This window comes from Balaenoptera borealis (assembly GCF_965194805.1).
Source record: "Balaenoptera borealis genome assembly, chromosome: 3".
Classification (NCBI taxonomy): Eukaryota; Metazoa; Chordata; class Mammalia; order Artiodactyla; family Balaenopteridae; genus Balaenoptera; species Balaenoptera borealis.
Genome location: NC_138866.1, coordinates 84,858,945 through 85,346,531, shown reverse-complemented (window position 1 = coordinate 85,346,531; position 487,587 = coordinate 84,858,945). Strand labels below are relative to the sequence as shown.

The 487,587-nt window shown below is 43.0% G+C and overlaps 9 protein-coding genes, 1 long non-coding RNA gene and 1 pseudogene across 36 annotated transcripts in view; 7 read left to right on the top strand and 4 right to left on the bottom strand.

Moving 5' to 3' along the window:
• Positions 1-353: 353 nt before the first annotated feature.
• ZNF106 (zinc finger protein 106) lies at positions 354-61,990 on the top strand. Of its 4 annotated transcripts, XM_082388693.1 has the most exons (22): positions 354-507; positions 15,748-15,833; positions 19,697-19,758; positions 27,784-27,981; positions 31,252-33,432; positions 34,531-35,164; positions 36,315-36,384; positions 37,726-37,880; positions 37,964-38,024; positions 38,528-38,866; positions 40,862-41,642; positions 42,003-42,058; positions 42,933-43,078; positions 44,551-44,685; positions 49,444-49,560; positions 51,891-52,082; positions 52,883-52,945; positions 54,271-54,390; positions 54,910-54,981; positions 55,808-55,879; positions 57,497-57,643; positions 58,083-61,990. In XM_082388693.1, the coding sequence occupies exons 2-22, from the start codon at positions 15,750-15,752 to the stop codon at positions 58,137-58,139; spliced, it is 5,742 nt and encodes a 1,913-aa protein (XP_082244819.1). In that variant the 5' UTR covers positions 354-507; positions 15,748-15,749; the 3' UTR covers positions 58,140-61,990. The 4 variants fall into 4 exon arrangements, with proteins under 4 accessions (XP_082244819.1, XP_082244822.1, XP_082244821.1 ...); XM_082388694.1 differs by lacking the exon at positions 15,748-15,833 and having other exon boundaries at positions 366-507; XM_082388696.1 differs by lacking the exons at positions 27,784-27,981; positions 31,252-33,432.
• A 523-nt stretch (positions 61,991-62,513) lies between these two features.
• CAPN3 (calpain 3) lies at positions 62,514-114,764 on the bottom strand. Of its 4 annotated transcripts, XM_082388756.1 has the most exons (24): positions 114,173-114,763; positions 86,477-86,546; positions 84,871-84,989; positions 83,222-83,355; positions 82,312-82,480; positions 81,328-81,474; positions 79,423-79,506; positions 78,437-78,522; positions 76,222-76,299; positions 75,275-75,435; positions 73,892-74,061; positions 73,539-73,550; positions 72,684-72,892; positions 71,890-71,926; positions 70,107-70,124; positions 66,658-66,771; positions 65,600-65,677; positions 65,161-65,218; positions 64,998-65,062; positions 64,449-64,517; positions 64,281-64,359; positions 63,943-64,059; positions 63,558-63,616; positions 62,514-63,148 (listed from the first exon to the last, which is right to left on the bottom strand). In XM_082388756.1, the coding sequence occupies exons 1-24, from the start codon at positions 114,479-114,481 to the stop codon at positions 63,122-63,124; spliced, it is 2,469 nt and encodes an 822-aa protein (XP_082244882.1). In that variant the 5' UTR covers positions 114,482-114,763; the 3' UTR covers positions 62,514-63,121. The 4 variants fall into 4 exon arrangements, with proteins under 4 accessions (XP_082244882.1, XP_082244884.1, XP_082244883.1 ...); XM_082388758.1 differs by lacking the exon at positions 66,658-66,771; XM_082388757.1 differs by lacking the exon at positions 70,107-70,124.
• Positions 114,765-114,886: 122 nt separating this feature from the next.
• GANC (glucosidase alpha, neutral C) lies at positions 114,887-193,964 on the bottom strand. 6 transcript variants are annotated; one of them, XM_082388739.1, is made up of 25 exons: positions 193,906-193,964; positions 192,868-193,189; positions 190,115-190,177; positions 188,483-188,591; positions 180,412-180,539; positions 172,525-172,707; positions 166,263-166,311; positions 163,482-163,548; positions 161,954-162,050; positions 160,708-160,888; positions 160,326-160,479; positions 154,499-154,734; positions 152,018-152,144; positions 151,020-151,099; positions 148,630-148,773; positions 147,399-147,495; positions 144,092-144,193; positions 142,492-142,735; positions 140,080-140,144; positions 138,519-138,595; positions 135,158-135,232; positions 131,990-132,103; positions 130,273-130,385; positions 124,533-124,636; positions 119,902-123,933 (listed from the first exon to the last, which is right to left on the bottom strand). In XM_082388739.1, the coding sequence occupies exons 2-25, from the start codon at positions 192,894-192,896 to the stop codon at positions 123,824-123,826; spliced, it is 2,748 nt and encodes a 915-aa protein (XP_082244865.1). In that variant the 5' UTR covers positions 192,897-193,189; positions 193,906-193,964; the 3' UTR covers positions 119,902-123,823. The 6 variants fall into 6 exon arrangements, with proteins under 6 accessions (XP_082244867.1, XP_082244868.1, XP_082244865.1 ...); XM_082388738.1 differs by lacking the exon at positions 193,906-193,964 and adding an exon at positions 193,558-193,893; XM_082388741.1 differs by lacking the exons at positions 119,902-123,933; positions 124,533-124,636; positions 193,906-193,964 and adding exons at positions 114,887-117,734; positions 118,398-118,491 and having other exon boundaries at positions 192,868-193,895.
• Positions 193,952-237,683, top strand: TMEM87A (transmembrane protein 87A; the record flags this gene model as incomplete). 9 transcript variants are annotated; one of them, XM_082388804.1, is made up of 20 exons in its annotated part: positions 193,952-194,095; positions 195,394-195,454; positions 198,386-198,471; positions 201,742-201,855; positions 204,288-204,341; positions 204,428-204,472; positions 208,339-208,456; positions 213,681-213,742; positions 214,529-214,712; positions 215,717-215,816; positions 218,106-218,199; positions 219,711-219,783; positions 221,588-221,692; positions 222,618-222,676; positions 223,404-223,507; positions 231,307-231,380; positions 231,802-231,863; positions 233,513-233,565; positions 234,114-234,144; positions 236,425-237,683. In XM_082388804.1, the coding sequence occupies 20 exons, from the start codon at positions 193,952-193,954 to the stop codon at positions 236,464-236,466; spliced, it is 1,665 nt and encodes a 554-aa protein (XP_082244930.1). In that variant the 3' UTR covers positions 236,467-237,683. The 9 variants fall into 9 exon arrangements, 7 of the variants coding, with proteins under 7 accessions (XP_082244930.1, XP_082244925.1, XP_082244926.1 ...); XM_082388799.1 differs by having other exon boundaries at positions 233,510-233,565; XM_082388800.1 differs by lacking the exon at positions 219,711-219,783 and adding an exon at positions 219,001-219,076.
• LOC309626888 (COP9 signalosome complex subunit 7a pseudogene) lies at positions 223,514-230,983 on the bottom strand (annotated as a pseudogene). The gene is made up of 2 exons: positions 230,971-230,983; positions 223,514-226,374 (listed from the first exon to the last, which is right to left on the bottom strand). The product of its transcript is annotated as a COP9 signalosome complex subunit 7a pseudogene (transcript).
• A 1,757-nt stretch (positions 237,684-239,440) lies between the features above and the next one.
• VPS39 (VPS39 subunit of HOPS complex) lies at positions 239,441-285,238 on the top strand. Its single transcript, XM_082388747.1, has 25 exons — positions 239,441-239,668; positions 247,001-247,066; positions 253,692-253,756; positions 254,065-254,107; positions 255,326-255,420; positions 256,359-256,457; positions 256,906-256,998; positions 259,158-259,341; positions 265,251-265,371; positions 265,484-265,604; positions 268,698-268,827; positions 273,278-273,420; positions 275,318-275,461; positions 275,904-276,045; positions 276,719-276,805; positions 277,133-277,206; positions 277,534-277,632; positions 278,253-278,370; positions 278,865-278,993; positions 280,040-280,142; positions 280,365-280,410; positions 281,321-281,470; positions 281,636-281,770; positions 282,030-282,121; positions 283,170-285,238. Exons 1-25 carry the CDS (start codon positions 239,596-239,598, stop codon positions 283,243-283,245), a joined length of 2,628 nt encoding a protein of 875 aa, XP_082244873.1. The 5' UTR covers positions 239,441-239,595; the 3' UTR covers positions 283,246-285,238.
• Positions 285,239-287,391: 2,153 nt separating this feature from the next.
• PLA2G4F (phospholipase A2 group IVF) lies at positions 287,392-302,561 on the top strand. Of its 2 annotated transcripts, none has more exons than XM_082388755.1 (20): positions 287,392-287,581; positions 288,953-289,025; positions 289,626-289,762; positions 289,867-289,995; positions 290,429-290,469; positions 290,709-290,751; positions 291,228-291,294; positions 293,171-293,340; positions 293,429-293,542; positions 293,742-293,779; positions 293,966-294,101; positions 295,744-295,880; positions 296,135-296,357; positions 297,269-297,383; positions 297,578-297,715; positions 297,828-297,935; positions 298,966-299,160; positions 299,429-299,595; positions 300,147-300,324; positions 300,602-302,561. In XM_082388755.1, exons 1-20 carry the CDS (start codon positions 287,471-287,473, stop codon positions 300,820-300,822), a joined length of 2,541 nt encoding a protein of 846 aa, XP_082244881.1. In that variant the 5' UTR covers positions 287,392-287,470; the 3' UTR covers positions 300,823-302,561. The 2 variants fall into 2 exon arrangements, with proteins under 2 accessions (XP_082244881.1, XP_082244880.1); XM_082388754.1 differs by having other exon boundaries at positions 300,138-300,324.
• A 12,406-nt stretch (positions 302,562-314,967) lies between these two features.
• PLA2G4D (phospholipase A2 group IVD) lies at positions 314,968-367,476 on the top strand. Of its 4 annotated transcripts, XM_082388749.1 has the most exons (26): positions 314,968-315,738; positions 317,454-317,624; positions 335,598-335,752; positions 336,700-340,301; positions 340,473-340,786; positions 343,921-343,993; positions 344,184-344,320; positions 344,889-345,020; positions 345,684-345,724; positions 346,118-346,160; positions 347,194-347,257; positions 347,592-347,728; positions 348,672-348,782; positions 348,906-348,943; positions 349,121-349,256; positions 349,570-349,706; positions 349,838-349,954; positions 350,897-351,119; positions 357,318-357,435; positions 357,823-357,960; positions 358,176-358,283; positions 358,431-358,622; positions 358,899-359,065; positions 359,705-359,891; positions 361,007-361,474; positions 366,517-367,476. In XM_082388749.1, the coding sequence occupies exons 5-25, from the start codon at positions 340,742-340,744 to the stop codon at positions 361,231-361,233; spliced, it is 2,571 nt and encodes an 856-aa protein (XP_082244875.1). In that variant the 5' UTR covers positions 314,968-315,738; positions 317,454-317,624; positions 335,598-335,752; positions 336,700-340,301; positions 340,473-340,741; the 3' UTR covers positions 361,234-361,474; positions 366,517-367,476. The 4 variants fall into 4 exon arrangements, with proteins under 4 accessions (XP_082244875.1, XP_082244876.1, XP_082244874.1 ...); XM_082388750.1 differs by lacking the exon at positions 314,968-315,738 and having other exon boundaries at positions 317,358-317,624; positions 336,700-336,843; XM_082388748.1 differs by lacking the exon at positions 314,968-315,738 and having other exon boundaries at positions 317,358-317,624; positions 336,700-338,534.
• Positions 367,477-376,740: 9,264 nt separating this feature from the next.
• On the top strand, positions 376,741-447,202 carry PLA2G4E (phospholipase A2 group IVE). Of its 3 annotated transcripts, none has more exons than XM_082388744.1 (20): positions 376,741-378,879; positions 400,479-400,551; positions 406,138-406,274; positions 409,869-410,000; positions 411,039-411,079; positions 413,011-413,053; positions 413,558-413,618; positions 414,634-414,794; positions 414,885-414,971; positions 415,383-415,420; positions 417,291-417,426; positions 418,729-418,865; positions 421,227-421,449; positions 423,895-424,009; positions 424,553-424,690; positions 426,131-426,238; positions 426,785-426,988; positions 428,527-428,693; positions 436,088-436,271; positions 436,696-447,202. In XM_082388744.1, exons 1-20 carry the CDS (start codon positions 378,697-378,699, stop codon positions 436,932-436,934), a joined length of 2,607 nt encoding a protein of 868 aa, XP_082244870.1. In that variant the 5' UTR covers positions 376,741-378,696; the 3' UTR covers positions 436,935-447,202. The 3 variants fall into 3 exon arrangements, with proteins under 3 accessions (XP_082244870.1, XP_082244871.1, XP_082244872.1); XM_082388745.1 differs by lacking the exon at positions 376,741-378,879 and adding an exon at positions 387,728-394,128; XM_082388746.1 differs by lacking the exons at positions 376,741-378,879; positions 400,479-400,551 and adding an exon at positions 402,453-403,491 and having other exon boundaries at positions 406,138-410,000.
• On the bottom strand, positions 398,685-402,327 carry LOC309627171. Its single transcript, XR_014243563.1, has 3 exons — positions 402,275-402,327; positions 401,063-401,160; positions 398,685-398,771 (listed from the first exon to the last, which is right to left on the bottom strand). It is a non-coding gene; the product is annotated as an uncharacterized lncRNA (long non-coding RNA).
• Positions 447,203-447,332: 130 nt separating the features above from the next.
• EHD4 (EH domain containing 4) overlaps positions 447,333-487,587 on the top strand; it is a 92,567-nt gene continuing 52,312 nt past the window's right edge. Inside the window, exons 1-2 of the mRNA XM_082388805.1 lie at positions 447,333-447,705; positions 480,318-480,494. Of these exons, the coding sequence (XP_082244931.1) occupies positions 447,470-447,705; positions 480,318-480,494 (413 nt within the window). The 5' untranslated portion in view covers positions 447,333-447,469. The remainder of the gene's footprint in view (positions 447,706-480,317; positions 480,495-487,587) is intronic.

Below are 487,587 nucleotides of genomic sequence, written 5' to 3'. Positions count from 1 at the left end.
TGCACCTTCCATTAAGTTTCAATAAGTTTTACAAGGAAGGCGTGGTTGGAAATTTAGCCACAACAGTTGCCACTACCTAAAGGGAATGGTCGGGACTTAGGAAGAGAGTAGGAGCAAGAGGGAGGCCCAGAAAGAGCAAAAAGAATGAAAAAGAAACGAGGGAGGCTGGTCACAGCACCGTCCGGTGCAGCGGATGAACTCTTCCGGCCTTTGGTCTTCTTCCATTCTTTTGCAGTAAAGCCTCTTTCCTCTGTGTCCGTTGTTCACTCTCGTGTGTTCAAATAAAGCTAGGTTATTGAGAAAGGCTGAGCGCGGAGGGAAAAAAAAAAGGAGCGCGACGGCGGCGCTGTGCGCCTGCGCTCTGGCGGCGGCGGCGGCGGTGCCAGGCGGGGAGCGGGTCCGGAGCGGGCCACCGGACCCGAAGCTGAGGGGGGCGGCTGGGGCGTCAGTGGGCTCCGTCGCCGGGGCCTCGGAGGCATGATGGAGTAAGAGGGTTCGGCTGTAAGTGTGAGTATCCAAGGGCCGGGTTGCGCTGAGGCGTATCGGAGCCCGAGGGTCCCGGTGGTCTGCCACTTTAGGGAGGATGTTGGGCTTCAGGACGCGGCAGGTCTCTGCTCCTGCGGGCTGCGGCGCCGGCGCGGCGGGTCGTCCCCTCTCCCAGAATCGGCGCGGGTTTACGGGCAGGCGGTGCTTCTGGCTTCGGGGTACAGGTTCTGGCGGGGGCGTTCCGGCTCTGCTCCCAGCTCCAGAGGGAAACGTGGCTCCAGAGGGAAACGTGGTTCCAGAGGCTTGACCTTTCGGAGAGGTCGCTGACCTCCTTCGTTCCCCCCCCGGGGCCGCAGGGACCCCATAGACCCAGGTGCCCTTTATGGCCTACACGTCTCAGGCCACGGACACCTTTCCACCTCTTGTGACTGACAGCCTTCGTTCTTTTTCCTCCTTCCGTCTTCTCTCCCTGTGGGATTCGTCTTAATAATAGCAGCTAATTATGGAGCGCTTACTATGGGTCAATTTAATATTTAGTCCGAATCTCAGTGCATAGTTATGGAGAGAAAATGCTTTGCACCCCACTTCCCCTTCAACCTGCTCAATTTAATCATCTTTGAGAGTCAGATTAAGCCATCTTGTTGGGAAGTTTTAGATTTCCATGGCTTTTAGCAATTTGGGACTCCCATCCTAGTTAAGGAAAGTTCTCTTACCTAGCAAATGAGTCTTTTTCCACCATAATGGTTTATATCAAATTTACTCAAGCCAAAATAACTTTTGAGCACTTACTAAGAGCCAAATACTCTTCTAAGCCCCATGGAAAATTTTAAAATTTGTTTTAAGCCCTGTTCTCAAGTGAGTGAAACAATGGAAGATAATATTTAGATTCAATTAGGATTTATCTAGCACCTACTACACATGTGCCAGATACACTCAGGTCTGTCACAAAAAATTAATGAGATATTATAATGAAAGTTGGGTTTTTTGGAGCACATTTCAGATGAGGTCGCTGAGAGTTTGATGGTAATTTGCTCAAGGTAACCTAGCTAGGGTAAGTGGTGAAGTGGTGAAATTCACATACGATGACAAATCTCATCCTTTTCCTGTTACATCAAGTTCAATATTGTAAGCACTTCTGTTGAGAAGCAACTATACTACAGTTATAGTTTCTAGAGTTAACTATTGAGACTAGAAAATGATAGGAGCCTTAATTAAAGATACTAGATCAGGTTAGTTCACAACCAATTGCTTTGATTAAAAGGAAGATATTTAAAAAGGAAAAACTGTGAGTGGTGATTATTGTACGTATATACATGCATAGAATATCTCTGGAAGAATACATAAGAAACTGGTAACAGTGATAAGTTGGAGGTGGCTGGGAGTCACCAGCCAGTGGGAGAGGAATAATTTTCTCTGTAAGCCTTTTTTTTTTTTTTTTAATGAAAACTTCTAAACATCCAGAAAAGTAGGAAAAACACTATTTTGAATCCCCTGTAAATCAATCACTCAGGTTTTCAAATCTGTTAATATTCTGCTGTATTTGTTTTTATTCCTGACATTTCACCCCTAAATACTTTATCGTGTTTCTAATACTAATGTGTTTCTAATAAAAAGAACATTTTTTTGCATAACCCTATATAATAATCACACTGAACAACAATAATTTCTATATATTATCTGACACTCAATCCTTATTAAAATTTCCCCAAATTATTCCTTTTTTTCTTTTTACCATTTTTGATCCATCTTCCAATCAAAGTTTGTGCATTGAGTTTGACTGTTATGTCTCTTGAAGTCTTTTTAAGTCTAGAAGTTACCTTTTTTTCTTTCCCTTTTCTTTTTTCATCATGACTCAAAGAACGTTGTACGATTATCTGGATTTATCTGATTGATTCCTAGTGTTATCATTTAACATGTTATTACAGACTTGAAGGTAGAGGTAATACTTGATTAGTTTGGGTAAACACTTTGGGGACTATATCAAAGATAAGGCTGTGTAGTCTAGTTTTCCCCCTGATAGTGGTGCTAAGATTGATTAGTGGGTTCAGGTGGTAAGTCTGAGTCCTTCCTTGTAAAGTTGCATTTCACCCCTTGAAACCAGCTGTAAGCCCTTTTGTACCTTTATAATTTTGAAACTTGTGTTAACTATTTAAAATACAAATAATTATCTTTAAAAAGACAAAACTCACTGCAAGAAATTCTCTTCTTTTTTTTTCTCTCTCTTTTTTTTTTTTTTTAAACTGAAACCCTGATAACTAGGTGGCATTGTTCTCATAGAAGAGGAAATGAAGTTTGGAGAGATCAAAATTTACTTAAGGTGGTAGACACATTAGGTATTTTTGCTTAACTCCAAGGTCACGCTTTTTCCACCATATTTTGTAAACTATAAACTAGTTATGTAAATATAAAATTGTTATTACTCCTGGTAGTTATGCTATTTGTCCCTTTGAATCTTTTTAGATGGGTAATCAATATCTAATGAGATTAGACTTTTTGGAGTATCAGTAAACTGGAATTGATCTTTGTGGTGTGATAGCCTGTAATGAACCACTCTGAAGGTTCAAAATATGTGAAAGTCAAACTTTTTGATGATTTCTGGAGTTCCAAAAAAGTTCCCTACCTGGAACCATTATATAGTCTTGGTTCTTGGGCCTAAAGTCTTCTTTGTTTAAAAATATGAGTTAAAAAATTTTTTTTAATTTTAAAAACAATAATACAGTTGACCCTTGGACAACATGGGTTTGAACTGCATGGGTCCACTTATATGGTGATTTTTAAAAAATATTAAATACTACAGTATTGCATCATCTGTGGTTGGTTGAATTTGTATATAGGGAGGGCTGACTACAAATTATATGTGGATTTTTGACTGTGAGGAGGGTCAGAGCTCCTAACCCCCATGTTGTTCAAGGGTCAACTGTATATGTGTATTTTGCTTAAATTTTTGGAGAGTACAAAAGGATTTATAGTGAAAAGTAAATCCCTGATCCCCATGTCCTCAGTTCTTTTTCAGAGGCAATGACTGTTACTAGTTTCTTGAGTATCCCAGTGGAGATATTCTATACATGTGTATATGTCATCAGGGTAAATTCTGACATTCATATGTAGAAGTATCTTAGTAGTATAACCTAAAATAATACTACTGTTGAAGGTTATACTCCAGTTTTTATTATGTTTCTGTTACAGACATCTTTGCTGATTTCATTCATTCAACAGATATTGCATACCTGTTCTATACCAGATGGTGTGCCACGTAATGGGAATAAAATGGTGAACAAGACAGGCATTCCGGCTTGCTGTCATGGAGCTTACACTCTATTGGGAGAGGCAGTTATTAAGCAAACAATTATACTAATAACTAAATATAGCAAAGATTTAGTACCTGCTTTGTGCAAAACACTATGGACTTTCTAATTTATTCCTCATAACAGCCCTCTAACATTGGTACTGATATTATTTTTATTTTATAAATGTGGAAACTGAAGTATAGAAAAATTAAATTACTTGCTCAAGATCACATAGCTAGTAAGTGATAGAGCCAGGTTTCAAACCCAAGCAGTCTGGCTATATAGATCTTGCTTTCTTCCATTACCCTAATGCAGTGGTTTTCAGTGATGGTTTGGGGATCATCCCTCAGGGAGGTTTGGAAATTTGCAGGGGTGTTTTTGGTTTCAAAATAATTGGGAGGGTGACACTGAGTTTAGTGGATGGAGATCAGGGATGTTAGACATCCTGCAGTGTAAGGGACATCCATGTATAGTAAAAAGTTATTCCACATCTTGTGTCACTTTCAGATGTCCCAGAGGGTTTTTCATGTAGGTGAAAATTGTGTTTATGATTATCTGAGCCTAGAATCAAATTTGTTTTACATATAAATATGCAGTATTATTATTATTATTATTTTGCATAGAGCATAGTTATCATGTAAATCAAGAGACTGTGGTTTCTTTATTTCAGAAAGTTTATCAAGAGTTGGTCACTATTTTGGAAGGTCATATCACAGACAGCAATGTTATTCATGGTATTTTTATCAACAATAAAATACCTATATCTGTCTGTATTTGTAATTGTCACATTCGTAGTCTTATTTAATATCATGCCAAAGCATTTATATGTTGAAATACATATTGTTTTATAATAAATTTTCTTTTTTATTATAGCTAGCACATTATTTTAAAATTTACATGTGTAAGTTACAGTAGCTCTGAATTTCATTTCAGGAAGGATAAAGAGGTGTTATAAAATATTTACAATAAAAAGACGGTGTAAAAATATCTTTAAAGAAAAAAATTGTATGGTGACAATTGGGAAAGCTGACTGAGGAGCAGACTGGGGATTCTTATAATAATCCCTCATATTTATGTATGAATGAAAATTCCCATAATGTTTTAGGAAAAAGGGTATTGGGTCTGATATGGTTGAGAACTGCTGCTCTACTGTCTGCCTCAGAAATAGTCATAGTTGTGATAAGTGGTATAAAGAAGGTACTGGATTTTAGGGGAGTAGTGTATAGTGAGGAAATACCTAGCCTGGGAGATCAGGGAGTGCTTCCTCAGGCAACTGACATTTGGACTGAGATTTGAAGGATGAGTAGTTAACTAGATGGAAAGGAGTAAGAGCATTCCAAAGAGAGGGACCAGCATAAGAAAAAGCCCTGTGGGAGGAGCATGTTAGGTGGGAAAAACTGAAAATACCATTTTGTCTGGTGCACAGAGATCAAGGGGGAAAGTAGCTCAAACCTATGTAGTACACATAAGCAAGGATCATATCAGTGGGCCTTGTAAGACTTGTTAAATATTTTGGTTTATGTCTTAAATAATTGGATGCCATTGAAGGGCCTTTAAAAGTGAGGGACTGGGCTTCCCTGGTGGCACAGTGGTTGAGAATCTGCCTGCCAATGCAGGGGACACGGGTTCGAGCCCTGGTCTGGGAAGATCCCACATGCCGCGGAGAAACTAGGCCCGTAAGCCACAACTACTGAGCCTGCACGTCTGGAGCCTAAACTCCGCAACAAGAGAGGCCGCAATAGTGAGAGGCCCGCGCACTGCGATGAAGAGTGGCCCCCGCTTGCCGCAACTAGAGAAAGCCCTTGCACAGAAACGAAGACCCAACACAGCCAAAAATAAATAAATAAATAAATAAATAAAGCCAGAAGACCTCTAAAAAAAAAAGTGAGGGACTGAGGCATGAAAACATAAGTGTGTGTGAGAAAGGCATTTTCTTTGTACGGTTGAGGGACTCATAAATCGCATGTTTAGATGGAGGTGAAATTGAAGTAGACTGGAATGCTGAGCCACCTCATGAAAGACAACTGCCATTCAAGAGTCAGTCAAACCCCAGCATACTTCATCACTAAGCCTAGGACCTCTTATTCCATCACAGGATTGAGGAGTATGTCTTCTTTGATCAGCCCCACCTGCTTGACCATTGCCTGGAGTTATTCAAACACAGTGAGGGCTCTTAAAAGTGCAAGCATGGGAATCCAGTTCTGGTCATGACTAAGCTCCTCCTGCAGATAACAACTATTAAATCTGTGCAGAAATACATAAAACAACTAAAATCACTGGAGAGTTACCAAAAGCAAACAGATTCTGGAAGGTAATTGACACTTGGGGAACATAACTACAAGGAGTGATTTCTCATTTTCATGGCCCCAATTTGTGCCAGGTAGGATGGTTAAAATTCTGATAGTAAACTGCTAGTCTTTGTGATCTAAAGAACCAAAAATAAGGCTCAAGACAGTCACAGGTGTTGGACAGTAAGAGGAGAATCCTGGAAAACAGAAACATCAAATTCTGTGAATAAACTCTACCCAAATCTTGGCACACTGTTGAGAACTATGCATGCGTGGAGCAGACTCCAAGAAGCCCAGCTCAAGATAAAAGAACTGAATCAAGATCTCATCTACCTGAGGAACAGAGTTTTCAGTTTGAGTCAACCAATTTATATACTTACTAGAACAAAAATAAATAAAAATGAAAATCAACACTCTTCAGGGGAATATAAAGGAATCCAGAGTCTCCACAAATAACAGTTATGTTTGTTATTTAATTTAACAATTAAATATTTACAGTAGTCAGGATATATTCCAAAATTACTTATGTATAGAGAATCAGGAAAATGTAACCTATTCTCAAGTTAAAAGACAATCTACAGAGACGGACCCTAAAGTACCCAAATGTTGGGATTAGCAGGAAAAAATTTTAAACTTTTATAACTATGTATTAGTAAAGGAAAGGAAAATGATGCAAAGGAAATGTGCTCATAAAGAATGAGTATGAGATTAAGAAAAGACCAAATAGAGATTCTAGGACTGAAAAATATAATTTTGGAAATAAACTAGGTGGGCTAAGCAGCAGAATGGAGATGACTGAGGAAAGAATCCCTGAAATTGAAGGTCAATAGAAGTTCAATGCGAGGAACAGAAAAAGAGTAGGGGGAAAAAAGGGCCTGAGAACAATATCAAAAAATCCATCACACATAATTGGAATCCCAGAATAGGAGGAGAAAAAATGGGGAAGAAAAAAAGAATACTTGAAAATATAATGGCTGAAAATTTCCCAAATTTAGTGAAAGGCATAGATTGACATATTCAATAAGTTCAGCAAAACCAAGAAAAGTAAAGACAAGAAAACCTCTAGTTTATAAATGAAGAAAACCGTGACTGGATTTTTCATAGTCAAACTGCTGAAAGCCAAAAATAAAAGGAAAAATCTAGAAAGTGGCCCAAAAAAACCCAATATGTTATATACAGGGGAGTAATCATGGAGGCCAGAGTGAATAGAGAATATTTAAAATGCTGAAAGAAAAATCTGAGAACCCAGAATTCAGTAGAATAGCCTTCAAGAATGAAAGCAAAATAAAAATATCATCACATAAAACCAAGAGAATTTGTTTTTAGCAGATCTGCATTACAAGAAATGCTAAAGGAAGTTCTTCAGGCTGAAGGGAAATGAAACCAGATGGAAACTTGAATCTTTGTTAAGGGAATGAAGAGCATCAGAAATGGTAAATATCTGGATAAATAGAAACTGGTTTTTTCTTTTAATTTCCTAATACTATCTATGATTGTTTAAAAAAATAAAAGCATCATCTTGTGGAGTTCATCATGTATTATAGATATAAAACATATACCATAGATCATGGAATGGGAAGTGGGGGTAAATGAACCTGTATTGTTGCCAGGTTTCTACATATTACGTGACGTGGCATGTTACTAACACTGAATACAGTGTGAAAATGATAAGGATGTATATTCTCTATCCTAGAGCAACCACTGTGGAAAAAAATGATGCAAAGAAGTATTGCCAAAAAGCTAGCAGAAAAATTGAAGTGAATAATGCAGAAGAAGACAGAAACAGAGGTACAGCCAAACAAAAAAATAGGAGATTAAAAATAATAAAATGGTAGACTTAATCCACCCATATCAGTAATTTCATTTACTTTAGCGGAATAAACGTTGATTCAGTGCATACAGACAGATTGACTAAAAGTAAATGCCAAAAGATATACCTTTCAAACAGCATAAGAAGGCTGGAGTGGCTATATTCATATTAGATAAAGTAGATTTCAATATAAAGTATATTGCCAGAATTAAGGTGGTTATTTCATAATAATAAGAGGGTCAGTTCATCAGGAAGACAGTCATAAATATGTATGTGCCTAATATCAGAGCTTCAAAATACATGAAGCAAAAATGGATACAATTAAAGGAAGAAAGAGACAACAATCAGTGATTTTAACAATTTTCTCACCAATTGATAGACAACAGGCAAAAAAATCAGTATAGATGATGATTTCCACCCAACAACTACAGAATATACTTTTTTCCCCAAAGGTACGTATAGGCCAGATGCTTGTCTGTAAATCAAGTCTTAATAAATTTAAAAGGGTTGAAATACTACAAAATATTTTCTTTGACCATAATGGGATTAAAGTAGAATCAAGATGTCAAACAGAACCCGGCAAATATTTGGAAATTCAGTGAAACTGATAAATCGATGAGTCAAGGAAGAAATTGTAAGAGAAATCAGTAAATATTTTGAACTGGATGATGAAAATACAATACCTAAATCTGTAGGATAACTGTCATAGCCAAGAGGAAACTAAGAAGACATGATGATTAAACGTATGTGGTATCCTTGTTGAAATTCTGGAAGAGAAAAAGAATACTAGGTGAAAAAAGAGGAAACAAAGTATGGACTTAAATTAATAATAATATATCAATATTGATTTATTAATTGTGACAAATTATACTAATATGAGATGTAAATAATACAGGAAAAGGGGTGGGCTATATGGATACTCTCCTACGGTTTTTTGCAACTTTTCTGTAAATCTAAAACTATTATAGCTTAAAAGCGCTAAAATATTTGTAGGACACAGCTAATGCAGTTCTTAGAGGGAAACTTATAACTTAAACACCTTCTTTAGAAAAGTAAGGTTTAAAGATAATGAATGAGCTAAATAAAGTTCTACCTTAAGAAGCTAGTAGATGAAGAGCAAGATAAACCCAAAGTAGATAGAAGGGAAGAGATAATAAAGACAACAGAAGAAATCAGTGAAGTAGAAAAAGACAACCAGTAGACAAAATTACAAAGCCAGGGTTCGTTCATTGAAAAAAATCAACAATATTGATGAACCACTTGATAGACTGATAATGAAAAACAGATAACACAGATTAGTAGTATCAGAAATGAAAGGGATCACTACAGATCCTGTAGGATAATAAGGGGATATTATAAACAACTTTATGCCAACAAATTTGATACTATAAATGAACAGTTTCTTAAATGTCAATGTACTAAAAATGTCAATGTGCTAAAATCTGAATAAGCTTATATTAAAGAAATAGAATTAATGAAAAAAGGGTTTCACTGATGAATTTTATCAAGTATTTAAAGAAGAAATAACATCAGTCTTATATAAACTTTCAGAAAATAGACAAAAGGGAAACACTCATTTCACGAGGCCAAAACCTGATTAAAGGTGTTACAGATTGAAGAGAAAATTACAGGGACTTCCCTGGTAGCTCAGTGGTTAAGAATCCACCTGCCAATGCAGGGGACACGGGTTTGAGCCCTGGTCCGGGAAGATCCCACATGCTTCAGAGCAGCTAAGCCCATGCGCCACAATTACTGAGCCTGTGCTCTAGAGCCCGTGAGCCACAACTACTGAAGCCCGTATGCCTAGAGCCCGTACTCTGCAACAAGAGAAGCCACCACAATGAGAAGCCCGTGCACCGCAACGAAGAGTGGCCCCCGCTCGCTGCAACTAGAGAAAGCCCACACATAGCAATGAAGACCCAACACAGCCAAAAAAATATATATATATATAAAAAAAAAAAATTACAGAACAGTGTGTCTTATGAACATAGACCCAGAAAATTCTAGGCAAAATATTAACAAATCATAATACATCATGACTAAGTGACCAAAGATAGATGGCTAGGTATCTGATAAAGCAAGTACTGTAGAGTAAAATGGTAACCATAGAATCTAGGTGGTGGGTATATGCGTATATGGTAAACTGGGTGTGGGATATTCACTATAAAATTCTTTAAATATTTCTGTGTTTGAAATTTTCCAAAATACAATATAGGGAGAAAAATCAAGGGAATATTATGATCAGGTTTGCGTTTTAAAGAGATTATTTCTGCTGTAGTATAAGGAATTAGGAAAGTACAGGATTACCTGAAAGTAGTTTGAGAGGGGGTGCTGAGACCACTTAGGAGGATATTATACAGGTATTCTTTTTAGGCTGATAATTTCAAGGTGAGTTTGAGCCCTGGGAATTTTTTCAAGCTCTTGGAATACTGTACTTTTGAACAACAGCTAATTTTGTCTAAGCATATTTTTTACTGTATTGCTGGGATTTGGGATACATCATTGCCACATGTACAGTATGCATGTGAGCTTTTGACTTTTGACATTTACAAGGATATGAGATTTTTGCAAATTCCAAAATTTGCAAATACCACTACTTTAGTAGCACATAAATTCCTTCTTAAAATCTAATAAAATATATGGTGACCTTTTCAGAGACTTAATGATTTTTTAAATACAGGACAAAGGCATTTAGAAAGCTGTTAACATAAATTAAAACTGCTACAATAAATGCTTTACTGTAATACTGTGGTATGGTTACCCATGAACTTAAAAGATTCTATAAAAAGAAATAGTGAAAATGATTGTTATTATAGTCATACTTGTATAAAGTGGATGAAGATTATTGAATGTACTGTTAGCAATAAGATGCATGGAGAACAGCAAAGCTTTTTGAGAAGAATAGTGAGCAGTTAGTAAGGCTCACTCAGCTTGCATTGATTGTAATTCACGTCATAGAATTTTACATTACTATGTGGATCTTTGGGGTTGCTTGGAAATACATAAATGATATGTTGAATACAGGAATGCCAACTTTTTAAACTGTTAAATAAATGCAACAAGCTACCCAGTTAAACTTTTAAAACAGTGTTTGTATAAGCTATCTTTGGGCTTATGACTTACTCTGTTATATGATGATAACTTTTGCTAGTATTTTTATTACCTTGTTAGAGTTGGCGTTATCCCAGTTTCTTTCTCAGTTATTTTTCCCTCTAGGACATAATGCTTCCAAGTTCGAGAATTGAGTAAAGTATTGGAACCTGACCGTAGTTCTGATTCTGAGGTAAGGAATCAGATTGTGGTCTGCCCTGTCCATTTCCTTGCCTGGTGATGGGCAATATGAACAGCTTCATCTGTTGGATGCTTGACTTTTGATCCCTTTTCCTGAGTCACAGCCTTAACTTCCTGTCTTCGTTTTAGCCCTATGCTTACTAATAAAGAATAAAGAGTGGTGTGTGTGTGTGTGTGTGCGCGCGCACGTGTGTGTGTATACACATACATATATGATCCTGGTGAGTGTTATGTTAGGGCAGATAATATAAAAAGTAGGAATGCTAGTGAGTAAAATGCTTATGAACTTATGCTCCATCAGAGATACTGGATGGATGCAGGAAACCACCAATCACTTGCCTTAGGAAACAAGAGCCAGCCAGAATTTAGACCTAGTAAATAGGACAGGTACCCAGAATAAGCCTTTGAAAGTTTCGGTTATAGGTTCATATGCCCCAAAATACTTCTTGACCTCTGTTGTCAGCTTACTAAAACTCCTTCCTTAGCTAGGAGCCTTGAAACTTTCTGGGGAGTCCCACTCAGCAAAGTGAGGACTTTTCAGAAGTGCCAGTTGTATCTTTGTTCCATAACCTGGGCAACCTAGGGGTAGTGACAAAAACTTGTATCACTGAACACTGTCTCTCTGTTGCCCTGTCTTGCTCACCAGAAATCCATTAGTTTTTTGTCAGGATTAAGGTGGACCAGTTACCTGTGGAATTCAGAAAAGGGATACTAATCTGAGTACCACTTCCCCCACCCCAACAAACCAATAATTACGCTTTTTTTCTTCAGTGTTTTACAGTATATTATCATATAGAGTCTCAGTTGGCTTTAATTATGTCAGAGTTCAAATATCTTAAGTACTATGTGCTTATTGTAACCAGTGTTATAGGTATATGAAAAGACAGATCCCTTCCTCATGGTAAGGTCAGTGAGACCAGACATACCTACCATCAAACAGCCTTCAGAGCATGATGAAGTACAGAATGGGGTGTCTGGAGACTAATGCAATAGTTCTACTCTGCCCACACAACTGTATTTCTTTTTATTAGTAAGCTGTGTGGGTGATTCTGATGTACTGCTTAGATTTAGAACTTGTTCATTTATTGGGAACAGGAGTCAAGGCAGGAAACATTAGTGAGTATAGCAGTTGGGTGAAGGGAGAAGAATACATATAAGGTCATGCAGGTTTATCACACTGAAGAGTAAATAACAATTGTTTTTCCTCTTTTTAAAAAATTTTTTTGTTTTATTGAATTACAGTTGATTTACAATGTTATGTTAATTTCTACTGTACAGCATAAATAACAGTTTAAAAATTGAAATCTGTCAGGACTTGGTGACGAAATACGATAATCTGAAAGAAAAGAATCAGTAATATGGTTTTGCCTATGAGAATGATAATTGTATTAATAGGATGGTAATTAAGATATTGAGAAAAGGTACTTATTGTAGGATTTTTTAGACTTATGACTAAGAAATATCACAGATATTTCTCACAGTTATTTGCGGAAAATTTGAAAGATTTCATAATGGGTATATTTAAGTGATATGGGGGAATATGTAAGGTGGTTAAAGTGAGGACAGCAGTAGTTGAATTGTTTATTTACACTTACTTGACTTGTATAATGTAACCTCTCAAGCATTTTGAGGTTGCAAAGTTGGATGGTTTCTATTTCCTTGACTTCTAATCCTTGTTAAGACCTTTAAAGAAGGCTGTGAGCTAATTTCAGTATTTCAGAAAGCTTAATGGAAATTATATTTTTACCCAGTTTAAGGATGTACAAATTAAAGTTCTTTTGTCTTTAGCTGGAATCATATCAACTCAGTGTTTTTAAATACTAGGTCTTTCTTGATTAAATACTTTGCTAGCAGTTTACACTTTTTGATTTTTTATGAAAGTGAAAATTTTTACAGAAATGAAACTTAATATGTGCAGATTAGAAACATGGAGCTCGTGAAAAGAAAAAATAAATAAAAAGAGAGAGTCTTTGGTTAAAAGGTTGATAGAGAGTATTTTTATTATATGACTTTCTTTATCCATTTACTACGAGTTGATGGCTTTATTAAATAGAAACACAGTTGGTATTTTAGTGCTTAGTTTTCAATTGAGTAAATATATAAAAACCCCACAGCAACTGCTGTTGCTTGTGCCAGGAAGTCTCACTTTTTCATTGACTTCATTGCTTCCAAGTTTTTTGTTCCTGTTTTGCTTTAATGGGTAATAATTTGAAGCAGTATTAAAAACATTTCTGGATATATCATCTTTATCACTGATTTTGCAACTCTTAGAACAATGCTTGCTGAATGAAATAACAAAATACTGCTTGCAAATAGTAATTAAAGTTAATGTTAAGAGATAAGGGAATTAAAAGAATAATTGTGCTTTGACACTTAGCACCAGAGTGGTTTGTGTTAATTTTGAGATTTAGGATAGGTTAGTAATACTAGAAGCATAAATAATACTATACCTATCCATAAAGGTATATTTCGTTGTTTTATTAGCTAGTTAACATTCAGCTTTCTCAAATGGTCAAAATTTTACCCACAATCTTGTTTTGGTGCTTTGTAATTTGTTATTGAATAGAATTATTTCAGACATTTAGTAGTGGTATGGAGTGGGTTGCAATAGCAAGGAAACTGCTGAGTGACAAGAGAAGTAGAGAACCTTAGGCTTCTTTCTCATTGGTTTTTCCACCATGTTGTCTAAGGGTTAAAGATTAAATTAGGTCAGCTTATAACTTCATACCTCACAATTTTAAGTCCCATAAGGAACAAGCCCAGGCAAGGAAACAAATAAATCTATTAGAGTCTGGTGCTGTGTGTGTGGAGGAAAAATAATTTTGCCTGGGGAGTGGAATTAAATTTTCAGGTAGGGCATCCTTGCAGGGATGCAGGAGGAAAGTATGGTAGTGCTAGAGGATTGTAGAATAGAGACCCTTCTGGTCTTAACCCAAACCTCAGTATTTATCCAGTTATCTCTGTCTTACATTTAATAACCTAAGATAGTTCTATTTGGAACAATTCAACAAATAATTATGGAGTGCCTACAATATGCCAGACACTGTTCTCAGTGCTAGACCTGTACTAGTGAACAAAATATACAGAGTCTCTGTTCTTGTGAAGCTTAATTTTTAATTGGGGAAACAAAGAATAACAAATATATACTGTGTTAGGTAGTAAAGGATGCTTGTTTCAGATATTTCTTGCTGCTTAACAAGCTATCCCAGTATTTACTGGCTTAAAACAGCTATTTTGTTTCTTACAATTCTGTGGGTTGAAAAAGGCTCATTTGCATGGTTCTTTAACTGGTCCCACTTGGGATCCCTCATTGGCAGCTGGGCCTGGAGTGCCCAACATGGCTGTCAGATGGTGCTGGCTGTTGTTTGGGTGCTCAGCTGGGGCCTCAGTTTTTTTCCCCTTGGCCTCTCCATGTGGCTGGGTTCTAAGAGGGAGTGTTCCAAGTGTGCAAAGGCAGAAGCTGCAAAGTTTTTAAGGCCCGGCTTCAGAAATTGCGTTGTCACTTCCATTGCATTTTATTGGTCAAAACAGCTCACAGGGAGGGAAAATAGACTCTATACCTTTTGATGGGTGGTGGTGACAACGTCACACTGCAAAAGAGCACGTGGGGTGGGAGATAATGTGGCCATCTATGGAAACAATCTACCATAGTACTATTAAAAAGTAAAAAATTAAGCAGGTTATAAGGGGGATAGAAGAAATGGAGGGCAGGAAGTACAGTATTCTATAGGAGGTCAGGGAAGGCCCTCCTGATGAGGCAGCATGAGAGAGTGAGCCATGGAAACCATAAATACATTTTTTTTTTTGTCTGAAGGATTTATTTAAATATTTTAAATGTCAGCATAACACAGAGAAAAGGCTCTTAAACCAGAAATAAGAGATGTGGGGTCAACTCTGCTGTGCCATAGGTACATCCTAAGGAAGAATATTCCAGGCAGAGAGAAAAGGAAATATAGAAACCCTAAGGTGGGAGAATCCCTGGTGTGATCAAGGAATAACAAGGAGGACAGAGTAACTTGAATGGAGCAATACAGGGAGAGTGATAGGGCATGGAGTCAGAGAATGAGAGAGAAACAGATTTTGTAGCCCGTGGCAAAGGACTTTGGATTTTCTATGAGTGAGATGGGATTCTTTTGGAAGATTCTGAGCAGAGGAGTTAAATGATCTGACTTAAATTTTAAAAGAATCCTGTTCTGAGACTCTTTGGTTGCTAATTTGAGAATAGACCATGAGAGGACAGACAAGAGTGGAAATAGGGAGTCAGGTCAGTAGGCTGGTGCCATGTGAGATGGTAGATATGCTAAGGAGTGAGGGGTGGTTGGATTTCGGATGTACTTCAAGGTGGGACTGGCAGGATTTGCTGATGAGGGTGGATATGGGGTGAGAAAGAGGGATCAAGGATGACTCCCAAAGTTTTTGCCCTAGGTACCTGGAAAATTGGAATTTTCCTTTACCAAGATGGGAAGACTGGGGGAGCAGGGTGGAGGTGAGGGAGTTGCAGGATTTGTATTTTGGGCTATGTTAAGATGAATCTAAAAAGACATCTGGGAAGAAAAGGTTACTAAATGTTACTTCCTCATTGCAGGTATGACGTTGAGTGCTTCAGATCTGGTCACTATGGCACGAGAACGAAAATGCATATTGTGCCACATTGTGTACAGCTCAAAAAAGGTAATAATAGAAGAGGGAGAATCTGAGGCTTTTATGACTGATCATTTTTTCAGAGATGACATATGGAATTTATAGATGGGTAAAAGCTTTTAACATCTTACTTATGCTTCTTTCCTAAACCTTAGTCTTATTTCACTGGTTTTTTTCTCATTACTGCCTCATAAAACCAGTAACTATATTATTAAACCTCCACCTGGAATTTGAGGATACTCAAACAGTATGATAAACAGAAATTCAGTTAGTAACCAGTTATAGAGAAAAGACATTAAAATTCAGGTTGAGATTATAACAACTTTCTGATTAGCTAAGGTAACAACATTGATACGTAGCGGAGTTCTCTTTCTGCATATGCTTCTGAAAAGTGCAGCACAGCAGCAATGGTACTAACTATATCCTTAGACGCCCACAAGGTGGGGATGTTGCTCAAAGAAAAACATGTTTTTAAGAACTAAAAGAATTTACCTTTGCTTTATGGAAATTGGCTGCAGTTTGTTTCACATTTTGCTTTTTTTTTTTTTCCCCCTTTATTCTTGCTTTCCAAGAGTGCTGCTAGCTTAAATACTGAGGAATTTTTTCTCTGTGTTTTTAAGATGTTCTTGATTGTCATTGGAAGTTCAGAGAACTGGGAAGATTATCATGAATGAGATTAGCCAGCAAAGTCTGAGTAAACCTTGAAAGATGTTTGGGAGTAAAATGGCTTAAAAGAAATGGAGAAGAGAGATTTTAGGTGGGAGAAAAATGCATACAAAGGTATAGCGGTAGAATGGAGTATAACAGTTCTAGGAGTCGGTAAAAAGGCTTACCTGATTAAAACAGTTTCATCTTGGGAGTAGTGGGACCACAATTTAATTTGTAATTTAAGTGAAGATAGTTAATAAACAGTGTTGAGTGCTAGACTGAGGGGTTTGATTGTGATCCATCTAATAGGCTGGGGTGAAGAATTTTTTTTTTTCCTATTTAGGATTTCTGTTAGTGATGGAAAAATCAGCTGAGATTTTTAAATTACGTTTAGTAATATACTTGCTGCCTTTTACAAAAGTAAAAGAACTGTTCTTCCAATTTTAAAAATTTAGACCAGGGTTTACTCAAATTTTCAATAAATAAAAATTCCTTATGGCTACTTTCAGATTAGAGGGAGATGGGAAATTGAGAAGGTATGAGATGGGTACTCAGAGGTGTGGTGTCAGATTTTCGTGGAGTAGCAGGCCTATCTTGTTATATCTCATAATTTTGCTACTTTAAGTCTTTTTGGCATTTCTTCTACTCTGGATTAAAACATGTTTCTTCTCTTCATACTTTTCCATGGGTCACAACAAAGTTAAATAAGGGCTGGGGTTATTTACTCCTGCCTTAGGGACAGCCAACTATAGGTTTTTAAGCAAGGGAATGGCGTGATTTAAGTGTTAAGATATGGGGTAAGAAATTAACGGAATGGGTTAACTGAAAGGGATAAACTCAGATACTTATTTTTAAATAGACTATGAACAGCTTATGTTGATGTGCTTTCCTCTAGTTTCCCAAACTAGTATTACCTTGGTTTCTCCAAATACACTGTGAAGGAGAAAAGAATCTAGGGTGACTGTGTATTACATCCCTGAGTATCCTGATGCTTATTAACTTATGAAAATCTGAGAAGCCCTGGAATTAAAAAATACTAAAATTTGTTTCTGTTACTCAGTGTTTTCCAAATTTGTTCAACCCCAAATCCTTTTTTTCTCCCTTCTTCCCCCTCCTTTTAACAACATAACACTGATGTAAGGAACTAAATAGAAGGTTGGTAACTCTGCAGGTATGCATTTGGAGCTGTGCCTGTGGATCTTTCTCAGTTATTTTGAAAACTCAGTTGTCTCATTATTTGCATTCATTCCATACAGCAGGATGGAAGAGGATTTCACATTGTAAATTTAGAAACAGATTATTGAAGTATTTTAAACAATTGAAAGTCACATTAAGGGAATTCCCTCGCGGTCCAGTGGTTAGGACTCTGTGCTTCCCCTGCAGGGGGCACGACTTCGATCTCTGATCAGGGAACTAAGATCCCGCAAGCCATGTGGAAAAAAAAAAAAAAATCACATTAAAACTAGTTTTGAATGATAACATTTTTTATAACTGAAATAGAATACAGAATTGGTTTTTACATCAGAGAGAGTAAGCTATTTCAATGAATACTCTTTTGGTTAGGAATAGTTTCATTGCAAGAAACAGACCCACTTAAATTTAGCTCAAGAAAAGGAGATTTGGCATATGTTAAATCTAATCCAAGGAAAAACTGAGCAACGGGAAACAAAAACTGAACAACAGGAAGCATAGAGATTTGAGCAGGTGTTGTATATTGTTCATGGATTTTTTCATTCTGTATCCTGTCACTAACTCGACTTAGTTTTCCGCTCTATAAATGTTCATTCTGGTTAATGGCCAATCAGTTGTAGCTAGAAGGGGTCACATGTAAAACTCTCCCTTCCGGATGAAGCATTTGTAGAGATAGGAAGGAAATGATGGTCATCTTCAGTAAAATTGCCGTTTAAAGGAAGTGTTTTGAATCATAACACTGTGTATCACACTGTGTGTAGATAACTTAAAGAAGAGGTTGTTGTACTCTTTTTGACAAATGAATTGTATATGATAAAAAAATCTCAATGCACTAGATGCTTGCAACGTGACATGGTGTTTGAAATGTTGACTTTGGTGTTGGATCTGCCAGAGTTTGAGTCCTAGTTTCACCACGTGATACTCTGTGACTCTGAAAGGGCAAGACTAAATATTTTCACACTTATCCCTTCAATGCCTAGCTCTGTACTTGGCACCTAAGAAGCACTTGATAAGTATTTGGTGAATAAACAAATTAGCTTCTCTGCATCCTTGTGTCCTGATGATGTTAATAATCCTCCCTTAGCAGTGTTTTATGGTTCAAGTGAGAAAATGTTTGAGGCATTTAGCACAGGGCACAGTTAATAGTAATACTCAACAATTGTAGTAACCCTTTTATCATATTGGTAAACAGCCATTCTCTATTATGGCATACTGGCTATATATACTTTGTGTGACAGAGAGACAGACATTTGCAACTTTGAGTTTTTTGAGGTGTGTGTGCGTGTGTGTCACGCTCGCACTTATAAGTGGAAGCTCTTTCCACAGATTTTATTTCCTTCCCACCAAGGGTGGGAGGGAGGGAGGGGAGAATCTAGTATATTTTCAAACTTTTCATTGGAACCAAACAAATCAATTGGTGTGGGGAAGGGAGTGGGCAGTGAAGGTGAAGCTGTGATTGAACTGCCGTGTTCAAGGCATTTTTTGACCTACTATAGGAAAATTCTGTTATATCTGTAACTTCTGTCTAGAATTGATGTATCCATCTGTTCATTCAATAAATATTAGTAACTGTATGTCAGGCCCTGGCCAAGACATGGGTAAGAGTTGTAACTAACTGTTGAGAAACTCTCAGTTGAGTGGGGAAAGAGAGTATGGTGAAAAGTAGCCAAGTAGTTGAGAAGTTATGTGATTTCAGGCAGTTTTTTTTTTTTAATAAACTTAAGTAAATTCCTTATATTGGGATAGAATTTAACATATTTGTTTATTATTTAGTCTTTTGCCTCCTAAATACAATATACTTTCAAAACTTTTTGAAAAGCCACTTAAATAGGTCTTTTTAAACTATTGCTTTATTTAGAAATGAAATATGTCAAAAAACAAGCTAAAGAGTTACTTAATAAGGAACTGATTCCAATATTGAATTGAGAATGGTAACTGCAAACACTACTTTGATACAAGGAGCTTGAGCCCCAATTGTTGATTGAACAGGACAGAGGAATTTTTTTCCCCAAAGCAATCCCCCTTAGTTTAACCTGCTTTCTTTAATTTTGAAGGAGATGGACGAACACATGCGGAGCATGTTGCATCACAGGGAACTTGAGAACCTGAAGGGCAGGTATGGGACGGCTGTCTTCCGTAAACTTCTGGTTGTGGGGGGATCTGAGGGCTGATGGTGCTTGTCAGCTTATTTTATAGTAATCCTTCATAAATGAATGTTGTCTTACGGCATAGAACTATCTTTTGGAATTAATAATAAGTACAATAGATTTTTTTTTGCCTTCAAAAGGGATAAATCTTTGTGCATCTCAAATGTGTAGAATTCACAGCAGCTCTAGCAAATAGATTACAACAAAGGTGGGTGGGGATGAGCTAGTTCTCTCATTAGTAAGCTTTCTTATTCCTACACAGCAGCCTTGCCACTAGAACATTTCATATTATTGCCTCAGCAGTGTTCAAATTATTGCAGGCCATAAACCTTCACTGTTGCTGGAATAGTCTGAAAAGTCCAAAGTCTCCTAAATAGCACTGAATCTCATTAGTGTAAATAAAATAGATGTATAAATGTTGAGTATCTAAGAATGCTATTTTGTGAATTGAAGCTTGAGATGTTTAAGGAAAGAAAATCTAACAAATAAGTACCTTTAAGACATTAAATGTAGCATGTATGTATATCCTGTGTCTTTTTTTCCAACTAAGTTTCCTCTTTTGATGTTTTGGACATGTGTGAATTTGAAGTTTGGATACAGTATGGAACAGAGAAACTTTGGGAAACAGAAATATGAATTATACCTTAGTCCATGAATAATGGTTACAGTAAGTCCCCTACATATGAACCTTCAAGTTGTGAACTTTCACAGATGGGAATGTGTGTTCCCATGTCCAATTACTTAAGTTAGTTCATGTGTCTAGCATACATTGTCATGTGCGTGCATCCTCTGCAAGTGGTTGTGCTTTTGTGTGCGTTACTGTAAAGTACTATAGAGAGTACAGTAGTACAGTATTTTTATTTTAAGTCCAGGATGTCCAGAAGCAAGCTTAAAAGCAGCAGTGAGGTAGCTGGTACTGCTAAGAAGCGCCAAGCGATAAAGACGGAAACAAAGTGAAAATAATTGAGAGAGTGGAGCAAGTCGAAAAGATGGTAGATGTCGCTTGTTCTTATAACATGAATTGTTCAACCATCAGCACGATTCTAAAGAAGAAGGACAAGATCATGGAACAGCGAAATCTGCTGGGCCAATGATGTCGACAATAATACTGAAGAAGCGTGGAAAAGTGATGGAGGAGATGGAGAAGCTTCTCAATGTGCGGATGTAGGATCAGCATCAGCGTTGAGTCCCGCTCAGCTTAATGTTGATTCAAGAGAAAGCTAAAAGCCTTTATGAAGACTTGAAGAAGAAACGCGGCAAAGAATCAGAGGGCGTGTCTTTTAATGCTAACCATGGCTGGTTTCATCGGTTCAAGGCTAGAGCCAACCTTCACAATGTAAAAGTAAGTGGTGAGGCAGCGAGTGCAGATACAGTAGCTGCCCGGGAATTTCCTGAAATGCTTCGAGAAATTATTGATGAAGGCACGTATTTACCCAAGTAGGTTTTTAATGTGGTTGAGACAGGACTGTACTGGAAGAAGATGCCAGACCAAAGTTGCGTCAGTAAGGAGGAAAAGTTGATGCCAGGCTATAAAGCAGCAAAGCATAGGCTAACTCTGTTGTTTGGTGGCAATGCTTCTGGTGATATGAAGCTGAAGCCTCTCTTAGTTTATCATTCAGAGAACCCAAGAGCCCTTAAAAACATAGCGAAGCCTGGATTACACAGGCCATTTTCCAGGACTGGTTTTTCTGCCACTTTATCCCAGAGGTAGAGACATATTGCTTGGAGAAGGACGTCCCATTCAACATTCTTTTGCTGCTTGACAATGCTCCAGGCCACCCCCATTCATGGACAACTTTCATCCCAAAGTCAAAGTAGTGCGTCTGCCACTGAATATATGTCGCTCATCCAACCTGTGGACCAGGGAGTTGTAGCAACTTTCAAGAAATATTATTTATGTCACACTTTTCGTCAGGCGGTAAAGGTGAGTGACGAATCAGGAGCAACCTTGTGACAATTTTGGAAGGACTATAACATCTACAAGGCCATAAAAAACACTGACTTTGCTTGGCATGAGGTTACAGCTGTCACCATGAATGGGGTTTGGAAGAACCTTTGCCTGCAGTTTGTTCACGATTTTCGTAGATTTGAGAAGGTGGATGAGGAGTTCAAAGAGGTCTTCAGCAACTTAGTGACCCTCAGCAAGAAGCTGGAGCTTGATCTGCAAGAGGACAACTTCGTTGAACTCTTCGCTGTGCAACACGAAGAGCTTACTAGTGAAGACCTGGTGGAAGTGGAGGCCCAGAGAAAGGATGAAGAGAGACAAGAGGAAGAAGTAACTGAAGAACCGAAGAGATTCATGACGCAGGAAGTGGCAAGGGGATTTTCTTTATTGGAGGAGGCACTGTTAGTTTTTAAGGCACAGGACCTTAACATAGAATGGTACACGAAGGCTGCAGCGGCTGTTCAGAATGCAATCCAGTGCTACCGTGTTATCTATGACAAGAAAAAAAGAGCTACTAGTCAGACATCACTGGATCGTTTTTTCAATAGGGTAGATAGAATTGAATCCAGCAAGGAACCAGCACCTGTGCCGTCAACGTCAGGTGTGACGATCAAATAATTAAGGTAATCCACATATAGGGAATCAAAGGTTGACTGTATTTCATAGTTTCCAATGATAATGAGTTAAAGATCATATATATTCAAGGTATTATAAGGGCTCTCCACATTAAATCTGAGTGAACGCAAGTTGCAGCTTGCCCTCCATCTCCTATTGCTGACGATCCTTCAGCTCTACCATCTCCCACCTCCTCTCCCTCCTCTGCTGAATAACTCTTCTTGCCTGTTCACTTGATGCCAGCCCCTGTATGCCAGCTGGTGTACTGTACTACTGTACTTTTCAAGGTACTATACTGTAAGGTTAAAAATGTTTTATTTTTGTGTTTTTTATGTATTATTATCTGTGAAAAGTATTATAAACCTATTACAGTACAGTACTATATAGCTGATTGTATTAGTTGGGTATCTAGGCTAACTTTGTTGGACTTACGAACAAATTGGACTCTCTCGGAACGGAACTCGTTCGTATGTAGGGGACTTACTGTGCAAGCTTTGATCAAGATGCCAACCTAAGTCATTTGTAGTTATTTGTGTTTTAAGTAATATAGTTTTAGGTTGTGTGGGCAAATTAATATGTTATTAAACTTTCAGCATCTGTTTAGCATATTAGTGGAATTTTCCATGGTCTCAGTCCTTTACTGTGTGAAGGTTAGGTCTTAGCAGCAGTATAAAAGAGGCGTTCACTCGGATTTAATGTGGAGAGCCCTTATAATACCTTGAGTATATATGATCTTTAACTCATTATCATTGGAACCTATGAAATACAGCCAACCTTTGATTCCCTATATGTGGATTACCTTAATTATTTGATCCCATTTCCAACATACTTCTTTCTGGATTTCACCTTTTTCTGGGCTTCCTAGTGACCTGTACTGTATTATAAAATCAAACAAAACAAATGAGGTTAGTAAATCTAGTCATTAGGAGAGAAGCTCATTTTGTTCTAAGACTAATGCCTTATTTTATTCAAAGATCACTCATTAGCTAATTAAAACATTAAAAAAACAAATTTTGATAACTTAAGATTCATGTTCATAGTCAATACAGAATCATAAAAAGTAAAAACGTAGAGGTCCTTTCACTCCCTCCCCTGCTTCCTACTCCCCTCTTAGAGGAAAGTCAACAGTTTAGTGTATATCCTATCCAAACCTCTTTTCTGTGTGTGTACATAGATTTATATTTATATATACAGACATTTTGTTTTGTCTTACTACCATAACTGAACCACATGCCATATATGTATTGTTCTGTAATTTGTTTCTCCTTTCCTCCCACTCATCAACTTAATTGTGCCATGGAGATTTTGTCTACAGTTTTTAGTTATTTGGAGCATAATCAGATAGTTAAGGAATAAGCATCGGAAGCCTCTGAACTGACAATATTAATGTCACTGTTAACACCCAAACTTATTTTATTTAGAGGAGAGCACTTTGGTACTTAATTTACTCATATTTTAGATATAGTGCTATCAGGTTTGGTATGGTTTCCTGGCCAGTACAGATTATAAGGGAGAAGGCAAGCAGGTAGCAAGGAAAAACAGCTGGCAAAACTATAAAAAACAACACAATCTTAAAAATCATTTACTGACTTGAAACATTTATTGCCATGACAAACAGTCATCACTAGTTTGTACCAAAGGGACAAATAGTTATCAGTCATTATCTTTTTTCTTCCTATCCTCAGTTTGTGATTATTTCCTCTGGATTCCATGTTTTATTACTGGCTTTCTGATATTAAGTATCACTATAATTTTTGGTTGTGATCTGGTTAAGAAATGTAAGCATTTTTTTAGGTTTTGAATGCAAGCTTGATTGAGAAGTGAGTAACTTATTTAGTTCATGATTGTAGACATCTGGAGCATTTCCCTATTTCTTCCTAATGTACTTGTTCAGATGTATGGCCTGTAAGTAGTTTCTACAGATAGATGCCATTAAAAGGCCACAAACCTTAATTTATCAGCCAGCTGTTGTGGTATAGTTAGAGCAAGCTTAATAAAGAGGAGCTTATGGATAGAATATCTGAAGGCTTTGCCTTTCACACATGAGAGGAAATTGTGTGGTAACAGGATGAAGCTAATTTGGGCCCTCTGTTAAAACGCTCTGAGGAAAATTATTGCCTTTATTAGTCAGGAAGTAAACCGGTACTTTTTTCCCAACAATTACTTTATATATTTATACAAAGTAGTATTTTAACTGGTTATTGATAAAAAATTGGAAAATAGCATCATTCAAATATTATTTAATTTGCTATTAGCTTTAAAGAACATGTGGTTTCCCAAACACCCTATTTGGGAGCCTGAATGCATATTGTAATATGCTTGACTCCAGACACAGACACATTTGAATTTTCACAAGATGTGGTTGACCTATCCTGCTCTTTCCCAGTATAAATGTAGATTCTCTCTTTTCTCTTTTTGAAGTTTCTTGTAAAGCTTATCTTTAAAAAACAAACAAACAAACAAACTAGATTTCATTTATAAGAAAAATGTTAAGGATTTCTGTGTTTTGATAAATCTGTGTTTTTAGTGTTAACTTTTATGTTGCACTTATTGCTAGACCATTCTGGGTAGGATCTCGAGGTATTTTTCTATGAAGTAACTTCGGAATTATGGTTAATACTCTTTCTTGCAATGAAAGCAAAAATGTTTTAAAAATCTGTGTTTGAGTGTTTGATACATGTCCAACATATACTTGTGCTTTGGAAATTGCAAAATATGTGGGTTTATGATTATGGATATTTATTTTTAACAGAGTTAGTTACTGTCTACTTTATACTACATTCCTTAATATTTTAAAAAGTCAGTGTGGTTTTCCAATTATGTCTTTTAAAGAGGGATTTTGATGGTTTGGACCTATGAAAAATTCTCCGTGGGAATTCCCTGGTGGTCCAGTGGTTAGGACTCCGTGCTTCCACTGCAGGGGCCACAGGTTCCGTCCCTGGTCAGGGAACTAAGATTCCGCATGCCAAGTGGCGCAGCCAAAAAAGAAAAAGAAAAAAATTCTCTGCATTTTGGAAGTAAGGATAAAATCAGGGATTTTATTCAAGAATACCTTTTAGAATGATGTCCCTGGTACTGCAATATACAGTTTAGCGTTCTATAAACTTTTAGGTAGAAAAGTAGACTAAAAACATTTTCCACAGTTGTAGAGAGTTTAAAGCCCAAAAGATTTTCTAACCAGAAAATTCAGTTGATTTGAGTTGTTATTATAGTGTAAATTATGTATGCCAAGTTTGTTACAGTCCTCAGATTCTTCTGATGCTGCCCATTGGGGATAGATTTCTATTTATATATACATTTTAAACTTGACTCTGTGTTGCTGTGAGAAAAGGCTTGCTTTCAGTTACAAGTTAACGTTCACTTTGAATGAACTACCTTAATTTTAATTGCTTGAGAGAAGAGTGTGGATATCCCAGGTAAACTGGAGAAAGTTGAGGATTATTTTTCTTTAACTATATAATTGTAGTAAAATACAGTTGAAAACTCTCAGTGAAAATAATGTATTTAAGTTCCTGGAGGATTAGAAGGAATTAAACTATCGATATTCAGGGTAATTCAGGGAATCTGGTCAGAACTCATTAAAATGAATCTTAATGTCAAAGACTATATCGCATCCAGAGCATTTGAGGTACAAAGTCAAAAAAAAGATGGAAACTTACGAATTTTCTCCGTTTTTCTGAGGTGCTTTTCATGATTCGCACAAAGTAAAAAACTGTTTTGTTTACTTACTGGGCATTGTTTGTTTATAATTTGTCACCATTAACCATATACTTAGCTTGTTTCCTGGAATTTAGTAGTTGCTCAGTAAGTTTTTGTTTTTTTTTTTTTTAAATGAACTCTTGTTCCTTTTATTATTTTTTTAAATTTTATTTATTTATTTATTTATTTATGGCTGTGTTGGGTCTTCGTTTCTGTGCGAGGGCTTTCTCTAGTTGTGGCAAGCGGGGGCCACTCTTCATCGCGGTGCGCGGGCCTCTCACTATCACGGCCTCTCTTGTTGCGGAGCACAGGCTCCAGACACGCAGGCTCAGTAACTGTGGCTCACGGGCCTAGTTGCTCCGCGGCATGTGGGATCTTCCCAGACCAGGGCTTGAACCCGTGTCCCCTGCATTGGCAGGCAGATTCTCAACCACTGCACCACGAGGGAAGCCCAAGTTTTCTGTTTTTAATGAATATTCAGATGATCTGTAACAGAAACCATCTTCTAGTAAATGAGGTGCTTAATTTTGAGGGTCTCTTCTGGCTAACTGATGTGAATTCTGCCCATGTCTTGTTGGATATATGTGAGGGGAAGATGAAGCAGTGTTGTGTATGTATTTCTGTGTCTGTCTGTCTTATCAAAGACAGCATGTCTTTGTATGTGTGTTTTTATAGAATGGCATAGGAAGTGCAAAAATATCACTAGTATTAACCCAAGACAAATGATAGAGTTAAGCCAATTTGGATTATTGAGTGGATATTACTGTCCATTTATTACACATGTGCCCATGGTGTTCAGGTGTTTCTCATCAATGACTGCATAGATCGCTGAGCCAATCAAGGGACTCAGGAAGCTAAAAAAGCAGTTAAATTATTCATCTACTACAGCTCTGGACATTGATTCAAGACTTTGGCTTCTTAAGCTGGCCAAGTATGAGATATACCATGAAGTGTGTAAAGTAAAAGAAGAAAAAGCCTGCCCAATTATCTTTCTTAACCGAGAACCTGGTTATACTTCTCTCTCAGTGGTGTTCTTTTCTGAAACCTGAGAAAAACCATTTGCCTAGCACAGCTGTTAACTTCCTACAACTGAAATGCTTTCCATTCCCTTTAAAATAAGCCCTTCTGAAGCAGAATGTAGATCACATGTATCATCCGACCAGAAAAGTTTGCTGAGACTACTACTATCATTTGCCCTGGGGTCCGGAATCTTCACATTCCAGGCAGAGCTCCAGCTGTTCCGATTTAGTTACCAGGTTATGATTGGCTACACTGCCTACCCTTTTCTCCACCCCTTAATTTTCACTGGGAGAAAGTTTTTGAGCCAGAGATTAAATGTAAGAGCTGTCGCCAGGCTTTCTGAGTGCAGCTGGCACCATGGGTGTGCTCTGGAGCAACTTCTGTTTGCTCTGAGCCCCCCGCCCTGCCTCCCCTTTCACCACGTTTCCTCTGGCAAGGTTTTAAGTACAGCAATTCAAGAAGATTTCTCCTCCTAAACTATATTATTCTAAAGTGTATTGCCTCTTGATTGCTGGAAAAGAATCTTTAATTCATTTCAAAAGTAACTTATGAACAAACTTATTAAAAGTGATGAAAGGAGCACTGAAATTGATTAGAACTAATTTTTCACTGTGCCAAAGTGTGCAGTGTCTTTCAGAGGAAACTATAACAGATCTTGTGAGTGTGCCATGCCGGTGGGGAGAATTGAATGTCCCTCATCTCCCTCTTTCCCTAGGGACAGTAGTCATGAGTGCCGAGTGTGCGGGGTCACAGAAGTGGGTCTTTCTGCGTATGCAAAGCACATTTCTGGCCAATTGCACAAAGATAATGTTGATGCCCAGGAAAGAGAAGATGATGGAAAGGAAGAAGAAGAGGAAGATTATTTTGACAAGGAACTCGTTCAGTTAATAAAGCAAAGGAAAGAACAAAGTCGGTAAGTAATAATTTTGATATTTTAAAAAGCCTATCTGAAACAGAATGTAGTAGAGAATACATTTTCCATTTACATTCTTTTCAGCCTATAGCATTTAGACTTACCTTTTTTTAAAATTAAATTTTATTTTTTTATTGAAATATAGTTGATTTACAAAGTTGTGCCACAGACTTACTTATCTTAATTTTAAAGTTTACCTTGAAGTTGCTGTCTTATTTATAAAAGGCAATGGAATGCTTTCTTGAACTACTGTATTAACTCCTTAAAAAAAAAAACCAAAAACTCAGTATTGACCCTACCTAAAAGCTAGCTATAGCTGCTATGTATCTGAATTTTACCATGTTGATAACTATGTTTAGAACTGTTTTTATTAGTTCCAAATTTTTTTGGATACCAATAAATTCTTATTTGGTATCCAGATTTTCTAGTGGAAAGGTATTAGTGAATAAGCTTCATTTGAATATGTTATATAGCATTTCTTATTTCATCCCTTAGGAAAAAATTGTTTTGCCTAATGTGAATTAACATGGTGCTTCTACCAAATTTGATTTATCCCTTTATTATTAATTTCTTCAGTAAATATTTATTGAATAAATTTATATTCAATTGGACAGTGTCAGGATCATTTCAGCAATAGAAGTTTTATAGCTTGTACTACATAATTTCATACCTACATCTATAATTCAGGTATTAGCCTTTTGTATTTTAACGTTACTGATATGTGGTCTGAAGAGTTTAATTAATGAAGCAGAAAATTTCAGATATGAGTAAAAGAGATATAGAACCAGTTATGAGGTGGGGTAATTTTTTAAGTCCTAGAACATGGTAAAAAACGTTTCAAATTATAAAAATTTTAAAGATCCTTCTTGAATACTAGTTATCCCTGGTCTGTATTTCGTTTTCAGTTAGAGGTTTGAATATAAAAAAGAAGTAGTTTTTATTCTATATGCTAAAAGTTTTTTGAACAAGTCCTTAAAGGAGACTTTCTTAGTTTTAAAATGTCTGTAGCAACATGGTTCTTAAATTGATTAGTTGCTTATCCTTCAAATGACATTGTCACTACTTTCAGTATAGCTGTAGTTTACTCTTGTTTTAGGGTGTTGGAGCCTCTAGGAGACTAACTTCTATTTTTGTTGTTACACTCTTGTGCCACTATTAGCTTATCTGTATAAATGATTAAACATTAAGTCAGAGGGTAAAAGAGCTTCTCAATAAATTAGACATTCATGTTGTAGATACTATTCTTTGATTATTTTTATATGCCTCTTTGGTGACCTATTTATAAAGTCATCTACTTATTTCTTCATGAGGTGTTTTTCTTTTTTCCTTCATGAGGTTTTTAGTTTAGATTGTTCTTTCTGGGCTGTGGGTTTAGCTGCATGCTATTGTCCCCCTGACCTAGCCAATTCATGATGATCTAGGAATTTTACTTTGTGACTCACTTATTGCCCAATTCTCCTCGTTTCTGGATCATAATTAGTGGAGCCAAGTCAGTGATCTCCTTGGATGTCATAAGTTTCATACTGCCTAGAAACAAAAAAACAATTTGGTTAATGGTGGTACAAAAATCTTCCAAGTATCTGTAGTAACACTTGTCACTTGGGGACTTAGGGTCTCCTGTTTAGAAATAGTTGTAATTCATAATGTAAGTGGATGTTTGAGCTTTTAGGTAAATTAACTTTTAATTCCGTCATGTGAAAAAGGAGGAAATTCCAATTTGTGTCCAAAATCTTATAGACATTCGAAGCTTTTAAAGCCAATTAAAGTCAATACTGAGTTTAAAATTTAAGGAGGGAACCCAACTGCAGAAACTTCGAGATTTTTATTCTGTCAAGGTCTAGTGGTTAAGAACGTGGGCTCTAAACAGACTTGTGGTTGCTAACGGGGAGGGGGGAGTGGGGGAGGGATGGATTGGGAGTTTGGGATTAGCAGATGCAAACTATTATATGTAGAATGGATAAACCAGCAAGGTCCTACTGTATAGCACAGGGAACTATATTCAGTATCCTGTGATAAACCATAATGGAAAAGAATATGAAAGAGAATGTATATATATATTTGTGTATATATACATATATATGTATAACTGAATCACTTTGCTGTATAGTAGAAATTAACACAACATTGTAAATCAACTACACTTCAATTAAAAAAAAAAAGAGCTCTAGAGTCAGACACCAAGGTTCAGATCTCTACCGTAACACTAACTAGCTATCTTGCTCTAGGCAAGTTACTTAACCTCTCTAATCCTCAGTTTCCTTATCTAAAAAGTAGGAATAATGCTACTTGCTGCAGAGTTGTGAAAATTAAATGAGATAATCTATGTAAAGTGATTAGCACTAAATGCCTTATGATAAGTAGGTACTCAATACATTTTAAGTAGTATTATTCAATTTTTTGAGCACATACCACATGCTAAGCACTGAGCTAGGCATACTATAGGCGCTTTTTAGAGAAAAATGATTTTACGCCTATTCCTGTGATGTTTGCTTAAATTTATTCACGTTTCTGTGAGCTCCTTGTCTAACATGAATAGTTGAAACAGCTGTAGCTTCTTTATAAAAACCTCTAGCTCATGAAGCTCCTTATAGCACTTACTGTGGCTCCTACTTGTTATGTGCTATTTTACTCCTGTTTGTGACCCTGCTTATTTCCTTAGCTAGATTATAAGCCCTTCAGGAAGAGGAACTATACATAAAAGTTTTCTTTTACCACTAACAGTCACTGAATGTGTACTTAATAAAGTGTTCATTAATGAAAGTGATTATGCAAAGTAAAATCTTACCATTTAAAATAGGTTAAGAATCTGGGTTTTCAGGAAGAACCAACTATTGAAGAAATCATGGTATTAAGAGCAGGTGAATTTAAATTGTATTAACTATGATAACTAACCATAGCTACAAAATATACTTGTTCTTATTTTCAAAAAGTTGTATAATATAAAAATAATAATTGGATGATAGGGACAAAATCCCAGAATATGCCGAGAAAAACAGGAGCAGGAGAGGGAAGATAGTATAAATGTGTCAAGTTTTTAATATTTTGGGGGTGATTGGAGACACAAGATATTAGTTTCTAATCAACAAATTGTGAAATATAAGTTTATATCATTTAGAGATATGAAAGCACCTACTATTTGAAATAAAAGTAGTCTCTGTTACATATTCTAGGTAACAGAGGAGGAAGGCAGAGGGGAAGTTTGGTGGGTTATGCCTGTAGAGGGACCAGCAGAACTCTTTTAAATCACTAATGAAAGACTTTTTCTTCCAGGCAAGATGAACCTTCCAATAGCAGCCAAGAAATAAACTCCGATGACAGGCGATCCCAACGGAGACGAGAAGACCGAATTCCTTACCAAGACAGAGAGAGCTACAGTCAGCCAGCATGGCATCATCGTGGACCTCCTCAGCGGGACCGGAAATGGGAGAAAGATGGCTATAATAATACGAGGAAAAACAGCTTCCCACATTCTTCGAGGAGTAGTGGTGGATCAAGGGGATGTTCTGGCTGGCATAAGGGTGTTACAGGAGGCTCCTCAACTTGGTTTCACAACCATAGTAATTCTGGAGGTGGTTGGCATTCAAATAGTGGAATGGTAGATTGGAATCATAATGGTACAGGAAGGAATTCCAGTTGGCATTCTGAAGGAACAGGTGGCTTTTCCAGTCGGCATATGAACAGCAGTAACGGAAACTGGAAATCCAGTGTACGTAGCACAAATAGTTGGAATTACAGTGGCCCCGGAGACAAATTTCAACCAAGCAGAAACAGAAATTCTAACTGTCAAATGGAAGACATGACTATGCTATGGAACAAGAAATCTAAGTCAAACAAATACAATCAAGAGAGATATAAGTGGCAGCGGCAAGAAAATGGCAAAGTTGGTGCAGTCGCCACATACAGAGGTCCTTCTGAAGGATTTACAAGTGATAAGTTTTCTTCAGAAGGCTTACTTGACTTCAATTTTGAGCACCTGGAAAGCCAAACCACTAAACAAACAGATACCTTAGCTTCCAAAGTTGGTGGGAAGAATGGCAGTGTAGCAAGGGAAAAGCTCCGTCGCTGGACTCCTTACCCTTCCCAGAAGACTCTGGATTTACAATCGGGAGTGAAAGAAGTCACTGGTAACAAGTTGGAAACGATAGACAAGCCTCTCTTTGATTTTAGCTTGATAACCACAGGAATACAAGAGCCCCAAATTGATGAAAGAAATAATTCTCCAGCACTGAAATCACAAAAAGAAACACATACTAGATCTCTTAATCATAAAGCCACTTCTGACTGCACTGCTTCCTATGAGGTAGTGAGAGAGTGCCCCATTATAGAAAAACCTGAACAAGAGCATACCTTAAATAAGATGCCATTGCTAAAATCCCCACTCCTTCCAATTCCAGTCACTAAATCAGCTCCTCAAAAGCAAGATTCAAAGAATCCCTCAAAAAACACCAAAACGAATTCTTTTTTTCCTGGAGAACACTCAAACCCCTTGAACAAACCCACTGTGGAAGATAATCAGGGTTCTTACGTACCCAAATTGCGAAATTCAGGTCCTCGTGTTTTAAAAGGGCATAAAAGTACATTTGGAACTCAAAGGGAACCTGATGAAAATTTAAGTGATACATTACAAAAAGCCAAAGATGTGCTAGAGTGTAATGAGTCATTGCAAAATCCACTTCTTAGCGCTTCTAAAAGGACCAGGAATTATGCAAAAGCAAGTAGGAATGTAGAAGAGTCTGAAAAAGGATCTTTGAAGATTGAGTTTCAAGTAGACGCATTAGAAGATGAAAGTGATGGAGAGATATCTGATGCACAAAAGAATGGAACAAAAATTGGAACCCTGGGTTCTGCAACTACAGAAGTTTTATCCTGCAGTACTCATGCTGCTGATGAGAAAAGGGGGGATGACCAAAACCTGAAAACATCTAGAAAACCATCCACTTCCCCATGTAACTCAACAGTTCACCAGAAAGAATCTGAGTTACAAATGACATCTGTAGCCAGCCCACACTCTGACTTACTGCTAGATTTGAAAACCGCTCTAGAAGATGCACAGGTTGATGACCCTGTTAAATCTCATGTATCTTATGAAACAGAAGGCTTTGAGAGTACTAGCTTGGATGCTGAGCTTCAAAAAAACGATATAGGTCAGCCCTCAGGCCCTCTCCTGCCTGAACTAAGTAAGCTTGGCTTCCCTGCCTCACTCCAGAGAGATCTAACCCGTCACATTAGCTTGAAGAGCAAAACTGGAGCACACCTTCCTGAGCCAAACCTCAACAGTGCTCGCCGCATCCGCAATATCAGTGGTCATCGAAAGAGTGAGACAGAGAAGGAGTCTGGGCTCAAGCCAACCCTTCGGCAGATTCTAAATGCATCTCGGAGAAATGTCAACTGGGAACAGGTCATTCAGCAAGTAACCAAGAAAAAGCAAGAGCTAGGCAAAGGCTTACCCAGGTGTGTGCCTCTTTTCAGTATCCATTTCCCTTTTTTTCTTTTAAACTTACCCTTTGATTCTGGTCAAGAGAATTCTCCTTGTTAAATTTAATTAAATGTTTGCAAAAAATATACGTTGTAGATGTCTGGTTTAAATATCCAAGAGTGACTGCTACTCTATAACAAATGGAATAAAGTGTTTCCTAGCAGGGAATTCAGGTTAAAAAGAAGCACACCTACTTCTGAGAAATGAAGTAGGGACAAGGAAAAAAACTTAGAAATCTAGCACTTTGGTGATAGGGGCCATAAAGTGACAGCATAAAAAAAGTCAATCTATAGCTCTGTATCTATCTATAGATCTTAATGAGTGGTACAACTTTTAGGTATAACTGTTCTCATTACCTTTCTGTCTCATTACCTTTCTGTTCATTACATTACTGTTCTAAGAAAGTGTGGATGGTTATCCTTCTGTATTTGCTCTAGGCATTGTATTTGTGATCACAAAATACTTTCTCCTAAGTACTTGTGTAATAGTTTGGCTATTCATCTTATGTTGAGGCACTAAACTTTTCTGAATGGTAAAGCAGCATTCAACATAGGTTTGCTACTTTTGAAAGTAGCAAAGTTTGAAAATCATCCTGCTTTATAATTACATAGCCCTCTAGGCTTAAATTTCTATCCTTGTCGAAATAACATACTTATTGTGCCCCCTTTTCTCTTCCTGTAACTTGTATCATTGAGATTTTAAAGTTCTTAGCATGGTGTCTGCTGCTTGTAAATGCTTAATAAACATTTTTGTTTATTTTTTATTTGTTTGCTGTTAAAAATTACGTATTTATTATTGTTGATTTAGAGCTCCATATTAAATAAAACCCTCAGTTTTTATTCCCTCCTTTTGTATATAGCTGTATACAAATATCTAATTTGGTACTTGTTACATTATAATACTTACAGTAGAGTTAACTTACTTTATGTTTAGAACTCTTAATGCTCCTTGAGGGCAGAAACCATCTATTTATATTTGTAACCTCAGTGCTTAACAGAGTCTGGCATATTAAGTGGTGCCCCCTCTCCCAACCATGTCTGATTAATTATTTTTCTTTTTCTTTCTTTCTCGAGGTTCGGCATCGAAATGGTGCCTCTAGTTCAAAATGAACAAGAGGTCTTGGATTTGGATGGGGAGCCTGATCTGTCCAGTCTAGAAGGATTCCAGTGGGAAGGTGTTTCCATTTCTTCATCCCCTGGGTTGGCAAGGAAGCGAAGCCTTTCAGAGAGCAGTGTGATCATGGACAGGGCTCCTTCTGTGTTTAGCTTCTTCAGTGAGGAAGGTACAGGCAAAGAAAATGAGCCCCAGCAGATTTTTTCACCTAATAGCTCATTGAGGTCTGCACAGAGTCAAAAAACAACCATGGGCCTTAAGCAGGAAGTGACACCTCTAGCTGCCTCCCTAAGAACAGGTGAAAGAGCTGAAAATGTTGCTACTCGAAGGCGACATAGTGCTCAATTATCATCTGACCATACGATACCTTTGATGCATTTGGCAACAGACCTGCACAGCCAGGAGAGCTCTACACCACTTTCAGAGAATCACAATGCCCAGGAGAGTAATGGAGAAGGAAACTCTTTATCATCAAATGCAGCCTTAGCCCTTGCAATCTCCAGTTTGACAGATGCAGCCACAGACAGTAGCTGTACTTCTGGTGCTGAACAAAATGATGTCCAGAATATTAGAAAGAAACGAAGAGCCACTGGAGTGAGTATGATTCCTGTGCTTTTTGTAGAACATTTCATGTGGCGACTTGGCCTTAATTAGAAAGACTTAACTGTTTAATTTTTCTTGGGTATCTGGTGTTGTGGTTCTCCCTACTCTGGAATAAAAGATTTCGGAAGCTTACTCTTACTTTCATATTCTTATCCTACGGGTTTCTTTAACTGAGTAACTCTAGTAAGTTAGATGTAATTGAATATGAATGTATAGTACTAGGAAAATATGAAGTCATCTCTAAAACTAGTATCTAAGCCAATGATTCTTTGTATCACCTGACCAAGGAATGAGCCACATCTTCAGCTGTAACTTTATCTGTTTTCATGATGCATTCTGTACTGCTGCTGAAGAAAGGTACTCTAGTGTTGCATTTGTAGGGCATGTATGCTTGTCGGACCCAGGACTACTAGGCTTAACACTAAGGTGGTTTTATACTATGAGAGTACATCTATATGAGCATAGTCTTAGTCTCTGTTACTCTATCTTTTGTACTTAAGTTACCCAGCTTGGTCTTTTTAGAATCCATTACTTCACTGATAGTTCTCTTCTGGCACCTGTGATGTTAATATTGCCTAACCCTTTCTGAAAAGAAAGAGTTGCTGGTGGTAATATAGTCTGGAATCTGGCACTGTGAGAAAATGGGCTGTTTCCTTTAATATTGGGACAATATAACAAAGTAGTCATTCCAACTCTGCTCCTTTGAGCTAGATGCTGTATGGATGTTATTGGATGAGAGATTGTCTTATGACAAAGCTAATATCTTGGGGCTTGTCTCAGGCTGTTGAGTTTTTTGTTGTAAAGATTTTCTTGCTGAATTCTAAAGTAGAAACTATGAAATCTGATTCATGTATTATTAGCTTTTACCAAGGTGATATGCTTTGCCTAAGCCCTGTGGGATTAGCGTCCCTCTAGGATGCTAGGGAGGTACTTGATCTTGGATTGTATTTTTTTTTAATCAGATACATTCATTCAACTAATATGAGTTCATACCATGTTCATGAGACTCCTACTGCCCTGTTAGAGATGGTAGCAATAATGAAGAATAATGTATGACGATCTTAGAACTGGTTCTTTTTTTCCCCTCCTGGATAATGGCCTTTACATATTTAATATTATTCAATTTTCTTTATCTCCTTAGGATGGATCTTCTCCTGAACTCCCAAGTCTTGAGAGAAAAAATAAAAGAAGGAAAATTAAAGGAAAGAAAGGTATAGTATAGAATATTCTGGCAGAAAGAAATTGTTCTTACAGCAATTCAGCCTTTTTACAAGTTGATACAGAGTGTAGCTTATCAAACATGGAATGCCCATTTATTTATTTATTTATATTTGTTATTTTTGTCATCTTGCTTAAGGGCATAGAAAAAGTTTGATTTCCTACTATATCCAGTTGCAGCTGTAGAAGAAATATATGATGCCACCTAGACCTGAAAACTAAAGTTAATATATATCTCGGACAAATTGAATTCAGTGTATAGCTAGAAAGTGTCACTGGGCCTTTTCAGTGGGGTGAAGAGGAATAAGGACATTTAGTAAAAATTTTATCCCTCTTGGTCATTTATAGCCATTTCTCTCACTTTCCATTTTTGAGGCATCTTGGTTGCTTTTCTCATGTGAGTTAGGTAGAGAAGTTATTAGTGTGGCTCCCTGACTAATATGCTTCTATGACTCTTGCCTTCCACTGACTCTAACACCGTTAGTGTATAAGGGCTAGTGCAGGAAGTGATTAGATGAACTTTCGGTGACTGGATGTGATAGATAAGGTGGGAGTCAAGGGTGACCTCATTTTCTGGGTGTGGCAGTTGGGTGGATGATGGCATTATTTGTAGAGCTAGAAAACTCCATGAGAGTTGCAGGTTGAGGGTAGAGGAAGATGGTGAGTTCCCTTTTGGATCCCTTGAGTTAAAGGACTTTAGAGACACCTAGGTAGAGGTATCAAGTTGGTAGTTGGATATGTGGGTCTGGAGTTTAGGGGAGAGGTCTTGGAGTATTGAATGGGAAATAGGCAAACATAAAGATGACAAATACGTGCACATAGTAGAACATTTTATTTAAAGTAACTTAAGTGTACTGTTTCAAAGCTATATTTTCTTCAGGATGCCTTTTGTAATAAAGAGAACTACTTTAAATTAACAGACTAGAAAAATATGAATCGGGAAGAGAGTGCAAGCAGTTCAGGTTTGGGGCCCAATCTAAGCCAAAGCCTTGGGTGAAGAGGGTAGTAGATAAAGGAACATGGGAGATGAAACCTACAAGAGTTGATTTGCCTGGGGCAGAGATGTTGCTTGGAAGGGTCATGGTGGAAGATGGTGATTTGGTAAATTGGTACCATGCATGTGGTGGTACGCTTGAAACCATGAGGCTTGGTTTCTGACAACATCAGGTTTGACTACATGATTTGTAAAATTTGATGAGTCTCCTTCCAGTGACCTAGTGGGGAGAAAATAAAGGCCTGTCCTAGACAATTGATGCAGTTCCATCTTCTGAGGAACTGTATTATTAAAGAGAAGTCTCCAGTATTAAACTGAACTTTATGGTTTCTTTTGACAGAACGTTCTCAGGTTGACCAGCTGCTGCATATTTCGTTAAGGGAGGAAGAACTAAGCAAATCATTGCAGTGCATGGATAACAACCTTCTGCAAGCCCGTGCAGCTCTTCAGACAGCTTATGTTGAAGTTCAGAGGCTACTTATGCTCAAGCAGCAGGTAGTAGCACATGGAATGTCTAGTGAAAATGGATCATCTTGAAGTTGGATTTAAAAATGCTTAACAAAATACTTTATTTTTAGATAACTATGGAGATGAGTGCCCTGAGGACCCATAGAATACAGATTCTACAGGGATTACAAGGTATTCAGAGAATCTGATGGATTGGACCCTCTGTAACTTGTTATTTTTTGGTTCTCTGTGGAGGGGAATTAAAGTAGTTTTGAAAAAGTTAATATGATTTTTCTCGTGTCTCCTTGGTTTCATCCTTCTATAGAAAGGCCTGTGAGACTGTACATCCCCAAAGTGCTTAGCAGTGGAGATAATGTTACAGAAAGAGTCCTGGGTTAGGAATCCTAAGACTAGGGTTCAAATTTTGACTCTTCTGTTAGTACCGACGTGACTTTGGATAAGTCACTTAAAATCTGAAAAATTGGAATATTAATGCCTGTTCTGTCTGTATCCTTGGTGGTTATATATATATTATATAACATATATATAGTATATTATAGCTTATATAATAATCTGTTTTAAAGAATTATGAGGGTTTTAAAAATTCTCTTGTAATCTTTAAAAATACAAATTGGCTCAAAAATGAGTGGCTTTTCAGATAACATTTTTGCATTTGTGTATGTTTCCCATTCTAGAAACATATGAACCTTCTGAGCGTCCAGACCAGGTTCCCTGTAACCTTACACGAGAACAAAGGAACATTAGATCTCAAACATCTGCTGATGCCACACTGCTGCCTACTCCTTTTTTCCCGGTTTTCCTGGAGCCTTCATCTTCCCATGTGTCTCCATCATCCACTGGAGCCCCTCTCCAAGGAATCACATCTACTTTCCAAGCCCATGGCAGCGTTCCTGCTCCGGACTCATCAGTTCAGATTAAACAAGAACCCATGTCTCCTGAACAAGATGAGAATGTGAATGCTGTGTCACAAGGCTCTGCTTGCAATGTGTCCAAGGAATTACTGCAAGCTAATAGTATGTAAACTTTTCTCTGGGTTAAGGGCAACCCTGTAGTGGGTCTACGGCAATTTTATATCAGTGATGTAACATCATACTTGCCCATTAAAACTGAAATTATTACAGTTTTTCTTGAAGTTTTCTTATTTAGGAAGATTATTTAAATATTGGTAACCTTTTTCTAATTTTCTCTAATGTAGGATTACTGAAGTGACTTTGGATTAGCACTTAACAGGTTTCATTTATTAGGATTGGTGCAGAATTATTTGGTTTTTGTGAGATAAATGGCATTGAAGTTGTTTAGTCAATTTTCTAGATAAGATATATCCTCTGAATTTCGCATTACTTAACTATCTTTATCATTTCAAGTACAAACTAGGGTTAATATAGACCTGAGGAGCAGGTGGCCATGATGAAAGGCAGAGGGCTCTGGGGTTTGGAATCATCTAATAGAAACTTGGGCGGTTTTGAGAAATAGCCAGGGTTTTTACTCTCTTCATAAAATAATTCTTACCTAGTTACCATTTGAGAATAATTTCCAAGCTATTTAAAATCTCATCTGAAGTTTGCATAACCACAGTGGTGCTACATTGAAAATTAAGTAAGAAGCAAACAGGGACTTCCCTGGTGGTCCAGTGGGTAAGACTCCATGCTCCCAATGTAAGGGACCCGGGTTTGATTCCTGGTTTGGGAACTAGATCCCCCATGCATGCCGCAACTAAGAAGTCTGCATGCCGCAACTAAGAAGTCCGCATGCCGCAACTAAGAAGCCTGCATGCTGCAACTAAGAAGCCTGTGAGCTGCAACTAAAGATCCCACCTGCTGCAACTAAGACCTGACACAACCTAAATAAATAAATAAATAAATAAATAATAAATAAATAAATATTAAAATGAAAGAAGCAAACTGATATTGTGTGATTTTTTTTTTGAGCAAAAACAAAAAGTCTGAAGAATTATCCTACATTTTGCTATCTGTTGCCACACTAATCATTGATATCTATATCAAATGTATATTATCTTTCATATTGAATTATGTTATTTTTATATGGATACTATTTAGTATTTTTTAAAAACTAGTAGTATTTTTTTCAAAAATAGCTTGTATTTTATTTCCTTTTCTGATTGCAAAACTAATTCATGTTCATTGTAAAAAATTGGGAAACTATAAAAATGTGGATTTGTTATTTTGTTATATATTTCAGTCTTTTAAAATTATAAATGTTTATGTGTTTACACGAGACTTTATACAAAGGACAAGTCATAGTCTGTTATAACTTGATTTTTTTCCCGCTTAATTATGATCATTTTCCTGTGTCATAAAAATAATTCACCTAAAACACTATTTTACTAGTTGTATAATATTTCAGAAGTTGCATAATCTGAATATACAATAATTTATATAATCTTTGAATATTTACGTTTTTTCCTTTTTTTGTATTCTGTATAACGCTGCATTGTATATGTCTTTGAGTATGTCTGTGATTATTTCATCAGTTTAAATTTCTAGACATGAAATAACTAAGTCAAGGAAAATAGACATTTTAAGTCAGCTGACTTTTTAACTGCTAGTATGTAGCTAAATTGGATGATATACAGGTAAAATGCATAATGAAAACTTCTAAGAAATAAAGGTGAAAGCACTTTAGCTAAATAGATATTTAAGTGTCTGCTAAGAATAAAACACATTGTTAAATATGTGGACATTTCAAACAAGAAAGAAAAAAGATCAATAGAAACAATCCCTGCCCATAAAAGGAGCTTTTGTAGGGTATAAGACATGCATGTAATTTGTGAGATTAATGCAAGGCAAAGTATATAAATACTGTAATAGAAATATGTGTAGGTTATGGGAAGCTGAGGGGTGAGATAACTAAACCATGACTGTTAAAGCTGTTAACATATCGAAATGTCATTATTTGGTAGAAGTTCAATCAGTGATAACTGTAGTTTATGACTACAAATACCAGACACAAAAACGATGGAATAATTTTTTTTTTCCTTCTCAATTCAGGAGAGATCAGTGACAGTAGTCCAGTTTATCCAGTTATCACTGCAGCATTGTCCTTATCAGAGCTAACAGAGAGATTCCATGAGCCTAGCCAAGAACTGAAGTTTTCTGTGGAGCAAGGAAATACCAGAAACAGAGGGAACAATCCCTCTTCCCAATCATCTGGTCTTCCTAGCATAAATAAAGAAGGTGAAGAGCCAAACAGAGGCAACAGCGGGTCTGAAGCCTGTACCAGTTCTTTTCCAAGATTGTCCTTTGCTTCAGAAACCCCTTTAGAGAAAGAGCCCCACTCTCCAGCTGACCATCCAGAACAACAGGCAGAGTCCACTCTGACATCAGCTGAAGCTAGGGGGAACAAGAAAAAGAAGAAGCTTAGGAAGAAGAAAACTCTGCGGGCTGCCCATGTTCCTGAGAACAGTGACACTGAACAGGATATATTTACTGCTAAACCTGTAAGGAAAGTAAAAACTGGAAAGTCCACTAAAGGGGGGAAAGTGACAACCTCCACCTGGGAAGATAGCAGAACTGGTCCAGAACAAGAGAGTGTCAGAGATGAACCAGATAGTGACTCGTCTCTGGAAGTCCTAGAAATTCCTAATCCTCAGTTAGAAGTGGTAGCCATTGATTCTTGTGAATCTGGAGAAGAGAAACCAGACAGCCCATCTAAAAAGGATATTCGGAACTCCACAGAGCTAAACTCATTAGAAACTTCTCGCTCTGGTTGTGATGAAGTTAGCTCTACCAGTGAGATTGGCACCCGTTATAAAGATGGCATCCCTGTAAGGTAAGGACACCGTGTTGGTCCAATCAGAACAGCTTTCACCGTTCTATTCTTAAAAAATAGAACTTTTTGTTCTGAATCAGAATTTTTTTAAAGAGTCACATTTATAGAAAATCAGTAGGGATAATGGGTATGGAAGAATCAAACCTTAGCAATGGAGATTTTCTGCTTTCTCATTTGTGTTGTAAATATTTACTGTACTTTTATTTCCTTTCATATAGAAATTTCAGGTGGAAAAACCGATCTCATATCATTGCTATTTTGTCCATTGTTTAGAACAATCTTTTGAGTCATGAAAATGTAAGTTTTACTGCCTGGCCTGTTCACACAGATGCTAAGAAGACTTTTGCTATTGTTTTGTAGTGTGGCAGAAACTCAGACTGTGATCTCCTCCATAAAAGGATCAAAGAACTCTTCAGGTATTTGGTTGTTCAGTTTTATTTAAATTAATCACAGAAAAAAAGTCTTGTAAATATTAGAGCCAGGGTTTAAATCTACTTAAATATGCTTATACAGTAGGGGGCGGGGACTGGGCTTGTTACCAAGAGGATTGCTTTGACCAGCAGTTATGGTATCCCTAAATCCTCAAATCCTGGCATTTCAGTTTCTTACTCCCGTCTCTCTTACCTGGCTGTCTTACGTGTTCAACTAATTAGTAAAGTTGGCCTTCTGTATCTTCGGTTCCGTATCTATGGCTTCAACTAACTGCAGATCGTGTAATATGCATTTATTGAAAAAAAAAAAAAAACTCGTGTGTAAGTGGACCTCAACAATTCAAACCATGTTGTTCAAGGGTCAGCTGTAAACAGGAGGATGTGTATAGGTTATATGCAAATACTATGCCGTTTTATATAAGGGGCTTGAGCATCTGTGGATTTTGGTGTGGGGGCGGTGGGGGAGTCCTGAAACCAGTCCCCTTTGGATACCAAGGGACAATTGTATTAAGGTTTTGTTGGCTCTGGGGTGTTTTGCTTTGAGAAGGAACTACTTAATTCCTTACTCAACAAAATAACTGGCAGCAGAGGAAACTGGATGTGGAAAGATACTTGGTGCCTTATGGGTATCACTCAAAGCTCACTATATAAGTATCTTGTTCCTAAGTGAAAGGTCTTCCCTGCCTTTTCTTATTATGAAATCTTCATAATGAAGATCACTAATGAAAATATGGTGTTTTGCTGGGGGAACTAGGCTTTAAGGAGAATCCAGAGACCACTTTTTCGTAATGTTTTAAATTTTTTAGTATCTTTTGAGACACAAGCAGACACATCTCTGAAACATATTCTTGTTTTCTAGAAATATCTTCAGAGCCAGGAGATGATGATGAGCCCACAGAAGGGAGCTTTGAGGGGCACCAAGCTGCAGTGAATGCAATTCAAATATTTGGGAATTTACTGTATACCTGTTCAGCAGATAAAACTGTCCGAGTTTATAATCTCGTGGTAAGTTGATACATCAGTTTGAATATTTTTGCTTGGTTGCAGGTTTTAGAAACTCCAACTAGCTGTCTCTTAGACTAGGAGTTTATTTGCTGTCCAGAGATGGAGTGGGCTTTAGACTAACTTTAGATACAGTTGATCCAGTGGCTCAGTGGGATCACTGGAGACTTAATTTCTTTCTTTATCTCCATTCTGCCTTCTCTGATATCACCTCTTCCTAAAGCAAGTTCTCCTCCTGCTCACAGATAGATGTCAGTAGCCACAGGGGTTTCTTTTCCCTCCCACCACCAAAAAAGGGTCCTGTGCTTTCCTCTCTGAACAATCACTTGGCAAAAGGAAATGGGATTATAACAATAGGCTCGCAACAGTCAGGTCCCAGCCCTGGAGTTGATGCGAGGTCTGTCACATAGCTGCTACATAATAGAGAAGGGTTAGAGTGAGTACTGGGGAAGTAGTCAATATAAGAGGAGGCATTTTCCCTGAGAGTTGATTAATTATCCCGGTTATTAAGAAGAGCAACGGTCTTCCACTACCCCACACTTAGGATAATCTGATGCTCATTACTCTCAATTTTCATAGAATGGACTTTTGAGTTTTGAGTCTGGTATGCATCAAACTAATTCTGTTTATCCACAACGATAGCCAAGAAACTTTAGGAACACTATGTTTGAACAAATATGGTGAAAGTATTTGAAATTGATGAAGTCCTTGAAAATCAAAAGATTAGATTGATGATGGACTGAGAAAATGTGTTTGCTGTAGGCAACAGGTATATAGGTTTCTTTAGCCTAATAATGTGAGGGCAACAGGGATGACTGAAGGAAGGAAGCAGTGGTACCAGGAGGTGTGAGTGTAAGATTTGGGGAATTGGCTCTAACTCTGAACTGAAAGGTAAGTATAGGTATATATGTACATTCTAAATATATAACAGTATGTGCACAGAGACAACAGGATGTTCCATTATGAAACCACACCTGGAACACTAGACCTGTGATGGCACCTGACATGTCTTTGAACATTGTGGCGCATGCTCTGCATACTGATCAAATGCAGGAACTTATTTGGGTAATTAGCTATAGTTTGGATTTGCTAGCTTTTTGGTCCACATTGTTGGAGAGCCTTGCCCTAGATATTAACTAAAATTCTGATCTGTCTTATTATAGCAAATTGCCCTAAGTATTGGGTTGGCCAAAAAGTTTGTTCAGGTTTTTCTGTAACATCTTATGGAAAAACCCAAACGAACTTATGGCTCAGTTAATATATAGTTACAGGTACCTCAGTACATGTGACTGTTTGCTGGGCATTCAGTGAACAGGTATTTACTGAACACCTTTTGATACCAGGTACTATTCTAGACTCTGAGGCTACAACAATGAACTGTATGTTTTAGCATCTTTTTTTTTTTTTTTTGAGGAAATACATTATCTAATCCATTTATATCCACAAGTAATGATCTGAACTGTGCTTGACTTTAGAGTCGGAAGTATATTGGTGTCTTTGAGGGCCATGCCTCCAAAGTGAACTGCCTCCTGGTTACTCAGACCTCTGGGAAGAATGCTGCCCTTTATACTGGTTCCAGTGATCACACCATTCGCTGCTATAATGTTAAGGTAAGTGGGTCCAGCAAAATCAAACGTGATAATATTGAAACACTTTGACTGTATTTACTGTGTAGAGTGGAGACACTGAGACAGATGCTTCATTCTGTTCACTTTCTTGCTTCTGAACTTACTTCAGTACCCTTGTATAGCCTTTAGAAGAAATGAGGCTTAGATCTAAACCATGTTTTCTGTCTCTCTCCACCAGTATCTTTTCACTTACTACTATTAATAATATACCTCCTTTGATCTTTTCAACAATTACTCTTGAATTTTATTTTCACTTCATATGCCAAAATTAATACTAGAGAGAAAACGAAATGTTTAAAATTTTTAAACCTGAAAACGTAGAAGTAGGTATCTCCTCTGAGAAAGAATTTTCTAAATATATTGTAAGAAATGAGAGAAAATCGTTTGCATTAAATATATATATTATAGGACTTCCCTGGTGGCACAGTGGTTAAGAATCCACCTGCCAATGCAGGGGACACGGGTTTGATCCCTGGTCTGGGAAGATCCCACATGCTGCGGAGCAACTAAGCCTGTGCACCACAACTACTGAGCCTGTGCTCTAGAGCCCGTGAGCCACAACTACTGAGCCCACGTGCCACAGCTACTGAAGCCCATGCTCCTAGAGCCCATGCTCCACAACAAGAGAAGCCACCACAATGAGAAGCCCACGCACCGCAAAGAAGAGTAGCCCCCGCTCACCGCAGCTAGAGAAAGCCCGTGCACAGCAGCAAAGACCCAATGCAGCCAAAAATAAATAAATAAATAAATAAATAAATAAATACACACATATATTCTTTAAAAGATTTGATTATTTAAGACAAAATTTATAATACCAAAGATTAGGTTTTTAACATATATAGATGGAATGTGTGGTAACAGGAACACAAAGGAAAGGGAGGATGGAATTGTGCTGGTGCAAGGTTCTTATATTTTACTGGGGATAAGTCAGTTTTACTTTGAACTAGATTGTTACAATTTAAAGAGGTAATCTCCAGAAGGCCGACTCACAGCTTCAGTGTGCATCAGATAGACCTGGAGAGCTTGTTAAAACACATATTACTGGACCCCACTCCCAGAGCTTCTGATTCAGTAGGCTTGGGATAGGGCCCAAGAATTTACATTTCTAACATGCGATACTGATGCTACTGGTGTAGGGGCCACACGCTGAGAACAGCTGCCCTAGAGCAACCACTAAAAGAATAAAGCAAAGAAAGACAGCTAAAAAATTTAATAGAGGAATTAAAGTGGCATACTAAAAACCACTTATTTAATACAAAACAAGGCAGAAATGGGGGAACAGAGAAATAAAAATGAGACAAATAGAAAGCAAATTGGAGTCTAAATCTAGTCATATTTAATAATTATATTAAATGTGAATTAACACTAAAATCAAAAGGCAGAGATTGACTAGCTAAAGAACAAACATCAAAATCTGTGCTGTCTACAAGACACACCTTTTAAATTCAGACACAAGTAGGTTGAATTAAAAGAATGGAAAAAAATGTACTATGCAAATAATAACAAAAAGAGCTAGAGTGATTGTGTTACTATCAGGCAAATAGACTTTAAGACGAGGAATACTACTGAGACAAGGGTGGCATTTCATAATGATAAAACCGTCAATATAGCAGGAAGATAGAACAATTAGAAATATATGTACCTCATAACAGAGCACCAAGATATGTAAATTAATACTGATAGAACTACAGAGGAGAAATAGACAAATCCACAATTATAGTTGAAGACTTCAACACCTCTCTCAATACTTGATAGAGTACTGGACAGAAAATCATCAAGGATGTAGAACTGGACAATACCATTAACAAACAAGATCTAATTAATACTTATAGTTAAAAAAAAAAATTAACATTTATAGACTCCGCCATCCGAAACAGCAGCATACACATTCTTTCCAAGTGCATATGGAGCATTCACCAGTATAGACCATTGCTGGGTCGTCAAATAAGTCTTAGTCTTACTGAGAATCTCAATTAAAAGAATTGAAATCATTTAGAATATGTTCTCCAACCACAGTGAAATTAGAAATCAATAACAGAAAGAAATCCACAAAAAAAAAAAAGAGAAAGAAATCTTGGAAGTCCGCAAGTAAGGGGTAATGAAATAGCATACTTCTAAGTTACCCATGATTCAAAGAAGTCACAAAGGAAATTAGAAAATATCTTGAACTAAATGAAAATGAGCATCCAACTTAACATTTGTAGGATAGCTAACGCATTGCTGAGGGGGAAATTTCTAGTTTTAAATGCTTATATTAGAAAAAAAAGTTTAAAATCAATTATCTGAGTTTGTAAGAAAACAGAAAAAGAAGAAAAAGTTAAACCCAAAATAGATATATAAAGGAAATAATAAAGAGCAGAACGGAAACCACCAATTTATAAAACTGACACACAATAGGGAAAAATCAGTGAGACCAGAAGCTAGTTTTTTGAAAAGATAAATTTAAAAAAAACTTTTAGCTAAATTAATCAAAACAGGGAGAAGCCACAAATTTCAAATATCCAGAATGTAAGAAGGAGCCTCATAACAGCGTTATTAATGAATACATCCATCAACTGATAAATGGATAAATGTGGTATATAAAAAGTGGAATAATACTAGCAACAAAAAGGAATAAACTATTCATACATGTAGCAACATCGATGGATCTCAAAAACATCATGCTAGGTGAAAGAAGTCATATGTAAAAGACTACATACTGAATGTTCTCTTAATATGGAATTCTAGAAAAGGCAAAACTATCAGAGTTGCCTGGGATGGCAGTGGGGACTGACTGAAAGAGGGTACGAGGTAACTTTTTAGAGTGCTGGAAACGTTCTGAAAGTTGATTGTGGTAATGGTTGCATAACTGCATACTTTACTAAACTTAATGAAACGTATATCTAACATGGTGAATTTTATTATATGGAAATAATACTTAAGTCTGTTGAAAATTGTAAACAGATTTTGGCAAGAAATTGTCTTAGGTAAAAAGAGGGGAAAATAGTAACAGGATAGGATAAACATAGGGTTAATATCATATGTTGTAAGGAGCTTACACCTTTGAGAAGAGAAATAGTAAAATCCCTACACATAAATTGAAAGACAGAAATTCTTTAAAAAGAGGATATACAAGTAACTATTTGAAAATAATAGTCTTGTCAATAAATGGAAGTTAAAACAGAAGTTCAGTACCATTTTGACTTATAAAATTAGCAAAAACTTTTAAAAGATTTTTTAATGTTTTTAAGGGTTCTAACCCGCAGTAGTATTTGGCATAGTGGGACTGTACATTACTGAAAAAAATTATTAGTTTTTGAAATTGAGGTGTAACTTTATATAGTAAAGTACATACATTTTAAGTATACAACTTGATGAATTTTTACATAGATACACATTTGTTTAACCACCACCAAGATCGAAACACAGATCATTTTCATCCCCCTAAAGCTTCCCTCATACACCTTCCACTCACCACCCCCAGCCAAAGAAAACTATTGTTCTGATTTCTATCATTATAGATTATATTTGTCCGTGCTTGAACTTCATATAAATAAACCATACTGGATGTATTCTTTCACATTAGCTTTAGCTTGCCATAATGTCTGAAATTCATCTTTATTGTTGCATGCACCAATAGTTCTTTTTTATTACGGCAACGTATTCCGTTTCTCCTATAAAATTACAAAATGATCTCACACGATGGGTTAGCCAGAGGCAACATATATGTTATCATTTGAGCATATTCACTGTCTTTTCCTTTATTTTACAATTGCATATGCAGCATTTATATTTGTAATTTTATGCGGGGAAAGTAATTTAAAAGACTGACTCTTTCAGGTACGAAAGAAGGCTGGAAGAGATCAAGGCTTTGATAGTCTACAGCTTTTATCATCCAACCCATAGCTTGTCCCATCCTACTTATAGGATGGGACAAGTAGGTCCTACTTATAACCGTCTTGATTTTAATTCTGTATTCAGACCTCTTTAAAAAGCTAAACTTGGGCCTTTAGTCACTTAGTATCATTCAACAGCATTCAATCTTGAGCACTTACTATGTAACTGGCCCTGTTCTAGGTTCTAGGTAATTAGATTTTATCAGTGTAACCCAGTTCTGGAAATTCATGGAAATGGTTTCTTGAAGGTCAGCTCAAACTGTGTTAGTATAGGCTGGATATGCATCAGAATTATGAAGGAAATTTTTAAAAACACATATTCCAGGGCCTGAATTAGAATCTCAGGGACTGGGGTGAAGCTTGGGGTTCTATATATTTTCAAAGCTTCTTGGGTAATTATAGACCAGCTAACCTGATACTGGTTTGAAGGAGGCGTTTGGGAGCTATTAAAATAGAGAATCAATTGCAGGAAAGTGCATATTTGATTAACGCAATTATCAGATATACAACTATAATCTTTATTTTCCTTTTTAAATGTCAAGTGCAGCTTTAACTTTATCTTTGGCTACTTAATTTAAGAGGCTAGAACCCAATCCATAGTGCCCTTTGAAGAATTTCTACATTCCAAATTAGAAAGATAGGTAACATTAGAAGTTATATTTGATTACTATAGTACCTACAGCTTGAGGGTCTTTGGCTACATATTTCGAAGCAGAAGACAGTCTAAGATAGTCTTCTACAAAATAGAGGACACTACATTTTCTTCCTCATAAAAAATCATTTTACACTCTGTTCTCAGGAGGACTGTTTTCACATCTTATTTGCCTTTAACCTCTGCTGATCAGGTGTTGTGTGCTTTTATCAGACTCGAGAGTGTGTGGAGCAGTTACAGCTGGAAGACCGGGTTCTCTGCCTCCACAGTAGGTGGCGAATTCTCTATGCAGGACTGGCAAATGGCACTGTGGTCACCTTCAACATAAAGGTTAGTGGTTGGGGAGAGAAGACTGAATTCCCATGCCGCTTGAAAATGGTGTGAGTGTGTGTGGGAAGAAGTTGAAGGCAGACGTTTTCCTGTTTTTGTGTGTGTTTGAGAAAGCAACAGAATTAGCCGCTACTCAAAAATTTATCTTCTGTTGTAAGTGAAACAAGATGCTGCATTCTGTCTGCTCAGGCCCGAGTGTGCCAGGACCAAAGTGTAACTCTACTAAATTAAACCAGGCCTGATGATTTGGGGCCAAATAATGAGTCATAGGTTAAACTAGTCTGTCTCATTTTAAGAATGATACCATGAAATGAGCTTAAATTCCTTTGAGTATGACATTGATGTGGTTTGGAACTGATTTATAGTTTCATGAGGGTAGCTTGTTCTTGACTTGAACTAAGTCAAGGTTTGCCTTCATTCCTGTGGGCCTCATTCTTTCCTGACCCAACTATAAATCCATTTGTTGAGCAAACCTTTATGGAGCACTATTACATGCTAGGTCTCAGGATAAGGCTTAGGAAATGAATACGGAACAGTTCTTGATGGCCCTGTGTGCTTTGTTAATGTAGTTGGACTTGTAAGCTTTAAAGTAAGAGAGACATGATCTAATTTGTATTTTAGAAAATGTCACTCTGGAGTTGAACAGGATGGAAAATACTGGTACTAGTAGAAGCTTGGAGACCATTTAGGAGGCTTTGTTATGGCGGCTGACATGAAAGATTAGACTAAGGTGAAGAGAAGAGAATGGATAAAAGATGTAATTGGAGGTAGAAGTGATAGGTTTGGTTACTAGTTAGTTGTAGCATTCTATCCCGAGGCCATCTGGTCATCTTTTAACAGTGTGTTAGAATGTTACTGTGTTATGCCTTATTACAGTATCATATGTTTAGTTAGTACCTACTATCTCTCTTTCTACCAGCTAGCTGGAACTACTTATAAGGAATTCAATAAAATACGTCATGGTTTCTGCCTTTAAGAAGCTTAAAATCAAGTTAGAAGAAACTAGCACATATATAATCAAGTGTCAGATTATTTGGTTCACTAGATATGAGTAGATCACAGAAGGGTAATTAGTAAAGGTTTTTGCATTCTAAATGCAAAGTGCTAACAACCTAGATTAGATTTGGTTAGGGCAATAGAAATGAAGACAGAATAGATTTAAAATATTTTAAAGGATAAAACTTGATAATTACCCAGTTCTCGTCTATTTTGTGAGATTAATCAAAGGTAGGTAGAAGTTTTGGGGCAAGATGATGACAAATTCGAATGGGAATGGTCTTTATTTTTATTTTTTTGAAATGGTCTTTAAATGGTTGAAAAGCCCCAGCAAAGATGGACCTTGAGACAGAGATTTGAGAGTTTCTGCAGAGATATGAATTTTGAAGGCTTGTTAGGGGCTGGGCCTTTTCTGTTTTGCCCATATTCCTGGAACGCAGTGCTTTCTGGGGCTCAACAGAAAGCCAGGGCTGTTTACCTGGGCCTTCCCACCACTGGGCCCTGAACTCCATTGATCTGTCTCCCCCGCATCTCAAGATGACTGAGATTGATGCTCAGCTCTGTAGGCTCCCAGCTGCTGCTCTTGCCTAGTTTCTGGGAGTTTTATCTCATGCACGCACCTTAAACTACCTTTTTAGAGTTTTGGGGAAGTAGGAAACTTTATGAACAAGTTTGGTTTGGGAATGAGGGAAGCAAGTCTAAAATCTGAGGTAAAGGAGTGTTTGGGAATTCAGGATGTGACCATGCCACTCTGACTGATACAAAGGCTTCTGTAGTTTAACTTAATGATGTCATGAGAGATAGACATAGAACCAGAAGTCAGAAGAAGGTCAGAATAACAGAAAGGTGGAGAATGAGAGACTCTGATTGTCTAAGAAGGTAGTTCTCAAAGAGAGTTTTGGAAACAACCATGACAGAGTGCATACATTTTGGATGGCAAAAAAACAGTGAGAGTTCTTGGGTCTGTGGCATGGAAAGTGTATTCAAATATGAAAAAAAGGTTTATCATTCATTATCATTTACTTAAGGGAAGTGAGAGAGGGCGTAAAAGAGAACCAAATTCTAATTATGGTCAGGATAGTGCGGGTCAAAGGTAGAAATGAGTTTATAATGTAAGACTGTCCCCACTAGAATCAGGAAGGAAGGAGTCATGAATACAGAGAGTATTGGAATAGGAATGGCAGAGGTTGGGGAATTAGGGATAGGGAGTAGATATGAGAACTTACCGGTGCTAGAATTTAGAGTTTGTATCAAGGTAGTGATTTGGGTTAGTTGATGTTGAGTTTTTCCAACTAAGTTGCTTTTACTTCATATAATGGTGGTGTATTTTTCAGAACAACAAACGACTTGAAATCTTTGAATGCCATGGCCCTCGGGCTGTCAGCTGTCTTGCCACAGCTCAGGAAGGTGCCCGAAAGCTGCTGGTTGTGGGGTCTTACGACTGTACCATTAGTGTACGTGATGCACGGAATGGACTGCTCCTGAGAACTCTGGAGGGCCACAGCAAAACCATTCTCTGCATGAAGGCAAGTATAGTGCAGAGAATAGGAGTTCATTGTCTGGTACAAATAGAAGGGTGTGAATGAAATTTCCTATGTTGTCTAATGCCTTATTTAGAATACAGATTACTATCCTTTTTTTTTTTTTTTAATTAATTATTTAATTTATGGCCGTGTTGGGTCTTCGTTGCTGCGCACGGGCTTTCTCTAGTTGCAGTGAGCGGGAGCTACTCTTTGTTGCGGTGCGCGGGCTTCTCATTGCAGTGGCTTCTCTTGTTGCGGAGCACGGGCTCTAGGTGTGCGGGCTTCAGTAGTTGCGGCACATGGGCTCTAGAACGCAGGCTCAGTAGTTGTGGCGCACGGGCTTAGTTGCTCCGCGGCATGTGGGATCTTCCCGGACCAGGGCTCGAACCCGCGTCCCCTGCATTGGCAGGCGGATTCTTAACCACTGCGCCACAAGGGAAGTCCCTACGATCCTTTTCTTTAGGCCTGGATTACCACGGGACATACTGTTTTTTAATATATTAACCAAGAGGCAAAATTGTATCTTATTGTAGAATGTAGATATACTCGAATGTCCTTCTAGGCTGCTTCGTAATCATTCCGAAGAAGCAACAAACCCAGTAGTACATTGTCAATTCATCTGAGTACTTGGTGGCAGCACATAAGTTTCAGTTCAGAAAATTTGTCTGAGAAACTTATTTCATACCTCGTTCATGCTCATCTCAAAATAGGGTGGGAAGTAGAATTTGCTAATGTGTATTACAAGTTAAAGGAAACTCAGAACATTATATCGAATCTCATTAACTGAATTTTTTTTCTTTAAGGTGGTGAATGACCTTGTGTTCAGTGGCTCCAGTGATCAGTCAGTCCATGCCCACAACATTCACGTAAGCCATGTTGGTGTAAAGAAATCTTTAGGAGAATGATGATTAAAGTTTGAAGGATTCCTCAGACCTCTTGCAATTTAAATTAAGCCCTTTTTCTAGTGAAAGACTTAATAATAATCCCTGCACGTAAGCTCTTGGATAATATTAAGTACTGTAGAAATTCTGACCTCATCAAAATTCTTAGTGGGGAATAGACTCAAAGTTTATGTAAGGTTTAGTTTGAATGCCTCATTTAAACATGAGATAAATTGAGCATCTGAGGCTCTAAGAAAGTAGATATGATACGCAGTTTAAAATAGCACAAGTAAAAACAGCCAAGAGACTCTGCTCAGGTCATAGAGGCTGCTTTTGAAGCTCAGTTCTTAGTCTGTAAACCTGGGGGTTATCCAGCCTCAGGGACTTGGTGTCCAGATCCAGTGAAATGATAAAAGTGAATATACTTCAAAAGCTATAAAATACATACACACAGAGCTGTGGCCCTTCTCTTTCTGTGACTTGGGGTTTTCTCCATCAGGATACAGTGCAGGGCTTCCCTGGTGGCGCAGTGGTTAAGAATCTGCCTGCCAATGCAGGGGACACAGGTTCGAGCCCTGGTCTGGGAAGATCCCACATGCCGCGGAGCAACTAGGCCCGTGAGCCACAACTACTGAGCCTGCGCGTCTGGAGTCTGTGCTCCGCAACAAGAGAGGCCGCGATAGTGAGAGGCCCGCGCACCGCGATGAAGAGTGGCCCCCGCTTGCCGCAACTAGAGAAAGCCCTCGCACAGAAATGAAGACCCAACACAGCCAAAAATAAATAATAAATAAATAATAAATAAATTAAAAAAAAAAAATAATCCTCCTGCCAATGCAGGGGACATGGGTTCAAGCCCTGGCCCGGGAAGATTCCACATGTCGCGGAGCAACTAAGCCCATGCGCCACAGCTACTGAGCCTGTGCTCTAGAGCCCATGTGCCACAACTACTGAAGCCCGCACACCTAGAGCCAGTGCTCCTCAACAAGAGAAGCCACTGCAATGAGAAGCCTGTGCACTGCAACAAAGTGTGGCCCCCGCTCGCCACAACTAGAGAAAGCCTGCACGCTCAACAAAACCCCAACTCAGCCAAAAATAAATAAATAAATGTATTTAAAAAAAAGGTACAGTGCATACATTTTGTATAAGTAACAAATGCTTGTGGGAGTACTTCATCTGTTAAAATTAGTACAGCTACGTGTGTACAAGTAGTCTCAGAATTATGTCTTCTAGAATTACAGAATTATAAATCTCAAAAGTTGGAAGGAATCTTGAAGTTCAGTCTAGTGACTCGTATCTCTCTTCTGATGCAGACTGGTGAGCTTGTACGGATCTATAAAGGTCACAATCATGCAGTGACTGTGGTGAATATCCTAGGAAAAGTGATGGTGACTGCTTGCCTGGATAAATTTGTTCGTGTCTATGAATTACAGGTAGAATTTAGATCCAGTATTTTGCTTGAATGACTTGGGGAGACTGTCTATTTGGATTTGGTGTTGATTTTTCTATATGGAAAGGCTGGGGTGGAACTCAGGAATCTGCGTTCTTCACAAGTGCTATAGATAATTATGAAGTAGCTGGTCCTTGGAGGACGCTTTCAGAAACACTACTCTGAGATACCTGGTCAGGCTCACATGTGTTAAAAATTAAATGGTTTCTGGAGAGCAGCTGTAGTCTGTAACACCTGTCTGATTCTCTTTGTGTGCAATTTCAGGTTTGAGACTTTGACACTACACAGAAATTGGTTTTATTTTTTCCAGTTACCAGCTCTTCCCTTGAGGAGAAGGAGTTGTTAGATTATGTTTCTGTTAACATGCTACTGGTACTTCAGCTTGGTACCTCAGGTGTAGTTTTAAACCTTTCAAAGGCCTTCAGGGACTATGCTTGTTAAACACAAGGTATAAATAACCTTAATTCTCTCTCTTTTTTTTTTTTTTCCCCCTCCACCCAAGTCCCATGATCGATTGCAAGTATACGGAGGACACAAAGACATGATTATGTGTATGACCATCCATAAAAGTATGGTGAGTATAATTTGCCGTGCCACATATTTGCCTTTGAATGTGTTTACTAAAAATTGTACAAACTATTAATAATGTTACTACTTGTCACTTCCAAAGATGATATCTGTTTTTGATATGCCTCATTACTGAATGTCTTTCTATCTCTTGGTATTATAATATTGAGAACCCAGTAATGCTGTTGAATATTCCATTTTTAATAAGAGCTAAAATAATTACAATAAAAAATATAATACCACCATTAAATAGAAGGTAAATTTAAGATGTTTCCAAAAAAATAAAATAAAATTGAGTGGTGCTTTTTTCAGAGACATTATGATCTGGACAGTACATTGGAATAGAGTCAGGAGATTTGGCCAGTGTGGCATAGTTATAGCAGACCTAAAAGTAGAAGCTAACTCATGTAACCCTGCTAATCCTTGATTTAATTTATTTTTAAATTTTGAGGTTGAACGAGAATGGATGTTTTTCAGACTTTAAGCAGTAGAACCTTTTGTTCCAATGAAATACAGATGCCTAATATGCAATGCCCAGTAGAAGCCAGAGCTACACCAGTTAAAGTATAAGTGGTGCCTCTGATCCCTGCCACTTCCGCTCTCAGCCACAATCCCAAGAGTGGCTCTCTAAGGAGCACAGCTTCAAAGTGTCCAGACTAGAAGATCTACAAGATACTTTCCCATTATGGTACTCTGGGGCTGGTTTGGGTTTAGGTTTATGTTTTCTTGTTGTTGTAGCTGCTACCAGTAACTTTTGACTCTTATTTTGAGGATGATTGTAGTAGTTTTATTGTGTGTTGTTTTGGTCTGATGTGATAAACCTTTTTCTCTAGATTTATACTGGCTGTTATGATGGCAGTATTCAGGCCGTGAGGCTAAATCTGATGCAGAATTACCGCTGCTGGGTAAGGAGTGAAACTGTTCTTGTCACCAGACTTAGATGTTGCACAACCCCAGGCCAATTTATAGATCTTCATTATCATCGGTTTAGCATTTTTATATTGAGCGTCTACTTTTGCCTTCCACTGTAGGACAGATAAGCTTATTTTTTAAAAACTACATAAAATGCTTCCATACTTCTGTAATGAAAAGTCTAATCTTAGGATTAGATATAAAGTATATTTAAGTATCCACTCAGAGTTTATCTCTTTTGTGTTTTTTATTTTGTTTTATTACTCTATTGATACATGCCTCCAAAAACATCAACAGTACAGAAGTGTGTGAAAGAAAAGTGGAAGTGCTTATTTTCATGACCTGCCCACAATACTTTACCCATTCCTCAGGCATTACATGTATTAATAGTTTGGTTTGTTCCTCATTGGTTTTTGAGGAATAGGCAGATAAAAATTTGCATTTTTGAAGTTTTAAACCTCAGTTTACTAGGATAAATTGAGTGGTTTTTATTTTTGGGTGGGAGCTGGTGATTAACCCTCAAAACTTTCACACTGTTTCTTATAAGCCTTAATTTGTTTCATCAGTTCTAATAGTTAGTTGTGACCAGAGAAAAGTTGATGGCACTGAATTTTTTTTTTCCCTAAACCCTGACCTCCTTTTCAGCATTGATGAAATGAACTGGATGCCCTCCATTTTAAAATTTGATTTTGGGTTTGTCTCTGGCCTAATTACTTTTCAGCTTTTTACACATCACTATCTTTGATTTTTAGTCTTCTCAGTGAAGACAAGCAAAATCTAGTACAACAGGCTCCAGAATATACAAATAGACTTCACTTACCTAGAGAAACGAGGAAAATACCTTCTGGTTTTAAAGCTGGGGTGATGGAATAGTGCTTACAGAGGAAAAACTCAAATTTGCATTACTTTTTAGAAATGAACATGTTAGAATGAGAATCATAGGATTTCTTACAAGCCCGTAGGGAAAAAAAGCCAAGACAAAGAGTCTTTATGCTTTCCGACTAACAGTTGAAACATAGCCACATTTATAATACAGTAAAAAAAAAGGTGATCACAAGACTTGATTCAAGTAATAAAAATTGTGAGTAAAGTCAGGCTTCCTTGGCAGTTTTCTACAACAAGTATTTCCACAAATGTAGTTTTTTTTTAATCAGACATTTGTATTTTCAAGTTTACAAGTCAACAGTTCTTAGAATTGTTAAAAATAACCCTTAAAGTATTGCAGGAAAGCTCGTTGCCTTTCTTAAATAAATGGACTAAGAAACTCATTTTATGATGGCAAGATAAAGCATAAGTATGGTTTAAATTGAATTTTATGTAACTTGTCCGTCAGTATTTGCTAACAGCTTCCTTATCTAATGATGTAATGGCTGCCTTTGCCTAATAGTGCTTTGCCTTCTCAAAATATTACACTGTCAAAAGACTTCCCAGTCTTTTCAAGTTTCCCATTAAATTGATGATTAATTTGGTTGCCTCTGGCTTTGTCGAATTTTCTAGCCAAGAATAAATTAAAGAATAGGGGCTTACTTACGGGATGCAAGTGAGGAATATGCTCATTGCATGTTTCCTATGCTCTCTATAACTTACCCTTTCATTCTGTTTCTCTCCAGTGGCATGGGTGCTCTCTGATATTTGGCGTTATAGATCATTTAAAACAACATTTGCTGACTGACCATACAAATCCGAACTTTCAAACTCTGAAATGTCGCTGGAAGAACTGTGATGCTTTTTTTACTGCTAGGAAAGGATCCAAACAGGTACATCAGTGGGATTTGAGGTCAACCTGGGGTCATTTGACTGCTCAGAGCAGGGTTCAGTAAACCTTTTTTGCCTTATTAGAATGTTCATAATTGCAATAAACAGGGAGAGTGTAGGGATTTTTCTTTTTATTACTATCCAGGGATTTGGTGGATAGCTTAATGAGGTTTCAAATGAAGAATAGGTAGTTTTTGAGAAGGAGCCTAAAGAGAATGTTTTCACATGTTTCTAGTCCAGTAACTGAACCTAGAGGTTTATTACAGTGCTCTTGTTAAGAACTCATCTTTAAGTGCGCAGTTCCATGTAAATTAGAGTGCTGGGTCCTAACTGCCTTTCATGTGTGGATCTTAGAATGTACCTGTGAAGCTCCCTGGCTTTGACTTTCTCTTGTCCTACTACCATCCTTTCTCTCATGGGCCCTTTTCCCTTTATTCCTAGGATGCTGCAGGACACATTGAACGACATGCTGAGGATGACAGCAAAATTGATTCATGAAGTTTTTTGCCTCCCATGTTGGGAAGTCTTTAGTTGAACTAATTTCACATCAGCCCCTTACACAGGCCAGTGTCTTCCCTTCCCTAGTGAATCAGGGAAGGAGAGAGTGGTTACTAGCCAGGCTTACCACTAGCATAAGTCTGGACCGCTCTATGGGATGATAGGTTACACTTCTAAGTTCTTGCTGGAGGTTTGTCAGATTTAAACAGATTTTTAAGGAACCATACTCTTCTGGGACAGCATGGCATATGGTAATTTATGCTACTGGTGTTCTCCAGATGTTTATTAAAGATACAGATCTTAATTGGCTACCCGGTTTGACCCTAATCATATGTATATTTTATTGATTTCAGTCTGTGATTTTTAGTTTCTGTTCTTATGATGGTTTAAACCTATAGGCAGGCTTTTAAGTACAAATTTGTCCAATGCTAGATTTTTAGGATCAGTTTTAATTTCTCCTTAATTATTACAATCAGTTAATTGTAACAGCTGGATATTTAAATTGGAAGCAAATAGTTTCCTTTCTTAACAATTATGTACAGTGTGTTTCAGTATGCTCTTTGTAGATAGAGCTGGCTTTAAATGCTAAAGGGACACACAGTAGGTTTTTAACAGTTAGAGTAACTGCTCTGCTGATTATATTTTAGGAACTCAGGCAGCAAATCACGTAATGACAAGTCCTTACAGACAGTACTTCCTATTGAACTTCTGCAGATTTTGATAGAGTGCTCAGTTCAAGGCAGTGCATAGACCTAATGTCTACTTGGAAATCTCACTGTTAGACCTGGGCACTCACTGCAGGCATTGGCAGGCTGTTCTAACTGGAGGTATAACCTTTATCTCTCTTTCCAGCTTCTGACTCTCCAGGCGGGCTGTGGGTTTGAAACCTTTTCATTTACTTCATTGCCAAACCCCACTCTTCTATTCTCTGGCTGTGCCTAGACTGACAGTAGCCATCATATACTTCCTCTGGGCTCACAGGGTACTTTCCACCCACCCGCAGTACCCAAATGGGGGAGTCAGGATAAAGCATCTGAATATAGTTTTCAAGGCCTCAAGCAGGCTTCTTAAAGACCAATGTCTTGCCTTCACCTCCCCCACTAGCTGGGAAGGAAGGGTGGAGTAGGATGAAGGGAAGGACCCTACCTGTCCATTGAGAGCAGCCAAATGAACAAAGCCTTTATGAGACCGCTTTGTTTTTGGATTTTCTCTGGACTCTTAAGAGAAGCCATGGAGGTGTTGCTTTCCAGCCTTTTGTTTCTAGATTCTCAAAACTCTGAAAGATTCTACAGAGAGAGAGAGGAAAAGGGAGAAGAGCCCAGCGCCACATACCAAGCTTCAGATGTGACGCCTGTTCTTTCCTAGGAGTGCAGAGCATCCAGGTTTATCCCCACCCATCTTAGTGCACACACTTCTACTCACATGTCTTCGCTCAGGCTCTGGGGCAGGGGGACTTCCCCAGGGGTTCATGGGTAGGTTTCAAGAGGGTATCCAAACCCCCTGGAATTGTGTGTAAGACTAAGTAGGTGTTTTTTTTTCCAGGGAAGCCTCCAGTGGTTATTACTGGATCCAAAAAAAACCATTAAGAACTAATCTAGGAGCTACATCTAGGTAATGAATGGCTCCATAAGCTATTTCCTTTTGTCCTTATGAATGGCAGAACTCTTGTGTTGACCACACTATTGAGATGTGCATGATACTTGAGAGAGAACAGAGAAGATCCTGTTGCATAAAGTTTGTGTGTGCTGTTTCTGTCTGAGAGCAAGCATTCCCATCTCTCACCCCATTTCCTGTACAGGTGACCAGAGAAGCTAAGCTGTTCTGTGGGTTTGGGAATGGTGATTCCCAGGAAAGTACGTTTGCATTTATTGCTAAACCTGGCATTTTCCTTTGGGCTGAAGTGAACCCACATTTCCACGTTGGCTGGGCAGTGTGCCGAGGAAGTCTTGCATACTCTGTTGTGTAGGTGCCCTTCTGTCCTGCCTGAGGACATGTCTGAAAAGATGAGAGTGGTGGAGCCTCTGTACAGCTAGAAGCGGGTATGTGAGGTGTTGGGCAGTCATGGGGAACTATTGTAGGTATGAACAGGCTGATAGAATCAGTAAAAACTGATCTGAGCTTAACTTTCATAGAATCGTGCACAGTCTATCTGCCTTTATGTGTGCAGTTGTGGATGTTCCTTGTACATGTGTATGCGCGTGGGCACCTATGCTTGTAATACTTTTCCTCATTTCACAAGAATTTTCTTTGAAGCTGTGGCAATAATGTTTTTGTTTCAAGAATGTGTAAAATTCGTTTAACACCAGGTTAGTATATTGCCCTAAATGCACTGTTGTAGCCATCTGTTTAGAAATAAAGGCACCATAAGCATCTTGGCTGCTTATGGTTGTATGTTATTACTTTTAAGTGTCTTGAAAGTTATGCAAAAGTCTTGTTTTAAGTCTTCTACAATGTCTTGGCTGATGCTGGCCTTCTGTTCCCCCTCAGAGTAGAGCAGTGGCTCAGGGATTTGTGTTGGCTCTGATATTTAGTACTTAGTTGAGGAAGGAAATTGTTACATGACCTGACAAAACACAACTCATTTCTTATAAGGAATTGGAGGCCATTTTTAGAATGTTATTTTTAATTACTTGTGTTTACTTCTAACAGCTAGAAGACAAGAAAACCATAGCATAAATCCTTTTGTGTGCATATGCTAGGGTTTTAATGGCAGTTTATTCTGATGAAATATCAGTCACTTCAAGTTTTATCCTGAAGTTTTAATCAGGTTCAAAATTTTGGTATACTGCTCTACTCAGTATAAAGCAGTTAAACACAATACAAAGTTATCTTGACCTGATGTTACTTGAATTTGAGAAAACGTCATTGCTATTACACACCTGCTTTTGTGGAGAATTTTTTTCTGCCTCAGAAGAGTTAGCAGTTGAGTGTTTAGCTCCTGACCTATCTATAATTTATAGGCAACATCACTGCCATTTAAGTGATTATTTGCCAAACAAAGGGTTTTTTGTTTTTGTTTTTTTGGTAGATTATACAGTGCACAACTTTAGTGACTAGGTATGTGGATGATTTGGTAGGAGTAGGTGTAGAAAACTTAGTGGAATGGTATGGTATATTTTATGGAAGAGAATTCATTGGAGGGGAAATGAAAGTATATTGTGAAGTGGGATTTAAACAGCATGTACCCTCTGGTTTGCAATTTATATACGCTGTCTTATAAATTTTGTTCCTGTTACCTAAAGGAGAACTCCTAAAACTGTTAAGAAGGCCATGCCTGCCACATTGTTAAAACAGTGATTTTATCCCTGCCCCAAATCATCAGATTCCTCAGGATTTCAGAGAAGCTGTCTAATGGTTAGAATTAGAAGCTGTGGTAGAGATGATTTGGGTTATACTGAGTTCCATATACAAGTGGATGTGAAATCCTGATTAAACCAAACCTACTGCTTACCAGACAATAACCTCTAACCTCACCTCCAACCCCCAAGTATGTGGCCTTGCTGGGTCACATGGTGACTAACGTTTCCCAGATTTCCTCTAAATTCAAGGTAGTAGCCCAATTGAATTGGGGGAGGAGGGAATCAAGGAGGAAAGGCTGTTGAAGATCTTTCTCCTACTCAAGAGAAATATATGCCCTAGAGCTGTGCCAGCACCCTTGGTGTCTGATTTTTTTTTTTTTAATTGAATATGGGTTAGACGAATGAAATCAGATGACACTTGACAGCAAAAATGTTTATAAGCAAATAGCTTAGCCTTCTTACATTTTGGTATAAAGCTGCAAACTTCCTAACTTTGTAAAGCAAGATATAAAGCAAATATAAGGGGAAAATAAAGTACTTTTACTAATTGTTTATTTTTGTTACCTTATCTGCATATTCATAGCCAAACCCTTCTGTTCCACATTGGTATAGAGAACAAGAAGGAAATTGGGTAGAAAATGAAAGATGGTTGTAGATATGCCACAGATCATGGTCCAGATAAGCTCGGCAGACAGCTACGTATAAGGATTTGTCCAAGGTCATACAGTAGGTCAATATTAATGGAGGAACTAGGATTAAAAACTTTATCTCTGCTCCATTACACTTAGGTAACTGGCCCCTCTGGTTATAGGTGACCCATTTTGTCTTGATCTAGACACCAACAGCTATTCCCCTTCCTTTCCTCATGTATCTTGGAAAGTATTTGAGTGATTCCTGTGCTCAAGAAATAGCAAAAGGCATGATTAAAGTGGGGTTTAGGATTTATTTGTGTATGTGTGTATTTTCCATTGCTGTATTCTGAAACTACGGCTCTCTATACATGATGGGTAAGATTGGAGCTACTTATCCCTGCTATGGCTGACATCTAAATGTGAGAAAACAAAACACGATCAAGCCAGCTATACAGGTGCCTTTATTTAGATCAACTTTTTTCAAAATGCAACCAAACTTATGAGTCAGATAACCCGAAGTGTCCAACCCTCTTCCACTGAGCTAGTTTACTCTGGAGCAGGCCCATCCTGAAACAGTCAGGCAGAACCAAATGCTCATTGGGCTGCTGTCCCATGAGTGGGAGAATATAAAGGTGATAGAGGGCTCTAGCACCAGGAAGTGTTGAGTGCCACTGGCAAATGCTTCTGCGAACAGCCGAGGGCAAGCTAAAGGGAGTATTTGCTTCAGAGCTGAGGCCACTCAGACTCCAAGCAAAGCTGTCACTGGGCCGTGGCTAGCTGAGGCAGACAGAGACACTTGCCTCCATGTGGCACAGGGACAGAGTTGTTCTCCCTTCCCCATTCCTTAACTAAAGGGTGAGGCTGGGCATGACAGATGGACAGATACCCTGAGGCTGAGAAGGAAGTGAGTAGAGGAGGAACAAGACCGATGAGGTGCCTGGAGGTCTGGGGGTGCAGCTACTGTGTCCTTTGAGGTAAGTGGCTCTAGCTCTGTTGGGTGAAATTGAAATCCTGAGTGATCCTGCATGGCCTTGGATGGGGCCAGCTTGGTTCAGGCATACATGGTGAGCTGCAGCCACTGAAAGAGGAAGTCCCAAGATCAGAATGCAAACAAGCAAAGAGAGCCCAGCCCTAGGGATCTAACAGGGTAGAGGAAAGGGACAGCCCCAGCATGCCAGACACTGGGAAGATTTTCTGAGAAGCAGCGGTTTACTGCATCCTTCCCACAGATCTCTCCTAGAAGGTACATATTTTCCAGCATAAAGTCATTGTAGAACTGAGGACTCTTCGGAGCCTTCCCCCAGTACACATTCCCTATGAGCCACATCCTGCTGAGCCGTGAGCTCCCCTTTATGCTCCTTTCCCGTCCCATCCCTCCACCACCGTTGGGAAGTGAGGAGCACATAGTGTGTCCAGTCTTCCTCATGGATTCCTCTACCTCGAGTTTTAAGGTACAGGGGGATTGTACTGCTTCTATTAGGCTTTACCTCTAGAACGTTGAGTTTGATGATACCGTCACCATCCTTGTCAAATGCATTAAAAGCTCCTGTGTGGAAGAACGCACAGGCCAGAGGCCAGTTAAAGGCTCAGTCCGCCTCCACTGCTCTACCTTTTCTTAACAGGACCATGTGCTCAGTGCTGCTCTTCAGCACAAAAATCTACCAGGCAAAGTACCACCAGTAACCCTCCCTTTGCCATCCCATTCTGAGCCTAAAGAGGGCCTTCACCTTTGTTCAATCTGAATAGAGTAGATTGGGATTTGTCCAAGGTCATACAGTAGGTCAGTTAGTGGAGATTCCCGCCACCACAGCTGTCGCTGCAGGAGAAGGGGCAGGAGGGGCAAAGAGAGCAAAAGGGTAGCTCTCCACTTACTGAACATGCCCTCCAGCCTGACGAAGCAGCAGATGAAACTGTCGAAGTCGATGTTCATGTACTTGTCTGCATAGCGCATGGTGATGATGTCGTAGAGCTGGTTGTTGAGGTGGAAGCCTGTTGGGGAGAGCACAGGAGAGGTGGAGGTAGGCTTGGAGTCCTCAGGCCTGCTTGCTATCTCCCCTGCCTCCTGGTCACTCTGTGGCCTGGGAGAGGAAAACGAGAAGCCCTTTCTCATTCCTTTCTCCAGTAGGGCCCAAGCGGCCCCATCCTCCCCTCCCATTCCTGCTCCCACCGGCTCCAGTCCGCATCCTGGCCACCCCCTTTCTTCCCCACACCTGCGTCATTGACTGCATTTCGCATCTCGTAGCTGTTGATGGTGCCGGATTGGTCTGTGTCATAGTGCTTGAAAATTTTCTGGCAATAGAAAATTTGAGGACAGAGGTCCCACACTGAATCTCTGAATCAGTCCCTTCCTCACTCCCACCTTCGTTCTCTCATCCCACCTGCCAGGCCTTAATCTTCTTCCAGAGGTGATGGAACTCTTGCAGGTTCAGTCTCCCAGAGCCGTCTGTCTGGAGCAAGGAAGTCAGGGCTACAGGGCACATAGCAAAATCCCCCTGGATTGGGAGAGGGCTTTCTAGGGGGCTGTGCAGGGAAGGTAGCCCCATAGGAGAGCTTTGCCCAGGATATCTGCCCTGTCCTGGTATTTAACACCCGCCTCTATGCTTCCTGAGTCAAAATTAATGCCTGCTCTATAACCCAGGGAACCTTTCTCCTAAGGACCACTTTCGTTAGGCAGGGCCCCAGGCAGAATCCCAGGCCTGAGGTTAAGAGCAGGAGCCAATGTTCTTCCCAACTGTACCTCCTCCAACAGCCCCTTTCAGACCAGCAGCCAGGAAGTTCTAACTCAGGGCCTCCTTAAATCTTTCCTCGGGCATGAATTTGAGCCCCTCTGCTTGACTGGGTCCCCCCCCCCTCATTGTTGCCCTAGCCCCCAGAGGCTGCACAGGGGCTGATGACAGAGGCTTGGGAAGGGGTGGCAGGAAGGATACGTCCATGAGAGCAATCATGCTACGGCAGGACTCCAGCGTGAAGCCTTGTGTCTTCAGGTCTTTATCTGGGAGGTGTGGAGAAGAGTGAGGAGCTGCTTTCAGATAACCAGACACACACTGCCCCCACCACCCACCTGTTTCTCACAGAGTTTGAGCCACTCACGTTTGTTCACAACTCTGTTAAGGATATTCTTGAGCTCATCTGCACAGACCTCCATGTCCTGAGGAGGAAGGGAGAAGAGAGTCATGGTTCAAGAGTACAGCAACTGATGGAACATAGGCTTTGCAAAACAAATCCCAGCTGTCCATGGTTGTAAAGTCCCTGTCAGGGCTATTCTGTCATGGGGAAGCTGGGGCTTTTCTGAGGAAGACACACCGCAGCCTCAGCTGTCCAGACTGCAGTGGGCAGCTCAGAGCCACCCAGTGGGTGTGTTGGTCAAAAACTCAAGGACTTCACTTGTGGATTTCTGCGCTACACTCATCTACCCTGTTTCCACCAAAAGCCAAAATGACCTCTACTGAACCATAATGAAATAACTGGCAAATTGAGCAATTAATCAAGGAAAGGAGTGTCTGTGGGAGTCGGGGTTGGAGGTACTCACATTGCCTGCTATCTGCCTGAAAATGTTCCGGAATCGCTGCTGTTCCTCACTTTCCTGGTCAGCGTTGCTGGGCTCTGACTATGGAAGCGCAAAGGAAAACTGGTTGGTGAGGACCAGGGAGATGGACAGACCCGAGAGGAAAGTTCCTTCTGGACTGAAGGAGCCAGGTGCCTAAAACAGCCCTAGGTGGCAGCAGGAGCTGGGTGCAGGGCAAATGCTCTTCTTTCTCAGTTGAACCTGGTGATCTGGAGTGAGAATCGTCTAGGCCCAAGTGACCCTTCACTCCATACCCCCGCAGCTCAGACATTCTAACCAGAGGAGGTATATTAGCTTTGCAATCATGTAGACAGCCCTCTTGGTCCTCTCCCCCCATCCCCACCAGCTAGAGCCCTCTCCACTGTTTTGAGCCTGACCATCCCAACCAAACCAGCCCCAGCATGACAGAGGGGGCCAGACCAATCTGATACCTCCAGCTGCCTCTGTCATCAAGGCCAAATCTTCAGAGGACCCTCCTCCCCTCCCCACTCCGTTGCATGGGCACTACAGGATAGAGATAGCCCTGGATTTATCTGTGGACTTTTGCCTCTTAGTCTAACCTCCTATAAGCTTTATATGACCACCTCTCCCCACTCTAACACCGTCCCCTGAGCTCTGGAGGACTCCATTTCTGGTGTCATCCCCCTTTTCCACTACTATTCTTTATCCTCCCCATTGTTAATGACACCAGGAAACAGGAGTTGTTCCATCTCAAGCTGCTTCTGTCTTAGGCTTTGCATCCCTCTTTCTTTCCTGGCTGGATGGGCCCCAGCGGGGAGGCTCAGCCTGTCCTTCCCAGGCCTAGGACCAGCTTGGTGTGGCAGCCAACCCCAAGACATTCACCCAAGCAGCATCCCAAATTTTAGGAGAACTTGATGAGAGAAAAGGTCAGTGGGACAAACCCAAACCTCTAGATGTTAAAGGGACACCCCACCCCTGTGGCCCCTCCAACCCCCATGCACCCCAAGAGGATAGACCTCAGTTGTGTGCTGGCTACCCCATTCATGCACATGCTCAGACACCTGTGGGGATTTCGCTTGCTTATCAGGGCTTGTTTTATCTTTGCCCTCCTCTGATTCCTGGTCCACACCCAGCTCCTTGTTGCTGTTTGCTCTGTCTGAAACGAAGATGATAGGCTGGAGAGAGGAGGGAAGTGGGGAGGGGGCAGGAAGGAAATGATGATTACTGGCTGAGTGGGCACAAGGAGGCAACCTCCCTCCTGGACCAGCTTTGTCCAGTGAAGAGGGAAAGAGCAGAGTCGGGAGTTCCTGAACCTCGGTTCAACCTCCATCTCTGCCACTAACAAGCTGTGTGACTTGGGGAAGGATGCTAAGTCTCTCTGGACTTCAGTTCCTTATCTCCTCGTGGTTGAACTATGAGGATTAGGCAAGGTAGTTAGTACACGTGAAAATGCTAAGAATGCTAAAAGCAGCATGATCTAGTGCAGTGATTTTCAAGTATTTTCTAGATTTTTTTTTTCAAATGGAAACCCTGTTCAAATTAAATTTCCCCAGAAGTCATTAAAAACAGAGCTTCTCTGCTTAATGAAGAAGCTCTTTTCCCTCAGCATCCCCACCTCACCATGGCAGCTACTGAGGCAACTCCAAGGAACCTCTAGGACTCGGCAGAGGACACATTGAAAAAAGGGCTCTGATTAATGGCATGGTCAGTGAGTGAGGTCAGAACACTTGGCTGGCGTCCCGGCCGTACCCCTCACATCTGAGAAATATCCTCTGGACTCGGTTTACTCATCCATTAATGGGGATGATAAAACCTGCTTTGCCTTTCTCATTGGGCTCTTAAGGGGATCACATGGGATACTGAATGTAAAATTGTATTGCAAAAACATTTAAGATGCTACACAAATATAAGGGGTATTTGCCAGACATGCTCATGCAAGTGAGGAGGATATAAAAGGGTGGAGAGCAGCTGCCATGCTGTGCCAGTGCTGGTTGGTGTATACATCCCACAGGGAAAGCCAGAGGAGAAAGGCTAGGCTGGTGGCTGCAGGGCAGAGGGCAAGGGGGCAATCAGAGTCACTCAGAGCAGAAATGGAACCTGACCGCTCTCTGAGTCCCCATTTGCCTTTCCATACTGTTCGTCTGGGACAGCACAAATGGACAGACCTATGGGAAGAGCTTCCCAGGCTTTGGCTCCCAGCAGGCCCCAAATACCTTGGCTTGTTCTGCCTTCCAAGCAAAGGGTCTTGTTCAAGTGACCGATGCTTGTAGGGAATCCCAGAGCAAGTGGGGCTCACAGTCTGAGGCGGGGATGTGTGCCCATGGACATGGTGTGGCCATGGGGCACCCCTGCCAGGCACACATCTTGGGGCCCAAGTGTGGGTCTGGGCAACACAGGCAACGGAGTGTAAGGGGCCTGCACCAGAGAGCTGAGGGCAAGAAACATGGGTTTTGGAGCAGACAAATATGACTTCCACTTCCATTCGTTGTGTGTCCTTCGGCAAGTACTTCTGAGTCTTTATCCTCATCTATAAAAGGGGAATCGTAACAGCACCTACCTTGTAGATACTGTTGTAATGAAAACAATGTATATTTTACCCCCAGCACAGTGCCTTAATATGTAGTGTTAGGTGCTTAGGTGCTTGATGAATCTCAGCTCTGGTCTGCATCAGCACCAGTGCTTGGAGGACCCCTGTGATGGATCCTTCCAGACACTGTCAGGAACACTAACACCAAACCTTGTCTGATAGCCTATGGCTACTGCTCCGTGGGCTTGAGGATGCCCAAAGGTCAGTCATTTCTGGATGGCACTCTGGGTGGTCAAACCAGAATTCTAAAAGGGGCACCGTTATTGTAGGCACTACCACCCTGAAGACGATGGGGAAGTTATGGGGTGAATGGAGCAAGGATGGGGTTGATTACAGCTGTAATCTCGAGTTCCAAAACCACACAAGGGAAACAGTGACCTTGGTCTCAGATGGAAGCTTTCATCTGAGGCCCCTGAGGTGCTCTTAGCACACATGGTCACCTTTAGTGATGGTGTCCTTACAGCAAAGTGGTCTTAACCAGGACACCCAGGAGGGACTATTCCTTAAGACCCCAGGAGGGGAAGCTGCCCAGGTAGCTCTCCTCATTTCTCCCCTTTAAACCAGTCACGTTGAGCAGCCCCTCTGGGGCTGTGCCAGTGAAGCTTCTCTTCCCTTTTCCCCTTTGCTGTCTGGACACGCACAGCAAGCAGAGTCCATCAGGGCCCATGACAGTGACAGAGAGGTCACTGTCTAGGAGGGGATTTGCAACAGGCTTCACCTGGAACAAGAGCCCTGGCAGTGACAGCCCCTCGGGCGTCCTCACCACCCCTTCCGCAGAAAGCTAAGAAAAAAGGAGGAGTGGGGAGCAGGCAGGGAAATAGAGGAGGGAGAAGGAGCCGTCCTGTCTGCAGAGCAGGCAGCTGGCGTCCCAAGGCCCTCACTCTCCATGGAAATCCTCACACAACTCTCTCACTGTCCCTTGAGGAACAGAACCCATTGCCATTACCCGCAAGAATCAAGCCTTGCTTAGCTTAGCCAAACCGATTTCTGAGAAAGAAGAGGTGCTCCTTCTGGTTTTTGCAGGACCCCCATGTCAGGCCCATTTTCACTGGAGGGCCATCCTCTCCCTCCCTCTTATGAGCGGGCAATATAACGTGGTGGTTCAGAACACAGACTGCAGAGCCAGACCTCCTGGTTCCAAGGGCTGGCTCTGCCACTTACTGGCTGTGTGGTCTTGGGCAAGTTAGTCAATCTGCCTGTACCTTTTCTTCCTTTGAAAATGGAGATAATAGTAGTACAGGCATACCTTGTTTTATTGTGCTTTGCAAATACTGCACTTTTTACAAATGGAAGGTTTGTGGCAACCCTGCGTTGAGCAAGTCTATCGGTGCCATTTTCCCAACAGCATTTGCTCACTTTGTGTCTCTGTGTCGTTTTGGTAATTCTTGCGATATTTCAAACTTTTTCATTATTATGTTATTTGTTATGGTGGTCTGCAGTCAGTGATCTTTGATGTTACTACTGTGACTTGCTGAAGGCTCAGATGATGATTAGCATTTTTTAGCAATAAAGTATTTTTAATTAAGGTATGTACTTTTTTTTTTAGTTTTAAAGACTACAGTATAGCGTACACATAACTTTTATATGCACTGGGAAACCAAAAAATTCGTGTGACTTGCTCTATTCCGATACTCGCTTTATTGTGCTGGTCTGGAACTGAACCTGCAATATCTCTGAGGTCTGCCTGTACCAATCTGATAGAGTTGCTGTGAGGGTTGAGAGAATCCATGGAAAACACCTAGAAGAGTGCCTGGCACGTAGCCTCTGCTCGGCAAGCGTTAGCTATCGTTGCTGTGTACCCACAGATGCCACAGGAGCTCAGGGAAGGAGGTGGAGGGCTGGGGGGAGGGGCAAGTCCAGTGCACGCATGCTCATGCACACACACACGCCGTGTTTTCTGCCCACTCACCCTCTTACACCCACCTTGGGTTTTTTCTTCTTCTGCACAAGGAAAGGAAATAATAAATGCAGAATAAGTGAAAAGCAAGTTCCCAGAAAACCCAGTGGCTTTTGGCTTCCCTGTGACCTGGTCCTCAGTGTGGGGTGAGGTTCCAGGGTCCAGAAATCCAGGTCACATGGAGCCAAATGGGACTGAAGGGTGAAAGGAGAAGAGAATTCTCCAGGCTCAGAGACTGGCGGCTGCTAGGGCTTTGCTTCTATGGTCCACTCTGCTATTGGACATGGCCAAGGAAGGGGATCTTCTGGCAGATGTTTTGTATTTTTTAATGAAGTTGGTGACTAAAACACCAAAAAAAGTGGCTCACCCAAACTGGCCTGAAAATGAATTTTATTTGACTTACAGAGTTTTGGGTTTTGTTTTTTTGGTAAAATTAGACGGTCTGGCAGGCTGCACGGGCCTGTGACCCCCTGTGACAGCAATCCAGGGAGCTGGGAGCAGCAGCTCTCTGCACCCTCCAGATTGCTGCAGACACCACCACACCAGTTGCCTCTCCAACACTGAAACCAAGGGGCAGCTGAGAACTACAGGCAAATACACCAGTGTAGGGACACCAAAACCCCCATGCCTGCCTGCTCCACTCAGGTAGGTGACATGCCAGTCCCCGTAAGCTTTTGAGTTTGCAACGTCTGATAAATACACTGATTACTGACATTCAAAAGATGAGACTAGCACCAAATGCACTTAATACTAAAAGCAACGTCTGTGATAATTCAGAAGGCACTTGGAGATCTGCCACTAGCACAGGGTCAGGATTAGAACCATGAGTGTCACTACCCAGAAGACAACTCAGTGGGGAATTTGCTGTCCTCTTATTGGCCCAGGACACACCCACAGAACACAAGGGACAATTTATTAGCCAGAGCCCAAAGTCCAAGGCAGTCACAAGACTGCTCAACACAAGGAAACCCCAACACACACCAGCTCTGTGCATCTAACCCTGGGCCTCCCACCCTGGGGGACAGGCCTCGGCATGGGATGGGGGAGAAAGCCTGAGTCTGGGCTCAGAGAATCTGGATGTGAGCTCCAGCCTTGCCATTTACAAGCTCTGTGAATTCAAGGGAGCCATTTAACCCCACTGAGCCTCTGCTTCCTTACTTGAAAATCAGGGAGAATGACCTTATTATTACATGTCAGAAACCTTGCAAGGATCAAGTGAGATGACACATGTGAGAAGTACCTTGTAAGATGTAAAACACGTGAACAATAATCACCGTTTAAGGGCCCGTGCTTTGCCAGACCCTTCATGTACATGATCTCATTGATTCAAAGCTCACAAAAGCCTTGCAAGGCACATATTACCATCCCTATTTTACAGAGTAGGAAACTGAGCCAGAGGAGTTACATAACTTGTCTAGGTCACAGAGCTGGCAGGTGGAGGACCCGGGTTTTGACGCTGACTCCAGAGCCAGTGTAGGGCTGGTTTTTTCCTATGTGAGATTCTAACTCAGAATCCAGAGCTGGCTGCTGCTGTTGTCATCCCTTCCTGTGGCCTTGATCCCTCCCCCTAACTGTTCAAACTGCTTCTCCTTCTAGGACTCTCTTCTGTCCTTCTAGCCCCTGGACTAACTAAATATCCCCAGGACATAAGTCCCACGACTTCAGGCCATGCCACACAGAAATTGCAGTAACACGGAGTAATTGCTCTGCACACCCCAGACTCCCACGTCCCTCTGCTGATAGCCACTCTCCCCTCCATCACCCGCCTGTGCCCTGGGCCTTCTCACACGTAAGAGCCAAACCACTTACCACTGGCCGATCCACGGAGATTGTATTCTCAACTTCCCTGTGAGGAACACAAACATGAGGGTATCTCAGTGTCACCAGGAGTAAGTAGGAAGCACAGAGGGGATTTGCTCAGGTCGCCTGGCTTCTCAGAGTCAAGTTGGCACTGTCCTCAAGAGAACCCCAGGAACTAACATCCTCCACCACAGGTATCATTCCCTGCAGCCAAGTGCAGACACAGGGCTTCCTGTTGGCTTTGTCCAGATTTCCCCAAATGCATTACCCAGCCACCTATCCATGGACCTTGTGCTTCTTTTAGGGACAGAGGTCAAAGTGGCAGGACCTATGAACTCATCTCTGATGACCAAGAGGGCAGGATGTGGCCTTGCTGGCCTCCCTGGTCATCCTAATCCTAAAAGTTCAATCACCCCCAACTGCTCCTACCCCTCTTCCCACTTTATTTTTTCTCCTTATCACTTATCTAAATCTAATATACTCTATACTTTTTCCTGTACATTGTCGTCTCATGCTAGAGTGTTAAGCTCCATGAGGGCAGGGATTTCCTTCTGTTTAATTCACTGCTCTATCCTCAGTGCCTAGAGGAAGAGTGCCTGGGACATAGCAGGTGCTCGATAACTATCTGTGGGATGGATGGATGTAGGGGAGAAGTGGCCAGTGGCTTGGGAACAGGGGAAGAGGTACAGCCTGGTCAGCATATCCCAGGACTCCTGGAGGAGACCTGTCCAGCTGCCTCACACCTCTAATCTCTGGAATGGGCCATGTGGGCTCTTAGGGGGAAAAGCCAGGCTGGGACTCACTCAGAGAGGTTCCTCTTTTCAGAGAAGACCCGGAGGATGAATTCTCCCTCCTGGTGGGGCTCGTAGGTGGAGGGCACAATGACGTACTCGCTGGGAGGCAGGCGGAAGCGCTCAGACACCTCCCGCATGTTGATGTAGGTTTTGCTCCTGGCCTTGGAGGCGTTGTACAGGAAGAAGTCCTTCTGCAGGTGCTGCTTGTTCCCGTGCATCTGAGGGAGAGAAGAGCCCAAGGGGCCTGAGCCCCTCGGGAGGGACGCCCTGCCCTGCTCACAGCCCTCCTCCAGGGAGTCCTCCTTGCCGATTCCCTGGTCACCCGTTGCACAGTCATGACCTACCGACTTCTGACTCCTAAGGCCTCGAGTAGTTCAACATCCCTGGAGCGCCCTACTCCATATCCCCTTCCTTTTCTGTTGTGATCCAGAAGTGAGTGCCAACTCTGGCATCCCCCACTCAGGGCCACTTACCACAACTGCCGCTGCTCAGCTCCAGATCACCTCCAGGCTGGGGAAGGACCCCAGGGAGGCAGGGGGAGCTGTGGCTGGGGTCTGAGGGAGGCGATCCCTCCACCCCAAAGAGGGCAGTCAGCCTCAGAATGTGTCTGTGTGACTCTGTGTGTGAGTGTGAGCGAGTGTGTGCGTGTGCGAGTGTGCGACGGTCTCTGGCGGGAGGGGTGAAAGGGCACATGGTAGGGGCGGTGGTCAGGAGGCCCTGGCTCTGGAGCTGAGTAATGAGGGCAAGGCCCTCTCCTATCGTATTCCTGCCCACAAACCCCACAGGAGGCTCCCCGATGTGCCACAGGTGGACACAGGCCCCCGGGTAACGCTGCACGCACTGCTGGCTGCTCCACTTCTATACCTCTTTGGGAACCTTGGGGAGAAACAGAAAAGGAAGGTGCTCAGATTCTGTGATTTCAGATCTGAATGGGGATGGAAAGCTTGCCAAAAGGGCATGCTAGCAATCATAGAGCAAATGCAGGGGTCTGACTCCCCGTGTACCTACCTGGATAGCCCTGGCCCCGCCTCCACCTCCCCTAGACGGGGTTTTTTTTCCACTTGTTACAAACTTCTAAGAGGTTCTGACACAAGTGGGCCCGATATCAGGAGTTTGGGGGGGTCATGGGTATTGGGGAAGCCGGGGGACCCCTCGGGAAGCCCCCTGAAAGCCTCCTCCCTGAAAAGGTGGTCTGAAGCTGGTCAGGGACGGCGCACCTCGTAGATGGCGAAGCCGATGGTGAAGAGGTTGGCCCCCAGCTTCCGGTCCTTCCGCCGGTTCTTCTGCATCAGGGCCACCAGGAAGCTGCAGATCACCTCGGAGTCGTCAGGGTCGTCGTCCTCCTCCAGGAGCTTCAGACGGTACTGAGGGTTGGTCCAGAAAGTGTCTGTGCCCCGCGGAAAGGAATTGTACATTCAGAGCTGCCTCTCAGAGACAAGGCAGGACGGGAGATGAGACAGAGGGAACCTATTTATCTCTATCCCCCCACACCTAGGTGCTCAAATATGTACGGAAAAAAAATGATCCAGGCATTTGTCTAATTATTTGGTGTGTGTGGGGGGGTGGCCTTTACACCTGTATACAGATGGAGCTGCGCTGATGCCTGTGTGGCTCCTCCTTCCTCTCTGAACTTCCATTCTCTGTCTTTGCTGATGGTTTCACCTTCCTCACCTGCCTCGTCAGTGTTGTTGGTCCCTGGGATTTGGTCCTGGGCCTCTTCTCTCACCCCATCATTCTACCTCCCTAGGCTGTCTTATCAACTCCCACTTTCTAACTGCTCGCTGCATGCTGGTGACGCTTGAGCTGCAGATCCCAGCCTCAGTCTCTCTTTTGACTCTCTCCCTTTGTCCCTTTTATCTTTCTTTTTCTCTTCCTCCCTCCCTTCATCCCTTCTTCCCTCCTTCCCTCCTTTCCTTCCTCTCTTCTTTCCATCCTTTCTTCCTTCCTTCCACAAATCTATATTGAGTCCCTATCGTAGAGTCAAGTACCATTCTTATCTGTGCATCCAGTTCTCTATCACACATCTTCACCTGGATATTTACAGGTGCCTCAGACTTCCCATGTCCCAAAGTAAACTCCCCTCCCTCCCCTCCCCTCCCCACAACCGACTCCATCAAAAAAAAACAAACAAAAAAAATCACCGATTGTTTTTCTCTTGTGTGTTTCATGTTATGTCCCTGGCACCATCTACTCAGGCTCCCAGAGTGGGAATCTTGAAGTTGTTCTTCCTTCTCCACATCACCCAGTATTCCCTCCCCTCAACCTGCCCCATCCCCCCCATCTCTGCTGCTCCTGGCTTGGCCTAGGCTTTCCTCATCTCTGGCTTGAATTCTTGCAGAAGCTGCTAACTCAGTCCTCCAGTCCCATCCTCAGCATTATGAACACAATCCTGTTCTGACATAATAACCTGCTTAAAAGTTGTTACCAGCTCCTTAATGCAAACTCCTCAGCATGGAGGTGTCCTTCTCAGTAAAATGGGGACATTTTAATAAGATAATGTGTGTCTGGGACTTCGTAGAGACTCAGCAAATGCTAGTTACTATTCTTCTACCTGGAACTTGTTCTGCTTGGACCCTTCCCCCATCCAGAGCATCTCCCACCTGGGAAGTTGCGGCAGCCTCCAGCAGAGCAGCCCCTCACCCAGCGGCCCTCGTTCACGGACACTGTCCAAGTCTGAAGCTTGTCGGACTCCAGGGCATCAGCTGTGAGGTTGCAGATCTCCAGCTTTGTGAAATGGTAGATGAAATCGTCATAGGACATCCTGAGAGGTTGGAAGAAGAGAGAGACCCATATGGGAGGCTGGGAAAGGTAAGACTCCAGGGCTAACACAGAACAATGAAATAGTCCAGAGGCACTTGGTCATGATTCTAGAGAGGACCCTGTCCTTCCTTTTTAGGGTCAGCACTGTCAGTTCTGACGTATCCCTTGCAATAACGACTCAAACTCATGTGTAATTGATGGGAGAGCTTGGCAGCAATTCAGTTCTCCAAAGTGTTACTGTGTGCCCCTCCACCGGCCTCAGGCACTGGGCCAGGGGAAAGAGAGAGCGTTGGGGAAGGACAGACGATTAAGCAAGCAATTTTAAAGGTGATGAGTATCACAGATAAATTAATCCCAATCCTGAGGAAAACAAGGGGATCCTGAAGAAAGTTCCCTTTAATCTGAGACTTGAAGGCTGAGGTAGAAATGATCTGAGTGAGGGTGAGGGGGGCATTGACTGAGCAGAGTAAGTAGAGCTTCCTCGGCTCAGGAAACAGCTCCGCGGAGGCCGGGAGGGAGCAAGTGGCTGGAGCAGCGTGCGTGGTGGAGGGGCACAGAGAGGCGGGAGCCACAGCGTGCTGGCCCGGTCCTGGGCTCAGTCATCACCATGACTCTTGGGCTCCTCTCAAAACCTCAGTCTTGCTGGGTCTCTGGCTGGATTTGGAGAACAGGGCCCAGATGTCCCAAGGGCTGGAATCTGATGGCCACTGTCCGGGGATAGAGGCCTGAGATTTCAGCTCCCACCCCGTCCCTTACCCTGCAGGGTCCTCTTGGGTCCTGGACTCACCAGAACTCTCCATCCTCCGTGACCTGGTGTTGCAGACGGGCCTTCTCGTTCTTGCCCACAAAGCTCCAGTCCTTCCAACTGGAGGGAGAGTGGAGGAGTTAGGGAAGGAAAAAGAAAGGGAAGGCCTGTTGTGAGTTGGGACAGGAGGTGTCAGAGAAATATGAGTAAGTTCAGAGAATAGGTCATCTCCAAACTGCAGCCAGCGTGAACCATCGAAATGCAAATCTGATCTGATACCCTCAGTGTAAAACCCAATAATTGCTTCCCACCATCCTCAGGATTAAGACCACGCTTTTTGGATGGTTTATAAGGGCTTGACTCTTCTCTGGCTGAATCTTTAACTATTCCTCACACTTTAAAGTTAGGAGTTGGACTCTGGAAATAGGTAAACTGGGATTTCAATTTAATCATACCAGTACTAGCTGTAACCTTGGGCAAGTCACTTCACCCCTCTCAGCTTCTGTTTTCTCAGCTGCAAAAGGGGAATGATTATATCACCTACTCACAGGGCTGTGATGAGCAAGAAATGAAATAACGCATGCAAAACTTTTAGAACTGACCCGTCATCTAATAAGTAACTGTCTTGAGTTACTGAGAGAAAGACCAAACATGTAAACTTCTCCTTCCTCCTGCCACCCCACGAAACATCCCAGTTTTGTGTTTTAAAAGGCTGGGCAGTTTTACACACTCTTTCTCCCGAAGAAGGAGGAAATAAAGCACATTTGTGTTTCAGGCATGTGGAGGAGAATGAAACTAAACTCGTTTAGAGAGGTAAGGGATTGAGGAAGTGCTTGGAACCAGGGAATACCAGAGGGGAAGTGGAGATTCCTGAGACCAGCAGGAGGGACACAGTGGCGGGGAGTGGAGGGAGGGTCTCCTTGTGTGACTGAGGCTGGGCCCCACTTGTCAGCAATCCCTGCAGTGGAGGTGTTGGCAGAAAGTGAGTTAAGGCCGGACACCAAGATCTGAGACTGGAGGACACAGCGAGGGTCCCTGTGGGTGACTCGGGCCAGTGGAGTGGACAACTGATGGGGCACCGAGGGCCTTCCCAGAGCAGAGAGCCTAGTTCAAATGCCACTCCCTCCAGGCAACTTTCTACCTTCCTGTCCCACCCAGACCAGGAGAAGGGCTCCCTCTTTGTGACCCTTACCATAGCATTTCTCTCAACGATTAGTGTTTTTCTGTCCTTCCCACTGGACCTTAAAGCCTACAGGGCAGGGCCTGAATCTCTGCGTTCATTTCTAAGTCCCCAGACAGTATCATGGGGCCTGGCACATACTGCACACTGAGGAACTGGGGATTTGTTGCACGGATAAGAGAAGGGAACGGTAAGGAGACCAGGATCAGCACCTTATCGGTCTACCAAGCGAGGCTGCCTGCTCACGGAAGGGCCCCAGTGCTTAGACCTGTGCTTGGGATTCAGTAGGTGCTCAGCGAATACTTGCTAAGTGAATGAATGGCCGAATGAACCAGTAATTACGGTGCCCTGAGATGAGAGGTATGTTGAGGTAAGCCAGGGGCTGAAGGACACACACAGCCTGGGTGTGGTCCTTCCCAGCTGCTGAGTCCTGCTCTCCCCCATTGGGAATAAAGGAGCTCCAGGGCCTACTCTCCAACCAGAGAGGCGGAGTCAGGAGCCAGTGATTGGGGTGGGACAATAAAGGCTTTGTGAACATTCTGGAGCCTTCATAGCAGCTTCCCCAGGTGTGTTATTTTTGCTGCCCCCAGTGATAAGCAGTAAAGTTCTTGCAAAGGGCCTGTGCATCTCTTTATGGGGACAGTGAGGGAGAGGATATCTTAGCACTGGTTAAGCGCTCTCCTGACACAACCGCATTTTCTCCTCATAACAGCCCACCGGGTAGGTGCTAACGTTGTTCCCATTTTACAGATAAGGCAACAGAGATTCCGAGAAGGGAAGTCACCTGTCCAGTCCAGACCCCTGCATCAAGACTCCCCTCCTGCCTGGACCTAGCCCAGGCTTTCTAGACATCTTTCCTTTCCAGACAGTGGCCATCAGCCAGCTCTCTGGATCCCAGGTTCCCGTGGCTCTGCTCCCAGCCCTTCCCTGAAGCCCACGTCCCCTCTTCTCCTCTGCGGATCCTTGGTTTTAAGGGTGATTTTAGACCAAGCATTTGTAGTACTCTTGTGGCTCGGTACCCAGCCCTGCCTTGCCCCAGGCCTTGTTGTCCCCTATTCGTGGGGTCCCCTCACCCACCTGTCACTCCAGGAGCCATTCCACTCCACCTGGCCCCAGGGGTTCCGCAGCCGCACCAGCTTCACTTTCTCACCCTTGTACAGGGCCTTGAGCAAAGAGAAAAAGCTTTCTCCCTTTGGGCCCTTTCTGAAAGGGGGGTCTGCTGTCTTGCCCTGAGGGCTGGGGTGGGAGTGGGGAGAGAATCCTGTACAGGGGGCTGTCCTGTCTGGCCCCGGTCAAGGACACTAATCACAAGTCCCCTGTGGAATGGCAGGGTGATGGGTCAGAACCTTAGGGCTGAGTCTGCAGGAGTCAGGCTTGGCTACCACCTTGCCATCTTCTAAGAAGTGATTTTCCCAGCGAGCATCTGGCCATTCAGAGCTTTGGGAGAGGAGGCAGGGAATATAATGTAGGGCTCTGCTAGCACAAGGTGCCTCTGTGTGAATTAGAATAAAACGCCCCTGCTGGCTGAGGAACTGTAGAAAATGTCCCTTCCAGATGGATCAATCAGAAAAAGGGGGCCTTCCTCCTGGTTGCTGCATGGGCTGCTGCAGACGACTGCCCCTCTCTGCCCATCTCTGTGAACAGGGCACAACTCGCCCAACTGTGCACAAGGGGTCTGACAAGGTTCCTGTCTCTGATGTGACCCAGTGAAGGCCAGACATCCCAGGGGAAGCAAAACCTTGGAACTGACCATGAAAAACAAGAAAGACAAGAGCCCATGATATCAACTTCATAAAACCAAAGTGCTTTCTATTTGTTCTTTGGAAATGTTGGGGCAATTGCTATCTTTAGCACTAAAAACAAACATAAACTGAGCACCGTCTTGTGGCAAGATCCACCTACCAGTCCCAGTGGCCTCCTCCAACCCCAGGCGCTCGGCCTGAGTGCCTGATTGGAGGCAAATTCTACAGATGTGAAGGGACACAGAAAGCCAAGTCCTGACTTTGGGAGGTTCACCCAAGTAGCCTCTCAAGTCCCGTCCCGCCGAGCCCCGCCAGGCTCACCTCCTCCAGCCCAGTGACTGAGTAGGCGTGGCCTTTGACCAGCCCGCAGGCCATTCTTGTCTCGTACTGAACTGGAACAATTGTCTGTGGAGTGAAAACCAGACAACCTGTCAGGGGTTGCTGCCTGAGACAAAGTTCACACTGGTTCACGTCCTGGGTTCTGCAAGGACGAGGACTCCTCCACGCCCTGGAAGTGTGCCTCCCAGCCGTGAGAAGGCCCTCACTAGCCCTTTCAGACAGCCAAGAAGATGCAGCCCAGACAAGTGGTTTCCCCAGACCGTCGGAGAGCAACATGGAGCTGGGGCATGAGGTAGGTGAGAACGTGCCTGGCCCTCCTTTCTGGATCCCTTGGGGTCTTTCAGAGGAGGAAGTGGGGGCAGATGGAGGCTGCCCTGGATTGGGATCCCCTTCCCCTGAGCCCACCCAGGGTTGACTATTCCTGGAAGAGAAAGGGATTGAGAAAAGGGGGTTAGATGAAACATGTCGGTCTAACCCTTTATCTTTACATCCCCTCACCTCCTCCACACCCCCCCCAGAACATGCTCAAGAAATCAAAAGTGCCCAGGGAGAGAATTCTGAGGAGGCCAGAGGAGAGTCCTGCTGAGACGTGACCGTGCCTCAGGGAGCAGCGGTAGCTCTTCCATTTGAGATTTGCAGCCACAGGAGATCCTCGGCAGAGGGGTAGGATCACCAAAGCCCAGTGAGCCCTAGACGGATCTCTGTGGCTTCACTTTGCCTGATAGCGTAACAGCTTTAAGAGGAGCAGCCTGGAGGCCTTTTCAAGGTGAGGGGTGTGTGGAGGGCCAGGGCTTTTTGCGTCTCAGCCTCTTCCAGATTCCAGTCTTTATAGGACCCAGACCATGCTGAATAGAAAGGGAGGGGGGCAGGAGATGCATGCATCTCTCAGTTCTAGGCGGTGGGGGGAGGGGAGGGGGGAGGGAGCCACTTGAAATGACTCTTGTGGCATTACTTATGCATACCTAGCTATTCCACTGCTGGCCATCTGTCCTAAGGAAATCATCATGGACAGACACAAAGATGTATCTTATAGGATGTTCATCATAACATTTAAACATAATAGCCAAGAACAGAAAAAGAAAACAATCTAAATTCCCAATAATAAGGTATTGGGTAGATAAATTATAACTTATTTGCATGGTGGAATATTGTGCAGCCACTAAAAAAATGTTAGAGCAGACACATTAAGAAAATAATTCTCATTGGCACATTAGGAATATAAAGCTAACTGAAAAAAAGCATGCTGCAAAGAGGTACATACAGTATGACAGCTATTTTAAAATAAAAATTTAGATTAATAGTATGCATAGAAAAATACTAGAAGGACGTATACCAAATGTTATTATCCTTAGATGGGGAAAATATAGCTTAATTTTTCTTCTGCTTTACTCCATGGTGTGTATTACTTCTAAAAGTACTAGAATATAAGCTCTGGGGTGGGAATGTTGGGGGGAGACTGCTTGTTCACTAGAATCCTAAACAAAGGGGAGAGAATTTTCTTTGTTTGCTAGAAAAGTGTCTAGTGCCTAGTAGGAGCTCAATAAATATGTGTTGAATACATAAATGAACAAATTAGAAGGAGAGAAGTACTTTAAAATGAATGAAGTCTCTCTTGTATTTCTGCCTGTTAATTCGTTATCAGAGAAACTGCCTGGACCATGGAGTTTGAAGGACCTCCCACAGAGATTCCCTCCAAAAGCTGCCTCCCGCACCTTCCTCAGGAGCCTCGGAGAGGGCAAGTTATTCCAACCCAGACCCTTGGAAGGCCTCAGGAGGAGGCTGTGTGTGAGGTGCTGGCTGCTGAGGAAGGTCTGACGCCACATACAACAGGGCCGGGTCATGCAGGTGGGAGGGATGGTCAGCCCTGACAATGAGAGGCGTACACACCCGGGTCGGTCTGTCATCTGAGCATCCCTCAGGGATGAGGTCTGAATCCCTGAGATGCGAGTTATTCATATTCCTCACCATCCGCTCAATCAAGTCCCTCATGTTCAGACCAGAAGGAGAGGTTCCATAGGTCATGTTTGTGCCATCCTGAGGCCCGACGGGGAGGGCAGGGGATGAGGAGGGAGAGAAAGCAAACAAAGGAGGGTGATAGAAAGGGAAGGAGACAGAAAGAAGGGAGGGGACAGACAAAGGAAAAGAGGAGAGATAAGTAGAGCATGAATGCAGAAAAGATGGAGAACAGTGATGCAGAAAGAAAATGTTCATCCATGGGTGCTTTACACTGGCTCGTCTTCCCAAGCGTCCCCATCTACTGGGTGTACTAGGAGAGGAAGGAACAGGAATTTAGCTTGGGGCTCTTCCTCAGCAATGGGAATCGCCAAGACTATTATACATTGAGCAGCCCCCAGGAAAGGTGTGTCTCCTGGCCAGTCTGCCATTCCCTCACTCTTGGCTCTGGTCTCAGTTCACACCACTTTGTCTCACAGGCTGAGTTTCTCCCAGATTACAACACAAAGCCCGTATCCCAGGTGAGAGATACAATCAACACTCAATGGCTGGGAGGCTTTCTTAGGGAACTGGTGGGCTCAGGTCCATAAGCCAAGTGTGTGGCCAGCTTAATAGTGGCATGCTGGGACTGAGGAACACTGGCCACAGAGGCCTGCACTGGACATAGGCCCTGGACCTGGACCTATTTCCACCTAAATTCCAGGGCTTAGAATGTCCTTGCTGAATATCTTTATTGAAAATCTCCACAAACTCTTCTCCCTTGAGAAATGCCCAATTTTCGAAGTTGAGAACCAGTTCCACCTTCCTAAAACAGTAGATTCTCCCTGTCCCAGAGGGAAGCCCTATGCTGCTAGTCACTGGGGAAGGCTTCCCAATAGCTGGCAGCTTCCTGTCCTGCATCCCACACCCTAGACTTACATCAATGGAGCAACCCATGAGGGAGCCCCTCTCGATGGCTTTCTTCATGATCTTGTACATGTCTCTGGGAGCATCCTTGATTTCAAAAAACTCTGTTACTCCTCCTGTGAAGTCCTCCATGGCCTCTGTAGTGTTCCCACCTTTCAGGGCTTCATATGAACCATGGAGCCTTAGAGAGAGGACAAAGACCAATCTGGGGTCACAGGGTTCTAGGAAACATGACCCAGGTACCCCTACCACCAGAACTTTACTCTTGGGTCCTGTGATGTTGTCTCATCCAGTTCATCAACAAGCCTGTAAGCTGTTGGAATAGGTACTATGATTCCCTTTCTTCACAATGGAGAAACTGAGCTCTAGAGGCTAAGTGACCAGCTAAGGCCACAGAGAGGAGAAACACTGGGATGGAACCCACTATTGCCACTTCCTGATGCTTTCCACTATACCCTGAACCTGAGGTAGGGCTCTGTTAAAACCATTAGTAGCTGGGGTGGGGCTTCTAAGCTCAGAGACAACATGGCTTTATTAATATATTGCAAGCTCATGAGGTGGAGCCAAGCCAGACTCTGGGATCTGAGCTCCAAAGATATAATGCTCTCATCTAGGATTCGCAATGCCACCAAGAAGGCAGGATTAAAGAGCTCACTACGGGAAGCTAAAGCTAAAGATTTCCTACACACGTCTTATTTCTACTCTTAGTGGTTTTACTTAGAATCACTGCTGCCTGGACCAGATCTTCTCTGACTTTGTGTCACAGTTGACACACACACACACACACACACACACACACACACACACACACACACACACACACACACACACACACACACACACACACACACACACACGGGCTGGATTTTGCAGTCCACCTCCTCGCCTCTAGCCCTGCCCCTCAGTCTAAAGTGCTGCTTACTTAGCATAAGCCTTCTCCAGCAGAGCACTCCAGAACTCATTGTGGTGGTTGGATTTGGTGAAAACCAGTTCATTGTTGTAAGTTGGCAGGCAGTCATCAATAACCACGTCCACCCAGTCTCCATAGCGCCAGAACTGCACAGAAGCGTCAAGCACAGAGTCACATCCTCAGATTACCAGTGGGAAATGTGTCCCTACCCCACATTCCTTAATACCAAGCACCTTGCTGCTCGTTCATATTATTCTGGGTTTGGAGTGTGTGACTCTTTCTCTAACTGGACTGGGAGCTCCTTGAGGGCAAGAAGTGGTTTACAAACCACACTCTCTTCCACACAGTCCAGCTTGGTGTGGGGGATGGTAGGCGCTCCCTACATACCTGAGGGCTTGAGATTTTCCTTTTCCTGCTCTGTAAGTCTGGGGTGTGGCCTAGGTATCAGTACTTTTAGGTATCTCAACTGATCCTGATATGCAGTCAGGGTTGAGAACCACTGGTCTAGGTGAAGGTGATGTATGATTTATGTATTTCTTGATGACAAATAAGGTAGAAATTGCTGCTGAAGAAGAAGGATTGACGTGGAAAAGGAAAGTGACCCAGAATATACTCTGGCTAATGCAGGAACACTGTCCAATATTCTGAATTCTGGATGATGTTCTTTTTTGAACAAATCAGTTTTGACCCAAGAAAGCCAAATGTAGTTTAATTTCCTTCTAATGACATTTTCTCCCTTATGGACAAGAGGGCAAAAATCTGTCTGGTCTTTGTGTTTATGATCCTTTAGATATCAGACCTTTTAAATATTTGAGGGAGGTGAGTAGCTTGATTTTGAAGAAACAAAATTCAGGGCCCAGCTGCCTTGCCTGAGCTGGGACGGCAGCAGGACACTGATCCTGAACTTGCAGAGAAGACCCTTTCTGAAGTCTTCAGTCCTGGGATAGAAGATCAACTGATGATCTGGGTCAGCCCAGGACATTTGGAGCCTTAAGGGCTGGAGACAGATTGATGCCTCAGAACCCCAATATCTGCTAGATGCCCACATACGAAGCTCATTTCAGTTCTGGGTCAGCACAGGGTTTGGCTCTTTGCCAGGACAATTTGGATCCAGAAAGTTTCCAATGGCTGAATTGATTCTGGAACCAAAAAACTCATTGCTGGGCCGAAGCAGAAGCCTGGTTCCCAGATTAACCAGACTTTTCTTCCAGAGGCTGGAAAGAGTGCGTGATAGTCTTGGTATAGACCTGTGTTTAAGGGACACAAGTAAAAAGGAGCTGCAGCCGTGGATGGGATTTCCTTTACAACCTAAAGGGCCCTCTGGATTCCCAGTGCTAGTATATTAGGGATTTACTTGAAAAGGGCTGCCGGTAATAACACAGAAGCCAGCCAGCTGGAGAGGCAAAAATAGACCCACAGGTCAGCAAACAGGATATCCTCCAACCTTTCTGGGGCCTAGCGGAAGGTGTAGGGGTTTGAGGGTAGGAAGAGATAAACAACTGCTTCCTCACAGACTTGAGGCCTGAAGGGGATCACTGCCCACATCCATGGCCGGGAGGGTGGGTGGGAACCTTTCCTGGAGCCACTGGGAAGTGAAGGCAGGGAGACCAGTGGTGAGTAGACAGCAGCTGGCCCTCTTAACTCCACTCCCTTGACCTCACCTGGAAGTGAAAGATCCCCGCGTAGTTTTCGGTGAAACTCTGTTCATGGGGTATGACCCGGAAAAGCAGTCGCTTGTTCAGGGTCAGGCAAGCGATGGCTGCGAGAAACCAGCAGTCCCCTGCAGGCAAACACGCGGCACAGGTCACGGGAGGGCCCACACCTCCAGGGAAGACGGAGACTCATCCCCATCGGCTGCTCTACTTCTCTGGAGAAGGGCGTTCACTTGGCATTCACTGTCCCACTTCCAGATCTGACCTTACAGAGGTGTCAACCCAGGGAAGGAGTGTGACAGCAGTCTCTAGACCATGTGATCAACAGGGTAACTTACTCCCTCGTGACTGGCTTTCCTGAAGGCTGTAGGCAATTCCTCTGTCTGCAACATAAGCTCAGACCTCCATTTGGACCTCAGTGGAGACGGGGCAGTAGGGGTCATAATTGGCTCATTCTTTCTAACACCTGCAGGAAATCTGCCTGCCCCGTAACTTTGCAGTGAGAGTCCATTTCCCCTTCGGACCTTGGCAGAGACTGAGCATCTGAGAGCCATCAGTGCAGCCCATTTGTATTGTAAGGAAAGCTGGCTAGTAGTTGGAGGCGGCACTTTGCCCTGTGTATGTGTGTGTATGCATGTGTGAATGCCCAAGGGGCAGGCCTGGATCACTAACAGAGCACAGACTATATACAAGGCCTTCGTTGTGCTCTGTGGGATATGACGGCATCTTTGAGACTGCAGAGGGGAGGCTGAGAGCTGCCACAGCTCTCCTCCCACCATTGGCCCCCCCCAGGCAGCCAGCCTCTCCTCTGAAACAGGCCCAGATTATTAGCTTGCCCAGGGCTCTGCAGGCAGTCTTCCCTCGAGTGCAGGAACTCAGATATCCAAAACCTCTTCAGCCTCTCCTTCTGGGGCCAGATTAGCCAAATTTCATTCCGTCTTGAGTGCCCTTTTCCCACAAGTTTTAAACTGTGTTTGTCGATGTCTCTCCAACTTTATTTCACAGAGCTTTCCCACAGTCCACGCCAAAGATAATACTTCCCGAACAAGAGGCTGAGACAGAGGAAAGACTGGTGAAGCAGACAAGCTAACCAACCAGAAAGAAAATTGGACGCTCATCCACATGGCAAATGTCATCTTTGTTGAAAGACTCCTTTAATATGGAGCTATTCTGGGGCGATTTCAACAGGAGTTCGAGTTACAAAAGCACATTTTGTGAGCATATAGATTCCATGTGCCCAAGGGACATGCGTGGTACATGGACAGTTTCAGAGCTGCCTTCTAAGGAAGGTGGGTACAGCTAAAAGCAGGGCTTTTGTCTCGCTGAGTGGGGTGTGTGAGTGTCCTGGAGACTCTGGAGAGGAGGCTGTGGAATGAGGCACACCTCCTGTGACACAGGGCAAGGAACTAGTGAGAAAGGTGGGAAGGACAGAAATTAAATGAAGCAATCACCAGCACGTTGATAAATGAGTATAAGGTAATGTTATCAAAACCTCCTCCCCCAAATCCATTAAAAGCAAAACCAGATTATTGTCCCTTTACTTACTGTGAAGGGATCACACCTTTTAATCACCCCTTGATTGTTTGGCTAGATATGACCCGAGGGACTTTCCTACCTAGATCTCCTTGACAGATGTCAGTTCTGTTGGCTCCGCCAATGATAAATCGGGGATTCTCACAAATTTCCTGTGAAACAAAAAGGAAATAATAACAGTAGCAGTAGCTATTATTTACTGAGGTCCATACGTAGTACTGGCATCACATATCAAGAGTTTAACACACACCACTCATTTAAACCTCCAAAAACAGCCCATGAATTGGATACTATCATTCTTGTTTTTCAGATGAGGACACCAAGGCTCAGAGCGGTTAAGAAACCTGCCCAAGGACACACAGCTAGTAAGTGAGAGAAGCCAGATACATGGCTTCTCTTCCCATTGTTCCACACTGCTCCCTCACACTGATATACTGTCTGAGTAAAGATGCACCTTGAGAGTTACGGCAGTGTCATTACTGTCACAGCTTTGGAGGGACAATAGAAAACATGGCTCTTGCTTTTTTTTTTTCTATGCCAGGGAAAAGAGGTACAGGAGGGAAAGTAAAGATCTTTTCCCCCAAGACATGGTAACATAGATATTTAGTATCAGCATATGTCCCAAGGGCCACAGGACTTGAGAGCTGGGGAGAGCCGAGGGTAAATTTGGTGTGGGCCTCAAAGGCCTCCCCATCTGTTGGCGGGTGCGTTCTTTATTCAAGGTAACCCAATAGGACACCCCTGGCATGAGCAGTTTTCAAATCCAGGCACTACCAATTATGTGTATTCCAACAGAGACCAACAGAGGGTGCTCTTGTTTTTGTTTGGATGTGTCATGCTTTGGGGTTTTTTTTTTTTTTTTTTTAAATTTATTTTACATTTTTTATTATTTTTTATTTTTTGGCTGCGTTGGGTCTTCGTTGCTGTGCGCGGGCTTTCTCTAGTTGCAACAAGCGGGGGCTACTCTTCACTGCGGTGCGCAGGCTTCTCATTGCAGTGGCTTCTCTTGTTGCGGAGCACGGGCTCTAGGTGTGCGGGCTTCAGTAGTTGTGGCGCACGGGCTTAGTTGTTCTGCGGCATGTGGGATCTTCCTGGACCAGGGATCGAACCCGTGTCCGCTGCATTGGTAGGCGGATTCTTAACCACTGCGCCACCAGGGAAGTCCCCATGCTTTGTTTTTTAACTTTTGAAATAATTGTAGATTCTGTGTATTTGTTTTAACACCATTCTTCACAGCTTCGAGAAGCTTATCCCAGTGACACAGCCCTCTCCTTCTGTCTCCCCTGTCACAACAAGCTGGTATACCCACATGAGTTGAAGCTCCCTGCACTCAGGAATCTCTCTCCTACTAGATGGGAAGTCAATCATGCTTAGACCACACCACACACACATCCCACCTGAAGTTCTTAATCAATGGAAGGATAAACCAGAAACAATAATTTTTAAAAAGGTTACCTATAGGAGAGGGAAGGATTAAGGGGGTGAATATAGGGATGGAAGTAAAACTCTGAATATAACTGTTTGAAAATAGTTTTGACTTAGGAATCACGTAAATTTTATAGAATTAAAAGCCAAAATTAAAGACAATTTTAAAAAGCAATCTTTAAAAGCTGAGAGCAAATTGAAGCAAAGGAACCAAACTGCTTATCAAATTGATGGCATGACCACACACATAAAATGAATTCTTTCAAGTGACTTAAAATATAAAATTTTGGTTGTTTATTCCTTTTGGGATATAACCTATGGTCAAAAACCAAAACCATAAAGAAATGTGAACCATAATAAATAAAAATAACATTGTTATTACTTCAAAACTTTGGCATGTAGGATAAGGTAAATAAGAATGTACATTAATGTCATTAGGAACCAGGATATTTTTAGTGTAAAAGAAAATATGTAAAATTATAAAACTGAATAACTTAAGTAACAACTCTGCAATGTTAAAGTTGAATTGGATCTATAACTCATGATTTATTTTTGTCTCTCTAGAAAAAATTTTCTATCTCTCTGCACTAAAACAAAAGAAACAAAAAAACTAGAAGCAGTAAAAATCTAGCAGTAAAGAAAACATCAACATCCAGAATGTGGTCTTTAAAAACCGTTTCCCACTAATAAAATATAAAACTCTCATTATTCCAAATAAGACTCTTTCCTCTTAAAAAACAAAGAAACCAATTAAGGTATAGTCAGCATATGTTATTTTTGTCTCCCCAGTGTTTTGTCTCCTTAAAATACATTCTACTTTCTCCTGGCATTACACCTCAATTTTCAATGGGGGAGCAACACCGCTGTCAGCCCACGTTGTTCTGGTGGGCTTCCCTCTTCACCCAGATCCAGATGGCTATTAAGGGCAATCAGAGTGAGAGTGACTGGTTCAGGGATGGGCACATGACCAAATCTGGGCCAAGGAGATATGGGCCAAGACTTTCATTGTAACTATTGAGAAAGAAATACATTCTCCTCTGGGAGTTCCTAAGCTGGTAGAGTGTCAGCCTGAAGCTGCTGGTGGCCATTTTTGCCCCTTTGTGAAGTTAGCCCACTTGAGAATAAAGATAACTCAGAGGAAGCAGATGGGGGAGTGGGTGGAGAGGTCGGAGGTGATAAATAGATAGATAGACAAATAGATGATATTAGGGATTGTGTCTTTTTTTTAAAAAAATAAATTTATATATTTATTTTTGGCTGTGTTGGGTCTTCGTTGCTGCACGCGGGCTTTCACCAGTTGCAGTGAGTGGGGGCCACTCTTCGCCGCGGTGCGTGGGCCTCTCACTGCAGTGGCTTCTCTTGTTGCGGAGCATGGGCTCTAGGCGCGCGGGCTTCAGTAGTTGTGGCGCGTGGGCTTAGTTGCTCTGCGGCATGTGGGATCTTCCCGGACCAGGACTCGAACCCGTGTCCCCTGCATTGGCAGGCAGATTCTTAACCACTGCGCCACCAGGGAAGCCCTAGGGATTGTGTCTTGATGACATTGTTTGAGGCCTGGATTCAGTGTGTCTAAACCTGATCATCACTTTTGAACATTCAAGTTATAGAGCTTTTTTTCAGTTTAAGTTAGTTTGTGCTGGGCCTCTGTTACTTGCCAGCTGAGACACTTGACTACTGAATGTCCTGCCCTGTTATGAGGCATATATTATAGAGTAACTCAAATACTAGAATTATAGCTACACTTTTTAGCTGTCACAAGGATAGATTTCTCTCCTTGGGTCTATAGGTACAGAAGCACACCTCGTCTCCTCACCTGCCACCAATTCCAGGGCTGACTACTTGGAAAGGCAGTAGCAACTGCACTGCTTTCTCTTCCATCTGCTTAGAGGTCCAGGTATTGGAATAGAGTTACATTTTTTGCAGTAGTAGAGATTCCCCAATATACTACATTTACCTTCAATACTACCTCAGCTAAATTCACCAAACATTAATTGAGCTTCCAAGTATGCACAGGGCTGGGGGATTTAAGGATATAATAAAAATAGGAAATCGTCCCTGCCTGCCCTCCAGGAAACCCCCAGCCTAGAGACCCTCAGTTGTTTGTCCTCATGAGAGATGTCTGTTTGGTGAGGGTCAGTTACCAAACTTGTTGAGGGTTAATTCATAGAACAGCTAGATTTACCTAGATACCCCTTCCCACCACCTACTTTCCTGGAGTGTCTGAGGCCTGTTTTTGTTGGTAAATATGAACAAAGGGTAAATTGTCCTGGCTCTGTCACTTTAACTTGGGGACCTAAGACTTCCGGTCACTTGTTTGGCTATAATTTAGCATGGAGACTGGATCTGTCAGTGATGGATTCCCAGCAATTAGCAACAGATGACCATTTCCTCAGTTTTTGAGTGCTGTGGTTTGCAAACATTTTTTTTATTTTATACCTCCATTATTAAAATATTCTGAACATGCAACTGTACATATTCTTATTAGTTTTAAATTATGTGTGTGTGTTATCCTAACATACAATGTGCATTATAAGATAAAGAAAAGCATACATTTAAAAGGGTGGGCTAATATAGATATATGTAGGGGACTTCTGGTTTCAGCTCCAACATGTAAAAAGCTTGGAAGTCATCCCTCCCATCCTTACCACAAGAAAAAGCCAAACACCTGAAAACCAGTGACTTTGCTTGGATCCATCAGAGAACTGAGGTTGCAGGGCAACCTACCACCCTGAGATATGGACACAAGTGAAACCAGAGAGTTATAGCCAAGATCTGTTTATCTGGAACAGAAGCTGCCTCAGCCACAAACTGGGAGGAACACTTAAATGGTAACTTTGATGAATTTCAGGAAGCTGAGTGTGGACTAGCACAAGAGTGAGAAACTTCTGGAGCCACAGTCTTGGGAGAAACCCCCAACCCTTTCATTGTTTTTACCTCCAAAAATTCTAAGTTCTCATGGTGAAGATCCAAGAAAGATCCCCCCTACAGGGGAAAAGACTTTTCCAGTCTTACCTATGTTGGGGGAAGTGTATTACTCCCACTCCAGCCACCTCCAGGCTTTCTCACCTAAGAAGGGGTAAAAGCTATAGCAATGGAGAAACGTGTATGAAGGTCATAGCCCAGAGAGACAGTCTCATTAAAAGATAGAGCTTTAATCATTAGATTATAGAACACTTCCCCTCCCCAATCATACCACCACATCAACAGGGCTCCAGTGAAATAACAGTGACTTACAGCTGAAAGAGCTGCAAGATGTAAACTCTGATAAGTATTTAGGAAAGCCCAAAGTCAGGAGACGAGACAAAACAAGGATATTAAAGGAATTTGAAGCTTCTGGCACCTGAAGCTGGAAGAAACAAACACAGCACAACTTCTAGCCAGCTTAACATAAATCCTTATGCCAAAGGCTAATGTATCTCAGTTCTTATTACCCAAAGCAATATGTCTGGCTTTCAGTAAAAAATTACAAGAGATGCCAAAAGGCAGGCAAGAGCAAGCATCAGAACTAGATTCCGATATGACATAGATGTTGGAATTATCAGGCAGGGAATTTAAAATAACTATGATTAGTATGTCAAAAAGTCTAATGGAAAAAGTACATAACATTTAAGAAAACATGGGCAATATAAGCAGAGAGATGGAAACTCTAAGAAAGAATCAAAAGGAAATGATAGAAATAAAAGACAGTATAACATGTATTTGATGGGCTCATCAGTAGATTAGACATGGACAAGAAAAAAAAAATCAGTGAGATTGAAGATGAGACAATAGGAATTTCCTAAGGTGAAATGCAAAGAGAAAAATATAACAACAAAAACAACAACAACAAAACAGAGCAGAACATCTAAGAACTGTGGGACAATTCAAAAGGTGCAGCATATGCATAATTGGAATACTGGAGGGAAAGAAAAAACAGAGCAGAAGAAATATTTGAAGTAATAACGTCCAAGAACTTTCCAAAATTAATGACAGATACCAAATCACAGATCCAAGAAGCACAAAGAACATCAAGTAGCATAAATGCCAGCAAAATAAAACATAACTACACTTAGGCATATCATATTCAAACTGCAGATAACCAAAGATAAAGAAAAAGATCTTCAAAGAAGCCAAGAGGGAGAAAAATACCTTTGCTCTAGAGGAAATAAGACAAGAATTATAGTAGACTTCTCTTCAGAAACCATGCAAGCAAGAAATATTTAAATTGATGAAAGAAAACCCCACCAACCTAGCATTCTATATGCAGAGAATTTATCTTTCAAAACTGAAGGAGACTAAAGGCTTTCTCAGACAAATAAAACCACAGGGAAGGGACTTCCCTGGTGGCGCAGAGGTGAACACTCCATGCTCCCAATGCAGGGGGCCCCGGTTCGATCCCTGGTCAGGGAACTAGATCCCACATGCATGCCGCAACTGAGTGTGCATGCTGCAACTAAGGAGCCAGCGAGTTACAACTAAGGAGCCTACTGGCTGCAACTAAGGAGCACACATGCTGCAACTAAAGGAGAACACCTGCCGCAACTAAGACCCGGCACAACCAAATAAATAAATAAAATAAATAAAGTAAATGTTTAAAAAAATAACCCACAGGGAATTCATTTCCAGCAGACTTGGCTTGCAAGAAATGTTAAAAGAAGCTCTTCAAGGAGAAGGAAAATTATATAGATCAGAAACCTGGACCTACGTAAAGAAAGGAAGAGCATCAGAGAAGGAATAAATGAAGGTAAAATAAAACTTTTATTTTTCTTATTTTTTTTAAAAATAATTCCTATTTTTTAAATTTTTATTTTATTTATTTTATTTTTGGCTGTGTTGGGTCTTCATTGCTGCGCGTGGGCTTTTCTCTAGTTGCAGCGAGCGGGGGCTACTCTTCATTGCGGTGCACAGGCTTCTCACTGCGGTGGCTTCTCTTGTTACAGAGCACGGGCTCTAGGCGCATGGGCCTCAGTAGTTGTGGCACGCAGGCTCCATAGTTGTGGCTCACGGGCTCTAGAGCGCAGGCTCAGTAGTTGTGGCGCACGGGCTTAGTTGCTCCACGGCATGTGGGATCTTCCCGGACCAGGGCTCGAACCTGTGTCCCCTGCATTGGCAGGCAGGTTCTTAACCACCGCGCCACCAGGGAAGCCCTATTTTTCTTATTTTTAATCTAAAGATTATTTAAAGTAATAATCACAACAACGTGTTGAGTAATTATAGCATATGGATAAGTGAAATGCATGACAGTAATGTCAATGTCATGAGGGAAGAAAGGGAGGAATTGGGAATTTTCTATTATAAGGTACTAGACTACATATACAGTGGTATATGTTATTTGAAGGTGAAATCAGATTAGTTGTAAGTGTATATTGGAAACTTTAGCATAACCATTAACATTTTTTAAAAAGTATAATTGATATACTTAAGAGAAGAGATAAATGGAATCATATAGAATACTCAATTAAAACCAGAGAATGCAGGAAAGGGGAGAGGAGAGAAACAAAGAAAAATTGCAACAAATAGAAAACAGTTATAAACATAGTAGATATTAATGCAACTATATTATAATCACTTAAATGTGAATGGTCTAATACATCAATTAAAAGATAGAGATTGTGAGAATAGATTTTTTTTAAAAGACCCAACGATATGTTATCTATAAGAAAATCACTTTAAATATAAAGACTTGGATAGGGCTTCCCTGGTGGCGCAGTGGTTAATAATCTGCCTGCAATGCAAGGGACATGGGTTCGAGCCCTGGACTGGGAAGATCCCACATGCCGCGGAGCAACTAAGCCCGTGAGCCACAGCTACTGACCCTGCGCTCTAGAGCCCATAAGCCACAACTACTGAGCCCACGTGCCACAACTACTGAAGCCTACGTGCCTAGAGCCCATGCTCCACAACAAGAGAAGCCACGACAATGAGTAGCCCGCGCACTGCAACAAAGAGTAGCCCCCACTCACCACAGCTAAAGAAAGCATGTGCACAGCAATGAAGACCCAACACAGCCAAAAATAAATAAATAAATAAATAAATAAAATAAAGACTTGGATAGCTAGAGAAGGATATACCATGCTAATGCTCATCAAAAGAAAGCTGGATAATCAATGAATTTGGTAAAGTTGCAGGATACAAAATTAATGCACAGAAATCTCTTGTATTCCTATACACTAATGATGAAAAATCTGAAAGAGAAATTATGGAAACACTCCCATTTACCATTGCAACAAAAAGAATAAAATACCTAGGAATAAACCTACCTAGGGAGACAAAAGACCTGTATGCAGAAAACTATAAGACACTGATGAAAGAAATTAAAGATGATACAAACAGATGGAGAGATATACCATGTTCTTGGATTGGAAGAATCAATATTGTGAAAATGACTATACTACTCAAAGCAATCTACAGATTCAATGCAATCCCTATCAAATTACCAATGGCATTTTTTATGGAACTAGAACAAATAATCTTAAAATTTGTATGGAGACACAAAAGACCCTGAATAGCCAAAGCAGTCTTGAGGGAAAAAAACGGAGCTGGAGGAATCAGACTCCCTGACTTCAGACTATACTACAAAGCTACAGTAATCAAGACAATATGGTACTGGCACAAAAACAGAAACATAGATCAATGGAACAAGATAGAAAGCCCAGAGATAAACCCACGCACCTATGGTCAACTAATCTATGACAAAGGAGGCAAAGATATACAATGGAGAAAAGACAGTTTCTTCAATAAGTGGTGCTGGGGAAACTGGACAGCTACATGTAAAAGAATGAAATTAGAACACTCCCTAACACCATACACAAAAATAAACTCAAAATGGATTCGAGACCTAAATGTAAGACTGGACACTATAAAACTCTTAGAGGAAGACATAGGAAGAACACTCTTTGACATAAATGACAGCAAGATCTTTTCTGATCCACCTCCTACAGTAATGGAAATAAAAACAAAAATAAACAAATGGGACCCAATGAAACTTCAAAGCTTTTGCACAGCAAAGGAAACCATAAACAAGATGAAAAGACAACCCTCAGAATGGGAGAAAATATTTGCAAACAAATCAACGGACAAAGGATTAATCTCCAAAATATATAAACAGCTCATTCAGCTCAATATTAAAGAAACAAACAACCCAATCCAAAAATGGGCAGAAGACCTAAATAGACATTTCTCCAAAGAAGACATACAGATGGCCAAGAAGCACATGAAAAGATGCTCAACATCACTAATTATTAGAGAAATGCAAATCAAAACTACAATGAGGTATCACCTCACACCAGTTAGAATGGGCATCATCAGAAAATCTACAAACAACAAATGCTGGAGAGGGTGTGGAGAAAAGGGAACCCTCTTGCACTGTTGGTGGGAATGTAAATTGATACAGCCACTATGGAGAACAATATGGAGGTTCCTTAAAAAACTAAAAATAGATTTACCATATGATCCTGCAATCCCACTACTGGGCATATACCCAGAGAAAACCATAATTCAAAAAGACACATGCACCCCAATGTTCATTGCAGCACTATTTACAATAGCCAGGTCATGGAAGCAACCTAAATGCCCATCGACAGACGAATGGATAAAGAAGTTGTGGTACATATATACAATGGAATATTACTCAGCCATAAAAAGGAACGAAATTGAGTCATTTGTTGAGACATGGATGGATCTAGAGACTGTCATACACAGTGAAGTAAGTCAGAAAGAGAAAAACAAATACCGTATATTAACGCATGTATGTGGAACCTAGAAAAATGGTACAGATGAACCAGTTTGCAGGGCAGAAGTTGAGACACAGATGTAGAGAACAAACGTATGGACACCAAGGGGGGAAAACCACGGTGGGGTGGGGATGGTGGTGTGCTGAATTGGGCGACTGGGATTTTATACACTGATGTGTATAAAATTGATGCCTAATAAGAACCTGCAGTATAAAAAAACAAACAAACAAAACAACTAATACTAAAGTTTCATTGGGTTATTTGTATGGAAATATGTTAATATGAATGTTTCAGACATTACATGAAATTTCTAAAAATCTTATATGTTCTGGTATAATGTTATAAGTCATAATTCTAGTTTTTACTTTAAAATGTATACCTCAGAAATAACTAAATTTCCTTGTCAATTGCATTATTATGAACTTTCATCAAATCTTTAACCATGGTCATTTCTAAGTCTTTTGTCATTTACAGACAATTCTGGGTGTACTCTGATGCTTTTGCAAATATGTTCCTGTAAAAGGGTTTCATCTTCAAGGAATTCATGGAAAAGACTCTGACAAGTACAGGTTTCTGGTAACTGACGGTACTGCTGAACTGAATGGATAAGCATTTTCAGAACTCTAATGAAAAACTGATGAACTCATAAAAGTGCTAACAAAAGATCAAGATGAAAAAAAAAATTAATTACACGGGACTCAGTGAACTGATGAGGATGATTATAGTTTTTGTGACTTTCTGTTTGAATTAAAAAAAAAAATCCCACAAGGACTCAGAGGCAAAGAATATACAAATCAATTTTCACTGCAAAGTAAAGGAGCTGTTACAGTGGAGGATTACTGGACTGAATGTCAATATTATGACATAGTATGAGTGTGTTTCGTGTTTGGTAATTGCAATCATTGTTGCTTTTGTTGTGGTCATCCATTTACAAAAAAAAAAAAAAACAATTGATAAAATAAATATTAGAGCAACAGGAAAAGAGAGATTTGGTCATAAAATGAGGTTAGCTAATATTTAATAAGCTCATGCTTCCCTAAGGTGTGCCAGGCTCTTTATGAAAGTTATTAGATTTAATAAAGGTGTTAAAACTATGGAAAAAATATATATATGGTAGCTGAAATCTAAAAAAAAAGAAAAATACTAGATACATATTAAATATTTTTTAATAAACAAATGAATGGAGAAGTTAGTTTGATTTTAAAATGTTACATACCATACAAGGCCAATTACTGTCTACTCACAATAAAGGAGAAAGTTGTGCAAGTAGAAAAAGAAAACAATAAATATAGATAATATTTAAAAAATAAATTTAAAAAAAAAGAAAGAAAGCTGGAGGGCTTCCCTGGTGGTGCAGTGGTTAAGAATCCGCCTGCCAATGCAGGGGACACGGGTTCGAGCCCTGCTCTGGAAAGATCCCACATGCTGCAGAGCAACTAAGCCCGTGTGCCAAAACTACTGGGCCTGCGCTCTAGAGCCCGGGAGCCACAACTACTGAGCCCACGTGCCACAACTACTGAAGCCCACGCACCTAGAGCCCGTGCTCCGCAACAAGAGAAGTCACCGCAATGAGAAGCCCGCGCACCGCAACGAAGAGTAGCCCCCAGTCGCCGCAACTAGAGAAAGCCCGCATGCAGCAACAAAAGACCCAACTCAGCCAAAAAAAAAAAAAATAAATAGATAAATAGATAAATAAATTTAAAAAAAAGAAAGAAAGCTGGAATAGCTGTATAAATTTCAGACAAAGCAGACTTCATTACAAGGAAAATTATCAGAGATAAAGAGATGCATTACATAATGATAAAGGAGTCCTTTGTCCAAGAAAACATACAATCCTAAATGTGGATGCACCTAACAACAGAGTGTCAAAAGACATGAGGCAAAAAGTGATACATCTGAAAGGAAAAATAGACAAATCTAGTATTATAGTTGGAGACTTTAACACCCCTTGTTCAGTAATTATAGATCGAGCAGGTAGAAAATCAATAAGGATATAGTTGACCTGAATGGCACTAGCAATCAACTTGAACTAATTAACATTTATAGACTACTCCACCCACCAATAGCAGAATATGCATTCTGCTCTCAATATCACATGGAAGAGTCACCAAGATAGACCACATTCTGGGCTATAAACACACCTCGACAAATTTAAAAGAATAGAAAACACACAAAGTATGTTTTCAGACTACAGCGGAATGAAACTAGAAAGCAATAACAATAAGATAACTGGAAAATCCCACATTATTTGGAAATTAAACAACACACTTCTAAATAACACACAAGTCAAAGAAGAAGTTTCAAAAGAAGTTAAAAATTGCTTGGAACTAAACGAAAATGAAAATATATCATCAAAACTTGTGGGATGCAGTGAAACCAGTGCTTAGAGGGAAATCTATAACATTAAATGCATATATTAGAAAAGAAGAAAGATCTGATATCAATACCAATATTCTACCTCAGGACACCAGAGAAAGAAAAAAAATTTAGGCTCAAAGCAAGCAGAAAAAAAGAAATAATGAAAGATTAGAGCAGAATCAATGAAATTGAAAATAGCAAAACAACAGAGAGAATCAAGAAAGCCAAAAACTGGTTTCTTGAAAAGGTTAATAAAATCAATAAACCTGTAGCCATGCTCACCAAGGAAAAAAGAGATACGACACCAATTACCAACAGCAGAAATGTAGAGATCACCACTACTGATCCCATGGACATTAAAAGGATAATAAAGGAATACTGCAGATACCTCTAAGCCCACAGATTTGGTAACTTTAGATAAAATTGACTAATTTCGTAAAAGACACAAAACTCACACAAAGACAAACAGACCATCTGAATGTGGCTATACCTATTGAAGAAATTTATTCAATGATTAATAACCCTCCAAAAAAAAAGCACCAGATCCAGATGATTTTATTGGTGAATTCTATGAAACATTCAAGGAAGAAATGATACAAATTCTCTACAATATCTTCCAGAAAAATCGAAGCAGAGGGATCACTTCCTATCTCATTCTATGAGGCCAGTATTACCCTAATACCCAAACCAGAAAAAGACATTGCCAAGGAAAACTACAGACCAGTATCTCTTATGAAAGTAGAAACCAAATCCTCAAAAAAAAAATTAATAACTCAAAAACAACAATGTATAAACAAAATTATACACTACAAGTATATCATTTACCTGGGATTTATTCCAGGTATGCAAGACTGGTTCAACATTTGAAAATCAATCAATGACATCCATCACAACAGGCTAAGAAGAAAAATCATATGATCATATCAGTTGATGCAGAAAAAGCATTTAACAAAATTCAATACCCATTCATGATAAAAACCCCTAGGAATAGAGGGGAATGTCCTCAAGTTGGTAAAGAAAATTTACTTTTTAAAAGTTTTAAACGAACTGCAATTATCTTCATATTTAATGTTAAGAATGTTTCCCCTTAAGGTCAGAAACAAGTCAAAATGTCTCCTCTTACCACTCTTATTTGACATCATACTGAAAGTCCTAGCTAATGAAATAAAACAAGAAAAGGAAATAAAATTTATAGAGATTGGAAAGGAAGAAATAAGCTCTTTATTCACAGATGACATAATTGTCTATGTAGAAAATCCCAAACAAATGACAAAAAGAAAAAAAAAACCTTTCTGGAACTAATAAGCAAGCACAGTTGCAGGATAGAAGGTTAGTATATAAAAGTCAGTAGCTTTCCTATATACCAGCAATGAACAAATGGAATTTGGTAAAAACAAAAACAAACTTCATTTACAAAAACACATACACACACAAAGAGAAATACTTTGGTATAACTTAGTATGAACTCATGTTTTGCTTATTATAAATACAGATAGTTAATATAGAAATACAGTTATGTCTGGGATGAGTCCTGGGAATCTGCATTTTAAACTGGCATCCCAAGGTGATTCTGATGCAGGTAGTCCAAAGACCACACTTTGAGAAGCACAGAGTAGCTGAATACAGTTGAAACAAATGGACTCCTCAATTGCCAGGCAGTAAGGTATCCTTGAGCAAACTGCTTCTCCCTGTAGGGAGTGTGGCAGGTCAGCATGGACCTTTTTGTTTACACAGAAGTGACAAATCACTAATGAACCAGCCTTAGGCAAGAAGTTAAGAAGGCAAATCTCTAGCCTCCTGCAGCCTCCTATGTCATAACTGTTCACCACCTTCCAGGGAACTCTCCTTGAAACTGTGAGCCCTAGTCCTCTTCCCCACTGCACTTTCCCACCCCCAGAATACCTGCTCTCGAGAAGAAACATGATAATCAATTATTCCTTACTGTTTTACTACGAATTTAAGTCAGTGCATTAGCTCTCTTAAAAATATTTACAGTCTCAGGGATCTATAAAGTATTAAATAATCTCTAGTTCAGGAATAGAAAATAACAGCTCCAGTTTCAGGAGGAAGCAGGAAAGTATTTGGGGGGCAAATGGGTAGGAGAATGTTGATAAGCCACTTGCTCAGATCTGGGATCTGGGGCCTCAGGCTCTGGACCACTTGACCTCCCATCCCCAAGAGCTATCTCCTGAAGCCCCGTCCCTCCTATCCCTACCTTTGGCCTTTTCCACGTGATGGCCTTCATCTTGGTTTTCTGGCTCAGCTCATGGGAGCCCAGGGACTGAACACCTGCTGGGAACACATGGTCTTCAAAGAGGCACTTCTGAGCCAGGCACCGTTGTCTGAGAACAACAAAATCCTGCCCCTCATACTTGAGGGGCCGTGTGGCGGTGCCTTCTCCGTTTCTCCTGTCCCTCTCCCGGATCACACGGTCACAGAAGAATCCTGGCAGCAGGTAGGGCATGGTGGCCGCTCAGGGAGTGGAGCTGGGCCTTCACTGTGGCCTCTCTCCTGCTGCGCCCTCAGTCCAAGGCCTAATCCTCCCGTGAATGGGCCGGAGCCTATATAGCTCCTCCACTCTCAGCAGCGCAATGCAAATGAACACAGCCCAGAGAAAGGCCGTGGTCAGAGTCAGCAGCTTTGGCTGGAGGCCCCTGAGCCCACGGTCAAGGGGCGACACCATGCCAGTCAGACAGGGAGCCGGCAAGGGGAGCGAGAGAGCCACGGACAGCCCCGGGACAGGCCACAAGACCTGCAGACCTGCAGGCTACTTCCATCAGCCTTGCTGGGATTCTTTCTTTAAAAAGAGAAAATATAGTTGCAGAGAGGCTTACCCTGCCTCAGCAAAAGGCATTCATGCCTTTAACACTGGCGGCCAATGGGATATAGCATGGGGCCTTCGAAACATGCTGTATACACTAATCCTATACAGGCTCCTGAATGCATAGGAGGATTCTGTTCCGGGCCATTGTCTGAGGTTAATGAAGCCTTCATTCTCCTGATGTCCCTGCCCCACCCCCCAAAGACCTTGACTGGCCATTTAGGGACTCTAATCTGTGAGAGGGACCCAGAGGTTAGGTAGCTTGACCTCAAATGAGAGTCCCTGTTAGAGTGGGTCCCAGTGGCAGTGAACAGACATCCACGGTTGTGAGTTCAGGACCTTTGAGGCAGAGAAGGTGGTAGATGGGGAAGGAGGATAAATGTGTGTCAGAATATATTCACAAGAAAGCTCAGCTTTTTCACCATGCACAAACGGGCAACTCGAGAGTAAGGGCAGGGAGCTGGCATGGGTGGAAACTCCGTTTTGGCAGCCTTCCCACTAGGAGGATGCCATCTCCCTGTCCACTTGTTCACTCTTGTCAGTTTTTGTCTACTCCGTGCTTCTCAAAGTGTGGTCTTTGGACTACCTGCATCAGAATCACCTGGGATGCAAGTGTAAAATGCAGATTCCCAGGGCTTACCCCAGACCTAAGGATTCAGATCCTCTTGGTAGGGGTCTGGGACTCTGCAATTTAAATAAGCACATCAGGGATTCTATGTTCGCTAGTGTTTGAAACCACGACATTGGCTTTACAGGACACTATAATAGCTCAAAGTAATTTTTGAGGTCAGTTTTTTTTTTTTAAATTAATTTATTAGTTATATTTGGTTGCATTGGGTCGTCGTTGCTGCGCGCGGGCTTTCTCTAGTTGTGGTGAGCTGGGGTTACTCTTTGTTGCGGTGCGCAGGCTTCTCATTGCGGTGACTTCTCTTGTTGCGGAGCAGGGGCTCTAGGCCGTGCGGGCTTCAGTAGTTGCAGCACGTGGGCTCAGTAGTTGTGGCTCACAGGCTCTAGAGCGCAGGCTCAGTAGCTGTGGCGCACAGGCTTAGTTGCTCCATGGCATGTGGGATCTTCCCGGACCAGGGCTTGAACCCGTGTCCTCTGCATTGGCAGGCAGGTTCTTAACCACTGTGCCACCAGGGAAGCCCCAGGTCAGTTTTTTTAAGAAATAATTTTATTTTTATTCAGTTTATACATGAACAAAGTTTTAAAAAGTCAAACAAAAGTTACCTAGAGGAATAGAAGTCTCTTGCCCTGCAAATTTCTCTCCTCAGAGACGGCCACTTTTAATTCTTTTAGCTCTTTCTTCTGGTATTTACCTCTATATTTCTAAATAATATGCTTATATTATTACTTTTTAATTTATTATTTTTAGAAAGTATCAATAGAATTCCTATTTGGGGGAATGAGATTTAGGTTTCTCACATTATGCTCTGCCCATCATCTTCCCAAAATACTTATGTCATAAATTTTAGAGAAATTAAAATTCATTATTTCCTTTAATATAATTAGTTAAATATCGTTCACTTCTTAACTAAGTAGTATGCTGTGTTACATTTCCTTTCTGTATAAATGTTTCTTTTCTCTTATTCTTTATAATTCTCTGATTTTTTTATGTATCCATCAATGCTTTTCTTCAGCAGTAGTTCTTACAAATACTTAAATGCATAGATAACCTAGAGGTTCCATTGCTCCCCAACCTAGGGCCTTCCTTTGCAGCCCTTCTCCCCTACAGACCAGACCAGCAATCTTCCAGGTCTGGAGCAGTGGCCTGGGACTGACTGCCCTTCTCCTGGGTGGAAATCTGTTTTTTGGATCTTAACCCTTCTTTGGTTCACTCCTCGATTTTATTGGCACACAACTTGCAGTTTCGTAAGAATGGATGAGTGGGAGGTAAATCACTTGAGTCCTTGCCCATCTATCTCTTTTCTATCTTTGCACTTGATTGAGAATTTGTCTAGGTGTTTTAGGTTGAAAATCAGTTTCCTTCAGAAGTTTTAAGGCATTGTCTCATTGCTCCTGGCATCTGGTGTTGAGAAGTATGATGCAATTTTGATGAACATTCCTTTGTATGTGACCTATGTTTTCCCTCTGAAAGCTTTTAGGGTTTTCTCCCTTCTCCCTCTCCCCAACAATCCCCCACCCCAATTCCAAAAGCCACATTTGTGTGTCTTGTTATGAGTTTATTTATTTTTTAAATTCTTTGTGCTGAGCCCTCAGTGACTCCTTTCAATGTAGAGAATTTTGTCCCCAGTTCTGGGATATTCTTATATTATTTCTTTTACATTTCTCTCCCTTTCAATTATTTTTTCTCCCTTTCTCTCTTTCTTTTTTTCATTTTCCTTGATTTTATATTTTAACCCTGTTATTGAAATGTTAGATTTTGGCTACCACAGTTTTTTAGCTTTTTATTATGAAAAATTTCAAACTTGCAGAAAAGTTTAAAGAATAGACACCCATATAACTTACATCTACATTCAACAATTGTTAACATTTTGCCATCTTTGTTTTACCTATCTATATATGTATGTATAGATTTTATTATTTTTTTGCTGAACCGTTTGAAAGAGTGTTGTTCGTACAATGACAGTTTATACCTAAATACTTAGGAATATACTTAGGATACACCAGGCATCTCCTAAAGACAAGAACACTCTCCTACTGACCGTAACGCCATTATCACTAAGAAAATTAACTACTGCTCTCTAATATTATCCAAGATCCAAATCCCTGTGATAATTTTTTCAGTTGTTCCCCAGATATCTTTTATAGATGCTTTTAGTTTTTGAACCAGTATCCAATTAATGTTCACACTTAAATTTAATAATTCAATAATTGGATTAGGTGGTGTTAAAGTGAGAATTGGTGAATTGGAAGCTACTTCAGAAGAAATCACCTAGAATACCACACAGAGAATCAAAGATGGGAAATTTTTTTTTAAAAGAGGTTAAGATATATATGTGATAGAGCAAGATAAGCTCAGCATATATTTCATTGGCGTTCTAGAAGAAGATAATAGAAAATATGGGGAGAAATAATATTCTAAGAGATTTTCTACAATGGATTAATGACTCCAGTCCTCAGATTCAAGATTCCAATGAATCCTAAGCAGGAAAGATATAAAGAAATACATGTTTAGACACAACAATGCAGAATACCATAGACAGAGAGGATTTTGAAAGCAGTCAGAGAGAAAAGGCAGATGGCCTATTAAGGGATACCAAATAGAATGATTGCTGATTTCAACAACAACGTAATCCAGAGGACAGTACTGAGAATCAACCTAGGGCTGATTACTCAGGAAAAGTATTTTAAGAGTGACAGCAAATTTCACACAAATAAAAATTGAAACGCTTACTACAAATAGACCCCCACTAAAGGAACTTCTAAACAATGTACTTTAGGAAAAAGTAAAATTATTCTAGAAAGAAAAGTCTAAGACTCAGGAAGGATCAGTAAACAAAGAAATTGGCAAATGTGTGTAAATTTAAGCAAATATTGAAAAATTACAATATTTTCTAATTTTAAGGTTGAAAAATCAAGATAGAGATAAAATTCTGAACAACCATGGCATATTAGTTAGAAGAGGAGTACTTAAAGTGCTCTATGGTCCTCATATTATTTATGAGAAAAATAATGGTATTGATATTTCAGGCTTCATCAAGATAATATGTATGCTAACAATTTAAGGCAACCACTGAAAAGACAGAAACAATCAATAACTTCCAAACTAGTAGAAAGAAAAAAAAATGAGAGAAAGCACTTTTAATCAATTAAAAGGACATAAAGAGGAAAAAGGAACATTTCAAAAGAAATACAAACAGAAAGGTTATGGTTAGGAAGATAGAAATAAACCCAAAGTACATCAAAGCTCATAATCAATGTAAATAGACTAAAATATCCAGTTAAAAGACAAAGGTTTTGGACTTCCCTGATGGTCCAGTGGTTAAGAATCCACCTTCCAATGCAGGGGACGTGGGTTTGATCCCTGGTCGGGGAACTAAGATCCCATATGCCGCAGGACAACCAAGCCCCTGCATGCAACTACTGAGCCCATGCACCACATCAGGACATAGAAATGTTGAAAGTAAAAGAATGAAAAAAATATATATCAAGCAAAATCTTGCCCCCAAAGTTGCTGTACCTACATTAATATCCTATATGATTGACCTTAGAGTAAAAAAAAAAAAAAAAAAAGGTTTTTAAAGAGATAAAATGGTTACTAAAAATTCCTAGAAGAATAAATATTACCATTGACTCAAGAAGAAAAACAATTTCAAATGATCCCATTATTATTGAAGAGGCTGTATTTTCATTAACAGATAAAATCTTCCCTTAAAGAAAACACTGGCAAAATTCTACCAAATATTTAAAAAACATATAGCTTCCATCTTACACAATCTGTTTCACAGAATAGAAGAAAGAACATTCCCCACTCATTTTAGGAGGTTAATATAACCTTGATCCCAAAATGGGACAGCACCAGAAAGGGAAATAATAAGCCAATCTCACTAATGTTCATATATGCAAAAACCTAAATAAAGGATTTGTAAGCCAAAATTCAGTGACATGTAAAAACGATAATACATTCTAAGTTTGTTTTATTCTAAGAATGCAAGGGGTCAATACTGGAAAACTCTAATAATGTAATTTTGTATATTAACTGTTTCAAGGAGGAAAATCACGATTTTCTCAATAAATGCAGAAAAAGTATTAAAGTTCAACAACCATTTATGATTTTAAAAGAAACTCTTAGCAAAGCAGGAATACAGGGGAACTTTCTTAATGATAAGTTGTTTCTACAAATCAATGTGTAGAAAATCTATTCAACAGTGAAACATTAAGAATACTCCCTTCAAAATGGGAAACCTGAGGAAGATGCCTGCTATCTCCTTAGTTATTAACATTATGCTAGAGGGTTTCGCCAGTGCAATAAAACACTAATTAGGCTGCTGAATACAGTTGTGCATAATGCACTGGGCAGCCCCATTATTATTTTCACATGACCTAACTAGTTATACAGAAACATAGACTCCATAGACAAATAACTTGGGATCGACAATCAAATTATTAGAATTACTAAGAGTTTAGTGGGAGTTCCCTGGCAGTCCAGTGGTTACTCGGACTCGGCGCTTTCACTGCTGTGGCCCGGGTTCAATCCCTGGTCGGGGAACTAAGATCCTGCAAGCCATGTGGCTCGGCCAAGAGAAAAAAAAAAAGACTTATTGGCACAAGGTGTGTTAGCACAAAGATAGACACACACAATGGAACACAACAGAGAGCGCAGAAACAGAACCACGCATTGATAGATACTTGATTTATTTAAAAAGTGGCCTTGTAAAAGGGATTGTCTTTTTAATAAATTGTGCTGGAAACTTTGAATATCCATATGGAAAAACAAAATGTGATCCCTATCTTATATGGAAAAATCATTTCTAGATGTATTATAGACCCAAATATGAAGGCAGAAAAATAAAGTTTCTAAATGATAATAAAAAGGAATTACTTTGGTTTAGGAAAAACATTCTTAACAGAACACAAAAAGCACTAACTATAAAGGAAAAATTAAATTAAGAATTAATTTAGAACTTCTAATTAAGAGCTTTTAATTTAGAATTTTTTAAGTAAAAAAATAACCTTAAAAGAGGGAAAAGTTTGGACTTCCCTGGCAGTCCAGTGGTTAAGACTCTGGGCTTCCAATGCAGGGGGTGTGGGTTCGATCCCTGGTTGGGGAACTAAGATCGCACATGCCACGTGGTGCGGCCAAAAAATGGAAAAAAAAAGCACATCTAAACAATACATGATTAGTACCCAGGATACATAAAGAATGCTTATAATTCAAGTTGAAAAAAACAAATGACTCAATAGAAAAATGAGCGAAAGACATTAACAGCTATTTCGTGGACAGCAAGATAACAAATAATCAAGAACTACATGAATTATGAAAAGATGCTCTTCCTTATTCATAATCAATGAAATGCATCTTCTCATACCTTTCTTGGCTATTTCTGTCTCTGCCCCTCCCATTCTCAGTGCTCTACTGCTGAGTTATTTCAGCTTGTTCCTCCCATGATGTCTAGAGTCCTGTCTCCATCATGACTTTCAGGAGGAGCTGCTGTCTTGCGGAATATAATGGGAGGCGGTCCTAAAAGTTATCGATATTTATAGAATTGTCACACTTGCGCCAAAACTTATGCTCCCCCACCCCCACTCCAGGATGGCACTGTGATGATTCTCTGCTGAGTAGAGAGGGGGCTGGCTCTCAACTGGGTACCTCATTTTGCCTTTCATTTACCGTCACCGCTATTGACGATCGTGCTAAGCAAGTCATGTACAGTATCTCGTTTAATCCTTACAACAACTCTATGAAAGTAGGAATTTTCATTTTCTTTTCACATCGGAGGAAACTGAGACCCAGGAATGGTCCGTAACTTGCCTGAGGTCACATTGGTAAGAGGTGGAGCCGGGATTTGAATCCAGTTTCTTTGACTTGAAAGCCTGTGCACTCCGTCACCGTGTTATGCTCCTGTCCTCAGCTGCCTATCCTAATATTGCTACCTTACCTTGAGCACCTACTAGGATTTTATGGATACTCAGATATAGCCATATGATGAGAATATCACTATGTGCATTATAGAAGAGAAACTCGAAACTTGGAAAGTTTATGTGACTTGCTAGGGGCAGAGCCAAGGTTCAGACCAGGTCTGTTTGGTTCTAAATCCAGCTGTCTTAACCACTCTGCACCATGCCCCCAATTCTTCCTCTTAGCGGCTAGCTCAGGGATCCCCACTTCTTTCTAAACTGTCTGACAGATGATGACACTAAAACAGATTACAAGCAGACCTCCCAGCTGGTTTTACTGGAAAGATAATATCCCTGAGAGAAGCAGCTGCACAGCAACTGGGCTGTAGACCCAGGAAGAGAGGGCTCACTGCACACAGCCTTGGTGTTTCCGTAGCTCTGCTCCCTCCCTCTCATCTCACACTGGAATGGACTAAATTTATTTTGTGCCAAGCTAGGATTTCTTCTTTTCGGAATTGAGTAACTCAGGTCAAGTGACCCCCTGGGGGGAAGTTACCCAGGGTGGGGTGTTAATTATAGAGGTGATGGGCATGTGGAAGAGGTCGTTAGAGCAACAGACCTCTGGTGTCCTCACAGATTGTCAGAAAACTTTCAAACTTCAGAGTGCTGATGTAAAGGCCAAGCACTGGGTCCCAGGAAGTCAATGGGCAGCTGTCTTCTACATTTCACTCCTTTTCTTTAACTCTAGTTCAGACTAAAAGGAACCAGCCTCCTTGTAGAAATGATTCATTCCAGATCTAGAGCAAGAAATGTACAAGATGAGCCTGAGACTTTTTGTTGTGGCCAGAAAACAAGGAAGCTACTGAAGATGAATGGGGTCATGTCAAATGATACAGGCAACTTGTAGGAGGCTCCCATTGTCTGAAGATGGGACAATTTGAACATCAAAGAGAATAATGACTGTAATGGATTAAAATATGTTGCAGTGTTTCCTACTGATCACACTGTTGATAGGGTATTATCTCAAGCTGTGATACTTAGGAATAGAGAGAACATAGGAAGACTGTTGATTCTCATTATTCATGGTAGTTACGTTCTATAAAGTCACTGTGACTGTGAATGCTCAATTAGTGAATATTGAGTCATTGCACCTGGAGGAAATACAGCATTAGATTCCTGGGAGTCTACCATCAATACACAACCTTATTTTATGTGTGTTTCTGTTTAAAGACACCTTATTTAATATATATTATTAATTCATTAACATTGAACTCACAGCACCATAGCTCATGCCTGAATGAAGCTTATCTAACGCATGTATTTTCTCCCCAAGGCACGTCACAGCCTTCTTGCACTTAGGAACACTAAATAGCACTCCAGCACTACACGTTGGGGACATTTAATTTATTTATTTATTTATTTATTTATTTATTTGCCCTCAGCCTGTTTGCTTCATTTTTTTTTTAACATGTTTACTCTTTTTTTTTTTTAATTCATTTTATTTTTGGCTGTGTTGGGTCTTCGTTGCTGTGCGTGGGCTTTCTCTAGTAGCAGCAAGCAGTGGCTACTCTTTGTTGCGGTGCGCGGCCTTCTCATTGCGGTGGCTTCTCTTGTTGCGGAGCACAGGCTCTAGGCATGCGGGCTTCAGTAGTGTGGCACGCAGGCTCAGTAGTTGTGGCCCAAGGGCTCTAGAGCACAGGCTCAGTAGTTGTGGCACACAGGCTTAGTTGCTCCGCGGCATGTGGGATCTTCCTGGACCAGGGCTTGAACCCGTGTCCCCTGCATTGGCAGGCAGATTCTTAACCACTGCACCACCAGGGAAGTCTTCATCAGGGACATTTTAAACAGAGAAAAAACGTGGCACCAGACAGACTATGAAAACGATACTTGGTTATAGTCTGAGAGCTGAAACTAAAAGGCAGAGGGTCACGTTGTCTGACTTCAGCTGGGAACGTGCATGGAGGGAGACTCAAATTTTTCACTGCCCTACACATGTCAGCAAATGACCGAAGAGGCACCATGGATATTGATTTCGGGGTTACAAGTAAATTTCAGTGAGTAGGTGAATTCACAAATACAGAATCCACAAGTCCTGAGGATCAACTGTATGTGGATCATAGCATTGACAACTCCAGACTTGGAAAAATCACACCTATCGGCTAGAGTTGAGAAGTTTTATGACTATTTGATCTGAAGCAACTAAAGGAAGGATGGCATTATTCACGAATAAGGAGAATTACTATATAGAGGAAATCAGCTGACTCAATTTCACTGTCTGCTGGATCAGGGCCGGATATAATGTGCTAAAATTGTGGCCGGAAGAGTTCTGGCTAGAAATAAGGGTGAACTTTCAGACTGAGAAAGGTACTAACTATAGGTTAATAAACGAGATGGGGGCATCGTTTTCCCTTCAAAACCTTAACATCAGGAAAGAAGTCCATCTACCTGGAGTGGCAAAAAGTAGTAGTTCCCAAACATTTTTCAAGTCTATGATACAGGGTTTTTTTTTTATAGCAGCTTTGATACTGCTTTATAATATATACTATCTATTCCTGGTGCTCTTGTGGGGTATAATACACTCCTAAAAGTTCTGATGGTGATTATTTAAACCTGAAGTTTGGATGAAAATGGTAAAGCAAGTGTCAGCTTCTCTTAAGCAGCATGCTTCCCAGGTGTTAGCTGAGGGCTCATGGTTCCTTGGAGATCCTGAATCCCCACATCATAGCTTCTGAGAGGTCAGACCCTCCTCCCTCCCACCACAGTTCAGCGGGTTCCGGGCAGCTTGCGTCTTTATGCTTCTCTATTTCCCCACTCCTGTGCTTTCCACATTCTGACTTCCCGGTGTGCTGGCCCAGTTGGGCCTGTGTAAATCAAGACACTAACTTCCGCCCTTTACTGAGAAAAGTTACATACTTGCCTCCGGCGTTTCACAAGTTCATTGGTAAAGAGGTCTTTGAGGGTCAGGTCAAGGGGAGGGATGACCCTCACCTGTGTGGCCTCCTGCCCTGTTGCTTCCCCCACCCCCCTTTGGTTTCTGTTGTAGCTCTCCTTCCTCTTGTAAGTAAATCTTTTTTTTTTTTTTCCTTTTTTTTCCCCTAGAAAACAACCATGTCCAGCCCCCTTCCTATAACTACAAGAATCTTCCTACTTTTTCCTTATGTGTTTTCCTCTTGAAGAGAAAAGCTGATGATTCAGCCACGCTAAGGATTCACATATAAACACGTCTGGATAAATATGTATAAACTATCAAAGATAATTTTGTAGTGGTAACAAGACCTAACCTGAAGACTGTAGTGATTTATTTTATTTTTAAATTTTTGTCTGGTGTAACAGTTTGGGACAAGGGAGAAGTTAGCTCTGCCTGGATGGTGGGGACTTGGGAAGGGGCAGGAGACCACATCAGACAGAGAGCAGCAAAGCCCAGCTGGTGGGGTTGGATTCAGGCTGCTAGGCAGCAGAGGAGAAAGAAATGGTTTGGGAAGAGGAGTAGGAAGGGGATGGCAGGACTGTAAGTTAAGGGGGAAAGGGGTCTTATTTGTCTATTCTCAAGGTACTTTTCCCCCCTCATATTTTAACATCCCTGAAATTGTGATGCATCTTACATTAGAAAGCCTCCTCCAATTGCATTCAGCTGGGTGGTGGTCATGACCTTCCGTGGATACCCTCTGATAAGATCTTAGTACCAGCATCAAAATCTTCTAGACTTGTTGAAAGATGGTTCATGATAAATTACAACTTGGGAAACTTACCTAAACTCTAGCCTTAAAAAGAGTGTAATTCAAGAGATTTCCAGGTATGGAAACTATAGTCGCCTGTTCAGAATATAAAGGGGCTGCTGTCTGTCTGGGAAAGAGGTTTCCTCAGGTCTAGGTGTTGGCAGAGGGAGCTAGCTGACCCAAGGAGCGCAGGAGAGCAGGGCTGAGAGCCAGGTTAGACCAACGGGGCAAAGCACAGCTGGGTATGGGGTTGTAATAGTAATAACAGGTGAGAGGGAAGGCATACACCGGAGAAATGTGGGTGAAGTTGGGACCCAGCTCCGAACTGGCAAAGGGTTGGGCTCTGAAAAGATGGAGCGATGGGGACAGGACCTGAGGGGAAGAGGCAGTTAGGCAGCCTATGGCTGGAGGCCCAGCCACTGCCAGCAAATTATAAAGCACTGGATCTGGAGATAAAGGAAAGATGGTAAATTCCCCCAACCCCCAAGAACCAGTGGAAACAAAGCTGAGCAGAAAGTGGCTCAGGGAAAATGCAGAATCCCAGCTATCAGCCCCAGGAGCTTAGAGGGCAGAGGAGGAAGGGAAAACAGATTTCCTAGGGAAAGAGCTGATGGGATAAATTGGGGATGGCTGTCCATCAGTGATGCAGTTTTGACCTCAACTCAGCTGTGAGTGGGAGGCCCAAATAGGTTATAACCTCTCCTGGCAGAGCCAAGAGACACTGAGGCTGTATCCGTCAAGTGCAGTTTAACCAACTTAACCTGGTTCCCAAATAGGTGGACTCCTGCTTCTCTAGGGTCCAGGTTAGAGTGGGGCTGGAATGAGATGGAACTTCCTGAAAGGTGACTCTGCCTAGAGCCAGAGACGGGAGGCTCAGGAACACGTTGCCAGTCTCTGTTGTTGGCGGCCTTAGTGAGCTGAGCTGACTCAGAGGGTTAGCACCGCACAGAATCTTCTATGCAGAATCCTTGCACAGAATCCTTGTGCCCTGCACCACAAGAGGATGTGAGTCAACTTGCCTATGGAGGGGCCCTCGCCTGGAAGGGCAGAGGCACCAAGAAGGGAGATGCTGCCTCCCAAGGGAGGATTCCCTCGTGGGCTTCTGGGTCTCCATGGAGCGATCTGGGGGTCCTGCATTCGCAAGGGAAGGAGGGTGCCAGATGCACAAGGCCTTGCAGCTGGCCCCTTGTGTCCCATCCCTCCAAAAGCAAAAGGGATCTAGGTTGCCCCTGATTTTAAGAGTGATTGCAGGAGAGTATGGAGAAATAACCTGGAATGCACAAGGCAAAGGCAGATGGGGAAAATGGGAGCATTTGCTCACCGCCTTATTCCAGAGGTGGTCATAGCCGATAACTGAGTGAGCAGCCAAGTTCCCCGACCCAGTGTGATTCCCCCTTTACGTGGTCACCTTCACACTCGAATGATGCACTCACATTTCACAATCAAACACACATTTTGTATTTGATGGGGATGACTGGAATCGCCCAAAAGGACAGGCAGTTTCCTGCCCATGAGGGGATGGTTCATACGCATATCCTCATGTTTGGTTGGACCGATTCATTTAGATCAGGCACGAAATACTCAGACACATTGCTTTGAGTAGTATCTTGACTGGTCTAAAGGCTGCGTATGAGAAGACTTAGAACAACAGAGCAGCTGAATGTGTAGGGGTCCAGGGGAGAGGGTGACGGAGAGATGGATAGGGAGGCCAGGGCTGGCTGGAGAAGGGCCTATAGCCCAGGTAAGGAGTTTGGACTTATCTGAAAACATGGGGGGAGGGGAGAACAGTGTCACTGAAGATATTTCATCAGGGATGCGACATGTCCCAGTTCCCTCACAGTAGGGCAGTGACTGGGTTGGAGAATGAAGTTCTTTCCAGTCCTCTCTTCCAAACTGAGGGCCCCCAGGACAGTCATGGGCCTGAGCATAGAGCCGGCAGGCAAGGAAAGGGGCCCTTGTGGAACACACAGGGTGAGGACAGGGTTGTTGGTATTTAACCTGGATATTTCATCTCAGGTTAAAAGGAAACACATGGCTTGGGACGTCCCTGGCGGTCCAGTGGTTAGGACTCCGTGCTTTCACTGCCGAGGGGCCGGGTCCAATCCCTGGTCAGGGAACTAAGATCCCACAAGCCGCAGTGTAGCCAAAACAAAACAAAAGAAACACATGGCTCATGAATAGCACTGGGCCTCAGTTTAACCTGATGTAGCTCATGAATAGCACTGGGGCTCAGGTGAAATGGTTTCCTCAGGAGGGTTTCTCTCCCTGGCCTGGGTTAGCTCTCCTTGCCTTCTGAAGCACCCTGAACATTGTCTCCTGAAACTCATCACTCTCGTTCAAAGCCTGTCTTGCCTTCAGGACTCTAGGCTTCAGACTTCAGGCTCCAGGAGAGCAGGAATTTTTGTTTTCCTTATTTATGCTGTCTCCTCAGTTGCTTGCCTGGTTTCTGGCTCTAGAAGATGTTCAATAAAGATTTCTTGAATTAAGGACAAGAGTCATGCCGGAGGTGGGATCAGAGAAGGGAGCCGGGGGAATGTGACTTTCCTCCTGGTAGACCACTGTCAATGGAAGCCAGAGGCTGGAAGAGTCACTAAAAGAAACAGGGTTTTAATCCAGGCTGTCATGCGTGCCCTGGATGTACTTCACTGTGGTGTGCCTTTATTTCCTCACTTGTGAGGTGAGGTAGATGGACTCAAATGATTCCTAGGGATTCTCCTTCTAATCCTAACATTTTGTGCATGAAAAAGTAGTCTTTGCTGCCACTCTCCTCTCTCCAGGGCTCTCCATTTCAGAAAGACATGGCTACTGGCAAACTTAAAAGAACATCATGATTTTAGCCCTTCAGTGAGAAAGTGAAGGAATCTTATAAAGATGCAAGATACTTAAACAGGAGGGTAGATCTGGACTACTCTCCAGGTCGGAATTTTGGAATTTGTTTGGAAATTCCAGTTGGGAATTTGTTCTGGGAAAGGAATATTTACTTTTATAGGGTGAATTAAACTGACTTCCAGTGGCTTTCATAAAAAGCAAGATTTTTTTCAGAGAGAGAGAGAGAGCAGAGAGTGAGAATCAGCCCTGCCTCACCTGAGGACAGAGCCCTGCAGGGCTACTGCCAGGACCCTTTGCCCAGTGCCCCGCGCACCACAGAGCTGTGCTGTGGGGAGGTACGGAGCAGGAGGACTTCTCTGAGGGAAAAAAACCCAAGCTGCAACCACTCGGCTACTCACCGGAGGTCTCTTCCAGATGAACTGGATGGGGAACTTCTGGCTATAAAAGAGAGAGGTCTCATCCGGTGGGAACTCAGGATCCACGTAAAGAACCTTCTTTTCTAGACATTTCTTGTGAAGCTGCTCAAATGTCTTCTCTTTCACCCCAATAATGGGAAAATTGCGGCTGATGATGGCTGAGTAGATGCCACTCGGGTTTCCGCCGCCGGCCTCAGTGCCCTGGCCCTGGGCTGCCTGGGGGATTGGCCCCGGAGACCTGGGCTCAGCCCCTGTCCGTGGGGCCACAGACGCGCTAATGACGGTCAGCATGACAGGCAACTTTGGAAGGAACAGGTTTTTAAAGACAACAAGATTCAGCTACCTTTAAGGAAAGGAAGTAACTGCAGAGAGGAAGTTGTAGTGATTCTGTCATCGGAGAGAAAAATGTCCACATCCACTTCAAAGTTTAAAGCCCATCAGAAGGTCGTCCAGCTTGTGTTCACGTTAAAAACTGAGCTGTGATCCAGAAGCCATCCAGTTTTCCTGAGGAAGGAGTAAGGATTTCTGTAGCAGTTTTTACTTAGGGGGCTCCTACCAGCAGCATACATGCCAGAGGGAGAGAAAGAAAGTGAGGGTTGTGTTTCAGTGGCCCAAAGAAGCCTGAGCCAGGAAAACCAAAAATAGACATGAAGAAAGATCATGAGTATGAGAGCAAGAGAGAGGCTAGCAGTGCAGCTAGACTGCATGCTCGAGAGAGAAGGACCTGGCCAGGGATGTTCCTGTGTTGCCATTAAGTTCTGGTGTTGTCAGGAAATGAAAGGGGAATATTTGAGTAAGTTGAACACTGAAACTTAGCAAAGAATGGCAGGTACATTATTGAATTGGCAGTTATCCAGACTATCAAACTATTAGCCACCAAATTAATGGAGAACAATATTGAAAAAAGCTTGCAAGGGTGAATGTGAGATACTGAATTCTAGGAGAATGTTCTAGGCATTTTTGAGAACATGATTTTTACTTTTTAAAATTCTAGGATATCAGAATATTATTCAACTGGATTTGGTATCTCTTCTAGAATGTTCTGATGTCAGCATTGAGTGAAACTGGGTAGAAAATGCCACTCAGCAGAGTCCTCAGTTGAGAAAATCCCTGTCTCTTCTTGCCCACTTGACCTAGCTCTCCCTTGGAAATGTCTTCCACTTCTTATTGCTTTGCCAATGCAATCAAAGTATCTTGGCTGATCTGCCCCCGGGGGAGGAACTGTCTCTGGCCCCCACACAGCTGAGCTTCTTTTCCTCAGCTGTCTAAGCTAGTTCCGTCCTTGGTAATGAAGATGGGTGTGTGATGGAGATCAGCCTCTTGTCATAGCACAATGGGAATACTGTATCAAACACACAGAGTGCAAGGTGCTATTCATTTTGCTCTACCAATTGTTGTGAATAAAACCCCCTCTCAGATTAGCAGGTCCAAACTCAAGGTTTATTCAGCTGCACAGCTGTAGAAACTCATGCTATCAGCGAGAAATCCAGCCTGAGCCCACAAACAAAGGCAGATGATGAGCATGCAAACAGCTGCACGTTTTCAATTCCCAGAGCCTCTTCAAGGATAAAGAACTCGTTTTTATAACATATTTCAGCCAAGGTCATGCAATATCTGAGGCTGGAATGGCTTCTGTTGCACCAACAAGGCAGTTAATGATTGCGTATCACTGTCTTCCACCAACATTTCTTTGATTCAACACTGTTAGAATTAGTGCATTCGCTTATAATTAGAACACCTACCATTCATTAAGTGCCTACTGTGAGCTAGCCACTTCACATAGTTGTAAAAACATTCTCTTTTTTTTTGGCCACACTGCATGGCATGTGGGATCTTAGTTTCCCAACCAGGGATCAAACCTGTGTCCCCTGCATTGAAAGTGCTGAGTTTTAACCACTGGACCACCAGGAAAGTCCCCTAAAAACTTTTAAAGTAATTTTAAACATACAAAAGCATTGCAAAGATAGCACAGATTTCCCGAATACCCTTCAACAGCCTCCCTTAATGTTTACACCTTACATAACCATGGTACAATGATCAAAAATCAGAAATGAATGTTGGTAAGATACCACTAACTGAACTACAAGACAGATTTTGATTTCTTCAGTGTTTCCGCTAGTGCTTTTTTCCTCCTTCTGTTACAGAATTTGATCTGCACTGCATTTAATTGTCATATCTCCTTAGGGTCCTCCAATCTCTGACAGTTCCACAGTCTTTGTCTCTCTTGAACTTGGCACTTTTGAAGAGTACTTGACAGATACGTTGTAGAATGTCCCTAACTTGAGTTTGTCTGATGTTTTTCACATGATTAGACTGAGATTATGGTTTGGGGGACGAATATCACAGAGGTTATGCACCCTTCTCATCAAATCAGATCTGGGGGTACATGACATTGATGTATTTTGTTACTGGTGATACCACCCTTGAGTACTGGGCTAAGGTGGCATCTACCAGGTTTCTCCAAAGTAAAGTTACTATTTTTTTCCTTTCCATACACATGGAATACTTTTAATCTGTACACAACCCTGCAGGTTTGATTAATCCCATTTTACAGCTGAGAAAACTTGAGGTATCTGCTCTATTCTTACAGTTAAGTCATGGGAAACTCATAGAACTTTAGAGATTATCTCTTTTCTTGAACAAAAGAGGAAACCAAAGCCTAGAGAGATTAAATGACATGGTCAAGGTCATTCTGCCAGTTCACTACAGAACCAAACTAGACCCCAGGTCTCCTGATATCCAGTGAAGGAATAAATGCATGACTAAGACTCCAGTAATGTGCATTAGGCATAAGATTTCTGGATCCTTGCATATAAATAGTCAGGGCTTCCCTTCCCCTAGCTCTGATGGGAGTGGAATCTAACACCATCAGCCGTGCTGAAAACAACAGTCAAGAAGCAGCTGTCTGATTCTGGCTGGCCTTGCTGTGGCACTGCAGTCTTTAGCTGGTCATAAGACAGGCAGATCTGATATCAGATGCCAATGTCTCCTTTATTTCTGCTAGAATGTGAGTTGTATGGCCCCCATTGTCTGCGGTTAATATGGTAATCTGTTTCCAGTGGAGTTGCTGATGGCTTTCTATCCCCTGGACTGAGAAGTTATTTTAGTCTAGAGTGCCACTCCCCCCTCACCCCTGGAATTATGCTGGACATTCAGAGGGTTTGGTAGATGGAAATCTTAAAAGCAGAGTGGAATGCTTGATATTGTCATAGGAGTTCCATTACTAAGAAGGCTTTTTTTTTTTTATAATTTTTTTTTTATTCACGTTCTTTTATTTATTTATTTATTTATTTATTTATTTATTTATTTATTTATTTATTTATTTATTTATGGCTGTGTTGGGTCTTCGTTTCTGTGCGAGGGCTTTCTCTAGTTGTGGCAAGCAGGGGCCACTCTTCATCGCGGTGCGCGGGCCTCTCACTATCGCGGCCTCTCGTTGCGGAGCACAGGCTCCAGACGCGCAGGCTCAGTAGTTGTGGCTCACGGGCCTAGTTGCTCCGTGGCATGTGGGATATTCCCAGACCAGGGCTCGAACCCGTGTCCCCTGCATTGGCAGGCAGATTCTCAACCACTGCGCCACCAGGGAAGCCCACTAAGAAGGCTTTTAGGTAAGATGGTCAATTATGAGCTAAAACCCATTAAACTCCAAATATTTATGTGTTTTGACTGTGTTTCTGCTGCCTATCACTATGATACACTGATACTGAAAAAGATGTGAAAAAGTGAAGGAATTCTGCACGCAGACCAAACTCCAGAACTGCGGTCTTCCCTACGGCTACAACAATCTGATAGGCCGGTATTAGTTAACCAGGACGTAAGGCTCAGCACAACTTTAAGGCGAACTCACGGTGACGAGCTGTGCTTTCCACTCTAGGGAGCCTTTAGGAGAATGGCCCAATCTGGGACTGGCCCTGGTCATGTTGATGTGTGGGACCAGGACCCTAGAATTCACTTAGTTCTGAAAGTGAGTTGTACCCCAGAACATAAATAGTCCTATAGGTACAATTAAATGAAAACAGCTGGGACTTCCCTGGTGGTCCAGTGGCTAAGAGTCCGCGCTCCCAGTGCAGGGGACCCGGGTTCCATCCCTGGTTAGGGAACTAGATCTGGCATGCTGCAACTAAGACCCGGCGCAGCCAAGTAAATAAATAAATTAAAAAAAAAAAAAAAAGGAACTAGGCCTCTAGGGCAGGGAATGTCTTGGTACCTGTTCAAACTGGAACCTACATCCTGGGATCACTTCTGTCAGGAACTGACCACCCCAGGTCCACCATAGCCAGAATCCGCAGGATGATTTAGACCTGGGAAAAGAAGGAAGGTGACAAAACTGGCCTTCCAAATGCATGAAGGACTTTCCCTGACCACTATACAGGGCATCTGCCCTAAATAAATGCCTGCCATAAACATGTATTCCATCCTATTTCTTAGTGTGAATACCCTCCTGAAAGCTCCATGGTCAGCTCCTGCAGTCAGACAGGACCTCTGTGGGGAAGCACATATAGAAGCACATACAGCGCTGCCATAGTGTGGGTGGTGTGAGGTCAGGGGCTGCTGGCCTAGTGCTCCGAGGGTGGTATTTGTGTTCCCTGAAGTATGGGGCTTGGCTTGGCCCGGCATTTCTCCGGTGAAGAACAGCTGATCTGATGACTCTGAAGAGGTCTGCTACATCAGAAATAAAGGTGTTTTCTTGTACTGGAGTTCATTCTTTTTATTAGAAAAAATTTTAATTGAAGTATAGTTGATTTACAATGTTGTGTTAGTTTCAGGTTTACAGGAAAGTGATTCAGATATACAAATACTTCTCCAGATTCTTTCCCATTATAGGTTTTTACAAGATATTCAATATAGTTCCCTGTGCTATACAGTAGGCGCTTGTTGTTTATCTATTTTATATATAGTAATATGTATCTGTTAATCCCAGACTCCTAATTTACCTCTCCCCCACTTTCCCCTTTGGTAACCATAAGTTTGTTTTCCATGTCTGTAAGTCTGTTTCTGTTTTGTAAATAAATTCATTTGTATCATTTTTTTTTAGATTCCACATATAAGCAATGTCATGATATTTGTCTTTCTCGGTATGATTTCACTTAGTAAGATAATCTCTAGGTCCATCCATTTGCTGCAAGTGGCATTATTTCATTCTCTAAAATATTTTTTTATTTATTTTAAAATATTTATTTTGGCTGTGCTGGGTCTTACTTGGCGGCATGCAGGATCTTTGTTACAGCATGTGCACTCTTTAGTTGCAGCATGAATGTGGGATCTAGTTCACCGACCAGGGATTGAACCCAGGCCCCCTGCATTGGGAGCATGGAGTCTTACCCACTGGACCACCAGGGAAGTCCCATTATTTCATTCTTTTTATGGCTGAGTAATATTCCATTGTATGTGTATACCACATCTTTTACCCATTCATCTGTTGATTGACACTTAGGTTACTTCCATGTCTTGGCTATTGTGAATAGTGCTGCTATGAACATAGAGGTGCATGTATCTTTTTGAATTACAGTCTTCTCCAGATATATGCCCAGGAGTGGGATTGCAAGATCATATGGTAATTCCATTTTTAGTTTTTTTAAGAAACCTCCATACTGTTCTCCATAGTGGCTTGGAGTTCATTCTTAACTCCATTTGTTTCATCCTATTTTACATGCTACAGCTTATAAGCCTTTACAACAATAGAAACCAAACATTTTTAAAAAATTAATTAATTAATTTATTTATTTATGGCTGTGTTGGGTCTTCGTTTCTGTGCGAGGGCTTTCTCTAGTTGCGGCAAGTGGGGGCCACTCTTCATCGCGGTGCGCGGGCCTCACTATCGCGGCCTCTCTTGTTGCAGAGCACAGGCTCCAGACACGCAGGCTCAGCAATTGTGGCTCACGGGCCTAGTTGCTCCGTGGCATGTGGGATCTTCCCAGACCAGGGCTCGAACCCGTGTCCCCTGCATTGGCAGGCAGATTCTCAACCACTGCGCCACCAGGGAAGCCCCGAAACCAAACATTTTACAGCTATTAGATACTAGGAAGATATGGCTCAGCATCTTTGTTTTTAAAACTTTTTGCTTTGAAATAGTTTAAAACTTACAGGAAAGTTGAAAATATAGTGTAAGGAATTCCTGTATACCCTTCATGCAGATTCTTCAGTTATAACATTTTAATACATTTTGCCAATTTTCTCTGTCTCTGTCTCTTTTTCTCATACATACATAAATTATTTTCTGAGCCATTTGAGAGTAAGTCAGAGCTATGCTACTTTAATACTTCCGTATGTATTTCCTAAAAATAAGGAAATTCTTCTATGTAATCATAGTACAGTTCTCAAAATTAGGAAAATTACCATGTAATCAAAAGATCCTATTCAAGTTTTGCCAACTGTCCCAGTAATGTCCCTTATAGTTCCAGGATGGAACCCAGGATCATACATTTGTTATCATATCTCTTTAGTCCCCCTTTAATCTGGAACAGTTCCTCAGACCTGTTTTTTATGGCCTTCACATTTTGAGCAGTATGGGATGTGCCTCAATTCTGGTTTTAAAAAAAAAAAATTAATTAATTAATTAATTTGGCTGCGCCAAGTCTTAGTTGTGGCACGCGGGATCTTCGTTGCTGCGTGCAGGATCTTCGTTGCAGTGTGTGAACTCTTAGTTGCAGCATGTGGGATCTAGTTCCCCGAGCAGGGATCGAACCCAGGCCCCCTGCATTGGGAGCGCGGAGTCTCAGCCACTGGACCATCAGGGAAGTCCCCAGCTTTGGTCTGTTTATTATAAACTTACATAAATGAAATCACTCAGTAAACATTTTATCAAAAACATACTTCTATGTTGATATATATAGATTGTTATTTTAATGGCTGCATAATATTCTACTGTACAAAAGGGCTATATTTATATTTAAAGGACATTTAGTTTATTTCTAGTTTTCCAGAGTATAAACCACATTACAATTAGTAGCTCTGAGCAATTTATCTGATTTATTTGAAGTGGAATTTCTGGGTTAAAATATGCAAATTTAAAATTTTGATGCTATTGCCAGATTGCCATCCAGAAAGATTATACTTAGCATAATTCCACCAATGATGCACGAAAATGGCTATTCCCCACACCAACATTAGCACTGGATATTTTCATTTTAATCTTGGCCAATCATGGACGCCCCCATTTCTCTGAATATTAATAACGCTGAGCGTATTTCATGCTTATTTTGCCTGTTTCAATTTCTTTTATGAATTACCTTTGCCCATATTTCTTTAGAGCAGTTTCTAATGTTTAAACTGATTTGTCAACTCATTCCTTGGCATTTAAGTCTTAAAGGAAAGACACATTATATATTCATTTTAGAGCTTTGTTTGAGTCTTTGTTAAAATGATTCTAAGTTCTTACATAAAATCCAGTTTCCTGAGAAAACATATCGAGAATTAGCCACAACAAGGTAACTCAACACTGTAGGCCAACTTGGCCCCGCTTAGCTCTCTGGTTCTGAGCTTCAGATATAGGAGGTGGGTAAAGTGTGAGAAGCAATAAGAGCAGAGAACATTTAAGAACACCCAGGATGTATTTCTCTCCATTCAATGTATCTAGTTAAACCTTTCAGGATAGTCCTGGGTCAAGACAGAGCAGTTCCTCACTAACCTACTCTAAAGTTCTTATTTCGTTCCTTCCTCCAAAAATATTTTAAATGGATGAATAGACACGTAATAAATGTTGAACTGAAGATAGGTCTTAATTATTCAGCCTTAAGTGCTATTAAAAACCATCATTTATATTAGGTAAGAGCATTCAGTTTTCAGTTTAAGTCTTACTGTAGCTTGGCAAGGGAAACTTGAAGCTGGGAAATAGGACTTCAGCTAATGGAGGCTTCTTCCTTTCTCCTTAATTGCAAAACTTACAGAAATAGGAGCAAAGAATCTGTATATGTCTATGTGTGCTTATATATGGTGCAAAGCTCAAATCTCAACTGATACAATCAAATGTGTCCACGAGGAAATGTGTAATGTTTACTACATCTGGAGGGAAGAGTCCTAGGTCAGAAAAGTAAATCAGAAACAAATACATTCAATCCTCAATTTTAAATCAATCAAATCCATCAGTCAACCAACTATAGCCAACCATTACTAAAAGCCAAGTATAATCGTGCTCTGGCAGATATAAGACAAATATAACATGATCTTGAAGAACATACAATCTAGTAGGGGAACAAGACAGACAAACCTGAAACACTGAGGCACCATCCCTGAGAATGCTAAGCAGAATGCATATTATAAGTGGGGCAGCATTTCAGAGAAGGGCAAAATCACTGCTCATAGTAAAGGGGAGTTGAGAGTGTTAGGGTAGTTAGAAAGGCTCTGTGGGGAAGTGGGATTTGAGTTGGGCCTGGATGGATGGTAGGATTTGCATAGGTGGAGGGCAGACCGTGGATATTGGGACCCAGGGAACAGAGGCATAGAGGTGGCAGTTGGCAAGCTGCTGAGTGGAAGAAGCCTGATAAACAAATGTGCATGTTGAGCTGTGCTGAGGACATGTGACTGCCCCAGCAGATGCTGCGGCCGCAGGGTGTCCCTGGGGAGCATCCTGGGGAACTGGCATGGTGTAGTGTTCTAGCCCACACCACACTGTACTAGAGTCTGAGGCAAAAGTAAAATGCAGTACTATCGATCCTGTCCTTATTTAAAATTTTGATATTTTGTTCATCATGGATTTTTTTTTTGCTGTTAATTTTGATTTTTAAAAATATTGCATTAAAATATTATTTATTTTGATTACTGTGATTTGGGGCACCCCCTCAAATTTCGTGCCCCAGGCAAGTGCCTTACTTGCCTCAACCTCATCCCGGCCCTGTGTTCTATTTCTGAAGTTTGAGGGTGGGGACATGGGTAATTATTTTATTATTTTTAATTATAGCTTACTCATATTACAAATAAGCTTTGGTTAGTGGACAGTATTTAATAAAAAAATTAATGTAAAGAAATTAGAAGTTTAAGGAGATTAATCTGGAACTTTGGAGCCCAAAAAACATGACAGGGAAAAGAGCCCTTTGTGTTCCTGAGTCAGTCTCTAGGGTAGAGTAACTCCCTGTTGCTGCAGTGAATACACTGCAAGCAGAAAAGGTTGTCTTGTCCAGGTCTAAGTGGGTAAAAGATAACTGGGGTGGGGAGGCACCAGAAGCTGCTGTCCACTTGGAGATGGGCCTTGAGCAGCTCAGCTGCTGGAGCCTGAGTGGCTCTGCCACATGGACTGAGACAAGCTTCCACAAGGTGGGTGGGCTTGGCCCACTTCTCACATAAAACAAAGCCATCCAGCTGTGCTCAAAGAGAAGCTGCCCACTGGGCCAGAGTGCATACCACAGGTCATGGCCCAAGGAGCAATGCGAGATCTGTGAACGCTATAAATGTCTCTGGGCCACTTGCATGTAGGAGAAGAGGGGGGCGGTGTGACACAAAGAGTATTATTAGCACATCTAAAAATGTAACATCTGAAAAATCTGAAAGCTATTGTTCATTAGTAAACTGGTGACTTATGAAAGATGACTTTGAGCCAGAGAAGTCAATAGCGTGCAGCACAAATCGCAAAAAAAAGGCCCCTGGAAAGGCAGAAAGGTGCAGCTGTTCCCAGCACTTGTCACCAGGTGCGCTGCTCTGTCACTGGATTTGGACCTTCCAGTCAGCACCAATGTTCAGTGAGAACTTCTCCAGGTTCAGGGTGGATGTTTTGGCACAATATGTAAAAGCCACAGGCTGAGCTTTACCATCTAGATATCAAAATTGTAAAAAAGGAAAGTTTGATGAACATCTAGGAGAGAAAATTTGAATTTAAAATGTTTCTGACTCTGTTATAAAACCTTATGCCCCATATAGGAGAATCCAAATTAATAGCACTTGTACCCATGGACTTCCATGAAATTTTAAAACATGAAACACTCCACTGTTTTGAGTGCAAGACTGATTGAAGAAAAACTAAGGAACAAAGTGATTTGTCCAACAAATTCAGTAGGTAAAAAAGGATATATCCTATCCTATGTCCTTTAAGACATGTCCATAAACTCCATGAGCAGGATTCCCCAGGACTTCAGATATCTACAGTTTAAAAAAAATATTCAGAGAAGCTACAATAGTCTTTCAAGTCCCAAATAATTTCCTTTAGGAAAATATTAACTGCTTACAATGAGCAGAAAGACCAGTTGATGAAGAGAAGCAGGATGGCCTCATGCCCTCTAGATACTAGTATATTTGACTCCTGCCAGAAAGAGCAGAGTCCACTTGGCTAAGCACATTATGTCAGTTTTAGACTAATCATCTCTTCACTGCAGATACTTCTATGTTTACAAAAACAAATGGCCTGTTTCCTCACCAGGTGAGTGGCTGGTCACAGAAGATGGCTGCTTCTTGAGGCCTAGGACCAAGATCTGCTCCACCACACACTTGCTGGGATAATGACCCCTCTTGTCAGCACAACTGGAATAGATACAACAAATGGCATTAGGAGAAGGAGAGGAATAGGGGTTTGGACTGGTTACCAGGTCACCAACCCGAGCCTTGTGAGTTCCCCTCCCATCTTTCTCTGTGGAGGCATGAAACATATAGTGGTCACATTTACTAGGATGAAGAGATGGAAAAAGATGACCCTATGTGCCGAGGACAAGCTAACCAGTAGTCTCCCTCTAACAAACCATTTGGAGAGACATCATTTAAGGATACTGAAGTCCCAAATGTGACTTGGATGCTGCAATCGAATTGTAAGAAATCAGATACTTAATGAATGGTTGAAGAATGAATAAATGGGATTAATGGGAATTTATACTGAATTCTTTTTTATTTTTCAGAGAGGGAAGGAAAGGAAGACAGAGACAATAAGGAAGGGATGTTCATGAAGTGGTTGAAAAATACTCCTGGGGGGCTCCAGACCAAGATAGCAACATAAGAGGCTCCTGAATTTCCCTCCTCCTACAGATGCACTGAATATAAAGCTACACATGGAGCAATTCCCTTTGAGAGAAATCCAGAAACTAGCTGAGTGACTCCTATACATTGGGTGACTGAGAAAATACCCACATCAAAACAAGTAGGAGGGACTTTCCTGGTGGTCCAGTGGGTAAGACTCCACGCTCCCATTGCAGGCGGCCCGGGTTTGATCCCTGGACAGGGAACTAGATCCCACATGCATGCTGCAACTAAGAAGTCGGCATGCCACAACTAAGACCCAGCACAGCCAAAATAAACTATAAATAAATAAAAATAAGTTAAAAACAAAAAACCAAAACAAACAAACAAAAGAAACAAGTAGGAGAGCAGAAGCAAGAAGAACTACAATTCTGCAGCCTGTGGAATGAAAACCGCATTCACAGAAAGATAGACACAAATGAAAAGGTAGAGGACTATGTACCAGATGAAGGAACAAGATAAAACCCCAGAAAACCGGCTAAATGAAGTGGAGATAGGCAACCTTCCAAAAAAAGAATTCAGAATAATGATAGTGAAAATGATCCAGGACCTCGGAAAAAGAATGGAGGCAAAGATCGAGAAGATGCAAGAAATGTTTAACAAAGGCCTAGAAGAATTAAAGAACAAACACCTAGAAGAATTAAAGAACAAACAAACAGAGATGAGCAATACAATAACTGAAATGAAAAATACACTAGAAAGAATCAATAGCAGAATAACTGAGGCCGAAGAACAGATAAGTGACCTGGAAGACAGAATGGTGGAATTCACTGCCATGGAACAGAATAAAGAAAAAAGAATGAAAAGAAATGAAGACAGCCTAAGAGACCTCTGGGACAACATTAAACGCACCAACATTCGCATTATAGCGGACCCAGAAGGAGAAGAGAGAGAGAAAGGACCTGAGAAAATATTTGAAGAGATTATAGTCGAAAACTTCCCTAACATGGGAAAGGAAATAGCCACCCAAGTCCAGGAAGCTCAGCGAGTCCCATACAGGACAAACCCAAGAATAAACACGCCGAGACACATAGTAATCAAATCGACAAAAATTAAAGACAAAGAAAAGTTATTAAAAGCAGCAAGGGAAAACCGACAAATAACATACAAGGGAACTCCCATAAGGTTAACAGCTGATTTCTCAGCAGAAACTCTACATGCCAGAAGGGAGTGGCATGATATATTTAAAGTGATGAAAGGGAATAAACTACAAGCAAGATTACTCTACCCGGCAAGGATCTCATTCAGAGTCGACAGAGAAATCAAAAGATTTACAGACAAGCAAAAGCTAAGAGAATTCAGCACCACCAAACCAGCTTTACAACAAATGCTAAAGGAACTTCTTCTCTAAGTGGGAAACACAAGAGAAGAAAAGGACCTACAAAAACAAAGCCAAAACAATTAAGAAAATGGTAATAGGAACATACATATCGGTAATTACCTTAAATGTGAATGGATTAAAGGCTCCAACCAAAAGACACAGGCTCGCTGAATGGATACAAAAACAAGACCCATATATATGCTGTCTACAAGAGACCAACTTCAGACCTAGGGACACATACAGACTGAAAGCGAGGGGATGGAAAAAGATATTCCATGCAAATGGAAATCAAAAGAAAGCTGGAGTAGCAATACTCATATCAGATAAAATAGACTTTAAAATAATGTTACAAGAGACAAGGAAGGACACTACATAATGATCAAGGGATCAATCCAAGAAGAAGACAGAGCAATTATAAATATATATGCACCCAGCACAGGAGTACCTCAGTTCATAAGGTGGATGCTAATAGCTGTAAAAGAGGAAATTGACAGTAACACAATAATAGTGGGGGACTTTAACACCTCACTTACCCAATGGACAGACCATCCAGATGGAAAATTAATAAGGAAACCCAAGCTTTAAATGACACAATAGACCAGATAGATTTAATTGATATTTATAGGACATTCCATCCAAAAACAGATTACACTTTCTTCTCAAGTGCACACGGAACATCCTCCAGGATAGATCACATCTTGGGTCACAAATCAAATTGGTAAATTTAAGAAAATTGAAATCATATCAGGCATCTTTTCCAACCACAATGCTATGAGATTAGAAATTAATTACAGGGAAAAAAATGTAAAAAACACAAACACATGGAGGCTAAACAATATGTTACTAAATAACCAAGAGATCTCTGAAAAAATCAAAGAGGAAATCAAAAAATACCTAGAGACAAATGACAATGAAAACACGATGATCCAAAATCTATGGGATGAAGCAAAAGCAGTTCTAAGAGGGAAGTTTATAGCAATACAATCCTACCTCAAGAAACAAGAAAAATCTCAAATAAACAATCTAACCTTACACCTAAAGGAACTAGAGAAAGAAAAACAAACAAAACCCCCAAAGTTAGTCTAAGGAAAAAAACCATAAAGATCAGAGCAGAAATAAATGTAATAGAAACAAAGAAAACAATAGCAAAGATCAATAAAACTAAAAGCTGGTTCTTTGAGAAGATAAAGAAAATTGATAAACCTTTATCCAGACTCATCAAGAAAAAGAGGGAGAGGACTCAAATCAATAAAATTAGAAATGAAAAAGGAGAAGTTACAACAGACACTGCAGAAATACAAAGCATCATAAAAGACTACTACAAGCAACTCTATGCCAGTAACATAGACAACCTGGAAGAAATGGACAAATTCTTAGAAAGGTATAACCTACCAAGACTGAACCAGGAAGAAACAGAAAATATGAACAGACCAATCACAAGTAATGAAATTGAAACTGATTAAAAATTTTCCAACAAACAGAAGTCCAGGACAGATGGCTTCACAGGTGAATTCTACCAAACATTTAGAGAAGAGCTAACACCCATCCTTCTCAAACTCTTCCAAAAAACTGCAGAGGAAGGAACACTCCCAAACTCATTCTATGAGCCCACCAGCACCCTGATACCAAAACCAGACAGAGATACTACAAAAAAAGAAAATTACAGACCAATATCACTGATGAACATAGATGCAAAAATCCTCAACAAAATACTAGCAAACAGAATCCAACAACACATTAAAAGGATCATACACCACGATCAGGTGGGATTTATCCCAGGGATGCAAGGATTCTTCAATATATGCAAATCAATCAATGTGATAAACCATATTAACTAACTGAAGAATAAAAACCATATGATCATCTCAATAGATGCAGAAAAAGCTTTTGACAAAATTCAACACCGATTTTTGATAAAACTCTCCAGAAAGTTGGCATAGAGGGAACCTACCTCAACATAAGAAAGGCCATATATGAAAAAAAAAAAAAAGTAGGAAAAGCTGAGACACACTCTCCATATAACCCCCACCCCTGGCATAGTCCCACACAATTGGGAAGGAATCCCCAACTCCTGGCTTCTCCAGGAAGAGTGAAGGGTTTGGACCACACTTCTAGTGTCCCTCCTTTCAAGGCTCCCACCTGAGGGATGGCCCTCAAATCACCTAGCTCTGATAGCCAACGGGCTTAATCATAGCAAATAAAGAAGTAGTTGTTAATAGGCAGTGTGGCTACCCCCTCCAGGGCTCAGGCAAAAACATCCATCTCACAGGTTCTCCCTGGAAGGGATTTGACTGCATACTTTCCCAGCTACTGCCTGAGTGTTCTAACCAGCCTGCATCTAGGTGCTGACTAAGATCTGCCCCTTTGGGACATGGATGGGTCTCAGCAAATCCTCAACAACTGTGAGTCACTAAGAACAAAGACGGCAGCTTGGATAATCACAAAGGTCTGAGAAACAACAAGGAGCTCAGGCCCAGCTGATCGACGAGGTTCATCTCCTACATGAGACCAGTCTGTCAAGACTGGAAGAGGTGGCTGTCTTACCTAACGTGAGAAGCCAACACAAAGAGTCAAGGAAAATGAAACAGGAGAATATGTTCCAAACAAAAGAACACGATTAATCTACAGAAACTGACCTCAGCAAAATGGAGATAAGTTATTTACCTGATAGACAGTTCAAACTAGTGGTCATAACGATGCTCACCAAGGTCAGAGAGCAGTGCATGAACAAAGTGAGAATTTCAACAAAGACAGAAAATATTAAAAAGTACCAAACAAAATATAGACCTGAAGAATACAAGAAGTGAACTGAAAAATTCAATAAATACTGCATGGTGTCACTTATATATGGAATGTAAAAAAATTTTCAAAAAAGGAAAGTTGAACTCATAGAAAAAGAGAGTAGAATGGGGGTTGCTAGGGGCTGGGGGGTGGGGGAAGTAGAGAGAGGCTGGTAAAAGAGTACAAACTTTCAGCTATAAGATGAATAAGGTTTGAGAATCTAATGTATAACATGGTAAATATAGTTGATAATACTGTATTGCATAACTGAAATTTGCCAAGAGAGTAGAACTTAAGTGTTCTCATCAAAAGGGGAAAAAAAGGGTTAAACATGTGAGGTGATGGATGTGTTAATTAACTTGATGATGGGAATCCTTTCACAAAGTGTACATATATCAAATCATCACATTATATACTTTAAATATATTACAATTGTATTTTTATACTAGTATATTTTATTAAAATTTTATTTCTAAATTATACCTTAATGACCTAGAGATTATCATACTGAGTGTGGTCAGTCAGAGAAAGAGAAATATCATATGATATCCCTTATATGCAGAATCTAAAAAGAAATGATACAAATGAACTTATTTACAAAGCAGAAAAAGACTCACAGACTTAGAGAATGAACTTACCCTTACTGGGGGGAAGGGATAGTTAGGCAGTGTGAGATCGACATGCACACACTGCCATATTTAAAATGGATAAGCAACAAGGACATACTGTATAGCACAGGGAACTCTGCTCCATGTTATGTGGCAGCCTAGATGGGAGGGGAGTTTGGGGGAGAATGGATACATGTATATGTATGGCTGAGTTGCTTTGCTGTGCACCTGAAACTATCACAGCATTGTTAATCAGCTATTCTCCAATTAAAATAAAAAGTTAAAAAAATTATACCTTAATGAATCTGGGGGGGGGTGAAAGAAAAATACTCCACAAGTGGCCTTCATCATTAATTTCTTAAAATAGCAACTCTGCATTTGAGGATAGCAAATGGATAGCATAATTTAAGAAAGCACACAGCTTTTTTAGCTGCCATTACCTGTTGATCAAAACACCTGAGGCGAATGAAAACTTCCTGTGCAAGAACTGCTTCTGGTGGAGGTATTGGAATGAATGACCATCATCGAGATATAATTCACCCACAGCAGAACCCTGGAGAGTGAATCACGGATAGAGAATGTGCTTATGTAATAGCTTTCTAGGAAAAGACTGTCGCCTCCCTAAAGGAAATAATAGATTTTAAAATCTATGAAAAATAATGTTGAACAACTGCTTAATATTCAAGCTGTACAAAGTAGTCATGCAGTATATACACTTAATACATATTTGTGAAATAATATGAATAAACAAGTCACACAAGAGGAGGACAAAGAGTTAGGCCTTGTTGAAAGAGATTTAAACTATGAAGTATGGTCAGCAGCATAGGTGGCTTCCCCCACTAGAAGGTGACAACAGGTCAAGAAAAGTTCACAGAATGGAAATGAAATTAAAAGAAGAAATTGGTATATAATGGATGAGATCAGCTATCTTTAGAAGACCCTCCATTTAGAGAACGGTATCTAGTTCCTACTGTCTTTTAGTAGGAGGACCACTTTTTTTTTTTTTTAAACTTTTAGGTTTTTTGTTTTTTTTTTAAACTTTGGGTTTGTTTGTTTGTTTATTTATTTATTTATTTATTTATTTATTTATTTATTTATGGCTGTGTTGGGTCTTCGTTTCTTGTGCGAGGGCTTTCTCTAGTTGTGGCAAGAGGGGGCCACTCCTCATCGCGGTGCGCGGGCCTCTCACTATCGCGGCCTCTGTTTTTGCGGAGCACAGGCTCCAGATGCACAGGCTCAGTAATCGTGGCTCACGGGCCCAGTTGCTCCGTGGCATGTGGGATCCTCCCAGATCAGGGCTTGAACCCGCGTCCCCTGCACTGGCAGGCAGATTCTCAACCACTGCGCCACCAGGGAAGCCAGTAGGAGGACCACTTTTGCATGTCAGACAATGTCACAGCACTCCATATGGCAGTTCACTGTTATTGACAACGCTTCATGTGCTATGGACCTCGAGTTTCTTGTAATTATTCCATGGCCTCACATGGGCCCGAGGTCCATAGTTTGACCCAAGAAAACATGCTTAAATGAAACGGATTGAAAAGAAAGATGTAAGAAAAAGAAAGCTTAATTATTTTATAATATTTGCTTAAGAGTAAGGATTTGTGTTTGGCACTGTATTTTGGCAAATGGCTAGGAGAGGAATCTGTTACAGGCCTCATTTGGCTCAAAAGCTCTCCTCAAAAGGACAGACCAACTCCGGATCCTTCCAGGTTTTACCCAAGGAGATTGTAGTTGTTTGAGCCATCTGATGAGCATAGAAGTCATTGCATGAGGCTATGTCCCTGGAATGTTGCATAGACACAGGACCCTTTTACAGGAGACTGAGATTCAGGGCTAATCCACATGGCAGGCTGCCTGTGGCTCAGTGAGCTTTCAGTCCAGTGGTAATCAATGCCAAGCTGCAGAGCACCAAGGGTCCCGGTGCCCTAGAGGAAATTTCTATTATTTCTAGTTCTCAGAGTACCCTTAAGGATAATTCCAGGAAAGTCAGACAAGAAATGATTCAAAACTTTGATTTCTAGATGAACTTCAGAAGCACCTATCCCGTAGATGGGGTTCACCACTTTTACATACTGTCACATACTCAAAGGCTACCACTGTAAAGAGATAGAGTAGTAACGAAAAAGATGTGTAAAAGTAACATTTTTCAAATACCTTAGTGCTTAGGGCCACCCAGAGCCCATATGGGGAATCAGTCATGCAGCCCGTGGATCTTCCTATAGTTGTCTTTATTGGTACCACACTTCCACCTCGTTGAAACACTGGTATCTATAACACAGCAACACTCTCAGAGAAGGAGGATTCATATAAGGCAATTTCAAACTAGACTTTTAAAATATTTCATTGTACAAGACTCACATTCGTTACAAGTATAGACTCAAAGGCAAAATAAATTTGTGAACACAGAGATGGCAAATATGGGGGCCCTGGCATTAAAAGGAAAAGAGTTCAAACACTAAAAATGGTTCATTTTTAAATTATTAGGGAAACTTCCCACCCTTCATCAATTATTATCTGTTCTGACTATCCTATAAGTAGCCTTTCCTGTTTTGTATTTTTAATTTTCCTGTCAATATAACAAACAAGTTTATTTCTAGGACCCTGCTAAAGAGGGAATTTGTCTGTCTGTATGAGCAGGCCCAGATGTACATACGTACGTCTTTATAAAAGATGGTAGGGACTTCCCTGGTGGTCCAGTGGTTAAGAATCTGCCTTCCAATGCAGGGGACGCAGGTTTGATCCCTGGTCGGGGAACTAAGATCCCACATGCCGCGGGGCAACTAAAGCCTGCAAGCCGCAACTACTGAGCCCATGCGCCACAACTAGAGAGAAGCCCACGCGCAGAAATGAAGAGCCCGTGCGCAGCAACGACAGATCCCATGTGCTGCAACTAAGACCTGACTAAGCCGAAAAGAAAAAAAAAAAAAGGTAGGTTCTTGGTTTGGGAAAGATGACTGTTGTCCTTACTTCAGCCTATACCCTTCTTGTTCCTGCTTCCCTGATCACCAGGATGACTGACTCAGTTCTGAGGGTAAAACTGTGAAACTTTTGTTATAGAAGCCACCAAGGGCACTTGAAGTGACTCTGACAACAGGGTTGTAGGCATGGCCCGTATCTATGGGTCTTCTGGAATGGCATTCCCAGCAGGGACAGCCCAGTAGGTTCCCTGCCTCCCAGTGCAATCCTCTGTAAGGAAGCTCCCTGGATCACGTGAAGGCCTGTACTTTGCTCTGAGTAATGTACAAGCAGGGAAAAGAGCAAGAATAGAGTAGTCCCCTCTTCCCCACGGGGGATTCGTTCCAAGACCCCCAGTGGATGCCTGAAACCGAGGAGAGTACTGAACCCTGTATAAAGGTATTTCCCCTACACTAATGGGCGGGTAGCACACACAGTGTGGATCTGCTGGACAGAGGGATGATTCGTGTCCTGGGCAGGAGGGAGCAGGGTGGCGCGAGATTTTTGTCATGCTACTCAGGACAGCATGCAATTTAAAGAATATGAATTGTATATTTCTGGAATTTTCCATTTAATGTTTTCGGACCGCAGTTAATATTTTTGGGTTTTTTTCTTCTTTAAAAATTTTATTTATTTTTATTTATTTATTTTTGGCTGCACTGGGTTTTCGTTGCTGCACGTGGGTTTTCTCTGGTTGTGGTGCGTGGGCTTCTCATTGCGGTGGCTTCTCTTGTTGTGGAGCACGGGCTCTAGGCATGCAGGCTCAGTAGTTGTGGCACACGGGCTTAGTTGCTCTGTGGCATGTGGGATCTTCCCGGACCAGGGATTGAACCCATGGTCCCCTTCGTTGGCAGATGGATTCTTAACCACTGCGCCACCAGGGAAGCCCTGCAGTTAATATTTTTGGGCCATGGTTGATTGAAGGTAAATGAAACTGTGGAAAGTGAAACCGCAGATAAGGGGGACTGCTGTATACATGAAACTGGGAATCAGGGTGGAGTAGTTAAGATGTCCACCCTCTGCTTGACTTGAAGTCAGCAGCAAGAAGTAAAGCACATCTACCTCCTCACCCTCATCAGCCAATCTCTTCTTATTCTTTTTTTTTTCCTTCAAAGAATGAGGCAGTAAGTTAGTATGAATGGGCTCTGGAGTAGGTGTCCAGTTGACCCGGGGTCTTGTCTCAGTTCTGCCACAGTTTAGCTGCAACCCTGGACAAGAAATTTAACTTCTCTGAACCTCACTTTCTTCACCTGTAAGCATGAGGGATTCAAGGAGATGAATGGTGAGGTCTCTTCTAGATCTGTAAGTTGGCATCTGAAATCATTTTCTGTATAATGGAGTTCATATTGCTGCTGAGAATTTAAAAAAATAACATCAATATCTCTTTATAAATCTTTACACTACTTAGGGCCTGTGGTAGTCATTGTGATTCAGCTGCAGGAGCAAACTTCCCTTCAGAAATGCAGCCTAGATGGGCCACTCTGAGTCTAAAATCATAACTCATAGCCTCCCCTTGGGCCTAGAGGTCCAACTAAAAACTCATGTTTTCTGACTTGGTGTTGTAGAAGAATATTCTGTATGGTGTATGTGGGGACCATCATGTATACTCTCTGTTGTCAGTGTTATTATTTTTCTTAGACATACAAATGTAAATCAGAGTATGTTTTTTATACTCTTTTCTTCTCACATTTAACAGTGTTATTGATATAATTCATGTCATACAATTCACCCATTTACAGTGTACACTTAAATGGTTTTTAGTATATTCAGAGTCATGCAACCATTACCATAATCAATTTAAAATCACCCCAAAAAGAAACACTATACCCATTAGTGGTCACTCCCCATTGCTCCCAAAACCCCCTCCCTGCCTTCAGCTCTAGGCAACCACTAATCTACATTCGGTCTTCATATGTATGTGTTATTATGCAGAACACTGATGTCCTTGGTTCTTTCTATGTAGGCACATGTTATGGACTAAATGTGTCCCCACAAAATTCACGTTGAAGCCCCAACCCCCAATGTGACTGTATTTGGAGACAGGGCCTTTACAGAGGTAATTAAGACTAAATCAGGTCATAGGAGTGGGGCCCTGATCCAAATGATTAGTGTTATAAGAGACAAGAGAGCTCACTCTCTCCCTCTGCCATATGAGGACACAGCAAGGTGTCTGTCTACATGCCAGGAAGAGAGCCCTCACCAGGAACCGAATTGGTTGGAACCTTGATTTGGGACTTCCAGCCTCTAGAACTGTGAGAAAAGAAATTTCTGTTGTTGAAGCCACCCAGTCTATGGTATCCTGTCATGGCAGCCCGAGTAGACTAATACAGCACAATAGGTAAAAATAACAGTCTGAAAATAACTTACCGTGTCCAAGGCTACTGGGATCTTTACAGTACATGCTCCTTCCCAATGAGCAAATGTCTTAGAGTCATACCAGACCTGAAAAGAAACAGACCCTAATGAAAAAGAGTGCATAAGCAACTCTGTTCACAATTTCATTATTTAGTAAAACATCCATTTATCTGGATTTCAAATAACCAGAAAGCTAAAATAAATACAATTAAAAAAAAAAAACACCTTGAGTAGAAGTTAGGAAGAACATATGCTTTTAAAAAGATTCCAAAGGAAAAACCTAGTACTGTGACAGATTAAGCTGACTAAAAGGCCATTCATTTTTCCATTCATCCATCCAAAAGTTATTTATAGATCAATCTACCGTGTGCCCAGCATTGCTGGGTACCCACGAGTGAACAGAAAGACATAGAACCTGCCCTCATGTATTTTATAGTCCAGTTGGCTTATAAAAACTTAATGATCGGGACCTCCCTGGTGGAGCAGTGGTTAAGAATCCGCCTGCCAATGCAGGGGACATGGGCTCGAGCCCTGGTCCAGGAAGATCCCACATGCTGCGGAGCAACTAAGCCCGTGTGCCACAACTACTGAGCCTGTGCTCTAGAGCCCGTGAGCCACAACTACTGAGCCCACGTACCACAACTACTGAAGCCCGCACGCCTAGAGCCTGTGCTCCACAAGAGAAGCCACCGCAATAAGAAGCCCGTGCACCGCAACAAAGAGTAGCACCCGCTCGCCACAACTAGAGAAAGCCTGCGTGCAGCAATGAAGACCCAATGCAGTCAAAAATAAATACATAATTTTAAAAAAAAAAACAAAAAAACTTAATGATCTAGTAGTGAAAAAGACAATGGAAGAGAGAAAACCACAACAAAGCAGAAAAGCACATTGCAAGCAAACAGATTACAAATGAGTCAGGAGAAAAAAAAGTGTCAGACAAGGAAACAGATCTTAGAGAAAAACAAATGGAAACTTGGATTACTACTATATTGTCATTGTTTCTTAACAGAGTTCAATTCAGGGATGAGGTTCAAACTCTTACCTGAGAGGCCTGTCAAGGGGGTTTACTTGCTAAAGTGCCAAAAAAGTCCTGCAAAGTAATTTGGTGGGATAAATCCTTAAGATACCATCAGAAGCAGCATGAAAACAAACCTTTTTCTCTCTTCTAGTTCAATATAATTTCTGGCAGCCACAGAGTCTATTTCACAAGTTCACCTCCTGGGATTACCAGAGCCTTTATAAAGCTGGGCTGTTGAATCTGTCATTGTCCTGCTGTGAATGTGAGAGGGCTGTGACCTGACAATTGCTAGCTACAGTGAACTCTTAATTCAACTGGATCAGCCCCACCTTGTCATGAAGTATTATCTTTGGCTGGATTCAATTTGCTAATGTTTTGCCAAGGATTTCTGCATCTGTGTTTACAAGGGATATTGTCTTAGCTTTCTTTTCTCCTAATGTCTTTCTTTGGTGAATTCTACTAGCTTTAGATAAAAAGCTGGTGGGAGTGAAAGGTTAAAAAAAAAAAGGATTCAAACAATATTTGGGGATTTCCTGTTGACCATTTCCAGTCTAACTAACTGAAACGAGAGGTATAGAGTGTGTGCTCTGGTGCCATATTCAAAGATCTCCAGCCTAGGAAGCATACAACTGATACAAAACATAATGTAGATCAGACCCGGAGCTTAGTCACCAAGCTCCTCACCCAGCAAGTACTTACAGAAGGCCTACTATGGGCCACGTGCCCATCTAGATGCTGGGGATACAGCAGAGACCATAACAGATAAAAATCACTGCCCTCAAAAAGCTAACATTCTAATGGGAGAGATAAATAATAAACAAAACATAAAAGTAAATACATAGAATGTTTAAAATGGCATGTTCTGCGGAGAAATATAAAGGATGAAGGAGGGCTGGAAAGTACCAGGGCAGCGGGAGTGGTTTATAATCTTTTGGTTTTTTATAATTTATTTATTTTATTTATTTATTTTTGGCTGCATTGGGTTTTTGCTGCTGCATGCGGGCTTTCTCTAGTTGCAGAGAGCGGGGGCTACTCTTCGTAGCAGTGCGTGGGCTTCTCATTGCATGGCTTCTCTTGTTGCGGAGCACGGGCTCTAGGCGCATGGGCTTCTGTAGTTGTGGCACGCGGGCTCAGTAGTTGTGGCTCACAGGCTCTAGAGTGCAGGCTCAGTAGTTGTGGCACACGGGCTTAGTTGCTCCGCGGCATGTGGAATCTTCCCGGACCAGGGCTCGAACCCGTGTCTGCTGCATTGGCAGGTGGATTCTTAACCACTGCGCCACCAGGGAAGCCCCGGTTTATAATCTTAAACAGAGTGTCAGAGAAGCCCTCCCTGATAAACAGATTCGTGGGAGAGGGAATGGGCCACACAGAAACACGGGGAAGGTGACAGCAAGGCCTTTAGATAGCTCCCTGCACAGTGTGATGCGATACTAGCTAACCAGCAAGGTAAAGTTCTGGCAAGAAACGGCTTGGCTCTCCTACCCAGGCTTTGGGAAGATGTAGCAAGAGAAACAATCACAGACCAGTCTGGGAAATAGTGTTGAAGGAATAGGTTACATAGTTACAACAATGTGATTGCAATGTTAATAGGTCATTATAGAAATTTGTGGCTAAGTCAGAAAGGGAGCTAGTTCTTCTCAGTGGGAACCTACGCTTTGTCAGAATCGACTTGAGAAACTCTCAGCAGAAATGCTTGGCAGGACAATTTATTTAGCTGTTGTTATATTTAACTTTTTTCTCGGGTTTCTGCTTGGCAGGGGAACCTTTATAAAGAGCCCCACCTTCAGAACTACAAATTACTAGAGAAACCAAGCAGAAAGAACATCATTCATGAGCACTCTGTAGAAAAGCCTGGTTATTGTCGTATCAGTAATGACAAGTGTAGTGGGCTGAATGGTGGCTCTTCAAAAAGATGTATTTGCTTCCTAATCCCTGGACGGAGTGGATATTACTTTCTATGGTTAAGAGATTTGACTAAATTAAGGATCTTGAGATAAGGAGGTAATCTGGAATTATTCAGATGGTCCCTAAATAACATCACAAGTGTCTTATAAGAGACAATGGTAGGGGAGACACAGACACACACTGTGAAGATGGAGGCATGGACTGAAGCGATGCAGCTACAAGCCAAGGAATGCCAAGGAGTGCAGGCAGCCACCAGAAGCTAGGAGAGCGGTATGGAACAGATTCCCCCTCAGAGCCTCCAGAAGGAGCCAGCCCTGGTGACACCATGATTTCAGACTTCAAGCCTCCAGAGCTGTGAGAGCACAAATTTTTGTCATTTTAAGCCACCAAGTTTGAAGGGAAGAGACGTGAGGCATGTAAGGTATGCGGATGTTTGTCATTTACTTTTACCTCATTTGATCCTGGCAGAAACACATCAACCACAGTAGCTTTTGGTTCTGTGACTGGGTGAACCAATAAAGCGCTTCCTGAAAAATGGAGAAGAAATAAAGTTGAATATCATGATAAGAGGTCTGAAAACATCCCTTCTCTTTGTGGTTTCAAAGACCACTCAACTGAACTTCTTGAAGGTAGAGATCTTGGTGAGTTGAACCAATGATTCATCCGGGAGATGCACTGTTAGTTAGAAAGAGAAAAGGTGCTCAAAGAGGTAACTGTATTATTACCTATCATTAATCCTTCTATGGTATAGTAGGATTACAGGCAGGGACCCTGACAAGTCTGGCACAGCCTCATTTTGTGCATAACTGTCATCTGAAAGCACCATTGCACTTCTCTAAGTGCTTCATTGTTTGCCAAACGTGACTTTGATCGTGGTGAGTCTACAACTGTGACCCAGAAGTGTGGTCCACGTAGATACTCAGGTCCTCTTCCTTGGGCAGGTATCACTGGAAGCCTGTAATTCTCTTAAAGGCAATCTGGATTATTAATTTCATTTTGATCTTGGCACCACCATATGTAAAATTCATCCATTTATGAATTTGCTCTTTAATTCAACAAATATTCGTTGAGTTCCTCCTGAGTCCCAGCCACTGTGCTAAGGCTCTGGGGATGGAGTGGCAAATAAGACAGACATGGTCCCCACCCTCATGAAGTTTACAGTCAGTAAAGACAGATATTAAACAAGTAATTACAAATTAATTAGAGTTAAGACAAATACCAAAAAGATGAAAGTACAAAATGGAATGAAAGTTATATAATAAGAGGGACTGACTTTGACTAATGCAGGTGGAATTAGGTATTAGGAAGCAATTTTGGTCAGGGAAATTTTCTCCAGGGAAGTAGCTTTGAAACTTGAGACCTAAGGATGAGTGGAGACCAAAAGAGAGGTTGTTTACATTTTGGGGTTTCTACTCTTTAGAAATGGAATTCACCTTTTGGGTAACTCTATGTTGAGCCTGGCTTCTTGACCCCATTCCCCAAATGATAAACTTCCATGTTCCAAATCTGGTTAACCCTTGTTAAAGAAGAGGCCAACCAAAACAAACAAACAAACAAAAAGCCCCAAAAAACCAAAACCAAAATCAAAACCAAGAAAACCCAAAAAACAAAACAAACAAAAAAAACCAAACCCCAAACAAACAAACAACCCTATCTTGCATATGAAATAAGCTCTTCTGAGTCTTTACTATCTGGTTTACTTTTTTCTACTTCCCTTCCCTGTGGTGGTATCATAAGGCTTAGTAGTGGACCCAGACCAGAATCCCAAATTGCATCCACAAATAGAATGGGTTTATATGAAGTTAACATGTTATGCGAAGCTCTGCATGACAAGAGAATAGAGCTGTGATCCCACTAATACACTAAAGATCTTGGTGATGGAATTTCTTTTATTTTTGTTTTTGGCTTTCTTGAGATTAGGGATTTTTTAGCGTTCTTACACTAGAAAATACAATAAGAAAAACATAATTAAAGTATTTATCAAAACTATAATTAATCAAGAAATGCTCACCCAGCATGTATTCATCTTCCATACTGAAAGTCTCTAATTCATCAGGGAACTCTACCCACAGAGGCCTGGGGAAAGGAAAAAAGAAATTTCTTACTTCAACATCATTAGATTTTTATTATAATTCAGTCACTTACATTTTCAGTTTTATAACTATTCAAAGGAAATTGGAAAAAGCCAAGACTCTTTTTGTATGATTCATGATTTTATGAGGGCTTCCCTAGTGGCACAGTGGTTAAGAATCCGCCTGCCAATGCAGGGGACACAGGTTCAAGCCCTGGTCCGGGAAGATCCCACATGCCACGGAGCAACTAAGCCCGTGTGCCACAACCACTGAGCCTGCGCTCTAGAGCCCGTGAGCCACAACTACAGAAGCCCGCGCGCCACAACCACTGAGCCTGAGCTCTAGAGCCCGTGAGCCACAACTACTGAAGCCCGCGCGCCTAGAGCCCATGGTCCGCAACAAGAGAAGCCACCGTAATGAGAAGCCTGCACACTGCAACGAAGAGTAGTCCCCGCTCGCCGCAACTAGTGAAAGCCCACGTGCAACAATGAAGACCCAACACAGACAAAAATAATAAATAAATTAAATAAATAAATTTATAACAAAAGATTTTATGAGCACTTGTTATGATTACTATATATTTTTCTTATGTGAAAGAGCTATGTATTAGCTTAAATGGGTCAATGAAAGCTTGAGAATTCTGGTACCTGAAATTTCCCCTTCTTATTGTTGAGCACTAAATACTACTCTGACAGACAGAATCGGAGCTTTGTCCAAGTCCAAATGCCTAACACGTTTGGCGTAAAACAAATTAAATGTTTGTAAAACTGAATTTTATAGTGTTGTAAAATCTGTGCCATTTTTTCATTCTGTCACTGCTTTTCATGAATCGTTAATCATTGCCTATTTAAATAAAAATAATTGGTTTTTCTTGTTCTCAAGCTGGCAACATTTTTTGGAGGTTTCAGAAACTTGTGTGGCTTTTGGGTTTTGTTTTATTGTTATTGTACACAACTAACTAGGAGGCACTTGGGCTTATAAAAATCATAAAACTTTCAATACCTATGTATCTGGATATTAACCTAATGGTTCTAATATTATTTTCAATTTCATGAGGAGAAGATATTTTTTAATAAGAGAAACTTAGTTTATTCACTAGCCTTTGTAATAATCTATTCCTTTCCTACTAAATATAACAAAGCAGCGGTCTCTAAACCTGGTTGATGTCTAAAATCACCAGGGGAACTTCTAACAAATATAGATCCCTGGAACTTAACCAAGGGATTTCTAGTAGGTTTGGTGGTATGGCCTTGGAATCTGTATTTTTAAAAAGCTCCTCGGATGATTCTGATCTGAGCCAGGCTGAGGAACTGCTAATCTAGAGGTCTTGATGTGCTTACTATGTGTGTCTCTGTGTGTACTGTTCTCTAACCCAGAAAGTTGGTATTCACATCCTGTCTTCAAAATAGAATCAGAATATAATTCATACACCAGGAAAAGTCCTAAGGGTAAGATAGAGCTAAGACTGGCAGAATAAGTTGTTCTTCATGAGAGGATGCTTGTGGGTGTCGGGACGAAAAAACAACTTTCCTCTACCCGTCTAGGTTCTTCTGGCTGGTTGAAGAATTAAATTGACATGAGAGTATTTAACAGGAGAAAATCAAATGTAATTAGTACATATGAGGGGGGTTCCATAAAAATATGATGCCTAAGGACAGGATAGGCAATTGAGGCTTATATAACACCTGAGAAAAGGAGAAGGGAGTGGGTTTGGGACTTCAAAGGGGAGGAAGGATATTCACTCAGAGATGGAAAAACAAATGTTTGGTAAACAAATGTTTGCTGGGCCATGCAGAGACAGTGGGACACAGAGAGTACTTCGGTCTCCACGTTCCCCCTACCATGCTTAGCTCATGTTCCTTGTAGATATCTCTGGTGATAATGCACTCCCTGGACCAGGTCCTTTAACTAAATTCTTTTAGGCAGTTAGGGAGGAGGTTAAAAAGAAAGACTTCCTGAACCTTTTGTTTCTTAAAAACAATCAGCCCCCAAGAATCCTCAAGCCAAAGAGATACATTTTGCGGTGGCAAGTTTTGTAGGGGAACTACATGGGTTAAATATTGGATGAATTCAGTTACAAAGTCACTTCCTTTTCCTTTTCTTTCTTTCTCCTATTTCTATCTCCTACCAAATATTAACACTTGAACCACCAAGTAGCAGGAGATCTAGTTTTTATCTTCTGTGACCTCTACTGCCTGACCCTGCTCACAGTTGGTGCTCAATAAGCTGATTGGCACTTGGTTAAACACCTGGTTTTTCTTTTGCAATCACTGTAATCACTCCATTGCCAGTGGCTGAGGGGATCTTCTGGTAGAGATTGGTTGCTGGTGTGACTGGTGAAGCCTGTTTACCTCATGACGGGTTGGGAAGCCACGTGTGCAGAGTAGAACAGAGAATACCAGTAGGGCAGGAGGGTGTAGCGCTCTCTGATGGCTTCTTGGATGAGCCGGGTGTGCTCCTCCCCAAAGAGCCAGGGTTCCCGTCGCTTGGTGTTCTTGGTGGCATGGCCACGGAAGAAGGGCTGGTAGGCTCCGGCCTGGTACCACCGCACTAGCAGCTCTGCCTCTGGATTCCCGATGAAGCCGCCTACATCCGCTGATTAGTCAATTAAGAAAGGCTGAGTCAGACACCCAGGCGTCTAACAGACGATGTACCCAGGTAAGATAAGGCCTTGAAGACGGACAGGGCAAAGGCGCTGTATGCGCACTCAAAAATGACAGCATAAAACTGTGACCTCAAATTAGGGAGCACATACTAAAAAACTCAAGGCGGTTTGGGGATCTGACAGTACGCTCTTTGAATATATTTTTTTCCTGTCAAAAGGCTTTACTGCAAGATCAACATTTCTGTATGTCCTGAGCCCAGGTAACCCAGAAATTGCAAAATGTCTGCCTGATTCAATAAGCCTGTGTTTAGGGGTGGGGGGGCGGTTTGGCAATTGATTTCGTTTTAAATCAACAGCTGAAGCAAGATAAAAATTATAGAAAGAACTAAAGGGAAAGATATAATCAGAATTAGAGGTTTATTAGGGAGAATTTTGTGCTTATCCCTTAAGCAGGATACAGATTCCTTGTATTGAATGTGGACCAATGCCATAAAAAACCACATCTATCAAAAAGTGATATTAAGGTGCTCCCAGGCCCACTGAAAACAAGGAGCAGCTGGACCTGTAGCCATGCTGAGCACCTGCCATACTGGGATCTCTCACCTGCAGGGAAGTATTAGGATTAGGGAAAGGCAGCCCATCAGAGAATCTTATTTTAATTAACTTTATCTTTTCCAAGAGTGTGTGTGTGTGTGTGTGTGTGTGTGTGTGTGTGTGTGTGTGTATTTAACAGTTAAAACGTGTCACAGGAGTTCTGTAAGGCTGATTTCTGATTTGCTAAATTCTTTGTAGTTCTCTACATTTTTCTCACTTTCAGGTAGAAAAGGCATGTTTCAAGAAGAGAAACTCAGTTATCAAGAGTGTCTAAGGAGGGAGCAGTAAGAGAATGAGGGAAAGAAACACTGTGGCTCACTTTCTGATGACTTTCTTCATGTCCTCAGTTCAGACAATACACACACAGCTCTGAAGCGTCCCCTTCACTCTCCTCTCTAGTCTGCTCTCCTTCACTCTCCTAATTTTCTCTTTCCCATGTTTACCCTTGTTTCCCATCCAAGTACTAACCAGGCCCGACCCTGCTTAGCTTCCGAGATCACAGGAGATCGGGTACATTCAGGGTGGTATGGCCATAGAGTATCCCTGTTGAAAACAGCTCACAAGAAGGGATTTGTGACCAGCTTCGATGAAAATACCCTCCCTTTGTATGGCTGATTGATTTTGTTGTGCAGTGGAGGCTAACACAGCATTGTAAAGCAACCATACTCCAATAAAAATTAATAATAAAAAAAAAATAGAAAACACCCTCCCTTTGATTTTCTCTCACGTCAAGCTTGAGGATATCATCTTACCTCCACAAAAAGAGATCCCAGTCACGCTGAGGGTGAGTAACATAGGGATAGAAATTTTCAGGTAACTCCACTCTGCTGTGTTGTCACCTGTCCACACAGCACCTTTGGTCATCAGTAAGAAGGTATTAAAAGAAAAAAAATCACAAATCAGCCCAGGTACTCAATTTCATATTTAGATTCCTTATTTGTAATAGGCAAACCAACATAAAGGAAAACACTTCTTTCTTTTTATATATTCTGGATACAAGTCCTTTGGCAGATATATATGTATATTGCAAATATCTTCTCTCAGTCTGTGGCTTGACTTTCATTTTCTTAACAATATCTTTGAAAGGGCATAAGTTTTTAATTTCGATGAAGTCCAATTTATCTTTTTTAATTTTATGGTTCATGTGTTTTGTGTTCTATCTAAGAAATTTTTGCCACCCCAAAGTCACAAAGATTTTCTATGTTTTCTTCTAGAAGCTTTTTGTTTGTTGTAGCTTTTATAATTCAGGTCTATATTCCATTTTGAGTTACTTTGTGTGTATGGTGTGAGGTAAGAGTCAAGGTTCTTCCTCCTCCCCCACATGGATACCCCATGTTCCTGCACGATTTATTGAAAAAACTCCTTTCTCCATTGAATTGCCTTAGCAACTTTGTTGCTAATTATTTGATCATATATGTGTGCGACTCTTTCTGGATTCTCTATCCTGTTCCATTGATCTATATGCCTATCCGCCACACACCGCCCCCAACTCCACAAAATCCTCTATAAGAGGACTTAAGACGGTACAAGGGAGACATAATAACAGCAGCAATAACAATAGTTAACATTTACAGAGCCCTCACTGAGCCAGGTGTTACGTTGCTTTGCCTGTATTATCCCACTTAATCATTACAACAACTCTATCAGGTAAACACTGTTGAACTTTATTTTACAGTGAGGGAAACATGGCAAACAATGGATATGGTAGGATTTGAGCTCAGGCAGTCTGACTCTAAAGTCAGTGCTCTTGCTCACTGAATAGTTGATAAGATCTTGTAAAGATATATAACACTAAAGAGGTTCATAAAAGGAAAAAATATCTTATGTTACTAAGTCTAGATTACACCTGAAACACTTTTGTCAATCTTTTACCAAAATACTTTTGGTAGCTATTTTTGCTTTAATATTCTGTAGAAATTTTAGGCTGTCCTATGGGGAGCAAAGAAAAATATTTTTGAGGGACTTTTCTTTTAAAATAGTATTCTCATAATTTCTCCTTGACTTCAGATGAGATATGTACATATCTGCATAATGATGCTGAAACCCACATGACAACATTCTTATCGAGAAACAAAGTTCATGTAAACGTTCAGATGTTTTCAGGTCTCATGTGGTTGTTCTGTTGAAAGCTCTCTCTGGCTATTGGTCTCAGCATAGAACTTGACACAGCAGTGTTCTCTGTAATGCCTCACTTGCTATGCTTTGGGGCAAATCGACAGCTTCACACAGAGTACTGAAGACTAGGCAGTGAGCCAATATTTAAGAGATCAAAGATTACTTAGTATGCGTATCTTCTGTTATCTACTTTTTTAATTGGAGTATAGTTGATTTACAATGTTGTGCTAATTTCCACTGCACAGCAAAGTGATACAGTTATACATATATATGCAGTTTTTAAAATTCTTTTCCATTGTGGTTTCTCTCAGGACATTGAATATAGTTCCCTGTGCTACACAGCAGGACCCGTTGTTTATCCATTTTCTGTGTAATAGTTTGCATCTGCTAACCCCAAACTCCCAGTCCATCCCTCCTCCACCCCCGTTATCTTTTTTAAACTGCTGCTTATAAATGTTTTCATTCAAAGACTTTTACTTGTTATAGTGATTAAAAAGGATACTTGTAGAGAATTTGGAAAATAGAGATAAGTAAAAAGAAGAAAATTAAAATCACTCATAATCACCACAGTATTATAATTACTTAGATTACTACCTACATATATTTATTTTTTAAACAAAATCAGGATAATATATAAACATTTAGGCTTTCTACTGTTTTTTTCTTTTATAATGATGTCACAAAAATTTTCTCATGCAATTAACGCTGCTATATTAAATAGCCTTATGATAGTCTATCATACGGATATACCATAATTTAATAACTGTTCCCGTATTGTTGGATATTTGGATTTTCTTTATTTTTTATTTTAAGGACTAATGCTGAGTATCTCTGTACTTGAATCTTTGCCCGATGATTATATTTTGGCCTTTTCCAGAGTGCCATTGGGGCTGGTTTTCAGGGGTGGAGTAGGAGGCCTAATATTGTCTGTGGTACAATAAAGGCTGGATTCCTCAAACTAGGACCTAAGCTTCAGGTTATTTATGCAAGGCCAGGGGACTTAAAATAGCCTTCCTGCCGCAGGGTGGTTAAGTTGAACTAGATCTGCATTAGCTAGTAAACCGGATCCAGTTATAGACGACGCTGACCGCAAGCAAAAGCTGGGTCTATTTTAAACCACATTGCCGAGTGGAACAGGTGGTTGAAGGAATGTGTTAAAGTATATTTTCTCTGGTCTTGATAAATCAAAGAGACAGGATCAGAGATGACCATCCCAGGACCTAGAGTCTGTCATACAGAGTGAAGTAAGTCAGAAAGAGAAAAACAAACACCATATGCTAACACATATATATGGAATCTAAAAAAAAAAAAGGTTCTAAAGAACCTAGGGGCAGGACAGGAATAAAAACGCAGTTGTAGAGAATGGACTTGAGGACACGGGGAGGGGGAAGGGTAAGCTGGGACGAAGTGAGAGGGTGGCGTTCACATATATACACTACCAAATGTAAAATAGCTAGTGGGAAGCAGCCACATAGCACAGGGAGATCAGCTCGGTGCTTTGTGACCACCTAGAGGGGTGGGATAGGGAGGGTGGGAGGGAGACACAAGAGGGAGGAGATATGGGAATGTATGTATATGTATAGCTGATTCACTTTGTTATACAGCAGCAACTAACACAACAATGTAAAGCAATTATACTCCAATAAAGATGTTAAAAAAAAAAAAATACGACCATCCCAGCAGACAGATACTCTGAAGTCATTCTCCCAACAATTAAGTGTCCAGTTCTTCAGTGGGAAAAAAGTAACTAAACTTTATTAAATTTGGTTTACTCAGTCTCAAAGGACAAAATGCACACTTCAGAGCACATTGCTCTCTACACTCTAAGACCTGACCTACTGAAAAGGAAGGCATCAACACAGTAGCACCATATACCATATATGGTCAAAAGAGACAGATTGCTAGCTTGTGTTTTTAAGTCTGATCATATGAACCAGTCCTTACCATATTTTTGTGATCCAGCAAAGAAAGAACGTGTAAGAACAAAGGGTCTCTCCTTCCCTTTAGATCGTTGGATCAGTCCTTCTGCAGTGGCCATTTGCTATAAAGTCAAAGGAGAAAAATTTCAAAGAGATGACTGGATTATGGCATTGTGCAGACATCCCCAATAAGCTATTTCACATGCAAAAAGTAAATAGTAGGTGGGAATGTGAAATGGAAAATATTAAAAATCTGCCCAATAATTTTCATGATGTAATGAAACTACTCTAAATTCCCCTATTAAAAGAGTGAAGCAATTTATCTGATTAAAATAGCAATGAAATAATAGTAAATAATAGTATTTACTTGGTGCTTACTATTGCAAGGCATTTTTATAAGATTTTCTCTAGTAACCTACACAAAAACCTCTGAGATAGTTTTCATTAACGCAAAAAAAAAAAACTGATTCAGAGAGGTTAAGTGACTGGCCCTGGCCTACATAAGAAAATTCTCCAACTATCAAGTATGGATAGTTTACAGTTATAGCAAGAGGTTGTGTAGAGAAGTACACAGATACCATCTGAAAATCGTGCTATATGTAGCCAGCAGCTCCCGCTGGAAAACAGCAATTGGTGGGAGGCCCACAGGAGCACCATTACATTTTAAAGATAACAAAGAACCAAGGATATAAATTAGGGCAAGTGACTGCCAAGTTTTTTGGATGTGATTGGCAAATGGAAAACAATTCTACCACCTCCTATTGAGAAGGCTAAGTACTTAAGGAAGGCTTTCTACATTTAGAAGTATACATATTGAAATTGTGCATCTGTGTTCTAAATCTTACTCCCCTGGTATGAATATAAGACTTGCTGTATTTAGACGTTTGTGAAGTTTTAAAAAAATCTGTTTTAATTGCCTTTGTTTACATATTTATACACAGCCTACTTCAGTAAAAGGTTTGAGGTATTATCTAATGCCATTTACTAATGGCTCCTGTCAAGGAAGATGTTTCTATGTTATCATTGATCTCCCAATATCTATAAATTAACCAAGTTCATTATAGATGGAAAAGATGCAAAGGGAGAAATAATGAGTCTTATATTGGCTACAACCTGATAAGGCCCATTGTATCAACAGTTGTCAGAAAAGACACACAGAGAAATGAACTGTATAGCACGGTTGTTACAAAGCAAATGACTTTCAGCCCAAAAGGCAGGGCACATGGATCCAGGTGGCTGCTTTTTAGATGTCTTACCTGATAAAAGCCATAGATGTTGTGAAGTTCTCGGTGCTCCCAGTTGCCATGATGAATGGCATTCTTCTGCATGGTTAGTTCTGGCCCTCTAAAGACGGAGGGCTCATTCATGTCGTTCCATATGTAGAGGATGTCAGTAGATCCCTAGGAAGTCAATCTTGGTCATGATAAAACTCCTACAGTGACAAGGTTAATATGATAGCCATCCCTATTCCTCTTTCTTACTCCATTTAAAGTATTATTTGTTATGTTTATTATCTATGCTCTGTCCTCTGCTAGAATAAAAGTTCCACAGGGCAGGGAATTTTGTCTGTTTTGTTCATTGATAAATCCCAAACACCTAGAACAACCTAAATGTCAGAGGGTTCTCAGTAAGTACTTGTTGAGTACTTATGAATGAAAGAGTGCTGTGCTGTACTCCCATGTTGCCCACAGGTCTGCTCCGAGACCCCCTGGAGTACCACTACAGGAAAGGTTGTGAATGTTCACAATTAGGCTCGACATCATCCATCATCCGCTACAACTCTTAACTACGGGCAATTATAGCTGTCCATGAAAAGATTCTCCCTTCCCTCTAACACTATGAAAGGTTTGACAGCTAGGATATCCGTTTGTTAGCAGGATCTATAGTTTGTGTTCCACATAGAATTGTTAGCTTTAGAGTGGGAAGGGGCTGTTGAGTCATGTAGTTAACAGGGTGCTGCAATCCCTTTGTAGAATCCCTGGTCTCTCAGCATTTGACTCAATAGCTACAATGACCGGGAGTCCCTCAGGCAGCTCATTCCATTATTTTCTGAAAGTCTTGCTCCTTGTAACATCCTCTCACAGGGCCTAGCTTGCCTTCTGGGATACCACAGAATACATCTGCTGCCTCCCCGACATGGTAGCCTTTCAAATGACTGGAGGAGGCATATATGTTTTCTTTTGACTCTTTACTTTGAATTATTTCTAATCATGTATACTTCTATGAACACGGTTACATGGGTTCCAAATATTTAACCACTTTGACTGTTCTTCTTTAGCACCCTCTAAGGCAGGGGTTGGCAAACTTCTTCTGGAAGGACCAGACAGTAAATATTTTCAACTTTTCGGGCCATAAGGCCTCTTTTTCAATAACCCAACCCAGCTGTAGTTATGTGCAAGCAGCCTAGACAATAGGGAAACAAATGAGCAAGGCCAGATTGGCCCACGTGTTCTTTACCCCTGCTCTAAGTTATTTTCTATATCCTAATACAGGATGCTCAGAAACTAGAGTTTAGTGGTTAAGAGATGGGCTTGGGAGACACACAGACCTGAGTTCAAATCTTGGGTCCACCACTTACTAGATGGGTGAACTTAGCAGGTTTTTACACTTGTCCATGCCTTGATTTCCTCACCTGTGGGATTAGAGTTAATTACAATTCCAACTTCAAAGAGTTATTGTGAAGATGAAATGGTATAATGCACACAAAGTGAGTAGCATAGTGCTTGGCACACAGCACATACTCAGTCTATATCAGGCATCATTATTCTCATCCCCACCGCTGATTGCAAACGGTTCTCTAGATGTGGCCTCTCCAGTTCTCTCTGTGATTCTTATAAGATTTTAAGAATTATTATTGTACCTTACTTTTAATATCACGTTATACTTTGCAAGATACTTTCTCGTATATCATTATCATCATCTTTAATAATATTATACAATACTATTTTATGTACAAATTTATACAGTTTGAAAATATAATAAGTCTCTATTATTAGGTACTTTGATATATCATAGAGTCTATCATAATAGAAGTCAAAAATCACAGCTTTTGTGTACTTGGTGATTCATATGGCACCACTCCTGGCACCACCAAGGTCTGTAATGTGGTTGGCATCCCCGTCTTTTTTTTTTTTTTTAAAGATTTATTTTATTATTTATTTATTTATTTAATTTACTTTTGGCTGTGTTGGGTCTTAGTTGCGGCACGTGGAATCTTTGTTGAGGCATGCGGGGTCTTTTGTTGAGGCGCGCTGGTGGCACGGGCTTCTCTCTAGTTGTGGCGTGTGGGTTTTTTCTCTCTAGTTGTGGCGCGCAGGCTCCAGGGGATGTGGCCTCTGTAGTCTGCGGCACACAGGCTCTCTTGTTGAGGCGCCCAAGCTCAGTAGTTGTGGCGTGCGGGCTTAGTTGCCCCATGGCATATGGGATCTTAGTTCCCTGACCAGGGATCGAACCCGCGTCCCCTGCATTGTAAGGCGGATTCTTTACCACTGGACCACCAGGGAAGTCCCTGGCATCCCTGTCTTTTCATACACGTATTATTTATCAAGAGCTACTCAGTGAAGCAGAGTAGCTCTATTTAATCACTTTTTTCCCCTTACTTTATCCTTCCAAGTAACTAGGAAAGAGCAAAAGAATAAAAACAAACCTGATAAACAGAGAAAGCAAAAAGACTGGAATACCACTCTCTGACTTTGGGACTGGTAAAATCCAGGTAAGAGGAGAGACCTGCAGAGGCAGAGGAGTAGACAGCCTGTTAGGAACGGTGCTCCTCATGGTAAGATATTTGTAAAGAAGAATATCAGATGTGAAAGCTGCGTAATGAATGGGCACCTCACATCAAATGTAAAAGATAGCTGATACAGAGGCACGGTCTGGTGAGAAGCGAATGAAGAAGGCAATGCTGGACTCCAGTGACAATCACTAGCCCTCTCCACCTCAGCGGCCAGGGGAATGCCAATGAACAAGCATCAAGATGGAGCCTGTCCCTCACTGATGGCCTCAGACAGGCCCAGTAAGGATGGCAGATAGCCTGGAGTGACCTCTCTGTTCTTAAAGAGGGGAGAGACATGATTATAAGTGGTAGACGGAGCAGAGGAATGCGTGCGGTTTCTCTACAATGCATGGACTTGTGATAGAGTGCTATCATATGACAGAGTGGTGATTCCCTTTTGTCCTTGAGGAGTTTTTACCAAGGCTTTAAACTAATAATTTCTGAAATGAAGACTTCAGTGTTGGCAGGGGCAGCTGAGGTCACTCATGAAAGGCTGGGAAGTCAAAACTATGGGCTAACAGGGCAAAGAAGAATCACAGGGAGAGAGATTGCAGGATTCTTCTTCTTTCTTCCTCTTTCTCCTCCTCTCATTTTCTCATTCCCTGGCTTTTAATTTTTATTTGCTTAGGGAAATAGCATGTCACTGAGGTTTGCTTGTTAATTTTTCATTCATTCATTGACTTATAAATGTATACAAAACACACTGTACCAGATGTTAAATGAAAGATATAAAAGAAGATAATACTATCATCTTTAAGGAAAGGCACGTAAATGTAGCATGTGACAACTACAAGAAATTAGAAACATGGCCATGCAACCTTCATTAGTTGGGACTAAACAGTGGATAACAGGTGTATCAAATGACATCTTACCAGGCCAGCATACACCTTCAAAGTCTCCCCCTTCATGATTCCTCACAAAGAAGCCCTGTTCTTTGGCCTTAGCATACACTGAGTAGTCGGGATCAATCTTGATGTGGGGGTCACTAATGACCACAAGCTTTTAGGACATAAAGGTTTAAAGATCTCATCAGTTTTATACGAGCCATACGTTCATTTACATGTTTTCATCATAGTTTTGGCATTCAAATTTTACTCAAAACAACTATTACTGAAATATTTCAGACACCAGTAAAATCCTATAACCTTTCATGGGCTTATGGGAATATAAATTGATATCAGAACCAGGCCCATCCTTTTTCACAATTATTGCTGCCCCACCAATACATGTTCTTAAGATCACATTTATTAGGCTTCTATCTCTCTGTGGTGCTGGGTGCTTTACATAAAGGATTAAGCAGGCAAGGTCCCTGCTCCCTAGATAGCTAGAGGCTAAGATAACACAAAAGCAAACATTAAAGAAAAGAAACTAGCTTATTAAAAACAAACAAAAAATCCCCAAACCTAAATATGGTACAGCCATATTTAGGAAGGAGGCTTGAGAAGAGCTGTGATCACAGCACTCTTCTCCAGCATCTCCCCCTGCCCTTCTAATACCATCACTTCCACCTACTCGGGGGCCTCAAAACCACTTTATTTGGCTAGAATAACCTTCTAATAATCCTTCCTCATATCTATTCAAATCTATTCTACATACTAAAGTTTAATTCTCCATTGCTCAAAAACTTACAAAATTTTTAAATTGTGGTAAAATATGCATAACATAAAATTCACCATCTTAACCAATTTTAAGCGTACAGTTCAACAGTGTCAAATAGATTCACAGTGTTGTACAATGTCTAGAACTCTTTTCATCTTGTAAAACTGGAACTCTATACCTATTAAAAACAACTTCCCGGGATTTCCCTGGTGGTCCAGTGGCTAAGACTCCGTGCTCCCAGTGCAGGGGGCCCGGGTTCAATCCCCCGTCAGGGACCTAGATCCCACATGCCACAACTAAGAGTTCACATGCCACGACTAAAGATCCCACATGCTGCAACTAAAAGATCCCACGTGCAGCAACTAAGACCTGGTGCAGCCAAATGAATAAATAAATATTAAAAAAAAATACTCAAAAAACCCCCCAAAAAACAAAAAAACAACTTCCCACTCCCTCCTCCCCACCAGCCTTTGGCTACCACCATTCTTCTTTCTGTCTCTATGATTTTGACTACTCTAGGTATTACAGATTAGTGAAATCATATAGTATTTGTCTTTTTGTGACTGGCTTACTTCACTTAGCATAATGTCCTTAAGGTTCATCCATGTTGCAGCATGTATCAAAAAGTCCTTCCTTTTAAAGGCTGAATAATTTTGCATTGTATATGTATACCACATTTCCTTTATCCTTTCATCTGTCGATGGGCTCTTGGGCTGCTTCCATAATAAATGCCTGATAAATGGTAGCTGTTTATTAATTGGGAGATTAGGAATTAACAGCATTGGCTCTGACCACCTGTGAAAGGCCTGGGGATCAATGCAATGGGTTGAAAAGGCAACTTTAATCTCGGGGAGAGGGACTGAAAGGATCCATTTATGTGATACATATGGGGTTCCTCTTCTTTTTTTCTCCTTCACCCTTTTCATTATTGCTATCACCCCCCCTGGCCCCCCGCATTACACACTTTCCAGTGTCTTCTCCCTGTCCTCATTTTCTATTTTAGTTCTTTCCTTGGCCATATGGACAGATGGAGTCCATCAGGGAAGCATGCGGGAAAAATGGTGTAATAGAGAATCTGACTCCATTTCCGAGCGACTGTTAAGAGCTTCAAGCCCCATCACTCCCCCTTAGCCTTCCACCCACATCCGTGTGTACTGACAGAGAAAGCCCTGATGCTCCCTTCTTTGGTGCCAACAGGAAGTTCAAACCACACAAGCCCCGGTGCATGCACGGGAATCCTCACCCCAGTTCAACCCTCTAACCACCTTAAAACCTTAAAACCTGATCCTGTCTCCTTTCCCGGCTCTCTCAGGCCAATTTCAAAGGAGCTCGGGAGCTAGTCTGCTCCCCCAAGAATGCCTCACTGTGGGACTAATTAGCCTTTTCATACCCTCTTGGTGCCAGTGTGACATAACCAATCTTGTCATCAAAATCATATTTTGCGTGGGGTGCATCCATCACATCACTACAGGGTGGCCACAACGAATGGGACTGAATGCTAGGCCCCTTCATCCTTACGGGGACCTAGACCACTAAGGCAGGGATGGATGGACCGCTAAGGCAGGGACGGATGGCAGGGATGGCTACCTTCTCACCATTGCTTTTCTGTTATCACAGTTACAGTTACAATTGAAGGTACTATTTTCCTGGCCGTTTTTTACCAGATGGTTCTCTTCTACTAATGTATCAAGGCAACTTTAAAAAATTTAAAAATGCTTTGTAATGAAAAGGTTCAGAGTGCTGGCTTATTTTACCTTACGTTTTTTGCTCCTGAGCAGCTCTTGCATCCTTTTGGGGTTTGGGAATCTTTTCTTGTCCCAGGTGAAGTACCTCTTGCCTTCAGTGTGCTCGATGTCCAGCCACATGACATCGTAAGGAATGTCATGTTCATCAAATCCTGCATCCACTGCCTTTACATCACGCTCATCTTCGTAGTTCCAGCGGCACTGATGGTACCCCAAGGAGAAGAGAGGGGGCATGGCTTGTGTGCCTAAAAGGGGGAGATGACAACTGAGCCAATTACCACCACAATGATAATTATACATTTGATAAATGTTTCCTGAATGTCTACAAGGTCTAAGCACTGAGCCTGGTACTTAGAATATCAAGAAGAAAGCAGAGTCCCTACCCTCAAGTGCTGTGGGACTGCAGAGGGGCTAATAAATTTTGCCTGCAGTGAAGTATGGAGTCTTGAAAGGCTTCACAGAGGTGGTAACACTTGGTTAGAACGTTGAAGAATAAGTAAGAGTATTCTCAGGCAGGGAGAATGAATAGATCATTGAGGCACAGGAAATAGAAAAGATACAGAGGCAGAGAAGGACATGATAAGCTTAGGGAAAAATAAATATTCCAGGGTGGTTATGCTGTGAAGAAGGCCAGCAGAAGATGACACTGGATAGGGTCAGTTTGTAAAGGACCCTGTAGTTCAGGCTAAGGACTCTAAATCTTCTTGTATAGGAAGTCATCAAAAGTTTGGCAAGATGTAACCTCAGCAGACCTATGTTTTAGAAAAATTAGTCGGGAGCAGACTTGAAGGCAAAGAAACTGAAGGCAGGAAGAACTGTCAGGAAATTATCATCAAAACATTTACTGATAACATGGAGGACTTCTGGTCAACCACTTGCATTTATCTCCTTCCCCTCTTAAAGTCCCACTAAAATCAGAATAAAGAAAAGAAAGAAAGAAAGAGAAAAAAGAATAAAGCCACAAGAACAAAGAGAATGGGAGAGGAGTAATTTCAACAAAATTTGGAAGGCAGCAGGCAGGGGTGGTGTGGTAACTATTGAGCAAAGCCAAGGAAGCTTTCACCAGGGTGCTTGTGAGGGGGATGCCGATGAGAAGGGTTCATCCCTGCTCCCAGAACACTAGCGGACAGGAGAATTCCCCCCTCCACCTCAACAAGAGAGTGTAAAACTCATCCAGGTACACAGAGCTTCCAGGCAGAACCTTATTCTTAAGTATGCATGGATAGCCAAGGATCATCCAACATTTGAGTAAAGCCTCCAAAATTAGACAGAGGGACTCACATAAAGAAATAGAATAAAAGGATCTCTGAGAAAATAGGGACAATACAAGGAATCAAAGTAAATATCAAAATGTTATCATTAGTATCTCTGGGAGATGAAAAAAAATTGCACCCATAAAATAAGACTAGGGTAGCATAAAACAAGTATAAGATATTAGAAACAAGGAACAATCAGAGGATAAGAAAGAGTCTGCAGAAATTAGAAATATGAGCATAAATGGAAAGGCCTGGAAGATAAAATTGAGAAAATTGCTCAGGATTGGACAAAAAAGAGAAGATTATAAAATCTGTAGAGTAGAAAGAGAAAAAGGAGGTAAAGATATTTTCAAAGGAATAATAACTTTTCCAGAACTGAAGGATACAATTCTCAAGAATGAAAGAGTCTACACCTAATATGCAATTATTTTAAAAGGTCTATATCAAGGCATTTGGTTGTAAAATTTCAGAGTTTCAGAATATTAGAAATTTCAGACTATTAGAGATAAAGAGAAGATATTTCTGAGAGAAAAGATAGATCATATACAAAGGAACAGAATTCAGAGTGATTTTGGAACAAGAAGATAGATTATAGAGAAATGCCTTCAAATTCTGAGATAAATAATTTTCAATCCAGTTACCAAATTATCAAACAAGGGTGAAGGTAGGAAAAGAAGATGTTTTCATATCTGCAAAGATGCAAAAAGTAGACCTCTGATGCACTTTCATAGGAAACTACCAGAAGATGCTTCAAACAGTGAACAAAAACCAAGTTAATAAACCACAAAAAAGAAAAACATGGGCCCCAAGAAGGGAGAGATCTTCCACTAGAAAACAGCAAACAGAAAACAGGAAGTCCTAGGGTGACAGCTGTGCAGGGAGCCTAGAGAGAAACAGTCCAGATAGAGATCTGGGGGTAAGTCTCCAGGGGAAAAAGTGGAATGGATAAAGCATCTGACACCCCTGAGCACTGGAAAAATGTAAACACTGAATGTTGATTAACCAAGAATTATGATATAACAATGTTGGGAGGAAGAGGTAAGAGGATATTATTGAACTAAATCCTCATTAGGAGTTAACAGATAATCTATAAATTTATAAATCAGATTTCTTTGACCATGGTGGCAGATCCATTGTTTTTGAAGTACTTTCCTGTAAACCAGACTGTTCTCTCTAATAACAATGTTGAAAGGGGCTGTAGGGGGCTTTGATGGTACTTATTCCTATATGGGTATCTTCCTATATCCACAAATTCTCTGTTGTTCCTCTCATCAAAATTGGAATCAAATTCTTCCTTTGAAAATGGGCTAGACTCAGGAAATTTAAACAATGGAATGCAGCAGAAATGATGCTACATTACTTTGATTTTTAATAGCTTTATTGATATGTAACTCATATACCATACAATTTACCCATGTAAGGCATACAATTCAATGTGGGTTTTGGGGGGGGGGAGTGGAGCATATTACATTACCAATTTAAAAAAATTGTGGTAAAATATATGTAACATAAAATTTGCCATTTTAACCGTTTTTAAGTGTACAATTCAGTGGCATTAGTTACATTCACAATGTAGTACCGGCATCATCACTAGCTGTTTACAAAATTTTTATATCACTCCAAACAGGAATTCTATAACCACAAAGCAATAACTTTCTGTTACTCATCCCACCCTTCAGCCCCTGCTAACTGCTAATCTTAACTTTTTGTCTCCATGAATTTACATACTGTAGGTACTTCATACAAGTGGAATCATGTTATATTTGTTCTTTTGTGTCTGGCTTATTTCATTTTGCATAATGCTTTCAAGGTTCATCCATGTTGTAGCATGTATCGGAACTTCATTCTTTGTTATGGTTGAATAGTATTCCATTTTCTGTATATACCACATTCTGTTTATCCATTCATTTTTGATGAGCACTTGGCTTGTTTCTACCTTTTGGCTATGGTGAATAATGCTGCAGCGATCACTGGCATACAAGTATCTGTTCAAGTCCTTGTTCAGTTCCTTTGAGTATGTATCTGGGAGTGGAATTGTTGAGTATATTAGTTAGGGTTCTGCAGAGAAACAGAATCAATAGGATGTGTGTATATGTGTGTATGTATTTGTACATATACAGAGAGAGAAAATGATTGATTGATTTTAAGGAACTGGTTCATGTGATTGTGGGGACTGGCAACTGAATTCTGCAGGCAGGCCAGCAGCCTGGAGACCCAGGGAAGAGTTGAAGTTGTAGCTTGAGTATGAAGACAGTCTGGAGACAGATTCCTGTTTCTTTAGAGCATACCTCACTCCTTTTCTCTTAAGGTTTTCAGCTGATTGTATGAAGCCCACTCATGTTACGGAGACTAACCTGCTTTACTCATAGTCTACTGATTTAACTGTTAATCTCATCTAAAAAATAACTTCAGAGTGACATCTAGACTAATGTTTAACCAAATATCTGGGCACCATGACTTAGGCAAGTTGACGCACAAAATCAATCATCATGCTGCGTCATATGGTAGTTCTATGTTTAGCGTTTTGAGGAACTGCCAAACTGTTTCCATACCAGCTGAACCATTTCACGTTCCCACCGGTAATGTATGAGTTTCCAACTTCTCTACATCCTCACCAACACTTATTATTGCCCCCCTTTTTTTGATTTAGTCATCCTAGTGGGTAGGAAGCAGTATCTCATTGTGGTTTTAATTTACATTTTCCTAATACCTAGTGCTGTTGAGCATCTTTTCATGTGCTTGTTAATCCATTTGTACATCTTCTTTGGAGAAATGTCTATTTAAGCCCTTCTCTCATCTTAGAATTAGATTGTTTCTTTTTATTGTCGAGTTATAAGAGTTCTTTATGTATTCTGGATACTAGACCCTTATCATATGTATGATTTGCAAATATTTTCTCCCATTCTATAGGTTGCCTTTTCACTTTTGTGATAATGTCCTTTGATGCACAAAAGTTTTTAGTTTTAAAGAAGTCCAACTTGTCTAATTTTTTTTTCTGTTGCTCATGATTTTGGTGTCATAGCTAAGAATCTGTTGCCAATCCAAGGTCATGAAGATTCACCCCTGTTTTCTTCTAAGAGTTTTATGACTTTAGCTCTTATACTTATGTCATTGATCAATTTTGAGTTAATTTTTTGTATATGGTGTGAGATAGGGGTCCAACTTCATTCTTTTGCACGTGGATATCCAGTTGTCCCAGTGCCTTGTGGTTAAGAGACAATTCTTTCTCCATTGAATGGTCTTGAACATTTATTGAAAATCAATTGGCCAGAGATGTATGGGTTTATTTCTAGACTCTCAATTCTATTCCATTGGCTTATATGTCTATTCTAATGCCAGTACCACACTGTTTGGATTACTTTAACTTTGTAGTAAGTTTTGAAATTGGGAAGTATGAGTCCTCCAACATTTTTTTTTTCAGGACTTTTGGGCTATTCAGGGCCCTTTGAAATTCAGTATGATTTTAAAGATCAGCTTTTCCATTTCTTAAAAAATGGCCATTGGAATTTTGGCAGGGATTGTAGTAAATCTATAGATTGCATCCAATAGTATTGCTTGCCTAACAATATTAACTCTTTCAATACATGAACATGGGATTTCTTCCCATTTATCTAGGCCTTCTTTAATTCAGGAATTTTTTGTAGTTTTCAGCATACAAGTCTTTCATCTCCTTGGTTAAATTTATTCCTGGGTATTTTATTCCTTTGGATGTTACTGTAAATGGAGTTGTTTTCTCAATTTCTTTTTTAGATTGTTCATTGCTGGTGTAAAGAAACACAGCTAATTTTGTGTGTTGACCATGTACCCTGCAACTTTGGTTAATTGTGTGTGTGTGTGTGTGTGTGTGTATTCTTTGGGATTTTCTATCATATAGTATCACATCATCTATGAATAGAGATAATTTTACATCTCCCTTTCCAATTTGGATGCCTTTTATTTCTTTTTCTTGACTAATTTCTCTGGCTGGAACTTTAACTACAATGTTCAGTAGCAGTGGTGAAAGCGGGAAACCTCATCTTGTCTCTGATCTTAGGGGAAACCTTGCAGTCTTTCACCATTGAGTATGATGTTAGCTGTGAATTTTTCATAAATGTCTTTTATCATGTGGATGAAGTTTCCTTTCATTCCTAGTCTTCTGAATGTTTTTATCATGAAATAGTGTTGGATTTTGTCAAATGCTTTTTCTGCAATCAATTGAGATGATCTCATATCTTTTAAAGATAAAATGCTTTATAGTGCTAAAGCCACTATATTTAAATGGAGAAGAGAACATAGAAAAGTTCAGGTTGGGATACTGGTCATCTGAGATAAAGGCAGAGAAAGCCCAGGGGTTAAGAGGCTCTAAGGAAGGCAGATGGTGAGTATTAGGGATTAGAGAATGGAGAGTTCTAGCCCCAGTGAAATGTTTAACCAAGCTGAATGGGATGAGAGTGGGAGGAGAAATGCTTGATTCTTTAAAAGCTTCGGTAAGTTGTTTATAAATGCTATATGGTGTACAACAAATATTAATTTATAGTGATTCTACATGGGATAGAGGAAATATAATGGAAAAAGAAACTGGCACTTCCACATGCAAGTACCTGTAAGGTATGAGTACTGCTTGAAGATGTCAGAAGGTGTAGGTCCTGTCAGCAAAAAAACATCAATGATTCCACTCTCTGACATCCAGTGCACATCAGTTTGAGATCTGACCTTTTGTTTAGCAGCAACTGGGCCCATCTGGGTCAATGCATACTGGAAAAGGAATGGAATGAAGGTCTGAAAAATTTCCCTCTAACCCACAACACCCATCCATATGTGTGTAATAGTCTGATCCTTTAGTACATACCGATAACCTTCACTGATTATACTGTGAGGACTCTGGAGGCAGAGGACTACCATTAAAAGCCCAGAGCTACAATCACACTTCAGTGGTTTTGTTTCTTCTGTGAGTATGACATGCAGCCATGATCCATTGCTCACCTTTACAGTAGGTTCTGTATTGATCTCCACTAGTGTTTCTGAGGCATTTAGCCAAAAAATGCCTAGAGTCCTGCCCAGTTTGTGGGCCAGGAGATAAGGCACTGAACCATAAATGCCCATTTTGTCATGTATTTTATATCCATAGACATCTAGGTTATAAAGACGGTAAGCATCTCCATCACTGAAACACACAGAGAAGGATTACCAATTACCATTGCATATATATTCTTAATGAATATTATAGCTCCATTCTCCCCTGCATTCTCCCCTTGGGTCCAATATATCTTTCAAAGCTCAACTCCTAACACTTCCCTAAAGGTTTCCTGACCCAATGTGGGTGAATATGATCCTTCTCCTTTGATTCCTCTGGCATCCCCTCATGCTACTATTGGCGTGTATGATCTCATATCTTAGATAGCTTTTCCAAATATCTCTTGTGAGGTGAGGACCATTTCCTGTGAATCCTGCATAATAGCAAGCACACAATAAATTGACAAATTTTGTGAGTATTTCTCTGTCGTGAAAGCAAAATGATAGTATCCTAACATGTTTCCACAGTGCTGAGTAGGGAAAGATTAGGAACTGAATTGAGGTGGGGAACACGGAGCTCAGGTTGGTGTGAGAGCAACACAGTTTCTGATTCACTTGTCACTATGTCTCCCTATTATCTAAACAGCATCTGAACCTGGTAAATTTGACCAGACTGTTTCTCTTTGGTTCCGCTTCCTCTTAGTCTGATACCCCTGGCATTTGTTTGTCAATAGCGTTAGTTTGAAATAATCTCCCCGAGGGAATCAAAGGTGATATGAGATGCCACACTCTTCCATTCTCTGGCTTACTGTCCTTTTTTGGTAAAAGCCTTTTTCTAGGTCAGTGATCTTCACAGTGTATTTCCCAGGGTTCCATAGAAAGGCCTTGGGAGGTGAAAGCAAAACCCAGGGAGGTGATATGATGAAGCTCTCCCCGCTACTCCAACCACAGCAGCTCCATATTTTTACTTCCTCTATATTTTTAGGTTCAGCATTACAGTTTTTATAATTGTCTTCTTTTTGCCAAAAAATAAAAATTGAAAACCACTGCTCTGGGCGATCATTAAAGGGAAGTTCTTAAAGACCTACAAGCAATATCAAGAGGGGAAAGGCCAGATACATATTAGCACTGGCTCAGACATCTCACATATTTTCCTTTCAAACTTTTCCAGTCCAGAAACCAGAGCCTCCTGTAAGAATTCTTGTTTTCACTTTACCTGGTATTTTTAAGTTGGTGTGATTCTGCATGTTGCGGGATCCCATAGACATGCTCAAACCCATGCAAGGAGAAATCCAAACCAATGGAGGCAGGACCTGCAGGGACCAGGATAGTGACTGAGTTTTGCTTTTCAGTGGGACAATCAATTAAGGAGATTCAGCAACTATAAGAGTAGCAAGATGACTAGACTAGGGATCAAGAGACCTGAGCTTGCCCTGATCAATCAGTAAATCATGTATGCTGACTCTCTGTACGATGTTATATTTAGGTGTTGTGGGGATACAAAAATGCACACGGCAAAGTTCTGGGCACTTATTAGTTATGTTTCCTTAGCTGTGTGCTAAAGTTCTCTGTGTTCTCATTTACAGTAAATCTCTTTTATATCTGTAAAATAGGATTACAGAGTTTTAGATTTTTTCCCTAATCTAAATTTTCCAGAAATGTATTGCATACTTGTTTGCTTTAGGAAGCAGAGGATAGCGAGCACTTTTAATACTTACTAGATGAAAGACTGGGTGTCTTCTGCCTGACTGTTCTTTCTTACTGCATACAGGAACTACAAGGTCAAGGGCACCAGGAGGACCTTTCCTGGTTCCTCAAAATACCCCCTTCCCTGTGATTGTAGTTATATAAATTTCCTTTAGCCAAAGACAAAGTCCTTTATTTAACAATTATTTTAGAGATATGGGGAAAACGAAAGTAACTATGAGAGATAACACTGACTTAAATTCACTCTCAGGTAAAAGTATTTGCCATCAAATGGTCCTTATTTGGAGGAGTTTATGGAAAGGGGTTGCTTTAGGTAAGGTAAAAAGGATTATAACGTTACAGAAAGGGGAGCTTTAGGGCCCCTCTACTTATAATTTTTGGACACATGTCAGTCCTGATCATTATATGAGGCTATAGAAATAGATGCCAGAGCAGAGATTCTCAAGGAGTTAGGGAAGGTCTGTTATTCCCCAGGGTAGGGAGAAATAAGGAGAAAAGTGAGTATTTTTTCCAACTAAATAAGCCCCAAGTATTTGAACCGTGTCTCCTAAAGGGACAAATTCCTTCCCAGCCACCTACACCCTCCCCCCCATCACTAAGCCTAGTGAGAAATGTCATAGATGGTCACATGACGCTCACATGAATGATGGGGAGGACTGGAAAAGGCTGAGAACCACTGCATTGAAATGTTGGAGTCAATGAGCTCTAGAACTTGGTTTCTCATCACTTGACTCTCACAAAAGTAGAATGTGGAATCTGCAGCTGTCTGATTCACTGGGTAGTGCAAGCAGCATGCGGACCTCCATGAGACCAGAAGCTCCATGAGGCCTATACTTCTCCTACACTCCCCACAAGTCATACACTCACTATTTCTCTATTGCAGTGCATTACTGAAGAATAGGGGACCCAAACATGAGATTTCTGTTCACCATACGGAAGTCACGTGTTTAGGTGCCAAAGCTCAAGGGACTTCTAGATAGAGACTTTTGGCCATTTTGGAAAGGTCTGTTTTAACACTACACCAGTTTTAATTGTACCATTATCTTTGACATCCACAAAATTTCTGAATTTCTCTTCCCACAGGCCCAGTTCCTCTTGATTTTCCTGTTGGCACAAAAAAAGGGAGCAAACTGAGGTTATATATTGCAACAAATGTTGTTACCACAATAGCACATTTATTTGATTAAAATATTAGACTGAGGAAGTGATGTCATCTATTAAAAGGCCAATTTGTGATATCAGTATGTTAAACAAATTAGATCTATGTTCTATATAAATGCCATTAATCATCCTTATGATCTATAGCAGACATGAATATATTTTTTATTGTGGTAAAATATACATAACTTAAAATTTACCATTTTAACCATTTTTAAGTGGCATTAAGTACATTTACATGTACAACCATCATCACCATCCATTTCCAGAATTTTTACATCCTTCCAAACTGAACCTCTGCACCCATTAAACAATAATTCCCCATTCTCCCCTCCCCCCAGCTCTTGATAACTAGTTTTCTACTTCCTGTCTTTATGAATTTGACAACTCTAGATATCTCATATAAGTAGAATCATACAGTATTTGTCCTTTTGAGACTGGCTTACTTCACTTAGTATAATGTCTTCAAGATTCATCCATTTTGTAGCATGTATCAGAATTTCCTTCCTTTTTAAGGCTGAATAATATTCCATTGCACGTATATATTCCATTTTGTGTGTGCATTCATCTGTCAGTGACTCTTGGATTACCAGATTGCTTCTACCTTTTGGCTACTGTGAATATTATTCTGCTATGAACATAGGCTGCAAATATCTGTTTGAGTCCCACTTTCAGTTTTGGATATATATCCATAAATGGAATTACTGGATCATATTGTAATTCTTTTTTTTTCCTTTAATTTTTAATTATTTATTTATTTATTTTTATTTTTGGCTGCATTGGGTCTTTGTTGCTGGGCATGGGCTTTCTCTGGTTGCGGCGAGCAGGGGCTACTCTTCGTTGCGGTGCACGGGCTTCTCAGTGCAGTGGCTTCTCTTGTTGCTCAGCACGGGCGCTAGGCGCACACGGGCTTCAGCAGTTGCACCAGGCGAGCTCAGTAGCTGTGGCTCGCGGGCTCAGTAGTCATGGGACGCGAGCTCTAGAGCGCAGGCTCAGTAGTTGTGGCGCATGGGCTTAGTTGCTCTGAGGCATGTGGGATCTTCCCGGACCAGGGCTCGAACCCGTGTCCCCTGCATTGGCAGGTGGATTCTTAACCACTGCACCACCAGGGAAGCCCCTCATATTGTAATTCTATGTTTAATTGTTTAGGAACTGCCACACTGTTTGATGTGAATATCTTTAAAAGAGCCAAAATGATGTGAAAGCACTTTGCAAAATGCAGTCTTTTACATATGTAAGGCAAAACATTTAGAATCAAATAAATTGGGTCTCTTTTGAGAGACCCTAAGCAAAGATTTTGGCTGAGATGGGCACTTTCCCCCCTGCTTCAATTAGCCAAACTACTGGCTGTGTTCCTGTGCTGGATGGAGAAGTCAACTGGGATGGCCACTGCTCAGGTTCACTATCTTTTGACCTAGAGCCATGAACTTTCAAGCTTTACAAAAGTCACCTTTTCTCTGGTAAAATGAAAAAGTTTTAAAAGAAGTGTGTGTGTATGTGAAAAGCACATTTCTTTTTAAAAAGTGAGGGACTTCCCTGGTGGTCCAGTGGGTAAGACTCCGCACTCCCAATGCAGAGGGCCTGGGTTCGAACCCTCATTGGGGAACTAGATCCCGCATGCATGCCACAATTAAGAGTCTGCACGCCACAACTAAAAGATCTCTCATGCCGCAACTAAAAGATCCCGCATGCTGCAGCGAAGATCCTGAGTGCCACAACTAAGACCCAGCACAGCCAAAATAAATAAACAAATAGATAGATAAATAAATAAATAATAATAACAATAATAATAATAAAGTGAGCCCTTTCCCTATTTCTAGGTTGTTTCTTCATAATTAAAGCTTCTGTAAAGTGAGTCTGTTTGTTTCTTTTAAAACGACACCTGAATTCTTAATGTGGGATTATTATCCTGAGGTCTAGATAGGCTTTAAAGTTTGTGAACTCCCTGAAACAGCAGGAAAAAAATTTTTTTTTTCTACAGAGATGGTTCATAGCTTTCATCAGATTCCTGCAAGGGGGTGTTTGACTCAAAACCACTATCTAAGCTATCTGATTAGAGGTCTCCCAAAAGCTAATCTAACATATTGTCACAAAGCTGTGTAAGGTGCAAATGTGTTAGTTTTTATCTTCCCTATTTGAAAATGGAAAAATTATTCTCTCTCATATTCATCAGTATGGGCCCGTTCTCAAGAGGAAGAAGCATTTGTCTTATTGCACTGGAAATATTTTTCACCATTCTTGGTGGCCATAGCTACTGTCAGGGTTCCTTTAAAGATGTGTGGGGCTTTGGATGAAGAGAAGATTTCTGGAATGTCCATTCTCCAGAATTTAGCCAAAATAATCTTTCAGAAACAGAAATCAAATTATGTATCTCTGCTGCTTAAGACCTTTCCATAGTTCTCCTTTGCTCTTAAAGTCCAAAAAAGTTAACGTGACTTAGAAGAATGAAAGCTCCATGATAATGAGGGAATCTGATTAGTTTGATGATACAGCACCAATTCCTTGAACAGTGCCTGGCCTACAGGAGGTCCCATTTATATGTAGTAAAGCATTTACCAACTACCGACCTGTATAAGGGAAGAACAGACCCATTATATTCCACATAATGATGATGATAGTGAAAAACATTTTAAAAAGATAAATTACTCTATGTAGATTACCTGAGTGGTGTCATCTGATGTATCCTCCTCATTTTCCTCGGTAGCTCTGCTGTAATATAAAGTTGTTTCACTCATGGCAAGACTGACAATTTGTTCAATGATAAAGATTTTCATTTCCAAATATTGAGACCCCATAAATTATATCCTTTAACTTATTAAAAATAACATCATTATAAAAATAAATTTACGAAATTAAACATTTATGATGAACATTAATCCAACAGCTTGATTTCTTATAAAATGTAGATAGATTTGAATTTTCTTGTTAACTCTTTTAAAAATACATTAATCAGTTTTTTTATTATAAATGTAATACATGTTCATAGTATTTAAACAAAACATAAGCAAGGTAGAACACAGTTCCTCTCGTGCAATATTACCCTAGAATGGAGCAACATGATGCACTGTCTTGCAGGATGATGACAACTTATTCTAACACCTATAGTTGTATTTGAATGCATATTTCTTCCCATTCTTAACAATACTAGACTTCATGGATTTTTTTTTAACTCTTTGCCAATCTAAAATTTTAGAAAAGATAATGCATTTCAATTTGAACTTATACCATTAATGATGCAGACTACCTTTTTATACATTAAATGGTATTTCTAGTTCTGTGAATTGTCTATTCATACTCATTATACATTAATTTTTTTCTTTAGTGTAAAATGCAGCATGCATATAGAAGAGTATATAATGTACGTACAGAGTTTAAAGAATAATACTAAAGTGAACAATTCTGAACCTACCAGTGAGCATAAGCAACAGAAATGACTTGTTCTTTTGGAGTTCCTATGTGCCTCTCTTCAAATGCATCTGCCCCCGCTAATATTTGCATTCAATGCTACAAATTTCCCTCTAAGCACTGCTTTTGCTGCATCCTACAAATTTTGATGTTGTATTTTAATTTTCATTTAGTTTGAAATCTTTTCCTTTCTTTCTTTTTAGATTTCTTCTTTGTTTTATTAAGAAGCATGTTGTTTAATCTTCAAGTATTTTGGAATTTTCCAGCTTTCTGTTGTTGATTTCTAGTTTAATTGCATTGTGGTCTGAGAGCTGGCGTTGTATGATTTCCATTCGTTTAAATTTGTTAAGGTGTGTTTTATGACACAAAATATGGTCTTGGTGAATGTTCCGTGTGAGCTTGAGAAGAATGTGTATTCTACTGTTGTTGGATGAGGGAGACTATAGATGTCAATTATAGCCAGTTGATTGATGGTGCTTTTGAATTAGAATATGTCCTTATTGATCTTCTCCCTGCTGAATCTGTCCATTCCTGATAGAAGGGTGTTAAGGTCTCTAATTATAATAGTGGATTCATCTACTTCTACTTGCAGTTCTATCATTCTCGCCTCAAGTATTTTGATGCTTTGTTATCAGGCACATACACATCAAGGTTTGTTGATTGTTATGTTTTCTCAGAGAATGACCCCTTTATCATTATATAATGGCCTTCTTTATCCCTGATAACTTTCCCTGTTTTGAAGTTAGCTCTTTCTGAAATTAATATAACTACTCCTATTTTCTTTTTTTTTGAGAGTTGGGAGTTAAGTTTTATTGGGGGCAAAATGAGGACTGCAGCCCAGGAGACAGTGTTTCAGATAACTGAAAAACTGCTCTGCTATTTTCTTTTTTAAAGATCATAATACTATCATTTATTGGATGAAAAAAACAAAGAGGAAAAAGAATTGTCTTGGAATGTTTGGGGGTAAAACAGCTTGCTTATAAGTAAAATTCTTTCTCTTTGAAATGAGTTAGTGAAAACAATCTTCATTATATGAAATAACATCGCCAGGTAGGAAAAGCAGCACACAAGAATATATTTTTGGATATAAAAATTTATATTTATATATAGTTATGCCATCAGCAGCATTCAAAATTAGCTGAGTATCTATACAGTTACACAAATTGATTCATGTTTTAACGAAGTGTTTTAAAAGCTCATCATATTAGAACAGGCACAATATTCTGAAGGCATATAAATTCCCCATGGGTTTTTGAACATCCTTACCCTCAACTTCACAATCAGAATGTACAAAAGCAGTGAAAGATCAGAGTTCAGAGATGTTTTATTTTTCTTTTCCTTGTTCAAAGTGCCTAAGTCAAGCAAATATATTGAAAAAGGCAAAATAAACACTTTTCATAGCAGAAGATTGCAAGATTGCATGTAAACTATGATTCTCCTTCAGGATATTACACAAGTACAAGGTACACCTGTACTTAGAATAAGGCTCATTACCTCTTCCTGCAGCATGAATGTTCAACAGGCAGAGAGCAACATTCTGCCCAGGGACCAGTCTCAATTTGGTCTCAAAGAATGCCTCCCAAGGATCCACAAGGATAATAAGTCTAGGCAGCCATTTATATCAGGGAACTTTTGTCCCCAGTATGTCTACTTTTTGGTGCTGCCTATTAAATGTAGTAACATTACTTTGCTGTGAATATACACATTAGTGTTATTACGATGCTGTGGACTGACCTTTCACTCCAAATAGCCATGTTCCCCCCGTCTAGTGAACTCACTCTTCCCTGGTTTCAGTTCACCCCGTCTATAGAAAATTTTTTTACATTTCCAAGCCCAGTGTCAGTTTATCAGCTCCTGCTAAGAAGGATATAATTTTATTTGGTCAATTTACATTAACAATATGGTCGGCCTGTTAAACTTTAGCCATTCTAATAGGTGTGTGGTAGTACGTCACTGCTGTTTTAATTTGCAATTCCCTAATGACTACTGGCATTGAACATATTTTTCAAGTGCTTATTTGTCACTTGTATATCTTCTTCGTGAAATATCTGTTTAAATCTTTTGTTTATTAGATTATTTTCTTAAATTTTGAGAGTTCTTTCTATATTATATCAATACATACAACTTCTTTATTAGATATATACTTTGCAAATATTTTCTCTTAGTCTATGAATTATCTTTTCATTCTCTTCATATAGTCTTTGAATGGGCAGGCATTTTTACTTTTGGTTATGTCCATTTAACCCATTTTTTCTTTTGTGGATCATGCTTTTGGTGTAATATCTAAGACATCTTTGCCTGATCCAAGGTTTCAAGATTTTCTTCATTGTTGTCTAGAAGTTTTATAGTTTTAGGTTTTACATTTAGGTCTATATTGTATTTTGAGTAATTTTTTTTTTTTGATTGACGTTTCATTCTTGTTTGTGGCAACTTCTGAGCTCCTCACGTGCCAGACTGGAAATTACAAGTCCTTGCCTTTTCATTTTGTTCAAGTTTTTTTGTTTGTTTGTATTTTGTTTTTGCGGTTATAATAAATTTTGAAGTTTAAAATTTCTAAGTGATTGAATCAATCAATCTTCTTCCTTATGGTTCTTCAGTTTTTCTCACACTAATAAGATTTTTTTAATTCTACATTTTTTCCTATTTTTTTTTAAATTACTGCATTTTATTTATCTTTTTATTTTATGTATTTATTTATTTATTTATGGCTGTGTTGGGTCTTCGTGTCTGTGCGAGGGCTTTCTCTAGTTGTGGCGAGTGGGGGCCACTCTTCATCGCGGTGCGTGGGCCTCTCACTATCGCGGCCTCTCTTGTTGCGGAGCACAGGCTCCAGGCGTGCAGGCTCAGTTATTGTGGCTCACGGGCCTAGTTGCTCCGCGGCATGTGGGATCTTCCCAAACCAGGGCTCGAACCCGTGTCCCCTGCATTGGCAGGCAGATTCTCAACCACTGCGCCACCAGGGAAGCCCTTTTTTCCTATTTTTATTTTTTGTGTGCTTTATTTTTATTTATCTGGAATTCATTTTTGCTAATGTTCTGAGGTTAGGACCTAACTTACATTTTTTTTCCAAGTGGTTAATCTAATTTTCCTAGCACAAAGATAAATACAAATAATGGAAATATAAACTAGTACACAACCTCTATGGGAGGCAATTTGGAAACATCTATCAAAAGTACAGATGTACAAACCATTTGATCAGAAATTATACTTCTATGACTCTGGTCTATGGATATACTTGCATGTATGCAAAATGACACATATACAAGGTTATTCATGAAGTAAGTAGTTGTAAAACAATATCAGAAACAACTTTAAAGTCTACTAGCAGGGATTAACTAAATGAATCACAGTGTAACCATATAATAGAAACTATGTAGCTGTTTTAAAGAAATTAGAAACTACCACATTGGTAAAGGGAAAAAAAAGCAAGGTACAGAATAATGTGTAAAGATGATATCATTTGTGTCAGCAAAGGAAAAAACAAAGAATACATTAGTCTTATTGTATAGGCATAAATTATCTCTGGAAGGATACACAGAAAACTGGAAACACTGATTACTTTCAAGGATGGAATGAGGTAGCTCAGGGACAAATGGTGAGGGAGACTTTTCACTATATACACCTTTCTTTTTCACATCTTTATTGGAGTATAAATGCCTTACAATGTTGTGTTAGTTTCTGCTGTACAAACAAGGTGAATCAGCTATATGTATACATATATCCCCATATCCCCTCCCTCTTGAACCTCCTTCCCACCCTCCCTATCCCATCCCTCTAGGTCATCACAAAGCACCGAGCTGATCTCCCTGTGTATATACACCTTTGTACAATGTGCTTATTAAAAAAATAAATAAAAATTAAAAAGCCCAACTTAGATATCACCTCTAAAACAAAATAAAACAAAAATAATGGGAGTTTAGTAAAAGGAAAAAATGTTTTAAATATTAATGCTTTAAATATAAATAAATAATGAATTAAATATAAATAACAAATACACAGGGATTTGTTATGCTATTAGTATTTTCAGTCAAAAAAAGTAATTGAATTATATTCATAAGGCACTAACAGAGTAGGTGGCAGGATTATGGGTATTTTAATTTTTCTTCTTTTCAATATTTTCTATTTTTCCTTCAATGAACACATTTCTGTGATAAAATAAGTCGTTTATATTTTTTAAATTTATTTATTTATTTATTTATTTTTGGCTGCGTTGGGTCTTCGTTGATGCACGTGGGCTTTTCTCTAGTTGCGGCGAGCAGGGGTTACTCTTCGTTGCGGTGTGTGGGCTTCTTATTGCGGTGGCTTCTCTTGTTGCAGAGCATGGGCTCTAGGTGCGTGGGCTTCAGTAGTTGTAGTGTGGAGGCTCAGTAGTTGTGGCTCACGGGCTCTAGAGCGCAGGCTCAGCAGTTGTGGCACATGAGCTTAGTTGCTCCATGGCATGTGGGATCTTCCTGAACCAGGGCTCGAACCCGCATCCCCTGCATTGGCAAGTGGATTCTTAACCACTACACCACCAGGGAAGTCCCAAAATAAGATTTTTTAATATTAAAATTTTAAAATAGAAATAAGTTGAAACTATGAAAAAAATCACTATGTTGAATGCTTTCTGTAGCTCATATAAGATGTTCATTATTTGGGTAAAAATAAAAAGACTGGAGGATTTAAAGACAATATTGGTAAAAATGGAAGAAGAATCTCCTTCTACTACTATCTTCCAGTTCATGCGACCCACACACAAACAGCTTTGATCAAATGGTTGGTTCCAGAAAATTCCTGGACAACTATTCAAGTCTAAGGTAACTCATGTTATTCTAAGGAGGTAAAATGAAATTCTGAAGACATGTTAGCTCACATTAGCATCTATCAAGTTAACAGGGTGTGGGCTTCCCTGGTGGCACAGTGGTTAAGAATCTGCCTGCCAATGTAGGGGACATGGGTTCAAGCCCTGGTCCAGGAAGATCCCACATGCCGCGGAGCCACTAGGCCTGTGCGCCACAACTGCTGAGCCTGGGCTCTAGAGCCTGGGAGCCACAACTGCTGAGCCTGCGTGCTGCAACTACTGAAGCCCGTTTGCCTAGAGCCCGTGCTCCGCAACAAGAGAAGCCACCGCAATGAGAGGCCTGTGCACTGCAATGAAGAGTAGCCCCTGCTCGCCGCAACTAGAGAAAGCCTGCGCACAGCAACGGAGACCCAATGCAGCCAAAACTAAATAAATAAATTTATTTAAAAAAAAAAGTTAACAGGATGCTTTTTTAGAAGGGTGTGTAGGGTAGAGAATGTCCTCAGTCAAACATACAGGATGTGTTAAGAGTGTCATCTTCACAAATGTCTGAGAATAATTTTTGTCATCAAGCCTGCATTCACCTGCACAGGTGAAAAGATGAAATTTCTCAGAACAATATCCCAGCAAATAAGCCAAACCAGTTTTCTATGGTGATGTATTATCTATTTAGGCAACTGGTATTCACAATCAGGTTTTCTTAAGTTCTTTATGTGTTAAGTAATGTGCAAAAATACCTTTGCTTGGGAGGAATCTGCAGCTGCTCAAAGTACAATTGGCCCAGGGAGTTTATGCTCATCACAACCTCTTCTTCAGATACCAAGTCTATCTTGAATGGGTTTGCTGTGATGCGACACTTCAGATCTCCTTTTCCATTTGCCAATATGAGACTGCCTGTATCGCCTGAGCATGAAATCAGCCTGGAAAACAAGGCAGGAAGAGAAAAATAAATTGCTATAGGTTTACATGGCTCAATGCAATTCTCAATTCAAATTAGTAAATCAATATTCATGTGACATAGCACAGATAAGGCAGTAGAGAGCTGTAATTGAGAGCATGGGCTTTGGTGTCAGAAAGCCTGGACTAAACATAGCTCTCCCATGCACTAGGTGTGTAACTGTGGACAAGTTAATCTTTCTAGTTCTTGGTTTCCTCATCTGTAAAGTGGAAATGATAAAAGCAAGAACAAATAGAACTTTTTGAGAGGATTAAATGAGATCACACATGTAAAGCACTTGGCACAGAGTCTGGCACATAATAAGCGCTCAGTAAATGTTAGCTCTCATCATCATTATTACTTTGGTCTGGACAGTCTAGTAACAAGTTGGTGCATAGAATTTAAACATTTTGCTTTTCTTTCTCGTTCCAACCCTACACTCAGAAACTGAGGAAATAACACAGATTGGGTTATTGATTCACTCAGTCCAAAGTGAGATGGAAAGGTGAAACTTTTGTTTATTTATCAACTGACTTCCAACAGCCCAATCTGACACCTAGACTTTTAGGATGCTTTGGATCCCCAGGAGTTAAATAAGCTCAGAGACAGCACTTAAAATCCCTAGGTCTATCATCAGGAAAAAAACGAGACTCAAATCAACAGAATTAGAAATGAAAAAGGAGAAGTAACAACTGACACTGCAGAAATACAAAGGATCATGAGAGAATACCATAAACAACTATAAACCAATAAAATGGACAACCTGGAAGAAATGGACAAATTCTTAGAAAAGTACAAACTCCCAAGACTGAACCAGGAAGAAATAGAAGATATGAACAGACCAATCACAAGCACTGAAATTGAAACTGTGATTAAAAATCTTCCAACAAACAAAAGCCCAGGGCCAGATGGCTTCACAGGTGAATTCTATCAAACATTTAGAGAAGAGCTAACACCTATCCTTCTCATATTCTTCCAAAATATAGCAGAGGGAGGAACACTCCCAAACTCATTCTATGAGGCCACCATCATCCTGATACCAAAACCAAACAAAGATATCACAAAAAAAGAAAATTACAGGCCAATACCACTGAAGAACATAGATGCAAAAATCCTCCACAAAATACTAGCAAACAGAATCCAACAGCACACTGAGAGGATCATATGCCATGATCAACTGGGGTTTATCCCAGGAATGCAAGGATTCTTCAATATACGGAAATCAATCAATGTGATACACCATATTAACAAATTGAAGGAGAAAAACCATATGATAATCTCGATAGATGCAGAAAAAGCTTTTGACAAAATTCAACACCCATTTATGATAAAAACTCTCCAGAAAGTGGGCATATATGACAAACCCACAGCCAACATCATTCTCAATGGTGAAAAACTGAAAGCATTTCCTCTAAGATCAGGAACAAGACAAGGGTGTCCACTCTCACCACTACTATTCAACATAGTTTTGGAAGTTTTAGCCACAGCAATCAGAGAAGAAAAAGAAATAAAAGGAATCCAAATTGGAAAAGAAGAAGTAAAACTGTCACTGTTTGCAGATGACATGATACCATACACAGAAAATCCTAAAGATTCCACCAGAAAACTACTAGAGCTAATCAATGAATTTGGTGAAGTAGCAGGATACAAATTAATGCACAGAAATCTCTTGCATTCCTATACATTAACAACAAAAAAACAGAAAGAGAAATTAAGGAAACAGTCCCATTTACAACTGCAACAAAAAGAAAAAAATACCTAGGAATAAACCTACCTAAGGAGATAAAAGACCTGTATGCAGAAAACTATAAGATACTGATGAAATAAATCAAAGACGATACAAACAGATGAAAAGATATACCATGTTCTTGGATTGGAAGAATCAACATTGTGAAAATGACTATACTACCCAAAGCAATCTACAGATTCAATGCAATCCCTATCAAATTACCAATGGCATTTTCACAGAACTAGAAAAAAAATTTTACAATTTGTATGGAAACACAAAAGACCCTGAATAGCCAAAGCAATCTTGAGAAAGAAAAACAGAGCTGGAGGAATCAGGCTCCCTGACTTCAGACTATACTACAAAGCTACAGTAATCAAGACAGTATGGTACTGGCACAAAAACAGAAATATAGATCGATGGAACAGAATAGAAAGCCCAGAGATAAACCCACGCACATATGGTCACCTTATCTTTGACAAAGGAGGCAAGAATATACAGTGGAGAAAAGACAGCCTTTTCAATAAGTGGTGCTGGGAAAACTGGACAGCTACATGTAAAAGAATGAAATTACAACACTCCCTAACACCATCCACAAAAATAAACTCAAAATGTATTAAAGACCTAAATGTAAGGCCAGACACTACAAAACTCTTAGAGGAAAACATAGGCAGAACACTCTATGACATAAATCACAGCAAGATCCTTTTTGACCCACCTCCTAGAGGAATGGAAATAAAATAAAAAATAAACAAATGGGACCTAATGAAACTTCAAAGCTTTTGCACAGCAAAGGAAACCATAAACAAGACAAAGACAATCTGCAGAATGGGAGAAAATATTTGCAAACAAAGCAACTGACAAAGGATTAATCTCCAAAATATACAAGCAGCTCATGCAGCTCAATATCAAAAAAACAAACAATCCAAAAATGGATGGAACACCCAAATAGACATTTCTCCAAAGTAGACATCAGATTGCCAACAAACACATGAAAAGATGCTGAACATCACTAATCATTAGAGAAATGCAAACCAAAACCACAATGAGGTATCACCTCACACTGGTCAGAATGGCCATCATCAAAAAATCTAGAAACAAGAAGTGCTGGAGAGGGTGTGGAGAAAAGGGAACCCTCTTGCACTGTTGGTGGGAATGTAAATTGATACAACCACTATGGAGAACAGTATGGAGGTTCCTTAAAAAACTAAAAATAGAACTACCATATGACCCAGCAATCCCACTACTGGGCATATACCCTGAGAAAACCATAATTCAAAAAGATACATGTACCACAATGTTCATTGCAGCACTATTTACAGTAGCCAGGACGTGGAAGCAACCTAAGTGTCCATCAACAGATGAATGGATAAAGAAGATGTGGCACATATATATAATGGAATATTACTCAGCCATAAAAAGGAACGAAATTGAGTTATTTGTAGTGAGGTGGATGGACCTAGAGTCTGCCATACAGAGTAAAGTAAGTCAGAAAGAGAAAAACAAATAACGGTATGCTAACGCACATATATGGAATCTAAAAACGGTACTGATGAACCTAGTGGCAGGGCAGGAATAAAGACACAGATGTAGAGAATGGACTTGAGGACACAGGGGCAAGGGGAAGCTGGGATGAAGTAAGAGAGCAGCATGGACATATATACACTACCAAATGTAAAATACATGGCTAGTGGGAAGCTGCTGCATAGCACAGGGAGATCAGCTCAGTGCTTTGTGATGACCTGGAGGGGTGGAATAGGGACGGTGGGAGGGAGGCTCAAGAGGGAGGGGATATGGGGATACATGTATACGTATAGCTGATTCACTTTGTTGTACCGCAGAAACTAACACAACATTGTAAAGCAATTATCCTCCAATAAAGATATAAAAATTAAAAAAATAAAATCCCTAGGTCTAGATATTTTTCTAGTGCATAGTCACCCTGGTCACAGGCCTCTTTGGGGAGGATTAGGAGGGATAGTTTATGATCTTATTATATCTTTACAACCTCCTCCACGGATTCTAGGCCTTCCCCTCAAGCAAGCTGCTTTAGGTTCTGGAAATCAACTTTGTAGTTTGAGACGTTGTGTCTCACTGTTCATCAAACCTAAATAGAGTTCTTTTGATTATTCTGTCAAGTAGGACTTTAGTCCATCTATTTCAGCCTAATGGACAGCTTGACGTATTGTGCACTGCCCTGAGGGTTGAGCCATTTTGAGTACCACACAGGCCCTGTTATGGAAACACGTCTACCTTGTCTCTTACAACTAAATGCTGCTACTTTGACTCTGCTACCTAGAGTCTCATCATTTCCACTGAAATCAGGGAGCCCATTTTAATGGTACCATTCCCACCATTATCTCTAGCTCAGAAAAGACATTCACTCACTATAATGCTTTCCAAGTGTTCCCTCACTAATGTATTTCTCAATGAAGGGAGTATCTTTTGGATCCTTTGGAGAACAGAATTAGGGGCTAGATGCATATGACATATCCACTTCAACATCTTTATCTCCCTAAGTCTATGAATCATTTCTTCTACACAGCGCCAAGGAATTTCTGGTATCTCAGTTTCATTCAGCACAGTCCATAGCTGAGTTCAAGTTATACTTAACCAAGCAAATAATTAGAACCACTTTCAGCTGTCCAAGCTAGCATATTAAATCTGAATTCTCTGGTACCTGAACCCATGTCAGTAAATTTAGCATGATCCTAAAGTTATGGTCCTTCCTTCCGGTCTAGAAGTCCCTCAGAAATCATTTCCATGCATATTTCCCAGATTTTTGCCAGTATAAAATCTTATAATTCTTTAGGTGTGTAAGCCTTTTCCTCCTGGGTGTGACTATAATTGGCTCCCTAGGCATGTTGGGGTCTGACGCGATAGTGGGTTTGGAGGCAGTGAAGGGTGGTAAGGGTGAAGCACAGGGAGCACTGGAATCCCCTGGCACAGTATATTTCAGGTGAGGTTAACACGGGGTGTCCAAGCAGGTAAGATCAGCCTTATCAGATAGAGGAGAAGGAGCTGCTTCTGCTGAACTGGGAGACTCAGTGGAATTTTGAGGTTTGGGTACTCAGGGTTATCCAAATCTTCCCAAATGTTGCTATTCAATTTTGGGGAGTCCTACCTTTTCACAGTTGATGCCCTAAATTCATAGACCTGATGAAGCTGTGAATTCAATTTACGCTCTAATTCAGCAAACCACAGAATCTAACTCTGTATCTGATTTTCAGCTACAAGGACTCTGTAGATACGACTTTTAGGATTGTCATAGAAATCTATTAAGTTTCTGACAATGCTAAGAATTTAAAAGCCTGAAACTGCTGTTTTCTTTAAGTTCTTCAGTGAGATTAATAGCAGCCAGGCCACCTCAGAGTTTTGAATTTTGTATGGCAATCATGCTATGCTATGGCCCCACCACTTGGTTTTCCAGAGCCATGCTTTCAATAGGCACTCTATTTCAGGCAACCACAAGTAGTAATTTAAGTGACTGTCACAGAATGCCGTGGTTTATTGCTAGTCGTATTAATTTGCTAGAGCTGCCATAACAAAATACCACAGACTGGGGGGCTTAAACATCAGAAATTTATTTTCTCACAATTCTGGAGGCCAGAAATGCTAGATCAAAGTGTCAGCAGGTTTGGTTTCTTCTGAGGCTTTTCTTCTTGGCTTGCAGATGGCCATCCACTTGCTGTGTCGTCACATGGCCATCCCTTTGTCTGTGTTATCTGTATCCTAATCTCCTCCTCTTACAAGACACCAGTCATATTGGATTAGGGCCCACCCTAATGACCCTATTTTAACTTAATTACCTGTTCAAAGGCTCTATCTCGGAATAGTCACATTCTGAGGTATGGGGGGTTAGGGCTTCAACATATGAGTCTGGTGGGGGAGGGTAGTATTCAGCCCAAAACACTAATATCTCACCGTCCAATGAAAACCAGGTCCTCACTGCCTTCAAATCCAAGTAGATCAGCTAACTAAGCTCAGATTCCCATCCTTGAGGGTCTGTTGCTTATACTCATTCTGATATCAATGACTATGTTAACCAAAACTCAACTGTAGATAACAGAAACAACTCTGGCTATTTTAACCAGAAAGTAAATGACTTAATATGGAGGAATTATTAGCTTACAACATCATGGAAGGTTTGAGGTAGCAGGTTCCTGGCTGAGTGTCCAGTAATGACTCCTAGAAAAATACTGCATAACTGCAGGCCAACAGAACTTCTCTCTCAGCTGGAATCAGGAAGCTGGGTAATCAGAAGTCAATGTGGCAACTGCTGGGCTCCAGGATCATGCCAACTTAGCTGCAATCCAGAGATCGGGAAACCACTGCCCTAACTAGTGGCTCTAGAGTCATTCTATAGCTGCTGATGCACACCAGCAAAATGGGAGATTCAGTTCTGAAATCAAGATAACTCTAAGTGCATCTGATTGGTGGAATCTGAATTACATCAGAAACTAGCTACATGGGAGTCTGGGAAATGGAGAAATGTAGTTTTTAGTTACTACAGTAGCCAAAGGTTCTCTAGAAAAAGGCTGAAATAGAAGCAAAACTAATATACCATATTTACTACACAATGCGAATAACACCCTGACTCCAAAACCTGGCAAAGATAGCACAGAAAAACTATAGACTAATGTTACTTATGAACACAGATGTAAAAATGTTAAAGGTCTACTAGTAAAATGAATCATCCAGGAGAGTAAAAAATAATGTAATGTGACCAAGAGGAAATACACACACACACACACACACACACACACACACACACACACATACACACACTCTCTCTCTCTCTCTCTCTCTCTCATTTGCCAAACTGCAAAGCCATGAGAATAGTCCGTTTTTAATTCTTATTTCCTAAGTTCTTAGCATATAGTAGTGGCTCAGTGATATATTTTAAACTTATGATAGTTCTAGCATAGCTAAATTAATTTCTCCTTATAATTTATGAACTTTTTTTTTTGGCTGTGTCAGGTCTTAATTGCAACACGCAGGATCTTTGTTGTGGCATGTGGGCTCTTTCATTGCGGTGCGCAGGCTCTTCGTTGCAGCACGTGAACTTCTCTCTAGTTGCGGCGTGTGGGCTCCAGAGCGCATGGGCTCTGTAGTTGTGGCACGCAGGCTTAGCTGCCCTGCGGCATGTGGGATCTTAGTTCCCTGACCAAGGATCGAACCTGCGTCCCCTGCATTGGAAGGCGGACTCTTTACCACTGGACCACCAGGGAAGTCCCATAATTTATTAACTTTTTATTAGATTTTCATGGAAAAAATAATCTACATAAAACTATGATAATAATGTAGTGAAAATTAAAGCATCTGGCATAATCTTATATTCCCTTAGTGGCATGATATAAAGAAAATAACAAACCAACAGACAGAACCAAGTTAAAATATCACCGGAAAATGTGCTGAGAATTGATGCAGATTCTGCAGGTATATGAAAAATGCTTTAATCCCCAAAGATTTTTTTTCCACCTAGAAACTGATTATTAATTTATCTCTGACTCTAAGACAGATTACATGTTAGACTTCTGAGACTGCCATTAATTAAAAGTGAGTCAGTCTAACTGTATAAATTACTGTAAGCATGGGAGTTTGGCTAGTACATTGGATCTCTGGAGCCCTGCTACTCATCTGAGTGAGTCAATTAAACAGCTCTCCTGCTTGCTCCCAAAGTCTGGCTGATAAACCGCTTACTTTGTGAGGAGGAGAGAAGATCAGAAGCTCTGCTTCTCCCCATTAATAAGTGCTGATGAGTCAAATGGTGGAGGAAGAGAGTACAGAATGGATAACATCAAAATGGATAAATTTATCCCCAAATAACTGAAAACTAACTCTGCAAATGGTTGTATCTTTGAAGAAACAAAATATGAGACTCATACAAAAGCTGCTACTCAAGGTGTGATAGAAGAACATATTAAGGGTGTATCCAAGGTAGCGTGTTTCTTGGCTTACCTTACAGGGCTTGGCTTGCTTGTGAGGACATCAGGAACTTCATATCTGGGTTTCAAGGGTGTTTCTTCATTGATTTTAAGCCTGAAAATATTTCCCTCTATACTGTAAACTTCAGCCAGGAGAGGAACCTGGGAACACACACGAGATTGGTTTCAACAGGTTACCCAGGTCAGTTCTACAAATTACGATAATTAGAAAACTATGCTTAAATTATTATAGGCCAAGCAAACTGGAGAACAACGGCAATCATGAAGGAAAGGCTCCCCTATCTATATGTACTTGCTTGGCTCTACCTGGAGTAGAAACAAACAACTCCTATGTGTTCTATGGTTAGGCAAACATATAATTGTCCAGACCAGGACTGTTAAGAGTGAGAGGGCTCTCTATTAATAATGATAGTGGATGACAAGCATAAACTGAAACTGCCCTTGCAAAATTGGGACATGTGGCCCACGGTATCTATGATAAAGTACAGGTATCTTAAGAATAAGAGTTTGGTGTTAAAACTAGAGTAACTGGATTCCAGTTGAACGAAAGATGAAGGGTAACAAGCCACAGAACAGAAAAGAATAGACAGTAAAATGGTGGTCATTGGGGTTCTCTACTGTAGATGAATAAGGCTTCCTGTGCTAAAATCAAGGCACTTCCTGTACACTTAGGTTAAGGTCTGGGGAACTTTCTCTAGAGGCTGGGATATTCTCAGCTTTCTCAAGAGGATGGAGAATTTAGGTTAAATACTGCCTATGATGACAGATGGAAGCAACATAGAATCATAAAGAGAATACAGAATTTGAAAAATAAAACAATAACAACAAACTCTGAAGGCAGAGATGGCTGGATTTAGATTACAAAATGAGGCATCAAGATTAGGGAAATATCTTAAGACAGTGGTTTTCAACTGATGTGCCATGCTGCACTGGTTGCAAATCATTAAGTACAGTATGATGCCAAATTCTGGTTACAACTGGGTCTGTGTATTGTTACTATAATGTCTGTTAAATGAAAGGCTAAGCTGGGTAGCCTGTGTGAGGTAACACACAGAACAGGTATGATGTGGTGCAAGCAAGATATAGGAAGCAGGGATAATATTAATGCAGCACCAAAAAACAAAAACAAAAACAAAAACAATCCCTCCCCCCCAAAACGATGTTACTGGAACCTTGCTTCTTCAGAATATAGGAAAGTAGTCAGGGCACTTGAACAGTGACAGGACACTGAAGAGTGCCCAGGTAAATAATGGTAAATAGGCTGTGGCTGCTTTTACAGACATTCTTAAAACAAGGTTATGATGTAGTACTGATCATACAATAATAATTTTTTCCCCAGCTTTATTGAGAAATAATTGGCATATTGTGTAAGTTTAAGTTGTACAACTCCTTGATTTGATACTTATATATTGCAAAAATGATCACCACCATAGCATTAGCTAACATCTGCATCAAGTCACATAATTACCATTTCCTTTTTGTGGTGTGAACATTTAAGATCTCTCTTAGCAACTTTCAAGTATATAATAGAGTATTATTAACTACAATCACTATGCTGTTAGTCATCTTATTATAGTTGGAAGTTTGTACTCTTTGGCCAACACCTCCCCCTTTCCCCCACCCCCAATCATACTGTAATTACTGCTTATATGTTTAATATTCATTTGTATATTTGATTTACTTCAAGTGTGCCATCAGAATTCTAAGATTTGAAAATGTATCCAAATATAAGGCTGAAATCCTGTTAGATTATGTATTCCCTCCCAAGTTAGACATAAATTTCCACTACTCTCTCAAATTTAATTCAACTAACATTTATTTGGCATCCAATATTGCGAAGTGCTGATTGCTGTGAAAAGGATGGCTAAACTCTTAGGGAGAGTGCAATTTAGAGGCAACACCTATATAGTAACTGTAAAGCATTTTATGATAAATGCTGAGACAGGACAAGGACACGTGCTGCGGGAGAAAAGGAAGGGGAATATTGATGACTGTAAGAAGAGGGGTTCTGGGACATCTCTCTGGAGGAAGAGGGACTTAAGCAGGGCCTTGAGGGATTAGTAGGACTTTGGGTAGGCAAAAATGGGCAAGAACATCCTAAGCAGAGGGCACACAGGTTGTCTGCTTATATGTGATTAACAAATTGCATTTAGTTTATATACTCAGAGATCCTCCCATTATTAGTAAAATAACTTTCTTAAAAATTTTTATTTTTTTAAACCAAAGACTGGTCTGATATGTTCTGTTCTTGAGGCTGCAGCCTAGTAAAGAATCCTAATTATATGAGAGAAGGTAGCAATAACCCTGCTTTTCCTATAATAACCCTAGGCAAGCAAACATACAAATCAGAGTCAAAGCCCCACTTTGTTTTCATTTTAACTTAATTAAGCAAACCAATTTTGCCAATAGGTAGCCCTTTGCAAAGTCAATATCCAGATTCATTCTTATCTCTTATTATCATCAACATAGCTTCATATTCCAAGCACATAATTTCCTTAGACCTTAGTATACATTTGCTTGTATGATCTGGCTCATGCTGTTTTTACTGGCTTAAAAAATCAACAGCAGCAGACTCTCAGAAGTCCAATAAGTAAAGCTACTTGGATTGAAGACAGCAGGAAGTGGCTCAGAGCCTCTACGGTTGAGCCCCCTCCCCTCCCTGCACTGAGTCCTGAGACACCTCTACGGAAACCTCAGGGCTCTGCGCGTGACAGTTTATAAACCACTTCCCTGGGCTTCTTAACTGCCAGTTATTGTCCAATTCTTCAACCAAAACTGGGCTGTCAAAAAGTCAGGACATGAATGTTACATCCTTCTATCTAAAACATTAAGAATTTCTAAACATTTCTGTTCTCTAGAGACCTGTTTGGACATTTATTTTAAAATAATATATAAATAAATTATTGAATCTCTATTAGTGATTAAAAATGACAATAAAAAATACGTTGTTACAGAAGTTAGATTGCATAAACTCAGAATTATTTAATGTTAATATTTAGAGAATAGCAGTAAAAACTGCAGCAAGATGGATTTATGTAAAATAAGTGAAGAAACATAAAATTAAACATTTAAAATAAGGTGAGACAGCATGGGTTTTGCTCCCCTAGAAAGATTTAAGATGTGTAAATGTCCTCCTACACAGAGAACATGAAATAAATCCTCAAAGAAAGGAATACATTTTGGAGGTTCATTTTAGTACCACAAGTCTCTACTTGGTTTTTCATTCAGAGGCTCACCTCTCATAATCTGGGAGAGCATAAATCCCCTTTTCCTGTCTTATTTCTCCCATACTGAATAAAAATAAAACCCAGTAGTTCGTCATCCCTAAGTCTAGTTTTTTTGGCCACAAGGGCAAAAATATGAGACAGGTTATAAAAATCATGGTGGTAAAAACAGCCTTGTCTATACATTCAAGCAGTGGAATGATCACAGTTCCATTAAAAGTTTTTTTTTTTTAATTTCACCCAAAACTAGTAGAGACTATGACTGAGTTAACAGAACAGCCCTCGAACACATATTTAAATGGTGGTGAGTATTAATAAGGGAAATTATGACCCCATCAACTTCTCCGTGATGGGTAGATCTTGCTTGTCCTCTGGAACTAGGTCTCTCTACTATATTATAAGGAATAGTTAACCTAAAAGGCCTAGAGGAGTGAGCAAGGACCTCTCTCAGCTATTGGTCAAGACCTTCCAGGATTCAGAGAATGGTCTAAGATTCATTAAATTGCTGTAGGGCACTTATTGCCCCTTCCATAGTTGTAGCCAGTTGGTTTATTGCAAGCACTGATTCTCTATGGAGAACGCTGGCAAGTTCATGCTGGGCATTAGCATGTTCCCCAAGGACAATTAGCCTGTCCAGGTATGCTTCTGATTGCTTGGCCAGTTCCCCAATAAGCTGCCTGTTCCTGGCCATTTCTGCAGAAACAGTCCTGATTAACCAGTAGTAGTTGTTCCTCATCTGTTGAGGAGGTGGCTGGTTGGGCAAAGCCCCATTGCTTAGATGAAGACGCAAGGGATAACTTCATGGAGGTGCTCAGAGATATCCCTGCATCCTTGGAGAAGCTGTCAGAAGTGTTGTCACCAGTGAAAACTTGCAAACAGGCTGCAAAATAAACATTTTGCCAAATAGTTCATCCATGTCATGAAAAAGCATAAAAATTAGCAACATAAAGTAGGTCAAAGATGTAGGTCTGTTCCAAATAGCCTTGCTAGCAGTGCTTTTTAGGTACACTCAGAAGATAGCATAAATTTCCCTGCTCTGGTGTCACAAGACTAGATCTTCTCTTTTTCTCAATCCAGGTCAAATTTTGACTGAAGGTAAAAAATTGATAATAGTAGAAAAAAAGAGGTCTAAAAAAGCAGTCAACACTTTACTGATAACTCCTTTAAGATTTTTTTCTGGAAGCTTCTTTATCAAATATCTGATTATTTTGTCATAAGAAATAGGACCCTATGTGAGAAAACTTAGGGATTTGAACCTGCAACCAGCTTTTCTTCAAAGCCTAGATGTCCTGACCTAGAGGCAACACACAGGGCAACACTTCAGTTTATTTTGTAACATTACTGTGTCCCAGGAACATCATGTTTGCTATGGACTGAATTTTCCCCCCTCCCCAAACCCTCCCCATTCTCCAACCCTTCAATTCATATGTTGAAGCCCTAACCCTCAATGTGATGGCACTTGGAGATGGGGCCTTGGGAGGTGTTTAGGTTTTGATGAGGTCATGAGGGTGGAGTCATGATGGGATTACTGCCTTTACAGGAAGAGACCAGAGAGTTAGCTGTCTCTCCATCATGTGAATATACAGTTGACCCTTGAACAGAGATTTGAACAGCATGGGTCCACTTATACATGGATTTTTTTTCAATAAATACTTACTATAGTACCATACAATCCTTGGTTGGTTGAATCGTGGATGTGGAACCATGTATACTGAGGGCCGACTGTGAAGTCATACTTGGATTTTCCACTGCTAACCCCTGCGTTGTTCAAGGGTCAACTGTACACTAAGGAGGTGGCAGTCTACAGGGCAGGAAGTGGGACCTTGATCTTGGGCTTCCCAGACTCCAGAACTGTGAGAAATAAAGGTTTGTTAAGACACCCAGCTTATGTTATAGCAGTGTGAGCTCACTAAGACAACGGTGAATGAAACTTGGTTCTGCTTCCTGGTTGCTTATTAAGTGGCAGGTTGGGAGAAGGGAATTGGGAAGAAGGATTTCAAAAATTAACAACAAAGCCTGACAACAAAATTATTGCTTTATGAGTTTTAATGGTGTGAGGGCAGGTAGGCACTAAGAGTGCTGGGTTTGTCAGAATCTGCCTCATCAGTGAAATCTGAGAACTGCAGCTGTGAGCTGAATATGATCCTCTTAGACTTTGGGCTCTGTCTCTCAGAACCTGAAATAAAAAGCTATCATTCTGAATAAGTGGATGTACGTGGCTTTTTAAAAATCTCCAGACCATATCCATACCAGATCCTACTGTGAAATCTCCCATGAAACACCCATCTCATCCCAGAAACAACCTCTAATGGAGGCTCCTTGACTATGCAGTGAGCAGGATACAAGGTTCAGACAACTTTAGAAATTACTGTTTGGATCTTTGTTGTCCCTATCAAACTGATAGAGGGCACGAAGCCTTAAGTCCCTATTAGTCATCTCAACTCCAAGGGACAAGGAGGACATTAAAATGACGTTCAGTTCAGAATTTTAGGGTGACCTCCCAGAACATACATTGCATGCATTTGCCTGACATCAGAGCATGCAGATTCCCTGTGCAGCTCTGTTATTTCCAACACCTGAACATTGTGTCTGTTCCAAGGGGTCCTCAAAGTCTGTCTTGGGATCCACGTTGCTGACATCCTGGATCACTTGCCCTTGCTTGTCCGGCTCCTCAGCTCCCTTCTGAGCCATGTGCTGTCTTGCGCTGAGCTCTCATGGGTCCTCCTGGACTATGGCTTCTTTTCCTTTGAAGGCATCCATTATCTAGTGGGCTCTGGTTCTGGCACCTGACCTGAACAGCATTGTCCCTCATATTTTCAGGATCCAAAGAGAGGTGTGTACAGAGAAGCTGACCTATCGTCTTGTAAAAGGCAGTGTGAGAGGATCCACCACTAACTTCACTGGTGTGGAGCTGCATTGAGAAGTTGCATGTTGGCCCACACTGGTATTCCGAGTGCCTCATTTACTCTGCCTCGGCACGTGTCGTGTGTCGTCACGACAGTGGATTGTTCAGGTGCGCAACAGACTGAGCCTCCCCAAGGACAGAAAGGGATTCCTGCCCTGACCATGGGACAGCTACAACTCTCTGGGGCTAGACACATCAGAGGCAAGAAGGAAAAAGAGCCAATGACAGGAAAAATGAGAAAGGAAGGGATCTGACTGCTGGTATTAAAGGCCTACCGACTCCTGGAAGGTCTCTGGTGGACTCCTTGCATTTCCTGGAGCCAAGTGCTTTTGCTGACCCTGAATACAGGGGTTTGGCTGGGTATTGGGCTATTAGACCACATGCAAATTGCGGGTGGCTCTCTAGGAAAGAAATTAATGCTGCCCCATGTTTTCCCATGAACAGCTTTCAAACTTGGCTACAAAAGGATGTAAAGTTTGGGAGACCTGGATCAGTAGTTGAGGAACTATGACTTCCGGGGTACCATGAGCTGTGAACTCAAAGGTTGCACAGATGCCAAGCAAGGGGGGAAATTCCTCCAGAAAAAAATGAGTGGTATTAAGAAGTAGCACTAGGTTTTGAAGAAAGGCTAACCATCCCTTCAGTGTAGTTAAGAGAAAAGAACTAAGTGTGCTGCTACCACGACTACATCCTTAAGTAACCATAAGTTGGGAAAAAGGGACGGGGATAGAGAACACAAACTGTTGATATGATTCTAGCCCCTATTTTGAATTCAGGCAAGAAAGCTATGTTAGAGGATTCTACACCTTTGAAGTGACTAAAATCTCTAAAACTTCATATGGAAGGTAGCCTTCCTCACCGTGCCATTGCTCCTCCTGCCTGGGAATAAAGTTGAGCCTCCCGGCTAAGTTAAAGGCCTTACAAATGTTACAGAGAACGCCCTGATGTTGTGGGGCAGTGTTTGCTCTGTCTTCTCCAAGAAGATTCCTCAGTGTAATGTTATACGGCAAGCGCTAAGGTAGTCACAAGATCTCTCACAATGCTGCAGTGAAAGTGGGGATGTCTTCTCAGTCTGCTTCCCAGAACTGGGATTTGTTAGTGAGCGGATGGAATTACTATCTAAGCTGTTATGGGACTAGACTGCATGTCTTTACCTATGTCCTTCAGCGAATTACCAATTAAACCAGATTGGTCTGGGAGGCCTTAGAAGCTTAGGACACCTTTCGAAGACAGGGGAGGATGTGAAGTGAGGGTCAGGTTGGAAGCATCAGCTACTTGTGCATAACCACACTTCCTAGCCGGGCCCACAGCACTTCCTCTGTGACTGGCCCATCTGAAGTAGTGTGAAAACTTGACAGATGAGAAAAAGCACTTAGGATACTGCTCTAATCCTTTCAGCATGTAATAACTATGGTGATCTGTTAGTGAAGCAGCTTAGGGGAGGGAACATTTGTGACTTATTCAACTGCATAGACCATTGTTCCTCTTGCCCACTGACATTTTGAGGTTTGGACATTCACTGAATCTGTACCTTGCTTGAGGGTATGTTGTGTAATAGTGATAAAAAAAGCGTGGGTGTGTGACAGAGTCTACAGTCACAGGTGAAAATTCTGGTTACTAGCTATGACTTTGAGCAAGTGGCATTTTAGACTTCAATTTCCTTACCTGAAAATTACGGACAATGCAATGTACCTCTTAGATGTATTCTGAAGATTAATTAAAAGGAAATAACATTCGTAAAACATCTAAGAAAGCATCTGATACAAGGCAATCTGTATGTTGATAGTCATATTACTTTTAAAGTAGCATTGTGTAGATATTAAAAAGATGGCATTACTTCTCTCACAAAGTTTATTTTTGAAGCATAGTTTAATTAGCCTTTGTGGAAATTTACTTCATTCAACCCAAATAAATATAGAAACAAATAATTCTCTGTAGAAAATACTTTTTCTCACCTTAGCTGCTTCGTTGATGATTTGGAACCTGGTGCTCTCTTTGCCTGCCGTGACTGAGTCTAGTAATGCCCGATAGGTAGACTTCTTGGAGAGCCGCTGTTTCTGACGCCTACAGATTTGGAGTATACAGACGCCTGAGAATGATTTGTGACTCTCAGCCTCCAAAAGACTATATTACCATGTGGAAGTCATTAAAATTCACTTCGATAGTAAGGGAACTGGGCACAGGCAGTATATTAGTACTCCAATAAAGCACTAAGAGGAGTATCAATAATTTAGAGAGCTAACGAAATTAATAAGCAGAGTGCTAATGCAATTAATAAAATAATAAGAAGAGTACTAATAAAATTGTTCACCATAACACTACTCAAGGATGGTATTTTGTCCCCTTTATTGAGAAGGTGGGGCAGTTTTCGTAGATGACACGTATTAGCTTGTTGATGGCCCTCCCTCTTTCCATGAAATGTACACTTTAATTGAAACTTGATAAATTTTAGTGGAAATCCAATATAATCCAGTGGTTTGTCAAGGTGACCAGGAGTTCACTATAGAATTCCCTCTAAGGTACCTGTTCAGAATTAAAATGATATGATTTTCTTTCTCTAGAGTAGTGTGTATAAATTAGAAAGTTGTATGATGTAATTTTTGGTGATTTCAGTTTCAGGACCACATAAAGGTAGACACTCAAAAAAATTTTTAAAGAAATATTTTGTGAGGCTCTGGGGAAATAGGCAATCATATAGTGGTGATGGGAGTGCAAAATGACACAATCTCTATGGAGGGATATCTGGTAATAGTTAAAATTTCAAATACATTTACTCTTTGACCTAGTAATCCCACTCCTGGAAATTCATCCTACAAATATACCTGCATGTGTAGGAAATGACATATGTATAGCTTTTCACTGTGGCAGTGACGTTACAGCAAGACTGAAAACAACCCAAGGGTCTAGCAATAGGAGAGAGACTGAATACATTATAATTTACTCAATGGAATACCATACAGATATGAAAAAGAGGACAATTTCCATATACTCATACAGAGCTCTTCAGAATAAATTATGAAGCAGAAAAAAAGAGGTATACAACAGTGTATATAGAAAGCTACTTGGCGTAAGAATGGTGGTGATATAAGAATGTGTGCATTCACAAAAAGAAATACTGGAAAGATAAATAAGAAATTAATAAATCTGGTTACTTACAGGGAAAGATGTGGAATGGGGTGGAAGGGGACAAGAAGGAGATTAACATTTTTCAATGTGTATCTTTTTATATTATTTGATTTTTGAACCATGTAAAAGTATGATTTCTTCAAAGATTCAAAATTTTAACATTAGTTGAAAAACACTTTGACTTTTAAAATACCTGTTTATTAACACAGTAATGTTAATTATAATGTATAAGTATATAATATAATTAATTATAATTAATAATAACATTAATAATAAAATAATACAGGAGTTAAGCTAGAGTAGTAAAGGTGAATTTCTCCTGTCAATAAATTCTTTAATCACTGAATTTCCTAATTGACTCTTTCCTCAGAAAGTCTATCAGTTCTCAAAAATTTAATAAACATCAATTTTGAAATATTTTCAGAACTATTCTACCTAGGTCATATACTTCCTCTTCTTACCTGTAGAAAGCAATCTTGCTGCAGTCTTTGAAAATGTTTTTATCCACAGCTTCATCTTCAACACTAATAAAAAGACATTTTAAGAAACTTATTTTACATAGGGTTTGTGAATCCAAATTTTGTACCTTCTCTAACTATAATATAAATCATGGGACATAAATCACTGTGATGCAAAATTGTGTCATGGCCATAACATAACACAATAATGTGTTTGCTGCAGAACAACATCCTTTTGTAAACCGCCCATGGTAAACAACAAAACATGAAGTTCTGGGATTGCTCAGAAAGCAACAGAAAAAGAGCACCGTCACTTATGAGAAAGGGTTCTTTAAAAGTAATGACTGAAGGCTATGGCTACAACAATAAAATCTGAAGGAGTAAAAACAAAAAGCCCCAAACCAAACCAACATAAACAACCCACCCACCTATTTATTCAACAAAATATTTTCAGAACATTCTTGCTGAGTGTTGGGCTCTGAGGAAGATAAGAAGTAATGTGTCCGAGCTTTCTTTGAGAGCCTAACCAACATCACAAATCAACCTGACAAATGATATAACAGGTATGTTCGAGGTGCTAGAATAAGGATAGAAACAGACAGAGAAGGAAAATCCTTTGCTTTTTAAGATGATGCTGACAATCTAGGGGCCAATGTTTTTTATTTTTTATTTATTTTTAACATCTTTATTAGAGTATAATTGCTTTACAATGGTGTGTTAGTTTCTGCTTTATAACAAAGTGAATCAGTTATACATATACATATGTCCCCATATCTCTTTGCTCTTGCATCTCCCTCCCTCCCACCCTCCCTATCCCACCCCTCTAGGTGGTCACAAAGCACCGAGCTGATCTCCCTGTGCTATGCGGCTGCTTCCCACTAGCTATCTATTTTACGTTTGGTAGTGTATATATGTCCATGCCACTCTCTCACTTTGTCCCAGCTTACCCTTCCCTCTCCCCGTATCCTCAAGTCCATTCTCTAGTAGGTTTGCATCTTTATTCCCGTCTTGCCCCTAGGTTCTTCTGACAATTTTTTTTCTTTTTTCTTTCTTTTTTTTTTTTTTTTAGATTCCATATATACGTGTTAGCATACGGTATTTGTTTTTCTCTTTCTGACTTACTTCACTCTGTATGGCAGACTCTAGGTCCATCCACCTCACTACAAATAACTCAGTTTTGTTTCTTTTTATGGCTGAGTAATATTCCACTGTATATATGTCCCACATCTTCTTTATCCATTCATCTGTCGATGGACATTTAGGTTGGTTCCATGTCCTGGCTATTGTAAATAGTGCTGCAATGAACATTGTGGTACATGTATCTTTTTGAATTATGGTTTTCTCAGAGTATATGCCCAGTAGTGGGATTGCTGGGTCATATGGTAGTTCTATTTTTAGTTTTTTAAGGAACCTCCATACTGTTTTCCATAGTGGTTGTATCAATTTACATTCCCACCAACAGTGCAGGAGGGTTCCCTTTTCACCACACCCTTTCCAGGATTTATTGTTTCTAGATTTTTTGATAATGGCCATTCTGACCAGCATGAGGTGATACCTCTTTGTAGTTTTGATTTGCATTTCTCTAATAATTAGTGATGTTGGGCATCTTTTCATGTGCCTCTTGGCCATCTGTATGTCTTCCTTGGTGAAATGTCTATTTAGGTCTTCTGCCCATTTTTTAACTGGATTTTTTTTTTTTTTTTTTTTTTTTGGCTGTGTTGGGTCTTCGTTTCTGTGCGAGGGCTTTCTCTAGTTGCGGCAAGCAGGGGCCACTCCTCATCGCGGTGCATGGGTCTTTCACTGTCGCGGCCTCTCTTGTTGCGGGGCACAGGCTCCAGACGCACAAGCTCAGTAGTTGTGGCTCACGGGCCTAGTTGCTCCGCGGCATGTGGGATCCTCCCAGACCAGGGCTCGAACCCATGTCCCCTCCATTGGCAGGCAGACTCTCAACCACTGCGCCACCAGGGAAGCCCCTGGATTGATTTTTTGATATTGAGCTCCATGAGCTGTTTGTACATTTTGCACATTAATCCTTTGTCTGTTGTTTCATTTGCAAATATTTTCTCCCATTCTGAGGGTTATCTTTTTGTCTTGTTTATGGTTTCCCTTGCTGTGCAAAAGCTTTTAAGTTTAATTAAGTCCTATTTGTTTATTTTTCTTTTTATTTCTGTTACTCTAGGAGGTAGGTCAAAAAAGATCCTGCTGTGGTTTATGTCAAAGATCTTTCCAGTTTTGAAGAATAAACTCTGGAATGATATAGGAAGAGATGTACTTAGCTGAACCTGGAAAGCAACATGTTTGAAATTCATGTGTTAAGAGTTCTGATCACAGGGCTTCCCTGGTGGTGTAGTGGTTAAGAATCCATCTGCCAATGCAGGCGACACGGGTTTGAGCCCTAGTCTGGGGAAGATCCCACATGCCGTGGAGCAACTAAGCTCGTGCACCACAACTATTGAGCCTGTGCTCTAGAGCCCACGAGCCACAACTACCGAGCCCATGCGCCACAACTACTGAAGCCCACACAGCTAGGGCCGTGCTCCACAACAAGAGAAGCCACCGCAATGAGAAGCCCACTCGCCGCAACTAGAGAAAAGCTGCACGCAGCAATGAAGACCCAACGCAGCCAAAAATAAATAAATAAATAAAATTTATAAAAACATAAAGTCTTCAAAGCCAGAATGTTGTTTTCAGATACTATCTATCCCCTGCTTCCGTGGGCCCTGGAGTCAGCCCCTACTGGACCACTGGGCCTTTACCTGATTTCCTCTTTCTCAGCTGCGTCCATGGCTTCCCAGTCACTTCACAGGCTCCCAGATCTCAGGCCAAGGCCCCAGGCAATCTTTTAGATTGTCAGTCTTTCTAAATAACCGCCAGCACTTCACCACCATCAAGTTTCTGGGACTTTCATGTCCTTAAGGAGTGACAAATTGACACTTGCTCCCGGGATTTCCAGGCCCAAATTAGCGTTTCTACAGAGATTTGGCAAATTTTTCTTGGTTGTGAGTAGCTGATGAGGAACTGCCTTCTTTAGAAACTGAAAAGGTTTTTGCATCCGAGGAGGCGTGTACTCAAAGAGCCCTAGAAGATGCAGACCAAGAGCATGAGAACCAGGAAGTACCAACAAGGCCTGCGTGATTAGGGCGAAGCTTCTGCAGATCTACCTCAGTGACTGTCACGCCACAGATACTGAAAACTGACCCACTCCCTCCTGTATTTTAGTTTTGAGTAGGAAGTGACGGCGGGGTTGTTGCTGGAGGTTGATGTTCTCCGACCAAACTCTACATCATACTCTTCACGGCTACAAGGGTCTTTTAAAAGGGCTTGTCTACTGCATTATCCATTTTAGGAAGGCTTATACTCCACCACCGCCAAACTCCAGTCTTTGCTTAAATACCTCCGGAAACCGAGTACTCACTACTACACGCTAAACAGGCAGCCAGACTTACGGCTTTCCCAGACTTTTGGCCCCAGCGTCTGACTCAGGATGAGGGACTGGGGCGAACGGGAGGAGGAGAGAGCCAAACGCCACATGGGGTTCTTCCCTGGTCCCCAAACCCTTTAAGGGCTGGGAGAGAGAAGAGCCAGCGGACTCGGATGGTATCTTTTGCCGATCATCCTAACACTCCAAGGTTACGGCAGGAAGACGCCTCCGCAGTACGTCCAAAGCCTCACACCAAGCCAGCCGACTGCCTGAGGGCGGGGCCGCTGAGTCGCTAAACAAACAAGCCATCAGCGGTTTTGAGGACCCGGATTATCCCGCCCCCAGAGCGGAGCCGGAAGAGGGCGGGACGAACCGGAAGACGGCGAAATGCTTTCGGTAGGCACTCCACGGCTGTGAAGATGGCGGCGGCTGCGTGGCTTCAGGTGCTGCCTGTCATTCTTCTTCTCCTGGGGGCTCAGACGTCCCCATTGTCGCTTTTCAGTGTAGGACCGGCACCCGTCGCTGCTGCCGACCGATCCAAGTGGCACATTCCGATACCGTCGGTGAGTGGTCACTTCAGGAGCAACTGAGCCCGGAGGAGCAAGGGGTGGGGCTACGGCAGCCCAAGGGGTCCATGAAGGTTCCACTAAAGTCCGGTTCCAAAGGGGTGGGATTGCCGGGAGTGTCTGTGTAGCTGCTTAACCGGGACTCACCTCCCTTTAGCGGGAAGCCGTACACTTCTTTGGGTAGATTAGCAGGAATGTCAGGGTCAATTCAGGAGCGGAGAGTGGCGGTGGAGCGGTTTCTTATCAGCAAAGGCGGAGAACTTTCATTGCCTGACTGGAAACGTGTAAACTTGATGTAGAGGTGGAGAGTGGTTTCTCTTTCAGCAGAAGTTTCACAGAATCTTGTTACCCCGGGTTGGATGAGAGGAATATGTAAATAGACATCTTTCTTTCTTTTTTTATTTTTTCTCTGCACTTTTTTGTTACTGGATAATTCTACTTACGAAGTTGGTTGATTTCGTTTGGACTTTGAAATGGTTATTCTAAGCCCTGCCGTGTAATTAGGAAGCCTAGGCATTTAAAACGATGTATCCTAACGTGACAATGTTTAAAACGGAAGAAACAGTATTCTAAAGTTTCTTACGATAAGTTAGATTTTCTTAAGGACAATTAACTGGATTGGTTGACCCTTTCTTACCTTTACCACCTTTTTGAAACCTCGTTTGAGTAATAAGAGCTATAGTCCTGTGAGCCGACAAATCAGATGCTGGCTGGAAATGCCGAAGAGCATTAGTCTTATTAAAACCACGGTGGCCTTTTTGTTCTGCTCTGCTCACTGGTTGTAATGCCCAAATCTTATTTGAGCTTTTGATATGGCAAGAATTACAGCTTTTGTTCATTTGGTGACGATCTTCAGATTCTCAGTTTTAGGTATTTATTTGTTACCTGTAAAATGGTTAATAGTTAAATATGGCTGTCTGCTCATAGAATAGTTTATTTGAAGAAATGATTGGTTATTCTGGACGGTGATTAGTGAGTAAAGGAAATGAACTGATTAAGGAGTACCTTCTAGAAAGATTTAAGTTAGGTTAGGATTTCTAGCAGCCTTCCTTCTAGAGTCCTTGCTTCATGGCCTGTGGAGAAAAGAAAAAACTTGTCTCTGCACCAAGCTTCAAAATCCTGCAGTTTGGATATGGTTGAATTTTACTAAAAGGAAGGATATTGATGCCTCTTTGTGTGAGTGTGTTAAGAAAACTAACGTCAACATTTTATAAATTTTAGCTTTTATATCAGTTATATTCTGCTTTGGGAATTAAAGTGATCTGATGCTAATTATCTCTCCTTTATCTTTGCAGGGGAAAAATTATTTTAGTTTTGGAAAGATCCTCTTCAAAAATACCACTATCTTCCTGAAATGTGAGTTTTTGCATTTCATGAAGTTTTTATTCGAGTTTTTGAGTGATCTTTAAACTTTCAAATTACCTATTTTCTACCTCTGATGATTTACTCTCAGCATAAGTTCTGAAATTTAATAGTCCAGCACTATCTAGGTATAAACCTACGTAGTGTAACTAAGGTACTTTCACAGAATAATCTTTAGAATACTTAACTTTCATGAACATTATTTTCTTCCCTTGTTTTTCTGGTGTTAACAATATATAGTTAGACACATTGTTTTGGTTGATCGCCTCCATGGGTTTTAATCTGTTCTGAGTCATAGAGATAACTGCCAATTTTGTTATTGTGTGCTTGTTAGATGTTTACTGGACACATGACCTAGGTTTGTCAGACCATTGGCTCTGAACAAATATGTTCAGTAAAGCTTTTGTTTGCTGAAGGAGTATTTTACCACTTGGATCTTTGGAAGAGGAAGCTCAAAGATAATTACCAGGAAATAGGGATATGTAGAACAAAACCAGTCTGTCCAGTGGGAAAACCACTGTATCTGAATCCAGAATACCCCATTGTGCATTAAAGAAAAGCTTCCTTTTATTTCTGAAACTGGCTTTATTTTTAGAGAATGAATGATCATGGGCAGCTCCATTTCAAGATCAGGAATAAAAATCCAGCTCATCCATGTGTGCTCCTATGCATATTTCTCTCTATGAAAATGCAAAGTATGTCATAGTTGGATGATTTTATTCTTTTAATCACTTAGTAGGTAGTTACTGAACACCTACTATGTGCCAGACACTGTTTTAGAGAGCAAGGAAGTGATAGAAAAGACCCTTTCTCTTATTTAGATTATAGCCTGGTGGGATGGAGGGGTTAGGTAGAATTTCTATGAAGAATATACTGTGTCCATGAAAATATGATCTCTTGGCTAATAATTAAGTTTGATTTAAATCAAATCTACTCTGACACGCTGGTATTTCTTGTGAGGCTGGCTTTCTAGAAAAGAAGAGCTTTTAGGGATAGCAGTATTTTGTCTTTTGAAATAGCCTGACAGCCTGTATGCTATTCTGTCCTTTTATTATGTACAGTTTCTTCTTACCTGTATTTTGTTCTAATGGTTTTTCTAGTGGTTTTTGTTCAAGCTGCATATTTTGAAGTGTCTGTGTTTCATTGTTGCTGGAGGGTTTGAAGCTTCTTAAAATTTGCATTGTCTTTCACTTTGTTACTTCTGTGTTTTCTCATACTTACCTTGTCTCTGATTTTATGCTTTTGTGGGTATGGTATACAGTAGATTTCCATGAAATTGGCAGGGCCATTTTCTTTTCCTTTAAGACTAAAATTACAATTTTTCACCTACATTAAAAATGTCTGTTTTGGAGAAAGAAGTGAGATTTGCTCAAAGCCTGGAACTCTAGTCCCTTCTAGAGATAGCCACTTCTCCCTTACACCTGCACCTGGCTCATCTAAGATTCTTAGGGACTAGACCTGCCAGCCAAGGGAAGGTGGGGAATGTGGCAGGACCATTTTCATTGTCTCTTAAAGCCATTCATTTAAAGTTCTGTGTGTTTTGGGAATTCCCTGATGGTACAGTGGTTAGGACTCCGAGCTTTCACTGCAGAGGGCCAGGGTTCAGTCCCTGGTCCGGGGACTAAGATCCCGCAAGCCTCGCGGCGTGGCCATAAAAAAAAAATTCTATGTCTTTTAACATAAATAGTAGTATTTTTGCAGGCATATTTCCCTGCAAATCTCCTGTTAGGGCTTTTATTTAATTAATTCCTTTTCTGTTTGGTTCTTCTGAGTAGTTCATAACAAGATTGCAGTATCCTTTTCAGCATTTCCATACATTCTATCCAGCACATCAGATTTTTGTGTATTTTAGCCTTATAAAAGCCTTATAAAAGTTGAGCTTTATAAAAGTGTGCCACTTAAAAATTAGTCTGAGAAAACCACTTAAACCAAAGAAAAGGGAAAGTTTGTAATTTTAGGTGTGCTTCTTTTGTTAAGAGCCAAAAGTAGGCTTTTAGATGCAGTCGTGTTTATCTTTGTCACATTTGCACAAAGTATGTATTTCTAGTGTATTTTCCCTTCCTCAGCTGGAATCAAAGATAAAAGGAAATACTGACTTCCCCAGGTGAGACAGTTAACAGTCATATAGTCAGGTTTACACCCCCAAGTCTTCAGACTAATGCTTTGGTTCACTAGAATATTGTGCTCCAAAATATGTTGAATGAGTTATGTGAGGCTTCTATGATTTCATGAGGTTCCTTGAGGCTTCTCTTAAGGTGAGTTTTAAAAAGAATCTAATACTCTTTTTGTCTTTGTTTTTTCTATTCCTGCCTTCCCCAGCCACGTTTGCTTTTTATTGATAGTTCTTTTCTATCCAATTTTGATATCTCTCAAGGTTTAAGCCATGAGGTTTTCCCTCAGTGGAACTATTTTTGTTGCCTTGTGACATTCCTAATGTTGTTATTCCTTGACTCTTCAACTAGAATCTTTTTTAAGACTTTTCTTAAGAGTCTTCAATAATTTGTTCCCTTCTGTTCCCCTGTTTGGCCTAACACAGTGCCATGTATCTTTGTATACTTAAGTGCTTTGCTCAGTAAATATTTAAATGATAATAGAAGACTGATTTTAACTTAAGGCTGCTTTATCACTTCCAGATTTTTTCCCAAGAGAGAACCAGAAATGAAGGTTTTAAGGCATAAAAATAGATACACGGTTTCAAAGGTTAAAAATCCTTAACTGCTTTTTATTTCTGTGAGCAACAATTCTTACTTTTAACTGAAGAATATCCAGTTTTTGTAAAATTTATTGCTTCATTACCTTCTGTTTGGAGAAAGAATGGTCTTTGAGTATCTTAGTTTAGCAGGAAATGGGATGTGGGGTAATAGTTTAGGAAAAATGCTTTGTTCGGGAATTATCTTTTATTCACAAAGATTTCTTCTTTTATAGTTGATGGAGAACCTTGTGATGTATCTTTGAATATAACGTGGTATCTGAAAAGTGCTGACTGTTACAATGAAATCTACAACTTCAAGGTATGGAACATAAAATTACAGACTTTTCTTAGAGTTTAGATATCATCGGGTCCCAACCTGATAGAGGAAGGAGTGTCATGTAGCTATGGAGAAGAGCTGGAACTAGAATCATGCTTCCCAATTTGCAGACAAATTTGTACTATCAGTTCTCAAACTTATTGGTCTCAGGACTGTGTTTACTTACTACAGACCCCAAAAAAGCCTTTATTCATGTGGGTTACTGTATTAGAAATTAAAACAGAAAAATACAGAAATATTTATTAATTTGTGAAAAATAACAATTTTTCAAAGAAACTGGGAAGAGTGGTGTTATTTTGTAGTTTTGCAAATCTATTTGTTTAATATCTAGTGTAATAGAAGATAGCTGGATTCTTACACTTCCTTCACTCAGCCTTTTGTGATGTGTTATTTTGGTTGAAGTGTATGCACAAAATGTGGCCTCACACAGATATGTAGTTGGAAAAGGGAATGGTATTTTAATAGTGTTTTCAGGTAATTGTGGATATTGTTCTTTGATTCTATACCCAAACGCCATAAGTGGAGTTTCTTAAAGGTTAGTTGCAGTGTGGAATCTGAAACCATATCAGTGAACTTTTTCTGTGCTCTGTTATATTAAAATAAATTGGTGTGTCTTGCACTTTGGTCTTTTGCCCATGTCTGATTTGGCAGCATCTTTCATGGTCACTTAGAAAATATTGGTTGGCTGAATTATATAAACCTTCCAAATATTAATTCATTTTACGATTAATTCAAAATTACATTTGTTAATATGACCTTTCAATCTCATCAGATACTCTGTAAGTATTGGAAACTATAAATCATGGTAGGGAACATGCAAGTTTTCCAAAATTCCAGTTTTTCCTTGAAAGCTCAAATTTTATTTATTTACTTATTTTTTAATAAAAAAATTTTTTTCAAGGTCCAAGAAGACTTTATTATTTATTTATTTATTTATTTTTGGCTGCATCAAGTCTTAGTTGCAGTATGCGGGATTTTCATTGCGGCATGCAGGATCTTTCGTTGCGGTGCGAGGACTTCTCTCTAGTTGCAGTGCGCGGCCTTCTCTCTAGTTGTGGTGTGCAGGTTTTCTCTTCTCTAGTTGTGGCAGGCGGGCTCCAGGGCGCCTGGGCTCTGTAGTTTTGGCACGCAGGTTCCAGAGCGCGTGGGCTCTGTAGTTTGCGACGCGTGGGCTCTCTAGCTGTGGCATGCGGGCTTAGTTGCGCCACGGCATGTAGGATCTTAGTTCCCCAACCAGGGATCGAACCCAAGTCCCCTCCATTGGAAGGTGGATTCTTTACCACTGAACCACTGAGGAAGTCCCTTAAATTTTATTATTGACAATGAATGCTGTCAGTTGCTTTCCTTGACGTGACAGCCTCCCTTTGCCCATTTTCAGGAAAATATCTCCCAAATACCCAAGTCTGAATATCTGTAGTTTGTTGGTCATTCTTTCAAGTAAATGAAAATGATGGATAGTTTAGCTTACAAGTTAAAATAGTTGAAAAGTGCTTTGTCTTAAGACAGTCATTTATAGTATTTTGCATACTTCTTTTTTGTCTGATAGAATATTTTAAAAGGCATGTGCTCAAAGGTCCAGATTTAATGACATTAATAATTTTTACTGTTTCATCAAGGGCGTTCTTACATAAAACTGGCCTTTTTTTTTTTAACTGCAAGTTTGTGACTGTGAGAGTACAATGTCTACTAGTACAGCTAGGTACCAGTGATAGGGGGCTGCCATTTTTTGCATCATTACTTTTGCACTGTCAGTACAAGGCAGATAGATGATGATGATGATGAAGATGAAAATAGTTGTGACCTCTTAAACCTCATGAAAGCATCCATGGGCCACACTTTCAGAATCGTTACAGTACACTGTATATGAGCATTGAAGATACATAGCTCCTAGATGGGTTTTTCAGGCCTTTTCCATTCTGTTTTCATCCCGCTGTTTGCATCATTTCTTTTCTTTTTTACATTTCCCCTACTATTCTTGAGGTTTCTTTTAAAAAAATAATAGGACTAGTCTTTAAAAAATGTCCACCATCCAGTTGGTTTTTTTAAACCTTAAGCATTTTAAATTTCTGCCCAGTATTACAGTTTTACATTATCTTTTTTGTAGTGTTGCTGATTGTATTTTGCTTTTGTTATATAACATTGGGTAAGATTGATGTGATGAGGAGGACTGAAGAATTTAGAGAGAAATATTTCCAGAATATGGTTTGAAATATCATTGACCTTTTCTCCTTATTGATCACTAGCTAAATTTACATATGCTTGAAACTTGTGATAAAAACTGGTCAAGCTTATCAGATTCAGTCTTCATGGGCAGGACAACTTAAGAATGTAAAAATTATTTTGAATTGCCACAGGACAGAGTTATGGAAATGACAAACAAATAGTTGGAGGTGTGAAATTGGAGCTTCGAAAAAAAGAGGGTGAGATTAGGGATATTGGTATGGGAGAAAAATCACAGAACTGATGAAACCACAGAAATGATTTTTTTTTCATAGTATTAATAGTGGGCTGTGAATGGCTGCAACAGTTTTGTGCTCTAGCTTATCTAGCTTAGAAGCACAAGTTTTTTGTTGTTGTTGTTGGTGGTGTTAATTTAGTCAAGGAACTCTTGCAAATGTATTTTCTTATAACAAAACCCTGTGGACTCTGACAGTTTCCCAGTCTTCCTAGAATTTTTAAGAGGACTATCCTTCATGAGTCATAGACTAGAATTCTGCAGTTTAGAGTCCAATACTGTTAGATTCTTGAATACTAATATATAGTCTTTATCTGATGTTGTTAATTTTATTTATTTATTTAGTAAATTTATTTATTTTTGGCTGCATTGGATCTTCACTGCTGCGCGCGGGCTTTTTCTAGTGCGGCGAGCGGGGGCTACTCTTTGTTGCCGTGCGCAGGCTTCTCATTGCGATGGCTTCTCTTGTTGCAGAGCATGGGCTCTAGGGCTTCAGTAGTTGTGGCACGTGGGCTCAGTAGTTGTGGCTCGTGGGCTCTGGAGCACAAGCTCACTAGTTGTGGTGCACGGGCTTAGTTGCTCTGTGGCATGTGGGATCTTCCCGGACCAGGGCTCGAACCCACATCCCCTGCATTGGCAGGAGGATTCTTAACCACTGCACCACCAGGGAAGCCCAAGATGTTGTTAATTTTAAAAATAGCAAATCCAAAACTATATTTGTACCAAAGGCAATCTATTTGTTTTCTTTTAAATATCTTACATAAGTTAAATACTTTGTATTTTCTCTGTTTTTCCAGGCAGAAGAAGTGGAGACATACTTGGAAAACCTTAAGGAAAAAAAAGGCTTGTCTGGGAAATATCAAACATCATCAAAATTGTTCCAAAACTGCAGTGAACTCTTTAAAACACAGGTAATATTTGATAGTAGTTGGAGGGAAATAGAAGAGGTGAATAATATGATGGCTGTATTTTTGGTGATATGCATTTCTCACTCCTCAATTCCTTCTGATAGAAGCAAGTTAGAATCATGTTCTGATAGGTACATAGTCAGCCACTTAAATATTCATCTCAAAGAGAGGTTGTGCTTTCCTTTGTGTGTAAAAAACAAAGCCCCGGTTTTTTTATTATAGTAAAATATATATAACGTAGAATTTACCATTTTAACCATTTTGAAGTGTGCCATTCGGTTACATTAAGTACATTCACCTTGTTGTGCAACTATCAGCACTAGCCATCTCCAGAACTTTTTCATCATCTGCAGTGGTTACTTCATAACGATTAAATAATAAAAACACCCACCCCCACTTCCACTCCCACTTCCCTGGTAACAACTATTCTACTTTCTTTCTCCGTGAATCTGACTGTTCTCGATATCTCAAAGAAGTAAAATCGTACAATATTTTTTTGTCTTCTTTAACGTAATAAAATGTTTTCAGGGTTCATCCATATAGCATGCATCAGAATTTCATTTCTTTTTTAAGGCTGAATAATATTTCATTGTACGTATATACCACATTTTCTTTATCCATTCATCCATTGATGGACTTTTGAAACCCTCATTTTTTAATCCTCTTGTCATCTCACCTAATTGATATATCCCAGAATCAACATTTTTAGATTTTCCTACTATAGACTTGAAATCAAAGGGTTGAACTTTACAACTTTTTTTGAATAAAGGGGAAGAGGTGAATAATATTGTTTATTTTATTTTATTTTGTATTATTATTATTATCTTTTGGCCGTGCTCTGCAGCTTGCGGGATCTTAGTTCCTTGACCAGGGATTGAACCTGGGCCACGGCGGTGAAAGCACCAAGTCCTAACTACTGGACTGCCAAGGAATTCCCAATATTGTGTATTTTAATTCTTATATGTATGTAATCATATAATTGGGGTTTATATTATAAAATTCTCTTTTCTTAGAAGTAGAATCTGACCCCAGTTTTTTGATAGAAAAATTATGTATTTTATAGGTGTTGAAAATAGTTATTTTAGCTCTAGCTTTTGCATTGTCTTTACTGCATTTAAATACTGCTTCAGATTATTTAGCACCTTTCCTTGAAGAGGCAAGTTCATGGAAAGTTAGGTTTTCTGTCTACTTACTACAAGTAAAGTTTATTGATAAGAAGTCCTTTACTTAATAATTATTAATTGATGAGCAAATGAAGTCATTGATAATTGAACTACAAGGGTTGTGTTCTTGTCATACCGTAGATTTTATGACCTTGGATAAAAAGAAAATAGCTTTAAAATAGTGGAAGTATGGTAGAAAAAGAAAGCTAGGCACAATGTGATGTTGAGTAGGGGGTTTTCTGTTGGTTTTCCAAATTTATCCCCCAGGCTAGGAGGATTGGTTGGCCTTTCTTGGATTTGATTGTGGAAAGTTACCTGTTGTATATTGTTGCCCAAGGTTCACTACTTTTAGATCTGCTATAAGCTTTCCAGGGTTTTGGCATAAACCCCTCTTCATAAGGTTTCCTCTTCCAGTCTAATGTACAGTTGAAATACATGCCCTAATTACTCAGGAAGGATAATGCCTCCTTTGCTGATAACTGGTAAGAAAGCTAATTAGTGGAGTTTTTTTTTACAGGTGTGGCATGTGTTGTGATGGAAGGAGCAGTGGACCTCAGAGTGAGGACTCTTAGGTTCAGATCCCATTTCTGTATCTAAAGCTTTATAGCTTTGAGCCACATTTTCCTCATCTGTAGAAATTCAGGGAACTGTGACATCCATTTATCCTACTTGTATGTTTTCTGTCTAAGGTTTTGTCAAGAATGACAATATCTGTAATCTTATAGAAAAATTGAGTGGCCAGTTTGGTTTGATACTATTTTTTAGTTTCTAGCAAGGTTTTATTCACTTGTTTGTGGTTAATTGGAAGTATTTTGTCTGTTAATGCCATATTATTATGTTTACTTTTATAATATGTTTTGCTTTAACTGTTTCTGTAGATTTTTTTTTTTTAATTAATAGCTACTTTATTTATTTATTTATTTTATTTATTCTTGGCTGTGTTGGGTCTTCGTTTCGTGCGAGGGCTTTCTCTAGTTGCGGCAAGCGGGGGCCACTGTTCATCGTGGTGTGCGGGCCTCTCACTATCGCGGCCACTCCCGTTGCGGGGCACAGGCTCCAGACGCGCAGGCTCAGCAGCTGTGGCTCACGGGCCTAGTTGCTCCGCAGCATGTGGGATCTTCCCAGACCAGGGCTCGAACCCGTGTCCCCTGCATTGACAGGCAGATTCTCAACCACTGCACCACCAGGGAAGCCCTGTTTCTGTGGATTTTGAGCTATGCTTTTCTTTTGCTGTTATACATCTTTAATTTTAGTTTTCTATTTCTTTCATAGAGTTTTTCTGGGGATTTCGTGCATCGATTGCCTCTTCTAGGAGAAAAACAGGAGGTAATTGTTTTCTTTTTTATATATTTCTGAGAGTAAAGTAGAAATTCTGAATTAATTTTCTTTTTTGTGTGTGTGTTTGTTTGAAGGCCAAGGAGAATGGAACAAATCTTACCTTTACTGGAGACAAAACTGTAAGTGTGATAGGGAATTTAGGGCATTGAACACATTTTAGTGTTCTTATGTTTGTTTATTTTAAATTCTTATCTTATGCTTACATTTAAAAAGAAACTTAAGAATGGAAGTTATACACCAAAATGTTAATAACGGTTATATCTGGATGATATTGTGAGTGATTTTTATTTTCTTTTTTATGTTTTCTCTTTTTCATGTTTGCTACAATCAGTCTGTATTGTTTTGTAATTATCACCCTATAAATATTATTTGTAAATAGTAAGAAACTTTTAAGGAAGAACCTTAAACTCCACGTAAAATCTTGTGATAGAATATAATTGAAAGAGTATATCTCAAAATTTACCCTTTTAAAATGTACAATTAAGAGGTTTTTAGTTGTGCGACCACCAATCACTGTCTAATTCCAGAACCTCTTCATCACCCCAAAAACTAACCATGCCGTCATTAGCCGTCACTCCTCATTCCACTGTTCCCCCAGCTCTAGGCAAACACTATTCTTTCTGTCTCTGTGGATTTGCCTGTTCTGTTCACTTCATATAAATGGAATCATACAATTTGTGGCCTGTGTCTGGCTTCTTTCACAATTTAAAACTCTGTTTTAACTTTTACTTCCTTCTTGTACAGAGCCTTAAGATCAGTTGGGGTGAGCAGTTAGGGCCTACTCAGGCCTCTCTTGGGCTGCTTACTATTTTACCATGATTTTTATAATTAACTCCCAGTTGATGTACATTGGGTTGCTTCCAAATTTTCACTGTTATGGATAGGATCATGTTCATAGTGTCTAGCTGTATCTTTGTGCACATTTATAATATTTTCTTTAGCCTAAATTCCTAGAGGTGGAACTGTTGGGTCCAAGTATATGCACAGTTTATAAATTCTTTTGTAATGTTTTGTCAAACTGCTCTGGAGAAAAGTTGTAGTGATTTGTGGTCCCAAGAAAGTAAGATTGCGTTTCCCTCGTTCCTCACAAACAATGGCTATTATAATTTAAAACAGATTTATGCAGTTTTTCAGGTTAAATTTTTGTAAATTGTATTAAACAATAATTGTTGATGCTGAATATCCATTTACATGCATATTGGCTGTTTGTAATTGTGCTTTATTCAGTGGTCTTCTGTGCATAGCATACTTTTAAGTTCTACTGAAGGCTTGAGCCCTGTTCCCAGTGATTAAAGCTGGCTGAAAAGATGACCCTGTTGAATATCACAAGTAATGTTTAGAAATATTTAGTCTGTTTATAGTCAAAAGAAGTCAAAGAATTATCTGTCCTTTGATTATTCTTCCTGAAATTGAGCCTAAGAGAATACTTTATAATCCTATTTAAAGGATACTAATAAGTTCAGTACCTCTACCCCCTTTTATTAAAACTCTGATAAAACATGTTTTTTAGAGGAAAGGGCCTCTCTCTGTCCCTTCCCCTAAGAAAAGATTTAATATCTTGATTAACTGAGTTTTCTGGTTTGATTTAAGGAATAATGTGATATGTTTACCATTATAATTTTTTTTCTATTAATAAGTTTTATTTTTTGGAGTGGTTTTAGGTTCACAACAAAATTGAGCAAAAAGCACAGAGCGTTCCCACATACCACCTCCACAGATGCACACTCACACTCCCACACCATCAGCATCCTGCACCAGTGTGGTACACTTGTTACAGTTGATGAGCCATCATTGACACATCATTATCAACCGAAGTCTGTAGTTTACATTAGGGTTAGTTCTTTGTGTTGTACATTCTTTGGGTTTTAAAAAGTATAAAATGACAGATAAACACCATTATAATATCATACAGAAGAGTTTCATTGCCTTAAAAATCCCCTATGCTCCAGTTATTCATCCCTCCCTATCCCCAAGCCCCTGGCAATCACTGATTTTTTTTTTTTACTGTCTCTATAGTTTTGCATCTTCCAGAATGTCATATAGTTGGAATCATATATAGTCTTTTCATATTGGTGTCTTTCGCTTAGTAATACGCATTTAAGGTTTCTCCATGCCTTCTCGTGGCTTGATAGTTCATTTCTTTTTAGTGCTGAATAATATTTCATTGTCTGGATGTACCACAGTTTGTTTATCCATTCACCTACTGAAGGAGCTAGTAATAGTATCTGATAGGATTGTTGTGAGAATTAAAGAAAGTAATAAATATTACATGCTTAACAGAGTGCCTAGCCTATGAATATTATTTTTACAGGGTCAAAATATTTATATTTCAGAGTTAAGTGCAAACTTTATCAAATCTTGGAATATGAGAATCAGTCCCTTTGAGATTTGTAAGAGGTAGTTTTTAAGATATGTAAAATTTATAGCAGAGCAACTTATTATACCAAAGTTTTACTGGTTAATGAACAGTTAAGTTCAGGAGAGGTTCAGTGGATAAATAGGACATGATGTACCTGTAACTTCGAATATGTACAGTTTTCTCACAAAGTGCCCCTGAATTTTGTCAGAAAGAGACTATCAGGCAGAGGTAAATCAACGTATGATTCAACATGACATTTATGTCCTTAAGTTACTAAGATAACCTAGTAAATGTAAAGCTGAAGAATCATTTAATCTGCTTTGTTTTGACACTTTGAATTTGTGTCATGGAATATAATTTTTGAACTCTTGTTCAGAATTTTCTTGGGTTGTAGGATAATTTTAGCATTTGAGAAAAGCTGTGGCTCCCTAGGAAAATGCAGAATCTATTATCCACTTTGAGGGGTTTCATAGATCAATGAAGCTTACCCAGAGGTCTCTGGATAAAAGTTCCTTTTAAGACCAGAAAGTAATAAATTGCAAGTCTAAGTAGTAGTGCCTCCTTTCAGACATGAGGAAGAAGCAGCCAAACATTTTCTATGTTCATCTCCCTTGTCTTTCTGTTTTAGTCTTGCTTTTGTGAAGGTCCATAGTCCATCTAGCATTTAAGGCAACACACCCTTTGATGGCTTTTTGCTAGGGCTGTGCACAGACTAACTGGCTTTGGATCAGGTAACCAGTTCCATAAACATGGAGGCTATTTATACTACTTTCTTGATTTTGGGGGACAGTGACTCTTGCTTTCCATATAGCCCAGACAAGATTAAATTTTTGATATAAATGTGAGACCTTGTTAGCAGAAATTGTGGTGGTCTTGGGAAGGGCATTGAACAAAGGGAATTAGATTCAGGAACTGGTGTTTATAATTCACCAAGGTCATCATGGGTGGTTTTTTCCAGGTGATTTAAATTAAATTTCTTTAGTTTGTTTGGGATATCTGTGTAAAATATAACCTAGCATCTTAGCATGGCTTAAGTAGAGTTTCATTTTAGGGATTTAAATTGAGGTTTTCCTTGTTTAAAAAAAAAAATGTTAAAAATGAGATTTTTGTGTATAACAAAATATAAGATGTCCTGCCTTTTAGTAATTTATAATCTAACCTACTTTATTGTATACACTGTAGGCCTGTTTGTTTTGGCAACTGTTTTAATGAGTAAAAGTGAAGGACTCAACGAAGTTTCTGGGCACATTCTGGAACGAAATATTCATATTGTGTAATTAACCTGTGGGGGTTTTTTTTTGCCACTTTGTATTTTTTTAATTAATTTTTATTGGATTATAGTTGCTTTACAATGTTTTGTTAGTTTCTGCTGTACAGCAAAATGAATCAGCTATACATATACATATATCCCCTCTTTTTTGTATTTCCTTCCCATTTAGGTCACCACAGTGCATTAAATAGAGTTCCCTGTGCTATACAGTATGTTCTCATTAGTTATCTGTCTTATACATAGTATCAATAGTGTATATGTGTCAATCCCCATCTCCCAATTCCTCACCCCTCTCCCGCCAACCTGTGTTCTTAATTCTTAAGATTGGGAGATTTGATGTCTTCTTTCTTCTCTAGGTAATGCATGAGCCCTTGAAAACTTGGCAAGATGCACCATACATTTTTATTGTACATGTTGGCATTTCACCCTCCAAAGAATCATCAAAAGAAAATTCACTAAGTAATCTTTTTACCAGTAAGTACATTTTGTTTCTTTTTATCATTTGTATTACTGTTATCCAGCTGTGTCGCATGGTGGGTAGTGTAAAATTGCTTTAAAGAGGTAATAATAAGGGGAATTCCATGGCCGTCCAGTGGTTAGGACTCCATGCTTCCACTGCAGAGGGCACAGGTTCCATCCCTTGTCAGGGAACTAAGATCCCACAAGCTGTGCAGAGCAGCCAAAAAAAAAAAGAGGGAATAATAAATTAAGAATGTTGTCAAGTAGAAAAATTGAGGGAGAGAAATTAACATTTTTCTGCATTCAATATGTATGTGATAGGCACTTCACGTATGCTTTCTTATTATGTATTACAGATACTAGATTTCATTTTCCTTCATTTGATCCTCCTGCTTTTAAAATTTTCAATTAGTATTATGTTCTCAGTAGACTTGTTAAAACTTAGTTATGAAGTCAAAACTTGGAAATTTTTAAATCGATTGACTTGGATAATTTTTTAATGTCTCAATTTTTCTTAGTGTTCTCCTTTCTACTTTCGCTGCCCAGTTTAGGGATTCATCTATCTCTTACCTAGAATTTTACAATAACTTACTAATTGATCTTATTTTCTGTGGTTTCTTTGTTTGTTTCTTCCTTCTCCTTTACAGTTTTCTTCCCTCCCCTGCTTTCTCAAGTAGAATGTTGAATAGAAACAATGATGGTGGCCATCCTTTCTTGCTCCTGACTTTATTGGCAATATTAGCACATTTCACCATTAAGTATGATGTTTACTGTAGATTTTTGATTGTTTTTAATTAATTTTATTTATTTATTTTTTTATTTTTGGCTGTGTTGGGTCTTCGTTTCTGTGCAAGGGCTTTCTCTAGTTGCGGCAAGTGGGGGCCACTCTTCATCGCGGTGCGCGGGCCTTTCCCTATCGCGGCCTCTCTTGTTGCAGAGCACAGGCTCCAGATGTGCAGGCTCAGTAATTGTGGCTCACGGGCCTGGTTGCTCCGTGGCATGTGGGATCTTCCCAGACCAGGGCTTGAACCCGTGTCCCCTGCATTGGCAGGCAGATTCTCAACCACTGCGCCACCAGGGAAGCCCTGTCTTTTTTTTTTTAAGATTTTTATTTTATTTATTTTTTGGCTGCATTGGGTCTTTGTTGCTGCACGTGGGCTTTCCCTAGTTGCGGTGAGCGAGGGCTACTCTTTTGTTGTGGTGCATGGGCTTCTCATAGCCATGGCCTCTCCTGTTGCGGAACATGGGCTCTAGGCACATGGGCTTCAGTAGTAACGGCACAAAGGCTCAGTAGTTGTGGCTCCTGGGCTATAGAGTGCAGGCTCAGTAGCTGTGGCGCATGGGCTTAGTTGCTTCACGGCATGTGGGATCCTCCCGGAGCAGGGCTCAAACCCGTGTCCCCTGCATTGGCAGGTGGACTCCCAACCACTGCACCACCAGGGAAGCCCTACTGTAGATTTTTAAAAATATTCTTTATTTGGTTCAGGATATTTCTTTCTATTCTTAGTTTACTAAGTGAATTTTTTTCTTTTTTTTTTTTTTTTTTTTTTAGTATTTAGAATGAATACTCAGTTTTATGGAATGCTTTAACTGTATTGATTAAATTGATCATATAGATTTCCTCATTTAATCTATTAATGTGATGCATTGCATTAACTGGTTTTCTAATGTTAAACCATTCTTGAATTTCTGAGATGCCACTATTTGGCCTTGACACACACACACACACACACACACACACACACAGATTCTATTTTCCAGACACACACACACACACACACACACACACACACACACACACAGATTCTATTTTCCAGACACACACACACACACACACACAGATTCTATTTTCCAGACACACACACACACACACACACACACACACACAGATTCTATTTTCCAGACACACACACACACACACACACACACACACACACACACACACACACACACACACAGATTCTATTTTCCAGAATTTTATTTAGAGTTTTTTGTCTTATGTTCAAAGTAAGATTGACCTATGATTTTCATTTCTCGTACATCTTCTATGGGTTTTGGCATCCAGGTTATGCGAGTTTCATACATTGAATCAGAGAATGTCCCGTTTTTATATTCTGTTGAGCAGTTTTTGTAAGGATAGAATTATCCATTCCTTGAATGTTTGATAGAACTCACTTATGATAGTGTTTTGGCCTGATGTTCTTTTTTTCCCTCATGAAGGTTTTTTTGTTTTTTGGGGGTTTTTTTTGGCTCACTGCGCAGCATGCAGGATCTTAGTTCCCTGACCAGGGATCGCCCTGCAGTGGAAGCGTGGGGTCTTAACCACTTGACCACCAGGGAAGTCCCATGCCATGAGGATTTTAAACAACTGATGTATTTTCTTTCTTTCTTTCTTTATTTTATTTTTGGCTGTGTCAGGTCTTAGTTGCGGCACGCAGGATCTTTCGTTGCGGCACATGGGATTCTCTCTAGTTGTGGCACGCAGGCTCCAGAGCACATGGGCTCTGTAGTTTGTGGCACTTGGGCTATCCAGTTGAGGCACGCAGGCTCAGTAGTTGTGGCGCGAGGGCTTAGTTGCCCCGCAGCATGTGGGATCTTAGTTCTTCAACCAGGGATCGAACCCACATCCCCTGCTTTGGAAGGCTGATTCTTTACCACTGGATCACCAGCGGAGTCCCAACAACCGATTTATTTTCTTTAATAGTAATAAGTATTTTAGTTTTAGTTTTTCTATTTTTCCTTGAATCAGGGTTTTTCTTTTTTTTCCCACTGAGAAATTGTCCATTTCATTCAAGATTTCAAATTTGCTGGCATAAAGTTAGTAATGATATTACTTTACAAAAAAAAAAATCTATTTTTATTCTTAATATTGCTTCTGTGCCTTCTCTTTTTAACTTTTAAAATATTTCAAGAATTCTATTTTACTATATTTTTATCCCAGTGAACCAGCTTCTGGTTTTAATTTTCCTATTTCATTGTCCATTTCATTAATTTCTACTTTCGTCTTTATTCTTTATTTCATTTGACTTAATTTTAAACTTTTGTTTTTTATGGATTCTTGTATTGAATGTTTAATTCCCAAGACAGAGATGGGTCTTATTCTCCATAGTAATATGGAATATAGCAGATCTAGGCAAACCAGAGGTGGCCTGGCAGTTTCTAGACCCAAGACATATGTATATCCTCCTGTATCTAGGCGCATGGCTTCCTAATGAGTAATAGTCTCAAGGAGCATTTGCCAAGATTTACCTTGTACTTTCTTTCTTTGAAAAAGATGGAGAAGAAACCTTGCTCCAGTCCACTTCAGGCTCTTCATGCATCAAATCTGGCTCTGGTCCCCCTTTATCTTAGACTCCTACTAGTTTCAGTGATTCCACAGGAGCTGCACGCTCAACTACTGTAGCATACTTTGGGGCCCAGAGTCCACCATGACCATGGATTCAGCCTCATGCACTGTTCTGAGTTTTTGTTCAGTTTTGATACATGGAGCTGTTTATCTTGTTTTTGAGCTCATGTCCTTTTTGTTTCCTTTCTTTTTTGTTTTTGTTTTATCCATCTGTTGTTTGGAACTAAAAAGATGATACTCAAAACTTAACTACACCTTGTGAAAGTCCTAAAATTCTCTCTCTAAAACACTTTTATCATCTTTATTACCTTCATTAAAACCTTTGATGTCTTCCTGTTACTATAAAATGTCCAATTCTGCAGCAAGGCTTATAAAACTCTACAAATTGTCCCAGTTTACCTTTTGCTGCCTTGTATCAAAATGCTACTGTATGGTACCATATGGAGTCTCAAACTACATGTTCTTTAAATATATCATGCATTTTCACACCAGTCCTTGTTCATGTAATGTCCTCTACCTGGATGGCTTTTTACGTCATCATAGAAAATACACACTCATCCTTCTGGGTCTGGCTCAGGGGCACAGTTCTCTGTTGCTTTCCAACTCCCTCTCCCCTGAAGATAGTAATCCACTAGATGGCAGAAAACATCTTTTACATCTTTCCATCTCCTGTATTTTCCATAGTGTGTGTCACATGGTAAGTGCTCAGTAAATGTATGTTATATTTTAGCATAGAGCAGGGATTAGCCAACTTTTTCTTAACGTGCCAGATAGTAAATGTTCTCTCTGCTGCAACTACCCAACTCTGCCACTGTGGTGTAAATGTAGCCATCAACAGTATGTAAGTAGGTGGATGTGACTATTTTCCAATAAAACTTTGGAATAGATGGCCAGATTTGGTCCATGTGCTGTATTTTGCTGACCCCTGCTGTAGAGTCAACAAAGAATTTGACAGATATTTACTAATTATTTTATTTACTCTTTTATTAAATTAAGAGGGTTTATATTACTAACCAGTTCAGCTATGAAATTTTTGTGATTGCTATTATGGGATGCTCCTTTTCTTCATATAAGTATTGGACCTGATTTACTTTTAATAATGGTATGTCCTTTTTGCTTGATAAAAATTAGTAGGAAATTTTTGTTGAATAGTCTCTCTCTGGAGATAGATATCACTTCTCAGATAAATCAGTTTATTTATTAATCATACTTAAAATTTATCCAAGTAGTTTTATCAATTACAATTTTAAAGTAGGCATAGGTTTGCTTCAGTAAGGCAAATCTTCCAAATTCTTGTTGTTACTGTCATTTGTTCTGCTTCATTAAACTCTTCATTATTATTAAGCACCTTCTGAAAATGATATATTAATGTATGAAAGTCACATAAAATTAAAGTAGGTAAAAAAGGAAGAAGGAAAGCAGTAGGAAAATATAGGTAAGGAGAGAGAAAAGAACAAAGAGGGCAGCAGAATGAAGGAATGAAGTCCATTACTTTTCAAAGCATATTAATGATGTAAGAAAAAGCATACATGAAGTATGTATGGAATTTAGAGGAGATGGGGAATAGTTCCACTTGGGCAGCTCACCAGGTTTTGTGGAGGAAATACATTCAACTTAGTCTTTAAAGGATGTGAGTGTGGGAACAAAGGGCTTTTCCACCTAAGATAACTGACTAGAGCAGAGTCATGCTGAGGCCTGTGCAGGACACAGCACAAACCATCAGAACACTTTATGAATTTCAGAGTGCTTTACAAAGTGTAATAATCACCAGGATTGAAATGGATAAAAGTAAATTACCCAATGGAGTTTTCATTAATTTCATCAAATATCAGACAATGTTTTTGTTTAATTTTTTCATTCTTTACATTAATTCTGAGGACTGTGTTTTGGCAGTGACTGTTGAAGTGAAAGGTCCCTATGAATACCTCACGCTTGAAGAATACCCATTGATGATTGTAAGTGAACTTATATTCTTTAACCTCAACATTAAATGAGTTTAGCTTGAAAGATTGTCCATGTTTTGTGGCAGTATTAAAGACTTGTTCCTCAACAGTTCAGAAAATACTGCTTGTAGTTCTGTGCTTACTTCCTACTAGGATGTGATCTTGGAAGTGTCAGTGAACCCCTCTGTGCCTCATTTTCTCATGTGTAAAATGAAGTCAGTGACTTGTGGAATTTTAGAGTTGGAAAGTACCTCAAAGGTCATTTCACCTCTCACATCCTCTCTAGGATCCAAAATGGGGTACTTCTTAAAACCCTATAGTTTCTGATCCCACTTAGGATGAGTAAATGATGACACTTTCTCCTTTTCAGTCTGTGTGTCTGAGAACATCCTTAATCTGTTTTCAGATTTCTTTTGTTTGTGGGTTTTTTTTCTTTTTCCTTGTGCTTTTATAGTTTTCCCGCTCTGTTGTGTTTCCTTGCCTTCAGCTGTATCTTAACCCTGCCGTGCCTTTTTTCCTCTCATTGTCTTCATTTAAATAATTTTAGATTGTGAGCCGAAAAAACTCTTTTAATACAAAAGAGCGGTCACTCTCTAAGGGAGACTCTTAGGTTGTCTCTCTCTGCCCGAGAGGAGACAGTTTTTTCATCTTAGTATTGAACTTCAAAGAAATAAAATAATTTTTAAGATAGAAGGTGTAGTATGTATATTTTTTACAATATGTTAAGACTGTGTATTGATTCTAAATTGGCTCTTGGCCCTAATCCTTCTTTTTCCCTTTTACCCACTTGGATGACAGTTTTTCATGGTGATGTGTATTGTATATGTCCTATTTGGTGTTCTGTGGCTGGCATGGTCTGCTTGCTATTGGAGAGATCTCCTGAGAATTCAGTTTTGGATTGGCGCTGTCATCTTCCTGGGAATGCTCGAGAAAGCTGTCTTCTATGCAGAATATCAGAACATCCGATACAAAGGAGAATCTGGTATGTGACCAAAAAATGTTTGCCGGTTTGTTAGTGATTGGCAGGTGAAACTTAAGACAATTTTCCTAAGGTCAGCAGTCATTAAGTAGCTGTAACTTTGCAGTTACTTAATTATTAGAATAACTTAAGCAGAATCACTATGATTGTGACTTTGTTTTTAATCTCTTAAATTGTGGGTTCAGTTATTTAAGAGTAATTTTATTGAAACAAACTCACAGAAGTTACTACAGTAGTGGCCACTTTGGGACTATTATTATCATTATTGAATCTCAGTTGCTGTTGATTTTTAAGGTACCATTATTATATGCATCTAAGAAAGAAGGTAAATACTGCTAATTTAATTGTAAGATGCCATTGATTGTAAGACCTACCTTGATTTCAGAGATACTGGGTGGGGGTGGGGGGTTGGTAAAATATAGTAATACCGAGAAAATAGGAGGGTATTTATGGTTTAGTAAGGTGAACAGGTAGTGATAGAAATTGTTTCGTACTGAAGTGTTTTTTTGTGATAGCTTCAGTTGTCTCTCATCAGACCATTTAATTATTAATAATTCTTGTTGCAAGATATACTAATTAGATCTTTCCCTGGTCTTTGAAATGGCTTGAAAATAATAGATGTGAAAGTGAGTTGAAAATTCTGTGTTGTGTTTTGTGCTCTCCTACATATAGCTATATTTCACAGTGTTTTAAACTGGGAGGAATATTCCTTAGATGCTATAAATTGTTGAAGTAGGGTGAGGTATTCTGCTGAGGTTTTAGTGAAGCGGGAGGTGAAGAGGGAAGGTAAATAGAGCACACCCAGATTGCTATCCACATGAGTAAGACCCTAAGTGATACCAGCTTGTACTTGTAAACATCGCAGAAGAGGTATTCTTTTTAAGTAGGACTAATATCAGTGCTTATTCTGAAGAGTGTTAGAAATCTACATTCTGGTTCTAGAATTGTGCCTTTTCCCAAACCTAGTTTACATACTGCATTTTTTCCCCCTTTTTTCTTTCTTACAGTGCAAGGTGCCCTGATCCTTGCAGAGCTGCTTTCAGCAGTTAAACGCTCACTGGCTCGAACGCTGGTCATCATAGTCAGTCTGGGATATGGCATAGTCAAGTAAGTATTAACTTCCTATATGGAAGAGCAAATTAAAATGCTGATTAAACTGAAACAGTGTTTCAGGTTTCCAATGTAATTCTGAAAGAGTCGATATAAGAAATAGTCCTGAAATCAAAGGTATCTGAAATTCTGTGGATTTGTAAAAGTTGGAAAAACGTTAGTGTTTCATTTTACTGCTTAGAATTTAAGGAGCATCTGCAGGAAAACCTGCAGTATAGCAGATGACATTGAAACATCAAACTTTTAGAATAAACTTATTGTGACTTTACTCTTCCAAAGTATTCTTGCAAATCAGATTTTTTTAATGGGAAGAGCATTCTTGAGTGCCTTCTATATATTAGACATTGTTCTAGGCCCTAGGGATACAGCAAGAAAACAAAAGACTTGGAGTTTACATTTGTGGACAGACTGGTGCACAGACAAAAATACGTGAGTAAAAAAAAATACGCGAGTGAAAAATCTAACGTGTCAGTGAGCAGATAAAGCAGGGGAAGCATATAGAGTTCTAGGCAGGAGGTGGAACTTTCAGTTGTAAATATGGTGGCCAAGGAAGGCTTCACTTTGGCATTTAAGCAAAGATCCAAGTCGGTGAAGAAGCTATATGTACACCAGGGGAAGAAATGTTAAGATGTGGTCAGATTCTTTTATATTTTGAAGGTAGAGCCAGTGGACTTTGCTGGTAGATCAAATGTGTGATGTGAAAGAGAAAAGGAATCAAGGATGATGCCAACTATTTTGATCTAAGCAAGTGGAAGGATGGAATTGACGTTTACTGAGTTCAGGAAGATCTTAAATGGAATAAGTTTGGAGTGGAGGCAGGATAAGGAGTTCAGTTAGGTATCCAAATGAGGGAAGTAGGAGGGAGAAATTAAGGCAGAGATATAAATTTGGGAGTCATAAGGATGTAGCTGTTATTTAAAGCCGTTAAGACTGGATGTGATCATCAGGGAAGTGAGTGTATACAGAGAAGAGGTCAAAGGACTGAGCCCTTGGACTATTATTATTTAGAAGTCAATGAGGTGAAGTAGAATTAGGGCAGAAGAAATTGAGAAGTGACCAGTGAAGTGGAAGACAAAGCTGAACACTGTTTCAAGGGGGGAGTGATTAATTGTGTCAGGTAAGAGGATTGAGAAGTGATCATTGGATTTTACATGGAGGATATTAGCGACCTTAAATGAGAACAGTTTTGATGAAGGGGTAGGACAAAAAGCTTGATTGGAGTGAGTTTAAGAGAGAATAAGGGGAATTCTCTCTTAAATAGGGGGAGAGGAATTGGAGTTAGGTATAGACAATTATTTCAAGGAGTTTTGCTTTAAGTGGAATTAAAGAAATGGGGGACTTTAATTTTTTAAATTTTTTCATTCATTTAAAGGAGTTTTGCTTTAAATGGGATTAGGGGAATGGGGGGTTCTCACTTTGAAAATGTATTTATTCATTTAACATATGTGGTTGCCTCCTGTATGCCAGGCAGTATTCTGGGTTTCTAAGATAACACCATTGGGGAAATAAATTCCTGCTCATTTGCAGTTTTTCTAGCATATAACAAAATATAAGAACAAACGTTGCTAAGGCTTAGGTAGACATGATTTAAGGCAGTGCACCTCATACTGTAATGCACTAATGAATCACCTGGGGATCTTGTTAAAACGTAGATTCTGATTCAGAGGTACTTTGAATATCAAGGATCTAAGATTCTTCCTCCTTGACACAGAAGCTACTCAGACTTTTCACATTTTGCTGGATTTTGAGCTTGATAACAGACTATTTAATGAGTTTTAATAAGATTTTGATTGTATTAAGGAATTGTTAACAGTTTTAGATTAGATAATGATATTGTGGTTATGTTTTTTCAAAGTCCATATCTGTTTAAAAACATACGGAAATACATATAAATAAAAGGTAAGATCTAGGATTTGTTTCAGAATAGTATGGGAGGATGGGAAGTGGATGAGGTGTGCATGGGGCAGGATTAGTTGTGTAGGTTGATGGCTTTTGGGACTGGATGATGGGTTTATAGGGGTTCATTATACTATTGAATATGTTTCAAAATTCTCTGTAATAAAAAGTTTTTAAAAAAATGCAGTAACCAGGGACCGGATCTCAAGTTCTAGTGTTCACTGTCTTGACTTAAGACCATACGTCTGTTTGAGTTTTTCTCAGCTGAATCAAGTATGTCTGGCTTATATCTGTTAAGTTGTTGGCCTGCATTAATCAACATGAGTTTCTGTTACTTAGCTTGTCTTGGGGTTTGTTGCATTTGTACTCATTTCTTTGCTTCCTCTTTAGGCCTCGCCTTGGAGTCACTCTTCACAAGGTTGTGGTAGCAGGAGCCCTTTATCTTTTGTTCTCTGGCATGGAAGGGGTCCTCAGAGTTACTGGGGTCAGTATTGCTTAATCAGAATTTTTGTGGTCATTTCAGATATATAGTTTTTGTCTTGAGGAGGTTAATTGGTAATGTCTGTGGGCTTCTTTACTATTTCCTCTAAGTCACCTTTGGGCTCTGGTTTACCAAACGTATGTATAATTCATTTTTTCTTTTTAATCTATCTATTAGAGCTTCATAAATTTAATGTGTGATGGGGAATGAACGCTTTCCCACCTGTCCCCAGATTACTGCTTATTTACTAGTTCCCCGGTGGGAAGCAGCAGTGGAGCAGCTGGCTCCATTCTTGCCTAAGTGACAAACATTGTAATCATGCACTTGCTGGTTAATCTGGTTTTTGTTTTAAAGTGACAGTGCTCTTTGCTTAACCAGCACTTGCATTTCGGAGGCTTTCTTAAAATTCAACTGATTATATTTTACATAATTATTTACAATTACATAATTATGCCTTTTGTTAGGGAAGGAAACCAAAGCACTGAGACATAGGTGATAAAAGAAATTTATGTTAGAGCTGGATTAATGTGAAGAAGTGGGCCTCCCTAGGGTCATTCCAGTTATTTTCCTATTTATTTAAAAATTTCTCTTTGCAATAACTTGTTAGATTCAAGATGGTAAATGCTGTCAACTTTTCTCTCAAACTGGGCTCAGTAAGTTTTGCAACAAATTGCCCCTTAAATGAAACACTTTATGGATGCAATTTTGGTTTTCAAACCACACTGTCCTCTGTATGTAATTTCCTTAGACTTTCAGCAACTTTAACCACCTGTCAATTTCATTTTCTTTCTTCTGCTGCTGTAGTATTTTTCTTATCCCTTGGCTTTGATAGTAAACCTGGCCCTCTCAGCAATTGATGCCTGTATTATTTTATGGATATCCTTTCAGTAATGCCCTGGTGATTGGGTAGTTAGGGTTAAATAAATAGCATCTTAAACTTTATGAAAGCAAGCAGCATAGTTTTGGGGATAGATACTTGCCTTACATCTTATTTTGAGGTGAGCTCTTTTTCATAAAAATACATTGTATATTACAATTCCAGAAATCAATAATTCTTAGTATATTAATGATGCAGTAATTTTAAATATGAGAAGGGTCTTTAGGACTTATAGCCAAAACCAAAATGATGGGAAATGATAGGATGGAATGGGAACTTATACTGCCATAAAGTTTTTGGTGTGGTCGCTTCCTACCATGGATCTTAGGGTGCTAAGAACTCTATTACCACGTTATAACTCTATATTAAAGAACCCTTATTAGTTAGCAGCACATTTCATTGTACTGAGATTGTAATCAACAATTTGCGTGAAATGCTTACAGCTGTATATTATACATGATGGTTTGTCAGAAGGGAAGAGTGATGCAGGTGCCAAATGTTACTCCTTTTTGTTTTCTTTCAGTTCAAATGCAAAACCACTCCAGATGATTATATAAATGCAGAATCATGTGCTGGTTTCATTTCTGTGCCTCTCTGGACATCTCTTTTTTCACCACCTCTTTTTCTTTGTCTGCAGGCCCAGACTGATCTTGCTTCCTTGGCCTTTATCCCCTTGGCTTTCCTAGACACTGCCCTGTGCTGGTGGATATCCTTCTCATTGGATTCTTTGATGGCAGTCTATTTTCTCCTTTTGGAGATGGGTTTCCATTGATCTTTCTGCAAAGGGTTTTTTTTTTTTTTAACAGTTTTATTGATTACTCCTTAGTCTGGGATTAGGTAGGGTATTTTTAGTCTAACAACCTGAGGCCTCAGGTAAGCAGTTTTTTTGTTTTTAATTTTTAAAATTGCATCAGAAATTGGTGACTGTGATCTGAGCACAAGATGAAAGCTTGTGACTTTCCTTTTTTTTTTTTAATGAACATTTCACTTTGATTTTGGACTTATTTGTGCACCCCACTTAGTGTTAGAATCACTGGCCACCCTGCTCCTGACATTTCTTTCAGCCTCTAGGAATTATTAAATGCTTTGAAAATTATGAAAAGATTTTGATTCTTAAAATGTGGTTTGGGGATTACATAAGGTTGTTTGACTCTCTTAAAATTCTATGTAGGTTTAGCAGGTTTAACCCCTTACAGGGTAAGTGTTTTATACCCCTGTTCAAAAGCTGACTTCAGATTGTCTGAAGGCTTCCACTCTTTGAAGTAAATATTGATTCGTTTACAGGTGAAGCTAACCAGCACGTAACAGACAGATTTCTATTTAAGTAATCTTTTTCTCTTGCTTCTTAAAATTAAATACTGTTTATTAGGGACTTGGCCTGTTGGATGAAGGATTTGACTTTTGGGACTTTTATCCTTTTGGTTTTTTTTTTTAAATTTGTGTTGGTTTTTGTGTATTTGCTTCTGTGTGCAATATTATTGTCTTGATAAACTGTGATGGTTATAAAAGGCTGAATGTAAACAAAATAATTTTATGAATTTGAGTAGATTATCATATATCAGAAATCTTTGAAATTGAAGTGTTCTTGGTTCAAATGGTCAAGCTTTTCTAGGTCAATATCTTTCAAGTGTGCTTTGTGAACCTCTATAAATATTGGGAGGAGTGGAGAGAGGAAAGTGGGGCTGGACCAAACAATGAGATAACCCAGTGTTTAGGTAGCAGCTTGTTAATAAGTCTTTGTCAAAGCACAGACCAAGCTCCACCTCATTGATTTTTGTATCTGCTCATTCTGAAAGTCGGACATGAGAGCAGATATCCTCTTCAATAGTCATCAATTCCCCTCCTGTCTTCTGTGGCAACTTCTACTTGGGAATAATGTTCTGAAAATGGAGAGTCATTACTTTTAGAGCCTAACTGCCTGGAATACTCAACCAATTGTAATTGTACTGTCCTTTTAATTCAGGATTGATCTGGCAGCTGATGGCAGTGCTCTTAATATGGCACAAGGGGTCTAAGTGTAGAACTCTGGAAGGTTGTAGGCATAAGTGTATTTATGACCCTAGACTGGATTAGCTGGGACAGTGAGAACAGAGCTACCTACCTTAAAGGAAGAGAGAAGATAATGCTAACTTCTCTTCCCTTACCTGTTACTCATTTTCATTTCATTTTCTTCCATTTGTCTTTCTTTTTCTTTTTTCTTTTTGTTTCTCTAGAAAGCTGCTTCCTGTCTTTATTTCTCTTTTTAATATTTTCCTCTTTTCTTTTTTCTTCTTATTTTTCTCCATTCTCATTTTTTCCTGGCTCTGTCTTCTCTTCAGTATCTCATTGAAAATGAAGACTTTCTTATTAATCATGGTGAGGCTTGGGGTGGTTGTGAGATTGAGAATAAGAGAGCTGTGAGGCCTCTGGGATCCATAGCTCTATCATTATGACCCCAGATCCTCAGAAACGAGGATTAATTTAATAGCTTATGGTTTTTCTGAATGTTGATTTCCTTGACCTTCAAACACATATTTATTAGCCTGACTCAAACAATGAAGCTATTAAAACTTCGGAGGAACATTGTAAAACTCTCTTTGTACCGACATTTCACCAACACACTTATCTTGGCAGTGGCAGGTAAGTCGGGGACTTTCTTCCTGATGTTTAAATGTGATCCTTTTAGAACAGAGATTCTTAACCTGAGAGGTTATAGGTGGGCTCTGTAAAATTACATAGAAAAGTTTTGTGCATTTTACTTGGGGAAGTGGTCTTTAGCTTTTATCATTCTCCAAGGGGTCTGTGGTTCAGAAAAGATTGAGAACCATTTAGTTTAAGTATAATAGATGAAAATTAATTCAGCTGTTAGCATATCTCTATCCTGTCTCCATTCTTTTTCTTGAAGCAAGTTAGCTTGAGTGCCATAGAGCATTCAGATTCCTTTTAGAAGACATTAATACTTGCTTATTTGGTTTTATTAAATAGCTATAGAATTTTAGGTCGGGGTACATTGCCATTATACTCCTTGTACGTATGTTACTAAGCATGCATAAAATATAGACATTAGGTAGACCATAGCCAAAGTAGGCTTATTTTCTGCCTTTTGGCCCTTGTAGCAGGAAAAGTGAAGTCTGGCCTGTGATTGGAACCAACAGTTGTGTTTGTCTTGCAGTCATTTTATCAGCCTTTTTTTTCCCCATCTGACCAGCTAAAGAAAAATTAGCATTACTATACTAAGGATAAAGGAAGGGGAAAAATTGTGTTATTGATATTGCTGGGAAAAGCCACGTTTCCAATAACTTCATTTCCAATTCTCAGGGTTACTGAATTAGCCAGATAGTAAACAAAACTATTCTTTAAGTACAGAAAGGTTTGACAAGAGTACATGGGCCTTGTATAGAGTAGTTAAGTAAATCTGTATTGAATAAATATGTTAAAATAACAGAAAGTGTCGGTGATGTTTGGGGGTTAGGGATGTGGGGGATTCCACTTAACCAGAATTGGAGAATGTAATTGGGGATGTAAACCAACATTCATACTGACCAGGTTTTATATTTCCTCTTAGCATCTATTGTGTTTATCATCTGGACAACCATGAAGTTCAGGATAGTGACTTGTCAGTCGGTGAGTTAACAAACACATGCATTTAGGAATAGTGTACTGTTTGTTACACACAGACAATGATGTTGATGACAGTGGTAAGGTTTGTACCTTATAAAAAATTAGAGTTAGGTCTCCACTCTGAGGGTTAGAATGCTTCTCTCCTCCTGAGTATTCTATATGTATCATATACTATATATACTAGTAGTTCAAGAGAATTTTGTAAGTGATAACCACAGTCTGTCATAACCCAATCTTGGCTTTAACTAAAAATTCTCAAATAAGAAATCCAGAGTCTTAAACATTAAGTATGTGTGAATAATGCTAATTGAGTAAAAACCATGTCCTTAAGATCTGAGCACAAAGACTATGGTCAGTAGCATTTCTTTGGAGGCAACTAAGGCTCTGTTTTGGTAAAACTAAAGAAATGAAAATTATAAAAAAATAACAACCTGATGTTACTTTCTCTTACCTTATATAAAAACCCTTCCCTAAAGATTCTTGGAGCTATAATGAAGCATTGACAAGCACTCTGTTTGGTTAGTGCCTTTTCTTTAACAATGGTAATCACTACAAGGGAAGAAATTAGGTTCATTCACTTTGTGCTTGGTGCAGTGCTTGTTAGCATATAGCAGGCCCTTAGTAAATATAAGTTGAATGAATAAACAAATAGTTCTTGTTCTATGCAAAGGGCTTTGCGAACAAAGGGTTAAGATAATGTATATAAATGTATTTTTTCCCCTTTTGGTAGGATTGGCGGGAGCTGTGGGTGGACGATGCCATCTGGCGGTTGCTGTTCTCCATGATCCTCTTTGTCATCATGGTTCTCTGGCGACCATCTGCAAACAACCAGAGGTTTGGGGATTCTTCTTATTTACGCTGCTAACCATTGAATGGCCACGTTATCGATTAGGGGTGGTTCAGTGAGTGACGCTGTCAGGGCCATATCATGTAATGGAAACAATACTCATTGGGTCTGGAGTCAGGAAATTGGGTTCATGTCTCAGCTCTCCTATTAATTTGAGTTGTGTTTTTTGGCATGCTGCCTCTTTTCACCTCTCTGAACCTTAGTTTCCTCTTCATAAAAGAGGGGGGGTGCTTCCCTGGTGGCGCAGTGGTTGAGAGTCTGCCTGCTAATGCAGGGGACACGGGTTCGAGCCCTGGTCTGGGAGGATCCCACATGCCGCGGAGCAACTAGGCCCGTGAGTCACAATTACTGAGCCTGCGCGTCTGGAGCCTGTGCTCTGCAACAAGTGAGGCCGCGATGGTGAGAGGCCCGCGCACCGCGATGAAGAGTGGCCCCCGCTTGCCGCAACTAGAGAAAGCCCTCGCACAGAAATGAAGACCCAACACAGCCATAAATAAATAAACAAATTAATTTAAAAAAAAGGGGGGGGAATTGATACCTATTGATATGAGGTCCCTTTCAGTTCTGACATCTTCTGTTAATATAAGTATTTGTATGGGTAAATAAGGGAGGTAGATAGATTGTGACAATTGTAATGAGAGTCTCACCTATCTAGCGTCCAGAAGGAAAGAACAATTTCTATAGTCGGTAGCTCAGCTTATTTTGTAACAACAGAGAAGGTAAAATGAAAACTTAAGTGACTAACTATGGAATAAAAATCAACATGTGAATTTGCTTTGTCTAACTATAGGCAAATCTCAGTTATTTACGAATTGGCCATCTTTATTTTGTTATTTGCCATGCCTTTGTTTCCCTTCTTTTTTCCCCCCTCTTCGTGTGCTTTTAGACAGTTAAGAGCTTATATTATGCAACTATACCACCGAAGAAGGAAAAGGATGAGATGGTATAACTAAGGGTCTTGTGAACCTCCTTTACATTAATCTTTTTTTTTTTTTTTTTTTTGTAGATAGACCTCTTGCAGATTTATTTCTGTCGTGTTATATATAGATATATTTATATATACTCTTTTTATTACAATATATCCCCTGCCCTTCCCCACCAAACTCACAAAAGGAAGTATAAATCCTTCCAGGATTGCCATCAGGCCTTCTAAGATAGCCAGGGCCAAGAATGAACCATCTCACAACAGCTCAAGAAACAGCTGCCCTTAGGCCATGGAGTCATCAAAGCAGTAGCATTCCCAGGACCCAAGGGCAGGAAAGAGGAAAGGAAACAACAGCAGTGTGACAGGATTCTGGGTTGAAAGTGTCCTAGACTTTCATCAGTGACTCCTAGAAAGTCAGGCGGGCTCCCAGAACTCTCAGGATGGGAATTAAGGTGGGAGCCCTGTGGCTCTTCAGATGCTCCCCAAATAGCCTGGGGGCAGGGAGTAGGAGCTGGGGGTTAGGTATGCAGGGCTGGGGTGGTGGGAGAAGGAACACATGTGGGTTATGCTGAGGACATAGCAGCCCCGCCTATTCAATGACATATAATAAACAGGGACAGATGCTGGCTCCTAAAGAAACAGGGGAGAAAGCATGGCAGGGAGGAGGAGGGAACAATGGCACACATAAGAAAGTTACATACAGGACTTCCCTGGTGGCGCAGTGGTTAAGAATCCGCCTGCCAATGCAGGGGACACAGGTTCAACTCCTGGTCTGGGAAGACCCCACATGCCGCGGAGCAACTAAACCCGTGCGCCACAACTAGTGAGCCTGTGCTCTGGAGCCCGTGAGCCACAACTACTGAGCCCGCACGCCACAACTGCTGAAGGCTGCCTGCCTAGAGCCCATGCTCTGCAATAAGAGAAGCCACCACAATGAGAAGCCCTCGCACCGCAACGAAGAGTAGCCCCCGCTCAATGCAGCTAGAGAAAGCCCGCATGTAGCAATGAAGACCCAATGCAGCCAAAAATAAATAAATAAATAAATTTATTTTTAAAAAGAGAGAAAAGGGGAAAAAGAAAAGAAAGAAAGTCACATACAACAAAAAGTACCAACAAAAACATGACTTGTACTTGCCTCCTCCCTTGGGAGTTGGGGAGAGAAGAAGGGAGGTGAAGGGTCATGAACCTAGGATTATCAACTGGTCAGGGGCACAGGAAAGTTCTCTGAGGACTCCTAAGGGGCAGGCAGATAGCTGGGACCCCACAGTCCCAGGGAAGAAATGACAGTCCTGTCAGTTCCACCTGGACCAAATCTTGGCGCTCCCTCAGAGCCCCTTGCCCTTTGAAGCTTTCTCGCTGGGCTGGCACTGGTTGGTGCCAGGAGTTGGTTCCCTCAGCTCAGTCACGTGTTGCTCAGGGTCCTGAGATGTGGCTGCATGGCTCACCTGCTCCTCAGTGCCTGACAGCACCACTTTGCCGCCCACACACCACTCCTGCAGGATTCAGGCAGTGGCACTGAGGTCCTGGTGCTGGATGTCAACCTCCAGTCTCTGGTTGGGCTGGTTGAGGGAGGCGAATCACGTCAGCGTACACGGCCTCAATGACAGGGTCTTCCAGATGCCACATGTTCTGCAGGACAGGGTCCTCCAGTGGTACTGCATATAGGATACACTTGACTTTGGCAGCCAGGGTGACGATTGATAGATGTCAAAACTTATCCTTCTGAGCCTCTGTGAGTGGAGGAAGATTCTGGGCTTCAGCTAAGTGGTCAGCATGTGTCCTGTAAGCAAACACTGTGAGCAGCCGAAATGTGGAATGTGGAAGCAAAGTCCCTCTCAGCCACCTCTCTAATATTAGGCGTATCCAGCAGTATACACACCAGGGGCCTGCAGCACCTGTGGATGACTGTGGCCAGTGCTGCCCCCTTGGCTTGTCACCTTCATCTCAGCACTCATGGCTTCACTGAACTGAGGGGACCTGGGCTCAGGAAGTGTGGAGCTTCCACGTGGCTCCACCCCATCCCTTAAAGAGGCAGCCTAGGGACTGTGGCCTCCTGCTGATGCCCCATCATACTCTGGGTCAGACTCTGCAGGCCACTACCTGGACGTTTTGTCTTCCAGCACACTGCGTGGGGCCACTGCTCTGTCACTTCAGCAGCTGTTCCCAGCCTTTCCTGCCACCTCCCTCTACACTGATCTATTGATCTTCTGTTCATTTGCTAGCTATATCTATACATAAAGTTTTTCCCTTTCTTTAGTCTTTAAAAATTTTTTTTTGCTTTATGTCTCCTCTTCCTTTCTCCTTTTTTAAAAAACATTGTGCCCACTCCCTATAACTCCATTGTTAACAGCCTAATGTGATGTATCCTGCCACATTTTATTCCGTGTTCAAATATGGAATCTTCTTTTACTCACTCAGCAGTGCATTGTGGAAATGCCTTCCAAGACAACTGGTTTAAATTAAACTCATTATTTTCATGGATGGCATTATATTACATAGTATAGATGTAGTATAGTTAATAATTAACTATAACTATTAACAAGTTAACTATAATTAACTTGTTTCCCTGTTGATGGGCATTTGGACTATTTCCAGTTTGGTTGTTTTAGGGTCCCCAAGATCACTTTTTTTTTTTTTTTTTTAATGTATCTATTTTATTTATTTATTTTTGGCTGTGTTGGGTCTTCGTTGCTGTGCACCGGCTTTCTCTAGTTGCAGCGAGTGGGGGCTACTCTTCGTTGCAGTGCACGTGCTTCTCATTGCAGTGGCTTCTCTTGTTGTGGAGCACGGGCTCTAGGAGCGTGGGCTTCAGTAGTTGTGGCATGCAGGCTCTGTAGTTGTGACTCACGGGCTCTAGAGCACAGGCTCAGTAGTTGTGGCGCACAGGCTTAGTTGCTCCGCAGCATGTGGGATCTTCCCGGACCAGGGCTTGAACCCGTGTCCCCTGCATTGGCAGGCAGATTCTTAACCACTGCGCCACCAGGGAAGCCCAAGACCACATATGTTTAAAAGGACTCATGAGACTCAGCATACAGTTGTACTTAGAGCAAAGGTTTAGGGACTTCCTTTTCCCTTCCCTTCAGGGAAAGGTTTTTAAAGACAGAGTGAGGGAGCAGGGGTGTGGGGTGCATGATCAGCTTGTAGACATTCTTCTGATTGCTTAGAGGTGAGGTAATCCCATCAGCCTTCTGGTTCTAACCAGTCTGGGATCTACAGGCTTTTGGCAGCACACAGTTAACTTCTTCCACCTGGTGGGGGTTTCAGTATCGGCAAAACAGCTCAAAGGATATGGCTCAGGATATTATCCATAGCCCTTAAGGAGGAACTAAAGGTCCTTGACTTTGTTTAATGGCTAAACTATTATTATTTTGTCTTGCTTGACTGTTTTCCTTTGCTTCTGCATTTTCTCATTTCTCTGATTAAATTTATTCTTTGGAACTCGGGGAAGGCGTAGGAAGCTAAAGTTTTTCTACAGACAAAAGACAGGCAGAGGTTTTGGGGCCAGGGAGGAGGGGTAATCCCAGGAAGGTCCTATAGGGTCTTGCTTGGTTACGTACATTTATTTTTATACACTCGAATACCCTTACGCCTCATTTTTTTCTCTCATTGCACTTATTGTCTTCTAAAATCTATATACTTTATTTATTACTTACTATCTATCTTCTCTTCCTATCCCCCACCCCTCAAACCAGATGTAAGTTCCATGAAGGCCAAGAACTATTCCTGGCTACATGGAGTTAGCCAAGCTGCAAAATCTGAGGGAATGGTCTCTATAAGACTGTCCTCACTTCTGATACACAGTTGCAAGTTCAAGGGTTTGCACAACCATCTCAGGTTTGATTATTCACTAAAAGGACTCAGAATTCACTGAAAGCTGTTATGTTGATGGCTATAGTTTATTACAGAAAAAGGATAAAAATTAAAATCAGCCAAGGGGAGAGACTTACAGTACAGAGTCCAGGAGGGGTCCAAATGCAGCATTTCCAGTTGTCTGCTCCCATGGAGTCACAGACGGTGTTCCCTCCTCCTGGTTGCAGTGTGTGACAGTACACACTGAGTTTTGCCAACCAAGGGAGACTCACCCGAGCCTTTGGCGTCCAGAGATTTTACTGGGGCTCGATCACCTACTATCTGTGTGGCTGAACTTCAGTCTCCAGGGAGGGCCTGGAGGTCAGGCTTATCTTTAGTTGCTAGTTCCTCTAGAGGCCGGAAGTGATATTGTGTGCCCCAGAGACCTTGTCACAAGTCACGCTGTTAGACTGTCCTGTGGCCAGAGCCAAACTGGGTGACCAGAGACACTCCCATCAGGCAGGACATGCCAGGGGCATAGAGGTCACCTCCCAGTAGTCATGGGCAAAACCAGTCCTCTCTTTGTGTACACAAGGTTAAATTTTCACTACACACTGGCACATAGCAGATGCTCAGTACATACAGTGAGTGGCCTTGAGATTGCTGGGTTAAAGGGTATGTGTATTTGTAATTTTTAAAGTATGACCAGATTGTATTCCAAAAAAAATCTGAAACAAATTGCATATCTACCAACAGTGGTATGAGGCTCTCTTTCCTCTTCCCTCCTTCTACACTCCCATTATTTTATTTAATTTTTGCAGATCTGATGGATGAGCGTCAATATTCAGTGTTACTTTTATTTGCATTTAAGACTGAGTTAACTTTTTATGTCTCTTATATGTTTACTGTCAGTTATGTCAATCAGCTTTTTATATCTTTGGCTTATTTTTTTATTGCCTTATTGATCATTTTTGTATTGATTTGTAGGAATTCCTAATATATTTTAGATGCCAATATTCCAGATATTTCCAGTGTTCAAGTATTCCAGATGTTTTCTCCTAGTTTGATTATCTTTGAACTTTTTTTTTTAGTGATGTTTTTGGTTATAGGAAAACTCAAAAATGTGGAGTCAAATTTGTCATTTTTTTTTCCTTCACAGATTATACATTTTGTGTTCTAAGAAAATTATTTCCTACCTTGAGGTGAAATCATAAAGTTCTTCTATAATTTTTTAAAAAATTTCACAGTTGGGCTTCCCTGGTGGCACAGTGGTTGAGAATCTGCCTGCCAATGCAGGGGACACGGGTTCGAGCCCTGGTCTGGGGAGATCCCACATGCCGCGGAGCAGCTGGGCCCGTGAGCCACAATTACTGAGCCTGCGCGTCTGGAGCCTGTGCTCCGCAACAAGAGAGGCCGCGATAGTGAGAGGCCCGCGCACTGCGATGAGGAGTGGCCCCCGCTTGCCACAGCTAGAGAAAGCCCTCGCACAGAAACAAAGACCCAACACAGCCATAAATAAATAAATAAATAAATACATACATACATACATACATACATACATACACAGTTGAGCTTTCATTCATAAAGAATATGTTTGATTATAGGTTCTCTTGTCTCTTTTGCTCTGATCCTGCTCAGCAGCACATTGTCTTAATCTTAATTATTTTAGCTTCCTGATAAATCTTGTATCTCCAGGGCCTAAACCACCCTCCCCCTTAGTCTTCTTTTTAAAAAATATACTTTGTTATTGGGTCTTATTTTTAAAAAAAAAAAATTAGCTTATTTGTTTAATTCTAGGAAAACCTTATGAGATTTTGATTGGAATCTAATTAAGCTTAATGGATTAATTAGGGAAATTTTGATAATCCCATCCTTGAGTGTGTTATCTCTCCGTTTTTCAGTCCTTTCAATGCCTCAGTTATGTTTTGTAACTTTAAATGTGTTTTTTAAAAACCTTTGTGGATCTTATGGATGCAACCTCTTTTAAAATAATAATTTAGGCTTTTCCAATTATGTAGGAATGCTATTGATTTTTGTATATCACATCCATCAACTCTCCTGTGTTACCTTGTTCTAATAATTTCTAGATTTTCTCATTAGATTGGTTATTATCTCAAATTAATAGTTTTCCTGTCTCATTTCTGATTCTTGTGTTTGCTAGGCCTTCCTGTATAATATTGAATAGAGGAAATGAGAGTGGGCCTCTACATCTTATGCTGACTTTAAAATAAATGTATCTCAAGGATCACATTGACTTTGATATTTACTGTGAATTTGTGTTAGTTACCGTTTATCAGGTTACAGGTGTTCCCTATTATTCCTAGCTTATAAGGAGTTTTTTTAATCACGTAAGGGTGATTTTAAAACAAAGTAGAGTGAAAATAATAGGCAACAGTAAAATGGAAAGTGCAGAATGAGTTCAAAGCTAAAGCATTCCAGGAGTTACCTATCTGGTAGCTGCTTTGCTGAATCTCTTGTAAGTTGCAAAGGAAAGATAACAGATATTCCAGATCAGGCCTTCATCTTCTCAGCTCCCCGCTTAGAAATTGAGATTTTAAATTTCTTGGAACACAACAAGATCAGGCTTTCCAAATCATAACTACCAATTTGAAGTCTGAAATTTTGAATTACAAGAGAATTTACTTACCCCTGTGTGATACATATGCTTATAAGTGAACGTTTATTGAGTGCTTACTGTGAGGTATTGTTCTAAGCACTCTATTTGAAATGACTTACCTGCTCTTTTCATTACCTCTATGAGTAATGTTCTGTTATTATTCCCATCTACAGATGAGGAACCTAGGGCACAGAGAGAATAGGTAAATTGTGTAAGGTCACAAGTAGTCCGTGGCTGAGCCTGCACTCATAAATATGATACTGTCCTGCTTCTCTCTTGTTAATAGCGGCAATTGAGAGCTTTCTGAAGGGAAAGAATTACTTTATTATTCACTAAACTGATGTAATGAATGACTATAATTGAGGTTTCAATAATTAGTCGTGTAAAATCCAGATAGTGGAGTAGTTTTTTTAGTTTTCTAATTTTTTCCTTCTGTTCTACCTTTGTTCTGTCAGGTTTGCCTTTTCACCATTGTCTGAGGAAGAGGAGGAGGATGAACAAAAGGAACCTATGCTGAAAGAAAGCTTTGGTAGTGATAAAATTCACCTTTTGTGCTTTAAATATTCTTTTCTGGTTTTTAGAAATAGAGTAAAAGAAGTATAACATTTTGAGTATCAAAATCAAGAGACTTTGATGCGTGTATTTATTCTTTTACAACATGTTCTTCAGTTTGATATGTGGTGAAGTTAGGGAGAAGCAAAAGTAAGGGTATGAATCTTTAGATGAAACCATGTTCAGTAAATAATGGCACATTAAATGTCCAGTTTACTTGCTAGAGATGAGCTGAAAACTTGACTTTGAACTTTCCAGCACAAATGTAAAGATGGAGAAACTTATCTGTAGTATAATTTAGTGTCAATAAGCTTAAAATAAAGCTCTGAATCCATTTTTGCTATCCGTGCTGGTCTACTGACCTAGTTAACCAGTCTGTTGTTTTTTTTCTTCCACAGAAGGAATGAAAATGAGAAGTACCAAACAAGAACCAAATGGAAATAGTAAATTAAACAAAGCAGTAAGTATGACTTCTTTTTTTTTTCTTCCCTGTCCTCTGGCCCTTGGTGGAGCTCAGCAGTTATGTACAGGCCTTAATGATTTTTTACCTATGTGCTATAATTAACATTTTTAAAAACAGAGATAGCAAGAGATTCTGTTTAGGACCTAGTAATCTTTTAACTAGATGGTTTGCTGCTATGTCCTGAAAAGGTTCCAGACCATTCTGATGGTTCTGTTTAATGGTTTTCATCAATGAAATCATAGCCCCGTTAATAATCTAAGGTGATCTTTTTTGTAGTAAAGATGAAGATTTTTTCAAAACTACAGTGAGGTATCACCTCACACCGGTCAGAATGGCCGTCATTAAAAAGTCTACAAAAAAAAAAGTCTACAAATAACAAATGCTGGAGAGGGTATGGAGAAAAGGGAACTCTCCTACACTATTGGTGGGAATGTAAGCTGGTGCAGCCACTATGGAAAACAGTATGGTGGTTCCTCAAAAAACTAAAAATAGAGTTGTCATATGATCCAGCAATCCTACTCCTGGGCATATATCCGGACAAAACTGTAATTCAGAAAGATACATGCACCCCTATGTCCATAGCAGCACTGTTCACAATAGCCAAGACATGGAAACAGCCTAAATGTCCATCAACAGATGAATGAATAAAGAGGATGTGGTACATATATACCACAGAATACTCTCAGCCATAAAAAAGAATGAAATAATGCCATTTGTAGCAACATGGATGGACTTAATCTCTATCATACTAAGTGAAGTAAGTCAGAAAGAGAAAGACAAATACCATATGATATCACTTATATGTGGAATCTAAAATATGATACAAATGAACCTATCTACAAAACAGAAAAAGACTCATAGACATAGAGAACAGACTTGTGGTCGTCAAGGCTGGGGGTTGGGGAGGGAAGGATTGGGAGTCTGGGATTAGCAGATGCAAACTATTATATATAGGATGGATAAACAACAAGGACCTACTCTATAGCACAGGGAATGCTACTCAATACTCTGTAATGACCTATATGGGAAAAGAATCTAAAAAAGAGTGGATATATGTATATGTATAACTGATTCACTTTGCTGTACACCTGAAACTAACACAAGATTGTAAATCAACTATACTCTAATAAAAATTTTTTTTTAAATCCTGTGATAAACCATAATGGAAAAGAATATGAAAAAGAATATATATGTGTATAACTGAATCACTTTGCTGCACGGTGGAAATTAACACAGCATTGTAAATCAACTGTATACTTCAATTTTTAAAAAAAATCAAGAGTTTTTCAGTCAGCTTTTTTTTCCTTAAGAACTGTGCATTCACTCTGCATTTAAAAGGGCTTTAGAATTTATCTCAGTTTTAAGGAGCAAAGCTTACATGAAGCAAAAACTCTAGGTATTAGACTACTGAGAAGAAAGCATTTAGGGATGTAGGCTATCATTTTATATTTTGTTCATATAGTTTAGTTTTTTAAATTAAATTATTTGACTTTTCTGTTATTTGTCCTGTTATGTGAATATACTAGTTCACAGTGACAAAAGACTAAATTGAGACCTCTTTAGATCGTTACTTGAGATGTATATTTTGGTGCATTTTGGTAACATCTGGCATTTGGTAGCATCTGGCATTTTTATGTTCTCAGCAGGAAGATGATTTAAAGTGGGTAGAAGAGAATGTTCCTTCATCTGTGACAGATGTGTAAGTTTTTGAATCATTACCACAAGAATCCTTTTTCACAGTTAGTATTACTTTTATTATTTTAAATGAAATGAGCTGAAGAGCATAGTAATGAGAATGCTTGAGTTAACTCTAGAAGTAAAAGGTTAAATTACTGAAATAATTTAAAGTATTAAAAATATTAAAAAGATGTTAGAAAATAAAGACCAGGAATGATATACAAACAAAAATCATCCAGATTATTCATTCAGATGACATTTCTGCTCAGGAAGATTTAGCTGTAGGTCTTCCTAAAATCAGTGGGATAATCCTTTTGGAATTTTTGGGTTCCTTTCCATGCCTATAATTTTAATTAAACATTGTTCCTATTAAAGTCCATACAATTCTAGTAACTGTGATTCTTTTTTTTTTTTTTTTTGTATTTGCTTTTTCTTTTCCTGAAATGTCTTCAATGGGATGCAAATCTTAGGTAGTTACAAAAACTTTAAATTGTAGTCATTATTCCACTGTCCTTTTTGAACCATTTATGGCTTTATTTTACATCGTTTAGTTTGTTTTTCTCTCTGCAGAGCACTTCCAGCCCTTCTGGATTCAGATGAGGTTAGTAATCAAATCATATGCACATAAACTATGGGTCTGGTGGCTTAAGTCTTTTGTTCAAGGAGATTTATTTATATGACTCGGTAATGGACTGATGAACTATAGTTGGTATAGTTGACAAAGGATGAAAAGAGAAATACTAATACTATAACTAAAATATTCAAGAATGTTTCCTTTCTGTACATGTCCCCCTTTTATTTCTTACAAAGTGTGGTCAGACTTGAGAATGTCTTTGTTTAAATTGGGTAGCCAGTACCATACTCTTCCACTAATTCCTTTGTCTTTAAGAAATTCAAATTTAACCCTTATCTAGTCTAGGGAAAAATAATAAAGAAAAGTTATTTTAAGTTACCTACTATACAGTGTTATCTGTGTCACTGTCCTCCAGATAATAAGGATAATTAGTACCTCTAATGTTTATGTTGATTATTAGTCTTTTAATATGGCTCCATACACTTTATCTAGAAGATTTCACATGAGGTTTTATGTAAGAATTGCAGTCTGAGTTCATGGAAACCACTTCTAGACATGTTCTGAATGTTTAGGTTATTCTAGAGTCATGATTTCAGAAAGCCTTTTAAAAGCCTCTGCCCAATTGTGACTTACTTTGTTGGATTGACTGCTAAAAAATGGTTTGTTCACTTCTCACTGACCTGCTGTGTGGTGCAGTACACAGTGTCAGATTCCTTAGCTGTTGCATGCATTGAGATAATTGAGAACTCTACCTTTCAGACAAGGCTTTGCCTTTTGTGGTATATTCTGCAGTTCCTAGATCTTTCTCTTGGGAGCCATCTTCTGCTAACAGTTTGCCTTCAGGGTATCCCACTGGCTCCAGCTCTCCAGACACGCATATTTCAGCCAGAGGAGGCTGAGTATGTGAAACCCAGTTGTGCCATTTATGGGAATATGGGTTTATTGTAGTACTTTTGGTGGCACTGACTTCATCTGTTTATATTTTCCTGTGTGAAAAAATGATTCAAGAACTGAAAAAGAACTTAAATGAATTAAAAGAGAAACAAATAAAGGACTAGGAATCAAAACAGCATCAGACTCTTCAACAATGTTGGAAGCTAGAAGATAATAGAACAATGTCTTTGAATTCTAAGAAAAATTATTTTCAAACTAGAATTCTGTACTCAACTATCAACATAAGGGTAAAACAAAGATGTTTTCAGTCATGCAAAAACTAAAATAATTGACATCCTATGTGTGCTTTCTCAGGAAAGAGTAGAAAATGTTATTCATAAAATGAGGGAACTAAAAAGAGAAAGACTTCGGATTCAGGAAGTAAAGGATCCGACACAGGGAGGCAGGGATAAATTCCTAGGATGATGTAAGAAATTCTCAGAGTGTGACAGCTGGGCAACAAGTTTGGAGAACAGCTAGTCCGGAATGGAGCGGGAGAACAGAGAGCTTCAGGGACAAGTATTTCTAAGGAAAAAAACATGAAAAGGGTAGATAATCTGATGTAATTGATCATATTGAAAAGGGATTTACAGTTCTGTCAGAGTGTGGGATAAATTTGTGATAGGTACTTAGCAAATGAAGCAAAGGAAAAATGAAAAAATACTCTAAGGTAAAATTACTATGTAATTACTTTGAAATTTAATAGTATTACATTAATTTTCTCAATTGAAATGGCATACTATAAATACTATTTTATAGTCAAATGTAATTTTTTTACATGATTTTAAAAAATTATGGTGAAAAACATGTAAAATCTACCATTCTAAACTTTCTCAAGTGCAAAGTGTTGACTTATATGCACATATGCTGTGCAACAGATCTCTAGAACTTTTTCATCAAATGTTAATTTTAATCAGTATATTTCATTGTAAGGATATACTATAGTTTGTTTATACGGTCCTATATTTTTGGACACTTAATTCTTTCTAGTATTTTGTTGTAATTCTGAGTGTTGCAGTAGAGATGCTAGTGGCTAAATCTTTGCCCACATCCTTGACTATTTCATTAAGCTAAATTCCTGAATCAGAGGAGGTACACATTTTTATTAAAGCTTAAGTGACTCTAAAATATACAGTTCCCTTTGATTTGTGGTTTGTTGTCCAGAAGCCTAGAGGTTTTGCTTCAGTTAATCTTGGGACTTGGACATCTGTGTGTTTCAAAATCGTTATAGATGGTTAGGAACCATTGCTCTAAATATTTAATGAACATAAGCAAGTAATTATAGAAAATGTGTGTGTGATCATCTTTGGAAAAGATATTTGGAATGTAGACCATTTAAAATCAATATACTTAGCATAACCTTTTTCCCCCTAGGAACGAATGATCACGCACTTTGAAAGGTCCAAAATGGAGTAAAGAATGGGAAGATTTGCAGCTGAAGATGGCTAGTATCTGGGAAGAGATCAGCTTCTGTGTCAGTCTTTACACTGCTCCATGGGATTAAAGGAGGCAATGACATCCTGATCTGTTCCTTGATCTTTGTGCATTGGAGCTGGCGAGAGGTGTTGGAACAAGGAGAACATTCTATTGAAAACAAGGTCATAGGATGAGAAAAATCTACAAGTTTTTTATTTGCAGCATTGATGCCCCTTTCCCTCCCACACCCTGACATGGATGTTTATGCAACTTGTGTATGTTGTTCCTAAACCTTCTATAATGTTTAAATTGTTTAATCTGTCAAACTAAAAAATTTAACATATTCTGAAGAACTGTGACATCAACACCATAATAAGTAATATCCAGGAGCAACTGCCTGTAATTTTTATTTATTTAGGGAGTTACATAGGTGATGGGGGAAATTGTTAATTATCTTTGCATTTCCTGGGAAGCCAAGGTTAAATCTTGCAGAGGTAGTTTTGAGAAAAAGGAGTCCTTCTGCGTTAAGGAGCCATGGTTCTAACAATGATTAAAAGAACAACCAAAAAAAAAAAGAGAGAGAGAGACTGTTACAGTGTGATTTAGATCATTTGAAAAAGCAAAATCAAGTGCAATTTTGTTTACAAACGGTGTATATTAAAGATTTTTCTATTTCAGATATACTTTAGAGAGAAATATTAGCTTAACTCTTTTGACATCTGCTATTGTGACACATCCCATTGCTGGCAATGTGGTGCACACTCCAGAACTTTTAACTACTGTTTTGTAAGCCTTCAAGGGCAGCATTGCAGAGTCCTAGGCAATGCTTTGCTTGCCTTCATGCCTTTTACTGGGTGTTGCACTAGATGCAGAAAGGCACTCCATCGTAAGTGCATGTGAGTGAGCACCCTGTTAAAGGGATTATAATGCTTCAGAAGCAGGAGCTAATACAAAGGAAACAGGTCCTTCTGGCTTAAACAGTTTTTTCTGCATGAAATAGTGTGGAGGCCCTGGACTGCTGCTCATTCTTTAGGATCGACTGTTCTTGTATCTGGTGTTGGTTTAGGGATGGTTTATAAGAAACATCACAAGGTGATGGGATTCATTTGAAGCACTATATTTGTTTGAATGATTTTGTCCAATTTTGCCTTCCCAAGATTTTTTGTTCTACATAGAAAGTTCATGCCACTTTTTAATATTAAAAAATTTTAACAAAATTGGTATCTTTTTCTCACTTTTTTTCCAGACTTTCTTTAAAGACCCTTCTTTCTCCCAAACTCTCTCTTGTAGAATTTTCCTTCCATGGTTTTTATTCTATGTTGTCTTACTTTCTGTTCAAACCAGTGACCACACTACTACAGTCTTCACTAAAGTGTTAAACATTTATGTAACATTTCTCTGTAGCTGTTTGGTATGGTGAGTAACAAAAAAAAAAAAATCACCTAGATAGTATCTCTAAGAAACAATATGAAGAAATGACTATTCTCAGGTTAACGCATTCACAAAAGGCTGGTGTTAACTTCGTGTGCTTCTGTTCTTCCACACTGAAACTTAGCAAGTGAATAGTAGTCATAATGCAGCAGGATAGTTGGTCAAATATTTTTCGAGACTTGTTAGATATTAACTTGAGACTAGGTTAAAAAAAAAAAAAAAAAACCCACCCCGGCCATGCCATGTGGCTTGCAGGATCTTAGTTCCCCTACCAGGAATTGAACCTGGGCCATGGCAGTGAAAGTGCCGAGTCCTAACCACTGGACCGCCTGGGAATTCCCAAGAACCTGTTGTTTTAAGCAGGAGTGTATAGCACAAATTCTATAGGTTGATTATTCTTTCTGCTTTCTCTTATGGCTTGTGTTACTTTGATTGGTTATAGTGTATCAGTTCCTAGAAAAGGTTCAGAAGGAATTTATAGTATCACATTGACCTGTTACCTTAGAGTTTACATTGTTTATTTTGATCTTGGTCCTTGGGTCTGGAACTACAAGGTATTCGGCCTTCTTCTAGCACAGCAGCTGGTAATTCTAAATTTTCAAGTTCAGTTTCTATGGTGAAAACCAGCCACAAGATTTGTTTAGCAATTTTTGTGTTTCTTACTACTTGAAAATATTTCATTTGATTATCAGAAACAGCATTTGATAAAGATGGGACAGTATTCCTAATTTACAGATGAAGAGACTATAAAAATAAACTGACCAGGGCTGGTGGGTTTTTGTTTTTGTTCTTTAACACCTTACATCGTAGACTCACTCCTTTTTTCTTTTACATTTTGCTTTAAACCAAATGCTTAATTTTATGACATGCCTACTGTTTTCTTGGGGCTAAACTGCCAGATACAGATCATTCTTGCATTGGTTCTCAAACTTTAAAGTTCATGGACTCTCCTTGGGGGCTTATTAAATGACTGCTGGACTCCCCACTCCACAGTTTTTGAGTCAATAAGGCTGGAATGAGGTCTGAGATTGCCTTTCTAACAAGTTCCCAGGTGATGCTGATCTAGGGACCACACTTTGAGAACCACAGGCCTAGACCAACCCGTAAAATACAAGGGTAAGGTACTCGAACTAGCTGGGTTTTTAATGGTAATACTAAAACTACCTTTGAGTGCTTAGATTGTCAGGCGTTGCTAAGCGCTCACACGTTAGGTAGGTACACAACACTACCATCATTTTGCAGATAAGGAAACTAAGGCTTATAGGGATTGTTAAACGCCACAGCTACTTAGCTCATTTCCTAAATGGTACGTCTCCATCCCAGGTCTAACTGACACCAAAGCCTGAATTCTTCACCACCCTATGCTGCCCAAGACAGTTCTAAGATTAAAATCCTTTTTCCTTCTTGTTAAGCCCATGGCCACTCGCACTCCACAATGGAGAAGGTCGGTCCAGGGTGAAACGCGGTCCCAATCACCAGTGCATTCCTCGAGGGTACACTAGGAACCGGGGCGGAAGGGGCGGGGCTTCGGTTGCGGAAGGGGCGGGCTTGGCTCTGCAGGAAGTCCGGTGTTGATGATGGTTCTATCGCCCAAGAGCCAGTAGCAGGGGTCCCGGCTCTTCCCTTGGCCTGATTCCGGCCCCACACCCGACCTGGCACAGTCCGGGTGAGACTGCGGCGGCGACTCCGCCCGCCGCCATGCACGACGCCTTTGAACCGGTGCCGATCCTAGAAAAGCTGCCTCTGCAGATCGACTGTCTGGCTGCCTGGGGTGAGCCGAGGGGCCAGGCGGGGTCAGCGCGGGAGTGGCTGGGACCTTTCAGGAGGCTAGGGAAGTGGACGGGAGTCTGGCTGTGTGGACTCCGGTCGAACGCCGTCCGAGAGGGGCTTAGGATGAGGGAGGGCAGAGCCTTGTTGACAGCGAGGGTGGTGAAGCTGTTTGCTTTTGATGGTTTGTTTGTTTGTTTTTTGCATTGAACAAGTTAACAGCTATGTCTTTTCCCCCTTAGTGATCACTCATCGCTTACTTCTAATTACTGTAGCTAACTTGTTACTCTCCACTCTTAATCTAGCCAAGTGGTTGATTGCCTTATAGTCAAAATGTCCAAGTTGCCTAGCTCTTCTAGGTAGAAGAGCATCATTCCAGGCTGTCATGAAACCTAACCCATAAAAACTTGCATGATCCTTTTGAGATTGGCCAGTGCAGAAAGCAGGGTCAGGTATCTCTTCTCTGCTCCAGAATACAAATGGTTTCTGAAATAAACCTTGACTCTTAACTACGAACATTATGCTCCTATCTGTGAGTGTGTGTCTGATAACCAAAAACCAAACAGAAGTAATTTCAGTCTTTCCTGTTAATGTCCAGGTCCTAGAAATCAAGTTAATGTCCAGGCCCTAGAAATCAAGGGCCATAAAAAGGTGGCTCAGAACCCTCAATCAGATCTTATATTGAGCCAGGTACCCATGATGGGCCTGGTGGAAGCCGGTGTCCTATTCATTATCTGTGGACAGTGCCACCTAGTCAGAGTTCTTCACATCCTTTTCAGTAAGGTGTTTTCACTCTAGATCTTCTTATTAATGTGTGCCCCTCACCACCACCCCAACCTTTAGCAGCCCTGGACCTCTGTTTTTTTTTTTTTTTTTAATTTTATTCAAGTATAGTTGATTTACAATGTTGTGTTAATTTCTACTGTACAGCAAAGTGATTTAGTTATACATACATATATACATTATTTTGCATATTCTTTTCCATTATGGTTTATCACAGGATATTGAATATAGTTCCCTGTTCTCTACAGTAGGACCTTGTTGTTTAGCTCTGGGCCTCTTTAAAGTCACACCTCCACAGCAAGCTGTCCTAGGGTTAAGGAGAGAATCCTGCTTCCTCCAGATGTCTCAAGAAAACCTCCATTTTTCTGTCATTAAATGCTCTCAGTAAAAATTAAAAACAAATAGAGGAGAAATAAAGAAATTGAAAAAATGAAAGACCTGACACTCAGCACAAAGGGGCTCATTCTCCTGTTTCTTCGTCATGTATTAAGTGCCTACATGGACCAGTCTCTCTGCCAGAGACAGGAATACAAGGATGAATAAGAAACAATGCCTGTGCTCCTAGGACACACAGTGGCAGGCAAAGAAATATGAACAGATTACGATGCAAGATAAATGATACTAGAGACATATGCTACCTATCATGGGAACATAGAGGGAGGGGTATTCCACTCAGCCTCGGACATATACTTCTGAAAAGGATGGATGCAGCTACTTATCACACTGTACTTAGCTTGTCAGAGTCCTTGACTCTGATACCCTGTGGGACTAGCAGTACCCATATCTCAGTCTCTTTCACCAACTCCGGTTTGTGTCAGTGAAGATTCCCTGAACCTGTGCTTTCCAGAGATACAGTTTTTGAAATGGTAGGTAGCTTTCGGTCTGCCTGATCTCCAAGCAAACAGGAGAAACGCTCATTGCCTACTAGGATGCTGTGATAGGTATTGGCTACAAGAGGCCATTTACTGCCTTGTGCCTCAAAACTACTTTATTTTCAGACTTTACCAGCAATAAATATTGCTATTTCTAGTTGTTACCCCTTCTATCTATACCGTGACCTTAGGCGGGAAGTTCATCCAGGAACCTCCAGACTTCTGGAGAGCCAGACAATATTGGAGCTGGAAGATGTCATAGAGCCACCATAATCCATCTCCTGGGATATGGAAATGAGGAAAATACTGATGATGATGTTGACTTCTCCTGAAACTCTGTAGTTGTAGAATCCAGCTGCCTCTTCAGTATCTTCATGTGGTTATCTTGTTGCATGGCCAAAACAGTTCTTGATTTCAAAACATGCCTGTCCCCCTGTATCCCATAGCTCAGCATATGGCATTTCTGTTTGCCCATTTGGCTAAGGCCAAAATCATTGGAATTATTCTTGACTTCTCTTATTCTCTTATACACCACATCCAATCCATCAGCAAATCTTGTTAGCTTGACCTCCTGAAAAATTCCACAATCCAGTCACTTCTCTCCATCTCTACTGTTAACTACTGCTGATGAAGACACCAGTCTCTCTCATCTGAATTACTGTAGTAGCCTTCTGACTGATTACCCTGGGTTTGCCATTATGCCATTTGTAGTATTTTAGCCACACAGAGGTAGAGTGATCCTTTGAAAACTTAATCTAATTGCATCTCTCCTCTGCTCAAAACCCTCCAGTAGCTTCACATCACAACTAGAATAACAACACCTGTCATCACAACACCTGTCATGATCAGGCCTCTGGTTACTTCCCTGATTTTATCCCCTATGTTCTTATCCCTTGCTCCTTTCTGATACTAGTTACACTGTCTTCCTTGTTCCATGAGCACAAAAGCATGTAACTATCTCAGGGCCTTTGCACTTGCTGTTTCCTCTGCCTGGCACTCTCTTGTCCTAGGTATTATATGGCTCATTCTTCATTTCATTTGCTGAAATGTCACATAAATCTGCAAGACCTTCCCTAACTATTCTATATAAAAGAAAATGCCACATCCACCAATGTGCTACTCTTTTACTCAGCCTTATCTTCTTTCACGGATTGCCACCTAATGCTATTTTATATGTTATTATTGTCTCTCTCATTCCATATTAGAATATAAATTTCTTCAGAGGTATAACTTAGTTTTGTACATAGGTTTATTTGCAGTGCCTAGAACAGTCCCTGACTCATAATGGATACTTATTAAATATTTGTTTAATTAATTAATAGTAGTAATGGCCTCCATTACTGAGTACTAATCTGTATTAAGCATTTATGAAATAATAACAACTCCATTTTGCAGAAGAAGAACCTGAAAATTTAAGTAGTTTTTCCAAGGTCACATCCAGTAAATCATGTCTGATTCTGGAGCCTGTTTCTCAAACTTTGATGTATATTCAGAGCCTGTAAAAAATGTAGGGTGTGTGTGTGTGTGTGTGTATCTGTGTGTGTGTATACCCAATCATTTTTATTTATATTTTGCAAAGAAACAATGGAAAAATAAATCAAGAATGGTTAGAATGGTTACGTATAGCAGAAGGAAGAGAACAGGGGGAAGTGGATAAGGAGGGACTTCTCATAGTTTTAGCTTTGGAACTAGATAAATCTCTCATGTAATTAAAAAATTGAATTAAAAAATGCAGATTTCGGGGCACCACTGCAGAATCATTGCATCAGAATCTCTGGGACCAGGGCTCAGGAATGTGCAGTTTTAGTAAGTCCAAGTGATTCTGATGCAGCTAAACAGGGGCTGATGCTTTGAGAAACACTGTTCTTTGCCGTATGACCCAAAGAAGAGAAGTGCCCACTACCCTGTTCGTCTGTGTACTCCCTGCTGTGTTCAGCAGTGGTTGTTTATCACATGAGTTTGGACTGGGTTGCAACGTTGGATGGAGCTTCACTAGGGTAATTGTGAGCTAGAGGGCTCTACCTTCCTTCCCAGGAGGAATCATGTCTAACCTTGTGGCTTAGGATTAGGCCATCAGGAATTTTCTAGGGCTGACTCTCGTTTGTTTTTGCGTGTGTTACCCGTTTGTGTAGTGTGTTCCACTTTCTGATGTGCAGTGTTGAGTCTCAGAAGGGACTGTCTACCCCGTGCTCTGCCTGCTCTGCAGGCTTTTCATTTTCTGTGTTTTGTGTGTGCGGCTGTGTTATATGATGACACGGAGTGTGCACAGGCCAGCCTGGGTCAGGTCCTCTGGCCACCTGAGCCCCCCACTGACGTCTGTAACCAAATCAAGCCTCTTCAGAGCTCTGTGCCGTCATTACCTCTGGGTGATACACTGTTTTTCTTTTCTTTTTTAATAAATTGAATTAACTTATTTATTTTTGGCTGTATTGGGTCTTCATTGGTGCCCATGGGCTCTCTCTAGTTGCAGCGAGCGGGGGCTACTCTTCATTGCCGTGCGTGGGCTTCTCATTGGGGGCTTCTCATTGCAGTGGAGCACGGGCTTTAGGCGTGTGGGCTTCAGTAGTTGTGGCGCACGGGCTTAGTTGCTCCGGCATGTGGGATCTTCGTGGACCAGGGATCGAACCCGTGTCCCCTGCATTGGCAGGCGGATTCTTAATCACCACGCCACCAGGGAAGTCCCCACTGTTTTTCCTTATGAGTTTGAGGATTAGGAATGAGTATGTGTGTGGTGCTTTTACTAGTTAAAAGAAAGCTGTTACAATACTTTGCATGTATGAGAAATGCTTTTTCCTCAGCATTTCCAAAGGAATGCTTGAGAAAGGTCAAATAAAATTTCAATTAAAATTTTTTTTTTAATTTCAGTGAATTTGTCTGATTCCATTTCATGACCAATAGAGTAGACATTTGATAGAAACATCTATTGGCAAATAAACATTTCAATAAAAATGGAAAGCAGACTCTTAAAAGTCATACTTAGGAGTTTGGCTTCATATTTTGGTAGTACAGCTTCATGAGGATTTTTTTAAGCCCCAGTGTGACAACGTCGGAGTTATGCTCTAAGGTAACAGATAGCAAACAGATAGCAAACATGGAAGGACACATAGAGTGAGACCAGCTGAGGGGTCCCTGGAGAGACTCTGGGGGAGGGCTGTTGCCGGGTACCTTGTAGAGGTAAAATTGATAGGCTTTGCAGACCAGAGTGGGAGACAAAGCTGTTGAAAGAGGTACAGAAAAATAGGAACTGGCAGGGGCTTGGGGGTCACAGTGGAGAGGTTGGGGAAGATGGTGAACATTATGGTGGCCTTTTTGCTATAGATTTTTCCGTATGTTATAAGTGAATTAAAAAAGATTCTACTTCGTTTTATTTGTATTTGAAATATTAGTGGGTGTCCTAAAAATCAACTTTAATATTTTCAATTGCTCAATACAGTGATATCTATAAGTAAAGTTCTAAACATAATATCGTTTGCAAAGCAAGCATTGTGAACTGAATTCTTTTTTTTTTTCACCATGTTCTGCTCCGACATAAATCACCAGTGTTCCACTGGAGCTGGTGTTATTTCTGATTTCCACTTATGTCATTGAGAGCACACTGTGTCTTACTTTCTGTGCTCTGCCTTTACTTTAAAACCCAGAAGAGGACAGAGTCACTATCTTTTTCTGGAAGACTAAGGACATCAACCTGGAGAAATGTTCCTGATGTGGCTCCTGACCTGTTTTTATAAACATAACCATTGTCTTTCAGACAGCCTCTGGCCGACACCTATTCTTTTGAGATGGGATGCCTTAGTAAGTGCATTGTAACATGAGGTTAAGGGTCAGACAGACTGGAGTTGGAATCCTGCCCCTGCTACACATATCTTACTACATGTGTGACTCTGGACAAATTACCTATCCCCTAGGCCTCAACTTCCTCATCTATAAAATGGGAATTTAAGAAAAGGACATAAGTCAAAGGATAGTAGTTATAACCTATGATAAGTGCTTAGCATTTCCTGGAACACAATGCATGCTCAATAAAGTTTATCTATTTATGTCATTATCTAATTTTATTTTGCAAAAGATCAAGAGTTTATGAAAGGAATAAGTGACTGTTACAACCTCAAAAAGCTGAGGAAGTACATGCTTAACTTCCCTTAGTGATTTAATATAAATCCGTCAGGGTAATTATTTAAGTCCTTTCAGAACCTTTTGCCTTTTAGCCTAGACTGGTGTCTCCCAAAATGCTGCCCCTGAACAAACAGCATCAGCATCACCTGGGGACTTGTTAGAAATGCAGATCCCCAGGCCCACTTCCAGACCTACTGAATCAGAAACTTGAGGGCAGGGCCTAGCAATCTGTTTTAATAAATCCCCAAATAATTCTGATACACATCAAAGTTTAAGAACCACTGGCCTAGACCATCTTTTTTTTAAATTTTAAATAAGAGCTTTATTGAGATGTAATCCATATACCATACAATTCACCCATTTAAAGTGTACAATTCAGTGGTTTTTAGTACATTCACAGAGTTGTGCAAGTATTGCCACAATTTTAGAACATTTTCATCACCCTAAAAAGAAACCCCGTTTCTTTTTCCCCAATCCCACCGGCCCCATTTTCCTAAGCCTACGAGCCCTAGGCAACCACTAATCTTTCTGTCTCTAGATTTGCCTATCCAGGACATTTCATGTAATAGAATCATGCAATATGTAGCCTTTTTTGTCTAGCTTCTTTTATTTAGCATAATGTTGTCAGATCCATTCCTATTGTAGCATATATCAGCACTTCATTCCTTTTAATGGCTGTCTAATAGTCCATTGTATAGATATGCCACATTTTGTTTATCCATTCATCAGTTGATGGATACTTGGGTTGTTTCCACCTTTTGGCTATTGTGAATAATACTCCTATGAACATTTATGTACAAGTTTTTGTGTGGACATATGTTTTCATTTCTGTTGTGTGTATGCCCGTGTGTGGAATTGCTGGGTCATATGGTAACTCTATGTTTAGTCTTTTATGGAACTATCAGACTGTTTTTCAAAGGGCTGCACCATTTTATTTTCCTGCCAACAATGTGTGAGTGTTCCAGTTTCTTCACATCTTTGGCAACACTTATTATTATCTGTTAGACCATCTTTTGAGATAATGAATTCTGTAAGTTTAATATGCTATGGCACTTCTTATTTTTCCTAAAGTAAAATCATCAAACCTTCAAAGGATGCCTTTTAGCTGTATTTCTGAGATTAGATACCTAGTTTTATGTTTATACTACCCATTTTATGATTTTATAAACTTCCATCAAATTTTTGGTCAGTTTCATTTTGAAACAATGAAGCCAGGGACATTTTTCATTCTCTAATATGTCTCACCTAGTTCAATAAATATTTTTTCAATTAGTTGATTCTCAAATATTTCTTCTTTTTTTTTTTTTTTTTGGCTGCGCGGCACGGCATGTGGGATCTCAGTTCCCCAACCAGGGATCGAACCTGTGCCCCCTGCAGTGGAAGTACAGTCTTAACCACTGGACTGCCAGGGAAGTCCCTCAAACATTTCTTGACTATAAACATTCCTTAGTTTTGCAAAACACCTACTATCAAAAGCAACTCATTTTCTCAACCCTTTGATTTCTGATTATAAACTCCAGCTAAAGAAATAGGGTCTTACTAAAGCTAACAGTCCTTTTCTTTTCCAGAGGAATGGCTGCTTGTTGGAACGAAACAAGGTCATCTTCTTCTCTATAGGATTCGGAAGGATGTTGGTAAGTGGCAGCTTTTCAGAACAAAGTACAAGGTGGCTTACTACTCATGTAAAAAAAAAATATATATATATATATATAACTTATGTATACACTGTAAAATCAGTGATTCCTGGACCATTAAAAGAGTGCTTGCTTCAGCAGCACATATACTAAAAGTTGACCGTTAAAAGAGTGACTGGGGGTTGGTGGTAGTGCAGTGGAAAAGTGGGGAGAACCTTGTGACAGTCTCCAGGGTTTTCTCTTCTTTTCAGACTGTATTTCCCTACCCCCATCTGGGAGGTGGGGCTAGATATTTTTTCCCTTCTCACTTCTTGGAGACTCATGCCAGAAATAAGAAATATTACTAATGGGAGTAAAATTCTCATGTAAATGGTATGGTAGTAGGGAAAAAAAATTAGGAGCCATTGATGTTAAAGGTCTTGTTAAACTTCTGTGGGACGGACTAGGACAGAGGGGGCCTGGGCTTGAGTCAGGTTTTACTTCTCCCCAGTCACGTGACTGTGAGTAGGTCCTTTCCAATGTCAGTTTCCTCTTCCATAAAGCATCTCACAAAATTGTTGGGGTCAGATGCAAGGACTTTGAAAACTAAAACTTTAATCAAATTATTTCTTTGTCAGTAAAAATGTAGAATAATAACTAAAAGTATTTGACGTTTATTCTGTTAGAGTGCCCTCTAATGGGGAAAAAAGTACCTTGCTCCCTTTTCCTAGTTTTATTTGTGTTCTCTGTGGAAAATTGATGTGTTTGGATATTATACCCTGGAGCTACAGAGTATAGAAGTCAGCTGTTAATGCCAGAGTAGGTTGAACCATATGAAATTGTCATTATTTGGCTGTATTAGAAAAAAACAAAATTTCCTAGCTTTCAACCTAATATATAGCTTATCATAGTGAATAGCTTAATGTAAGTGTGGAAATAGAGCCTTCTCTTTGGAACCTGTAGCAAGGGTAACATATTGGGGGAAAAAAGAGTATCTTACTGGTGTAAAGGAGAAAAAAATTCTTTTTAACTCTACCCATCTTAGGTTGATTGTATGGGGACCTGTAAATCAGAGAAGCAACAAGACAAAGGAAAAGGACTTTGAGTTTCTACAGTGGCAAATTATGGGAAGGCAAATATATGGGGGAACTAATTGGAGATGTTTGTTATGTAGATTCCTCTGGTGCAGTCTGTGGACTGATATGGGTCTCTAGTTGTCTCTAAATTGACTAAATATTGTCCTTGGTAGAGAGGAGAGGGGAGGCACCTTTGTAAATTTGTGTCTTGCTCTTTGGCAGATGGCAGAGAGCCGAGAGCTTTTCTTGTATCTGCTTCTTCTCAGTTACCTTCAACTCAAAATAATCCTTGTGCCAGAGTAGCATATTTTGGGGTGGCATATTCTGCTACCCTTCACTGGTGCAATAGGGAGGGAGGAAGGTACCTGGTCAGGTTCTGTGGTGGGATAAGAAGAGAAACCAGAAGATCAAAACAGGGTTTACAGTAAGTCCCCTACATACGAACAAGTTCCATTCTGGCAGCCCGTTCGTAAGTCCAACAAAGTTAGCCTAGGTGTCCAACAAAGTTAGCCTAGGTACTCAGCTAACACAATAGGAGGACAAGCTGCAATTTCACTCACGCCTGACGTTGATTGAACATGCATTCGCATCTTTGAAAGTTCGCAACTTGGAAGGTTCGTACGTAGGGGACTTACTGTATTTCATTTCTAAGTTTTTCAACTTTCCTTTAAATCAGGAGTCAGCCAACTTGTTCCAAAAAAAGGACTAAATGTTACCTGAAAACTGGGTTCGCCTCTTAGTGGGTGTTGAGCCAAAAGACACAACCAAGGCAGAGAGTGGGAGAAGGAAGGATGTATTACTTGCAGCAAGTAAGGAAAACACTAGGGATCTTTCTCAAAGCAGTGTCTCCCCAAACAGCAAAGTTGGGGAAGTTTTTAAGCTAAGGGTCCATGCATATTCATGAAGGGCCTTGGGTAGTTTAGAGTCCAAGCTTTAGCTGAGTGAAGTGACAGCCTGGGAAGGAGGTGTGGTGTCCATAGCTTCCGTATCAGAGCTGCTGCCTGCCTGATCTGAGAGCAGAGAGTGAAAGTGAGAGCTTCTCCTTAGCTTCTACCTCCTCTCGAGGTCTAGCACGCACTGGACACTGAGGGTCTGAAAAGGTCAACATCATCATCCCTTAGGTTCCAGTTGATCTGGTGGTTGAGCACCTTAGAGGGGGTTAAATTCTGCAAAATCTCAAGAAAGCCAGGCTAATCTTTACCACTGAAACAGAACTGGGAGTCTTTTCACCTGATTTGTTATCTTTGCTATTGTTACTTCTCTTGCCTGATAAAGATTTGTTCTTTTGTTCCCTTAAGATCGTTATTACTAAGATCTGTCCAAGGACAAGCACTGTGGCCAGGCTTAGCTCACAAAATGGCTTAGGCCAAAAATGGCTTCTCTTATGTCAAGAAAACCATGACTGGTTCTCTTTCTCCGGGTACCCTCTACCTTATCGACTTACACAAATAGTAAATGTTTTAGGCTTTGCAGGTCATAACATCTCTGTCGTGACTACTGTACTCTGGTACTGTAGCAAAAGAGCAGCTGTAGACAGTATGTAAATGAATGGGTGTGGCTGTGTACCAGTAAAGCGTATTTATGAAAACAGGTGGAGGACTGGATTTGACCCCAGGCAGTACTTTGCTGGCCCTTGCTTTAAATTTTAGTTCTCAGAGCCAGAATATTTGTATTCTGTGTCATTAACCCAGTCTGTAATTTAAAAATTCAGCCTGGCTTTGGTTTTATTCAGCTTTCAACAACTGTGTTTTGACTGTCTACTGCGGGCTCAGATGACGTGCAAAGCAGGGAGATAAAGAGAGCCTAATATTCTTATCCCAAGAGATAATCAGTTCTTTGTGCCATCAAATACTAAATACTCTGATAAAGTAACTTGTTTAATGTATCATTTCTGTATAAGTGGTAAGGAATTGAAAACTAAACTATAAAAATAAACTTTTCAACATAGTATAGACTGAAACTGGTAATATTAATGTTAATCTGACTTGGAACCCTGGTGCCAACTGTTCCTTGCCCTGTGACCAATTCACCCTGTAACCTTTGACAAGTTAGTTAATCTTCCTCAGTTTCCCCACAAGTAACTTGAATAGCAATATTAACCTACCTTAGATAATTAGGAAATCAAACTGATTAGAGACTTCACTTCTCCCTATACCCTTAGAGAACAGTTCAGTTCTGGACCAGCTCTGGTCTGTTTATGGGCCAGAAGTAGACCTGGGCCTCCACGAATCAGCCATAGAACTAACTGCGTTTCTAAATTTGAGATATTCCGAACTGAAACCACTAGATGGCATTTTGGGAGGCTCCGAGGAGCTCCAGTTCTTTATGTCTCAGCGCAGAAAGAATTCATCGAGAGGCAAAGCGATAGATAAGAAGTGATTTATTAGAATAGGATACTTGTGAGGCTTATAAGCGGGCAGGCGAGAGGGTGCCACGCGCTGAGAACTTAGTGGGCTACAGTTTTATAATCAAAGGAAAAGTGGAGAGGGGGGAAAGACCACCTTCTTCCTCATTTTTGAATAGATGTCATGCTTCTGTCATCAGTTCCTCCTCCACGTCAGGCAAAGGAATTTTCTTATCCCTACATGGTCAAGCCAGGACTGTCATGGTGGAATGGAAGTGAGCAAAAAGGTAGTAACATATGCTAAAAATGACACATCATCTCAGGTTTCAGTATAATGTCACTTTTTCCTTATATTTTTGTTTTTAGTGCGTGCAGAGAGCATGTCCTAGGAATCATTAACTTACTGAGCTCACTGGGCAGGATGTGTGTCTCATGCCACCATTGTTTTATTGTTTTGGAGCATGTCTCATGCTTCTGTTTTGTTGCTGAGCAAGCCTGCTTGGTTTTGTGGTTAAGTAAACCTGCTTTCTTGAGTGGTCATTAACTTACAGGGGTCTCCCATAATTTTTTCTTTACTTACAGCCCCCTAGTGGGATTGACTATTTAATTTCCTACTTTGTCCCTTTACTCTGTCCCTATCAAAACCTCAGTAAGGCTACGACCAGACTGTCTTTCTGAGGGAAGGGAGAGAGCGGGTAGTGAGATGTCATGGAAAGACTGGGGTTAAGGGGACCTGGATTCTGATCTGATCTGAGCCATCTCCTTCCTGTGAGTTCACAAACGTCTCTAGGCTTCAATCTACTCAGAGACTTCAGTCTACTCTTAAACAGAGGAGTTAGATTACTTCTTACTTCTTATCTAAGGTCTTAACAACTTGGTGTTTACTTCAGTGATGCTTCACCCTAGAGCAGTGGTTCTCAAAGTTTGGTCTTGTGGAGGAAAAATGTCACCTGCCATATCAGTGAACAAAGGATGTCGTGGCCCTCAAGCCATCAGCCAGCCACTGCAGCCTCAGACTGTGCGCCCTGAGGGGATTCAGGAGGGAGAAAAACAGGATACTGGCTCCAGATAGTTAAGGTGCATATCAAAGGAATGATTTCAATGAGCTCAGACTCTTGCATCCTCCCATGCATAGAAACTTGAGAAGTCTGATTTTCTTACATAGCAGTAGTCTTTTGATGTCCGACTACCTGTTTTTTTTGTCTGAACTCCTATATATCGTGGCTCCTCCCTGGCTTAAGTCCTTAGCAAGTCTACAGAATAAAAGATAATTCTCAACTTTTAGGTTGTGCATTTTTTTCCGGTCGACAGTTTCTAGACCCCAGGAGGTTCCCCAAAATCCTTTCAGAGGAGCCACAACGTCGAAACTTAAGTTCACAGTAACACTAAAACATTATTGTTTTTTCACTGACATTTGCACTGACGGTACACAAGTAAGGCAGCTAAAACTGCTGCCCCTCATAACAAGTTCAAGACAGTGGTCGGCAGTCTTGCCGACTTGCTAGAGAAAAGCCCTCAAGCAGCAATGAAGACCCATAGCAGCCATAAATAAATAAATAAATAAATTTATTTAAAAAAATTTTTTTAAATACACATTTTTTAAAAATTAATTAATTAATTAATTTATTTATTTATTTTTGGCTGCGTTGGGTCTTCGTTTCCGTGCGAGGGCTTTCTCCAGTTGCGGCGAGTGGGGCCCACTCTTCATCGCGGTGCGCGGGCCTGTCACTGTCGCAGCCTCTCTTGTTGCGGAGCACAGGCTCCAGACGCGCAGGCTCAGTAGTTGTGGCTCACGGGCCTAGTTGCTCCGCGGCATGTGGGATCTTCCCAGACCAGGGCTCGAACCCGTGTCCCCTGCATTGGCAGGCAGATTCTTAACCACTGTGCCACCAGGGAAGCCCCTAAATACACATTTTTTAAATTCCTCAGTTTTAATCTGTAATGGTAAACATTGGTAGCTATAATCCATGTAAAAGTTCTGGTCCTCAGTAAGTTTTAAGATGAAGGGGTCCTGAGGCCAAAAAGTGTGAGAATCTCTGCCCTAGATAATTCTGCTCATAAAGAGAATTGTTAGAGGTAATAAAGTCCTTTTCACGTACAGAACTCTTTATGAAGCAGTAATGGCTGATATTTTTTGTGTGCAATGTAATGGCATAATACAGGGCAGGTTTCTGAATCTCCCAGAACTTCAGGGCCCCGTCTTCATCTCCTCTTCTGTGGGACAAGTGGAGGAAGTAAGAGCAGCTTTGGTGGTGTGGGCCCTGGTGACTGCCTCAAACAATCTCCACTGACTTGAGCGGTCGGCAGTGTACATAGCCTCTCCCCGAGCCGGGAGGCAGGTGGCAGGGTGCGGGCTCAGCACACAGGCTTTACGTAAAGTCAGCCCTGAGTTTGCCTCTGGGCTTTCTCTCACTGGCTGCTACCTAACTGCTTGACCTGTCAGGTTCCTCAGGTATGAAATTGGAATAATGATACCTACTTCTTGAGGTGGTTGTGAAGTTACAGGGAATACATAGAAATTTTAAAATCCAGAGCCTGGCACTTAGTTATCGCTTAGTTAATGATAGCGGCTGTTATTATTGTGATAATTATTCTCTTTTTGACTCTGGTGACTTTTGATGCTAAATGTTTTGGTCACCCCAGCAAGGCTGGCTTCATGTGTTTTTTATGGTCTATAGCTTTCTTCCCCTTTTTAGCAAGTGTCAGCAGATGTAACATCACCTGAGAGTGGCAGTAAGTGTAGATGCATTAAATTGCTTTAGCTCTGGGGATGGTGGTGTTCGCTCTGTCCTGTCATACGGGGCACAGGGTAACCGCTGGGATTTAGTCTGTCTCAGTCTAAGGATGCTTTGGGCTGGGATTCATTGCTGGGGCTCCTATATTTGACTGTTACTTTTTACACTCTTTTGGTGACATACTTTGCCAAGGTACTATTATGTAGGATAAAATCCTCATAAGTATCTTGCAGCTTCAGTAAACTGTAGTGTGATCCTTTCTGCTAATGCCAAGTGAAGGTGCATGAAACCCTCTGTTCTAAAATTGGAGTTGAAAGCAACTTACTGTACTCAGTAAAGACAACCGGCTATTTTAGATCTCCAGCTTCTAGTCTTTCAGGAATTCTTTATAATTCATGTAGGAGAGCAGTATGGAGCAGCATTTTTTGTCATAGTTATTTTTATATGGATCCCTGTGTTTGGAAACGTGAATGTTTGTTTCTTTCCCATAGGTTGCAACAGGTTTGAAGTGACATTAGAGAAATCCAATAAGAACTTCTCCAAAAAGATTCAGCAGGTAGGCCGTGATGGTGGTCGCTACAAGAATATTTGACTTCTTTGAGACCCCGTCAAAGCTAGGACTTTGGTAAAATTATTGATTCATCTTTGAATCCTCTGCCCTTTGTCCTCCCATTTATGCAGGGATCTCTGTCCATCCATCAAGTACCTGAGATCCTCTTTCACGAGCAGAAATTGTGATTGCACCTAAGTCAGATCCTTGTCACTGATATCGGCTTTTCAGTCCCTTTTTAGTATTGCAGTTAAAATGAACATTTGTTAAACCTTGTCAGAAATGTTTGAGTCTAATGATTTACTATTTTCCAGATCCATGTGGTTTCCCAGTTTAAGATTCTGGTCAGCTTGTTAGGTAAGAAAAGGGGTTGCATTTGTATTTCATGCCTCAAGAAACAAAAGCTATGACCTGATTAACCCTTTCACGGTTAATTTGATAGTTGTTACTTAACAATGAAACGGACACATTCCTAACCAGATGCAGCAGGGTACACAGGTAATAAAGGCACCAGCATCCCCCATATCTTGCGCTCTGTTCTCCAAGAAGTGTCACTTCATTCATTCATTCATTCAATATTTATTGAGTCCTACTCTAGGCATTGGGGATACCAAGTTGAATGAGACATGGTTTCTGTCTTTGAAACTTAGGTTCTGGTTTTGAAGACCAAAATGACAGAAAGTACTCATGTTACAGTGTGATAAGTTACAATGAAAATTTATAAAAAGTATCGTGGGGTCTTAGTAATGGGAGGGACAGCATTGTCTACTGGATGACTAGGGTTTCAACAGGAAGAGAGGGGTAGGCAGAGTGTTATAGGCAGAGGGAACAGCTTAAGCAAAGGCCCTGAAATCTGGCCAGACTTAAGGTATATGGTGGAGACTAGCAAGAGACAGGTGAGAGATCAGGGCCAGACTATTCCAGGCCTTATTTGAAAAGCCATAGTTTCATGGAAGGCGGCCAGTGAGGCCTTTTCATGGCAAGCAGAAGAACTAGAAACTTGCCTCATGCTCTGTCCTGTTCAGCCCAGGGCCCAAATGATAGAATCATTTTAAACTTAGTTTCTAGTCAAGAGAGAAACATTTAAAGTAACTAAAACTAGCTAGGAGGCCCAAATGAAATTATTGCGCTGGCTTTGCTAGAAAAGAAACCCTTGCCATGGGTTTGTACAAAATCCACAGGGGGTTTCCTTTCTCTTACTGGAGCCTCCTAATGTGAGTAGCTTTGAAAGGAATTTCTTGTACAAATATTGCATCACAAGTTTCCAGACTTGAGAAAGACAGAGTGTAAGAGTGTTCTTTGGAAGTGAAAGAGCTCTTTAATTCAAGCCAGCCCAAATTTAAAGGAACAAAATATACAAGTTTAGAAGACTAAGTGACCTCCTAAATGTTTTCGTACTGGTCATGGACCAGAATAAGTCATTGTTAGTGAAGCTGAAGGTACATCTTCGACCAACATTTGCCATTTGGTTCTTCTGGTTGTTACACAGTTATTTTGTGTGTGTGTGTGTCTTGAAGGTGGCTATACTAGAGAACTGTGATAATTTATACGGGTATTTTACCTCCTTCCAAACAGAAAATAATATTTATGTCCATGACCTGTTGACATTTCAACAAATCACTACAGTTTCCAAGGCAAAGGGAGCATCACTATTCACATGTGACCTCCAGGTAAGTGTGGGCGAGATGAAATTTGACTTTGTGCTTTACTAAATGCAGCCTTTCCTACATCATTCCTACCATTAGATGGGAAGAATAACATTGATATCCAAACTCAGCAGAGACTCCAAAGAGAATATTTGATTTTGGATTGTATTAGAGAAGTTTCCCCCTTAAAATGCTGAAACATTTGCATTCCCTGTGTGTGCGCTAATTAGAGCGCCAGACAGCTGTATTTCAGGAGGCAGCTAACCAAGGACGAAAATGCTTGCCATGGACAAAGCATTAGTGGGAAATCAAGACTGTAACAGTACATGAACATAGCTCTAGGGCATTAAAGTGACTCTTGCTCTGAACATATCATTGTGGTCTTTGTCTTCAGGGAGTTTTCGTTATTCAGAAAAGACAGTTCTCCTGATTTTTGCCAATTCGTCATCCTTACCTTCTTCAAAATCTGTGTCACCCCTCTACTCAGCTTTGATCACTTCTTAGCACTTACGGTCTATATTGACGCTGCATCGTTTGTTGTATGCTTAGGCATTTCTGTCCCCCACTCCTTTAAAGGATTGAAAGTGGGCCTGCTGTCACTGACACAGGCTGATCCCTGCCCCTGCAGGTATTGACAGCCATGAGCAAGAAGCATTTAGAAAAAAAAGGAGGGAGCAGTTATGTAGGTTTTCCTCTCTAAATTATAAACGCCCATGACATTTGCTGGGACCAAGGCCTCTGACTGGCAGCCCTTGGGGAGGAAGCACTTCTCAGCCTGTTGTCTCTGAGTGCATCTTAGAGAGAATGGTGTGCTTTGGTTCAGCTTATCTGGCAGCGTGACTTTGTATGACAAGGGATGTTCAGATTAGTAGCCTTTTCAGGGTAGAAAAATCTCTAATATAGTTGTCAGTTCTGGAGTCATCGTGTGCACATCCTCACTTGCTCTGGGTGTCTCTTCCCAGCACACAGAGACCGGGGAGGAGGTGTTGCGGATGTGTGTGGCTGTGAAAAAGAAGCTGCAGCTCTATTTCTGGAAAGACAGGGAATTTCATGAATTGCAGGTAAAGTCCACTGTTTCCTGGTCCATGGGTTGGGTGGGAGCTGCTGCTAAGTTGACGCACAGCTTGAAAGACTTGCTTTTCAGTTCCTGTGAAGCTCAGGAGCCCGGTCTTGATGTTCTCCCCGGATGAATGCTCTGCTAGGAGTACCTATGAGTTACCTGTGCCCACTTGTCAAAGTCTCCTGGCCTTCAGAGGCAGGAGTAAGACAATTCTACATCTCTACAGATTCATTTATCTCAAAGGGGGTTCTCAGCTTTTCCGAATGCACCTTGTCCAGTTCATGCGTGACTTGTATTTTTATTATGGGTGGTTTCCTGGCCTTGTGCTAAGAGAATTGTATTCAGATGAGGGTGAGAGTAATTTTGCAGAATGGGGGTGGAATAACAGGAAGGTCATGGTTTTTTTCCTTTAACATCTTTCCAGTTGAACTCTTGCTGTCTTTCTCCAGGGGGACTTTAGTGTACCAGATGTGCCCAAGTCCATGGCATGGTGTGAAAATGCTATCTGTGTGGGTTTCAAGAGAGACTACTACCTAATAAGGGTAAGATTTACTATTTTGCAAGTATCATCAGTTTACCTTGGGGAAGGTGATTATGAGTCTACCTGGGAGAGATGATTATGTGCTTCTGAACTGTAGGTCAAGAGACTGCCTTAAGTAGAGTTTTTGGCATAACAGGGTTTGTGTTTGTATGTTTGGTTATCTTTCATGCTCTAAACATCTTTCACATATAAGATGTCTGTGTATCTTAAGCCAGGCAGAGTCAACTCTCAGTTCTCTACATAATGAATTATCCATATCCTGTATCTAGTTATTGGGCTAGATAATTAGGGCTGCATGCCTTTGTCCAGTAGCATTATCGTGGACTGCTATCTTGAGGCTTCAGTGCTGAGGAATTATATACTAATTTTAGTATTAACTTAAGTATTTTTAAGACTTTGAGTTTCCTGCCCCCCAAAATCTTTTAGTATATTTGTTGTAAAAATTATTTTCACTGTTTTTTTTTAAATTTCAAAAACCATATGTGTTTATTATAGAAAATAAGAAAATACAGATAAGGAAAAGAAAAGAAGTGCAAGTCATCCGTAATTCTCCCACTCAGAAATAATCACTGTTAACATTTTGGTAATGGGCATCTGCCCTATTTACAAAAATCTCATGTTGTACACATTGTTTTATAACCTGCTTTTTCTCTTAAGTGGTAAATATCCACGACATTGGTTTTTTTCCCCTCCAGTTTGCAGACTGTATGTAAAAAAGGTTGGTTTACCATTCATTTTATAGAATAATAGAAATTCCTTAGCTTCATACCCCTCTCATAATCCAGACTTGACAATCCTGGAGGTCTTTCTCCCCACCTCCCACTTCCCTACCCCCTGCTGTGTTAGCTCTTCATTGTTTATCTAGTTAATATATTTGTTCCCTGTTTATATTCTTGGACGAGCCTAGTTTTATCAGCATCAGAATTGCAAGCTCCTAGGCGAGTTACTGCTGTGTGACTGCATAGCCACTAGGCAGACAGGTGCCTGAGAGGAATCTGTGAGGGGCGGGGGACGGAGCCAAAAGTTGGAAGAGGGCTCTCATTCCTCTGACTACCTTAGGTGTTGCCGTCAGCTTCTTGAGGGTGGAGTGTTTTGAGGGTGAGGAATCTTGCTTTAGGACCAGGTTATTCAAAACGTATTCATTTATTTACAGACAGTAAAATTTATTCTTTTGGATGTGCAGTTCTGAGTTTTGACAGATGCCTAGAGTTGTATAACCACCACCACAATCAGGAGTCAGAACAGGGGGCGTCCCTGGTGGTCCAGTGGTTAGGATTCTGTGCCTCCACTGCAGCGGGCACAGGTTCGATCCCTGGTCAGGGAACTAAGATGCTGCGTGCCGTGGGGCCAAGTAAAAAGAAAAAAAAAGAGATTCAGAACAGTTCCATCATCCCAAGAAATTTCCCTCATGCTGCCCCTTTGAAGTCAGCCCTCCTTCCACACCCCAACCTCTAGTAACCACTGATCTGTTCTTCATCTCTTATAGTTTTGCCTTTTCCAGAATGTCATATAAATGGGATCATACAGTATGTAGCCTTTTGAGCCTGGCTTCTTTCACTTAGCATAAATGCATTTGACATCCAACTGTGTTGTGTGTGTGTCAATATATTCTTTTTTATGGCTGAATAGTATTCCATTGTATGCATGTACTACAGTTTGTTTATCCATTCATCAGTTGAAGGACAAAGTTGTTTACAATTTTTATACATTATAAACAAAGCTGCTATAAGCTTTTGCACACAGGTTTTTGTGTAAACACAGGTTTTCATTTCTCCTGAGGAAAGGCCTAGGAATGGGATTGTTGGGTCCCATGGTAAGTGTATATTTAACTTTATAAGAAGCCAACAAACAAAATGGCTGTACCATTTTGTGTTCTCACCAGCATCATATGAGAGTTCCAGTTGCTTTGCATCCTCGCCAGCAATTGACATTGTCAGTTGCCAGGCTAGATGCTTGTCTCCATGTTAGAGAAAAAGAGAACTGGTTCGACGTTGTGATGACAAAATTTGTCATAACAGACTCTATAATATTTCTTTATGCCAAATAAGGAATATTATTGGCTTCTGTAGGTTTGGGGTTTTAACTTGATTTTTCCAGGCCATCTGTGTTCATGCCTCTGGCTGGAGAATGATGGGTGACTCACTTTGTGTCTTCCTATAGGTAGATGGAAAGGGGTCCAACAAAGAGCTATTTCCAACAGGAAAACAGCTGGAGCCCTTAGTTGCACCTCTGGCAGATGGAAAGGTGGCTGTGGGTCAGGATGATCTCACCGTGGTGCTCAATGAGGAGGGGATCTGCACACAGAAGTGTGCCCTGAACTGGACAGACATCCCAGTGGCCATGGGTGAGACCACCATAGCTTCTTTTTCCCACTTTGGGCCACCCTCTAAGAATGGAGCCCCATTCATAGCTTTAGCAGACAGTGGTTTCCAGTGTCATTCACTCTCAGTTCCCCTTCTTGTAAGTAGAAAAGTGTTTTAGGGTTATTAAAAATGGGATATTCTGGGGACTTCCCTGGTGGTCCAGTGGTTAAGACTCTGCACTTCCACTGCAGGGGGCACAGGTTTGATCCCTGGTCAGGGAACTAAGGTCCCACATGCTGCGTGGTGTGCCCCCCCGCCCCCCCCCCCAAAAATAAACCCAAAAGGGATATTCTGGCTTTTGTAGGAAGTTGGGTTTTGCCCCAGAGGGGGAAGAATGTAAACAGAATTGTACATATTAGGAAGTGATTGTCTACTACTACTATTTTTACCTCTTAGTTCCTTTTCTTTTACCTTCTTTTTAATGTTTTGTGTCCTCTGCCAAAAAGACTACGTTTGGAAATTAGTGGAAATTCTTTACTTCGTCCTATAATCCGTATAACTCAGCATCAAAAGGTTTTTGATGTGGTGGTTCTTGCTGCTCTTGTTTTTGTAGCTTAGAGGCACAGAGTGTGTTCAGGTGTGTCTGTCCTACACATCAGGTGTTTCTGCTCCTACACCTGCCTCAGGCTTCCAGCTCTCTGCGTTGGTATTGCCTGGAAGCATATGACCACGCTGGCAGCAATTCATTTTTAGTCAGAAGAGTAAGCATTTTAGTTACTGCTGTGGAGAGGCATACAGACATGCTGACTTTAAGGGCTCTAGCTCGGGAGACAAGGATTACATCTTGCATAAAGAGACGAAACAAGGCCCTGCTTAAGGCATTAAATCAGATGAGTTGAGATTTGGTAGTTGAGAAAGGGGAAGTTCATTGTTCAGTTAATCAGTAAGAAGTTCCATTAAGATTGCAGTAGACCAGGCAAGGAGTTCAGGATCTAGCTTAAAGAAAAATTGCTTTCATTTTAGGCAGAAAGAATAGTTTGAAAAATGAGCAGCAATGCAGAAGACATGCTGATTTGTGAGAGGGCATTCCAGAGACTGACCTGGCTGAAACAGGTGGTGTGGATTAAGGAGGAATGAGGATGGGGCCAGTTGTTAGAGGCCCACTCGAAGGTCTGAGAGGCCATTAGATTCCTAAATGGTAGAATTGATAAAAGCATCATGTTCTCGGGTGGTTATTCAGATGGTGATTAGAGATGAATAGACCAGAAGGAAGATAAATGAAAAGGACAGTATTTTATAGGGCTCAAGAGTATATTCACAAGTTTGCTGTGGGTTGTGGGGGGTGGTTAAGAGCTTCACGAGAAGCTTCGTGATGTTCTAGGGACCCTTGTTTTCCTTCAGAAGAAGAGCCTTGGTAGACTAGGTGAAGCTGTGTGTAATATGCTGGAAGTAGGTTTCTGGTTCCCCAGCCTGGGGACCTTGTTTTAAGACCTTTGTTAGTTCCCAGCCCCTTTGGCAGTGTTTCGCAAAAACATTTTTGTGCCTTAACACATGGAGGGAGGGGACATTCTTCCTGGGTCGGGGGGGAGAACACCATCTGACAGGAAGAAGACTAAACTTCTTATAGACTTCGATTATATTTCTGCTGTCCCCTTCACTACTGCACCCAGGCTGCAGTCATTTTGAAAGGACTCCCTATCCCTGTGCCTTCATCTGTGCTGTTGCCTCTTCCTTTCTTGTCTGCCCAGCAGCGTGCTGCTCATATGACAAGGCCCCCGTTCAGTGGCACTTCCTCTCAGAAGTCTTCTCTGACCCACAGGCAGAACTAGTCACTTCCCCCTGGGTGCTCCCACTTCCCTTGCAGGTTTCTCCGTCATGCTAGCCGCACTGTCCCACTGGATGCAGTGAGTTGTCTGTCTCCTCTGCTCGTGCAGGAGCTCTGTGGGCTCTGGGCTCATGTCTTGGTCCACTTCGAGAGTGCCCGCAACATCATAGCCTCTTAGTAAATGCTTGCTGATTGATGAATTTCTGTCATTGTCCGCCATTCATTACATGCCTGCTGGACACCAGCCAGTCTGCCAAGTTTGAAGACACAGAGAGATCCAGACCATCTCTGTTGTCAAAGACTTGGGGAGACTGAACAAATGATAAGACATGACAACCAAAAGGGTTTCTAGTATAGGTTACTTCTTTTATTGAATTAGACCTTATTAAAGTGGGCCAGATTTTAAAAGGACAGACAAACTTTACATAGTTATACATATTAACATGAAAGAAAATTGTAATCGCTTTTTAAAAATGAGGTCAGCATAAAAAAAGAATCCAGTACAACAAAAAACATGCTATTAACTTTTATTTTTTGGTAAGATGAAAAATATCAACATAATAACAACAATAGCATTCAAACTGATGAAGGTATTACTAAGGCCTTAGTTTTTCCTCATTTCTCAGTTCCCTTCTGGCTTTGAAATTTTATTGTACTATTCATTTAGAGTATAAATTGTGAATATAATATGAAAAACTTTTTATCTGAAAATAAGTAATGAGGAAAATAAATTTATAGCAAGTTAGTCACACTAAGAAACTATTCTTATAAATATATTCTTTGAGGTTACATTTTTATATGATAATTATGCCATCTAGTGGTTCATTTTTTACTAATTTAAAAAAAATTCTGTTTTTAATTGTGGTTAAAAAAAACACATAGCATAAAATCTTTCACCTTAACCATTTTTTCTTTTTTTTTTTACATCTTTATTGGAGTATAATTGCTTTACAATGTTGTGTTATTTTCTGCTATATAACAAAGTGAATCAGCTATATGTATACATATATCCCCATATCCCCTCCATCTTGCATCTCCCTCCCACCCTCCCTATCCCACACCTCTAGGTGGTCACAAACCACAGAACTGATCTCCCTGTGCTATGCAGCTACTTCCCACTAGCTATCTATTTTACATTTGGTAGTGTATATATGTCAGTGCAACTCTCTCACTTCGTCCCATCTTACCCTTCCCCCTCCCCATGTCCTCAAGTCCATTCTCTATGTCTGCGTCTTTATTCTTATCCTTCCCCTAGGTTCATCAGAACCATTTTTTTTTAAGATCCCATATATATGTGTTAGCATACGGTATTTGTTTTTCTCTTCCTGACTTACTTCACTCTGTATGACAGACTCTATGTCCATCCACCTCACTACAAATAACTCAATTTCATTTCCTTTCATGGCTGAGTAATATTCCATTGTATATATGTGCCACATCTTCTTTATCCATTCATCTGTCAATGGACAGTTACGTTGCTTCCATATCCTGGCTATTGCAAATAGTGCTGCAGTGAACTTTGTAGTACATGTCTCTTTTTGAATTATGGTTTTCTCAGGGTATATGCCCAGTAGTGGGATATACCCTGAGTATATCTCTGAGTAGTGTCATATGGTAATTCTATTTTTAGTTTTTTAAGGAACCTCCATCCTGTTCTCCATAGTGGCTGTATTAATTTACATTCCCACCAACAGTGCAAGAGGGTTCCCTTTTCTCCACACCCTCTCCAGCATTTATTGTTTGTAGACTTTTTGATGATGGCCATTCTGACCAGTGTGAGGTGATACCTCTTTGTGGTTTTGATTTGCATTTCTCTAATGATTAGTGATGTTGAGCATCCTTTCATGTGTTTGTTGGCAATCTGTATATCTTCTTTGGAGAAATGTCTATTTATGTCTTCTGCCCATTTTTGGATTGGGTTGTTTGTTATTTTGATACTGAGCTACATGAGCTGCTTGTATATTTTGGAGATTAATGTTTTGTCAGTTGCTTTGTTTGCAAATATTTTCTCCCATTCTGAGGGTTGTCTTTTTGTCTTGTTTATGGTTTCCTTTGCTGTGCAAGAGGTTTTGAGTTTCATTAGGTCCCATTTGTTTATTTTTGTTTTAATTTCCATTTCTCTAGGAGGTGGGTCAAAAGGATCTTGGTGTGATTTATGTCAAAGACTGTTCTTCCTATGTTTTCTTCCAAGAGTTTTAGAGTGTCTGGCCTTACATTTATGTCTTTAATCCATTTTGAGCTTATTTTTGTGTATGGTGTTAGAGAGTGTTCTAATTTCACTCTTTTACATGTAGCTGTCCAGTTTTCCCAGCACCACTTATTGAAGAGGCTGTCTTTTCTCCATTGTATATTCTTGCCTCCTTTATCAAAGATAAGGTGACCATATGTGCATGGGTTTATCTCTGGGCTTTCTATCCTGTTCCATCAATCTATATTTCTGTTTTTGTGCCAGTACCATATTGTCTTGATTACTGTAGCTTTGTAATATAGTCTGAAGTCAGGGAGCCTGATTCCTCCAGCTCCGTTTTTCTTTCTCAAGATTGCTTTGGCTATTTGGGGTCTTTTGTGTTTCCATACAAATTGTGAAATTTTTTGTTCTAGTTCTGTGAAAAATGCCATTGGTAATTTGATAGGGATTGCATTGAATCTGTAGATTGCTTTGGGTAGTATAATCATTTTCGCAATGTTGATTCTTCCAATCCAAGGACATGGTATATCTCTCCATCTGTTTGTATCATCTTTAATTTCTTTCATCAGTGTCATATAGTTTTCTGCATACAGGTCTTTTATCTCCTTAGGTAGGTTTATTCCTAGGTATTTTATTCTTTTTGTTGCAGTGGTAAATGGGAGTGTTTCCTTAATTTCTCTTTCAGATTTTTCTTCATTAGTGTATAGGAATGCAAGAGGTTTCTGTGCATTAATTTTATATCCTGCTACTTTACCAAATTCATTGATTAGCTCTAGTAGTTTTCTGGTAGCATCTTTAGGATTCTCTATGTATAGTATCATGTCATCTGCAAACAGTGACAGCTTTATTTCTTCTTTTCCAATTTGGATTCCTTTTATTTCTTTTTCTTCTCTGATTGCTGTGGCTAAAACTTCCAAAACTGTGTTGAATAATGGTGAGAGTGGGCAGCCTTGTTTTGTTCCTAATCTTAAAGGAAATGGTTTCAGTTTTTCACCATTGAGAAATGGGTGTGGGTTTGTCATCTGTGGCCTTTATTATGTTGAGGTAAGTTCCCTCTACGCCTACTTTCTGGAGAGTTTTTTCATAAATGGGTGTTGAATTTTGTTGAAAGCTTTTTCTGCATCTGCTGAGATTATAATATGGTTTTTTATCCTTCAATTTGACCTTAACCGTTTTTAAGTGCACAGTTCAGTAGTGTTATGTATATTCACATTGTCGTGCAGCACATTTCAGAACTTTTTCATCTTGTGAAACTAAAACTCTTTATCTATTAAACAAGAACCCATTTTCCCCTCCCTCAGCCCTTGGCACCATTCTACTTTCTGTTTTTATGAATTTGACACACTAGTTACCTCATGTAAGAAAATGGCTACACCGAGAATGCCATCCAGCTGCCTTCTCTGTGAACCATTGAGCAGTAGGTGGAGTTCTGCATCTTTTCGCTGTGAAAATCTCAAGCAGAAACAACATTGGACAGAAATGTGGATCTCTTTCTCTAGCATAATTTTAGGGGAAAAAAAAAAAAGTTGCCCTCCTCTTGCCTTTCCTAAGAGAATGAAAGAAGTTATGTAACCTTGTTCTTCTCCCACTGACTCGTTGTTAGGGGAGCTGCAGCTGGCCTTGGTCTGGCCTGGCTTTGTGACGGATGAGAAAGGAGCCAGTGACGCTTTCACCCAGTTCTCTCAGGGAAACAGTAGGAGTGGAGTCAGGTCCCTCTGAGCAAAGCTGGATGCATCCTTTTTGTGCAGGAGATTTAGCATCACTGAGACAAACATTTTTTTTTTTCTTTGTATATCACAGTGTAGGATCCTGGCTTGGTATTTGACTAGTGGACCATTTGGAGATCCAAGTGCAGCTTAGAACTGAGAAGCTGAAACAGTCCATAACCCTAAAGGCTTAGAGCAGAAGCACAACTCAAGATGTTCTCTCTTGTGCAGAGCACCAGCCTCCCTACATCATTGCAGTGTTGCCTCGATATGTGGAGATCCGGACATTTGAGCCAAGGCTTCTGGTCCAGAGCATTGAATTGCAAAGGCCCCGTTTCATTACCTCAGGAGGGTAAGGAATTTCTTTCTTGACTGTAGCTGCCGTATTATTGCAAAGCTTTAAAGTCATCTGTGTCATCATAAAGCCAGCGCTCTTTTGCTAATCCTCTTACTCCTGTCTCCAGATCAAACATTATCTATGTGGCCAGCAACCATTTTGTTTGGAGACTCATTCCAGTCCCCATGGCAACCCAAATCCAACAGCTTCTCCAGGACAAGCAGTTTGAATTGGCTCTGCAGCTTGCAGTAAGTCTTGTTTCTGAGATTTGAGTGTGAGAAATGGGCCTTCCTCATTGTTCTCCAGAGTAGCGGATTTTAGTTTAGATGTTCATATTTAGTTTGGACTGGAGGAATAAACTCAGAGCTGAAAGTCAGGGGGCTTGGATTCAGGATCTGACCCTGCCATAAGATATCTATGTGACTCTAAATGATTTCACTATCTCAGTTTGCTTACCTGTCAAATGTAGAATGAATGCCAATTATACTAATAGTATTTCATAGAATTAATAGGACAGTAAAATAATTTAATAGATATGGTATGGCCTTGAAAAATTAAAGACAATGCTAACATTAAAATAACAGTCATAACTGTCAAGATTACAGTGTGGTTGAATGCAACAACTACAGGGCCTCTCAAAATCCCTTTCCCCAGTCGTCTCCTGGGCTTGGGTAAGCAGGCCTTCTTTAGGTATTCTGAACCCGCCTCAGGTTGCTGCATTCAGCAGGGCTGCAGTCACAAGACTCACTCTCCTTGAATGGATGGGATTTTACTCATGGGGTGTTACTCACAGCAAAGTAGTGGCCATACTGTTCTTTCAGTGATGTTCTCATTGCCAAAACGCTTCTTGGAGACTGACTTTCAAGTCTTGTCTTATTCTTTTAAACATCCCCAGTGGTGATTATTGTCATCTCTAAAGGGTGGATTTGATTTTTTTTTAAAATTTATTTATTTATTTATTTATTTTGGGGTGTGTTGGGTCTTTGTTTCTTTTTTTTTTTTTTTTAATTTATTTATTTATTTTATTTATGGCTGTGTTGGGTCTTCATTTCTGTGCGAGGGCTTTCTCTAGTTGTGGCAAGTGGCGGCTGCTCTTCATTGCGGTGCGCGGGCCTCTCACTGTCGCGGCCTCTCTTGTTGCGGAGCACAGGCTCCAGACGCGCAGGCTCAGTAGTTGTGGCTCATGGGCCCATTTGCTCTGCGGCATGTGGGATCTTCCCAGACCAGGGCTCGAACCCGTGTCCCCTGCATTGGCAGGCAGATTCTCAACCACTGTGCCACCAGGGAAGCCTGTGGATTTGATTTTATGAAACAACTAAAAGTCTTTCTAAGCCTCTCTTAGTCATTAAACTGGACAGTGCTAATTTGGTAAAAGAGAAGAGATTTTTTTGAAGATAATAGTAGGAAAACTTAGTTTTCAGAGTATCTTATAAATTACTTCTGAAAGGAAAACAGTGGGCACAAATTTTGGAATACATATGTTTATAATTCTATATGGTAGATAATTTTGAAGAGCAACATTTATTTTGGGTGTATAAATTCTAGATATAAAACAAAAATCCAGTCTTAGTAGTTAGACACATTTAATATACCATAGATTGTTTTTGTCTTGGGCCATTTAATTTTAGCATCTTACTATTTTTTTCCCCACTCATCTATTGCTCTAAATTATTTTATTTTCATTTTTAAAATAATGATACCCATGAACCCACCATCCTACCCCCCAAAAATAACTTATGTAACCTGTATGTCCCTCCCCATCCCATCCCTCTACCTACCCTCCAGACACAGCCATTATCCTAACTTTGTGTTTATCGTGCCCTTAAAATTTTTTTGTTTAATCTTTCATATATATTTGTGTGCTTGAATATGTATTTAGTTTTTGAACTTTATAAAAAGGGTATTATGTAGCATATAGCTTTTTTTAGTATCTATTTTTCTTAAAAGGAAGGTCTTAGGTCTTTCCAGTGATCTTCCTGCTGCAGGTTGTCTGTTTAATTTTCAGTAGAGAAGATGGAAGTGGGTTTCCATTTTCCCTTCTCTTTACTAGGCTTGTACTTACTAGGTGTTCTGCTCTATGATGAAAGAAGGTTGCTTGATATCATCTTAGCTCTTGAGGAACCTGTCTTTTATTTAAATTAATCAGAGAACATACATGAAACTTTCAGAGGCAGTTATGTACTAAACTTTGCTTTGGGCTGGAAAAGGCATCCTAAAGTTGGACCTTTTAAGCATAGGTAGGAGCAGGAGCAGGAAACAGGGAGAGTTACAGAGCCCGAGGAAGTTAAAGAAGTGAAAACAAGTGTGGAAACAAGTATTTCCAGAATGCTTGGAGCCCATCCTGACTGGCATGTAGGGTGTGGCTTGAATGTCTGGGAATAACCCAGCTAAGGAGGCTGTGCCTGGCTTTGAGAGCCAAACACCAAGCAGGAGAGCTCAGCCCAAGTGTGGCGACATGCTGATGATGGCCTGGACTAGGGTGAACGCAATAGAAGAGGAAAAGAAAAGAAGGGAAAACATGGAGAGACCTGTTTTTCTTTTTTTAAATTAGGGTATAGTTGACATGGAGAGACATTTCGAAGGTAGAAATTAAATGTGGCAAAGATTGGTTTAAAAGGATATAAGGTGGGAAAAGGTTAAAGGAAGAAGCAGAGGTAATAAGTAGCTCTATTTATTTGGCTTTTACTCTGAACAGGACCTTTCCCAACTGTGCCAGCTATGTTAAACGTCTTTCATTCCTTGAGCAGGCCATGTTCTCTCTGTCATTTTAGGGCCCTGCGCACACGTGCTGTCCTCTTGGCCTGGAATCCCCTCTCTGTCGCCTGCCAGCCTCGCCTGGCCAACTCCAGCTCATCCTTTGTGTCTCAGTTTACATTCCTCCTGGGAGCCTTCCTGGACCCACCGCTCACACTAGACTGAATACCCTACCCACGGGCTTCTATCATCACTCACCCTGTTTTGTTTTGATCTTTTGTTTTTAAACTAAACGCTAGACTTTATTCAGATTTCACCAAGTTTTTCCAGTAACGTCCCTTTTTCTGTTCCAGGTTCAAATCCAGAAATCACATTGTATTTAGCTGTCATGCATTCTTAGTGTCCTCTGATCTGTGGCAGTTTCTTAGTCTTTCCTTGTTTTTCATGACCCTGACAGTTTTCAGGAGTACTGGTCAGGTATTTTGTAGAAACCCTGTGGTATTTTAATTGCATAGTGACTTATGATTAGAATGTAAGGACAGTCTGTGAGGGCATAGCATGTTTCAGGGTATTGTCTGATACCTGGTGTATACTGAATAAATATTTGTTGAGTGAGTGAGCTCCTACCTATTATATTCTCTTATCAGGAAATGAAAGATGATTCCGACAGTGAAAAACAGCAACAGATCCATCACATCAAGAACTTGTATGCCTTCAACCTCTTCTGCCAGAAGCGTTTTGATGAGTCCATGCAGGTCTTTGCTAAACTTGGCACAGGTAACAAGTGGGTATGGCCTAGTGATAAGGAACTAAATCGAGGGAGGGGGAACTGGAAAGGATGGGGAGAAATGACGCCAGACTTCTGAGAATGGGGAAAGTTTACGCTCATCTAAATTGACCCTCGTACCTAACAGGATCCTGTGGGTGGCCATGTGGCTACATATTTACAGTCCTGATCTTATGACTCTGGTCTCACCTACATGTACAGACTTCCAGTTTTCCGGGATGCTTTGCCTTTGCCATTAGAGGAAGGTAACAGAAAGTCATTCAAGTCAACACATGTGTGTTTGATCATCTAGTGGTTATTGACTGCTGTTCTAGACAGAAGTCACTGGCCTGAACTTAGTAGGATTCAACAGTAGGTCATTTTTTTTTAAATTTATTAATTTAATTTTTTTATTTTTGGCTGCGTTGGGACTTCGTTGATGCAGGTGGGCTTTCCTCTAGCTGCGGCGATCGGGGGCTACTCTTCGTTGCGGTGCATGGGCCTCTCACTGCAGTGACTTCTCTTGTTCAGAGCTCGGGCTCTAGGCGCGTGGGCTCAGTAGTTGTGGCGCACGGGCTTAGTTGCTCCGCAGCATGTGGGATCCTCCCAGACCAGGGCTCGAACCCGTGTCCCCTGCCTTGGCAGGCGGATCCTTAACCACTGCACTACCAGGGAAGTCCCGGTAATAGCCATTCTAACAGGTGTGAGGTGATATGTCATTATGGTTTTGATTTGCGTTTCCCTGATGATGAGTGATGTTGAGCATCTTTTCATGTGCCTGTTGGCCATCTGTATGATTTCTTTGGAAAAGTGTCTATTTAGGTCTTCTGCACATTTTTTTAATTGGATTGTGTTGATTTGATAATGAGTTGTATGAATTCTTTGTATATTTTGAATATTAACCCCTTATCAGACATAGCATTTGAAAATCTCTTCCCCCATTCGGTAGGTTGCCTTTATGTTTTGTTGATGGTTTCCTTCACTGTACAATAGGTTTTTAGTTTGATGTAATCCCATTTGTTTACTTTGCTTTTGTTGCCCTTGCCTGAGGAGACAGTTCCAAATACTGCTAAGACCAATTCAAAGAGCATGGTACCTATGTTTTCTTCTGCGAGTTTTATGATTTTAGGTCTTACATTTTAAGTCCTTAATCCATTTTGAGTTTATTTTTATATTGTATTTATTGTTTATTTTGTATTTTGGTGTAAGAAAGTGGTCTAGTTTCATTCTTTTACATGTAGCTGACCAATTTTCCCAACATAATTTATTGAAGAGGCGTCTTTTCCCCATTGTATAGTATTGCCTCCTTTGTCATAGATTAATTGACCATATAAGTGTGGGCTTATTTCTGGGCTCTCTACGCTGTTCCATTGATCTGTGTGTCTGTTTTTGTGCCAGTACCATACTGTTTTGATTACTATAGTTTTATAGTTTGAAATCAGTGAGTGTGATACCTCCAGCTTCGTTCTTCATTCTCAAGATTGCTATGGGTATTTTGATAGGTATTTCGGTGAAACTATAGATTGATTTGGGTAGTGTGGACATTTTAACAAATATTAATTCTTCCAATTCATGAGCATGATATTTTTTTCCATTTACCGTTGAACAACATGGGTTTGACCTGGGTGGGTCCACATATACATGGATTTTTTTTTCAATAAATATGTACTACAGTACGACACAGTCTATAGTTGGTTGAATCCACAGAGGCAGAACTGTGGGTATGGAGGGCCAACTGTAGGATTATATGTGGATTTTCCACTGTGCAGGGGCAGGAGTTGGCATCCCTAACCCTCCCACTGTTCAAGGATCAGCTGTATTTATGTCATCTTCAATTTCTTGCATAATGTCTTATAGTTTTCAGAGTATCAGTCTTTCACCTCCTTGGTTAAGTTTACTCCTAGGTATTTTATTCTTTTCGATACAATTGAAAGTAGGATTTTTAAAAACAATTCTCTTTCTGATAGTTTGTTATTTGTGTATAGAAATGTGACAGATTTCTGTATGTTTGGTATCCTGCAACTTTATCAAATTCATTTATTAGTTTTAATAGTTTTTTGGTAGAGTCTTTAGAGCTCTCTATATATAGTATCATGTCACCTGCAAATAGTGACAGTTTTACTTTTTCCCTTCCAATTTGGATGCCTTTTATTTCTATTTCTTGTTTTATTGCTTGTGGCTAGGACTTCCAATATTATGTTGAATAAAAATGGCAAGCATGAGCATCCCTGTCTTCTTCCTGATCTTGAAGAAGCTTTTCACCATTGAGTATGCTGTTAGCTGTGGGCTTGTCATGTGTGGCCTTTATTATGTTGAGGTATGTCCCCTCTGTACCCACTTTGTTACGAGATTTGTGGGTTTTTTTTTTTATCATAAATGGATGTTGAATTTTTTCAAATGCTTTTTCTGCATCTATTGAAATGATGATGAAATTTTTATTCTTTGTTTTGTTAATGTGTTGTATCACGCTGATCAATTTGTGGATATTGAACCATCCTTGGATCCTTGGAATAACCCCATTTGACCATGGTTTATGATCCTTTTAATGTATTGTTGAATTTGCTTTGCTAATCTTTTGCTAAGGATTTTTACATTTATGTTCGTCAGCAATATTGGCCTGTAATTTTCTTTTTTTGTAGTGTCTTTGTCTGGTTTTGGTATCAGGGTAATGTGGACTTCATATAATGGGTTTGGAAGTGTTCCTTCCTCTTCAGTTTTTTGGACTAGTTTGAGAAGGATAGGTATTCTTTAACTAGGAAATGTCTAACTCTTCTTTAAATGTTTAGTAATATTCCCCCAAGATGCTGTTTGGTCCTGGAATTTTTGGATTACTGATTCAATTTCATTACTAGTAATGAGTCTCTTCAGATTTTCCATATCTTCCTGATTCAGTCTTGGACAATTGTATGTTTCTAGGAATTTACTCATTTCTTCTAGGTTTCCCAATTCGTTGGTGTGTAATTGTTCATAGTAGTCTCTTATGCTTGATTTTATTTCTGGTATTGGTTGTAACTTCTCCTCTTTTATTTCTGATTTTATTTATTTGGGCCCTCTCTCTTTTTGTCTTGATGAGTCTGGCTAAAGGTTTATCAGTTTTGTTTATCTTTTCAAAGAGTCAGCTTTTACTCTCATTGAATTAGGCAAGACAGTTCCTCTCCTGGTCTTGAAGGTGTGGCCTTGTGTCGGAGCGTCCCTTGCGTAGACTGCATATGCTGGGTGGCTTTGGCAGGCTGGCTGGGGCTGGACTGGGCACTGACTGGGGTTTTCCCTGGGTGCACTGACCTGGCCCTCCCCCCATATTTTGGATTGTTTTCTGAGGATACGCTCCTAAAAGTGGGATTAGTTGGTCCAGGTGCTTTTTTCCTTGTTGAGGTAGCAATATTTTTGCCTTAGCAGTATAAGAGTTATTCAGTTTCACAATATTGTAAGCACTGGGTTATAGCATATAAAAATAATTTTTTAACTAATTAAATGGATATAAAGATGTCACCTCTTTGACATTTTTAATGTATACCACTTTGATAATGTAGCAGAACATTTTCCCCCTTATTTATATTCTTCTCTTGTCAGTTATTTATGTTTTTTGCCCATTAATCAAATGAAATCCCATGTTTTTTTAAACCAATCTGTGTGAATTAGTTTTATGTAATCAACCTATTAGCCTCTGCCATATATGCTGCAAACATATTCCCTAGCCTGTTGCCTGGTGTTTTTGTTTTACTACTATTCCTTTTTTGACATATATATGCTTTTTATTAGTAAGTCTATTGATCTTTTTCAGCTTCAATGTCGTATCAGTTTTTCCTTGGGAAATTCTTTTCTCCCCTACTTTTAGCAAGTTAATGAATTTTCCATTCTAATTCTGTATATGTCTTAGAATATAGTCATGCCATTTTTGTAATGTTTTAGTGCTCAAACTATATGTGTATAGCTCAAGTTTTTATGAACTTAAGAGTCATTCCTTTCTCTTTTTTTAATTTTTATTTTATTTTATTTATTTATATATTTTTTTCTTTTTGGCTTCATTGGGTCTTTGTTGCTGCACACGGGCTTTCTCTAGTTGCGGCGAGCAGGGGCTACTCTTCGTTGTGGTGCGTGGGCTTCTCATTGCGGTGGCTTCTCTTGTTGTGGAGCATGGGCGCTAGGCGAGCGGGCTTCAGTAGTTGTGGCACATGGGCTCAGTAGCTGTGGCCTGCGGGCTCTAGAGTGCAGGCTCAGTAGTTCTGATGCCCGGGCTTAGTTGCTCCTCGGCATGTGGGATCTTCCCAGACCAGGGCTCGAACCCATGTCCCCTGCATTGGCAGGTGGATTCTTAACCACTGCGCCACCAGGGAAGCCCCAAGAGTCATTGCTTTGAAAAAGTCAGTCTGGAACTTATATTGCTGTAGTACTAGTCTTGTTTTAGTTTATCCTTAAATTGCTGTGTTCCTTTCTGGGGAATCATGTTTACCTTCCATGTAGATCCTACACATGTGATGGGCCTGTACCCAGACCTGCTACCCACAGACTACAGGAAGCAGCTACAGTATCCTAACCCGCTGCCTGTGCTTTCTGGGGCTGAGTTGGAGAAGGCTCACTTAGCTCTGATTGACTACCTGACACAGGTAGGTATATACAGAAGTATATGGAAGAGTTTACCTGGAAGTTCCAGTACCTGCTTCTCTATGGCAGGGAACTGGTGGCCTTTTATAATGCCACAGGTATTCCATAAATGAACACTATCGAAGTCTGGGGGGGCACATTTTTTTCTGCTTCATCTCCCTGCTTAACAATAGTATTGAGCTCTTTTTTGCCAAATCCTGATACCAGGAAACACATTCAATTCATGGTTAATTCACACTAAGCTATTATAGGAACTAAAAAGAAAAGTTTGGTTGATAGAAAAGAATACATTTTTTAAAACAAACTTTTTGGGAACATATATACTTTTGGAAAAAACACCTGCTCTATGCAGCAAACTTGGAAAACACAGAAAAGTATAAAACAAAAATAAAAATCACCTATAGCTCTACCACCCAGAGAAAATTAACTAACATTTTAGTGTTGTCCTTCCAGACTTTTATTTGTACTTGTGAATAATTTTTGTTTATTTATATATTGGTTTACTTATTACAAATGGATATCAAGCTATATATTGTTTTATAGCTTACTTTTAAAACATTTAGCCACATATTAGGAAAGTCCTTCCCTGTCATTAAATATTCTTCTATAACATGTTTTTTTAAGGGGAGTATTTAGACTTAAATTATTTTCAATTTACTGTTATGGGCAGATAAGTGAAATTTTCATGTCAGCACTAAAACTAATGTCTCCATTGAAGCCTCTGAACCCTACATTTCTGTGCAGAAGGTTATTATTTATTTCCTGTGCACCCACTCAGAGTCAGAGAACTTAATAAATTTTTTCCCAGAAGTGTTCTGCTGACCTTTGTAAGGGGTCCTCTGGATGGGCATGAGAAGTATTGCTAGGAAAATTGTAAGCCAGCTTGCTATCACCTGCTTCTGGGTCAGTGGGTGTCCCACAGGTCCGGTCAGGCATCCATTGCCTTGGCACTTCCTTGACATTGGGCTCCAGGGGTGGCTGGCGGCCCGCAAGGAGCACACAACCTTGCCTCTGTCTGCATACTGCACACCCCATGAACCAAGTGAAAAAAAGGTTCCCGGGGCAGAAAGTCTCCCAAGCGTGTGGCATCACAGAAGACCCTCTATTTTCAACATCTTAGCTTTAGGGGACTCCAAGCATACCTTTTTCCCTGGCCTTCTCCACTGAGCTTGGAATGTATGGAGGTAACTGACATGAGCATTGTGCCAGAGAGTTGGTAGAACAAATAAGACCATGGGCGTGCCAGACGCAAAATAGTACAAACTGGATGATTCCGTTTATAGGAAGTTCGAGAACAGGGGACAAGTAGTCTCTAGTGATAGAAATCAGATCAGTGGGTGAGATTCTTTGGGAAGAGCACAAGGGAACTTTCAGGGGTAACAGAAATGTTTCGTTCCTTGATTGGGGTGGTGGTTACATGCATGTATGTATCTGTCAAAACGCATCTGATAGTATACTTTTTAAGGGGTACATTTTATTGTATATAACTTATACCTCAATAAAGTTGATTTAAAAAAGGAAAGGAACGCGGGCTTTGGAATCAGACCCTAATTTGAAATCTGCCTCTGCCACTTAGGAGGTATCTAATATCTGTGCCTTAGGTTCTTCACTGATAACATGGGGCTAATATTACCTGCATCTGTTGTAGGTTTACAATAGGATAATATGTAAAGTGCTTGGCATAGTGCCTGGTCTGTAGTAAATACTCAGTAGATAATTGTCACTGTGTCTGGTGATTTGGTGGTCATCTATTTTGATCCCTGATAAAAATTGAATGCTAATGTGGGATCAGGGTGGGTAGGTGTGAGCTGATTTAGACATATTTGGAATTGCCTAGTAGCTCGGGTGATAAAGAAAGATTTAGTGCTGGCCTTGACCCTGCATTTTTGGCCTTGGCAGAAACGAAGCCAATTGGTCAAGAAGCTGAATGACTCTGATCACCAGTCCAGCACCTCCCCGCTCATGGAAGGCACTCCTACCATCAAATCCAAGAAGAAGCTCCTGCAAATCATTGACACCACCCTGCTCAAGTGCTACCTCCATGTGAGTTCTCCAGCACTCGGGTCCCCACAGTCCCCTACTCTGGGGTCCCTGCCCCTGGTAAGAGTGAAGCCTTTGATGACAGGAACCAGCTACTCTTGGCCTGACGTCTGTGAGCTTCTTGGAATTGAGGGGATACGGCGAGATGTTGACCCAGAATCTTACAGTGGGCTGGTCTTCTCTGCTAAGATGGGGGTTAGTGCTACGAGGTGAACAGGGACAGTATTCCCCCAAAGAAAATTTCCCCTTTCTTTACCCTCCCTCTCCCCAAAAACCCTTGAAACATGTTGTGTGAAAGAGCATAAATGCTTTACAAGGTACTACCTGTAGTCCTGGCAAAGGGTTGTTTGCTGTCTCTTGCTTGTCACACCCCTGGCGTTTCAGCCTGAAGCAGGCCAGGGCTCCCCAGGAAGCAGCTTCTGCTGAAATCCTGCCTCCTCTGCAGACGAACGTGGCCCTGGTGGCCCCCTTGCTGCGCCTGGAGAACAACCACTGCCACATCGAAGAGAGCGAGCACGTGCTGAAGAAGGCTCACAAGTACAGCGAACTGATCATCCTGTATGAGAAGAAGGGGCTCCATGAGAAAGGTGACTGGAGGAGGGGTTTCTTTGGTTGGGAGGGTCTCTTGTATTTTGACTGAGGTGTCGTTACCGAATCAGGTCCGGCTGCTCCCTGCTGGAAAATCAATACACGAGAGAGAGACAAATGTTGGTAAGAAAGGAGAGTTGCTTTTAATGAGAGTGCTGGCAGTCTGGGGAGATGGTGGACTCAGTGTGCCCCAAAAGCCCCCTCTGAAGATTCTGCTCGACCACGAAAGCTTTTAAAGGGAAAAAGGGAAGTAATCTCAGTTAATCATTGAGATAGGGGCCATCCCCCACTGTGTGCAGGCCTGTTGCCTTCTTGTGATTTTTCTTTAGATGCTATCTTGTTCACACAGTTTGTTCACAAGATTACTGAAGGGGAAGCTAGGGAGGAGATCTGGCCCTCTTTTAATCACTTTTTCTTCATTTCTACTTCTTTGATCTATGGAAAGAACCAACGAGTTAGGCAAAGTATTGTGTGATCACAAGATTTGAAAGGTGTGCTAGGGCTACAGACGAGCAGAGCATGTAGGTGCCTGGTTTAAGGTTGGTGACAAGACAAAGGGGCCTCCTGCAAAAACCTCTTTCCTGCCAAAAACTGCCTACAGTGTGATGACTCTCCAAGGAGATACGCCTTCTGGAAAGGGCTCATGACCTTATTCTTGGGCTTCGTGGCCAGCTCTGCAGGTGCTGGTGGACCAGTCCAAGAAAGCGAATTCCCCTCTGAAAGGCCATGAGAGGACAGTGCAGTACCTGCAACACCTGGGTAAGTCCAGCTTGTGGAAGGGGCGCGGGGAGAGGATGGTGAAGTGGACCTGACCTCTCTCCCTTTCTGATTCCAACTGGTCATTCCCCTCCCTCCCTCGTGTTCACCCAACTGGGTTCCTCTGGCTAGGGTGAAAGTCCCCCCGGTGATGGAACCATGACAGCTCCTTGGTGTGTAGCCAGCTCGGTAGGCCCAAGCAGCCCTGAGTGACTGGTGCTTGGACAGAGCTATCTTCTCTGGAAGATAAATCCTGGGCAACCTGGGCACCTGCCTTCCTGGTCCTATGGGCAGGGTGGGTGGGCTTCATCTGCTGACTTTTCCCTCTAGGCACAGAAAACCTGCATTTGATTTTTTCCTACTCAATGTGGGTGCTGAGAGACTTTCCAGAGGATGGGCTGAAGGTAGGTCACAGAGCCCCTTGGATTTATCTGGCACCACGGTTGGTCCTGATTCTACTTCAGAGGGCAGTGGATGGAGGGGGAGGAAGGATTTATGCAGTTCTCTGGTGTTTCAAAGACTGGGAAACATGGAACAGCAATGGAGTGGAGTGGAAAGAGCCTGGTGCAGATGCCAGGAGACCTGCGACCTAGTCTGTCCCATAGTAACTGGCCACAGACGCCCTTCCCATACAGTGTCTGTCCACTTGACCCTACGCTTGTGCGCATGTGCGTTTGGAAGAATTGCCATCAGATGGTTCTGCTGCTAGAACTCGGGTTTTGTTCCAACAGATATTTACTGAGGACCTCCCAGAGGTGGAGTCTCTGCCACGAGACCGAGTGCTTGGCTTCTTAGTGGAGAATTTTAAGGGTCTGGCAATTCCATATCTGGTAAGGTATTTTTTGATCTGAACTAAAAAGCTTCAAACCCAGGATCGGGGACTGCGTGAGTCAGTGATTAGCCAGTTCAGATTAGGGTTTGTGTCCCTTGGGGATTGGAAGGAATTGTAAGGAATGTAATATCCTCTGAAGACAGAGATCCCAGTAGACTAAGCTGGAGATGTCACTTTTGGATGCTACCTTCTAAAGATTTAAAGATGCTACCTTCTAAAGATGACGTACAGAGGGATAAAAGAGAAGGATGTTGGAGAAAAACATTTCAGAGCCACATTTGTACAGCCAGACTCAACTGTGACTGAAGGAAAACAAATCAGTCCTAAGTACCAGAATGCAAATACTTAACCTTAATTACATGGGCTGATTTGGAGGATTATGAGACAGAGTTAATAAAGGAGCTTCGATTGGAAATCAAGACAATAATTCCTGATATTGCTGGGTTGTACTGTGAAATTTCCCAGTGGTTTTAGAAGAGCTATCCCTTGGTAATATTTGTGGCCTAATTAGGGGACGATCTGGATGGGACCTCTTGGGCCTTAAAAATGTGAGGGAGCCTGGGTGATGGGCTGGGTCACAGCACAGAGGGTACCAGGCAGACCTGTATCTTGCCTCAGGAACACGTCATCCACGTTTGGGAGGAGACGGGCTCTCGGTTCCACAACTGCCTGATCCAGCTGTACTGTGAGAAGGTGCAAGGTCTGATGAAGGAATATCTCCTGTCCTTCCCTGCAGGTACCAGTTCTTGGAAAGCGGGGTGGCCCCAGGCCTTAGAGGAGAGCTGGACCTGAGGGTGCCGTGGGTGGTTTAGGGAAGCAGACCTTCTCTGTAGGCCCAGGTGGGCAGGAAGTGCCTCAGAGGAGCCAGGGCAGCTATGTGACCCCACAGGTGAGACTCAGGGGCTGGTGTCTGGATCTGGGCACCTCTTAGCTTCCCTGGGCGTCACCCCTGGTGGTGGGGAAGGAGCAGATCTGTCCGCAGAGTGACACCTGTGCTGATGAGAAACAGGTTTGTCTAGCAGAGTGCTTCTCTCCGCAGCTTGGTTTTTTTTTCTTACCTCAAGCTGATGTTTTGGGGCCATGTAGAGACCATAAGCTAAGAGAAGGCCAACTGGAAACCACCACGGAGGCCCTTTCTGATTATTGAACCCCATCCCTCTCGTGTTTCTTAATGACCCCACATTGCTGCCCAACAGCATCCTTTCATGCTGAGCGTGGTTTTCCTTAAAGGCAAAGCTCCAGTCCCTGCTGGTGAGGAAGAGGGAGAGCTGGGAGAATACCGACGGAAGCTCCTTAAGTTCTTGGAAATTTCTAGCTACTATGACCCAGGTCGGCTCATCTGTGATTTTCCTTTTGATGGTGAGTGTCTGGCTTAGGTCCAGAGCCACTTTAGCAGAAGGTAATGCAAAAACGGATCTTTCCCTTTTACCGGTTCCCCAGCCCTCCAAAAGGTTGGGCCTGGGAAAAACCACATGTTTCAGGCCTGTGCTCCTGTTCTGTCCCCTCTGAAGGCTCAGTTTTGTTTGAGCGGAGTCTCTTTTGGGTATGAACCACATGCTAATTTTTATTTATTTTTGGCCACGTTGAGGCTTCGTTGCTGCACACGGGCTTTCTCTAGTTGCGGCGAGTGGGGGCTACTCTTCGTTGCGGTGCGCAGGTTCTTATTGCGGTGGCTTCTCTTGTTGCGGAGCACGGGCTCTAGGCGCATGGGCTTCAGTAGTTGTGGCGCGTGGGCTCAGTAGTTTTGGCTCGTGAGCTCAGTAGTTGTGGCTCACAGGCTCTTGAGCACAGGCTCGGTAGTTGTGGTGCACGGGCTTAGTTGCTCCGCGGCAATGTGGTATCTTCCCGGACCAGGGCTTGAACCGTGTCCTCTGCATTGGCAGGCGGATTCTTAACCACTGCGCCACTAGGGAAGCCCCACCACATGCTAACTGATGGCCAGGTTGAAAGCTCTTTCTTGCTTCAGTACATATTCTTGGCCAAGTTCATTGGTTAGCCGTGTTTATAATCTGGCATAATGTCTAATTATACATCAGACAGACGTGTGTCTGAAAAAAGACACACGTCTGTCTGATGTATAAGCTCCATGAGAGCAGAGACCAGGTGTCTGTTTACCTAGCTGAAGTGCCTGGTACATTGTAGGTGCTTATTATGCACTTGGCTGATCATCAAGTGTTGTTGCCCCATTTATAAGCAATCACAAACAAGATGGGATAAAGTACCTCCTAAAATAGCTCCCTCCCCTCTTCCCTTTTAAAAATTTTAGTCATTTTCTCCTTGAAAAAATCCCAAGTAATAAAAATATTTTTTCCCCTTTTACATTTCCCCAATATCCATTCCTTAGCCCCTGGCCTTGGGCTTGCCTAATGGGGATGATGGTTACTTATACACCTTTTTCCCCACAGGCCTCTTAGAAGAGCGTGCTCTCCTGCTGGGACGCATGGGGAAACACGAACAAGCTCTCTTCATCTACGTCCACATCCTGAAGGATACGAGAATGGCTGAAGAGTACGTTGACCCTGTCATCCCACCTCGCAAGGGTCTAAAAGAGGCCCCCCAGAGAGATGAGAGGCGTGAGAGGCTAAGAAAGCCACCCCTCCACCCTTCAGCAGGAGCGAGAATCACCTCGTGTGCTGGCTCCCGATTTTGCTGTCGTTAGGCTGCGCACGCAGGCAGCATCGATGCGCTGTCTCTAGATGTGGCCTTGTCTCACCACTTTCTCCCTTGCAGGTACTGCCACAAGCATTATGACCAAAATAAAGATGGCAACAAAGATGTAAGTAGTGACCCTGGCCCCAGGGAGCACGGGTGCATTGCACTGTCCCTCTTAGCATAGCTAACCCCTCTGGTTTGGCCACAGGTGACCCTGGTATGATTTGCTAAGATAAGACAGGTCATGGGTCAATGTGCTGATTGGTTTTGCACGTGCATGTTGAGGTAGAGGCAGGGTGACCATGATCCTGGTTTGCTTGGGATGGTTCTGGATTACACCTGTCGTCGTCTGTGTGATTATTCGTAGCACCCCTGCCCCTTTACTCTCGAAAGAATCCCGACTTGTGTAATAAATTTATGTGGTCAGCCTGTTGAGAAGGAACATCTGATGGTTCTGGTAAGGTGCACACGTGTGCTCTGTCTAGATTGCACATGGATCTGTCAATGTACGAAGACGTTTTTGGTGGCCATGACTGGGGGTAGGGGTGCTACTGGAACCTAGGCGGTAGAGGCCAGAGTTGCTATTAAACAGTGCACAGCACAGACCCAGCAAAGAATTGTTCGGCCCAGAATATTGAGTGCTGAGGCTGAGAAACGCTGTGGTACGGGTACCAGTAGGAGATGCAGCGTCTCATCTTGGGTAATCCTCATCTACTAATACGTGGCAGGGTCTCAGCCTTCAAAGCCAAAGGAAATGAGGGATGTCTTTGAGTCGTTTTGTTAACAGTGTAATGCAAAACAAATACAAGGCATTTGATTTTTTTTCTCTCAGGGAGAACACAATCTTTAATTTTTGACATCTTCAGTTGACTGACTTCACAAAAATTTTTAAAAGGTGAAAAATGATGAGTTTTAAATGCTCCGTGACAGCTGTTCCTATAGACCAACCCTCTTGCCTTTAGGTGTGGTCACACTGGGGGTTCTGGGAGGGTTGCTGCCAGCCTGACGTGCGTGGCTTGTTGTGTATGAGACAGGTGTATCTGTCCCTGCTCCGGATGTACCTGTCCCCGCCCAGCGTTCACTGCCTGGGACCAATCAAGCTGGAACTGCTGGAGCCGCAAGCCAACCTCCAAGCCGCCCTGCAGGTCCTCGAGCTGCACCACGGCAAACTGGATACCACCAAGGTCAGGAGTTCTTCTCGGGGAGACGGAGGGCGCGTGTGGACAGCATGGAACGAGAAGAGGGGCCAGAGGAGGGACTGGGGTTCGAGGGCTCCGTGACGGCAGGCATTTCCTCAGTCTCACTCGTGTCCCGCCTCACCCTAGTCCCTTCTCTCTTCCTGTGCCCAGGCCATCAACCTTCTGCCAGCGAACACTCAGATTAACGATATACGCATCTTTCTGGAAAAGGTCTTGGAAGAGAATGCACAAAAGAAACGGTTCAATCAAGTGCTCAAGAACCTTCTCCATGCAGAGTTCCTGAGGGTATGAGCCTTTCAGACACGAGGGCAGGCGTGTACTTTTCAGTGTGAGACAGTTAACCACGTTCCCTGTAGATAAAGGCAGAGCTTTATGCTTTTGAACTCTAGTTCAAGCTGATCGGTAACCAACTGGGCATTTAAATGCAGGTGTTTCAATTAGGGGAGTCTCTGTGGGCTGGGAAATGAGACAGTGCCGGCCCTTCCTTCTGTTCTAAATACCTGCCGGACAGTGGGACTTCTCCCCCCGATCTCTCTGCTCCCAGGTCCAGGAAGAGCGGATTTTACACCAGCAGGTGAAGTGCATCATCACAGAGGAGAAGGTGTGCATGGTGTGTAAGAAGAAGATTGGGAACAGGTGAGCCTCATCCACAGCTATGCATTGTCGGCTCTGATGTGGGTCACACTCAGGATGGATTTAAATGCCCCTATGTCCCCTTAACCAAAGAGGAAAGTGCAGCTGCAGACTATCCGGGCCGCTTTTAGTTCTTGAGCCTCCAGAGGGCAGGCCACGTTGTCTGATGGGGGTGTGGAGGGGGTTTGAGAATTTAAAGGCCTGAAATGTATGGCATGGAGCTCTTGACTCCTTGCCCATAAAGCCCTTCCCCTCTGGCAGCTAAACATTGTGATGTAGCCAGGGGGTGTGTGAGAGCTGTATGTGGGCAGGAAGTCCTTATCTTTTAAGGATACACCTCTGAAGGAAGAAAAAGGTCTTTCAACCTGCTGCCTCATGACTTGAGTAAAATCCTGAGGCAGCATCGTTCTGTTTTAAGGCATATACTCCAGTCAGTCCCCTTTCCTTCAAAGAAGAATGATTTGTCCTTTTTCTTATATGGCTGGAAGAATCCTTTTCTTTAGAAAAACTCACTGTCCTTTGTTAAAATTAGCCCAAGGGACTTCCCTGGCGGCGCAGTGGATAACACTCTGCACTCCCAGTGCAGGGCGTCCAGGTTTGATCCCTGGTCAGGGAACTAGAGCCCACATGCATGCTGCAACTAAGAGTTCACATGCCGCAATTAAGGAGCCCACCTGCTGCAACTAAGACCTGGTGCAACCAAATAAATAAACAAATATTAAAAAAAAAAAAAAATTAGCCCAAAACTTGTTCTCATGAGCAGTCGGCTCTCAGCCGCTGCTGAGCCAGGCTGGTGTACTGCCCCATCTGCCTGTGCTTGCACATTGATGACAGTAAGAAATATCCCCATGCGCTCAAATGGCGTGGACCCCATCCTCTGTTCGGATATTTGACAGAGATGGTGGCTACGTAAATCCAGAGAAGCCAGGCTGCTCTTTGTGGCTAGGGTGGGCGGCCTCTGGGATGGCACCCGGTAAGGTGCCTTTTCCAGTAAGAAGTGGTCTTCTCTTAGAGGCAGTCCTCACTCCCAGGTCATTTTCCTTCCCTGCAGTGCATTTGCAAGATACCCCAATGGGGTGGTCGTGCACTATTTCTGCTCCAAAGAGGTCAACCCGGCTGACACCTGAGCCCAGCAAGCCGAAGACTGAGCAGCGGACAGCTCAGCTATCCCAGAGGCGGGGAGAGCCCCGGCCTGGGGAATCGGGGGCTGCTGCCACCACCAGGAGTCTCCCCATTTGGACACTACTGGCTACCTTGTGCCCTGGAACATCTCTGAATCAGTGAGACTTGTGTTCTGGCGTTGCCAGACTTTTAATAGAAAAAGCAATTAGTTACACCTTATATACCATTATGTTGCAGGCAATTCCGGAGAATTTTATACCTGCTTGGACAGGAGGAGATGGGGAAGGGCACCATCCTGTCTTTGCATTCCAATCACCCGAATAAGGAAACTGTCTCAAGTGTTTGCAACCCTGGGGTTGTTTATTCCAAGTTTTCTATGCAGGACTTCACAGGAGCCCTCAGCTTGGCTGCCTGAAGTCCTGGAGTACCAGAGCTCCTCTGGCTGCAAAGGCCAAATGGCCCGTCCTCTAGGTAATGCTGGTCACTTTGTAGTCGCTGACCCTGTGTCCCCCCACCAGTCTCCCCACGCGGCTCTTTATTTTTCAGTCTCCTTCACTTTCTACTTATTTTCTTCCTTTATCTCGCCCCCCACTGCTCCACCCAGGCTTTCTCTCCTATTTTCCTGACACCGGGAATAACTAGTATTTTAAACAAGGTAAAACGAGAAGCGAGAGGAAGTCCCAGTTTCTAGGAATACATTGCTCGATTGTCAGCTGTGTTGTAAATAGAGCCTCCCTGGACTGTCTGCACTATGCCTGGAAGCTTAGGAGAGCCTCATTCTCTGTGCCTCGGGCCGAGTGTGACGGTTGCTCTAAGGGTGGGCTGCCCTGGGTATGTGACCTCTTGGCAGGTGTCCGCAGAGGCTCCTGCTCCTGGTTCACCCACCAGCCGCCCAGGGCAGGTTGGTTTAGGCTTTCTGAGCAGAGTGCTTTGTGCTCGGGGCACCTTTCTCTTCCCAGCCAGTGTCATCCGCCTACCTTACACCCTGGCCTGGCCATTGTTCTCCAGCTTTGTTCTGCAGGGGTTGGAGGATGGCTCTGGGATATGGTAGGCAGGTGGATCTCTGCTGCACACAGGGAACGATGAGATTAGGAACTGACACTGACGTGATGCGGGGCGTGCTTGTGAGGTGCTCGGGGACAAGCCGGGAGTCGGCCAAGCTGCTGGCGGCAGGAGTTTGTGACATAACTCACCGCCAGATCCGCTGAGCACTTGTTTGTATTCGGGGGAGACCCTGCCTCCCACGGGGCTCTAGAGCCCACAGGAGGGGTGCCTAGCCCTGCAGGCTGAGGACACAGGGACAGCGGTCCTGCATCCTGTCCTCCTGGGGATTTTGTAGATGCACCGTCTTGTTACCCCAGTGTTTCTAACAGTAATGAGGGCATGTGACAGCACCCGATACTGACACGGTTCTAGTGGCCTGTCCTTGACATGAGATCCTTTCTAAACCCCAGCACCATGCTCTCTGGGGCCTGTGTTGTAGCCTGACTTGCTGGTGTCGATGAGGCTCCTCCCAGGCACGCTCTCTGCGGAGGGTCTGAAGGGACTGAGTGAGGGCTGTCAGCACCGTTCACAGAGGCGGGGCCCTCTGCTCACGTTTGGGAGGCCGAGCAGCGCTTCACAAGATCCAGGTCCCACGGGCCACGCCCCCGCTAGGATGCAGTGCTGCCCGGGGCCCTGTTTGCAGCGGCTTTGGACCGAGCTTTCTCTGGGAGCAGCCGCAGAAACAGGCCCCGCCCTGCGCGCCCTGCGCGCCCTGCCTTCCCCGCCTGCGGTGTGTGAGTCTCCCTACCTGTGTGGCACACGTGTCTGAAGCAGTAGAGTGAAGAATGTGTGTTTCCTTCCCTTGTGGAACACGTAAACGACTCAGTTTGCCTGAACTCCGTTCTCCTTCCCTGGACTCTCTGCCCTCCGTGGCGGTGTGGAGAAGGCTGGAGGTGAAAGCTCTGTAGTGAGAACGACGAAGATCTCTCGTAATAAACATCACGAAGTAAGAAACCAAGCCTGTCTGGGTCTCTTTTTCCCCCTTTCCTGTGGGATTTGATGAAAATAACAATGAGACGTTAATAATCGAGAAGACTAATCCAATTAGTGACTGAGAAAAAAAGTCAGTATAACACTGCTGTCTTGATGTGTGCCGTCCAGTACAGCTAGTGTGTAGCTGATATTGACAGCACAGATACAGAACATTTCCAGCATCACAAAGTGCTAATAGACACTGCAACTCTAGCTGATCCAAACTACTTGCCCTTCGCTTCACATATTAGGGCCTCGTGCCTCTTCCTGCGTGCTCATGATGACTGGGACAGGCAGGAAAGGTGTTGAATTGGTGGGATTAAGGGACCTAGGGATTTTTTTTTTTTTTTAAATATGATGATCCATCTATTTATTTATTTATTTTTGGCTGTGTTGGGTCTTCGTTTCTGTGCGAGGGCTTTCTCTAGTTACGGCAAGTGGGGGCCACTCTTCATCGTGGTGCGCTGGCCTCTCACTATCGCGGCCTCTGTTTTTGCGGAGCACAAGCTCCAGACGCGCAGGCTCAGTAATTGTGGCTCACGGGCCTAGTTGCTCCGTGGCATGTGGGATCTTCCCAGACCAGGGCTCGAACCCGTGTCCCCTGCATTGGCAGGCAGACTCTCAACCACTGCGCCTCCAGGGAAGCCCAACCTAGGGATGTTTGAGAAGTGGAGAAGTGTTGGTCCACTTTGGCCAGCTCCAAAAAGGCAATCTGGTCCTCTGTGTCCCTCTCCGGAGCCATCTCTGGCCATCCTGAGTTTTCTCTGGGGATGAAAAAAACGTCTGGGACTAAGAGGTATGACTTTCTTGAGGCATGGGGCCGATGACTTCCAGGAGAGAGTAGGATACAGCCCAGAAAGCACTCTAATCAGTCAGGGGCCCTGGCTCTGCCCCCAGCTAGCTCCGTGCCCCTCCCTCAGGCTCCCCTGCTGTGGCTCCGTGGGCCTCCACATTGTGCATACAGGTCACTAAGAGGGTGGAACTCTGGCATTTCTGAGATCCCAGCCCAGGTCTTGGCCTCATGCTCCAAATTAAGCAGAAACAGGCCCTCCCCCTTGGGACCTGGCCAACAGCAGTTCTGGGAATTTCTGGTCTGAACTTGCCTGCAGAATTCATTTCAGAGTTGAATCACCTCATTTTGGAATGTCATCTTTTCAGTCTCCCAACTCGGGCACTGGGGAGGAGAATGGAGATGACTGGGTCTTGGTTGAGGAAAAGAAATGTATCTCCCAACAGCTCACTGCCCTAGAGATCCCTTCTTCCAGAAACTGTGCCTGTCTTGGCCACCTAGGCGGCTGCAGTCTGCAGAAAAGGGAGCATCACACACCATCTGCAGCCTAAGGCTCACGATGGTCAAAGGGGACCCTCTAAAGCCTTTATCTCTGGTAGCTTAAGGACAGGCAGGACGGTTTTTACCTGCCCTTATCGATACCACCTGACCATATCCCTACTTCTGTTCCTGGACCATCCAGGTATTTCCACGGATTCAGGAAGGGATCCTGGTTAGAAGCCACAGCGGGGAGTCACGAGTCTGAATTTCTTCAGGATACGGTTGGGCCCTCCTCACCTTTGGACCAGGGCCTAGTGCAGTGTCTGGCACACAGCAGCTTCTCAGTGTTTGGGGAACAAATGAGAGAGGCCCTGAGGGATTAGAAACACCTTTGAGTCCAGATGAAACACTGTGGGGAACCAGAGATTTCCATGTTTCTGCTTAAGAGCTGTGGGGAGGGTGGGACTTGAAAGGTGTTAGTTTGAGTCTCTTCTGATAGCTGGGGGAACCTAGGCCCCTGATGCAGCACTTTCTGGCTCTGCTGTTCCCTGGACCACCTGTGTCTGCATCATCTAAAAGGCTTGTTGGAAGCACGAACACCTGGGTTCTAGCCACACCCTCTAAATCAAATCGTCTGGGGAGTAAGGCTCAGGCATCTATTTTCCATAAGCAGCCCCATGATAACCAGGGGCTAGGTTTGGGAACCAGAGTGCCAGTTCCTCAGCCTCTTTGAGAGGGTCTAAAGTCCCTCCTGCTAGAGGACACGGGGCTCCAGTCACTTCCTGGAGCTCGTCAAACCCCACCTCCAGCCCCAGCTGTGAGTCCTCAGCAGAGCAGCCTGCTCCACCCTCCCCACTCCAGCTACCTGTCAGACCTGAGCCAGCAGCCAGGCCAGCCGGAGGAGCGCAGGCAGGGCTTCCTGCCGGGAGCCGGGCTGCCGGGCCATGCTCTGGGCGCTCTGGCCCAGGTGGCTGACAGGCCAGGCGCTGCCCCTCGTGGGTGCAGTGTTGCTGCAGAAGAGACAGAAGAGGGAACCTCAGCGGAGGCGGTGGCGGGTAAAGTACCTGATCTCCCCTGGGGGTGTGGACAGGAGGAGTCCTGGGCGCACAGCACCCTGTGGAGACTGGGGCCAGCCCTGGGAATGCATTTTGATCTGGGCCAGGACCGATTTGCTCCAGATTACCTGGTAGAGCTTAGAGAGCTTGGCCAAATAATAATAATCTTGAAGTTAATCACCCCCGGTTGGGAAATGGAAGCCACGTGACAATTGCAGCTGATTGGCTTTTGCCCAGTAGGCCGTAGCCTGGCTGTAGAATGGGGGTTGGGGGTTGAGGGAGTGGGGGGAATGAGGCACTCGCTGGGATCTGGAGGAGATAGTCTCACTCCCAGGAAGCTGCCGTCTACTGTTATCTCTCCTGAGCCCAAGCTGCCATCTCCTTAGCGACTCCTCAGACCAGTACCAGCTGGGTGACTCTTGGTTTCCCTTTACCTGCCCGCTCCCTCTTGGGCCGTCTTCCAGCCTTCGTCAGGAGCTAGTGGGTGGGGTCCATCACAGTTTTCTCTTTTTTTTTTTTTTTAAACCTGGTCATTTTAATTTATTAATTAATTAATTTATTTTTGGCTGTGTTGGGTCTTCGTTTCTGTGCGAGGGCTTTCTCCAGTTGCGGCAAGCGGGGGCCACTCTTCATCGCGGTGCGCGGGCCTCTCACTATCGCGGCCTCTCTTGTTGCGGAGCACAGGCTCCAGACGCGCAGGCTCAGTAGTTGTGGCTCACGGGCCCAGTTGCTCCGCGGCATGTGGGATCTTCCCAGACCAGGGCTCGAACCTGTGTCCCCTGCATTAGCAGGCGGACTCTCAACCACTGCACCACCAGGGAAGCCCCACAGTTTTCTCTTTTGATACTTAATCTTCTTAAGCACATCACTCCAGCTCTCACTTTGACTCTCAAGCTACAGCCCCAGCCCTGTAGTCAGGGGGGCTGCACCTTCGTGGTGCATAATAAACATAATTAGTAAAAATGGCTACATGTATTAAGCACTTATGCCAGGCAGTTTGTACGACTTCTCATTTAAAACTCGCTACAACCCTGTGAGATTATCATCATACCCCCCACTTTAGAGACGGAGAAACTAAAGCACAGGGAAATCAAGTCTCTTGCCCAAGGCCATTTAGCTAGTCCACAGTGCAGCTTAGATTTCATCCCAGCCTGAATGATTCCAAGGTCAGGTTCATCACCAACACACTCAGCTCCCAGCGCTTGCTCTGTCGAGGCCTCCTGGGTCCCTGGCACAGTGACGTCAGTGACCCTGGGCCAGGTTGCCGCTCTGCGATGGGACAAGGGAAGCCCTAGGTGGGCACCGCGGCAGGGAGGTCAGGCCTCACACCCGGCTTCCTGGAACTGAGTCCCCGGAGTTCTGTCCTTTCAGCGGGAGACACACCCATACTATGACCTCCAGGTGAAGGTGCTGAGGGCCAAAAATATCCGGGGCGCAGACCTGTGTGAGTGACCCCCAATTTCATGCTTTCTCCCTTCCTTCCCTGGGGCCTCCCCAGAGCTCAGCAGGGGCTGGCCTGAAGCGTGCATGTGTATTTAGAGTGGAGCGGATGGAGGGCTCTCTGGTGAGGGAGCCCGGGCCACAGCCCGGGGCAGGCTGCGGGATTTGGAGGGGAAGGCAGTGTGCAGACCACCACCTCCTCCCTGAGGCTGGCTCGTGCAGGTTGCCAGCCTGGGTGAGCGTGTGAGGCCTGCTGCTGCCACAAGTTACCGTCTGCTCTCTAGGGGTTTCCACGCCAGTGCTCACACTGGGCGGGAGCTTGTTTCCTGAATCAGGCCCTTTCTGGGAATTACTCAATGGTCTGCGCTGTCACATGACGTTTTGAATTGGCTGCAGCAGGATTTCCATTCAGTTGAATAGGAGGTGTAACTGGTGGAGATGGAGTCAAGGACATGGGCTCTCCCGCATCTCCCCACCCCACCCTGCTATGCGGGCAGCCTCCTCTCTCTCCTCTGCCCCTTCCCGTCCAGCCCCAGTCTCCTCCGGGCAACCTTTCCAGCCATAAGAGCTAGAGGCTGAGGACCCCTCCCCATCCCGCCTACAGTGTCCAAAGCCGACTGCTACGTGCAGCTGTGCCTGCACACAGCGTCCCCCAGCCCCGCCCAGACAAGGGTGGTAGCCAACTGCCGGGACCCCGAATGGAACGAAACCTTCCACTACCGGCTCCACGGCGCCGTGAAGGTGAGGATCGGCGAGGGGCTGGGGCTGCGGAGGGAGGGGGCTCCTCCCAGGTGCCTGCCCTCCGCCCTGCCTCACGCCAACCCTGCCTCCTGCCCTGCCCCCAGAACGTCCTGGAACTCACCCTCTATGACAAGGACGTCCTGGACAATGACCAGCTCTCCCAGCTGCTGTTTGACCTGAGGAGCCTCAAGCCCCACCAACCGCACAGACACACCTTCTCACTCAGCCACCAGGTGAGCGGTTCCGCCTGCGCCAGCAACGAGCCCAGTCCCGGGAGAAGAGGCCCCGGCACAGGGGGCTCCCGATCAGCACAGGCCCAGCCTCCAAGACAGACCCTCCTCCACCCTGCAGCAATGACCCCACAGAGCTTTCCCACGAGCACTCCTTCCCTGAGGGAAGCCAACACGTGGGCTCCTTGAAGGCAGGGGCTTTGTGTGTCTCGGTCACTGCTGAATCCTCAGTGTCTAGAAGAGCGCCTGTCCACAGCCTTGAACAGATGGAGCTCCTCGTGGCGGTGTCGCTACCCTGTCCTGTGCCCACGAGCAGCCACAACATCAGTCTGGCCTTCTAGTCGCTGGAGCTGAGTAGAACCGGGGGTGGGAGGGGAAGGTCCTGAGGCTCTGGGACCTCTTTGAAAACTGGTGCTCCCTTGCTCCCTCCATGTAGGATTCACAAGAGCTGCAGGTGGAATTTGTTTTGGAGGACAGGTGAGTCCAGGTGGAGCCTGTACCCTCCCATTTACTCTGAGACCCACCCAAAGCTCCCAGCTGTCAGTCACGAGGTCCTGCGTTGGCCTGGCCTGAGAGGGGAGGTCCTGGCCTTGATGCCCACCCCTAACCCCAAACCTGCCGTGCTCCCAGGCTCTTCCAGCTGCTTTGGTTACATTATTATAGTAATAGCCATCTTGAGGGATTCAGGCGTCCCATGAGCCCCTCATCCTTTGTAGCCAGGTGCCGGCGTCTGAAGTCATCACCAATGGGGTCCTGGTGGTGAGTAGGGGTGGCCAGCTTGGGGCTGCCCAGGGCTGGGGGGGCGGGGGATTGGGGAGTCCACGACTGAGCCCATCATGCCCACTTGCCTGAAGGACGCTCAACCCCTCCTCAGAGGGGAGATGTGCTGTGGAGGCACCTCCAGGGACAAGGGGGTCCCTTGCCTCCCACCTGATGGAATAGCCCAGAAGCCAGGCTTTCCACCTGTGCACAGCACACTGCTCACCTGGCTTCTGAGTCTGCCAAGGATCCACCGTCAGGGCCCCTCATCTGCTCCCCCTTTCCCACCAGGGACCACTTCCTCTGAGTCCTGGGAGGGGGGCTGTGACAGAAGACCCCTGCTCGTAAGGCACAGGCCCTGGGAAGGATGTTAGCTCGACCCTGCCCCAGATACCCTTCCCTCCCTCCATCCTGGTTCAGGCCCTGTGCAGGGCCCTGTGGACTGTCTGGCTCCCACAGGCCTCTGCTTTCCTCAGGCTCAGCCCTGTCTGAGAATCCAGGGCACCCTCAGTGGAGATGGGACAGCCCCACATCAAGAGTATGGTGAGTCTGGTCAGCGGCCTTGGGTCTTGCCTTCTCTCCTGGGGGATTGGGGGCTGCTGGTTTCAAGAAGATGGGTCTGGGGCAGGAAGTTCTTAATTTTTCACTGCTGAAAGCTGACCAAGGATGACATGGATTGCCTCCAGAAGCAGTAAATTTCTGTCCCTGGAAGTATTCCAGGCACAGAGGCTGTATCGGTTCAACTACTGCTGTACAAAAGACACCCACAAAATCTCACTGGCAGATACATCTGGTGGTCAGCTGGGGCATGGCTGATCTAGGCTGGGCTTGGCGCAGTGACCTGGCTCTGCTCCCATGTCCCTCATCCACCTCCTGTGACCAGCGGACAAGCCTGGGCATGTTCTTAAGACATTGGCAGAGGTGCAAGAGCACATGGCCAGATGAGCAAGTGCTTTTCGAGCCTTTGGTCACATCACAGCCCTCACTAACATTTTGTTCGCCAAAACAAGCACAAGGCTGACTCTAAGTTGGAGGGCAAGAAATATAGCCAGCCTCTTTAGTGAGAGGAACCAAGGCCACATGGCAAACAGTGAGAACTCCAGAAGTGAAGAACTGGGGCCATCGCAGACTGCCGCTGGGGACAGCCACTCGGGAGGGGTTCCAGCTTTGGGAGGGGAGCGGAGGCTGCGTGACAGCTAAGGTCCTCTCCGACGCTGGGAGTCTGAGCCAACGGGCTGAGTCGTGCCCAGGTAACATGGCGCACTTACTGTGAGTCAGGCACTGGCCTAAGCATTTTACAGTGTTTTATCTTTTAATCCTCATAACAGCCTCGTAACGTAGGTACCGTCATTATCCTCCTTTAATTCATGAGACCGAGGCTCAAAGAAGAAACTTTGTTAAGGTCACACAGCCAGTAAGCGGTAGAGCCAGGTCCAGGCCCAGGTCTGTGACACCCGGGGCCCGTCTGCTCTCCCCGCCACAGCTTCTGTTGTTTCTGACTGTGAACAGCCCTTATCAATCTCAGTCTGTAAACCATGATGTGAGAGAAGGATCACTTTCCTTATTTTCTCTAATTCCCTCCCACCCCTGGTCATGTCAAGTCCCCAGGTCTCATTTAGTGCTAAGGAGGGCACGTAGGGAGAGGGATTCCATTTGGACGTCGGTTCCTGAGGCGTTAGGGGCTCTTTCGTGGGTCTGTCTGGGGTCCCCTCTTCCCGGGTGTCATGTGTAGCCATTTCTCTCTGGGGTCTTGCCTGCTCTCCAGAAAGCTGCAGGAACAGGGCAGGCCCCACTGCTCTGGCCTCTCTCTGCCTCCCCCCAGCTGGCCTCACCTAGCCGACGCTGGCTCTCCTCCGCTTCCCCAAGCCTACCCTCTCTGTGCCACGAACCCACTTCTTCCTTTTACATGCCTTGCAAACCCTCTATGTTCTCCCAAGGGCTTATGCTTTGGAAACAACGTGCAGCCTGTTTGCTTTCTCTCTGGCCACAAACCTCCCCCAGGGCAATGAGCACGGGGCTTGAATGGAGCAAGAGAGGGGGAACTACCAGTTGAAAACTGGTAATTAATGTAATAATATATGATCGTTATAATATGGTAATTATAGAATTATTTTTTATATACTTTATATAATAATCTCAAAATCCTCAGCCCTATAAGCTCCGGACAGGGGCCCTTCCCTGAGCGCTGTGTGTGCCGCCCCCATCCCAGGCTCCCAGTTCTGACCAGAGCAGGTTATAGGACCCCGAGTGTCCTTCACGATGTCTGTAGGGCCCATTGCCAGAGAGTGAGCAGGGCGATGAGCTGGCACTTCCAAGGGGAAGGAAAGGGGAGCTGCTGCTCGGCGTGCCACCGTCACGGGCCACACACACCCCACTCTCACCCCCACACCTGGCACTCACCTAGGCCCTCTGCTCCCAGGCTCCAGGCAGATTCGGCTGGCAGTGCCCGGGGCCCACGAGAAGCCCCAGCTCTTGCCCCTGCAGCCTCCCCTGCAGGCAGACCTCCCCGCCACGTTTACCTTTCACGCGAACCCAGTGCTCAGCTCCAGGCTGGAGGTGGAGCTGAGAGAGGAGCTCACGGTCCTGCAGGTGAGTGACGGAGCCTGGGAAGGGGCAGACGACAGAATCCATCCGGCCTGGACGAGGCCCCTTTCCCTGGGTGTTTTCTTCTCTGCAGAACGGCCCAAGTGCTGAGCTGGAGGTCCAGACCAGCAAGCTGGGCCAGGGGGACATCCTGCTCTCCTCTCTGGCCCTCGGTCAGGAGCAGCAGCATGTCGTGGCCCTGGGGGAGGTAAGGCTCTGTCTGGGTGCCGGAGGGGCCCCTGCCTGCTCTGTGACCCCCACAAAAGGTCTGGGGGAGGGGGCCCGCGAGGGGGTCAAGATCAGGCCAGTCATGGTGTCCACACCTGGGCCGTAATTACCAGAGCAACCGGGGCTGCAAATGCGAGTCCCACTCAGTGCGCTCAGGGATGGGCTGCTGTCTCTTCCAGGGCCAGGAGGTGGCTATGAGTGTGAAGGCAGAAGTGAGGTGAGCAGTGCGGAGACTCTTCTGCCTACGGCTCGGCGGGCGTTGGGGGTGACTGGGTCCCGTGGGATCTTTCTGGGAGGTTCCACGGAGTGTGCATCTGTCTGCTCCCGTGAAAATGGGTTTGGCCGGAGGCTCTCCTCCACTGAACAGTCACCCAGTACCCCACCCCCACCCCCTCTGAGGCAGCTCTGGGGACCTGGACCTGCGTCTTGGCTTTGACCTCTGTGACGGGGAACAGGAGTTTCTGGATAAGAGGAAGCACGTCGTGTCCAAGGCCCTCCAGCAGGTGCTGGGATTGAGCCAGGCTCCCGACAGTAACCAGGTATGGAATGGAGGAGCCAGACACCGGAGTTGCTGGGACCAAATCCAACCTCTTCCTTGAGAGGACTGTGTGTCTAAGAGGTGACAGGAAGCGTTGAGGAAGTGTGGGGACCAGAGGAAGAAGGGGGCAGGACCGTGTGCCTGAGCTGATGGGCACACTCGGGAGAGTCAGGGCCCCATATGAACGAGGGCTGAACGGCCCCAGCCAAGGGGGGTGTATTAGTCTGCTCAGGCTGCCATAACAGAACACCACAGACTGGGTGGCTCAAACAACAGACACTTATTTTCTCAGGTGGAGGCTGGAAGTTCAAGATCAAGGTGCCATCAGGGTTGGTATCTGACGAGACCTCTTCCTGACTTGTAGACGGCCACCTTCTTGTTGTGTCCTCACACGAACTTTCCTCTGTGCACGTGCAGGGGTTTGTGGGAATCTCTCTCTCTCTTCCTCTTCTTACAAGGACACCAGTCCTATGGGACTAAGGCCCCACCCTTATGACCCCACATAACCTATATTACCTCCGTATAGGCCCTTTCTCCAAAGAGAGTCACATGGGGGCTTCCACATATGAATTTGGGGAGGACACAATTCAGTCCATAACAGGACAAAGGGATTGGGAAGTGGAGGCAGGAGGAAAGGCAGTGCTGAGGGGGAGACCTGTGGTAAATCAGGAAAAGGCTGGTGGCTTCCTTCTGGCTGCAAATGTACAAGGAGACCTAGCCTGTGCCCAGTGCTGACAAGCTGAGCAAGCCTACTGCTCATCTGGTAATGCCTGCTCTGTGCCCCATCTCCGCTCTGTGGGTGGAGGGTAGAGAGGGCACAGACCTGCCTTCAGGGAGCTCTGTCTCCTCCAGAGCTCTGGAGGGACAGTGACCTTGCGGGGCAGTGGCCAGGGAGCATTTTTTTCAGGACAGGGGAAGAAAGGAAGCACAGGGAAAGGGACCGGAAGTCTGGGGTGGAATGAACCAAACCTTCGTAGAAAAGCTGAGCAGCCCAAAAGCTTCTAGTCTGATCCCACCTGGCACCTCTGATCCTGAAGAGACATCTGGGGACCTCCCATGTCTGGGGCAGGTCAGGCTGCCTGCTGGTCTTTGTCACTTCAGTTCTGTGGTTCTCAGCTGGGAGCAATCTCATCCCGCCACCCACCTAGGGGACATTTGTCACTGTCTAGAGACACTGCCACAACTAGGGGAGGGGAGAGGGATGCTACTGGCATCTGCCGGGTGAAGGCCAGGAATGCTGCCAAACGTCCTATAACACACAGGACAGTTCCTCACAGTAAAGAATTATCTGGTCCAAAATTACCAACAGTGCCAAGGTTGAGAAACCCTGCTTTAGCTGTTTTGAGTGAATCCAGTATACCTCCCAGGTACATACTTTCCTGATATAATGTTAAAAGCCATCTCTGAGGTTATACTGCTTCAGTCTGACAGCCTATTACTTACTGATGGTATGATTGTGGGCACATTATCTAACCTTCCTGTGCCTCAGTTTCCTCACCTGTAAAGTGGGGATGCCATTGGGTTTCTTTGAAGATTGAAAGAGATAATACAAGTTGGGCTCTTAGACCAACATCTGATATGCTAAGCAATAATATATGAACAATAGTGGGGGTAGATGTTATCATGATTATTATTGTGCCCAGGTGCCTGTAGTGGCTGTGCTGGCTTCGGGAGGTGGAACCCGAGCCATGTCTTCCCTCTACGGCAGCCTGGCCGGGCTACAGGAGCTCGGCGTCCTGGACACTGTGACCTATCTGAGCGGAGTCTCTGGGTCCACCTGGTAAGTGAGGTGGGGCAGGGCAAAAAAAAGGAGAGCCCTGAAGAGGCAGAGGTATGACCTGGTGATCTGGTGGGGAGGGGCAGGAATCCAAAGGGGTCAGGAAGGGCAGGAAGGGACTGAGTGCCCAGGGCCCTCTGAGTGGGTGGTGCAGACCAGTGGGTGCAAGGGATGGGGGAGGAGGGGTGACTCAGAGACACCTGTATCCCTGTCTCCCCTTACTGTGCTCCCACGCTCCTAATTCCCTCCATGCCCAGGTGCATCTCCACACTCTACAAGGACCCAGCCTGGTCCCAGGTGGCCTTGCAGGGCCCTATTGAGCGTGCCCAGGCTCGGGTCTGCAGCAGTAAGATGGGGGCAATGTCCATGGAACGCCTGCAGTACTATGCCCAGGAACTGGGGATCCGGGAAAGCAGTGGCCACAGCGCTTCCCTCATCGACCTCTGGGGGCTTCTCGTTGAATATTTCCTATACCAGGAGGTAAGAGAAGAGCAGGTAATAGATGAACGTGGCTCCTGTCCACCCTGCCCCACCAGCACTTAGTTCTGCCTTACCCACTAGGCTACGATCTGAGCTTTGCAAAGCTATCCTTTAGGTCTGAGCTCCCTGGGGGCAAGGGGTGGGATCTCTGGGTGGCCTGACACGCTTCCTCTCACCTTGGCTCTAACCCCTGGGAGGGAGAGGCTGGTCTGCTCTTCTCAGGTCTGTCTGCATATTAGAATCACCCGTACAGCTTTCCAAAAACACCATGCCTAAGTCTCACTTCCAGAGATACTGGTTTTGGTTGGTGAGGGGTCGAGCCCTAGCTCAAGTGTGCTTTGAAAGTGTCCCAAATGATTCTAACCTCCTGCTGAGGCAGAATGCCACTCCAGCCTGATGGCCAAGCAGGCATGATGCACGCCACCTGGTGGCTTCTCCTAGAACTGCAGGCCCAGCATGCATCGGGAGATGAGGTTAGAGCTGAGCAAGGTTCTCAGCCCTGGGGGCCTGCGGGGCCTGGCCCACTGGTGTGTGGCTATCTGTTATGAATGTGATGTCTAAGAAAAGAATACATGTTTTCTAGTGATTCACTTTTTCAAAGAAAGTAGATTTGATTTTCAGTTATTCCTTTAAAAATGTCACTTGACTCCCTTGAGTTCTGATAGGCTTTCTTGAATGGGAAGGAAAGGGGGAGGGTGTTCCCAAAGCCCCTGGAATTGCACGAACCCCATGTGGCCTCACCTCTGCTGCAGCCCAAAGCCTGTCCCTTAGAGAGCTGTCTCTAGAGCCCTGGCCTTAGCAACCAAAGTCTCATGGGCACGCCACACCTGCAGGGTGCCGAGCCTCAGGCCATGGGGATGGGGAAAGGGAACTCCCCAAAGGCCAAGTGGACTCCCTTCTTTCCTGACCAGGAAAATCCTGCCAAGCTGTCTGACCAGCAGGAGGCGGTCAGCCAGGGCCAGAACCCTTACCCCATCTACGCCAGTGTCAACGTCCGCGGCAACATCAGTGGGGAAGACTTTGCAGGTGCCCGGGTGTGGGGACCTAGGAAGCAGGTGGGAGCAATGGTCGGTGTGAGGATGTAGAGGCCAGGGCTGTCAGGGTGGGAGCCTTGGAGCACAGTGGGCTTGCTGCCTCCTGCTCAGGCGCAAGGACTCGGGGGAAGCGTGGGGTCCTGGTGGGAAGCCCCTGGTGACATTCCCTTCTCTTTGCACCCCCAGAGTGGTGCGAGTTCACCCCCCACGAGGTCGGCTTACCCAAGTATGGCGCTTATGTTCCCACTGAGCTCTTTAGCTCAGAGTTCTTCATGGGGCGACTGCTGCAGCTCCGCCCCGAGCCCCGGATTTGCTACCTGCAGGGTGAGTCTAGGCCGGAGGGCTGGGGACATGGGGACAGGGCAGGCGCCGGGCCCTGAGTTGGTGGCGCCGGTGGAGGACTTGTGAGGGCCGGGGGCTTTGCCTTTCTCCTTAGGTATATGGGGCAGCGCCTTTGCAGCCAGCCTGGATGAGGTCTTCCTGAAGACCGCCGGCTCGGGCCTCGGCTTCCTCCAGAGGTGCAGAAGCAGTGTAAACATCACAGGTGAGGGCAGAGAGCCTGCTCCCCCAAACCTCCCCCCGCTCCCCGCCAGCCCCCACAATACCTCCTTCCAGCAACAGTACCCTGGCAGAGGCATGAGGAAAGAGGGAGGGGCAGTGAAGGACTTGGATGTCCTATTCGGTTCAGAGAAATATTGAGAAAATGACTTCTAGCTTAGGGTCTCTGGATGCCCAGAGGTCTACAGAGAGGCTAAGGGGTGGGGAGCCCATGTCAGAAAACCTAGTGGGAGTTGTGAGTGCTCCGTGATAAACCTGTGCCTTTAATTCTCCTCTTGGGCTCCCATTAGATCATCTCAGCCCAGGGCCACTGGGTATCTGGTTGACCCCCCACCTCAGAGCTCCCCTTCAGTCCGCTCCTTAAATGACCCATGAGCTCCCTGCTGTGTAGAATACCTTTCCCACTTTTCTTCCCTGGGTAACATTTGCTCAGTTCTTAAAGTTCAGCACAGACATCGTTTTGTCAGGGGGCGTCTCTGTTCCAGTCCATCCCTCCAGGCTGATCGAGGGTCTGACCACCAAGGTTCCCTAGAACCGTAGGCACATCCCATGTTGTCCTTACCTCGGGACACTGTCACCATTTATTACCTCTTTAGATTCTCCCCTAAGTAGGCGGTGAGCCCTGGAGGGCCAGGGTCAGGCCCTGTTCACCTCTGCATCCCCGTGCCCAGCACAGTGGCCGCCACAGCACGTGGTAACTGTTCATTGGGTGTTTAATGGATGAAATTCTGATTGGAAGTTGCATGTGCAACTTTAAGGGTAGGTGATGTTGTTTAATACATGCAATGTCAACTTTCAACTTTTTTAATATGTGCATGTCAACTTTCAAAACGTGGGGAACATGAAAGAAAAAGTCATTTAAAAGGGGTTCGGGGAAGCAGTGGTCAGAGACCCGGGAGGCGGGGTGGGGAAGGAGGAGAGACATGGGGAGGAGACAGAGGGGCTCCCCTGAGATGTGAGGACCGCTGGACAAAGGAGGGCTTCTCACGGTATTTCACCATCCCACCCCCACCTAGACGACTGCCAGAAGCTCCAGCTGCACGACCCAGAGAGGCTGCAAACCAGGCTCTTCACCCTCCAAGGGCCCTTCTCCCAGGCTGTGCTGGGCATATTCACCTACCGCTTTACCTCAGCCCAGAACTCGAACTTCACCAAGGGCCTCTGCCTGCACAAGGACTATGTGTCTGACAGGGAGTTTTTGGCCTGGAAAGGTGGGTGCTGCTCTGGGCGGGGTCCCGCCTGTTGCCTGTGCCTCTGGCTCCCTGGGGCCAGTGCTGCTTTTTGACCTGGGGGCTGGGGGTGCTCCTGCTGCCCAGGGGCTAGTGGGGGAAGGACTGTGATGATCGTGCTGGAAGGCAGGCCGGGGGCTGCAGTGGGAGACCCCGTGGCTATAGGGAGAGGAGAGCTCTCAACAGAGGGGCATTCCCAGTGCGAAGAGAAGAGGGCTGCTGGAGAGAGCAAGCATTTGTCTCTGTGCAGATTCGCACCCGGATGCCTTCCCCAACCAGCTCACTCCCATGCGGGACTGTCTGTACCTGGTGGACGGAGGCTTTGCCATCAATTCTCCGTTCCCGCTAAGCCTGCAGCCGCAGAGAGCCGTGGACCTCATTCTGTCCTTCGACTACTCCCTGGACGCCCCTTTTGAGGTACGGTGCGGGGTTGGGGGTCCTTGCTAAGGCAGACTGGCTGGGTGTTCGGGGATCGCCCTTCAAGAAGGGCCTGGGTGCTGAGCTGTGGGCAGGCACCTTGTGAACACCGCTAGCAGCATTTGTCTCCCCAGCTGGAAGAGGAGGATTGCTGAGGTGATGGGGGAGCGTGGGATTCAGGAGAGGAGGCCAAAGGGAGTCCTCAGGAGCCTTTATCCCGGTGAAGAGAAGACCCCTGTTCTGGACCCTGCTGTTCCTGATAGGATTCCTTTCTCCTATATGGGCCTGGGTTCAGGTTTGCTGTCCCTTTGTTACTATGGTAACAACAGAGCCTTCAGGGTCCCTCCAGGGAGTCTCTATCAGCGGCTCCCTCAAGGCTTGTGGGGTGATGGACAGGTTGCACACCCGGATGCGGGTTCTCTTCTTGCTGCCTGTAGTCACTCGGCTTCTGGGAGACAGGGCTGGCGTTGAAGCCTGGGCCAGCATGAGTCCAGGGCGCCTCAGGCAGGGCCGGAAGCTCACAGGGCCGGGTGTCTGCCCAGGTCTTACAGATGACAGGGAAGTACTGCCTGGACCGAGGCATCTCCTTCCCCAGCACTGAGGTGCCCCCTGAGGACTTGAAGGACCCCCGTGAATGCTACCTGTTTGCCAAGGCCGAGGACCTGCGCTCACCCATCGTGCTGCACTTCCCCCTGGTCAACCGTACCTTCCGCACACACCTGGCCCCAGGTGAGGGGAAGGTCTGGGTCTGGCCCACGGAGCCCCGGGGTGGTGATGGGGTGCTGGACCCAGGACAGTGTACCTCCTGGAGGCCCCCAGCTGGCCACTGCTTCCTGGATTCAGCATGCACACTGGCCCGGCTCCTGCCGGTGGGCGAGAGAGCTGAGATGTGGCCCCAAGCAGAGCCCACAGACCAGCCAGATGCTCTAGGGAAGGGGCGCTTCTGGACTGGCAGCTCCTAGCCACAGAGTGCCCTAGCCCGGCCTCTCTCCCCGTCCCGCTGCAGGTGTGGAACGACAAACGGATGAGGAGAAAGCCTGTGGGGACTTTGTCATCAGTGGGCCAGACACCCCCTATGGCATGATGAACTTCACCTACGAGCCCCAGGAGTTTGAGCGGCTGGTGGCCCTGAGTCGATACAACGTTCTGAACAACGTGGAGACTGTGCGGCAGGCCCTCCGGCTGGCTCTGGACCAGCGACAGGCTAGGGACAGGGCTGGAGGCTGACCCGGGCTGGAATCGGGGGACTGGGACAGAGGAGGGACTGTGGGCTCTGGACCAGGGCTTGGTAGAGGGAGGGGTGGTGGACCCTGTGGGATGATATCCCCTCCTGGCTGGGCTCCAGCTGATGGGTCCCCCTGCTAATTACTCATCTTCGCTCTTTAAACTTGGGTCACATTCTCTTATCAGGCGTACAGCTGCCACCTCGTGCAAATAGTCTCACCCTTCCCAGAAGCTAAATGGGTGTGTCTAGAGGGCGTATCCATTGATCAGGGGCGGAGTGAACGTGAACCTGCGTGTGTGTACGTGTTCCTAGTGGGGACCTGTCAGCTGCCAGGGATGGGCAGAGGTAGAGGAAGCCTGGTTGGGAACTCAGAGGCCCGGGTTCCTGCCTTTTTCACAGATGCACCCCCGCAATCTGGGGGATCTGTTTATCATTTCTTCTGACCCACCCGGGACCTTCCAAATATCTGGAGCCTCTCCAGCATGGGCAGATTTTAGGTGTGTGGAAAGGAGATCCACCCTGACTGGGCTTAGCGTGGAGGTCTTCAGGCCCTCTCCCTCTGGCTAGGGCCTCTGCGGCCTCTTCTCACCCAAACCCCACCCAGCGCTGAGCCGCCTGGGGCCCTTCAGTGGCCCGGCTGCCACTGCCATACTCACTACTCACTCGACACTCCCCTCTGCCAGGAGTGCTCTCTTTGGCTACAGCCCCTCCCTCAATCTCCCTCTCTCTCTCTCTCACACACACACACACACACACACACACACACACACACACACACACACGCATGCTCTCCAGGGCCAAAGTCACAATTCCTCTTCTAATCAGGGAACTTATGTGACAAAGCCTCACCCATCCTGACTCCGGGAAGAAGGCCCTAGTTCTGGCTCCCAGCTGGGAGGAAGGTGTCTAGATCCTAGCCTGTGCCCCCAGCCTGGCCTGGGACCCCAGGCCTCCAGCTGGACATGAACCGGGGGTGCTGAGGGAGCTGGGCCTCAAAAGAGCCAGTGCTTTTGGCTGGCATGGGGTCGGGGTAGCTTGGTTCTCTCATGCCTGCTCACTGGGGACAATTGCTCTTGAGATAGGCTATCTGGCTAGCTGGTGTTTACACATCTTTTATGACTCTTTATCCTTTGACCTGCTGTCTTCCTTTTGGGTTTATCTTTCTTTTTGTTGGAGTGCAAAATTGAATAGTTCTATAGTGGAGGATCTGTGGTATGTAAACCTTCTGAGTCCTGATATGTCTGGAATTGTCTTTTCTTGCCCTGACTTATAATAGTCTGGATTAGGGTAGAATTCTTGGTTCAGGCTTACATCTACTCAGATTTTAATGACTCTTTGCATTGCATATTGCCAATGGGCAGCCTGATGTCAGCTGAATTCTCATCCCATTGTAGGTAATTTATCTTTACCTAATTTTTAGGGTTTTCTCTTTGTCTTCGATTTTCAAAAGTTTCACTATGATTTTTCTAAAGTGGGAACTTAAAAAAAATCAGCGACCTCTTTCGATTTCGAGATTCATGTCTTTTTGAAGCTCTAAGAAATTATCTACCAATTGTATCAAAATACTACTCTTCTTCATTCTCTCTTTCTGGATTCCTATTAAATGGATATTGAAATGTATGAATCGATCCTCTGTATCCCTAAACTTTCCTTTTACACATTCTGTTTTTTTCATTTGTGCTGCATTCTGGGGATTTTCTTTGCATGATTTTTTTGTTCACAAATATATACTCCACCTGTGTCCAGCCTGCTTCTCTATCCATCTTTTGGGGGTTTTTGTTTAACTTTTGACTGTCACGTTTCCCTGTTTAAGTTCCCTAATAGGATCTTCCAAAACTACTTGTTTTCATTGCATGGAAATGCTTCACCACTTCCCTCAGATGGTGTTAATATGTGCATTTCATGGTATTTTCCTGATTGTTACATGAACAGTTTCCTTGGGGTAGGTTCTTTGTTGCCTCTCCTTCATGGGCTTTACCTTCTTTATATATTTGGTAATTCTTGATTGTCATCTCATGTCTGAGAGGGTTGTGTACAAGCTCTGGGCTGTGACGGCTCCTGGTCAGGTCACTGGCCATGCAATGGCTTGGTGACCTTCAGGTGGCAGTGTGGGACTTGGGGAGGAGGCCGAAGGGATGCAGTTCCAGAGAACTTCAGAGCCTTGAAGTGATGTTATGAATTTATTAATCTATATTTATATCTGATGGGTTTGGAGCTGCGGGGGGTAAGTAAAATATTACAAAGGAGAATTCCAGTTTCAAGATGAAAGACAGAGGACAGGCTGAGATCAATTCCCAGCATTTAAAATTAAGTAACAATTTTCAGTTACACAGTAAATTTTCTAATTTTGTCTTTTTAAGAAATAACTTAGGTTAAATCAGCAACTGCATATCCTAAATTATAGAACAAGTTAGGTATCATTGTTCCATAACATTCTATTAACAATATCTGAGTTTTTTGATCACCAATATTTTTTTTTAAATGCAAAACCAGTGGGTGAAATTTTTATGGACACAGAATAATTGCATAGTTAACATTATTTCCTCATCAAGGTGTAAATGAAATTTGCAGACACTACCTCAATCAAGAGATCAAAGTTTATATCAATAACAATGAAAATGACATCATGTACCTTGGACTGTGATACACCAAAAAGGACACAGCTTCCCTTATGTAGTGTTCTTGCTCAATAATATGAATCTAATCATGAAGAAACATTAGAAAACCCAAATTAAGATTCTACAAAACAACTGGCTATTATAGTGTTCAACAAGCAAACAATAAACAAACAATTATGTTAAGAAAGACAAAGAAAAATTGTTGAAGAGTTCTGCATTAAATGAAACTAAAGAACATATTAACTTAATTCAACTGGTGAAATTGGGAAAATTCTACAAAGTGGCATCATTAGGACTATTGAAAACCACCTCAAAACTATGTAAATAATTAATGAGTGTAAGGATATGAATCATATGTTCCATATTTCATGAAAAAATGTAAAACAATCAAACAGAGGAGTGGTAAGTAATTTGTAGATCGGGGAATTTGAAACCTACAAGTCCACAGGGAATAAAAAAGAACAAAGAGAAGTCAAGCAGTTCAACCTGAAGAACTCATAATTTTTCTGGAATTGGTTGCACAGCTACCATAGAAAGTGGCTAAGAGGCAGAATGTGAAAACAATTGTTTTTAAGTCTTTTAAAGACATTTATATATGCAGGATTACCCAACAGGATACCCGGAATGCAGTTTCTACAGAAATTAAACAAGACTGTTCTTAGATTCAGACACCCAAGGCACCAAATTGTAGGTAAAACTGGTGCCATTATAAATTTGGGGAATTAAGAGGAAGTCCTCATACTGAATATTGAGGCCCCTGAATCCACCTTCATTTTTAAAAATAATCTCCCAGTTTGGAGATTACAGGACACTATAGATATTTGGGAATTCCCATTTTGTGTTTTCTATTTCACTATTCATTTCTGCTTTAATCATTATTATTCTGTTTCTTCTGCTTACTTTGTGTTTAATGTGCTCATTTTAATCTAGTATCTTAAAGTGAGGTCATAATTCAAGAATTTTTGCCTTTTGTAATATAAATATTTAGTGTTATAAATTTCTGCCTAAGTATTGCTTTAGAGACACTCCACAAATTCTTATACATTGTGCTTTAATTTTTATTCAGTTTATAATGCATTTTAATTTCCCTTTTAATGGGTTCTTTAATCAGGTTATCTACACAGGTGTCATTTAATTTCCAATACATCAGGATTTGTCCAGAGTTCTTTCTGTTATTGCTTTCTAATTTGATTCTATTGTAATCAGATAACATATTTTGTTTGGCTCAAAATCTTTAAAATTTATTGACACTTGTTTTTGTGCCTGAATATTCAGTTCTTGATAAATGTTCCATTTGCACTTTACAAAGAATATACATTTGGCTATTATTGGGTAGAGTGTTCTATAAATGATTAGTTCAAGTATTGATAGATCAATAGTGTCGTTAAAATATTCCATATCTTATCTGTCTACTTGTCCTATTAATTAATTAAGAATGGGTGCTGGATCTTCCAGCTGTAATGGTAGATTTGTCTCTTTTTGTATTTTTTTCAGTTTTTTATTCATATATTTTGTATATCTGTTTTTAGGTAAGTAAATAAAAATTTATAATTGGGGCCCTTCCTAATGAATTGACTCCTTTATCCTTGTGAAATAACCCTGTTATCTCTAATAACATTCTTTGCTCTGAAATCTACTTTACTGATGTTAATATAGCCACTCCAGCTTTGTTTTGAACTGGTGATAGCATGGTCTATACTTTTACATTCTTTTTTAAAATCTTGTATTTATATTTAAAACGCAATTCTTGTAGGTAGCATATAGCTGGGTCAAGGCATTTTTAATTGGAGTGGTTAAAAGATTAACATTTTATGTGATTATTGATATAGTTAGGTTTTAGTCTTTCATCTTGCCGTTTGTTTTCCATTTCCCATCTTTGCTTTGGTAGTCTACCGGTTACTTTAGGATTAAGAGAATACATCTTTAATTTATCATGGTTTACATTCAAATGATACTATGTAACTTCACACATAGCATAAAAATCTTACCATAGCATACTTCCATTTTTGCTCACCTAACCTAGAGAGAAGTTGGCCCAGAGTAGGCATTATTATTTTCTGAATGAAGGAGGGAGCTTACAAAATGATTCAATCCTTGCATAGTGTTCCAAGCTGAAGGTGGTCATGTCTCGAGAGCATCTCTTTCATAGTCCAATGGAAGGAAGATTAAAAAGCAAACATGGCCTAAGCTTCACTGTGGCAATATCTAGTTTTGAGTCAGTTTGGGTAAGATATTTTATTTCTTTGCTTTTCTTTTGTTTCATTTATGAATTTGTAAAATTAGACATTTTTTTTACATTATTTTGAAAGTTGAATTATATACTTGGTCACCTATAAGGTCGTTGAATTGACCATTGGTTTCTTGGCCTTATTCTCCCTCCCATCACACCATTCTTTCTTTTTCCTCCTATCTCTTGTTAATTTCTTGCTCCCTCTCCTCTCCTCTTCCCTATGGCCACCATTTCTTCCCTTTCTCTTGCATTCTTTCTTTCCCTGTAAATCTCTATTCTCCACCTCTTTCCTTGTTCCTTTTCCTTCTTTCTTTTCTCCTTCTCTCCTTCTATTTCCCTCTTCTTTCTTTTCTCTTTCTTTTCTCTCTACTCTCTTATTCTTCAAAAATACAAAGTTCATTACTCTAGTGAACTCTAAAACACAATGCTCATAAATTTAACAGATTTTTACAAATTAATGCTCACAAACCATATGCTAAGTATTATATTAAATGCTGGGGAATAAGGTAAAGCAGTGTGATAAAATATCTGCCCTCACAAAGATTAGAGTCTGCCAGAGAAGAAGGTATTTTACCAAAAAAAGACAGGTGTGAAGCCAAGAGTTATGGTTTTAACTAATACATATCAGTACATTAGATTTTAAAATTGAATATTCTAAATAAAATTTTAAAATAAAACATCTTTGATTTTCTAATAACACCAATTTTGTTTGACACTTGGGCTATTTGTCTTAAGAATTAGGTCTTAAGAACTTGCCCTAAGAAATTTAAAATCCTGTAAAAAAAAAAAACCCACTCTATATACCATAGGAATAGGATATGTTCTGTGTGTGTGTGTGTGTGTATGTAAAAGAGAGACAGACAGAGAGAGAAACAGAGACAGAAAAAAATAATCAGCTACTTGCCAATAGCATTGGTATTCAAGCAAGCACCTGATATCTTCCCTCAAGCAAAAGAAAAGAAAAAAAATTTCCAATACCAATCCACATTATATAAGTACAGAAATTCAAAAGGAACCTCCTCTTCCCCCATACACAAACACAAAACAAAAATCTTCTGAACTTGTTCTTCTGCACCCTAGGACATTAAAAAGTCCTTGAAGTTCACAAAGTTTTATTTGTGTATCATTCTGTGAGGTTATTTCTATCTTATTCTGGTGATTGTGGAAATGTCAGGGGATTCCTGTTCAACAGTAAATAAGCAATACCTACAATGACAACAGTTCCATTTATCTACCTCCTAAATAGCTCTTAAATTTAGCTTCATATTGGCTACCACAGTCCTAGCTCAATCTTTTATTTCTCACCTGGAAAACTATAATATCTTCCTAACAGAGAATCTAGATTCTACCATACCATCCTCTGCAGTATTTCCACAAAGATTTGGTGTCGTTTGTTTTAAAATTTTTATCTGCTTATAAAAGTATAGTAGATTTTTTAAAGTAATTTACGTGGAGTTCAAATCCAGACTTGATACTATCTGTAAATGATGGAAGTTATTTAACCTTTTCAAACTGTATTCTCATCTATAAATGGAGATTGATAATAATTACTTCATAGAATTTTTTTTTCTTTTCTTGCTCTCCTTTTTCTTTTTCTTTTTTTTTTCACACACACACACTGTATTTTATTTTTACAAGAGATAAATAGACTGACACCAAGCATTGTACATGGATGACCACAACAAAAGCAACAATGATTGCAATTACCAAACATGAAACACACTCATACTATGTCATAATATTGACATTCAGTCCAGTAATCCTCCACTGTAACAGCTCCTTTACTTTGCAGTGAAAATTGATTTGTATATTCTTTGCCTCTGAGTCCTTGTGGGATTTTTTTTTTTTTTAATTCAGACAGAAAGTCACAAAAATTATACTCATCCTCATCAGTTCACTCAGTCCCATGTAATTAATTTTTTTTTCATCTTGATCTTTTGTTAGCACTTTTATGAGTTCATCAGTTTTTCATTAGAGTTCTGGAAATGCTTATTCATTCAGTTCAGCAGTACAGTCAGTTACCAGAAACCTGTACTTGTCAGAGTCTTTTCCATGAATTTCTTGAAGATGAAACCCTTTTATAGGAACATATTTGCAAAATCATCAGAGTACACCCAGAACTGTCTGTAAATGACAAAAGACTTAAAAATGACCACGGTTAAAGATTTGATGAAAGTTCATAATAATGCAGTTGACAAGAAAATTAGTTATTTCTGAGATATACATTTTAAAGTAATAACTAGGATTATTACTTATAACATTATACCAGAACATACAAGATTTTTAGAATTTTCATGTAATGTCTGAAACATTTATATTAACATATTTCCATACATATTTCCATACAAATACAAATATAAGATTTTTAGAAATTTCATGTAATGACTGAAACATTTATATTAACATATTTCCATACAAATAACCCAATGAAAGTTTAGTATTAGTTGTTTTGTTTGTTTTTTTATACTGCAGGTTCTTATTAGGCATCAGTTTTATACACATCAGTGTATACATGTCAATCCCAATCGCCCAGTTCAGCACACCACCATCCCCACCTCACCGCAGTTTTCCCCCCTTGGTGTCCATATGTCCATTCTCTACATCTGTGTTTCAACTTCTGCCCTGCAAACTGGCTCATCTGTACCATTTTTCTAGGTTCCGCATACATGCATTAATATACGATATTTGTTTTTCTCTTTCTGACTTACTTCACTCTGTATGACAGTCTCTAGATCCATCCACGTCTCAACAAATGACTCAATTTCGTTCCCTTTTATGGCTGAGTAATATTCCATTGTATATATGTACCACAACTTCTTTATCCATTCGTCTGTTGATGGGCATTTAGGTTGCTTCCATGACCTGGCTATTGTAAATAGTGCTGCAATGAACATTCGGGTGCATGTGTCTTTTTGAATTACGGTTTTCTCTGGGTATATGCCCAGTAGTGGGATTGCTGGGTCATATGGTAATTCTATTTTTAGTTTTTTAAGGAACCTCCATATTGTTCTCCATAGTGGCTGTATCAATTTACATTCCCACCAACAGTGCAAGAGGGTTCCCTTTTCTCCACACCCTCTCCAGCATTTGTTGTTTGTAGATTTTCTGATGATGCCCATTCTAACAGGAGTGAGGTGATACCTCATTGTAGTTTTGATTTGCATTTCTCTAATAATTAGTGATGTTGAGCATCTTTTCATGTGCTTCGTGGCCGTCTGTATGTCTTCTTTGGAGAAATGTCTATTTAGGTCTTCTGCCCATTTTTGGATTGGGGTGTTTGTTTCTTTGATATTGAGCTGAATGAGCTGTTTATATATTTTGGAGATTAATCCTTTGTCCGTTGATTCATTTGCAAATATTTTCTCCCATTCTGAGGGTTGTCTTTTCATCTTGTTTATGGTTTCCTTTGCTGTGCAAAAGCTTTGAAGTTTCATTAGGTCCCACTTGTTTATTTTTGTTTTTATTTCCATTACTCTAGGAGGTGGATCAAAAAAGATCTTGCTGTGATTTATGTCAAAGAGTGTTCTTCCTATGTTTTCCTCTAAGAGTTTTATAATGTCCAGTCTTATATTTAGGTCTCTAATCCATTTTGAGTTTATTTTTGTGTATGGTGTTAGGGAGTATTCTAATTTCATTCTTTTACATGTAGCTGTCCAGTTTTCCCAGCACCACTTATTGAAGAGACTGTCTTTTCTCCATTGTATATCTTTGCCTCCTTTGTCATAGATTAGTTGACCATAGGTGCGTGGGTTAATCTCTGGGCTTTCTATCTTGTTCCATTGATCTATGTTTCTGTTTATGTGCCAGTACCATATTGTCTTGATTACTGTAGCTTTGTAGTATAGTCTGAAGTCAGGGAGTCTGATTCCTCCAGCTCCATTTTTTCCCCTCAAGACTGCTTTGGCTATTCAGGGTCTTTTGTGTCTCCATACAAATTTTAAGATGATTTGTTCTAGCTCCGTAAAAAATGCCATTGGTAATTTGATAGGGATTGCATTGAATCTGTAGATTGCTTTGGGTAGTATACTCATTTTCACAATGTTGATTCTTCCAATCCAAGAACATGGTATATCTCTCCATCTGCTGGTATCATCTTTAATTTCTTTCATCAGTGTCTTATAGTTTTCTGCATACAGGTCTTTTGTCTCCCTAGGTAGGTTTATTCCTAGGTATTTTATTCTTTTTGTTGCAATGGTAAATGGGAGTGTTTCCATAATTTCTCTTTCAGATTTTTCATCATTAGTGTATAGGAATGCAAGAGATTTCTGTGCATTAATTTTGTATCCTGCAACTTTACCATATTCATTAATTAGCTCTAGCAGTTTTCTGGTGGCAGTTTTAGGATTCTCTATGTATAGTATCATGCCATCCACAAACAGTGACAGTTTTACTTCTTCTTTTCCAATTTGTATTCCTTTTATTTCTTTTTCTTCTCTGATTGCTGTGGCTAGGACTTCCAGAACTATGTTGAATAATAGTGGTGAGAGTGGACATCCTTGTCTCGTTCCTGATCTTAGAGGAAATGCTTTCAGTTTTTCACCATTGAGAATGATGTTTGCTGTGGGTTTGTCATATATGGCCTTTATTATGTTGAGGTAGGTTCCCTCTATGCCCACTTTCTGGAGAGTTTTTATCAGAAAAGGGTGTTGAATTTTGTCAAAAGCTTTTTCTGCATCTATTGAGATGATCATATGGTTTTTATTCTTCAATTTGTTAAAATGGTGTATCACATTGATTGATTTGCGTATATTGAAGAATCCTTGCATCCCTGGGATAAATCCCACTTGATTGTGGTGTATGATCCTTTTAATGTGTTGTTGGATTCTGTTTGCTAGTATTTTGTTGAGGATTTTTGCATCTATATTCATCAGTGATATTGGTCTGTAATTTTCTTTTTTTGTAGTGTCTTTGTCTGGTTTTGGTATCAGGGTGATGGTGGCCACATAGAATGAGTTTGGGAGTGTTCCTTCCTCTGCAATTTTTTGGAAGAGTTTGAGAAGGATGGGTGTTAGCTCTTCTCTAAATGTTTGATAGAATTCACCTGTGAAGCCATCTGGTCCTGGACTTTTGTTTGTTGGAAGATTTTTAATCACAGTTTCAATTTCATTACTTGTGATTGGTCTGTTCATATTTTCTGTTTCTTCCTGATTCAGTCTGGGAAGGTTATACCTTTCTAAGAATTTGTCCATTTCTTCCAGGTTGTCCATTTTATTGGCATAAAGTTGCTTGTAGTAGTCTCTTAGGATGCTTTGTATTTCTGCGGTGTCTGTTGTAACTTCTCCTTTTTCATTTCTGATTTTATTGATTTGAGTCCTCTCCCTCTTTTTCTTGATGAGTCTGGCTAATGGCTTATCAATTTTGTTTATCTTCTCAAAGAACCAGCTTTTAGCTTTATTGATCTTTGCTATTGTTTTCTTTGTTTCTATTTCATTTATTTCGGCTCTGATATTTATGATTTCTTTCCTTCTGCTAACTTTGGGTTTTGTTTGTTCTTCTTTCTCTAGTTTCTTTAGGTGTAAGGTTAGATTGTTTACTTGAGATTTTTCTTGTTTCTTTAGGTAGGCTTGTATAGCTATAAACTTCCCTCTTAGAACCGCTTTTGCTGCATCCCATAGGTTTTGGGTCGTCGTGTTTTCATTGTCATTTGTCTCTAGGTATTTTTTAATTTCCTCTTTGATTTCTTCAGTGATCTCTTGGTTATCTAGTAACGTATTGTTTAGCCTCCATGTGTTTGTCCTTTTTACGTTTTTTTCCCTGTAATTCATTTCTAATCTCATAGCGTTGTGGTCAGAAAAGATGCTTGATGTGATTTCAATTTTCTTAAATTTACTGAGGCTTGATTTGTGACCCAAGATGTGATCTATCGTGGAGAATGTTCCGTGCGCACTTGAGAAGAACGTGTAATCTGCTGTTTTGGGATGGAATGTCCTATATATATCAATTAAATCTATCTGGTCTATTGTGTCATTTAAAGGTTCTGTTTCCTTATTTATTTTCATTTTGGATGATCTGTCCATTGGTGTAAGTGAGGTGTTAAAGTCCCCCACTATTATTGTGTTACTGTCGATTTCCTCTTTTATAGCTGTTAGCAGTTGCCTTATGTATTGAGGTGCTCCTATGTTGGGTGCATATATATTTATAATTGTTATATCTTCTTCTTGGATTGATCCCTGGATCATTATGTAGTGTCCTTCCTTGTCTCTTGTAACATTCTTTATTTTAAAGTCTATTTTATCTGATATGAGTATAGCTACTCCAGCTTTCTTTTGATTTCCATTTGCATGGAATATCTTTTTCCATCCCCTCACTTTCAGTCTGTATGTGTCCCTAGGTCTGAAGTGGGTCTCTTGTAGACAGCATATATATGGGTCTTGTTTTTGTATCCATTCAGCCAGTCTATGTCTTTTGGTTGGGGCATTTAATCCATTCACGTTTAAGGTAATTATCGATATGTATGTTCCTATGACCATTTTCTTAATTGTTTTGGGTTTGTTTTTGTAGGTCCTTTTCTTCTCTTGTGTTTCCCACTTAGAGAAGTTCCTTTAGCATTTGTTGTAGAGCTGGTTTGGTGGTGCTGAATTCTCTTAGCTTTTGCTTGTCTGTAAAGCTTTTGATTTCTCCATCAAATCTAAATGAGATCCTTGCCGGGTAGAGTAATCTTGGTTGTAGGTTCTTCCCTTTCATCACTTTAAGTATATCATGCCACTCCCTTCTGGCTTGCAGAGTTTCTGCTGAGAAATCAGCTGTTAACCTTATGGGAGTTCCCTTGTATGTTATTTGTCGTTTTTCCCTTGCTGCTTTCAATAATTTTTCTTTGTCTTTAATTTTTGCCACTTTGATTACTATGTGTCTCGGCGTGTTTCTCCTTGGGTTTATTCTGTATGGGACTCTCTGCGCTTCCTGGACTTGGGTGGCTATTTCCTTTCCCATGTTAGGGAAGTTTTCGACTATAATCTCTTCAAATATTTTCTCTGGTCCTTTCTCTCTCTCTTCTCCTTCTGGGACCCCTATAATGCGAATGTTGTTGCGTTTAATGTTGTCCCAGAGGTCTCTTAGGCTGTCTTCATTTCTTTTCATTCTTTTTTCTTTAGTCTGTTCCGCAGCAGTGAATTCCACCATTCTGTCTTCCAGGTCACTTATCCGTTCTTCTGCCTCAGTTATTCTGCTATTGATTCCTTCTAGTGTAGTTTTCATTTCAGTTATTGTATTGGTCATCTCTGTTTGTTTGTTCTTTAATTCTTCTAGGTCTTTGTTAATCATTTCCTGCATCTTCTCAATCTTTGCCTCCATTCTTATTCCGAGGTCCTGGATCATCTTCACTATCATTATTCTGAATTCTTTTTCTGGAAGGTTGCCTATCTCCACTTCATTTAGTTGTTTTTCTGGGGTTTTTTCTTGTTCCTTCATCTGGTACATAGCCCTCTGCCTTTTCATCTTCTCTATCTTTCTGTAACCGTGGTTTTTGGTCCACAGGCTGCAGGATTATAGTTTTTCTTGCTTCTGTTGTCTGCCCTTTGGTGGTTGAGGCTATCTAAGAGGCTTGATGGGAGGCTCTGGTGGTGGGTAGAGCTGACTGTTGCTGTGGCGGTCAGAGCTCAGTAAAACCTTAATCCACTTGACTGTTGATGGGTGGGGCTGGGTTCCCTCCCTGTTGCTGTGGCGTCAGAGCTCAGTAAAACCTTAATCCACTTGACTGTTGATGGGTGGGGCTGGGTTCCCTCCCTGTTGGTTGTTTTGCCTGAGGCAACCCAACACTGGAGCCTACCCGTGCTCTTTGGTGGGGTTAATGGCAGACTCTGGGAGGGCTCACGCCAAGGAGAACTTCCCAGAACCTCTGCTGCCAGTGTCCTTATCCCCACGGTGAAAGAGAGCCACCACTCGCCTCTGCAGGAGACCCCCCAACACCAGCAGGTAGGTCTGGTTCAGTCTCCCCCAGGGTCACTGCTCCTTCCCCTGGGTCCCGATGCACACATTACTTTGTGTGTGCCCTCCAAGAGTGGGGTTTCTGTTTCCCCCAGTCCTGTCAAAGTCCTGCAATCAATTCCCACTAGGCGTCAAAGTCTGATTCTCTAGGAATTCCTCCTCCCATTGCCGGACCCCCAGGTTGGGAAGCCTGACGTGGGGCTCAGAACCTTCACTCCAGTGGGTGGACTTCTGTGGTATAAGTGTTCGCCAGTCTGTGAGTCATCCACCCAGCAGTTATGGGATTTGATTTTACTCTGATTGCGCCCCTCCTACCGTCTCACTGTGGCTTCTCCTCTGTCCTTGGACGTGGGGTATCCTCCTTGGTGAAGCCCAGGGTCTTCCTGTCAATGATTGTCCAGCAGCCAGTTGTGATTCTGGTGCTCTCGCAAGAGGGAGTGAGAGCACGTCCTTCTACTCCGCCATCTTGGTTAATCTCCACCAATATATTTTTTTAGTCCCCAAACGCACCATCAATCAGAACTGAGGTCCACTCTTCTGCGGGACAAGTTGACTCTGACACTTGCAAGGGTAAGGAGTCTCTTGGTTTGAGAGCTGCTGGTCTCACTATGGCTCTCAGAGGCCACTTACAGGGAGCCATGAGGGTGAAATGAGACAAGGTGTGTGACACGCTGAGCACAGGGGTTGGCATGCTGCGTGCTCTCAGTACTTGCTGGTTGCTCTTTTCTAAGGGGTGTTGATGGCTCTGAGCTGCAGAGAAGTGACCTCTTGGCGGGTCCTAAATGATTTGGTCCTCATCGCTCCCCGCGTCCTGCCAGGTACATTCAGAGCAACCTGGCTCAGACCTGGGCTTGTTGCTGCCACCTTGCTGGGGGTAGGGCTGGCTGGTGATGCTGGCCAGAGTGACCTGTCCCTAGGCCCCAACCCTCCCCTAGGCCAGGGGAAGGACCTGGCCTTCTGGGGACATTTGACAGGATTCACTCCTTGTCTTTGCTCCATGAATCTTCCCCTTCTCCCTCCTTCCTCCTGGCCTGGGAGGAGGTGGTCCATCTTCGTGTGTCCCTGTGTGCATGTGTGTGTGCTCTTTTTTTTATTAGCTGTACCAGAGGTTTCTGGTGGTGCTGGCTGCCATCCAAGAGGTGAGGAAAAAGCCCTCAGTGTGGGAGCCACCCAGAGGGTGGAGCCCTGATCTCCTAACAGATCCTTGCCTTGCTAAGCTGGGCAGATTTAAGGCCCCATCCCTGTGGGATTGTCACTGCCACCACCCAGGGAGCAAGGGTGGGAGGGGAGGGGCAGAGTGAGCCAGTAGCCGAAGGCAGGTCTTCCCAGCCAGTGACTGCTGTTCTCTGATATTCCTGAATGAGACATCGAGTTCCTCAGCCCTCAAGGTGCCTGGAAGGGCCTGGGGCGTTTGGAGCCCTCTTGGCCATCCTCCTCCAGCTCCCTGCAGACTTGTCCATTTACCCTAGTGATTCAGATCAGTGACATGGCAGCATAGGAGTACTGTAACATGAAGGGATGGGAAGTACAAGCTTAAGAGACCACCTGGCCTTCCTCAGACATGACATTCTTGCACTACCTGCTGGGATCAACAGCTGAGGCCACAGCCTTCACACAAGCCCCTTTCCCTGCCCTCACCAGCCTGGCAAGTGGCTCCCAGGGGTACCTGCAAAGTCTCACGCTCAGTGGAAGCCCCTGATGACCTTAGCCTAGATGCCTCCTTTGCACCCCCCTTTCCTGATCTGTGCCTTCCTCTGAGCAAGAACTACTGCAGGCAGGCTGCCTTCTCAGGTCCCCCCTGATGCCCCATATGCTGGCTACGGAGGGGCCTGCATGTGATGGGGTCTGCATGTGACAGTGCCACTATCTGGAGGCTCCTTCTCTCACTCCCAGACTATGCCCGGTTTTGGGAATCTAGTCCTGAGCTGTGTCTGGACGAGCAGCTTCCCATCAGAACTCCCAAAGAAGGCTTGCCAGGGGATCAGGCTGACCCTAGGGAATTCAGGGGTGAGAGGCAGCGTGGGGCCCCAGGACCCAAGATCCCCTTTCACTGCGGGACAGCATGGCCAGGGACTTGCTGCCATAGCCTGCACCAGCCTGAGGTCCTGATGTTTCCAGCTGCCCCAGAGGACATCACCCCTGTGCAGGTACCCTACTATGGGCTGGGAGGAGCCCAAGGCTGCAGGAATAGGGTGGGTGGGAAAAACAGCAGCCGGAGAGTAGGCTGGGCATGCAGGACTCTTCTGGAACCTGTTTGCTGTGTGGACTGATGTAGGTCTGGAGAGGTCAAGAAGGTGGGAAGAAGCAGCAAAGGTGACTGAGAAAGAGTGGGTGGTGCAGGAGGAGAAATACCAGGTTAGTGTGCTGTCCAGGAAGCCAGGGGAAGGAAGCATTTCAAGGAGGAGAACACCATCACCTGTGTCACATGCTGCTGAGACGTCAAGTAAGGTGAGGACTGAGAACTCATCCCTGGACTCGCCATGGGCTTTGACTGGGGGTCTTGACAAGAGCAGTTTGGTAGAGCAGCGGGAGAGAAACCTGACTGGTTCAAGAAAACAAGAGGAGAAAAATTGGAAGACAGTATAGGTAACAGAAGTAATTAGGAATAGGAATCAAGGTCATCAGCTGAGAGTCTGGAGGAGATTTATGGATGGTGGAGAAAGTATGACCAAGTTATTGGAGTGGCAGAGGGGAATGGACTAAGGACGTGGACTAGGGCTGCTGGGCAACACAGGGACCCACTTGAGGCTCCTGGTCATGGGGTTAAAGTGAGTGCAGGTGCCAAGTGGTCCAAGAGTTGGATTCCACCAGGATTGAGTGTTCCCCAGTGAGCGTAATGAAGCAAGAGATGGGCCAGTGGGTTAAGAGTGGGTGTCAGTGAATGGTTATAATGATGGACCATAGAACCAATGACGTTCTCCTTACTCCTGGGAAAGGAAGATAAACAGCAATGGACCCCTTGGATTCTCAGGTGGGGACCAGCCCCCAGGTATTTCCAGTTCCAAACATGAAGGCCAGCCTGTGCCCAACCTGGAGGCCTCGTGGGGGGCTTCTGTGACTTGCTCCTAACCTCCTCCTCTTCTCCCCGAGGCAGGTGTCCAGGACAGTAAACTCTTTTGACTTCTCCTCACATTGTTCTTTTTCCCACATGGTGTCCCAGGGGAAAGACTTTGACCGCTTGTTGTACCCATGGGACCACAGTACCATGTGGACCTCAAGGCTCACTGATACAGTGGGGGTTAGGGGTGGAGGAGGCTGCCAGAGACTTTGAGGGCCACACTCAGTCCCTCTAAGGGCTGGAGATTTAACCCAATCTGTGCTGGGTACAGCCACACCCCTCCCTGGGCTGCTCCTCCCAGCTCTCCCAGGCCAGGGAGCTTCTATATGGGGACACAGTGAGTCACACTAAACTTAAAACTATGGCTGCTGCCTTGTCACTTTGGGTTCCTCATGCTGATAGAGCAGCAGGCAAAGAAAGGAATTACTTACCATACTGGTAGGGGTAATTGGTTCTGATCATCAGGACCTAGAGCTGCTGCTATAGAACGAGAGCAGGGAGGATTATGTTTGGCATCAGATGATCCTTGATTTTCTCACACAAAGTTTTAACTGTAAAATGGGCAATTATAGCAACCATGGTCTGATAATAGCGTGGTAACCCGAACTCCAGATCCCTCAGGGATGAGGGTCTGGGACACCCCACCGTGAGAGCTGCTTGGACCTGCAAAAGTGCTGGCTCAGGGGGAGGAGAACCTAGAATGGGGGGTGGAGGGGGAAGATGACAGTATCAGCTACAGATTTGGGACCAATTGTAGCAGCACAAGCTGTATTCCACTAACTCTTCTCTTGTATGTGTCCCCAGAAATTGTGACCGACCAGAATCCTGGAAAAGCTGTTCCTGGATTGAGTGAATTTAATGTGGGAAGCAAGTGGATCTGAGTGGTGCAGGAGATGGACTGTAGTGGATGCTATTGGTGCCCTACCCAGATTCTCTTTATCAGACCAGTGCACCCATCCTCCAGCTGCTGGAATGGTTAGTTGCTAATGGCTCACAGGTAACTCCTCCAGAGGTTTACCTTTGGCTGAATAAAAGCCCCCTTACCTGCTGTGTTAGTGAGGCTTCTCCAGAGAAACAAAACCAGTTGGAGAGGGCGGCAGGAGGAGGGGAGCTGGGAATTGGCGCATGTGATTGTGGGGTGTGACAAGTCTGAAATTTGTAGAGAGGCCATTAGGCTGGAAACTCAGGCAAGAGTTGATGTTCCAGTCTTGGGCAGAATTCCTGCTTCTTTGGGAAAACTCAGTTTTTGCTCTTCAACTGATTGAATGAGACCCACCCACAATACTCCTTTATTCAAAGTCAACTGATTATAAATTAGTTACATCTACAAAATATCTTCATATCAACATCTAAACTAGCGTTTGACCAAACAAGTGGGTACCATAGCCCGGCCAAGTTAACGCATAAAATTAACCACCCACCCAAGGAAGTGATGTTCTCACTCATACCCCCAGCTCTGGGGTAACCCACAGTCAACACCCAACAGACACAGAAGTTCAGAGAACCAGGCCCCTTGCTTCAAAATGGAAACAATCTGGTGTCATTTGTGCTGCAGAAGTCTCCAAAGGATCGGCTTGAAGCTAGACTGCAGCTTAGAGCACATTTTTGTTTAGCTACTTTTCCTGCCCTGATTCCCCTCACTGCCAGTCTCCTGAGAGGATTTCCTCTATAAAACAAGTGCATCCAAATCCCTGCCTCAGGCTCTGCTTCTAAGGAACCAAACCCTAGACACTGTGACGGTTAATTTTATGTGTCAACTTGGAGAGTGTTTTTGGATGAGATTAGCATTTAAATTTGAGTAAAGCAGATTGTCCTTCATAATGTGGGTGGGCCTCGTCCAATCAGTTGAAGGCCTGGCTGGAACAAAGAGACTGGCTTCCACAAGTGACAGGGAATTCTTCAGCCAGCTGCCTCAGACTTCATGAGCATCATTGGCTCTCTTGGGTCTCCACTCTGCAGTTTGTGGACTTGCCAGCCTCCATAATTGCATGAGCCAATTCCTTATAATAACTCACTTTATATATATATATATATACAACCTATTAGTTCTGTTTCTCTGGGGAACCCTAATAACAGATACAAACTATTTACCGAAAGTTAATCTCAAGGCTCAAGGAGAGGCCTGAGCAACTAGTGCCCCAACAGGAACCATCTTTATGTCTTAGGGTAGTGAGCATGTGTTCCTTTACTTCACCATTATGCAGCCAAAGGAGATAGGCAGCTGTGGGTCTGCTCAGGTGTTGGAATACTCAGCTTCGTGTTCAAGGGGCTTGTCTCTGGGATTTATCAATCAGCCCTACCTCCTATATTTCTCATAACTAAACCAATCCCAGGGAAGTTCCTGCCACAAGCCCATGCACCCCATTCCTTATTCTGGCTCTGCAATTCAGGGTGTGTTCTGCACCTTGGTATGTACACTCTGAACTGTCTCTGAGCTCAGGCATCGCCTGCATCCTTGCTTCTCTACCTGCCCCTACTGCTTGATCTTCATTGCTTTTGGCAGTCCTTCCAGATATTTCGTGGGTTGGGATTCAAATGTCTTTCAGTTTCATCAGAGGTGGAGTTTGTGTTTCTGTTATTATTTTCTCATGTTGCTTTTGGAAGACTTCCAAGAGGAGAAGGAAAAATGCTTAATTTACTTCATCATTTAAAAATCTTGTAGGATTTTTGAATGTTTGCAAATCTTATATGTATGAAGTAGTATCTTGCTGTGAATTTAATTTGCATTTCCCTGAATACTAGTGAAGTTGAACGTATTTTTTGTGTGTTTCTTGGCTATTCTCGTTTGCTCTTCTGTGATGTGCCTGTTTATATACTCTGCCCATTTTTCTCTCTTCAGTTCTTTGTTTTTTTCTGACTGATTTGTTAATGTATAAAGATACTTTTTGATTCCAATACTTTTTTGGCTAAATATATTGCAAATACCTTCCCTCAGTCTGTAGCTTATTTTTTCAACTTTGGAAGGTGTCTTTTATTAAAAAGAAGTTTTGTATTTTAATTACACTTTAATGTAATTGAGTATATGATTGTTTTCCTTTATGGTCTGTGGTTTTTGTTTCTTGTTTAAGAAATCCCTTTTTATTCTGATGTTGTAAATATCAAACTCTTTACTTTTAAATATAAGACCTAAATTATATTTTTGCCAGCACCATTTAATGGATAGTTCTCTCCCCTCTGATCTACACTGCCAATTTTCTCATCTAACAATTTTCCAAATATGTGTGGATCTGTTTCTGGGCTCCATAATCTGTTATATTTGTCCAGTTGTCTACTCCTGCACCAAGACTCAGCTATAATTAATTTATAGTAAAGCAAATCTCCTTCCTGTTCTTCTTTAGAATTGTCTTGGCTATTATTGTTTTTTGACCTTCTCTATATATATTTTAGATTCAGCTTGTCAAATTTCATTGAAAACCCTTCTGGGATTTCATCTGGAATGTCATTAAATGTATAGATTATTTTTGGAAAGAATTGACATCTTTAGATATGGAGTCTTTCTCTCTAGGAACGTCTTTCCTGTTTTTTGGGGGTATTTTTGGTTTTTGGTCTTTCTTGGTGCCTTTCAAATGCACTTTTAAAATTGTGTCTATTCCTTGACTTCTTGATAAGACTTGCCATCAAACAATCTGGGTATTGAGTTTTATTTTTGTTGTTGTTAGAGTTTTAATTATTAATTCATTTTTTAAAAAATCCCAGATGACAAGAATGAAGCACAAGGTACTGGGTTAGAGCTGGAGACTCTATGAGTATGAACTTATGTTTAACTTAATATAGATACTGATAGATACATGTAGAAATAATTATGGATATGTGTACATACATGGATTAATATATATTAATATATAGTATAACACACAGGTTTATATATACATATGTAATATTTTTAATACATATTACATATACGTATAAATTTGAGCAACAAAATAACTAACATAGTATTTATAACCCAAAGCATAAATAAATATCCATAAGTTCACACAGGTGTAAATAAATGATTGAATAAATAAGTCAGTGAGGGAGAGAGGCAAATCAATCTTCAATGCAGAAGAATTCCAAATGATTTATATAGATACTCCCTTCTAAAGGAGATGGAATATAACTCCCACTTCTTAAGTGTGGGCTATGCTTAGTGACTTAGTTCCAAAAAGGACAGTATGAAAAGTGGGAATAAAGTAAATTACAATAGAGAAGATAGACAAACATTATCTCAGCAAGGTGATCAAGGTCAACAGCAGCAATGATGAGGCACCTTGATAGAATTAACCCTTCACGTGATGTGAGGAAAATGGTACTTTGCCTATGCAATGTTTCTCCCCAAAAGCCATAACCCTAGTCTAATCACAAGAAAAACATCAGGCAGATCTCAATAGAGGGACATTCTACAAAATGCCTGACCAGTACTCCTCAAAACTGTCAGGGTCGTCAAAACCAAGGAAAGTCTGAGAAACTGTCACAGCCAAGAGGAGGCTAAGGAGACGTGACTATTAAATGTAATGTGGTATCTCAGATGAAATCTTGGAACAGAAAAAAGACATTAGGTAAAAATCAAGGAAGTCTGAAGAAAGTATGGATTTTGTTAATAATAATGTATCAACATTGCTAATTAATTGTAACACATGTACTGCACAAATGTGAGCTGTCGATAACAGGGAACACTGGGCACATGGTATATGAACACTCTGTATTGTCTTCACAGTTTTTCTGTTCTAAAAAGTAAGGTTTTTTAAAATAAGTTTACTCTATGTTTCCATTTGGGAATGTGGGTTTTTTTATATATATAATTTTCAAATCATAGATTTTTAAAAAATAAATTTATTTATTTATTTTTGGCTGCACTGGGTCTTCGTTGCTGTGCGCGGGCTTTCTCTACTTGCGGCAGGCGGGGGCTTCTCTTCCTTGCGGTGGCTTCTCTTGTTGTGGAGCACGGGCTCTAGGCACACGGGCTTCAGTAGCTGTGGCTCAAAGGCTCTAGAGGGCAGGCTCAGTAGTTGTGGCTCACGGGCTTAGTTGCTCGGAGGCATGTGGGATCTTCTCGGACCTGTGCTCCAACCCATGTCTCCTGCATTGGCAGGTGGATTCTTAACCACTGCGCCACCAGGGAAGCCCAAATCATAGATTTTTAAAGGCATGCTCTGTAAATTTTTATCTCTGTATTAATGAAAAGTGTTTAAAGGTCAAGCCTGGGAGGCAGAGCCTTGAGAAAGGGCTAGCATGTGTATTTCAGGCTATAGGCAACATTCTTTTACAAAGTTGCAGAGCCAACATGACTAAACACAGGCAGCTAGAGCTAAAGAAATAGATCCAGTATGAAGTCAGGTTTGTTCTTCTCTGTTACACTATGTCTTTAAAATTTTGAGACTTACCATAAAGCCTCATTCATGATCAGTGTTTGTAAATTTTCCGTTGTGCTTCAGAAGAACATACATTCCTTAAATGTAGTGGATGTAGGGGTCTATATATGTCCAGTAAATAAAGCTTGTTAACTTTGTTATTCAAATCTTCTATATTCTTTTTTTTTTTAAAGAGTCTGTGCATTTTTTAAAAAATTTATTTAATTAATTTATGTATTATATTTGGCTGCATTGGGTCTTCGTTGCTGCGCGTGGGCTTTCTCCAGTTGCGGCAAGCGGGGGCTACTCTTTGTCGTGGTGCATGGGCTGCTCATTGCGGTAGCTTCTCTTGTTGCGGAGCACAGGCTCTAGGTGCGTGGGCTTCATAAGTTGCGGCACGTGGGCTCAGTAGTTGTGGCTCACGGGCTTAGTTGCTCCGCGGCATGTGGGATCTTCCCAGACCAGGGCGCGAACCCGTGTCCCCTGCATTGGCAGGCGGATTCTTAACCACTGTGCCACCAGGGAAGCCCTCAAATCTTCTATATTCTTAATAATATGTTGTGTATTTTACTTACCTATTAGTGAGAGAGACGTGATTGTGGATTTATCAATATCCTTGAAATTTTGTCAAGTTTTGCTTAGAATATTTTCAGGCATGTTATTTAGGTACATGCAAGTTTCAAACTGTCATATCTTCCTGGTGAATTATTCCTTTTATCTTTACATAGCAATTATCTTTATCCCTAGTGACTTTTACATTAAAGTCTCTTTTATCTATATGTACACCAGTTTTCTTATGATTAGTGTTTGCCTGGTGTAGCTTTTTCTAGTCTCTTATTTTCAACTTTTTTGTGTTATGTTTTCAGTGTACCCTTGAAAACAGCCATAGGTGGTTTTTTAAGAAACTCTAGACTGACACTCTCCCTTTTAAAAATATTTTATTGTGATAAACTTCAATCATACAGAAAAGTAAATTTATGCTTTTAAATTGATGAATTTAGTCCATTAATATTTATCATGATTTTTGAAATATTTGGATCCATTACTGCTATCTTATTTTGTGCCTTCTATTCACTCTTCTTTTTCTAAGTTTTCCTGAATTCCTTCTGATTCTTTTTTTTCTCCCTCTCTATTGTTTTGGGGTTTATATGCTCTATTTCTGTTCTTTTTGTAGGTATCCCCAAATTTTAACCTGTTTACTTAAATTCACAAAGTTTAAAGTTAATTAATGTCTTTACTCTCCTCCGGAACAATACCAAGGTCCTCAGAATGTTTTAGCTCCAGTCACATCTTCCTATTTCACTTGTCATTGTTCTGTGTTTTACTTCTTTTTTATTCCCTGCATTAGTCATCATCATGATTATTATTTTTATAGTCAATATTTTGGTTTACCATATGTTTACTAACTTATTTTCCCAGCAATGCTTCTTGCATTTCATCCTTTGTTCTTTTTCCTTCTTCCTGGAGTAAATCTTTAGAAGAGCTTAGTAAGGATTGTTGGTGGTTCAGTTGATTCTGATCTGATGAGTTCTTCATTTAATACTGAGTCTCAAATAATAGTTTGGCTGAGTTAAAATTCTCATTTGGCAGTTTTTTCTCTCAGCAGTTTGAAGATATTTTACTTTCTTCTGGCTTCTGTTACTGCTATTGAAAAGCCCACTCCAGCCTAATTGCCTAGTTGTAGGCAACTTTTCTCTCTTTCCTGAGGGCTTTTATCTTTTGTTCTTTACCTTTGGTGTTCTGCAGTTACACTACAATATGTCCAGGATGAATATTTTTATTTTTCCTCCAGATTTGTTGTGATTCCTGCATAATAGCTTATAATAGTAACAGCTAATATCTATTGAGCATTAGCTCTGCACCAGGTACTATCCAAAGTACTTTAAAATGTTAACTCATTTCATATTCACAACAATACTATTATCACCCCCATTTTATAAGTGATTTAAGTATCTTGTCCAAGTTGCACAATGGTGAATATTGAAGGTAGGATTGGAAACTTGGCTTTTCCCAGTGCTTCCCATGGGCTTCCTGAGGCTCATGAATTGCTTTTCTGCTTAAGCCAGTTGGAGTTTAGTTTCTCATACTTGCAACTGAAAAAAATCCTGCCTAATCTGTTGGGCAGCTGGGTGGACACTGCTGCTACTTATTGAAATAGGAAACCCAGGAGGTAAAAGCTTCTCTTTTGGAAATAGTAGGCACAGCATAGTGTTACCTTATTGAGGAACCTGTTGGGTGTATTTTTGGATGTCAGGAAGTTTCAAAACCATGTCTGGAGCTTGCTATTGCTGTACCCACAAATATCTCCTGCCCATGTGGCCTCTCCTGGAACTGAGCATCTAAAGAGAATGAATTGCCTCTGAGCTGTGCTTTGCAGCAGTGAGTCCTGGGACACTGGGGAGTGGCAATAAGTTGTGATGTGTATTGTAAGCGGTTTACTAATGACAATGTGTCCATGTTTTCAAACAATTTTCTTTATTTTTATTTTGATCAAAGTTATCCATGTACTTAGTTTTTAAAAAATCAGATAGTTTTACAAAGCTTATAATGAAAAAGCATTAATTCCCTACCCCACTCCTACCTACTCAGCAGGCAACTGCTTTGAACTCTATTAGCTGTTTCTTTAGGTATTTACCTCCATATTCCTAAACAACCTGCTTATACTATTACTGCTTGATTTTTTATGACTTCCTACCATGGAAGATGAGGGCTCAGTTCTTTTACCCTACCTTCCATCAACTTCCCAATATTGTTATAATTTTTGGTCAATAATTATTGTTTACAGTATTGTGATTATGCAGTATATGATTACATTTCTTTTATTCTTAAGTTTTAGTTTTCTTTGGAGGTAATGCTTGCCTCACTTTTTCATTTGCTTAGTTTTCTATGTTACTGTCACTAATTTGTACGCAAACTCTCCACCAGCAGCATAAGTCTTCTCTCAATATGTCAGGTCATCATCAGTTTCATTATTTTCTCCTTTACAACCTCCTCCTCCTTTTGATACTTCCTTGATGTCCCAATTCGGACTGGTTGCCCTTCAGTTAATGTCCTGGAATTTCCCTTCAGCGTCTTTCTGGATATTCCCTTTGACTTTTATGTTGGATCCTTAATTTCCTGGATCCTCTTCCTTCCTCTATCTTGGTTTGTTTTTTCATTTTGATGGGACACTTACTTCCCAAAGTGTGGTCCATAAACCAGTAGCATTGGCATAACCTGAGAACTTGTTAGAGATGCTGAATCTCAGGCCCCACAACAGACCTACTGAATCAGAATCTGCATTTTAACAAGATCCCCAGGTGATTCCCATGCACGTTAAAGTTTAGAAAGCACTGCACCAATAGCTGAGATAGATGAAAAAAATTTGAGATCTTGCATTTCTGCAGATGCTTATATTCTACTCTCACTTTTTAAAAAATTTATTTATTTTATTTATTTATTATTTTTGGCTGCGTTGGGTCTTTGTTGCTGTGCGTGGGCTTTCTCTAGTTGCAGCGAGAGGGGCTACTCTTTGTTGCGGTGCGCGGGCTTCTCATTGGGGTGGCTTCTCTTGTTGTGGAGCACGGGCTCTAGAGCGCAGGCTCAGTAGTTGTGGCGCAGGGGCTTAGTTGCTCCGTGGCATGTGGGATCTTCCAGGACCAGGGCTCGAACCTGTGTCCCCTGCATTGGCAGGTGGATTCTTAACCACTGAGCCACCAGGGAAGCTCTCTACTCTCACTTTTGAGTAGCAGTTTGGGAATAAAATTCTACATTTGAAATCATTTCCTGTCTGAATTTTCAAGACATTTTCCCCTTGTCTTCTAACCTCCAGTGTTGCTATTAAGTTCAATTCCATTATGATTTACAGTCCTTTGTGTGTGACTTTTTTGTGTTTCTTCCAGGTATTTTTATTTCCAGGTTTCTGAAATTTCATGATAATGTGCTTTGGTGAGGGTCTTTTTTGTTTGTTTGTTTGTTGATTGTCCTATGTACTCAGTGAACCCTTTTAATCTGGAGACTCTTCTAGTTCTGCAACATTTTCTGGTATTATCTCTTTAATAATTTCTCTAATTGTTTTGTTATTTGTTCCTAGAACTCCTAATAGGAAGATACTGGCATGCTTCTCCAAATTTTCTTATCTTAAATCTCATTTCCATTTCTTTGTATTTCTGTTTGGCTTCTAGGGAGATTTCCTCAACTTTACTGACTAATATTAATTTCAGTTATTTTTGCCATCATATTTTTAACATACAGGAACTCTTTATATTTTCTGAATGTTCCATTTCATGGTATCTCATTTTTTATTATATAAATGCATCATCTTTAAGATATTAATTACAGTTTTAAAAAAAAGTTTTCTCCTGCTATCTGTTTCATCTCTGTTTCCTCTGTGTCTCTTTATTTGGTTTGTAATTGGTCATCTTTAGTCATCATGCTAGAGGATTTCTTCACATGTTGGGAATCCCCAGCTGTTTGTTCACATTTAAAAGCAAAGCAATAAAGGGATCTCTGGAAGCCTGGGGCGTATAGTCTGACCTGGTTGAGTGGGGGCTTCACTGTAAGTTGATCAGACAGGGACCTGGAACTGTGTAGTACAATCCTTACCTGTAGTATTGGTAGTTTTTTTCCTTTTTCTTGACCCATTTCCCTGGAAGGGAATCTCTGTTCTCTTGCCTGGTGGTCGTGGCAATGGTGGTGGCAGGGGAGGTGTAAGGTTGGCTGCCGGCATTCTTAGGGCTGAGTGGGGAAGGAAGCCTGGGGTTGGAGACTCACATTTCAGTACCTGGACTCCCCCTCAATCTACCTGTTCCCAGATGTGCCTGTTGTCCTTGAATCTTCCTCCTCTCCAGAGAGTAAATCTTTAATCTTTTGCTGGCGTTGGGCAGGTTATCTGTGGAACTAGGATTCTTCTGCCAGCTTCAAACCAGTCAACCTATTTTCAGGTTTATCTACATTTTTACCCTTAGAGGTACCTGAGCTTTTCTAGGGTTATGAACCATCAAGCAATTTACTTGTTAGCTCTCTGCCCTCACCCCTGGTTGTAAACTCCTAGTTATTTTTTTTTTAACGTTTGTATTGGGTATAACTTACACAGTAAGGTGCAAGATCATAGACGTACAGCTGGATACATATTTACATAAGTGTACATCTGGAGTAACTACCACCTTGATCAAGACACAGAACATTACCCCAGCAAAAGGTAACGACATTTTAACTTCCATCACCATAAACTAATTTTGTCTGTTCGATCCGACACATGGAATCATGCAGCATGTACTGTTCTGTGTCTGGCTTCTTTTATCCAACATTATGTCTGTACCAGTACTTTCTGATGCATCCTCCTTTTGTTTCCTCCTCCTCATTCTTCAGCCTCTCCTGTCCCTCCTCACAACTCAGCACCCTCTCTGCTCAGCCTCCTGAAGGCTGTGGGGGTGATGGACCCATGCTGACAAGGCTCCCGCTGGTGGGTGTGCACAGATTCCTCCCTAATTATCCACAGTTGGCTCTTTGAACTTGGGCCAGATGCACAGCTGCCACCCCATGGAAACATGGGCTCCTTGTTCTGGAACCTAAATGGTGTGTGAAAGACTGTGTATATGTATGTATGTGAGAGAGCGTGGTCTGAATTCTTGGCTCTTTCACAGATGCTTCTTTTGATCTGAGCAAGTCTGTTTCTGCTGAGTCCTAAAGAGGGCTTAGGAGGGACTGTGGTGAGAGGGTCCGGGAAGGGGTAGGCAGGGAAATGAGGAGGGGTTACAGGCAGCCCAAAAGGCTAAGCACAGGTGCTACATGACCTCTGAAATAACATCTTACACCAATAAATATATTTGTACACCACTTTTAAATAGCACAGAATACTGTAAATTGGTGTTGCAGTAATCAATAAGTACCAACCCATATTCCAAGTTTCCAAAAAAAGGAATGCCTCCTCTGTGAATCTTTCTCTGTGAATTTAGATTTCTTTTCATTTTTATAACTCATATCATCTTATTTTCCAGTCCCCAAGCCTCTGGAGGGCTGTGTAAGGAGTAGGTTGCCAATGGCTAGAGGAATTGAAAATTGCCAGTTATTGTGAACTAACTCTGGGTTTGGTTTGGGGTAAACTTAAATTCCTTCAGTAAATGCTTTTGTAAAGAAAATTTTTTAAAATTTTATATTGGAGTATAGTTGATTTACAATTTTGTGTTAGTTTCAGGTGTATAGCAAAATGATTCAGTTATCCCTCCCCACCACCTTTCCCCTTTGGTAACCATAAGTTTGTTTTCTAAGTCTGTGATTCTGCTTCTGTTTTGTAAATAAATTCATTTGCATCATTTTTTAAGATTCCACATATAAGTGATATCATATGATATTTGTCTTCGTCTGACTTACTTCACTTACTATGACAATCTCTAATTCCATCCATGTTGCTGCAAATGCGATTATTTCATTCTTTTCTATGGCTGAGTAGTATTCCATTGTGTATGTATACCACATCTTCTTTATCCATTCACCTGTCGATGGACACTTAGGTTGCTTCCATGTCTTGGCTACTGTAAATAGTGCTGCTATGACAATTGGGGTGCATGAATTTTTTTCAAATTCGAGTTTTCGTCTAAATTTCATCAAAAATTCTTAAGGGCTCCAAGAATGTAGGCATGGGAATAAGCCAGAGAAAATGTCATTATGGCTAATATTCCATTGTATATATGGACCACATCTTCTTTATCCATTCATCTGTCAATGGACATTTAGGTTGCTTCCAAGCCTTAGCTATTGTAAATAGTGCTGCAGTGAACATAGGGGTGCATTATCTTTTCAAATTATGCTTTTTTCTGGATATATGCCCAGGAGTGGGATTGCTGGATCATATGGTAGCTCTATTTTTAGTTTTTTAAGGAACCTCCATACTGTTCTCCATAGTGGCTATACCAGTTTACATTCCCACCCACAGTGTAGGAGGGTTTCCTTTTCTCCACACCTTTTCCAGCATTTATTGCTTGTAGACCTTTATGGTGACCATTCTGACTGGTGTGAGGTGATACCTCATTGCAGTTTTGATTTGCATTTCTCTAATAATTAGTGGTGTTGAGCATCTTTTTCATGTGCTTTGTGGCCATCTGTATATCTTCTTTGGAGAAATGTCTTTAGATCTCCCCATTTTTTGATTGGGTTGTTTGTTTGATATTGAGCTGCATGAGTTGTTTGTATATTTTGACGATTAATCCCTTGTTGGTTGCATCATTTGTAAATATTTTCTCCCATTCTGTGGGTTGTCTTTGCATTTTGTTTATGATTTCCTTTGCTGTGCAAAAGCTTTTAAGTTTAATTAGGTCCCATTTGTTTATTTTTGTTTTTATTTTCATTACTCTAAGAGTTGGATCCAAAAAGATATTGCTGCAATTTATGTCAAAGAGTGTTCTGCCTATATTTTCCTCTAAGAGTTTTATAGTATCCTGTCTTACATTTAGGTCTTTAATCTGAGTTTATTTTTGTGTATGGTGTTAGAGGGTGTTCTAATTTCATTCTTTAACATGTGGCTGTCCAGTTTTCCCAGCACCACCTACTGAAGAGACTGTCTTTTCTCCTTGGTATATTCTTGCCTCCTTTGTTGTAGATTAATTGCCCATAGGTGCATGGGCTTATTTCTGGGCTTTCTATCCTGTTAATTGATCTATAAGTCTGTCTTTGTGCCAGTACCACACTATTTTGATTACTGTAGCTTTATAGTGTAGTCTGAAGTCAGGGAGCCTGATTCCTCCAGCTCCATTTTTCTTTCTCAAGATTGCCTTGGCTATTCAGGGTCTTTTGTGTTTCCATACAGGTTTTAAGATTTTTTCTAGTTCTAGTTCTGTGAAAAATGCCATTGGTTATTTGATAGGCATTGCACTGAATCTGTGGAATGCCTTGGGTAGTATTTGTCGTTTTAACAATATTAATTCTTCCAATCCAAGAACATGGTATATCGTTTCATCTGTTTGTGTTATCTTCAGTTTATTTAATCAGTGTCTTACAGTTTTCAGAGTACAGGTCTTTTGCCTCCTTATGTAGATTTATTCCTAGGTATGTTATTCTTTTTGATGTGATGGTAAATGGGTTTGTTTCCTGAATTTCTCTTTCTGATCTTTCATTGTTAGTGTCTAGAAATTCAATAGATTTCTGTGTATTTATTTTGTATCCTGCAACTTTCCTGAATTTCCTGATGAGCTCTAGTAGTTTTCTGGTAGCATCTTTAGGATTTTCTATGTATAGTATCATCTCATCTGCAAACAGTGACAGTTTTACTTCTCCATTTCCAGTTTGGATTCCTTTTATTTCTTTTTCTTCTCTGACTGCCATGGCTAAGACTTCCAAAACTATGTTGAATAAAACTGGCGAGAGTGGACATCCTTGTCTTATTCCTGATCTTAGAGGAAATGCTTTCAGCTTTTCACCATCGAGTATGATGTTGTGGGTTTGTCATATATGGCCTTTATTATGTTGAGGTAGGTTCCCTCTATGCCCACTTTCCAGAGAGTTTTTATGATAAATGGGTGTTGAATTTTGTCAAAAGTTTTTCTGCATCTATATTGAGATGATCATATGGTTTTTATTCTTCAATTTATTGATGTGGTGTATCATACTGATTGATTTGCAGATATTGAAAATTCTTGCATCCCTGGGATAAATCCTACTTGATCATGATATATGATCCTTTTAATGTATTGTTGGATTTGGTTTGCTAGTATTTTGTTGAGGATTTTTGCACATATGTTCACCAGTAATATTGGCCTGTAATTTTCCTTTTATATGGTATCTTTGTCTGGTTTTGGTACCAGGGTGATGGTGGCCTCATAGTATGAGGGTGGAGTGTTCCTTCCTCTGCAATTTTTGAAATAGTGTCAGAAGGATAAGTGTTAACTCTTCTCTAAATGTTTGATAGAATTCACCTGTGAAGCCATCTGGTCCTGGACTTTTGTTTGTTGGGAGTTTTAAAATCACAGTTTCAATGTCAGTACTTGTGATTGGTCTGTTCATATTTTCTGTTTCTTCCTGGTTCAGTTTTGGGAGGCTGTACCTTTCTAAGAATTTATCTGTTTCTTCTAGGTTGTCCATTTTATTGGCATATAGTTGCTTGTAGTAGCCTCCTATGATCATTTGTATTTCTGTAGTGTCTATTGTAACCTCTCCTTTTTCATTTCTAATTTTATTGATTTGAGCCCTCCTGCTTTTTTTCTTGATGAGTCTGGCTAAAGATTTATCAACTTTGTTTATCTTTTCAAAGAACCAGGTTTTAGTTTCATTGAACTTTTCTATTGTTTTCTTTGTCTGTATTTCATTTATTTCTGCTCTGATCTTTATGATTTCTTTCCTTCTACTAACTTTGGGTTTTGTTTGGTCTTCTTTCTCTAGCTGCTTTAGGTGTAAGGTTAGGTTGTTTACTTGAGATTTTTCTTGTTTCCTGAGGTAAGATAGTATTGCTATAAACTTCCCTCTTAGAACTGCCTTTGCTGCGTCCCAAAGGTTTTGGATCATTGTGTTTTCATTTTCATTTGTCTCTAGGTATTTTTTGACTTCCTCTTTGATTTCTCCAGTGATCCATGGATTGTTTAGTGGCATATTGTTTACCTCCACATGTTTGTGTTTTGTACAGTTTTTTTTTTTCTTGTAGTTGATTTCTAATCTCATAGCATCGTGGTCTGAAAAGATGCTTGATATGATTTCAGTTTTCTTAAATTTTCTGAGGTTTGCTTTATGGCCCAGCATGTGATTATCCTGGAGAATGTTCTGTGTGCACTTGAAAAGAATGTGTATTCTGCTGCTTTCAGATGGAATGTTCTATAAATATCAATTAAGTCCATCTGGTCTAATGTGTCATTTAAGGCCTGTGTTTCCTTATTGATTTTCTGTCTAGATGATCTGTCCATTGATGTAAGTGGGGTGTTAAAGTCCCCCACTATTATTGTGTTACTGTTGACTTCTTTTTTTATGACTGTTAGCATTTGCCTTATATATTGAGGTGCTCCTGTGTTGGGTGCATATGTATATACAATTGTTATATCTTCTTCTTGGATTGATCTCTTGATCATTATGTAGTGTCCTTCTTTGTCTCTTGTAACAGTCTTCATTTTAAAGTCTATTTTGTTTGATATGAGTACTGCTATTCCAACTTTCTTTTGATTTCCATTTGCATGGAATACCTTTTTCCATCCCCTCACTCTCAGTCTGTATGTGTCCCTAGATCTGAAGTGGATCTTTTGTAGATAGCACATATATGGGTCTTGTTTTTGTATCCACTCAGCCAGTGTATGTCTTTTGGTTGGAGCATTTAATCCATTTATATTTAAGGTAATTATCAATATGTATGTTCTTAATGCCATTTTGTTAATTGTTCTGGATTTGTTTTTGTGGGTCTTTTTCTTCCTTTCCTCTTTTGTTCTCTTCTCTTGTGATTTGATGACTATCTTTAGTGTTGTGTTTGGATTCCTTTTTTCTTTTTTGTGTGTGTATCTATTGTAGATTTTTGGTTTGTGGTTACCATGAGGTTTTGATATAGCAGTCTCTATATATACAAGATTGTTTTAAGTTGCTGGTGTCTTAATTTCAAATGCATTTCCAATATCCTGCATTTGTAATCTCCTCTTCTCATGATTGCAGGTTTTGATATCATATTTGTGTGTTTATGATTTCCTACCTTTACTGTATGTTTGCTTTTACTGGTGAGCTTTCCCATTTGTAATTTTCTTGTTTCTAGTTGTGACCTTTTCTTTTCCACCTAGAGAAGTTCCTTTAGCATTTGTTGGAAAGCTGGTTTGGTGGTGCTGAATTCTCTTAGCTTTTGCTTGTCTGTAAAGTATATGATTTCTCTGACAAATCTGAATGACAGCCTTGCTGGGTAGAGTATTCTTGGGTGTAGGTTTTTCCCTTTCATCACTTTAAATATATCATGCCACTCCCTTCCAGCCTGCAGAGTTTCTGCTGAAAAATTCTCTGATAACCTTATGAGGAGTCCCTTGTATGTTATTTGTTGCTTTTCCCTTGTTGCTTTTAATATTTTCTCTTTGTCTTCAGTTTTTGTCAGTTTTATTAGTATGTGTCTCGGTGTGTTCCTCCATGGTTTTATGCTGTATGAGACTCTCTGCACTTCCTGGACTTGTGTGACTGTTTCCTTTCCCATATTAGGGAAGTTTTCAGCTATTATCTCTTCAAATATTTTCTCACGCCCTTTCTCTCTCTCTTCTCGTTCTGGGACCCCTATAATGTGAATGTTGGTGTGTTTAATATTGTCCCAGAGGTCTCTTAATCTGTCCTCATTTCTTTTTATTCTTTTTACTTTATTCTGTTCTGTGGCAGTGATTTCCACCATTCTGTCTTCCAGCACACTTGTTCATTCTTCTGCCACATTTATCATGCTGTTGATCCCTTCTAGTGTGTTTTTCGTTTTAGTTATTGTATTGTTCCACTCTGTTCTTTATATCTTCTAGCTCTGTGTTAAATATTTCTTATATCTTCTCCGTCTCTGCCTCCATTCTTTTTCTGAGATCTTGGATCCTCTTTCCTATCATTACTCTGAATTCTTTTTCAGGTGGATTGCCTATCTCCACTTCACTTAGTTGTTGTTCTTCTGGGATTTTATCTTGTTCCTTAGTCTGGAGCATATTCCTCTGCCGTCTCATTTTGTCTAACTTTCTGTGTTTGTGGTCTCCGTTCCACAGGCTGCAGGACTGTAGTTCCTCTTGCTTCTGTTGTCTCCCCCCTCGTGGTTTAGGCTGGTCTAAGAGGCTTGTGCAGGTTTCCTGGTAGGAGGGACTGATGCCTGCCCACTGGTGGGTGGAGCTGGGTCTTGTCCCTCTGGTGGGCAGGGCCATGTCAAGGGATGTGTTTAGCGGTGGCTGTGGGCTCAGGAAGACTTTAGGCAGCCTGTCTGCTGATGGGTGGGGCTGTGTTCCTGCCCTGTTGGTTGTTTGGCCTGAGGCATCCCAGCACTGGAGCCTACAGGCTGTTGAGTGGGGCCATCTTGGTGTCAAAATGGCCATCTCCAGGAGAGCTCACGTCAATGAGTGTTCCCTGGTACCTCCACCACCAGTGTTATTGTCCCCACAGTGAGCCGCAACCACCCCCTGCCTCCCCAGGAGACCCTCAAAGGCCAGCAGGTCTGTCTGGCCCAGGCTTCTATGAAGTCACTGCTTTTCCCCTGGGTCCCAGTGCACACAAGAAGTTGTGTGCACCCTCCAAGAGGAGAGTTCCTTCAGTCAAGCCCTTCTGGCCTTCAAAGCCAAAGGCACTGGGGGCTCCCCCTCCCAGTGCCAGACCCCCAGACTAGGGAGCCTGATGTGGGGCTCAGCACTCTCATTCCTGTAGGAGAACCCCTGGGATATAGGTATTTTCCAGTTTGTGGGTCACCCACCTGGTGGGTATGGGATTTGATTGTATCACAAATGTGCCCCTTCTACCATCTTGTTGTGGCTTCTTCTTTGTCTTTGGATGTAGAATATCTTTTTTGGTAGGTTCCAGTCTTTTTTTGTTGATGGTTACATGGCAGTTAGTTGTGATTTTGGTGTTTTCGTGAGAGGAGGTGAGCTCATGTCCTTCTACTCCACCATCTTGTCTCCACCTCCCATGGCGTCACTGGCAAAGCCCACTGGGTCCCCAGAAAAAAATAAGATGTAATCTAGGTGATAAGATAAGGTCTACCTTCTTCTTTGTGCTTAGTCGAGTTTCACTTGCCTGTAGAGGGCCGTGTGTAGAGGCCTTGCACCTAACACATTGGATTAGCATTCCCAGCACAGAACCACTGTGCCAGACGCTTGGTGGCTGAGTGCCGGGAAATGCTTTTTTCAGAGATCTCCCTACCTCCATCCTTATAGTTAAGATGACACCTAAGCAACGGCCTTAGAGGGATACAGCCTATCGTCTACTTGGGGTTTTCTGGGGTCTCCCTGGCCTGGCCTTTAGGCTCCTGCTTGCACCTGAGCTGAAACTACAGCTGGTAGGACACCTATTTTATGCAAGCCAGGTCAGGGCCAGGCCCCTGGCTGGCTCAGACCCACCTTAGCTCTATCGGGAGCTGAGAATACTCTGTGCCTCATCCAGACCCTGTCCATCCCTCAGCTCAGGCTGGCTACCCCACAGCTCCATGGTAGCCCCAGAAAGGCCACTGATTCTCAGCTTAACTACCTTCTACACCCTCAACGTGAGCTCAAGAAGACTTCTGGATCCCTTCTGTACCACAAGGGGCCTAGGAAGAGAGGGGAGCACCATTGCTGGCACCTGCCTTACCTAGACCCTATTTCAATCACTTCCAGCAACCACCCTGGGCACTACTGTGTTGGACAGGTGCTTCTCTCAGGGAACACGACTTTTCCCATGATACACCTATGGAGAGAGGATCAAACACACAGTTCTAGGATTTCACCCAAATGATTTGTTTGTGCAAAATGCCCCCTTGGAGTTTGGGCCTGGGGCGGGAGTTAAGACATGTGAATGGCTGAGCTCTTGTCCTTCTCCTTCTCCCCCATAGCAGTAGAGGGTCTTTCTCCATTCCCCTTACATTGGATGGGCACATCCCCTAAGTACTCTCTCTCTCTACCCAGGACTCAGAGCTCATAGCTTTGCTCATGACATGTAAAAGGAAACTCTTGACATTTACCAACCCCTTTATTTTCCTCTCAATGTTCAGCCTTCAAGCCCTGTCTCTGGAGAGCTGACTCTGAGACCAGCAGCAGAAGGAGCCTCCTTTTTTCCTCTCATCTCCAGCTTTGACAACGGGTGCCGTTGGCCAAGGAGAGGGGAGATGGACAGGAGGAAGTGTCAAAACAGTAAAAGCACACTTACGTATGTATTTTAATTCCTGTTTCATGAGACAAGATATCTACTGTAGTTGTTGCTGGGGAGTGTGATGAGGGGCTGCCCTGGCCCCCCAGCACCCAGCTCCAGCTCAAGTCACTCATGCGGCCCCTCCATGGAGCCCAGAGGGAGGGAAGGCCCCTCGGCACTGGCAGGGGAGCCCCAGGTGCTGCTTTCTCAGCTGCAGAAAGGGGGCAGGTTGGCAAAGGTGTAGCCCATACTCCTCCTGAACCCCTGCAAGCAGATCATTGCCTCATGGTCTCTCCCTGGAAAGGGGTTGTTGGTTTGTTGGGTGTTTACAGGAAACGCATTGCAGATGAGTCAATGTTGGGTGGAAAGAAAAGGGTAGATTTCACATGAGCTCCTGACCAACAGAGCAGGATACCTGAAACTCTGGACATGGGGTCCAGATGGGGTTCTCCTGTGAAATCTGGTGGTGCAGGAGGAGGTCACCCCTGGAGTTTAGAGAAAGATGTTTTTCTGAGATAAGCTAACCCACAGAAATAAAAATCATTAAAGGGCCTTATTCATGCTTAAAACAGTTTTGTTGAGGTTTCTGTTTTGAAAATGTATAAAAGACTTAATTAATTTTTAAAAAATTATGAACTAGAGTATAAAAGTTGTAAACACAATAAATTTTAAATGCTCACACACGTTTCCAGTGTGTAGAAGGTTTATGAAAAAAGGAATCAGAGAGAAAAAGACCAATAGGGCAGAGTGGGAGCTAAGGAGAGCCCCCAGAGTTGGAGAAAGCCAGGTCAGGGGAGGCCTGAAGGGAGATTGGTCCAAGTACGTCAGTAGTTCTTGAGACATGCTCCTATTTCTTAACTTACCTGAAGCTCACGTACCTGCCACCACTGCCTCCAGACAAAATTAATTAGCTGGATAATATTTGTTTATAATGTTATTGTTGGTTCTTTGTCTTGAAATTCCAGAGGCTCCATTCTGGGTCGGATACCTGCCCTAGCACTCCAGGGCCTGCAGTGTTAACATCCTGGGTTCGAAGTCACGGATGTGCTCCGTTGGCTGAGAGATATGGATAGGAAAGCAGAGTGTACACTGGACGGAAGCTTCTTCAGGTGGGAATCAGGCCTGTTTTACTCACCTGGCCCCCTGTCTGGGACATGGTAGACACTCAGTAAATATCTGTTGGATGAATGAATGGACTGGCTGAGTGGCACCCTGCCCCCTGCTTAGAGAGAGGCTCATCTTTTCCAGTAGCCCTGAAATGAGGACAGGGGCTGGGGCTCCTCTCCGGCTTGGTCCTGAGCAGTCGTGGACAGGAAATTGTCCTTCCTGTCTGCCAGTTGAGTGAATAACCACTTCCTTGTGAAGTAAGAATACAGACCTACCTGTCCCTTGGTGCTGACATGGTAGTTAGTGCTGAACTCTGAAGTGTGTGTCATCCTTGCCTCGCTCAATACATTTTGCTGCCTGTCCCACCACCTGCTTCAGGGCTTTTCCTGGATTGAGAATCAGCTGGGCATCAGCTCTGTCTCCTCCTCCACCCTGTCAGGTACCTCCTGTCATCTATGACATTGTCATCGAGTGCTCTTCTGGGGAAAGGTAAAGGGAGGGGAGGGACTGACCCCTTCCTTCCTGGAGTTAAAGTAGATGGAGAAGGGCTGGGACCCAAATGAAAAACCCAGAACTAGATTCACTCCTTCAGGCAAGGCTTGATCCAGGGACTCTCTCATCCTCCCTCTTGCCTACACGTCTGCTGCAGATGGACCATATTGCAGGTGATGGTTAAGAGCACTGCCTCTGGTCTAGATTCCCGGGCTGACCTGGGAGCAGTTCCTCAACTAATTCCTGCCCCAGTTTTCTCATTTGTAAAGTGAGGATAATAATAATAATACCTGCCTCATAGGGTTTGGGGAATCAGTAAACATGATATATATATGTCACACTTTGAACAGTGTGACACACACATTAGATCCATGTTCTGTGGAGCCTGAAGTTTACACAAGTTGATACAAAATCAGATAAAGTAATATCACATAAAATACAAATTGTAAAAGGTTGACAAATGCAAAACATCACAAAAATTTGGAAACATAATATTTTTATTAATTAATCTCTATACCTTTTCCTTCATTGTTTGGTTTTATACTCCCTGACTGCCTCTTTATTCAACACCAATTTTGTAAAATCATTTTCTTTCGATCAAATAGAAAGAAATCTTCCCCCAGCCTGGTTGAATGAAATTTAGTTTTTTAAATTATTGATAGTTCGTAATAGTTAATTATTTGTAGTTTCCCTCTGCTTCACAGCTCTTCATTGACAATGCCATGTAAAACTTTAGGATTGTTAGCAAATTTGAGAAAAGCTCTGATTTAGTTACTATGGCTATGTAACAGACCACCCCAAACTTAATGGCATAACACGGTAACCCCTTTATTAGGCTTGTAGTTTCCATGGGTCAAAAATTCAGAAAGGGCACCGGCTCGGGGTGACTCAACAGCTGGGCTGGAATCACCTGAAGGCTTATGCATCCCCATGCCCTGGGCTGGGAGGACCTGGGGATGAGGACTCCTGACCTCTCCACATGGCCTGGCTTCCTCACAGCACGGAACCTCAGGGACTCGGACATCTGTCATGGTGGCTCTCAGCGGGAGTTTTCCAGCCGTCAAGGAGAAGCTACATCGCCTTTTGTTACCTAACCTCAGAGTCAAGCAGCGTCAAGTTCCTCACATCCTATGAGTTAGCGCCTCCAGCCCAAAAGGTCCAAGAGAAGGGGAATCTGCGTCCACCTCTTGATGAGGGCAGGGTAAGAGCATGAGGACAGGAGACACTGTTGCAACCATCTTTAGAAAAATAAAATCTGCTACAACCTCTAACAAGTTTCTCTCCTCTCTGAGCTATCTAGATGTGCTAGCTGCTTGTAGTACAGGAATATGATAACTTCTATTTCTTGAAATTCCCATCAAATAAAGGGAAAAAAGCATTTAAGACATGATTGAAAACATCTCTTTCAGGAGACAACTTCTGTTTTGATCATATTTCAACAAGATTGTATTTTCCACTTAGGATTTCATGTGTCTGTTTGGACGAATTTTCCACAGAACTAGTTTTGGTCTGTAGCTTTCAGACCTTGTTTATCTTCCTCTGCCTTATTCTTCTTGTACTGCAGCACAGCCTCTGCCTACACCTCTGTGTCACAATGTCAGATGAGTTGGCACAGTGGGTGGTAGGAGTACTCTGGAACCTATTTCTAAACCAGAATGGCTGGCAGTAACTTCACTATACATGAAACCAACTGCAAACCACATAACTATGTCCCACTGAACTGAAATTAATGTACGTGTCTATAACACAACTTCTCCTTGGATCCTAAAAGTACCACAGTTGCATCAATGCTAACAGATGAGATAAAAGAATGGGAAGACACTGGTCTTCACCGTTTGTAGTTAAAGTAGCTTACTTTTGCAGATTTTACTAACACATACGAATGGTCGTAAGCTTTACTAACACATACGAATTAAGAATCTCTGAATCAGGATTTCATGGGCTTCTTCAGGTGCAGCGTTTACCACACCATCACTGCACAGATGGGGAAACTGAGCACCAAACTCTCCTCCCAGTCCAGCCAGCTGAGCCCAGGGACCCCCGTCCTCTGCGGTGTGGAGCTGCCTGGCCCTCCCATACTTGTGTGGAGGGCTGGCACTGGGGGTTACCTCTTGGAGGGTGATGCCGCAGCTCTGCCTCTGTAGTTCCCCGAAGCGGTCCCAGATGAGGCCCGCATTAAGTTCAGGGAGATGTGAATTCACTCCCCAGGGGGATGTATTTCCTCAGGACTCCTGTGGTCCTAGGATTGCTCTGGGATTGGCCCAGCCCATGGCGGCCACCAATGACCAGGGCATTCTTGGTGGGTGGGCTCCAGGCTGGGCTGAACCCACTCTGGGGTGGAGGTAGAGCTTTCAGTCTAGAGAGCGTAATCCTGGGCTCTGCTACTCACCAGCCAGTGACTTTGCGCATTGCTTCATCTGTGACCCACTTTGGAATAAGTTGTTCTTTGCAGTGTTCTGCATTTTTAAAAGTATTGATATTTCTCATTCAAATGATTTTTCATAGACCATCATTAATGTTCTTTTCTGGCTGGTTCTGTAATAATACATTTTAGATCCATTTGTAATAGGTTAACATTAATTCAGTTTCACTTGCCTCAAAAAACAAATCATTATTGTTCAATTATATAACGAATTGACAGTAAAATGACTGAGTTCATGGCATTTCAGGGGAACATTTCATGTTGTGCTTACTGAATAGTTTAAACAGGTGACTTCACAGAGCTTTTTCCTGTAATATTCATAATCTAAGAGTTTCCTGATTGGTCTCTTACCTTTCCGACAAAGTTTGTCACTCTATTTTAACAGAAATCCTCTAAATTCCTAGGACCAGCCACACGGAAGGAGTGAGAGGCCTAGAGCCAGAGTCCAGAGCCCCCTGCAGCTAGGTCTCCGGAGTCTGCTCAGAGCCCACCCCTGGGGCCGCCCTATTATTCCTCCCAGGCTCCTGGCTGCTCATCTGCTCTCAGGTGCTCAGCCCTCCTCCCCAAGAGGCTGGCCTGGCTCAGGCTGGGGCTGGGCTGCAGGGGTTTCCTAGCTCTGACCCCACCCTGCCCTCTGCCCTCAGCCTCAGGGGAACCAGCTTCCTGCCGCTGCTCCCCGGACTTGACTTCCCCCTCTCTTGTACCCTGACATCCCAGGTCTGGAAGAGATGCTCCACCTGCAGGTCCTGGAGCCTTGCCAGAAGTTTCTGGAAAAGCTAGTTGATTCAGCCTCCAGGAGAAGAGGAGAAGGTGTTGGGCTGAGGGAGTGACCTGGAGGCGGGGCCCCGGCTGTTGATAGGATCGTGGCTCCTCAGAGGCTGGCAGGTTCACAGTCAGTCCCATGCCATTGGAGTAGTCGCTGCCAGCCAGCCAGGGAGCTGTCATCTTGGAGGGACCCGGGCCTGGAGTGGAGCCAAAGGTTTGGCATGGAGAGAACGACACCTAGGGGACCACCTGGCCATCCTCACCAGGTAATAATGTCACTGAGCCTGTCGGCATCACTCAGGGCAGGGCCTGGAGCTAGGGTGCATTCTAACAAGCTTGACATAGCTGAAACCAAGGTGATTCTGGTCTCTGGGGAGGGGCTGGGTCCCAGACCTGGGGTCTCTGCCTAGGCAGAGGCTGGAGGTGGGAGGCAGACGGTGAGGGAATCTGTGCTTAGGGATGGGGAGTGGGTGGGACGGACAATTAGCATCCATAGAATCCAGGGCCCGGGAGACCAGGGTGAGGAGCGTCATCTCAGCCTGACTCAGAGGCTGTGCCCGCAGCTCCCACGTCCTGTCTCTCCAGCCTCCCCGCACTGTCCTACTGCGGGTCACTGGGTGCCAGCAGGGAGAAAAGGCAGCCTGCTCCTCTTACTCCCCCAGCTGAAGACCTCATGGTTATAGATCCTCTGGACCCTGCTCAGCCTCCCTTGGGCTATATCCTCCGTGATGGGCAGAGATCAGCACTGAGCCACGGAGGATGGAGGAGGCCCTGGGGCTCCTGTGCAGGGACAGAGAGGGTGGCTGGGACTCTCGGCAGAGAGGCACTTCCAGGATGCTACAGGAAGCTGGGTGCAGGCGCCCTGCTTGAGACCCCTCCATGAGCATCCAGGGTCAGTCATCAGTGAAGGCAGTATTCCAGGTGGCAGGATCTTTCAACAGGGAAGGTGAAGCCCCAGAGCCCTCAGGAGAAAAGAATCCTACTAGTTAACACATTAGTTGGCTCAATAATCCTATTTGTCTAAAACAAATCTATGAAATTCTAATGTTTAGATATCCATGGGGCAGGGGATGAGAGTTGCATGCTTTTACAAAGAAGCAAAGTCCTAAGAAGGTAGAACCACAAAGGGGTTGTGAGCTCTGGCCTTGAAGACCTGGGTTTAAATCCTAACTATATCACTTATTAACTCTGTGACCTAGCGCAAGTCAACCTTGCTAAGCCTCAGTTCTCTCATCTGTAAAATGGGAAGAAATGAGAGAACTATCTTATGAGGGTGTCAGGAGGATAAATAGAGTTTGAATATGTAATATGCTTAGTATAGCACCTAGAAACATAACAAGCACTTAATAAATAGTAAGTAATAAAAGCAATTATCTAGAAACTGCTTACTTTTTGCTAAGCATTCTACAGGCATTAACACATTTCAGCCTCAGGACACTGTGTCAGGTTGATACTATTATTTGTCCCACTACAGTGAGGAAACAGAGGCACCAGGAAGTTTAGTGACTTGTCCAGGCTCACACAGCAAGTAAGCAGAGGACCAGGGTTTCGATCCAGACAACCTGGCTGGGAACCTGCCTTGACCACTCTGCTCTTCTGCCCCAGCAATGACCACTCATTATAGTGATTGTCACAGCCCATCCTCCAGGTGCTCTGTGTTAGTGACACTCTTAGAGGTGAGGAGAATGGGGTTCCATCTTAGGAAAAATATCCTCCAGGAAACGGTGGGCTTTCTGAAGTTGAGAGGCTCTCAGTGACCAGAGGGGGAAATGGGCAGCAACACCCAATTTGGGTATGGTGGCTGGCTGGAAAGTGAGCAATTGGGGGCGATTCTTAGTAGCCCCAAGTGGCTTTAGAGCAGCCCACAGGCTGTGGCCCTGAGGATCGGGGCGGGAGCTGGGCTGCGGCTTAGCTGCCTCTGCCTCGCCCTGGCTTGGCGTGGGTATTGAACCACAACTCCTCACAGGAACCCAGGTCCCAGCCAGCACCATCTCTGTGATGGGCGGTGATGGAATCTGGGTGTGGGGAGGAAACGGAGCCAGGTGACTAAAACGACACTAAATCCCTGTCAACTACAACCTCTGGCTTAAGGCCTGTGGATGTCACTAGCATTGATCCCCAAGAAGGGAGAAATGAGCCTACCTTGCTGGGAGGGTCATGTGTGCTCTGCCAGAGAGCTGACAAGGATGACAAAGACGCTTAGCAAGAAGCCACAAGACAGGGATGATGTGGGGACACAGGGTAGCAGGGTCGGGGCAAGGGCACAAGCCTGCTTGGCTTTGCTGTGGCCCGTTGTCCTTTAAGCGTCTCTGTGGGATATGGAGAGCCGGTGCCGCAGACACTGAGCCAAGCCCCTGGCAGGTAGCACGTGTGCAGAGCAGAGACGGTTCCTGGTGGGAGCCTAGACTTTCAGATCACACGCACAGGAGTGGGACTGGTCGTGGGAGGGTGCAGAGCAGGAAAGAGCTTTGGTTTCATCGCAGCGCTGTCTCCCAACCATGCAAGGCTGAATGTCCACCATGCAAGCACGCTGCTCTCTCTGCCTCAGATCACAGGGCCTTATCATAAGAAACGTGTGCAGGGTGCCCAGAAAAATCTACTCAGCGGGGCCTCAGGAAGAGCAGAAACCCAAGGGCCCCCTGGATCCCAGCAGTGCCAAGGACCTCAGCAGTAGGGGTTTGAGATACCCGGCCCACCCCCCCCACCCCCCACGGGCCCTGTCCCAGCAGGATTCAGCCACGCCCCCCCCGCCCTCTGCTTTTCCTCCTGCCACCTGCTACTGCTCGTCTTCTTGGTCCCTCCGAGCTCCTGCCCACTCCGTTTCTTCTTCCACCTTATTGAGCTTGCCTGTGGGCTGATGTGGCCTCGCCAGCATCTTAATAACTTTCACCCCCTGCTCACGGGAACAGCCTGATGCTCTTGGAGTTTCCCAATTCACACCCAAGAGACGGTTTGTACCTGAGGCCATCACGGAGCACTGGGCTCCCCAGAGCTCAGCGTCCTGCAGTCACGCGCCCACTTCCTGTCCAGAGGCCGGGGGAACGCTGGCAGCAGGGTCCCATGCGTCACCAAAGGGCTGCCCTCCCTGTGAGCTCTGGGGGCGGCTGACCCCAAACTGACATGTCCAGTGTGGTGGCCGTTCCCTGGCCCTCTGTTTCCTGCTTTCTTTACTATACACTGTGCAATCCTGTCCCTGAAGGGAGGGCGTCCCACAGATTCTACCCCCATTCCCTGACTGCTGCGGCCCAGGACCATGGCCCCAGGCACAGTGATGGGCAAAGGCTGTTTGGCCCCACAATGCCTGGCGGTGTCAGCGAGCAGCATCTCAGGAGGAGCCTCGGCACCAATTTGGGGAGCTCGTAACTGAGCAGGAGGGACTCTGTGGCCTATTTCTCTCCAGGGGGAGACCTCTGCCTGCTGGCAGCTCACCGTGAGGGTCCTGGAGGCGCGGGGCCTGGGCTGGGCTGACCTCTGTGAGTAGCTGTGTCCTGGGCCCCAGGGGTGTGGGGAGGACCATGTCCTACGGGAAAGGCCCAGTGCCTTGGGGCTGGGCTGGGCTGGGCTGCCCCTAGTGGCTGCGGGGGTCTTGGGAGGAACCTGGTGAGGCCCCTGGAGAGGGGCGTGAGGAATTCTGTCTCACAACAGTTCTCTTGATGTTGGCAGTGAACGAGGCAGACCCCTACGTGATCCTACAGCTGCCAACCGCACCTGGAACAAAGTTCAAGACCAAAACAGTCACCAACTCCAGTCATCCTGTATGGAACGAGACCTTCACTTTCCTGATCCAAAGTCAGGTCAAGGTAAAGGCCAGAGGACCCCTGGCCACCCCACTGAGGACAGGCTGTACCCCACACTGGGAAGGTTCCTGGGGTAGGGTACACCTTCCTCCGGAGCTCAGGCAGAGAAACTGGGGAAGGGGGTGTCTTTGTGCCCCAGCCTGGATGTGCTGGGTGTGAGAGAATGTGTGAACGGCAAGCTACTGGTCCTCCCTAAGCCCATCTATGGAGTGGAGGCAGCAAGAGCCCTCCTGCTTGGGTTGTTTGAGGTTAAATGCGATCACGCACAGAGAACTCCCAGTATAGTGCCTGGTACCTACCAGGCCTTAGGGAACCAGCAAAGCAGGGGTGGGGTTGGGCTGGGGAAACTTCAAAAGAGTTTTATTTTTTATAAAAACAAAAATTAGCAGGGGGGGAATTAGGAACTTTGCTGGATTTCCTTTTACCACTTCTTGGTTTTACCAGTATTTTGAAGTACAAAGTGCAGTGGCATAATAATCTTTTCACGCCCTCGGCATCAAGTGAGGATTCAACAGGTGTGAGCCACACTATGTGTTAATAACGTGCTACGTTGCTGTTCTTGGGTCCTTAGAATGTTCTGGAGCTGAGCATCTATGACAAGGATGCCGTCAAGAAGGACGACGCCTGCTTCAAGGTTCTCTGTGATGTCTCTGAAGTCCTCCCTGGCAGGTGGCTCCGGAAGACCTTCTCCCTGCATCCCCAGGTGGGTGGAGGTTCCCGCCAGCCCCACCTCTCAGCTCCAGCCTGAGGAAGTGGCACAGTTTCTCCCGTCTGTTGGGATGCTGCTGGGTTGAACTCCTTTGCAGGAAAACAGAAGGTCCACCCAGAGATATTTACATTTTCATAGGAAAGGAGGAGATTAACTTGACTGTTACTGGCTGAATCACTTAAGGGAGGAATTCTAGTCATCTACGGGGAAGGAAGGTTTTGGGTGATGGCAAACGTCCTCATGTGCCACAAAACACAGCTCGGTGTGACCAACCCTGCGGGGGGCGTGGGCTCATCACTCTTGCTCACTGCCTCTGACCCTCTCACGGTGCCCGAGACCTGGAGGGAGGGCAGAGTTCTGGGGTTGGTCCCCCTCGAGAGGAAGATGAAATGGGCCCTGGGCATCTTCAAGCCTCCTTTGGCTTGTGCTCCTAATCTTCCCCTTCAGCCTTGCCAGGCAGGGATCTAGCTAGCTGTGGGTAACTTGGGCAGGTAGCCCATCTTTCCCTAAGACTCGATTTCCTCATCTGTAAAATGGGAAGGGTTGTAACACCGGGCCTCCCTTAGAGGCTGCTCGGGATGATGAGATACGTAAAGGAGCTGTGTCAACTCTAAAGACATGTGTGCATGTTGCCAACTTGCTCTTCTTTAATTTCAGGGACCGGAGGAGCTGGATGTGGAGTTCCTGATGGAGAAAACGTGAGTAATCCCACACAGCTCAGGGGGTGTCTCAGAACCCAGGCTTTCCTTAGGAAGATACCTGTGACCCAGATCTTCACATTGGTCTGTCCAGCCCAGATTTGCTGTTCCTCATCTCCTACCCCTGCCGGTCGGGTTGGGGGGACCCTCAGAGAAATGAGGAGAGGAAGGCTGGTGTTTTGTCTGCCATGCTCTCCCGCTCTCTCTCCTCACCTTTCACTCTTCAGAAGCATCTCCCCACACCCTGAATCATACCCAGGACGTAGAGAACCCTCAGTGTCACCCAGGGAGGCCCCACCTGGGTGCAGCCTGGCTGGGAGGGGGCACATCAGTGCAGGAAGCCTTTGCCTTTGCCTTTGCAAGGCCGGACTCTGGATGATTTGATTTTTCCAGGTCAGGCTGCCCAGAAAACCTCATCACCAATAACGTGCTTGTGGTAACCACCTTCCCCAGGCCTGTGGGGGTGGGATGCGCTAAGGGAGGGGCCCCAGAGCAGACACTGGGCGAGGGGCGGGGCTGCCTGGCGGGTGGGCCGCAAGGGACAAGGCAAGGACAGGGCTTTGCAGTAAAACCAGTCCACCGCCCTGCTAGGTGGTCACCTCGGGCTGCAGTCTGGCCTCGGAGGGGCCTGGGGCTAAAGGGAACTCAGAGAGAGGGGAGGCCGAGGCTCTGCTGAGAGGAATTCTGGCCCAAGGCAGGAGGGTTGAGGGAACATTGGGGGAATTTTAGGCATTTCCTGATGGTGTTTAGTTCTGTGTGATGACTTCATAGTTCTTAGCCCTGAAGGGGGCGAGGAAGTCTCTCGCAGGCCAGGCCAGCAGGCTCAGGTTACAGTGTGGTGTGCTTCCAGTCAGGGAGCTTTGAGATAGGACCAGGGGTCAATCAGCTTCTCCTCGGGACGATGGAGGGTCAGCTCTCCTAAAGCATAGCGAGCTCACGAAGCTGCAGTGGGCAGGAATGGGTGGTGAGCGAGGATTAGAAACTTTCTACTCAAAGGAACACCCTCAACGAGCAACACAGGCATGACCTGGGAGCTAGGCCAGGCCCTGCATGTAGTAAGGCAGCTGGCGTTCAAAACTGAAGCAGGCATCCACCCTTGGGGTCCTACGAGTGCCTGTTTGATGGGCTAGTATTACTTTTTCAAATACACCTTAAAATAGCCACACCTACGGCAGCTGCCTTTTATCTGAGGTGATGGAGACCAGCGGCATGTTGATGAGCTCGGCAGTTCTAAGGGAGAGGGTAGCGGCCAGAGCTGAGTGGGCTGCAGGCATCAGCTGGCACGCATTACAGAGAGAATGCAGCAGGCTCACTTGGCAAGTCGGTCAACGGGAGGACTGGTCCCACCCTGGACCCTACTTCTGGTTCTGCGTGTGGTGGCTTTGGGACAGGGGGCTCAGGGGGTGAGGTTGAGGGGAGACCTCAGCTTCCCCTGCAGAGCCCCCCGCCCATGATGTGGTCTGCCCCAGGCCCGAGAACTGTCATGCCTGGATGTCCATCTAGACAGCACGGGGAGCACAGCCGAGGCTGCAGGTGAGACCTGCTCAGGATGAGGTCTGGCCTCTGCCTGGAGTGTGTGGGGTTGCTGGGTGTGGCTGGGGAACCTGTACAGCAGGAGGCTGCCCACACAGCACAAGGGCAACTGGTCTCCTCTGGGCAGGAGAGTCCCCCTGACCTGGAAGAAGGCCCGTCGCCGGAGGTGGGAGTCCCATGGGGGTTGCGGGGAGAGCCCTTTCCAGAATGCTGTTTGCCATGGTCCAGCCACCCGGCCTCCCCATGTCTTGGGCAGTACTGTCAGTTTCCTGGATCCTAGCTGGGGTTCCGGGCTCTTGTTTCCCTTGTGCTAACCTGTCCACTCTCTCCCTAGATCAGGGCGAGCTGGAGCTGGAGCTGGTGCTGAAGGGCTCATATGAGGACACACAGACATCTGCCCTGGGAACAGCCTCTGCCTTCCGCTTCCACTACATGGCGGCCCAAGAGGCAGAGCTGAGTGGGTGCCTGAGGGTAGGTTTTGGCTCTGGAGCTCCCTTGCCGACCCCAGCCTTGGGCCAGCTCCACCTGCTGCAGGCTTCTCTCTGGCCATCCTCCTGCCAAGGCCAGGGCCCTGTGGCCTTGTCAGCCTCCCCCAGTTAGGCACCATGCCCTTGGCAGACAGGGAGGATCACCAGGGGCCTCACGTGGGCATGGGGGGCTGCTGTGCCATGTCAGTCTTTGTTTGACGTCTTCAATGGCTCCTCCGATAATGCTCCTAGAATAAAATCCCATGTCTGTGTCCACAGACCCTGCATAACCTGGGCCCTGTGCACCTCTGCTGCCTCATTTTCTTCCATGCTCCCCCTCAGTCATGATGCTCCAGCCATATTTGTCTCTTCTCGCTTTTCCAACACACCAAGTGCTTTCCCTGTCCTTCTGCAGCTCCTTCCAAGGCAGCCTGCCCCTCTTTCTCCTCCTCCTCCTCCTCCTCCTTTAGATCTCAGCTCAAATGGCATCTCTTCAGAGGCCCTCCTTGACCCCCCATCTCAAATAGATTCTACATACCCCACCTTTGGTTACTCTATCACATCACCCTGCTTATTTCCTTTACAATACTTACTAACGTCAGTTCGTTACCTGTTTCTTTATAAGTTCATGCACGTGACTCAGAATAATAAATAGACACATATCAGCTATTAATACACTAAATAAATATAAGCTATGCTTATTATTTTTTATTGAAGTTTAGTTGATTTATAATATTATGTTAGTTTCAGGTGTATAGCAAAGTGATTCGGTTAGCTATTATTATTTTTGTAATTATTAGTAATTGTAATTATTTTAATTACAATAATTGTAAATACTGTAATTTTTTTGTATTATCAGGGAGGGCCTGTGTCTGTCCAGATCGCTGTCTAGATACTCAGTAAGGATTTGTTGAGTGAGTGAAGGAATGAATGAATTTTCTTTCCAGACCTCTAAAAGCAATGGCTGGAACTCAGGCAACTCAGTTGGGCACCTCACTATACCCCTGAGGTCCTTGGCCGTGGGGAAGGAAGTGACAGTTGACGTTCCTGCTACAAATGTAAGTGGCCTCAGCTGGATGGGAAGTGCCAGTGAGAATAAAGACCCCAAGGCCCCCAGGGGATACCCACACTCCCTTCAGGGTCTAGGACATTCTGAGTGGGGTCTCTTGTTTTGATTTCAGGCCCCAGGAGTGAAGCTGCAGCTCAAGGCTGAGAGCTGGTAAGGGACATTCATATCTGTGGGGGACAGGGGTAGTCACGGGGCTGGGGAGTATGTGGAAAGTGTGGTCCTGAGGGTTGGGAGCAAGGAGTTTATTTGGCACTTATTGTGGGCTCGACCAGCCGGTAGCTGAGCTATGCAGGTGCCCCCTGACCCTTGGATCCTCCACTGCCCCAGCCCGAAGGAGCTGGCTGTGCATCTGGGCTTCGATTTGTGTGCGGAGGAGAAAGCCTTCCTGAGCAGGAGGAAGCAGGTGGTGGCCAAGGCCCTGAAGCAGGCCCTGCAGCTGGACAGAGACCTACAGGAAGATGAGGTTTGTGGGGGAAGGGGGATGGGGCTACAGATACCTTGCACTCGCCTTAAGGGAGTACCTGTTGCTATGCCCTCTCCAGATACTACAGTCAGCAGAGACTGGGGAGTGGGCATATGTGGGGAGATGTGGGGCACGGGGAAGCTCTCTTTGGGGATCTATCCAAGGCTGAGAGCTGTCATTTGCTGGGGAGGAGCCGGGCGCTAGCTCTAACCCTGACTCCTTCAGGCTCTGACCTCGAGGTCCCTTCGCTGGAGGCAGGAGGCAGCCCCATCCCTGTCCTTGTTAAGCCAGCCTGTGTCTGTGTGCAACCCAGGTCCCCGTCGTGGGCATCATGGCCACAGGAGGAGGTGCCCGGGCCATGACCTCTCTCTATGGCCACCTGTTGGCCCTGCAGAAGCTGGGCCTTCTGGACTGTGTGACCTACTTCAGTGGCATCTCGGGCTCTACATGGTGAGGGCCCTGGGGACTTGGAAGAGCAGAGATGATCAGGCCCCAAGGGGAAATGGAGTGGACATCAGAGGGACCCTCTAAGTGGGTGTGAGCAGTATGTTCTGATGGGTGCCAAGTGGCTTTCTCAAAAGGGAGGAGACGGACATTCAGAGGTCCCGCCGTGAGCGAGGCATTTCAGGACATCCACTCCATGCTACTGATCCAGAAGGAGCTGGGTTTGAGTTCCTGCAACACTACTTACTGGCTAGGTGACTTTGAGCAACTTATTTCCTCTGATTCTCAGTCGACTTATCTCCAAAGCGGGGGAAATAATAGTACATACTCCATAGGACTGGAGTGGGACAGCCCAAGTAAAGCACTTAACATGTCTGACACGTACCAGGAGCTCCAAATTGGTAGCTTTTTCCCCTTTAATTGTCGTTGCCTCATTTAATCCTCACAACACTCTCTGGGGTCGTTTCTCTTATTGTATAGTATAGATGAGGAAACTGAGGTCAAGAGATGCTATTTTACCTAAAGACAACATTGCCACCCTATGCTCCACTCTGCCTATGACGAAGTTGAACTTTTCACTATTACAGATTCATTCCTTTGAGTCTTATTGAAATGTGACTTTAAGGAGTAAAAGAGGAGTAAACTCCTCAGAGTTTAGGTGACAGCTGTTGACAGGCAGAGTCTTAAAGGGCTTCAGGATGGATCTATAAAGATGGGAGTAGGGGTCTACAGCTGTGCTGTACAATACAATAGCCACTAGTCACGGGTGGTTATTGACCACTTGAAATGTGGCTAGTCCAAACTGCGATGTGTTATAAATATAAAATGCACAGTGAATTCTGAAAAAACAGTTTGAAAAGAATATCTATATTAATTTTCATATCGATTACACACTGAAATGATAATTTTAGATACTGAATTAAATGAAATATACTGTTAAAATTAATTTTTCAAATCTCTTTTTACTTTTTGAAAATGTGGTTACTAGGAAAATTTAAATTACATATGTGGCTCACATTCTATTTATATTGGACGCACGGATCAAGAAGGAGAGAATGCCCTGTGGCAGTTTCCAGATAGGTGGGGCTTTGGCAGCGGGAGCCACGTGTTGGGAGAAGTCAGAGGGTGGAAGTTGGAGTTGCAGCGACCCGTGCTGGGCCTTGACCTCAGACTGTAATGTCCCTTTGTTCTCTCAGGACAATGGCCCATCTGTATGGGGACCCTGAGTGGTCGCAGAGGGACCTGAAGGGACCCATCAGACACGCCCGGGAGCACCTGGCCAAGAGCAAGCTAGAGGCCTTCTCTCCTGAGCGCCTGGCGAGCTACCATCGGGAGCTGGAACAACGGGCTGAGCAGGGCCACCCCACGACCTTTGTGGACCTGTGGGGTCCGGTGCTGGAGTTCATGCTGCACGGACAGGTAGGGCCCCTGCGCATGCGAGGCGGAGCCTGTGTGCACGGGTGAGGGCAGCCTTGTAACTAGCTGACGAGCGCACGCGTGCGCATTTCCTGTTGGGTAAGAGGCCAGTGGTTAAAGGATGTGGGAACTGCTGTACTTCCTTGTCTGCCAACGTTGGGCTGCCGACATTTTGAATCAGGTTATTCTTCAGTTGATTGCCATGAAACAGAAATTTCTGGGTCTCCCAAGAGCTAGGGACCAAAGTCAAAGTCAGTTAAGCATCGTGTTTAAGAGTCAGTGAGGTTTTTGGAACAGCTTTCACTTTATTTTATTTATACTGTAATATGAAATGTATTTTTCTTCACCTTCATGGTAGTGTTAAAAGCACAGACTCTGGAGCCAGATTTCCTAGATTCTAATCCCAGTGCCTCTTACTAGCTGTGTGTCCATAGGCAAACTACTTAACCTCTCTGTGCCTCAGATTTTTTCATCTGTACAATGAGGATGAGAATAGTACTTACCACATAGGGTTGCTGTGAGCACTCAGTGGCACCTTGGCATAGAGTAAGCATTAAGTGTTAGCTATTCTATTTCTTTACTATTATCCTAACACCATTAAGACCCAACTGAGCAAATAAATTTTTTATGCATTGCTTCTTTAAGGAAAGCTTAGTAAGTTAATTGCTGAATCTTACATTAACGGATGTAATTATTAAAATCGGGGATTTTTTCACATTGTTGTTTTACCACATATAGTTATCTGAACAAAGTTTCTTTTAAAGCATTTGAAACAGCTAAAACACAAAGTATTTTTAATATGTATAACAAAAAAGTAAACTATCATATATTAGCAGAGGAAAGATTCTTACCTTTCTTATCTTTGGATATCAGGTGTTTGACCAAGAATGATTATCATGTAAACTAACCAAAAGTGAATTTGTTTTAACTTTTTTCTTTAAATTTTATTCTTGTTGGCAAGCACAGTGCTACTTGGAAATTACCAACCATTCTTGGTTTTTAGTTATTAGTTTAAAAATATTTATTATAAAATATTAATAATAAATATTTATCACAATAATCTTCAGACTTAAGAAAATGCATAAAGCATGAAGAATAATATAAGGAATATGCATGATCTCACTAATCAGCCTAAGAAGTGAAATATTACAGAAAGAGCCGAAGCCCCCCCTGTGGACCCCCCCTTCAGTCCCATTTCCCTCCCACCCCCAGAGGTAACCACCATCCTGAATTTAGGTTTATCATCACATACATATCTGCAATCTGTACACTTTATAATATTATATAATACATAACATTTTATAAACCTTTATTATATACTTTATTAGATATACGTTTATTATGCATACTTTTATTAAAAATATATATCCTTTAGAAAAATGTAATATTATTTGTACGATGGTTCTGTACAAGTCTCCTTGTGCCCATGTGTTAGAGATTCTCTAAGCCTTGAAGATAGATAGCCAGTAGTGGAATTGTTAGGCCATTGGGTAGTGTATCTTCAACTTTTCTAGCTATTGACAAGTTGTTCTCCAAAAAGATTGTATTAATTCACACTCCCACCACCAGTGTATCATAGTTTCTTTTTCTCTACATGCTCTTCACACTTTTAAATGTTTGTTCATTTTATGGGTGTGAAAGGAAATTTTATTGTAGTTTTCCATTTCCTTGGTTTTTAGTGAGACTGAGCATATTTTCAAGTATATTTGTCATTGGGACATCCTCTTTTTTTTTTAATGCTAATTTTTTTTAAAAAATTTATTTATTTTATTTATTTATTTTTGGCTGCGTTGGGTCTTCGTTGCTGTGCGCGGGCTCTCTCTAGTTGCAGCAAGCGGAGGCTACTCTTCGTTGAGGTGTGCAGGCTTCTCACTGCGGTGGCTTCCCTTGTTGTGGAGCACGGACTCTAGGTGCGTGGGCTTTAGTAGTTGTGGCACACGGGCTCAGTAGTTGTGGCTCGCGGGCTCTAGAGCACAGGCGCAGTAGTTGTGGTGCACGGGCTTAGTTGCTCCGCGGCATGTGGGATCTTCTGGACCAGGGCTTGAACCCGTGTCCCCTGCATTGGCAGGCAGATTCTTAACCACTGCACCACGTTGGACGAATTACCTACTCAAATCCTTTTCTATTTTTCTATTTAATTCATCTTTTTAATATTATAGGAATTCTTTATAAATTCAGGGTATTAATCTTTTATCAGTTCTAATAGACTTTGATGCATACTTTTAGTATAATTCAATGTATCTTTCTTTTCCTTTATGGTTTGTACTTTTAGAGTTTCCTTGAGAAATCTTTCCCTCCCCTAAAGTTATAAAATATCCTTCTATATATTCTTTTTTTTTTTTTAAAGATTACTCTTTTTTTAAAAATATTTATTTATTTATTTATTTATTTATTTATTTATTTTTGGCTGTGTTGGGTCTTCGTTTCTGTGCGAGGGCTTTCTCCAGTTGCGGCAAGTGGAGGCCACTCTTCATCGCGGTGCGCGGGCCTCTCACTGTCGCGGCCTCCCTTGTTGCGGAGCACAGGCTCCAGATGCGCAGGCTCAGTAGTTGTGGCTCACGGGCCTAGTTGCTCCGCGGCATGTGGGATCTTCCCAGACCAGGGCTTGAACCCTTGTCCCCTGCATTGGCAGGCGGACTCTCAACCACTGCGCCACCAGGGAAGCCCCCTTCTATATATTCTTATAAAAGTTTTAAAGATTTCTTTTTCACAATTAGGGCTTTAATCCACCCAGAATTTATCTTCAGGTATTATGTGAGTAGGAATTCAATTTTATTTTTTTTCCATATGGATAGCAAACTTTCCCAGTATCACTTATTGATTTTTTTCCCACTGATCTGCATTGCTACTTCTGTCATGTGTCAGCATGTGTCAGCATGAATCTATAATAACTCATATACTCATGGGACTTTTCCTGAGTTCTCTATTCCATTCTTCTTTTTTTTTTATAAATTTATTTATTTTATTTATTTATTTTTGGCTGCTTTGGGTCTTCATTGCTGCGCGTGGGGTTTCTCTAGTTGCGGCGAGCAGGGGCTACTGTTCATTGCGGCAGCGGGCTTTTCATTGCGGTGGCTTCTCTTGTTGCAGAGCATGGGCTCTAGGTGCGCGGGCTTCAGTAGTTGTGGCACGTGGGCTCAGTAGTTGTGGCTTGTGGGCTCTAGAGTGCAGGCTCAGTAGTTGTGGTGCATGGGCTTAGTTGCTCTGCGGCATGTGGGATCTTCCCGGACCAGGGCTCGAACCTGTGTCCCCTGCGTTGGCAGGCGGATTCTTAGCCAATAGGGAGTCCCTCTATTCCATTCTAATGGGGCTCATTCTCTATCCCTGTGCCAATCCTGCCCTGGCTTAGTTACTACCTTTGTGATAAATCTCAGTTTCTGATAGGGCAAATTTACCCCCATCTGCCACCTTGGTTCTCAGAATTATCTTGGCCACTTTTGGCCCTTTGCCCTTCTATATACATAATAGAATCAGTTAGCCAAGTTTCATGATAAATATTGTAGGGATCTTTGTCGAAATGGCATGGAATTTATAAAACCAATATAATTACTTGAAATGTTTTTATTTTATTAATATATCCCATGTATTCTTTGGATCTACTGTTTAAGTTCATGTTTGGTTTTGAGGGTGCTGTGTTTTATTAACTGACTTTTCTGCCTGGTGGCAACAATTAATTACTATAGAGTGGGGGAAGCTTGTTTTAACAGTTCACTTTATGAGGTGCTAGAAAATGCAATTTGATCCTGGGCGATAAAGAAGACATATTTAATTACATTTGATCCTCCAGTAATGACTTAACACATGGTTTTATGTACACAGTTTGTAGTCATTTTAAAAAAGACAAACTTAATTAGTTTTTAAAATTATTGTTCACAAGAATAAAAATCCTTGTGATATTATTGAACAACAATGCATTCTTTAAAATGAGTACCCATGCAGTTTAAAAAATTTTGTCACAATGTGAAAGCTTTGCAAAGCTTTGTTTCTTTTTTTTCTTAGTCATCATGCTTTATCTCTTAAAGCTCACATTTTTAAAATAATTCTTTATTGAGAAAAATTTAGTGTTGATTTCAAATTTGCCTTTAGATAAAAATAAGTATTTATTATCTCTATACTATACTGAGCTACAGTACCAAAAGTCATTTTAAGTCATCAGAAAATATAACTCCATATATAACAAATCACAATTTCATTAATACTAAGTATTATTAGAGAAATATCATACCCTGAAACTTAGAACAACTTACTTAGTCTATATACTTTTATATTACTTCAGTTTTTATAAAAACCCACTTATAAAATGCACCTATTGTAATCAATGCTTCTCAAATTATCTCTTTGAAACTTTGTTTTTACTCTCTTGCTGGCAAGCACTGAAAGGCTTAGAAGCTGCTCACCATTCTTCAAGGAGAAACGTAGTTTTTCTCTTACCTTTTCCTGAGTTAAAAAGGTCTTACATATTTTTCTTCAACTCTGGACAAAAGGTTTTATATACACTTTAGTGCCACCCTGTGCAAGACCCAGATCACACTGACACACCACCAACTGCACCCAGCTCCCACACTCCAGGTGGGACCCTTGAGTCATCAGAGTGGTGTTCTGCAGGGTTGGGGACCCTCATTTGGAAACTGGGGCGGGTAGAGATCCAGAGACTTGCCATGACTTACTGGTGAGCTATTAAAAGGAAAAGGAATACTGGGCGCTGTTTCAGTTGATAGAGAGGTGTGCTGACCCTTTTCCAAGGCTTTCCCAGGGAAGAAATTGCATCCGTAGTAACAGATTGTACACGTCAAAAGAGCAGGCAAACAGGATTCCTAAATAAGAGACTTTGAGAAGGGAAATCACAGGTATTCATCAAGCCCCCTCCCTCCTCAGCACACATACATACTCACACCCGCAAGACTAACTTGTAAATATAACAAATCCTCAGCGCCAGGCCACTTGAGCCGTATTTGGAGAATTTCCTGTGGATTCCCCATAACTCAAGTCATATTGGGTACCACTGAAGAACTGGAGGAAAAGATGACTGTGACCTGACTGCTCTCACTGTGTGACAGAGGGCTGCCAGGGGAAGGGAAGCACACCAGGTGTGCTGAGGCTTTGTCATGGGTGCGGGAGCCGGGCTCCTTGTTGGATGGGCTAGGCTAGAGTCCTGGGATGCACATCTGGCTGATCATCAGAATCACCTGGGGAGATTTTAAGAAGACAAATTCCTAAGTGGCTTCTGATGAGTCTCAGAAGAGACCCAGTAATCTGTATATTTAACTCTAAGTAAATCTGATGATAAAGGTTGATATGGCAGGGTGGGAACCTCCTAGGTCTAGCTGCTGAGTGGGGTGCCTTCCAGCTCAGAGAGCCTAAGAGAGAGGTGGTGCGTTCATGGTACACATACTGCTCCATGAGAAACAACCCAGGGCCTGTGGCAGCAGGATCCTTCCCCAGGGGGGGCTCCAGGCAGTCACCACCATTCACCTTGCTGAGGCTTGAGATGAACCCTATTTGCATTTCTGGCCTGGGATAGAAGGAGACCTTTCTGTTCCCCTAGAATTCAGTGAGGCTCTGTGGAGGCTTCCCCAAAAGGCAAGCCAGAGTCCTTGCCAGAGTTTGGAGTTCTTTTGGAGGGAAAATTAGAACCAAAAGGCAAGGATCAATAGTGGTGTACAGCTTTGTACTGTGCAAAGCAGGAAAGGAGGAGTTGAGAAGGAGGCGAGGATGTCAGGAGAGTGTTTGGGAGGGGCTGAAACTTGAACTGGTCCAGGTGAACCTAGAAGGGGCAGCCCATCCCCTGGCAAAGCTTACAATGTACACTGAAGGGGGATTTCTGAGTCCTTTCTGGAAAGCAGCGTGTGTGTGTGTGTGTGTGCACGCGTGCGTGTGCCTTTGTGTCTGTGCATCAGGGTCCATGTACCCCCCTCGCTTCAACCCATAAAGATGGGCCACTGGAACCACAGGATGCAGGGGTGGGTGTCACTGTTGACACTGAGGTCCTTGTGAACAGCGCCCTCTGCAGATACGCAGTGCACAGCCCTACATGGGGACCCTGCATGTGAAGCTGGTCAGAACATGGGGGCAGGAGCGGCAACAGGATCATGTACCCGCCCATGCCACCCAGACCCCGATGCTCCTCACCCCCAGCCTGTGCTCCCACCCTGCCTCCAGGGTGCTCCCAACCTTACTTTGGCCCTCATGCCCCCACCCCAGGTGATGGATCAGAAGCTGTCAGGACAGAGAGCTGCGCTGGAGTGGGGCCAGAACCCTCTGCCCCTCTACTTGAGCCTCAATGTCAAAGAGAACAATCTGCAGACCCTGGACTTCAAGGGTACAGTCCTCAGTCCTGTCCACTCCACCCTCCAACACACACACACACACACACACACACACACGTGCATGCACACCTCCTTTGCACCCTGAAGGCCCCCAGAGAATTCTCACAGGAAACTCCTGCACAGATGGCCAGCCTTCTGGAAGGATGGTGGTTCTGATGGGCTGATGAGGCAGCCAGCAGAGCTCGCCGTCCTGGGGCAGGGCTGTGGTGGTGAGGATGTAGACAAGGGGCTGGGTGGGGGAGAGGTCAGCTCAACAGTCAGCCGGGCGGGGAGGAGGCTGAGGCCTGCTGGGGGGCCGTGTCTTTGGCCCTTGTCAGAGCTGGGGTCCCCCCCCCAGCCCACTGTCCTCTCATTCCTGCCTTTCCCTCCTGGCCCCTCAGAGTGGGTCGAGTTCTCCCCCTATGAGGTCGGGTTCCTGAAGTATGGAGCCTTTGTCCCTTCTGAGCTCTTCGGCTCGGAGTTCTTCATGGGGCGGCTGATGAGGAGGATCCCTGAGTCCCGAATCTGCTTTCTACAAGGTGAGCGGTCGTCACTCTGAACGCCGGGTACCCAGGTCTGGGCAGAGCACCCGGGGAGGGCAGCTATTGAGCTGGGGGGAAGGGCCATTGCAGAGGCAGCCGCTCCCCCTCCTGTTCTCCATCTGAACTCAAGGGTGGGGACCACTGGCTTCCAAGTGATGGGGGGCAGGGCACTGAGGCCTGAGGCTGACCTCTCTCGGGAGTTTGACCTTCAGGTATCTGGAGCAACATTTTCTCCCTGAACTTGCTGGACGCCTGGTATGACCTCACCAGCTCCAGTGACGCCTGGAAGCAGCACATCAAGGACACAGTCAGGAACCTGGGTAGGAAAGGGAGGCGCTGAGGGGAGCCTGCGGTGAAGCCGCTTCCCCTTCAGATGCTACAGGGTAGGTGGGGGGAACTGTCAGGGGAGGGAGGGCCAGGCATTTCCAGACCCCTCAGTGGACCAATGTCTGCTTCTCTGGGCTCAGAGGAACCGCCTCCCTCCTCGGGGACCTCCTCAGGGCCGGAGGCCTTGTGGCTCCAGCCTGGAACAGCGCTGGCCCAGACGCTGAAGGGCTTCCTGACGAACAGACCACTCTACCAGCGCAGCTCCAACTTCCTCCAGGGCCTCCAGCTGCACCAGGACTACTGTGCCCAGAAAGACTTCTCCACCTGGGCAGGTAAGGGCCACTGCCATGTGTCCCCAGGTAACAAGGTTGGGCTCCTGGGTGGAGATGGACCATGGCTGGGGCTGGCAGAGGCCTGGGGGGGGGGTCCCAGCATCCGCTTCTGGGGTGTGGCTTGGAGGAGGTCTTGGGAAGGGCTGGGGTGGCACGTGCATTCAGGGAGTGACACCAGGGGTTAGAAGGGGACGTGGAGGAGAATGCAGTATAAGGGGTGGGTGGACGATCTGTGTTGGAGTGGCTGCCCCTGACTATTGCTACCTCTCCCGTCAGACCGCCAGGTGGACTCCTCCGCCGGCCAGCTGACCCCGCAGGAGCCCCAGCTCTGCTTGGTGGATGCCGGCTACTTCCTCAACACCAGCTGTCCCTCCATGTTCCGGCCAGGCCGCAGGCTGGACCTCATACTATCCTTCGACTACTCTCTATCCTCGCCCTTTGAGGTGCCGCTGGTCACCCCATGGGAACCCCAGACCCTTCGCCCGCCCAGGCCACGCTCCAGGGCCGAGCAGCAGGGCCACTGGCCCAGACCTTCTGGGTCCCCAGGGGGAGGGAGAGATGACAGGCTGTGACTCAAAGGCTCCTGCCAGGTTGGGAAGGGCTGTGGAGGTGCTGGGGCCCTGGGCTCCCAAGAACGGTAGACAGGGAGGAAGCTCGCCATGCCCACCCCAAGAGGAACCGCTGGACAGAGCTAGGAGGAGAGCCTGGCCTGTCCACATCCATCCTCCCAGGGGCCTCCCTGGGGACTCTGGGGAGGGGGGTGGGTAGGGCTGTGAGACAGAAGTGGGTCCCCTACTGAGGCCCTCGAGGCTCTGAGATTGAATATCCCAGAAACAGCAATCCCAAATGGGGTGCTGGATCTGTACCCCACCTAAAGATTTTAGCCAAACAATACTGCAGACCACCGGGATCCTTTGCTTCCCTCCAAGGCACTGTGTAGCTTGACTGGGCCACGAGCAGGACAGAATCAGGTTGTCTTGAGCAGTCAGTTTGGGCTGGAGCTGTCGTAGCATCTTCTAGAGTGCTGACCTGGGATGACTGGGAAGTACCCATTGCTCTCTGAGCCCCCTCTGCCCCGCCAGGTGCTGCAGCAGATGGAGCTAGACTGCTGGGCCCGGGGGCTGCCGTTCCCCCGCGTGGAGCCCAGCCCTCAGGACCGACTCCAGCCACGGGAGTGCCACCTCTTCTCAGACCCCACCTGCCCTGATGCCCCTGTCCTGCTTCACTTCCCGCTGGTCAACGCCTCCTTCAAGGACCACTCAGCCCCAGGTGAGGCAGCCCCCCTTCCTAACAGCCTGGAAGCCTGGCCCCTCAGAGGCACCGCTCTGGGCCCTCCCAGTGCCCCTGCAGCCAGCAGAGGAGGAGAGTCTTAAGGCTAGTCCCACCCAGTCTGGGACATGGCAATACCCTGGCCTGTTGTGGATGCCCAGATCCCTGCAGGGGCCCTCCGTCTGCAAAGCCACTGGGCTGGTGTCCTCTTTGTCATGACCCCAGGCTCCTTTGGCCTCCCCCTCCCAATGCCCGTCGCTACCACTGGGCTCTGCCCCCCCCCCCCGCTCTATGGCAGGGGGCGTGTATGGGAATCTCTGCACTGTCACCGTCCACCGCTACTACGCACTACGTTGTTGGAGGACTTCCTAAAGGCCCCCCAGGCTGGACAGCCAGAAAAGAGAGGCCCCGGTGCCCTCTCTCTCAGATTCCCCTAAACCTGTCTGGGGTCACAATTGGCCTCTCTGTCATTCTACCGCAGACCATTCTGGGGTCCTTTGTCAGGGAGCTGGGCCTCTACTCCAGGGCCCCCGAAATCTGAACTCTCATCACATTCCTTCTAATCCTCGCCTCCCACCAACTGGTCAGACTTTTATCCCCTTTTGATGGGAAAACCTAATTCTGCCTTTGTGCAATCTTCTGGCTTTCTAGTTCCTGCCATAGTTCCAAACCGTCCAGCTTTACTCTTAACATGCTCAGCCCACATCTTGGAATTCTCTTTCTCTCTCAACAAAGACTGTTTCTTGCAAAGCAAAAGCTCTTTGGTTTTCAGACGCTTGCTTCCATCATGAGTTTTAAGAATCCATTCACTAACCTAAAGGACTTTGCTTTTCTGCTGCTTCCGCCTTACCCCTGGGGGTGAGGTGGATACCAGGGGGGGGCCTGAACAGTGGAAGATGTGTAATGCTCTGAGAAAACGTGGGGAGCAGCGCACGCTTCACATCTCAAAACAGCATCCTGCTGTCCACAGTTATAACTCTGGGTGAAGGACATGGGGCTGGGAGGAACCCCTTCAGTGGGGAGCAGCTCACCCCTGTGTCCGGCCACCAGGAGCCGTTCTGCCAGCTGTGGAGGCCTCTGGGCCCTGCGCCTAACCCCCTTCCACCCCTGGACAGGTGTCCAGCGCAGCCCCACAGAGCTCCCGGCCGGCCAGGTGGATCTCACCGGGGTCACCTCCCCCTATTCCATGTTCAACATGACCTACAAGGAGGAAGACTTTGACCGCCTGCTGCAGCTCAGTGACTACAACGTACGGAACAGCCAGGGCACCATCCTGCAGGCTTTGAGGACCTCTCTGAGGCACCAGGCCCCGGGGGCCAGGCCTCCAGGGCCGCAGACTTGAGTCTTCTCGGGGTCCCCAAGATTTGAGGGCCACACTCTGATCCTGGGGGCTGGGGGCTTAACCCACCTGCAGTGGGCACAGCCACGGCGCTCACGGGGCTGGAGTTCCCGGGCTCTCCCAGGCCTGGGCCGCCTCTGCGGCTGGTCTCACCGCCCAGAGGGGCCGTGGCCCACCCCGAGTTCTCCCTCACCTTCATAGCTGGTTTGGGAGGAGCTGACAGCAAACTCCTTACCAGGCCAGCGTATAGAACAGCTGGTTCGACCAAACATTTACCCGTAGTTCTTTTCACGCCTGAACAGAATGGATTTGAGGTGCACACTGGAGGTGCCAGACCAGGAGTGGGGACAGGCAGGGCAGGGGAGGGCCTGGGAGGTGGCTCCAGGTATCAGGAATCACAGTACGTCCTGACAGGCACCCCTTAATGCCTCTGCTCCTCCTCCTCCTTTTATACTATTTTTACGCAACTTTAGTGAGATATAATCCACATGCCATATAATTCATCCATCTAAAGTATGCAATTCAATGGCCTTTACTATATATTCAGAGTTGTGAAACCATCACCACAGTCAATTTGAGAACATTTTCATTAACCCAAAAAGGAACCCCTCATCCCTTAACTGTCAACCTCAAACCACGCCCACCCCAGCCCTAGGCAACCACTAATCTACTTTCTGTTTCTTTAGATTTGCTTATTTTGGACATTTCTTATCAATGGAATCATAGAATATGTGGCCTTTTGTGTCTGGTTTCTTTCACTTAGCATAATATTTTCAGGATTCATCCATGATGTAGCAGGTATCAGTACTTCATCCCTTTTATGGCTGCGTAATACTCCATTGTATAGATATACCACACTTTATTCATGGGTTGATGGACATTTGGATTGTTTCTGCTATTTTTGGATATTATGAATAATGCTGCTATGAACATTCATATACAATTTTTTTGTGTGGACAGTGTTTTTAATTCTCTTGCATGTACACCTAGGAGTGAAATTGCTGGGTCATATGGTAATTCTTCACTTAATCTTTTGAGGAACTGCCAGACTGTTTTCCAAAGTATCTGCACCATTTTACATTCCTGTCAGCATTGTATGAGGGTTCCACTTTCTCCACATCTTTGCCACCTCTTGTTATTGTCTGTCTTTTTTATTATAACTATCCTAGTGTGTGTGAAGTGGTATCTTGTATGCGTTTCCATAATGTTGATGTTAAGGATCTTTTCACATATTTATTGGCCTTTTGTATATCTTCTTTTTTTTTATGTAAATGTATGTATGTATTTATTTATTTTTTAAATTTATTTATTTATTTATTTTTGGCTGTGTTGGGTCTTCGTTTCTGTGCGAGGGCCTTCTCCAGTTGCGGCAAGCGGGGACCACTCTTCATCGCGGTGTGCGGGCCTCTCACTATCGCGGCCTCTCTTGTTGCGGAGCACAGGCTCCAGACGCACAGGCTCAGTAGTTGTGGCTCACAGGCCTAGTTGCTCCGTGGCATGTGGGATCTTCCCAGACCAGGGCTCGAACCTGTGTCGCCTGCATTAGCAGGCAGATTCTCAACCGCTGTGCCACCAGGGAAGCCCTATTTATTTTTGGCTGCGTTGGTTATTCATTGCTGTGTGCGGGCTTTTCTCTAGTTGAAGCGAGCGGAGGCTACTCTTCGTTGCAGTGTGCAGGCTTCTCATTGCAGTGGCTTCTCTTCTTGCGGAGCACGAGCTCTAGGCATGTGGGCTTCAGTAGTTGTGGCACATGGGCTCAGTAGTTGTGGCTCGTGGGCTCTAGAGCGCAGGGTCAGTAGTTGTGGTGCACAGGCTTAGTTGCTCCACGGCATGTGGGATCTTCCCAGACCAGGGTTTGAACCCGTGTCCCCTGCATTGGCAGGTGGATTCTTAACCACTGTGCCACCAGGGAAGTCCCTGTATATCTTCTTTAGAGAAATATCTATTCGGATCTTTTGCCCATTTTAATTGGATTATTTGTCTTTTTGTTGAATTGAAAAAGTTCTTTATATGTTCTCTGATTTGATGTATGATTTGCAAAGTTTTTCTCCCAGTCTGTGGGTTGTCTTTTCACTTTCTTGATGATATTCTCTGAAGCACGGAAGTTTCTGATTTTGATGGTTCCCAGTTTATTTAAATTTTCTTTTGCTGCTTGTGCTTTTGGTGTCGTATTTAAGAAGTCATTGCCTAATCCAAGATCATGAAGATTTACACCTATGCTTTCTTCTAATGGTTTTTATCATTTTAGCTCTTACATTTAGGTCTTCCATCATTTTGAGTTAACATTTGTATATGTGTGAAGTAGGGGTTCAACTTCATTCTTTTGCAAGTGAATATCCAGTTCTTCCAGCCATTTGTTGAAAAGGCTGTTCTTTTCCCATTGAATTGTCTTGACACCTTCGTTGAAAATCAATTAGCTGTAAATGTGAGCGTTTATTTCTGGACTCTGATTCTATTTCATTGATCTATTTTTTTTTGAAGGTTTTTTTTTTATTCTTTTAATTAATTTATTTATTATTTATGTCTGTGTTGGGTCTTCATTTCTGTGTGAGGGCTTTCTCTAGTTGTGGCAAGTGGGGGCCACTCTTCATCGCGGTGCGCGGGTCTCTCACTATTGCGGCCTCTCTTGTTGCGGAGCACAGGCTCCAGACGCACAGGCTCAGTAATTGTGGCTCACGGGCCCAGTTGCTCCGCAGCATGTGGGATCTTCCCAGACCAGGGCTCGAACCCGTGTCCCCCTGCATTGGCAGGCAGATTCTCAACCACTGTGCCACCAGGGAAGCCCCATTGATCTATTTGTCTATCCTTATGCTCATATCACAGTGTCTTGATTATGGTAGCTTTGTAGTAAGTTTTGAAATCAGGAAGTGTGAGTCCTCCAACTTTGTTCTTCCTTTTCAAGATTGTATTGGCTGTTCAGGGTCCCTTGAATTTCCATATGAATATTAGGATTAGCTTGTCAATTTGTGCAAAGGAGATAGCTGGGGGTTTTGATGGAGATTGAATTGAATCTGTAGATGAATTTGGGGGGCACTGCATCTTAATTTTAAGTTTTCCAATTCATGAACATGTGCTGTCTTTACATTTATTTAGGTCTTCTTTAATTTCTTTCTACAATGTTTTGTAGTTTTCAGTGAGCAAGTCTTACACTTGTTTTGTTAAGTTTATTCCTAAGTATTTTTTCTCTTTAATGCTATTATCAATTGAGTTCTTTTCTTAATTTTCTTTTTGAATTGCTCATTTCTATTATAAAGAAATAAAATTGATGCTTTTGTATATTAATCTTGCATCCTGTAATCTTGCTGAACTTGCTTAATAGCTCTAATAGTTTTCTTTTTTTTTTTGACTCCTTAAGATTCTCTACATATAAGATCATGTCACCTGCAAATAGAGATGGTTTTACTTCTTTATTTCTGCTCCAAATGCCATTTATTTCTTTTTCTTTTCCTGACTAGAACAATATAGTGTTGAATAGAAGTGGCAAGAGCAGACATACTTGTCTTGTACATAATATTGGAAGGAAAGCATTTTTTCTTAGATGCCCTTTAGCAGGTTGAGGTAGTTCCCTTCTATTCCTAGCTCCTTTAGTGTTTTTTATCATGCAAGGTGTTGAATTTTGTCAAATGCTTTTTCTGTGTTTATTGAGACAATTATATTTTTTCACCTTTATTCTTTTTTTTTTTAATATATTTATTTATTTATTTATTTATTTTTGGCTGCGTTGGGTCTTAGTTTCTGTGCGAGGGCTTTCTCTAGTTGCGGCAAGCGGGGGCCACTCTTCATCGCGGTGCGCAGGCCTCTCACTGTCACGGCCTCTCTTGTTGCGGAGCACAGGCTCCAGACGCGCAGGCTCAGTAGTTGTGGCTCACGGGCCCAGTTGCTCCGCGGCATGTGGGATCTTCCCAGGCCAGGGCTCGAACCCGTGTCCCCTGCATTGGCAGGTGGATTCTCAACCACTGCACCACCAGGGAAGCCCCCCCCTTTATTCTTTAATGTGCTATGTGGCAATAATGGATTTTTTGGATGTCAAACCAACTTGGCACTACTGGGATAAATCCCACTTGGTCATGGTATATAATCCAGTTTATGTATTGCTACTATACTCATGATCTCCCACACTCAAAGGGGACACACACACACACAAACTCACATACAACTCTGGCTGCCCTGGCACCAGGTAGGTGTCACAGTGACAGACCGTGGCCCTCATCTGATGACCTCTCCTCAGGACATCCTTCCCTCTGTCTCTCATGTATTTGGCTTTATTTTGATTCTACAATTTCTCCATTTTATCACAAACTCTTAGTTTTCAGTGATGTTGATGACGGTATCTACTGGCTTGAGTAGGAAAAAACACTCCAGTTTCTCCTTTATTTCTCAAACAGAACACCTCTGACACTTCTGGTCGCCAAATGAGTGGGGCTTTCTTCCACACCAAGCGATTCTCTACAACACCAGCTGGGTGTCCTACAATTCACCTCAGTTCTGACACTATCTACCTGGAGTTAGCGTCAGATCACACGTTAAGGGATCAGCCCCATGAGACTGCGTCCGCTTCACATGTCAATTGCAAGTCCCAGGTTGTTATCTGTATTTCTGACTAGCCAGCTATACGTCAGGGTTCCCATGACCCCTTTCTTGGACTCGATAATTAGCTAGAATGGCTTACAGGATACAGGGAAACACGTTTACCAGTTTATTCGATACAGATGGAACAGCCTGAAGAAGGACATAGGGTGAGGTTTGGAAGGGTCCCAAGTGCAGGAGCTTCTGTCTCCCTAGAGTTGGGTGTGTGTGTGTGCAAGCCCCTACATTGCAGTAGAAAGAGAATGCTTTTACAGAGAAGAAAAGGAAGCTGGGAAGGCTCTAGTAAACAGAGTCCATGGCTTTTCATTGGCTGAGTCCTTGCCAGGAAAGGAGTCTTTCTTCTTCCTGTTGGTCTCTGCTATTGTTATAGTGCATGAGAACACCCCCTTCTGGCCTGCTGACTCTACCTGAGGTTTCTGTTTATTAATTTTTTACACTGTAAATCACCTCACACAAGCCCAAATCCTACAATAAACCCCTCCTACCTCCTACTTACTGAGACACTCCGTGGTTCCCCACAGTGTACGGTCTCCTTGGTTGCAACAAGTACCAATAAACTCAAATTCATTCCACTACAGTGATGTTCCTGGGTGTCTTTGGCTGGTGGGTATCAACAGGGGTTAAGCAACTTGCTAAGATCACTAAACTCAGGAGTGGCAAAGCCAGAGCTGGAACTGGAGGCTCTAAAATCAAGGCCAGGCTTCTAACAGCCACACCACTCTGTGTCTTTGGGCACTTACTCTGGAGCTTGTCCTATTGTACTGTGAAGAATTAACCTGACTTAAAGAGGGGTCTGGCCCCTGGAATGGCCTGCCCGATGGGAGAGTCTTTGTTTGCCTGGGGGCTTTGGCCACTGGACAGTCTGACAGTGTGATCTGTGATGAGGCCTCTGAAAGAGACTGTTATCAGTTCCAACCTCCAAAGGAACTGGGACTAAAGCTATTAGCCTGACCTCCCAGAGGGCTTGGAGACTAAAGGTCAGCCATGTGGGCAGTAGGTGATGGAGCCCCGGTAAACACTCCGGACACCAAAGGCTCAAGGCCCCCAGTTAGTAATACTCTGGGCGTACTGTCACTCACTGTGGCTGGGAAGAGGTGACTCCACGGAGAAGGGACAGCTGGAAGTTCCCGTTTAGCCTCTCCCAGACTCTGCCCTGTGGTCTCCTTCTTTGGCTGATTTCAATTTGTATCCTTTCACTATAAAAAAAACAAACTTAACACACTGTAATCCTAGGTGTAGAGCTTTCCTGAGTTCTGTGAGTCATCCTAGCAAATGATCAAACCTGAGGGTGGTCCTGGGGACACCCCCGAATTTGTAGCCAGCTGGTCTAAAGTGAGGGTGGTCCTGGGGACCCCTGAACCTGCAGCTGGTGTCTGAAGTGAGGACAGTCTTGTAGGGGTTGTCCCCTGAGACTGCACAGTTGGGTAAGCTCCTCTAAAAGTGGGTCAGAATTCCTGGCAGTCTGGAGGACTGTGCCCTCAACCTTGCAGTCTGGCTGACTCAGTGCCTGTGCTCTGGAGACTGAGAAGGGGGCATAAACAGAAAAAAAGACGTGTCCCATTTGGGGAACTTTCGATAAAAGCCGGAGAGAGGCAGAGCCAAGGAGTGCTATGCAGTGCACGGAGTGGGCTGGGCTGAAGCTCAAGGCCTTACCCGGTGCATGAGTGTGCATGTGAGTGTATTTGTCTGTTTCACCCCCCAACCACCAGCTACCTGCTGTTACCCCAGGCCTCTCGACTACCAGGACATCCCGTCAGCCCCACCCTTACCTGGCTGAGGACTGTGACTTGGACAGCTGTCAGGTCCCACCCACAGGCTCCGGGTGGATTGTGCAAGTCTCTTCCTGCAATCTGTGAGCTGTCCTGGACCAGGCCCAGAGATGACCGGGGTCGGGGCGGGGTGGGGGGGGGAGGTGTGGACCAGAAGGCCCTGCAGGGGGTCTCATCACTAGTCCTGGCACTGGGCTGGCACTCTGCTTTCTGCCCAGCACATGTGGTGGCAGTGGGAATGGTGAGCAAAGGGTGAATTGAGAAACATTTCTGTTTCCTGATCAAGTTGGATTTATTTCAACAATGCAAGAAGGGTTTTAGAAAACTTATAAATTTTATGTAATAACATATAGATCAAATGAGAATAGTAATATAAAAGTGTTGCTTGAGGGACTTTCCTGGTGGCGCAGTGGTTAAGAATCCACCTGCCAATGCAGGGGACACGGGTTTGAGCCCTGTTCCGGGAAGATCCCACATGCCACGGAGCAACTAAGCCCGCGTGCGCCACAACTACTGAGCCTGAGCCCTAGAGCCCGTGAGCCACAACTACTGAGCCCCTGTGCCACAAGTACCGAGCCCACGGGCCTAGAGCCCTTGCTTCACAACAAGAGAAGCCACTGCAATGAGAAGCCTGTACACTGCAACTAAGAGTAGCCCCCCCACCGCCCGCTCACCTCAACTAGAGAAAGCCCGCATGCAACAACAAAGACCCAACACAGCCAAATAAATAAATTTAAAAAAAAAAAGTATTGCTTGATAAAATTCATCACGAACTCAGGATTTATGAAAAGCCCTTAATAAATTAGGAATAGAAGGGCATTTACATAACTGGTACAGGGTATCTGTAATGATTAATTTTATGTCAGCTTGGCTGGGCCACAGTGCCCAGATATTTGGTCAAACAATATCCTGGATGTTTCCATGAAGGTGTTTTGCAAATGAGATTAACATTTACATCAGCTGGACTTTGAGTAAAGCAGATTACCCTACATAATGTGGATGGGCCTCATTCAATCTGCTGAAGGCCTTAATAGAACAAAGACTGACCTCCCCCGAGCAAGAGGGAATTCTGCCAGCAGATGGCCTTTGGCCTGAGGCGGCAGCTCTTTTCTGAGTCTCTGGCCTCCTAGCCTTCCCTGCAGATTTTGGACTCCCCAAATCGCTCTCTCTTTTCCGTTTCTCGGAAGAACACTGACTAATGCAGTGTCCATTAGAAGAAGAAAAAAAATCCCTTTCATCATGAATGGTGAAATCTTAGATTCATTTCCTTAAAGTTCAGGTAAGATCAAGATGTCTGCTATCTCCACCTCTTGACAACAGTTGCCTGCAGCTCATGTGGTTTCTGTGGGCGAGGAGCCCAGGCGTGATGTAGCCGTTCCTCAGCAGTCAAGGCATTGGCTGGGGCTGTGATCAGCTCAAGGCTCCCCTGGGGAAGGATCACCTCCAAACTGACACATGTGGCTGCTGGCAGGACTCAGGTCCCCATGGGCTGTTGGCCTGAGGCTGCCCCCAGTTCCCTGTCACCGGGCCTGTCCACAGGGCAGGTCACAGCATGGCAGCCGCCTTCATCAAAGTGAGCAAAGCAATAAGAAGCAGAGAGGGGGCCTGAGGGGCATAATAGAGGAAGGAAATGACTAAATTGTGTGACAGATTGGATTCAGGGGCGTAAGGAAGGTAAAGATCCACAGAAGACTCTGAAGGTTGCAGCCTGAAAGAAAGGTTGTGGTGAAAACGATGAGAAGATGCTTTAGAAAGACTTCTGGCCTTCGTGGCGGGCTTAGCTTGAGAAGTTGTCCTGCGGTGGGTGAGCTGCCTCTGAGACGTCACGTCATGTGGTCAGATGAATGTGCCGTGGAGGTGAGCTCAGAACTGCAGCCTGGCGTTTCTGATAGCTCCCATGGGGAATGCTTGGAAGACTGGAGAAGCAAAGGCTGACCTCGCAGCGCCACAGAGGTCAGGCCCAGCTCTGATTTTAAAAGACACGAGAGGAGCAAGGAGGAGGATGATGAGGCAGCCGGAGCCCACAGTCAGAGTTCAGGGCCAGACGAGATCGCAGGGACCTTCAGCTCATCACCCTCAGCCACGCAGAAAGAAACAGACACCGAGGATGCGACATACCTTGTCCAGCCACACGCAAGCCCAGGGCGAGTCAGACACTCACTGTTTTAGGCTACTTTGTGGTCATTACCCTTCTTTTAGGAGCAGTACCCATCTCCAGGTGAGGAACTCCCTTCTCCTTTACTCTCAGCCCACAAGCCTAGGGCTCTGACCCACCACCCCAGCTCCAGGGCTGGGCTTGTAGCTCAGCCTGGCCCATCAGAGCAGCACACTGTGCTCTCCCGGCCACAGGGACTGGCTCAGGGATGAGTAGGTGACCAGCCAGAGGGACACCAAGAGACTTTTTTTAGGGCTGCAGAGGTGATACAACTTTAAATCAGTCCCCCTCCTGACTGCTCAATCATACATTCATTCCAACACGTTCCTCCTGCACCCCTGCCTCACCACACACACACACACACACACACACACTCATTTTTTGGCTTCATCTCACTTCAGTTGGGATTTTTGTCACTCACAATCATGAATCCTAACTGATACACAGGGGAAGAGGGTTTAGTGGAAATGCGAGTGTTGAACTCGGAACTCTGAGGTGGAAGAAGAATCAAACCAGAGAACAGTACTTTGCCACTGGGTGATCAGTAAAGACTTTCAGGATCAGGTATATACCGGAGGGTAACTTGTACACACGCACACCAGGAGTCATATATGAGGCTGTTTGCGCCAGCACTGTCTGTATTACCAAAAAGCTAAATCTAAATGTCCATCAATAGGGGAATGGATAAATAAATTACAGAATAGTCAAACAGTGGAATACTCTACAGCAAGGAAAAATGATGAACTACAGTTTTTGCACATTATTGTGGATGAATCCTCAAATCACAAGGTCAAGTGAAAAAAGAAAGTATGGTTACATTTGGATTAGTACTCAAGTATCCAAAAGCCAACAATCTATTATTTATATGTAGTAAACATATAACAAAAGTTGAGAAAATGATAAACACAAAATTCAGATGAGTTGTAACCCTTACAGGGAGGCACACAGGAGCTTCAAAAGCATTGGAAATATTCTGTTTCTCAAGCGGGGGTGGTAGTGGTGGTGAGTACGTGGGTCTATGTGTTTTATTACTTTTTACATCATATATGAGTGTGTATGGTATGTATCCTTTTGTATTATGACACATTTCATAATCAAAATAAAGACTTAGTAACTGGGGGACTATCACAGTCTGTGGTTAAGAGATGGTATTTCCATACCTGATTTGGCAGCTCTGTGTACAACAAACCGAAGCCTGTATCCAGGCCACCTGCAGAAACCACATGCTGGGCCACCCCACATGCTGTCAAAGCTCACCTGATAATCCTCATTCCTAATGGTAGTTGCTGATTGCTGATTGGCTCATGTGTCACGAATCAGGAGGCCTAAAGAATGTCTCATCCTCTTAGAGAATCTAGAACAGCTGAGTCTGTGGCACAACTTGGGCCTGACCTGCCCACGGTTGAGAAGGGAAGTCAAGTTGCTTGGGGACTGAGGCAGTTCCTGTGACTTGGGAATTTCAGTGCACAGGGGGCATAGTCCCCAGCAAACCAAGAAAGGTTTGTCTTCCTCCCTAATACCTGGTCTGGAGCAGTTAGCAAGGACAGAGGAGAGGCGGACCTGATGCTGCGCAGGTGCAGGAAGACGGAGAAGACACCCACACGACTCTTGATCTGTAGATGTATTAACCCATCCACTAGTACGGCATGACCCAGTCAATGTCTCGAGCCTCTGCCAATCACAAAAACAACGCGTCCCCTTGCGGGAATGGACGGCGGAAAGCAGGAGTGCAAGTCCCTTCCTCTTGGACAGAGAGGGAGATGTGAGAAGAGGAGCTGGAAGCACTTGCCTCCCAGCAGATAAGCCCCGGGAGGGGTGCAAGCTCTTGTCCAGCCCCAGCCCTCCTCGGGGAGGGGTCTGGGGGAATGAACCTTGAGTGAGTACTGAACTTCCTTAAGTCTGTTTTCTCACCTCAAAAACGAGACAACAATAACCAGTTCATAGCCTTGCTGTAAGGAGTACACAGAATACTGTGTTGAAGTTGACATAATATCTGACACATAGTAGGTACTTGATAAATGGCAGTTGTTATTTTTAATTTTTATCAGTATTTTAGATTGTGAGGTGGAGATGGAGCACTTTTATTTCCATAAACATCACCGGTTACTTTATATAGTACTTTGAAAAGCCGGTAATTAACTTCTGCGATGAGCCGTGGTTGCAGTTCAGGCAGTCGCCACCAGGGGGCTGTGTTGACAAATGATTGTTGCCCAGACAAAAGGAGGTGAGGAAAGGTGGACCTCACGTGTGCAGAGCATCCTCATCCTTCTGTACACCTTTCCACAAAATATGCTTTTAAGCTCATGTAGCAACCTTAAATATTAATTAGTGACACAGACGTAGAGAACAAATGTATGGATACCAAGGGGGAAAGAGAGGGCGGCTGGGATAAATTGGGAGACTGGGATTGACATATATACACTATTGATACTGTGTATAAAATAGATAACTAATGATATCCTACTGTATAGCACAGGGAACTCTACTCAGTGTTCTGTGGTGACCTAAATGGGAAGGAAATCCAAAAAAGAGGAGATACATGTATACATATAGCTGATTCACTTTGCCCTACAGTAGAAACCAACACAACACTGTAAAGCAACTATACTCCAATAAAAACTAATTTAAAAATATTAATTAGTAACCAGCATTCACACGTATATCCAGAGAAGGATATAGTTCAGAGCAAAATTCAAAGACATAAACGCCTAGGTAAAGCCTCTAATATGTATAAATTCTGGCATATTCATGCAATGCAATGCTATGCAGCTGTGAAATGAACACTTTGTGTCTACATGCAATAATATGGATGGATTTCATAAACATAATATTGAGTGTAAGAAACTAGGCATAAAAGAATAATACTGAATGACTGCATTTATATAAAGTTCCCAAATTGATCAAATTAATTATGGTATTAGAAATCAGGATAGTGTTTTCCTTTGGGGGGGTCAGGAGAGTGGTGATTAGAAGGAAGCATAAGGTAGATTTCTAGGATACTGATAATGTTCTGCCCCTTGATCAAGGTGCTGGTTCTGTGAGTGTGTTCAATAGTGAAAATTCATCAAACTACACACTTATGATTCATGTACTTTTCTGTATGTATGTTAAGGTCCAATTGGGAGTTTATTTTAAAATGCTGTGGATACCAGCATCTGCAGGGTGGACTGTGCTAGTCTTCAGTTTGCTCCCAGCAAATACGAGTTCCCATCACTCTTCTCTGCCCACAACCCCGGCACAGTGGCCTCAGCTGAGAGGGTGTGACCAGGACTGACTTATCACATATGTCATCTCCTTGGCACTAGTTGGCCCAGGGGCAGACACTGACCTCAAGCAAGCCAATCAGAGCCCTTCCCTAGGATAAAGGTGCCTGGTGAGAAAACTTCTCCCTTGGTGGGCTTGGGAAGCTTGGGCTGCTAATGACTATATCCCCTGCCGGTGGAGGGGAACTCTCTACATTAGGAGAGACTGAGATCCAGGGCAAAGAGAAGCAGAGGAAGAGGAGAGGAGAGCAGGACGGAGAAAGAGTTCTGCTGCTCCGAATCCCAGGTTCTCTCCTTTCTCAACTTCCCAGGATCTTCATTTCTCAATTTTGTGAGTTAATCAGCATCTTTCCCAGCTAGATGAGGCAATACATTCCTGTTGATGCTTAAGCTTGCTCCTGACACCTACAACTGAAAGAGTTCTGACTAATCCGTTGAGCAACTGGACGGATGACAGGGCCACCTATTGAAGTAGGCAACAGGAAGTGGAGGAGAATCCTCTTCTGCAGAAAGTGTGATCGCTGTGAGTCCATCTCATCCAGGAAGGGGATGAGGACTCTTCTGGGTGTCAGGAAGTTTCACAAGTTGGCGTTGGTGTTTTATGTGATTTTTATCTACACCTGGGGCGATGATTAACCCCCAACGTAATAATGTGTAATCACTCCTCTAGCTGGGAGTTCAGACTGAGATTATACTCTTTTTAATTATCAATCTAATTGACTTCAAGCCTCCAACTAACCGAGCTTAGAAATATGTTTTTCCTTTCTGGATTTCTCCCATCAGTGATAACCACAAAACACCCAGGGTTGCTTACTAGTCCAAAGAGGTGGGTCCTGGCCATTAAAATCGTGAGAAGAGGAAACTGGGCAGCCTCTCTTCAGCCAAGGTTTTCAGCTGACTTTTCAGCTTTTTTTTTTTTTTTATTGAAGTATAGTTGTTTCGCAATGTTGTGTTAGTTTCAGGTGTACAGCACAGTGACTCAGTTATACATATATATTCTTTTTCAGATTCTTTTCCCTTATAGGTTATTACAAAATATTGAGTAGAGTTCCCTGTGCTACACAGTATGTCCTTGTTGGTTACCTGTTTTACATACAGCAGTGTGTATATGTTAATCCCAACCTCCTAATTTATCCCACCCCCCAGATTCTTTTCCATTTAAGTTGTTTAAGATATTGAATATAGTTCCCTGTGTTATACAGTAGGTCCTTGTTGTTTATCTATTTTATATATAGTCAGCGCCACATGGTGTCACTGTTGAAGCACAGGCAATGCTAGCACCCGCTACTGCCCCCTGCTCTTGTCCTGAAGCACTGATGATGAAAGACAGGTGCTCCAGCTGCTCTGGGCTTGTCCTCTTTGCCCACTACTGGACAAGCTGGGGGTGACAGGGGACCCCACCAGGTCTGCTGCCTGGCTTGCCTCTGCACGCCTCTTGGGGAATGAAGCTGAGAGGGCTTTGCAGGGCACGTACCCACAGGCTCCGCGCCCCCCGGGGCAGGTGGCTTTGGCTTGTCTGCCATTTCCCTGACTCAGACCCACTCTGGCTTCCTCAGCTCATGATGCTTGCACCAGCCCACAGCCACTTTCCTCAAGTCCCGACGTGCCAAGGTGGCAGGGTCCAAAAGGGTTTCTACACTGCAGCTTCAGCCCCATACTGGCTCTGAGCTACCTTCCTTTCCCTATTTCTGCATTCTGGCCCCAGGAATGAGGGAAATGTTAACTCGAGCCAAGCCCTGTCCCATTTCCTGCTCTGTGATGAAGAATTCCTGTTGGGGGGAGGGGACAGGGATGGGGGTGGGGGTGATAAGTCCACCCCCATCAAAGTTAGTTCTTGAAGGAAAAATTAGGAAAATGTCCACTCTCCCCTTCATGGGATAAGACAGAAAAGACGATATATCTTTTTTTCTGTAAAAAAAAAAAAAAATCATTTTTATATTGAGATCATTTTAGTCCCAACAGATCTATGATATTTACATGAATCAGTTCTGATATTAAGCTGGGTTACTGAAGCCACACTTGCTGTAATGGGGACTGAGCAGGAAAGGAACTAACATTGACTGCAGCCCACTGTTTGCCGGGTGTTAATTCTCACACTTCTACGAGGTCAGCATCGTCATCGTTATCCCTATTTTACAAATGAAGAAACCAAGTCTCAGAAAGGTTGGTAACTTGCCAGTAGTTTGCTCTGGAGCCGTGGGAACCCCTTCCTGCCCCACGAGCCCATACCGGGCCCTTAGCAGGCTTGCTCCATCCAGAGTGGGATCCAGGCCTGCAGGAGAGGCACCTAGCCTTTTGTGTCTCTCCTGATGTCACCAGATACTTTCTCCCTGGACCTGTAATGAGATATTCTACTTATTACCTCCCTGTGTCCCTGGCTACAGACAAATCAGCTCCTTTTGATAAAGCCCCACCTCCCTTTTTTTTTGAGCAAAATGAAGGGAGTTTTTGTTGCCTGAGACGAAAGTGCCTTTGGGAGACCCTGCCCACAGCTGATGGGGTGACAGCTACTGTGCCCTGGGGGCTTGCCAGGCACCACTGGACTCTGAGCCCTTTACAGAGGGAACCAGTTCATGGGGTAAATATGGAACCATGTTATTTTTCTCACTAACTGTCCCCAGCTATACTCTGTCAAAGCCTCCTTTCCTGCTAGATACAGATATTTGAGAAGAGACAGTCCTCCTAACAATGAGACCAGAACCATTTTTCATTTAAACACACACATTTTGATGCATATTATGTTTATGTTTGTAAATTTTTTCTTTTTTGTTCCCTAAAATTGAAGGCCTGCAGGTGCACAAAATACTTATTAAGTCCTTAGCTTCCAAAACCTCAAGACACAATGTACCCCTACACAATTAATTAGTTCACTGTGCCAGGAGCCAGTTCTAGAATGTAATGTAATTTAATGTAAACACAAATGGGATAATTATTATGGAATGGTTTGGTATCGCTGGTCTATTTGACAGCCCCTTTCTCTGCATGGTCTTCTCCCTCTATTTCTCAGTATGGGGACTTTCTTGTTGGAAAACTTCCTTCTTTAAAGAACCTTCCCCTGGAAACTGAGGATGCCTTTGTTTTTAATCTGTAGGACTTCCCACATTCTAAAAGATTATTTTAACCTAACAAAGCACCCTGCCATTTAGCCACACCATGGATAATGCTTTTTCTTTATCAATGCTTTTCGCAATAAAACAGAAGAACAATACATCTTAAACTTATACACTGCTGTTTGTCGATTCTATCTCAATAAAACTGGAAAGAAAAATATATAATTAGATTTTTAAAAATCAATCTTTTATCCAATTTCCAGTGAGCATTACTTTTAGGATTAATCAATGCAAAATAAAACCAGGAACAGCTAAAATTTCACATGGTAAACTTTTTTTTTAATTAATTAATTTTTGGCTGCGTTGGGTCCTTGTTGCTGCGCATGGGTTTTCTCTAGTTGCGGCGAGTGGGGGCTACTCTTCGTTTTGGTGTGCGGGGCTTCTCATTGCAGTGGCTTCTCTTATTGCGGAGCCTGGGCTCTAGGCACACAGGCTTCAGTAGTTGTGGCATGTGGGCTCAGTAGTTGTGGCTCACAGGCTCTAGAGCACGGGCTCAGTAGTTGTGGCGCACAGGCTTGGTTGCTCCACGGCATGTGGGATCTTCGCGGACCAGGGCTCGAACCCGTGTCCCCTGCATTGGCAGGTGGATTCTTAACCACTACGCAACCAGGGAAGTCCCTCACATGGTAAACTTTTAAAGAATCATGTCTTGGAGATTTAAAAAAATGACCTGGAAAAAATTAGACTTGTCAAGAAATAGAGGCCACAAAAGAAAATTCACAAAGGTGAAGTTATTGAAGGAAACCAGATTTGCCTTCAAATATGCTGCTCTGTATATTGATTATTTTGAGTTAAAGGCACTTGAAAAAATAGCAGATGTATAAGGATACGCTAACCTTTCTTTTTCTTCCTACAAGCTGGAGATAAAACTCCCACGTAGGGACTTTCCTGGTAGTGCAGTGGTTAAGAATCTGCCTGCCTAATGCAAGGGACACGGGTTCGATCCCTGGTCCGGGAAGATCCCACATGCCACGGAACAACTAAGCCCATGTGCCACAACTACTGAGCCTGCTCTCTAGAGCCCGCGAGCCACAACTACTGAAGCCCGCGCGCCTAGAGCCCGTGCTTGGCGACGAGAGAAGCCACCGCAATGAGAAGCCCGCGCACCGCAACGAAGAGTAGCCCCCGCTCACCTCAACTAGAGAAAACCCGCAACAACAAAGACCCAATGCAGCCAAAAATAAATAAATAAATTTATTTTTAAAAGAAACTCCATGTGTTTAGAAGATATACTAGGAGGAAAGAAACATCCTTATCACTAAAGATGAGGAGTAGGGGCACAAACAGACCTGGTTAAATTAACCCTTATCTTCCTAGTTACATAATTTTCTATAATTTACTGTCATAGCGCTGGCGCTTCTGTGGGCTGATGAAGGTCTGGAATTGTCTCTGCTGATTAAGTTCTGTTCTAACTGGTGGAGAGGGAAGGAAACGTATGTCCTGCTTTTAGGCAAATAGGAGAGCAGAAAGCTTTTCTTGTATCGGCTTCTTCTTAATTGCTTTCAGCTGAAAATAATCCTAAATGCTAAGTGACTTAATTGGGGGTAGAGGGTGCGAATTCTGCTACCTTTTAGCACAAACAGAAAAATGACACTTTACATACATCTCCCCCCCACCCCCCAAACACGACTCTAGTCAGTCAGACCGGGAGTCTGGCTACTGCTTGACTTCTGATAGGGCTGTTTAGGCCAGAGGCAGCCCCCACTGGAAAACCACAGCCTCAGAAAAGAGTCTTGAAATGGGGAGGGGGATGATGGGGTGTCCCCAACTAGAGAGGATGCTGGATCACTCAGAGCCCACACACAGAGAAACAGAAAGATGCACATTTTGAATGTATATTTTAAAACACTTGTAAACAAACACAAAGAGGGTTTTTTTTTTTATTTTTGCATTTTTGTTTTTACTGTGGAGCTATGATGCATTGTCTTTAAGCTGCCAGGAACGGCGTCTATCAAGCCAAAGAAAGGGCTGAAAATGAGAGGCAGAGTAGATTATTGAATTCCCTTCTGGCCTGTGGCCCCTCCATCAACGCTGAACACCAGGTTAGGGATTTATTTTCAGGGCTCAAAAGAGAGATCTGGGGGTGTCAGCCAAGAGCCAGGGAATCCACCAGGGGCCCAGATGGTCTCAGCCACCTGACCCTCAGCCCTTGCTCCCTCTTCCGTCCCCACTGACATATTGAGTGTCACACTTTTAAAAATAGCCCTGAGCAGTGAGGAGCCTGGATGGGAGCTCAGAAATGCAGGCCTCCCCTGAGGAGAGCTGCCCCAGGTGAATGTAATTGTAGCTTGCTGCTGACTTTCTACACAACATAAGAACGTTCTCTCCACCAAAGTCGGCCCAGATTAGCTGATGTATTCACAGAGATGTGGGACTCTTTTAACTAAGCACTGACTTCCTTCACCTCTTTAATAATTCATCAGGCTCATTTATCTTCAGGAGGAATCCGATGACATTGCTTTTGCTGTTTTGCAAAACTCCCTTGAAATTTCCCAAGGGTATTCGCGGTTTGCCTCGCTGTTAAGGACCAGCCCAGTGCCAGACAGCCTGTTCTAAGCCCCAGAGAGGTGGACGTGGCTGGAATGACTCTCCAGACCTCAGAAGGCCATCCTGGCTTGGGAACTGATGTGTTTGTCCTGCAGAGCCTACAAGGGGATGAAGAAGGCAGCACAGCAGGAAGGAGTGTCAGTGAGTTGGAGCAGACACAGGTCCTGGAAACTCCCCATCTCCCACCTCTGCTTCCCATGGCCCCTGGGGGCTCTCAGGTATGTCTGCATTTCTGGGGAGGGCTCCTGGCCCCTTAAATTTTACCCCCACTTTCCTGACTATAAGTAAGATCACCTGCATTGCTGCAGAGTTAAGAGGTTGTGTTCTTGTTAATTTCTTTCTTTCCCAGATGTATCCCTTTGGCCCCGCCCCATCACCTACCTGTCCTTACCTGTCTCTGTGCCCCAAAGAGTTGTTAACTCTGACAGTGATGACCTTTTACTGCGTGCACTCTATGTGCTTGGGAGGGATTAGTATTGATGATGAAACTGAAGCTCAGTGGGGTTAAGGTCACACAGCTAGTTGATAGGAGAGCTGAGATGGCAGGTGTTTCTATTGATATGATACTGAGAAGAGGGGTCAGGATCCTGCAGGTGAATGACTTAGCAGACCACCTGGCACATAATAGATTCTAAGCCTGTGCCATCTAGCCTAGTGGCAGGGCAGGGTCATAACTGTAACCACATGTAGCTCTGAGCAAGTTGGAGGGAATGTACTGATTTGGCCTTCCTCATGGACCCCACCCATGGGCCAGTGAAGAGAAAACCTTGACTAAGTCAGTCCCATCTGGTAAATTGAGTGGGCTACAAAAATTGAAGCGTGGCTTTAGGCAATCATCAGTAGATCCAGATCTGCCTCCCCAGCTTCTCCGCCGGGCAGGTGTGTGAGCTTCCTGTGGGCTCCCAGCAATGGGGAGGGGTCTGTGTTCTTATGCCCCTCTGGCCGCTCTGGTCTCAGCAGCAGTGCCAGGCTGAGCTCAGCAGGGGGCAAGGCTCACGTCCGTCCATGGACCTTGTTCACAGGAGCACTGGGTCATGGTCACTTTGCCCCCTGTGGACCCCTCTGCCCCATTCTGTCTGGACCCTGGCTTTCTGGCTCCATCCTGGCCTTCCACCATGGGGTCACCTTGCCTGGCCCCAGTAAGTCCCACTTCATAGCTGTGGCTGTCAACCCAGTGTCCACCACCCAAGGTACCTGAGGGCAGCTGGGCCGATGACCGGTCCCCCCAAGATTTGTCCCCTTGACCAGACTGACTGCCCCATGGAAGCACCAGGGCCCCTGCCGCTGACCCCTAACAGAGTCGCAGGTGAAGAGTGGTGGCTCCTCTCCCCCTCTCTGCCCCACACCTTCCCGCCCTTCCCGTAGTCCCCTGTCCCCCAGTGGGCAGGCTTCCTCCCCTTCCTTTCCCTGCTCAGCCTCCTTTCCAGAAGTCCCTGTGGTCCAGTAGGCCTGGCCTGCTCCTGATGTGCTGCAGGGGGAGGTGTACCGTCTACAGCCCTGCTGGGAGGTCAGGGGCCTGCACCCCCCACCCCTCCCTGGCATCAGAGGCCTCCTGACTCAGAGGTGGCCCCTCAAAGGCTGTGAGAGCCATTGAAACACAGGGGTTCAGTATCTGTAAGAGCGCCATCCTCCTTAGAGTGGTTGAGAGCATGGGCTGTGAAATCAGACCAGGGCTTCCATAAGTTTCTCTGTCAGTTGCCAACCCTGTGACCTCAGACCAGTTCCTTAACCTCTCAGACTTCACCTCTCAGTTTCTCCACCTCTGGGGCAAAATCATGTCAGGTGTAGATAGCAGAGTGTTTGGAGCACAGGAAGCTGGAACCATGCTGACCGCTGTCGTCGTCGTTGTTGTGACTTTACAATTCTTTCTCCCCTTCTGTCCTGTCATCCCCACGCCTGACATGGTTCAGGAATGAGGCTGTGCCCCTTGTCTTGTTTCAGCTGCTTGAGGGAAGAGCAGGAAGGCCACAGGGCTGGGACAGAGGCAACCACACAAAGACACTGTGCTTAACCTTAATATTTTCTTTTTTATGTGTGTAAAAGTAATTTCAAAAAACGTCTGGAAACATAAAGGAAAAACCCATTGTAATCGCATCAACTCAATACAATAACTATTCCCTTTCAGTCTTTTTTCTCCTTAGATAATGTTGATATAGTTGTGCTTATAATAATTATACCAGATCTATGTCCAGGTTTTTTGTCTTAACCTAAAATGACAGCCATGAATGTTTTCTTGGTTGATACTTAAACTTCATAATTGTCACCTTAATGGCAGAATAATATTCCATTGTGTGCCTGTTCTATAATTTGTTAAGATTTATGGTGAAATGTCAGAGTTTATAGGTGCTTTATTTTTGCAAATTTCCATGGAATTTCTCAGAAGCTTGTCAGTTGGTTCTTCCCTAAGACCTGTATGAAATACCTGAACAAGATAAGAAGAATCACAGTCAGCTCTGCAAGAGGGGGTGTAATATTAGGGAATGTATGTATGTGGGGGGAACGTGTATGATTGGGGACGATGTGTCTGCATTCGGTGACAGAGGAAGCCTCCATATGGCAAATTTTGAGGGACCCACAAGGACCCACCAATCTTCAAATAGTTCCTCATCTGCCCTCCATTTTGGTCCTTGAAGGGTTTCCCTCCAGGACCACCCTGTAGATTACGTCTTCATCTTTCTAGGGCCCCTTGGAGGCTGGCATTACTGGGTAGCATGTCGTCATCCAGCAGTACTTCAGCAAAAATGAGTTTATCGGATTAGTTTTCAGAGTTACCATTTCCTGCACTGTATTCTTAGGCAACTCTTCCTGTGGCTTGTTACATGTCTTCCATCTCAGGAAGACCAGGAACCACATCTGAAGCACGTATTCATTCCTTGAACAGATATTTATCAAGGTCCCACTGTGCCCCCGGTATTGTTCTAGGAGTGGAAGACAGAGCACTGAGCAGGTCAGATAGGATCCAGTCCTCTTGAAACTTACATTCTAATGGGGGAGACAGGAAATAAATACATGACTGTTTCTATGTCGAAGCTACTGGAACTAAACATGTGATAGAGGGTGACTTTCAGCAGGGAGGGGACAGGAGGTAGGATGGTGACATCTGAACCAAGATCTGAACCATAAGAAGACCAGTGGGAAAATGTTCCACAGAGAGCAAATTCTAAGTGCAAAGGCCCTGAGGTGGGCACAAGGCTGGTCTGTTCTGGAAACAGAGAGAAGACCAGTGTGTCTGGAGAGCAGAGAGCAGGGGAAGAGAGGAAGTAGTCAGAGCCTTATGCTGACCCAGTGCAGCAGGAGGCAGCTTTGGGGTTGTTCTGAGGCATCAGGCGGGAGCCACTGGAAGCTTCTAATCTGAGGGTGGACTTTATCTGATTTATGTTTTACACCGATCACTGCGGCTGGTCTGTGGAATGGACTGCCTGAGGGGAAACAGGGAGGCAAGTGAAGAGGCTCTGGCTGTGGTCCAGGAGGAAATGGAGGCGGCTTAAATTCAAGTGGACAGATTCTGGATTTTTCTGGAGGCAGAACTTCTATCTTGCTGATAGATTGGATATGGAATGAGAACACAAAGACGCCTCCTAGGTTTTTGCCTTAATAACTGGGAGGTACCCCTTAGTCTGCTAGGGAACCCCAAGGTAGGGTTCCCCAAATGGGTTGGGATGGAGGAGACTGGAGGTTTCTGTGTTGGACATTTTAAATTTGAGATGCTTGATATACGCATATCTGAGCAGAGATGTCAGGTGGGCAGATGCAAACACAAGTCTGGAACTTGGGAGATAGGTCGGGGAGATAATTGGGTTGACTACATGAACCAGAATATAGATGGTTGTTGAAACCATGAAGCTGGATGAGGTATCCCAAAAATGGGGGGGTGGGGCGGACAGAAGGGAAGAAGCAGAAACCTATGCCCTTCTGCTCCCCACCTTCTAGACGCCTGGTGGAGACAGAAGAGCCACCAAAGAAGACTGAGAAGGAATCGCCAATGAGGTTGGAAGAAACCAAGGAAGCCAAGAGACTTTGTCTCTAAACGACCCATACTTTTATCAGAGTGGGTTGTCAGTAAACATTTTCAGGAAGCACAAGCTTTGTGGCTGCTTGTTAGTGTCTTTGCAGCCTCTGGTGCACACCTGGAACGTTGAGTGACAGGTGGCTGGCTGGCTGACTGCGGGCCTCAGAGCCCACGCGGCTTCCCATTATCTCTGACATCAAGGCTGATTCCTCTGCCTGGTTCCAGAGGCCTGATGAAATCGGACCCCACCCCAGCAGCCCACCCTATGGCCCGGCGCCCACCCTTCCCTCCTGGCAGGACTTGCCCTACTCTGTGCCGCCTACATGGTGTAAGGCAAGCTCATTCCCACCTCTTCACCTGGATTCTGCTGCTTCCCTTCCTGGAATGCCCTCCCTTCCTGCTGCCTTTCCTAGCCTGGCCCACATTTCAGGCCCAGCTCAAAGCTCATTTCCCCAGTCTCTCCCCATCTGCCCTCTACTTTCTTACTTGATGGATTTCCCTCAGGACCACCCCTGTGCATTACACCTTTTCACCTCAGGTTACTGAAGCCCACTGGACATCTTCTGCCCCGCCCTCCATATCTAAACTATCATACTGTGATGGTTCTACCCCGAAATTCATCTTTTTTTTTTTGGCTACGTTGGGTCTTTGTTGCTGCGTGCGGGCTTTCTCTAGTTGTGGCGAGAGGGGGCTACTCTTCGTTGCAGCGAGCAGGCTTCTCATTGCAGTGGCTTCTCTTGTTGCGGAGCACGGGCTCTAGGCGCGCGGCCTTCAGTAGTTGCAGTGCGCGGGCTCTAGGGTGCAGGGGCTTCAGTAGTTGTGGCACGTGGGCTCAGTAGTTGTAGCTTGTGGGCTCTAGAGCGCAGGTTCAGTAGTTGTGGTGCACAAGTTTAGTTGCTCCGCGGCATGTGGGATCTTCCCGGACCAGGGCTCGAACCTGTGTCCCCTGCATTGGCAGGCGTATTCTTAAGCACTGCACCACCAGGGAAGTCCCCCAAAATACGTCTTGAATCCCATCACTTCTCTCCATCCCTGCCACTCACCGTGGCCTGAGTCACCACGGGTTTCCCGTCTGAACCACTACAACTCATCTTCCCACCCCCAGGGAGAGTGGAGAAGGGCCGAGGACAGGAGGCTGGGATTGTCAGATGAGCCCAGATGTGACATCACACTAGCTCTGGGTCACTAGGTAAAAAATCAATCAGACCTAGTTATTCCAGTCGTAGTTATTTTCCCAAGAGCAATGAAGACTCATATTTACGTGAACACCTGTATGTGTGTATTTATAACAGCTTTATTCATAATTGCTGAAAATTGGAAACACCTTTATCCTTTAACTGACAAATGAATAAACAAATTGTAATTTTTACAATGGAAAACTACACAGCAATGAAAAAGAAAGAACTCATACAACAACATAGATAAACCTCAAAAACTTTACACCAAACAAAAGAAGTCACCACAAAAGATTGAACAGTATGACTCCACTTATGTGAAACTCTAGAAAAGACCCATCTAATTGACAGCAACAGAAAGCAGATCAGTGGTTCCCTGAGGCCCAGGGAGAAGTGGAAGCGTTGACCAAAAGGGCTATGAGGCAAATTTTGGGAGTGAAGGAAATGATCTCCGTCTTGATTGTGGCAGTGGTTGCACATTTGTATATAGTTGTCAAAACCAATCAAATGGATACACTTTATTGTGTTAAATTATACCTCAGTAAAGTTGATTTTTAAAGTAAAAAAAATAAGTCAGTTCACCAAATGATGAGTTTGCCAAAAGTGCAATCATTCTACTGGGCTGTCCGCCAAGACGCCCTCATGTGGCTTTTACCGAGCTGGGTCCTCAGGCTCCAGCAACCCCACCCCAGCAGTTCTCACTGTTGGTTCACTCAGCCCCACCATCGCCCACAGGCCCACAGCTCTCCTAACTTCCAGGGCCCCTCAGGCAGCCTTGCGGAGTTTCCATGAGTCTGCCCAGGCCTCTTCCCTCTACTCTCTGGGGGCCAAAGGGCACATCTGTGAGGCTGCATCTCCCAGAGGTCAGACGTGCTCTCAGCTCTGGATCCCAAGAGTTTGTCACTGTTACGCCAGCTGTCGGATGGTGGAGGTGGGGCAAGGATAAATGACTGCCTATGTATTTTTCCATATCTGTTATTTACAGGAAAACCAAGGCCTAGAGAAATTTAGAAGCCAAGATTTATCTTCTGTTTCTCTTTGTATTTTGAAGACGGTCTCCTTCCTCAGGGCAGCAGAGGCCAGGGGCCAGTTTGAGGAAAGAAAGGACCAAAAGGATTGCAGGGACAAAAACATAAAACAAAACCATACAGGTTAAAATGTTCACATTTCATCCTTTTTTTTTTTTTAAACTCTTTGGTAAGTCTTTGATTCCCAGGAGAGACTCACCAAAGAGTTCCTTACATACAAGAAATCTCTGTTCAGAGTCAGTCTGTCCAGAATTAGAGCCAGTGCTGGGCACTTCCTGAGTGCTCAGTGAATGTTCTCCACCTATGTCACATCAGCTGTCTCCTCCACTGAGCAATGCCACCTGCTGCTGGCACTTGGCGCCCTGGGGGCTCCATGGCCAGGTGACTCCTGCCCTACCTGGTCTCTGCCCACATCCGGCCTTGAGGCCAGCAGGAAGCCCTTCCATCTCTGTAAAGTGACCAGACAGAAAGGCAATGTCTGCCTGTGTAGACTTAGCCTGACCTAAACACAGATGGATGGGACTCTGCTCTGGCCAGGCAACCAGAGGCCATGAAGAAACGAATGGAGCCTGCAACCTTGCTTCCCATCGTCTCCCTCTGACACTCACAGGCCCTGCTCCGGATTCCTCCTCCTCCTCCACAGACATGCATGTTTATCCTTCCTGGGTACCATCCCCTCAGGCCCAGAGTGACAGCTAGAGAAGCTGAGGCAGAGTCTGCATGGAACTGGGGGCCCTGGGAGACTGCAGGGCATTTGGGTAGGGCGAGACCAGCGGCCACTCCCAGCTGGTGAAGAGGGAGAGGAATTTATTGATCAGGGGGCTTTTGCAGGCCACGGCTTGGGCCAAGGAGCCACCCTGAGCTGATGAAGGAGGCATGCCTACCTTCCAGCTCACCCAAAACACACAGTGCTGATGGCCACCTGTTCTGCCTGTAGGAGCAGGATTTGCTCTCGTTCTTAAACATTCTCTGCTCATGAGTCACCACTGCCAACAAAAGAATCATCATGATTCTTACACTTGACATCTGGTACCTTATTTAGTATCCTTTCTGACTCTTCATACCTTTGCTCATGCTGTTTCATCTGACAAAAATGCTCTTTCCCGGGTCCTTGTCCTTCCTTCGAGGGCAAGTTCAAGTTTTTCCTATTCCAGGCAGCCTCTTCTGACTTTCCCAGCCCTGGGTGGCTGTGATCCCCAAGCAGCGTATTTATACACCTCTCCTCATATGTGACATGATCATCCTGAGACCATTTGTACGACCTTCCTGTCTCACCCAACGTACGTTGTGAGCTCCTTGGGCAGATGACATCTTGGTGTCTGAGGTTGCTGTACTGTGGATCATAGCACTTGTATTGAATCCATCGCTAACTAAGGGCCGGCCATGTGCTATGACTTGATCTCGTTTACTCTTCGCAACCACCCTATGAGGTAGGAATTATTTTGCTTCCCACTTCTCAGATGGAGAAACTCAGGCTTAGAGGGATAAACTTACCCAAGTTCATGCAGCTAACATGGGGCAGAACAAGTGTTCAAATCCAGGTCTGTGAAACTTCAACATCCAGACCTTGAACTAACTGGACAATGTCATCCTCACAGAGGTGACTGCTGGCAAAGAGCAAACTCAGGGTACAAAAAGCTCCAGGCAGTCTTGCTATGTGTGAGAGAGAGTCAGGAGCAGGAAGATAAAACCTATCATCCAGCTGAAACCAGAGGCACAAGTTTTAGTAGCAGAAGCCTCACAAGATTGAGAAATGTTGAGCTATGGACACAAGTGCTTTGAGAATACAAAGCACTGAGTAGGACTTTAACATCTGCTTATAAAGATAAAGAAGGGCAGGATCTGTTGACAACATTAGGAACATAAATACTACCTACGGTGGAATAAAGAGCCTTTCTTGTCATATTTATCCTTATTTTATATCTTGTCATCATGAAATAGTCACGTCTAATCTGTTGACCAGAAGTTCTGAGACATCTTGACATATTAACTTCAATGGTTGATTTATTTTTTTTTTAATCTCCCATTACTTGGAGGGTATAATATTTGCTTTACTTTATGTTGTCAAAACTGTATTTACTCACTGTATGTTTTTTTAATTGAAGTATAGTTGATTTACAATGTTGTGTTAGTTTCTGATGTACAGCAAAGTGATTCAGTTATACATATACATACATTCTTTTTCATATTATTTTCCATTATGGTTTATTACAGGATATTGAGTATAGTTCCCTGTACTATACAGCAGGACCTTGTTGTTTACCTATGTTATATACAATATAAAATATCTGTTTGTATCTGTTAATCCCAAACTCCTAATTTATCCCTCCCCTACCCCCTTTTCCCTTTAAGGTAACCATAAGTTTGTTTTCTATGTCTGTGTTACTCATTCTATGTTTGTTTTAGGAAATTGAGCTTTATCAATGAACACAGGAACATAAAGAGACATTTAAAAAACATAATGGAGAATCTTGATTTTCCAGGGCAGTAACATCTCCCAAAAGGCTGAGTGTATGAGGGTTAAAGCCAGAAGTTCTGGAACAGGCTGATTTGCATCACAGCCCTGTCACTTACTATGGTGACTCTGAGGAAGTGGCTTACCTACTCCATGTCTCAATTATTCTTTAAAATGAGATAATAATAGTATCTACTTCACAGGTAATACAAGATATGAAGAATAGTCCCCGTCACTTTGTAAACATTCAATAGATGGTAGCCACTTTGTTTCTGTTGGCATCTGTGTGATGGTCCAGCGGTGAATGTGCCATAACTAACCATCTTCTTACTGATGGACGTTAGGTGTTTCCAATTGATGAACAAGACCAGCAATGTTCCTGCCCTGAAAAGGGTTACGGTCTGGTGGAATGAGGCAAAAAGATGAACAAGATAAATCAATATATGATATATTAAATTAGATTTGATCTAATTTAACAATTGATAACCAGAGAAACACGGAAGCAAGTAAGTGGTTGAAAGGCACACATGTTATAAAGGATGGTCAGGGCAGGGCTGCTGGAGAAAATGACACTTGAGCAGAGCCATGACAGAGCAGAAAGTCAAGGACTTCGGGCAAGGGAACGGCAAGCGCAAAAATCCCTGACGTGGAAAAGAATTTAGCACATTCAGGGCATGGAGGGCCATGAGACAGACCCTGATATTTAAGGAAACTTAATATATGATAAAATTGGCACCACGGATCAATAGGAAAAGAACACACTGTTTAATAGATGACATGGGTACAAGTGGCTCACTATATAGGGTGAAATAAAGCAGCATCTCCACTTCACAAGCTGAACTGTGTTCAAGGGAAGGAGTAGAATGTGAGAAGCCATGGAAAGAAGTAAAAGCCACCAGAAGCTATGGGAGGGTTCTAACCAGGGCTGTCGAATAATCTAGTTATGTTTTTAGGAGATTCTGTAGAGAATGGCTTATAACAAGGCAAAAGTGCAAGCAGGAAGACCAGTTAGGCTAATGCCATAGCTGAGATGAGGGAGATGATGACTCAGGCTGGAGCAGTGGCAGTGACTCTGGGGAAAAGCTGGAGGGAAAATAATTTCACTTGAGTGCAGGGGGCTGAGGACATGGCCTGTTATCACCCTTGGTGCCCATGAGCCCCGAGTTTGTCTTCTTGATTGTTACTTCCCTGAACCCACAAATCCTTTCCCATTCTCTCCCCGAAGAAAGGCAATCTTTATTCAACTTTCTCAGTGCTTTCCAATTTAACAGCTGCAGTGAAATTTCATTTTTGTTTTAATTTCTCTGATTACCAATGATTTTGAGCATCTCCTCAAATGCTTGTTAGTTTTTTGGGTTTCCCTTCCTATAAATATTGCAGGTTCAAATATTTGGTTCACTTTTGTGTTGGCATGGCCATCTTTTTCTTGCGGAGTATGTAAGAATTCTTCCTATATACTAGACATTAATCCTTTTGTGATTTGCAACTGTGGTGCGAATGTCTTCTGTTATTCTGTCGGCTATCTATTAACTTGTTTCTCTGTGTTCTTAGTTGACAGAAACCCTTAATTCTTATGTAATCAAATTTAGAAATTTTTTTCCTTGTGGTTTGTGGATTCAAAATGATGTTTAAGAAATCCTCATCCCCAAGACCACAAATAGACTCTCCTATGTTATCTTCTGCCAACTTCATAGTTTTCCCTTTCTTATGTTCATCCCATTTCCAGCCCATCTTTTTATATGGGGACAGGTGAGGTTGCTGTTTTATTTTACATTATACACTGAGCCACTCATGACCATGTCACCTCTTAAACAATCTGTTCTTTTTTTTTTTTAATTATTATTTATTTATTATTTTTTTTTTTGGCTGTGTTGGGTCTTCGTTTCTGTGTGAGGGCTTCCTCTAGTTGCGGCAGGCGGGGGCCACTCTTCATCGCGGTGCGCGGGCCTTTCACTATCGTGGCCTCTCTTGTTGCGGAGCACAGGCTCCAGACACACAGGCTCAGTAGTTGTGGCTCACGGACCTAGTTGCTCTGCGGCATGTGGGATCTTCCCAGACCAGGGCTCGAACCCGTGTCCCCTGCATTGGCAGGCAGATTCTCAACCACTGCGCCACCAGGGAAGCCCAAACAATCTGTTCTTTTTCTATTGATTTGTGGTGCCAAATTTCTCATATGTTAAGTTCCCTTAAATATCAGGGTCTATCTCTGCCCCCTCTACTTTGTTCCATTGGTCCTATTCTTGCACCAACACCCTACTGCTTGTGTTAGTGTGACTTTGTAGTTTATTTTAATATCAGGCAGGGTAAGACTCTCCTCTTTACTGTTATTTTTTAAGAGTGGTTTGTTACCCACAGATATTTATTAAGAGGAAGGAATTTGGGATACGTTTTGGAGGTAGAACGGTGCTTATGGCATCTTTTGCTTTACCCCAGTTTTACATTTCTATGTTTTTTTTGTTTTGTTTTGTTTTGTCTTTGGCTGTGTTGGGTCTTCGTTGCTGCACGCGGGCTTTCTCTAGTTGCGGCAAGCGGGGGCTACTCTTCGTTGAGGTGCGTGGGCTTCTCATTGCGGTGGCTTCTCTTGTTGCGGAGCACGGGCTCTAGGCGTGTGGGCTTCAGTAGTTGTGGCTTGAGGGCTCTAGAGCGCAAGCTCAGTAGTTGTGGTGCACAGGCCTATTTGCTCCATGGCACGTGGGATCTTCCCAGACCAGGGATTGAAGTGTGTCCCCTGCATTGGCAGGTGGACTCTTAACCACTGCACCACCAGGGAAGTCTCTTTCTATGTATTTAAATCTGGCAACAGGGACTTCCCTGGTAGCGCAGTGGTTAAGAATCCACCTGCCAATGCAGGGGACATGGGTTCGATCCCTGGTCCAGGAAGATCCCCCATGCCGAGGAGCAGCTAGGCCCGTGCGCCACAACTACTGAGGCCTACGCGCCTAGAGCCCATGCTCCACAACAAGAGAGGCTGCCATGGTGAGAGGTCTGCGCACCACAGCAAGGAGTGGCCTCTGCTCGCCACAACTAGAGAAAGCCTGTGTGCAGCAACAAAGAACCAACATAGCCAAAAATAAATAAATTTTTTTAAAAATTAAAAAAAAAAATCTGGCAACATTTCCCTATTGGTTTCTAGCTTTTATACCTTGTTTAGGAAAATCCTCCTCATCCTCATCATTCTGTAATATTTTATTTTAAACCTTCTATAGTGTTATTTTAACATTTAGATATTTAATCTGTCTGGAATTTATTTTTGTGTGGTTATGAAGTTCATTTTAACTTTATAACTAACTTTATATTATTCTAAATAGTAAGCTATAATACTTTTTCCAATAATGAATAGTCCATCCTTTCATCACTGATTTGAAATACTTCCTGCACTGTATAATGAAATTTCATATGTACATAGGGCTGTTTCTGGGCTCTGCTTGGAAGGTATTGGAATCCAGAATTTGTTGGCAAGAATGGAAAAGCATTAGATGTGTTGAGCAGGAGAATGACAGGTTGAGGGCTTGGTTACGAAGCTCACTGGCCAGCCAGGTGTGTGGGGCAAGAACTCGTGAGAGGCAAGAGGCGGAGAATCAGATGCTGCTGATGGGGTGGGAAGGAAGGGACAGGCACCCGAGGCATCTTGAAAGAGGAAAGGTGAAGAATTCATCCTTGCTGGTTCTCCTGGGATGTCAGCTGAGCCACTGGGAGGAATGTACTTTCCAATGCTGGGTTACCTGAGGCCAAGAGGCTGCTGGCGAAGGCAGCTCCTGGTCACCCTGATCGATGGGAGCCAGTTAACAAGATCCCCGGACACAGCCAGAGGTGGAGGCTCAGAAGAGCAGGCTGGGGGGCTTTGGGGAGATCTCAGGCTCTCCGCTAATTAGGGAGGAAAGGGCGGTGGGTAGAAAGAAAACAAGTCCCCTCCACTTTGTGCGGAGATGGCATCAGAATTTCCACATGAAGGCGCTCTGGGGGCAGGGGCATTGATTTGGAGCATCAGTTGTGTACCAAGAACACTGTTGTAGCTTTAATTGTGTGTTCATTCAGAGACACACTGGATTAGAGGAGGGGGTTAGGCTCCCCTCGCCCCATAGTTGGACGTTGCCTTATGCCTGGCACTCCTCACCTCCCCAGCCCACTCCCCACTGCTCCCACCAAGGCCTCTGCCCTACTTAGAGTCCACACTGGACAATTTACCACTTAACTCAGCCCTCTCTGCTCCCCTCACTAGATCACAAATTCTTTGTTTCCTTCCCGGCTGCACCGTGTCAGCTCAGAGCCAGGCAGTAAATGCCGGCAGGTGAGTCCACTCTGTTTGCTGTTGCACCAGCTCCCACCTGGGTCAGAGGCTGTGTAGAGGGTGCGGAGGAAGAAACTTCCACCCCACCTCCTGTTAGCTTCCTATTCAATTTGATTTCATTCAACTGAAGTGAGGCCCTGCTCTTGAGGAGTTTATGCACATTGAGGAAATACAAGGATTGGAGACCCAGATTTTTCATAGGCTGCCGAGGATGGATGGAGCGGGTGGGGTGGATATTTGTGGCTAGGCTCCTTCAGTGAGAAGAGGATCAAGTTCTAGGCTTTGAGGAATGCTTTGGAGTTTGGGGCTTGCCCTGGGCCCATTTGATGGTGAAGGGTGGGGGAGTGGAGGGAATGGGTACCAGGCAGACACCTCCGTTGGGGGGAGGGTCCCCCTTCCCTCACCATAGCCCTCACCACATCACATTTAGGACGTTGTAGTGCTGTGGGCTGGGTTGTCTACAACATCAATCACCATTGCCTTCCTAAATTTCAGCTCTGATCATGTCACTGTCCTGCTCAAAAACCACCGATGGCTCCCCATTGCCTAGATAATAAGTCCAAATTTAAAGCACACCTCTTATTTTTCTTTAATTTTTAAAAATATTTATTTATTTATCTGGCTGCTCCAGGTCTTAGTTGCAGCACACGGGATCTTCCTTACCATGTACAGGTTATTTAGTTGCGGCATGCGGGATCTAGTTCCCCGACCAGGGATCGAACCTGGGCCCCCTGCATTGGGAGCACAGAGTCTTAACCACTGGACCACCAGGGAAGTCCCTAAAGCACGCCTTTTAAAAGTCACAACTATGGGGCCCTAATATATCTTTCCAGATTTGTTCCTTCACAGAACCTCCCTTCTCTCTGCCCAACTTCCACCACCCTCTGTGTCCCACTCTCCACATCCCCATACCTCCTCCCACACAACTCACTACTCTGATACCAGCCCACTTACATACCTGAGCATAGCCTGCTTTCTGGCCTCCTTCCTGCTCCTACTGTTCCTTCTTCCCACGATGCCCTTCTCACCTGTCGTTAGCTACCGCGATCCCGTCCATCCTCCAAGACCCAGTTCAGATGCTGCCTCTTCCAGGAAGCCTTCTCATGCCCACTCTTTCCCTTCCCAGCTGACACTCATTTCCCCGTTTCCGTGCTCCGTAGCCAGTTATTAGCTCTGTAAACCACAGATTTTTACAAATGGAAAGGGTTTATATTGCTCCTTCTAGGATACCCCCGTTACCACAGGAGACTCAGACCTCCAAGCTTCTGAGGGGTCGGAAGCATTTGGCTCCCCAGCTGGACTGTCAACAGCTTCAAGCCTGGAATTTCCTCTCTTAGCAGCATGTATGCAGTAGGTGCTCACTAAGCACTGTGAACTAAATTGAATTGGTAGAGTCCACCGAGGGGTGCGGATGCTGTTTGTGTCCTTGGCAGCGCGCTATGGCAGCGGCAGGGAAGGATGCAAGCTGGGAGGGGTCCAAGCTAAGGCCCCATCCCCACTCTGGAGAGCCTGGCAAGCAGAGAGGAGCAGGGTGGGGATGTCCTCCACCTGGCATACGGAGAGGCCCCACAGGTACCGCTGACCGGGATCCATCCCTGCATTCAAGCCCAATCAGCCCTGCATTCAGATCTCACCCTTAGTTTCATAAAATCACTTTAATCCGTGGGCCAGAAAAGCCGGTTGTGGGCCCCCAGGCAATAGCTCAGGCAGGAAATTCCCAATGCTCCCAGCTGCGCAGCTGAGCAAGCAAAGCCGCCTCTCCAGACCCCTGGAGTGAGCCAGCCACCAGGACAGAGATAGGGACAAGCTGCATGGGGCGAGAGCATCCCCGAGGCTGCTCTGAGCCCAGGCAGGGGCTGGGCTCACCCTTTCTCCGCCTGCCTGGGAGGGCGGGGAGCACTAGCCCTTGACTCTCTCCTCACCAGGGATTCAGGCAATTTACTTTCCTTCTTCATCCTCTAACTTTGAGTCCTGGTCATGGTCCCTGCCTCTCCTGAGGTCCCTGCCTACAGCTCCTGGGGCACTGAGCCATGGGGCTAAGTAGAGTTAAGAGGGAGGGCACATCCCCCAGAGGGGCACCTCTGAGCTATGACCTTGGCAAGCTATAGAGACAGCTTTTCCAAATCATGGCTGGGCTAATCCGGAAGCCTCTTCCTGCCGTTCTCTGGTGCAATGGACAGCCTGGTCATTCTTCTGGGGGCAGCGGACCACTGACCCTGCTGGTCCCTGCATTTCCAGGATCTGAAGACCTGAGGGTCCCTTGATACTAAGAGGCCTGTGCCCAGGAACCCCATCTGTCTTCCCACCTAAACCCCTCCCCGGGCAATCCCAGACACTGCCAAGAGTCTTCCAGAGGGCGGAGCTCTGAGTCAGAGTATAAGTTCCCCATCTCACTACCCTACGGCAGAACCACACAATGCTCCAGACGCAGATGCTCGTCCCAGTCTCCCACTACCTGTCACACCCAAGCCAAATGGAAGATGGCAGGCCCTCCACCACCTGCACCTTGGAGGTGAGGGAGCAGGGCTGGGTGGGTCCGGAGCTGAGAGCAGGAGATGGGTTCCGGGAGGGCTCGGGGCACTGCAGACTCCAGAGACATGGAGCACCTCGGCTAGGGCAGCCCCTGCCTGGCACCAGGGGACACAGTCTGGCCCAGTTGGGGCTGGGTTCCTGGGTGGCTGGCCCAGCTGCGGGTACCCACGGGCTTGACAAGACTTTATGGAGTGGCTCAGGGACGTCCTGGGCCCAGCAGCACCCAGGAGGACAGTGCTCAGCACTGCTGGGCGTGGGTCACATTTGGCCTATCCTAACGGTGAGCAGGCATTTACCTTGTGGACGTCTTGAGCTGCCTGCTGTGAGAGTGTGTGGTGTGGTGTCCGGTGAGGATCGGTGCCATTGCCAACCTGTCTCCATTGGCCATGAAACACCGCTACTGGGTCTGTGGTCCAGACTCCTGGGTCTATGCAGCCCCTCACGGCCTTGCAGAGACACCCCAGGTTCATGGGTCAGGTTTCCAGGGCTCTAGACCAGCTCTGCTTCGGCTTTCCCATCGTCTCTGTCTTCCAATTTGCTGTAGGCATGCCATGGCAAGGGCTGTCAGCAGCAACATCTTCCTCCTTACCTTCCCCCGGCCCACACTAAATCATGGAATGAGATGAGTGATGCCCTGAAAGTGTCTTGTCCCTGTGGTGTGGGAGGTAGAGACCCTGCTCAGTCTCCAAGGAGCCCAGGAGGGAAGACCCATGCTGTATGGTGCCTGGTGTCCTGCTGCCTGGGCCAGGATAGACGTCGCCTTCTGGGCTGTGTTTCTCCACAGCCCTCAGGGGGCTGAGATAGCCTCTGGTCCACACGTGCTCCTGCCTCTCCTGTCTCATTGAGTCTCCAGGAGCTTGGGCAAGGAGAAACCTCCACAGAGGGACAGGGCTTACCTTGAAGCGGGAATGAAGCAATTGAGAGCTGTGCCCATCCCTCTCAGGTCCTGGAGGGTCCATGACTCAGAGCTGGGATTTCTTGCCCTGACCTCTCACCTAGCCTGGGTGATAAAAAGGAAAACAGCCATAGTGGCTCCTCCCAGGTGACCCCTGGTCTGGGGTGCTGCTCAGACTAGCAGGGAAATACTCTGGGATCCCACAGAGTTCCCATCCCAGTGCTTTCCTTTTAGGGAGGGCCCTTGCCTCCTGGAAGCTATCGCCAGGCTGGTCTGAGGTCTGACACAGGTGTTGCAAGGAACTGATGGATACACCCAGCTCTCTAGGGAGGAGGAGGTGGCATCGCCAGCCGGGCCTGCCCTGAGAAGTCCCGTGGAGGGGAGTTCCCACAGGTTCCCCGGGAGTTGTCCTCCCTCGTCAGCACCCAGACCTCATGCGCTGGTGTGGATAGGGTATGTCTGACCCTAACCACTTCTGAAACAGGGTTGTCAGACCCTCCTCCCAACCCTCACCCGCACCTGGGAGCCAGGCCCCGGGAGCCCATCTGTAACTAAATATTCTTCTAATTTGTGATGATAGCTAGATTCTTGGGGTGTGAGGACAGCCCCCAAAATGGGAGCTGAGGGTTTTACTCCTGCCTCTGCTATTAACTAGTCTAGTGCATGACCTGGAGCAAGCTTTTAACTGAGTTGGTTAATTCATGGTGAGAGCCAGCCTCCAGGTGGACGGAAAGGGCTCGGCCTTGCAATCAGGTGGATCTGCATCTGAGTCCTGGCCCCGCCCCTTCTGGGCTGCGTGACCCCATGTGAGATGCAAGCTCTCTAACCTCGGTCTTCTCCTCTGCAAAGCAGGATAATAGTACCTTCCTCAGAGTCTGGTTGGGATGGGGGCGGTAGTTTAGAACAGATGCAGCAACCCCAGGTAGAGCAGAGCCCAGCGCACTAGAGGAGGGTAATGAATTGTATTCCCAACTTCCCCGCCAAAGTCCTATCTCTAAAGTGAGGGTTTGGGAAGGGGTAATATTGGATTGCACAATAGCCAGTGCTGAGAGTCAAGCTCTTTTCCATATGAGCTGGCAAGATGCCCCTGTCCTGAGGAGTTTTCGGGGGAAATGGAGTCCTGGCAAGTCCAGCCCCAGGGACCGAGGCGGGGGAGGAGGCTGGAGCCAGATGTGTCTGCAGCCTGAGCAGTGACTTCCCAGCAAACTGCCATCCAGCCACCCTCCCTGCACAGCTGTTCTGGTTATTAAAGTGTCGAAATACACTTCTCCACTGGTTGCCAAATAATCCCTGCCTTCAGTTCTAGCCCCCTGAGTGCTCCCTGGTCCTTATCCCAGGACCCTCCAATACCCCCATGAACTGGAGGATTACTGCCCATCCCAACTCCAGGGCCGCAGCCTGGCCATGCCTGTTGTTCAGCTTTCACCCTGATACCCAGCCAGGGCATCCTATTGGAGGGATGAGCTTGTCCAAGTCCCTGAAGTTCTTACCTGGATCCCGTAAGCTACCCCGTACACTTGGGTTCCGAAAGCTCACTGGTTTCAGGTTCCCATAGTCACAGACGCTGTACTTTGATCTATTATGTCTTTCTACTGTATTACGTCTTTCTACGTCTTTCTATTCGTTACCTCTGGGGCCATGAAGTTTTGCTTATGTCTAGCACCACTCCAACTGAGCTGATTATATCAGGAGCAAAATATGTACACTCATGTTAATCCCAGAAGGTCATTTTTCACAGACCTCATTTCTGGAATCATCTGGGCCCAAGATCTGAGTCCCATGTTCGCACGGCCCCTCTGGGCTCTCTCTCAAACCCTCCAGGCTCTGGCTCCCTGCTGGCAGATGTAGGAGTGCTTTGCAGAGTGCTTTGCAATTGGGTGTCTTCTGCAAATTTTTGGGCTAAAGATGTAATCTGAGGCTCCAGGCTGACCACAAAGGAGCCATCTGTGGCTGCTAGAAAGTGAGAACTTCTCCAAGTACCCTTACAGTTCTGATGTGCTCTGGCTGTTTAAAAAAGAGAGGTGATGAGATGTGTCAGAAGAGCACTGTAAATAGAAGGACTGCCAGAGTGTGAGGATTATTTGGGGGCTTTGGGGGAATGAAGGGTGAAAAGAAGACTCTGCCAGGAAAATAGATTTTCAGAGGACAAGACCAAGCACGAGGAGATCAGGGCAAGCAGCACCTGTCTTCGTGTTTCAAGTAAGGTGACAGTATAATTGTGGTTACGAACATGGGCTTAAGAATTAGAACTGGATTCAAACTCAGTTTCCTTTGATTCTAGCTGAGTGCCCGAAGTCAAAGGACTTAGGCTCAGATTCTCTATCTGTAAAGCAAGGCTAATAGGAAGATAAAATGTAGAGATTATATACACAACACTTAGCATTTGGAAGACACTCAGCAGATGGTCTCTGTGTTGTTAATGGGGCTGAGTTAGAGTAGAAAGAAATGGTCAGCCTCATCGGAAGGTATCGTGTTAGGTGACAGCAGAGAGCTTTTCCTGGAAGGCAGGGAGACCTCAAGTGAGGTCCTGCGGGAAGCTGTGGATGCTCTTTCTCTCCCAGCGAAGACACAAGGGAGCTGGGCAGGGCCAAGGGCAGCCCCTCCTGGAGGCGGGAGAAGACCTATGATGGCCAAGAGGGTCGTGACCCTGGGTTCAGAGACATGAGGAGTGACCCCTGCCTGGGCTGAGGCCTCAGGCAGCTCCCCACTTGTAGCCCTCTAGCTGCCTTCTGAGAAAGTGGGCCAGGGGGAACAGGTTTCACCAGAATTGCTCTCCTGGACGAAAGCTGACTCCTGCCTCCTCACCAGATCAAACCAGGACACATGCTCTGCCCAGGTGGGGAGTGAGAATGAGGAGCCCACGTGCCCAGAGACTGGCCAAAGGCTGAGCCGTATTTCCAGAACCAGAAGAGAAACAGTGTGTGCGACCTTCGGCCCAGTTACAAAGCTCAAAAGGCAATCCCATTAGAGCAAGTTATTGACCATGAATATATTCAACATTTCAGAGTTAATCTCACAGAAGGAATCCTCAGACCTGTATGTGTCTGCCAGTGTGGCTTTTGTTCCGATTTTGAGGCAGCTGCTGGGGAGAGAGGAGGAAGAAGCCCTAAAACTGACGTATGTATCTATCTCAGGGACTAAACAACTGTCTTCCCAGCCATCGTCCTATTGTTCCTGGTCAGAATTGAGCCCCAGAAGAGGCTGGAAGGACAGCCATCAAAATAACAGTTCTCATGACAAGGAAAAAAAAAATTTTAACTATGTGTGATGATGGATAACTAAACTTCTTGTGGTAATCATATGGCAATACTAAATACATATATCAAATCATTATGTTGTATACCTCAACCTTATACAATGTTATATGTCAATTAGTTCTTAACTTTTAAAAAGGTGGCAATACCTCTATTATAAAGGTTTTATGAGGATTAGAAACTATAAGAGAAGTGTCTAGCAAATAGTAATGTTACCAAACGCAAGTCCGTGTCCCCGATGCACAAACAATACCAAAACGTCGGAGTTTGGAGCAGAGGAAAGTTTATTGCAGGGCCATGCAAGGAGACTGGTGGCTCATGCCTTCAAAATTCCCAAACTCCCCGAAAGCTTTCAGCAAAGCCCTTTTATAGGAAAGGTGAAGGAGGGGCACAGTTAGTTGTTACAGACTTCTTGGTGTCCGATCCTTTGTTCTTGAGGTCAGGTCACAGTCAGGTCACGATGTTCCTGTAAACCTCCACCAAAACAAATGTTATTCTCTCTTCTGACAAGAAAGGGCAAGGTCCCAAGGTTCAACTTTTGCCCTCCGAGGTCCAGGCTCCAGTAAGAAGAGGGGGGTCCCTATGTGGGCTGGTTCCCTGCCTGGGAGCGTTGGACCAGCCTCCAGTCTAGGTCCTCCCGCCAGTGCCCAGGCCCGGCTGAGGAGGCAGATCTCAGCTGGCGGCGCCCTCAGGGCCAGATCCCCAGACCCTGCCCAGCTCTCACCACTGAGGAAGCCAGGCACCCAGGAGCCAGCTGGCCCTCGGGCTCCTCAGGCCACCCAAACAGGGGTGGGTCCCGCGGACTGTGACCCATGGAGACCCCGCCGCCATTAGGTCGCAGAGGCGGGGACTGGGGAGAGGTTCGCTGCTGCTTCGAGGCCTGGGCCCGGCCAGTGGGCAGCCATGGCGAGGGTTCTGGAGCTCTGCAGGACCCAGCCCTCAGCCTGTCCCCCAGGCGCCCAGCTCACCCGCTGGCCTGAGGCTGGAGGGCCCTGGGGAGAAGGCCGCTGGCCGCCTCCACTGCACTCTCTGCCCCAGGACCCCTGCGAGGCTGACTGAGCGGGACCTCTAACCCCTGAGCTCAGGGTCTCGCGCTAAGGGTCGGTGCCTGCCCCGCCGCGCCCCTACTGCAGTAAGTGTTCAGTAGATGCTATTACAAATAGTATTATCTCTGATAACAGCCAAGGCAGATGAACTATCTGTGGACAGTCTGAGTTGAAAATTAAAATAATTATAAATAGTGACCTTCTCTGAGTGGTGGCATTATGGGGACATTTTCCCTTCATACTCTCATGTTTTTCCCTAAATGCCAACGTTATATTTTTTTAAATTTTTATTTACTTATTTATTTGGCTGCGTTGGGTCTTCGTTGCTGCGCACGGGCTTTTTCTAGTTGCGGCGAGCGGGGGCTGCTCTTCGTTGAGGTGCGCGGGCTTCTCATTGACGTGGCTTCTCTTGTTGTGGAGCACGAGCTCTAGGCGCCCGGGCTTCAGTAGTTGTGGCACGCAGGCTCAGTAGTTGTGGCTCGCGGGCTCTAGAGCGCAGGCTCAGTAGTTGTGGCGCACGAGCTTAGTTGCTCCGCAGCATGTGGGATCTTCCCGGACCAGGGCTCGAACCCATGTCCCCTGCATTGGCAGGCGGATATTTAACCACTGTGCTACCAGGAAAGTTCCCCAATATTATTTTAAATAGAGAAGAATTGCATCTTCTTTGAAGGGTAGAAAGTGATTCTAGTAACGTGGAGTGGACGATGTGGAGAGTAAAGGGTTCCAGTTCAGAGGCCTCTATAAATGTCATTGGGTGGGTTGGAGGAGTCCGATGGTGTCTGCCATGAGCGTGGGCTGGGAGTGGACAGTAAAAAGTCTTCTCTAAGCCTGGGTAAAATGCTCAGGAAAAGGGCTTCCAATTCCAAGATCCAAGCAAGCGAGACAGGGACGGAACAGGCATGAAGCTGTCCCTCTTCCTGGGTGTGCTGGCTCAGAGTGGGGTGAGGACAAAGCCCCTCACGTCCACAGCCTCGGGCCCCCTGGGGACCAGAAGCCTCCTCCAGAGCCCAGAAACACCGATGGACAGTGGGGAGGTTACTTGAGCCTGGGCAGTGGGAGCCTGTGCTGCTTTCTCCGTCAAGGCCACCTGCCACGATCGCCCAAAGAGTGAGTCCACTGTCCTCTCAATCCACAGGAGGAGCTGTCTCCATGCCACCTGCTGACAGTGAGGGTCATCCGGATGAAAAACGTCCGACAGGCTGACGTGGGTAAGTATCCCCCTCCCTCTTCCCTCCTTCTCTGCGTCTGGGACCAGGATGGAGACAGGCCCCGGGGGAGAAAAGGTCAGGTGTGGCTGTGTGTGTGCGCATGCGTGTGTGTGTGTGTGTGTGCGTGCACTCTATTTTCAAGTTGTATTTCAGACTTCGGGGTTTGTATCATTTTCCCAGGCCCCTCCCTCTAGCTGCACCCTTGGCACGACCGGCCTCTGCAGTCGGCCTCCTCCAACGGCTCACTTCGCTCTCTCCTCCCCACTCTCCCCTCCCTGGGATCCGTTCCAGAAGTAGCTTCTCCCGCACTGGGCACTCCTTGCCTCTGCATGAGTTTAGGGGCTGTTAGGGGTGGCGGGGAAGGAAGGGCCCTTGAGTACCATGGCGCCGGCTGCCGGCCAGCCCCAGTGCCCTTCTCAGGACCTGGATCTCAAACGGGTTCTACAGTGCATGCCAGGTGCCCCATAGCGCCGAGTTCCTCAGTTCAGGCCGTGGATGTGGTTTGACTCACCAGGGCTCTTTGTGCAGTGTCTTCTTGCAGCTTTGATGTCCCTTTCATCCCAGCCCCTGCTGCATTCCCAGACCACGGGGGCCCAGGGAAGTCTTTAGCTTCAGGAAGAAATGAAGGCATCTGGGTGGGCAAAACAAAATCCCCTCCCTATGCTGCCCTCATCTCCCCCCACCCCATTCAGGGAGGAAGCTTGGCCCTCAAGGAGGAGAAAGCTCTGTGTCAAGGCCCATGGCTGAGGGGGTCCCCACTCACTGGCGACCACACAGGAATCGCCCAAGGGCTCCAGTTTCCCCAAAGCTCTGTTATACTGCCCTCACCCCAGGATTCAATTAGCCTGGGAGAGACTTGACACACGGGGAGGTGTCTATGCCCAAAGCAATTATAGAGTAGTAATGGAGGATGGCATTCTCATCTTGTCACCGCAGAATTTAGAACTGGAGGAGGACACTGAAAGCTGGGAGTAGCTGAGGAGAGCTGCTTTGAGGGGACAGGATGTGAGCATCCAGAGGCCTGGGAGCCCAGTCTGAGGGAGAGGAGCTGCGTCCCCCCAAGCCCCTGCTGGGGGCCACCTGGGGCCAGACATCCAAACACCATTCATCCTCCGCACAATCTGAGGGCAGGGCTGTGGGGCCCATTTCGCACATTGAGGATTAACTGCCGAAAGCAGAATCAGTATTTGATGCCAGGTCTGGACTGCTGGGGGTTAGGGGATACAAGCCAGGAGGAGGAGGCCAGGGCCATTCAGAGGGTGGGCAGGAATCTAAGTGATGGGCACCTGAGCTCTTGAGGCGGGGATTGCATGACTTCCCGAGGGCTTATATGCAGATTGTGCAGGAGCACAGGTGGGAGAGGCTGACAAACCTTCTGGGAAGCTGCCGCTGCAACACTGCAATGTAAGGATGAGTGTGGAGGGCGGAGGAAGGAGGACCCTGGAGCCCCAGAGAGAACAAAGGGATCAGGCAGCATTCAGACTGGGCCCCTGGGAGGGTGAGTGTCCAGAGCCCATGCCAGGGAAGCAATTGCAGCCAGCATCACTTTGGGCCTGGCTCTGTCACATGGCCAGCCAGAGGGCCACGGACTTCTTGGGCTTCTCGGGACCTCTCAGGCCACCAGTGAGTGATCTGAGGAGCCTGGAAGTGTCCGCTGGACCCAGGACCTGGCTGCCTCTTTTGCCTTTCTTGCCGTGCCAACGTGGGTCATCAGACACCTCACCCCATTTCCCTCAGGGACGGCCACAGCTCTCACATGCCCGCAGCTGCCTCGCCTGCCTCAGCTCCTCTGGAGGCGTGTCTGTCCCAGCCCTGTGTGTCATGCGGGCCTCACACTCTCATGGCATGCCTACACCTGTGCGCTCAGACCTTCCCCCCCCACGTCCAGGGCCCTTCCTTTTGTCTTCTCCCTGCTACACCCATCACCTACAAGCCCTAGAGGTGGGGGTGGGATGGGGAGCAGGAACCAGAGAAACAGGCTGAGGTCTGCTCCACCACCCTCCTCTCCCCCTTCCCCACTCATGCCTCTGGCACACAGGCTGCCCTTTGGGGACACCCTGGCCCCTTTGGGAACCCCTTTTTATGTTTTCCTCATTTCCCTAAAGAACAGCATCCTGGGGCAGCCATGGTATCTGGGGGTGTCAGCAGCCCAGGTCACGTGTCTGGATCCACAGTTGTCACAGGCTGGGCTCTGTTGCTGCCTCACCTGGGTTGAGTCTATCCGAACCTCTTGCAGGTCCTGGGTTACCCTCGCCCCACATTGTGCCTTCCAGCTTGGATCAAAAACAAGTTCCTCTCTGGTTCAGTCCTGTAATGGGTGCCTGAGTTTCTAAGATTTCCAGGAGCCTGAAAGGGATGAGATTCAGGGATGAGATTCAGGGGTGACTGCCCCATCAAGGAGCACACCACCCAGCCCTGGGCCAGGGCTGGGAGAAAATCGGCCCGGAAATCTCCCCACTGTCAAGAGTTTTTATTCCTCTTGGGAAAATAAACTCAAACCAGCACTCCCAGGGGGTGTGAGGCAGGTGTCTCTAAGGTATTAGGAAGATAATGTTCTTGACATCTGTAGAGATCATTGAGTCATTTTGGCCACCCACATTCTGGGAAAAGAGACATGTCATTCTGATGACCAAGCCCTCTGTCACTTCATGAAGAACAAGGGTTAGAACCTATCTGTGCTTAGGAAATTCCCTGAAGTCCCTGAAGTTCTCAGAATTGGGTCATCCTTGCTTAACCACTCTTCATTGGCAGCTCGAGGGTCACTGCCTTACAGTCAGCTAATGATGCCCCAGATCGTCATCTGGGCCCGGCAGCTACCTCATCATCCCTCCCTCCCCAGGATTATCCCCTCTTGGGCTGCACTCTCCTTCCCAGCCTTGTGGGGGAGGAGGTAGAACGGCTCCCTGCAAAAGGACTGGGAAATAAATTAATGCTTGACATGTGGGTGTCTGATCAATCCTGGCTCTTCCAGGGGTCTTTTTATCTTAATTAGACATTTAAGCCTTAGGCCAAAAATCCTGAAACTTTATTTAGTGGATTTAATGGGACAATTTTAGGCATGGACTGATGATAGGAAAGGGATGTTAGAGGAAAAGGGGCCTTTACAGGGCCCTTCAAATCATGCTAAGCAAGTGGGTGTAGGGCTGGTGGGTCCCTGCCTGCAGGCTCCTTGTGCACAGGAGGCAGACCAGCAGGAGGTGCCCCAGAGCCCAGGAAAAGCCAAGGAAGGGGTCCAGGAGGACTACGCAGGTCCCCAGGGAGTCTCCCTCAGCAGAGCCATTAAACATGCCAACTTGCCTATCTATATCTGTGGTGACTCAGCCCAGAATTTCTTGGGTACTGATACAGCCCAATAGCAGGAAGTTGGGCTTTTCTATCATTCATTTATTCAACAAATAACTAGCGGTGCCAACATGGGTCTCCTGAGCTTCCCAGGGTGCAGTGGGCGGTGGAGACAGATGCACCGACCTGCCATTGCAGTGAACTGTAGCCAGTGCTCCAACGGGAGGAGAGCAGAGGGCCCTGGGCTACAAGGGGCACCTGGCCCAGACTTGGAGGTTCAGACGAGGCTTCCAGAGGAGGTCTCTTCTGCAACCTGAAGGGGCTAACCAAGGAAGGGTGGCGTGAAAGAGGAACAGAAGGGTGTTCATTGCAAGATGGCATGGCCTTTGAGACCTACAAGGGACTGGGTTTGGCTGGAGTCTGGAGTGTGAGTGGTGGCACATGTGTGTGAGTGTTTACGTGCGTGCATGTGTGCACGCACCTCTGTGTGTGTGTGTGTGTGTGCGTGTGTGTGTGTGTGCGTGTTTGGGGGCAGGGCAGGGGCTGGGGTGATAGGGAAGCTGGAAAGATGAAGCTGAGGCTGGGGAAGTGGGAGGGGCAGGCATGCTGAATGGGTGGGACTCCTTCCTGAAGGCATATGGGAGCCACTAAAGGATCTTAAACTGGAGAGTGACACGGTCAGATGGGAAAAGAGCCCTCTGGTTTCTCTAAAGGGAAAAGTGTAGGGTGGGGCAGGACAGAAGACAGGGCACCCATTGGGGTGGTGGCAGCAGAGATGAAGGTGGCTTGCACCAAGGCAGTGGCCATGCGAGTAGGGAGAAGTGGATAGGCTGGAGAGCTCCAAGGAGTTAAGTCGACTCAAGGTGAGAGCCAAGGGCGATATTTGGTGTCTAGTCAGGACACCTGAGTTGCCGGTGAGGAAGAACAGGTTGGGTGTGGAAGGAAAGATAGGGATGATGTCATCATTTTCTTTTGATTCTGTTGGGTTTGGGTCATTCTTTGTGTTTGGATTAATGATGATTATGACATCTGAAGGACAGTGTCATCTCACCTCTATTCAATGGGAGGAAGGCCATGAATTCCAATTCATTGAATGGTGAGCCCTCACATATTAACCAGACAGCGGGGATGAAATCAGAAACTAGGGATGCTTGTGATGCAAACCATGGTTATTAAGTCTGATAAAGTTCTCAGTATAGAGACGATATAGGACTAAGTCAGTCTGGGGAGGGGGGTCACCTCTGGTTCCACTCTCACAGGACATTATTAATTATAATTAGGAGGTAGTTTGGATGAGTCTTATCAGTACAGAACTCTCATCCCTGCCCAGCTTTACTATCTAGAAGACTCTCTGACACTGGAAACTGTATTGACTGTTCCCGTTCTCTACGAATTGGGTGGGTACCCTGGGAATGACCAAAGCAGAGTGCCAGAAGAGTGACAAGGGCAATCGTGGCACCTCTTCCTCCCTCCTCCCAGGTAGAATGGAGGGAAGGAGCTGGGCTGGGCTGCCACTTTTCACCATATGCCTTCTGCTGCTCCAAACAGAAGACCCAGGAGGCCTTCTTTCACTTTAGGAGGGCCTGTTGAGGTCACAGCCTTTGTCCTTCTCCAGAGCACTTACAGCAGCATCAGTTGGGTTGTTCTTTCAAATGAAAAATAAAGTATGTGGTCTTAGATGTGAGGGCTTCTTGGGTCACACACCGCATGTGGGGAGACCAGTAGAGATATGAAAAGCCCGTTGTGGTGTATCTGAGACGTTAGTCATGTGTGGATGGTAGTCCCTACCCCTAGATCCTGCTGAATAGCTTGTTCCACTCAGGCCCTTCCCCGCTGGGGCCCTCTACGCTCCCAGCCGATGGTGTCCCTTCTAATCCTTGCTGCTCCTCAGCCCAGAGGAAGAGCTGGGCCCTACTGTGGTTTCCCTGGTGCCCTGGGCTAAGGCAAGAGATAAACTGGACCCTTGGGGGCTAGTCCTCCAGATCTTCCCCTGGCAGAGGGAAAATTGTGCAGCTGTACCTTGTCCCAAACCAACAGGTGTTTGCTCAGAGAGCCATGGTGCTGCTGAGAAGAGCCAGAGGCTATCTGTGTCCACGAGAACAGTCAGTGGGACCTGGGTCCCCTCTGTGAAACCTCTAGCCTGCAGTCCGTGACCTTCTCAGGGTTCTGGGACAAAGGTCTCTGGAGAGTCAGAGCCATGAGTCAGGAGGGGACCAGAAGCTGGCTTCTGCCTCCACACTCTTTCCTCTCTGGACCTGGGTTGGCTCCTCACGCTCCCCTTCCACCCTTGTCTTCCTCGGACAGCAAGCCAGACAGACTGCTTTGTGAGCCTCTGGCTGCCCACCACCTCTCATAAGAGGCTGAGGACTAGGACCATCTCCAACTGCCGAAACCCAGAGTGGAATGAAACCTTCAAGTTCCAGATCCAGACCCAAGTGAAGGTGAGACGTGGGGGACAGCACCTGCCTGCCCTGCTTGCTATTCCCCTCCTTGCCGGCTTGTCCTTCTCTTTGATCATGTGCCCTTCTTATGACTATTTGTCTTTCTTTCTTTTTTTAAATTAATTTTTATTGGAGTACAGTTGCTTTACAATGTTGTGTTAGTTTCTTGCTTTACAGCAAAGTGAATCAGTTATACGTATACATATATCCCCTCTTTTTTAGATTTCCTTCCCATTTAGGTCACCACAGAGCACTGAGTAGAGTTCCCCGTGCTATACAGTAGGTTCTCATTAATTATCTATTTTATCTATAGTAGTGTATATATGTCAGTCCCAATCTCCCATTTCATCCCACCCACCTTCCCCCCTTAGTAACCATAAGTTTGTCCTCTACATCTGTGACTCTATTTCTTCTTTGCAAATAAGTTCATCTCTACTGTTTTTCTAGATTCCACGTATAAGTGATATTATACGATATTTGTTTTTCTCTTTCTGACTTCACTCTGTTTGACAGTCTCTAGGTCCATCCACGTCTCTGCATATGACATTATTTCATTCCTTTTTATGGCTGAGTAATATTCCATTGTATATATGTACCACATCTTCTTTATCCATTCCTCTGTCGATGGACATTTAGGTTGTTTCCATGTCCTGGCTATCGTAAATAGTGCTGCAATGAACATTGGGGTGCATGCATCCTTTCGAATTATGGTTTTCTCTGGATATATACCTAGGAATGGGATTGCTAGGTCATATAGTAGCTCTATTTTTAGTTTTTTAAAGAACCTCCATACTGTTCTCTATAGTGGCTATAGCAATTTACATTCCCACCAACAGTGTAGGAGGGTTCCCCTTTCTCCACACCTTCTCCAGCATTTATTGTTTGTAGATTTTTTGATGATGGCCATTCTGACGGGTGTGAAATGATACCTCACTGCAGTTTTGATTTGCATTTCTCTAATAATTAGTGATGTTGAGCACTTTTTCGTGTGCTTTTTGACCATCTCTATGTCTTCTTTGGAGAAATGTCTATTTAGATCTTCTGCCCATTTGTTGATTGGGTTGTTTAGTTTTTTAGTTGTTTTTGGTTTTTTTCTTTCTTTTTCTTTTATTGAGCTGCATGAGCAGTTGGTATATTTGGGAGATTAATCCCTTGTCAGTTGCTTCATTTGCAAATACTTTCTCCCGCTCTGAAGGTTGTCTTTTCGTTTTGTTTATGGTTTCCTTTGCTGTGCAAAAGGTTTTAAGTTTAATTAGGTCCCATTTGTTTATTTTTGTTTTTATTTTCATTACTCTAGGTGGTGGATTGAAAAAGATCTTGCTATGATTTATATCAGAGAATGTTCTGCCTACATTTTCCTCCAAGAGTTTTATAGTATCCAGCCTTAGGTCTTTAATCCATTTTGAGTTTATTTTTGTGTATGGTGTTAGGGAGTGTTCTAATTTCATTCTTTTACATGTAGCTGTCCAGTTGTCCCAGCCCCAGTTATTGAAGAGACTGTCTTTCTCCATTGTATATTCTTGCCTCTTTTGTCATAGATTAGGTGGCCATAAGTGCATGGGTTTATCTCTGGACTTTCTATCCTGTTCCATTGATCTATATTTCTGTTTTTGTGCCAGTACCATACTGTTTTGATTACTGTGACTTTGTAGTATAATGACTATTTGTCTTTTTTTTTTAATAAATTTATTTATTTATTTATTATTTTGGCTGCATTTGGTCCTCGTTGCTGTGTGCAGGCTTTCTCTAGTTGCGGTGAGTGGGGGCTACTCTTCATTACGGTGTGCAGGCTTCTCACTGCGGTGGTTTCTCTTGTTGCGGAGCATGGGCTCTAGGCACGTAGACTTCAGTAGTTGTGGCACGCGGGCTCAGTAGTCGTGGCTTGCGGGCTCTAGAGCGCAGGCTCAGTAGTTGCGGCACACGGGCTTAACTGCTCCATGGCGTGTGGGATCTTCTCAGACCAGGGATCGAACCTGTGTCCCCTGCATCGGCAGGCAGATTCTTAACCACTGCATCACCAGGGAAGTCCCTATTTGTCTTTCTTTCTACCAACTTCTTGTCCTCTTATCGACCTGTCTCCCCACTCACCCACTCCTTCCTTCTGCCTGTCTCACGCTTGTCCCTCTAGGCATACTTATCCTTCTACCCTCTTTCCTGTCTCTCTTGTCCTTCTACCTAATTGTCACTGGAACTGGATGTCTCCTGCCCCAAAATAGAGTGTGTTTCCAGTATCTTCCAGAACATACTCCAAACAGGAGAATGTAGAGAAGAGCCATTCTACTCACTAGGTCTGAGACCAGTCTAATTCCGGCCAGAGGGCTTTCTCTATCTTAAATCCTTTTTAGATGGCTTTATTATTTCTAATTCCGTGGGTGTGTGTTCTTCATTTGCTGAGTTGCTGTTTCATGGTATTTGTCTTCTTCAGATATATGGTGACTCTAAGTTGAGCTCATATCTCCTGAGGGAGAATCCTCTCTTGAACATCCTGAGTTGTGACAGCGTCAGCAGGGTGCCCTTAAGACAAGCTTGGCCTCATCATGGAGGCATCAAACCCAGTCTTGAGGCATTTGAGGCTTGACAGCTCCATCAAGCTTACTGCTTTCATTTTTAGGGATGCTTCTCCATTCCGAGTTAATGACATATCCTTTTTGTTTTCAAGAAGGGCTTTATATTTATTGTTTTAAAAATATCTTTTCTATCATATATATGGTTTTTGGTGAGAAAGGGGGATTTCAGTTTGGGCTCAGCCTACCATCTTGAAACCAGAATTTGTGTTTCTTTTGTCTGAAGATCTATGGGGCTGCTGGGTTGGTTCAGGGACACACCTGGTTTCTAGTCATTACAAAGTCAACAGGTCTCATTCAGCTGGGAACCCCCAGAACCACCTCATGTCCACTAGATAGGGACCAAAGAGGCAAACCCAGCCCCAACCTACATCTCCCAGGATCCTTGGAAAAAGTGGCCTCAGAGGCCAATCCATGTCACCTAAAATCATTGACCTTAGAGTTCAGCCAGGTGACAGGGCAGCTGCTCCATCTTTGACATACTGCTTTGGGACCATCCATGAGACCTCTTTAGGGGCTGATGAGCCAAAGGATAGAGTTCCAATATGTCATCCCAACCCAGTCAAACCCTCTATAATCTTTGCCACATCACTCCCCTGGAGTGTGAAGATGTTAGCTTCCCTTGGCTCGGTTTTCTAGTGCCAAAGGAACTGTCTTCAGCTCCTGGGTCCAATGCTGGATACATTCTATGTCTTGACAGGGTTCTTGTCTGCTGTGCCCTTCCATCTCTCCCCCAGGTGAAATGAAATCCCCCACACTTCACAAGCCCCTGCCAAGCTTGCAAAAGAGCAAGATTCCCCAGTAGGAGAATCAGAGAAGAAGGGCAGGAAGGCTTCAGAGAGTTGCAAAGAAGGGAATAGACACTTTCCTCTCTTAATTCATGTCCCTACAGATGTCCCTCACACCTGAGCTGTGCTGGTCCCCATCCCTCAGACCCACCTCCTCACTAGGACTGAGGTCAGGGCCATCATCCTGGGAATGGGTTGATGCAACCTTGGTAACCAGACTTGCACCCTCCGTTCTCCCCTAGAACGTGCTAGAGCTGAGCGTCTGTGATGAAGACACAGTGACACCAGATGACCATTTCTTGACAGTTCTCTATGACCTCACCAAGCTCTGCTTCCGAGAGAAAACGCACGTGAAGTTCCCACTCAACACAGAGGTGGGTGCAGGTGCCCCAGCCCTCAGCCTCCTGCTTCACGAGGGGCAGCTGGTTATTCCTATGATGCTGTTCTAAGGGATCCTCTCTCTGTAGCCAGGTCAGGAGAAGACAACACTGCTGTTCAAATCCCAGCGCTTTGGCTTACTATCAATAGCTCTGTGACCCTGCAGAAATTACTTAATTCCTCTGAGTTCTGTTTCCTCGTCTATGCAATAGTGATAATAATACCTACCACACAGGGTCACTGCGAGGCTTAAATGAGAATACATAATTAAGGCATCTAGCACTGTTCACAGTACAAAATGGAGACAGAATAAGTGTTGATTCCCTTTCTTCCCTCAGAGTCCTGCTTCTGGGACGGTCCCAGGGGACGGAGGACAGATAAGGATAAAGGAGTGCAAATCTGCAAATCAGAAAAAGTCAGAGCTGAAAAGGCCCAGGATGTTATCAATTCATTCAACAAGTATTTGAATGCCCTATGGGCCAGGCACTGTTCTGTGCACTGGGGACACCTCAGGGACAAGCATCCCTGCCCTCACCTGGCTTATACTCTGTGGGGAAATTAAGGTCCAGTGAGGGAGGTCATGACTTCCTGAGGTTACACAGCAAGAGATGCAAAGCAGTAGCTGAAGGAAGGGGCTCCTAGCCTTCAGAGTTGAGCTTGCTGGGGGCAATATCTCCCTTGCCCCAGGCCCTGAGCCCCTTGGGGAAGAAGGAGAGCAATGGAAGCTGGAGGGAGAAGATGAAAGGAAAATGTTCTGGGGCGGAGAGAGTTACCTGCTGGGGCTAGGGGTCACCTCCACACCCTGACCCTCCCCTGGGTGGTCAGTGATGTTCCTGATATGAAAGACTTGGGGACAGAGGGAGGCAGAGGGGACAAAAAGAGCCAGGAGCAGCTGCCCCCACTCCAAGACAGCAGGACAGCCGTGTGCGAAGGACAGGGGCAGGTCCACAGGGTCTCCTGGGATGGCACAGGATCCTGGTCTGCAGAGAGGTGTAGACACAGCTCACAACTGCAGTCTCTTCCTCCCCCTGCAGGGCATGGAGGAACTGGAGGTGGAGTTCCTGCTGGAGGAGAGGTGAGTAGGACCCAACCCCCCAGGATTCCACCAAGGTCCTGACCCCAAAGCAGTTTCTGGGCACAGGCACTGTACAGCTGGGTCCTCCTTTCTGCAGTTCCCCACCCCCACTTCTACACCCACCCCTGACGCTCCTCACTGTGCATCAGAATCACTTGGGAACTTCTAAATTCCGTAGGTGCCTGGGCCCCACCCCTTCTCATCCAGGTCTACCGATGTCAGTAGTGCTTTAAAGATCTAGTACTCTGGCCAAATCACCTGCCTCAGCTCCCCAGCATTTCTGAGAGTGGCCTCTGGGAAGACTTCCTGCCACCATGGGGATAGGGCCTTCTTGAGGCCATGCTGAGAAAGAGGTCAGGACCAAGGCGTCTCCTCCTGGACCCAGGACTGTTAGAACAAACTCCCCCAAACCCTGGCCTGAAGCAGAGGCCATGCCCCTCTGCAGCCAACTCTGGAACCAAGTCAAGGGGAGGCTCAGGACAGAGATGTGGGGTTATTTCTCATCATGTCCAATTAAGAAAAAGATCCAGGGTCCTGGAGATATGACTATGCCGTGGACTCAAGTGGAATTGGGTCACAGAGCTGGAGTTTGGGGAGAAGAGGACACAGAGAGAGAAAGGAAAGGAAAGGGTGGTGAGAGAAGGGAGTAGGGCCCCTGCCGGGAGGGGACAAGCCTGCCCTGGGGCAGCAGTGTGCCTTGTGATTGGGCAACCAGCTTCTTAACCCTGGCAGAACTGAGTCCCCTGGACTTATGATCAGCCCAGGGACAGGGGGACAATGAGAGGCAGGAACTAGAACAAGAGCGCTTGTCAAATTCCACCCAGAGAATCCTCTGCATAGGGGGTCTTGGAACTATTGGAGGTGCCTCATTAAAATCAACTTAAATTAAAATTTAAATTAAATTTGACAAATTAAAATCAACTTTATTTGTTTCACATTAAAGAAAATCTGGGCTCTCTCCTTCAGTTCTTGGTTTGACAGGACTTTTAGGGGGAAAAACATTCCTTGGGTGAATTAGAAAGTGGCTTACAAAATGAAATATGTCAGCACTGGTAATCGGAGTTGATCTGGAAACACAGTCATCTTGGGCTTAATTTTGACAAGGGAGGCTGTGGACTCCCCTAGGTGAATTGCAACCTTGGAGGTTTTCTCAGCTTTGTAACACAAGGACATATCACGCTCACCAGGCCCCTCTCTAGCTGGGTCAAAACTATTTGTTAAATGCACAAATTAAATAAAGCACAGAAGGGAGGATGAGTCCGTTTTGCTACCAGAACTGTTACATCTGCTCGAGATGGTGGGCTCTGGCCTTTTCTTGCAACCTGTTTATCCTCTTAACTCCATGCAGTTGCATCTGGTTGGACATAAAGAACAGCTACCCTTTAAGGAAGAAAAAGAAAAGAAACTCTTCTACTCCCTCTAACCTATAAATCTTTTTTTTTTCCTGGACATTCTATTTAAAATGTATGCCAGTTTTCCCCTTGACAATCTGCAGATCTAAGGTTTCTTAAGCCAGTATTTTTCACAAGGATTAAGAAGGCTCTGCTATCTCCTTATTGACCCTACGTAGGCTGTTTGTCACCTTTGTGAGAAATCAGTCAAGAATGATATGACTTAGAGAATAGACTTGTGGTTGCCAAGGGGAAGAGGGGGTAGGGGAGGGTTGGATTGGGAATTTGGAATTAGCAGGTGCAAACTATTGTTTATAGGATGGATAAACAACAAGGTCCTACTGTATAGCACAGGGAACTATATTCAATATCCTGTGATAAACCATAATGGAAAAGAATATGAAAAAGAATGTATATAACTGAGTCACTTTGCTGCACAGTAGAAATTAACACAATGTTGTAAATCAACTCTACTGCAATAAAATAAATTTTTAGAAAGAACGATATGACTTGACCAGGAGTTCTCATTTTATTTTTCAGCCCCTCTCCACCTGAAAGTCTCATCACCAATGGCGTGCTGGTGGTAATTGTCCTTCCAGGCTCCTGTGGCTCCAGAGGCCACCTGTGGCTGCTGCTCTTGGGAACAGAACTGTGGGAGGGAAAACCAGGCCCAACTTGGGCCCTCGTCCCAGAGCCCGCTAGGAGTCAGACTAACTGAAGCCAGACAAAGGGGTTGCGGGCAGTGGTGGGGGCAGCAGCTGGGCTCCTGCTCCTGGGGAGGAAACACCTGGACCAGCATCCCATCTCCCAAAACGACGACCTCAGGAACCTCCCTAATAAAAGCACCCACTCTCAGAATCAGTCCCGCCCCATTTTCCCCCAACTCCAATCTCTCTATAAGCACAAGTTCAGAATTAAAAAGATTTTCATAATTAGGCTGTTGGTACAGCCATTTCAATTAGATGCATCTAAAGCCTCAGGATTCAAGGAAATCTCTCCCCCGAAAATCAGTCTTTGGGAGTTTGTGGCCTGGTAGATCATCCCGGGCAGCTTGTGCTCAAAATGACCTCCCCTTCCTTTGTTTCAGTCTCGACAAGTGTCCTGCCTGGAGGTTCATGCAGAATCCAGGAGACAGAAGAATAGGAAAAGTGAGCCCTTTTACTACCTCTGCCTGCTGGGGGGTGGCAGTGCCACTTCCCAACCCTGTCAACACCAGAGTTGGCTGCTCTATGGCTGCCCTGGGCTCCATGGGAAACCAAAAGCTTGGTTGACACTCCTTGGGATCACTTCACCCTCAGGGGTCATTAACCACTGTCCTCCCCCTGCTCTAAGAAGGGCCTGCTCTTCAGGTCCCCACAAGACCCTCAGAGCTTCCCGGGCTTGATGAACGCCCTGGACCACGGGTCAGTGACACAGTACTGCTCATCTGTCCACACCAGTCTTCGCCACACGCCTGCCAGATGGGGGGTTCCCTGGGTCTAGAGCAGTGGTCAGCACCCAGGGCAGGAGGGCCCCGACAACACCCAAGTCCCCTCTAGCTGCACCCTTTCCTCTAGTCAGACTGCAATTAATGGAGTCCTAGCATTTTATAGCTGGCAGGGACCTAAGAGATCCGCAAATACACGACTCTCCTTCTCACCACTCCACCCCATCCCCCCCATGCAAGGCTTCCAGCCCTGTCTGCAGAGAGGAGAGCGGCACAGAGCCCCACTGGCATGGGGGAGGGAGGCGGAAGGAAGAGGCTCTGCCCCCAAACTGGCAGCAAGGAGAGGGCCTGCTTTCAGTGCAGTGGGAAGGTAACTTTGGGGCACCTTGTGGAGGAGCAGAACCTAGGAGGGCTAGTCCAGAAAACTCAGCCTCTCAGACCTCACACACACACACACACACACACACACACACACACACACACACATACATACACACACACACACACACACACACACACACACACACACACACACACACAAAGCCTTGTAAAAACGCAGATTCCTGGGCCCCGCCTGGCCCTTCAGAATGAGACTCTCTGGGGCATTTTAACCAGTGCCCTCGGTAATTCTAAACCCCTGTCCTGGGTGCCTCCCCTAAGCCTTTTACTGGGCTGAGTTGGGGTGGGAAGTGGGAGGCTTCCCAGGGGTCTCAGCTCTCTCGTGTCCTCTCTTCCAGTGAAGGGCCTCCTGGTGACAGTGACGGAGTCCTTCGAGCACACCCAGCACATCTCACACTGCCTGGAGCCCTGCCGCCCAAACCCTGCCTGCTTCCACTTCCCCAAGTACTTCCAGCCCCAGGTCCAGGTGGAGGTGCCCAAGAGCCAACGGAGCTCTGAGGTAGGAGGCTGCGGCAGTAGGGGGTTAGGGGCTGGTTCAGGCGGGTGGCGGGAGGAGCCCCTCCCCTCACAAAACGGCCCATCCTTCCAGCTTTCCTGCTGCGGTGCGGGCAAGAATGGCCCTGTGTGCCAGCCCCTGGATTGCCTCCGTGACGGCCAGGCGGTGACCCTGCCTGTGGTGAGGGCCTGGGTCTGGGAAGGGATCCCTGAGCAGCATAGCCTGGAGTGCCTGTGGAAGGGAGACGGGGCGAGCCTGGGGGGCCGGGGTGGGGGCATGGCTCGTGGTGGGTCTGTCAGGCAGGGTAGAGGAGTCTTGGGGGGTAGGAGACTGCTGAGCTGCAGTGTGGAGCCAAAGACAAGGTGTGGAAGGTGAGCCAGGTTGGGGGCGAGGGACTTCCAGAAGAGAACATGTGTGCGCATGCGCGGGCGGGGGCGCTGCATGCGCATGCGCTAAGTGAAGTGCCGGCGGGGGGGGGGGGGCGGCGGGGGGGGGCGGGGGGCACCGTGTGGTGAGTCTCCTCTTACTTGGTTGGGAGCACTTGGCTCTAACCTGTCATCCCTGACAAACTTTTCATCTTTCAATTCCCAGAACAAGAATTGTGAATTACACATGAAGTCTACACCCTGGTAAAGTGCCCTCTTTCGGTCTGTCCCTCTGACTTATTTATCTTTAGGGACTTAAAGTGGTATCTTGTTGTGGTGTTGATTTGCATTTCCCTGATGGCCAGGGATGTTGAGCATCTTTTCACAGGCTTATGGGCCATTTGTATATCTTCTTCGGAGAAATATCTATTCAAATCCTTTACCCATTTTTAAAGTGGGTGATTTGCCTTTTATGGTTAAGTTGTAAAAGTTCTTTGTATATTCTAGATACAAGCCCCTTGTCAGATATATGATTTCTAAACATCTTTCCTGTTCTGGAGACTGTCTTTCACATTCTTAATGGTGTTCTTTGAAGCACAGAAGTTTTCAATTTTGGTGAACTTCAGTGTATGTATATTTTTTCTTTTGTCACTTGTGCTTCTGGTGACATATTTAAAAAACCATTGCCTAATCCAAGGTCATGAAGATTTACTCCCATGTTTTCTTTTCAGAGTTTTATAGTTTTAGCTCTCAATTTGGGTCTATGATCAATTTTGAGTTAATTTGTATATACAGTGTGAAATAGGGGTCCAACTTCATTCTTTTGCATGTGGATATCCAGTTGTCACAGCATCTTTTGGTGAAAAGACTGTTCTTTCCCCCTTTGCATTGTCTTGGCACCCTTGTTGAAGATCAAGTGACTGTAGTTTCCATTTACAATTTGATAGCTGTTTGTCCTTGGTCAAGTTATTAAGCCTCTCTAAATCTCAGTTTTTCTCATCTGTAAATTAGAGCAATACCAAGAGTACTGTCTATCACTGGGTTGCTTTGAGGATCCAGTGAGATAACACATGTGAAGAAATCAGTGATCTGCGAAGTGGGAAACTCAGAAAATATCAACAAATGTTATTATTATTGCTGTTTTATTATTCATTCCTTTTGAGGCCAAGGGAAGATTTCCTCACAGCTGTGTCTTCAGGCCTATACCAGACATGAAGGAAACATAACGGGAGAGCTCCCAGGCTCTGCCTTCAAGAAGATGTGACCTTTATAGTTACTCGGGTCACTAAGACTCAGGCTGGAAATTGTCAAGGTCCATTCTCCTGGAGTCACTGGGGAGCAGGGCCTTGGAGGATGCAAGGGATGTTGGTGGGCAGAGGGAGGAGGCTCAGAACCCAGACTACTCCTGGGCTCTGAGAGCTGATGGACCCTTCCAGGAAGTAGCAGGAGGTAAGGCTGGACAGATCAGGTCGGGGCTTTGATGCCAGGCCAGAAGCCTGGACTTGCTCACATCAGGGATGTGATAAAAAGAGAGCAAGTGTTGGGCATGCTCTTCCTGCCCCACCCACCTTGCAGACCTGTGGGGGTGACAGGGTGAGATCAGGGATGTGAAGGGTTTTTGTCACACAGGGTGATTTTTACTCTGGGAGCAGGAAAAGCTCACCAAGGAATATGAGCTCCATGAGAACAGGACCTTGTTTATCCAGCTCAGAAGAGCCCTACTGTAGAGCCTTATTCAGAGGGACTGGCCAAAAGGATCTCAGGGCCTCTTGTCACCCATGTCTGGCCTTGGGCTCTAGAAGGTGCCTGGGGGAAGCCTTTCAAGACTTTCCAGATCTCGTTGAGGAGGCAGAGGGTTCAGTGCGTCCCTAATTGTGTTAAGTACCTGCTTACAGTGCACCAGCTAAGGCTTTGGGGCTTTACATTTGTTATCTCATTAAGTGCTGAAGACAGTGCCAGGAGTTAAGCACGATTAGCCCCATTTTACAGATGAGAAAGCAGGGGCCCAAGGTCACAAAGGTGATTCCTGGCAGAACCAGCCTTCGAGCCTAGGTCCAACTGACCCTAAAGCCATGTCTTCTCCATGGAGGTGGCATCTACAGACCCGCTCAGCCAAGGTCCTCTGTCCCCACAGCTCCCAGGCACTGGACGTGCGGCTGGGCTTCAGCCTGTGCCAGGCAGAGCTGGAGTTCCTGCAGAAGCGGAGGGTGGTGGTGGCTGAGGCGCTGAAGGAGGTGTTGCAGCTGGAGGAGGACCTGCAGGCAGACGAGGTGGGTGAGCAGAGGTCCGCTCAGAGCCAGGCTTGTCCTTCTAACACTGTGCCTGCCAGCTGCCCCCTGCAGTCCCTCCCTTGGCCCAGGGCAGCCTCAGCACTGCCTTTCCTGGTGGCCCTTACTGCTGAGGTTCCAGGTGCCCAGGTGAGGGCTGTGCTGGATGTGATTCAGTTGTGCGTTCGCAAGGGGCAGGAAGGGCAGAGTAGAGAGAAAGGAAGGAGCCCCAGCTGCTGCTCCCCGTGCACTAACAGATCCTGAGATGATGAATCATGTCTTACCTACACGGGACAATGTGGCATCCTTTCCCCAGCCACGAAAACACTGGAAGCTCCACCACCTCCCACATTCTGCACACCTCCACCCAAAAGGCCCAGGGCCTTTCATTCTTCAATTCTCCCTTCCCCCAAATATATGCGCACGCGCGTGCACACACACGGACACACACACACACACACCCACCCCAGAATGAACAGCACTGGGGGGCTGGAGAGAAGCAGCTTCCTCACGCAGGGCCAGCTTCTGCGCACAGCGTAGATGATGGTACCTTTGCCAGAGCCCTCTGTCACCTCCCTGCTAGGGGCTGAGGCTCACACTCCCCTGAGCAGCAGGTCAGTCCTCGGAGAGCCCGCGCTTCAGAGGCCGACCACAGGTGTAGACAGAGACCTCGTCCCTGAGGAGGGCTGTGATGGGGGCTTCGGCCGACAGTAGGTCTTACAGTCCCCACTCAGATGAAAACAGAGTGAGTCTTGGCAAAGACTCCACGCGTCGCTCTCCCGTCTATAGGGAAACACACTGAGGACACCTTAAACCTAAGTAAACCCAGAGGGGACAACTGTGCTTCCCACATCAAAAATCCATTTACTCCTGCTTTTACACATATGGTCTCTAGGGACCACATATCATGTGCCCTGACATCAAATCCCTCTACAGCAGGTGTTGATTTGCAGCCATTAGGGAATCACACACTTAGCTGGGTTCTTGAGCGAGCCACCCAGCCCTCTGGCCCCAGTTCATCATCTGTTAACTGAGAGCTCGATTAATAGTGCCAAGAACTCTTCCAGCCACGGCTTTCTAATTTACCAAGCCCGACACCGACCATTGGGTTTGGAACTAAGGTCCAGTTCTAGACCTACCAGGCGGCTTGACACTCTGTGAAAGGCAGTTTTCAGGTCACTCAGTCCCCACTCTCTGCTCTCTGTAGCCAGCGCTTCCTCTTCCACTGTTCCTTCTAAGCGCCTGTCACTCCAAGTCTTCCCCTACCCAGCATTGCCCCAACAGTCTGCCTCCATGTGCCCCCAGGTCCCACTGATAGCCATCATGGCCACTGGGGGTGGAATAAGATCCATGACTGCCATGTATGGCCACCTGCTGGGGCTGCAGAAGCTGAACATCCTGAACTGTGCCAGCTACATCACTGGCCTGTCGGGGGCCACCTGGTAAGGAGCCGGGGGCCACTGTCTGGTGAAGCCCAGAGCAAGCAGCCAACAGACTGGCCGGTGGGTGGGGGTGGGGTCTCTGGTAAAGCTCATCCGCCCCAAGTTAGAGTGACTCATGACACCTGGGCAGCTCTACCCCTCACAGCTGTGTGACCTTGGGAATGCAGCTGAACTTCTCTGAGTCTCATTTTCTGTATCTGTCAAGTGGGGATCGTAATAGCCCTGACCTCATGGGGTTGTCGTGAGATGCTCTTCCAGTACTGGGTACACCAGGGACACGTGTTGGTCATTACTCCATTACTATGGCAGGGTCCCAGGAGCGTGGCAGCCAGTTATGAGTGAACCACTGGTGCCACTGGCGCATCTCCCCAGCAGCTGCCCTCTCTCAGACTGTGCCAAGTCTCCTGGGGTGGGTGCAGCTGGCCCGCTGCTCTGGCTGCCACGTTCCAGCCCACCCCCATCCCTGCGTGCTCCCTCTGCCCTGCAGGCATCCTCGGGCTCCCCGTCCTCACTCTTGGCTGGTGAGCAGGGAGAGTGAGCCCTCAGCTCCCCCGACAGGTGAGGCCAGCGCGAGGCCGGCTTCTCCACAGGAGCCACGGCGCCTGGGATTCACGATGCCGGTGGCGGCCCACAAAGATGTTGTAATTTCTTTTAAGTTCTTTAAAAAAAACCTTCTAGGTTGAAGAGAATGTTTTAATATATAGTAATAGATCACTATATTTGTCTTTATACAACAGTCATAGAAGATCATTTTTAATATTTTTATGGTGGAAGGGGCCCACCAAAGTCATAATGCAGCCCTGGTCTAGGGTGACCCAGGCCTTGTGACCACCCACATCCTCTCAGCCAGGGCTGCATCTTATTCTGTGTGTAACTAGTGGGCCTCAGAGCCCTCAACGTCCCAAACTGTGTCCCTCATCCTGGAGGGGCTCTGGGTAACTTTCATTTGAGGGGGTGGATGTGAGGAAAACCAAGGGTTCCTGGTGCACCAGAGGCCCCGAGGCTTCAGCCCAGGTGGGACAGAAGGATAGCTGACAATTACCGGCATTGCCTCTGCACCAAGCACTGGGGTGACTGCTTCCAATGGACTATCTCATTTCTTCTTCACAAGAAGACTATGAGGAAGATGCTGTCATTATGCTCATTTTACAGCTGGAGAAAGAAAGGAATTTGCCCAGGGTCACTCAGCTAATGAGCGGTAGAGCTGGGATTTCAACCCAGGCTGTCTGAGTCCAGGGCCCACATTCTTTTTTTGGGGGGTGGGGGGGTGGGGGAGGGGCCCACATTCTTAATCTCACCGATAAACCGCTGCCCATGGGAAGTAGGTTAAGGAGATAAACCTGCTTGCATCAGGGTAGAGGGGCACCTGCATCCTCCTGGCCTACCTCTGGGCCAGGCAGGAAACTGGGAGGAACTCAGACCCAGCTAGGGTGTGGGTAGGGTGTCTCCTGGCCTGGGGAAGCACTGGGAAGGAGTTTTGTAAAATCAAAATCAATCATTTGTAATGTTTTTTTAAAGCTTTTTAAAGGTATGAAAGTAACAGCGTGAACCTTATGCAGAGCAGGGTACTTTTTGTTGAAGAAATCTCCTGAAGGAAGAGGCCGCTGCTCAGACAGCTGTGCAGCTGTAGACTGGGTCCACTGTGGGGAGGGGGATTCCTGGGTGCTGTCCTGACCTAGACTGAGAAAAGCCGGGTCCAGACCAAGCAGAGGCAGACAGAGGCAAAGACCCAGGGCTAGGGGGATCTCTATCTTTGTTTTACTCCTCCCCACTGCCCACATAGAAGTTAAGAAGAAGAAGGGGAAGTAAGTCTTTAGCTGGCATCACAATTATGGGAATTAATGTGGCAGAGTGGGAAGAGTCCAGGATTTGGAATCAGCAAAGCCTGGGGTCAAGTGCTGGCCCCAGCACTTACTTCGGGCCGGGTACTGTCCTAATCCTTTTACATTGACTCACGCCATCTTCACAATAACGCTGTGAGGTAGGTACAGTTATCATCCTTCTCCCCATTCCACAGATGGGAAAACTGAGGTGAGGAGCAGTTAGGTACCTTGCCCAGATCACATGGCTGATGAGTGGCAGAGTCTGGTTTTGAACCCAGGAAGATCTGGGTCCAGAATCTTCACTGTTAAGCAATGTACTCCACCTGGCACACGGCAGGCAGTCAAGAAACGGCAGCAATTGTGACTTTGAGTAAGAATGTTCTCCCCTCCCCGACCAGGCCTCACCCCATTTGCTCCAGGCTCCTCTCCTGGCGGGTGAGGGTTTCCCATGACCTGCCCACCTCCTTTCCTGCCAAGGTCCAGGGTCGATCAGACCAGGGCTGGCTCAGCTCTCTCAGCCACGCCTGTCTCTCTCCAGGACCATGGCTACCTTGTACCGTGACCCTGACTGGTCCTCCAAAAACCTGGAGCTTGCCATCCACGAGGCGCGGAGGCACGTAGTCAAGGACAAGATGCCCGCTCTGTTCCCAGATCAGCTCCTCAGATTCCAGGAGGAGCTGCAGCAGCGCAGGCAGGAAGGCTACAAAGTCACCTTCACAGACTTCTGGGGCCTGCTGGTCGAGGCCTGTCTGGCGGACGAGGTAGGTGCTCAGCTTCCCCTGGGGCCCAAGCCGCCCAGGGCTGATGCCCAGCCCTCTGCCTTCACTGGGGCCTCGGGAGGTACATCACAGCAGGAGGGAGTTAGGTTAGACCTGCAGATGCACCCTTGGGCCGTAAGAAGCATGAGGCATCAGAACGCATGATGCAGGCAGATGGTGGGATTGTCTTCCCGAGTCCCTTTAGATTATGACTGAGACCCTCACATCAGGGGTGGCTTAGGTGCAACCTTTCGGAGAGGCAGCGGGCCCTCTGAGAACCTGTGAGAGAAAATGGGGAGGGAGCCATCAGACTGTGATGTAAGCCTGACCCCAAGTGGAGGAGAGAGGGAAGGAAAGGCCGGGTGGAAGCATCCTAGCCCACTGTGCGGTCTGAAAGGTCAGCACAGTGACCCTTGGAGAGTCCCCCAGCCAAGTTGGCCATCAGAGGAGTCTGGCACCGCCCCCTCCCCTCCACCACAGTGGGCCAGCCTCAGGATCCCTGCCACGCTCAGTCATGGGCTGGGACCAGCCCAGCGGGAAGTGTGGCCTTAGAACAAACTCAGCCATGGATTTCGGAGCATGGTAGCTGGGCTGTCAGCCAATTACACTCCTGTAGTTGGAGGTCGGCTGGGCCCCTTCTCATGGCCACCACACGGAGGATGAGCCCAGTGAGGTTCCTTCCAGCTCTGATATCCAATGATCTGAGCAGCGTCTGCCCAAGAAGAGAGGCAGCCTGTGTTGGGACCCAGCTGCTGTGAGAGCCATGTGGGCCGTGGTAGGGCAGTGGGATCCCCATGGGATGCTGCCATCCCGGACATCAGGGTGAGCTCAGATAACACCCGGACCCTTCCGACTGCCCACGCCCCAGGGAGGAACCAACTTTGGCTGTTGCTTGACCCCAAAGCAGGGCTTCCCATCTAATTTCTATCCAGGCCTATGGCTATCTGCCCCACTCCCAAAGGTGTCCTAAGAGTTCTGAATTCAAATCAGAACTTACCAGAAGGAAGAGGGACAGCAAATTATTTTCTAGTAGATCTCCTCTTCCAGAAAACACAGACAATTTGAGCAACCAAGGATGGACCAAACCTCATCTTCAACATTCATTCATTCCCTCATTCATTCTTTCAACAAAATTAAGTAACTCCTGCATGCCAGGAACTGTGCTAGACAGTGGGGATTCAAACGCGGGCACGCACAGCCTTTGATGGATCCCTGCCCCTTCTGATAACCCACTGTCTACTCTGTCCACATGATGGAGCAGGGCAGGGAGAGGCTGAGGGTGTTGGCTTTTGGATTCAGGCAGGACAGGGTTTGAATTCTGGCTCTGCTCTGTGCTATTCCTTAAATGGGAATTTCGTCAACTATTTCGTCAACAGTTAATATTTCTAACAGTAGTTAGTGCTCCATGTGGTGAGGAGGAAAGCTTTTTTTAACATTAGAGTCTGAGCATTGCCCAGGGTTTGGTGTGGGAAGGAGCCTAGGTTCCTGGGAAAGCAAGTCTAGGATTGATGGAAGGACGCCTCTGCTCTTCCACTCTGGCCAAGGCAGGAGCTCCTTTGCCTCAGGCCCCCTTGACAATGAGTGTGGATTGGGCTCTTCCCTGAGTCTGCAACTTCCTCTCCTTCCATGACGGTCATTGCTGTGGTGCCCATATCTCTGGGCCCAGTTCTGACAGGCATCCTGTTGGCCTTTCAAGGGAGGCCTAAGAGTTGTTTGACCCACACGTGTTTACCATCCCACACAGGTTCTGTGGCCTTTACACGCTCGGGCACTCATGGATGTCACCCACCAGGCAGCTGCTTGGCCTAGGGTCAGAGCCTGGTCCTCTGAAACCTCCACTGGCCTTGTCTACACTGTCTGATTCACTTTGGGAGGTGGCCTGTGGTCCAGGCTGATCTGCAGGACTCCCACTTTGATTACACCACTTAGTGCTCTGGGGACTTAGAGGGAATTTGACTGCCATCTGGTGCCAAGTTTCCAAATCTTTTGTTAAAAAAGAAGAATCTTTTTTTTTCCTCCCAAATGAATTTATGAGAGAGCCCAACATGCAAAGCAGATTTTTTTAAAATGGAGCTGCTCTGGTTTGATTAGGGGGGAAGATGATGAGGATGAAGAGGGGGCAGTAGTGGCCTCCTCCACCCCCGCCTTTTCGTTCTCTGGTCCCTGGGACTCGAGGAGAACCCCAGGACTCTGAAGGACAGCCCTAAACTGCAGATCCAGTCCCCACCCTGTCCATGTGTCTGGGGTGATGAACGGCCCAAGGATGAGTGAACATTTTCTGGGTACATTTTAAGAGCAGCTTTGCCTGGTGTCAGGTGAGACCTCCAGAGCAGCCTGGTGGGCTCAGGAGCCTGGTGGGCTGCCAGAGGTCCAGACTGTCCTCTTATTCTGCACCGCTTCCTGGCTGCTTGTCTGCTGCTTCTCCTTAACCATTATTTTTCCACACAGAGAAATGAATGCAAACTGTCAGATCAGAGTGCTGCTTTGTGCCAGGGCCAGAACCCCCTGCCCATCTACCTCACCATCAATGTCAAGGATGATGTAAGCAACCAGGATTTCAGAGGTAACACTGGTGGCTAGAAATTTACCCAGGGCGGGGTGGGTCCCTTCTCAGCAGGCAAGGGCACTCAGTACCCCAGCGCACGAATCCCGCCACCATACCTTTGCCAGCAAGAGTGTGCTGACAGCCGAAGAAATCCACTTGGCTACCCCCTTCTGCCCAGATGTGTGTAGCCGGTGGGCAGCAGGGGTCCTGTGGCTCCCCTGAGCAGAGACTTGATGGGACAGAGGAAATAAAGCTCGTGAAGGGAAAGAGTCCTAGACATTTCTTAAGCTGCCAGGATGGAAGGACTCTAGAGACCTGCCCTGCTTTGGGGTCTGGTTTTGGTCCGGGTTTATGAGGCGCAAACGAGCCTGTGCAGCTTGCAAAACTGTCTTGCCGGGCCAGCAGAAGCCGGTCACGGGCGCCCCCCAGTGCCCTGCGGGGGAACTGCGGCCTCCCCATCCCAGGCTCCTCGCGGCCGGGGAGACAGCGCCAGCAGGGAGAAGGGTGGGCGGGGCCGTCCCGGCCTGAGACTGATACCCTGCCCTGCTGCTTCGTGTGCAGAGTGGTTCGAGTTCTCCCCCTACGAGGTGGGCCTGCCGAAGTATGGAGGCTTCATTCCCACCGAGCTCTTCGGCTCCGAGTTCTTCATGGGGCGGCTGATGAGGAGGATCCCAGAGTCGCGGATATGCTACATGCTAGGTGATTCCTGGTTGGGGGAGGCCCCTGGGAGCCCCGCCCCATGCGGAACAGGCTCCGCGTTTGATTAGAGGAATGACGAGGAGACACGGTCTGTTCCCCCAGGATCATGTGCCAGGTGCTGGCGCTGGTTTGGGTTATCCCTTGGGCATGTGACCCTCCTGGCATTTGTCAGCGTACCCTCATTCCAGGAGAGGCTCCTGCGCCTCCCAGCCTCCCAGACTGCCCTGATCTCCCTGTGACCCTGTGGGCCCAGAAGGACCTGACAGGGGCTCCTGGGTCACTGGGGAACAAAGGGGACCCTCCCAATGTCCTGGTCTCCAGTCGTCTCCCTGGTGTCCATTCAGAACCAGACTGGGAGTTGCAGGCTGAGATGGAAGCTTCTGGAACTTCTACCCCCTTCCCCCTGGTTCCAGGAAGCAACATGCCTGTCTCCGGGGGTTGAACCAGCCCCTGGGATCCAAGGGGCCAGAGGGGACCTCAGGGTGAAGACAGAGTCTCTGGGGAAGCCTGGCCCAGCTCCCAACACTATGTTCCCTGGTCCTCCAGAAGCCAGGCCCACTGAGTGCAGGGGCCTGACTGTGATGTCCACTCGTAGAGTTTTCCCCTTCAGAGCCCGAAGTACATCTGTCAAAGGGCAACCGCAAAAAACGGACCCATCTTTACAGCCTCAAAAACAGTTATGCCCTTATTTAAACCAGTTGTCTGCCTCCCCCTCCCGTCCATCTATCCCAAATCCAACCCATCCCAGAAAGTCCCACTTAAGCCCTATTTCTTCTGGGAAGTCAGCCCCGAAGCCCACAGCCCCCAGCAGCCTCTCCTTCCTCTGAACACGTATGCTGTTGAGCATGTGGCTCAGAGATCTATAGGTGAGACACTCGGACTTGAACTCTGGCTCCTCATTTATTAGCTGTGCAAAGTAGGCCAAATTACCTAACCTTCCTGAGCTTCAGTGTTCTCATCTGTAAATTGGGCTTAAGAGTAAAACCAACCTTATGGAGGATTCAAATGGGTCAATGTATGTGAAAGATTTCACATGAGTATTATTATTACTGTGTTGCATTTTTTAAATCATAATAAGAGATGGTGTTACATTTATCAAGTGCTCACCATGTGCCAGGCACTGTCCTAAACTAGTGTATTAACTGATGCAAGGGGTGATTTCTGGACTTGAACTTGAAGCCTGCACTTGTCAGCATTAAGTCTCTCCTGGGGCTGTGCCTTATATGCCTTCATACCCTCTCCCAGTTCCAAGAGGAAGGCGGAGAAGAGCTGAGTCACTTATGTCGAGCTGCACCGTGGGGAGAGGGAAATGAAAACCTGTCCCACTCCCTGAGCAGCTCGACTTGGAGGGGGCATCAAGTCCAAGGCAGAATCAATCAGTGTTTGGGTGGGCCTGGAGGCTCTTGGGCAGAGCCACTCACCACTGGTCCTGCTCCCTAGGTTTGTGGAGCAGCATCTTCTCCCTGAACCTGCTCGATGCCTGGAATTTGTCCCACACCTCGGAGGAGTTTTTCCACAGGTGGACAAGGGAGAGAGTGCATGATATCGGTGGGTGACCCACCGGCTTCCCCTCCTGGCTGGGAGATAGGGGGGTGGGGAAGGTGGATCAGTAACTGAGGACCGGTCGACCTGCCACGTGTTTCAACATCATCCCTATGGCCCACAGAAACAGGAAGGCAACTAGGGGGTCTTCCCTGCCTGGAAAGGAGGGTGATTGTAGTTGGACACACCTTTGCCAGCTCTGGCCTGGCCGGGGGGAGTGGATGCACCGTGTCGTAGGCTTGGAAGAGCTGCACGGCGCCCAGGAGAGCTGCAGAGGGTGGGGATCTATGAATGCAGTTAAAGGTCACCCTTGTGGACTCTCTGTTTTCTCTGGAACCCCTCCTTGCCTGTCACCCCACTCCTTCTCCTCTACCCTGCCCCTGTTCTATGTCTCTCCCCTGGGTCCTCCTGGCTCCGAGAACTAGACAAGGAAGGTGTGCACTGCACTTACAGGCTGACCCCTGGGTACAGGGCAACCATGCGGTGCTTCACCTGGGCCATCTGGGGACTCCAGCTCTGTGACCTGTCCTCCATGCCCCACCTCCCCTGCAGAAGACGAGCCACTCCTACCTGAAATCCCCAAATGTGATGCCAACATCCTGGATACCACCGTGGTGAAGCCAGGGTCGTGGCTGTCCAAGACTTTCCGCAACATCCTCACCTACCGGGGCTTTGTGTCTGAGTTCCACAACTTCCTGCTGGGGCTGCAGCTGCACACCGACTACCACCAGAATGGCCAGTTCTCCACATGGAAAGGTAACCCTACCTGCTGCCCCTTGAGGCCTACCTCTGTTTAGAGGAAGGGGAAGTGGATGTGGAGGGAGAAAGGATGAGAAAACTCCTCTGCCCATGTTCATTGGGCCAAGTGGCAGACTCTCCCCACAGTGTATTCTACATCTGGTGAAGCCTTGAACAGCGGGTGGAGTGGTGGTGTATTTAATTAATTGAATCTGTACAATGACTCTATACAGCATCTGTATAACAATCCCAGCAGGTAGAAGTTGGCCCCATTTTACAGTTGGGGAAATGTGGGCCCTGACTTTCTACAGTTGTGTTCTGGGGACACCTTTTTTTTTTTTTATTCTTCATTAAAAAAAAAATGGGGCTTCCCTGGTGGCGCAGTGGTTGAGAGTCTGCCTGCCAATGCAGGGGACACGGGTTCGAGCCCTGGTCTGGGAAGATCCCACATGCCGCGGAGCAGCTGGGCCCGTGAGCCACAGCTGCTGAGCCTGCACGTCTGGAGCTTGTGCTCTGCCACAAGAGGGGCAACGACGGTGAGGGGCCCACGCACCGCGATGAGGGGTGGCCCCTGCTCGCCGCGACTAGAGGAAGCCCTCGCATAGAAAGTGAAGACCCAACACAGGCCAAAATAAATAAATAAATACATTTTTTAAAAATGTATTTATTTTATTTTATTTATTTTTGGCTGCGTTGGGTCTTCGTTGCTGTGCGCGGGTTTTCTCTAGTTGCGGCAAGTGGGGGCTACTCTTCGTTGCAGTGCGTGGGCCTCTCGTTGCGGTCGCTTCTCTTGTGGCAGAGCACAGGCTCTAGGCATGCGGGCTTCAGCAGTTATGGCGTGTGGGCTCAGTAGTTGTGGGGCAAAGGCTTAGTTGCTCCGCGGCATGTGGGATCTTCCCGGACCAGAGCTCGAACCCATGTCCCCTGCATTGGCAGGCGGATTCTTAACCACTGCACCACCAGGGAAGCCCCTGGGGACACCTTTTAATGTAAGTGCTGCCCCCGGAGTTGGGCAGGGATGGCCCAGCCCAAGCTCCTCCAAATGGTGAGTGGCAGAGCTGGCTCTTAAACTGTGGTCTTGCAGCTTCAACTCAGGACTTCGTCCCCACCCTGCTGAGGCTCTAAATTTGACTTTCCACCATCTTTGGTATTTTACTTGGCCACAGCCTGCAACGGCTGCTTGAGCCTGGGCTAATAATCTTTGTCCTCACTCTCTGGGGCAGAAAAGGCAGCTGGCTCTGGGCCCACGGTTTGCACTAATTTATAGGATAGTCTTAAGCCCCTGCTACACCACAAATTCTGTGGCTGAGCGTTAGTGGGCTTTCTGTGCATGTTCCATAAAAGACTTGCTAAACCCCCCAGGTAACGCAGTTCTTCTTCAGCCTACCCAGGGGTACACTGGGACTCACCGGGCACCCTGACCAAGGGGCGGGCTGGAGGCCAGGCTGAAGTGGATGAGCTCCGGGCAGAGCATCCCATCCCCACCAGGTGCCTCTGACCATCTGCTGAGATCAGGGCGCCAAGGAGTAAGGATAACCACAAGCCTTGACTTTCAGACACGGTGCTGGATGGCTTCCCAAACCAGCTGACAGGGTCCGTGAAACACTTGTGCCTGCTGGACACTGCATTCTTCGTCAACTCCAGCTACCCGCCCATCCTCAGGCCGGAGAGAAAAGCTGACCTCATCATCCACCTCAATTACTGTGCTGGGTCCCAGACAAAGGCAAGTTTGGCAAAGAAAGGCTCCCGCCCCACTCCCCACAGGCTCCTAGACTTAGCATCAGAGAAGCTCAAGCCACTATCCCTGATGGAGGTTAGACGTCCAAACCTCAGGGGCGTAGCCCGCTGGCCCTCACGCAATGGGTTTACGAGATTTACTGAGCTAATTCCAATTTTATTCTTACATTTGAGCATTTCCCATATTTGGCAATTCTTTAGCTGCAAAGAAAAAAAGAGTTTAAAAAGTAACCTTAGGGCTTCCCTGGTGGCACAGTGGTTGAGAATCCACCTGCCAATTCAGGGGACACGGGTTCGAGCCCTGGTCCGGGAAGAACCCACATGCCGTGGAGCAACTAAGCCCGTGCGCTACAACTACCGAGCCTGTGCTCTAGAGCCCGCGAGCCATAACTGCTGAGCCCGCAAGCCACAACTACTGAAGCCTGCGTGCCTAGAGCCCGTGCTCTGCAACAAAAGAAGCCACCGCAGTGAGAAGCCCACACACAACAATGAAGACCCAATGCAGCCAAAAATAAATAAATACATAAATTTATTTAAAAAATAATAATAATAACCTTAATAGAGCCCAGTCAATTGTAAAGTTTTGTACCACTTCAGGAGCTTGTAATCCTATTTTCAAAGTGATCACATGGTCTCCCCACTTCCAGGAAGTATGAGCCTCCATGTAATTACACCGAAGAGTTAGAACCAGAGATTTTTATTTATTTTTATTTATTTCCTTTTGAAAAGTTCTGGATTTTCAAGGGAAAGAAATTGGTTTTTGGTCTACTTTATTTATTTATTTTATTATTATTATTTTTTATACAGCAGGTTCTTATTAGTCTTCAATTTTATACACATCAGTGTATACATGTCAATCCCAGTCGCCCAATTCAGCACACCACCATCCCCACCCCACCGCGGTTTTCCCCCCTTGGTGTCCATACGTTTGTTCTCTACATCTGTGTCTCAACTTCTGCCCTGCAAACCGGTTCATCTGTACCATTTTTCTAAGTTCCACATACATGCGTTAATATACGGTATTTGTTTTTCTCTTTCTGACTTACTTCACTCTGTATGACAGTCTCTAGATCCATCCACATCTCAACAAATGACTCAATTTCATTCCTTTTTATGGCTGAGTAATATTCCATTGTATATATGTACCACAACTTCTTTATCCATTCGTCTGTCGATGGGCATTTAGGTTGCTTCCATGACCTGGCTATTGTAAATAGTGCTGCAATGAACATTGGGGTGCATGTGTCTTTTTGAATTATGGTTTTCTCTGGATATATGCCCCATAGTGGGATTCCTGGATCATATGGTAATTCTATTTTTAGTTTTTTAAAGAACCTCCATACTGTTCTCCATAGTGGCTGTATCAATTTACATTCCCACTGACAGTGCAAGAGGGTTCTCTTTTCTCCACACCCTCTCCAGCATTTGTTGTTTGTAGATTTTCTGATGATGCCCATTCTAACTGGTGTGAGGTGATACCTCATTGTAGTTTTGATTTGCATTTCTCTAATAATTAGCGATGTTGAGCAGCTTTTCATGTGCTTCTTGGCCATCTGTATGTCTTCTTTGGAGAAATGTCTGTTTAGGTCTTCTGCCCATTTTTGGATGGGGTTGTTTGTTTCTTTAATATTGAGCTGCATGAGCTGTTTATATATTTTGGAGATTAATCCTTTGTCCTTTGATTCATTTGCAAATATTTTCTCCCATTCTGAGGGTTGTCTTTTCGTCTTGTTGATGGTTTCCTTTGCTGTGCAAAAGGTTTGAAGTTTCATTAGGTCCCATTTGTTTACTTTTGTTTTTATTTCCAGTACTCTAGGAGGTGGATCAAAAAAGATCTTGCTGTGATTTATGTCAAAGAGTGTTCTTCCTATGTTTTCCTCTAAGAGTTTTTTAGTGTCCGGTCTTACATTTAGGTCTCGAATCCATTTTGAGTTTATTTTTGTGTATGGTGTTAGGGAGTGTTCTAATTTCATTCTTTTACATGTAGCTGTCCAGTTTTCCCAGAATCACTTATTGAAGAGACTGTCTTTTCTCCATTGTATATCTTTGCCTCCTTTGTCATAGATTAGTTGACCATAGGTGCGTGGGTTAATCTCTGGGCTTTCTATCTTGTTCCATTGATCTATGTTTCTGTTTTTGTGCCAATACCATATTGTCTTGATTACTGTAGCTTTGTGGTATAGTCTGAAGTCAGGGAGTCTGATTCCTCCAGCTCTGTTTTTTTCCCTTAAGACTGCTTTGGCTATTCGGGTTCTTTTGTGTCTCCATACAAATTTTAAGATTATTTGTTCTAGTTCCATAAAAAATGCCATTGGTAATTTGATAGGGATTGCATTGAATCTGTAGATTGCTTTGGGTTGTATAGTCATTTTCACAATATTGATTCTTCCAATCCAAGAACATGGTATATCTCTCCATCTGTTGGTGTCATCTTTAATTTCTTTCATCAGTGTCTTATAGTTTTCTGCATACAGGTCTTTTGTCTCCCTAGATAGGTTTATTCCTAGGTATTTTATTCTTTTTGTTGCAATGGTAAATGGGAGTGTTTCCTTAATTTCTCTTTCAGATTTTTCATCATTAGTGTATAGGAATGCAAGAGATTTCTGTGCATTAATTTTGTATCCTGCAACTTTACCAAATTCATTGATTAGCTCTAGTAGTTTTCTGGTGGCATCTTTAGGATTCTCTATGTATAGTATCATGTCATCTGCAAACAGTGACAGTTTTACTTCTTCTTTTCCAATTTGGATTCCTTTTATTTCTTTTTCTTCTCTGATTGCCGTGGCTAGGACTTCCAAGACTATGTTGAATAATAGTGGTGAGAGTGGACATCCTTGTCTTGTTCCTGATCTTAGAGGAAATGCTTTCAGTTTTTCACCATTGAGAATGATGTTTGCTGTGGCTTTGTCGTATATGGTCTTTATTATGTTGAGGTAGGTTCCCTCTATGCCCACTTTCTGGAGAGTTTTTATCAGAAATGGGTGTTGAATTTTGTCAAAAGATTTTTCTTCATCTATTCAGATGATCATATGGTTTTTATTCTTCAATTTGTTAATATGGTATATCACATTGATTGATTTGCGTATATTGAAGAATCCTTGCATCCCTGGGATAAATCCCACTTGGTCATGGTGTATGATCCTTTTAATGTGTTGTTGAATTCTATTTGCTAGTATTTTGTTGAGGATTTTTGCATCTATATTCATCAGTGATATTGGCCTGTAATTTTCTTTTTCTGTAGTATCTTTGTCTGGTTTTGGTATCAGGGTGATGGTGGCCTCATAGAATGAGTTTGGGAGTGTTCCTTCCTCTGCAATTTTTTGGAAGAGTTTGAGAAGGATGGGTGTTAGCTCTTCTCTAAATGTTTGGTAGAATTCACCTGTGAATCCATCTGGTCCTGGACTTTTGTTTGTTGGAAGATTTTTAATCACAGTTTCAATTTCATTGCTTGTGATTGGTCTGTTCATATTTTCTATTTCTTCCTGGTTCAGTCTTGGAAGTTTATACCTTTCTAAGAATTTGTCCATTTCTTCCAGGTTGTCCATTTTATTGGCATAGGGTTGCTTGTAGCAGTCTCTTAGGATGCTTTGTATTTCTGTGGTGTCTGTTGTAACTTTTCCTTTTTCATTTCTAATTTTATTGGTTTGAGTCCTCTCCCTCTTTTTCTTGATGAGTCTGGCTAATGGTTTATCAATTTTGTTTATCTTCTCAGAGAACCAGCTTTTAGTTTTATTGATCTTTGCTCTTGTTTTCTTTGTTTCTATTTCATTTATTTCTGCTCTTGTCTTTATGATTTCTTTCCTTCTGCTAACTTTGGGTTTTGTTTGTTCTTCTTTCTCTAGTGCCTTTAGGTGTAAGGTTAGATTGTTTACTTGAGATTTTTCTGTTTCTTGAGGTAGGCTTGTATAGCTATAAACTTCCCTCTTAGAACTGCTTTTGCTGCATCCCATAGGTTTTGGATCGTCAGGTTTTCATTGTCATTTGTCTCTAGGTATTTTTTGATTTCCTCTTTGATTTCTTCTGTGATGTCTTGGTTATTTAGTAACGTATTGTTTAGCCTCCATGTGTTTGTTTTTTACGTTTTTTTCCCTGTAATTCATTTCTACTCTCATAGCGTTGTTGTCAGAAAAGATGCTTGGTATGATTTAAATTTTCTTAAATTTACTGAGGCTTGATTTGTGACCCAAGATATGATCTATCCTGGAGAATGTTCCGTGCGCACTTGAGAAGAAAGTGTAATCTGCGGTTTATGGATGGAATGTCCTATAAATATCAATTAAATCTCTCTGGTCTATTGTGTCATTTAAAGCTTCTGTTTCCTTATTTATTTTCATTTTAGATGATCTATCCATTGGTGTAAGTGAGGTGTTAAAGTCCCCCACTATTATTGTGTTACTGTCGATTTCCTCTTTTATAGCTGTTAGCAGTTGCCTTATGTATTGAGGTGCTTCTATGTTGGGTGCATATATGTTTATAATTGTTATATCTTCTTCTTGGATTGATCCCTTGATCATTATGTAGTGTCCTTCCTTGTCTCTTGTAACATTCTTTATTTTAAAGTCTATTTTATCTGATATGCGTATAGCTACTCCAGCTTTCTTTTGATTTCCATTTTCATGGAATATCTTTTTCCATCCCCTCACTTCCAGTCTGTATGTGTCCCTAGGTCTGAAGTGGGTCTCTTGTTGACAGCATATATATGGGTGTTGTTTTTGTATCCATTCAACAAGCTTGTGTCTTTTGGTTGGAGCATTTAATCCATTCACATTTAAGGTAATTATCGATATGTATGTTCCTATGACCATTTTCTTAATTGTTTTGGGTTTGTTTTTGTAGGTCCTTTTCTTCTCTTGTGTTTCCCACTTAGAGAAGTTCCTTTAGCATTTGTTGTGGAGCTGGTTTGGTGGTGCTGAATTCTCTTAGCTTTTGCTTGTCTGTAAAGCTTTTGATTTCTCTGTCGAATCTGAATGAGATCCTGGCTGGGTAGAGTGATCTTGGTTGTAGGTTCTTCCCTTTCATCACTTTAAGTATATCATGCCACTCCCTTCTGGCTTGTAGAGTTTCTGCTGAGAAATCAGCTGTTAACCTTATGGGAGTTCCCTTGTATGTTATTTGTCGTTTTTCCCTTGCTGCTTTCAATAATTTTTCTTTGTCTTTAATTTTTGCCAATTTGATTACTATGTGTCTTGGTGTGTTTCTCCTTGGGTTTATCCTGTATGGGACTCGCTGCGCTTCCTGGACTTGGGTGGCTATTTCCTTTCCCACATTAGGGAAGTTTTCGACTATAATCTCTTCAAATATTTTCTTGGGTCCTTTCTCTCTCTCTTCTCCTTCTGGGACCACTATAATGCGAATGTTGTTGCGTTTAATGTTGTCCCAGAGGTCTCTTAGGCTGTCTTCATTTCCTTTCATTCTTTTTTCTTTATTCTGTTCCACAGCAGTGAATTCCACTATTCTGTCTTCCAGGTCGCTTTTCCGTTCTTCTGCCTCAGTTATTCTGCTTTTGATTCCTTCTAGTGTAATTTTCATTTCAGTTATTGTATTGTTCATCTCTGTTTGTTTGTTCTTTAATTCTTCTAGGTCTTTGTTAAACATTTCTTGCATCTTCTTGATCTTTGCCTCCATTCTTTTTCCGAGGTCCCTGATCATCTTTACTATCATTATTCTGAATTCCTTTTCTGGAAGGTTGCCTATCTCTGCTTCATTTAGTTGTTTTTCTGGGGTTTTATCTTGTTCCTTCATCTGGTACATAGCCCTCTGCCTTTTCATCTTGTCTATCTTTCTGTGAATGTGGTTTTTGTTCTACAGGCTGCAGGACTGTAGTTCTTCTTGCTTCTGCTGTCTGCCCTTTGCTGGATGAGGCTATGTAAGGGGCTTGTGTAAGTTTCCTGATAGGAGGGACTGGCGGTGGGTAGAGCTGACTGTTGATTTGGTGGGCAGAGCTCAGTAAAACTGTAATCCTCTTGAATGTTGATGGGTGGGGCTGGGTTCCCTCCCTGTTGGTTGTTTGGCCTGAGGCGACCCAACACTGGAGCCTACCTGGGCTCTTTGGTGGGGCTAATGACAGACTCTGGGAGGGCTCATGCCAAGGAGTATTTCCCAGAACTTCTGCTGCCAGTGTCCTTGTCCCCACAGTGAGCCACAGCCACCCCCCGCCTCTGCAGGAGACCCTCCAACACTAGCAGTTAGGTCTGGTTCAGTCTCCCCTGGGGTCACTGCTCCTTCCCCTGGGGTCCCGATGCACACACTACTTTATGTGCGCCCTCCAAGAGTGGAGTCTCTGTTTCCCCCAGTCCTGTCAAAGTCCTGCAATCAATTCCCACTGCCCTTCAAAGTCTGATTGTCTAGGAATTCCTCCTCCCATTGCCAGACCCCCAGGTTGGGAAGCCTGACGTGGGGCTCAGAACCTTCACTCCAGTGGGTGGACTTCTGTGGTATAAGTGTTCTCCAGTCTGTGAGTCACCCACCCAGCAGTTAAGGGATTTGATTTTACTGTGATTGCACCCCTCCTACCGTCTCATTGTGGCTTCTCCTTTGTCTTTGGATGTGGGGTATCTTTTTTGGTGAGTTCCAGTGTCTTCCTGTCAATGATTGTCCAGCAGCTAGTTGTGATTCTGGTGTTCTCGCAAGAGGGAGTGAGAGCACGTCCTTCTACTCCTCCATCTTGGTTCCTCTCCCTGGTCTACTTTAATACAGTCCTATCCTGAGGCCAGGGAAAGGGGAGTGTAGACAGATGACAAGGATGACACCAATGATAATGGCCTATGTTTGTAAACAAGGGACAGCATACTTTCCTACACATGATCTCACTTGATCCTTATGCCATGTCTTTGAGGTAGATGGCACAACTGCTATTATTCCTATGTTATAGTTGAGGAAGGTGAGGCACAGAGAGGGTAAATGGCTTGCTTAAGATTGCACAGCTAGTGAGTCTAGAACGGGGAAGAACTAAGGGGATTCTGATACTCCAAGTCTGCTGCTTTTTGTGTTACATCATGTTTATAAAGATGCCCTTTCAGAGTCCTTTCTGGCCCTGTCACTTTCCAAAGCCCATGCGTGTCCCGCAGGAGCCTGGCCAGCCATGGCTGTCACCCTCTTAGGGAGCCACCCACATCTCCAGGTCTGTGGGTGAAGCATCATCAGAAGGGCTTCTGTCCAGTTTACTTGGGGAAGGAGCTTGCGGTTGGACACACACCAGCCTACTGACTCAGGCTCTTCATCGTGATCCAGCTTTGTCCTAAAAATAGCACAAATAGGCAAAGCAGTTGGAGACCCGAGTTGTTAGCTGGGGAAATCAGAAAGCTGGACCTAAGAATTCTGTGTTTCTTGCCCACCCTCACCCCTCCTGATACTCAAACATGTCCTCCTGTGATGTTCCAGCCCATGAAACAAACCTGCAAGTACTGCACCGAGCAGAACATCCCCTTCCCCAAATACGAGGTGCAGGAGGAGGATGATAAGCTCAAGGAGTGCTACCTGCTGGAGAACTCCCAGGAATCCGATGCCCCCATTGTGATTTTCTTCCCACTCATCAACGACACCTTCCAAAAGTACAAGGCCCCAGGTAAGTCGCCGTGAGCTCGGGTCCCACCCCAACTGGCCTTGGATGGAGAGCTCCTGTTCTTAGATGTGTGCAGTCTTCCGACAGCACTAATGGGGAAGCCTGGCATAGCTCCTGTCTGAGCCAAACTTGGCTTCGGTGAGAAAGAACAGCCCCCCCATGCCCCTGTGCACCGCCGATGTCAAGCTCTCCTCTTTCAGTCATTCACAGCCTGGCGCTGTGCGGTGCCACGGAGGTCCTGAGATGGGCAAGCTATGTCCCTGCCCTGGGGGGCTAGGAGGTGTGCGTGCGCATCTGCATGTGTGAGTGTGCACATGGGCACGTTTTCTTGTGGGTGTGCAGGGGTGGGCCTCGGGGAGAGGGACAGAAACAAACCATTACAACCTCACGTGATAAGGGGCTACAGCAAGTCCTTCTGCTCCTCCAGGTGTGGAGCGAAGCCCCGAGGAGCTGGAGCAGGGCCAGATTGACATCTGTGGTCCCAAAAGTCCCTACGCCACCAAGGAGCTGACGTACACGGAGGCCGCCTTCGACAAGCTGGTGAAGCTCTCCGAATACAACATCCTGAATAACAAGGACAAGCTCCTTCAGGCCTTGCGAAAGGCAGTAGAGAAGAAGAAACGCCTGAAGAGCCAGTGTCCCCCTAAAGTCCCAGGACACCCCTAAAGAGTCCCCCTAAAGTCCCAGGACAATCCTGTGTCTGCTTCTAGCATCAGAGGCGCAGAACCCAGGGCTGACTGGCCCTCACAGCCAGCTCCGCTCTCTAACAAGGGCTGCAGGCAGGCTGGCCTGGGCTTTCTATCAAAAAATTAAAATTAAAAAAAAAAAGTTGAGGGAGAAAGAGAAACAGACAAAGGAAAATAACAAGGGGATGTATTTGGGGCTTTATACCCACTGGAATTTTTTTTTAAAACATCTTTATTGGAGTATAATTGCTTTACACTGTTGTGTTAGTTGCTGCTGTATAACAGTGAATCAGCTATACGTATACATATATCCCCATATCCCCTCCCTCTTGCACCTCCCTCCCACCCTCCCTATCCCCCCCTCTAGGTGGTCACAAAGCACCGAGCTGATCTCCCTGTGCTATGCAGCTGCTTCCCACTAGCTATCTATTTTACGTTTGGTAGTGTATATATGTCCATGCCACTCTCTCACTTCGTCCCAGCTTCCCGTTCCCCCTCCCCATGTCCTCAAGTCCATTCTCTACGTCTGCATCTTTATTCCTGTCCTGCCCCTAGGTACATCAGAAACTTTTTTTTTTTTTTTTTTTTTTTTTTTAGATTCCATATATATGTGTTAGCCTACACGTATATTTTGTTTTTCTCCTTCTGACTTACTTCACTCTGTATGACAGACTCTAGGTCCATCCACCTCACTACAAATAGTTCAATTTCATTTCTTTTTATGGCTGAGTAATATTCCATTGTGTATATGTGCCACATCTTCTTTATCCATTTGTCTGTTGATGGACACTTAGGTTGCTTCCGTGTCCTGGCTATTGTACATAGTGCTGCAATGAACGTTGTGGTACATGTCTCTTTGAATTATGGTTTTCTCAGGGTATATGCCCAGTAGTATACCCACTGGAATTTTTTTAAACCTTCCCTGCAGGGAAGGGGATCCAATAGCCACAGGCTCCCACACATGCCTGAAGTGTGGAGAATAATAGCACGGCCCAATTTTATTTATATAAGAGGCTGGTTCTCCAGAAACCTCGGACTCAGAGCTGGAACTCAAAGCCCTCCCCTCACTACTCCTCTCTGCTCGGGAAATGCACAAGAGGACCTGAGAAGCATTCTGGGTTCTCTGGAAAAATGCTTTTTAATTTTTTTTATTTCTGAAGGTGGTCTTTATTTTTTTTTATTTTTTTTAACATCTTTATTGGAGTATAATTGCTTTACAATGGTGTGTTAGTTTCCGCTTTATAACAAGATGAATCAGCTGTACATATACATATATCCCCATATCCCCTCCCTCTTGCACCTCCCTCCCACCCTCCTTATCCCACCCCTCTAGGTGGTCACAAACCACCGAGCTGATCTCCCTGTGCTATGCGGCTGCTTCCCACTAGCTATCTGTTTTACATTTGGCATTTGGTAATGTATATATGTCCATGCCACTCTCTCACTTCGTCCCAGCTCCCCCTTCCCCCTCCCCGTGTCCTCAAGTCCATTCTCTATGTCTGCGTTTTTATTCCTGCCCTGCCCCTAGGTTCTTCGTAACCATGTTTTTTTGTTTGTTTGTTTGTTTTTAGATTCCATGTATATGTGTTAGCATACGGTGTTTTTCTCTTTCTGACTTACTTCAAATGCTTTTTAAATTTAAGGCAATTGTATTCTTGTGATTTTTATAGGCAATTTTTTTATTTTTATGAATCAGCTTATTAATAGGAAGCATAATGCTTGAGGATCTAGATGGAGCACTAGAGACATCCTGGTCTCTTCAACAACAAACACAAACAGGTGATGGGGTTTCAGCAGCCCCTCTGCAGCCACTCAAAGGCCCAGGACAAGTGATTCCTTTGATCCCCACTGGGCAGCCTCGACTGAGCATCCAGCTCCGGCGAAATGCCAGGCGAAGCCCAAGTCTGCAGCTCCGGTTCACCGAACAAGGATCTGGGATGCAGCTCTGGGACGTCTGGGCAGGTACATCGGGCATCAGGTGAGTGATGCTGCCTGGTGCCGCCACTCAACGGGGCCACCGCTCGCTGACCACCCTGCTCCAGGAGCACTTCTCCATCCTCTTACCATCTCCTCTCTGGTTTCCAGATGGTATTACTTATTTCTAAGCAGCATTTCTCTTATTTATTATGTAAACACTGTGGCCAGAACATCCCAACTCTTGAAGAGTCACCCTGAGATAACACAACTGGAAAGGATCAACCCAGAAAGGACTAGGTTAACCCTGAGGAAAATGCTCATCTTTGGAGATGGTTTCCAGATGAATCTCTGGGAAAGCCCTGGGACACAAAAGCTCAAAGTATCCACATCTCCCATCAGGCTGGGAACTTAACTAAAGAAATGTGTAGGACTTCCCACTGTGGCGCAGTGGTTAAGAATCCGCCTGCCAATGCAGGGGACACGGGTTCGAGCGCTGGTCTGGGAAGATCCCACATGCCGCGGAGCAACTAAGCTTGTGTGCCACAACTACTGAGCCTGCACTCTGGAGCCTGCAAGCCACAACTACTGAGCCCGCGTGCCACAACTACCGAAGCCCACGCGCCTAGAGCCCATGCTCCACAACAAGAGAAGCCACCGCAATGAGAAGCCCACACACTGCAACGAAGAGTAGCCCCCAGCTCTCCACAACTAGACAAAGCCCTTGCACAGCAACGAAGACCCAATGCAGCCAAAAATAAATAAATAAATTTATTTAAAAAAAAAAGAAGAGGGCTTCCCTGGTGGCGCAGTGGTTGGGAGTCCGCCTGTCAATGCAGGGGACACAGGTTTGAGCCCTGGTCCGGGAAGATCCCACATGCCGCAGAGCGGCTAGGCCTGTGTGCCACAACTACTTAAGCCCGAGCACCTAGAGCCCGTGCTCTGCAGCGGGAGAGGCCACCGCAGTGAGAAGCCCACACACCACGCAGCAATGAAGACCCAATGCAACCAAAAATAAATAAATAAATAAATAAAAAAAAGAGGAAAGAAATGTGTAACCTGAGCCATTGAGATGCCTGTGCTGATGAAAGGTGTGACCAGAAAGGCATGTGGTCTACATGAAGCCCAGCAAACCTGGAAGACATGACCCTCTGTCTGGGCCACCATGCTCCCTAAGCAGTCCTTTGGATGTTAGGAGATGTGCAGTGACAGGTGTCAAAAGTTTACCAAAATTGTCCTCTGATTTACATCCTTGCTACCCAAAGTGTGGTGTGGAACTAGTTAGAAATGCAGAATCTCAGGCCCCACCCCAGCCATACTGAGTTCAGAATCTGCATTTTAAGGAGATTTTCACCTCCTCTCCACTGCCTTCAGGTGACGCTTATGCATATTAAAGTCTGAGAGGAGAGGGTGTATGCCATGCTCACTCATAAGCTGGAAAGCATGAAACCATCACTTCCCCTGAGCCACTGATAAACTGGACTCCTGGACCTGCAAAGCTGGTCCCCACCCAGAGAATGCTGACTTGGGACCCCACCCTGCTCCAACACCAGAGCAGCCAGCTGCCTCCACTTTGCCATCTTTTCTTTCCATCTGCAAGAAACAGGTTCTCCTTAAAATGATCAGAGTGAGCCACTGGGCAAGACCTGGGTGTTTATTGTAAGGTGAAGGCAGCCCTGCCTTGGATTCATCAAAGTATGTAAAACGAGTTTTATAAAATCATTGTATTATTTGAGCACAGAATAAACTGGCCATGTGGGTAAATGCTGTCGACTCATCAGCTTTCATTATCTGGTGCTGCAAAACCTGCATAACTCCTGCCCTCATCCCTGCCTGGGCTTCCCACATGCACTGCCAGAGGTGTGAGAAGGCTGTTTTCGTCCCAGCCCTCCTCTCCTCCTGCAGGGGTTCCCCCTTTCTTGTGTGGCAGGGTGCCCCTCTGTTTTTATGAAGCCGTGTCAGCGACTAGTGGAGCACCAGCCCTTGCTGACTTATGCTGTTTGAAGCTCGGATGGTTTTCACGAAGCACCGATTGATGGAGAGGAAAGAAGGGCGGCCAGCATCAGCCTAGCGCCTACCTGATATATAGCAGTCTGTGAACAGCCTCTGCTTTCCAGGAACTTGGATTTGGGTTGGGGGGTAAAACGTGAAAAGATTTGTATACAGACTCGAGAAGTTAAATAGTGACTTAGCTTCTGAAACAATGCTGGCAATGTCACAGAGCAGGAGATGAGTAAGGGCCACACGAGGGATAAGGACAAAGTGTCATCAGCTCCGAGAGGGGCAAGAGCATAGGGTCCGGGGGAGGACAGGGATTCTCCCTCCTCAGGTTCCCTGCTCTCCGCCTATAACATGATTTAATAGAAAAATTAAATAAAACTCCTTTCTCCCCCGATGTCCCTCCCTCCCTGTCTCCCCTTTCCTTCCTGAGAGCAGCCAGCACACCACACTGCCGCACAGCCCCATCACCCTGCCCCACAGTGGATGTTTTCTGCCCCTATGTCTCCATGAAAACACTTCTCCCCGAGGTCACCAATGCCCTCCTAATTGCCAGTACACTGAGCCAAACGGCACCAGCCCTTTACAGGCCTTATCTTACTCGATTGTTCACTGCATTTGGCCCTGCAAACCACTCCCTCCTTCCTGAAACCCTCCCTTCCCATGACTTCCTTGCCAACAGCAAGCAGTTCAATTCAGTTCCGCTTGCAAATATTTATTGCCTTCCCACTACGTGCCAGTCACTGCTGTAGGCACTGGGACAACAAAAAAAGGATGAACAATTGACCCCACACTTCAAGGAGCTTCCTTCTGGTCCCACGCAGGAGACCTCCATGGAAACAGAGGCTTGCAATCCGAAGAGGAAGTTCCATATTAGCTGTGTACACAGGGGCACACATTAGGGACTGCCAACCCAGCCCTAGAGGGAAGGGGCCAGATGTGCTTGGACATTTTCAAGCCCCTTCCCTGGCCTCACCTCCCCTCTCTCCTTTAACTGCTAGTATTCCTTGAGGCTCTTTTCTTAGCTCTCCCTGCTTCTCACTCTATACTCTCCTTAAGCAATCTCATCTACACCCAAGTCTTCTACTACTGCTTCTATTTTGAAAACTCACAACCCTTTAGTTCTAGCCAAGGTAATGTCCTAAGTTCTTGATTCATGTATTCAAATTCTATATCAGTTAACATTGCTTTTGCTACATAACCAAAAAGGATCTAAAGAGGCTTAAACAAGACAGAAGAAGTTTATTTTTCTATTTCTTATCAGAGACCCAGTCTCCTTTCAGCTCTTGCTTCTGCCATCCTCAAGTTTTCCTTCTGGTCCAATGTGGCTGTTGGAGCTCCACCCATCATGCCCACATTCCAGGCAGCAGGAAGGATAAAGGGGTTTCAGCATATTTCATGTAGCATAATGTTTTCAAGTTTCATTCAGATTGTGACATAAGACAGGATTTCCTTCCTTTTTAAGGCTGAATAATATTTCATTGTATGTATATACACATATTTTGTTAATCCATTCATCCATCAATCGACACTTAGGTTGCTTCCACCTCTTGACTATTGTGAGTGGAGCTGCTATGAACATGAGTGTGCAAATATGTCTTAGAGACCCTACCTTCAATTCTTTTGTATATATACCCAGAAATGGGATTGCTGGATAATATGGTACTTCTATCTTTAATTGTTTGAGGAACTGCCATACGGTTTGCCATAGCAATTACATGGATTCACTTCTGTAATCTGCTTTTTTCCACTTAAAAATATATTCTGAGCATTTTCTCAGGTCATTAATACTCTACTTATATAACAATTTTCAGAGACTGCATAGGAAGCCATCATCTGCTTAACTAGTCCTTCATGGGGGGACAACTAGTCACAGCTTTTCACTATTATAAATGATATGCTGATAGACATTCCTTTGATAAATCTTTACATTCATTATTCCCTCAGGATAAAATTCCTGAGAAGTGTGAGCATTTCTAACAACTAGTAAAGGTATAATTGACATACAATAAACTGCACATATTTAAGGTACACAACTTGATGAGTTTCAACAGATATATCCAGCTGTCAACCATAACCACAATCAAGGTAATGAGTAAATCCTTCACGCCAACAAAGGTCTTCTCATGCCCTTTGTAATCCTTCCCTCTGCTCCGCCCCTGCTGGGTCACGTGGTAGGTGTATGCTTCACTTTTTAAGACACTGCCAAACTGTTTTCCAAAGTGGTTGTACCATTTTACATTCCACTGGCAAATGAATGAGGGTTCCAGTTGTTCCACATCCTCACCAACAACTGATATGATCAGACTTAATTTCAGACATTTTAATAGGTATATAACAGTATCTTGGTGTGTTTCTTTTTCTTCCCCCTGCGCCGCCTGGCTTGCGGAATCTTAGTTCCCTGACCAGGGGTTGAACCCGGGCCATGGCAGTGAAAGCGCTGAGTCCTAAACACTGGACTGCCAGGGAACTCCCTGTCTTCTTGATATTGAGATTTAAGAGGTCTTTATATATTCTGGATACAAGTCCTTTATCAGATATGTAATTTGCAAATATATTCTCCTAGTCTGTGATTTGTCTTTTCATTCTCTTTACAATATCTTTCAAAGGCCAGGAGTTCTTAATTTTGATCAAGTCCAATTTATCAATTTTTTTCTTTTATGGGTCATGCTTTTAGTATCATCTAAGAAGCCTTTCCCTACATAAGGTCACAAAGGTTTTCTGCTATGTTTTTGTCTAGAACTTTAAGTCTTTCATTTATGTTTATAATCATTTTGAGATAATTTTTACATATAGTGCAAGGTATAGATCAAAGTTCATTTTTTCACATATGGATGTCCAACTGTTCTAGCATTATTGGTTGAAAAGACTTTCCTTTATCCATTGAATTGTCTTTGCACTTTGTCAAAAATCAATTGATCATATATGTGTGGGTCTCTTTCTAGACTCCATTTTGTTCTTTTGATATATTAGTCTATCTCTATACCAATACCATGCTGTCCTGATTTCTGTAGCTTTACAATGAGTTTTGAAATTAGGTAGTATGTTTTCCAACTTTGTTATTTTTCAAAGTTGTTCTGGCTATTTTAGGTCCTCTGCATTTATATGTGAATTTAGAATCAGCTTGTCAATTAACAAAAATAAAAGCCTGCTGGGATTGTACTAAATCTATATATCAGTCTGGAGAAAACTGACATCTTAACAATATTGAGTCTTGTGATCCACAAGCATGGTATATATCTCCATTTATTTAGACCTTCTTTATTTGTTCCAGAAATGCTTTGTAGTTCTCAGTGTATAGACCTTGTACATTTTTTAAATTAGATTTATCCCTAAGTATTTAATATTTTCAATGCTATTGCAAATGATATTGATTTTTTTTTACTTCATTGTCCAGTTATTCATTTCTAGTATATAAAAATACAGCAGGTTCTTGTCCTATACCCAGAAACCTTGCTAGGTTCACTTAGTTCTACTAGCTTTTTTTGTAGATTCCATAGAATTTTCTACATAGATGATCATATTTTCTGCAAATAGAGTTTTACTTCTTCTTATCCAATCTAGATACCTTTTCTTTTACGTGCCTTATTGTAGTGACTAGAACCTCTAGTAGGATATTAAATAGAAGTGGTAAAATCAGACATCTTTACCCTGTTCCTGATTGTAGAGGGAAAGCTTTCAGTCATTTCACCTTAAGTATGATGTTGAGAAGCAGAAGTTTTGAATGTGCATTTTCAAGATTTTGATAAGTATGGACTCCAGAGAAGTTCCAATTTACACCATCTCCAGCAATGTATGAAAAGGTGCCTTTTCCTACACCCTTGCCAATATTAGGCATCATCTTAGAAAAATAAAAGTCTGCCATTCTTAATGTTATCTGTTCATTTTAAATTTGTTTCTTTGATTATTAATGGAGATCAGCATCATTTAATGTTTACTAGCCAGTTGTATTAGATTTTTTAGTTGTCTGTGTCCTTTGCTCATTTGTCTAATGTGGTGTTCAATTTATTCATTTCTTTCTTAATAACTTCATAGTAGCTTTTTAAAGTTCTAATGTCCTTAATTAAATGTGTATTTCATATATGTCTGTAATATTTTACCCAATTTGTCTTTTGCCCTTTACTTTTGTTTATGGATTTGTTTGGTTTTTTATATATACTATTTTTAATAGAATTTTTTAGAGCAGTCTTAAATTCACAGCAAAATTGAGTATAAAGTACAGAGAGTTCCCATGTATCCCTTATCCTTGCAACACAGCCTTCCCACTATCAACATCCCACACTATCAACATCCTACACCAGAGTGTTACATATGTTACAATCAATGAACCTAACCTACACTGACACATGATTATCACCCCAAATCCACAGTTTACATTAGGGTTTCCTCTTGGTGTTATATATTCTATGGATTTGGACAAATGTATAATGATATGTATCCACAATTACATTATCACACAGAATAGTTTCACTGCCCTACAAACCTTCTGTGCTCTTCCTACTCATCTTTCCCTCCTCTCTAACCCCTGGCAACCACTGATCTTTTTACAGTCTCCATAGTTTTGCCTTTTCCAGAATGTCATACAGTTGCAATCATATAGTATGTAGGCTTTTTAGACTGGCTTCTTTCACTTAGTAATATAGTTTTAAGTTTCCTCCATGTCTTTTTCTGGCTTGATAACTCATTTCTTTTTAGCTGAATAATATTTCATTGTCTACACGTACCACAGTTTACTTACCCATTCACCTCGTTAAGGACATCTTAGTTGCTTCCAAGTTTTGGCAATTATCAATAAAGCTGCTATAAACACTTGTGTGCAGTTCTCCTGTGGACATAAGTTTTCAACTCATTTGGGTAAATACCAAGGAGAGCAAATTCTGGATCACATGGCAAGAGTATGTTTATATGGGTTTGTTTGTATGTATTAAAAAAAAATTGAAGCCTTTACTTTTTTGTTGATAAATCTATCAACTTTTTTTTTCATAATTTCTATCTTTGATTTTGATTAGAAAAGCTTTTCCCTTCCAAATTTTACAAATCTTCGGTAGCTTCTGAAGTAGTAGTTCTTCTTCTAGTAGGTCTATGGTTTCATTTTATTTTTACATTTCAATCTTTATTTTGACATGAGGCAGATATCTAACTACATTTTCCCTTGGCTTTCTTTTCACTTCCTTAGTCACACATAGCTCCCTCTAAATACTTTATCCACACAACTGCAAAGGAATTCCCAATTTACAAACAAGAAAACTGAGGCAGAGAGACAACTCATTGCATTTAAGATCACACAGCCATTAATTTATATAGTCAGAATTCAAACCCAGGTCTTTTGATGCCAAATCCTGTTCTCCCCACCACAGCCTTGGTACTCAAATTATGATCCATGAACAAGCAGAACCATCACCTGGAGGCTTGTTAGAAATGCAGTCTTGGGTCCCATCCCATACCCACTGAATCAGACTCTGCATTGCTATCAAATGTGAGAATTCTGTTGTGATCCTATTACCTCACATTTAGGATACATCAGAATCACCTGGGGGTAGTTGTTGAGCTCCATCCCTCTTCAATATTTTAATTCAGTAGGTCTGGGGTGATGAACAGAAATCTGCATTTTTAACAAGTATCCCAGGTTATTCTTATGCAGGTGCCCCCCTCCACCACACGTGAGAAATGCTCTGAAACAACTGAGACATTTTAAAACTGTAACCTAGGACACCAAAAGTGATGGCTGATTATTTCTCCCAATCTCAATTTAGATGTATCCTTTTCACCTGAAAAAGAGACAGCTAGGAGGTAAGTCTTTTTATGTTACTCTGTGGCAATGAGGTTGTAATAATGAGGATTTAAACTAAATCTTCAAATTTACAGAATATCAAATAAAGAAAACTAAGGGCAAAAGGTCTTCAATCGACCCAGAATTTAGTGGAGGCAGTGTGTAGAAACATATACCCAAGTAGATTGAAGTCTACTTCCCCTACTTCAAATGTTGTCAATTGTGTCCGTGAGTCAGGGTCTCTTCACCAATAAAATGAGTGTAATAACCTGCCAGTAGGTAGAAAGAACCTGCCTGTCAACTTTCTGAACATTTGTCCCCAGCATCGACGTCCATTGGGCTGGAACGAGTAAACGTTCCCGGAGACTAAGCAGCCTCCGGAGGCTCTTTTATTACCAGCTCAGATTTGCCCGGAAGCCGACGCCACCTGGCCAGAGGTGCGGCCGGTTAGACCAAACAGGGCCCCTCCGTTGGCCGGTCTACGCTGGTGGGTTCGAGAAACACCCTCTTCCCCGCCCAGTCCTCCAGAAGGGCTCCGTCATCAATAATTCATTAAGAACCTCCTCTCCATTGGTTGGCGCCACCACCAGCGCTGGCAGCAGCCCAATGAGGAAGGCCTTGAGAGAGCCCTTCTGAATAGTGAACGAGCTCCCGTGACGTAGCGACTGGGGATTGGCTGAGACGGCGAGAGGCGGGGCCAGCTCGGGCGGTGGCTAGGGCGGCCTGGGCGGCTCAGTGCCAGCTGGGGAGGGTCGAGCCTGGAGTGGGGACGGTTCGCTGGACCTGCACTGAGAGGGCGAACGCGGGGTGCGGACGGGCGGACCGGTGGCAGGATGTTTAGCTGGCTGGGGCGGCAGGCGGGCGGGCGCGAACGCGCGGGCGGCGCGGACGCCGTGCAGACGGTGACTGGCGGCCTGCGCTCGCTCTACCTGCGTAAGGTGCTGCCGCTGGAGGAGGCGTACCGCTTCCACGAGTTCCACTCGCCCGCGCTGGAGGACGCCGACTTTGAGAACAAGCCCATGATCCTGCTGGTGGGCCAGTACAGCACGGGCAAGACCACGTTCATCAGGTAACCCTCCCCGCCCGCTCCTCACCCCTGCCTGCGCACCTGTCCCCACCACCTAGGTGGAGGCGGTCCTCCCCACGTGTGTGCGTGTTGTCACTAGCCTCCCGCCCTCCTCGGACTTCCTGCAGCGCCCACTTCCCCTTGGAGGAACCCCGTCTCCGCTGCTTCCTCCTCCAGTATCGGCGTGACCTCTGGTTCCCCGTCCGAGCGCGGTGCCGGGGTGTCTGAAGCCCCACCCGGGGCGCGGCCGACAAAGTAGGGGCTGGCTCTCCCTACGCGGCCAGGAGGGTCCTCGAAACCGCCCCCCGCCCCTGTCTGCGTACTCCGAGCCCTCCTTCCTTGCTTTTGGAAAGGCACTCCTCTGGCTGGCATTATCTTGTCACCCTAGCCTGCGAACCCGGGGAAGGGAGGGGAAGCGAGGTTATAATAAGCACCTTCTTGATGAGCGAGTGAGGGCTACGGCTGGAAATGGGGACAGAGGTGTGGGGTATCAAAATGGGTTATTGAGTCAAAGTTGCAAAGTTAAGCCCCTAGCACAGTGCCCCGCGTATAACTATTTGTTGAATGAATGAAAGAAAGAAAGAGTGAATGAATGAATGGCAACAGTAGAGGGTATTGCCCACTCCGCCTTCCCTTGCGGTCCTTGCACGCCGCCTCCACCTCTGTGTTCGGGGGACAGGGTAGAGAGGCCGCCTTCATTCAGTTCTTGCACAGCCTCCCTTTACCCTGCGTTAGGAAGTTAGCTGTGTGTAGCCGCCGCACCAGCGGAAGCCCAGTGGAACTAAGGGGGAGTATCATATTGCTTTTCGTTAGTTTCCATTTCTTAGTTGGGTCAGTCCCTCCTCCCTCACCCTTGACAGCTGAAAATATTGTCATGCTCGCTGTGTCTCCAAAAGCAAACAATTACTGTGCATGCCTTGACATTCAAATCGTATAGCTCCTTCCTAGTGATTTTTTTTTTTTAAAGACTATTTTTCGAGGGGATGATTTTTTTTTTTATAGCTACTTTATTATTTATTTATTTATTTATTTATTTTTGGCTGTGTTTGGGTCTTCGGTTCGTGCGAGGGCTTTCTCTAGTTGCGGCAAGCGGGGGCCACTCTTCATCGCGGTGCGGGGACCGCTCTTCATTGCGGTGCGCGGGCCTTTTCACTATCGCGGCCCCTCCCGTTGCGGGGCACAGGCTCCAGACGCGCAGGCTCAGTAGTTGTGGCTCACGGGTCCAGCTGCTCCGTGGCATGTGGGATCTTCCCAGACCAGGGCTCGAACCCGTGTCCCCTGCATTAGCAGGCAGATTCTCAACCACTGCGCCACCAGGGAAGCCCCTTCCTAGTGATTTTTGATGGGAAATCATTTACATTGTAACAGCTTTTTGAAGAAGCTATTTTACTTTTAAAGCAGCTGGTATATTAAGACTCACTTTCTTTGGTTAGGAGACTTGTTTTCCTGGGTTAAACTGTGTCAGTTGAAACAAAGTAATCATTTAAGGTTTTGATCCAGGGTTTTGGAAATTGTAACAGTCTCTTCATCATTGATGTTCAACAGGTGTTCAGGAAACTGCATCGGTATTTGGATCAATGCCATTTCTATTAAGTAGTGACCTCTTTTTCTCCCTTCCAGTGACCTAAATAGTTCCCACAAATAGAGTAGTTGCCACTACAGAAAGTACAGGCCTGCAGATACTCTATGAATGAATTCAACAAAACAAATATACTATATTGAAATATAGTTCTAGGCAGTAAATTGAATGTGAAGGAAGACGGAAGAAAATAATTTTAAATTGCTCTATTTGGTGCTTATTAGTAAGCTGAAAACAGTATTAAATATGTCACCTAAGACACTCAAAATGAACTATAGAAATATTACAGTAACTGATACCTTGAAAGATGAGGCACAATACATTTAAGGTCTCAGTAATACTAACCAGTTTTTAAGTATATGGGACAATGAAGCATTATGACCAAGTGGTACAAGAGTGGTAGGTGGACTTTTTTTTTTTTTTTTGAAATATGCAAATAAAGGATAAGAGGGTAAGCATTGTTATAATAGTCTCAGACATTAGCGGTGGCATGTTCACAGCACCCTGGGTAGTTCCTCCCATCTGTCCTTGCCATGAGAGCTTTATTGTGTGATTAGGGAGCCACGGTTGATACTATGGCAACCCGGATGTGATGTGGCCCTCTCTCTGCTCCCACAGCCTGGATAGTAAGCAAGCCAAAGGCAGGAGAACAAACCCACAGGAACATGAATTGATCTTTTTTTCAGTTTACTGTTTTTCTGTTTCATCATTTGGGGGGAGCTTTGTGGAATAGCTAAGCATAGTTTAAAGAAGGATTTTGAGGTCTGGCAACTCCATCCAACTGAACTACTTCTCAGGAGGCACTGGAGCCCCATGTGCAACACCAGGGTGAGGAAGGAGTCACCTTATCAGGAAGTCACTTGCTCTTGAGACCTTCCCTAACGACAAAGTGACTTTGTCGTTAGGCAGCAGGCACAAAAGTGGACCTGTGAGGTCAGAAGAAAATCAGGGTAGACAGGAAGGTTGGTGAGCACCGGAGACCTGAGTTTGGTTTCAGAGTGGAGCTAGGAGGAAAAGATGTAGCTTCTGGGAGGAAAGCCCCAAACAAAAGGGCAGCTGCCCTCTAGAGTCCTGCACTGGAACTGGGGGCCAGAAGTGTTGGCCCAGGGTGCTGACAGTCCTGGAACATGCCTGCATCCGTGGCTGTCTTTTCTCAGTGCCTGGGTGGTTTGCTTCTAGCCAGTGAGCACTGGAAGCTCATACTTGGCTATGGGGTGCACCTATCTGCATAGTCAGAGATTCTTATCTACCTGGCTTCCTGCATATCCCAAGAGGTCACTGGTAACACAGAACCTGCACTGATATGGAGGGAAACTTCTCTCCTTGTAAAGCCACTCAGCAAGACCTTTGGTGTACATTCCACAGCTTTGATGAAACCTTATTCTTTCTTCCTTTTGTCCCATAACTGGGAAGAACTAAGAGCCCCACTGAAACATGGTGAGCCAGGACATTCACCAAGAGTGAAGAAATTAAGTGTGTACCATGTTCTAATGAAGAGGTCTCCTAAATGGGGTGGATGGAGAACCTGAGTGTCAAGAAGTTGTGCTCACTCCTGCATGGAAGATCACCATGAAGGACTCAAGTGTGAGGAGGAGGACAGATAGAAGGAGAGTCTTGGTGGACTCTCCTCACATGGGTCACAAAGCTGGCCCAGAACTTCCGGAGATGTTTGTCAAAGTCTTTTGGGGGTAGAAACAAACAGCCTATTGTCTCGTTGACAGTTTTATTTCTCAGAAGACAGAGGATGCAATGGGAGGAAATGTTGGTGGTCTGCCTCTGACCAGCAAGAAAGAACTGGCCAGAGAAGGAGAAGAGATGGGCATGGGGGAGGTGGCCATATCATGGTAGACTCTTTAACAGCCAAGGAAGGCTGGATATTGGGTTCAGCCAGGTTTATGTCCAAAACCTGAGGAAAACAGATTTCAGAGATTCCCACAGAAAGTCCCTGGGCCCAGGTGCTATGAAGGAAGACATTTCCACTGAAAGGATGTGAGGTTCACCAAAAATCCATTCAAACCACACAACTGCAACTTCTGATTTTTAAGAGCTCCACTTTCTCTCTTCCTCCTACACCCTGTCCTGTTCTCTCAAAAAGTTTATTCTAATGAGGAAAAAAAAAGGAAGTCACTCAAGAAGCTATATAGGCTTTTAAAGGGTAGAAACCAAGGAAATTAGGCAAGAAAAAGAAATAGAAGGCATGTAGATTGGAAAGGAAGAAGTAAAACCATCTCTATTCACAGAGGACATGATCCTGTATATAGAAAAATCCTAAGGATTTAGGAAAAGCCTTAAAAAACTCTTAAAACTAACAAACAAGTTCAGCAAGATGTCAGGATATAAGATTAATATACAGAATCAATTATATTTCTATACACTAGCAATGAACAATCTGAAAATGAAATTAAGAAAATTCCATTTATAATAGCACCTTAAAAATTAAAATACTAAGGAATAAATTTAACAAAAGTAATGTAAAACTTATGCACTGAAAACTATAAAACTTTGTTGAAAGAAATTAAAGAAAGCCTTAAAAAAAAAGAAAAGGAAAGACATTCCATGTTCATGGATTGGAAAACTTAATATTTTTAGAATGGCAGTAGTACTCAAAGTGACCTGCAGATTCACGGCAATCCCTAGCAAAATCCCAGTTGCCTTCTTTACAGAAATTGACAAGTTGATCCTAAAATTCACATGGAAATGTAAGGGATCCAGAATGGCCAAAACAATCTTGAAAAAAAAAAATTGCATTTCTCATACTTCTGATTTCAAAACTTACCACAAAGCTACAGTAAACAAGACAGTGTGATACTAGCTAAAGATAAACATGTAGATCAACTGAATAGAATTGAGAGTCCAGAAATAAACCCATACATCTGTGATAAATTTGTTTTTACAAGGGTTCTAAGACAATTCAATGGGGGAAAATATTCTTTTTAACAAATGATGGTGGGACAACTGGACATCCACATTGCAAAAAAGAATAGGAAGTGACTTCTAATGGGTACAGCGTTTCTTTTTGGGTGATAAAAATGTTCTGAAATTAGATAGAGGTATTAGTTGCACAACTTTGTGAGTATACTAAAAACCACAGAATTGTGCCTTTTAAAAGTGTGAATTTTATGGTATATGAATTATATCTCGATAAAAAATATAAAACAATTCAGTCTTTCAGTATTAAGCATCCTATGATTTATTTACTTTCTATAAATTCTGCAGTTAGTGCTAGTCAAGTAATTTCTGCATTTGTGTACAATAATTTAAAATAAAAATGGATGCCAGAAAGAAAACAAATGAAAAAAAAAGTGGAAGTAAGCTGAAAGAACACAAGGACAGAAGGAACTAAGGAGTAGACCTGAGAAAAAAGGGAGTACAAATAGCCATCACACAATCCCTATGTTTTTTCCCTTGTATGGTCTTGTCAGTGTATACACGTGCATTCTTCATAACACTCAAGTTAGTAAAATCAAGGTATGATGTTTTCCTATAAAATGCTTGATAAAGTAATTATGTTTTAAAACTTTAAATATTAAATATAGCATTAATAGGGGAAAAGGGAGCAGGGGTTCCACACACAAGGGTGAAAACAAGGTTTATGGACAGTACAAAGCACTAAGAAGCTGGAGTGAGTGGGCTGAGAGGGCAAAAATGCCTCAGACAATAAAAAAGCCTTTTTAGGTATGATTAGAACAAGAAAAAGAATCAGGAAGTGATAGGCTCACTGTTTGGAACTCTTGCTGTAACATTAACAGAAAGCAGAACTACTCAGCTATTATTTTGCTTCCTCCTTTTCTCTCAAAGAAAATGCTCCAGGGATGGTAAAGGGAGCCCAGCCATGTTTGAGAGGGACTCAAACCCAGACCGAGAGGAGCTCTCCAGGGCCTGGCACAGGCAAGACCGAGTAAATACCCGGGTGGATAGATAGATGGGAAGCCCTTATAGGACGAACTTGCAGTTGTGCTCAAAGAACTGTGTTTGGTGATTTGTAAGAAATTATGAAGAATGTGCAAAGTATCAGAAAATTGGAAGCAGACAAATGTCCCAGTTTTCAAAAATGGGGGGAAATAGATTTTGTTTAAGGACAAAGCTCTGCTCCGTTCCTTTGATAAGCTCTAGACTCAGTTATTAAAGAGAAGTGAAGGCACTCACTAGGAGGCAGTCTGGTTGGCGGTCCGGTGGTTAAGACTTCGCCTTCCAATGCAGGGGGTGCAGGTTCGATCCCTGGTCAGGAGCTAAGATCCCACATGCCTTGGGGCCAAAAAAACAAAACATAAGACAGAAGCAATATTGTAACAAATTCAATAAAGACTTTAAATGGTCTACATCAAAAATAATCTTAAAAAAAAAGTTCCTTTAGGGAAACACTGTGGGTCCAGTTGAGTGGTTCTCACCCCCATTCAAGTGCTGGACCCCTGAAAATCATAGTCTTGTGTGTCAAGTACCATACCTTTTACAGATCTCGTCAAAATACTGAAATATTTAATTTTCACCAAAGAATAGACTTTATTTACAATATACAATATAAGATCATACCTACACAGCCTAGTGTTTCTTTACTCAAATAATACTGATTTCAGGGATGGGCCCAGCTATCACAGACTATGGAAAAGAATCAAGCCGTGAGAGTTCTGGGTGGTAAGAGCCGTGACACTAAAGCACAGTGTGGGATGGGAGTATAGGAGGGACCCTTCCTGCAGGTTTGGACATTGGAAAAGGCCTCCCTGAGGATACAACCTAAAAGGTGAACCCTACGGAATGAGCCAGATTTCACTGCCCCAAGGAGACGGGGAAGGGAAGGTGAGAAAGTGTCGATGATGAGGCCCAGGTTTAGGTAACCGGGTGGGTGGTTGAGCTATCCGCTGAGATGGAGACACAAGAGGAGGAAGAGTAGGGGCATACTTAAGAGTTTAGATTTAAGCCTGTGCGTAAGTGGACACCCAGGTGTAGAGTCCGTGAGGGGTCAGACATATGGGTCTGGAATGAGAGGAAGAGGAGCTTGTGGAGACGCTGGGGAAAATGTCACCAGGTAGGTGGAGTAATGCTAGGGAAGGATGATGGTTCAGAGCCATCTTAGGGCTCATTTGGTTGCAAGTGACAGCAATTCAACTAAAAAAATCTTAAGTAAAAAGGTATACCTTAGCCCATAGAATGTACATCACCAAGAGTGAACCCTAATGTAAACTGTGGACTCTCGGTGATAATGCTGTGTCAGCGTGGGTTCATCAGTTGTAATAAGCGCACCACTCTACTGGGGGATGTTGATAATGGGGGAGGTGATGCATATGTCAAGGCAGGGGGTGTATGGGAAACCTCTGTATTTTCCACTCAATTTTGCTATGAATGTAAAACCGCTCTAAAAAATAAAATCTATTTTTTTATAAAAAAGGGTATACCTTTTCTCACAAAACCGTTTGAACCAGGGTGTGCTGGCTTCAGGCCTGGCCTAGGACCCCACGTGGTGCCATCAGGACTCGGTCTCTCAGCTCTGCTGCCTTCCTCACGCTGGCTTCCTTCTCAGGCAGTAGCTCGTGGGGTGGGCACACCCTCTCTAATTCCAGACTCACATTCTGCCAGCTCAGCAACCCCAGTAGGAAAAAAGAGAACCCCTTTCCCCATAGTTTCACGGAAAAGTCTCAGGTTTGAGTTTCATTAACTCAACTTTGGCCGTCTGCCCATCCTTGCACCAGTCTCTTGAGCCAGGGGAATGAAGTACCCGTGCCTGGAGTGGGGTGGTCAGCCCCCAGACCTCATGGACTAAGGGTGGGGAGAGGCAGCTCCTCAGGGCACGGCTATCAAATAGGGGAAGTGGACGCTAGACAGGTGAAACAGCAGACGACCCCCACAAAAGCCAGGGAAAGAGGGCGGGGTGGTCAGCAGCATCGGCTGCCTCGGGGAAACGGAACCAGTGGATTAGCCACCAGGAGCCAGGGTGACCTTGGTAAGAGTCAGTAAGTGGTGGTGATGGAAGCCAGGTGGCAGAGGGTTGAGGGATGAGTGGGAGGTGAAGCGTCAAATATAGAAAACTCTCAGCAGCTGGGCACTGAAGGCGAGCAATCGTGCCCTGGTCACAGGCATTCCAGAGGTTTGGTTGATGAGCATGACCTCAGCAGAGTTAGAAGTTGATGGAAGGGGCCCGTGGAGGGGGAGCAGCTGGCATTTCAGAAGCCCAAGAGGAGGCAGGACTTGGAGCAAGGATTCTGAGGGGTGGGGGGCCGTACTGGCCAGGTTGAGTGTGGCATTGCCGGCATCAGTCAGCTCGGCGAGACACCGTAGGTTGGCCTCTCATCCACTCATTACATCGTCTACCTGACAAAGGGCAGCGGTACCCGAGGATTAGGAGAAGTGACATCTAGAAGCTTACTTCTAAAAGGCATTCAATATACTTTTCAAAACCTTGGAAAATTGTGAACTAGAAAGCTGTGGTTCCTGGATCTGTCTGCGGGTCAGGATCACCAGGACACCTTCTGAAACAGATTCCAGGGCTTCATCCCAGACCTTATGAATTGGAATATCTGTGGATGAGACTGAGAAATCTGTTTTTGTTTTTACAAACTACGTCTCAAGATGATTCTTAGGCAGCCTCCCCCAGGAAACATTTGAGAGCCGCTGCTACATGAAGATTCAGTTGATGGAATCATGACACTAGAACCATCAAGCCTGAAGAGAGAGGCTCACTGTGGTGGACCTTCCATGGCATATGGTCCAAGCTCCATCTGTTCACATTTTAGCAGATGACGTAGAAGAGGACATAGAAGTCATGACTACAAAACTGGGGATTATGCAATAAATGCAATTTAATAAACAGCCTTTTTCACTTAATACAATATGATGAATTTTTTCTCGTGTCATTAAGTAATCTTCAAAAATAACTAATGTTTGCATCATATTCTATCGTAAAGCTTGGAACATTGTTTTTAATATTTTTCCCATTTTTTAATTGAAATATAGTTGATTTACAATGTGTTAATTTCTTTTTATTTTGATATGTTTTTATTTCAATCCCAATATTCAAGTTGGAAAATCCAGTGAGTTTTTTTTCTTTTAATATTTATTTATTTATTTATGGCTGTGTTGGGTCTTTTTTTTAATTCAAACAGAAAGTCACAAAAATTATAATCATCCTCATCAGTTCACTCAGTCCCATGTAATTAATTTTTTTAATCTTGATCTTTTGTTAGCACTTTTATGAATTCATCAGTTTTCCATTAGAGTTCTGAAAATTCATTCAGTTCAGCAGTATAGTCAGTTACCAGAAACCTGTACTTGTCAGAGTCTTTTCCATGAATCCCTTGAAGATGAAACCCTTTTATAGGAACATTTTTGCAAAAGCATCAGAGTACACCCAGAACTGTCCGTAAATGACAAAAGACTTAAAAATGACCATGGTTAAAGATTTGATGAAAGTTCATAATAATGCAGTTGACAAGGAAATTTAGTTATTTCTGAGATACACATTTTAAAGTAATAGCTAGAATTATGACTTATAACATTATACCAGAACATATAAGATTTTTAGAAATTTCATGTAATGTCTGAAACAGTTATATTAACATATTTCCATACAAATAACCCAAAGAAAGTTTAGTATTAGTTGGTGTTTTGTTTGTTTGTTTTTTTATACTGCAGGTTCTTATTAGTCATCAATTTTATACACATCAGTGTATAAAATCCCAGTCGCCCAATTCAGCACACCACCATCCCCACCCCACCGTGGTTTTCCCCCCTTGGTGTCCATACGTTTGTTCTCTACGTCTGTGTCTCAACTTCTGCCCTGCAAACCGGTTCATCTGTACCATTTTTCTAGGTTCCACATACATGCGTTAATATACGGTATTTGTTTTTCTCTTTCTGACTTACTTCACTCTGTATGACAGTCTCTAGATCCATCCACGTCTCAACAAATGACTCAATTTCGTTCCTTTTTATGGCTGAGTAATATTTCATTGCATACATGTACCACATCTTCTTTATCCATTCGTCTGTCAGTGGGCAGTTAGGTTGCTTCCATGACCTGACTATTGTAAATAGTGCTGCAATGAACATTGGGGTGCAAGTGTCTTTTTGAATTATGGTTTTCTCTGGGTATATGCCCAGCAGTGGGATTGCTGGGTCATATGGTAATTCTATTTTTAGGGTTTTTTTTTTGTTTTTTGTTTTAAATTAATTAATTAATTTATTTATTTATTTATTTTTGGCTGTGTTGGGTCTTCGTTTCTGTCTGAGGGCTTTCTCTAGTTGTGGCGAGCGGGGGCCACTCTTCATCGCGGTGCGCAGGCCTCTCACTGTCAAGGCCTCTCGTTGCGGAGCACAAGCTCCAGACGCGCAGGCTCAGTAGTTGTGGCTCACGGGCTTAGTTGCTCCGCGGCATGTGGGATCTTCCCAGACCAGGGCTCGAACCCGTGTCCCCTGCATTGGCAGGCAGATTCTCAACCACTGCGCCACCAGGGAAGCCCTATTTTTAGTTTTTTAAGGAACCTCCATACTGTTCTCCACAGTGGCCGTATCAGTTTACATTCCCACCAACAGTGCAAGAGGGTTCCCTTTTCTCCACACCCTCTCCAGCATTTGTTGTTTGTAGATTTTCTGATGATGCCCATTCTAACTGGTGTGAGGTGATACCTCATTGTAGTTTTGATTTGCATTTCTCTAATAATTAGTGATGTTGAGCAGCTTTTCATGTGCTTCTTGGCCATCTGTATGTCTTCCTTGGAGAAATGTCTATTTAGGTTTTCTGCCCATTTTTGGATAGGGTTGTTTGTTTCTTTAATATTGAGCTGCATGAGCTGTTTATATATTTTGGAGATTAATCCTTTGTCCTTTGATTTGTTTGCAAATATTTTCTCCCATTCTGAGGGTTGTCTTTTCGTCTTGTTTTTTTTTAAACATCTTTATTGAAGTATAATTGCTTTACAATGGTGTGTTAGTTTCTGCTTTATAACAAAATGAATCAGTTATACATATACATACGTTCCCATATCTCTTCCCTCTTGCATCTCCCTCCCTCCCACCCTCCCCATCCCACCCCTCTAGATGGTCACAAAGCACCGAGCTGATCTCCCTGTGCTATGCGGCTGCTTCCCACTAGCTATCTATTTTACATTTGGTAGTGTATATATGTCCATGACACTCTCTCACCCTGTCACATCTCACCCCTCCCCCTCCCCATATCCTCAAGTCCATTCTCTAGTAGGTCTGTGTCTTTATTCCCGTCTTGCCACTAAGTTCTTCATGGCCTTTTTTTTTTTTTCTTAGATTCCATATATATGTGTTAGCATACTGTATTTGTTTTTCTCTTTCTGACTTACTTCACTCTGTATGACAGACTCTAACTCCATCCACCTCATTACAAATACCTCCATTTCATTTCTTTTTATGGCTGAGTAATATTCCATTGTATATATGTGCCACATCTTCTTTATCCATTCATCCGATGATGGACACTTAGGTTGCTTCCATGTCCTGGCTATTGTAAATAGAGCTGCAATGAACATTTTGGTACATGACTCTTTTTGAACTATGGTTTTCTCAGGGTATATGCCCAGTAGTGGGATTGCTGGATCGTATGGTAGTTCTATTTGTAGTTTTTTAAGGAACCTCCATACTGTTCTCTATAGTGGCTGTATCAATTTACATTCCCACCAACAGTGCAAGAGTGTTCCCTTTCCTCCACATCCTCTCCAGCATTTATTGTTTCTAGATTTTTTGATGATGGCCATTCTGACCGGTGTGAGATAATATCTCATTGTAGTTTTGATTTGCATTTCTCTAATGATTAATGATGTTGAGCTCGTCTTGTTGATGGTTTCCTTTGCTGTGCAAAAGCTTTGAAGTTTCATTAGGTCCCATTTGTTTATTTTTGTTTTTATTTCCATTACTCTAGGAGGTGGATCAAAAAAGATCTTGCTGTGATTTATGTCAAAGAGTGTTCTTCCTATGCTTTCCTCTAAGAGTTTATAGTGTCCAGTCTTACATTTAGGTCTCGAATCCATTTTGAGTTTACTTTTGTAGGGAGTGTTCTAATTTCATTCCTTTACATGTAGCTGTCCAGTTTTCCCAGCACCACTTGTTGAAGAGACTGTCTTCTCCATTGTATATCTTTGCCTCCTTTGTCATAGATTAGTTGACCATAGGTGCGTGGGTTTATCTCTGGGCTTTCTATCTTGTTCCATTGATCTATGTTTCTGTTTTTGTGCCAGTACCATATTGTCTTGATTACTGTAGCTTTGTAGTATAGTCTGAAGTCAGGGAGTCTGATTCCTCCAGCTCCGTTTTTTTCCCTCAAGAATGCTTTGGCTGTTCAGGGTCTTTTGTGTCTCCATACAAATTTTAAGATGATTTGTTCTAGTTCCGTAAAAAATGCCATTGGTAATTTGATAGGGATTGCATTGAATCTGTAGATTGCTTTGGGTAGTATAGTCATTTTCACAATATTGATTTTTCCAATCCAAGAACATGGTATATCTCTCCATCTGTTGGTACCATCTTTAATTTCTTTCATCAGTGTCTTATAGTTTTCTGCATACCGGTCTTTTGTCTCCCTAGGTAGGTTTATTCCTAGGTATTTTATTCTTTTTGTTGCAATGGTAAATGGGAGTGTTTCCTTAATTTCTCTTTCAGATTTTTCATCATTAGTGTATAGGAATGCAAGAGATTTCTGTGCATTAATTTTGTATCCTGCAACTTTACCAAATTCATTGATTAGCTCTAGTAGTTTTCTGGTGGCATTTTTAGGATTCTCTGTGTATAGTATCATGTCATCTGCAAACAGTGACAGTTTTACTTCTTCTTTTCCAATTTGTATTCCTTTTATTTCTTTTTCTTCTCTGATTGCCGTGGCTAGGACTTCCAAAACTATGTTGAATAATAGTGGTGAGAGTGGACATCCTTGTCTTGTTCCTGATCTTAGAGGAAATGCTTTCAGTTTTTCACCATTGAGAATGATGTTTGCTGTGGCTTTGTCGTATATGGCCTTTATTATGTTGAGGTAGGTTCCCTCTATGCCCACTTTCTGGAGAGTTTTTATCAGAAATGGGTGTTGAATTTTGTAAAAAGCTTTTTCTTCATCTATTGAGATGATCATATGGTTTTTATTCTTCAATTTGTTAATATGGTATATCACATTGATTGATTTGCGTATACTGAAGAATCCTTGCATCCCTGGGATAAATCCCACTTGATCATGGTGTATGATCCTTTTAATGTGTTGTTGGATTCTGTTTGCTAGTATTTTGTTGAGGATTTTTGCATCTATATTCATCAGTGATATTGGCCTGTAATTTTCTTTTTTTGTAGTATCTTTGTCTGGTTTTGGTATCAGGGTGATGGTGGCCTCATAGAATGAGTTTGGGAGTGTTCCTCCCTCTGCAGTTTTTTGGAAGAGTTTGAGAAGGGTGGGTGTTAGCTCTTCTCTAAATATTTGATAGAATTCACCTGTGAAGCCATCTGGTCCTGGGTTTTTGTTTGTTGGAAAATTTTTAATCACAGTTTCAATTTCATTACTTGTGAATAGTCTGTTCATATTTTCTGTTTCTTCCTGGTTCAGTCTTGGAAGGTTATACCTTTCTAAGAATTTGTCCATTTCTTCCAGGTTGTCCATTTTATTGGCATAGAGCTGCTTGTAGTAATCTCTTAGGATGCTTTGTATTTCTGTGGTGTCTGTTGTAACTTCTCCTTTTTCATTTCTAATTTTATTGATTTGAGTCCTCTGCCTCTTTTTCTTGATGAGTCTGGCTAATGGTTTATCAATTTTGTTTATCTTCTCAAAGAACCAGCTTTTAGTTTTATTGATCTTTGCTCTTGTTTTCTTTGTTTCTATTTCATTTATTTCTGCTCTTGTCTTTATGATTTCTTTCTTTCTGCTAACTTTGGGTTTTGTTTGTTCTTCTTTCTCTAGTTCCTTTAGGTGTAAGGTTAGATTGCTTACTTGAGATTTATCTTGTTTCTTGAGGTAGGCTTGTATAGCTATAAACCTCCCTCTTAGAACTGCTTTTGCTGCATCCCATAGGTTTTGGATCGTCATGTTTTCATTGTCATTTGTCTCTAGGTATTTTTTGATTTCCTCTTTGATTTCTTAAGTGATCTCTTGGTTATTTAGTAATGTATTTTTAGCCTACATGTGTTTGTGTTTTTTATGTTTTTTACCCTGTAATTCATTTCTAATCTCATAGCATTGTGGTCAGAAAAGATGCTTGATATGATTTCAATCTTCTTAAATTTACTGAGGCTTGATTTGTGACCCAAGATGTGATCTATCCTGGAGAATGTTCTGCGTGCCCTTGAGAAGAAAGTGTAATCTGCTGTTTATGGATGGAATGTCCTATAAATATCAATTAAATCTCTCTGGTCTATTGTGTCATTTAAAGCTTCTGTTTCCTTATTTATTTTCATTTTGGATGATCTGTCCATTGGTATAAGTGAGGTGTTAAAGTCCCCTGCTATTATTGTGTTACTGTTGATTTCCTCTTTTATAGCTGTTAGCAGTTGCCTTATGTATTGAGGTGCTCCTATGTTGGGTGCATATATATTTATAATTGTTATATCTTCTTCTTGGATTGATCCCTTGATCATTATGGAGTGTCCTTCCTTGTCTCTTGTAACAGTCTTTATTTTAAAGTCTATTTTATCTGATATGAGTATAGCTACTCCAGCTTTCTTTTGATTTCCATTTGCATGGAATATCTTTTTCCATCCCCTCACTTCCAGTCTGTATGTGTCCCTAGGTCTGAAGTGGGTCTCTTGTTGACAGCATATATATGGGTCTTGTTTTTGTATCCATTCAACAAGCTTGTGTCTTTTGGTTGGAGCATTTAATCCATTCACGTTTAAGGTAATTATCGATATGTATGTTCCTACGACCATTTTCTTAATTGTTTTGGGTTTGTTTTTGTAGGTCCTTTTCTTCTCTTGTGTTTCCCACTTAGAGAAGTTCCTTTAGCATTTGTTGTAGAGCTGGTTTGGTGGTGCTGAATTCTCTTAGCTTTTGCTTGTATGTGAACCTTTTGATTTCTCCATCGAATCTGAATGAGATCCTGGCCGGGTAGAGTAATCTTGGTTGTAGGTTCTTCCCTTTCATCACTTTAAGTATATCATGCCACTCCCTTCTGGCTTGTAGAGTTTCTGCTGAGAAATCAGCTGTTAACCTTATGGGAGTTCCCTTGTATGTTATTTGTCATTTTTCCCTTGCTGCTTTCCATAATTTTTCTTTGTCTTTAATTTTTGCCAATTTGATTACTATGCGTCTCGACGTGTTTCTCCTTGGGTTTATCCTGTATGGGACTTGCTGAGCTTCCTGGACTTGGGTGGCTATTTCCTTTCCCATGTTAGGGAAGTTTTCGACTATAATCTCTTCAAATATTTTCTCTGGTCCTTTCTCTCTCTCTTCTCCTTCTGGGACCCCTATAATGCGAATGTTGTTGCATTTAACGTTGTCCCAGAGGTCTCTTAGGCTGTCTTCATTTCTTTTCATTCTTTTTTCTTTATTCTGTTCCGCAGTAGTGAATTCCACCATTCTGTCTTCTAGGTCACTTATCCGTTCTTCTGCCTCAGTTATTCTGCTATTGATTCCTTCTAGTGTAGTTTTCATTTCAGTTACAATGTGTTAATTTCTGCTGTACAGCAAATTGATTCAGTTATACATATATATACATTCTTTTTTATTTTCTTTTCCATTATGGTTTATCGTAGGATACTCAGTATAGTTCTCTGTGCTGTACAGTAGGACCTTGTTGTTTATCCGTTCCGTATATAATACCTTACATCTGCTAACCCCAACCTCCCACTACATCCCTCCCCCAGCCCCCTCCCCGCTGGCAACCACAAGTCTGTTCTCTATGTCTGTGAGTCTCTTTCTGTTTCGAATATAGGTTCATTTGTGTCATATTTTAGATTCCACATATAAGTGATATCATACAGTATCTGCCTTTCTCTGACTTCACTTAGTATGATAATCTCTAGCTGCCTCATGTTGCTGCAAATAGCGTTATTTCATTTTGGCTGAGTAGTATTCCATTGTATATATGTACCACATCTTCTTTATCCATTCATCTGTCGATGGACATTTAGGTTGTTTCGTGTCTTGGCTGTTGTGAATAGTGGTGCTGTGACCATGGGAGTGCGTGTATCTTTTTGGATTAAAGTCTTGTCTGGGAATATGCCCAGGAGAGGGATTGCTGGATCATATGGTAATTCTATTTTTAGTTTTCTAAGGAACCACCATACTGTTTTCCACAGTGGCTGTACCAACTTACATTCCCACCAACAGTGTAGAAGTGTTCCCTTTTCTCAGCATCCTGTACAGCATTTGTTATTTGTAGAGTTTTTAATGATGGCCATTCTGACCGGTGTGAGGTGGTACCTCATGTAGTTTTGATTTGCATTTCTCTAATAATTAGTGATGTTGAGAATCTTTTCATGTGCCTCCTGGCCATTTGTATTTCTTCTTTGGAGAAATGTCTATTTAGGTGTTCTGCCCATTTTTCAATTGGGTTGTTTGTTTATTGTTGTTGAGTTGTATGAGCTGTTTGTATATTTTGGAAATTAAGCCTTTGTCAGTTGCATCATTTGGAAATATTTTCTCCTGTTCCGTAGGTTGTCTTTTTGTTTTTTTATGGTTACCTTTGTTGTGCAGAAGCTTATAAATTTGATTAGGTCCCATTTGTTTATTTTTGTTTTTATTTCTGTGGCCTTGGGAGACGGACCTAAGAAAACACTGGTACAATTTATGTCAGAGAATTTTTGCCTATGCTCTCTTTTAGGAGTTTTATGGTGTCATGTCTTATGTTTAAGTCTTTAAGTCATTTTGAGTTTATTTTTGTGTTTGGTGAGAGGGTGTGTTCTAACTTCATCAGATTTACATGCGGCTGTCCAATTTTACCAACAGCACTTGCTGAAGAGACTGTCTTTTTCCCGTTTTATATTCTTGCCTCCTTTGTCAAAGATTAATTGACTGTAGGTGTTTGGATTTATTTCTGGGCTCTCTATTCTGTTCCATTGACCCCTAAGTCTGTTTTTGTTCTAATACCATGCTGTTTTGATTACTGTAGCTTTGTAGTGTTGTCTGAAGTCTAGGAGGGTTATGACTCCTGCTTTGTTCTTTTTCTTCAAGATTGCTTTTGGCAATTCAAGATTGCTTTGGCAATTCTGGGTCTTTTATGGTTCCATATAAATTTTAGGATTTGTTCTAGTTCTGTGAAAAATGTCATGGGTAATTTGACAGGGATCACATTAAATCTGCATGGGTAGTATGTCCATTTTAACAATATTTGTTCTTCCAATCCAAGAGCATTGTATATCTTTCCATTTCTTTGAATCATCTTCAATTTCCTTTATTAATGTTTTATAGTTCTCAGCGTATAAATCTTTCACCTCCTTGGTCCAGTTTATTCCTAAGTATTTTATTTTGGGGGGCACGATTTTGAAAGGTATTTTTTTTTACATTCCCTTTCTGATATTTCATTGCTATTGTAAAGAAATGCAATTGATTTTTATAGGAACATTGTTTTTAATTTTATGCTGTCATGCCTAATATTGCAATGAATATTCTTGGCTATAAATCTTAGTATATCTAGCTTTTTTCTTAGAATAGCTGTCTGAGCATGAATTACTGCATCAAAAGTTATGAATATTTTTCAAGTTTATATATACTCTTTTTTATATAAATTTATTTATTTTTGGTTGCATTAGGTCTTGGTTGTGGCACACAGGCTTTCTCTAGTTGCAGCGAGCAGGGGCTACTTTTCGTTGCAGTGCAAGGGCTTCTCATTGTGGTGGCTTCTCTTGTTGTGGAGCACGGGCTCTAGGCACGTGGGCTTCAGTAGTTGTGGTGCACAAGCTCAGTAGTTGTGGCTTGTGGGCTCTAGAGTGCAGGCTCAGTTGTTGTGGCACACAGGCTTAGGTGCTCTGTAGCATGTGGGATCTTCCCAGACCAGGGCTCGAACCCGTGACCCCTGCATTGGCAGGCGGATTCTTAACCACTGCGCCACCAGGGAAGTCCCTATATATACTCTTGACAAATGTACATGTGTGTGTGTGTGTGTGTGTGTGTGTGTGTGTGTGTATATATGCTGTATATATTAAATATATATATAGATATATATACACACACACAAAGGAGTGTATGTGTGTGTATATATATTCCTATTCAGAAAAGTTATTTCAAATTAGACTCCCATTAGGGAGTCTAATATAAGGATTATTATTTCATTAAACCATTGATAAAACTAAGTATTACTATTAAAAACAAATAAATATGATAGGAAAAAGTTTCTTTTCTTTTTTTTTTAAACTAGTGAAGCTGAACTCATAAACTATATAGCCAACATCTATATTTCTTTTTGAATTGTAATATGAACTTGGACCAATTTTCATTTGGAGTATTAGTCTTTATCTTGCAGATATTTAAATATTTTATTCAATAATGGCTGTCAGTACTTTGTCATAGTTATTTAAGTTTTTTTTCCAGTTTGAGGTTTGCCTTTTTAATTTTTATGACAGTTTTTGACGTGCAGAAATATGTAACATTTGTGGTCAAATCTAGCATTTTTTTCCTCCATAAAATATGTCTTTTATCTCTCTTATGCCTAGAAAATCCTTGTTTATCCTAAGATTTAGAAAATATTCACCTGTATTTTCTTTTTTTAAATAGATTTTAAAAAATATTTAACTCTTTAATCCACTTGGAAGTAAAATCTGTTTTGAAAGTATTCTTTTTTTGGTTTTTTATTTTTTAACCCTATTTATGGAATAATCCTATATATTCTTTTCCATTTTGGTTTATCCCAGGAGATTGGTTATAGTTCCCTGTGCTATACAGTAGGACCTTGTTGTTTATCCATTCTAAATGTAATAGTTTGCATCTACCAATCCCAAACTCCCAGTCCATCCCTCTCCCTCCCCCCCACCGCCCCCTTGGCAACCACAAGTCTGATCTCTATGTCTATGAGTCTGTTTCTGTTTTGTAGATAAGTTCATTTGTGCCATATTTTAGACTCCACATATAAGTCATATCATATGGTATTTGTCTTCCTCTTTCTGACATACTTCACTTAGTATAATAATGTCTAGTTGCATCCATGTTGCTGCAAATGACATTATTTCATTCTTTTTATGGCTGAGTAGTATTCCATTATATATATGTACCATATCTTCTTTATTCATTCATCTGTCAATGGACATTTAGGTTGTTTCCATGTTTTGGCTATTGTGAATAGTGGTGCTATTAACATAGGGGTGCATGTATCTTTTTGAATTATAATTTTGTCCAGGAATATGCCCAGGAGTAGGATTGCTGGATCATATGGTAATTCTACTTTTAGTTTTCTGAGTAACCACCATACTATTTTCCATAGTGGCTGTACCAACTTACGTTCCCACCAACAGTATAGGAGGGTTCCCTTTTCTCCATACCCTCTCCAGTGTTTGTTATTTGTAGACTTTTTAATGATGGCCATTCTGACTGGTGTGAGGTGATACCTCATCATAGTTTTAATTTGCATTTCTCTAATAATTAGTGATGTTGAGCATCTTTTCATGTGCCTATTGGCCATCTGTATGTTTTCTTTGGAGAAATGTCGTTAAGGTCTTCTGCCCATCTTTCAATTGGGTTGGGTGTTTTTTTGTTGTTGAGTTGTATGAGCTGTTTGTGTATTTTGGAGATTAAGCCCCTGTCAGTCACATAATTTGCAAATGTTTTCTCCCATTCCTAGGTTGTCTTTTCGTTTTCATTTTTGTTTTAATGATTTCCTTTGTCGTGCAAAAGCTTGTAAGTTTGATTAGGTCCCATTTGTTTATTTTTGTTTTTATTTCTATTGCCTTGGGAAACTGACCTAAGAAAACATTGGTACAATTTATGTCAGAAAATGTTTTGCCTGTGCTCTCTTCTAGGAGTTTTATGGTGTCATGTCTTATGTTTAAATCTATAGTTTATTTTTGTGCATGCTGTGAGGTTGTGTTCTAACTTCATCAAATTTACATGCAGCTGTCCAACTTTCCCAGCAACACTTGCTGAAGAGACTTTTTCCCGTTTTATATTCTTGCCTCCTTTTTTGAAGATTAATCGACTGTAGGTGTGTGGGTTTATTTCTGGGCTCTCTATTCTGTTCCATTGATCCGTATGTCTATTTTTGTACCAATACCACACTGTTTTGTTTATTGTAGCTTTGTAGTATTGTCTAAAGTCTGGAAGAGTTATGCCTCCTGCTTTGTTCCCACCCCCCCAGGATTGCTTTGACAATATGGTTTATATGGTTCCATATAAATTTTTTGATTATTTGTTCTAGTTTTGTGAAAAATGTCATGGATAATTTGATAAGGATTGCATTAAATCTGTAGATTCCTTTGGGTAGCATAGCCATTTTAACAATATTAATTCTTCCAATCCAAGAGCATGGTATATCTTTCCATTTCTTTGAATCCTCTTTAATTTCCTTTATTAATGTTTTATAGTTCTCAGCGTATAAGTCTTTCACCTCCTTGGTCAGGTTTATTCTCCTAGGTATTGTGTGTGTGTGTGTGTGTGTGTGTGTGTGTGTGTGTGTGTGTTTGTGATTTTAAAAGGTATTGTTTTTTTGCATTCCCTTTTTGATATTTCATTGTTAGTGTAAAGAAATGCAACCAATTTCTGAATGTTAATCTTGTATCCTGCTACTTGACTAAATTCATTTATTAGATCTAGTAGTTTTTGGGTGGAGTCCTTAGGGTTTTCTATATACAGTATCATGTCATCTGCATATAGTGACAATTTCACCTCTTCCCTTCCAATTTGGATACCTTTTATTTCTTTTTCTTGTCTAACTGTTGTGGCTAGGACTTCCAATACTATGTCAAATAGAAGTGGTGAGGGTGGGCATCCTTGTCTTGTTTCAGATTTTAGCAGGAAGACTTTCGGCTTTTCACCATTGAGTATTATATTGGCTGTGGGTTTGTCATAAATGGCTTTTATTATGTGAGATGTGTTCCCTCTTTACCCACTTTGGTGAGAGTTTTTATCATGAATGGATGTGGAGTTTTGTCAAATGCTTTTTCTGCATCTATTGAGATGATCATGTGGTTTTTGACTTTTATTTATGTGGTGTATCACATTGATAGATTTGTGTATGTTGAGCCATCCTTGTGAACTTGGGATGAATCCCACTTGGTTGTGGTGTATGACCTTTTTTATGTGTTGTTGGATTTGTTTTGCTAATATTTTGTTGAGAATTTTTGCATCTATATTCATCAAAGATATTGGCATGTAATTTTCTTTTTTGGTGTTATCTTTGTCTGGTTTTGGTATCACGGTGATGGTGGCTTCATAGAATGTCTTTGGGAGTGTTCCCTCCTCTTCAGTCTTTTGGAAGAGTTTGAAAAGAATCGATATAAGTTCTTTGTGTGTTTGGTAGAATTCGCTCATGAAGCCATCTGGTCTTGGACTTTTTTTTTAATATAAATTTATTTATTTATTTATTTATTTATTTATTTATTTATTTATTTATTTTTGGCTGCCTTGGGTCTTCGTTGCTACACACGGGCTTTCTCTAGTTGTGGCGAGTGGGGGCTACTCTTCATCTCAGCGCGTGGGCTTCTCATTGTGGTGGCTTCTCTTGTTGTGGAGCATAAGCTCTAGGCACATGGGCTTCCGTAGTTGTGGCACGCGGGCTCTAGAGCACAGGCCCAGTAGTTGTGGCACACAGGCTTAGTTGCTCTGCGGCATGTGAGACCTTCCTGGACCAGGGCTTGAACCCATGTCCCATGCATTAGCAGGTGGATCCTTAACCACTGCGCCACCAGGGAAGTCCCTGGTCTTGGACTTTTGTTTGTAGGGAGTTTTTTTAAATTACAGATTCGATTTTACTTTTAGTGATCAGTCTATTCAAATCATCTATTTCTTCTTGATTCACTTTTGATGGGCTGTATATTTCTAGAAAGTTGTCCATTTCTTCTAGGTTGTCATATTTGTTGGCATATAATTGTGCATGGTATTCTCTTATGGTGTTTTGTATTTCTTTTTTTTTTTTTTTCACACTTAATTTTTTTTTTTTAAATATGGAACTCTTCACGAATTTGCGTGTCATCCTTGCGCAGGGGCCATGCTAATCTTCTCTGTATCGTTCCAATTTTAGTGTATGTGCTGCTGAAGCGAGCACTGGTGTTTTGTATTTCTTCGGTATCAGTTGAGATTTCTCCTTTTTCATTTCTTATTTTGTTTATTTGGGTTCTCTCTCTTTTCTTGGTGAGCCTGGCCAGAGGTTTATCAATTTTGTTTACCCTTTCAAAGAACCAGCTCTTGGTTTATTGGCTTTTTCTATTGTTTTTTAAATCTCAATTTTATTTATTTCTTCCCTGATTTTTATTATTTCCTTCCTTCTGCTGACTTTAGGTTTTGTTTGTTCTTCTTTTTCTAATTCTTTTAGGTGGTAGTTTAGGTTGTTTATTTGAGATTTTTCTTTTTTTTTGAGGAAGGCCTGTATCACTGTGAACTTCCCTCTAAGAACTGCTTTTGCAGTATCCCATAGATTTTGTATAGCTGTGTTTTCATTATCATTTGTCTCAAGGTATTTTTTTAATTTCCTTTTTGATTTCTTTGTTGACCCATTTTTTTTTAGTAACATGTTGTTCAGTCTCCATGTAGTCATTTTTTTCTCATTTCTTTTCCCATGGTTGATTCCTAGTTTCTTGTCATTGTGGTCAGAGAAGATGCTTGAAATAATTTCTGTACTCTTAAATTCGTTGAGGTTAGTTTTGTGCCTTAGTATGTGGTCAGTCCTAGAGAATGTTCCATGTGCACTTGAAAAGAATGTGTATTCTGTTTTTTGGGGACGTAATGTGCTGAAAATATCAATTAAGTCTAACTGTTCTATTGTATCATTTAGGATCTCTGTTGCCTTATTGATTTTCTTCTAGATGATCTGTCCATTGATGTGAGTGAGGTGTTAAAGTTTCCTACTATTACTGTATTCCCATCAATTTATGTCTGTTAGTATTTGTTTTATGTATTTGGGTGCTCCTATATTACATGCATATATGTTGACAAGTATATAATCCTCTTCTTGTATTGATCTTTTTATCATTACATAGTGCCCTTCTTTATCTTTCTTTATAGCCTTTGTTTTAAAGTCTTTGTTTTCTGATATGAGTATTGCAACTCCTGTTTTTTTTCATTTCTCTTTGCATGAAATATCTTTTTCCATTCCCTCACTTTCAATCTGTGTGTGCCCTTTGCCCTAGGGTGGGTCTCTTATAGGCAGCATATTGTAGGCTCTTGTTTTTTTAATCCAGTCTGCCATTTTATGTCTTTTGATTGGAGTATTCAGTCCATTGACATTTAAGGTAATTATTGATACACACATACTTATTGCCGTTTTCCGGTTGATTGTTTCTTCTTCTTTTCTTTTTGTTTTTCTTTTTGTGGTTTGATTATTTCCTTTTATTTTATGGTTGTGTTCTCTTCTTTTTGGTTTTTGTGTATCTGTTGTGTGTTTTTGATTTGCAGTTGCCCTGTTTTTCAAGTATGTTAACCCCTTCCTATATCTGCTTGCTTTAGACTGATAGTCATATGGGCTCAAACACATTTAAAAAAAAAAAAAAAATCTGCATTTTCTTACTCTCCTTCCCCACATTTTATGATTTTGATGCCCTTTTTTACATCTTCATGTTTCTCCTTTTGATGTTCCTTGTGTTTATCATCGTTTTCACAAATAGGTTTTTTTTTTTCTTTTTGATCTGTATACTGGCTAATTTAAGTGATTTACTTTCCAGTTGTGATTTCCTCCTTCCTATATCTTCCTGCTCCTTTTCTGTTTAGAGAAGACCTTTCAATATTTCTTTTAGGATAGGCTTAGTATTGCTGTATTCTTTTAATTTTTGCTTGTCTGAAAAATTCTTTATTTCTCCTCCTATTTTAAATGATAATCTTGCTGGGTAGAGTATTCTAGGTCACATATTTTTCCCTTTCAAGACTTTGAATATATTTTGCCACTCCCTTCTGGCCTGCAGTGTTTCTGTAGAGAAATCAGCTGATAGCCATATGGGTGTTCCCTTGTAATTAACTCTTTGTTTTTCTCTTGCTGCCTTTAGAATCCTCTCTTTAATTTTTGCCATTTTTATTATAATATGTCTTAGTGTAGGTCTGTTTGGGTTCCTCTTGTTTGGGACCCTCTGTGCTTCCTGTATCTGGATATCTGTTTCCTTCTTTAGATTTGGGAAGTTTTCAGCCATAATTTCTTCAAATACATTTTCAATCCCCTTTTCTCTTTCTTCTCCTTCTGGAATCCCTATTATGCATAGACTGACCCACTTTATATTAGCCCATAGGTCTCTTGTATTGCTTTCATTTTTTTTTTAATTAGGCTTTTTGTCTGCTGTTTTGATTGGGTAGTTTCCATTATTCTATCTTCCAGATCACTTATCCTTTCTTCTGCATTATTCATTCTGCTATTCAGTGCCTTTAGCTCAGCTTTCATCTCAGCAAATTAATTTTCTAATTTTTCTTGGCTCCTCCTTTTAGTTTCTAGTTCCTTTTTACAGTAATCTGCATTTTTGTCGATAGCCTTTCTTAATTTCTTCAGTATTTTCATTGCTTCCTTTTTGAACTCAGTGTCTATTAGACTGAAGAGGTCTGTTTCATTGTTTGTTCCTTCAGGGGAATTCTCTTGGTCTTTTAACTGGGAGTGGTTCCTCTGCTTCTTCATTTTGCTTTTATTTCTCTTACTCTGTGAGTTTAGGAGAAACAATTATCTACTGTAGTCTTGGAGGGCTATTTATATGAGGGAGCATCCCTGAATAGCTTGTAGGGGTTTAATATATTTTTGTGCGAGGGCTGTTTTTGGTTTGGATGCTTGCTATCTCTTTCCTCAGCATGTGCTGGCCATTTCCCCTTGATAGCAGGTGTGCAGGTGTGGGGCCTGCCCACGGAAGCATGCTGCTTTTGATTCCTGTAAACTTCCTCTCCCTTTGTTCTCCTTTCCTTCCTTTCCCTTTCTTCCACCCTCCTTCCAGAGCAGCGTGGAAGGTGGAGAGGAGCAGCTCCAGATGATGACATAGGTTAGACAGCACTGTGCCTTCAGCATATCCCAGCCCGATGTAGTTTAAATTCCACTCATGGCTGGAAAAATAGAGATATGAAAGGCTTTACCCAGCAAATTCCAAATACTTGGTCCAACAGGCCATTCCAGTTTTTCTTGGTCCACTCCCTTAGTACGCAGAGCAGTTACAAGGATGATGTCATCTGAACAAACAGTCCTGGTGATAATATGTCAATGATTTAACTAAGGGAAAACAAAAATGAAAAGAAAAGTTAGATTTCACACTTGAGGAAGACGTAGAGTTTTAAAATGGAAGTGAAGCTTGGCCTGACTTAGTTTTTCAATAACTCAAAGAAGATTAAATATTTAAAGTAATCTTTTAATAACTTTTAATAGAATATAATATGTAAAAATACTAGATCACTATGCTGTATACCTGAAACTAATATAATGTTGTAAATCAACTATAATTCAATAAAAATAAATAAATAAGCTAAAAGTTTTTTAAAGTAGATGTTTGCTCAGAGATATTTATCTCAGCATTATTTATTTATTTGAAGTATAGTTGATGTACAATGTTGTGTTAGTTTCTAGTGTACAGCAGAGTGAGTCAGATATATATATATATATATATATATATATATATATATATATAAATTCTTTTCCAGATTCTTTTCCATTATGGGTTAATACAAGATATCAACTATAGTTCCCTGTGCTGTACTGTAGGTCCTTGTTTATCTATTTTATATATAGTAGTGTGTATCTGTTAATCCCAGGCTCCCAACTTACCCTCCCCCCTGCCCTTTCCCCTTTGGTAACCAGAAGTTTGTTTTCTATCAGCATTATTTTTCATAGCAAGAAACGGGAAGCTATTTCAATGCCCAACAGTAAGGACATGGCAAGCTAAATTGATGCATACTCACCTCAGAATAGTATGCAGCCATTAAAACTTGTGTTTTCAAATAATTTTTAATGGTGTGAGGAAAAACTAATGGTGAAAAGGCTAGATGCAAAATTGTTTAAATGCTTTGATCCCAATTGTATAAAGAAAAAATTATACCTGCAGAAAATGACTGGATGGAAGTATATCAAAATGTTCACATTAGTCATTGTCCTGTATTAATGTGGTCCTGTGCAAGCTGCTTAACTTGTCATAAGCGCAGTTTTCTCTTCTATAAGCTAGGGATAAAAATACCTGCTCCAGCAACAGGGAGGGTGAAAGGATAAAGCCTATATGTGAAATGCCTTATAAACTGTTGTTTGTAAGATTATTATCATTATTATTAGTATTTCATCATAATCTGTTGTTTGGTGGTGTCTACAAGCAGTGGTGGTAGTGGTGGTGGTACTCATTGCTAGGAAATAATTATATATTCTGGACCATTTTTATAAGACTTTTGTGATAATAAATGTTTGATTCTTCTGGCATTTCCATTTCTTGGTATTAAACATGAGGATAAACAAAAGAAACTGCTTTAAAAACATCATTTCCAGATTTAGGACAAATCAGAGTTGAAAGACTAACACTTTCTTTTCAGTCCCTTTCCTAGTGAAATGGTGGATCAGGTATTATCAATCAAAAATACATTATGTAAAACCATCCAACACATTATAAATTGAAATGTATTTAAACTCATAGCCCTGGATTTAAAAATCAGGAAATAAAACTGTTTCTCTTGCTGAGCTCAAAATTTGTACTTTAGATACTTTTTTCACATCTCTATGGTTTAAAACTTTAGTAATGCTCAAAGGAACAAAATGACCGTTGGAGTTAAATGCTCTTTTAAAAAATGTCCCAGACCACAGCAATGAATTAAACCTCTAAACTCTCTGCACAGATGCCAGTGTATGCACAAATATTTAAAAATCTCATTTAGCATTACACAAGCCATTTCTCTTTCTCATTTCTGGCTTGAGAATTTAAAAAATAATGCTCATAAAACACCCCAGATAGATGTGCCATATTGCTTTTTAGAGTGCTTACTTAATGATTGAATACCAACTAAAAAGTCTTAGATTTGTATATTTGTTATGATTCACAAAACCCATTCCTGTAAACACGCCTGTTGGAGGTTGATAGCCTCTTAAGCTCTGATTTAGGGCAGGTAGTGCTCTCACAGCGCTAATAGAAATCCTACGTTCTAATAAACAATTTAATCTATTTGAACCTTTGTTTTCTCATCTGTAAAATGGGGGATAAAAATAGTACCTACCCCATAAGGAACTTAGGATGAAATAAGTTTATTCATATAAAGACTTCAGTACATAACAAGTTCTCAAACGTTAGGTGTATTACTAAAATAATTAATGCCTTTTCCATTATTCCAAGCACAAGTGTGACAGACAAAACCCAGACAGAACGCATGGGTGGATACCCAAGGGAGACGAGGTTTGCAGCTGGAATTTTGGATGTCTATCATTGAGTAATGTGCCTTTTCTAGTTTGTTTGTTTGCTTGTTTTTTAGTTATTCTTAAGCTCGTCTTTGAGAGGATGGTGCTTGGGTATGTTGAGGGACTTTTCATTGTCTTGAAGATTTTTGTTCTCCCCCTGTCACAAATGACAATTTTTTTTTTTAGCATCTTTATTGGAGTATAATTGCTTTACAGTGGTGTGTTAGTTTCTGCTTTATAACAAGGTGAATCAGCTATACATATACATATATCCCCATATCTCCTCCCTCTTGCATCTCTCTCCCACCCTCCCTATCCCACCCCTCTAGGTGGTCACAAAGCACCGAGCTGATCTACCTATGCTATGCAGCTGCTTCCTACTAGCTATCTATTTTACATTTGGTAGTGTATATATGTCCATGCCACTCTCTCACTTCATCCCAGCTTACCCTTCCCCCTCTCCGTGTCCTCAAGTCCATTCTCTACATCTACATCTTTATTCCTGTCCTGCCCCTAGGTTCTTCAGAACCTTTTTTTTTTTTTTAGATTCCACATATATGTGTTAGCATATGGTATTTGTTTTTCTCTTTCTGACTTACTTCACTCTGTATGACAGACTCTAGGTCCATCCACCTCACTACAAATAACTCAATTTCATTTCTTTTTATGGCTGAGTAATATTCCATTGTATATATGTGCCACATCTTTTTTATCCATTCATCTGTCGTTGGGCACTTAGGTTGCTTCCACGTCCTGGCTATTGTAAAGAGCTGCAGTGAACATTGTGGTACATGACTCTTTTTGAATTATGGTTTTCTCTGGGTATATGTCCAGTAGTGGGATTGCTGGGTCGTATGGTAGTTCTATTTTTAGTTTTTTAAGGAACCTCCATACTGTTCTCCATAGTGGCTGTATCATTTTACATTCCCACCAACAGTGCAAGAGGGTTCCCTTTTCTCCACATCCTCTCCAGCATTTATTGTTTGTAGATTTTTTGATGATGGCCATTCTGACCGGTGTGAGGTGATACCCCATTGTGGTTTTGATTTGCATTTCTCTAATGATCAGTGATGTTGAGCATCCTTTCATGTGTTTGTGGGCAATCTGTGTATCTTCTTTGGAGAAATGTCTAGGTCTTCTGCCTATTTTTGGATTGGGTTGTTTGTTTTTTTGATCTTGAGCTGCTTGTATATTTTAGAGATTAATCCTTTGTCAGTTGCTTCATTTGCAAATATTTTCTCCCATTCTGAGGGTTATCTTTTTGTCTTGTTTATGGTTTCCTTTGCTGTGCAAAAGCTTTTAAGTTTCATTAGGTCCCATGACAAATGACAGTTTTTTCTATGAAGTCAAAAAGAAATTTTCTAACCTAAGCAATGGAAGAAGAAAGACGCTGTCTACATATAGCCTTGCATGAAAGCAGCTCCTTGACCTGGGCTGAGCACAGCAGCCAGGGTCCCAGGAGCCACTTGGATGCAACCGAACCATGGCCCTCAGCGGACAGGGACAAAGCAATGTCAGGTCCCACCACCCGCTCTGTCCAGCTGCTTGGAGTCCAAATGTCTGTCCCTTTTTTCATTGATGACTTGGCTGGAGACTCTTGGGAGCAGTCGCCACTGGAGTTAGCAGCCCTCTCTGAGAACACAGGAAAAGGAGAGTGAGGTGGAGCCGGGGACAAAACCCAGCCCAATGCACAGGATGCTCGTGCAGTGGGCTCGCCGACTCTGAACTGCAGGGGAGTCTTTTTTGCAGTCTTCCTATGGCCTCTTGTTCCTTTGAATTCTTGTTATTGCAGATAACACCACAAAGTCTCTGGAACTTGTAGCTTTGGGAAAGCCTCTGAGGTGTCCAAAAAAAAAAAAAAAAATAGTATCACAGTTGATCAGTCTCATGCATGTGGCTGGGTGGGTAGCCCGTTTTGGTGCATCACACCTCAGGATCCACTCAGACTCTTCCTTTCAACGTTGCTGGGTTTGAACCTTATCTCTTCATTCTCACTTTGTTCACATCAGATAGTTTGTGTCCTGGCTGTTCTTAGTTCCCTCACCGCATGTGACACATGCCTGCCTGCCCAGGGGTGTGACTGAAGTATATCTGAGTTTCACAATCCCCCAACGTAGCAATGCATTTGTTTTTCATTTTGGGGGTGTCTTTTTGGCTGCTCCACGCAGCTGGGATCTTAGTTCCCAGACCAGGGACTGAACCTGAGCCCTGGCAGTGAAAGCGCTGAGTCCTAACCACTGGACCGCCAGGCAAGTCCCTCAATCCCCCAGTGTAAAGACTCTCTGGGCAATCAGCTGAGAGTGTCATGTATTAACTCATGTATCTGACAGGTCCTATTTGGGGTCCCAGAAGCTGGGCGCTGTGTGGAACCCCACGGCTATGGGGCTGAGCCTGGTATAAAAGCAAAAGCCTCCGGCCAGGAGGGAGGAGCTCCAGGCTCCCAGTCCTGCATGGCCACTCATGAGTTTGACCAGCAACAAGCCCCTTTTTTGGCTATCTTGGCAAGCCAGCCATTGCTGTTAACATTGACTCTATGGGAAAGTGCCTGTCAGGTTTCAAACCAACACTTGGACCTAACCTTTTTGTGAGGCGTGCTCTGCAGGAAGCCTGGTGACATTGGCTGCTGACATTGGCACCTCTCCCCAGTCGTCCCCCTTCCTCCGTGTCTCCCACAGGCCTCCTGGCACTGCCTCATCCAGGCAACGGGGTATGGAAATCTAACTGCACGTGGGATGGGTGTGATCTGGACTTGACTTCTAGCTTTGCTGTTGAATGGTTTCAGACTTAAGATCTCAGAGTGGCTGTAAAACTTAAATTCCTAAATTCATACGTGTATGTGAAATCCACACGTTCTGCATACGCTCTATAAGTGCTGGAGTTTCACAAAATGTGTGATGCTCTCACTGTAGCTTTTATCAGTATTTCTAAGATTTGTGTGGAATTTCATAAGAGATTATAAACATGGACCTTTCTGCTCCTAAGAATATTTACTAGTCTACTAGGTGCCTGAAAAAGTTTTGAGATTTTTTAAAAATTAAGTTTGAATATGTTTTGAAAAATAGCATCTTCTCTCCCCAGCTTTTCTCCAGGGAGAATGGGGAGAGCTGGCCCCTTGTTGTTAGGGCAGCCCAGGGACCATGCAGGAGGACGGTTTGGAGAGCTCTTTTCCCTCACTTTGGAGGAAATAATTGGGCCATAGTGCCTTATGGAGGCACCCTGAAACTCCCCTTGTGCTCCTCATCTCTGAACAAACTACCAACTGAAGCCCAGGTTTAAACATATCTGGAGACAGCACAAGACCTAGAGTCTGACTGCCTGCATTCCATCTCCACTGAAACACTTACTGTGTGACCTTGGGCACGTTGCTTAGCCTTTCTGGTGCCTCAGTTTTCCCACCTGTAAAATGGGGATAATGTTAGTATACACCAGGTAGATAGTGTATACTACCCCAGAGTACTGTACTACACCAGGTAAATAGTGAGAACAGTTGACCCTTGAACAACACAGGTTAGGAGTGCCAACCCTCTGAGGAGTCAAAAATCCACATATAGCTTATGGTTAGCCCTCCATACCCACGTTTCCTCTGTTTCCTCAGTACTTCCACATCCACAGATTCAACCACCTGTGGACCATGTAGTACTGTAGTGTTTACTACCAAAAAAAAATCCACATGTAAGTGGACCTGTGCAGTTCAAACCCATGTTGTTCAAGGGTCGACTGTACTTGGTGAATGCTGGGTGCTGTTATCTGATTTTTTTCACATTTACTCTAAATGTAAGGGACATATTTAAATGCTGTGTCTATTCCGGTGCTCTACAAGTTCATAGAAATGTAGAAACTTTAGATTTAAAAAAAAAAAAAAATCAAACATTTAGAGTACAGCCTGCTAAGAGTGCTAAACAATTTCAGTTTTATTTACAGAGAAAAAAATGAGTCTAAAGGGTGGCTTAACTTCTTATTCTTAGAAAAATGGCAAAATGGTGTTGGATGGTTGGTAGTTCGTTCTTTCCCTCTAACCCTGGAAATAAAATCATAGGTTCTGGGCTTCAATTTGATCAGTCAAGACATTTTAGAAACAAAAGAAATGGTTTAGGACCAAACAGACTGTAAGCTGCAGGAATGGGGAGTTGCAGAAAGTTGTGCATGTTTCTGCCCTGAGCCTCCTCCCAGGACAAAGGATCATCTCCCTGGCAGGGCTGGGACAAGGCTCTGTCACCTCAAACAAGCATTCTCTTCCACCGCCCCCCTCCCCCAGTTGCCGTTCACTGTCCCTGCCAAGTGTTCTCTGAAGGTGCTGCGTTTCCACCTGTTGCTTGGTAATTAGTGAAAAGTATTCCAAAATACTCCCTCCTTATGTTCCCCTTGGTTGCAAAGGAAGGAGGGAGTTGTCTTTGCATCCCCCATCCCATTCCATCCATATAGGCCTACATATACCTAAGTGTGTCCCTACATCCTGGAAAGGAAATCTTGGTGGGGAGGAAGGGAGGGGCTCTGAGTGGCTTCAGCTGAATGATGTGCTGGTGGAGGTAAGGGGGAGCTAATGTTAGGACACAGCCATTTCCCACAGAGAGCAGACTTTCCCCATAGCTCTACCTCTGGCTCCCTTGCCCCATGCCAGCCATGCCACTGAGCCAGTCCTATGCCCTGTAGCACATCAGTTGGTCTCCTCAGCCCCCTGGATGAACATCCTCAATGACATCTGCTAGGGCCACTGTATGCAGGTTAAACTACATGAGGGCACCTGGGCAACGGGGCACGTGGGGGTAAAACCCAGCGAGAGTCCTGCTCACTAAGCTGTGAGCCCTGGCACAGGGCTGGGTCTGCCTAGAGGAAGGGACATCTTTTTCCAATTTGCACAGAAAGCTAGGGATGGCCCTGGTGATATCTAATCCGAGCCCTCCCCTTAGCAGTCTTCGTTGCTGCTCAATTCTTTGGCAATCATCTTCCATGGCCACGACTTCCAGGATCCCAAGGGAGCTGTAAAATGCTCAAGGGAGGCTTTTGGGGCCACATTGACTGCCAGTGATCAGGAAGGAGATGGTTCATCATTTCATTCACTACACTGGGTGCCCTCTGTGGGCAGGCATGGTGCTGGGTCCTGGGAATATACATCTGGCCATAGATATGGGCCTGCCTTCAAGGCCCACAAACAGAGAAGTGCAGCACCCACGGTGAGCACCACGATGGCTGCAGGCACAGGGTGCCTGGGGCCCACAGAGCAGGTGTCCCCAACATGCTGGAGGGACGGGGACACTTCCCTAAAGGAGGTGGGCCTGAGCAGGGTCTTCCAGGATGCATAGGAGCTGGCTGAGTACTCTTCTCTGGGGTAGTGTCTATTGTGCCAATGGAACCGTGACCGGGAATGGCTGTGCTGAGCTAAGGTCCACTTTGAGAAGGCCCAGCAGGTCTGCAAGATGTCTGCCTCTCTCACTAGGCTCCTTACACTGGGGGAAAAAATAGGTCTATAGATTCTAAGCTTTGAAAATTCGTTATTAGCAAAAGAGTACAATGCCAATCATTCTCTTTTTCTTGGGGGTTATATTCTAGGTTTTCAAATGATTATGTTACAAATTGGTAGCCCCAGGAAGCTTTCTGGCCTCTTGCTTTGTGACCACATGCTAAGTTTCTTTTCTTTTCCCCTCTCCCAGATACTTACTGGAGCAAGATTTCCCAGGCATGAGGATTGGTCCAGAACCCACCACCGACTCCTTCATCGCCGTGATGTATGGGGAGACCGAGGGCAGCACCCCAGGGAACGCTTTAGTCGTGGACCCCAAAAAGCCATTTCGAAAGCTTAGTCGCTTTGGAAATGCTTTCCTCAATCGGTAAGGACCAGCAAACTGCAATCTTTGGTCAGGTTGTTTAAACCTGTTCTTGGAATTCTTGCCCATTACATGTAAAGGTCCAAAACCAGAAGAGCAGAGCATGTGTGTTCTGAAAGAGAGAAGTTATGAGAAAAGTTGCTATCATATTCAAATACTAGAAAATTCTCTTAGGAAGTGATCATTTATACTTACTCTGGGTGACTTCAGAGGGCAAAGCTAAGGCCCTGGTTTGGACATTATAAGGCCACACAGTATACGGAACAAATTTCTAATAATTTGAGTCTCACAGAAATAGATCAAGTTGCCTTGCGAGGTAGTGAGCTCCCTGTGGCTGGCAATGTTACATGGTAGCTGGATGACCGCATCTCAGGCATCGTGTGCTGGGGCCTCCTGCACAGAGAGCTGAGCCCAAAGGACCACTGAAGTTCTCCTGACACCCAGACTTAGTCTTGGTTTTTCCAGGACTTGTCACCCCACCTCCCTGGCTGTCCCTTTTGCTTCTCAGTCCCATGCTTTGAGCTGCTTCCTCATTCATTAGAGCAAGGCAGTGGAGATAGAGTCAGAATACACAAAACGTTAATTTTGTTGCATAGTCATTATTTCACAGATGTGAAGTTGTAGGATAGCTGAGGTTCTGTCTTGATTGGAGATGTGTTTTATTTGTACTACCTTTCACCAGAGTTCCCAATGACACAGTGGGGTACAGGACAGAGGACAAGCTAGCAGGTTGTCCTGGATGCAGCTCTGCACTTTCAGGCATCACCTGCTCTTACCTTCCCTTCCCTCTTCTTCTTTGACACTCCTAGCCTATTTTTTTTAAATTAACTAATTAATTTATTTGTTTATTTTTGGCTGCATTGGGTCTTCATTGCTGCGCGCGGGCTTTCTCTAGTTGTGGCGAGTGGGGGCTACTCTTCGTTGCGGTGTGCGGGCTTCTCATTGTGGTGGCTTCTCTTGTTGCGGAGCATGGGCTCTACGCGCGTGTGCTTCAGTAGTTGTGGCACGCGGCCTCAGTAGTTGTGGCTCACAGGCTCTAGAGCACAGGCTCAGTAGTTGTGGTGCACAGGCTTAGTTGCTCCGCGGCATGAGGGATCTTCCCGGACCAGGGCTCAAACCTGTGTCCCCTGCATGGGCCGGTGGATTCTTAACCACTGCACCACCAGGGAAGCCCCTAGCCTATTTTTAAAAACGCTTTTCCCTTTCTTCTTTCTTGTGTTCCCCTCACCCCTCCCTTCCCCTCTTGCAGGAGTCTACCGCTTTAGACTGGTTGGTTGTGGGGAGTGGGCTATGGGAGTGCAGAGCCAGGGAGGGGTCCTCCAAACCCCTTTAAGGAGGCATGGAACTAGAGCTGACAGATAAGAGACTTGAACTGCACTTCTACTTTTTAGATTAAAAAAAAAAAAAAAAAGGAACAGATCCTCCCCGCTGACTGCTGTCCTCCCAGAGGCTGAGGTGCCTGATCGCACAACTCCAGGGTGCGCCATTCACAAGGACTGTGGAATGAATGACGTGCCCGGGTGCTGTGCAGTGGCTCTGATAAGAGTGGCCCAGGCGACCTCCACAGGTGCCTCTCTAGGAATCTGTACTCTCCTCTAAGAGCTTGTTTATGCTCCCAGAGCAAATCAAAGAAGGCATCCAAGGGGCACCAAGGGAACTTGGCCACGGGATAAATAGAAATGTACAGATGATGTAGATGGAGTCGCAGAGAAATTCCATCTTGTTGCTGACGGTGATTGGCAGAATACTGTCCAGATGAGTTTTTTCCACCTGCAGAGTCTCTCCTCTAGCAGAAGTATCCTCCTCAACTCCAGGGCAGCCTTGGTTGGCACCAGCGTGCCTCCTTGTAGGAGAAGTAAGGGTTGAGCCCAGGAGGGAGAACACCAGAGGGTCTCTCGGGACAAGTGGACCACAGCTGAGGGGAAGTGGGACAAGAAGCTCCCCCAGCAGGGCCTCCCAGGAGCCGTGGTCCTGGGGCAGGCAACAGCCGGGCTTCCTGTCCCAAGACTGGCCCTGGAAGGTTCCGGAGGCCCTGGAAAGTGCAGGGCACAGGATCCTCCTCCATGAAAGGCTGCCTGGAGTCCCTCGATTTCATTACCACTGTCCTTAGTCTTATTTTCTTTTTGCCTGACAAAGGCTTAAAAAAGAAATAAGCTGCCACCTTTTTCGAATTCCCATGTTATAAAGTCTGTATTCACAAGGGAAAAACTAGAGAGAGTGGCTATCGGCTTCATTTATTTTGGCAGATGATTTACTTCCCTAACAAATTTATTTTTTCTCAAATCCCAAGCATACAGCAGATGAGAGTGGAGAAGGAGCATTCAGGAAAGACTTTGTTTTTTGTTTTTTGGGGTTTTTTTGATGTGGACCATTTTTAAAATCTTTATTGAATTTGTTACAATACTGCTTCTGTTTTATGTTTTGGTTTTTTGATCACAAGGCTTGTGGGATCTTAGCTCCCGGACCAGGGATTGAACCCGCGCCCCCTGCATTAGAAGGGAAAGTCTTAACCACTGGACTGCCAGGGAAGTCCCTCAGGAAAGATTTTGAATGGCAAGGTTCTTTATCTCAGAATTTAAAACTTGCTGAAAATAACCCATGCTTTATATAATCGTGTTAATTGAATTCAGAATACATAGAAAAGTAATAGCAAATATTTAAATGGCATTTACTATGTGTCTAAACTTTACTTGTAAATTAGCTCTAAATTCTCACAAAAACCCTGTGACATAGGTGCTAATATTATCCCCAACGTAGAGAGGAGGAATTGATGCAGAGGGAGGTTCATTTAACTTCCACAGGGCCACTCGGCTGATAAATGGCAGTGCTGGGATTGGAACCCAGGCCATCTGGCTAGAGTCTTGCTAGTGAGTGCTGTACTGAGCTGCCCAATGGGAGGACGTTTGGACTGAGAATCACTGCCTACTGCCCTCTATCTAACATTTAAGGCTGTCCTCAATCTAGCCCGCCAACAATGATGATGAAGATGATAATGATTATATCCTAAATTATAGATTAATAATTTCACATACACCCTCTTTTCAGGGCTAATAAGACAGATGATACTAGGGCCATTTTACAGATGAGAAAACTGAGAGCAAAGAAGTAAAATGACTTGCCCAAGAAGATGCAGAGACAGGGCTAGAATTCAGGCTCCCTCTTCCCTTTTACCTATTGCCCTGAACCTCACGAAGCACCAGCAAAGAAGAGTTCCTATCCTTCTAGCCACCTGGTGGCCATGTATACCTGAAGCTCACATGTTAGGGATGTACCACCTGGAAATCGATAGCGTACTTAAGAGTAAACAGCCTGCTTAAGTTGTATCTACACGGCAGTGCTGCCGTTTCACCCAGCACTAACACAAGGAAGAGGGTCAGTTAGCATGGGGTGCTCAAATGTGTGTATGTAATTATAGCATCCCTGTGGGAACAGCAGCAGGCTTAGCTCTAAAGGCAGGCAAACTTCTTTCTACATAGCATACTTTCTGGGAATTAGGTCAAAATACAGTACTTAGTAGGGAGGAGAACTGGTTGTCCGCTGTGGAGAACTTCCACCCCCCACCCTACTGAGCAACCTGTCCCCCCCTACCCGTACGGGATAGGTCTCATTATTCTGCCCTTCCCGTTACAGGGTGTGGGCTTGGGCATCTGCCCCCTGGGGCGTCTTTAAAAGAGTTTAGTACTTCGCAAGATGGTACCAGCCTCAAAGCATTAAACAAACCAGTGGAGCTTAAGCCTCAATCTCTAAGGCTGGTTTCTAAGAAGGTAACCGGGAGGTTTACAGTGCACTTCTGAGGAACGAAGACAAATTCCCAAAAAGACAGCTTTGAATGATAGAAACTCCACACCTGAACAATCGAAAAAGAAAAGGAGTTGAGTCTGGAACAAAGAGTTCTATGGAAAATACCTTAATGCGACATTCTGAGACTCCACCGTGCTGCTCTACTTTCTAGAGGAATCCCACAGGCAAGCCTGTCTCGGAGTTGCTCCATGGGAATGTGGTTATTGAGGTTCCAAAGTCTGTTGTCAGGAGGCAGTTCCACCTCACAGAGGGGAGGGGCAACCCAGCAGCACACTGAGGGCACACACTGAGGGCACACACTGAGGGCACACACTGAGGGCACAAGCCCTGGGGGACACCAGCGTGTTTTGGTCAGTTCAAGAAATGTCAGGAGTTGGCCTCGCACACTTCCCCCTGCAGCCTGCATTTGGATCGGATGTTAAATTTTTCCCTCAATCTACTTTTCTGAAAATGGTAATCTTTTTTTTTTAATCCAGATAGCTACAGACATCATTTTCAGTTTAGGATCTACAATTTAGGATTAAGTAGTAGACTTCCACAGAAGAAATTATTAATCTCATTTACTTCTCTGTTTCTCTTTGAAAAATAACTTTAATTGCTGGCCCTAGGGCTTGACATTTTGAAACTTCCTTTTGAGCTGAAGGAATCTAAACAGTACTTCCAATGCTCCTGTCATTTTAGCCAGGCCTGATGGTGGTGATGGTGTGATAAAAACAAACCAATGAAAACAACAACACAAAAAAACTCCACTGTCTTAAATTTGCATAATGATTTAGCAATAATAGAATATATATATGTATTTTTGGACTTATACTCTATTCGTTACCTCTGTGTTTGTAACTGAATGAGACTTCATTCAATAGACTTTTTTTAGACTGTGAATATTACATAGTCACTTAGTACCATTGGGATTTTTTAAAGAACTGATTTTTTTTTTAATTATTTTTATTTATTTATTTATTTATGGCTGTGTTGGGTCTTCGTTTCTGTGCGAGGGCTTTCTCTAGTTGCAGCAAGTGGGGGCCACTCTTCATCGCGGTGCGTGGGCCTCTCACTATCGCGGCCTCTCTTGTTGCAGAGCACAGGCTCCAGACGCACAGGCTCAGTAATTGTGGCTCACAGGCCCAGTTGCTCCGCGGCATGTGGGATCCTCCCAGACCAGGGCTCAAACCCATGTCCCCTGCACTGGCAGGCAGATTCTCAACCACTGCGCCACCAGGGAAGCCCCTAAAGAACTGATTTAATGCAAGTAAACAGCATCGGTCCACACACATGCTGGCTCCACCAGATAATTTAGCCGCAGAAATTAAGGAAAAATAGGCTCTTGCCAAGAATCACTCTTGATTCACTAGCAAAACTAATTTTTTTTTTTTTAAACATGAGAGATTAACTGGTTAGGGGTGGAGGGTGGTTTGTTTTGGGTTTTGTGGTGTGCTTACCCATAATAAACTCCCTGAAGCCCTTCCCGTTAATCTTTAACCTCAGGATTTGTGGTGGCTCCTGGATCATCAAGCCATTGTTCTTTGTTGGCAGCTGCCTGCACAGCCCTGGTCCTGTCATCCCAGAAAACCAGCTTTTTTCCCTGTGGTGGCTGGGAGAGGGAGGTTTGATTTAGAAAAGTCTATGTTTAGGTCGAACTGCATGGAATTGCCAATATTCAACCATCTTTTTGCTTGTAAAAGTGGTAGTTCCAATTAAGACTCAGTCTAAGGGATAACCATGGACTTTTCATAGTCTGGATGTGAAATTAAATTCCTGTTGGGCAGTAGAAGTTTAGATCAGGTCTTTGTGGTAGGACCATGTAATAACAATTGGTTATTACAGGTTAGTTGTCAAAGTCTTTTTGCATATTGGGTGCTATTCACTCTGCCAATTTAGGAAGTCGTGTAATCTCTCTGATCTTACTCTTATCAGTAAAGTGAACTGGGGCAAAAACAGCTCCATACTCTCTTCCATTGTAAGCTTAGGTTTATTTGAACCTAAAGACAACCTGGGAGTCCTCAGGCTGGTAGAATTGCTCAGAGACCTGACCAAGGCCAAGAGGTGAGTGAGAAGGAAGACGGCCAGAACCAGATCTGCTTCCCTGTCACTGCTCCGCCCTCCACCAATGGATTGAGAGCAGGTCACACAAAGGGGCCTCTTTGGTGGGGAATTCCAGGGCTATGGCATGTCACTCCTTTATTTTAGGATGTTGCCTTCTGTTGATAAAGATAAACAGCCGTGATTCAAATGCATGAAATGGCAGTAGCAGCCTAACAGTTAAGAGCCGGACTGGGGTCAGAACTGCCAGGTTTGCATCCAGCTCCATCACCTCCTAGCTATGTGACTTGGCAAGTTATGGCATGTGACCCTTCTGTGCCCTTGTTGGGGAGGAAGAGATTTTCCTCTACCCTTCTAGGTTCTTCTGGCTGGTCCGAGAGTTAAGTTGACATGAGCCAGATTACCAGGAGAAAATCAAACAAAAATTTAATTACGTGTATACATGGGAGAGATCCAGGAAAACCGAGTAACTAACTCCCCCAGGCGGCTGAAGCCCTCACCTTAAATACCATCTTCAGTTAAAGACAAAAGAGGATGTTGGAGGTAGTGCTTTGGAACCTGTAAGGGGAAGAAGGCAATTGACACAGAGCTGGAAAGTAATGTTCGGTAAACAAACGTTCGCTGGGCCATGCAGAGACAATGGGACACAGAGAGGAGTTTTAACAAACGGACTTTGCGAGGTTCCCCCCATATACGCAGCTAGTTCATACTGTGTTTATCTCTGGTGACAGCTCCCTTCCTGGAACAGGTCCTCTGTCTACATTCCTTAGGCAGTGAGAGGGGAGGTCAAAGATTCTTCCTGAGTCTTTCTGGGCCTTAAAAATAATCAGCCTAAATTAATCCTCATGCCAATGAGACACATTTTCGGGGTGGCCAGATTTGCTCCCCTCCACCCCAGTCTCATCCTTTGTAGAATGGAGGCGCACAGCCCCACTGCTGAAGGTTGTGGCCATGATTGAGTGCGTTAATGGAAAGTGCTTAAGACAGTGCCTGGCACACAGTAAGTGGTCAGTGGATGCTTGTGCCGTTTGATTATTGCTGCAACTACTGGGTATCACTGCACTGGAGATCACATCACTATTAAGCTACTGCCTGGCTCTTTTAAAATATTGATCATTGAATCGGAATGTTAGTGTTTGGAGGTGATTTTAGGAACTGAAATCCCCTTACCTCCTTGTCTTACTGTGCCGCAGGACTTCTAGCCACCGGCCTGAGACCTTATAGCCCAGACCATTCCTTTACTCACCCCCTCTCT

Excerpts from the sequence above, each read along its gene's own strand:
- ZNF106 (XM_082388693.1), top strand. The coding sequence starts at position 15,750 with ATGACGTTGAGTGCTTCAGATCTGGTCACTATGGCACGAGAACGAAAA. Across the intron at positions 27,982-31,251 it reads CAAAGGAAAGAACAAAGTCG|GCAAGATGAACCTTCCAATA; the intron begins GTAAGTAATAAT and ends TTTTTCTTCCAG. Across the intron at positions 52,946-54,270 it reads TCCATGCCCACAACATTCAC|ACTGGTGAGCTTGTACGGAT; the intron begins GTAAGCCATGTT and ends CTTCTGATGCAG.
- CAPN3 (XM_082388756.1), bottom strand. The coding sequence starts at position 114,481 with ATGCTGACCGTCATTAGCGCGTCTGTGGCCCCACGGACAGGGGCTGAG. Across the intron at positions 84,990-86,476 it reads CATCTGTCAAGGAGATCTAG|GGGACTGCTGGTTTCTCGCA; the intron begins GTAGGAAAGTCC and ends GTTTGCCTGCAG. Across the intron at positions 79,507-81,327 it reads CAGATGACAGACCGACCCGG|ACAATTGTTCCAGTTCAGTA; the intron begins GTGTGTACGCCT and ends TTCACTCCACAG.
- GANC (XM_082388739.1), bottom strand. The coding sequence starts at position 192,896 with ATGGACGCAGCTGAGAAAGAGGAAATCAG. Across the intron at positions 190,178-192,867 it reads GCTGAGAAAGAGGAAATCAG|TGTTGAAGATGAAGCTGTGG; the intron begins GTAAAGGCCCAG and ends TCTTTTTATTAG. Across the intron at positions 140,145-142,491 it reads GCTTCCCAACCCGTCATGAG|GCCTCTGTGGGTAGAGTTCC; the intron begins GTAAACAGGCTT and ends TCCTTTCCCCAG.
- VPS39 (XM_082388747.1), top strand. The coding sequence starts at position 239,596 with ATGCACGACGCCTTTGAACCGGTGCCGATCCTAGAAAAGCTGCCTCTG. Across the intron at positions 256,999-259,157 it reads GAGACTACTACCTAATAAGG|GTAGATGGAAAGGGGTCCAA; the intron begins GTAAGATTTACT and ends GTCTTCCTATAG. Across the intron at positions 278,994-280,039 it reads CTGTGATTTTCCTTTTGATG|GCCTCTTAGAAGAGCGTGCT; the intron begins GTGAGTGTCTGG and ends TTTTCCCCACAG.
- PLA2G4F (XM_082388754.1), top strand. The coding sequence starts at position 287,471 with ATGCTCTGGGCGCTCTGGCCCAGGTGGCTGACAGGCCAGGCGCTGCCC. Across the intron at positions 289,996-290,428 it reads CCTTCTCACTCAGCCACCAG|GATTCACAAGAGCTGCAGGT; the intron begins GTGAGCGGTTCC and ends CCCTCCATGTAG. Across the intron at positions 294,102-295,743 it reads AGGCTCCCGACAGTAACCAG|GTGCCTGTAGTGGCTGTGCT; the intron begins GTATGGAATGGA and ends TATTGTGCCCAG.
- PLA2G4D (XM_082388749.1), top strand. The coding sequence starts at position 340,742 with ATGGAGAGAACGACACCTAGGGGACCACCTGGCCATCCTCACCAG. Across the intron at positions 346,161-347,193 it reads TCACCAATAACGTGCTTGTG|GCCCGAGAACTGTCATGCCT; the intron begins GTAACCACCTTC and ends GGTCTGCCCCAG. Across the intron at positions 347,258-347,591 it reads GAGCACAGCCGAGGCTGCAG|ATCAGGGCGAGCTGGAGCTG; the intron begins GTGAGACCTGCT and ends CTCTCTCCCTAG.
- PLA2G4E (XM_082388744.1), top strand. The coding sequence starts at position 378,697 with ATGACTCTCCAGACCTCAGAAGGCCATCCTGGCTTGGGAACTGATGTG. Across the intron at positions 414,795-414,884 it reads AGAGCCAACGGAGCTCTGAG|CTTTCCTGCTGCGGTGCGGG; the intron begins GTAGGAGGCTGC and ends CCATCCTTCCAG. Across the intron at positions 414,972-415,382 it reads AGGCGGTGACCCTGCCTGTG|AACAAGAATTGTGAATTACA; the intron begins GTGAGGGCCTGG and ends TTCAATTCCCAG.